At 40.0% G+C, this 526,827-nt stretch overlaps 2 protein-coding genes across 8 annotated transcripts; both read right to left on the bottom strand.

Annotated features, from left to right (window-relative positions):
• Window positions 1-144,021: 144,021 nt before the first annotated feature.
• nek7 (NIMA-related kinase 7) lies at window positions 144,022-384,381 on the bottom strand. 6 transcript variants are annotated; one of them, XM_059984698.1, is made up of 14 exons: window positions 384,156-384,381; window positions 382,926-382,998; window positions 368,501-368,568; window positions 284,898-285,000; window positions 278,308-278,398; window positions 275,349-275,438; window positions 224,487-224,627; window positions 216,979-217,041; window positions 214,378-214,488; window positions 184,356-184,464; window positions 182,921-183,028; window positions 170,243-170,337; window positions 152,750-152,863; window positions 144,023-148,794 (listed from the first exon to the last, which is right to left on the bottom strand). In XM_059984698.1, exons 6-14 carry the CDS (start codon window positions 275,409-275,411, stop codon window positions 148,684-148,686), a joined length of 915 nt encoding a protein of 304 aa, XP_059840681.1. In that variant the 5' UTR covers window positions 275,412-275,438; window positions 278,308-278,398; window positions 284,898-285,000; window positions 368,501-368,568; window positions 382,926-382,998; window positions 384,156-384,381; the 3' UTR covers window positions 144,023-148,683. The 6 variants fall into 6 exon arrangements, with proteins under 6 accessions (XP_059840678.1, XP_059840681.1, XP_059840677.1 ...); XM_059984694.1 differs by having other exon boundaries at window positions 284,898-285,003; XM_059984695.1 differs by lacking the exon at window positions 382,926-382,998 and having other exon boundaries at window positions 144,022-148,794; window positions 278,297-278,398; window positions 284,898-285,003.
• A 102,968-nt stretch (window positions 384,382-487,349) lies between these two features.
• Window positions 487,350-495,776, bottom strand: lhx9 (LIM homeobox 9). Of its 2 annotated transcripts, none has more exons than XM_059983631.1 (5): window positions 495,578-495,751; window positions 494,623-494,825; window positions 493,195-493,550; window positions 490,806-491,008; window positions 487,350-487,421 (listed from the first exon to the last, which is right to left on the bottom strand). In XM_059983631.1, the coding sequence occupies exons 1-5, from the start codon at window positions 495,749-495,751 to the stop codon at window positions 487,365-487,367; spliced, it is 993 nt and encodes a 330-aa protein (XP_059839614.1). In that variant the 3' UTR covers window positions 487,350-487,364. The 2 variants fall into 2 exon arrangements, with proteins under 2 accessions (XP_059839614.1, XP_059839615.1); XM_059983632.1 differs by lacking the exon at window positions 487,350-487,421 and adding an exon at window positions 489,426-489,689 and having other exon boundaries at window positions 495,578-495,776.
• Between the last annotated feature and the right edge of the window lie 31,051 nt (window positions 495,777-526,827).

Genomic DNA, 526,827 nt, shown 5'->3' on the forward strand with positions numbered 1-526,827 from the left:
TTCTGACTATCCACTCAATCAATGCCTTTCATCATCTTATACGCCTCTGTCAGGTCACCTCTCATCCTCTGTCACTCCACGGAGAAAAGGCCAAGTTCACTCAACCTATTCTCATAAGGCATGCTCCCCAATCCAGGCAACATCCTTGTAAATCTCCTCTGCACCCTTTCTATGGCTTCCACATCCTTCCTGTAGTGAGGTGACCAGAACTGAGCACAGTACTCCAAGTGGGATCTGACCAGGGTGCTAGATAGCTGTAACATTAGCTCTTGGCTCTTAAACTCAATCCCACAGTTGATGAAGGCCAATGCACTGTCTGCCTTCTTAACCACAGGGTTAACCTGTGCTGCAGCTTTGAATGTCCTGTGGACTCAGAACCCAAGATCCCTCTGATCTTCAACACTGCCAAGAGTCTTACCATTAATACTATATTCTGCCATCATATTTGACTTACCAGAATGAACCACCTCACACGTATCTGGGTTGAACTCCATCTGCCACGTCTTAACCTAATTTTGCATCCTATTGATGTCCAACTGTAACCTCTGACAGCCCTCCATGCTATCCACAACACCCTCATCCTTTGTGTCATCAGCAAATTTACTAACTCATCCCTCCACTTCCTCATTTATAAGTCATTTATAAAAATCTCAAAGAGAAGGGGTCCCAGAACAGATCCCTGAGGGACACCACTGGTCACCGACCTCCATGCAGAATATGACCCGTCTACAACCACCCTTTGCTTTCTGTGAGAAAGCCAATTCTGGATACACAAAGCAAGGTCCCCTTGGATCCCATGCCTCCTTACTTTCTCAATAAATCTTGCCTTGCTGAAACCCATATACACTACATTTACTCCTCTTCCTTCATCAATGTGTTTAGACACATCCTCAAAAAATTCATTCTGGTTCATAAGGCACAATGTGCCTTTGACAAAGCCATGCTGACTATTCCTAATCATATTATGCCTTTTCAAATATTCATAAATCCTGCCTCTCAGGATCTTTTCCATTAACTTATCAACCACTGAAGTTAGCATTTGTCTGTTTTTTATGAGGCTGAGTTGCCCACTTGACACTCAACCCAACACAAATGGAAAGCATGCAAGGAGCCGGTCAGATTCGAACCCAGGCCCACTTGCCTCAAAGTCTGGTGTGCATACCACTACATCACAGGTCAGCTTTTGAAGGAAGTTAACAGACAGCATTAGCTGGCAAAAGTAAAGCAGGCAACTGTCACATTATTTGGGCAGTGCTGGATGTATTCGGCTTAAGGTAGCTCCCAAAGACAACTGGGGGTAAGATGACCGCAGCCTATCAAAGAAAATTCATGAGCTGAAGATGTGAATGCACAGAAAGCTGCATTTTTAGTTCTCCATCCATACTGTAGAAATAGATTTCCCAAGATTTATTCACAAGTGACAGACTTCAATAACAAAACTTACCAGAGGACACAAAGATCATGCTCACAGGTTCGTTCCTTAACTCCTCTTTTCCCCGTAACATTCATTTTGCCCCCTCATCTTCTCAACAGTGGCTGTGACATTTCAGTTTGACGAATGAAGATGTGACCTTATAATGTCTTTGTGTTGAATTAGTTGAATTTGCACAAGACGGAATAATTCTTTTTTTAAACCAACAAACTCTCACCTCAGCCCAGATGAAAACCATTTCCAGCATACAAGAATGAATTGGGTCAGCAGTGCTGTCGCTGAGCAAGTGGTATAATGGGGAAGCCTTGTGGGAGAGGGCAAATAGCAGCAATGAGGAGGCAATCCGACTCCGAGAGAGGGCGCATAGCCATCAGCTGGGGAGCGGGGAAGACTAGGGCAGGATGGGGTAGAGTACAAAGTTGTGCTCTGAGGGAGTGGAGAAGGAAAGGAAAGAGGAGAGGAGCAGGAAGTGTTGAATGAAAAGGAGGGAGGTGAAGCATAGATGGTTGGAGGAATAGAAGGGCCTAGTGCGATAATTGAACAGGTGACATCGAGAAACCATGTGTAAGTGAGAGCTATGGTCAGTATGCATGTATGTGGATTTAGAGTGCATCTAGCTGTGGAGAGAGAGAGAGAGTGTGTGTGTGTGTGTGCACATGTGTGTTCTGTTCATGTTTGCCAAACAAGAGTCTGGTCTCCAACCTCAGTAAACCTCCTTGCCAAGGACTGAGGGACATCTCTTCCCTCCTCTGCATCTATCTTGACTGCAGCAAGAGCAGATACTGCATGGTTTTCTGGAGTTGGCACAAGTCCCACTTACTCTGCCTTGCTTTCTGGATATCGTGCCGGTGATAATAGACCTGATCCTGATTCTTTAAGGATGAATGAACTTCATTGTTTCCACCAGAACATTGCCGCGTCAAAGAGGGGCTTCCTGGTTCTCTGACTAGAATGAGCCATCTTTTGTTCTTTGATGCTTTCTGGGGTCAACAGTCTGACATTCAGCCTCAATACCATCTGTCTTACTCCAGGCAGCAAATAGCTAGAAGAGGAAGTGGTCAGAGAAGAATGTGGGTGTGATATCGGTCGATCTAACCATAGGTACTTTGGAGGCAAAGAGGAAGTCTAACAGATCTTGACCAAACGGAACAGTGTGCTGTGTCAAACTACAGGTGGAAAAGAGAGGAAGAGTTCTTTTTTAAGTGTGTCGCACCAGGCAGTCAGCAATTCTTGTCTGGTGCGTGGTGTCAGGATTGGTCTCCTTTCAGATTAACCGGGTCACGATATGAACATTCCTGACGCAACCTTTTTTTTTTACAAGGCCAAGTGGCTACCTCAACGCTCAACCCGGCACGGGTGGCCAGCGTGCTCGGGGGTGGCCTGACTTGGATTCGAACTCAGGAGCCTTCACTCCGGAGTCCGGTGCTGATGCCATTGTGCCACCAGCCCGCTGCTGAAAGAGTGAAGGAGGGGGAAAGGGGTGGGGAACAGGAGGAGAGAGCAAGGAAGAGAGAGAGAGAAAGGGGAGAGAGAGAGAGAGAGGCAAGAGAGAGAGGGAAGTCGGGAGAGAAGGGGAGAAGGGGTAGGGGCGAGGAAGGGAGGGAAGGGAGAGAGGGGAGGGAGAGAGGGGAGGGAGAGAGGGGAGGGAGAGAGGGGAGAGAGAGAGGGGAGGGAGAGAGGAGAGGGAGAGAGGGGAGGGAGAATGAGAATTCACTTCCTAAAGTGAATAATTTTGTTTCTCTCTCTCTCTCTCTCTATATATATATATATATATCTCTTCAAATTGCCTGTCTTCCGTTCGTAAAAGCTGATGATATCCATATACACTCAGTGCCACTTTATTGGGTAATCCTGTACATCTGCTAATTAATGCAAATATATAACAGCCAATTGAGTGGCGACAACTCCGTGCATAAAAGCATGCAAACATGATCAAGAGGTTTAGTAGTTGTTCAGATCAAACAGCAAAACAGGGAAGAAATGTGATCTAATTGAATGACTGCTGGTGCCAAATGGCGTAGTTCCTGGTATCTCAGAAACTGCTGGTCTCCTGGGTTTTCACGCACAATAGTCTCTCAAGTTTTACAGAGAACGGTGCAAAAAACACCCAGTAAGCAGCAGTTCTGTGGGAAAATGTGCCTTGTCGGTGAGAAAGGTCAGAGGAGAATGGTTGGACTGGTTCGAGCTGACAGGAAGGCTGAGTGCAGTATGAATTGCAGCAAAGGGAGGAAGGAAGGGAGCACGGTTCTGAACCAGAGGGCTTATCCACACCAGGAAGGTGCCACCTGGAGCTCACTGCCTGAGAGGATGGTGGGAGCAGGCATTCTGACAACCTTTGAAAAGTATCTGGTTGAGCTTGAGTCACCGGTGCATCGAAGTATGGTAAATGGGAATAGTACGGATAGGTGCTTGATAGTATCAGCATAGACACACTGAGCCGAAAGAGCTAACATATGTGCCGCGTGTTCTATGACTCTACCATCAGCGTGCACCCAGCAGCCAATGAGAGCAGTGTTGCCGTAAGAACTCAGCAAGAGTCCAGTCCCTCACCTCTCTGGCCAGTCCCTGCCGTACCATGCAGAGAGGACCCCGAGACATGTGGTGGGCCATTGCCTCATGTGACGACAGCCCATGAGCAGCGGAAAAAGAGAGAAGGGGGGGGGGAATAACTGGCTGCTTTTATCCCCGCACTGAAACAGAGTTTATCAACAGTTCACTGTGTTGCTGCAAGGATGTCACATTAGCAACAAGCCTAGCAGCTTTCAACCTTCCCCTTGTTACTGAGCATCTCGATGAACAAGCACAGTTGATAGCCAACACCAAATAAATGTTCAAATGCAAATCGAAATATGCAACACTAATTAGAAAATCAAGCAGTGAACCTCGTGCCTGTTTTCCATACACCTCCGAGGGCCCAAGCATTTCGAAAGAGTTCTGCCCCACCTTCTCCATATTTTTCCACATTTCCTTATGATATCGAAGGAGGCCATTTTGGCCCACCAAATCCTCCCAGCTCATTACTTCCTTGGAAGTTTAAGGAGATTCAGCATTAACTGACGACTCTAACAAACATCTCCAAATGTACGCTGGAAAGTGATCTGGCTGGCTGCATCATGAGAAGCCCAATGCACAGGAATGCAAAAGCCTACAGAAGCTGGGGGACCCAGCCAGTTCTTCCCCTAATCGAGGACTTCTACAAGAGGTGATATCTTAAGAAGGCGACATCCATCACCGGATCCACAATCCAGGCCATTCCCTCTCCTCTTGGTGCCAGCAGGCAAGAACCAGAATCACGTCTAATACGTCTTGAAATTTGTTGTCTTTGTGGCAACAGTACAATGCAACATGTAATAATAGAGAGAAAAAATGTGGCTTATAGTAAGTAAACATATATTCTTAAATAGTTAAATTTATTAAGTAGTGCGAAAGTAAAAATATAAAGAAGTAGTGAGGTAGTGTTCATAAGTTCAACATGCATTCAGAAAACAGATGGTAGAGGTGCCTCCTCTACTGTCAAGACAAATCCACACTCAGGTTGGAGGAACAACACCTTATATACCGGCTGGGTAGCCTCCAACCTGATGGCATGGACATTGACTTCTCTAACTTCCGTTAATGCCCCTCCTCCCCTTCTTACCCCATCCCTGACATATTTAGTTTGTTATTTCTCTCTCTCTCTCTGCCCATCACTCTGCCTGTTCTCCATCTCCCTTTGGTGCTCCCCTCCCCCCTTCTTTCTCCTGAGGCCTCCCGTCCCATGATCCTTTCCCTTCTCCAGCTCTGTATCCCTTTTGCCAATCACCTTTCCAGCTCTCAGCTTCATCCCACCCCCTCCAGTCCTCTCCTATCATTTCACATTTCCCCCTCCCCCTACTACTTCCAAATCTCTTACTATCTTTCCTTTCAGTTGGTCCTGACAAAGAGTCTCGGCCCGAAATGTCGACAGCGCTTCTCCTTATAGATGCTGTTCCACCAGCATTTTGTGTGTGTTGTTGGCAGAGGAAAGAATTGTTCCTAAATCGTCCAGTGTGTGTTTTCTGGCTCCTGTACCTCGGTCCTGATGGTAACAATGAGAATAGAGCAGGTTCCGGGCAATGGTGGTCCTTAAAACTGGGTGTAGCCTTGAAGGAACATGTGATGGCTGGAGGGTTAAGGGCTGGGCACGTTGATATCCAGGCCTCTAGAGCAGTGATTCCCAATCTTTTATGGCATGGATCCTAATCATTAAAGAATGGGTATGTGGGCCCCAGATAGGGAACCGCTGCTCTAGAGCGTGTCTGTATCGGGAAGGAAGAAATACTAGAAACACATAAGGGAGGAGGGGATCTATCCCATGGTGCTACAGGAAGCAAGGGAGGAGATTTTTGGGACTCTGACAAAGATGATTTTTGCATTTTCATTAGCATTGTTGAAGTACCAGAAGACTGAAAGATCATTAATGTTGTTCCTTTGTTCAAAAAAGGCAGAAGAAATAAACCTAGAAGCTATGGTGCAGAGAGCTTTATGTCAGTGGTGGGAAATTTCTCAGGGCCAGGGCTTCTGTTCACTTGAACAGGCGTGGACTGATCAGCAGGAGTCTGTAGGGTTTCGTGCCAGGGAAATAACATCCACAAATCAGACTGCGTTTTACAAAACGGAAGATTAATGAATGCAATATGGTGGATGTTGTCTATGTGGACTTTAGCTAGCCTTTGTCAAGATCCCAGGCCAATCTAAAAGTTTAGTACACAAGGGAAGAGGGGGGCATTGGTGAACTTAATGTATTTGCCCTTGTCATGGCCCCTGAGTCATCTTGTCCGGAGGTCAAAGGCCCAGTATCTGCGAGTGTGCGAGTCCAGGCTAGGAACTGGAGGTTGGAGGCTCACACTCTGCAAATCTCAGACCCAGGGACTGGAGACTCAGAAGGGGCCTGAGCTGGGATTGGAGGGCGGTCCGAGGGAGTAAGTGGGTGGGTAGGAAAGGGGCTGGTTTTGTTGTTTTCGCTGTTGTTGTTCTGATGACCTTGGTGGGCAGACGCCACGTGGGCACCAGAATGTGTGGTGACACTTGTGGGTAGCACCCTGCCCATCCTTAGGATGTGCTGGTTGCTAACGCAAATGACACATTTCACTGTACATTGGATAAATAATTCTGAATGAAAGGAATCCCTGGCCCATAACTAATCAAGGTGCAGAGTAGCATCCAGGAAGGTCCACGCAGCTTGAGATTCCGAAACAGAGGCACAAACCACGGACAAATTCCCATCTTCGCTCTTGGTCACCCCTTAAAGCTCCACCTGATCCATAAGTGGGAGAGTCTGTGGGCCCCACCTCAGACTCTTCAGCCCCCATGGGATCCCAAGAGACCACCTACAAAGCATGGGGAAGGCAAGACTAAAAACGATCAGCTGGAGGAACGCATCAGATATCTGACAGATGTCGAGCAGCATCTGTGCAGGCCAAAAGAACTGTTGACATTTTGGGTTGAAACTCTGCATTGGTCTGGCTGAGTTCCTCCTGCTGCTTGTTTCTTGCTGCAGATTGTAGCAGCTGCAGTCTCGTGTGTCCGCAGGAAGAGGCGCAGTACCTGCATCGTACAGCAGTACATCCAGACTGTGAACTGCAGCTGTGAGCTTGCACCAGTACTGTTTATGGAGATAAGCTCAGGTTACAAATGATAGATAACTGATATGATTGTGGGTGAGTGACAGGTAAGCCACATATGGGCCATCACTTTCTTCAAGGCCTTTGAACTTTGTGACACCCTGATCTGTACCTGTTAGATTTTATGACGACACTGAACGATATCTCTCCAACTCTTCCAGAAGGCCTTCAATGGCACCCACCATCTCCCAAGGTCCCACAATTGCCTCCTTTTCTATGTCAGTATAAGGTCCCCCAAGTGCACCTCCCCTTTAAGAACCAAGGGCTGGCTTTCAGCTTTAGCTGGAGTTAGCCACTCTGGCATTCAGTCCCTCCACTGCACAGTTCACATCGGCTGCAAGCAGCAATCATTATAATTAATGGTCAGCGCATAGTTAGCCTCCCACTTGTACTGCAAGCTTTGGGCATGTGTCGTCAACACCAGCACAAGCTTGAGTGGCCAGTGGACTGATCCCCAACTGAATTCCAGACCCCTCAGAATAGGAGTCAGGTTTGGTCCCAGCTCTGGGTCTTCATTAAGCTCCGTGCACAGCAGAAAAATACAGCAGCTTCTGAAAAACTCTAAATAACAATCTGCTCTATGAATGTAGCCGGAACAGGGAGCCGGTGCCAGGAGGTGTGCGGGAGCAGGCATTGTGGCAGTCCTTTCAGATCTCTCTAATTAACGGGTGCCGGCTGACACTGAAACACAGAGGAATCAAGTGTGCACTTGCAGACAGAACGACTGGGATGCGCAGCCACAGTTACAGTAACCCAGGGTGACGAATTGTCCAACTCAACTAATTGGGAGAGGGCATACTGTGAATAACTGATAGGCTTCATGAACCCAGGTCCAAGCAACTTGGTGCCGTACGCCGGAAGTCAGCTTTGTCAGGAAGGGTAGAAATCCAATATAAAACAATGCCATAAAGAAGAGAATAATTCTGGTCTAAAATTAGGTTGCAAGCTTGTGATTTTATTTGGGTGTTATCAAGGTGGAAAATGTCTGTGAGTATCAACATTCCCAAGTCAGGCATTCAGAAGGCCCGACACAAAACAAAGGTCACTGTTCTGTATTTTCAATTGCCATCATTGGCAGCTATTTTCTCAAGCCACAGTCTAACCTTTATATCTCTTCATCTCTCCCCTTCCTTCTGTCAATCAATCTTTCACACACACACACATACATACACTCATACTCACACTCACTCTAGGATGCTTATTTGAACATTCCAGTTAAAGTGCAATAATGTTTGGGAGCACTTTGGAACACTTCACTGCTAGTATGTAATTAAGATTTGTCGTTAAGCTTTACTGTGATACATCAGGATAGGAAGAGTGAGAAGCACAGTGTGGTCCCTCTATTAACTAAATGTCAAAGATAGGATTCATAGTTCAATTCTAATCAGAATGAGGGCATTTGTAGTTCAGTCAACATGACCAGACCAGGCAGAAATACATCCCCCTACTAAATGGCTGATTTAATTAGCTGAATGAAGTGTAGCTAATCCATTTAGAGAGCTGGGAATTGAAAATCTCCTTGAGTTTATCCCAATTGACCACCAAAGTAAAAATGGCTGACTGAGGAAATCCCAGAGGAAATTCCTGGTTGGTCAGAGCATCTAACACTCTGAATTTTTATACATCATGGAAATTTTGTTCTGATGAATCTAAGTACTCTCTATCGCCCCTGTCCATGCTAAAACTTTATCTGATCTAAACAGAATTAGAGAAAGTAGACCAACCAGTAGGGAAATATGACAGCATCAGATCAGTAACCTATTTTATGCTTGTTTTCATTTTACTTTCTATTGCTGTTAATAAACAGTAAAATCAGGTTCAGTGTCAAATTAGGAGTGGAGATGAATCAAGCAGTTTTTAATTGGGTAAAGCAGGTTTGAACTGATCCCCATTCCCTCCCTTACATCCACCTTTGAGTTTCCACTATTTCAGCTTTTCATAGCTACATCATATCTGGTGTATAAGAAAAATCGGAAGAATTTAAACAAAGGGAGGTGAATGGATTGGTCAGTCTTTAATAATTTCCCTTGTAACAATAAATAAATGAAGGTGCAATGAACAAGACCAGTTATCCAGCCTACGAACTGTGTACTACCAGCTTTATTCCAGTGAAGCAGTTATAATTGGAATAATTGGTTTCCAGTTCTTGCTTCCCTTCACCACCAATTAACATTCTCCTTGATCGCAGGATCCTTGCTACACACTCCTATTCTGCAATTTTTGAGGGGAATGAAGCCAAAAGATTTCAATAAGCAGAAGATTATGAATGCAATTAAAACAATGACACACGTACTTCAGTCCTTTAACCTGATTTCTTTCAGGGCAACAAGCAGTTCATTCAACAGATGTCAATGAGAATTATGCACTTCAATTTCCCAGCTTACCTGACTGTGATTTTCTGCTCTGAAGGTGGATCCTGATAATGACATTGTTTAAAAATGTGCATCACATAGATTAAAGCAGACTACACTTTGTGCAAATGGACCTTCCTTTAAAATGGAAACAGGTTACTGCTGGGCTGAAGGCCTCCCTCATGAGGTGCTTTGCCTGCCGCTCATTAAACAACTGGCGAGACATTCTCAGATCTACCACCAGGTGGCGCAATGTTTCCATTTCCAACTTCAATGTTATGTAGTTACTCACAAGCAGCAGAAGTCTCTCATCCACTGTCTGCGCCCTGCCTGAGCTGGGTGCACAGTCCCATTCGTGCCGTGATTTAAATGTCATCAGAAGTCTGTGTGACTCTTACATCTCCCCTGACACTTTACAGGCACTGTTTTGTTCCGTCCTGTATTCGTTTTCATCTTTTTCATTTCTCCCAAATACCTGAAGCCACAACATTAAAATTATTATTAATATTGACTTATTTACAGAGCACTTTTCATACAGATGATGTAGTTCAAAGTGCTTTACAATGGAATAATGAGCAAAACATGAAAATAAAAGACAAAACATGTTAAAGGTTAAATAAATAGGTTTTGAGCTGGCATTTAAAAATGTCAACTGTGTATTCTGCATCCCTCATAGTTTTAGGTATTGAATTCCTCTGTTTAGGAGCGTAGTTCCAAAAAGCTGACCGGCCAATCATCACTTGAGAGAAGTTGTTCAAATTTAAGTGACCGACAGAAGAAGACCTGAGAGCTTGAGCAGGATTCTAAAACGAAAGTGATTCTGTGACCAACTCATGTATCAGATCACTGAGAGCTTTGAAAACAAATAAGAGAATTTTAAAATCAATTCTAAAGGATACAGGAAGCCAATGCAGAGGAACTAGGGGTGGAGTGATATGCTTCCTTATTCAGGTTTTGGTTAAACATCTAGTAGCAGTGTTCTAAATGAGTTGAAGCATGTCAATAGATTGCTTTGGAACGCCCACAGAAAGTTCATCGCAGTACAGTAATCTAGTCAATTCAATAGAAAGGCGTGAATTAGTTTTTCAGCATTATTTTGTGACAGAAACAGACATCCCTTGCAACATTTCTTCATTGCAGAAATGTTCTACAAATCTTAAATGTAGAAATGGCCATTTTCTTTATGTGGACTTTAAAATTCAAACCTGAATCAAGGATCACACTAGGATTATTACTTCTGATTTTACAAGGGTAGCCAGGTTTCTAAGTTTATCAAGAAGTTAATTCCTTTTGGCTTTCGGACCAACTAAAAATATTTTGCTTTTATCTTCATTCAGTTTTAGGAAATTACGGAGCATCCATTTATATATTGCAGCCTTACCAGAAGTCAGAGAAGATTGGGTGTTAACATCATTAGGCTCAACCGAGATATGCAATGTGTTATCTGCATAATTGTGGAAATCAAGTTTATGCTCTCAATGCTGCTTCCTAAGTGATTAAAATTTTTTGGAGAGGTATTAGCAATTAAGGTTTTTTTCCATGCAAATGGACAACTATCTCAGTTACAATAACAGGAAGTGAACTTTAATACACCATTTACCTTGAAACAACAAATAAAGAACAGCATTTTCATAACTTTAATTTGGTTAAAACCATTTTCCAGAATGACCTTCAGGCTAACCTTACTCAGAAAACTGGCCTCAGCTCCAGAATTACAGGCCTAGGCACCGGGCAGCAGTCTGCAGGATGGTGATTGTTGCCACGTTGCATCACATTATGTACTCTTATCTATCCTTTGTCTCTACATCTCTTTCATAGAACAGAGAAATCTACAGCAGGCCCTTCAGCCCACAATGTTGTGCCAACTATGTAACCTATTCTAGAAACTGCCTAGATTTCCCTACTGAATAGCCATTTATTTTTCTAAGCTCCATGGACCTATCAAAAAGAACCTATTGCATCTGCTGCTACACTGTGGCTGGCAGTGCATTTCACACACGCACCACTCTGTGCAAAAAACTTACCCCTGACATCTCCTCTGTACCTACTTCCAGGCACCTTAAAACTATGCCCCCCTCATGTTAACCATTTCAGCCCTGGGGAAAAGCCTCTGACTATCCACACAAGCAATGCCACTCATCACCTTATACACCTCTATCAGGTCACTTCTCATCCTCTGTCACTCCAAGGAGAAAAGGACAAGTTCACTCAACCTATTCTCATAGGCACACTCTTTAATCCAGGCAACATCCTTGTAAATCCCATCTGCACTCTTTCTATAGTATCCACATCCTTCCTGTAATGAGGTGACTAGAACTGAACACAGTATTCCAAGTGGGTCTAACTCAGGTTTTATATAACTTTAACATTACCTCACAGTTCTTGAATTCAATCCCATGGTTGGTGAACGCCAACACACCACACGACTTGTTAACAATACTGTCAACCTGAGAGTTCTACCACAGACCCCATGATTTCGCTGATCCTCCACACTGCCAAGAGTCTTATCATTAATCTTACATTCTTCCTTCAAATTTGACCTATCAAAATGAACCACTTCACACTTATCTGGGTTGAACTCCATCTGCCACTTCTCAGCCCAGTCCTGCATCCTATCGACATCCTGCTGTAACCTCTGACAACCCTCCAGACTATCCAGAACACCCCCAACCTTTGTGTCATCAGCAAACTTACTAACTCACCCTTCTACTATGGGTCCCAGAACAGATCCCTGCTGAACACCACTGGTCACTGGAACTCCATGCAGAATATGAACCATCTACAACCACCCTTTGCCTTCTGTGGGCAAGCCAGATCTGGATCCACAAAGCAATCTCCCCTTGTATCCCAGGCCTCATTACCTTCTGAATGAGCCTTGTGTGGGGAACTTATCAAATGCCTTGCTGAAATCCATATACACTACATCTACTCCTTTACCTTCATCAATGTGTTTAGTCACATCCTCAAAAAATTCAATCTGTTTCGTAAGGCACGACCTGCCTTTGAGAAAGCCATGCTGACTATCTCTAATCAGATTATGTCTCTCCAAATGCTCATTAATCCTGCCTCAGTATCTTCCCTATCAACATATCCACCACTGAAGTAAGACTCACTGGTCTATTATTTCATGGGTTATCGCTACTCCCTTTCTTGAACAAGAGAACAACATTCACAACCCTCCAATCCTCCGGAACCTCTCCAGTCCCCATTGATGATGCAAAGATCATCATCAGAGGCTCAATAATCTCCTCCCTCTCTTCCCACAGTAGCCTGGAGTGTATCTCATCCAGACCCAGTGTTTTATCCAACTTAATGCTTTCAAAAGCTCCATCACATACTCTTTCTTAATGTCTACATTTCAGTCCACTGCAAGTCAAACCCACAATTGTCAAGCTCTTCTTCATTAAGAACCCCTGCTACCTTCTTCGATTCCATGTACACGTTTCCACTGTCATACCTGATTGGCCCTATTCTTACATGGTTTCACAAACTTCTCTTGCTCTTCACACTTGTAGAATGCTTTGGGCTTTTCCTTAATCCTGCTTGCCAAGGTCTTCTCGTGGCCCCTTTTAGCTCTCCTAATTTCATTCTGAAGCTCCTTCCTGGCAACATTGTAATTTTCTAGAGCTCTAACAGTACCTAGTTTCTTAAAAGTTTCGTAAGCTTTTCTTTTCTTCTTAACTAGATTTTCTGCATTCTTTGTACACCATGGTTCTGTTACCCTACCATTCTTTCCCTGCCTCAATGGAACATCCCCTGCAGAACACCATGCAAATGTTCCCTGACCTTTCCTACCTGGTCCGTAGTGATCAGATCTCTGCCTGTTCATTGGGCCTCCTCCAACCATTCACCGAGTTCCTTCATGATGTATTGTCAGCATTATTCCTGTGCAAACCTTCCTTCCTCACACCTCCCCACCCATCTCCCAGGTCATCTTACCTGCAGTGTTGCTTCATTGAAGTCAAATTGGACTTTAATCAATCATCCCAGAAATTGTCATATTATGCTGCATGTCCCTTCCAGAAAATTGGTTTCAGACTTTGTAAAGAAAAAAAGAAAAACATCCTAAGAGGAGTATTATCTTCCGAGGTGGTCGTGATTGGTGTGGCTTACTGATCCAATCAAATCATTGTGTGTTGACTGAGACAGAGCAACTGAAGAAATTTATTGTATTGCTGGGTCCTCCTGATGTGAGGGGAGAAAATTATAATACTTATATTTCATAATATTCTATGTGGAGAAGTGTGACATGTCTGAAATACATCTTCCGGAAATGTTTATTTGATGATGAACTTCAATTAAAAAAATTACAAAAAAAAAACACATAATATTATACTATTCTTTCTATTTGGTCCATTGAGCCTACAGAGCTCCAAAGCAATCCAAGAGTCCATCCTCCACCCCCCCCCCCCCACTCTGCTCTTACACATGCTCATTAACTACCCCTGAACCTTCCACCAATCACCTACACATGAGGGTTAAATTGTAGTAAACAATTAGCCAACTGGAGTGCCTGAGGGAAGCTGACGTGGAAGCCAGTGGAACAAACGAGCTCCACACAAGCAGTAGTCCATGTTGGGTTTGAAACCAAGTCACACGAACTCTCCAGCTGCAGCATGTCATATTCACAACCCACGTCAGTGATGATAACCCTGAATCTCATTCTGATGAGCTCTGCACAGGTTTTCATCAAACCGCACTTCCTCGGGATGTGAGAAGAAGCGTAACACCTGGGGAAACATATATACACACCACAATAGCACCAAACCAACTGGCTTTATCCCAACAACAATTGATCCTAATCCAAAAGAGGTTCAGCGGATGCTGGAAATCCAGAGTCACGCACAAAATGCTGGAGGAACTCAACAGGTCAGGCAGCATCAATGGAGAGAAATGAACAAGACAGGAACCCTTCATAAAGACTCAATTGATCCTAATGATGGGAACCCCTTAAGATTTTCAACTTTGAAAATGTTTCTCTGAATAAGAATCAGGATATTTCTCTTTACTTGAGCAAATTGCACTTCACATAATTCCTCAAACCTTGTCTTAACTTACAGGTGTTACTTTCCATACCAGGCCCTAACACACGAACTGATTGACATGTAAAATAGCACAAATTATCAAAACATTAAACAGATGCAAAACTATTGTAAGTGACCTTCCCTTCACCTCCTAAATTGTTGTGCCTAAAATCTCCCTCAAACTCCTGGCATCCAGACAAGATTAGAACATGCCATGAATGCTAAAGCCATTAACCCAGGAAATTCATTCAAGAACAATCTGCAAAAATGTTTCTGCTCCTAATACAGTTCCTCCTTGGCACCTCCTACAAAGCATGAACACAGTGTTTATTTTGGTTTTGGGCATTCTGTGCTATGCTGTTTTTTTACATCCCCTGTACAGGTGGCTGTCCCAATGCTCCAACTTAAACAGGCCCTATATCTGTTGACTATTCTTCACCAGCACATAGCATGGCATTGAAGGACCTAGATTCCAGCCTCCTGTCCATCTCTAGCCAAAAATGTTCCACAAACTTCCCTCCCATTTAAGTTTGACTGTTCAGGCAGAGATCCATGTGTAGGATGTTCAAGATAAAAGGTAAAAGTTTTATCTTTTTGTGGAGTTTCAGAGGATATGAAGATAGGTGGAGGGGCAGGTAGTTTTGAAGAGGTAGTGAGGCTACAGAAGAACTTAGACAGTTTAGGAAAATGGGCAAGTAAATGGCAGATGGAATACAGTGCTAGGAAGGGTATGGTCATGCACTTTGGGAGAAGAAATGAAAAGATTGACTATTTTCTAAATGGAGAGAATATCCAAAAATACTGAGGTGCAAAGGGGCTTGGGAGTCCTTGTGCAGGATTTCTTAAAGGTTAATTTGCAGGTTCAGTCTGTGGTGAGGAAGGCAAATGCAATGTTAGCATTCATTTCAAGAGGACAAGAACATAAATGAAAGGATGTAATCTTGAGACTTAATAAAGAACTGGTGAGACCTTACTTGGAGTATTGTGAGCAATTTTGGGCTCCTTATCTTAGAAAAGATGTGCTGAAACTGGAGAGAGTTCAAAGGAGATTCACAAAAATGATTCCAGGATTGAATGGCTTGTCACATGAAGAGTGCTTGATGGCTCTGGGCCTGTATTCACTAGAAGAATGAGGGGTGACCTCATTGAAACCTATCGAATGGTGTAAAGTCTTAATAGAGTGGATGTGGAGAGGATGTTTCTTATAGTGGGAGAGTCTAAGACCAGAGGACATAGCCTCAGAATAGAGCGTGTCCTTTTAGAATGAAGATGAGGAGGAATTTCTTTAGCCAGAGTGGTGAATCTGTGGAACTCTTTGCCTCAGGCAGCTATGGAGGCCAAGTCTTCATGTATATTTAAGGCAGAGGTTGATAGGTTCTTGACTGGCCAGGGCATGAAGGGATAAGTGGAGAAGGCAAGAGATTGGGGCTGAGAGGAAAATTGGATTAGCCATGTAGAAAAGGCGGAGCAGGCCCAAATGGCTTAATTCTGCTCCTATATTGTATGGTCTTATAAAAGCAAATCTTTTGAAATTTCAGCAGGCTTACAACAGATAAAACTATTTCACCAAATATTTTCTTAATTAAAGAGCTATTTTGTTAAAATACCTTGCAAGTGAATTTGAGAACAAATTGAACCTCTAGGTCTGGCCTCTCGCATACCCTGATCTCTATTGCTCCATTATTGGTGCACATCCTTCAGCCATGTAGGCAATGAGATTTCGCTGGACTTCTCAAACTTCTTGCTTCCCATTCCTTTAAGCCCTTCCTTGGAACCTGCTGCCCCTATGTGCTTTTGTTCAGCTCTTCCTAAGGTTGTACAGCCGGGGTGGCAGTGGGGATGAGTTCCCACTATCTGTAAAGTGCTCTAAATGGTGTGCAACTCCAGCAGCCTCTGACAACCAAATCCAACTCCTGGCCTTCAAGTGTGGCTTAGCTACTAGGCCCAGCGGAACTGTCTCTACTGACAAGAGAAGGGGCAAAGGTGGACAACTGGCGCCTCAAAACCAGTGGCTTCGGGCAGGTGGAACTCGTCAGTCTTGGTCAGAAGCCTGCCTAGGAGAAAGAAAACTCTGATTTTAAACCTCCGCTGCCTTGCGGCCATACCCACCCATGGGAAAGGCTTCGGAAGTAAACCCCGAGGAAAAAATCCGGAGTCGGGGCCCCTGAAGCAGTTTGATGTTGGTTACAACTTCACTCTGGCAATCTCTGCGATGACACTGGTGCCAAGCTGTATTGACCTTGTCCTTCCCTTGGACTTTATCAATGACGTGGAGAGGGGGAACTCACTGCACAGGCAACAGCCAGTTCTTCAAATCTTCCCGCCCAGGCTTGCACCCTGGAGAGGACACTGTCCACCAGAGGCACAATCCCATGATCCCCGGGGATCGATGGCAGCCTACTATTATGTCTAAAGTCTCTGCTGCAATGTCATGTGCTTCCTGACCTATAAAATATCTTGTAGTGAGGCAGTGCCTTATTATTGAGTCCCTTCATGACCTTTCCCCTTAGTGCCATTGCAACTGTCCCTCAGAGATTCAGATCCTGAAAACTTATATACCACAAGTAGGAATGTCCCCAGCTCTGGAATTTCTTCCATAAGTGTCTGCAGCCCTTAACTACTCTCCCTTCTTTGAGCATCCACTAAACATTGCTACCAGATAGTTGCTCGCCTGCCCTAATTTCACTTTGAAAGGCTCAATATCAAACTCTGGCTTGTTACACTCCCCCATAATGTGATACCATTGCACACACCCAGGAAGTTTTAGCCCACGTGACATGTGTCATTTGGAGGCTGGCCTCTCCCATCAGTGCTGCCCTCCAGTGTGGAATGGGTAGAATAACAAGCTGGATTCCGTACATGTGTTTGTCTGCAGACTGCTGGAAACCGCACTATCAATTTATGGGATGTCACTCAGGGACCTAGGCTGTGTTTTTTTTGCATGAGCGTATGTGAGCTTGCTACCTTGAATATGCTGTGAGCCTTCTGCTGTGTTGTGCTGTGTATATTCTGCACTGGGTGTGAGGGAAATGTGGTCAAGGTAGGGAAAGTGCTCTACTGTGTGTGTCAGGGATGGAGAGTACCCCAACTGACTCCATGGCTGCCAAGCACACTCTACATTAATTTCAAAGAAAAATTCATTCATCGAAAATTCAGAAATTATACAGAATATTCAAGTCAACACTTTTATCATCAGTCACTTTACACCTGTTTCTTATCCTTTTTTTATAACCTAAAGGCAAATACTTGCTGGGGGCTTCAACATCTAATTTGTGTGCGGTGACAGATAGACCCTAAGCTGTGGCTCATCCCCACTGAGTCTTTGCCCTGGCTGCACCCAGATTCCATGATTCCCTCAGCATGAAACCCAGGAGCTTTGAGTGTGTTAATTCACGGACACCACCTACTCCAGGAAGACCAGTGAGTCAGGAGCGGACAAGACACAAGAGGCTGGAGAAGCTGGAATCTGGAGCACAAAACAAGACTCTGCTGTAACTCCAGTGGGTCAGGTAGTGTCTATTGAAGGAAATAGTCAATATCTCGAGTTTTAACCCTTCATCTGAACCGGTCTGGAAGGAGGGCCTTCTCCTGAAACACTGAGTGTCCATGTCCCTCTGTAGATAACATCTCGCACTTGGTTTCCCAACATTAGAGATTTGTCTTAGGTGGCCACCCTGTACGGCCCACCAGTCCTACATTTTGCAGATTTTAGGGACAGCCTTGAGGAATGGCCCTGCCTCTCTTCCCAGTCACTCCCAGCAAAGACACACTCTGAAAAGATGGACAACAGTCTCACTTCCAACAAAGTAGTCACCAAGGCCAAAGGACTTCGACAGAATGATTGGTTGCATAAGGATCTGTTTCCTACCCTCACAGTCCTGACCACAGCCTAACTGATTAGTGACCAGATCTATCCTTCCACATCAGGTCTCCCACAAGGGATAGATGGTGCAGTACTGTCCGACTGAAAGCAACGTTCGAAAGCAACAAGGACAGCCCATCCTTTGCAGCAGAAGAGAGCAAATGGAACCTCCACTGATAGAGATACAGGATGTTTTCATGCTAGGGTCTAAATGCAGCTTGAGTTCCTTACACAGATTGACTACCCCTTATCCGAAGTACTTGGAACCAGAAGTGTTTTGGGTTTTGGAATATATAATAAGATAGCTTGGGATCACCATCATTTCTGACTCTGCATTTATGTGCTACTTAACCTTTGTCCTGTAAGATTGTAAGCAATCTTTGTCTTACGCTTGTTCATCACACATACTGTATATATTTAACAGTAAAAATTATTACACACCATTAATCTAATGAAAATATAAACTGCACAGGGTAACGAAAGCAGCATTGGCAGAATACCTGAACCAGCTGTTGAACACGATATCCTGAAGTAGGAAGGTGAACAGCCAGAGATCTTGGTACATATTGGAACCAATGACATAGGACCTAAAAACAGACTGCAGGGAGTTAAGAAGGAAGTTGAGAAGCAAGATCTTGAAGGTAGTAATCTTGGGATTACTGCCTATGCCACGTGTCAGTGAGTATAGGAATAGAATGAGGTGGAGGTAAATGCGTGGCTGAGGGATTGGAGCAAGGGGCAGGGATTCAGGCTTCTGGATCATTGGGGCCTCTTCTGGGGCAGGTGTGACCTGTACAAAAGAAGACGGTTGCACTTGAATCGGAGGGGGATCAATATCCTGGCGGGGAGGTATGCTAAGGCTACTGGGGAGAGTTTAAGCTAGAATTACTGGAGGGTGGGAACTGAACTGAAGAGACAGAGGAAGGGGCTGTTGGCTCACAAATATAGAAAGCTTGGAGACTGTGTGAGAGGGAGGATAGACAGAGATGGGATACACTCAGACTGATGGATTGAGATGTTTCTATTTTACTGCAAGAAGCATCATTAACAAAGCAGATGAGCTTAGAGCGTGGATCAGTACTTGGAGCTATGATGTGGTGGCCATTACAGAGACTTGGATGGCTCAGGGGTAGAAATGGTTACTTAAAGTGCCAGGCTTTAGATGTTTCAGGAGGGACATGGAGGGAGGCAAAAGAGGTGGGGGTGTGGCACTGTTGATCAGAGATAGTGTCACGTCTGCAGAAAAGGAGGTATTGTCTACTGAGTCTCTCGGTGGAAGTTAGAACCAGGAAGCGGTTGTGGTGAACTACAGTTACCTGTCTGGACACACCCCCTGCTGCCTGCTCTTGTGGCTCCTCCCACAGACCCTGGTATAAAGGCGATCAAGGCCTGAGCCCGGCCTCTCAGTCTCCAGGATGTAGTATGGTGGTCACTCACTGCTTGTTCCTTCTTCCAGTCAATAAAATTGATGCACCATCAATAACTCACTCTGAGACGTGAAGGCGAGATATCGGCTTTTATTGACTGGAAGAAGGAACAAGCAGTGAGTGACCACCATACAACATCCTGGAGACTGAGAGGCCGGGCTCAGGCCTTGATCGCCTTTATACCGGGGTCTGTGGTCATCACATGGGGACTCTTTTTAAAACAAAGGAGGGGGTGAATGTGGTGAACTACATATACCTGTCTGGACACGCCCCCTGCTGACTGCTCCTGTGGCTCCTCCCACAGACCCCAGTATAAAGGCGATTAAGGCCTGAGCCCGGCCTCTCAGTCTCCAGGATGTTGTATGGTGGTCACTCACTGCTTGTTCCTTCTTCCAGTCAATAAAAGCCGATATCTCACCTTCACGTCTCAGAGTGAGTTATTGATGGTGCATCAGCGGTCAATAACTCTACTGGGTGTTCTTTATAGACCACACAATAGTAACAGGGACATAGAGGACCAGATAGGGAGACAGAGTCTGGAAAACTGTAATAATGACATGGTTGTCGTGGTGGGAGATTTTGATTTCCCAAATATTAATTGGCATCTCCCTAGAGCAAGGGGTTTAGATGGGGTGGAGTTTATTAGATGTGTTCAGGAAGGTTTCCTGAAACAATATGTAGATAAACCTACAAGAGGAGAGGCTGTACTTGATCTGGTATTGGGAAATGAACCTGGTCAGGTGTCAGGTCTCTTGGTGGGAGAGCATTTTGGAGATAGGGATCACAATTCTATCTCCTTTACCACAGCATTGGAGAGGGATAGGAACAGACAAGTTAGGAAAATGTTTAATTGGAGTAAGGAAAAATATGAAGCTATCAGGTAGGGACTTGGAAGCATTAATTGGGAACAGATGTGCTCAGGGAAATATACAGCAGAAATATGGGAAATGTTCAGGGAATATTTGGGTGAAGTTCTGCATAGATACATTCCAATGAGATGGGAAAGGATGGAAGGGTACAGGAACCGTGGTGTACAAAGGCTGTTGAGAACCTAGCCAAGAAGAAAAGTTTATGAAAGGTTCAAAAAACTAGGTAATGATAAAGATCAAGAAGATTATAAGGCGAGCAGGAAGAAGCTTAATGAAATTAGGAGAGCCAGAAGGGGGCATGAGAAGGCCTTGGTAATCAGGATTAAAGAAAACCCCAAGGCATTCTACAAGTATGTGAAGAGCAAGAGGATAAGGCGTGAGAGGTGCGAGAATAGGGCCAATCAAGTGTGACAGTGGAAAAGTGTGTATGGAACTGGAGGAGATAGCAGAGGTATTTTATGAATACTTTGCTTCTGCATTCACTATGGAAAAGGATCTTGGTGATTGTAGGGATAACTTACTGTGGATTGAAAAGCTTAAGCATATAGACATTAAGAAAGAGGATGTGCTGGAGCTTTTGGAAAGCATCAAGTTGGATAAGTCACCAGGACGGGACGAGATGTACCCCAGGCTCCTGTGGAAGGCAAGAGAGGAGATTGCTGAGCCTCTGGCAATGAGCTTTGCATCATCAATGGGGACGGGAGAGGTTCCCCAAGGATTGGAGGTTTGTAGATGTTGTTCCCTTATTCAAGAAAGGGAGTAGAGATAGCCCAGGAGATTATAGACCAGTGAGTCTTACTTCAGTGGTTGGTAAGTTGATGGAAAAGGTCCCGAGAGGCAGGATTTATGAACATTGGAGTGGTATAATATGATTAGGAATAGTCAGCATGGCTTTGTCAAAATCAGGTTATGCCTTACAAACCTGACTGAATTTTTTCAGGATGTGACGAAGCACATTGATGAAGGTAGAGCAGTAGTAGATGTAGTGTATATGGATTTCAGCAAGGCATTTGATAAGGTAACCCATGCAAGGCTATTGAGAAAGACAGGAGGCATGGGATCCAAGGAGACCTTGCAAGGAGAACCAGAATTGTCTTGCTCACAGAAGGCAAAGAGTGGTTGTAGATGGGTCATATTCTGCACGGAGGTCAGTGACCAGTAGTGTGCCACAGAGATCTGTTCTGGGACCCTTACTCTTCATGATTTTTATAAATGACCTGGATGAGGAAGTGAAGGGATGGGTTAGTAAATTTGCTGATGACACAAAGGTTAGGGGTGTTGTGGACAGTGTGGAGGGTTGTCAGAGGTTACAGCAGGACATCAATAGGATGCAAAACTGGGCTGAGAAGTGGCAGATGGTGTTCAACCCAGATAAGTGTGAGTTGGTTCAATTTGGAATGTCAAATATGATGGCAGAATATAGTATTAATGGTAAGACTCCTGACAGTGTGGAGGATCAGAGGGATCTTGGGGTCCGAGTCCATAGGACGCTCAAAGCTGTTGTGCAAGTTAAATCCATGGTTAAGGAAGCATATGGTGCATTGGCCTTCATCAATTGTGGGATTGAGTTTAGGAGCCAAGAGGTAATGTTACAGCTATACAGGACCCTAGTCAGACCACACTTGGAGTATTGTGCTCAGTTCTGTTCGCCTCTCTACAGGAAGGATGTGGAAACCATTGAAAGGTTGGAGAGGAGACTTAGAGGGATGTTGCCTGAATTGGGGAGCATGCCTTATGAGCATAGGTTGAATGAACTTGGCCTTTTCTCCTTGGAGCAATGGAGGATGAGAGGTGAACTAACAGAGGTGTATAAGATGATGAGAGGCGTTGGTCATGTGGATAGTCAGAGGCTTTTTCCCAGGGCTGAAATGGCTAACATGAGAGGGCACAATTTTAAGCTGCTTGGAAGTAGATACAGAGGAGATGCCAGTTTTTTACACAGAGAGTGGTGAGTGCGTGGAAATGGCTGTCGGCGATGGTGGTGGAGGCGGATACAATAGGGTCTTTTAAGAAACTGCCGGATAGGGATATGGATCTTAGAAAAGTAGAGGGCTAAGGGTAACCCTAGGTAACATCTAAAGTAAGGACATGTTCAGCACAGCTTTGTGGGCTGAGGGGCCTGTGTCGTGCTGTAGTTTTTCCATGTTTCTTAAGAACAACAAACAACGGCAGGCTCTCAGTCTCCACCTATGATGCCGTGTTTTGATTAAAAGGTTACAGTACTCTGTATTTGTATTTTACTTTTCTTAGGCTTTATGTAAGGTATAAAAACAACCAGCATTGTAGACTTGTTCTGGTGTTAGATTCTCATCAGCAACGATCTTGGCAAACTCATCAAAGAATTTCTCTGCTGCTTCGTGATCAGCAAATGCTTTAAAATTTTAATGCTCTGCCGTTTCAAAAATTTCCACAACCAGCCTGCTGAATATTCACAACTACTTTCAATTTTCAGATTGTCGTGATGTACCTTTACTCATTTCATGATCAGCATACCATTAAGCAGAATATATTCACTTTGACTCTGACAAATCTACTCTTTCAATACATGATCAAGATCTTCTTTTTTTTGGTCTATACAGAGTTTCTTATAATTTTTCATTAATTTCTGGTCATTACGCGTGTGAGGTCACTTCTCAGAACTGCCTGTGGTGGGCACAGACCTGCACATTGCTTGGAAACCTTCCCAGTGCCTTATGGAATTTTCCATTTGTGACATCATGTCGGCGCTCAAAAAAATTTTGGATTACGGGGGTTTCCAGAATTTGGAATTTTGGACTGGGTTACTCAACCGGTATATATATTTCAAAAACAAACTTTATTAATAATAAAATACTTGCACATACAAAAGAAATCTTTTATTGTTACAGTCCGAACTTCCCACCTGCTTCATAAGGGTGACAATCATACCAGTGCCCAAGAAGAAGAGGGTAAGCTGACTCAATGACTATCGTCCAGTAGCACTCACATCTCCAGTGATGAGGTGCTTTGAGAGATTGGTTATGGCTAGAATCAACTCCCGCCTAAGCAACTCCTGTTCAATACAATTTGCCTAACGCACAAATCTAAAGCGGATGCGATCTCATTGGCTCTTCACACGGCCTTGGATCACCTGGACAAAACTAATCCTTACGTCAGGCTGCTGTTTATTGATTACATTTAACACACTCATTCCTACAGTTCTGATCTAAAAGCTCCAAACCCTGAGCCTCTGTACCTCCCTCTGCAATTGGATCCTCGATTTCCTTACTGGAAGACAACAGTCAGTGCAGATTGAAAATAGCATTTCCACCTCACTGATAATCAACACTGACACATCTCCAGAAATGTGTGTTTAGCCTTATGTTCTACTCTCGCCACATCCATGACTGTGTGGCCAGGCACAGCTCAAATGCCATCTATAAATTTGCTGACGACACAACCAGAAGGCATTCAGGGCCAAGATAGATCAGCTGTTTGAGTGGTGTCACAGCAACAACCTTGCACTCATCATCAGCCAGACCAAAGAATTGATTGTAGACTTCAGAAAAGGTAGGACAAGGGAACACAACACCAGCCCTCATCGGGGGATCAGAAATGGAAAGGGTGAGCAATTTCAAGTTCATGGGTGTCAACATCTCTGATGGTCTCCCCTGGGCCCATCATATCAATATAGTTACAAAAATAGCACAACAGTGGCTATACTCCATTAGGAGGTAGAGGAAATTTGATATGTCACCAGAGACACTTACAAATTTCTGCAGATGTACCATGGAGAGCATTCCAACCGGCTGCATCACCGTCTGGTATGGGGGGTGGGGGAGGGTGGGCACCGCATGGGATTGAAATAAGCTGCCGGAAGTTGCAAACTCAGTCGGCTGCACCATGGGCACCAGCTTCCTCAGCAAAGAAGGCATCTTCAAGGAGCGATGCCTCAAAAAGGACCACCATCACCCAGATCATGCTCACTGCTGCCATCAGGGTGGGGGGAGCCTGAAAGCACGCACACAACGATTCAGGAATAGACTCCTCCCCCTCTGCCATCGGATTCCTAAATGAAGTTTGAACCATTGAACACTACTTCAATAACTTTTTTTCTCTTTTTTGCACTTCTTATTTAACTTAACTTTAAATATATATATATATATATATATATATTTACAGCTTTTGTTATTATGTATTGAACTGAACTGTTACCACATAACAACAAATTTCGGAACATATGACAGTGATGTTAAACCTGATTCCGATTCCGGGCAAAAGCCTTTACATTCATAGCCGTTACAGTCAGTAGTGTTAACTTATTTTTTAAACCAGGACAGCACTGGCATTCTGTGGACACTGGGGGTGCTACACCTTTTCATTGTCAGAAAGGCATGCCCACCTGTCTGAGCCTCTCCGTGTGTGGGGTAGAAGGGGCCTCCCCACGGGGCCTTTGCATTGGCTGCACTGAGCTCAGTGCGTCCCTGAACACATACTCCTGTAGCCTGGACTGTGTCAGCCTGACTTCTTTATTTCAAAAATAGACCTTATTCATAATAAAACACACAAAAGTAACGATGCAAACCTTTCACATTCATGACCATTTCATGCTATCGTGTTAACTTGTTTTGTTAAAGAAACATACCACCATTACCATTCATGTGGCTCCCCGAGGCGATACCCCTTTCATTGTTTCCCCGCCCACATCTGTCCCTCCATGTGCGGCAGAGAAAGGAGCCTAGACTGTGGTCCTACCACACAGAGCTTTAGCATTGGCTGCAGCAAATTTCAGTGTATCCCTCAGTACATGGACCAGCATTCCCTTACAGACACCTTGCTGTGCTGAAAGACCAGCAAGCTTTGACACACACACAAAATGCTGGAGGAACTCAACAGCTCAGACAGCATCTATGGAATTGAAGTCAACACTTCAGGCCAAGACCCTTCCTCAGAACTGGAAAGGAAGTGGGGGGGATGTCAGAATAAAAAGATGGAGGAGGGGAAGGAGGATAGCTGGAAGGTGATGGGTGAAGTCTGGTTGGTGGGGTAAAGTAAAGGGCTGTAGAGGAAGGAATCTGATAGGAGAGGAGAGGGGAGCATGGGAGAAAGGGAAGAAGGAGGGTCACTGGGGGAGGAGACAGACAGGTGAGAAGAGGTAAGAGGCCAGAGTGGGGAAGAGAAAAAGAGGGAAAGGGAGGGATTTTTTTTACTGGAAGGAGAAATCGATATTCATGCCACTGGTTTCAAGGCTGCCCAGTCAGAATATGAGGTGTTGCTCCTCCACCCTGAGATGAGCCACATCATGACACAAGACAAGGCCATGGACAGACGTGTCGGAATAGGAACGGGAATGGGAATTAAAATGGTTGGCCACCGGTAATTTTTACTTCTGGCAGATGGAACAGCCCCCAATTCACGACAGATCTCACCAATGTCGAGGAGGCCACGGGGGAGCACTGTATGCAATAGATGACTCCAACCATTTTGCAGTTGAAGTGTTGCCTCACAGGAAGGGACTGTCTGGGGAGCAAATATCAAAGGTCAGAGATTACACACAGTAACTCCAGCAGTGGAGAGAGCTCACAATGACCTGTGACATCATTGGCTGTGGAACTGGACAAGCCTCATTCCTCACTAAAATAGATCACACACTGAAGTGTCTGGACTTCAGTGTTCACAAAGCAGACAAAACCGGATCCATTAATATTAATCTCAGCCCTTTTCTTGGACAAGTTCATTTCAAAAATATTGAGTCCTTGAACATATTACATAATAGAGTACACACCAACACAAAATTAGGAATAGGAGCAGGCCATTCTGCCCCACAAGCCTGCAACGCTACTGAACAATATGCCCAAAATTCAAGAACGTCAGGATGCATACGTGAGTTTAATTATTTTACTAATACCAGAAGACGTAGGAGCAGACATTTGCCATTTGCCCCATTGAGTCTGCTCCACTATTCCATCATGGCTGATTTATTATCCCTTTAAACCCCATTCTCCTGCCTTCTGCCCGTAACCTTTAATGCATAGATTAATCAAGAACCTGTAAACCTTGGTTTTAAATATACCCAAAGACTTGGCCTCCACAGCTGTCTATGGCAATGAATTCCACAGATTCACCACCCACTGACTAAAGGAATCCCTCCCCATCTCTGTTCTAAATTGGCATCTCTCTATTCTGAGGCTGTGCCCTCTGTTCCTGGACTACCCCACTGTAGGAAACATCCCCTCCACGTCCACTCTGTCTAAGCATTTCAATATTTGATAGGTTTCGATGAGATCTCCCTCATTCTTCTAAACTCCAGAACCATCAAAGGTTCCTCAAACATTAACCCTTTCATTCCCATCATCCATATCATTATTTTGTTTTACTTAGAGAGATACAGCATGGAACAGACCTTTCCTGCCCACCGAGCTGTCCCACCCAACAACCCACCAATTTAACCCTAGCTTAATGACAGGACAACACAAGGACCAATTAACCTCTAACCAGTACGTCTTTGGATTTTGGGAGAGAACCAGAGCATCCGGAGGAAACCCATGTGCACATGGGAAGAACGTACAATCTTTCTTACAGAGAACACTGGAACTGAACTCCGAACTTTGACACCACAAGCTCTAATAGCATCAGGCTATTTGTTATAATACCACAGCGCCCACTAACACATAACATGAAAAGGTACGATCCCAACATCGAGCCCTGTGGAACATCACAAGTTACGGGCAAAAGACAGGAAACTATAAGCCAGTTAGCTGTGGTTAGACTTCAGTGGTTGGTAAGATGTTGGAGTCCATTATTGAGGATGAGGTTTCAGGGTACCTGGAGGCACGTGATTAAATAGGCCAAAATCATCACGATTTCCTCAAGGGGAAACCTGTTGGAATTCTTTGAAGAAGTAACAGACGATAGGCAAAGGAGATTCAGTAGATGTTGTTTACTTCGATTTTCAGAAGTCCTTTGTCAAGGTGACACACATGAAACTGCTTAGCAAAATGGGCCCAATGGCTTCTTTCTGTGTTAAATCATTCCATAAAGAAAAGGCACCAAAACAGCACTTAACTAAAACAATGGGCTCTTGTAACACAGGAGATGTAAACCTACAATACCATTATAAAGATCTGCCTACCTTCACATTTTAATTTTTTATCCTTATCAATTGCTCATGTTAATAAGGAGCCCTTCATTTTCTGTAGTGTTGTATAAGTATATACCATGATCTTTTCAGCAGAATTTTAGATTATGGCTGTGATATTTATTGGGAACAGCAATTAGCCTACTTTATTTTGAGTTTGTTACTGGCATTTATCACTGTGTGATGATGGGCTTTTAATCTTCCTTCAACAATTGCACTCTATGATTAAGACCAAATGTTCATATGCAGATTAGGCAACAACACAGCGAGAACGAACCGGCATAAATTAAATCTCTATGACATCCTGTTTGTTTGTTTGTTTAGAGGGTTTAGCACTTTCACTCACTTTGTTGAAAGCAACAGTTCATGTATCATGGAGGGGGTGGGGTGGGAGACTGAAATTTAATTTTGATGAAGAAAACCTTGAAATGCGTAAAGAAAGTGAGGGGGAAAGAATGGGTGTCCACAGGGAAAAGGGCATTTTAGACACTTGTCGATTCAAGGATACGGTTAATACAATATAAGGACATAGAAAAGCTTTCAAAATCAAAGAATTCACTGTAGACTAATCTTACAAACAACCTTTAGAAATCACTTCTATTATTTTTGGAGGTAGATAAGGATATTCAAATCCTAATTTAAAATAGTGGATTCTTTTAACCTTAAAATCTAAGTAATGAAAACCACACCGCAATCCATTTGTTTCAAATCTTTCAAGTTAAAGAATAGATTATAGTCTTGTGCCTTAATAAGTGCGAGTTTTATTCCCTGAAAGAAGGTGACATTAAGTACTGTGAGATATAAAAGGAAATCAGCCACTGAATGGCATCTCATTAAAATGACATTCAGCAAATGCCAGAAATTATTTACAATTAGCACATGTCCTTAATTCAATGGATGCCTGCAGCATTACATGCTTTGTTTCCCCCCCAGTACTCCAGTCAGTATGGAATTCTTATAAAGCATTCCAAGATGAAGAATACCAGTTTTACAATCTCAGGCTCTTTAGAAAAGCTCTTATCACCTCGTTAGAGGCACAAATTAACATTTCTTCCACCTGGATCTCACAGAAGAAAATACAGCTATGGAACTATGGAATGCAATAGATCATAAAAGCCACATATTGTTTTAAAGAAAGATTTTGCACAAAGCATTTTATGAAAACCTGGCTCTTCTCTGTGCAAGAATCCCTGGGTTATATAATAGGAAGCAGGAACTGCTTACACCATGAATTACCATTTGATAGGTCCTCTGACTTGTGTTTTTCTACCTCCGCATTTTCATTTTAAGCATTTTGCATTTGAATAAATGTTTCCATTTCCAATGAGTGCGATGCTGTCTCTAAACCGTGGAGCAAAACTGAATTGGATGAGGTATGGAATGGAGCTCATGAATCTATGCTGGATGGTCACAGGGTCTATTGCAGCATTATCAATTGTCATTATGAATACATTAGAAAGGAATATGAGGAAACCTTTGATATTTTCCAACAACATAGAACCCGCACATACATTCAGTGGTCACTTTATTAGGTACACCTACACACCTGCTCATTAATGCAAATATCTAATCAGCCAATTATGTAGCAGCAATTCTCTGCATAAAAGCATGCATACATGGTCAAGAGGTTCAGTTGTTGTTCAGAACAAGCAACAGAATGTGGAAGAAATGTGATCTAAGTGACTTCAACCGTGGAATGATCGTTGGTGTCAAACAGGGTGGTTTGGGGTCAGAAATTGCTGATCTCCAGAGATTTTCAGATACAATAGTCTCTGGAGTTTACAGACAATGGAGGGAGGGAAGAGTGGAAAGAGAGGCTGGAAGGAGATGGGTGGAGGGAACAAAGTGCGACAGAAGATGGAATCTGATAGCAAAGCACAGTGGAGCATAGAATCAAATAGAAGAGGTGGGGAGGGCAGATGGAAACAGCAGGAGAAGGGAACCCAGTCAGAGGAGTTTGTGAGTGAAGAGCAGATAGTAGAGGAAAGAAGCAGAGTAATAGATGGCTGGATGTGGGGTGGGTGTAGGAGGAACTGGGTCGATCAGGAAGAGAGGGAACAAAGTGGCAGAGGGCAAGCATGTTAACTCATCTTCCTCTGGATGGTGATATGGACAGAAATATTTACTCAAAGTTACTCAGGAAATCGAGCTGCACATAAGGAGGGGAATAAACAGTGGATATTTTCGACCAAGACCCTTCATGAGAATGTATATCCTGATGAAGCGTCTCGGCCTGAAACACCAACTGTTTATTCCCTTCCATGGATCCTAACTGACTTGCTAATCTCATCCAGCATTCTGTGTGTGTTGCTCGAAATTGTCAGATTCTCTTGTGTTTATTCAATGCCATTGGTGTTTTGTGGCCTAGTATGCATGTCCAGCACCATGCAGAAGTAGCAGGTACTGGAAGTAATTCTATTGCCATAGACTTGTCAATTGCTTGATCACAGAATGAACCAATTTAACCCTGGAGATATACACTCTGTGGGCACTTTATTAAAGGTTCAAAGATTCATTAACATTCAAAGCATGTATCCATATACAATTCTGAGACTCATCTTCCCCACATAGCCATGAAACAAAAAGAGAACATGACAGTTGTTCAGAGAAAAAAAACATCAAATCCATCCGCCCCCGCACAAAAAGAGAACAACATCCCAATAATCACCCCTCCAACCCCCATCCCCTGCACAAAATGCAACAAGAACTCCAAACCCCTCCTCCCCCCACACAAAACACATCAAGAACAAAACGCCCCCAACTACCCCCCTCCCCACGCACTAAACAGAACAAGAACATTGACCTGTACCTAATAAAGTGACCACTGAGTGTATGTTCATGGTCTTCTGATGCTGGAGCTTACCCGCTTCAAGGTTCAATGTGTTGTGTGGTCAGAGATGCTCTTCTGCACACTTCTGCAATGCGTAATTACTTTAGTAACTGTCAGCTTGAACCAGTCTGCCCATTCTCCTCTGGCCGCACTCATTAACAAGGCATTTTCGCCCACAGAACTGCCGCTCACTGGATTCGGGTTTTTTTTGCAAAATCTTCATTTTTTGACCCCTCTTCACCTTTCATTTGCCAGTTCTTGCTCCATTCTTTCCCCTCACAGTCTTATACTGTCTATTCCCACCTCCCACCCTATCATTCAGTCTAGTTGAAGGGACTTGACCTGAAAAATTGACTGTTCTTTTTCTTCTGCAGACCTGCAGAGCTTTCAGCCACTTGTCTTTTAATCTAAAAGTAATACTGACAGAGGGGACCTATAATAAAAAAGAGTTTGGACTGGCTTGAACCTTTTTGTATATAATTCTTCATATTATATATGTAATTCTTTATTCTTTATAACTGTTGATATTTTTGTTTGCATGTTGCACCTTCATCAACACCACAGCAAATTCCTAATACATGTACATATATATAGTATGTGCTGGTGCGTGGCCAAGTGGTTAAGGCATTGGTCTAGTGATCTGAAGGTTGCTAGTTTGAGCCTCAGCTAAGGCAGCGTGTTGTGTCCTTGAGCAAGGCACTTAACCACACATTGCTTTGCGACGACACCAGTGCCAAGCTGTATCGGCCCTTGCCCTTCCCTTGGACATCATCGGTGGCATGGAGAGGGGAGACTTGCAGAATGTGCAACTGCCGGTCTCCCATACAACCCTGCCTAGGCCTGTGCCCTGGAAACTTTCCAAGGCTCACATCCATGGTCTCTTGAGACTAACAGATGCCTATTATATGGAATGGTGAATGAAGTTGATCCTGTCCTATTATTAGTCCTGGACTATTAGCCCACACTGGTCTGTACAGTCTATGAGCAACAAGAGAACAAAAGTAATGAACTGTACAATTAATAAATCAACTATTGCATCTGTAGTAAACACTATATGGAATTATGGCATACTTCAAGAATTTTTATTTAGCCTTGGCAGAAGTCCTTGGTGGTTTAATCAAACTGTGTCTGAGAAACCACAGATCTGAAATGAGTAAACCTGGATTTCAATGAGGTACTGTATTCCTGACGTTCTCTTTGCCTTTAAAATGAAATACAGAGCAATTTTATCTGTGGCCAGACATTCTTGTCCTTGTGAATGATTTTACAACAGTTCTTCTTTACATGACTACAATTAATACTGAATATTTACTTAAGATTTCAAGTGTAAAAGTCAGAGGCCAAATATACAACCAGGATGGGTTTTTTTAAATGCCCCTTTTATGTAAAATACCACTTGGCTGAAGAAGACTATTTTAGATGGTACCCCCATCTTTTGAATTGAAAAACAATACTGATGGGTTTAAAGTATTGTGCCCAAAAAATTGAATCATCTGATAGCTGTTTCTAATATTTGAACGGTGTTTGTCCAGTCTGGATATAATGGAAATCTTCCTTTGTGGGGATCTGTGACAGCAAGGATCAGGGAAAGTACTGGTTTCTTCCAGAATTCCAAAGTCACAAATGATCACCTCTGATCTCTCTTGTCTCTTGGGGTCACAGTTGAACCAACCAAGTACCGCTTGATTAATAGCGAAATAGAATCTATTGGAAATATTCATAATTCAAAAACAGAGAGAAACAATATTTACATCCATCATCAAATTTACTTTAATCTTATATCCATGGATAACCCACCACTCATTTGAGACTGAAGTCTTTATAACAGGCAGGTGAGAAGTTGAATCCATGTCTAGTTCCTGGAAAAGCTGCTCTCTAGGAGATGTTTGTCTCATTCTGTGGCAACTGTGTATTCATGAACTTTATTTCTTCAACTAGAAGACTACAAGACCTTTTACCCAAAAGCTTTTTTCTATGTGTGTCACATTCCAATGAGCATTTTTCTAAGGGAGTGTGGTGAAGAGGCTTATATAAAGAGTTGCTCATCATAGGGTAAATTAGTGATCAAATTAACGAGTGGAACAATTCCTGAGCAAATATCAGCAAAATGGAAGAGCTGGTCATTGACCAGGAAGCAGGGACAGTGCACGTGGCCCTATTTACAGAAATGGTGCTGAGGTTGAGAGGGTTGAGAGTTTCAAGTTCCTAGGAATGAGCATCACTAACAGCATGTCCTGGTCCAACTACATTGACGCCACAACCAAGAAAGCTCACCAGTGCCTCTACTTCCTCAGGAGGCTTAAAGAGATTTGGCATACTGCCTTTGACTGATACCAGAGAAAGGATCGTATCGAGATGCATCATGGCAACAAGGAGAAACTGCAGAGTTGCGGACTCAGCCTGGCACATCACAGACACCAGACTCTCCACCACAGACTCTATTTACATTTCCCACTGCCTCAGTAAACCAGCCAGCATAATCAAAGGCCCCAACCACCCTAGACACTCTCTATTCTTCCACCCCACCCCCCTCACCCAGTCAGGCAGAAGATACAAAAGCCTGAAAGCATGTACCACCAAGCTGAAGGAGAGCTTCAATCCCATCGTGAAATGACTATTGAATGGTCCCCTAGTACAAAACAATGGACTCCTGACCTCACAAACAACCTCATTGTAACCCTGCACCTTACTGTCTACCTGCACTGTACTTTACCTGTACTGTAATACTTTATTCTGCACTCTGTTATTGTCTTACCTGGTACTACATCAATGATTGTTCTAATGAATTGATCTGTATGGACAATATGCAAGTATTGACAAAAATAAACCAAAGTGACATGGTAATCAAAAAAAAAACTGCTGAAAACATGAAGCAAAAATGGAGAGTGCTAGAAATAGTCACATTTGACAAGGTCCTGCATGGTAGACTGGTCCAGAATTTACAATACATGGATTCCACTCTGATGTGTCTATTAGAGACAAAACTGGCTTGGTGGTAGGAGGTAGGGGGAGGTAGTGGAAGTTTATTTCTGATATTAAAGGCTGTGATGACTGGTATGCCTCAGGGTTCAGTGCTGGGTCCTCTGTTTTTTGTCAAATATGTTAATGGTTTGGATGAGAATATAACTGATGTGTTCAGTAAATTTGCAGATGATACCAAAATGGGCGTTACAGTGGACAGTGAAGAAATCTGTTTAAGGCTATTGAAGAATATTGGTCAACCAGGAAAATGGGCAGATGAAATTTAAATTAAATTGCTGCAAAATCCAGCAATTTGTGAATGGTGCTTGGATTTCCAGCATCCACAGATGTTCTTGTGTTGGAGGTGCAAAATCATGTATCTTTGCAAGTTAAACCAGGACAAGATTTACACAGTGAATAGCAGGGCCCTAGAGAGTGTTGGTGAAAAGAGAGACCTAGAGGTTCTAGGGCAGAGATCCCTGAAAGAAGAGGCAACACAGATTGCCAAGGTGGTGAAGAAGCTGTTTGATATGTTTTCCTTTTACTGTCTGAGGCACTGAGTACAAGAGTTGGGATGAGAGTTGCTACAGTTGTAAAAATGTTGGTTAGGCCACACTTGGAGTATTGTGTGCAGTTCGGATTATCACACCATAGGAAAGATGCAATGAAGCTAGAAGAAGGTGCAGAGGATACTCAAAGACGTTGCCTGTATTGGGGAGGGCTTGAGTTATAAGTAGAGATTTGACGGGCTGAGACTGTTTTCTAGCAAAGTCAACTGAGAGGTGACGTGATAAATTTATGAGAGGTTTAGACAGGATAGATAGTCATTTCCCATGGTAGGGGTGTCGAAAACTAGCTAGCAGGCGTAAGCTTAAGGTGAAAGAAAGGAGGTTTAAACGGGATCTCAGTGATAAATTTCTCACACAGAGTAGTCGGTATCTGGAATTTGCTCCCAGAAGAGATCGTGGAGGCAGCGACAGTAACAACTTTTAAGAGACACCTGGACAACTACTTGAAGGAGCAAGACCCAGAGCACCCATTTTAATGTCTGAAGCCTTGCATCAGAACTGGAAATGAGGGAGACTAGGTAGAGTGGTGGTCACAGCTCTGTCCATAATGAAAACCAACCTAACTTCAATAGACTCTGTCCACATTTCCCACTGCTTTAGTAAAGCAACCGACATGATCAAAAATAACACCCTCTTTGGGTTTTCTCCCTTCTCCCTTCTTCCATTGGACAGAAGAAAGGAAGTGCCACCAGCACGAAAAACAAATTCTATCCTGCTGTTCGAAGATGATTGAATGGTCCCCTTGTACAATAAGGATGGACTTTTGACCTCGCAGTCTGCCTCAAGGACTTGCACCTTATTGTCTACCTGCATTGCACTTTCTCTGTAACACAACACTGTATTCCAAACTCTGTCACTGCTTTTTCTTTTTCTACCTTAATGTACTGCTGTAATGAAATGCAAAATCAGGTTTTTCTTTGCACTTCAGTACATGTGACAAGCTGTCATCCTGTACTGCCCAGTTTCCCCCTACGCCTGAACGTTGATAATTCTGCAGTTCTATGCCTAACATCCTGTTGGAGTATGGTGTGCATAGTGGGACAGATTCTCCAGCTGGGACCTAACTGGTAACTTAGAATACTTTAGCGTAAATTCCTTGCCATCACATCAACAGGAGCTAAATTCAATTGCCCCGATATTGGGCAAGGGAATTACAAAGTACAATTAACCCATGCCCATTGCTTTTGATGCAGACAGCACATACATTGCCTGATCTTTTTAAATGACAGTAGAGCTCAGCCTGTACTAACAGCACTGAGCTTAGTGGCTGTGTATCACAACAGGGACCAATAAAGGGAGTGGTTTGCTCTGCTGTTGTTGCCTGACCAAAATCATGAAACTATCACATTGGAACTTCAAAATGAGAATACCTTCTTAAAAGAAAAGGTCATTAGTCTATATTATTACCAGCTATAGTATCAACCTGTGTATTGTTGTCAGAACCTAGTGCTAAAGTGTTTTATGCTGCCTGCTTTCATATTTTTGTTTGTCTTTCTTCTCTTTGAAACATTAAACTTAATGGTAATTGATAATTGCTTTATTATTGTCACATGTACCAGGATACAGTGATAGGTGTTTGTGAGTCATCCATCCAGATAGATCATGCATACATCAACAAGAGGAACAAAATGAAGAAGACAGTGTTGCAATTACGGAGACAGCACATTGCAGGACACAAGTAAAGTGCAGAGGCTATAACGAAGTAAACTGGGAAATCACAGTTCAAGCGTTTGCCTCTGAGCAGATAAGAGGTCCACTCAAGTGTAAGGTATCATTTCACCTTTTCTCTACCTTAACCACATAAGTTCCAAATCTAGTTCATAAAATATTGCTTAACACTTGGGACATTGATATCATTTTAAGGTGAAATGCTGAGAACTGTTCACAATTGCCTAAGCGGATTAATGCAGGAGTGAAAGCATCAGTAGGTGATAGAGTTAGTAAAATGTTGACTGTTTAAGCACTGTTGATAAATTCTTGGTTAGTCAGAAGACTGAGTGGAAAGGCCATTTCCTAAACGCAATTGCCAGCCAATAAAAGAGCCCCCAATACCCTGACACCATGCCAAATATAATTAGTGATTGTGTCATATGGTTTACTCTATCAAACACTATCCTACGTAAAATAAACATCCAACTAGTGTCAGTACTTACAGGGAGGTTGACATCCCCGGCAGAAATTTGTAAAAATGTTTGCAGTTGCTTTTCACAGTTTCTACTATAAGAGGGGTTTGTGGGGTAGCTTATTAAATAAAATCCTCACAAGACTATACATTGCAGCATAATTTATTTTTAGATACTTTTGTACACTGAGAAAAATGTTCCAATAGCTCAAATATTGCAGAAGCCACGTGTAGTCATTGTCCTACCCTCAACTGAGGACCTACGTAGGTCAGAACTCAGGGATCTCCTGCCCACCATGAGGACAGTGGACCAAACACCATGGTAATGATGAGCAGCGGGTTATCATTCATTACTTATTGCTCACCTTGCAGTAACAACGGCAAGGTCATCAAATTTTACTCTTTCTGTGTTGACTATATAAAGCTGAAATGTTCATACAGGTGTGTTAAAAATGGTGGTGGCCCTGTCGTCTTCAGGGGGGGGGCGCATTGAAGCTGAAGCATCTGCAGGAGGAGGTGTTTGAGGTTTCCTGTCGGAATTCTGGCACTGCACAGGAGGGAGGGGGACCCGGAGTTCATGGGTTCTTCACTCAGGGTAACTAGTACAACAGGTGAAAGGATATTGCCCATCTACAGAGTACCAGGATAGCCTCAGACTAACTCTTCCACAGAGCCAATAGCCACGCAGGTCCTCTGTAGGTGTGCTGCTGCAAATTGGAGACACGAGAAAGACTACTGCTGCTGGAGGAGCAACACACACAAAATGCTGGAGGAGCTCAGCAGGTCAGGCAGCATGCATGGAGGGAAATGAACAGTTGACATTTCGAGCTGAGTCCCTTCATCAGCCCAAAGTGTTGACCATTCATTTGATTCATTTGCACTAAAATAGACTGATTTTTTAAAATTCTGTTTGTGTTCTTTGTATTAAAATTGTGTATTATTTATGTTTAACTTATGTTTTTCTAGGGAATGCGGCTGAAATGATACTATGTAAGTTTCTCATTGCACTTGTGCACATGACAATAAATTTGACTTCTGGTTTATTTTTTGACTTTTTAACAGCAGGCGAAAACAATGGAGAAAGATGGTAGGTCCACTCAGTGCTCCTTCTCACAGTCCACCATCTCCTCTTCCACATTCCTGACTCATAATCCACAGGTAGTAGAGAAATTCATCCCCCTGCCTTCCTCACCATATCCAACAAACTCTTCAAATGGTCGAGAATTCCAGCTTCAGCCTGCAACGCTGGAAGACACAGTCCCATTGAGTTTCACAGTCCAGACCAACAGTACCGACACTGACACTGCGCATAATTCAGCTTAGATGCAGGATCTACATGTGTCTAGTTTCTCCAGCTAATGCACTAGATTCAGGAGATGCTAGAAATCTTGAGCAACACACATGAAATGCTGAAGTAAGTCAGCAGATCAGGCAGCCTCCTATGAAGGGAAATGAATAGTTGACGTTTTTTGGTCACGACGCAATGAAGAGTCCTGATGAAGGGCCTTGGTCCAAAACGTTGACTGTTTATTTCCATCTACATTTTCTGCCTGACCTACTGAGTTCCTGCAGCATTTTGTGTGTGTTAATGCACCAAGGTGCCATCTGGCAACCAGACACCACTAAACATGCCCACAGTCACTACTTTGAAATGAACCCAGCATCATCCAAGCCAGAATCAGAGTGCAGGAGCCTTTGGCTTGGTGTTCACCCCACTCTAAATATGAATAGTGCCCACGACCCAGTGTGCTTCTCTAAAGTAACTCAGTTTGTCCGAGTGGTGTTAGGGATTTTGCATGTGGATGAGGCAAGTGCCGGTCTGAAGCTTGAACCCCTTGCACTCCAGACCAGAGACTGCCCCTTTGACCAGCCTGATCGCCCTGGGTACCGATATCCCAACCATTGACTTCTAAACCCACACATTAACCACAGATTGACAAACAGTGCTTAATAAGATGGTGCTTGGCACTCATCACTGCCAATTACAGCCAGGCAAGAGTGTCTGTTCCAGAGAAGAGTATTGCTGTCAGCTGGCACTTCCACACGATCAAGCTGCAAAATTCGGGTGCTTGCTAGTCCAACTGAACAATGTTGTGCCCACACGCACATTCGTGGCACTTATTGCACCAGCCTCACATCAATCCGAGCACAAGGGCACACATAGAGCAGACAGATTACAGTCAGTCAAAGCGCACAATGAGTTTGACATTGCCATTTTGGAATGAGGTATGGCAGCTAATCCTTTCTGTTAATCGCTCCTGTTTGAACACTTGTTCAGTTAACAGGAAGGACCACACATCGGTGTTCCTGAAATTGATCCACAACTACTTTCAGACATGCTGCTGACTGATCTCTGCTGGCTGTTGCTACAATTCTGCTGGTGTTTGAACTTACTAGATTGCCCGTCTCTGGGGATTCACTTGACAGGTGCTGAAGGACTTTGTCCTGGTTTCAAGGCTTCGACAAAAAGCATTTGCTCCAAGGGAGAGGTCCATTAGCAGGCATTCCCACTGCAATACACTGACAGCATATAGAGTGACCACACCGGTCGTAAAGAAAGGACAGGACACGGTAACAATACAGTGTACTGAGGGTGCCTCAGAGTGAGCAGTGAGACATCTGTTTCTCTGGACGCACAATCACTGAAGTCTGTCAACGCTGTCAAATAGAGTGGGCACAACTTTAAAGCATGGTGCTAACTGAAGATTGGAGCTGGGTTTGCAACATCTCATGGCTTACCAACCTGTGCTGCGTACTCTAACGCTTTCTATTCAGAAGGAGATGAGCTCCTTTCGCTCCCTCTTTTTTTGATAGTGTGTAAGTTCGAGTATGGAATGAGCTGCTGGCAGAAGTGGTAGAGGCGTGTAAATTGGCAATATTTCAAAGGCACCAACACAGAACATGGAATAGTACAGGCCCTTCGGCCCACAATGTTGGTGTTGCATCACAGGTTTGGTAATTGGGACAGAAGACACTGACTATGGGTAAGTATTTTAACTACATATTAGCAAAACAAAACACAAACTAAAACATTCAAGTTACACAGAATCTTATCTAAATGTGCACACGGGCCATCTATCTGCAGCAGATTTCCAACCTTTGTGTGGCACTGGTCATGAGCCCCCGAATCAAGAGAAGGAAGCGCTCACATAGATTATATGTATATGCTAATGATACCTTGATGCTAGAAGCAGCCAATGGAAGGGCGGTAATTGTTCTTCAAACAGACCAATCGGTAACCGACATGGCGGCAATTTCTTTCAACTGACAGAAAGGGTTAACCCTTCACACTACAATCCACCCTTCCAACAAGAGATAATCTGTAGAATCCGGAAATCAAAGCAACACACACAAAATTCTGGAGGAATTCAGCAGGCCAGGCAGCATCTATGGAAAGGACGTTTCTGGCCAAGACCCTTCAACAGGACTGGAAAAAGAGATGAGCAGTCAGAGGAAGAAGGTGGAAGAGGGGAGCAAGAAGTACAAGGTAGTAGGTGAAAGGTGAGGGGGGGGGGTGAAGTAAGGAGCTGGGAAGTTGATTGGTGAACGAGATACAGGGCTGGAGAAGGAGGAATTTGAAAGGAGAAGACAGAAGGCCATGGAAGAAAGGGAAGGGGAGGAGCACCAGAGGGAGGTGATGGGCAGGTAAGGTGAGAGAGGGAAATGGGAATGGGGAATGGTGACGGGGGGAGCAATTACCAGAAGATCAAGAAATTGATGTTTATGTCATCAGTTTGGAGACTATCCAGGCACAATGTAAGGCGTTGCCTCTCCAAACTGAGTGTGGCCTCATCGCAGCAGTAGAGGAGGCTATGGACTAATATGTTGGAATGGGAATGGGAAGCAGAATTGAAACAGGTGGTCACTGGGAGATCTGGCTTTTCCTAGCTGATGGAGCATAGGTGTTCAACAAGGCAGTTTCCCAGTTTATGCTGGGTCTCACCAATGAACAGGAGGTCATACCAGGAGCACTGGACACAGTAGATGGCACCAACAGACTCAAAGGTGAATTGTCGCCTCACCTGGACAGACTGTTTGGGGCCCTGAATGGTAGTGAGCAGGAGGTGTAGAGGTAGGTGTAGCTCTTGTTCCGCTTACAAGGATAAATGCCAGGAGAGAGATCAGTGGAGAGGGACGAAGGTCAAGAGAGACACCTAGGGAATGAAATTTGTGGGGGGGGGTGGGGAGAGGGGGCAGATGTGCTTAGTGGTGGGATCCCGCTGGAGATGGAGGAAGTTACGGAGAATTATTTGCTGGATGCGGAGGCTGGTGGGGTGGTAGGTGAGGGCAAGAGGAAGGCTATCTTTTGTGGAGTGGTGGGTGGATGGGGTGAGGGCAGACATGCACAAAATGAAAAAGATATGGGTGAGGGCAGCGTTAATGGTGGAGGAAGGAAAGTCCTTTTCTTTGAAGGAAGAGGACATCTCCTTAGTTCTGGAATGGAAAGTCTCATCCTGAGAGCTGTTGCGGCGGAGATGGAGGAATTGAGAGAAGGAGATAGTATTTTTATGTTTCTTGACTCATCAGGAGTATAGGTGCAGCATTCTTGGACAATAACAACTTAGTTGGCAGTCCCTTCTGCAAGCAGATAACTTAAGGTCTTTTGAATCTGCAACACGATCATCTGAAAAGCTACCTTGTCAGCCGATACCTGGGTTAATACATCGTCCATCTACTCGAACCCCATTGTCACCTCATTGACCAGCATTTCCACGTATTGCTCCCTAGGAGAGCCTGGCCGTACCATAGAGGGGAAAGACTAGCATCCAACCTCTTTCCACCTCTGTGATATGCCACTTACCATGCCGACCATCATGGGCAGGGTGCTCACCCAGGTCTCTGCGTGTGTCGTACATCAACTCTTGGATAATGGTAGCCATACCACCTGTAAGCCCAGGGAATGTCTAACTTCACAGCAGCATAGACACGGATGTCCCAGGATACCATTCTTGCCCACACTCATCATATCCTGCTGACTGGTTGGACCTGTGCCCGTCACACTGCCGACACCAAACTTCCTTTTGCTTCCTCGCTGGCTGGGGAATCACTCTCAGAGTTGGAAACTTCGGACTGGATAAATCACAAGCTGGGAAATATCAGCCCGTAAATCACTTATTCCGCTGGGAGCTACAAAGGCTCAAGTCGTTTAGGGCTGTTGCCATACTATGAGGTGAGTTTAATTGGAATAAACGAGTCCTCCCCACTTCGCCTAAAACAGAACACCAAAGCCGAAGCTAGGCCAGTTCCTCCACAGTTTGATTTCCTTTTCATCAAAGGTGATTGTTTTATTGGTACCGCTTCTGCTGCATGAGATGGAGTCGTCATTCATATCCAGCAATCTGAAACATTAGTACGATGTGCGTATTTGCACACCATCCGCAAATACATGTAGGATCTCACGCAGCAGGTCGTCGTCATCACCGCTGCCATCAGCGTTCACCAGGTCATCATTCCGCAATGTAGGGAGACACATTCTCAGTCCCGCCTAGTTAGTCATTGCGTGTTTGAACGTACCATTCCCCGTTTCCCCGGTAACGCTACCATCACGTATTCCCTGGTCTGTTTGCCACTATCTCCCCCTCACGTGGTTGCTGCACCCGATGTACTGCATTGGGTGTGTAAGGCCATGGGCTCGCCCGCTGAGAAAAGGCCTCAGTGCATATCCACTGAGAGCCCTGATCCCATTCCTACAGGAGTGGGTGGGAGGGTTCCACCTACCGCCTGACCCATGCTGCCACTGAACGTCAGCTATAGCCTTTTGTAAATCCTCCAGTGAGGGATATGCAAAGCCCTGACTGGGATAGAAGGGACCCTTATAGGGATGATCCCCTTCCTTTAACAGTTTGCCTTCCACTCTCCGGCAATGTTCCTTTCACAATCGCATAGAGGGTGGGAGTGAGAATGCGATCAGCCTGATCCCTGCTAAAGATCATTTTTGAATGGGTCAAGCAGGAAACCCCACTGCCCCACCCCCAGTACGCTTATTCAGCTTACATACTTGGCTAAGGGCAGCTTTTCCCATGACTTCTAATCCTCCCAGCAATCAGACAGCTGCATTTACAGTATCTCCTATCACTGGTCCCACTGAGGGCAGCAGCACCCTTTCAAATGGGGAGCCGCTGTTTTAACCAAGTAGCTCACCATGGCCATGGTTCTCTGTCTTTTGTCAGTATCTATCCTCCAGCTTCATTGTAGTCTTCAGGGAGACAATAAGATAGGATCCTCCGGCGGGTTACCCCTGTCATATATCCCTGTGATCAATGCCCACTGGCAAAGGGCTTTTAGTTCCTTCCTGTACCACGTTCCTCTCCTCCTGGGACTCTAAACCTCATTCAAGAAGGGAGGGGTACCTATAATAATCATCCTTGCATCCTCTCCACTCCATATCCTCAATAGCCACATGGCCAGACGCTCTCCCCAATCTTTTTCCGTATCTATCCCTCAGTTCCTTGGCAGAAAGCTCTCTCCCATTATGCTGTCCACCCCACTTCCTCTTATAGGACTCTCCTCTATCCTCTCTTCCCCATCCTCACTATCGAGCCCGATATCCCCATCCCACATCCACGTGTCGGGATCACCTCCCTGCAGCAGCAAGGCTCGGACTTTAACAGCATCCGGTTGCCCATTCACACTTCAGACAGCCTCTACCTGCCGCTCTTTTACAAGCTGACAGGTTATCTCAGTACCCTTGAACTCCAGCTCTTTAACCTGTGTCTGTGACAAACAGGCAGCCTCCTCTACGATAGCTCAGTGCTGATTCAATGCTTCCACCTCATTTCTAAGGATTTCTATTTCCTGCTCTGTCTATAAAATTGTCTCACACCGTTGCTTTACAATGACCACCAGCCAAAATGTTCCCCTCTGACTTCTTTTCCTATCTGAGAACACTACCCCGTTCCCCATCAATACAAGTGTCTCATTTTCACTCTGCGGGGTTCCAGCTTGTCTGTTGGAGTGCTGTGGCTCACCGGCAGGTTGAGAGGACTTTGAATCCTGCACTGTTATCAGTCCACCCAGGCACTGAGCGTTCTTTTTTTTTTACTTCTACTTTTAAACCTTTATCCTTCTGTTCCGTTACAAATCCTGCCAACCATGCCAATTGTTGCACGGATTCATGGATTTGGTATGGGTAAGTATTTAAACTATTTATTAACCAAACAAAGGCACACACTAAAGCATTCAAGTTACAGAGGTACTTATCCAAGTGTGCACACAGGCACTCTATCTGCAAGACACTCCCAATCTTTCTGCAGTACCGGTTGCGACCCTTGTCCGTTAGTGAGACCCTGATGTAAGTGAGAGAACAGCTCCACGTGCGCTCTATTTAGATACTAGTGTGACCTTGTTGCCAGAGGCAATCACCGCGGCACCATAAGCAGCCAATGGAAGAGCTGCAGCATTTTTCAAATGAACTAATTGATAACTAACATGGTTGCAGTGGCTATCGATTGACAGGTAATGTTAACCCTTCACAACTATAGTAGTGGCAACATTTTATCTTACACCACAATTAATCTAACCCTTCCATTTCACATGAACATTCATTTTTCTTGCATCCATGTATCTTTTGACAGTAAAGATCTTTTAAATGCTTCTGCCACCAAACCTGGTAGTAAGCTCTGAGCACCCATCTCTCTCTTTTCCTCTGATATCCCTCTACACGTACACCCATTACCTCAAAATCATGCATTCTTGTATTAGCCACTTCCACCCTGGGAAAAAGGCGCAGACAGTCCACTGCATCTATTGCATTGGGAGGACACATGGAGAGGAGAAGTTTAGAAGGATATGGGCCAAATACGGGCAATTGCACTTGCTTTGTCATTTGACATCTTTATCAGCATAGTCTATTTGGTTTGAAGGGCCAGTCATCCATACTGTATGGTTCTACGCCTTGAACTAGTTTTGCCCTGACTACAGATTTCCACAAGAGGTTGAGCCATTAGCTGCACAGAAGCCACTTTGTAAATGTCACAGTTCGGTGTTTTGCATGCTCTAAAGGGGTTGTGCATCTGGCACAAACAGTCACAAAGTTCTATTCTGAAATCAGGATGCCTTTGTCCTGCAGCCATCTACAGTGAACTAGGTCCACCACATAGCCAAAGGGTAATCACAGGGTGTCCAAGGTAAGCCATCTTGACTCTACATGCAATTCATTCACATGTGTTCCTTGGATATAAAATAACCTTTGTGCTGCTGCTGAGGAGAGCTCCATATGTGGACTGCTCTGCAGGGGACAGAGTACATACCAGAATGGATGTTAAGTTTAAAGATAATCTGGTCTTGTCTGTATAGTGCAATTATGCAGACATGCTCCTTGATCTATTTGTGAAAGTTCGTTGCAGTTGACGCGTGGGTATGTCGAAGAGGTAAATTTATGAACAACGGGTAAAGACTTGATTGATGGAGATCATTGGAGATGGGTGCTGGTAATGGGCAGCATGGTGACGCAGCAGATAATGAGGCTGCCTCATAGTTTCAGGCACACGCTCTGAATCTTGATATTCAGTGCTTCTGTGTGCATGAAGTTTGCATGTTTTTTCCTGAGACTGGATGTGTTTTCCCTAGGTCGCCAATTTCCTCCCACGTCTGAAGATGAAAGAGTAGGTTAATTGGCTGCTGAAAATGAAGTCTTAATGTAGATAACTGGCAAAAAGGATCAAATAGTATCTTTATGCATGCACAATGGCGCCATTAAGTGGTGACTCTTTGAGTGCAGCTCTGATGAGAATCATCAAATATTCCATTTAGAATTACAGCTAAAACCCACTGTCACAGCCATGGGTACCTCAGTAAGCAGCATCATTTAAAGACGTTTTAAAAAATCTATCGCCATCAAAATCGATGAATCAAAATCGCAGACTCGGGTTGCAAGTGCAGTTCCTCTTTAAGAAAATGGAGCAGGGATGCCACACCAGTTTACAGGTATGCAAACACAGAGGCCTCAGTCTTCCAGTCTTGACTGCCCTGTTGGGGTGTGTTCAGTCTGGAAAATAAAACTGAAGACCTCAGAACAGGATTGCGGTACCAGAGGGACATCAGGATCCACTCTATACCCTGCTTTATGGAAACATGGCTCACACCTGAAATTTCTGATGCAGTACTGCAGCCCAATGACTTCACTACTGGTTTCTGCAAAGACAAGACAGTTCAGTCTTTTAAAGACAGAGGAGATGGAATATGTTTTATGAGTAACTCATTGTGGTGCACAAATGTGACGTTTCTATCTCAGTCCTGCTCCCCAACCTGGAATATCTGGTGGTCAATTGTTTTCCATTTTATCTACCAAAGGTGTTTTCTGCCATCATTCTGGTAGTCATGTACATTCCAACTCAGGCCAACTTTGGGCAGGCACTGGAGGAGCTGAGCAATGTAATCAGCAGGCACAAAACTGAGCACCCTGATGCATTCCTTATCATTGCAGGAGATTTCAACCATGCCAGCTTGAAGAAGTGGAACCAGAGGTTCCAAAACATTTGGCCACTGTTATACCACCATCAAGAATGCTTACCATGCCATCCCACACCTACACTTTAGGAAGTCCAATCACCTGGCTGTACTCCTACTACCAGCATATAGACAGAGGCTAAAGACAGCAGCACCAGTGGTGAGGGCCAAGAAGGTATGGTCAAGAGAGGTGAAGGGGTGGTTACAGGACTGTTTCAAGTTGGTAGACTGGACAATATTCAGGGATTCATCTTCGAGTCTGAATGAGTAAGTTACAGTCGTCACTAACTTCATCAAGACATGCGTGGAGTAGCATGTGCCTTACAGAATGGACCCAAACCCAAAGTTGTGGATGAACCACATGATCATAGTCTGCTGAGGGCTGGATCTGTGGCATTCAAGACTAATGATCCAGAACTATACAAGAAGTCCAGGTGCAACCTACAGAAGACTATTTTAAGGTGAAAAACCAATTCCAAACGAGGTTGGAGATGGATTCGAATGCATGTGAGCTCTGGCAGGGTTTGCAGGTCATCACTTCCTACAAAGCAAAACCTAACATCATAAATGTCTGTGATGCTTAACTCCCAGGTGATCTCAACACCTTTTATGGCCACTTTGAAAGTTCTGATCAGAAAGCTCCAAAACCAGGGCCTCTGTACATCCCTCTGCAACTGGGTTCTTGTCTTCCTCACCCAGAGCCCACAGCCTGCGGAAATATAGTAATAACATCTCCTCTTCGCTGACGGTCAATACTGATGCACCTCAAGGATGTGTGTTTAGCCCTCTGCGCCAGCGATTGTGTGGCTAGGCACAGCTCAGGCTCCATCTGTAAATTTGTTGACGACACAATTATTGTTGACATAATTTCAGATGGTGACAAGAAGGTGTCCAGGAGATAGATCAGCTGATTGAGTGGCGTCACAGCAACAACCTTGCACTCAGCATCAATAAGACAAAGGAATTGATTGTGGACTTCAGGAAAGTGAAGATGAGGCAGTACACACCAGTCCTTATTGAAGGATCAGATGTGGAAAGGGTGAGCTGTTTCAAGTTCCTGGGTGTCGGCATCTCTGAGGATCTATCCTGAGCCCAGAATATTGATGCAGTTACAGCAAAAGCACAACAATGGCTATATTTCATTAAGAGTTTGAGAAGAAATAGTATGTCACCAAATACACACACAAGGTTCTACAGATGTCCTCTGGATAGCATTCTCACCGATTGCATCACTGCCTGTTATGGACGGGCTACACACTGGACCAGAAAAAGCTGCAGAAAGCTGTAAACTCAGCCAGCTCCATCATGAGCACTAGCCTCCCCGGCATCCAGGACACATCCCAAAGGCAATACCTCAAAAAGGCAACATCCATCATTAAGGACTCCTGCCACCCAAGACATGCACTTTTCTCATTGCATCAAGGAATTTCTCATCAAGGAAAGAATGGTAACTTTGGATTGTATGATACGAAAAGCTGAATTCAATGATTGTGAGGTCATTAATTCCTTGGTGCATTCCATTCCTACCCTCAGTGCTTGTTTTTGCTCATTGATCTTCCAACATCCAAATCTTTGAACTACTCATCCCAATTTGATAGAAGATCCTCCTACCTTTGAGTGCATTTCTCCCTCACTTTATTACCAAAACTCCCAGCACAAAAGCAGAGTCTGAGCCACCGTTTCTCATATTGAAAAGGTTTTGCAGCACAGAATAAGTTGCAAGTTCCTGACAGCAGTTTACAAAGTATCACAAAGTATTTCCCCTTTGGGGGCTGCCGATGGGCTTTCTGTGATTCAGTATTGATGTATGATGAGCACTGACTGTATGTGGTACCATTGGAACTTTGTGGACAGTACGATGTCGGTACATTGAAAGTGTGATTGCAGTAGGTCACACTTCACCATCCAGGGGTTCATCCAGATGATTATCTTCATGACCTCTTTCCTAAAGTGTGCTAGGATGGGGAATTATTGATCTGGGCTTCTGAGGAATCAGAATGAAGAGGAAAAATTTTGTTCACTTATCCTCAAAGTTATGAGAACAGTGCTTTATGTGAATAATCATCTCTTTACCTGAGTTGTGTCTGAGTTGTGGATGGTGTTGGAATTAAAAATAACTGCTGTGGCCAAGTCAAAACCTAAGTAATTTTCACAGTATCTATTGAACTTCCCTGTGCTTGGAGAGGACAATAGATCCCCACTGGCTTCAGATGGACCAGATGGGGGTCTCTGACAGTGCATTCTGATGGAGATCAAAACAGATATTCAATCCCACACATACCATAATTCCCATGCATGCATCCAGCCACCCCATCATCCTCCCCTTCTTCTTGGCCAGTCCCTCAGCACTGAGGTTGACTTGCATCTCCTCCAGCTGTGTGGGTTCTGAGTATCTGCTGAGGCTATTGTACAGCCACGGATTCTTTCCCAGGTGGTTCAGAAGGTGTTTGCCATGGGTGGGATGGAGTAGGGTGAGCATAGTTGGGCAAAATGATGGTGTAGGTGGGTTTCTGTGTACTCCTGATTGAATGGGTACATGACTCACAATGCTTTCTCTGCTTTGAATGGTCATAGGCCAGGGATTCCTACAAGATGGTACAGACATTACATCGATTAAGAAAGGGTCCGAGAAATCCTTGAATCTTTTCTCCATCTGCTTGGTAACCTCTTCTTGTGACAAAGTCAGAATAAAGTATCTGACTTGGGAATCACATGTGATTGACATAGCTGGTTCCAGCACAGCAACCATGGCCTCTGGGTGATAGACAAATGGAGCTGGATCGATACAATGATACAATCAGTACAGACCACATGGATGAAGTAGGCAATTGCACTCATTATCACACCCTTCAATGGCCTGAGATGGACTGTTGGCCAACTCAGTAATTGCATCAGAACTGCACCCTCCCAGTTTTTGCAGGTATACTGCAAGTCAAAATCGATCTTCTTTGAAAAAAAAATCGTACTCAATTAATAATAAATTAACAGCTCAGTTGGAATCTTCCTGATTATTTCTCATCAGGTCACACAGCACAGAAACATGTCCTTTGGTCACTAAGGTTTGCAGTGACCACATCGCCCTGCTTACACTAATCTCATTTTTTTAAACTGTCTCACATTCATGGCAAATTCCACCCCCTTCCCTGATTCTGCCCCTCACCCACATAAAAAGGGGCAATTTACAATGACCAACTGACTTCCTGACCCATGCAGCTTTGGGATGTGGGAGGACCTAGAGGGAAGCCACACGGTCAGAAGTAAGAGAGTGCAAACTCCACAAAGACAGTCCCCAAGGTTGGGACTGCATTCAAGTCTCTGGTACCATGAGTAAGCAGCTCCATCAGCTGCACCACCACGCCACACTAAAGGATCACGACTTATGGATAAATTCTTGCTCAAATTTAGCTACATTCCATCATTATTTCTAAGGCATGTAATGGTACAAACTTCAGACAGACACAAGGCACATTCAACTTCACATTACATGTTTTCAGTGAGAGTTCACATCCACTCAGATCAGTGGGGTGAGCTGGTGCCAGCAGAAAATCATCAACAATACTTGTCTCTTGCCTGGAGGCAGTAAAATTCTCTTCCTCCATCTGTCTTTGGTGCTTCTGGGGATCCAGTAGGATATTGATGCCAGGCCTCAACAACTGCAACTATAGAACTAGCTTCATGATTGCCAGAGATAATTTGCTGGCCCCTTGACAATGAGCAAGGGAGACAAGCCAAACTCTTACAGAAGGATAGCAGAAACTTTGCTGAAATGATTGCTGAAATATTTGCAAAGTCAGATAGCTGTCAAATTTCACTAAGTCAAACTGTACCTCACTTCATCAGGTTTAACTCTTATCAGCAGCACACACACAATGCCACGATCACTGCTGCTGACCTCAGTGGCTCCAACAGTCCAGAGCAGATTCAAGACCCGGACTCCACCACGATCAATGTGGGTTCCAATGACTTTGGACTCCTTCAAAGTGCCGATTGTTCAACCTCCAACTCTGACTCCAGAGCCTTGACCTCCAGGCCGGGTTTGGAACACCTGCCTCCCCTTCCCCCACCATCAGTTCTTGAGTCCTCGGAGACTCCATCTTTTTCTCGCCCTACCTTCCCTGACACCTCAAACCTCCCTTCTTCTCAGACACTTTCAACCCTCTTCCTCCTTCTGAACCCAGCTCTCAAGCAAGCCAGATTTTCACTACTCCCTCTGATCTTCCCTTCTCTGAGACACAATGTTCTGTCCTCAGTAAGGGCCTCACCATTGTCCCCCTGCGCCTACATCTCAGTGAGTTCCACACCCACCACAACGCTGATCTCTTCTTCCTCCACCTCCGTCTCCGTGCCTATTTCTTTGACAAGAGCTCATCACCCCACACTGATGACACCTTCAACCCTCCTCCTCTTCCTGGACACCACGCTTGGGTCTTCTGCCTGCTCTGGACCTTTCATTGCCAAGTGCTGGCAGGACATCAACCATCTCGACTTCACATTCCTCTGTCCAATTCCAACCTCATTGCTTTCTAATGCTCTGCTCTCCACTCCCTTGGCAGTAACCCTAACCTCAATGATGTCTTTTCTGTAGCTGGGTGACCAAAATGGATGCATTACATTAAATATGGCCTTTAAATATCTCGTATAGCTGTAACATGACATCCCAAGTTCTGTACTCAATCTTGACCATTGCAGGCAAGCGTACTTCCCCCTCCATCCAGCTTTCTTGCCCCTGCACCCCTAGTTCGCTCTGTTCTATGACACTCCCCAGGGCCCTACCATTTGCTCTACAAATCCTGCCCTGGTTTGTCTGACCAAAAGGCAGATTAATTACAATTTTTTTGGGTACATAACATTAACACAGTGGCACTCAACCCATATGACGTTGTACAATTCTTGTGAATAAAGTTCAGAAGTGCTTCCCACAGCACTGCTGAAGTGTAAGGTCACAGTTCAGGAGCACACACCCTTAATATTACATCACATTAATTATGAAGGTCCATAATTTTATGTGGGTTAATGCTTTCACGTGGATTTTTTGTGAAAACAGTAATGGCAATTCACTTATGCTGTGAGCTTGGCACACACTTGTCAAGTGCATGATTTAATGTGGAGGTAGCTGCATGAACTGCAAGAAACAGCACACATGTTGTCTCCAGTATGTTATATTCACTGGCAGTTGGTTCAGGCCAGGTCAGAATTCATAGCTGAGGCCTTGGGTTGGGTCTTGACAGCAGAAGGCAGTCTGACAGCTCAGATTTGAGGCTGAGAGCTGAAGGCAGGGGTGAGGGTCTGAGAGTCAGGGTCAGGTCTGAAATGACAGCAGGATCATCACCCACATCCACCTCATCACCACTAACCATGTTCTCGCTGCCTCCAGTTTCAGCTTCTATTCAATAAACCCTGGCTGGTCTGGCTGAAGGAAAGATTCTGGTATTCCTATTTAACTCTTGCCTGAGAAGTTGTGCACTAATAAACACTTCCCAGAAAAGAACAGTTCATTTCAACAGTCTTGTATCAAGCTAGTGATGAACACCTCATGATGTTTACTTTTCATATCTTAAAAATCCCTTCACATTATCAGGATATGGGTTGCTGATTACTAAAAAATCTATACAACGATAATTAGACCACTGTTCTTTTGTCTTTGTGCTGTATACAATTAAGCATTTTACTGTTTCCATTTTAAATCTCCAAATGTTATTTTTGGTCGACATCCATGAGGTGCAAAATGTACATTATGTAATAGAGTCTTAGAATACCTTGTGGGTAAATTCGCTAAAAAAAAGCTAACTGTTTAAGTTTATTATTTAATGATTTAATTTCAAAGTTCAAAGTACATTTATTATCAAAATATGCATACACTATACAACCTTGAGATTCGGCTTCTTACAGGCAGCCACAAAATGAAGAAACCCAAAAGAACCCTTTAAAAAAGAAGGCCGTCAAATGTAGGGGGGGGGGGGGGAAGAGAGAGAGAGAGAGAGAGAGAGAGAGAGAGAGAGAGAGAGAGAGAGAGAGAGAGATAAAATGGCATAAACAATAAAAGTAAGCAAATAGCCCTTAGAATGAAAGTGAGTCCTCAGGCATGATGGCCAGAGCAGGCCCACAGCCTCAGGGTCAGTTCAGCACAGAGTGGAGTAAACGTCGCAGAGCCCACAGACACAAAGCCCGGAGCAGCCGGAACTGGCCACAGCCTCAATACATCATCTTCCACTTGTCACTCTGTGGTTCACCATCTCTGTTCTCCATTGCCTGCGATTAGGATTATCATCATAACACAAACAAGGTGAAACTACTTCAGAGCAGCATAACCACATTTAAAATCACTAACAGCACCAGTAAACATAGCAATAGTGATAATTAATATTAGAACTCCATAAATATGAATATCATAAAATCAGTATCTCATGAATGTATAATTTTAAGCTTTGGCAATTTGAGGTATAATAAAGTAAATTAAATAGAGATACCTTTGTAAGGTTTTATAGTTAGATAGATAGATGCTTTATAGATCCCAAAGGAAATTACGGTGTCACAGTAGCATTACAAGTGCACAGATATACAAATATTAGAAAAGAAATAAGAAAGAATTAAAAAATAAGTTACCTCAAACTGTCTAACAGGAAGGATTCATCATTTCCCCAGCTATAGTTTGACGCATTATAGAGCCAAATGGCCGAATGTAATGGACTAATATAGCGCTCTTTGGAACAGCGCAGTTGTCTTAGTCTATTACTGAAAGTGCTCCTCTGTTCAGCCAAAGTGGCATGTGGAGGGTGAGAAACATTGTCTAGAATGGCCAGGATTTCCCATGGGTCCTTTGCTCAGTGTGTCCAGTTTGACCCCTATAACAGAGCCAGCCTTTTAATCCAGTTTATTGAGCCTGTTGGCATCACCCGTGTTGAGGCCATTGCCCTAGTACACTTTCTTGGAAGTCCAATGGGAACGACAATGATGTCAGTGACGCCTCTGACAAGAGAGAGAAGCCCAAACTGGGAAGCACAGTTGTGCCTGCAGGTCAGGCATGTTACAGCCATTGAAAGGTTGGGTCATCTCTCTTTGCAATCCTGGCCTTTTGATCAAGGTCCTTCAGCTGCTGCTCTTCAAATGTGCTGGTGCCTTTGTAGACCACCAGGCATGGGGTGTTGGGCAGGGTGTTGCCGTCTTTGGCCAAGGCTTCCCAACCAGTCACAAGGATACTGCATGCCTTCAAGGACACTTTCATGCAGTCTTTATCGTGCTTTGTGGGGTCTCCCTGCTTTCTGGTGCCATGTGCCAGCTCAGAAAGCACCGCACTGCACAGAGGATTGTAATGGCCACAACAGACTGGTAGAACATGTAAAGACTCTTATGCAAAATTGAAATATGTTTCATGTACTGTTGAGTGTTCGAGGTAAGCAAGTACTTCAGCAAAATATAGCTGATGGAAGGATTCTGAATGCACGGTGCAAGTCTTCTTTAATGACTTCACCTTTGGGAAAAGGCACTTGTTGGTGAACAGCTTTACAGAGATTTTTTTCTGCCCATCAGACTGAGAACTGCTCACTTTGCAAACTGCTTACAGCTTGGGAAACTGTGCTGTGCACAGATTATATTTCTGTAATATATTTTCAAATATTATATCTGTGCACTCTTGCAGCAACATGTTATTTGAAAAACTTGCAAAGCAAAGTGGGAACACTGCACAATAGTAGAGCTGCTGACTCGCACCTCCAGTGATTTCATTTGAATCCTACCCTCCAGTACTGTCCATGCGGAGTTTGCACGTTCTGTAGTTTTCTCTCACATCCCAAAGGCATGCAATAAAATTGCTTTTATTGTGTGAAAATAGGAATGGATTGAAGAGAGGCTGAAAGAGCATGGGTTACATGGATGGAAATCTCTGCCACAAAGAAGAGGCCCACCACACCTCAGCTTACCTGAACCAATTTCTATAAGTAAGTTATTAGCTGCCACTGCACACTTTCACAAGGCCGTCACACCGGCGAAATCTGAAGGGGAAGTAACATCCATGTTAGGCTGAATCATGACCAAAAGTGTCCAATTCAGTTTCCCACTGGGTGAGACTTAACGCAATCACTTCAAAGCATACACAAGCTACTTTTCATCTGTGATCATCGGAGAGAACTGAGTAAACGGGTCTGGACATCTGTGTGAATTCTGAAAGCGTGGATCCAACTCAACAAATTGCACATTGCATGAAATATACAATGAATGAAGAGAGATCCCAGCACCAAGTATTGTGAAAGAACTTTAAAAATAACTTTCCAAGTTTTTATGTTGTGTTAAAAAAAAGTGCCAGAAAATCACAGCTGCTAATATTAAAAAAGGAAATGTGCTTTAATGTAATTTTCATGGCTGAATGGTGCACTAAGGTAGAAGAAAGCATTTGAACACAATGAACTATGGGCGGCCAGCAATGTTTTCTATCACATTGTAGTCCCTGACACTAAGTATCCTTGCCTTGCTGTGGTTCTCATTGAGGTGGAAATTATCACAGGCAGCATCAGCCTCTATGTTCTCAATGGCTTGGATGGATCACCACAGGAGCATTTAAATTCACCCCTTCCAACACGTGCACAGGCCTCCCCACGCTGCCTCTTTAAGGATCCCCACCAACCGGCTCACGCCCCCTTCTCACTGCCACCATCAGACAGGAGGTGCAAAACAAACACAAGAAAATCTGCAGATGCTGGAAATTGGAGCAACACACGCAACATGCTGGAGGAACTCAGCAAGCCAGGCGGCATCTATGGAAAAAAGCAGGCAGTTGACGTTTCAGGCCAATACCCTTCATCAGGACTACTGGAGGATCTCAGCCTGAAAAGTCGACTGTTTACTCTTTTCCATAGATGCTGCCTGGCCTGCTAAATTCCTCCAGCGGGTGCAAAAGCCTCAAGTTCCATGCCACTAGCTTCAGGAATAGTTCTTTACTGCAACCATTCTGAACAACCTAACCCAACCTCAGTAATGAAAAACTACTGACCACCTCTTCCATTACGTACTATATATATTCTGTTTATTAGCATACTTATGTGCTTGTATCCAACCATACATGTGCACATGATAATAAACTTGATTTGACTTGATGCCCAATATGAAAGACAACTGGAAATACATCCTGTGAGTGAAGACCCATTATCCAGACTGAAGGAAGCACGAACCTAGTTGAGAAGACAAATCATTCATCACTGACTTTAACTTGAACAGCCCTGACAAAATCAGTGGACAGAATCCTTGCAAGCATTCATCAATGTGGCCAGCTGCTCCCAGATGGAAGATATCTAGTGCTCCAAACTGGTCCCAGGTCTCTGACTGCAGAAGACATCCCATCAGATGCCCACTGAGATATGCTATGAGGCATCTCATTTCTCCACAACATCTCCAGAGGCCAGTGAGCAGATTGACAGTCATGTACAAAAAAAGTTTGATCTCTCTACTAATGCTGCATTATTAAGGCTATAGAAACATATAGCATTACAAGACAAATTGGATGGAAAAGAGAGATGAGTTTAAAACAAAACAATTTGTAATAAGGAGAGTTTTCTTTTGAATGTGAAATTACATATATCAGATAAATCAAGCCCAGGTAAAGCAAAGCAGGAATATTCACATTCATAATCTCTCTCAAAATAACCATCTTTACTTAAAATATAATACATGGAATTATAGTCTTGAAAGATGTTGAAATATTTTATCTTAATTGGTGTTATAAGGGAATAGTTAAACTAGATAAATGATCTTCAATTAGTCTAATTGATTTCACAGAATTTTCTTACAAACAAAGAGAAGGGTACAATCCACTGTCTAGAGTTTGACATGAATTCAGGTCTCAGGGCTAGAAATCTAGAACTGCTTCTATTCTTTTCTCATCTCTGCCATTGTTATAAAGCTATCAAACAGTCCCTTAGTATGATAAGACAGTCACAATCTATCTCATTATGAACTTTCACTTTATTGGCTACCTACACTACACTTCCTCTTTAAATGTAACACTGTAATGTATTGCATTGCTTCATTGTTTTACCTTGTACTACCTGAAGGCACTGTTGTAATGAATTGATGTACGAATGGTATGCAAGACAAGTTTTTCAATGCATCTCAGTATATGTGACAATAATAAATAGACTTACTAATTTGTCTGTGCCCTTGTTGATATACAGTCCTATTCACAGGGATATCTGTTTTGCACCATTTTATAACTATCACCTATGTTTCATTTGTACTGATAAAATCCCTCTCAATGACTTCAGAGCTCTGTTCCAAATGCATTCCCTATTCCAAGACTTGTCTCATTGAGTCCATGAACTTTGATCTCTGCCAGCTTCCTACCCAAAACAATGGCATGTGTGCCTCAACCATTCCTGCTGGATCTTGATGGCTGTACCAATACCATCCCCATGACAACCAGCCCAAAATTACTATGTCTCCATCTAAAGGTTGGATAAATGAAGCAGGAGCTGTCAAAGTACTTCAAAGTCTATTTCCAGTACACGACTTCCCCTCAAACCAAAAAAAGAGAGAAGGAAATGCAGAAACAGCTAAACAGCACACAGAAAAGAGAAGTATAAAGAAAGGGAATGTTATACAAATACAGCGGTGAAAACAAAAAGAGGGTGTGCAATAAATTATGAATAAATAAGCATAGAGAGGAAAGAAAGAACTTTAGTTAATGGAACACTAAGAGAAAAATTATCACCATCATCAGAGGCAACCTGGAAATGTATTTGCCCCCTGCCACCACAGGAAATTGTTCAGTAGCATTTTGAAGATCCAACATTGTTTCAACCTTAATGGACTGTACTGTGAAAAATCTTTCAATACTTCAGAATTGCAACTGCCAATATTATGAAGTGGTTGGACTGCAATGCCTTTGATAAGTGTTTGTTGATACTCCTGTGAAAATGAAGAATATTTAACTGTTAATTTAGTGTCGTCTGTTCCTGATCCAGACAGTGATAGCACACTACTTCATACTAGAATATGTAAAACACATCGAAAATATCAGATTTGCAATGCAAATTTCAGTTATTGTGCCTGCATGTGTGCCTAATAAGTATGTGTATCATAGAAATATCCTTTTCACTTGAAATGGTAATAGCAGTAAGTGAGTACATAATGAAATCTATTTAAAACAAATTGAAAGCACACCAACATGCAGTGTGGTTCATGAATTTTGAAGAGATTTTGTTGAGGTGGGCTTGAATTAAGATCTTCAAATTCTTTGAAATTCCAGTTTCTACTGCAGTCAGAAGGTTACCTGTGCAGCTCAAGGTTAGTTCTCTAACTTCCACGAAAAGCAGCAAGCATTGGCAGTTTTCATTCTATAACATCAAACTATATTCATGGCCTGGACAGCATAGAATTTAAATCATCAAACATAAACATGCATTATATGGCCAGATGCCTTATATAGCATTCCTAACATAGCTGCGCAAACATTTCACTTAATGAAATGTGTCACTTTTGCTTGAAAGACATGGTGCTTAAGTTAAGGAAACACCAGAACATGTTTTTTTTTTAATTATATACTTTCATGTTAATAGTGTTGCCAGCCAGCAACTTTTGCCCTCTAAAAAAAATGTCTTTATAAATTATCTTGAAAATTACTGTCAGCATCTCCTCTGTTTGTCAGGAACATGAGTGAAAAGCATGGGAAATCTTGATTTTCTTAAAGGAAAGTAATGTCCCAGGGAAAAACTATTTTGAGAATGTGAGAAAATGAGTAGATACCTAACACATCAAACAGCTGACAAAATGTAAAACAATGAAGAAAGTTACTGCAGGATGCAATTCACCATCTCAATTCCCAATTCTTTTATGTTGAAAGACACAATTCATATTTCATATGAGTTTGTAAAGTTTAATGGGAGTGCAATGAAAATATCCTCTAGCCAAATTCACATTGATCTGCAGCATCTACGCTAAGTTTTAAGAAAAATAATCATCTGTAAATGGCATAACTCATACTGTGGAAGTGATGAAGAGCAGACAAGTCTCTTTCAGTCATCACCATGGGAAGCCTTACTGTGTCTAAACATCTGGCATGTTGCTTTTCTCAAGCAAACACGTGCCCAATGAAACAATGAACACAAGAGATTCTCAAGATGCTGGAAAACTTGAGCAACACAAACAATTCCCCTCCACATAACTCCCCCCCCCCCCCCCACCATAGATGCTCTCTACTTGCTGAGTTCCTCCAGCATGTGTGGATGTGGCTCTGCTCAACGAAAGCTTCTATTCTTACTTTGGGCAATGGCATAACTGCAGATGTTTCAGACATGTGATCTATATTTTCAAGGAATCAGAAACTATACTTCAGTCTTCTTCAGAGCTCCATCACACGTGTTGACTCAGACTGGAAACCACATGGACACAGCACTACAATGTACATAAGGTGGTAAAGGCCTTCTTTTATCTACTACAAGATACTTTGATGGTGTTGCTATGGATCTTGATGCAGAGTGTCCAAGGAAAGAACGTTTTTATAGCATTTCGTTTGATAACTCCCAAAATATTCCATTGAGGATGACCAACTGCTATTCTGGTCAACATTTACCCATTAACCAAAAGTACCAATAAATTATCAGGCCCGATTATCATTAGTATGACTTTGCTATGCATAAGTAATTTGATCTATTTCTCAACCTTAAGAAACATTGACTGTACTTCAAAACTCTTCAAAAGCTATGAAACAATTGGTGAAATTAGTGGGGCCAATGAAAATCATTAAGTAAAATAAAAGCATTCCTATTGAAATCTTTAACCCAAAGCAAACCAGGACAACTGTCAGTATTTAACAGAACTAAGATATGTCATGGCCTAATGGGCTTCATCTTTGATACTCTGAATTGTCACCTAGTCTCGGATGTTCTACTCATAGTGTTGAAATAATGACCATTTCATACAAAAGAAATGCTTGCATTCAAAGGGTTACTGCGCTGATTTCGCAGAAGTTATTTTCAGCAATCTTTTCTGCATTGTGAAATAAGACTCTTACTATACTGCTGTGTTTGTCCTTGGTACTAGTGTTAGAACTGGCAACTTCAGCATTAAGAACAGTGTTAGATCATTCGAACAATGACATTTCTTATCTCAGATCCTCTAAACTCAAACTTTTCCAGGCAGTTCTGCAATTTCATTCAGCGCTACAGGGAAGTCCCTTAAAACTTTGCTCATTCAGAGCTTCACATGAAAACATTTCAGCTGGAGATCCACAATGGATCCTGTCTCCAGAGATGTGATATAGAGGTGAATTGGGGAAAGATGGAGAAACGTACCCAGCATGGGCATCTTTGGGTGCAGATATTAAATGTCACTACATGCCAAAGCTCCACCTATCCTCACTGGTTTGATTTACAGTGATAAAGTCAGAATTGGAAAGCACCACCATATGCATACTGACCTTTTAGCGCATTTACACTAATCTGATTTGCCTATGCAGGGAGTGTATTGTTCAATGCTTTGCTTATTCAAGTGCCTATCTAAACGTCCCTTAAAAGTTCTGATTGCATTTGATTCCTCTACCTTTGGCAGTTAGATCCAGGCATCAGCCATTCTCTGTGTTTAAGTCTTGCTCCTCACATACCTTCTACAACTCCATCCTCCCATCTTAAATCTATAAACAGCAGAACGTTTGTGGATACTGGAAATCCAAAGTAACACACACAAAATGCTGAAGGAACCTAGCAGGTTAGGCAGCATCTATGGAAATGAATAAACAGTCTACGTTTTGGGCCTAGACCCTTCTTCAGGACTCTGCCCAAAACATCGAATGCTTATTCACTTCCATAGATGCAGCCTGACTACTGAGCTCCTCCAGCATTTTGTGTGTGTTATCTTAAATCTATTCTGCCTTGTTCCTCACACTCCCACCATGAAGTAAAGGTTCTGATTTTCTACACCATCTCTACCTGAAGAGTTTTTATATATCTCCATCAGGTCATTGCCTCCTTTGCTCCAGGAAGAACAAACCCAGTCTATCGAATCTCTCTACATAATTAAAGTCCTGCAATTCAGGCAAAATCCTGGTGAATCTCGTCAGCAGAGTCTCCAGTACAATCACATCCTTCCCATACTGTGGTGACCAGAAAAGCACAAGTGCAGCCTAACCATGTTTTGTAAAGTTGCAACATAACATCCCATCTTCTATGCTGCATCCAGAGAGGGAAAACCTGCTACATGTTTTCTTCAGCATCCACTTTGACCTGCATCATAATGTAGAGATAACTATGGATTTGAACCTCATGGTCCTTCTGTTCACCAATATTCCTGAGCACTTCAACACTTGTTGCATGTGTCCTAGGATAACACTCACAAAATTCTGAAGGAACTTGGCAGCTCAGGCAAAAACAATGGAAAGGAATAAAGAGGGCATCATCATCACACCTCTGCTTTAAAAAGGTGCTGGTGAAGCATAGCGATGTCTTGCTGGCAGAAAAAACAACTATTAGCTACATTATTATTCACGCTTTTTTCTCAAAACCAATCACTGCAATCAATGTTCTGTAACTTCCCTTTCACAGTCAAGCTTTTGGACCACCTGTATGTCCTGGCATTTTTTGCGGAGTGAACTGAAGTCTAATGGGTGCAGGACGATTGCAGTGTGGCATGTATGAGCTGAATTGAGGTGGTGGGGCCCAGGCCTGAAAATGGGGAATGAGTCAATATTTGGCAGCTCGAGCAAACTTGGAGATGTTTCGAAGCGGGAGAACCAAAGCAAAGCTGGGTCAAGGTGCTGGGGCCTTGGCCTGAAAGCACGGAACAAGCTGAAGTTCGACCAGTTTAAGTGCTGGGCCAGATTGAAAAGATCAGGTGTGAGCCAAATCGAGGCATCGGGTGCAGGGCCTGAGAGCCTATTGAAGCGGCAGGTCCCGGGTCTGAGAGCTTATTGAAGCAGCAGGTCCCAGGTCTGAGAGCTTATTGAAGCAGCAGGCCCCGGGTCTGAGAGCTTATTGAAGCAGCAGGGCCTGGGTCTGAGAGCTTATTGAAGCGGCAGGGCCTGGGTCTGAGAGTTTATTGAAGCAGCAGGACCTCGGTCTGAGAGCTTATTGAAGCAGCAGGGCCTGGGTCTGAGAGCCTATTGAAGTGGCAGGGCTCAGGTCTGAGAGCTTATTGAAGTGGCAGGGCCCAGGTCTGAGAACTTATTGAACTGGCAGGGCCCAGGTCTGAGAACTTATTGAAGTGGCAGGGCCCAGGTCTGAGAGCGAGGATAGACCTGCTGTTTGGCCAGTTTAGGCACCGGGCCAGATTCAAAATTGTCAGGGTGTCAGGGCTGGAGGCAAGAGGTGGGCCAGTGTTCAGCTCACTGTTTCATGAGATTTACCCATCTCTGTACTGAAATGAGGTTGTGGCCTGCAACTAACGGATCAGCCACGACTGACTTCGTGCCTGTGGACTCACTTTCAGGTACTTCAGTTCTGAACGTTATTTGCTTACATTTATTGTTTGCATGATTTGTTTTTTTTTTCTGTACATTGTGTGTTTGATGGTCTTTTTTTAATGGATTCTGTTGTGTTATTTTTTGTCTTGTAGCTGCCTATAAGAAGACAAATCTCAAGGTCGTAGATAGTATACATTCTTTGATAAAAAAATGTACTTTGAACTTTGAGTCAACATTTTTGTCCAAGACCCTTCATCAGGAGTCATTGAATGAGTACTACTCCTGTTTGACTTCTCAGAATGCATCACCTTGAACGTGTCAGGATTAAGTTCCAACTGCCAGCTCTCTGATGAACTTACCCTCCAATCAATACCCTGTTGTAACCTTCAACAGCCTTCCTTGCTATCCAAGACACCAACAACTTTTGAGTCATCAGCAAAGTTACTAATCATACTATCAGGATGAACATGAAAATCAGTGTTGAAGAACACCTTTGGTCATAGAATCATAGGGTCAAAGCCTGATCTGTCTTGTTTGATCTCCCTGCAACCTGACCATAGCCCTCCTTACCTTTTTCATCCATGTACCTATCCAATGTTGACTTTCATCCGCATTTACCACTTCCACTGGCAGCTCATTCAACTCTTGTACTACCCTCTGAGCGAAAAGGGTTCCCTTCAGATTCCCCATAAATATTTCACCTTTCACCATAAATCTATGATCTCAGCCTTTTCCTATAACTCAGGTCACGAGTCAGTAGTCCACACAGAATCCCTGTGGGAAGAGGAGAAGGCAGCCATGTCAGATGGATTACTGAGTAGACTGCCAAAGTCACTCAGCAGAATGCCTCCTCAGCACAGAACCTGAGTAATGCAGGATTCAGAAATCTAAAGGCCATTCCCAGGGATGCGTACTGGGTTAAGCATCAGCTGCTGTGCTCTAACATCACAAGGAACTGGGCCTAAGCAAGTGCTAGAGAAGGACAAACTCCAAGGTGCAGGAGAGGACTACACTGGAATCTGGTGCAGGCACCACAGAGATTCCATGAGGAACAGCTACTGTTTAGGGACATCCTGTTTCTAGACATTGGGGGAATGGGCCCTGTGCAATAAACTCTCAGACTTACATACAGTAAACAGAACGTATAGAACTGATAAAAATGATAATGTGACAGCTTATAGATATTGTGAGTAAATCACACAGAGAGCTACAGGAAAAACAGCCTAGCCAGCCCCTGAGTCCACACGGACCATCAGCTGAGTGCTGAGTACAATGAATGTCCCCTACAGTAAAATTGCAAATTTCTTGAATGAACCATGTAGCTGGAAATAATTTTTTCGTCAACAGCACACTGAGGCAATGAGTTGAAGCACCTCCATCGGTCAATGTTTAGTACAAGCTTCTGCACGTCAAGGCATCCCCCTGCTCTGCTTCTTGTCGGGGAGATTGCAATTTCATTTGCTGATGGTTCGGTCACAGGCTCATTTGCAGTCCAGTCACTGACAGAGCACAACTGTTTTGAAAACTCACTGGAAATCCAAGGCAGGACTGGAAAAGAGAATACTAATAAAACCAAGCATAGCCAAAATTATCAAACGTAACACGGCAAGCTCAGAAATCACGAGTGACGTCAAAGTGAGAGATCAGTAGAATTTAACATAGTGTTGATTTTCCGCATGTAAATGACCTCAGGAGAAAATATAAGAATTAGAATTCTTGAGAATCAGACAAGGATCCACTCCTGATTGCCTCTCCAATGCCTCCTGGTGAACAGTGCCCGCCGCCCATCACAATGGGGCTCAGCATGAATCCCTCATCTCGGCGACATTTATCACCTAGGCTCGCGAGGGGGAAATGGCCACAGGAGTAACGTACTGGCACTCATTGAACTGTCATCAAGCAAGGGTCAGCACCTACAAGAGATAAATTGCAGGAAGGTACTATCTGTTATTGCACACTTTGTTTGAGAAGTGGGGCAGCTTTGCTTGAGGGAGAGAAGTCAATTAGGAATAATCGGATGCAGTTTCAGGGAAGTTAATTTGTCCATCTTTAAATGTAACATGCACAGGTAAATACCATTGAAACCAGGATACTGTAATATAACTACTTCATTTGTATAAATAATTGTTGCAGCCTACTTTTTCTCAAGTGGAATAATATTTTGCTGTGAAAATGTTTCCTAGCCTCCAGGGGTAATGTTCCACTGCTTCACCTGAAGCAAGAAGCAATGCAAATGAAGAAATAGTCTCCAGTCCCTTCTGAAAACTGGAAGCAAAATGCTGCAAGAAGCTGACACTAATATTGAAGTAAAGGTTTGAGGATGTTTAACCAGCTTAATTTTCTTTTTCTCCTCCCTGTCTATTTTTCCTGCAGAAGTCATAAATTCCTTTCAAGTTTCCAGATGTCACGGCGCAAGAAACAAAAGAGTTGGAACGGAAGGTGTGCACGCGTTGTCCTCTAACTCGAGCTCGGAATCTTTCCTTGTCACTTAACTCTTTCTCCCTCTGCTAATGAAGAATTTCGCGGCATGCTCCTCAGCACTGCTGCCTGTCAAGTGTTCATCTCCTGCCTGGGATCCGGTGCTGATAGCTGGCTGTACGCTGTGCAGTGTTAGCTCATGTCAGAAGCTCCGCAGCTGCTCGTACATCATGCTGGTCATTAGTGAGGAATCAGCCTGGACCTTTGCCCACAGCACCACACTGGAGCACAGCAAAGGCTATAAAATCTAGAGCTTTGTCAGACGCAGACATTTAAGTGAGAATTTATCAGGTCTTTGAGTGGCCTCTGACTGGATTACTATGAATAATGAATGAAGCTTTATGCCACGCTCAGACATTAATAAGACTGATGTGAACTGGTAGGTATTGAGTGCATTGTGATAGCTGCACGTATCTGGTTATCAATCCACAGCTGCTGGGTTCAACAGGATGCACTCATTGCGAAGATCCTTGTTCATATAAATACTCTTCAAGCTACACTGCTCTTTTAGTCAACCTGCCGAGGCGCCACAATGAAAAAAACAACAGAAACAAAAAACATTTCTAATGATTAGAATGTCCCAGCCATCTTGAAGAACCGGGCCAAAAGTAATCGTAGGAAGAGCTGTGGGCAAAGATGGCAGCTGGGAGTGGCTGAGGTAGGGGTCTTGCTGCTGAATGTGACTTGCATTATTAAGAATAGCGTGAGGTTCGTGACGGGAGTAAAACATGAAAAAATAATTGTGAATTCATAGTTCATAGCTCGATAGGCCATGCGTCAGCAGGAATTTTTGGTTTGCAACATTATGTCATTGCACTTTACATTAGTGAAACGCTGAGAGCGTGGCATAATTTACTTTTAAAAGTTGGTGGCTATAAGAGGCCGTTTGATCTATGTGATCAAAGGGGTTAAAATGAACTCCGATAAGAACCCATCAGGGCATTTTCCTTTGAACAGCTTAGCTGCACCCAGATAATATTTTCACGTAACATAGGCTGGTCCCTACCTTGTCTGTGCTACCTCTTTATTCACGTGGGCATCCTCTTTACCTCATGCCGGATTAATTTTGGACAAAAATAGTCAGTTCCTCAAGTTCTGGAAACGGTGGATAAAATCCTCAGTAGAGCTGTGTCCAAACTGTCTAATGCAGAGATATTACTTACTTAAAATTCAGGAGCTAACAGATGGAGAAACTATTTTGGCTGGTGACAGAAAGTAAGAACTTAGCACTAGTGTTAAAGCAAAGTCGTTCAAGAAGAATTTTAAAAAAAAGATAAGCAACTTTTATTGAAAATGCTGCAAAAATTTGGAACTCTCTTCCAAAACATTTATGAATGATAGAACAATTAGAGATTTCAAGTTTGAAATTAGTAGAATTTTGGCAGAATGGTGTACTTGGGGAACCTGGTCAAAAATATATTGAGTTGGAGCTTGAACCTTTGCTTTTGGGGTGGAATAGTGAATTGTGTTCCTAATGTCTGTCTACACCTTTAGAGGGGGGAAATAGCCAGCGGCAGACTGAGCCAAGTCCGTACATCTAGTAACACAAGAAATTCTGCAGATGCTGGACATCCAAAGCAACACACACAAAATGCTGGAAGAACTCAGCAGGTTAGGCAGCATCTATGGAAATGAATACACAGTCAATGGTCAGGATGAAATCCTTCTTCAGCACCGGAAAGGAAGGAGAAAGCACCAAAATAAAAAGGTGGGGAAGGGAAAGAGGATAGCTAGAAGGTGATGGGTGAAGCTTGGTGGGTAGGAAAGGTGAAGCGCTGGAGGAGGAGGAATCTGATAGAAAAGGAGAGTGAGGCACAAGAGGAGGCCATGAACTGACATGTTGGAATGGGAAATGGAATTAAAATGGTTGGCTCTGGAAAGTTCTGCTTTTGGCTGATGGAGTAGTGGTGCTCAACAAAGTATAGTATTAATGGTAAGACTCTTGGCAGCGTGGAAGATCAGAGGGAACTTGGGGTCCAAGTCCACAGGACACTCAAAGCTGCTGTACAGGCTGAGTCTGTGGTTAAGAAGGCATACAATGCATTGGCCGTCATCAACCGTGGGATTGAGTTCAAGAGCCGGGAGGTAATGTTACAGCTCTATAGGACCCTGGACAGACCCCACCTGGAGTACTGTGCTCAGCTCTGGTCACCTCACTACAAGAAGGATGTGGAAACTATAGAAAGGGTGCAGAGGAGATTCACAAGGATGTTGCCTGGATTGGGGAGCATGTCTTATGAGAATAGGTTGAGTGAACTTGGCCTTTTCTCCTTGGAGCGGTGGAGGATGAGTGGTGACCTAATAGAGGTGTATAAGATGATGAGAGGCATTGACCGTGTGGATAGTTAGAGGCTTTTTCCCAGAGCTGAAATGGCTAGCACAAGAGGGCACAGTTTTAAAGTGCTTGGAAGTAGGTACAGAGGCGATATCAGGGTTAAGTTTTTTTACGCAGAGAGTGGTGAGTGTGTGGAATGGGCTGCCAGCCATGGTGGTGGAGGCAGATACAGGAGGGTCTTAAGAGACTCCTGGATAGGTACATGGAACTTAGAAAAATAGAGGCTATGGGTAACCCTAGGTAATTTCTAAAGTAAATACATGTTCGGCACAGAATTGTGGGCTGAAGGGCCTGTATTGTGCTGTAGGTTTTCTATGTTTCTGTGTTTGTAAAGTGCTTCACCAATTTATGATGGGTTTCACCAATGTAGAGGAGGCCGCATCGGAAGCTCTTGATACAACAGATGACCCCAGCAGATTCACAGGTGAAGTCTCTCCTCAATTAGAAGGACTACTTGGGGTCCTGAATGAAGGTGAGTGAGCAGTTGAATGGGCAGGTGCAGCACCTTGGCTACTTGCAGGGATAAATACTGGGCGAGAGATTAGTGGGAAGAGATAAATGGACAAGGGATTTAAGTTAGTGCTACAACCAGTACAATTAGTGTTAGCAATAAAGATGTTTCACCCAGAAGAAACAAACAAAATAGGAAATCAATAATCTTAACCATTCTTTAGGTAGCCAGGTAGGCGTCACGATCCTGATCGTTTATTCCCTAGTTTCCTCTAATTTCCTTTGATTATGCCATGGTTCCGACCATTAATTTCTCAATTGCTTCTAATTTTCTCTGATGACGGCACACCTGGTTTCCATCAGGACCGACAGTATAAGAACCCCGTCATAACAAACCCTTGTTGTCAGATTGTTGGTCTTTTTCCTGTGAGATAACTAATGTTTCCTGACTGCTCAGAACTGTTTGTTCTAAGTTTAGCTCCAGTTTCAAGGTTTACCTATGAGACTCAGCCTCTCTGTGTCAAGGCTCCATTATCAGGGCTCTGTGTCAAGATCCCTCCTGTTTGCTGTTCAGTGTTTACACCTGTGTAAGCATCCTAGCTCAATCTTCGTGCCTGTGTCCTACACTTGGGCTCAGGGTTCGCCTCATTCATCACGTTCCATTGCAACAGTAGGTTGTTTTTATTTTCTTATTTCCCTGTCATAATATAAAAACAAAGTACTTCAGCTTCGTAAATCAAAAAGAACATGCAGATACTGGAAATCTGAAATGAAATTGCTGGAATAATTCAGCAGGTCAGACAGCACTTGTAGTAAGAAAAAAAGTTAATATTTCAGATTAAATACATATTGTCAGATATTCATTCCAAGTCTGGAATGGACTCTGTCCAATTATATTTGAAACTGGCTGTTTCAATAAGTTTAGTATATAGGTATCACCCAAGTCTGCTGACATGGTAGCAAAATGAGCCAGGAGAAAAAATATTACCACCATTGGTAAACTTACAAAAGTTAATGGTAAATCCTGATTCTCAAACTTAGTTCTGCTCAATAGCATTTATTCTGAAGACACAGATGTGAGAAGTTGCAGGGTGCAAATTGTCTGTTAGTTCCCACTCCTCTGATCAATATATACCTTCCATGAAAGTCCTAATCATATTTCCACATCTGATTCCTGTAATCCCTTCTAGATTTGGATCCATTGTAAATATAAATGGGCACCATGGTAGTGTGGCATTTTGCATGGCACTATTACAGCTTGGGCTATTCTGGAGTTTGGAGTTCAATTTTGGTGCCATTCTGTATGAGGTCTCTATGACCTTCCTGCGGAATGTATGGGTATTTCCCGGGTGCTCTGATTTCCTCCCATAGCTCAAAGAAGTATGGGTTAGGTTAATTGGTGTAAATGGCCCCCTGATTAGTTAATCATGGAGTTAATCAGGTTTATGGAGTTGCTGAGGCAATGTGGCTTGAAGGGTCTACACCAAGCTGTAAGCCAATAAATAAAAACTGCGCCAATGTGCAATGCACCTTGTGAACAAATTATGTAGAGTTGCTCACTATGTCTTGCCTAATATTCAAACTATATTTAAACTTTCTAAATGTTGGAATAAAACACATTTAAAAAGCTGCCAATATGGTGCAGACTTCTGGCCAAAGGTGATTTTTTTTTCTGAGCATCAATTAATGCATAGCTTCCAAGTCAAAAAATTTAAAGGTGTAATTCACAGCATCAACCTTGAAACCAAGTAGTGTGTCTTTCATTGTAGAGATTAGTACCGTATGATAAACTTAGAATATTTCAACATTAGCTACATCGAGGTATTCACTGAAAAAAACAATGTATATATTTGAAAGCTATAAAGTATGTATATTTAATATCATTTATTTAAAAAGAGGCTCACTACAGTTCCAGAAATAATTGGTGAGAGTTAGCATTGTGACATTTCCATGCCCTATATCATTTCTAACCCCTCGTCCTTTTCGAACTACCTTAAAACTGAGCGCTGGTTCCTTGCCCTTCAACCAGTGGAAGTGGCTCCCCTTACTTTAAACAAAACCATTCATATTTTAATCACCTCTGTTGTGGAAACTTCTGATATTCTGTTGACATTAAGTGTTTAAGGTTGACCACAGTGGACAGGTACTGTCAAAAAAAGATGAGTACAGTCGACAAAAGACGATGCAAATACAAATGAAATATAAAGCGTCTCAGCAGAGGTGATGACAAGAAGTTTATATCAACTGGTAAGTATCGTCATTTTAATGAATAGGCTGAATTCTCCTGTATGAAGCAAGTTTACTATGTAGTCAGTGAACTAATGCACTGAACAGTTTCTGACCTTGTATCTATTGCAAGCAGCTACACAAACTTTTTACTATTTATTCAGAAACTTTTCTCGAGAAGAGATTCCCCTGAGTATTATAAGATTTACATTATGAAAAAAAAGTTACTGAAGGTAACTTGCTTATACAGAATAGCTGCTATCCAATAAATGGATGCCACAGAATGACAAGGCCAATGACTCTTCAGACACTTACCTCCCAACATTATTGATGTCATCAAGGGACAAAAAATAAATGGATGTTAGGTATTTATAGAAAAGCAGTTTCAAATTTCCAACTGCATGTATATTTAAGCCTCATACAAATCCTAATGGATCAGTAAAGGGTTGAACTGATGGAAATATTCAGCAGGATGTTTCTTGCATATCTTCTCAGGAAACACCCATTATTTCTTTATGGCAAAATGCAGTTTCAATATTTGGAAATAAAACTTACGCAAGAGAAAGAATGGCTAATTTATAATATGGCTTCCATAGCTTCAAGATGCCCCAAAGAACAGTCAAGTCAATATGACACGGTGAATATGGCAGCCAGTTTGTTCTAGGGAAGCTGAACAGGTCCCTCCTGTTCTTTGAAACTGTACCTTATAATCATCTACATCCTCTTTAGACAGATCTTAGCTACATGCCTCATCAACTTTCAACACTTACAACCATGTAGAACATCGTTGTTGGAGCCACAAAGGGTAGGGAACACAATTGTCACAGATTATTATGTTTAAACATAACAAAGCTAACAATGGCCTGTGATCTGGGTAGCTAATAGTCATGTCCAAACCTTTTGCTGGCTATATATCTGGGATGAAGACTGTATACAGGTATTAACAGAAGAAGATCCTTGAGAATAATTATGATCATTCCGACACAGGGCACCTAAAGTGTTTCAACCCCAATGTCCTTCACCAGAAAAAGCGTAGAATAAAAAGGTCAAGGTTGATGGAAATGCAATCCTCCATCAAAAGCTGAAAGATTTTTTTGGTACAAAGTCAAAGCTGTCAGATGGTACATGTTAGATTCATATCTGTCGTAGAGTATGCAATGAGAGAGGATCATTAACAGAGTCAATAGCAAAGTGCCTCTCAAACTAGAAGCAGGGAGTAGAGGTTATAGGTAGACTGCTGGAAGTTGGAAATTTATTCAGAAAGATTGATGCTCAGAGCATTGTGATTTATATAAATGATTATAGAATTTATGATTTTAAAATCTGCAATGGCACCAAACTGACATGGAATTGTGACATAAATGTTAACAAACTTGGTAAATAGTTTGGTAAATTGCAAACTAACATCAACAGAAATAGTCAATTTGTAGGAGCAACAGGGCATGTTTTTTGGAACCAGATGCAAGTGACATCTTAGTAAATACCAGGAAATGACAAGCTGGCTTCTTCAGAACAGAGGAAATGATGAAGCACCAGACATACAAGATTAATATTTATGGTAAAGTAAGAAATGTAACTAGGTTCATTTTTTTTAAATGAATGGTATAAGCAATGACTTCGATGAATCTCTAGCATGTCGTAATTTCCACATCTGATAGTTGAGTGTTACTGAAATTATAGATGGTTGTGCCATTACTTTTCAAAGTCCTCTTAATTAGGAAACAATGTTTTTGGATTGAAATGGAGGGCTATATGGAAGGAAGGGTTAGGCTGATCTTGGAGTAGGTTAAACAGTCAGCACAATATTGTGAGTCAATGGCCTGTACTGTCCTCCACTGTTCAAGGCTCCATGTTTTGCTAATGTTGGTGCATTACTTAAAAACATTAGGAGAGATAACCTAGAAAACAGTAACACAAATAGTCTGATGTAGGAAAATCACTGGGCTATGTCATGAGGGTTGGTGACGGAGCAGATGAGAGAACTCTAGTATGGATTTGCAAAAGTAAGTCTGCAAATCTTGTACAGGATTTTTGCACTATACAGTTCAGTTTCAATAATAAATATAAAATAATATTGGGTAACAGACAGTGTTGTGTGAAGTCTGCAAACTTTCTGCTGGTTGCTCTGCATGTCTGACACACTTGTGCTTGGCACAGTCCAGCACAGATGGAAGTGTACGAAGCCATGCAAGGCACATCTAGACACCATTTTCAAGGCTTTAGCCTGTGCATGCCTGGCTCATGCTATCTGGTAGAGCTGGGCAATGAATTTAACTTGCTCAGGTCCATTGTCCCTCTACCTATTGGTTGTGAGAACCAGCCATTGCTTGCTGATTGCACAGCTGTGCTACCTATCACCAGCTACCTCTCTGCAAATCTGACCACATCAAATATCAGACTCTCAAAGCTCTCATCATTCCCTACTCTGACACCAAGTCCTACAGTCAAATATTAGCATGATTCCTCAATGACCTACAGCCCCTTGTCCCATTCCCAACTTCCTGAATCAACGCTCCTTCCAATCCCAGTGCAAAGGCAATGCTTCTGATGCTAGCCTGACCCCATCATGATCCTGGTCCAGTTCCAAACTTTCCAAACCTAACCCTCCTGAGATCAGTCCCAACCCAGCCCAACACTTACTCTTCTTGATGACCTCCCTATAAGATGTCCAGACCCAAGTCTTCCATGAATCCACCAGCCTGCGTCACCTTTCACATGTTGGAATGGCTGACCACATTACAGAAAGTTCTTTCTAATAAATGGACCACACAGTAGTAGAAAATGCAAGGGCCTTGTGAGTTAAACTTAAAAGAGCTGACATCTAATTTTTAGGCTGATATGTTAATTGCACTCAGTTCTTAGTCACCTAAGAAGGTAAATCCCAGGTAAAGGAGAGTTCCATTTATTTTTATTTGTTTATTTCAGGACCAGGATGCCGCAAGAAAGCCAATATTTATTATCTACTTCGAAATGCACTTAAAATGGTGATGAAGGTACTCCCAGAGCACAGCTGGGTACAGAGTTCCAGGATTTAGATTCATTTTCAATGAAGCAGGTAGTATTATCACACACCTGCCACCCTTCCTCTTCTGGGTGATTGGAGTCACGGGGAGGAGAGACTTGAGAGGAATGAGTGACATTCTATGCCTATCTCCAACCACTTCATGGATCCTCTGCTGAAGCACCAGACGTCAGTTTTCCTCATCATCATTGGATCATTATGAATGGATTGAGGATTGGCCCAGACTTCTAAACAGCCACAAGTACGACTGAGGTCTTCAAAGTTTGTAGCTTTGCAAAACCTTTGGTGCATATATCAAGAAGGCATCATTGAACTCCACTTGTCCTTGAGGAGCTCAACATCTTCTCAATAATATTCATTCTTGAGGAAGCTGCTGAGCAATTTTTGAAGGCACAGTGAACTGAATAAGTTTAAAAGGTTGCTGCATATGAGACTTTACACGGTTACACTAAGATCTGCTTAGACCATGTGTAGAATAGATATAGATTTGGGCACTACAAGAATGCCACACAAGTTAGACAGGATAACAGATGGGCTGCAAGGTTAAGTTATGAGCATGTGTTACATAAGGTGAGCTTTCTCTCCTTAATGTACAGAATTTTAACAGGTATCTTGACTGAGATGATTAAGGTTCAAGGAACTGACAGGCTGGATAAAGACATGTTGCGTCCTCTAGTGGGAGAGTTCAGAAGAGATGAAACATAATCTTAACATTATACCGAGGCTATCCAAGAGTGACGTGGAGACATTGCTGTATTAATGAAAGATGCAGTGAACGTGTCCATGAAAAAGCTGTTGAGGATTGGAATTTTCGGAACAGGCATTTCATAGGTTGTGTTACTTGAGCTACAAGAGACATTGGCATAAATTGAGACTCAGTTCTGTCCATTATTCAATAACATCTGAATCAGGCTTCAGAGCCCCAAATCTGTGATTCCTATTCCTCATTTCAAAGTTCAAAGTTTGAAGTAAATTAATTTTAAAAAATATATACAGTACTATGTGACTATAACCAACTCTGAGATTCATTTTCTTGTGGGCATAATCAATAAATCCATAATAGAGTAATAACCATAATACAAACAATGAAAGTCCACACAACTTGGGTGTTCAACCAGAGTGAAGAAGACAACAATCTGTGCGAATACAAAAAGAAAGAAATAATAATAGTAAATAAATAAGCACACCATTTTTGAACATGAGATGAAGAGTCCTTGAAAGTGAGTCAGTTGTTTTGGGGACATTTCAATGATGGGGCAAGTGAAGTTACCCCATTTGGTTCAGGAGTCAGATGGTTGAGGGATAATAACTATCTCTGAACCTGCTAGTATGAGTCCTGAGGCTCCGGTACCACTTTCCTGATAGCAGAAGTGAGAAGGAAGCATGTCCTGGGTAGTGGGAGTCCCTGATGATGGATGCTGCTTTCCTGCAACAATGTTTCATGTAGATGTACTAAATGATGGGAAGGGTTTCATCCGTGTTGGACTGAGCCATCTCCATTACATTTTGAAGGATTTTCCATTCAGGGCATATATGATCCCATAACTACACTGATTAGCCTAATCTCAAATAATAAAGAGACAGCCTATGTAGAGGAAGTCATCACCTTGACACTGTGGAGTCAAGAAAACAACCTTTCCCTCAATGTCACAAAAACAAAGGAGCTGGTTGTGGATTACAGGAGGAATGGAGACAGGCTAACCCCTATTGACATCAATGGATCTGGTATTGAGAGAGTGTGCAGCTTTAAGTTCCTTGGCATAAACATCACCGAGGGTCATGCATGGTCTGTACATACTGGCTGTATGGAGAAAAAGGCACAACAGCTCCTAATTCACCTCAGACGATTGAACTCGTTTGGTATGGTCCCCCAAAATCTAAGAACTTTCTATAGGGGCATGATTGAGAGCATCCTGACTGGCTGCATCACTGCCTGGTGTAGGAACTGTAATTCCCTCAATCACAGGACTCTGCAGAGAGTGGTGCGGACAGCCCAGCACAGCTGTAGATGTGAATTTCCCATTATTCAGGATGTTTACAAAGACAGTTGTGTAAAAATGGCCTGAAGGATCATTGGGGACCCGAGTCACCCCAAACACAACCTGTTCCAGCTGCTACCATCTGGGAAATGGTACCACAGCATAAAAGCCAGGACCAACAGGCTCCAGGACAGTTTCTTCCACCAGGCCATAAGACTGCTTAATTCATGCTGATGCAACTGTATTTCTATGCTATATTGACTATCCTGGTGTACATAATATTTACTATAAATGATTATAATTGCACGTTTGAACGGAGAACATAACAATTTTTACTTCTCATGTATTTGAAGGATGTAAGTGTAACACTCGTTTTGCCTAGCAGCCTAACCTAGGGGGTGATAACCCTCCCCCCACCAACCAGCCAAACTTTATAAATCTCGTTTGGGTGGATGCTTCACGATGTGTCCCCTGTTTCAAATCAGTACCCAGAAATAACGAATAGTACACAATATGCGGTTAAATGATTAAAATTTATAACTCTTACTTTGACTATGTGGTTAGTAGAGAAACAAATTTATTTAAAAAAGGGGCCAATCTTATTAAACAGTCTGTGCACAAATCGTTGGAGCTCACTCAGCAAGATCTTGTTTCCACCATTCAATCTCCTCTGAGCTTCGCAGACTCCTGGACTCCCACCCAGAGTCCACCCGGTCGGGCAGCCCACTGACTCTCTCAAGTCATGTCTTCTCTCTTCATTCCCCTCACGCCTTCTGGCAAAAGCCCGCAAAACCAACAGCTTTCAGACACAGAAGAAAGAATAACATTTCCCCCATTGGATAGCCACTGAATACCAAGTCCCATTATCTCTAATCATTGCCCAAACATTATAGCTACAGAGAAACCATCACTTCAGCAGTTAACATTACAGAGAAGCCCTTACATAAGTAATAAAGTCAATAAATTCAATAACAGTCTGTGGTGCAGCCTGTCAATATACTCCCCACCACACTTCGATAAAGGTTTGTCAAAGATTTAGATGTCATGCCAAACCTTAATAAATTTCTAAAGAAGTAGAGATGCTGCTGGGATTTTTTCACACATAATTGTATTTACATGCTGGGTCTAGGACAGATACTCTGAAATGATAATGCCAAGAAATCGAAAGTTGCTTCCCCTCTCCACCTCTGATCCCCTGCTGGGGACTGACTCAAAGAGCTGTGCTTTCCTCCACCTGAGGTCACTAATCAGTTCCTTGATCTTTGCTGATATCAAATGAAAGGTTGTTGTTATGGCACCACTCAGACAGATTTTCAATCGCCCTCCTATAAGATGTGACATATGATCAGAAAATGTTGAATCTTTGTGAAAAAACTTTAAGGTTGAAAGGACCTTGATGGGAGTTATACACTGTACAGGCCTTCCAACAGTAACTGCGATGTGGACTACAGATTACACCAGGAAATAGAAAAGGTGTGTCAAAAGGGTAATGTTATGATAGTTATGGGAGATTTTAACATGCAGATAGATTGGGAAAATTAGATTGGTAATGGATCTCAAGGAGTGAATTTGTTGAATACCTAATAGATGGCTTTTTAGAGCAGCTTGTCATTAAGCCTACTGGGGTATCAGCTGTACTGGCTTGGGTGTTATGTAATGAATGGGAGACGATTATAGAGCTTAAGGTAAAGGAACCCGTAGGAGGCAGTGATCACAATATGATTGATTTCAACTTGAAATTTGATAGGGAGAAAGTAAAGTCTGACATAGCAGTATTTCAGTGGAGTAAAGGAAATTACAGTTGTATGAGAGGAGTTGGCCAAAGTAAATTGGAAGGAGCTGCTGGCAGTGATGACAGCAGAGTAGCAATGGCTTGAGCTTCTGAGGAAAATGAGGAAGGTGCAGATTAGATGTATTCCAAAAACAAAGAAATACTCAAATGGCAAAATAGTGTATCCATAGCTGACAATGGAAGTCAAAGCTAATGTAAAGGCAAAATAGAGGGCATACAACAACTCAAAAATTAGCAGGAAGATAGAAGACTGGGAAGCTTTTAAAAACTTACAGAAAGCAACTAAAAGAATCATTGGGAGGGAAAAGATGAAATATGAAAGCAAGCTAGCAAACAATATCATGGATTGAAAAAGCTATTTGAAGTACATAAAAAATAAAAGGGAGATGAGAGTGGATATAGGACCGCGAGGAAATGAGGCTGGAAAAATAATAACCTGGCTCAAGGAGGTGGCAGATGTACTAATGAGTATTTTGCATCAGTGTTCATGGTGGGAAACACTAGCAATCTGCCAGATGTTGAAAGGTATGAGGGAAGAAGGGTGCATTTACAATTACAAGAGAGAAGGTACTCAAAATGCTGAAAGACCTGAAGGTATGTAAGTCACCCAGACCAGATGAACTGCACCCTAGTGTTCTGAAAGAGGTAGTGGTAGTGATTGTGGAGGCATTAGTAAAGATCTTGTAAGAATAATTGGACTCTGGCATTGTTTTGGAGGACAGGGGTTTTCCAGACAGAGTAGATATAGAAAGGATGTTTCCCATGGTGGGTGAGTCTAGAACAAGAGGGCACAGAGACTTAAAACAGAGATGCAGAGAAATTTCTTTAGCCAGATGGTGGTGAATATTTGGAATTTGTTACCACAGGCAGCTATGTTGGCCAGGTCATTGGGTGTATTTAAAGTGGAGATGGTCAGGATCTTGATTGGCCTTGACATCAAAGATTACATGGTGAAGGCTGGGATTGGGGCTGAGAAAGGGGAAAAAAAGGATCAGCCATGATTAAATAGCGGAGCAGACTTGATGGGCCAAATGGCCTAATTCCGCTCCTATGCCTCATGGTCTTATGATTCTTATGGTTTCAGCCTCAGAGACTGAAATCACAGGATCATCAAGGTCTATGGGATTTCGTGACTGTTCCTCCATGTTTTGATGGTCAGAGTGAGCATAGAAGGCATTGAGCTTATCTGGAAGCAAAGCGCTATTGTCACCTGTGTGGCTTTACTTTATAAGAGGTAATAGTATTCAAGCCCTGGTACAACTGTCGAGCATCCTTCCGGAATTGCCATTTCACCCATGAGATGGCTTTCTAGAGATCGTACTTGGCATATTGTAACATTCTTCATCACCAAACTTCAATGCCTCTGATATGGCCCTCAGCAGATTGTGGATCACATGGTCCATCCAAGGCTTCTGGTTGGGGAAGACACTGAATGATTTTGTGGAGTCACATTCATCTACAACTGTTTTAATAAAGTCCTTGACAACCATGATGTATTCATTCAAACCCACAGTTAAGTAATTGAATGCAGCCTAGTTTACCAACTGGAATCACCTGTGGTTAAAAGGGGATCAAAGAAAAAGAACATTTACAAGTGATTGAAGGAAACACTTAGCCTAAGTCATAAGGAGCTCAAACAGAAGTGTTTACTTCATGGAGAATAGAATGCAAAAGGAGAGGAAGTTAGATCATAGGTTCCTGAATGGGTCAGCATAAAGTTTAAGCTCTACAGTCTGACCATAACCAGTCAAACAACCAAAAGAAGGAGGAGGAGACTTCAACAACACTTTCATCACCAAATATTGGAGCCTAGTAAATGTCCAAAGGATAAGGCTAGATATTTGATAGCCAGAATTGGCAAGTGGTTGATAGACCATTCCCTTCTTCTGATGTTCTTTGGCATTATAGAAGCTAACCTTTAACTTATATGATTAAATCCAAGAGGCAACAAGAAACAGTTGAAAACAATGAACACATCAAAGATTATAGGACCAGACAATGTCCAAGTTGTAGGAACACACTCAGGACTAACCTTACCTCAAACAACATGTTCCTGTGTCATTACAACACTAGCATATAGCTGAAAAATTGAAAACATTCTCAGTTGTCTCTTATTCACCAAAAAGAAGATATATCCAAACCATCTAATCACCACAATTTCAATAATCAAAATGATAGAAGGGTGTTGTCAATATTACCATCAAGCCTGGCTTATTCAACATTAGCTCATCTAGCTATGTCATGTGGTTCTGCTGGAACCACATGGCTTCCCACTGAATTTCAATTTGGCCTAGTTGAGCTTGAGGTGAGGCGAGGTGAGAATGACTGGTCTTGACATCAATGTAGCATTTGAAAAGGACTTTACCGAAATTGAAATCTGTGGAAATCAAGGAAAAATCTCTCCGACAACTCACACAAAGGGAGATGGTAGTGGTTATTGAGGTCAAATCTCTGAACCGGATATCAGGAGCACACTGGGTAGTGCCCTAGGCCCAACCATCCTTAGCTGCTTCATTAATGACCTTCCTTCTGTCTTATTGTGGTGAACTACATATACCTGTCTGGACACGCCCCCCTGCTGACTGCTCCTGTGGCTCCTCCCACAGACCCCAGTATAAAGGCGATTGAGGCCTGAGCCCTGCCCTCAGTCTCCAGGATATAGTATGGTGGTCAATTACTGCTTGTTCTTTCTTCCAGTCAATAAAAGCCAGTATCTCACCTCACGTCTCAGAGAGTTATTGATGGTGCATCACTTATAATGTTCCCACATTAATTGTTGTCAGCGCCTTAGTCTATTTTCTTTCCATGCTCTCAATGTTCTTCTAATTTTATGAATATTCTGCCCATGATTTGATAAATAATATTTTATTAAATTACAGTTGAAAGTTTATATACAGAATATCAACTGCATTATCCTCATCAGCTTTTCCATTACTTCATCCAAGTTAACTAAAATAATCCAACAGGATTTATCTTTTTCAAGTCTCTAATTGCATATTAATTGAATCTGTGCCAAATCTGCAGACCACAAGGTAGCTCTCAAGCTCCAGGAGTCAAACTGAACCAGCAATCTTGTTCCTTGCTGAGAGGTCTGAAGCTGGAAGGGGTAACTGAAACACAAGAGAATCATCCGCAGACAGCGAGTAAAGCAACATGGAGGACAGCCCACAGAGGACAGGCCGACCATCAAACACCACTGTAAACAAATCCTCCACCAGTCCAGCTTTATTCTCCCCACAATCCCATTGACTCCCCTGATGTTCTGTCATCATCTATACACCAGCAAAAATTATACCAGCTAATTGATGTATGTATAGCTTTAGAACGGGGTGGACATATGGAGGAAATCAGCATGGTTGCAGAGAGCAAACTCCACTTAGACAGCACGAAGGTCAGGACTGAACCTGAGTCACTGGGGCTGTGAGGGTGCAGCTGTACTGGCTTCTGTGCATCCTCTCATCTGTCCTCGGAGCACACTCTTTCTTGTAGTCAGTTCCAAGCTATAGTCTTCCATTAGGACGTCAACTTGCAGCAATTCAGAGTTCATTACGGCAGTGCAGGACCTCCCCGAGTTCAACTGGTGTCCTCAACACCTGGAATTCTGCTCTTCGGCTGGTGAGAATCCCACTCAAGGTTCACCAGCTATAACAGCTGCCTGTTGAAATTTAATGTTTCAGAATGTCTTCAGAAGACAGCAGCATAAGAAACAGGAGTGGGAGTATTCCACCTGTCCAAGTGCTTATGTCTTTCATATCTTGGCTCAGCTCCACTTCCTCATCTGACGGCATTTTCCTCATTCCACTACGGTTGAAAAGTCTATCTCAGTGCTGACCTGGCACCATGGCTCTCTGGGGTAAAGTCCTCACTGAGGGAAAGAATACTTCCTTATCCTAATATTAGGTGATAAGCCCCTTCTGCCAAAGCCTCTCCCTCTGGCAAGCAGTATCTAGCTTGCCTAGCCTCCTCCAAAACCTGCATGTCCTCTCATTTTTAAAACTCTAATGAGTAAAGGCACAGCACGTTCAATCTAAAACCCATGCTCAGTCGAAACCACAGGCTCTATTAAAGCTTGCTCAACTTCTCCTCATTAAGAAAGATCTCATGAAATAAAGCCAGAGTTAACTGCATGAACCACCTCCACCCCACCCCCACTCTTATTTCCTCGGCTGCTGATTGGAACTCCTTATCTAGGTATGTGTATTTATGACAGTATTGAAAAGCAAATTACTATTGTTATTAGAGTCGCAAATCCTGGCCATAATGGTTCTTGAAAACCATTAGAAATCAAGTGGAGAATATGTTCAGCATTTGGTAGTTTATGAAAGCCTTTTTGCAAGAATAACTCCACAGCCTCCATTATAACTTATCTTGTTTATAGACCTCCTTTCTTTTAATGATAAAAACATGTAAAATGCTTCCCTTTTGATAAACACTTTGCTATAACACTATATGCAGCACTGCCAAGGACAGAGTTATAGGCAGCTGACTGTATATCACTTTTTAATGTTTTAAATGATTGCCTTGGTGCCAAAGATGGTTTCATTAATACAATTGAATGATCAATACATCTCATTATTCACCAGATGGTGCTTAAACCAACAGAATGATTTAACTCAATATTCAAGGAGGGGAATGCTCTACGTTAGAAACCCTTTCTTCGCCTCAGTTTAATTTTACGTGTGGGACCCTTGACATTATAAAGGGATTCATTCCATTTCTTTTCACAACAGTGAACTTACAGGTGCCATTTCAATGTTTACTGGCACTGTGGGATAATAAAATTCAAGCAGGCATCAAATCAAGCAAAGATCAGAGGGCGCAATAATATATTTTCTCAATGCAATCAAATGCACGATGTGGGAAGAAGAAAACCATTGTTGCAATATTTATGCTTTGGCTGTACACCAAGCCTCTGCTAAATCTTTTGAGAAATAATACCATCTTACTTCAATGCAAAAGCTATTTTGTACAATATCGAACAAGGTAATATTTATAAATTTCCCCAAAACAATCAGAGTCAGGATGGTATATATTAAAGAAACTAGACAGTGCTACTGCTTCCCTCACACAAGTGCAGATCTTGATTGAAAGGCACTGTGGCAACAATGGCAAGAAGAGGTTACTGCTCACATTATATTACCATTTCAGTGAATGAATAATATTATTGCATTTTTAAGGAATTGGGCCCTGGTGTTTAAAGCTACTCCATAAGTAACTTTACATGACATGAAAATATCCTTGTAGGTTTAGACAACTTGGCTGGCAGTATTGATAAAACAATCCACGCTGTGCTCGCCTCAGCAAACCACTTTTCTATTTTTAGCTAATTCAAATTCATTTCTAGTAATGAATTCACTAACAGAGCAAATTTGCTGCAATATATGATCACTACCTTCAGGGTTGTAAGCAATGTGAAAATAAGGATAAACTAAATTTCCTCATATTTCTCATTAACTATCTATGCATTTTTAATGTTAGGATACAGTGATTTAATATGGTGCGCAGTTACTATTTCTGCAAAGTGAATCATTACAGATGGCTTTTTGGCAGAGTATGTAACACTGGGTAAAACTGATACGTTCTGTTTGACCATGAGAAATAACATTTCATTTGAACCTGCATCACATGGAGCTTACAGCGTCCCAAAATTCATGGGTTTATAATGAAGTTAAAATATAACGATAGCTTACAAGGAAACCTGTTTCGAATCATGAATTCATAGAACGAGGAAAGGTACAGCATAAAAGAAGGCCAGTCATCCCATCATGCACCTGCTGGTTAAAAGTAGATTTCAGGCTAATCCCACTAGCCAGCACTTGGTCCATAACCCTGCATGTTTTGACCCATCCAGGTATTAGACTAAAAGATATAGGAGCAGAGTTAGGCCACTAAGTCCATCAAGTCTGCTCTGCCATTCTATCACGGGTGATTTACTATCTCTCTCAACCTAGTTCTCCTGCCTTCTCCCCCTAACCTCCAATGCACAAACTAATCAAGAACCTATTAATCTCCACTTTAAATATACTCAAAGGTTTGGACTCCAAAGTTATCTGTGGTAATGAATTTCACAGATTCACCATCCTCTGGCTAACGTAATTCTTTCTCATCTCTGTTGCAAATGGACTTCCCTTTATTCTAAGGCTGTGCTCTCTGGTGCTAGACTCACACATTACAGGAGGCATCCTCTCCATATCCACTCTATCTAGGCCTATATAGAACTAGGGTGCCTATGGCTTTTTCACAGTACTGTATTCGTCAACAGAGAGCAGAGAGCACGTTTGTAAATCTGGTGGGAGCACAGGTCGTCGGGAATGACAATGGTGGAGTGCTGCAGGAGTGGTGTGGGACAGGTAGCTAAGGAGGTGTGCCAGGGCAGATAGGTAGCACAGCTGCAGACACACCTAGCCCTGAGACACCAGGCAAGGTCATTTGATTCAAAGCAAAAGGTTTATTGATCATTACAGAATATCTCTCTGGTGCTTCCCACACTCACCCCTCTCTATTATCCTTTTCCCAATCATTATTTCCCTCTCCTTGCCCCCTTCCTGTTCTCAGTCCACAACAGAGACCAATATCAGAATCAGGTTCATCATCACTCACATATGTTATAAAATATGATTTTTGTGGCAGCAGTACAGTGCAATGCATAAAATTACTACAGTACTGTCCTACAGGCTTCAGCACCCTAGCTATATATATGTGCCTTAGACTTTTGCACAGTACTGTACATTCTTTGTAATTATCAGTACGTTGGAACCATAAGATCATGGACAAAGGAGCAAAATTAGGCCACTGGGCCCATCGAGTCTGCTCTGCCATTTCATGACGGTTGATCCATTTTTCTCTCAGCACCAATCTCCTGTCTTCTAACCCTTCATGCCCTGACTAATCAAGAATTTATCAATGTCTCCCTTAATTAAGGCATATAACTTGGCCTGTATCAATGAATTCAATAGATACACCACTCTCTGGCTAAAGGAATTTCTTCTGATCTCTGTTCTAAATGATTGTTGCCCAATTCTGAGACTATGTCCTCTGGTCTTAGACTCCCTCCCCACCATAGGAAGCATTCTCTCCACATCCACCTTGTCAAGCCCTTTCAACATTCGATAGGCTTCAATGAGTTTCCCCCTCATTCTTCCAGTGAGTACTGATCCAGAGCCTTCAAATTCTCTTCAAGTATTCAGTCTTTCAATCCCGGAATCATTTTCCTGAACTTCCTTTGAACCCTCTCCAAAGTCAATGCATCCTTTCTTAGATTAGGTGCCCAAAACTGCTCACAATACTCCAAACAAGGCCTCACCAGTGCCTTATAAAGCTTCAACATTACATCTTTGCCTTTATATTCTAGTCTTCTCAAAAAGAATTCTAGCGTTCTTCCTCACCACAGGCTCAACCTACAAATTAACCTTAAGGGAATTCTGCACAGGGACTCACAAGTCCCCTTGCACCTCAGAATTTTAAATTTCCTCTCCATTTATAAAATAGTCTACACTTTTATTTCTTCTACCAAGGTGCATGGCAATACACTTCCTGACACTATATTCCATCTGCCACTTCTTCACCTATTCTCCTAATCTGTTTAAGTCCTCTTATAGCCTCTCTGCCCCCCAGCTATCTTTGTATCATCCACCAACTTGGCCAAAATTCCATTATCCAAATCATTGACATATAAAATAAAAAGAAATGGTCCCAACACAGACTCCTGTGGAACACCACTAGTCACCAGCAGACAACCAGAAAAGGATCCCTTTATCCCCACACTTTGCCTCCTGCCAATCATCCAATGTTCTATCCATGCTAGTATCTTTGCTGTAATAGCAAGAACTCTTAACCTCTTAAGCAGCTTCATTGTGGGAGCTTGTCAAGGGCCTTCTGAAAATCCAAGTACACAACATCCACTGTTCCTCATTCCTCCATCCTGCTTGTTATTTCTTCAAAGAATTCCAAAAGATTTGTCAGGCAAGATTTTCCCTTTAGGAAACCATGCTGACTTTGGCTTATTTCATCATGTGCCTCTTAAGTACCCTTAAACCATATCCTTAATAATCAACTTCAATGTTTTCCCAACCACTGAGGTCAGACTAGCTGCTATAATTTCCTTTCTTCTGCTTATCTCCCTTCTTCAAGAGTGGAGAGTCATTCATAACTTTTCAATCCTCCAGAACCATGTCAGTATCTATTGATTCTTGAAAGGTCATTCCTAATGCCTCCACAATCTCTTCAGCCACCCCTTTCAAATCCCTGGGATGTAGATCATCTGGTGATTTATCTACCTTCAGACCTTTCAGTTTCCCAAGCACCTTCACCCAGTAATGGCAACTTAACTCACTTTTGCCCCCTGACTCACTCAAACTTCGAGTATACTGCTACTGTTTTCCATCTGTATATAGTTCCCATCATGGTCTTTTTACTCTTGCAGTTTACTAGCTCTACCCACAATGATTCTACACCTTCCAATCCCATGCCAACCCTTTCTAAGGAATAGATTTTATTTTATATCAACAGAGCCCTCTGCCTACCTATCTGTCCTTTCAATACAATGTATACCCTTTAACATTAAGCTCCCAGCTATAGTCTTCTTACAGCCCTGATTCAATGATGCCCACAACATCATAAATGCCACTCTGTAACTGTGCAACAAGCTTATTACCTTTTTCTGTATACTGTGTGCATTCAAATATAACACCTTCAATCCTATGTTCATCACCCATTTTGATTTTGTCCCTCTTTATATTGCAACTCATCCTATCATCAGCCTGTCCTTGCTAGCAGTCTCACTACACACTGCCCTCTGTTTGTAAACCAATTGCCCCATGTTCTAGCCTTCAGAAAAGGCATGTTAACATTGCATTTCCCTTCTCTACCACCAATTCAATCTGCAAATTAACCATTAAGGAATCCTGCATGAGGGATGTCAAGTCACCTTACACCTCAGATTCTTGAATTTTCTCCACAATAGAAAATAATCTATGCCTTTATTTCTTCCACTAAAGTGCATGGCCATACACTTGCCTACGCTATATTCCATCTGCCACTTGTTTGCCCATTCTCCCAATCTGTCTAGGTCATTCTGTAAACCATCTGCTTCCTGAGCACTACCTGCCCCTCCACCTATCTTTGAATCATCTCCAATCTTGACTACAAACCATCAATTCAGTCATCCAAATTATTGACATATAATGTGAAAATAAGCAGTCCCAATAATGACCCATGTGGAATGCCACTAGTCATTGGCAGCCAACCAGAACAGGCCTTCTTTATTCCCACTCTTTGCCACCTGACAGACAGCCAGTTTTCTCTGCATGTTAGTATCTTTCCAGTAATATCTTGTTATGTGGAGCACCTTGTTAAAGGCCTTCTGAAATTTCAAGTAAAGAACATCCACTGGCTCTCCTTTGTCTATCATGCTTGTTACTTCATCAAAATTTTCCAATAGATTTGTCAGGCAAGATTACTCCTTAAGGAAGCCAGGTTGACATTGTCCTATTTTACCATGTGCCTCCAAGTACCCCAAAATCTCATCCTCAATAATGGTCTCCAACATCTTCCTGACCACTGAAGTCAGGCTAACTGGCCTATCATTTCCTTCCTTCTGCCTCCCTTCCTTCTTAAAGAGTGGAGTGATATATGCAATTTTCCAGTCCTCTGGAAAAATTCCAGAATCTAGTGATTCTTGAAAGATCATTACTAATGTCTCCACAATCGCCTCAGCTATTCCTTCAGAAGCCTGGAGTGTAGTCCATCTGGTCTAGGTGACTTATCTACCTTCAGACCATTCAGCTTCCTGAGCACCTTCCATGGTGAAGACAGATACTAAATACTTATAGAGTTTGTCTGCTATCTTTTTGTACACTACTACTACCTTTCTAGCATCATTTTCCAGCAATCCAATATCCTCTCTTGCCCCTCTTTTATTCTTTATATATGTAAAGAAGCTTCTGGTTTTCTCTTCTATATTGTTGCTTACCTTCATGTTTCATGTTTTCTCTTCTCATGGCTTTTTAATTGACTTCTGTTGGTTCTTAAAAGCTTCCCAATCCTCTAACCTCCCACTAATTTTTGCTCTATTATATGCCCTTTATTTTCCTTTTATGCGGTCTTTGACTTCCCTTGTCAGCCACGGTTGCCCCATCCTACCTTGAGAATATTTTCTCCTCATAGGGATGTAGCTTTCCTGTGCCTTGTGAATTAACCCCAAAAGCTCCATCCATTGCTGATCTGCCACCATCATCTAGCTGCTTCTGCAGTAAGGCAGGGGCTTTGCCTCTACTTCCTGTTCAGGCAGCAAGTTCCAGAAGACTAGTTGACCAAAACAAATTTTCTCAACTCCTCTCTAATTCCTCTACTAAATAACTTAAACATATGGTATTTCCAATAATAAACAATCTCTTCCATTATTTTTAAAGCATTGTAGTGCCTTGTTGAATTGGTTGGAGATTTTAATGGTTAATGACAGAGATTGACATTGTTATTGATGATCAGTTGTTACTTTATTAATCCTACATATTGTTTCCTTAGTCTAAATTCCCTCAAGGTCTTCCTTCAATCATAGAAAAGTAGCAATAATTTCTCATTGAAATAGAATAATTGCATGGTAAGCACCAGCTCCAGTTCTAACAGGACACACATAAACAGTGCCTTCACCAATTTGTCTGTGGGGCTCACTGAACAGCAGTGGGAGACATCAACCGGAGATGATTATTTCTTTCCTTAGCCTGAAGGTACGAAAACTTGCTGCTTCTGGGATGTTAGACCTGTGGCCTACATTGGCTCAGGTGCAGGTTCAATTCCTTCCAACTAATCTGTTTGGAGAATTGAAGCAAAATTTTCTGGTTGTATCCAATTAAATAAAAACTTGAAAATTGGGAATTTCTGTTCTATACACTAAAAGTTTGATACACAAAGACGTCTGTGATCAGGCAACCAAATGGAATATTCTCACAGACTGTAAAACAGGATATAAAATAAATTTTGGCGAATAGTTTCAAATCATAAACAAGAGAAAATCTGCAGATACTGGAAATCCAAGCAAGACACACAAAGTGTTGGAAGAACTCAGCAGACTAGGCAGCATCTATGGTAAAATGTACAGCTGACATTTTGGGCCAAGACCCTTTGACAGGACTGGAGAAAAAAAATGAGGAGTAGATTTAAAAGGTGAGGGAGGGGAGAGAGAAACACAAGGTGATAGGTGAGACTGTGGGGGAGTTGGGGAGGTTAATACACAGATACAGGGCTGGAGAAGGAGAGTCTGATAGGAAAGGACAGAAGGCCATGGAAGAAAGGAAAGTGGGGAGAAACACCAGAGAGAGGCAATGGACAGGCAAGGAGAAAAGTGGGGGATGGACACCAGCATAGGTTTGGAACATAGACTGCTCCACATAGCCAACAAAACGGCAGGCATAGCTGGGACTCATTTGAGTGCCCGTGGCTACACCTTTTGTTTGAAGGAAGTGGGAGGAGCCAAAGAGAAATTATTAAGAATGAGGACAAGTTCTGCTAGATGGAGGAGAGTGGTGGTGGAGGGAACTGGTTGGGTCTGGTGTCCAAAAGAAACGGAGAGCTTTGAGGCCTTCCCGGTGGTGGATGGAGGTGTATAGGGACTGGACATCCTTCACCATTCCCCATCCCCTTTTCTCTCTCTCACCTCATCCCCTTGCCTGTCCAGTGCCTGGCCCTGGTGCTCCTCCCCTCTTTTCTTTCTTCCATGGCCTTCTGTTCTCTCCTATTGGACTCCCCCTTCTCCAGCCCTGTATCTCTTTCACCAATCAACTTCCCAGCTCTTTACTTCATCCCTCCCCCTCCCAGTTTCACCTCTCACCTTGTGTTTCTCTCTCCCCTCTCCCCACCTTTTAACTCTACTCCTCATCTTTTTTTCTCCAGTTCTTCTGAAGGGTCCAGCATTTTGTGTGTGTTGCTTGGTGAATAGTTCACTCATTTTACAGAAAAACAAAGAGCAGGACATCCACGCAGGACTGAAATGCTTCCATTTTTTTCTAACGTTTTTTTAAAAAATGTGGCTTCTTTAATGTAGAATAGAAGAAATGATATTCCACACCAAAAAGATTGTGTCTTTCTGCCCAGGGCCAAATAATTCCTTCACAAATATTATGGTAATGATAGGTAACTGAATATATTTCAATTTTTTTATTATGAAGTTCAAGTTCATGCCAGATCCTTAACTAATTGTTCCTTCCATTTACAAGAACAGCAACAATACACCTTAGAGGAGAGACGGGTATCCCAGGCAGTAGCTATTAGATTTCTGCATCCAACTGCGTGTGTGCCAAAGTTGCTGTCAATTTTGCATGGCAAAGGCAGCAAGCAATTATAATTACCTCAACCGGAAATTCCTTGCTATTTCTGCTCAGAAGCACCAACGTCAATAATGCTATTGGAGACGTCAGCTTTGTGATTCTGCAATGAAAAATATACAGAACTAAACTGTACAGTTAAGGCATCAAGGTCTGAAAAACGTCTTTTGCAAAGATATTTCATAGATATAGTCATCTTTTAATTGGGTCTCACAAAGAGTACAAAGAGTTTAATTGTATGAGTATCGCCAGCAAAAATGCAGAATTCTCAAATTGTTTTTTAAAATATACTTTCCATTAGGAATTGTGTTTTTTTATGTAGAGAGCATTAAATAAAATAAATCTGCAGAAGGGACCCAATAAGAAGTGTAATATTGTATTATCTGACCTATATTAAATAGGTCAATGGAGATACTTTGCAAAATGCTGCTGAGGTAATTTTAATGAGTTTTGCTAAAAGGTGTATTTAATTGGATAGCATGATCAACCCTCATTAGGAAAAGATCATTTGCAAAAATTATGCCGGACAATCAAAGGCAGAAACAGTGAGCCAAAACTGTGCATTATTTAAAAGAAACTACCTCCTGCAAGTCACAGCTATAAATTGCCTGTGTGCTGATTAAATAATGAGCCATGCACTGAAATATTTAATTGAAACACTGTAATAAGTGTCAAAAGAGGAGGGGGGAGGGGATGCCACAGTGGAAAGTCAGCATGATATTAATAAAGTGCATGCTTAACTTTTCAAATCTGATCTCAGTCACAGCTCAGAAATGAAATGGGTTCTGATGTTACTCTTTTTTTGTTATTGGAAAAAGTCCAATAGTCAAATGGTTAGTGAGCCAGTTGACCATTTTACAGTCAATAAAAAAGGTATTAGTGATTTGATGCTGTACCAAGGTAATGATTACATTCTAATGGGGCCCGGCATTATCAACCTCTTGCCTATACCTTGTTCCAATTATTTCTCAATAATGTATACTTCATTGTATTTGGCTTTACTTCTTTAAATAGAAAAGGGTTCTACTGCCTTTACTATTCTTTAGTGATAAATACTACAGTTCTCTTTGAATCATCTTTTCTAGGAACGTACATATAAATGTTCATTTCTATCACTTCTACATGCATCGCAGTAGTTACTTTATAAACTTAGTATTTTATTTGATTCATGACAGTTTCTATTAAAGCAGAATCAAGCAAAATTTCATTTTACCAATTAAACACATGCTAAATGCCACTCAGGCTCGAGCTTTACCCTCTCACACAAATCTCACTATTAGATGTGCAGTTTTCATCTCTGGAACACAGAAGAAAATGGAAGTTCACCTGCAGTACCATAGTGGGATTTCTGGCAGAAACATTCAATCACTTATTCTGTTCTGAACATATATATGGCTTTGCCCAATGTTGTTGTTAATATAGCCACTGGGAATTAAAAATGAATTTCCAATAGCAGAGAAGCAGGCCAATGGTACCATGTTGCTGCTAGACCTCTGACATCTGCACGCATTTCGCTGTTAGCAAAAGCTGGAGTGGTAGGCTTCCCTCAGCAGCTGTACATTTTTATTATCACCATTATGTGGCTCTACGTTAGCAGTCTAACGCTATGAATCTGATCCATTAATATGATTTTGTCACATTTTACAACTGTTCTCATTTTTCTCATTTCCTTGACCTTTGAGATCAATTATAATATAGTGCAACCATCACTTTATTTAAATTAGATTACTTTCAATAGATTAGTGCACATGTAAAACTTTCATCGCACATACCGACAATTAGTATATCTAACCTTTGTTTCTTTTCCCTTAAAAGCTATGATTTTTCTTTGTGTTTCCAACTGTAATAAATACATTGCAGGAACAGCTCAATATAAAAAGACAAACGCAGACTTCAAGTAACAATGATGAAGTACTGTAAACTTTAAGGCTCTGCATGTTTAAAAAGCTATGAAGTATAATTCATATTTGATTTGACAATTGAATATATTTGTAAAGTGGTTTAATTTTGTAAGAGATACACAGAATTTTACATAAACTTGGCCAAAACTATTCAAGCTTGAGAAAGGTAAAACTAAAATGGTTAATGTTGGTGAACCAAATTATTTAAGGAATCAACGCTGCATTAAAAAAATGTCAATTTTCAACAATGTTCTGATAAATGTTTTGATTTTCAAACAGGGAATATATCACAATAAACTTTTCCATCTGCATTATAATAAGACATTAAGAATGCTGAATATTTCCTAACTGAAAATATTAATATATAGGTGAAAAATAATAAGCATACTAAAGAATAGGTCTCACTTTCCAAGATAAGTCATTGCAAGCTAAGTTATTTAGTAAATAGACAGAAGAGTAATTTGTTGAGGATCACAAAGGAATGTGCAAAAAACTATCTTTTAAGGAAACACCAATGATCTTTTCTCATTTTAATCACACTTCCCCTTCAGTCACTTATGTCTTCTTTACCTGACACCTAACTGTGGAAGTTTATTTGAAAACCTATTCCCATTTGAAGCAATAAGCATTCCAAAGTGTAAGCATAACAATGGCTGAAGGGGATATCGTCTTAGATTGTGATATTCTGCCCAACTAATATATTTTGCTTGATGGATTGTACAGCCTTATCTCTTGACTCCAGGTGATCGCTGCTGGGGAATGATGCCACTGGTGACAGGTACTACCTAAAAGCTCAATTTATCAACTATTTCCCATGGAAGGGGCACAAGTATGATTTGTTAAACTGTTTGACAGTGAGGCATCGCAGATGGAGGTTATCCAAATTTTGATGCTCACCTACAGCGGTCAGAAGACAGTATTGCAGACGACTTCTCCTTTCTTTTTAAGACTGATATCGAGGTCAACTTGGGCTCATTCTCATTGTTGGAGTCAGAATCTGCATATACAGGATACATTCCAGAAACCAGTCTAAAATATAAGCTGGCATTCCACTGCACAACCATGGGAGTGCTGTACTTTAGAAATGCTGTCTTTCAAATTAAATATTTAAAAAAAAACAGGAGGTCCCTTCCATCCTTGGACCCACAGGCCATAGCTTCTCAGTGTTGTTCCAAGAGCAGTAGCATTCCCATTGCCCTGGCTAACATGTATTCCTTAATTAACATCAATACTGAATATTATCTCATTTTTGCTGCTTTCATGGGATTTTACCTGCACCTTACCTCGTACTTAACAATGCAGACCTCATTTGAAGACTAATTTGGAATGACTGATGCATGAAAGGTTCTACGGGTATCTAAGTCACTCTTTCTCTACCCCTGCCTCACTACAGTGATGTGGTACAATGATGGCACAACAGCTCCAAGGACCAGAGTTCAATCCTAATTTTGGGTGCTATTTATGTTGAACTTGGATGTTCTGCCTGTGACCTTTTGAGCCTTTGCTGGCTGTCTTGGTTTCTTTCCCACCTCCCAAAGAGTTGTGCTGGGTGAATTGACCACCACCCTTCATTGTAAGTAAGTGGCAAAACCCACCAATAGGAAGTTGATGTGAGAGAGCATAATCTACGGAGTCATAGAGTGAAAAAGGAGAGAACTTGGAATGATTAGATTGCTCTCTCCATCTGGTATGGATCAAATGGGCTGACTTGTCTCACACTGTCAAATTTCTGTGTAAGCAAATCCCATATAGCTCTGGTCTTTATAGTTCAGCTAATCTGTGCAGAGAAAAATATTCTCTGCCAAGCACTGGGGGGAGGAGGGTAAGCATGGAACATGTGCCAAACTACATTGGGTTATCAGTGGCGGAGAGAATCAGCGGCTTCAAATCCTTCAGTGTTAACATATTGGATGACCTGTTCTGGATCCAGACATAGATGTAATCATAAGGAAGTCACCAGTGCCTCTACTGTCTTAAGAGGATAAGGAAGTTCAACTTATCGTCGAAAACTCAGAACAAACTTCTGCAGATTTACTGTTGAAAGCTCCCTGACTGGTTGCATTATAGTCTGATACAGCAATTCAAATGGACAGGAATGTAAGAAGCTGCAGGGAATAGTGGATTTTGCAGAATATATCACAGGGACGTCTCTCCCCACCATTGCCAGTAGAAGAAATTGCATTGGAAAAGGACAACCTTTTGTATCTGGATTCTCAAATCAGATGTTGCCCTTTTCAGCTGCTAAAGCCACAGAGACTGCAGTAAGTAACATTATTTCAAACCATTTAAATGAACTAACGATCTTCAGAATCAACAGCTATGGAACTCCAGACCAGCCAGGGAGCAAGTGCAGCAGCTGGAGGCTCAGGGAAGACCCCGTTGTCTCAGGGGACTAGGCTGTCAGGGAGAGCCCCAGGTAAAACCAAAGAGAAAGGCCCTCCCTCCCATCCTCGAGGCTAATGCAGGAAAATAAAAATGAAGACCTCAAAGCAAAACCACAGAGAGACATCAGAGACTACTGTTTACTCTGCTTCTCAGAGACATGGCTCAACCCTGACACTCCAGACACAGTAACCCAGTCTGAAGGCTTCACCATCCATTGCAAGGGCCAGACAGCAACATTGGGTAAAGGCAAAGGTGGCTGTGTTTGCTTCATGATTATTTCTGTAGTGCACAAACTTATTGGTTCTGTCTCAAAACCTTTTACCCTGAACTGGGACATCTGGAGGTCAAGTGTAGTTCATTCTATTTGCTGAAGGAGTTCATCCTGGTTTCAGCGTATATTCCAGCCCTGACCATCGTCAGGCTGTCACCGGAGGAGCTGAGCAACACGATCAGCTGTCATGAGATAGAACACCCTGAAGCATTCTGATCACTGTGGTTGTCTTCAACCAGGCCAGCTTGCAGAAGACTCTTACAACACCCACCAACGTGTCTCCTGCAGAACCAGAGGAGCTAACATATTCAATCACTGTTAAGCTACCATCAAGAACATTTACCATGCCATCCCATGCCCAGACTTTGGCAAGTCCAATCATTTGGCTATACTTCTACATCTGGCATACAGCTGAGATTGAGATCTGCAGTACCACTGGTGAGGGTAGTGAAGATACAAACATCCAGGGGAGGTATTAGAGCATTTATAGAACTGCTTTGTGGACTGTACCACTCTCAAGGATACATCTTTCGATCTGAATAAATATGCCACAGTCGAGTCTGTGCCTTCGAGAGCACTCTGAAGATACCCAAGTAGGAAGCCCTGGATCAGTATTCCCCAACCATGTTTAGCCAAACGCCCTGCTAAAGCACTTTCATACTTGCCAATGATCCTCTTAGGTACAATATGCTTTTTGCTGCCCACATAGTGTAAAAATATGTCTATCATATACTAACATGAGAAAAATGATTCTGATTTAATTTTTTTAATTTGTTTTTAAACCTAACTTACACAATAACTGTGCACTGTACAGCAACTTTGATATCAATGTGAACCTTGAACTTGATGGCTTTTAGAAAATGTTAAACTTTCTGGTTCAAGTTGTGACAGCAAAAGCCTTAAGTCCCCATGCATAATAATGTCCACACAGTTTCTGTTCTTTTTGTGAGTATGTGGTTCAGTGCACTGAAGCCTCTTTCACAAGGTAAGAGGATGGAAATGCAATGAAGAGCAGTTTGGCTCTTCTGCAAAGACCTGGAAATTTCATATAACAGTGTAGCCATATACTACAAAAGCTGACATTTTTGAAAAGCTCTTTTGCCCCTTCATCATTCTGAATTTCAATAATTTCTTCTTGTAAGCTCTCTTCTTGTTCTTCCACCTTACAAAGAAATGGGTTAATTATCCAGTCTGGAATTTCTAAATCGTTTAAATCATTGAATCGATTCTGAAAATCCTTCTTCAGTGACTGCAGGTGTAAGCAGTACTCCTGCAAATCACGGTCTGTGAAAGAAGGTGCCATACTTTCCATGCAGGGAAACTGTGAGAACATTCTACTCCCAATGTTTTACTTATATATTTCCAAATTTCCAATAAAAATGCCCAGATTAAATTGAAATTCTCACCCTGCAGTTTCATATTTAAAATGTTCATTTTGTCGCACAGATTGGGTATGCCACACCTCCACGTAGAAGTTCAATCGTGTTTCCAAAACTCTTGTCAACTTTGAGCAAAAATTCAACCACTATGTCAAAAAGGTCAAAGAAACATTTTAAGCATCCTTTTGACAGCCAAAGCACTTCAGTATGAAGAAGCAAAGGTTCAAACTCTTCATCGTTATCTTGGCATAACTAGTGAAACATTCTGCTATTTAATGGATAAGCTTTAATTTTGTTGGTGGCTGTTATTGCAAGAGTCATGCTGGAAAAATGCCACTGGCTGAAGGTTTTGGCTGCAAGACCTTGACAATGAATTACACAGTGGATTGCAACAGACTTGGAATTTCATTAATGCCACTGAACCAACGTGATGAACTGTCATATATGGTGCTCTGTATGTTGTACAACTAATCATATTCATAATTGGAATACTTTTATCCTCAATATACATTTTGAGCCTGTTGTAGATTGACTCTCTGTAGATTTTTACAAAGGAGATTCTCTTCATAAACTTTTCCATTTTTAATGCACCATACCTATCGCCATTAGCAATGTCTCATTGTCTCCTGCAGTTGACTCATCCAGTTGTATCCCAAATTCTATTTTTTTGTCGCTCTGTGCACAGTTGATACTCAAAGTCATTACTCATTTCATCACTACGACAAGCTACAAAGTTATTACTCAGATAAATTGATTTCAAAAATCTAGTATCCATTTTGAGAACAGTGGTGAGCACTTCTAATACAGCGGGCACTATTAATCTTTCACCAATTGTATGAGATTTCCACATATCAATGAGACCATGATCAAGGCTATTTTTAGCTTGCTTGGCAATGACTTGAGTGTACAACATTTTTCAAATGTTTCTTTCATCTTCTGGAACTGAGTAATACAATAAGTAGCTTTTTCAGGGTGTCTTTTACAGAAGCGTTCCTGAAATCTTGATGGTTTCATGGCTTCATTAGACAGTACAGTATTACAAATAAGACACCTGGGGTGTAGCTGATCTGATGGGAACAGAATAAAACCACATTTCAGGTATGTAACATTGTATTGACACACTTTCTGTAGTTTCTGTTTTTTAGCAAGATTAGAATTCAACGCTTAACCACCTTCAGAGTCATAGAGATCGTGCCGTATGTATTTACCCATCACTAACAAGGCTAAACTAAAATAAAAAATTAACACAAACTAGGAATGACTATCAGATGTTGATAACAGCAGTGAGTTGACACAGAGGGTGTGATGGTAGCAGCAGAGGCAAAGATAAAGATGATCACAACAGCAAAAATTACATTGACAAGGATTCGGATTGGAATCTGAATGTTAGTTGGGATGGAGCTGGTGTTCAGCAAGCTACCTTTATACTATTCTGGTCGGCAAGATTGACCAATCACGTGAGGTCTCATAATTATAGTGCCATAGCTAGGGTGCCACTTACAGCTGCACCCCCCCCCCCCGCCCCAAGAACCTTGAATGCCCTGTGACAAATTCTATTTCCCCTAACACCACCTTAGGACACATAACAGCCCCATTGTGGCATAGTACTGCCCCCATTGAGAATCACTGCCCTAGGTGAATCAGGAGATTCACAGTCTGCTGAAGCGTAGATTTGTGGTGTTCAAGAACAGCAATACAGAACCCCACAAGAAGTCCAGCTACCACCTACAGAATGCCATTGTGAAGGTGAAAAGACAACACTGGGTGAAGCTAGAGACACACTTGAATGCACGACAGCTGTGGAAGGGTTTGTGTACCATTACTTCCTAAAAGGTAAAATTTAACAGTATAAATGGCTGTTATGCATCACCTCCGAATAAGCTTAATGCCTTTTCTGCACACTTTGGAAGGGAGAATAAATTTACCCTTGTGTGTGAATACCTACAGCAGCTGGTGACTCTGTGATCTCTGTCTCAGAGGCTGACGTCAGAACAACCTTCAAGTGGGTGACCTCTTGCAAGATGTAAAGCCACGAATGTGTATCTAGCCAGCTACTAGAGATCTGTGCCAACCAACTGCCTGGAGTATTCAAGTATATCTTCAACCTCTCACTGCTGTGGTCTGTTTCCACCTTCTTCAAAAGGACTGTAATCATACAGATGCCCAGGAAGAGCCTCAATAACTATTGACCGATAGTACGCTCATAATGAAGAGCTTTGAGAAGTTGGTCATGATTAGCATTAACTCCTGCCTGAGCAAGGACCTGGACCTGCTGCTATTCACCTAACAGTGCAACAGGTTCATGCGGACGCATTCTCACTGGGTCTTCATTATGTTCTGTTACCGATTACAGCTCAGTGTTCAACCCCTTCATTCCTCAGTGTTAACAACCGATCTTCAGAACCTGGGCCTCTGTACCTCTATCTGCAACTGGATCTCTTCTTTTATTAGGAGACCACAGTCAATGCAGATAGGAAACAGGCACACTTTAAGGATTAGCCCACTGCCCTTTTCTCTCTACATACATGACAGGATGGCTAGGCACAGCATAAACAGCACCTATAGATTTGCTAATGTCACTATAGTTGGTGGTAGATTCTTAGATGTCAACAAGGAAGTGTACAAGAGTGAGATAGATCAGCTGGTTGAGTGGTATTGTAACAACTTCACACTTAACATCAGTAAGACAAGGAATTGAGTGTGAACTTGTGGAGCACACAAGTACTCATTGAAGGATCGGTGGGGAAAAGAGTGAACTGCTTCCAGTTGCTGTGTGCCAACATGTCAGAGGATCGATCCCAACATATTGATACAATTGTGAAGAACCCTTACCATGACTGTACTTCATTAGGAATTTGAAGAGATTCAGTATATCACCAAAGACTCTAGCTAATTTCTTTAGGTGTATGGTGAAGAGTGTTCATCACATCTAGTATGCAGCCTGCAACGTACAGGATTATGGACTCAGACTGCACCATCACGGGCACAACGCTCTCCACACTTGAGGATATTTTCAAAAGTCAGTGGCTCAAGAAAGTGGCATCAGTCAGGAAGGACCCTTGCTGTCCAGGACATACCCTCTTCTCAATGCTACCATCAGTGAGGAGATGCAAGAGCTCAAAGGCTCAAAGACCCAAACTCAATTATTCAGGAACAGACTATTCTCAGCTATTAGATTCCTGAATGGTCCATGAACAGTACTGCTTTAATCTTTTTTTATTCATTATTTATTTAGTTTTGCAACTTACAGCTTTTTATGTCTTTGCACTGTATTGTTGCCACCAAACAAGAAACTTCATGTCATATGTCAGTGATAATAAATCTGATTCTGGTTCTACAGGAGCCACTGCCTCAAGGTGGCAATATCCATCATCAAAGATCCCCACCACCCAGGTCATGCCATCTTTCCACAACTACAAGCATGCAGCAGGTACAGCAGCCTGAAGTCCCACATCACTTGCTTCAAGAACAGTTATTTCCTTTCAACCATTTGGTTCTTGAACAAACCGGTGAACTCCAATCCCTGCATTTTAGCAAAAATATGAACACTTCCACCTCTTTGTACTAAATTGAACTTAATTTACTTCTTCCAGTCACGTTTTTCTTGTACAAAATGTGTCTAATTTAAGTTTATTTTTTATTGTGAATGGTGCTCATTTGATTTTATGTGTCTGTGATACTGCTGCACAGACCTTAACTATGACTTTGACTTTGTATTCAGGTGAGATTTACTTCAAGTACATCAGTAAATTTTTGAAGATCCTTACCAACCAGGACATGCCCTCGTTTCATTATTACCATCAAGGAGGAGGTAAGGAGCCTGAAAGCATGCACTCACCATTTTAGGAACAGCTTCTTCCTGTCTGCCATTATATTTCTGAATGGACCAGGAACACTACCTCACATTTTATTTTCTTTTTACACTACCTATTTATTTTTATATTGCTTATTGTAACTTATAGTAATATTTTTATGTATTGCGCTGCACTGCTGCAGAAAAATTGTGACATATGTCAGCGATAGTAACCCCAATTCTGATTCTAGATGCTTCTATTTTGCAATGAACAGGAAATGTTTCTCCCCAAAGATATCACCAATAACCCTCTGCCCCTTATGCAGTAATGTCATCATGGAGAATCTATGGAGAAATGTCCATAAGACCATAAGATTATTAGAAGCAGAATTAGAACATTCAGCCCATCGAATCTGCTGCACCATTCTATTATGGCTTCTCCCAGATCCCACTCAACCCCATACACCTGCCTTCTCGCTGTATCCTTTGATGCCCTGACCAATCAGGAAACGATCAACTTCAGCCTTAAATATATCGACAGACTTGACCTCCACCATAGTCCACAGATACAGAACATCCTAGAGATTCACTACTCACTGGCTAAAAAAAATTCCTCCTTACCTCTGTTCTAAAGGGTTTCCCCTCAAATTTGAGGCTGTTCCCTTTAGTTTTGGATACCCCCACAATAGGAAACATCCTCTCCACATCCACCTTATCTAGTCCATTCAACATTCAGTAGGTTTCAAAGAGATCCCCATACATTCTTCAAAATCCCAGTGAGTACAAACCCAAAGCTGTGAAATGTTCCTCATCTGTTAACCCCTTTATTCCCAGAATCATCCTTATGAACCTACTCTAGACTTTCTCAAATGACAATCCTTTCTGAGATATGGGGCCCCAAACTGTTGATAATACTCCCAGTGCAGCCTGACTAGTGTCTTATATAGCTTCAGCATTATCTCCTTGCTTTTATATTCTATTCCACTTGAAATAGATGCCAATATTGCACTTGCCTTCTTTACCACAAACTCTACCTGTAAATTAAACTTCTGGGAGTCTTGCACGAGGTCTCCTAAGTTTTTCTGCACCTCCAATGTTTGAATCTTCTCCCCATTTGGATAATAGTCCACACTATTGTTCCTTTTACCAAAATGAATTTTCATACATTTCTCAAACACTGTATTCCATCTGTTACTCTTTTGCCCATTCTTCTAATTTGTCTGAGTCTTGTTGTAATTGCATTGCTTCCTCAGCGCTACCTACCCCTCCACCTATATTTGTATCATCCACAAACTTCATCACAAAGCCATTAATTCCATTATCTAAATCATTGACAAACAATGTAAAAAGTAGCAGTCCTAATACTGACCCCTGAGGAACAATACTAGTCACTGGTAGCCAACCAGAAAAGGCCCCTTTTATTCCCACTCCCTGCCTCCTGCCTGTCAGCCATTCCTCTATCCATGCCAGTATCTTTCCTGTAATGCCATAGGATTTTTCCTTATTAAGCAGTCTCTTGTGTGGCACTTTATCAAATGCCTTCTGAAAATCCAAGTAAATGACACCCATTGCCTCTTCTTTGTCCACGCCACTTGTTACTTCCTCAAAGTACTCTAACAGATTTGTCAGGCAAAATTTCCCTTTACAGAAACCATGCTGACTTTGACTTATTTTATCATTAGACTCCAAGTACCTAGAAACCTCATCCTTAACAATGAACTCCAACACTTTCCCAACCACTGAGGTTAGGCTAACTGGCCTATAATTTCCTTTCTTTTGCCTTCTTCCCTTCTCAAGGAGTGGAGTGACATTTACAATCTTCCAGTCCTCTGGGATCATGCTACAATCAAGTTATTCTTGAAAGATCATGACCAATGCATCTGTTATCTCTCCAGCAACCTCTCTCAGAATTCTGGGATGTAATGTATCTGGTCCAGCTGACTTATCAACCTTGAGAACTTTGAGTTTGCCTAGCACTTTTTCTTTTGGAATACTAAAGGCACTCACTGCTTCTCCCTGACACTCACAGACCGCTAGTGTCTTCCATAGCGAAGACAGACGCAAAATACCCATTACGTTCATCTGCCATTTCTTTGTCCTCACATTACTACCTCAGACCATCATTTTCTGGTGGTCCAATATCAACTCTCACCTCCCTGTCATTCTTTATTTAATGGATAAAACTTTTGGTAGCCTGCTTTATATTATTAGCAAGCATGCCCTCATATTTCATCTTTTCCATCTGTCGCGGAAAACTCGGACTCGGAGGGAGGTTACTTCAGAAAGCCTTGATTGTAGCATGATATCATGGAGAGCTCAGACTCCTAAAAAGTGGAGTTCTGAGACTCTGTCCAACAAAAGATTACACTCATATTTTATAGTCAAAATCTACGTGATAAGAAACACTTAATCACACAAATAGAATAGAGAAATTTCACAGCATGTTTTAGGTGATAACCCGAAGCACCTATCAGCTTAAAGGTTACTCTGCCTGCAGCGTTAGGGCAGATTACAGAACAATGATTCCAAAGGAAAACAAGATACCCCATCCTTCTTAAAGTACAAGCAAGCATGCGAGTCAGATACTCATAGCTAGGTACGGTTAGTTAGTTGGCAGTTTACCAAGAACAGGCAGTACTGCTGTCAAGGCAGAAATGGCTTAACCCTGTGGTCCATAATCGGTAATAATGCTTTAAATTTTCTTCCACACCATCCTTATAGCTTTTTTAGTTGCCTTTTGATGGATTTTAAAAGCTTCCCAAATCATCTAACTTCCCACTTACTTTCGCTACCTTATATGCCCTTTCCTTGGCTTCTATACAGTCCTTAACATTGGCTTGAAGCTTTGTCTGGTGGCCCGGGGTGAATCAGCATATCGAGCAGTTTGCCATGCACCGTTCAGGATGCCAACACATCCAGAAGATGCGAAGAGCAGCACCTCTCCATCTCTGGGAATAGCCTGCATTGCCTTGGCATAAAATTCATGCAGATTTACTTGGTAGTAGTGGATGCAGCTACCAAAGTGGCCAGAAGTATTCCTAATAGCCTCCGCTACAGCCTCACTTAGTGCAGATGTGCTGAGAAGTCTCTTCTCAGGGACTAGTGTTCCAGAAGACTTAGTCAGTGACAATAGACCACTGTTTGATGTGGAACATTTTCAGTTGTTCCTGAAAATGAATGGAATAATGCATATTACATCTACACTGTACTATCCAGCTACAAATGGCTTGGCAGATAGGTTTACCCAGGGTCTAAAGAACACATTGCAATCAATGTCGACAGAACACACTACACTGACACTGAATCAGAAGCTTGCCAATTTTCTCGTTGCATATTGCAACGTAGCACACACCACAACCAAGAACTTGCTAGATATCCTGTTCTTTGCTTATCCCTGCATTCACATTTGGATCTCCTCAAACCCAACCACAGAAGAAATATGCAAGACAAACAACTGAGACAAATTGAAGGCTCCTCAAACGATAAGGCTAAATGTTTCTCTCCTGGATAAGCAGTCCTGATGAGGAACTACAGAGATGATTAAATGTGGATACTTGGAATGATTAAGGATACAACTGGACCACTCTCCTACACAGTGGAAATTGCATCTAATGTCATCTGGATATAACACTTTGATCAGTTGAGGAGAGGAAAGGTGCCCAGAGTTATAAGAACTATTTCCTGCAGTCCCGGGGTCAACTTTTACACTGCAGAGGAGATCCCAGAACCTGAGATTGTTTCACAGCCACAAGTCTCACCTGCCAAGCAGAGTGACTCTCCCCCCCCCCCACCTGTCAGGAAAGAGATGATCCCACAAGAGTAAGAAATCCTCCGCAACTATTAAATCTTTAGGCCTGAATGGGGCAATTTAAAATTTACTATGCTGGGTCTGTACATATACTACATAGTTGTATTATATAGTAACTGTACTACAGTATATAAGATGATTAGAGAGAAATATGTTACATCATTTAAGTTGAGATGCATTCTGTATTGAGTTTGACTTTTTCCCTAAGCACAGAGGAGTACAGTATTTAATATTTCAGTAATATTTGAGTAATATTGTTTGATTAAGCATTCTTTGTTGTTTACATATTTCATTATGGGTTATATGTAAGAAGTACATGAATGGCATATGTCTTCATGCCATGTGAGTGCCTCATTAAGTAAAAGAAAACACCATCCCTTATCCTGTGTTTTGCTTTCAATTAGTTTCTGGAGTAACAACACATAACAGATGAAACCACCAACTATACCTACCTGGGCTACTCCATGAGCAGTTTTCAACAAACCCTTTAAGACTGTTTGTCCAGTCTATTCAGAGCCTGAAGAAAGTGGGTGGAGGGTGGGTGTGGGAACTTCCCTCTAGTTTAATGGAAAATTGCAGTTGGAGTGCTGCAGCTAACTTAAGGCAGGAATTTTCACCCTGCAGCGCTCCTCAGACCATTAGCGGAGTTCCACCTCATGAAGACAGAGACCCAGGTTTATGCCTGTGTACCTAGGTCTGTGTAGAACTTGTCCACTCTCACTGTAACCTGCAGATCAGTAGGGTGATAGACCTCTTTACATTGCCCCCATTGTGTAGGGGCTTGATAGAATCTGGCAAGAGTCAATGAGAATAAAAGCAGAATTAATAACAAATGGTTGGTAGTTGGTGTGGACTTTCATAGATCAAGGGGCTGATTTCCAATGCTGTACCTCGCAATGTCTCTATAACAATCTGCTTCAAAGCCTCCTGAAACTAAATCAGGCTAAATTGGGACTATATTCATGATTCCTTTCAAATCATCATTCAGATTTGAATTATTAGTCTGTCTGTTTATCAAGTAAAAATCAGAACTATTGATCCTGCCCACCAAAACAAAGCACGAGCTTGACCACTCAATGGAATTCTGTTTTATGAAATCTCTCTGCCGTCTTACACCTTGACCTTAAACGTAAACTCCCTTTCTTGGAGGCTTGCAATCAGAAGCAAGAAGGTAGAATTTCTGAAATTGTTGGCAGGGCTTTTAAAAAGAGTTTATATAGGAGTCTGATGCACCATTAATGTTACATAAATGTATTCAACTTTCACCGTAATTGCTTGTTAGCCCAGAATTTTAAGACAATACTCTAAAATTAATATTTTCTGGAAAATTTCTAAACATAAACACAGTGAAAAAGCAAAGTCTGTCATATGTTTAAAGGAGAGCGCAGTTGAAATAATTGCTTCTGCCTTGTTCTGCAGTTATATAAAGGAGGGGATCATTACTATGCAAATGTGCTGTGCTGAAAGTAAAGTGTGACTGAAAGGTCATTGGAGCTGTTGTGCAGTGACAGACAAGAAGAGCTGAGGCAGTTGAAAACTATGAAAACAGGATAATTGAAAACTCAGCAAAACTGGGAAAAAAAAGCTGAGGGAAAAGGGTAAAGGCACTTTTCATTCCTGTTGGCAATGATTCTCATTTGGTTTATTTTTCTTGGTACTGTCTATCAGATGGTTTTCAATCTACCCAATAAAGCAATAGATAATAAGCTTTTATCTCAGGTGCCCGATGAAAAACGGCTGATTTGAATGAATATTTTTTTGGAAAAATAAGATACATTCAGTACTAAAATTGGTTTCATTTTCTCTGCTAGTCTCTCTTTAACCATTCTGTCGACTACAGATTTATTTTGTTCCCTCAGTGAACATTAATGAGCTTGAGATTTAAGTTATTCTTTTGAGTGTGGGCTGCAGTGCACAGTGCCGATTTATCAATACAAGTGATCTTTTAAGCTTAATGGCGTCGTTAACCTAGCCGCTCACTACAATGAGCGCAAACAGCAGTTTTGTTGGTCAAACAGAGGGTATCTGTATTAAGGACTAAATTAATTGCCGGCTGTATCTGCAAGACACAGAGTAGCTGATAAACCAAAGGCTTCGAGCCTGCAACATCTAAACTGTGCAGGAACATGGGAGAAGCCTTGTGGATACGTACACTCTTGAGGAAAGCCTAACTGCAGTGAATTTGAGATAAAGGGGTCATCAAGTTAGTTATCTACGAACGAATAACAGCAACACCTCTAAAGGTAATATTTTTTGAAATTTCATGATCATGTATGAGAGTTATGGAGGCCTGTAGGTCATGATGCTGGTCATTAGTGAGCAATGTCTTGGATAAAGCACCTGACCATCTAATTCTGACCTATTATGGAATTAAATTGGACTCTGGCATTTCTGACAGCTTGTTCAGTAATTCATTTGATGAATATTGTCGCATTAAAACCCAGTGACAGAGAGTTGGTGCTAAAAAAATGTAATGGTCCTCCATATTTTCTGAAATGACAAATGGAGCAAATAAATCCGATAAGATTGAGCCAGTCAGCTTGATAGGGCATGTTGTGGGACAAAATACCTCACTTCAGAGGAAAGCTGGCTTTGACCCTGTTGCCCTACAGGAAGTGCATTTCTAGTCAGCCGAACGGCACAGAGTGTTATTTCTCACATGGGAGTTCACAGACTATTCACCCAGACTCCCACTTGATGAAAGATATGGTAGAGAAGGCAGCCTATTGAGGAAAGGGGAAGAGAAATGGATAGCTGTCGGCAGATAAAATAAAAGCAAAGGTATACTGCATTTGTCCTTATATTACTAATGCAGGGATGAGTGCAATATCAATTTACTGAGAAAGTGGTCAAAATACCAATCATCGCATGATACTGATGCTCAGCAGAGAGATGTTTGACCGTAATTTCTCTCCATGTTCTAAATACGTCAGTAAGAGCTGCTCTATGCTACAAAAAGACCCTTTCGTGACAGCATTAGCAGCAAATGGTTTATGCTGGCTAGATGTTAGTACAGAATAATGGGCTGGCAAAATGCCTGTGGATTGAGAATTGTTTTTAACTGTGAACAACATGATATAACAGTCACTGTTGCCTAGTTATCAGAATGACCTCCCGTAAAAATAACTGCCATCAAAATCATGCAGAATATAGTATGTGCTCGATTAACTATTAATTAGAGTTCTGCGTTGAAAGAGAAAAAGGATGAACTTGAGAAGGGAGAGTCTCAGGCTGCAACGCTCAGAGCAATACTTGCATCTGGGGCTGAGTTTCGGCTGCAGCATTAGTGAACAGGTCAAGGCAGTGACCCACGCAGAGCTGCTGCTTGTAACTTGGTCACTGCTTGCTGAACCAAATCATGCCTGAAGTGTACCAAGGGCTCCTTATACTCTGCTGGAGGATGTAAACATTCGCACAACTGATCAATCACAGACAGCACTGATCCCTTAAGCTGCAGAGAACACTGCTGCCTTGCTACGTTAGTAGGGAAACAGTTATAGCAGAACATCAAGTGCTCACAAGGGGTCCTTAAAGAAGGGAGCACAATGCGCACATACATTGTGAGTGAGGAACATGAGAAGACAACAATGTGTCATGCTGATAAACCGATGCTATATTTGTGGCGTCAGTTCAGTACAATCAAGGCTGGTAGTGGGTAAGGAAGCAGCTTGGCAGAACCTGCATGTGAAAGCTTCCATGAGAAATTTCCACTTCTAAACATTCCCTCCCAAAAATGTTTCAGAGTCAGCAGATGTGTCACTTTCAAATTTTATTTGAAGGCAAAAATCAAACCATTGTTGACAAAACATGAGCTCTGATTTATTCCCTCAGAATAGTTAATATCCGGGCAGTGTCATTTCTTCTTCTGTTAACTCTGCGCAACTATTAACATTGATGGTTGCAAAAGCATAATCCGGGGGTTGAATTATGCTTCGCACTATGTTGTCCCAAGGATTCCAAAGATTAAATGACAGTCCTGAGCAGTGGAGAGGCTTCTGAGTGCTTGTCCAGTTCCGGAGTCGATTTTCCCTCCCTCGTCCCTTTAATGCATCAATGTATACAGGGTGCTGAGCCACAGATTTCAACGTCCTCGGGTGAGAAAGTCCAGCTTCAGCTCCATCACTCTCTGAGTCCTGGCAGCCCGGATGAAACGGAAAAGGCTGAAATCAGCAAGACCCAATTCCTGCGCATGCTGCACATTGTACTTGTCTGCGGGAAGTGTGAATGCTCAATCAGAAAGCCATCTCCTGACTCAGGCAGCAGCTTCAGTACATAGGAATGATTGTGCTATGAGCTTACTGTATTATTTATGCTGTTTCTTGACAAGGCAGAATTTACAGAGGGTTTTCATACTTTCAGATAATGGGCAGTTCAAAATGCTGGTGCACATGTTGCAATCAGAAATACATTCCAAGGGCCCCAAAAGGAGATTCGATGATCAAGTTCAGACTATTTCTCTATTGTTTACCTGGTTTGAACTTTTTGTTCCAATCACTCTTTTTCTGCCTTTATCTCCACAGCTGTATTGAAGCCACAATGGGATTCCTAACAGAATACTCCTCTTCCACAGTACTTTTAGAGACTTAAGAAAATGCCAGGGCAGGTTAAAATACATCAGAGTTGTTGCGTTCAAAGCTCCCAGCATCCTCACTTTAACATCTGCTGACAGACCTTTCATGAGCTAGTCATCTATGCCAAACAAAATGCACATCTAAGCTGGTTCCATTGCAAATGAAAAGCCAGAATTTAAAGAGATATTTTAGTGTTTTTCATATTCAGACCTGGTACAGTTCTGAACTTATTGCCTGCCATGGTATTTCAGACAGTACAATAGTGTAAAGGGATTAGAGAGGAAAGGTCCTAATTGAGAAAAATCAGGCAAATAGAATCAGTCAGTCCATAGCTAAGAAATCATAAACATGAGTGGGAATTATATATATAGGCTCCCATACTATAGTGGCAAAGCAGGACATAGTATAAACCAGAAAATTAGAGATGCAAGTAGATAGAATGAATAATCATTGCGGATTTTAATCTACATACAGACAGAATAAACTAAATTATCGGAAATAATGAATTCACAGAATATATGAGGTGGTTGTCAAACAACAAGGAATGGGCAATTTTAGATCTTACATTGTGTAATGAGGAATTCACTGATGATTTAGCAGATATGGAGCGCAAAGGGAAAAGTGATCCTATAGGTACGGAGTGAACGAGATTCAATCGAATACAAAACCAAATGGTTCAGTTTGATAGCAGAGAATATCTACAGTATACATCCTGAAATTCTTACACTCTACAGAGATATCTACGAAACAAGAAACCCGAAAGATTGAACAATATTAACTTCAGAACCCCAACGCTCCTTCCCCCTCCCACACACAAGCAGCAGCAGAAGTATCAGGATCTTAAATCTGAACAAGGCAAACTATGAAGGTATGAGGCATGATTTGGATATGGTAGACTGGGAAAAACGCTGATAAGCATGACAGTAAACCAGTAAATCTGTCATTTATTAGCATAATAATAGTTTGTAAATAACGTACTGAACCTAATAACCCAACATGAAAAGTGGCACGCTCCCATCCGCAAGGTAGTGTAGCAGTTAGTGTAACATTATTTCAGCGCCAGTGACCCCGGTTCAGTTCCCACCACTGCCTCTGCGGAGTTTGTTCATTCTCCTCACAAACGTGTCGGTTTCCTCTGGATGCTCCAGTTTCTTCCCACATTCCAAAGTTGAAGGTGCTTGTAAGTTAATTAGTCACGTGTGGAGCTGGGTGGCGCGGGCCGGAAGGGCCCAGTAAAATAGATAGGTCAAAAAGTTGAAGATTGAGTCAGACTAAACAGGAATTATACTGTTTTCAAAAGAAGTTGTTTGCAAGAGAATGGAAACACTTTGAAATTTAGCGTAGGGTAATCAAGGCAACGATATAGAAAAGGAAAGTGAAACATAAGGGTGATCCATCAAGGAATTCAAACATACTGTAGTCTACAAAATACTCAGTATAAAAAGAAAATTTTGACTAAAAATCATGATGGTCTCTTACTAACTCAGGCAAGAGAAATAATATTACAGAAGAAAGAAGCTCCAGAAAATTTAAATACTTTTTTATCAGTCGTTATGGACAACAAAACGCCTCCAGGAAATTATGGAGGACTGCAAATCCTGAATGAATGAGAAGTCAACATTTGTATACATTTAGTTCTGGGGAAATTAATGGAACTGAAGAACAATCAAACTCCTGAACCTGAATACTTGCAACAGGTGGCTATAGAGCTACAGGAGGAAATGGCTTTATGCTTCCACATTTCTACTGGTTCTAGAATAGTTTCCCCACAGACTGAAGATAAAAGTGTAGCCACGTAGTTCAGAAAGAAGGGAGAGAGAAAACAGTTATTTTGAATAGAATGAATGCTAGAGATTACTGTCAAGGAAGTGGTAACAAAGTACTGTGAAAATAATTACAGGACTGTAGCAACTCAACATGGACTCGAGAAAGAGATACCATGTTTAAGGAATCTGTTTTTTGAGATTTGGATGAATGCAAACCAGCTGATGTGCATGCTTGGACCACTAGAAGTCTTCAAATGGCCAATGGCCAATGGAATCAGACAAACAATGAGACTGATAATAGGTTGGGAAGTTGTGACTGGTAGGGTGCTGCAGAGATTGATATTGGGTCACACCTTTATCAATGACCTGGATGCGGGACACAATGTAACATACAGTATACACGTTTGCTGATACACAGAGACGTCAGAGAGATACAGACATGGGTGAGTACAAAACCAGTGGGTACAATGTGAAAAGACGCATTCATCCACTAGAGAGAATACAAATGTAGAGTATTTCTTCAATAGTTCAATGGTTCAATTTAATATCAGAGAATGCATACAGTATTCAATCTGAAATCCTTACGCATCACAAACATCCACGAAACAAAGAAAATCCCAAAGACTGAATGACAGAAAACTTTAGAAACCCAAAGGCCAGCTCCCCTCTCCCACACACAGCAGAAGCAAAAGCACCGACGCTCCCCCTCCACTGCCACCAGTTGTTCCTGCAAAAGCATCAACCCCCACCACCCACCATGCAAGCAATAGCAAAGCCCCCAGAGATCATGATCTCCAATAATAAGATGTTAATCCTACACAAAACAATAATCAATAAAGGTTAAATGCAGGTGAAGCAAGCAACTTGGAAGGCAAACAGGGTACTCATCTTGAATACCATCATACATAACACTTGATTTCCATGGGGCCCTTTTGAGACTGCTCCTGGAGTACTGTACGCTGATGGAAAGATAAGCTTGTTTGACCATTTCTTAATCATTGCTGGAATGATATCTTGGTCATACAAATAACTAAGCAGATCAGCTTGATGTTCTTGAATTTAGAAGAGTTAAATATGTCACCATTGAAATGTACGAAATTCTTACAGGTCTTGACAAGGCAGTTGCAGGGATCATATTGCCTAGTCTCAAAACAAAACAATGAGCCTCTCAAGACTGAGATGAGAAGAAATTTGTGTAAAAAGTAATTTCTTATCTCTCTGCAAAAATACTGTTTGATGTTTTGGTTATTTGTAGCATTTTATTTTGTATTTCCGACAGCTTTGGGTTTTAGATTTTCAATAGGATTTTTTTCTTCACTCAGAAGTATACTCAAAACAGAGACTGATAGACCTTTTGGATCAAGGGAGATGGGCCAGTGCTGGAAAACGGCACAGAGGCAAAGGATCAGCCAAAGAATGTTGAGGTGTTGGTGCAGATGGATGGGTAGTCCATCTTATTGCAGTCTGATCCCTGTGGCCTCAATGCAGAAAACAGTTACTGGATCAGCGAGTGAAGACCAAAAAGTAGCACGGCTTATCACGACATGGCGGATCAGTAACTCAGATGGAAAGGAGGTTAACAAAGGAGGAAAAAGAATGGGGCCCAAGTGAAAAGGAGATGGTTTTCAGCTGTGCTGTGGAAGCAGATGAAATTGCTGAGCTGTGTAAAGCACTCAGCGTTACCAGCCCATAGAGCACTACCTGGGGAAGAGTTGCAGTAAACACCAAAAATTCTTGTGATGTCAGAGGTCACAATGTTGAAAGTCACTTTAACCAATGGGACCATCTCATTAGCACTGAGCAGATGGAGAACACACAACACAAAATGGGTAAAAATACAACTTCCCTTGTCACCATTTTAAAAACAGAGTATGTTAATGTGTTACCCAGCTGGCTCCGCTGAATCTTCATCGTGTGAACCCTGTGGAAATGCATTTCGGTTCTGAAAGCAAATGAATAACAGCAAATAGGGACCATCCCCCTCACCCACTGCCTCCAAATAATCTACCTGCCCTACGGTACCTCGTGCAATTTTTAGTTAAATACAGAGAGAGGCTCTGTTATCTTGGTTATAATCTGCATGGGGGGGGGGGGGGGTTAATCCATTCCTCTCATACTTGTCGAGCCCTGCACCCATAGGTCCCCCATCTTGACAGGACTCTCCAGCTGCAATCCTTCACATTTTAAATGCTCTTTCCTCTGGGCCTTGAGACATGCCGATGATATATTCCATTCAAACTCTGCACTGCAGCTGTGGCTTGCTGGCCTAGGTGCTGGAGAAGGAGGGGCCATCAAATTGTCACTAGCCACTGGTCTGCAGAAGGTGCAGATGGAGGTGTTTACAGAAGACGGGATACACCTGCTTCCTGCAGCACACACCCAAACTGGAAATGCAATTCTCTCCCCAAACCATTCGCTGCTCCTTTAAGTACTCCTTAGAAGCTGCTTCAAGCCTAATCTGTGGATAGCAGTATAAAGAGTCTCTAAATGTCTAGGTGGGTGCAATGATTTCAGAAACAGGTTTATTATCACTTTCCTGTAATGACGTTGAATTTGCTTTTGCAGCGGCAGTACAGTGCAAAGATATAAAATTACTATAAATTACAAAATAAACAAATAGTCCAAACAAAAGGAGTAACAAGGTAGTGTTCGTGGACCATTCAGAAATCTGACAGAGGGGAAGAAGCTCTTTTTGAATGCTTGAATGGGGGTCTTGTACTTCTTCCTCAATGGCAGCAGTGAGAAGAGGGCAAGTCCCAGGTGCTGAGGGTATTTAATGATGGATGCCACATTCTTGAAGCTCTGTGTCATGAAAATGTCCTCAGTGGTAGAGAGGGCTGTGCCTGTGGTGGAACTGGCGGGGTCTACACACTCTGCAGCCTCTTGTGATTCTGTGAACTGGAGGCTTCATACCAGGTGATGGTGCAACGAGTCAGAATGAGCTCCACCAAATGGCTATATAAGTTTGCAAACACCATCTCACACTGAAGCTATTCTCAGTCTTGTGAAATACCAGGGCTCCACTAGAGAGATCAGAGCAGCACTGTTCTCCTTCTTGTACATGGAGATGATTCAGCCATCATCTACCCCTCCACCAGGCTTCCTGTGGCACATTAGTGCCGATGACCAACACCAATGGTTATTTTAAATTGACAAGCACTTCCCTAGCCAATAACCCCAAGCTCGGAAAGTTAATCCCCTTCTCACTGAGCAAGGTCTCCAAAATATCTGTCCATCTGATGTCTGAAACCCCTATGTACCCTGACGTCCAAAGCCCTAGCTTCCTTCACCCGTCCATTCGCATCCATTCTCCCATCCTGTATGCAAGCCCACTATTGAATATCCTTTCCGAATCATAGGTCCATTCCTTTAGTGGGGTCTGAAATTTGATATCCACTGACCTATTTTGCAAGCACTCCCAGCAATTCAGAATCTGAGTTTGACCTCTGGTCCCACATCCAAGCAGACTGCAATCCCTGTCTGAACCTAGTCTTCAATCCCCAACTTTCGATCTCCAGCCTCAGGTTCACTGTCCAAACCAGATCCAGTAACTTTTATGTGCCAAACCTCCAATCCAAGTTGTGTATTAATTCCAAGCTTGCCATCCCATTCTGACCACCAGCCTCTATCTGATCCTGACTACCAATCGCGTCCAGTTCCGACCAGGACATCCTTTAATAATCAGTGCAATTTCCATCTTTACTCTGTCAACCAACTCCCCACCATGCTTAATGTCTGATCTGCTCTCCTAAGTTGATCTTCAATCTTCTGCCCAAGTAGTCCAACTCTGGCTCCATATTCTTGTCAAGTTTCCTTCTGTAGCAGGTGCTGCCTGTGACCTCCATCCCATTTCCTAGCCTAATCTATGATCCCTGATCATGGCAAAGTTGCAATTCTAACCTGTATCTGAGCAAATTCCCTGCTTCCCTCATGTCTTTGTCTAAACAGTAATGCCCGCATCCTGCCTGTAATTTCTCCATCATACCTTCCATTTGCACCTTAATATCCGTGGTTCCCAGTTCTCATGTGAGCTCTGCCTCACCCCTTATGAAAGGAGATCAAAGAAGACTATGATGCCATCACTACAGACTGGTTGCTGGGAAACCAGTAGGTTATCCAAGTGCAAAATGTAGGAGGCTGAACCTTGGATGTTATGGGAGCCCACTGGCCTCAGACCTAGCTCACTCAACCTCTCCTCATAAGACCTGTCCTCTAATGCAGGCAGCATCCTGGTAAATCTCCTCTCCACTAAAGCTTCCACATCCTTCCTATAATCAGTCAACTAGAACAGAACACAATACTACGAGAGTGGTCGAAACAGATGTTTATAGAGTTGCAACATTACCTCAAGGCTCTTGGACTCAGTCCCCTAACACTACTGCTATCTTAACTATCTCATCAGCTTGTGCTTCTGAAGGCCGTTACATGACAAATTGAAATATACAGTTCTACAGCGTAGGAACATGTCTGCACCCACCATGATGTCTAAATAAAGTACTCCCATCTGCCAGCAGTGGGCCATATCACTCTATTCTTTCCTATTCCTGTGTCTGGTTAAATCCTTCTTAAGCATTTTTGTATCTTCTTCCATCACCAATCCATGTGTTGTCAAAACCGACCACTCTCTGTATTCAAAATAAAAATGCCAAGCAAATCTGCTTTTAAAATTTCCTCTCTCACCTTAAAGTCCTCAAGTATTTGACATATTTGATTTCAGCTTCCTAAGCCTCATTTTCTTTCTCTTTTTTACTAAAATTACAGTATCTCTTGTCATCCAGGGTTTCCGTACTTCCTTCCCTGTTTTTTCACCCTTACAGAACGCATTGGTTCTGAAATCAAATCAGTTAGTCTTCAAAAGGTTCTGATATGTCATATGTGGATTTACCCACAAATTGCTGCCCCAATTTACCTCCTTCACTTCCTGGCTAATATGGTTATAATTTCCCCAATTTCACACTTTCACACAAGGATGTATTATCTTTATCCATAACTAACTTATAAAATTATGATCATTGTTCCCAGGAACCTCTCCCACAGAAACTTCAATCAACTGACCAGACTCATTCCCTAATATCAGGTCTAGAATGATTCTCAACACATTGTTTCAAGAATCTGTCCTGGCTACCCCTAACAACTACTGCCCCAACCATGCCCCTGGCACTGAGAGAATCCCAGTTAATAGTAGAGAAATTAAAATAACTCAGGATAGAACCAAAGTCAGGATGGAAGACATTGTGAAAACAAAGACTTCCTAAAGATGGACATCTCCAGGATGCAATCAACTTTGTTTATGCACCAAAAATAATATATAATTATGCTACAAGTTATTATACTGTGTTAAGCTCTATGAGGACTGTATATTACAGACAGGTGACAGCAGAAAGACAATAATTCAGAATATAAAATACATATTATATTTGACAGCAATTAAATTGAACTAACATTGCCGAGCAAAATGTGGGCTAAGTTTACGTACAGTGCTTTATGTAGAGAAATAATGTACTGGAATTAATACGACAAACCTGAGATGTTAGGTGCACCTTGCAGAAAAAAATTCAATGAAAAATTGGATGAGAGATTTTAAAACTTAGAGCGATCGTGAAATTGAATATTAATATAACTAATAATTTCTACAAATTTCATGTTTAATTGCTTTTATATCATTAGCTTTTGAAAGGCTGGGTTGATCAATCTTCAGGATTGCTTGAAGAAATTAAGTGAATCAGGCGATTTTTTTTCTACGCTGTTTTACCCAGACGTCTGTGAGTTAATGCATCAAAAGCAGCACATTCTGTTTATATTTCTATTTGTTTAAGCAAGCAGCAACACAAGAGGAATCCAGACATGACAACATGTTGCATGTATCATTACATTTTTAAAGAAACTGATTCAAACTTTTCCTTGAAGTCTGAATATGTCACATTAGTTGACTTTGAAAGTTTTTCCTTCAGGTCTGGATAAAGACCTAGAGGAAGGAGAGATTATAACTGAGAATTTGTGCCAAACTCTTTGATTCTAACCAAATCTTTTAAGCTGCCAGAGTTTAAATTTCTCACTTCCTACACTCGACTCTGTGTTGGAAGTGTGTTGAATTAGCAACAGGATATTATTCAAATACATACACTTGTCCGTTAATAATGGCAGCAGCAGTTTCTTGGAAGAACAAACACCCAAGCTGGTTACTTCACAGGCATACCATAATTCTGAAGCATTAAGTTTGTATTTTAAAAATATGACAGAGGATTACTTGAAATGAAACCAGAGCTAGGATTTTGAAAGTGTTAATGAAGGCACAGTGGCTTGAATTTAAATTTAACTTTACTGCAATAATTTTCACACTTCCACCAGCCTAGATATATTGGACAAGTCAAACCTACAAAAAACTTAGAATGTGGAGGCAAATCATTTCTATGCCAATTATTTATGTATTAAATATCATTTAGAGCAAGTGAGTGAAGTGCATTTTAAAAGGTTACATTAACATTTTTATTCAGCTTTTAATATTGTAAATGCATTTCTGAATTGCTAAAAAGGGATCATTTATTTTCCAAAGGCTTTTCCATTTCATTTTTTTCAAAGAGTACGGTTGCTTAACAAATTTCTGAAAAAGGGTGGTGCAGCCCTGTGTTACATTTGAAATTCTGTCTATTATCATTGCTTGTTTTAAATTATAATAGTGCCATTTTATGGTTGTACAAACAGCTATTATCCTCAATTAAAATGTAAATAAATACAAGCTGTAGGTTTAAAATAAGCTCATGAAACCCTTTGAACATTTGACTCAATTCAGGTGTTCAGAAATAAAAAGAGCGGCTTGAAATCCCCAGTGAATCTATTACTTTGTGACTTAAAAAATGATTCATGAAACAACATGTGGTTAGTGAATGGTTGAACTTCATATCACTGCTGTGGAATATATTTCTGGAATACCAGGATTTGACCCACGGGATGAACACAAAAGAATATGTTTTCCAAGTGCAACAAAACAATTCATGCCTTTTCAGGTAAAAAGTTTTCAACTGGGACAACATCTGTGAAAGTCCTGTGCAATTATCAACAATTCCTAGAACAATAATAATCCAAATTCTTTGAGAAAGTGTCAATGCAAGTTTTTGTACAAGAATTATACATTTGGTGAGTTTCTTCCTCAGCCAAAAGAACGAATGGATTTCACTTGAAAGCAGGCCTCCTGACACAATGAGTTAAGTGGCGATTCGTTGCTCTGTACAGTAGCAGGCAGGGGGACTCCCTCGCTGATCCTTTACAAGTCACTTCCACTAGCTATGTGTTATCAGGTCAGCAAAAGGCACACTGCTTGAGATTCCATCGATAGCCTGTGCTGAGGAAACTGACCATAGCAACTGTTGTGCTGCGGTTACCCTCAGTACAGCTGACCAAGGAGGGAACAGTTGCCCGTGTTGTTTGCCCTACCAGAACATAAACTCCACTCCAGTTGCAAAGTGTGGATGTAAAAAGACAGTTGGATCAGTGGAAATGCCTTTCAGGGTTAAATAGCGTATCCACACTCTTAATTTTATAGAACCATAGAACATTACAGCACAGAAACAGGCCTTTTGGCCCTCTTGGCTGTGCCGAACCATTTTCTGCCTACTCCCACTGACCTGCACCTAGACCATATCCCTCCAAACCCCTCCCATCCATGCACCTGTCCAAGTCTTTCTTGAATTTTAAAAGTGAGCCTGCATTTACCACTTCATCTGGCAGCTCATTCCACACTCCCACCACTCTTTGTGTGAAGCCCCCACTAGTGTTCCCTTTAAACTTTTCCCACTTAACCCATGTCCTCTGGTTTTTTTCTCCCCTAGCCTCAGTGGAAAAAGCCTGCTTGCATTCACTCTCTCTATATCTATCATTATTTTATCTACCTCTATCAAATCTCCCCTCATTCTTCTATGCTCCAGGGAATAAGGTCCTAACCTATTCAACCTTTCTCTGTAACTCAGTTTCTTAAGTCCCGGCAACATCCTTGTAAACCTTCTCTGCACTCTTTCAACCTTATTAATATCCTTCCTGTAATTCAGTGACCAAAACTGAGCACAGTACTCCAAATTCAGTCTCATAAATGCCTTATATAACCTCACCATAACATTCCGACTTTTATACTCAATACTTTGATTTATAAAGGCCAATGTACCGAAAGCTCTCTTTACTACCCTATCTACCTGTGACGCCACGTTTAGGGAATTTTGTATCTGTATTCCTAAATCCCTCAGTTCTACTGCACTCCTCAGTGTCCTATCATTTACCTTGCATGTTCTACTTTGGTTTTTCCTTCCAAAGTGCAATACCTCACACTTGTCCACATTAAACTCCATCTGCCATTAGGTAAAGAAAAGTCACTTAGAAATGACAAATTGGATGCTTGGCTCCCTTGGAACCATAACCATTAACAATTTAAGAGAGAATGCTGACACAAAATATAAATAACTTTATTCTGCTTTTAAAGTAAATCATTTATCATCATATCAAGTCTATAAAAGACAGACATACTGTTCACAACTGGCATCCAATAACATTTTTACCACCAGTAAAGTACTTTCTGAAGCATATTCGCAGATTTTGTTTGTAGATCGACAATTTTCTTTTTGAAAAGAATGAATTTTTGTTATTTTCAAATTAAAAACTAGAAAACAAAGTAATTCATCAAATTTTCAAGTATAAATGTTGAGAACACATAAGAACCAAAAAAAGAACTATTGAGCACACAACATCACTGGTAATCTATGCTGGAAAGTGTGTTGAAATTTGCATTGCTTTTTAAATTATTCGTGGGCACTTGGGATTGATTCTTGCTGTCAGTGCCATCCAGACACACCTGTAGCTTGCAGTCATGTGCACCCAGTCAGAATAACTGCTGGAATAAATTGATTCAAATATTATTTTGCATGGCAATTACTGAATTACTGTTTTCTTCTTTGTGCAAACTTGATTAAGTTCAGAACTGCAGATTAATACTTTCTTTAAATTACATCTTGCAAAAAGGCATTGTGACCCACATTATAAAACATTCCAATTGAATTTTCGCTTAAGTCTGCTCTTTTGGAAAGAGTCTTGATGCAACATCCCCTAAACTGGGCCAGTGCCACGGTTTATCATTAAACTATGTTAGATGTTGACATGTTTATCTCCTGCTCTTAATATCATCTTAAATATGTCACCCTGGTACAATATGTCATTGGAAGTCATTGCAGGGCACCCTACAGGAGCTGTCAGTGTTGTTGCAGGAGGTTCTTTCAAAATAACGAGGATGTGATTTACCCAAGCAACCTAAACTAATTTGCAAGGGGGATGAGACCCGGAGCGATAGAGCAGTGAAAGAAGTGCATAGAGTAAAGCCAGATCTAACATATAGAGAGGCTTTGAGGAAAGAAAAGCAGAATAAAGGGTGTAAAGCTAGTAAGGTAGAAGGGCTAAAGTGTTTGTACTTCAATGCAAGAAGCATCAGGAACAAAGGTGATGAACTGAGAGCTTGGATACATACATGGAATTATGACATAGTGGCCATTACAGAGACTTGGCTGGCACCAGGGCAGGAATAGATTCTCAATATTCCTGGATTTCGGTGCTTTAAAAGGGATAGAGAAGGGGGAAAAGGGGAGAAGGGGTGGCATTATTGGTCAGGGATACTATTACAGCTACAGAAAATGTGGGTAATGTAGCAGGATCCTCTTTTGAGTCAGTATGGGTGTAAGTCAGGAACAGGAAGGGAGAAGTTACTCTACTGGGGGTACTCTATAGGCCCCCTGGTAGCAGCAGAGATACCGAGGAGCAGATTGGGAAGCAGATTTTGGAAAGGTGCAAAAATAACAGGGTTGTTACCATGGGTGACTTTAACTTCCCTAAAATTGATTGGCACCTGATTAGTTCCAAGGGTTTGGATGGGGCAGACTTTGTTAAGTGTGTCCAGGATGGATTCCTGTCACAGTATGTTGACAGGCCGACTAGGGGGAATGCTATATTAGATCTAGTATAAGGTAACGAACTGGGTCAGGTCACAGATCTGTCAGTGGGTGAGCATCTGGGGGACAGTGATCACCGCTCCCTGGCCTATAACGTTATCATGGAAAAGGATAGAATCAGAGAGGACAGGAAAATTTTTAATTGGGGAAGGGCAAATTATGATGCTATAAGGCTAGAACTTGCAGGCGTGAATTGGGATGATGTTTTTGCAGGAAAATGTACTATGGACATGTGGTCGTTGTTTAAGGATCTCTTGCAGGATGTTAGGGATAAGTTTGTCCCGGTGAGGAAGATAAAGAATGGTAGGGTGAAAGAACCATGGGTGACAAGTGAAGTCAGGTGGAAGAAGACAGCATACATGAGGTTTAGGAAGCAAGGATCAGATGGGTCTATTGAGGAATATAGGGTAGCAAGAAAGGAGCTTAAGAAGGGGCTGAGAAGAGCAAGAAGGGGGCATGAGTAGGGTAAAGGAAAACCCCAAGGCATTCTTCAATTATGTGAAGAACAAAAGGATGACAGGAGTGAAGGTAGGACCGATTAAAGATAAAGGTGGGAAGATGTGCCTGGAGGCTATGGAAGTGAGCGAGGCCCTCAATGAATACTTCTCTTTGGTATTCACCAATGAGAGGGAACTTGATGACGATGAGGACAACATGAGTGAGGTTGATGTTCTGGAGCATGTTGTAATTAAGGGAGAGAAAGTGTTGGAGTTGTTAAAATACATTAGGACGGATAAGTCCTCGAGGCCTGATGGAATATTCTCCAGGCTGCTCCACGAGGTGAGGGAAGAGATTGCTGAGCTTCTGGCTACGATCTTTATGTCCTCGTTATCCACGGGAATGGTACTGGCGGATTGGAGGGAGGCGAATGTTGTCCCCTTGTTTAAAAAAATTAGTAGGGATAGTCCAGGTAATTATAGACCAGTGAGTCTTACATCTGTGGTGGAAAAGCTGTTGGAAAAGATTCTTAGAGATAGGATCTATGGGCACTTAGAGAATTATGGTCTGATCAGGGACAGTCAGCATGGCTTTGTGAAGGGCAGATCATGTCTAACAAGCCTGATAGAGTTCTTTGAGGAGGTGACCAGGCATATAGATGAGGGTAGTGCAGTGGATGTGATCTACATGGATTTTAGTAAGGCATTTGACAAAGTTGCACACGGTAGGCTTATTCAGAAAGTCAGAAGGCATGGGATCCAGAGAAGTTTGGCCAGGTGGATTCAGAATTGACTTGCCTGCAGAAGGCAGAGGGTCGTGGTGGAGGGAGTACATTCAGATTGGAGGGTTGTGACTAGTGGAGTCCCATTCTATTCTGTTCTATTCTGGGACCTCTACTTTTTGTGGTTTTTATTAACGACCTGGATGTGGGGGTAGAAGGTTGGGTTGGCAAGTTTGCAGACGACACAAAAGTTGGTGGTGTTGTAGATAGTGTAGAGGATTGTCAAAGATTGCAGAGAGATATTGATAGGATGCAGAAGTGGGCTGAGAAGTGGCAGATGGAGTTCAACCCAGTGAAGTGTGAGGTGGTACACTTTGGAAGGACAAACTCCAAGGCAGAGTACAAAGTTAATGGCAGGATACTTGGTAGTGTGGAGGAGCAGAGGGATCTGGGGGTACATGTCCACAGATCCCTGAAAGTTGCCTCACAGGTAGATAGGGTAGTTAAGAAAGCTTATGGCGTGTTAGCTTTCATAAGTCGAGGGGTAGAGTTTAAGAGATGCAATGTAATGATGCAGCTCTATAAAACTCTGGTTAGGCCACACTTTGAGTACTGTGTCCAGTTCTGGTCGCCTCAGTGTAGGAAGGATGTGGAAGCATTGGAAAGGGCACAGAGGAGATTTACCAGGATGCTGCCTGGTTTAGAGTGTATGGATTATGATCAGAGATTAAGGGAGCTAGGGCTTTACTCTTTGGAGAGAAGGAGGATGAGAGGAGACATGATAGAGGTGTACAAGATATTAAAAGGAATAGACAGAGTGGATAGCCAGCTCCTCTTCCCTAGGGCACCACTGCTCAGTTCAAGAGGACATGGCTTTAAGGTAAGGGGAGGGAAGTTCAAGGGGGATATTAGAGGAAGGTTTTTCACTCAGAGAGTGGTTGGTGCATGGAATGTACTGCCTGAGTCAGTGGTGGAGGCAGACACACTAGTGAAATTTAAGAGACTACTAGACAGGTATATGGAGGAATTTAAGGTGGGAAGTTATATGCGAGGTAGGGTTTGAGGGTCGGCACAACATTGTGGGCTGAAGAGCCTATAATGTACTGTACTATTCTATGTTCTAACCTACAGAAAGGGTTGTATCTGAAGATTAATATTTTGAAGTAACTCTCTTCTTGATAATTATAAAGGCACATTATATTTCAAGTACCACAATTTCAATAGTAGGTGTATGTTTAAAAGTGACAACTGGCACTACTCATGATAACTACAGAATGAAAACACTCATTGTACATTATTGCAGATTTACAATGAATATTATCTGACCATTTCAACTTGTGACTTTTCCCAGATCAGTCCAGTTTTCCCAGCATTTGCAATTCATATCAACCCACTATGCTGACTATTTACCTGACTGCAGATTCCACCAGAAAATGCTAATATAATGAACATCACATTTTACATGGAAGTGCCTGGGACACCAGGAGCCCCCTGGAGCTATTCATTAATTCATTCTCAATGCTTTTCTAATAGTTCATCCAAAGCCAAATCTGAACATTTGGCAGGTAAAAACAGAACTGATCTGGCTGCTCAGTCTAGTAAGGGCACTGTAAAAAAAAAATCTTTGGAAGGAAAATTAGCATCCAAAAATCTTGTGCAGGAACATTCTCCACATAAAATTATTTTCCAAGAAATAATAGGACTCTAAGAAGATTTTCACATATGTATTAAATGTCAAGAGTGAAATGCAGTAACTCAGTTCGTAGTGATCCATTCACAACAGAACATCTGAAAAATCAAACTCTGCCTTAATCTGCTGGCTTGTTTCTTGTGTATTAAAAATTCAGGCAGTAGTTATTAACATAACCCGAATGTCACATTTCTCTTAAAAGCACAAATTAACAGCTAATGTTGTTCTCATGGTGTAAAACTAAAGAAGGATTAAAAGTCTGTTAGACAATAGACAATAGACAATAGGTGCAGAAGTAGACCATTCGGCCCCTCAAGTCTGCACCGCCATTCTGAGATCATGGCTGATCATTCACTATCAATACCCATTCCCTGCCTTGTCCCCATATCCCTTGATTCCCCTATCCATCAGATATCTATCCAGCTCCTTCTTGAAAGCATCCAGAGAATTGGCCTCCACCGTCTTCTGAGGCAGTGCATTCCACACCTCCACAACTCTCTGGGAGAAGAAGCTCTTCCTCAACTCTGTTTTAAATAACTGACCTCTTATTCTCAATCCATGCCCTCTGGTACTGGACTCTCCCAACATCTGGAACATATTTCCTGCCTCAATCCTATCAAATCCTTTAATTATCTTAAACGTTTCAATCAGATCCCCTCTCAATCTCCTCAGTTCCAGTGTGTACAAGCCCAATCTCTCCAATCTCTCTGCGTAAGACAGCCCTGCCATCCCAGGAATCAACCTAGTGAATCTACGCTGCACTTCCTCAATTGCCAGAATGTCCTTCCTTAAACCTGGAGACCAAAACTGCACACAATACTCCAGGTGTGGTCTCACCAGGGCCCTGTACAAATGCAAAAGGACATCCTTGCTCTTGTACTCAATTCCCCTTGTAACAAAGGCCAACATTCCATTTGCCCTCTTCACTGCCTGTTGCACTTGCTCATTCACCTTCATTGACTGGTGAACTAGGACTCATAGGTCTCTTTGCATTTCTCCCTTACCTAACTCGACACCGTTCAGACAATACTCTGCCCTCTTGTTCCAGCTTCCAAAGTGGATAACTTCACATTTATATCACATTGAATGACATCTGCCAAGTACCTGCCCACTCACTCAGCCTATCCAAGTCTCCCTGTAACGTCCTCTTCGCATGTCACACTGCCACCCAGTTTAGTATCGTCAGCAAACTTGCTGATATAGTTTTCAATGCCCTCATCTAAACCATTGACATAAATCGTAAAGAGCTGTGGTCCCAATACAGAGCCCTGTGGTACCCCACTAGTCACCTTCAGCCAGTCTGAGAAACACCCATTCACTGCTACCCTTTGCTTTCTATCTGCCAACCATGTTTCTATCCATGTTGAAACCCTGCCCCCAATGCCATGAGCTCTGATTTTACTCACCAATCTCCTATGTGGCACCTTATCGAATGCCTTCTGAAAATCTAGGTACACAACATCTACTGGCTTACCCTCGTCTAACATCCTTGTTACACCCTCAAAAAACTCCAACAGATTAGTCAAGCTGTTATATTAGGGTTAACCGCTTTGATTCTCAATAAAGCAATACTAAAGCAAAATCATTAAACTGCAGGTAAAATGGGAAAAGGGTGCATAAATTGAGAGGTATTAAGTAGTTCTGCCCCAATTGCCTTTCTTGCAATGTTAACCTATTAATTAGCTCTTGGCCCAATTTTCTGGATAATCAAACTGCTAACTTGCCCTTTGGTGTCAATGAACTTGCAAAGCAAAACTGGTAGAATTAGAACAGTCTTTTGGTTTGAATCTTTGTTATCAGATACATTAATCTGACTGAAACGTTCACATGAATTTATCCCAATTGTGGTGAAAATCTGGAGCTGATATGGAATTGTATTAATCTTTCATATGCAGCAGTTAAACCCATTTGCACTTCATTATCACTGTGACATTCTGGTAATAAGCACATGTATTGGGACAGAATGTTCTACTTTGTCAAAAGCCGTTACCTTATTAAAGTGCCAGCATACTTCACAAAGATTGTGCTCTCTTTTCCAAAGCACCATATGTCTGCATATTATTAAACAATACTTCTTTGCTATCATGTTTTGTGTACTTAAAACACTACCACCAGTTGGGAAATACCTATGGCACAAGAGATAAAACAGACATTATATCATTTTAGCTTTCTTCATTAGAATCGAAGCTATATTTCATACACAGGGCAAGCACGATTGTCCAGTGATAAGCAAATCGTCACCTGGACTATTACTTAATTGCACCTTTGTGACACTGACAAGATTCTTGCACTCACCACTGAAAACACCAACAAACAGATGAGAAATAAAGATTTGCACATACGAGGGGTGATTGATAAGTTCATGGCCTAAGGTAGAAGGAGTCAATTTTAGAAAACCTAGCACATTTATTTTTCCTATATTTACACACTTAGTCCAGCGGTCGTGGAGCATACGGATCACTTCTTTGTAGAGGTCGGCCTCTTGGACCTCCAGAAGTGATTCACAACATGCACGTGCTGTTCAACTCTTTGAGTGATAATGCACAAAGTTTGAAGTTAATAACTCATCTCCTTCTACCTTAGGCCACAAACTTATTAATCACGCTTGCTGTGGACCATTTCTAGAAAGAAGGGACCCGTATGTTCCATGGCCGCTGGATTAAGTGTGTAAATGTAGGAGGGGACTATATTGAAAAATAAATGAGCTAGGTTTTCTAAAATTGACTCTTTCTACCTTAGGCCATGAACTAATCAATGACCCCTTGTATTGCTTAGGAAGGGACAATGTAACAAAAATATTGAGGAGGCTGTTAGCATGTAGGGCTGCATCTACACCAGATGCCCTGTGGTGTTCCATTTCTCCTTTGACATTTTGGACTTGTGATCATGAATAATTTTTACAGTCTTCAATGTTTCTCCATTTTATTCCATGGAATCTACTTCATCCTTTTACTACATACACGCTGTCTACAATTTCCTCCACAGGTCTGGCAGAGAACCTGTCCTTCATCGTTCTGCTTCCCGAATATTGTTTAACAATAGTTAAGCTTCTGATGTTGCAGTAGGGACTGAGCTCAAACATCTCCTAACTCGGTTCTTCAAATCCTTTCCTTACAGATTTCCTGACCCTAAATAATTAAAACTTGTCCTGTGTGAAGTCATCTGAGCATCCCATGTCCATTTCTGTGCTATGATCATCAGCAAAATCTTTGAATTTCTTGTCTATATTCTCTCACCTCAGTGACTTCAAGTCCTTACTTGCTACCTTTGCCTCCTTGCCTTGTTTTTAGACCAGAATCCATTCTTCCTGTTCTGCAACCTTCCAGGTCCTTAAAGACTTCCTCCTCACTGTCATTCTTTTAAATGTTTTCCTGTAATCAGTCATCTTTGTTTCACTTATTCCTCTCAACCTTCTAATCCAGATGACAAAAGAAGACTACTGTTGTGTAAAGAGGATAGCTCGTGTGTCTGTCGAGTCAGGTGTCAATAATCTGAATCACCAGCTACTGTTAGAATTTTACAACTGAATAGCAGCAATACCCAGATAGTTACTGATTCCCTTTCACACAAAGATATCATCAACCTCCCAGGCCCTCAAAAAGTCATGACTTTCAGCTTCCTTCCTTAAATACGTGAAGATTACAAAGCATTGTTTTAGGAAAATGATGGCTAGGAAAATAAAATCTACAAATTTGCGGGACTCCCATTAACAAAACACAAATAAACCATAATCACAAACGCTGGATAAAGTTACCTTAATCCTCAGCCTATGATCTCCCAGCAAAAGGCCATATCTAGGAATTCCAAATTTATACATTTTTGTCATTACAAGAAATAAATTCTTTCCTAATCCCTCAGGATTCTGAAAGGCACCTCTTTTTAATCAACAGACTAATGGTTTCAACTGCCTGCAAAGAGACAGTGTGGATTCTATTTTTTGCTCAGCAGTTGGTCAGTCACAGTTTGCAGTTTATGGTAAAGCAGATGCATCATTTTATACTTCAGCTTTTCAGCGCAATAGTTTTCCTAATCCCTGCAGTACTGTCTGCCCCAGAAACCTTATTTCCACTCAATTGTCTTCACTTCTGCCACATTTGTTCCAAAATTTGAGTGCTGGCTACAGGGAAAAGTCTAATTACCACTGATCATGACTAGTGCCAGCTGAAGACTTCATCCAAAGAGAAATAGGTAAGGATGAGTGAAAGGCTGTTTCATCTGTACACATGCCTGAATCAGAAGATTATAAATTTAAGTCTCTTGCCATAGTCTTAAGCACAAGTCTGGGTCGACTCTTCGGTGGGGTTCGGTACTTTTGGGAGGAGGCTTTTTTTTTCTGATAACATGTTAAGACCGAAGTTCTACAAACCCACTCAGGTGATGTGAAACCTCCACAGCTCAAATGTAAAGAGCAACAGAGAAATTCTTCCTGGTGCTTTGGTCTACATTCATAGTTTTTTCCTTTTGCTTGTTTTTTCTTTCCGTTCTTTTCTGTAAGTGTATACCTCAGATAAATACTTAGTGGAGACTTGTGATATATATGATTATATGACATATATGTACAAAGTCTGAAATACACCTTATGGAAATGTTTGTTTGATGATGAACTTCAATAAAAAATAAATTACAAAAAATAAAATCACAAGAATACATAGTTTAGTCACTTTCACATGGCAAAATACTTAGTGATTTCATGAGGAAGTAAAGCATTTCATTAAAATGTATGTTGATGTTTAACTTGTGATTCATTATGGTATGAAATAATACAAATTTCTGGACTGTTAATGGGAAGTTAATGTTTGAACAATAAATTAGTTAATTGCTAGAGAAAGAAATTGGCTGCTCATTCTTTGACTCCTGGAACACAAGAACTGTCTCTCACTGGCTCTATTATTGTAAGGGCCATCTTGCACTGCTAGTGCAAGAACTTCAATGCTCGCCAAATAACATCGTCCTCTCATATCTAACTTTCAATTTATTACAGGCTGCCTGCTGGAAAAGCTTATTGTGCCTCCATTTGAAAACCTGATCTCAGAAATCTAAAGAAAATTATAAACCTTGCAATTTCCTTTGGATACCCAGCTCAAATTTGCAATGGTTATCTCTGATGTGAAAATCATCACACGTCTACTAAACACCTACCAAGATATTCATGGCACAAGTTGCTGGAGAGAAAGCATTTTGAGTTGACAGACAGACAGACAGACTTTATTGATCCCGAGGGAAATTGGGTTTTGTTACAACCGCACCAACCAAGAATAGTGAAGAAATATAGCAATATAAAACCATAAATAGTTAAATAATAATAAGTTAATCATGCCAAGTGGAAATAAGTCCAGGACCAGCCTATTGGCTCAGGGTGTCTGACACTCCGAGGGAGGAGTTGTAAAGTTTGATGGCCACATCCTATGACACTCAGTGTTAAATCTCGGTGGAATGAGTCTCTGGCTGAATGTACTCCTGTACCTAACCAGTACTTTATGGAGTGGATGGGAGTCATTGTCCAAGATGGCATGCAAATTGGACAGCATCCTCTTTTCAGACACCACCGTCAGAGAGTCCAGTTCCACCCCCACAATATCACTGGCCTTATGAGTTTGTTGATTCTGTTGGTGTCTGCTACCCTCAGCCTGCTGCCCCAGCCCACAACAGCAAACATGATAGCACTGGCCACCACAGACTCGTAGAACATCCTCAACATCGTCTGGCAGATGTTAAAGGACCTCAGTCTCCTCAGGAAATAGAGACGGCTCTTGAACTGGAAAGACCACTCAATTATATATTTTGTTACCTATAGATTGAATGCAACCAAGTAGATTTAACCCTTTGCTCCACAGTCCATTGGAAGTAATTGTACCCAGGTTTTCATTACTGTCCAGCTTTGCTGACACGTGTCAGACCTCAGCATGTAGTAAGGCAAACCCTACAGTGCCAGAGTGCTTCCGTTCTGAATTACGCCCAAATACTCCTGACAGCTAAATTAAAGATGACGGTGTGTTGATCGATCCCAATGCTATAAAGTTACCAGCTTACTTTCACAAATCATTACTACAAGCTTTCACCTTCTAGTTTCTGAATCTCACTTTTAATATGTTGAGCAGTCATCCTGGTCTTTAACTACTCAAGAGAAAAAAGTGTAAGCCTGAATTTAAACCTTCCCTTGCAGCAGGGAGATAATCCTGGTAATAATAATTGGTATGATGTGCTACAAATAGGCATGCATCAAGGCAACATAAAGTACAGGGATAATGATGGCTAGTGCACAAATCATACCCACTGCTGACAAAGAAGTCTCATTGTACAACACAGTATGCAAGAACCTAACCATCAACAAAGAAACTATTGTCATAAATGAATTAGATGATATTTGTGTATCAATGATTTTATGACACAATTCACCTTAGCCTTTGCCAGTCTTGTGATATACCTTCTTGATCATCAGGAACACCTATTCATCAACAAAGTAGTGAGGGTGCAGTGGCGCAGATCTATTTAAAAGGAAACACTGCGTTTGATAATTCCAATACTGGTTTGAAATAACATGAGTACTACGTAGGTCAGAAAGAACCACACTGGGATCGTAAAATGGTAAAAGTTAAATACATTAGTGCTTAAATACTGTATTCCCCTCATCATCAAATAAAGTGAGGAGAAAAATTATGGTTTCAATTAAAAAGAAACCTTCATTTTCTGATTAAGATGTATTTGGTTCAATTTTTACTAATTTCAGAAAAATGTCCTATAATGGATTAGGATATATATTAGACACAAATTTCTTTGCATTAATTTTGCAAAAATCATTCAGAATTCACTGTGATGTTCACTGCTCAAATACAATTAATTTGTGAAAGTCATTCCTGTCATTGATTTAAATTAATCCATGTAAATTGAATTGATTGCCCTAGGTGAACCCATTGAACCCATTAATATTGGTTAAAATTATTGAACCAGTGAAATAGTTTAGACTAGGATAATTACAACGTGGTGTTGCTCTAAGAGGGTTTTTCAACCGGGGTTCCACGAGAGATTGTGATTTTTGTTTAACTTTGCGCGATGCATGATGCTAGCACTCGCAGTGGTGGGTATTGACCGAGAAGACCCGTTAGCAATCTCGTTAGACGACTCTCAGCCCGGTATGGCAGTGCACAGTACGACCGTGTTTACCTGGTTGAGTCCATTCTCAGTTTTTGACGTGAATTAGGGGAGGCCGTTGATAATTGGTGAGCACTGTATTGCATGGAGGGGATGAGGAGCGTGAGGTGTGTCTTCTGAACATTGAGTTGACTCACCCATTTTTGTATTTTATTAACCCCTGTGATTTACAGAAACGTCTGACAGTCCAGTGTGGTAATTTTTGAATTACAATCTTCTGAGTCATTTCACTGCACTACCGCAACAACAGACACAAAAACGTCCGCCTTTACAATGGAAGTTACTTATCAACGGGCTTTACATGGATTGGTGATCCGAGTTGTCCGATTCCACTGTGCCTAGTCTGTGGCAAACAGCTTACAAATGCAGGAATGACTCCAACTGAACAAAAAAAAACACTTAACTACAAATCACAGCCATATTACACGTAAAGGTGCTGATTATTTTAAATGGCTATTGAAATCCCAAAACAGAGTAAAGCTTTTGTTAAAAAAAGTCACAGTCAGTAAAAGGATGCAGAAAGCAAGTTATTTAGTAGCAGAACTTATTACCCAGAAAAGAAAAAGTCACACATTTGGTGAGAACCCAATAATGTCAGGATGTAAAACTATAGTGGGTAAAATGCTAGGGAAAGATTCAGTATGGGAAATTAAAAAGGTTTCATGCTCAGTGATGATGAGGGTTCTTCACTTTCAAAGATCAGGAAGGAAGAAGAGTCTTCAGGAGCAACAGCACGATCATTGTTGACTGTAGAGGCCAATTCTGGACCTGCAGACTTTGGATCAGTAGGGACATGGGAACAGCTGGGATGCGGGTACTTGTGTAGTAGGATCCTTCCTGCTTCTTCTCTTCTCTTTAGCAGACGCTCTTCTAGATTGCACAAAATTCTTGCCTTCCCCGTGGATCATCACAAGCCGGCTGCTGCCACACCTTGACCTCAATATTTGCCTGAGAGAGCTGCTGCTTAAGCTGGTCTTTGTGCCTCTCGCGTTATCTCTCTTGCCCCAAGAGAGTTCTCCGTAGAGCATTGCTTTTGGTAACCTGGAGTTGTCCATGCCAGGTACGTGGCCTCACCAGTGGAGCTGCCTGAGCAGCAAAGTGGACTCAATGCCTGGAAGTCGAGCCTTCTCCAGGACCTTGTTGCTGGAGACGCAATCGTGCCAGCTGATGACCACGATGGAGCGGAGGCAGCGCTGATGGAAGCGTTCAAGCACATGGATTTTCTTGCAGTACAAGAGCCTGGCTTTGGAGCCACGTAGCAGTATTGTGATGACGGCTGCCCTGTACATGTGGATTTTTGTGGACTCAAGCAGCTGGTGGTTCTTCCACACAGGTTTCTGGGGGGCGGCAGAAGGCACTGCTAGCTCTGGCGAATCCATTGTCAACTCCATTACTACCGTGGCGTCGTTGGAAATTACGCTGCCCAGATAGGTGAACTGCTCAACTGTGGTGAGAGGTTGGGCATTAACAGTGATCCCAGGTAAATTGTAAACACCACGAAGGGGCTTCTGAAGGGGGATCATAGTTTTCTTCAGACTTACCGTAAACCCAAAAGTGTCATGGTCCAGTCCGTGAAATCTGCATTCCAGTTCACGGTCTGGTCCAGGTTCCTTATTCCAGGTTTTCCGGTTTTCCCCAGTTTCCGTTGAGGCAGCTGATTCTCATTTGGGCTGGCTTCATAAATAGCTTCAGGATTCAACCTCTGACTGCTGGATTATCCTGCTCAAACCCCCTGTCTGCATCCCTTCCCTTCACCTTCCTTCTGGAGCCTCGCCTCACCTTCACTGCAGTCAAGTTCTACCACTGGAGCAAGATAAGGAACTGTCTTTTGTTGTTTTGAACTGTCTGTGTCCATGCCCTTGCTAGGTAGGTCTGGCTGTCTGCTGCTACGTGTTGGGAACTGTCTTGTTGTATTCTGCATTCTGTGTAATGAGTCCTGGCCCTATGTCCAGTTTCCAAGGAGGGGTCCTGGCTCTGTGTTCCATGTTCCTGTCTTTCCCTTGACCAAAGCTCTGCATTCCTGTCTCTTCTCAGACCAAGTCTGAGCTTCATGTCCTCGTCCAGCCCTGGAGTCCCAGGTCCTGCCCCCACGTCCAGTCCTTGCCTGGATCCAGAGTCCGAGCCTGAGTCAGGACCCAGGTTCCAGGTCCCTGTCCAGTCTTTGGCTTGGGGTCCTTGTCCAGCTTCCTAGTTCCTTGTCCAAGTCCCTATTTCCTAGTCTAGTCCTAGCCCAGGCCCTGTATCCTAGTCTTGTCCAGTGTTGTTTCTTCCCCACTTCCCTTGCTTCTTGATGCACCTAGTCCTCTCCCTGGTAGTACAGTGTCTGTGTCTTGCATTTGGGTCTGCTCCCAAAGCCCCCCTTATGACAGAAAGCCCTTTCAGCCTGACGAACTGTGACTGCAGCCTGCAGCACGTCCTCTGTGTGCGTGAGAAGAGCACAGTAGTCTGCATATAGTAGCTTGAGAATGGGCTCTTGTGTGGTTTTTATTCGGGCGAAGAGGTGGCCCCTCTCAAACAGTACGATAGGTTGACATTTTGATGGCATGCCACATGATGCTGAAGAAGTTTTGTGTGTTAAACTGAAAAACAACAGCTTCTCTATCCAGGTTGAGAGTCAACAGATTTCCCCAATAAATGTCATGTTGCAGCATTTGGAAGATTTGTAAATGAAGTTGAAGAAGACTTTTCCATTGCAAAGAGCTGTATGAGAGGTTTTGTTTCTCTTGTAAAAAAAAATCAGAAAATCCTGACGTTCTCACAACATGCTGCTTTCTCCACAGAGTGGTGCTGATGTCAAAAACTCCTGGAGATATAATGAAAAAAGTTCCGGATGATGCTACAAAATTGGTTAACTTTATTAAACAAAGGCCAGTTCACTTGAGAATGTTTAAAGTACAGTGTGAAAACTTAGACAAAAGAACACACCTGTCTGCTGCTACATGCAGAATTCCAGTGGCTTAGCAGAGGAAGAGTTGAGCTGAAAGTGAATTGCAGTGGTAATTTCAAGAAAATAGTAGGACAGATTTTGCTGAGTGCTTTGAAGATGAAGAATGGCTGCAGAAACTAGCCTACATAGCAGATATTTTCATCATATGAACCAGTTGAACAAGTCTCTGCAAAGCCCTGGAGTAAATGGTTTGACTTCAAGTGACAAAATTCTTGAGTTTAAAAGGAAACAATCTTTGGAAAAATCATGTTGCAAAAGGAAATCTTGACATTTTCCACTGCTGCTTGGGCTTGAGAGTGAGGAAGGATATCAGAAAGTTTCAATTCTTATTGTAAACAACCAGGAAGAACTGCAGAACAAAACTGAACTGTACTTTTCCTCCCTTTTAAGTATATGACTTGGTGAGGAATCCTTATTCTGAATCTTCTGCTCAGCCTGAGGACTTGACTTTGAGAGAAGAGGAAGAACTTTTTGGGATGTGCTCTGATCATGATCTCAAGATGGGATTTATTGAACTGCCCTGGACAAGTTCTGGATTTCTGTGCAAGAAGAGTATCCTGAATTTTTTTGCTGCTGTTTTCAACTTACATGCGTGAGCAAGTTTTTTTCTTGTTTACCAAGCTTCAAGAACAAGTATTGAGATTGCTTCATTTCAGTTGAATGTGAAATCTGTGTGTGCTTATCTCAAGCCCAACCCAGAATTGATTATTTGTGCAGCAAAAAACAAGCACAGATTTCACATGCTAGGCCTATATTTGAGCCTGATCATGTCACTTAGTACGAAAAGATTTCTCAAAGTCTTGTAATAAAAGAATTGTGTCTTAGGCTATATTTTCATTCATATTGATCTGGCTTATGTTTTTAGTAATTTTACTATTTAACATTGTCAATAAATTTTCATGTTGCGAATAACATCAATTAAAATCAATTTACAACCCTTATTTAAATTAAATCTATTGAGTCTGCCTTTAAAAAAAATTAAATCCTATTTTGTATCGAGCCAGCTATTTAACAGAAATTTATTATGTTTGCCTTATGAGTTTTTTTAAACTTATGAAATGATTAATTTCAAGAAAGGTAAGCTCAGCTTAACTACCTGCTGTTTTCAAGAAAGGTTGGCTAAAAATTTATTCTCTACTCAAAAGAGCATTGACAATTATTTTTGAATTATTATATCTACAACTTACTGATCATGTTAACATACCATGTGCAGTGGATATATCTTTTACACAGGGGTTCCCCGAGGCCTGAAAATTATTTCAAGGGTTCCTCCAGAGCAAACAGGTTGAGAAAGGCTGCTCTAAGCTAATATAAGCAAGTGATACAAAAATTACCTCTCCAAATATACTTGACCTTGAACATGAGTATGTGAATTCAAGGTTGTGCAAGGGTTAAAGTTGCTTTCATTACTGAGCACTTCATGCTATCCTCATCAACGTGCACAAGGTCCACAAGATCCAGTGTAAATATAGATGAGATGGTAAAACTAGTAATGCAACACCAACTTTCAAGATTTTAGTTTTGAAAGATGCAAGGCCTTAATTTAAACGAATGTCTTTAAGAAAAGTGACTCCCTTTTTCAGTGTAAAAAGCTGACTGTTTGTGTTTCCGCATACACACAAACATATTGAGCTGTAGATGATGTTAACTAAGGGATCTGCGAGGTGAATGAACCTCAGGTCCAAGCCCCCCCCCCCCCCACCAGAACATCCTGACAATCATTCCACTGTTCACTAATGCAAAAGTTTTGGAATGATTTCAATTAGTTCTAAAATCATATTTAAAGATTAATAAAAACTAAAATGACCATAACAAATAATTTAAGCAACATTAACACAAAGCAAAGAATAAAAACTCAAATATTTATCTTTTTTTCAGAGTTCAATGTGCCAGTGATTTTGATGAAGCCCCAGTGGATTTAAGGAAAGCTTTAGACAAGGTCACACATGGCAGGCTGATCAATAAAGTAAAAGCCCATGGTCTACGTGCTTTTCTGTTGCTGTTTGCAACAGAGATTAAACAGAACATGCTTTATGTTAAGAGTAAACTCTCAATTAACTAGAAATGTCTGATACCACAGTGCATCGAAGCAATACCATGTGGTATATGTTTTTCTTAACAGCAGTCTTATACTTATAAACACTGCACATGGGATTCAATTTGGATCAGTGGCAGGAAGCAAAGGATTATGGTTGATGGGGGCTTTTGCAGATTGAAGGCAGTTCCCTGTGGAGCATTCAGTATTTAGTCCCCTGGTCTTAGTCGTATATTAATTATTCTGGTTCAGATATTGGCTCTGAGAGACTTTTTCAGTTGATTCAAAAGAAGGCTGTGTGGCTAACAGTGAAAAGAAAAGCATTAGACTGCAGGAAGCTATCGATGTTTGAGAGTGGCAAATAGAATTTAATCCAGAGATGTGTGAGGTAATACATTTGGAAGGGTACAAGAAGACAAGAGTACCCAAAATAGGAGAAATCTGGGTAATGTGAAGAAACAAAGGAACCTCTAAGATACTTGAAAATAACAGGTCAAAAAAGTTATTAAAAAGGCACCAGGGAGCCTTTCTGAATTATCTGTAATGCAGAATGCAGATCAGAGAGGTTATACTAGAGTTTCATTAATTCATCCTCAGTTTAAGTATGCATGCATTTTGGATCAGCACATTACCTAAAAGACGTGGTACAGGAGACTTGGGGATATGGTCGCAACTGGAATATTTTACTGCTGAATAGGCTGGCACTGATTTCTTCAGAACAGGAATGGTCAAGGGAAAACTTTATTGAGATCTGAGAAGTTATACGCCGAGACAAAATATATTGGAGGGGTCCATTTCCAAACCAGAAGCATAAGGTAATTGATGGAAGGATGAAATGACAGGTGAGGAGAGATGTGACCCTAGAGCTTACTGTCTGAAAGAGCATGAGGCAGAGGTTACATTCATATAACCATATAACAATTACAGCGCAGAAACAGGCCCTTCTGGTCTGTGCCAAACGCTTACTCTCACCTGGTCCCACTGACCTGCACTCAGCCCATAACCCTCCATTCCTTTCCTGTCCATATACCTATCCAATTTTACTTTAAACAGAAATTCAACAGCAATGGATGTTATATTTGTAAAATTACACACTGGCTGGTTATGGAGATATATGCTGGTAGGTGGGATTAGAATCAGTAACTTTTCTGTGACCTGCAAAGACACAATACATAGAATGATCATATAAACCTTGAATGAGTTTGTGGTCTAGAGCTCTATTCAGATGAATAGAGTGCCTGTTGTAGGTTAGCCTGGCCCTGGCATGAAATGAGGGTGGTCACATCAGCACCTCAATGCTGAATCAGTGAATCCAGCTGTGAAGTAAGAGATCAAATTTTCAACTTTTCACTGCTACATTGAAGTTCCCACCTGCTTCAAAAAGGCAACAATTATACCAGTGCCGAAGAAGAATAAAGTGGGCTGGCTTAATGACTATTGCCTAGCGGCACTCACATCGACAGTGATTAAATGCTTTGAGAGGTTGGTCATGACTAGACTGAACTCCTTCCTCAGCAAGGATCTGCACCCATTGAAATTTGCCTATCACCACAATAAGTCAACAGCAGATGCAACTCAATACCACTCCACATGGCTTTAGACCACCTGGGAAACGCAAACATCTTTGTCAGGATGCTGTTCATCGACTATAGCTCAGCATCTAATACCATCATTCCTACAATCCTGACTGAGAAGTTGCAGAACCTGAGCCTCTGTACCTCCCTCTGCAAATGGATCCTTGACTTCCTAACCATAAGACCACAATCTGTGTGGATTGGTGATAACATCTCCTCCTCGATGACAATCAACATTGGCGCACCTCAGAGGTGTGGGCTTAGTCCACTGCTCAACTCTCTATATACACATGACAGTGTGGCTAGGCATAGCTCAAATACCATCTATAAATTTGTTGACAATATAATCATTGTTGGTAGAATCTTAGGTGGTGAGAAGAGAGTGTACAGAACTAAGATATACCAACTAGTGGAATGGTGCCGAAGCAACAACCTGGCACTCAACGTCAGTAAGACGAAAGAGCTGATTGTGGACTTCAGGAAGGGTAAGATGAAGGAACACATACCAATCCTCAGAGAGGGATCATAAGGGGAGAGAGTGAGGAGTTTCAAGTTCCTGGGTGTCAAGACTCTGAGGATCTAACCTGGTCCTAACATATTGATGTAGTTAGAAAGAAGGCAAGACAGTGACTATAAATTAGGGGTTTGAAGAGATTCGGCATGTCAACAATACATGCAAAAACTTCTATAGTTGTACTGTGGAGAGCATTCTGATAGTCTGCATCACTGTCTGGTATGGTGGGGGGAGGGAGCTGCTTCATAGGACCGAAAAAAAGCTGCAGAGGGTTGTAAAGCTAGTCAGCTCCATCTTGAACACTAGCCTACGAAGTACCCAGGACATCGTCTGGGAGTGGTGTCTCAGAAAGGCAGCTTCCATTATTAAGGGACCGCCAGCACCCTGGGCGTGCCCTTTTCTCACTGTTACCATCAGATAGGAGGCACAGAAGCCTGAATGCACACAATCAGTGATTCAGAGACAGCTTCTTCCCCTCTACCATCCAGTTCCTAAATGGACATTGAATCTTTGTACACTACCTCATTTTTTAAAAATATATTTGTTTTTGCACATTTTAAAAATCTATTCAATATAAATATACTGTAATATAACCATATAACAATAACAGCAAGGTAACAGGCCATCTCGGCCCTTTTAGTCCATGCTGAACGTTTACTCTCACCTAGTCCCACGGACCTGCACTCAGCCCATAACCCTCCATTCTTTTCCTGTCCATATACCTATCCAAATTTTTTTTTAATTACAATATTGAACCTGCCTCTACCACTTCTACTAGAAGCTCATTCCACACAGCTACCACTCTCTGAATAAAGAAGTTCCCCCTCTTGTTACCCCTAAACTTTTGCCCCCTAACTCTCAACTCATGTCCTCTTGTTTGAATCTCCCCTATTCTCAATGGAAAAAGCCTATCCACATCAACTCTATCTATCCCCCTCATAATTTTAAATACCTCTATCAAGTGCCCCTTAATCTTCTACGCTCCAAAGAATAAAGACCTAACTTGTTTAATCTTTCTCTGTAACTTAAGTGCTAAAACCCAGGTAACACTCTAGTAAATCTCCTCTGTACTCTCTATTTTGTTGACATCTTTCCTATAATTCAGTGACCAAAACTGTACACAATACTCCAAATTTGGCCTCACCAATGCCTTGTACAATTTCAACATTACATCCCAACACCTATACTCAATGCTCTGATTTATAAAGGCTAGCATACCAAAAGCTTTCTTCACCACCCTATCCATATGAGATTCCACCTTCAGGGAACTATGCAACATTATTCCTAGATCACTCTGTTCTACTGCATTCCTCAATGCCCTACTATTAACCATGCATGTCCTATTTTGATTAGTCCTACCAAAATGTAGCACCTCACACTTAGCAGCATTAAACTCCATCTGCCATCTTTCAGCCCACTCTTCTAACTGGCCTAAACCTCTCTGCAAGCTTTGAAAACCTACTTCATTATTCACACCACCACCTATCTTAGTATCATCTGCATACTTACTAATACAATTTACCACCCTATCATCCAGATCATTAATGTATATGACAAACAACATTGGACCCAGTACAGATCCCTGAGGCACACCACTAGTCACCGGCCTCCAACCTGACAAACAGTTATCCACCACTACTCTCTGGCATCTCCCATCCAGCCACTGTTGAATCCATTTTACTACTTCAATATTAATACCTAACAATTGAATCTTCCTAACTGACCTTTCATGTGGCACCTTGTCAACGGCCTTACTGGAGTCCATATAGACAACATCCAGTGCTTTACTCTCGTCAACTTTCCTAACAACCTCTTCAAAAAATTCAGTAAGATTTGTCAAACATGACCTTCCACGCACAAATCCACGTTGACTGTTCCTAATCAGACCTATCCAGATAATTATATATACCATCTCTAAGAATACTTACCATTAATCTACCCACCACTGATGTCAAACTAACAGGCCGATAATTGCTAGGTTTACTCTTAGAACCATTTTTAAACAATGGAACCACATGAGCAATACGCCAATCCTCCGGCACCATCCCCGTTTCTAATGACATTTGAAATTGATTTACTTACTATTTTTATTTTATTTTTGTTTTTCCTCTTCTAGATTATGTATTGCATTGAACTGCTGCTGCCTAGTTAAAAAATTTCATGTCACATGCCAGTGATAATAAACCTGATTCTGAAATCATTTCAGACGATCTGCCTGGCACATTGAGGCATATACAAAGAAAGCACAGCAGTGCCTATACTGTATTAAGAGTTTGCAAAGATTCAGCATGAATCTAAAACTTTGACAAACTTCTATAGATGTGCGGGGAAGAATATATTGACTAGTTGCATTATGGTCTGATATGGAAACACCAAGGCCTTGAATGGAAAATCCTACAAAAGGGAGTGGATTTGGACCAGTCCATTATGGGCAAAGCTCTCCCCTCCATTGAGCATATCTACATGGAGTGATGTCACTGGAAAGCATCATCCCCCACCACCCAGGCCAGGCTCTGTTCTCACTGCTGCCACCAGGAAGGTGGTTCAGGAGTCTCAGGACCCACACCTTCAAGTTCAGGAACAGTTATATCCCTCACCATCAGGCTCTTGAGGGAATAACTTCACTCAACTGTTCCCACAGCCTATGGATTCGCTTCCAAGGACTCCCCATCTCTTGTTCTTGACATTTATTGTTTGTTTGTTTGTTTATTATCTCTTTTGTGCTGCACAGTATGTTATCTTTTGTACAACGGTGGCTGTCCATCCTGCTGGATGTGGTCTTTACTGATTCTATCACGTTCCTTGGATTTACTGTGTATGCCTGCAAGAAAACAAATCTCAGGGATGTATATGGTGACATATATGTGATTTGATAATAACTTGATGTTGAACTTTGCTTTGTTACAGAGTGTATGTTCATTCTTTCACCATATTCATCAATAATTAATACTTGAACAATTTCAATTTGTTTTTTAATTTATCTTAGTCAAAACCAAACAACAAATTTTAAATCGCTTATCAAATCACAAATGTAAATAATTACAAAAGTCAAAGGAAAGCTTCCTTTGCCACCCATGTATTTTAAGTAGGTGTATTTATTATAATTGAACAAAATTCCAATAACAGCTTTACATGATTTCTAAGCTAAAATTGAAGATTTGATGGATAGAACAAGGTAAAATTAAATCAAATACAAAAGTTTACTAGCCCAATCTGATTAATAATTTGCCATTGAAACAATATATTTGCTTCCTATTTTTGAAGCAAAAGGAAATTTAATAATGTCATTTAGCAAACAGATTAAGGAGCAAAGATATAGAGAATTCAAAACTGAAGAGTAATTAAAAGATCTGAAATTTTAATATGCAGTACAAAAGATAATCTTTACAAAATAAAAAAATGCTGTGAAGAGTGTATAATTCACAAAACATAATACAAGCACTTCATTTTGCTTTCCATTAGGACGCATGCACCTTAGGAATTGTGATTTAAATACTTTCATAACAACGCTGGGCTGGCAACATTGCAGATGTGTGGAAATGCTCTTTTCTGGACATGCAGTATTGGGAACCCAAACTCAGGCAGCTCAAAACATTGCACAGAACCAAAATCAGAGCAAGTGCATTGATAAGTGAGAGTAAATAACATTTGGAGTAAGAGACCCCGTTGCTGTTATTGTCGGTGATATTTTTAATGCACTTTTGCAATACCTACTCTGTCTGAAACTTAATCGCTACAAAGAATACAAAACAAATGCATCTGTGTTTGTGTGATAGGTTTTGGACATTTTTAATTGATTCTTGATTTAGGTTGTGAAGACAAGAACAGGCACAACATAATTACAAAGAATAGCATTGCATAGGACAGGCCCTTCAGCCCACAATGTCTGTTATTCCAATCCAATGTGGTGTTGAAAGCAGAGCTGTAATTGATAAACAGCAGTCTGACATATCTATTGCTGTTGTTCAGATGCTACAAAGCCAAACAGAGTCACAGTGGGATTGTTTTTCACTGTAGATCAGTCGTGGCGATAGGAAAATTGTATCAAGTCCCCGTCTTTGCTGAGGCAGAAGTTAATTCTAACTATGACCAGTCTCTCAAAGCACTTCATCACATTAAGCGTAAATGCTAATGGCTAATAGTTGAAGCAACTCACTCCTCTCTTTTTGGGCACCAGTATGATTGATGACCTTTTAAAGGGAACTTTTGACTGTAGCAGTGCAAGGTTGAAGATATCCCTGAAAATTCCAGCCAGTTAGTTGGCACAGGTTTTCAGTGCCCTAGTGTTGGCTTTTGCCTTAGAGGAACTAACAGCATGCAAATCCTTCCACAGATGTTGTGCATCAGATTGGGTTTCAAACTTCACAAAGAATTGCCTTCTCACTTTTGCAATGGCCTTCTTGTAGGGTTCTGAATCACCAATCCTAAATACTACAGATCTAGGCCTCAACAGACTATATGAATCCCTCGAGTCATCTGGGGTTTCTGGTTTGGGTATGTATAGTAAGTTCTCAAAGGAACACACTTATCCACACAGGTCTTCATGAAGTTGGTGGTAGCCATGAATGTTAATTTAGACTATGGTCTAGTCCAATATTCAAAGCAGTATTGTAAATGCTCCTTTGCTCCCCTTGACCATACTTTCATCTTCCTCAGTTTCTACCAATATGCCAGGTGTAGAATTGCAAGTAGGTGATCGGACTTGCCAGTGTGGATGCAAGATGGCATGCAAAGCATTCTTGATGGTGTTTGATTGAGTGTGTTGGCTCTCTTTGTAATGCACAGAATATACTGGGACAACACAGATACTCAGCATAACACCACCTCCAATCAGGCTAACCAAGCACTTCCAGTACCAGCTATGGTAGAGACTGTGGTTCAGACATTGGCCACATCAGGACCTCAGCATCCTGAAATTATTTGGATCAAGTCAAACTCAATCCTAGGAGATGGCCTCAAAAGAGAAAATGAAACCAGAGATGCACTGGATGAAGAAACAATATAGCCAGGAGGGAAATTGAAGGTTGCATTATGTAGCAGTCCTGGTTTTTTCAGATCAAGTTTTAATACATACACCACAAAAGTGATGGAATAGTGAAGAATCTTGTGTGTCTCCAACTTCACATAGAAATACCTTCTCACTTTTACAAAGACCTTTGTAGGTTGTACCTGGATTACTTCTAGGGTTCTGAATCACAGATCCTGAACACCACAGGTCCTCAAAAGACTGCAAATCTTCTTATTCATCCAAAGATTCTGGCTTGGGTATGTTTGATATATTTTCAAAGGCACACAATTGTCCACACAGGTCTTGATGAAGCTGGTGGTAGCCATGGCATATTTAATCAGATCTAAAGAAGAATTCATGAAAACAAAGTGCCTGGAGCTCTCAACAAGTCAAGTAGCGAGTATGGAAGTGAGAAAAAGAGTTAATGCCCAAGGTCATCTCTCTGTAAGAATGGGGGCGGCGGGGGGATGGATAGGACAAAGGAAATCCCTCTAAAAGGAAGCTAGGGCTGCCTTGCAGATGAAGCCATATAGTTGACAAGTAAATAAGGGAAGTTAGAGGTAGAATACTTAAAAGCTGCAAAATGGCAGAGCTGGAGGAAATGCTCAGCAGGTCATGCTGTGCTGAGAGGGAGGCAAAACATGTGATGCAAATTACTTAGTCAGCCAGTGGTACAGTGGCATCAGCACCAGACTTCGAGGTAAATGGTCCCGAGTTCAAATCTGGTCAGCTCCTTGCATGCTTTTCATTCATGCTGAGTTGAACACGAAGCTAGCAACTCGTGAAAAAAAAGTCAAATGTTACAGTAATGACAAAATGCTGCCCAATGCGCCACAAAGTGTGAAAAGGAATAACAAATAATTTATCTAGGAAGGAAAAGGAGGGCAAAAATAGTAGTGTTAATTTAGGTAAGGGATAGAAACATAGTTGTACAAAGTGTATAAATTAAGTATGGCCCTGGAAGTGGTAATGCATTTCTGTTCTAACTGGGTTTTTTATTTATTTACATTTCTGACTTCAACAAAACAGAAAAAATCACCTTTAAATAAAATGTCCTGCAAGTTACATCTCTGTAGTACATGACACATTGATTGAAAAGCCTGTGTCCCTAAGCAGAGATTATACAAACTTGTAGTCAGATTCAACAAAAAATAATGCATAATAATTTAATTATTTTTAAAGCTACACGAGCCCATTGTAAGTATCATTAGGCAATCAGTTTTGAAAACTGGTTGTTGAGAACAGAAGATTCATTTATTCATAACCTATTGAGAAAGGAATTTACATGTCCAGCTAGACAAGTTTTGGATGATACAATTAATTGTGTTAATGTAATTGAGCAACAGAAATGCAATTGCTCTGACAAAAGGCGTTAAGTTTAGCCCCAGACTAGATCAGGACACAGGCTAGGTATTTTGGAATGCAATTGTGTTAAGATAATTCATACAATGTACTTCCAAATCAGTTTTTCATGTACAGGTACATGGAGCTATACTGAAGCAAAGGAACAAGACTTATTTACCACAATAAAATGTTCTGCAATTCATTTAGATCAGAGTTCCTTGTCACAGATTCAAAAATTTGTCTCATTTTATTACTGAGGGTATTTCATCATTTTTGAGAGGTCTGTTGTATTTTTTTTAAGGATACTGTCCCATTTCTAGATTCTCCAACCGAATAAAATGGTTTCTCTCTACATAATCAGATGTCCTTAATATGATTCCTACTGTTTCCAATCGTTTTATATAGTCAATAATTACATTCTAACCTTTTGGGTTTTGACGTCAACCATGTTTTATAACAGACTTTCACAGTGTCTTCTAAAAGACCATTTAACTAACATCCAATGACACATACTTGCCGATTACTTTCATTGCCTTCTCAAAATAAAAAAGCTTTTTGTTAATGAGAATCATTCAATTACTAACACTTAAAACAGTACTCAACTGGTATATGGAAATGAAAGGGTTTGAGGGACATGAGCCAAATACATGCAAATGGAACTAGTTTCGTTGGCATGGACCAGTTGGTTAAAGGGCCTATTTAGGAGCTCTATGACCTGATATTTTTCATTATGTTCTGGATTTTATAATGCACTGAAGTTCACCTTGCTTACAATACCTAGTATTCCAGTATACAGTACCTAGTATTACTGGAAGAACATATACCTCTCAAGAGTTGAATAACATGCTATGCACACTAATCCAATCCAAAAGGAAGTATCATGAATACTTTCTCCCACTCCTTTAAAAGGAAGCCATCTGATCTTGGGAATTTATTGCCCAGTGTCATTACTTCATTATTACAATTTCCATGACTCAATGTTTCAGTAGTGTATTTGGCTATCTACTTGGTATCATATTCTTTGCATGTTGTAAATGGTGATGCAATGTAATAATTCAACATGCCTGCATTTTTCTTACTTGCCATCAAACAGTATCTGTTAAGAATAAAAAGCTTAGATTTAAAAGTACAATACAGGTATTTTAGTCTGCTCCCAATATTTGTACCAATCCAACTCTTCTGATGCATGCATACATTTGTGAAACTGCCTGAAGATTTGATTGAGAAATCTGATTATTCCTAGTATGTGATTTCACATTAAAATTTTCCCACTTATGCAACTAAAGCAATTAACTGTTTGAGATACCATGAATAATACTCATACAATTACCCATGGAAAATTTCAGTCCGTATTACAAGCACCCAGAAACAAAGAATAACACCCTTTGTAAGACCCCATCCTCTCTTATGATATCATTATCAATGCCACCTCTATTCCAGCTGGGACTATCATTTCACACATCGATTATTTTAAATATCTGCTTTAAATTTGATCTTGCCTCATTTGGAACCATATCACCTGCTCTGTTCTTACTTTTGATAGGGACTAGGCATGCTGAATTCAGCATGCCTACATGCTCATGACCAATATACAATTTACCATGGAAAAATGAGAAAAAGAAAACAATATTTATCCTGTTTCCTGTTACAGACTCTACCCCATGCCATCCCTTTACCTGGTGTCCATTTAGAGCTGAATTGCTCTAACCTTCAGTAAAATGAGATAATTACCACTGCAACTTTACCTGGCTTCATCCTACCTCAACTCATCTGTTGCCAAGATCCTATCGATAATTGTTTTCCCTTCATATTCCAACACATCCTTGGCTAATTATCCCTGTAAAATTCCTCCCCCCCCCTCCGCCACTTCCCAACCAGATGTCAAATAAAACTCAGCTTTTAACATTGTAAATTACATCAAGTCCTGCTTATATAACCCACAGATATGCTGCATGGTCTCAATTGTTTTATTGTTTTCTTCCTCCACATCTCTTCTCCAGCTCAGTCATACATGTGTCTCTGCACCTTATTTTTTTGGATAACACCTATTTTTTAATTGCTCCTTATTTCAAAGTTGTGACTTCACCTGCAAGGCCGACAGCTCCCTACAAGAAGCCCCTTTAAACCTACCTCGAGCCAAACCTATTCAGGTTTGTGCTAAATTCTCCATACCTTGTACTGTTATCAAATGTGATGTGCCTGCAAAATGGCTTGCAACATTTTTTCACATTAAATACACGTTGTTGTTGAGTAAGTGCTCACTGCGCGAAAATGGCACTGTAGCATTGCATATGGAGTAATGGTTTACAGTACCAGTGATTGGAACATCCAGATTCAATTCCCACTACTGTCTGTGAGGAACTTGTACGTTCTCCCCATGAACATGTGAGTTTCTTCCAGGTGCTCCAGTTTTCTCCCATATTCCAAAGAGAAGCAAAGGTTAGGGTTAGTAAGTTACGAGCACACAATGTCGCCACCAGAAGTATTGCGACATTTCTGGACTACCCCATCACATCCTCAGACTGCGTTCATTGTAGATGCTAGATGTTGCTTTTCACTGTATGCTTTGATGTGTACATGCCAAATGAAGCACATCTTTAATCTTTAAGTTCCTTAATTCAAAAGTTTAAGAAATAGCACATCTTTACAGCTTGAGAACTTAATAAAGAGCTTCAGTGACCATGAAGTCCTTCCCATGTATTAGGACAGGAATCATTTAAGGAACATGGGAACCTCAAAAGTCCTCAAAAAAAATCATTTGAGAAGATAAACAAGGCATCAGCTCAACACCTCAACAGACACAAATCTTTGATAGTGTCATCACTTATGAACTGTACCAATCTGGATCATGATCTTTTAACCTGTATTAATTTCCTGCATTTCACCAGCTTAAGCATGAGTGTTCACATTTCAGTTGTGTGGGAACCACAACAGTTACACTGAACAATGGGCTATTATAGCATTCACACTTTTCAGAAAGAAGTGTTTTTTCCCTTCTCTGCACATTGATAGCAACTTGCCAGAATACAAGGAAAACAAAGTCTATAAACCACTTTCACCAGGAATGCAGTCACTTAAGAGAAAAAAGTATTACATTAAAGTTGAAAGAAGCACTACATTCAAATTTCTTTTTATTAGGTTAATGAAAGTGGCAAAACAAAAAGATTAAGAATTAGTGATAAATAGCAATTGATCAGAATGTGATCTTTAGTTAGGAGTCTGGTACTTCTTGTAAGGTGCACATGGTGATTCAATTGAGTAACGTTTTATTACAAAACAAAACTCAGTTTGACTGAACAATGCCTTTAAGTGGAATAAAAGTTCCAATTTTAATGATAAAGCAACTGCACTTAGAATCAGAAAAAGATGATACTGAATAGGGTAAATTAATGATTGAGGATGTATACAAATGATATATACAGTTTTTCAGTTAAAACAATAGATTTTATTTTTGGTTAGTGTTGTCCTTGAAGTGCAACATAACTGTGCTACCACTAGGTGGCAATGAGATAGTAAAACTATTATCGCCAGCAGATCGGATTTCTCTGGCAGAGAGAACTGTTGGGATTTAACAAAGCAGAAGTACAATGACATAATTAACCTTCCATACATTCAAATAAAATTGCTGAAATGCAAAGGATTTCAGTAAAACTCAGATAATTTGTGCATTTTAGGTCACGTCATTCGATTTTCAATTTCACAGAACAAGCAAATGTATTTAATAGTCACAGTATATGCTTTAAAGCAATTTGTCAGAAACAATTATTCCTATCCCTATATGCTACCCTGTAAAAATAAACAGTGTGCTTACAAAATAATCTTTCTGAGAGCGTCTTGCGTAACTTCACAATTTATATTAGTGAGTCCACTCAAATTGAAAAATTGCCTTATTTAAAAATATATATATTATCACATCTCCACCAAATGCAATAAAGCACAACTTTACACCGAGTACTGTATATGAAAAAGGAGTAAACATTTAAATATTGACAGGTGACTTTTCAACATACAGACACTGTCTCCTTAGCGAACATTATTATCCCTGCACCCAGTGCTGGATTGTGCTTTTATACATGCAAGACTCATCACTTAAATCAGAAATTATTAAGTAATAAAATGTTGTATCAAGCAGATTTTACAAAATCAAGAAACTCAAACTGGTCTATCCTCATTACTATGCACCTGTACATTTTCCAATTAAAATTAGTTTGTTTTCTCTTACTGATATACCATTTTGAAATATTCTTTTACAGATACAAATATGTAACTAAGTAGTCATTTTAATTATGCATTTATACACTTTACATCACAGCAAACTACATGTTTAAACTTAACAGTCCTAAACCAAGTTATGAATAATTCTAATGATTTTCATCATTAGGAAAGATTGTGACAAAAAACTCTAGGTTACAGATTGCTACTATGTGCATATTGACTTGCAAAGGATGGGTTCTACTTCATGCAGAGACACACAGAAAAAAGGGTAACAAGAACTTATCAGAATTGGAAGGAAAAATGCCCTTCCTTATCGTGGCTGTAGATAATTGCACACAAAATTATTACAAAAGATTCACACAAATCAGCTAAGAAACAAACCTGGGGGCCAGCCTTTTACATCTCATTAATAAAATTTCATTACGAGTACCTGAAAGATTACAGATTGTTTCTTGTATCATTTTTTAAAATCCAGCAAAAAGAATCATACAGTAATATTAGTAATATATTAGAATAACAGCAATAGCTTTCAAATTGTAAAGTCCATGATAATAAAATGCATGAATTGGTACTAAAATCTATTCAAGCTTTTATAAAGTGACTAATAGTTAACTTATTGGATGGAAAATTATCTAGTAATAAAAATTACTAGCCATACAGCACTCAGTGTAAACAGCATTTTGTATTGACAATGATGTCACTCAACTCAGCCATTTACTATGCCATCTTTAACTGATCAACAATTACAATCAGATAACTAGTTAGCAGGTATTTCTTGTAACTCATATTAAACCAAGTTTCAGAACAATGTTTAGAGATTCAGGGTGAATGCAACAAATTATAGGTAGACAAACGTCATTCACAGAAGTGAAGAAAACAAAACACCAGGTAGTAATATCATTCCAGGTACATCAGAGGAGATGCATGCACACAAGTGCTATGTCACGAAAAGCTATTGCAAAGCTCTTCAATTATAGCAAAGGTAGTAATTAGTTTTAAGTGTAGTTGCAACAGAATTGCAAAAGCAGAGCAATTGTTCAGAATATAAACAATTATCTGAAAATTGACTAAGGACAAGCAGCATGTTAGATTTTACAGTGAATAAGAATAAATTTGAACAAAAGCAAATTCCATCTTATATCTAACCTTTGGATTTATAATTAAATGGTGTCATTTCCATTGAACAGATTATACAACTATTTACCAAAAGATGCATTTTTCTTGTAAATATACTGGAAAGCAATTGAAATTTCTGCAGTGGAATCTTTTATATATTCTTTATCAGTATGCACTTAATGACATTAGATACAAGCATATTAGCATCTCTGTAAAACATAAAGGCACATTATACTGTACTCTGGTTTTCCCTACACAAGTTCTTGTCAAAGAATATTCAAATCTAGGAACATTTTGAACCTGGCTCTATTAACAAGTGTAACACATTGAAAATTAGGAAGGATTTAAATTAAATATGTTTTCTTTCTCTAAATAAGCAAATAATTTGCAAAAATAACATTTGTAAATCCAAGCAATAAGTTGCACAAATAGTCTATATTGGTACAGCATTTTAGGAAAAATTTAGAAATGAATATTTTAGGAAAATTGGTGTCCATTAAATTGATTAAAAAACTGCAGAGCTAAAAGAATTTCAAACTAATATTACCTATTTAAAAAAAAATTGAATGCAGTACCATATTGTCCTGTGTCATATAGGCTCACCCAATACAATAGTTGCTTTTGGACTTGAAATGATCAATAAAAATCGAATTAATTTTGTTTTAATACAAGGACTACGTCAACAAAACAAGCAGAGGTTTTTAGCTACGTTACTTAAAATCTCTAAGCAATAAGGAAAAAAATTGCAAAGGAATTATAATGTTTGTAAAATATATTTGACTCAATAAATGACTCTTCAAATTAATTAAAAGATCATTTATTAATTAGAGAACTTTTTTTTTAAATCAAGTCCCAGAACTAAAAACACAACAAATTTTAATTTGGGCCAAAATCCCAAGTTAACTTAATTCATTACTGCTCAATAACAATGCTGGATGGCAAATACTCACTTTTGGAGAGGCACTACTCAAATCAGTGAATACCATACTCTACATATAGTAACATATTTATACACAAATGAATTCTAAAATATTGAAGATAAATGTATAGCAGAAATTCTATTTCACATGGAAGGACTTTTCTTATCCTCTCAAATTCTCCAATGCTTTTTTGCCTTGTATTCTAAAGGGCCAGGTGTTTTGACTAATATTGACCGAACAGCCAATTTTTATTTGTGAATTCTGACTGGGATTTTTAGAATTGTGGATATTGATAGTAATCTGGAGCAGAAAGCTCAAATCATTTCCCCCACTTAATTCAAAGGCACCATGGTCAATTGCAGCATTTCAACTATATTTGCTGAGATTACATTATCTTTGGTCTGCATGTTCAAGTATCAGACCTCATAAGAAATTTCCTTAAGGCCCTAAATCTTTTGTAACTGATGTATATCACTCTTTAGCCGTAAGATGTTCTGGATTCTCAAAGTTAATCCTCCAGATATGGCCTACAGCTTTATGACTCTATACCAGTTCCCCATTGATTATCATACTTTATGAAAATTATCACATTTCTTTGGAACCATATTAATAAATTTGTTTAATGCCAATCTGTGTGGAACTTTTCCAACTACATAGAGAAAGCTCTGCAGAAGTAGAATTGAATATTCAAATGACTGGGGTGCAATGAAACTACAAACATCTTTAAATCCACAAAATAATAAAAATAAAATTAAGGTAGACTACATATCAAGAAGAGACAAGTTGAACTCTTGTCTCTTCAGCTCAGTTAGAAATCTCAACTGGATCTCTGCAAAGAGAATAGAAAGGGATAATATTGTTTCCCAATCACAAGAGAGTTCTAACTGAGCAATAATTGTTCTTCCTGGTGGTTCAACATCAATGGACAATTAAAAGTATTGCATTAATCTGCAGGTTTTAACAAAATAAAAGTGAAGGCACTTTTAGAAACCATAAATGTCAATTAAAATTTAATAGTGTTTTGGTTATCATTTATGTGACTTACAAGGAACATTGAAGCAATTGAGAATTTGGTCCAGACAAACCAAATGCTGATTTGCATAGCATACCAAAACTTTCTGCAAAGTCATACAATACCATTAAGCAGCTTGGGGTCAAAAGAAAATACCGTAAAGGCTACAGCATTTAGTAAATAAAAGCACGAGTTATCTAACAACTCTGGTCCAACAGGCCTACAGAAAACAGATTTGCTTATGATTGTAAAGAATATTGTAGTCACACTAATTTTATTTTCAAAATATCAAGTGTGGAAATGAAAACACTGAAGGCCACTGAGAGGATGTAATTATTAAAACAACTGCAGTTCAGCAGAAAGAACCATGTCATTAAGAATTCATCTGAGCTTGTATAACTTTCATTCCATTGAACCACCGAATTCTGTACAACTATTCATAGACATAAAATAATAGACTAATGATAGAATACAGAAATACTGAAATTTTATGTTCATATCTTCTGTTTTCCTGTCTTCACAATGCATGATTTGTTTTAGCTTCCTGAAGAAAGTGCATGCATGCGCTTAGCTACCTCATACACATAGGCAATATCTGGTCTCTTCTCTGGATCCGGATTAATGCAGATATTTACTAATTGGCGAAGCTAGAAAATAAAACAATTCTTTAAATGACAGGAAAAGGACCATTATCAAGAACAAATATTATAAAATTCCTAAGCAATGTACTATGTGTTCTTGGGACAAAGGTTTATTTACTCAGTCGAAAAGAACTATAAATCATGGAGTACAATATTGTGAGTGAGCTATGATATCTTTTCAACAGTGAAACATGGTTCCAGATCAAAAATCAAATGTGTTAAGTGTTTATAGTTATCAGGCCTATCAGGAAAAGACAAACTAAATCACTCAGAGAGCAAACTAGATCAACTTTATTTCTTGATATCTATTGATGTCTGGTCTCTGGAACAGCTATTTACACTTAAAATAATTGAGCTGAAGCCATTTAAGATTACTTAACATTTGACACCATGACAAAAGTAATTTCCCCTTCAAACTGTGATTGACTCAAATTTCTATTGTATTTAATTTACAAAGGTGTTAGTCAATGAAAAATAGCAATAGGGAATGAAAAATATAATTGTTATCCATTAGAAATGCAGTAATTACAGGCTACATTTCATTACACGCATTAATTTTTCAAATAATTTTGTGCCATCTCAATACTATTTTTGCTTTTGAAATTAATAGACGAGTTTTAGATACTAAGAACATCAAGGGATATGACAAAAAAGTGGAAACTCTACTGGTCACTATTCTATTGAAAAGCAGGGCATGCTCACTAAAGCACCTCTCTTACTCTCATTTTCATATAGGAGCACTTATGGTTACATTATTTGCTATATTTTTATCAACCTCAGGGAGCAAACAATCCTACCCTAATGTCACAATAACGGATACTCACAGGAGAGAAATTGTGGAATATGGTGCACACATGAAAAATGTGAGCCCAGAATAAGATGATCTAACTTATTACCGAGCTTGACTTGCAATTCAAGAAATAATTAACTATTTTTCCTTAGTTAAAATAATTGGTATATTTTTCAGTGCTATTACCTGTCTCAAGTTGCATTGATCATTAAAGCACAGCATTGCCAGCAACACATTAACATTAATCGATTGCCGTTTACCTCTTGGAATAATGTCAAGCATTCTGAAAGGAATTTGTGATCATGAGGAGCTACAACTGACTGTAATGGTTTTTAGTTCCAGATGTTAGGTTTTAACATCATTTCAGATTAGCAGCATTATTCATATTCCACATTACAAATTGTTTCAGAGGAATTACTAGGTCATTAAAATATTTGCATTTTACTTTAACCGGTATACCGTAATGATTTCCTGAATTCTCCCCACAAATTTTTGGACTTAAAAATGTTCATCTCTAAAAGCTGAGCTGTGGTATGCTTATTACTACTGCCACCTTTAGACCCATATAATAAATAAAGGTTCAGCTTAAATGTACACCATCCATACATTAGAACTTTTTAAAAAATACTGCTAAATGTCAAAAATTAGAAATAAAATATTTGAAGAAATTTATGACTTTGTTTTGTATGAACCAAAACATCTGGATAAAATTCATTACACAGAGTTAATTATGAAGATTGAATTGAAAGTCTTGAGGGGTAAATGCTTGTTTGCACTATACAATATTAAATTTTGTCCCTCATTAAGGGATAACTATTGTGTAACATTGCTATATAAAATAATTTCAAGCTGTGAGGCCATACTGGATACCAAATGTCACTCTGAAACAGTTTGTTCTCCTTCAACTGAGTTATGGGCAAGTCCTGAGTGGAAATCAGAAACATATTTAACTGGGAGAGATTGTGTGTCATGTTTATAATTGCCTTTGGTTTTTGTTTTACTCTTAAAAATTACATTGTTGGCTTTTTATAGTTAACCAAAAATTAACCATTAGGCCATGTAATTACAGTTCAAAAAATTATTTTTGTGTTCACCTTCTGAAGAGTTTCAGAGACAAAATAATACCCAAGGAACTCAGCAGCTTAATTATTTTGAACAGCATCAGATGGCTCATAGAAATGCACACAATGTTTGGATTAGATTCAAAAGGCTCTGTGTATTTCTGTTATCTGCACTGACAAAGTCAATGCCAAAAAAAATTACTGTAGGTGCATTAATTATACTTCATAGTGGGATCATTTACATTTATTCCTTGACTCAAATTTTATAGCATAGCCCATAGTATAGAATACCAAAACAAATTTCATTAATTGTAAAAAAAAGTGTCATTTACATTTTATGCCAAAGAATAGCTATAACCAAAATCCCTGTACTATGTTGTACATTTAAAGATCACCTAAATAGTCTGAAAGAGGATCAAATGTCAATAATACCAGTCTTGCCAGTTCTTGGATATTAAAAAGAAACATGTGCTTATTGGGCTACTGTATGTAAAAAAAAACACTGCATGTATTTCGTTTTTGAAGTATTTGTATATTTTCATAAAATAATGAGTAAGCATGGATGGCAATAACTATACACAATAACTCCATATTTGGAAATGAAACAAAGTAAATCTTTCTCTCATGCCTCTAGAAAAGAAGCAAATGCCAAGAATACTAACAAAAAACAAAGCCAATCTATTTCCATACACATTCACATTGTGTCAGGCTGGAAGGAAAGAAATGCTCCTGTTTTGTGCTAATTATCTCTCCGCACTGGCATTGCTGAAGGTAGGGGAGGAATGGATCGGATTCAGCCTTTGCCAGCTCTGGGACCTTCCATCTGGGCTGGTCCCTGATAATTGCCCCTTGGCTGCGAATACACAACCCCCACTTCACACTTAGCCACAATAAGAGGCTGAGCAGAGTAGCCCTGCAGGCAGGCCGACTTCAACCAACCACTAGTGGCATCATCATTAAATCCTGCCGAAGGTAGCCATAGCAACCGCCTGCTGAGGCTCCTCTACCACACTCAACATCTCCTAATCAGCTACCATGTGAAATGCAAATTCAGACAGTCTGAAAATTAGTCAAGAAGAATGGGGATGAAGATGCAGATACGTGAAATATTCATGTGCATCACAGCAAAAGCAGACAGTCTGAATGACACAATAAAGAACAACCTATGACATTTTTGCCATCTTTCACATTATTGTTTACACCTAGCTCTACCATCTAGACCACAGATTTTAAGCAATCTGCACTGACACATTTATATATACATTACTGGAAATGTGAAGTATTAGAAGAGATTTTTGAACAATTAGAAAACAAAATAAAAAAATAAGTTTGCTCCACATAAATTTTAATCCAAAGCAAATATTAAAAAGAAAAACTGAAATTTTGCAAAAGATTTCTCTCCCAATATCCCCCCTCCCCCATCCATTTCCAAATTTGGTTCTATACTGATGCCAAAACAGAACTTTCCCATTAAACCTTTAAGAATGCTTTTTAAGCACAAATCAAATAAGGTCATCCAGCAATTGCTATGGGATATAATTTTCTTTTAAACACGTTTGCATTTATTACTACAAGTAATAACAAGTTTTACTGATTTATGAAATAAGAAATATATTATTCTGCATCAGTTTACAAGTGTATTTTCCTTTTTTATAAATGCCTAAAGGAGGGAATAAACCATTGTATTGCTCTTGAACTGAGCGTTAGAGCGGCATTCTTCCATTTTCCCCATTTCACCATCTTCTGCAAATGGCCAAGCTAAGATCCACTCAGCTGATCGGGATAAAGTTGCAATTTACTAGCCTAACTGAAATCACTTAGCCTTAGTGCAAGGATGTTTGTCGCAAAGAAAATCTAAGCCAAGTACAGTACAGGATAATCTGACAGTCCCTTTCCCCCATTGTAACTTAGATAACAGAAAATAACGCTACAGGTAAATTTATGATGACTAACTTTTATTCCTCTAATATAAAGCAAAATACAAATAGTTGCAATGAAAGCAAACACCTTTCAATAGGGATCCAATATTCGAGCATTATCTTATCTCATAATTCTTCTGTTGTTCTTCAAATCAAAAGACTGTCAATAGTTTGAACAAAACAGAACCCACCTCTTCTGAGTAGTGGTCAGAAGGAAGAGGAGGATAATCACATTGTTCGATCTTTTTACAGAGAGAATATAAGTTCATTTTATCACCATAGAATGGACTTTGGAGAGCTGCCATCTAAGGAAAAAAAAGAGGAGAAACCAAACAAAAGATTAGTTCTGATGAAATAAAAGCATAGCAATATGGTGTTTGAATGAGAAATTAGATTTACTACTTTTAAGACCATGCAAAACTAGCTCTTTAATCACTCCACCTTAAAAAAGATTCCTACATTTGATTTGCATTATACCATTCAAATAATGCCAGCAGACTGACCAGGATATGTTCTACTAAAACATAAATGAATAAACTTCACTAATCTATAGACCTTTCAATGTTTCAACCTCTGGTCTCTGCTTAGAAGTAGATATTTGTGATGAGCACTGAGTACGATAAAACATGGATCCATCCAATTTTTATGTCATTTACATAATTCAGTCCCTAAGAAAAAGAAGTTACCTTTTATGCAATGTTGAAACACTTTAACAATTAGCACTTGCACAATATTATGTACCATCAGTAATGTAAGAACAGAAATAGTGAATGGAAAGACCAACATAAGCTCCAGCTTTCCTGTGTTGGCACATGGTCAGGTGAAATCACTGTTTCTAAGTTTCAGCATGAAACTGATTTTTTTTTAGGCATTAAGTGAAAGAGACACAGGCTATCTGAAGCTTGCTTTGTGATGTATAAAAGTTCTGATATTACCATCTAAAGTTACACAACAAAACAGCCCAGATTTGTAATGCTAAGAAATTAAATTGCAGATGATTTGACATTTTGAATCCATTCACATTTTCATTACCAGTGCAAATAAAGCACACTTGTTTACCAAGAGAGGAATGCACAATTGTTGTTCAACCACAGCAACTAAAACATATACCTTAAGTGTTACAATTTGTAATTACATTTCTAACTTAGGGTTATCTTCTCTTGAGATCCAAGTGAGATTTTGAGAGCTGAAAACTGCAATTTTGTGCAAGATCTCATGCACACAATCTATACTTCTATGTTTGCATGCATAATATTTATGTAAAACATTTCCCCGCACTTGCTTTTTGTTTGCTAGCCTCAGTATCTGGGCAGGGTACAACTACCTACCAGGATCCCCACTGACCATTGAGTTTTGTAAAGCTTTGCTAGGATTTATTCTTTCCTTTATCTAATGCAAACCAGGTTGGTAAAGGAACTGAAATCTTCTCTTGAAAATGTAAGCAAATTATGCAAATAAAAGGTGTTGGAATAAAAAAATGACTAATATATGGAAAAAAAAGGTATGCCAACAGAGGAACTCTTATTTTTACTGTTAGAGAGGTACAATGATCAATCCATTGCATTTGATAGAACATCAGACAAAATAATGATAAACTTAAATTTCACATATTGAGATAAAAGTTTCACCAACATATTAGTCCAATATCTACAACCCAATATTTTTGCTGTTCTACTTTTGTAACTATTAGAGTACTACAAAGTGTTGTACATAAAAAAAGTCAAAGTTTTGAAAGCTGTTAGTGCTGTTCACATTTTGTGGTAAGGTTTTTTTAAAAGCTAAAATCCACTATTTTGAGCTATTCCCAACTGCTCAATGAATTGATCTAAATTTTGATCACACTGTGTAATGCAATGAAATGTGTGGCAACACAGATTTGTCCACCCCACCAACAGTCATATAAATTCAGGAATTTTAAATAATAACTCTTCCGAATAAACTTGAATAATACCTGCAAGATAAAAAGCTGCAGGGGTTTTAGAGTTAACTTGTCCCATGTTAATAGAACTTAATTTCTCAGGTTTGGCCCCTTCATCTGCTTGTTTTGCAGGGAAAATAGTTTTTTGAAAATGATCGTACAACTAACGAGAAAGTCACATATGCAGTGGTCTAGCAAAGATATTCCTTTTCCTGAACTTGAGATCACTATAACAATAATAAAATACTAAGAATAAACTTTGGCTTTTCCACGCAAGTCACTTTTTGTGATATTAACATAGTGGAATGGAATAACCTTTCAAAGAATGCCCTGCAAAAATGTAAATGCAGAAGACGCAATTAGCAAGAGTCCTATCCAATTTTGGTTACTAGTGAGGAAAAGCAACAAATATGCATGTGACAATGTTACAACTAAATCTGAAAGATGATAAAGTTAAAGAAGATTGCTCTAACCTTGTTGTTTAGACCTTTTACATTTAAGGTGTGAAATCAATACAGAGGTAAAGTCTACTTATCACAAAGCAGCTAAATTTCATTGATCTGCAACATTAACTGCTTCTATCTCTACAGATGCCGACTTGCTGAACATCGCTAGTTTTATTTATTCTAACTTCTGCTTATTTGCAGAATAGTTAAAAGGGAGTTAATTATCCAGAATTTAGTGTTAAAATACTTTTGTTATTGTTCTTATATACAAATGACAGAGGAACAACAGATAAAGGGCATTCACGAGAATGAACATGCTTAATTTCTACAGGAGATACAAATTAAACTGACACTCCTGCCTATGTCAGGATAAATACCTGTTTAATAACATGATATGTGTTAATTATATTGACATCACCTCTTGTAATGAAAATTAATTATAAAAAGTGTAGAGTTTCATTCCATTAAAACTCAGGTATAGGTCAGATTTTGAACAAAATTTTACGTTCTGAAACATGAACCCTTTTACTTCCACTTCCACAATCTAACCTCTCTCAAGTAGACACTTTTTGAAATATCAGGGAAATGAGCTTTTGCAGAATTGGCACACAAACGGAGACAACAACCAGAGCAGATCAGTTATGGTTACACTGATAGCAGGGCAAGGTTGATGGACTTAGTGGCTCACAACTGCCTCTATTCTCTGATGTTCCCATATTCCTTTACTATATATGATTTGCCCTCAAAGTCTGGTGGTATACAGCAACTTGCCCCATTTTCTCAAATATCACAAGCTCGTTTTCACCATTGGCTTCCACTTTAAGCTACTTGTCATGCAAAACATTGATAAAGTTCAAGTTTCACTAAAGGCTGTTGACATTAGAAAATAGCAACTTGTGGCACCTCAGTGTAATTACCGAGTTCAAGGTTCTCAATTATGTCACCTGAACTCAGAAACTAATCCTGAAAACTGCCATAGGTACAATTCATATTGAATTCATTGAACCATACAAATAAAAATCTTTTGAGTTTTATTGCTAGAATGAACAGACTTTTCCATAATGTAAAAACAAAATAACCCACACTGCTTAAAAAAAGCAGTTACTAATGAAATAGTTTCTCAGCTTTGGTTTCACATAAACTACTAATGTGGTAACAATATACAAACTGCTGAGAAAGACTCAAAATAGGATAAATATTGAAAACTTTGTTTTGAATACAGCAAAAAATACACAGGAAAATATGGGTGAAAATGTTAAAACATCCTATTAACATAGTCTTTTACCTCTGACAGGTTCTGCATCATCCCATCGTCATGACTAAACTATATTTAATTATCGACTATTATACTGTCAAACGTGGCAGCCAAGGTAAGCAGGATAAGATCCGCAAATGCAATGGACAACAACTATTTATCTGTATTTGGTTTGATGGTCATGGCAAATGGGAATGCCCTGTTTTAAAAGGCTAGCTAAACAACAGTATCAATATGACAATTCACCTTATGAACAGCACCTTCAACAACACAGCCAACCCTCACTGACTCATCAGTTCTCAAATGCAATCCTGAAATGAATATAAGAAAGAGCAGCAGTAAGCCATGTGGTCCCTCAAGCTATTTCAACTAGACAACAGGATTACAGCTGTTCCTATGCCTCGTCCACTTTGCCATCCAATCCACATAACCTCCAAACTCAACCTCAAATATACACAAGTAGAAAATTTAAGATTTATAACTTTCTGCATAAATAAATTTTTCATCTCAGACTAAATTGGCCAACTCCTTATTCTAGACTCTCCAGTCAGTAATAACAAAAAATGAGTCTAGACACCTGCCCTGTCAATCCCTCCAAGAGAATTCAAATATTTCAGTGAGATTACCTCATTCTCCTATGCTCCCAAGAATGTATTCTAACCTCACTTAATTTATTTTCACAGGGCAACTCTACCATACAGGAATCAACCTTCTGAATTTATACTATACCAAGGTACTGTTCTAAAAGCCAAAAACAAACATCTTACACACAAAAAGAGAAAATAATACAAACAGAAACAAGTAGTATCTGTGAAGAGAGAAACAAGATCAGTGTTTCAGTTCAATGAAATTTTGTCAGAAACCCTAATAAAGGTTATCAACCCAAAAAGTTCATACTCTGTCCACAGATGCTCCCAAAAAAAGGGAAGGAATTTTATTGCAAACATATTACTTTCATTGAGGAAGGGATAATGAAACTTCACACTCTATTTCAAAGGAAATCTCACCAAAGCTTTCTAAAAACTCAACAAGACTTCCTTGGTTTTCATACTCCCCATCCTCTTCCCTGAAATGCCAGGATATCAACTGCCATCCAAATTGCTAACATCTGCACTAAAATCTTTCCATACACCAACATTTATTAGCTTCAAACTATTTAAAACAATCATATTTTATTTTTCATCATAGAAAAGGAATGATTGCAAATCATGCTTCCTCAATATGAAGACTCTGCATCTTCCATTTCACTTTCCCATCTGGTTTGGTGACTTTGTTGTACTTGGTTGATAAAATAACAGAAACTCATTCATTAAACTCATGAATATAAATTGCAATAGCTGACAACCTATATACATATATTTTACTTAGCAAAACTAGCAACAGAGTACAAACCTGGAAACAATTCACTCAGTTAGTTCATCTCTAATTTAAGTCAACCCAAATACAGTGGATTTTGGTTAACTGGGCCAGCCACTTATTTGAGACAACTTTAACAGAACCAAAAAAAAACTAATAGAGAAAATAGCTGGGATTCATTTCATTTGGGACACTATGCTGCTTAACTGAGACAGAAGACTGTTGCTAAACAGTTTCTAACTAAAGCCAGTTGCGCACATTTGTGTGGCCATTAGACACTAACCCGTTCATAGAGCAAACAGCTTTCAAATAGTATCAGTTGTGTTTGTTTGTGTTCAGAAAGCAGTGATTTTTACCACTGATATTTTGGTGATAAATAAACAGTAAGACAATTCAGAACTGTTTTGCTAATTGTGATTTCAAGCATCCAGACTTGGAGATGCCAGAGATAGCCAGGGATGAAAATGAAACTATTTCAGTACTACAAGAAGTTAGGACCTATGAAGAATTTGAAGGTATTGAAAATCATCTTGAATGTTACAATGAAATTGAAGATTTGAAGGATGCAATCATCAAAAGCATTGTATGAATGTAGTCCATTACTTCCACTAGGTGTCTGTGCTGATCTTATTCATTTAGTCAGTCAAGAGAACGTGGCAGAGTACGCTGGATGAATTCCTCCATCGCTAACTATTAGGAACTAACACAATTTTATAGTACTGTAGTAGCATAAGTGTGTTCTAGTTTGTTCTGTATTTCTTTTAAATACATAATTTGTTAGTCATTTAAGTGATAGCTTGTCTTTTTATATATCTTTTTAAGTAGTTCCATGAAACTTTGGTTAATTGGGGAGCCAACTAATTGTGCCAAAGTGTACTAATCCCGATGTGTCTCAATTAACCGCAATCTACCGCACTTAAGTAACAATCAATGTGGCATTTTATTAATCCCATTTTGAAAATCCAGAAAAAGTAAATCCACTAATCCCTCCTATCTATCCTGCTAATTATACTTTCAAAAAACAGATCTTGTTGGAAATATTGAACGTGATTTTCCCTTCATAAATTTTTGCTTTCTAAGCTTAAATGCACTACCAATGATGAGGTAAAAAGAAGTCACTGTTGATCCTGTCAACTCAAGGGGGATGTAAATGACAACCCCGGATGTTCAGAAATTCACATTTCCAGATTCTTCTCAAGCTATGATAGTGGACCTGGAGTTGGGAATAAAATTTTCTGACATTTTATTGCTGAGTCTATTGTTAAAGTTTTAGTCCTTCATCTCACCATGTTCCACCCCCTGCCCAAGTTCATTGTGAGTGTAATAAATGGAACTAGTCTTCAAAGCTTGATGAAACAAATATTTGATTGACAGAACTCAATAAAAATAATTTGCCGATGTACCATCAGCTGCCAAGTGAACCTTACAAAATTGAAGCAGTAAAATGATTCTCATTTTATTCTCATCAAAACACTTCCAACAACTGTGAATTTGAAAATCTATCTGAATTAGTACCCACATCAATACAAATGGTGGTGATACACATCCCTCATTCATAGCATTTAAAAATGACACTCACATGTAGAAGTATGATCTTGAATGACATGGTCAAAGTTTTAAAGTGTGTTTTAAAAGACTTATCAGGTTTGTTATTGACCAATTAGAACAGATACAGTTCAACTCTTCAGTCAAATAAAAGCCAACCCATTTGTTAAATGCTCCCATCTTTTTGCAAAATATGTATTCCTCTATGTTTTTCTCAGGACTTGCACATCTTAATTTCTACATGAGCATTAAAATAGTATTACCATACAATTTCTAACTCTCTCTAGTTCAGTCAGTCCTGCCAATAATCATGAACCTTCAGAATTATACTATTGGCAGAAGGCTGAATCAGAGAAATTTACATCAATATATTCCTACAAAAATTAAAAAGTGACATTTTTATTATGCCAAACAACAGAAATTCATGGTAGGTTGTTGGTACTACCAGTGATTACTGTTTGGAAAGAAAAGAAATGCTTATGTTACAATTAGTCTATGTTCTTGCTTTAAAGTGAAGCACTTATGCCCAAAATGAGCAACCAGAATACTGCAGAAAAGGTAACTTAAATTTCAGAATTTACATTAGTCAAAATAATTGTTTTTAGGTGAATATTCACACAATCACAAAAATAGCTATTACTTTAATGTTTTTACATTTTAAATATTACTCCAAAATTAGTTAGGCAAAGTCCAAGATTAGTTTGTTGCCATATCAATTGTGTGGACTATAACACATGTGTTGCTTTAAGCAGAAAAAGCATAATCCTCAAGATAATATTTTGTTGATGGTAACACTGTCCTTGGGATTCAGTAGTACTACCCTTTAAATCCCTTAACATGGACAGCATCAACACTGCAATGTGTGCAGTGGTGCCCTAAAGTCAGTCACCCTTTTCTGCATGTGCTAATAAGTTTGATTTTCAAAGGACAATGTGTACATTCCCCAGACACGCAGACCTTCTGCGAAACACGCAGACCATCCTGTGCTACTCAGTGAGCTTTAGCAGGGACAGGACAAGTTGAAAATGGCTCTCATCTGTCGGCTGCTCTTTGAAACGTATCTTTAACTGTTTGTTTCCCAGAAATAATACTTACATCTGAATCGACAAAGAACATCTGTCATTAAACTGTCCCAATGACATAATTCTCTAATATCACTAAACTTTAAAGTGAATCTTCAAGAAATAACACTGCTAACCTTTCCACTACATGCCATTAAACACAGTAGTCCATAAAACATTTTAAAATAGAATTAACAGCCGAGAAGCATATGCAATAAAGAGTTAAAATGGACCTATTTTCATGCATCTTCTGCTTTGACAGATGAAAAATGTCAACTGTCCTGTTTTTATTTTCTAGCTTTTGCACTATTCATCTGGTTCATTAGTGCATATCGCTGCTGCCCCTGACAGCTGCTTGCCCTCTCTTCCCAGCAGCTGAATTTTTCAGGCTAATTTGATTCTCCTCACTGAGACGATCACTGAAATGATTGACTTGCTCCCTGACCTCAAGGGTCCGACTTTTCTTATTAGTATTCTGGATATGTTCAAGGTAAGGGAGCATCCTGTCTGTCTTCAGGGCTGGTGGCTGCACTCTCTCTTTTACTGTAAGGCACCAACCTACAACCTTCTAAGGAGGCAACTGCTGCTCTGTACAATGAAGGAAACATGTAAAACCTCATCTTCAGATGTCAAGGTCCGTGTAGATGAGTAACTGATTTATATTATCAATTTATGCAAATAATTTGTGACACTGAACAACAAGGCATTAATTAATACTAGGAATTATTCTATTGCATGATGTTCCCAGACTAGTTGCCGAAACGTTTTACAATTAAATCATCTTCATTTAAAACTTGGTACCACTCATTCTAATATAAAATCCAATTCAATATTTATTACCATTATTCGACAATAACTTTATGCTGCGTAACAATAAAAAAATGTTAGGCAATTCAATTGCAATATACTTTTGTCTCAACCCTCTCACTGCCTCTCCTAACGTTATGAAAATTAGATTAATCTTTTCTGCTAGAAGCACAATTATGACCATTTCTGTGTTGTTTAGTAATAGTGTGGAAGTTCAACTGGCATTTCCTTGAGTCAGTCATGTGATGCTAATGTGATTTCTGCATCAGAGCCCCACAAAAAACAAATTTCATCATGTAGCAGTCCTTTTTGAGTATTACATGGGAACATTTTTTCATCATTGGATATTCCCACTGCCACTTAGCTAATTTAGGGGAACTCAATTTAACTAGAAACATCTCATTAAATCCTAGCCCCTGCCTCACAATGAATCTACTCAACAGAACCTCTTCCCCATCCACCCCAGAATAAACACCCAGCAGTATCAAGGAAGCACTCCCATCCCCTGATCTCATCTCCAGCCCATTCCCCAACTCCCAGAACATTGCTGATGCTGTCACTCCCCTACAACATTGTGAGATTCCTTCCATCTACACTCATGAGAGCAGCATTGGATTGTTCTTGTTTCCTCCTTTGTACACTCAACTCCTATTTCAACATATCCAACACAGTTGTTATGCCAACTCATATCCCCCACACAAATGGTACATTGAGAAAAGCTTTAAGTATGTATTGCATAATCTGCATTAAAAATTACTAATCCAAATACATATTGAAACAAACAACAAGGTACCTGGTTTTGAATTACATTGTCAGTAATGAAGCTAGTATTCAAGACTAATCTGGGCCACTTTCTGTCTGTGAACTTGGGATATATAGCTATGGCAAAAGGGAACCAATATCCAGCTTCAGACAACAATAATGAAATTAATTTTGTTGTAATGAAGTAAATATGCAGCATCACAGTGCCACAATATCAGAGTCAGGATGTGAAGCCACTAAAAATTTATTATAACCTGCTCCTATAGTACAAAAGAGAGATGGTCCTATGTAGCCAACCAACACATTGTTAATTGAATTTAATTGAGTATAAAAATACTTTTCTCATCTATAATTGATGAGTGATCTTTGTGCCAATAAAAATAGAATATTATTCCTGATATTATGCCCAAAACTCAAATGTATACAGTTACTAAATTTAATAACAACTTCTTCAGGAACTAAAAACAAACATAATTGCATAATTTACTAATTTCAGCTCCACAACATAATTTTAATAGTCTTTAAAACAAAATTGTAACACATTTAATCGTTTGACATCATTGTCTTATTTTTCTCCACTGTGACCTGGGCAATAACCTCCTCCAACTGCAACAAAACTCCACATCAGCCATTTAGTTTAAAACTGAATGGATTTTCTAAAAAAAATTAATCTCACTTGTTCTTTAGGTTTAGACAATGGGAGAGGGAATTATATACTTCCATCTAAATCTTGTCTGAATAATCCTCATCACATAATCTCACAAAAAGATACCAATGACTGCCAGTTATTCAGAAGGACAATTCTGATCATGTCCTCCAATTAATCCAAATGCAAAATCCTTTACCTGGTAATTTGAAATAAGCAAACAATTTTGAATAATACTTACCTTTTTTGTACTTGGGACTAAAGAGTAGATTTTCATACAAAAGCACTGACTGTATACATATGTTCATCCTTGACCAGAATATTTTAGTTTGAACTAGGCATGCATGGCAATATCTCCAGTCAGTTATTATTTTCTCAAAACTGATGCCACTGAGTAAGCCAGCAGTCTTCTATAGCTAGAGAGCAAGAATCCATGAATTTTGAAAGAGCCAATCTCAGCAGAATGACCGAAGTTTGACAACTATAGATACTGCTCACAGCATCAGCACTGTTTATAATTAGCAGTTTAAAAAGTATCTGCAGAATTAAATAAAAATAGCATTCTGCCATGGAGACAACCCATTAAACCAAACCACATAAGCAGGATTGCTCTATTCATTCACACTCCCAGATCTGTATTATTGACAAATCAGCTGGATCTCAAGTACCCATCAGAAAAGGACTGTTTTTGCAAAACACTGGTTGTACTTAATACAAGAAACAAAACGCAGCAAAAATATAAAGCACTGATGATTTTACACCATTTAAAGACTCCAATAAATCTGGCTACCTTACACAACAGAAAAGCTAATTGCATTGTGACCACTATCACTTTCAATCACTTTTATAATTTTGTATTTTCACTATCTGCATTTTGTTTAATTTTATAAAATCAGAGAGGTATTAATATTATAAATGCAAAATAATTCTTGTGAAGTCAACCATTCTGGGTTGACATCCGTTTAACTATGGCATACTGCCTTCAGGAACATAAAACCAAAACCAAAATTTCTCATAAGAAATTTCTTTTTGCATGAACTGAAGAAAGTGATACATTTAACTAACAAAAAAGCTAATATTTTTATAGGATTATCTCCACACAAAAAATGTTGTGCTGCAAATTTTATAGCAATAATCGTAAGGGGTTTTGGCCCTTTAAGGTATAATTTTAAAACACTTTTTCACCACAATATACCACAGCTGAAAACCAGAACAGTGAAACACTATATTAAAGTGCAGTGCTTTTATGTATGAATGATCAATTATGCGAGAACAAGTAAATACAATTACTTTGATAGTCTAAAAAGTATAAAACTACAAAGAAGTATAAACAAAATGTAAGTTATGCCAACTATAAGATCAATTTATCTTTAAAGAGTTTCATTTCCTCTTTGGCAAAGAAAATAATCTTCATGTCAATTTATATTTCTTTGAGGCCATTGCTTGTCATCAATTTCTGATAAAATGCTAAATACAGTTTCTAATTTTGCCCACATTAAAATCTATACGTAGTTATAACTAAAAAGCTTAATAAATGTACTTTTATATTCAATGTTAAGCTGATGTTGTCCATCAGTATGAACTGGCGAATCAGCAGTGCAGGTAGTTAGAAAGAGCACTCCACCAAAAGGTAAGGCAGAAGTAACAATGCACTGGATTATCACACTTATCCCTGCTCTGGATAGCAGTAACTAATGGTGAAGGTTTAGAATAGTTATTTAAAAGAATTATGGTGATGGTGACAATACATCTGTGTGTCATCTTAAATTAATCTTCCCAGAATTGCTTGGAAAAGTTGTGCTAAGAAAGCATTTACCAAGCAAAATGCTTGCCAGGGTTTGGACGAGTCTTAACACAAGTTGGCTGGTATCCAAACATTGAACACACCAGGATGTCAGAAAATTCAATCTCACATCGAAGGGAAAGACAGAGGGCAAGATAAATACTGCTGTGTCACCCAGCAATTAACACACTGTTCACTAATCAAGAAACACAGGGGTGCAGTCATAATTTGGGCAGCCTAGTCTTCCTGGCTAATGACTACTATTATTATACAGGCTGGGAGGGGGGTGGCGGTGAAACTAGTACAAAGCAAATGTTCAGGAAGAAACACTTTTATTAGAAACTATGACTGTTCTCTTTAAAGAAAAATTAGGATTACTTGCATATCATCCTGTATTAAGAAAATGGTGGGCCCATTCCCTGAACTACAGCAATCAATTTAATATTTTTAGTAGAGGCTTGATACAAACTGAGTGGGGCTGCTAGATCCAGTTAGAGTACAGTTAATAACCTGACAAATACTAACAGTAGGTAATCTTTCCTCAAGTCTGTTCCAATGTTAAGTATGCTGTAACTGACAAGATCTACTTTTCCAGACAATCCACATATCCTTTGATCTCTAATTTCCAAAGAACAACTTTACTCAGCCTCTTCCCACTAGACCTCAGTCCCAACAATCAATCTGGTGAAGTTATGATTTTTTTAGATGTGGAGACCAAAGCTGTAAATAACTCCACATTGTCCCTTAATATAGTTAACCTGTTCTTATTCCCCTCCACAAACTTGCCGAGTTCCTCCAGTATTTTATGTTGTATTACTCAAGATTTCCAGTATTTGCAGACTCTCTTTTGTTTACATTTAATCTGCTAGCTCTTTGTATATTCACTTAATTGGACTATATATCATTACAGTTTCTGTGTCCTCTGCACAAATTCAAACTTGGATACATTACATTTAAGTCTATTCATCCAAGTTATGAATGCATCCTTCAAATGGTACAGCATCCACTGATCATTCTGGTACCAGATTCAGATTAATTTATCACATGTACATGCATGTGATAATGCATGATGTACATTAACATTCTTAGGTTGTGCTGGAGCAGACGGCAAGAATAACTACATATTCAACACCAACATAGCATGCCTAGAATACTCAGGAAAGCAAGCCCCTTTCTCCTTCCCATAAGACCATAAAAACATTGGAGCAGAATTAGGCCATACGGCCCACTGACTCTGCTTCGCCATTCCATCATGGCTGATTTATTATCCCTCTCATCCCCTTCTCCTGCTTTCTCCTCATAACCTTTGACACCCTTACAAATCAAGAACCTATCAACCTCTAATTCAAATAAACCCAATGACTTGACTTCCACAGGTGTCTTTGGCGGTGAATTCCACAGATCCATGACCTTCTGGTAAAGAAATTCCTTCTCATCTCTGTTCTAAAGCGATATTCTTTTATTTTCAGTTTCTGCCCTCTAGTCTGAGAACTCCCCACTATAGGAAACATCCTCTCTATGTCCACTGTATTTAGGTCTTTTAATATTCAATAGGTTTCAATGAATTCCACCCCCCCCCCCCCACAATTCTCCTGAACTCCAGTGAGTACATGCCCAGAGCCAAATGCTCCTCATATTAGCTCTTTCATTCCTGGGATCATTCTTATGAACCTCCTCTGGACCCTCTCCAATGTCAGCACTCCTTTCTTAAAGGGGCCCAAAAGAGCTCACAAAGTGCGGTCTGACAATGCCTTATAAAGCCTCAGCATTATAGCCTTGCTTTTATACTCTAATCCTCTCAGAATGAATGCTAACACTGCATTTGCCTTCCTTACCACAGATTTAACCTTTAAGGAAATCTGCATGAGGATTCCTAAGTCCCTTTGTACCTCAGATTTCTGAATTTGTTATTCACTTAGAAATAGTCCACACCTCTATTCCTTCTACTATGGTGCATGACATACAATTCCCAATAGTGTGTTCCATCTTCCACTTCTTTGCCCATTCTTCTACTATGTCCAAGTCCTGCAGACTCCCTGCTTCCTCAACACTACCTGCCCTTCATTATCAGCAAACTTGGCCGCAAAGCCATCAGTTCTGTCATCCAAATCCAAAGAAGTGGTCCCAACACTAACTCATGTGGCACACTACTAGTCATTGACAGTCAACAATATCATCAGCTCTTACTTTGTTTAGCAGTTTCATGTATGGCACCTTATCTAAGATCTTCTGAAAATCCAAGTAAGCAACACCCATTAATTTTCCTTTGTCTATCCTGTCTATTATTGCCTCAAAGAATTCCAGCAGATTTTGAAGTTCAAAGTAAATTTGAACCCTTAAGAAAACCATGCTGACTTTAGCCTATTTTATCATGTGTCCAAGTACCCTGAAATCTCATCCTCAATCTCACCAACCACTGAAGTCAGGCTAACTGGCCTATAATTTTCTATAATTCATCTATACAGACAGGGAAAGTCCCCCAACCTCATAACAGGCCCCCATGCCTCCATATTCCAGTCTCCAGTTTCTGGCCATCAGGTTTTGAATTCCAGACTTATGATTGACATTCAAGCTTTGAAGTTTGGTATTGACCCCCAGACTAGTTGATGACAGGACGCTAAACTCCTGCACCCAAACTCTGCATTTACTGCCTCACTGATCCTCATGCCTCCTGCTTGCGTGGACATCTGCTCCCGGGACCCACCAACCTGGGACAGCGAGGACAAACAAAAGAAAATCTGCAGATGCTGGAAATCCAAGCAACACACACAAAATGCTGGAAGAATGCAGCAGGCTAGGCAGCATCAATAGAATAGAGTACAGTCGCTGTTTCGGGCCAAGATGCTTTGGCAGGAGTGGAGAAAAAAGGCTGAGGAGTAGATTTAGAAGGTGGGAGGAGGGGAGAGAGAAACACAAGGTGATAGGTGAAACCTGAAAAGGGAGGGATGAAGTAAAGAGTTGGGAAGTTGATTGGTGAAAGAGACAGTAGGCCATAGAAGAAAGAAAAGGGGCGGGGGGAAGCACTAGTGGGAGGCAATGGGCTAGCAAGGAGATAAGGTGAGAGAAAGAAAGGGGGGTGGGAAATGTTGAAGAACAGGGGAGTGGGGGGCACTTCCAGAAGTTCAAGAAATTGACGTTCATGCCATCAAGTTGAAGTCTACCTAAATAGACTACAAGGTGTTGCTCCTCAACCTAACTGGATCTTCATCACGACAGCAGAGGATGCCATTGATAGACATATTGGAATGGCAATGGGAAGTGGAATTAAAATGGGTGGCCACTGAGAGAACCCCTTTTTGCTGGGGGACATAGCACACATGCTTGGTGAAGTGGTCTCCCAACCTAAGTTCGGTCTCTCCGTTGTACAGGAGGCCACACCAGTAGAACGGGACACAGTAAAGGACCCTAACAGATTCACAGGTGGAAGTGTTGCCTCACCTGGAAGAACTACCATTCAGGGCCTTAAATAGTCCTTCCAGGTGAGGCCACACTTAGGTCGGAGGCTCTTTACTTCATTCACCTCCCTCCTTTCAGGTTTCACCTGTCACCTTGTGTTTCTCTCTCCCTTCTTCCCAACTTTTAAATCTATTCCTCAGCTTTTTTTCTCCAGTCCTGCTGAAGGGTTTCAGGCTGAAACTTCGACTGTACTTTTTTCTATAGATGCTGCCTGGCCTGCTGAGTTCCTCCAGCATTTTGTATGCATTGCTTCGGCATCCAAGAATATCCTTTGGCACATATCTATATTGCTGGCCTTCAAGCACAAAGCGGAGGCCCAGACTGCAGATGTCCTTTGTCCCGTGTCCATGTCACTGGCCTTTGAACATGGAGAACAGTCCTAGACTATGGCCTGACCTTTAACTCCACATTCCTGTCCCTAAATCCTAATATGATCCCTAACACCCTAGCATTCAGCTTCCAAGAGGAAACGACTATCAGTTCATGCAAACACCATCATGCAAGCTAGCATTATCACCTTTTATTTTTGCTGTATCCTTGCATATTCCTATCCTTCCTTTCTTTCCAGTTCTTGATTTGTTTCATGCCATTGTTCCCCAGTCTTACCACTTACATAAACCTTGTGCAAATGTGTTTTCTAGATACCAATTTACTCTTTAAAGACCATGAGGTTTCTCATAGTCAAAACATATGCGGCTTTAAAAAAAGAGCTGAGTTGCATTCTTCAGTTTGTGCTATGCCCTCAAACGAATTTCACAATACCTAGAGAAAGAATATTCTATATGTTTGCAGCAATAGGACATCAATCATAATGAAAATTGTAGACATACTCACAACTTCTATTATTTTTTTCCTGATGCACCTATTTTGATTCAGAACAGATTTAATTTCTTTGAGTTAACATAGAATCCATATTCACCTGGTAAATTTTCCAACAAGCCTCAAGAGAGGTTTAATGATCATTTATAAATGCATACATCAATTGGAATTTGTTGAATGTAGTTTATAGTTTACACTCCATGTCACAAAATCTAAACACTTTTTTTTATTTAGCTTTGGGACTAGTAGAAGGTGGTTTAATGTGATTTCAGTGAGTATTGAAATCACAGTTACAACATCTTATGTAGAATCCAGGATTAACACCCAGTTTATAGATAGTCAAAAAACTTCAGCTTGTATTGACCCTGAGGGTACATTCAAAAGTGGTTTTGGCAAGATCCTGTGAGATACAAGTGGTGAAGTTCTTAACTCTTAGCAAAATGATATGTTTGCTTTACCAAAATTCGGAAACCCAATGACTGAAGGGAGGAAGTTATCAGATAATAATTGGAATCTGGGCCAGAATAATAGGCAACAAAAAAAAAAGCCTTCAGTAGAGCTATTTTCTAGAATTTAATTTTACCTGAGGATGAAGTATCTCATTCCAGAAACTGCCAGAATCTGTACGAACAGAATCTTAGAAAGATACTGCACAGGAAAAATCTCTTCAGCCATTGAATCCGCACCATCAATCACCCAGTTGCACTAATACAAAATTAATCAATTTTTAAAAATTCTCTTTCCTGGATCAACTCTGGCCAGATTCTATCACTTACCTAGATACCCAGGGTAATGTGGTTAATTAACCTAGCAACCTGCGTATCTTTGGGAAACTAGAGCTCCCAGAGTAAATATCCAAACTCCACATATTCAGCAGCCTTGGTCTATGGTGCTGTAAGGTAGTACCTCTATTGAAACTTACAAGTGTCAAACACTAAAAGTTAAGAAAAGTTATTTAAGTTCAAAGTAAAATTTATTATTAGTGTACATACATATCACCACATACAACCCTGAGATTCCTTCTCTGCGGGTATACTTACCAAGTCTATAGAACAGTAACTTTAAACAGAAAACATCAAGAACTGTAAACTGTAAACGAACTGTGCAAAACCAGATAAGTAAATAGCAACAACCATGAAATAACAAGGTAAAGAGTCCTTAAAATGAGACCATAAGTTATGAGAACACCAGAAGTAGAATGAGTGAAGTTATCCCTTTTTGTTCAGGAGCCTGATGGTTGAGAGGTTGTAACTGTTCTTGAACCTGGTGGTATAAGCCCTGAGCCTCCTGATGGCAGCAGTGAGAAAAGAGTATGGCCTGGATGGTGAGGATCTTTGACGATGGACGCTATTTTTCTAAGGCAATGTTTCATGCAGATATGCTCAATGATTGGCAGAGTTTTATCCATGATGTACTGCGCCAAATCTACTATGTTTGTAGGATTTTCTGCTCACATATTGGACATTGTTTGAAGAGAACAGAGGAAGTGTTATTTCCATAGACTACATCTTACCCACAGTATACAAAAAGTGAATTAAAAAAATATATAATCAGCATTCACTTTGATGGATACCAAATTCAAGGGTCCAATTTGCAGCTTCATTTTATTCATTACCGTCATTCTAGTGAACACCTGCATTATAGAAACTAAAAGAAATTGTTTTCCAGAAACAAAAAAATGGAACATAAATATACAAATCACTTTTGAAGAACAGTATCACCAAAAAAATAAAGAAAAAACACATTTATTTCACTGCTTTCTCAATATTATTACTGCATCTCAGGAAAATGCCATCACCATGTTAAGGTGCTTGTATTTTATCAGCTTACCTCATATAACAGACAACCTAGTGACCAGATGTCTGATTTGAAGTTGTATCCATTTTCGTGTATTCTCTCTGGGGACATGTAGTATGGCGTACCCACTGTAATGGAAAATAGTTTTACTTGTACACTATAAAATAAAATGCTTAAAAAGTTAATTCAAGCTTGGTGATTCCAATTATCTACCTCCTTATGCAAAAGCTACATTGCTCTGTGTCCCAAGTATATAAAAATACAGTACTGAAATATAGATATAATTAACTATTTCAGTGTTCGTTCTTACTATTTTTTCTGATGCATGAATTTTGATTCAGAATAGGTTAAATTTCTGTGGTTCAATATAGGATCCATATTCACCTGGTAAAATTCACCAGGTGTTGGATGGCTGCATGAACAGCTGGTGCATTCACAATTCTTGGGTATGTGACCACTGATGCCAGACAGGCAATCTCTGAAGAGAATTGATGATGGCTGGGGTCACTTGTCTTGCAAAGACACTGCCCAGAAGAAGTCAATGGCAAACCACTTTTGCAGAAAAATTTGCCAAAAACAATCACAGCCATAGCAAGACTATGATCGCCTCCATCATAAAATACAATAAATAATGAACGGATGAATGTTCTTATTAGCAGACAATTTTCCAGCTGTACACTCTTAGTCATCATTTTAAATGCACAAAAGAACAGAAATCAAACCATATGTTTATGTACTACAACATACAGGTTGCCAGAGCCGGTAATAAAATGATCCATTTAATGATCTTTAAATTGGAGTTCAAGGCTATTTGAAGAAGGTATGCATAGACTGAAGATGTTTTTTTTTGTAATTCAAATTTTTATTATTATTTATTCTTATTTTACAAAGCAGCACAGCATATCATAGAGCAGATACAGAAGATCTGTGATGCCTTCTACTGCATCTTTTTCTATTTTGGATTTCAAATGTTTAGAATCATTTTCTCCCTAGCTAAACAAACTTGAGTAAAAATACATTACCGCTTTGTTAGTAAGATTTACTGAACTGCAGGCATTTCTGAGAAAATTTATATTTAATTGTTGAAAATAATTTAGCAATATTCATTCACCCTAAGTAAAAGCGCCTTTGTAGCAATCCCTTTTACAATCCTACTGTATCATGCTCTGGTAAAGCAACTTGAATGCACAAGAACGTAAAAAGCTGTAGAGAGTAATGGACTCTGCCTAACATATAATGGATACATTGCCTCCCACCATTGATAATATCTATAGGAGGTGATGCCTCAAGAAGGCAACATCTATCAAAGTTACCCATAATCTGAGCCATGGCTTCTTTATACAGCGACCATCAAGTAGGAGGTACAGGCCAACTGGCAAAACCCTAATCTCTGCACTAAAATAGACTTCGCTTTTTTGTTCCAGTAAAACTTAAGTTTTAATTTAATATGTTTATTGTGAATATTACTTTTGAAATGCTATGTGTCTTTGATGATGTTGTTTATAAGATTTTCGTTGCATTTGTGCATATGAGATATGCACAATAAGATCAACTACAGACTAAAGAAGAAAGACAATGCATTGTTTTAAAATTATCTAATAATCTCCATTTCCTGTTTCTGCTAAAGAGCAAACTGTGGACTACAAATAACAAAATCAAGAGTGGGGTAAACAAAAAAAATCACAAAATAGAGTACATATACTGTAAAATCTTCATGTAACAATATAAAATCGCAGGATGGAGAGTACAGGTGAAAGAAATAATACTTATAGTAGGATTGAAGTCATGAAAGCTCAAATCACTTAATTTAGTTTAACAAAGTGATTTAATGTTTCATTCCTAATTCTGAGCACATATCAATGCTGCTTTTAAACAAAATATCTTCAACGACACTGTCTTTAAAGTTTAATTTCAAACTACAAGTCAGGTTGCTCACACTGTTGTTAATTTATCACCAATTATTCACTTTATCTATTGACTTTTCACTGTGAAAGTACTTAGCTCAATTCTATCTATACAATACCTATCACTTTCAAAAAAATGGCATGATCTGTGTGACTGTAATGTAGTAGTGGCTTATTTTTTTAAAGTTGTTTAGTCCTGCACATTTCAAATCATGAAATTCAGGAGCACCAGCAACAGAAATGATTTATCTGTAATAAAGATATCGAATCACATGTAAACAATTATTATGCATAAAATGTATTTAGCCCACTTAAGCAGCAAAGGATCAACAATAATCACTTTTGGTTATCATAAAATATGACACTAATAATTGGCAGCTAACAACATGCAGGCCTGTGGATGTGGAGAATTCACATGAGAATCCACAGGGGGCAGAGAAAACATTTCAGTATGCAGCTTCTCAGCTTATTGAAAGTCAAAATAATTCAAAACTAGCTTCAGAAATGTAAGATAGTCAAGCTGTTTGTTCTTCTATAAATCTGAAAAATTATGCTGCAATCAATTAAAATTTTAGATTAATTTCACAAGTATTAAGATTTAGTCAAAAACATTATATGAATGACAATACTATCATATACAGTTGCAAAAAAAGTTCATGAAACCTTTGCAATTACCGGTTTCCTGCATTAATTACTCATAAAATGCGGACTGATCTTCATCTAAGCCACAATAATAGACAAACACAATCTGCCTAAACTAAGAACACACAAACAATTGTACTTCTTCTTGTCAATACTGAGTACATCATTTAAACAATCACAGTCTACGCTCAAAACAGTCTGTGAACCTCTGAGGTAATGCCTTCCACAAGAGCTATATGGAGTCAGGAGTTCCAATCAATGAGTTGAAATTGGATGTGTGGGTTGCAGAAGTGCCCTGCCCTATATAAAAAATGACAAAGTCAGGATACTGACAGATCTTGCCCTTCTCAAGAAAGATCAGAATTAAAATCAGAATCAGGGTTATTATCACAGGCATGTGTCATGAAATTTGTTAAACTCAGCAGCAGGAGTTCAATGCAATACATAATATAGAAAAAAACCTAAAAAATAATACTAATAAGTAAATCAATTGCAGTATACGCATATTGAATAGATTAAAAATCATGAAAAAGCCGGAAATATATGCTAAAAAAGTGGGGTATTGTCCAAGGGTTCAATGTCTACTTAGGAAATGGACGGCAGAGGGGAAGAAGCTGTTCCTGAATCACTGAGTGTGTGCCTTCAGGCTTCTGTACATTCTACCTGATAGTTACAGTGAGAAAAGGGCATGCCCTGGGTGCTGGACATCCCTAATAATGTCCCTAATAGTGTCCTTTTCTGAGACACAGCATCTTGAGGATGTCCTGGGTACTTTGTAGGCTAGTACCCAAGATGGAACCGACTAAACTTACAACCTTCTGCAGCATCTTTCAGTCCTGTGCAGTAGCCCCCCACCTCATACTAAACAATGAAGCAATCTGTCAGAATGCTCTCCACAGTACATTCACAGTTTTGAGTGTATTTGTTGACATACCAAATCTCTTCAAACTCCTAATAAAGTATAGCCGCTGTCTTGCCTTCTTTATAACTGCAACGGTATGTTGAGGCAAGGTTAGATTCTCAGAGATCTTGACACCCAAGAACTTGAAACTGCTCACTCTCTTCACTTATCCCTCTATGAGGATTGGTATGTGTTCCTTCGTCTTACCCTTCCTGAAGTCCACAATCATCTCTTTCGTTTTACTGAGGTTGAATGCCAGGTTTTTGCTGCGACACCACTCCACTAGTTGGCATATCTCGCTTCTGTACATTGTCTCCATCTGAGATTCTACCAACAATGGTTGTATCATCAACAAATTTATAGATGGTATTTGAGCTATGCCTAGCCATACAGTCATGGGTATTGACAGAGTAGAGCAGTGGGCTAAGCACATACCCCTGAGGTGCACCAGTGTTGATTGTCAGCAAGGAGATGTTATCACTAATCTGCACAGATTGTGGTCTTCCAGTTAGGAAGTCAAGGATCCAATTGCAGAGGGAGGTAGCAAGGCTCAGGTTCTGCAACTTCTCAATCAGGATTGTAGGAATGATAGTATTAGATGCTGAGCTATAGTTGACGAACAGCATCCTGACATAGGTGTTTGTGTTGTCCATGTGGTCTAAAGCAGTATGAAGCGCCACTGAGATTGCATCTGCTGTTGTCCTATTGTGGCGATAGGCAAATTGCAATGGGGCCAGGTCCTTATTGAGGCACGAGTTCAGTCTAGTCATGACCAACCTCTCAAAGCATTTCATCATCGCAGATGTGAGTGCTACTGGGTGATAGTCATTAAAGCAGCTCACATCTGTTTATGTGCACCATGCCGCGATCAAAACAACTTTCAGAGGACCTTAGAAGAATTATAGAGATGCATGAAGCTGGAAAAGGCTACAAAAGCATTTCTAAAGAATTCAGAGTTCATCGGTCCACAGTAAAATAAATTGTCTACAAAGAAATTCAGTACTGTTGCTACTCTCTCTAGGAGTGAGTATCCTGCAAAAATCAAAACAACAGCACAATGTGCAATGCTGAAGGAAGTGAAAAAGAACTGAATTGTATCAAGACATTTTACAGCAGAATGTCAAGGTAGCAGTCCATCACCTGAAGCTAAATAAAATTGAATGATGCAATCAGACTATGATTTGAAACACAAGAGTGAAATACAAGAGTAAATCAACAACAGAATGGTTTAAAAAGAAGAAACTTTTTGTTTTGGAATGGCCAAGTCAGAATCCAGAGCTTAACTCAATTGAGATGCTGTGGCATGACCTGAAGAAGGCTGATCATGCAAGTGTCCCAGAATATTGATGAACTGAAGTAGTTTTGTATGGAGGAATAATCTAAGATTCCTCCTCACCATTGTGCAAGTCTGATCAACAGACACAGGAAACGTATGATAGTGATTATTGCTGCTAAAGGAGATTCTACCAGTTATTAAATATAAGGGTTCACATACTTTTTCTAGCCTGGATTGTGAATGATTAAACAATGTATTCAATACAGACATGAAAAGTACAATTGTTTGTGTTAAGAGCAAACACGAGGAAATCCGCAGGTGCTGAAAATTCAAACAACAACACACACAAAATGCTGGTAGAACACAGCAGGCTAGGCAGCATCTATAGGGAGAAGCACTGTCAACGTTTCGGGCCGAGACCCTTCGTCAGGACTAACCAAAAGGAAAGATAGTAAGAGATTTGAAAGAGAAATTGTTTGTGTTATTTGTTTAGGAGATTGTGTTTGTCTATTATTTTGACTTGGATGAAGATCAGACCACATTTTATGAGTAATTAATGTAGAAAATCAGGTAATTGCAAAGGATTCACAAACTTTTTCTTGCAACTGTATTACCTTTATCTTTAGATTACACAATGTCTTAGCCACAGCATCATAGAGTTTTACAACTTGTAACAGATGCTTCAGCACAGCTCATCCATACTGATAGTGATCCCTATCGGCACTAATCACATTTGCCTACTTTAGGCCTGTAACCCTCTATTCCTGTCCTTCCCAAGTACCTGTTCAAATATCTTTTAACCACCAATTGCATTTCCCTCTAATACTTCCACTGGCACCTCATTCCATATAATCACCACCTTACGGTATGATACTTGCCCCTCAAAATTTGCCTCTTCTTCTAAGTTGCAGAAGTATTTCAATAGCTACTCTTTATCTGTAACTGAAAAAGTAACTTATTTTCAGACAATTGCACTCTTAGTACTCACAAATAATATAACAATAGCCAATAATGTTCTATTATTCAAGAAGGGAACTAAGGATAATCCGGAAAACTGTAGATCGGTGAGTCTTAAATCAGTGGGAGGGAAGTTATTGGAGAGAATTCTTAGGAATAGGGTTTATGAGCTTTTGGAAAACCATGACTTAGACAGCATAGCTTTGTGCAGTGCAAGTTACGTCTTACTAACTTGATAGAGTTAATTGACAAGATGACAAGTGTGAGTGATGTAGGCAGAGCTCTGGATGTTGTTTACATGGATTTTGGTAAGGCCTTTGACAAGGTCCCTCATGGGAGGCTAATCCAAAAGATAAAGATGTATGGAATCCATGGTGAATTGACTGTTTGGATTCAGAATTGACTTGCCCAAAGAAGACATTAGTGGTTGAAGGGACTTACTCTAGCTGGAGGTCTGTGAGTAGTGGTGTCCTCCAAGGATCTATATTGGGATCTCTGCTGTTTGTGATGTATATAAATGAGCTGAATAAACATGTAGATGAGTGGGTTAGTATGTTTGCAGATGATACAAAAATTAGTGGTGGTGTGGATCGTGCAGAGAACTGGCAAGGAATACAGTGGGATATAGATCAGTTGCAGATGTGGGCAGAGAAGTGGCAGATAGAGTTTAACCCAGCCAAATCCAATTCAATTGAAGATCCAGTTCAAACCAAATCATCAAGTTTGCTGATGATGCAACTGTGGTTGGCCTCATCAATAATAAGACAGCGTACAGAGAGGGGTGGAGCAGCTGATAGAATGGTGCAACCACATCTTAAGTCTCAACGTGGATAAGACCAAAGAGATGTCTGTGGACCTTAGGAAGGTGCAGACTGACCACTCCTCACTGTACATACACGCCTTCTCCATGGGGAGAATTAACAGCACCAAATTTCTAGGGGTGTACATAATGGACAATCTCACCTCGTCCCTCAACATCACCATTTTGGTCAAGAAAGTACAGCAGTGTCACCTCCTGAGGAGATTGAGGCGAGTGAAGCTCCCCTCCCCCTCAACCACTAACCATTCATTCTAACCAATTTTTACAGAAGCACCATGGAGAGTGTCCTGAACAGCTGCACCACTATCTGGCATGAAAATTATAAGGCATCTGACTGCAAGTCCCTACACAAAGGATTGTGAGGACTGCTGAGAAGATTGTCACCGAGTCTCTCTTCCATCCATCAGAGAGACTTATCAGGAGCGCCATGTACACAGGTCCCTTAGCATTATCAACGATCCCTCCCATCCATCCAACAATCTCTTTGAACCCCTACCATCAGGCAGGAGGTACCATAGCATTAGGGCAAGAACTCTTAGAATGGGAATTAGCTTCTTCCGCCTGGCTGTAAGACTACCAAACTCATTGCCAACACCCAGGTCTCGTCACGTATGAAGCATTATCCTGTTTATGTTTTGGGCTGAGACCCATCATCAGAGCTAGAAAAAAAATATGCAAAGTCAAAGGAAGGTGAGGGGGAGGGGAGGAAGAATTACAAGATGTTAGGTAATAGGTGAAACCAAGAGAGGGTGAGGGATGAAATAAAAGAGTTGGAAAGTTGATTGGTGAAAGAGATAAAGGGCTGGAGAAGGTGGGATCTGATAGGAGAAGGTAGAAGACCATGGAAAAAAGGAAAAGGGTGGAGCAGCAGAGATAGATGATGGGCAGGTAAGGAGACAAGGTGCGAGAGGGAAATAGGAATGGGGAATGGTGAGGCCAACTACTGGAAGTTCAAGAAATCAATATTCATGCCATCAGGTTGGAGGCTACCCAAAGAGAATACAAGGTGTTTCTCCTCCAGCCTGAGTGTGGTCTCATCATGGTAGTAGGAGGCCGTGGACTGATATGTCGAAATGGGAATGAGAAGTAGAGTTGAAATGTGTAGCCACTGGAAGATCCCACTTTTTTGGCTTACTCTGACTTCTCATCTATTTTTCCAGCTGATAAAAGGTCTTGGCCCGAGATGTTGACTGCTTTCTCTTTTTCATTGATGTTGCATGGCCCCCGCTGAGATCTTTCAAGCATTTTGTGTTTGCTACTTGGATTCCCAGCATCTGCAGATTTTCTTATGCTTATTATACTGTTTACTACTTAAACTTGTGTTGCAATGTTGCAAATGCAAATTATTATTTGTTAATTTATTTGTGGCACAGGTATGGTAAGTAGACAGTATCTTTTTTTTTCAGGGTTGAAATGTCTGGTACCAGACAGCATATTCTGCCCCACTGATGTACTGACTGAATATATACTGTTAGGATGAAACTTCCTTACTTCCAGAAATGCGGAAACAATTGTGGCTGTGAACTAGGGCAAACTAAAAATGGGATAAACACATTGCAGTATAGTTAGGAAAATGCATTAGTATGATTCTGCAGTTTAACAGTTCTTTCTGAAGAGCAGAGTGCAAACCTTTGGAAGCCAAAGCAACTAATCTTGCCCTTTATATAACAAAAAGTGACTGAAATGAAATGGATCTTCAAGTCAAACATCTGAAAAAATGTACTCTACTCATGCCCAAACTGAATGGCTAATCGTAAAAAATTGTTGGCCAACTTCTATCAATGTGTGATAGAGGGCATGCTAACATACGGAATGACAGTATGGTACTCTAACTGCAGCAAGACAGATCAGAAAGCACTCTAATAAGCTCAGAATAGCTCCGCACATCTTTAGGAATCAACTACTGCACCAACTACCAAACAATCTACAACTCTCGATGCCTACCTCATGCTCATAAAATCATTATAGACCCATCCCATCCTGAACACTGCTTGGTAATCTCATGCCATCTGGTAGAAGATACAGAAACATCTTAGCCAAGACAGTAAGAATGAAAAACAACTTATTCCTGAGGTCTGTTGTGCAGTTGAATAGTGCTGCACACCAGATTGCCAATGGCGTTTGAATGTTGTGGACTACCAAAAGCCATTTGTTGCATGTAAGTATAGGATTTTTTTTTACAATTAAGCCATACTACGTGTACTGTAAGTATCTGTTTTTGCACAGACTGTTGCACCACAATCTCATTGTTTTAAGCAATGACAATGAAGTTCTATTCTATACTATCTGAACAGAAGTATTTAATAGAGATAAGTACTTCCAATTTAGTTCCAATTAATTTTAAAATTATGGCTTCAATCATGTGTGCCATTTGTTAATTGTCACTGTATATCCAATTACATTGTGTCATCTTTCTGAAGCAACCTTTTCCAAGAGTGTTAATTTAAGAGACTTTGCTTCCTCGTGGAAATTGCCTGATATGTTTGTTGATTCTACTTCTGTTAAGAATTGCCCAGATTGCATTCTTAATTGGTGACACAGATTATTTTCAATTAGCAGTAGTGTCTTCTCTTATAAAGCAAAACAGGGTTTTGATAAATTCTAAACTGAAGTTAGATAAAAACTGTTTAGATTACAAGATGAAGGAGCTCCTAGCAGAGCAGGTAAGCAGTTAAGTGACAGAAATTCTGTTAACGTAACCCTTAAAGACTTGCATCATTCCATTCTCTGCACTAAACCAGACCATTGAAACGGACATGGTATCAACCTGTAATGCAATGAATAAGTGAATGTAGCTTTTGACTGCTATGCCATATATAAAAGTAAGAGTCAAGGATTTGTAATTGCTTTTAATAACTTTTAGAACCATTCTCAAAATGGATGCCTAAAATATAGTAACTGTGACAGAGGCGTGGGGTGACATGAGTGCAAACACACACCTAGACCTGAGACACCAAGCAAGGTCATTTGTTTCCAAACAATGGGTTTGTTGATTATTACAGAATGTCCCTCTGGTGCTTCCCCTCTCTCTTCCCCTTTTCCCAACCATAATTCCCCTTTTCCTGCCCCCTTCCCACTCTAAGTCCACAATAGAGAGTTATATAAGAATTAAACTTAGCATCACTCACATATGTCATGAAATATGATTTTCTTTTGTGGCAGCAATACAATAAAAAATAATAATACATAAAATACATTTTTATATACAAGTCCAGGTTAAAGATTGGGACAGACCAGGTCAGAGGGAATCCAAAGAAATTTTTTATTACACTGTAAATTCATGTATATGGGATCAGAAAAGTTTGTTGGTTAAATCAGCACTGAGTTTTCAGCTAATGAGAGAAGGTGTTCTGGAACCTTTCAGATCTGGTTTCTACTTTATTTTGGTTCATACATTTATGATTGGAAGTCAGAGAATAACAGTTTAGAGTGAAGAAATTGGGTAAATCACCACCCAAACTAGAATTCCCAACCTGGAGAAAATAGTTACACAGTGATTGTTTTTACAAATAAAAGGTTTGGGATAGAGTGTGTCTGTTGGGGGGAGGGGGTGAGGGTATTTGCAGACAGTGTTTACTGAGGCATAGTCAAAGAAGAAATTATTTTTGAGATTGTAATTGGTGTAAATTTTTATTTTCATTTAGCTAGTTCTGTTAATGTAATTCCCTGGGATCATTAAACAAGAATAGCCTCAGAAACATCCCCCAAGATCTGCCACATAGATCTCACACAAGGATCAGCAGTCATCATACCTAGGCCTGTACCACCACTTTTAGTGTTGAGTGCTGCCGTGCACACTCACTTAAACATTGACTCCACTGACTCTCTCACCTGTATTGATTGTCTTCGAGACACCAAGAACAAAAATTGCAGAAAGCAATGGTACCCAAAGATCACAGCTTCAAGACAAGGTGATTTGTGTAATGTCTGCAGTGTCTGAATCAGTGAGCAGAGAATGGAGGAAAGAAGGTGAGTGTGGTGGATTTCCTGCAGAGGTTTTAAGGGATTAAGCATACCATACCAGTGAAGGAGAGGTACCTGTTTAATATACCCCAGTCTCATGATTGGAGCAGCACCTCCCCACTCTAGGTGCAAGATGCAGCACAGTAGCCCCTCCATCTTAGCTATGACACTGTGAGCTATTGTGGCATTCAGTGCACAAATTTCATTGAAGAATGCTGTCTAAGGAAGGATAGCAGCAAGCTCTCAACAGGAGCCACAAGGTACTATTATGAGCAAAAATAAAACAATTTAACAACCGTAAAAAAGATTTACATAGGTTATGACATCTATCACCCTCGACTTCTGCCCCTCTCAATCTGAAATGAATGCGCTGAATTGCTGAATTCCTTTTGAAAATGACTGCTATTAATAATTTCTTTTCCACAATTTAGTTGATCTGGTTCAAGATTCAGTCACAGATTTTTCAAAGACAAGTGACTGTAGATACTGGAATCTGTAACAAATTTATGAAGTGCACCCTACAATTCTCTCAATATGTTAGTTCATTCCCCTTAAAAGATCTTCTTAACTTGTTATTATAGGTATTATAACTACCCACTAAATACTTAACTTTTGCAAGCTTATTAGGAAAGAGAAGTGTGCAACTGATTAGTTGATTCTTTCAGGAGAACCAAACCCAGCTCAAGGAACTAAATGGCATATACTTAATTTTCACATTATGAGGCCATCTACTGGTCCATGCTGCCTCCCAGTAAACCAATCCCATCAAGTTCTATTCCAGTTTACCCTGTTGTCCTATAATTTATTCTCTCTCTTACATACCCATCAAAGCCCCTTTAACTCTTTTTGCCACTTAGCTATACTATGGGCTAATTTACAGCAGGCAATTAACTTATCAGCATATGAGGTGGGAGAAACCAGAGCTTCCACAATCACATAGAGAATGTGCAAACACTGACTGCAGCAGAGACAGGAACAAATCCTGATTCTTGGGCCTATAAGACTGTAGCACCAACTGGTGTGCACCATCTAGTACTGTATGATCCCCTTCATTTAATCAAAGGAAATGGTTTGTATTTCTAAGCCAATACCAAAAAAATCAAACTTTGGACCTTCAAAGAGACCCTGGATGATGGTGATCACTATTCCTTCTAAGCTGCTCAAGTATGTGACTGTGCATCAACTGAAATGTTCCCATGCAGATAGTCTTTGTTGCACTGTATTGCATTATACCCTTCAATTAATAAATAAATAAATAAAATCAAAAGTATGTGATTTTTCAATTCTCATTCCAAATATTCATAGTATGCATATTACAAAAAAATATTTGAAGTGTCATGCAGTTTTCAGGCCTGGTAAAAATTTCCTTCTCAAAGCAATGGTTGGTCTACACCACTGTAAAAAAATTAGAGGGAACATTGATGGTAATTCTCCTAGTTGTAGTTACCAGAGACATTTCTGTTCACTTGATTAGGGATTTTAATGGAAACTCCAAAGCATCTCATTTTCAAAGCAATTGTAAATAAACCATGTCTAAAACCATGTATTGCAGTTATCCAGTTCAAAATCCACAGCTTTATGAGAAAAATCAAAGATACACTTACATGCAACAAAAATATTCATTCAAATAAAAGGGCATTTTGAGAACAAGGATCTCTAAAATGCTGTTTTGAGGCCCAAGTGATCCAACATCCTACAATTCCCATGTGGATCAGTACTGCAGAAAGCTGTTTGTGAGCTCCATCTTTAATCAATAGCATAGCTATCACCAAGTTCCTTGATGTAAAATTTTAGTCAAAAAACAAAATATTAAATTGCCAGTTAAACTGCATCCTGAAAACTCTCTCTGAAAAATAAGGCAGTTATGCAATAAAAAAGCTGTCTGATTTTTCAAGGCTTTCGGCATTATAAACCTCTGGAAAGATCAATGGGTCACCCAGTGTGTAGCCTGAAAGCAGTCTATTCATCATAAACTCTTTGGTCTTTATTACACTGTTGTGTAATCAGGGTTTTGTATCAGTAGCAAGATTGGACTTGTTACTTCCAGACATGCCCTATGTAATGGCAAAGGTCAAAGAAACAGGAAACCCCCTAAATGCACGATGAAATAGATAACCTGATAGTGGTTGGGGAGCTTGCCTTTTACTGCTTACATGTTTACAACAGACACATGGTTTTGTTCACACTCTTAATGAAATACATCCCACTTCTGTAATTAGATGGATTCGTGTTGTGCAGGATTGCTCACCTAAAGAATGTGCTGCTGTAGTTTTCGAACTAAAAAATCTGCCCAATCCAAGGTCTCCCAGCTTTACTACTCCAGTTGCTGTAATGAACACATTAGCTGGTTTTATATCTGAAAGAGAACACAAGTAGTAGCGTGAATGATAATAGAAGTATAGACATATTACTATTGTACATCAGGAATTATTTTAGGACGGCAATGATTGAAACCTAGCTTTCACAGAAAGAAAAATGTTTTTTTTTCCCTTTTGATGCCCTCACTAATCAACAACCTAAATTCTAAATATACCTAATGAGCTGGACTCCACAGCCATCTGTGGAATGCTTGTGGAAACATTCTCTCCACAGCCACTCTACCTAGACCTTTCAATATTCAGTAAGTTTCATTGAGACTTCCCCATTCTTCTGAACCCTATTAAGTACAGGCAAAGAGCCATCAAATGCTCCTCATACTTTAACCCTTTCATTCCCAGGATCATGCTCTTTAAACTCCTCTCAACCCTCTCTAAAGCTAGCATATATGGAGCAGAAAACAGATCACAATAGTCCAAACGTGGTCTAATCAATGCCTTATAAAGTCTCAGCATTACATCCTTGTATTTATATTCTGGTCCTCTTGTAATAAATGTTAACACTGCATTTGTCTTCCTCACCACTGACTCAACCTGCAAGTTAATCTTTAGGGAATCCAACACAAGGGCTCCCAGGTCTCCAATTTCTGAATTCACTACTCATTTAGAAAATAGTCTATGCCTTTATTCCTTCAACATACACTCCCCTACACTATATTCCATTTGCCATTTCTTTGCCCCTTTTCCTAATCTGTCTGAGCCTTTCTGGTGATTCCCTGCTTCCTAAACACTACCTGGCTCTCCATCCACCTTTGTATCATTCACAAACTTGATCACAAAGCCATCAATTCCATCATCTCAATCATTAACATATAACTTGAAATGAAGCATACTCAACACTGACCCCTGAGGAATACCATCTGCAGCCAAACAAAAAAAGTCCCTTTATCCCCACTCTTTGCCTTCTGCTGATCAGCCAATCTTCTGTCCATGCTAGTACCTTTCCTGTAATACCATGGGATCTTATCTTGTTTAGAAGCCTTATGTGTGGCACCTGTTGGATATTGGATATCAGGTAAAACAAAAAAGTTGATAAATCCTCAGCGTCAGATGAAATCTATCACAGGATACCACTTGAAGCAAGGAAGGAGAAAGCGGGCCCTAACAGAGATTTTTGCATTTTTTTGTTAGTCACTGGTGAGTTACCATGGTGGGATCCCATTGAAGATGGCAGAATCTAAGCAGAATAACGTGGAGGCTCGTGGTTTGGTAGGTAAGTACGTACCATTTCAACAATACAATTCTAATTTATGACAGTGCAACAGTTTATCAATATGAGTACAATCTACCATTACATATATTTGTTACCTCTGTGCATGACGCGCCGAGAATGCATGTGTTCCAAGGCACTGCAGAGTTGAACAAAATATTTCCAAATTGTTCTTTCTGGAATCAACCGCTTCTGTTTCTTAAAATGCTATAAAAATATTAAACAGAATTATAAATACTAAGTTATTTGACTGTAGATCATACAAATAATTGACATGATATTATCGAGAAAATTTCTTGCTGGGAACAAAGTTTGTAGTGGAAACAAAAACCAATTAACAGTCACTGGGCATTTATCCATTTCAGTTAAAATACAAGGGACCAGGCTGTATTGGACTTGCATGTTGTCAATGTATGCTTACTATGCATTTTCAGATGCTAATAGCTGGGTAACCTCTCTCTTCAACAGGGAGATGCCCTGCAAAATGTACGGAGCTGCAAAGGGTAAACAGGTTTGAATCAGAATATCACTCTCTTTGCTCTCCAAGCCTGGTACCCTGACAAACCTTGACAAAGGCTTTTTTATATAAATTTTTATATTATTTTTTCACGTTGATGGACACTGCTGGAAAAGCCAGCAATAATAGTGCATTCCTAAATGTCCTAAAAGTAGTGGTGAACCACCACCTTGAGCTGCTGGTGGAAGTACACCCATCCTTAATGCTAGAATTTAGATTCAGTGATGAAGAACAATAATATATCCATTGACTATGCATTGCTCAGTGCATTATTCAGTCAGTTTTAAATAATTTAGAAAGAATTCAAAATGCAGAAGTAAAAAAGTAACACTATAAAATGCTAAACAAGAAATAATTTCCATCAAAATAATTCACACAGAGTTGACAGCAGTTCTAGTGCATCAGTCTCCTACTGGTAGGCTCAGTCATGAGTTCCGTGGTGCAGCAGGAGATTAGAAATGCTGACATCTCACCTCCAGGTCATTTTGGACTAATGCACAAAGTCCACAACACACTGAGTGTGAACGGTTGACAATTGGCAGCTCACAGTAGAATCAATCGGCAATCAGCCAGCTCAATTTGGCCTATGCAAACCCATAAGCGTGCACAATCGACTATGGAATGTAAATTAAGTAGCAAGTGCTGTAAGTACCAAGCAGATCAGACAAAATCCATGGAGAAAAAGAAAATTATCTCTTCAGATTGATGACCTTACATTAAGATGGGTAAAGGTAGAGGTACTTAATTTGTAAGTAAAAGGAGAAGGTGGTACAGATCGACAAAGATAATAGTCACTCATCAATGACAATGCGATACGAGGCTGGAATAACTAATTATTTGAAGTAGTTAAATGTGATTTGGAATGGGAAAAGTCCACTGTTCTTAGGAGGAAAATTCCTTCCACAGAGCACACTGTATTCTATTTATCCTGGCTGAGATGTAACAACTACACATCAAAACAATGGAGGCAAGTTTTGGAATAATCATCAAGATCAAAGAAAACAAGCAAAGCAAGGATAATCAATCCTTCCTCAGCTATTGATGGTATTTAGTACTTTCAAAAGAATATACATTTATTCACAAACCTAATTCCTTGTGAAATACAGTATTTATGCCATTCGTTCTTGACTTGGACAAATCACTAGACCACACATTTTAAGCTGTCTCTCTCAGCAATGTATTCTAGATTTTCATCCAAATGCTCTGCACCGCTAACCTGCAAAACTAACCTGTTTGCATTCAATCAGCAAAACTGGTTATCTTCCTTCTTGTAAAGTTTATGATTGTGTAAAAAAATGATCAGAATAAAAATGTTCTGCATCTCTGTGTTGCAAGTATCCTTCTCCAATTTCCTCCTAAAAAAAATTTCTTCAGTGTTCATTCCATCTCTTCATTGCTCTAGTGCTTCTTGAGATTAAAGACCTTGGTTTCATTGTCCTTTATTGCAAAACTGATGTGCTCCTAATGCTCCACCATGAACTAAACAGTCAGGCTGGATCAATATAATGACTAAATATGGTACTGGATGCTGGAACCCATTCTTCAGATATCTACTCAAGCACTTAAGATCTGACTTACTTTTACTGTATTACAACCCATCATTGATCTACTCAACAGAATGCATTTAATCCTACTCTAATTTCTGTAAACAAATTATGATCAAAATGATGATTCTTTGAATGCTTTCTGTTTCACACTTTATTGTTTTATCCAAAGCAATATAATTCAATATTACATTCTTACATTTGTAACTTGCACTCTAATCCACTGATATTAGATAGATCAGCAAATCCTTTATAGGTTCATTCCCTTCTCTTTTCTGAAGACTGAAATATTTCCAAGTTCTGATTTGCAACTGATATATTTATGTAGATACTGGAAGTTTTATACTGACACACCTACACACTTGCACATACTTTTCTCTTGTGAATACTCAGTGCTTTACTGATATTAGATATACTGTTGACTTATTTTCTTACAACATTCATTCGCTTAACATTTATAAGCATGAAAAACTTTGTCCCTGCAAGCGACCTAAGAGTTGCACCTGTCCATTCACCTCCTTCCTCACCCCCATTCAGGGCCCCAAATAGTCCTTACAAGTGAGAAAACACTTCACCTGTAAATCTGCTGGGGTCATCCATTGTGCCCAGTGCTCCTGATGTGACCACCTCTACATTGGTGAGACATATAGTAAATTATGCCAAGATGAGGCTACTCTCAGGATGGAGGAGCAACACCTAATATTCAATCTGGGTAGCCTCCAAATTGACAGCATGACTATCAATTTCTCCTTCCAGTAAAAAATTCCCCCCTGCCCCACTTCCCCTCTTTCCCACTGAACTTCTACCTCTTCTCATCTGCTAATCACTTCTCCTCTGGGTCCCCTTCTCCTTCACTTTCCCCTATGGTCCACTCTCCTCCCCTATCAGATTCCTTCCTCTCCAGCCTGTAACCTTTCCCACCCACCTGGCTTCAAACATCACCTTCTAACTAGCCTCCTTCCCCTCCGTCTAGCTTTTTCTTCTGCTGTCTTCCCCCTTCCTTCTCAGAAGGGTCTTGGTCCAAAATATCAACTGTTTACTTATTTCCATAGATACTACCTGAAATGCTGACTTCCTCCAGCATTTTGTGCATGTTGTTTTGGTAAAGATATCTTTTAACACTGGATGGCAAGCTAAAAATGCCAAAAAAAATCTATCTTCTGAAACGTACAGGTAAGAATTTGACTTCTAATGCTAAATTCTGAACTAGCAGTATCAATATATTTAATATTGTTCTTAATAAATTTCACATCACACTGCTTACAAAAGTGGCATTGAAGACTACTTCAATGGACTACCAAATATTAAGATGTTTCATGAATATCTCAAAGCACTTCAGTCAATAAATTACTTCCAAAATGGAGTTAATACTAGATTGAGATATGAATGCACAATTTATCAATATAAAGGAATAAGAAATGGAAGGAGAGACAAAGGAAGAATTAACCAGAGGCAAGTGTAGCAATAAAAAAGACTGATAGAAAATATACATATCACAGACCAGCTTCAGTTTCATTCCCCCCTCCCCCAATCCAAGCTTCTCTTTCATAAGCAAGCATCATTTGGCTCAACTCTACCACATCATCTCATAGCAAGATAGAACTTGACAACCCAATCTTCTTTATTGCCAAATGAAACCCTTATTTGTTTGTTTTTATTCCTGCTCCCTCCAAAGTTTGACTTTATGTTGAGATGACATTGCATAACCAAGTGGCCTTATGTAAGCATCATTTCTTGCAGCAAAACTCTGCTCTTTAGGTACCTGATTTGGTCAATGAAAGATAAATAAACCTTCTTTATGATCACTGGCTAATTTTCTCCAACCTAACATAGAAGGCCAATTACAATATCAACATTGGTGCATCAAGCTAACTCAAAAACATGACTGGGGAATGAAACTGAGCCTTTCAAATCAGTATATCCTTACAGATGCTGCCTGGCCTGCTGTGTTCCACCAGCATTTTGTGTGTGTTGTTTGAATCTCCAGCATCTGCAGATTTCCTCGTGTTTGCTCTTTCAAATCAGTGAATCACTTGGTCAAATTTGAGCAACTGAGAAAATATAACATAAATTTATTTATATTGAAATGATTGGAAATTAAGTGGACAAACTGCTAGTTTCACAGATGAAAATGCATTTTCTTTATTACATTCTACTCTGCATTAGTTCATCATTTCTGAGTGTCACACTGGCCCAGGTTACTAGATATATGTCATCTTTCCCTTCAGTCACTTCAACTTCAATTAAGTACAGTACAAGCATTTTCACTTTTACCTCCAAAAGGGAGAACTTCTTGATTTTCTGCATCATATTTTACATTCCATCATTCACTAATTATGTTTTTCAATTCCTACATTCTTCAATTTGAACTCCCTCCTTTAATTCTACTGCTGCTCCAACATTGGTATTTTCTACTAAGTTCATCAACTTACTAGGGGTATCCAAATCCAAACTAATGATATATAAAACAAATAGTGATTTGGATATGATTTCCTGGAGTATCCTGCAGTGTCTCCAAGTCCAATGTCTTGGCCACCATCGCTGTGCGCTCTATACCATTCACTGGGGTACCCTCTTGGTATTCTCCATCTAAATCAAAATATTATGGTACTGCATTGCCACACTGGTTGGGTTAGATATCTTGTCAGCCAATCTAATAGCAGATTTCCACAGGATAAAAGTTGATACTGATGGCATAAATTTACCATACAATATAGATTAATCAGACAAGAACCAAAATAAACAAATGTCGTAATAATTAATCCCAGAGGCAAAATCAAGACAAACAAATCAATCTTGTTTTCAATTTGAGATGGCATCAGTGTTTTACAGAAATAAAATCTCAGTTAGCATGGGATAAGTGGAATTACCTGGTCTTATTTCAGACAGTGAAATAGTTACATTTTCCACATCCAATAAAAGGAACAACTCAATGATAAACAATTAATTATTAAATTAAATACCTGGCCTTCTACTAAAATGCAATCAATGTCGGCAAAAATTTAAGATGGTGGTACTGTGTAAATACTACTCTGTCTCAAATGTCATTAATATATTTCAATATTAATATTTCAAAGATGTTAAAATACCCAAATTTAATTTTTCCTATTCTTTCAAAAGAGACATCAGACAACAGCAGTCTACCAAGTCAAATTTTGCTTTCTACATGGTTTTCAACTTCGGTTCATATGTAAATTGTTGGTCAGCTGCTCTTCTCATGTTTCAAACACAATTCTAAGAAAGTAAGTTTTGGCATCTATCCAAAATGAGGCTTTGCATCTATTCTTCCCAAAGCAGCATTTACATATCAGAGGTTTGTTTGATGTTGGGAGGGTAAGGATATGAAACAGCTTTCCTTTCAGGAGCTGTATTCTATATAACATGTACAGTGAAATGAAAAAAATAAATGTATAAAAATTGACATTTCTATTGAGACAGGAAAAAAGGATTCAAAAAAAACTAAAAGAATATTGCATGGAATACAAAAAACAAATAATGCAAATGGAAGTGCTGAATTCAATCTTAAATAAAAAGATTAATGCCATGAGCAGGAGATAAAATTAACTTCTGCATATGTTACCAGAATATTGTTCACAAGACATTCAAGCATCAACAAATCACTAGAGGCTGAATATTTTGCAACTATTACAATTATAAATATAAAAAGATAATGAACAGATACTTAAAATTTTGATTTTAGATATAATATCAATACAGCAATAGCTCTGGGAATTCTATGCACAGGCAGGAAATATGAAGCTCAGGTTTCTAACATCAAGCTTGATATTTAACCACTTTGAGTAATAGCTGTTAGTTACCTGAAAATTATTCAACTAGTATAAGCTTGATAAAGATGGACTGTGGATCCAATTAAATATGTTTAGATTCATCCAATAACTCATCCACATTGTAAAATACTCTAATTTGGATTAAATGTTAATGCAAGTTGTACTTTAGCAATAGTGCAGGTCTGAAACTATTATTACAGTTGTTTCTAGGACAGATGTGTATTAAGTTTGAAAATAGCATTGACTTTAACAACTGATGGATATTTTGATATATAACATGATTTAATTATGTGACACCTTCAATTTTCATAAGTACAGAACCGAGAAAAAATGGAAAAATTCTCCCGTGATCACAAAGATTTATGCATAGTGAAAGACTCTTCCTGCAAATCTAACCTAAGTCAGTTTTTCTTAATACATTGCTTATGTGCACTAGAAATAGCTGCACCACACTATTTATATGTGATTTAAAATGTATACAAAAACATTCACTTCTGAATATATTGTTCATCACAAGACTGTTCAAGTGCAGCAATTGTGCAGCATGTAGAGTGACAATAGAAATTAATTACAAGATAATGAGGTAACTGGCCAGAAGTCAAGAATCAACTTTGGAACAAAAGAGACCAAAATGATTCATTTTAATAATAAAAGAAGTGGTTGTAGACAAACAAAACAATATAACTACATTTTGTCAGCTCTATTTTTATATAAAAATACTGAGCAAGGCTGAGTTAAGATGGATCTTAACATATGGAAGCACTCTCTTCATGAAATTATGATAGAAAATCAGCACATTCCATTGTAGTGGTTGTTTTGTAGGCATCAGACTATTACAAATATAAAAAGAGAATAAAAATACCGACTTAGATGAGAAAAAAAAATCAGTTTTAGTGTGGCAGACAGCAGGTTTTGATAGATAATCTAGACTAGTTTTGCAAAAATCATTACAAAGCTTTCTACCACAATCTCTGGAAAATAATATCATGAAGGCAATTAATCACCAGACCTTCAGGTTCAATGAAAGATGAATTTAGCTGTGAACAAATCTGTAAAATCACAAGAGATTGAGAAAGAATAACCAATTTCATAAATTCTCAGAGAAAAATCTCAAGATGGACCAAATAAAGGGGGCACTTAGATTTCTAACACAAACATGAGAAAATCTGCAGATGCTGGAAATTCAAGCAACACACACAAAATGCTGGTGGAATGCACCAGCCAGGTGGCATCTATAGGAAGAAGTATAGTCGACATTTCGGGTCGAGACCCTTCATCAAGACTAATGGAAAAAAAAGAGATAGTTAGAGATTTGAAAGTGGGAGGGTGAGGGGGAGACCTGAAATGATTGGAGAAGACAGAAGGGGGAGGGATGAAACTAAGAGCTGGGAAGTTGATTGGCAAAAGGGATGCAAGGGTGGAGAAGGGGTTGTATCATAGGATGGAAGGTCTTGGAAGAAAGAAAGGTGGAGATGTCTTCTTTTTTTTAAAGAAAAGGACTTCCTTTCCTCCACCATCAACTCTGCCCTGAAACACATCTCTCCCATTTCACACACATCTACTCTCACCCCATCCTCCTGGCACCCCACTAGGGATAGGGTTCCTCTTGTCCTCACCAACCACCTCACCAACCTCCGTGTCCAACATATAATTCTCTGTAACTTCCGCCATCTCCAATGGGATCCCACCACCAAGCACATCTTTCCCTATCCCCCCACTTTCTGCTTTCCACAGGGATTGCTCCATACACGACTCCCTTGTCCATTCGTACCCCCAATCCCTTCCAACCGATCTCCCTCCTGGCACATATCCTTTTAAGTGCAACAAGTGCTACACCTGCCCTTACACTTCCTCCCTCACCAGCACTCAGGGCTCCATCCAGGTGAGGCGACACTTCATCTGTGAAAACACGAAAATACAACTGTGGATCAAAGAATACGTACACAACGTTGGAAGAACTCAGCGGGTCAGGCAGCATCCGTGAGAAAAGAGTAGCCAACGTTTCGGGCCGAGACCCTTCATCAGGAATGGGGGGAAGAGAGGGCCGAAGCCCAGTAATAGAGATGGGGAGGGGGTAGGGCCTAGAGGTGCCAGGTGGAAAACCAATCAGAGGAAAGATAAAGGGGGGAGGGGGAGGGGATAAGCATGAAAGAACTGTAGAGATAAAGAAGCAGAAAGTTGAAAGGGGAGAGAGGCAGAGAGGGACCTGGGATAGGGGAAGGGGGAGGAGGAGCGAATTACCGGAAATTGGAGAATTCAATGTTCATACCACCAGGCTGGAGGCTACCCAGACGGTAGATGAGATGTTGCTCCTCCAACCTGAGTTTAGCCTCATCATGGCAGTAGAGGAGGCCATATATGGACATATCTAGATGGGAATGAGAGACAGAGTTGAAGTGGGTGGCAACTGGGAGGTCCTGTCTATTGTGACGGACGGAGTGTAGATGCTCAATGAAGTGGTCCCCCAATCTGCGTCGGGTCTCGCCAATGTAGAGGAGGCCGCACCGGGAGCACCGGATGCGATAAATGACTCCAGCAGACTCACAGGTGAAGTGTTACCTCACCTGGAAGGACTGTCTGGGGCCCGGAATGGTGGTAAGGGGGCAGGTGTGGGGACAGGTGTAGCAATTGCGCTTGCAGGGATACGTGCCAGGTGGGAGTTCAGTGGGGAGGAACGTGTGGACCAGGTAGTTGCAGAGGGAACGATCCCTGCGAAAAGCTGAGAGGGATAGGGAGGGAAAGATAGCTTTTTGGATAACAGACCCCAACAGTTCCCCAGCACCACCACACTCCTCCGGTTGGCAGAGCTTGTTCTAACTCTCAATAACTTCTCCTTTGGTTCTTCCCTCTTTCTCCAGATCAAGGGCGTAGCCATGGGCACTTGTGTGGGCCCCAGCTATGCCTGCCTCTTCGTGGGTTATGTGGAACAGTCCATGCTCCAAATCTATTCTGGCACCACTCCCCAACTTTTCCTCCACTACATTGACGACTACATTGGTGCTGCTTCCTGCACCCATGCTGAGCTCGTCAATTTCATTAACTTTGCTTCTAACTTTCACCCAGCCCTTAAATTCACTTGGTCCATCTCGGACACTTCTCTCCCCTTTCTTGGTCTCTCAGTCCCCATCTCTGGAGACAGACTATCCACTGACATCTTCTACAAACCCACTGACTCCCATAACTATCTTGACTATACCTCTTCCCACCCTGCCCAATGCAAAAATGCCATTCCCTAATCCAATCCTTCCGTCTCTGCCACATCTGCTCCCAGGATGAGGCTTTCCGTTCCAGGACCTCTCAAATGTCCTCTTTCTTTCAAGATCATGGTTTCCCTTCTGGCGTCATCAAAGATGCTCTCACCCGCATCTCCTCCACTTACCGCACTTCAGCCCTTAACCCATCCTCCCGTCACCACAACAGGGACAGGGTTCCCCTTGTCCTCACCTACCACCCCACCAGCCTCCGGATCCAACACATTATCCTTCAACAGGACCCCACCACTAAGGACATCTTTCCCTCTCTACTCCTCTCTGCTTTTCTCAAGGATTGTTCCCTCCGCGACTTCCGGGTCCACACGTCCCTCCCCCCAGAACTCCCACCTGGCACTTATCCCTGCAAGCGCAAATGCTACACCTGTCCCCACACTTCCCCCCTTACCACCATTCTGGACCCCAGACAGTTCTTCCAGGTGAGGCAACACTTCATCTGCGAGTCTGCTAGAGTTGTCTATTGCATCTGGTGCTCCCGGTGTGGCCTCCTCTACATCGGTGAGACCCAACGCAGATTGGGGGACCACTTCATCGAGGACCTACGCTCCGTCCGTCACAATAGACAGGACCTCCTGGTTGCCACCCACTTCAACTCTGCCTCTCATTCCCATCTAGATATAGTCCATACATGGCCTCCTCTACTGCCATGATGAGGCAAAACTCAGGTTGGAGGAGCAACACCTCATCTACCATCTAGGTAGCCTCCAGCCTGGTGGTATGAACACTGAATTCTCCAATTTCTGGCAATTTCCTCCCCCTTCCCTTTCCCCTATCCCAGGTCCCTCTCTGCCTCTCTCCCCTTTCAACTTTCTGCTTCTTTATCTCTACAGTTTTTTCATGCTTATCCCCTCCACCTCCCCCCTTTATCTTTCCTCTGATTGGTTTTCCACCTGGTGCCTCTAGCCCTTCCCCCTCCCCATCTCTTTTACTGGGCTTCGGCCTTCTCTTCCCCCCTATTCCTAATGAAGGGTCTCGGCCCGAAACGTTGGCTACTATTTTCTCATGGATGCAACCTGACCTGCTGAGTTCTTCCAGCGTTGTGTATGTATACTTCACCTGTTAGTCTGCTGGTGTGATATATTGCGTCTGGTGCTCCCAGTGTGGCCTTCTTTATATTGGTGAGACCCAACGCAGACTGGGAGACCGTTTCGCTGAAAGCCTACGCCCTGTTAGCCAGAAGAAGCAGAATCTCCCAGTGGCCACACATTCTAATTCCACGTCCCATTACATTCCGATATGTCAATCCATGGCCTCCTCTACTGTCGAGATGAAGCCACACTCATGTTGGAGGAACAACACCTTATATTCCGTCTGGGTAGCCTCCAACCTGATGGCATGAACATTGATTTCTCTAACTTCCATTAATGCGCCTCCTCCCCTTCTTACCCCATCCCTATATATCTATTTATTATAATATAAATATTTTTTCCTTTTTTCTTTTTTTTCCCTCTCTCTTTCCCTCTCACAATAACTCCATGCCTGTTCTCCATCTTCCTCTGGTGCTCCCCTCCCCCTTCCTTTCTTCTAAGGCCTTCCATCCTACGATACTCCCCCTTCTCCAGCTCTGTATCCCTTTTGCCAATCAACTTCCCAGCTCTTAGCTTCATCCCTCCCCCTCCTGTTTTCTCCTATCATTTTCGGTCTCCTCTCACGCTCCCACTTTCAAATCTCTTACTATCTCTTTTTTCCATTACTCCTGACAAAGGATCTCAACCCAAAACATCCACTGAACTTCTTCCTATAGATGCTGCCTGGCCTGCTGCGTTCCACCGGTATTTTGTGTTTTTAAGATTTTTAAGTTACTCTTTAAAAAGGGAGAGCAGCCTGAACAGTGTACAGGTTAGGAATTTGCTGCAAGACAGGAAATTGCTAGTGGTTGGTGTTAAAATTAGATAAATAGGGTTAAATAAACAAGGCAATTAATTAATTAATTAATTAATTAAATCAATGAGGCTTCCAGGAAGAAAGCCAAGATTTATGTAAATTTCTTATGTTTTTTTGAAAACTAGACTTGTATGCAGCCCATACATGTGAATGGGTGTTTGGTAGCTAGTGGGAGTGATTTTCTGCCTGCTGCAGGGTTACAGATTTCTTCTGCTATGTGCCACAGTTTATGGTCCCATTTCCAGCTTGCCAACTGTTTGCTTTACAAAAGCTCACAGGAATGGAACACTGTTATAACACCAGGCTTTCTATTCCACTGAACTTGTATCTTTCCTCCGTGTAAAATCCAAAAAGCCTCTTGCACCCTAGAAAGCCACATGTACAGCATGTTTTGTCAACTGAAGAACTCAAATCCTGAATTTTAAACCCTGAAAAGTACTTGGCATGATTTCACAGAATCCACTGGTTTAGTCTTATAAAAAAAATCCCGTTATAGAAGGCATTCCTCCTCTTCCCCACCCCCACCCCCCATCTTAAGTATCCACAGGTCAAGAGGAAGTGACCAAGCAAGATCAGGCACATAACACAAGACTGCATTGCACAAGGACTATGTTGAGTTCTTCCTTAATCTCTTTCTTTGCACCAATTTGGCCAAGAGTCTTCACCCCAAAAACTGTCATGATTTCAAAGAATATGCTCCAATTTCAGAGAATTTGACTCAGTTTCAGAATACTTGAGACCCCCCCCCCCCCCTTCCCCTGGCCTTCTCCAAATACAGTCTTTGATTACAGATCACTAAAAATGAAACATCAATATTCTTTCTCATTCCAAATGCTGCCCAAGTTGCTGCATATAGCTGAAATTTTCTGTTTTCTTAGCAGGTTGAAGGACAAAGGTTTGGATATAGAACCTTGATATGGAGGGCGAAAAACCACATGTCATTGTCTTTCCCAGCTTAAGTCTCAGCAAGGATGAATTACAGGCAGAATTACTAGGAGCTACAGATGACATCAGAAAACAGGATCTCAAATTACTATTCACTGGATAGTACTATAAAATGGAGGTGTAAATAAAGAGAATACACTAATGGAAACAAATGTGCAACTGAGGAGATGTCACAGGAAAGGGTTTTATATTTCAGGAGAATTGGCAACAGAATTGTGCAAATAGATCTGAAAAGGACAGAAAAGTTGCATTTCAACAGGACCAAAGACCAATAATCTTACAAGAAGATGCGTTTCAGCTATTGGGCAACAGTTAAATGAGCTCTGTAGCGGTTGTATTCACGAAAGCTGTGGCTGGCAGAAAGGGAGAAAGCTCAAGGCTACAGGGCTCAAAATCAACAAATTGAATTCAATCCAGAGCATAATGAAGAGAACCTGAACATTGCACAGGTCAGACCTACAGATGCCCACTGAATTTTCAGATGGCAGAAGGTACCTCTTGCCCCACACAACTAACAAATAAATCCAAATCGCTGGTCTAGATAATAAGGTTAGAGTTTTTTCATTGAAGCAAAAAAAAACATTGTTGGGTAAATTTACATGCATACAAGCTTATGAGATATACATAAAACAATGAACATCAGGGATATATTCCCTTGGGCAGGAAGATCGATAAAGGATTAAGGAAAATATGTTTTTGTCCAAAGAGTAGTACAAGAAAGAATTAGAATTGTACAGACCAGAAAAATACCCTTTGGACCATTTTGTCCATGTTGATTAGTCCTCACTTGAGCTAGTCCCATTTCCTGTGTTTTGCTATACACCTCTGGCAGTGCAAGTATGGAAGGCACTCCCTGAAAAATTAGTAGAAGCTTTAAAACAAATGAACGAAAATTTGAAATCATATGGCTGTGGACCAAGAGCTGACAAGAAGGGCTAATCTAAAAATGTCACATTTGACTGGTGTGAACATAATAGGACAAAGGTCTCCATCAGCGTCAAAAGCTTTTTGATTCTGTGATACTACTTTTGCTTGAAGTAGAAGCAAGTCGCCACTTCGGCCAGGCTCAAGAGCAATTTGCAGGCAAGTCCCCACCCACCCAGTTTTTCAAACCAACAATTCATCCCATCCTACAATATTCAGTCCACAAATATTATGTTAAAAATTGGGCAAAGTGCAGACTTAAAGCATTATCTTTTCAATATCACATATTTGCAAATAGGTCATCTCAAGCTGGGGTACCAAAGGGTATAGAGACAAGAGTCAGATTTGCATACATCTAAAAGTTGATAACTAGTCATCAGCATCAAATTTCAGTGCAGTTTAAAAAAGACAGTAATAAAAGGTAGTAGGATGTTACAAGGAATAATAAAAGCAAAATGTAATTTTAGCCTGGTCATATCCTACTTGAAGGTGTTTCCATCCGTGCTGCTAGGCTATGTACACTGCAACTTGTTAAGGACAAAGGTAGCTGTAGTAATCTGAAGCCCTGACAGAACATTTTGTTCCAAACCATTTCAATGCCAGAAAATATATATATATATATATATAGTCTGCTATTACCACCAGAGACCACAGGGTGGCAATGACAAACAATCTGAAGAACATTAATTAAATCAACCTCTGATATAATGTATACATTATATTTAAAATGTTGATGACTGGGGAAAATAAAGATCCATGCTTCTGTATACATCACTTTGACCACAGTAGCAAGGCCTATTCAACAGGCAATAATTTTGAGACATGATGAGCATCTTCTGGAATTGGAATTGGTTTATTATTGTCGCATCAAGTCAAGTCAAGTCAAGTCAAGTCAAGTCACTTTTTATTGTCATTTCGACCATAACTGCTGGTACAGTACACAGTAAAAACAAGACAACATTTTTCAGGACTGTACTGCTACATGAAACAATACAAAAACTACACTGAACTATGTAAAACAACACAAAAACTACAATAGACTACAGACCAACACAGGACTGCATAAAATGCACAAAACTGTGCAGGCATTACTATAAATAATAAACAAGACAACAGGCATGGTAGAGGGCAGTAAGTTGATCACAGTCCAGACTCTGGGTATTGAGGAGTCTGATAGCTTGGGATGAAGAAAGTGTTACATAGTCTGGTTGTGAGAGCCTGAATGCTTCGGTGCCTTTTCCCAGATGACAGGAGGGAGAAGAGTTTGTATGAGGGGTGCATGGGGTCCTTCATAATGCTGTTTGCTTTGCAGATGCAGCATGTGGTGTAAATGTCTGTAATAGCGGGAAGAGAGACCCCAATGATCTTCTCAGCTGACCTCACTATCCACTGCAGGGTCTTGCGATCTGTTAAGTGCAATTTCCAAACCAGGCAGTGATGCAGCTGCTCAGGATGCTCTCAATACCATATCTGTAGAATGTGGTGAGGATGGGGGGTGGGGGGGGGGGGGGGCGGGAAGATGGACTTTCCTCAGCCTTCGCAGAAAGTAGAGATACTGTTGTGAGATTCTCCGCCAGGTGAACACCAAGAAATTTAGTGCTCTTAACGATCTTTACTGAGGAGCCGTCGATGTTCAGCGGAGAGTGGTTGCTCCGTGCCCTCCTGAAGTCAACAACCATCTCTTTTGTTTTGTTCACATTCAGAGACAGGTTGTTGGCTCTGCACCAGTCTGTTAGCCGCTGCACCTCCTCTCTGTGTACTGACTTGTCATTCTTGCTGATGAGACCCACCACGGCTGTGTCATCGGCAAACTTGATGATTTATTCAAGCTGTGTTTTGCAGCACAGTCGTGGGTCGGCAGAGTGAACAGCAGTGGACTGAGCACGCAGCCCTGAGGGGCCACCATGCTCAGTGTGATGGTGTTGGAGATGCTGCTTCCGATCTGGAAGATACAGTGATAAACTTGCCTTGCATACTGTTTGATGCAGATCAATTCCTAACAGTGTGCTGAGGAAGAGCAAAATAAAACAATTGCAGAGTAACTTGTAACATCTACACAAAAGGTACAGTGTACAGTGCAGGTCGATTATGAAGTCAAGAGTCTATATTATAACAGTGGAGTCAAAGCTGTCCTTGATTCTGGTGGTATGTGCTTTCAGGCTTTTGTTCCTTCTGCCCGATGGGAGAGATCATGTCTGGGTTGGGAGGGTCTTTGATTAAAGAGGAACTCAGATATGTAGACAGTTCACAGAGCAGGGGCTGGATTTCCATGATGCGTGAGCTGTGCCATAATACCCTGCAGTTCTGTCTACGGCTTCAACTGATATTCCTTTTCATTTGTAAACAAATAAACACTATCAAAATGAGAAATTGCAACATCTTGACAAGATGTTCACATGAGCCAATTTCCCAACCAAAATCACACATGCATTAGCTGTAGCCACGAACAGCCAGTAACAAGAAAGGTAATTTGCAAATCCCTAAGGAGCAAATGCAAGTTCAAAATGGAATAACTGGTAGTGGTATTTCCTTTGCTGGGTGTGAAACATCTGGAATTTATGGGGCAGTGGTTGCTTCAGTCTTTGGGTTTGAGTTTATTAAGGGCCAGCCAATTTATTGGAGCATGAAACAATATGAATTATATTTTTTCTTAATTAACTTATTGGATCCATGCACAAGTATTATACTTTTGGGTACTTAAGTAAAAAATGGCAGATGGAATTTAACTCAGGCAAATATGAAGTGTTGCACCTGGTAGGTTAGAAACATAGAAAATAGGTGCAGGAGTAGGCCATTCGGCCCTTCGAGCCTGCACCGCCATTCAGTATGATCATGGCTGATCATCCAACTCAGAACCCTGTACCTGCTTTCTCTCCATACCCCCGATCCCTTTAGCCACAAGGGCCATATCTAACTTCCTCTTAAATATAGCCAATGGACCTACCTCAACTGTTTCCTGTGGCAGAGAATTCCACAGATTCACCACTCTCTGTGTGAAGAAGTTTTTCCTCATCTCAGTCCTAAAAGGCTTCCACTTTATCATTAAACTGTGACCCCTCGTTCTGGACTTTCCCAACATTGGAAACAATCTTCCTGCATCTAGCCTGTCCAATCCCTTTAGAATTTTATACGTTTCAATAAGATCCCCCCCTCCATCTTCTAAATTCCAGTGAGTATAAGCCGAGTCGATCCAGTCTTTCTTCATATGAAAGTCCTGCCATCACAGGAATCAATCTGGTGAATCTTCTTTGTACTTCCTCTATGGCAAGAATGTCTTTCCTCAGATTAGGGGACCAAAACTGCACACAATATTCTAGGTGTGGTCTCACCAAGACCTTGTACAACTGCAGTAGAACCTCCCTGCTCCTGTACTCAAATCCTTTTGCTATGAATGCCAACATACCATTTGCCTTTTTCACCGCCTGCTGTACCTGCATGCCCACCTTCAATGACTTGTGTACAATGACAGCCAGGTCTTGTTTCACCTCCCTTTTCCTAATTGGCCACCATTCAGATGATAATCTGTTTTCCTGTTCTTGCAACCAAAGTGGATAACCTCACATTTATCCACATTAAATTGCATCTGCCATGAATTTGCCCACTCAAATATAAAGAGACAGTACACTAAGGGCAAGTGCAGAGGGATCTTGGGATCCTAGTTCATAGCACTCTGAAAGTGGCTATACAGGTTGATAGAGTGTTTAAAAAGGCAAAAGTCGTGCTTGCCTTTATTAGTCAAGGCTCTGAGTTTAAAGTTTGTAAAATTATGTTGCAGCTTTATAGAACTCTAGTTAGGCTATATCCAGTTCTGGTCAGCCCATTATGGGAAGGATGTTGAAGCTTTGGAGAGGGTGCAGAAGAGGTTTACCAGGATGTTGCCTGGAGTAGAGGGCATGTGCTATAATGAGAGGTCGGACAAACTTAGGTTATTTTCACTGGAGTGGCAGAGGTGCAGGGGAGATTTGATAGAAGTTGATAAGATTATGAGAGACATAAAAAGAATAGACAGGGAGTATCTTTTTCTAAGAGTTGAAATTTTGAATACAGAAGGGTATGTATTTAAGGCGAGGGGTAATTTGTAAGATGCGAGGAGCAAGTTTTATTTACACAGAGTTGTGGCTGCCTGGGGTGTTAGTAGAGCTAGAAAGATTAGGGAATTTTAAGTGACATTTAGATAGGCACATGAATATGAGGAAAATGAAATTATATGGATATTATGTAGGTAGAAGAGATTAGCTAGCCATATGATTTCTAATTTCATTGGTTCAACACAACATTGTGGGCCAAAGGGTCTGTTCCTGTGCTGTACTGTTCCATGTGTATGGTATAACCAAAAAATGAAAAAACATCTTTGAGGGAATAATGCTACTACCAAGAACTGATAAACAAAATATCAGTAGAGAATGACACTTCATAAAGTTATAGAAATAGCACAGTAGGCACCCTCTTAATATTTCTTTCTCTCTTAGAGGAGTGAATCACTGGAATTTGCTGCCCAGACAATTGTGGTGGCTTGCTCATCTGAATTATTTATAGTGACAATTGATAGTTATTTGAAAGATTGAGGATTGAGAGGAATGAGGATCTAGCACAGAAGAAGTGAACTCTGTGGGAGATCAGCCATTATCATGTTGAATGGTGGGACAGGCTTCACTCCTACTCCATCCATCCATCTAGATAGATAGAAGGCCCTTCCGGTTCTTTGAGACTCGCTGCCCAGCGAACACTGATTTAACCCTAGCCTAATCATGGGACAATTTACATTGACCAATTAACCTACCCACTGGTACATCTTTGGACTGTGGGAGGAAACCACACCACCTGGAAAAAGCCCACGTGGTCAAAGGGAGAATGTACAAACTCCTCACAGACAGCAGGAGCAGGAATTGAACCCGGGTCACTGGTACTGTAAAGTGTTGTGCTAATCATATTCAGTCTTGGTTGAATCATTATAGGAAAGATGTGGAACTTTTAAAGGATGCACAGGAGATTTACCTTTTTGCTACCTGGATTAGAAAACATGTCTAACGAGGAAAGGGTTGCGTGAGCCAGGGTTTTTTTCTTTGGAGTGATGAAGGATAAGAAAAAATTTGATCGGGGTGTATAAGATTATGAGTGGCATAGATAGAGTGGACAGTCAACATCTTTTTCCCCCAAAGGTACAGTGGCCAACAGCAGACTACATCCATTTGAAGTACAGGAGCATCTTGGGGAAATATCAGAGGTAGTTTTGTTTTACACATAGAGAGCGGTGGGCACCTGGAACACTCTGTTGAAGGCGGTGATAGAGGCTGATGTAATCGGTACATTTATAAGTCTATTAGATAGGCTCATGCATTTAAGAAAAATGCAAGGTTATAGGCTCTATAAGAGTAAAGAGTTAGTTTGATCATGATGTAGGCTTATTTTGGTCAGCAAATCATCAGGGGGCAAAGAACCCATACTGACTGTTCTACGTCTAATATTCACCTTCAGCTATAGTAACTGATTCTCCTACTTTTCTACTTCAAGGCTATTTCACCTATCTCTGTGGACAACAACTATCATTTAAAATTATGAACCACATTACTGAATCCCTCCTCCACCACTCCAGGCCAATTTTCTAAATTGTGCCTTATCAAGAGTTTTTCTTGCAATCCAAAACAAATGTGTTGTTTTAATTATCTGCCCTAATATTTCTTTCCTGAACTTGGTGACATGTTTTATTGCTTATATCTTTGAGTGGTACCTCAAGACATCAAAATACGTTGCTCTTTTAAAGGAAAACCAATAAAGGCAATCTCTAGCTGTCAGCTTCCACATATCCACCACTGTGTCCGCTGCTCACAATTGGATATGACCCAGTCATTCATGACAGAGTCTCAGTTACTCAGCCTAATTAAAAAAGACCAGACCATCTGACCCTTGAAGCCTGCTCCAACATTCAACATTATCAACACTGAGCTGCCTCCACATAATGCTCAATCCCCCCAATTTGTCAAATATGTAACACACACAAAATGCTGGCGGTACACAGCAGGCCAGGCAGCATCTATAGGAAGAAGCACAGTCGAAGTTTCGGGCCAAAACCCTTCGTCAGGACTAACTGAAAGAAAAGATAGTAAGAGATTTGAAAGTAGGAGGGGGAGGGGAAAATCCGAAATGATAGAAGACAGGAGGGGGAGGGGTGAAACTAAGAGCTGGAAAGGTGATTGGGAAAAAGGATACAGAGCTGGAGAAGGGAAAGGATCATAGGATGGGAGGGCTAGGGAGAAAGAAAGGGGGAAGGGAGCACCAGAGGGAGATGGAAAACAGGCAAAAAGTGATTTTGAGAGGGGCAGAGAGAGAGAAAAAAAGGGGAATAAATAAATAAATAAGGGATGGGGTAAGAAGGAGAGGAGGGGCATTAACGGAAGTTAGAGAAATCAATGTTCATGCTATCAGGTTGGAGGCTACCCAGACGGAATATACAGGTTGTTCCTCCAACCTGAGTGTTGTTTCATCTTGACAGTAGAGGAGGCAATGGATAGACATCTCAGAATGGGAATGGGGCATGGAATTAAAAGTGTGTGGCCACTGGGAGAGCAAACACAAGGAAATCTACAGATGCTGGAAATTCAAACAACACACACAAAATGCTGGTGGAACACAGCAGGCCAGGCAGCATCTATAGGGAGAAGCGCTGTCGACGTTTTGGGCCAAGACCCTTCGTCAGGACTAAGGGTCTCGGCCTGAAACATCAACAGCGCTTCTCCCTATAGATGCTGCCTGGCCTGCTGTGTTCCACCAGCATTTTGTATGTGTTGTGGCCACTGGGAGATCCTGCTTTCTCTAGCAGACAGAGCGTAGGTGTTCAGCGAAACGGTATCCCAGTCTGCATTGGGTCTCACCAATACATTAAAGGCCGCACTGGGAGCAATGGACGCAGTATACCACACCAGCCGACTCACAGGTGAAGTGTCGCCTCACTTGGAAGGACTGTTTGGGGCCCTGAATGATGGTGAGAGAGGAAGTATAAGGGCAGGTGTAGTACTTGTTCCGCTTATTGCTCCAATTAAAGATGTCAATATGCATATTGTTTTTCACATTTTGCCTCTCCCCTCCTTAAACAAGTGAGCCATATTTGTGATCTTCCCTTCCTCTAGTACCATCTGGAACTTTGAGCTTTAAAAAACTTCAACCGATTACTCCACTATCTCTATAGCTACTTCCTTTAATAGCCTTGGATAGAGGCCATCAGGTCCTAGTAATGTGTCAGCCTTTAGTCCTCTCGGATTTTCTTAATACTTTACCACTCATGATGGGATTGTTACTAATTCACCTTTCCTATTTGAAACTGAACAAGATAGATGCATATGTCAGGATGTTTATTGATTACAACTCAGCATTCAAAACTAGTATCCTCTCAATACTCATCACTAAGCTCCAAGACCTGGGCCTCACTAATGTCCTGTGCAACTGGACACTTGATTTCTTCAGTGGCAGATCCCAGGTAGTACAGATTGACAACATTACCTTCATACTCACCACCTGCATATTTACACCTCAGAGCTGTCAGCTTAACCTCCTGCTCTACTTATTTTATATTTATGAATGTGTGACTAAGCATAGCTCCAATCCACTATTTAGAGTCATGGAGCACTAAAGCCCAGAAACAAGCCTTTTGGCTCTTCTAGTCCATGCTGAACTGTTATTCTGCCTAGCCCCATCAACCTGCAACTGGTACGTATCGCTCCATACCCCTTCCATGTACTATCTAAACTTCTCTTAAATGTTTAAATTGGACCAACATCTACACACTTGCACCACCCTGAGTGAAGAACTTGCGCCTCAGATTTCCCTTAAATATTTCACCTTTCACCCTTAACCCATGGCCTCTAGTTCCAGTCTTACTCAACCTCAGTGGTAAAATCCTACTCACATTTACCCAATTTATGCCCCTCTTAATGTTGTATATCTCTGTCAAATCTCCCCTCATTCTCCTACATTCCAGTGAATAATGTCCTTACCTTTTCAAACTTTCCCTATAACTTAGGCCCTCATGTCCTGGTAATATTCTTGTAAATTTGCTCTGTATTCTTTCAATTTTACTGATTATCTCTTCTGTATACAGGTGACCAGAGCTGCATACATTGCTCCAAATCTTATACAACTTCAACATAACACCTCAACTCTTGTACTCAAAATTCTGATTTATGACCCTAGCTAAGTGATACAATTTTCAAGGAATCATGGATCGGTACTTCCAGCTCCCTGTGTTCTACTGCACTCCTCAGTGCTTTACTGCGTAAGTTCACAGCGTAATTCCTACCCTGGTTTATCATCTCGAAGTGCAACACCTCATACTTAGCTGCATTAAATTCCATCAGCCATTTTTCAGCCCATTCTCCCAGCTGGCCAGATCAAGGCTTTGATAGCCTTTGTTGCTGTCTACTATACCACCAATTTTGGTGTCATCCGTGAATTTGTGAATCCAGTTTACCACATTATCACGCAGATTGCTGATATAGATGACAAACAACAAAGAATCTAGCAATGAACTCTGCAGCACACCACTAGTTGCTGGCCTCCAGTCAGAGAAGCAACTATCTACTACCACTCTCTGGCTTCTCCTGTACAGCCAATACTGAATCCAATTTTCTATCTATCCTGAATGTCAAGCAATTGAAACTGCTTGACCAATCTCCCATGCAGCAGATTGTCAAAGGCCTAGCTGATGATACCACTGTTGTTGGCCAAATCAGAGGACACGAGGAATTAGCATATAGAAGGGAGATTGAAAATGTGGTTGAGTGGTGTCACAACAACAACCTCTCACTCAATGTCAGCAAAACCAAAGAGATGATTATTGACTAAAGAAGAAAGAAGTTGGTGATCCTCATTAGGGGATCAGAGGTGGAAACAGTCAGTAACTTTAAAACCCTTGTGACATTTCAAAGGATCTGCTGTGGAATTAGCACATTAAGTACTATCATAAATAACACACAATAACATCTCCACTTTCTTAGAAGTTTGCATAGATTCAGCAGATCACCAAAAACTGGCAAACTTCGATAGATGCACAGAGGAGAATATCCTAACTGGTTGCATCACAGCCTGCCATAGAAACATCAATGCCCAGAAACATGATACAGCCCAGTTGATCATGAGTGAAGCCCTCCCCACCACTGAGGAAATTGACAAAGCAGCATCGACCATCACAGACTCCAACCATCCAAGCCATGGCCCTGCTCACTACTACCATTAGTAGGAGGTACAAAAGCCTTAGGTCCCACACCACCAGGTTCTTATTGCATTTCTTTTTTTCCCTATAAGTGCCTGTAACAAAATGAATCTCAATGTAGTATATGGTAATAAATTTACTTTGAACATCTTAATTTTGGAATATTTGCAATGTCCTTCACAATGAAAATTTATACAGCATGTTGGCTTAAATTATTCACATTTCATCATTCCCCGTTCAATGGTGAGTCAGAGCACAAGGAGACAGAGATGCTAATGACATGGTATCATGACATCACCGATATCTGTTCTGAAGAAATTCACAGTGTCCCTTTTGATCCCATCAAATCTTTATAAATGCACCACAGAAAGGACCTTGTATGTATACATCACAGCATGGTGCAGCAAATGCTCCACCCATGACTACAAGAAATTTTAGAGCTGGGGACTGAGCTCAGTACATCAGACACCAACCTCCACTCTATCAATTCTGTCTACACTTCTCACTGCCTCAATAACACAGCTAGCATAATAAAAGTTCCCACCCATCACAGTCATTCTCTCTTCTTCCCCCCCTTCCATCAGGCAGAAAATACAAAAGCCAGAAAGCATATACCACCAGGCTCAAGGATAGCTTTTATTGTGCTGTTACAAAACTTTTGAATAATTCTCTAGTGCAAAAGGATGGATTCTAACCACACAATTTACCATCTTGTGACCTTACACCAGTGGTCCCCAACCTGTGGGCTGCGAAGCATGCAGGGGTGCAGCAGTAGCCAGCACGCACCCAGCACATCTTTAAGAAAAAGCCGAAATAAACAAGCTAATTAGGTGCCACCCAGCACGTAAAAGTCGGCCCAGATCAGAGGTGATTGCCAATTTCACTTGCTCTATGGCTTTTTTCTTAAAGACGTGCTGGGTGTGCGCTGGCTACCGCTGCACCACTACATGCTTCGCAGCCCAGTATCGGTCTGCGAACCACTGTCAGAGGTTGGGGACCACTGTCTTACACCATACTGTCTACATACACTAGACATTCTCAGTACTGTAACACTTTATTCTACTATTGTTGTTTTATCTTGTATTACTACAATTCAAAGTTGTAATGAATTGATTTGTATGGACAGTATGCAAGGCACATTTTTCACTGTACATCAGTATATGTGACAATAATAAACCAACTCACTAATTTACACTCATTCCCTAGGGATTCCACACTAATCTTGGTTACCCCCTTACTTTGTATATATCTCCATTGGTCTTGCTGAACGTTTTGATATTATTTTCCAACAATTCTCATAGTTAATATTGTTCATCTTGTAGGTACACCCCTAGTTGCCTCTATTCCTCTAGGCCATCACCAGCTGATGGCAGAATCAAAATCAGGTTTACCACCACTGCATATATCAAGAAATGTATTGTTTTGTGACCATGATACATTGCAAGACATAAAAAATTACAAAAATAGATAGATAGATAGATAGACAGACAGGTAGATAAATTGTATGAAAGCGATATAACGGTGTCCTTGGACCATTCAAAAATCTGATGTCAGAGGGGAAGAATCTGTTCTTCAAACATTGAGTGTGAGTCTTCAGGTTCCTCTACATCCTCCTTGATGGTAGTAAAGAGAAGGGGGCATGTCCAGATGGTGAGGGTTCTTAATGGTGTCACCTCCATGTATCACCTTTTGAAGATGTCCTCAATGATGGGGAGGACTGTGCCCATAATAAAGCTGGCAGAGTCTACAATGTTCTGCTGTCTCTTGATCCTGTGCATTGGAGTCTCCATACCAGGCAGTGATGCAACCATTCAGAATGCTCTCTACAATGCATCTAGAGTCTTTTTTGCTAGAGTCTTTAGTGACATACCAAATCTCTGAAAACCAAAATGAAGTCTAACACTAGCATGGCTTTTAATTTTATTGCAATGTGTTGGCCCCAGGATAGATCCTTTAAGATGTTGCTGGTAAGGAACTTTAAACTGTTAACCCTTTCCACCACTGATCTCTCAATGAGGACTGGAACGTGTTCTCCCAACTTCTCCTAAGTCCACACTCAATTCCTTGGTCTTGCTGATGTTGAGTGCAAGGTTGTTGTTGCAATAGCACTCAATCTGCCAACATGCGTGCCTCCTCATGGCCAACTGAGATTCTAGAAACAACTGTGAAGTCATCAGTGAAGTTATAGATGGAGCAGTGCCTAGCCACACACAGTCATGAGCATAGAGACAATAGATCTGTGGGCTAAATTTGCATCACTGAGGTTCAGCTGTGTGGACTGTCATTTAGGAGTAAATGTTGTTACCAATCTGCACTGACAGTGGTTGCCCAATGAGGAGGTGAAGGATCCAGTTGTGAAGGGAGGTACAAAGACCCAGGATTTTTTTAAGCTTGTTGATTAGTAGTGAGGGGATGGTGGTGCTGAAAACCGAGCTCTAAACAATAAACAGCAGCCTGATGTATCTATTTCTGTTGCCAAGGAGCTCCAAAGCTGGGTGAAAAGCTCATGAGATTGCGTCCACCTGTTGTGGCGGCAGGCAAATTGCAGCATCCAGGTTCTTGCACAGGCGGGAGTTAATTTTCGCCATAACCAACCTCTCAAAACACAGTAGATGTGAGTACTTCTAGCCAATAGTCATTGAGACAGCTCACCATGCTCTTCTAGAGCACTAGTAGGATTGATGTCCTTTTGAATCTCTGGAACTTTAGAAGCTTTGACTGCAGCAGTGAGAGATTGAAGGAGCCTTTGAATACTCCATCATATTGATCAGAACAGGTTTTTAGTACTTTGCCAAGTACACCATCACCTTGTCATTTTGTATGGTCAAATTTTTAAATTCGCATTTTTCAACTTCCTTTCTTAATACTTTTTTAGATTAGGATAAATTTCTAATGATTACTACAGCTAAAATATATCCCACTGCTTTACTTCTGGCCTTCCCTTCAGCATATTTTCCCCAGTCTGGTTTCAAACTGAGGATACTGTTTTGCAGCTGATGAGTCACCCTCAATTGTATCTAAAGTTCTGTCAAATTATGATCAAAAGTCCTTAGAAGAACTTTAATCCAAAACAATTTATTAATCTTACCACATTGCTTTGATGGTTCTAATGCACTTTATTTTGGAGGCAGAAAAACTATTCCAACCAATGTCTTCTGTCCTTTGCTATTCCTAATTGCAATCAAACCAATTCCATGTCTAGGTGCACTGCATCAAATTACTACTCACCAATGCATGGGTCCTTAACTCCATTAACCATGCATCCTTGTCATTTTTGCTGATTCTTTTGGAACACTAAATAACTAAGAATCCTGAGTTTCCACTCATACATTCTCTGCAACCACATCTCTGTAACTGCAGATAAAATATAACTCATATCTATTTCTGCCATCAATTTATCTATCTTGCTACAAATGCTACATACATACATAGAGCCTTAAGCCTTTTTTCCTCTCAGCATAATTTTCTTTCTTTCTGTATTCAAAGACCGCTGCATACTTTTAGTTACATTTTCTACCCCTCCCAGTAACACTTTGATTTTCATTCGTCTTGTGCCTCAAGTCATTTTGATTTATTTAAATTTTCCACCAGCTGAGGTATGGTAAAGTTGACCTCAATCTACCTCTGTGCTATGACGTTCTGCTTTCCTCTCAACATCAACACATAACAGAAATTTTCGTATCATTCATTCTATGCATATTGCTGCTATTAAAAATAAAAGGACATTTCATAGTTGCAACAGGAAAAGAAAATTTAAAGTATCATTAAATGCTGCTTCCCAAATGAATATATTTGCATTATTTAATCATAATCAAAAATCAGAACATTCTGCTGAGAGGACAGAAGATCATTTGCAACAGAATCTGAAATACATCTAGATATCCTGGACAAATAAACAAGTTGAAGACTACATTTGTTTTGACTCCATGTGTTATTTCACAGAGCATCAGCCAATATTCTCCTTAAAATCTTCACTTCCTATATACTCAAATGGCAAGCCAATATTTGTAATTCCAGGTACAAGTGCAGTTTCCAATAATATCCCAAATTCTTCACTCTCAATGTTTAACTCACTTTTCCAAACTTCTGTTAATTTGGAGAAATCCAATCAACTGAGTGAATGAGGTCTACTTCGAGGATGTACTCTCAGCTTTACTTCCTCAGTTTTGAATATTTGTTTAATCTTTTTAAAAATCACTGTTAATCGCTTTAATTTCTGAAATTTAAATTCTGATATTTCTCATCCAAATTTGCTCTTCTCAACAACCATGTTGAGGAAAAGACCAATTAAATTGATTCATATATTTTACCAGCTGCCTCATCTGGACAAAACAATTAGCTTATTGCAAATGTAGGTGTATTCATGATTCACTAACGTATCTGGAAATTTAAGTGTTTAGCTTCCTGCATTATAACAGTAAAAAAACCTAAAGTAGTGGATTGACTGCAAATATTTTAGAGAATCTAAAGGTCGTGAAAGACACCACATAGTACATTTAACTACATATCAGTCATAACAAAAATTTGCACATTTAAACCGTATTTGATGGAATTCATAAAAAGGTGGCTCTGAAAACATTGCTCAAAATCCTGTTTAAAGAAACAACTGACAAGACGCCTGCATGTCATCACATATAAAATGAAAAACCGCATTTGCTCACAAAACCTAAAAAATCTGCAGCAAAATATATAAATAATTAATTTAGAATAATTAGCCTTGAGTGTAAAGCATTATATGATTTGATAATCTATAGCTAAAATGTACATTTAGATTCTTTTGTATTGCATTGTTAATTTGCTTAAAAACAACAGCATATGCATTACTTTAAAACTCTCACTATCACATCAACTGACTAAAGTCTTGAGCTTGAAAGCATTGTGGAAAAGTAACTTGTGCAAATACAGATTCTTCCAAAGTATTTGTGATCATTCCCCCCACCCCTACTCCCACCATTCCCAGGAAAAGTTGCGCATATGTCAATTCTTGACTTATAACATACATTTAGCTGTAGCTAACGTTTGACCATATGGTGCTATCTAAAAGATACTTTCTACCACATAGTTAAAAAGATACAGGTTTCCCCTGCTTTACAAATGTTCGCTTTACACCACTTCGCTTTTACAAAAGACCTACATTAGTAACCTGTTTTCGCATTGCAAAGAGGATTTTCACTTTTACGGAAATTTTTCCCATATAAATTAATGGTTCTTTGCTTTACGCCATTTTGGCTTAAGAAAGGTTTCATGGAAATGCTTTACCTTCGTAAAGGGGAGGACATCTGTAATATAATTAATTACAAAAACATGTTTGCTCTAGTTAAACAGGCAAGGGCACATCTATGCAATCAATGTACTTTGAAACCAACAGCTCCTCCATGGGTATCCATTAAAGAGAAAAAATGTTCTATTTTTGTGTAACTGCTATTCAAGTGGTAACAAATATATATATTTAATATTTTGCTAACACTATAATGCCATCAAAATATTAAAAATATTGGGCAGGAATTTAATTAAAAATATTCTTGAATTTCCTATCCATGTTACTCTTCTATAAACAACACAAAGTCAGGTTTTCTAACCAGTGTCACAAATAGCATAAAAGAATCCACATTCTTTCATGACATTCTGCACATTCTAAATAAAGTTATGACAGATTAAGGTGCAGCCATTTCAATTTTAGCACCTTTTTTTTAAAACAATGTGATAAATATATTTCTATCAAACAATGAAAATTAACTTTTGCAAATGAAGAGCTCAAGATCTGTTAAATATGTTGGTGATTTTTGTTTAATTTTTCTTGCAATTTGTTTTTCTGTTCTCTTTGATTTACCTTGATCTCATCTTCTTCCTGCTCTTTATGGATATTGGCTTAGAATTTGTGATAGCAATAAAGAAAATTATTGTCTCCTACCATTGCTCCCTGAAATGCATAGCAATTTCAAAGTTTAATACTGAAATTGAAAGATGATTTAGATGAATTTGTTTCCCAAATGGACATCACCAACTTCACTGCTAGTTAATCAAGCATGACTCAATATTTCACACCAGGTTTAGTGAGGAAAAAAAGACTTGTTTAGCAGATTAGGATCTTAATATTAGAATGTGACTGCAAAGAATCTAGCGAATGTATTCTAAATTACTCTTACCCCCCCCCGTTTACTAACATTAAAAAGCTTTGCCAGATCTTTGAGACCTTTCTTTAGACTTTTACATGTGATAGACTTTTACATTTTTAATAAAGATCCTCCTAGTTTAACATTTCCTAAAATAAATTTTAGAACGAACCATTAATTACTAAACTGTTGAGCGGATGTGACTCATTCTTTTGCCAGGATGTTTTTCAATACTCTATTCACAGATATTACAAAAATGCAATGAGAGAATTGCATGGTTTGCATGTGGATACACAGCAGTTTTAAAAAGAAATTTAAGCAGACATGACATTCCTTTCACTTGCTAATACTTTTGAGTTTTCATACAAATAAATTCTTTTTCCAGAAGTTACATATCTACATCTACATCTCCAGAGAACGCTTGAAGGAATTTTATTCAGACTTCTTTGGATTTTAATTGTTCTTTTTGTATTAACATAGCGCTGCTTGACATTTTCACATTATTTTTCTGTCTCTCATCTTTAAGTACATTAAAATGACTAGTGAAACAACAGATTTGTTAAAAGAGCAACAAATTAACACATTTTCCTTAGCAGAACCACCAAAATATTAAAATTACTACTGCGCATAAGAAAATTGCACAATATTACAGTGGCCCAGAATTGATAGTCAGTTTGCAGTGGCCTTTAAATAAAATAAATCTCTTAAAGATTTTGAAATTTCTACGAGAATTTTCTTTCAAGCATCATTTCCAAAAGAATCCCTGTATCCCAACAACAGAGATACTATCATGATGATTAAGCAATTAATCATATCAAAACATTTTGGGAGTTAGAAAATCAGTAAACAAATAATACATTCTTTACTAAGCTCTTCATCCATTAAGGGAACTAATATAATGATAAAACATATACAAATAAAATACAGGTGAAGTTTTGAATAAGCATTTTAATAAATTTGCCTTTTAAAACCACAAATTATGAAATATTCATGTGAGAATATTAGAAGAAATAAAACTGTGAGGATCATATATTTTACTAAGAAATACTTAAATTGGTGAAAACTCAATTGGAACTAACCCAACAAAGCAAAAGATTTCCAATGTATTTTGCATAGGTTTCATTCATAAATATCTGAAATACACATTGGTTGAAACCAGTTAGCTTCATTGTGGTATGAAAAGCCTGAAGGTAGAGTGAACTGCTGACAGCAACTTTGGGATTTCTACTTTAACTTAAACATGGATGGAAATCCTTTGCTTCTTGCCAGCTTCACAGATTAATGACAGGAAATATCAATAGTTCCACTGTGTTTAAATCATCAATATGCAAAATCTGGGCCACTGTCTTTTTTTCAAAATATCATAAAAAGATCAGACTGCCAGAAAACACATTATGTGCAAATCAGATGCTACATCTATGCAAGCCACAGCAGGAAATGCTACTGTAAACACGTTTCGGTCTGGACAGGAAAGCAAAATACATGTTCCGCTTCTGAGTATAGGGTGAGTGATGAAGGGTACCCCCAGGGAAAACAGATTTCCCTGCAAGTAGCACTGGAAAACAGTGCCATGCAATCAAATTTCTAGACAGGCATGTTTTGGACTGACAGCTAATGTAACCCATGCAACATAAAAAAACAGCAGATACATAACACAGTAATTAATGAAGCTGAGAAACAACTTAACTGTTTCCAAGCTGGCAAAAAAGTTACATTTTTAACTGAAAAGAAAATATTTTTTTTTTCCGCCATCAACCTGTCACCCCCAGTAAGGTCTACTTCAATAGTAAAGTTGATCCATAAAATTCTTTTTCCTTTAATATATTGTCATCAATACTTTCAATCAAATATTCTTTAGTTTAAATAAATAGACAGGAAATCCAATAATAAGTACATTATAGGGGCAAGAACTGCATAAGGTATTAAATATTTACCTTAATCATCCTAGAAAGGTCTCCAGCATCTGCCAGTTCCAGTACAATATTTAGCTCATTATCTTCAATGAATGATGCAAGATATTTTATTACATTTGGGTGGTTTAATTGCTGTAAAATACATAAGCATAAAACAATTCACTCAAATACTCATTGAGGATATTACAGATTTGGCTACTTAGAGATAAAGTACAATCACTGGCAATTTGTCTTTCTAGATAATTCTGATGAATCAATGATTTCATGAAGAACATAAATTTAGAAAATAAACAAATAACTTGAATTAATTCATTTCTGTCATTCTAAATTATATAGTGGACAAGTCTGGAATGAGAGGACATAGTTACAAGATAAAGGACTGTTCACTTAATCTCCTCCAAATTTTGTATTGTTGTCAAACTTCCAAATCAGTTCACCTACATTTTCATCCAAGACATTCACACTGCAGTCCTAGTGAGACACCGTTGTTGAAATACTTTCAATCAGAAATAGATGCTCGTCGCTACTCTCTTGCCTCTTATCATTAAGCTGATTTTGGACACAGTTTACCAACACACTGCAAGTCTCATGTGCCCCAACCTCCTGGACCAGCCTATTGTACAGGACTTTGTCAAAATTTTAAACAACTGTAGGAAATTTATAACTATGCAAAAGGTTAGTTACTCTTGTGGTTAAAAATACAGTTGGCATGTCAAGTCATTCTTTACTCAGAGAGTGATAGCTGTGTGGAATGAGCTTCCTGTAGAAGTAGTAGAGGCCAGTTCAGTTGTGTCATTTAAGGTAAAATTGGATAGGTATATGGACAGGAAAGGAGTGGAGAGTTATGGGCTGAGTGTGGGTAGGTGGGACTAGGTGAGATTAAGAGTTCGGCACGGACTAGGAGGGCCGAGATGGCCTGTTTCCGTGCTGTGATTGTTATATGGTTATATGGTTAAGTTACTAGTCAAGATGGCTCCAGTGAACAATAATTCCTTAGGTGGGATCTTCCAATAGCCAATCATTTCAATTATTTCATTTTTTCTTCGCCTTCTGCTTGTTCTTTTTGATCTGTTTGTGTTTCAGAAATGTTGGAGCCTGTGACATGCAGTTTGGAGTTTGATCGAATAATCTAGCACTCTAATGTCCTCAAGAAGATTCCAAGAGTAGACTGCAAGCAGAAGCTGCCTCATGGTGAAGACCAGAGGCCATGATCGACTCCATTTCAAAGCATCAAGGACATCTGAAGCACCGAGGCTAATGGAGAGGTCAGTGGACACTTTCCACTGAGGCCATGGGTCAGCAAGGCTGTGGTATCACCAGTCACTCTCCATGGACGAGCTGAGTTTGAATGGTAGCTCTCTTTGATGCTGGATGTTTTAGAAATTCTAAGATTTATGTGATTATTGGACTGTAGCTTATATTGGTCTCCTCCTGTTTTCTGTGTTTTCTTTCTTTTTGCCGATTGGAGGATTGGGGGTTTGGGGTTCCAGGTGGGAGATGTGTTCATTTTTGTGTGAGAGAGGGGTTGGGTATTTGGGTCGGATCTTCTTGTTGAAGTTTCTTTCTGTGGGCGATCTGTTAGTTTTTTGTATGTGTGTGAGGGAGTTGGAATTTAATACTATTGTAACTGCTGAATGGCAATTTAATGTTATTGTCACTGTCTTTTTTTGTGAGAGAGAGAGAGAGGATTGGGGGTTTGGGGCTTTTCGTGTTCCAGCTGCTGTTTTCAGAATGGGCGATCTGTTAGATTTTGTGCAAGGGAGGGGATCGATTTTGGGATTTTGATGTTCTAGTTATGATTTTTTGGGTAGGCAATCTGTTAGCTTTTCGTGTGAGGTAGGGATTAGAGGATTTTGAGGTTAGCAAGTTTTTGTTTCTTTTTCGCACGGGAGGGGGGTGATGTATTTTCTTTCAATGACTCCAAAGGTTTTCCTGCATTTTGTAGCTATCTGGAGGTCAGATTTCAGAGTTGTATTGTATTCTACATGCATACTTTTACAACAAAATGAACCTTTGAAATATTTAAATGATTCAGTAATGAGAAGAAAATAGCTACAAAATAGAACTTCAAAGAAGGAATGCTCCAATTCCGAAAAGCATTGATATAATGCTTCTTTATTCAACTGTCCTCCGCACATAGTGAGTTATCCATTTCACATCATTGTTTCTTGATAGAGATCTTCTCAATTACGACAGCTCACCTTTCATGGCTAGAATTACTCATATGAACAAGGTAAATGGAGTGAATGCTTTGGTTTGATACAAGCCCAAAAGTTGATTTGTGACTGATAAAAGTCATAAAGCTGTAGTCTACAATTTCAAGATTAATTGCACTGAGCAACATGGAGTACCAGATCATTATATACAATAAAAATTCTTGGAACTACAGAAGGTTCAAGCTCAGTTCTATGACATGGTTACTGTGCACAGTAATGGACAGCGGAACCAATTAGAAACTATTGCTGTTGATTTACAGAATCCAAAGTAAAAGTTAACAAGCATTTTCTCCAGCATTTTGGCTGCATCTTTGAAAAGATTAAAATCTGGCCAACAAACATTAAGCATGCATTCTTAAAATTAGTTCTTCCCTTTTCAAACTTTTTTCTAAGGTGCTCTTTTTACCTTCAGAAGATCTATTTCTTTTATGCAATCTTGACGAGCTTTGGCATCCATCATTTCAAATATCTGGAAAAAATATTAATTTTAGGTTTCTTTTTCACACCTAATACACAAAAAAAAGCACTAAATTCAACAAGGGTCATTTTACTTTCCCTACATGGTGAAAATCTGTATTTTCTCTTATGGTAAAACACTACAGCAAAATTATGCACAGATGTGATGGGAGCATGACCGGAAGATCTGAACAAGTTTTACATATAAATCAAGGTCTGATTTTGATTCATCCAAACAAGATATACACACAAAAATAATTCGGACCTATCAATGCTTGGAGAGAACTTCCTTTTAGCAGAGTACTTGAACTTCATGTCACACAAAAAAATTGGTATACAAAAACATATTAACAGCCAACAATCATTTGTAAAAAAAAGAGTACCATAATCATCACATTCAAGAATTTGTGGTTACCAAAATTTCAGCCAAAAGATAGTGTTTCAATTGTTCTCATCACCTTACTTAAACAAAGTAGATAATTTATTTTTCCATGGACTTTGCCTTATACCCAGAAATGCTTAAGTTAGTTGTTAGCTCAGCAACAAAGTGCATGAATGACTCATACTTTAGGAGTGCCATTCTTGTTAAAGCAACATAACAGCAGCATACAAAAGTTTGGGCACCCCGGTCAAATTTCTGTTACTGTGAATAGCTAAGTGAGTAAAAGATGACCTGATTTCCAAAAGGCATGAAGATAACACATTTCTTTAATATTTTAAGCAAGATGACTTTTTTTTACTTCCATCGTTTATAGTTTCAAAATAATGAAAAAGGAAAAGGGCCTGAAGCAAATGTTTGGGCACCCTGCATGATCAGTACTTAGTAACACCCCCTTCAGCAAGTATCACAGCTAGCTAAGTATCTTTCAATTCTTGTTTGAGGATTTTCGCCTATTCTTCCTTGCAAAAGGCTTCTAGTTCTGTGAGTTTCTTGGGTCACCTTGCATGCACTGCTCCTTTGAGGTCTATCCACAGATCTTTGACGATGTTTAGGTCAGAGGACTGTGAGGGCTATGGCAAAACCTTCAGCTTGCACCTCTTGAGGTAGTCCATTGTGGATCTTGAGTTGTGTTTAGGATCATGATCCTGTTGTAAAAGCCATCCTCTTTTCACCTTCAGCTTTTTTTTTAAAAACAGACGGTGTGATGTTTGCTTCCAGAATTTGTTGGTATTTAATTGAATTCATTCTTCCCTCTACCAGTGAAATGTTCCCCGTGCCACTGGCTGCAACACAAGCCCAAAGTATGATCGATCCACCCCCGTGCTTAACAGTTGGAGAGGTGTCTTTTTCATGAAATTCTGCACCCTTTTTCCTCCAAACATACCTTTGCTCACTGCGGCCAAAAAGTTCTATTTTAACTTCATCTGGACTTGTTTCCAAAATGCATCAGGCTTGGTTAGGTGTTCCTTTGCAAATTTCTGATGCTGAATTTTGTGGTGAGGACGCAGGAAAGGTTTTCTTCTGATGACTTTTCCACGAAGGTCATATTTGTGCAGGTGTCGCTGCACAGTAGAACAGTGCACCACCACTCCAGAGTCTGTTAAATCTTCCTGAAGGTCTTTTGCAGTCAAACAGGGGTTTTGATTTGCCTTTCTAGCAATCCTATGAGCAGTTATCTCGGAAAGTTTTCTTGGTCTTGCAGACCTCAACTTCACCTCCACTGTTCCTGTTAACTGCCATTTCTTAATTACATTATGAACTGTGGAAATGTCTACCTGAAAAAGCTTTGCTATCTTCTTATAGCCTTCTCCTGCTTTGTGGGCATCATTTATTTTAATTTTCAGAGTGCTAGGCAGCTGCTGAGAGGAGCCCATGGTTGCTGATTGTTGGGACAAGGTTTGAGGAGTCAGGGTATTAATAAAGCTTTGAAATTCACATCACATGGCCTTTCCTAACAATGACTGTGAACAAGCCATAGCCCTAACAAGCTAATTAAGGTCTGAGACCTTGGTAAAGGTTACCTGAGAGCTCAAATCTCTTGAGGTGCCCAAACTGTGGCATGGTGCTCCTTTCCTTTTTTCCCCACTCTAAAATTGTACAAAACAAAAATAATACACTAATCTTGCTTAAAATGTTGAAAAGAATGTTTCATCTTTAACTTTATGACTTCTGGAGAACAGCTCATCTTCTACTCATTTAACTATTCACAGTTATAGAAATCTTGACCGGGGTGCCCAAACTTTTGCATGCCACTGTGCCAAAGGCAGATCGACCCGATGCAATAGCACAAGGTACCACGAATTCAATAAAACCATAAAACAAGCGATACTTCATCAAACTTCACTTTTTATTCATAGCATGCTATGGGGGAAGTTACAGACTGAGCTCGCAAAGAGACAGTCTGGACACTGCCCACCCCCAAACACAATTCCACACAATTTATTACATTGATCATTACAGGCAATATTATAATTACGTGAGTTAATACATTTTAGAATAGCTTCGATCAATGCTAAAATACAATTAGATGTAAAACCATTATTGGTTAGTTATAATTATTTCTGCCAAGGCTAGCCTAGATTCAACTTAAGTTCCTCATATTGGCACCTCCCCAACACTTCTTCCTTCTCTTGAACGTTATATCCCATATTTCGTTATGCCTTAAGATGCCCCTTCAATCATACCATACCTATAATTAGTTATGCTTAGCACTTTTAGAGAACAATGCCTAATGCGTCACCTGTTGCTGGGTAGAGTTTCTTTCTGACTGCCCAGTAATATAAGGTACCTATAAGACAATTGATCATAAGCTAATCATACCCCTTAATCCATTCTCCCATTTACATATTCCTCTACCTAAATTTACCTTTCCCTTCATCAACCGCAAATGACAAAAACAAAACTGTAATACCTTTTCTGCCTTCATCAAACATCATTACTAAATGTTTGCTAGACTACTAAGGCCAAAGTTTTTTTTTCATGTAAACAGTACACAAGTTTCAAAAAAAGTTTAATCTCTTCCATAAATAGATGTGGCACCATATTTTATAAAGAACCAGATTGGGGAATTGGCTTCATGAAAATTCTCCAAAGGTACATGGAGAAAAAGGAACAATTGTAAATAATTAAGCATAACTCCAAGATGAGGTTCATGGCAGGAAGAGTTTTTCTTCCTTCTACCGTCTGTGTGAGATGATGGGCTGTCGGGACTTTGAGACCTTTCTTTTAAACCATGCCATGGACTGCTCTTTATCAGATTACGGCATTGCTTTGCACTGTTGAAACTATGTGTTATAATTATGTGGTCTTTGTCAGTTAGTCTTTTATCAATTATGGTATTGTCTGCACTGTTGAAACTATATGTTAACTATAACTATATGTAACTATGTGGTTTTGTGCATGTCTTGTAGCTTTAGTTTTGTCTAATGGGTTTGTAGTTCCTTTCCGGGGAACGTGCTATGATGGTAGCGCGATATTGATATGCAGCAGCCTCTCTAGACTCTGGATTACAAAATGTTATGTGGTTTTTCTTGTGTGGTCTGTTTTGTGCTTTTTTGAGATATCATTCCGGAGAAAATTCTAAAATGGCGCCGCAGATGGTGGCCTCTGTGCTGAGCTCTCTGGCTTTTTGTGTGTTTTTGTGCCTTTTTATTGTTTTTGTTCAAGCGGATTCAGTCATATTCAGCAGGGATGAGCTCCTGAACACCAGGCAGCTCATTAACAACTACCTTCCAACTTTCCACTCTGACCCGAATAGTTTTTCTGAGATCTTGGTCGGCGGAGCAGCGGCTCTGTATGGATTATGGAAGAGTCGTAAACGAGGGAAGAGAGCCGGTGCGCTTGTTAAACTGAGACCGCGGGGATTCCGCACCGCACTCCCAGCGATACACCTCGCCAACGTTCGCTTGCTTCCTAATAAGTTGGACGAGCTGCTTCTTCTGACCAGAACCAGTAGAGACTTTGCGAATTCTGCGGCTCTTTGTTTCACTGAAACGTGGTTCGGTGATTCCGTTCCGGATGGAGGTCTGCACGTCCCCGGCTTCCAGCTGCTGCGAGCGGACCGCATCACGGAGTTATCGGGGAAATCAAGGGGTGGTGGAATCTGTTTTTACATCCATGAAGGCTGGTGCACTGGCGTTAAGGTTCTTCACAGACACTGCGACCAGAACCTGGAGTTTCTCATTCTGAACAGTAAGCCTTTCTATTCACCGCGAGAGTTTTCCTCATTTATCCTTGACAGTGTTTATATTCCACCTCAGGCCAACATGAGCGAGGCCATTCGGCGGCTGGCTGATCATATTATGCGTTTAGAATGGGAACACACAGATTCGCTGTTGATCGTCCTAGGAGATTTCAACAGAGCTAAACTGAATCACGAACTCCCGAAATACAGACGACATGTTAACTGCCCCACCAGGGATAGTAACACTCCGGACCACTGTTATACTATCCTAAATAATGTTTACCGTTCTATTCCCCGTGCAGCCTTAGGACTCTCTGACCACTGTCTGATCTACCTCATCCCAGTCTATAGGCAGAGACTTAAATCTGCTAAGCCTGTGGTGAGGACAGTGAAGAAGTGGACCAGTGAGGCGAAACAGCAACTTCAGGACTGTTTTGACACCACTGACTGGGGTGTCTTTGAAGCTGCAGCCACCAATATACATGAACTGACAGACACTGTGACATCCTACATCAGTTTTTGTGAGGATGCATGTGTACCCACAAAAACTTTCCGGACCTTCGCCAACAATAAGCCATGGTTTACCCCCAAACTCAGACATCTTCGCCAAGCTAAGGAGGACGCCCACAGGAGTGGGAATAGGGCCCTATACAGGCTGGCCAAGAATGCACTAACCAGAGAAATCAGAGTGGCCAAGCGGCTCTACTCCGAAAAGTTGAGGAATAATTTCTCAGCTAACGACTCATTGTCGGAGTGGAGAGGCCTGCAGGAGGTCACTGGCTACAGGAGACGCACTGCCCCCCCCCCCCCCCCGCTGAGGTTAACAAAGCTTTGGCTGACGACCTTAATACCTTTTACTGTAGATTTGAGAGGGTCCTCCTTACACCTGTCCCTCCCCCCCTTCGGTCTCTCTTCCTGCCTTCCCTCGACCATCACTCACTGGCACTCATCCCCCAATCACTGCAATCACCTCCCCACTATCTCTGTCCAGCCCCCCAGATCACAGCTTAGAATCAGCGAAGGAGAAGTATGTCGACTGTTCCAGCGACTTAAGACCCAAAAATCTCCAGGCCCAGATGGGGTCTCCCCCTCCTGTCTACGAGCCTGTACTGATCAGCTGGCTCCCATCTTCACTCAGCTCTTTAATAGATCTCTGGAGCTGAGTGAGGTTCCGACTTGCTTCAAGCGCTCTACCATCATCCTGGTCCCCAAGAAACCCACCATCACAGGACTGATCGACTACAGACCTGTCGCACTGACATCTGTGGTCATGAAATCCTTTGAACGCTTGGTGTTGAACCACCTGAAGACCCTCACCAGCAGCCTGCTGGATCCCCTGCAGTTTGCCTACCGGGCAAATAGGTCAGTAGACGATGCAGTCAACCTGGGACTACACTATATCCTGCAACATCTGGATCGTCCTGGGACCTATGCTTGGATGCTGTTTGTGGATTTCAGTTCGGCGTTTAACACCATCGTCCCTCATATCCTCTGCTCCAAATTGTCTCACCTCACTGTGCCATCTGACCTCTGCGATTGGATTTACAGCTTCCTGACCAACAAAAGTCAGCAGGTAAGGATGGGACAGGTCACCACGGATACTCAAATCACCAACACCGGCGCCCCCCAGGGGTGTGTCCTCTCTCCACTGCTGTTCTCCCTCTACACCAATAACTGCACCTCCTCCAACCCCTATGTGAAGCTTTTGAAGTTTGCAGATGACACCACCGTCATCGGAATCATCCAGAACAGTGATGAGTCTGCATATCGACAGAAGGTGGACCAACTGGCGCTCTGATGCAGTCGGAACAATCTGGAGCTGAACACGCTCAAGACAAAGGAGATGATAGTGGATTTCAGGAGATATCCCCCCGTTATGTCCCCCCTCACAGTCCTCGGCAGCCCTGTGTCCACCGTGGAGAACCAGGTTCCTGGGAACCACCATCTCTCAGGATCTGAAGTGGGAGCAGAACATCAGCTCCATCCTGAAGAAGGCCCAGCAGCGGATGTACTTCCTGTGGCTCTTGAGGCAATATGGTCTGCCTCAGGAATTGCTGCTGCAGTTCTATACTGCAGTCATTGAGTCTGTCCTGCACACCTCCATCACAGTGTGGTTTGGAGCCGCCACCAAGCAGGATAGAACCAGACTACAGCGCACAGTGAGGACTGCCGAGCACATCATTGGAGCCTCTATTGTGGACCTGTACTCTTCCAGGTTGAAGAAGAGGGCGGGGAACATCATAAAGGACTCCTTCCGTCCTGCGCACGGACTGTTTGAACTGCTTCCGTCTGGTAGGCGCTTCAGATCCCTCCAGACTAAGACTAATAGGCACTGGAGAAATTTTTTCCCTACTGCGGTCACTTTGCTGAACAGTTAACTGCCGGTTAACTGGCGACTAACTATTACTTGGATCGCACTACTTGTATGTATAATCTATATTTTCATTTATATTTGTCATTATTATTGTTATGAGCAGAGAGACAACATGTGCCGGAAGTAAATTCCTTGTATGTCTACAGGTACTTGGCGATTAAAGTCTGATTCTGATTCTGATTCATTTTTTAACTGCATTGTATTTGTGGTTTATAAATGACAATAAACTGAATCTGAATCTGAATCTGAATAATGGAAGTCTGAAAGTTAAAAACTTATCTGTGGCACATAAGGTTAGAGGACTTCTAGTTTTGCTTTTAAAAAGGTAACTTATGGAGGCTTAAAAGAAGGATTTGTTTGGTAAATTCATGACCGCAAAATGTACGGAATGCTTTCATGACAATAATTTTGAAGTATACTCACTACCTGACAGCAAGATTTACACCAAGTAAAACAACATCATCACTGTTGTCTATCAATTCTTACTACAACACAAGATCTACAATTCAATGAGAGTCCTCAGCAATATACAGACCAGCATTCTCTTTGATCAATCTTTTAAATAAGATTGTTAAGTGATTAATCAATATTTTAGCTAAGATTGTTAAGTGATTGTTAACAATGTTGATCCTAAATATTAATTAGCTAATCATACTGTATAGCATCATAGTTGGTTAGAGTAGCAAAGAGGCAGTGAAACAAGAGAACACAAGTTCAAGAGAAGACCAAAGTGTAATCAGAGCAGACACTGGCAGTAAGGGTCGGATTCCAAAAATGAAAATTGCAGTCATTGTCAGAGGCATTGAAAACTTTCACTCCATGACTTGATATTATGTTTAAAGAAAAACAACTGTACTGAGATATCTAATTTCTCAGAATATAAAAAATACATGTCCTTACTTCTGATCTATAATTATGATTGTTGAGCTTCAAGAACAATTACATTTCAAGTGTGCATACCTGGACTTTCTTCAGAGCTACAGGCATTCCATCTAGTAGGCATGATGCTCTGTAGACTTCACTAAACTGTCCACGACCAATCTTTTTCTCTATTTGGAAATTTCCCAGTGTATTGAGGCCCAAATCAGGACGCAGAGGTTTCTGTGAACAAGAAGCATACATGAAAATAAACACTGCAGAATGCAGAAAATTTGCTTCAATATAAAAATAGGAAATGTTATTCAAGCCCCTATATATATTTTAACGAGGTTTTTTCAGATCTGGTCTTGTTCAGCATCAGTTCAAAGTAATCTCTGGCATGTATTGATAATATCATTAAGCAGCCAATCATTAATAGGAAAAAAAAGGCAATTTTTAATGAATTTGAAACATTTGAATGGACAAAATAGTGATTGGAGTTAAAAAAACACTGAATTTTCAAAAGGATTAAAGATAAATGATATTTTGAAGTATGCTTTTAGGAAAACTAAAAGGAAAACTAAACTTTAATCAATTATTTTAACTTCATCTGCCATTAACAACTTAAAACACTGCACTTTCAAGATAGTTTAGTGAAAATTATTTGCTAGTACTTTTGAGTTTTGTAAGATAATGGAAAATAACTTTTGGATTTCTACCATTGCAGCTTCATACCCCAGAAGCTGTCACTTTGAAATTGTATTGACCACTCAAACCTGCTGCTAATAAAGTTAGATATATTATTTGAAGTGCTCTACTACTTCCATCTTTACATGTTCTCCCTTTCCACTTGAATAGGGCTTAGGCTAGGCCTCAAAGTACACCTGACATACAAGGCTGCAAAATAGCATTACATGGTCAGGGAAGTGGAATGATATTTTTGAGATAACTTTGAAATCTTAACTTAATTATGGCATAAAGGTAAAGTCATTAGTCCAAATAGCTCAAATGCAATTAATAGTATCTGGCATAAGAGACAAATGTTTAATCTTTTACTCACAGGCACAGTATGGATTATTTATTCAGCTACACTAGGGTCCTGAACATAGAAACCAACAGAAACATCAGAGGTAATCCATTAATTGATTTTTAGGAAATAAAATTATTTTTCCACTAGTCAGTTTTACAAGTCTGTAGGCTTTCCTTGAGAAATTGGACTTGCCTTCACTTTGCAAGTTTTATGCATCAACTGTTAGCAGTCTTTGCACCCCAGTGAACATAATGTAAATTTGGAGAACAGGGGCTAGGAAGATGCCATAGGTACTTTATTACTAAAACTAAATTATTGAATGTTGCTCCTTTTGTTGATGCAATGCTAATTTTCATTTTAAATCAAGATAGCAATTAAATTAGCAAGTATTCTGGGAAATTAAGTTTTATTCCCAAGCAAGACGATCATTCATCTAAATATAACATTTTAAATTGCACTCTTCACAATTTCCTAGTTCAACCTTCCACGAGATCTGTCTGCTTTCCTTCCTTCCTTCCTCAATCAATGCCAATCTCATACTGTTTCACATTCTGAGCAGGTCTTGGATCCAATCATTTCCAACCTCTTTGAATATTGGACCATTGCCTCCTATCCCTTCCCCGAAGCTTGCCCTTGATTTCTTCAATCCTTTAATTCCCTGAATCTATGCAAGAAACTGCTTGGAACATTATAAATAAACTCAGAACCACTATTTTGAAGGATTTAATTTTTAATACCAAATAGAAATTCAATATATGTACAAAGCTTAAGCCAAAACTGTAGGAAAGGTTACTTTAAAGATCGATATTTTATAACTTTCACCATAGGATTTGAATAAAAGACATGAACCTTCCTCACTTCAGATACCGACAGATATCTTCTATGCCTCACAATCCCCATTTCCCAAATTTCCAAAACCTAAATTTTGTAAAACAACCATGTTACAGTTTCATGAATACTTTAGTTGATGAACCAACAACATACACGTGTGTCAAGTTTCTCTAGTATATATAACATCAATCTAGTCTAGAAAGTGAAAATAAAAAGAAATTCAATTGATCAGCTTAGAATGATTATATATATATAGTCTGAAGTGGCTACAAACACTACACCAAAAAATCTAATTCAATGAACCAATCCCATGATGCAGGACCAACAGATTTTTAACAGTGGTTTTGAATTTTTGCTATTTTACATTACATTAGAATACCATAAACTGTACATTAGAACACCATAAAGCTTACATTTCAACTGCAGAACTTCTATAGTTGAAATCCCCTTATCTTGTGTTTTATCCTCTAAGGCAAATGATAATTATTTTCCTTATCTCTCAATTCAATATTTTTAAATTAGCAGCAACTTGATCCCAAGGTTGCTGCTGTGATTCACTACCAATTCATTGTTTAAGATGTACTTATTTGAGCCAGTAAAAAAAGGAGATATTTAGCAGAGCGGCGATTGTGTGAGTGGGCCAGTGTTAGAGTGGTCAAGCTTTGGTTCAACAGGCTTCAGTGAGAACAGTCTAAGGGTGCCAAGTAGTTTGTGTTTTTGATTGTGGAACTTGGGATTGAACAGTTGGAGCAAAAGGTATAACAAGTTTGATAAGAGGAAGCTGAGTAAGAGACTCAATTGTGTGGACAAATCAAAGTTTTCAAAGAGAAGGCACAGTTAAGAACAGGTAAGTAATTTTTAATTGTCTATAAATCCTTAGTCTTTGTAGGCAGGATGGTTAAGGCAATGGATGCTCCTCCTGTGAGATGTGGGATTTCAAGGTATTTTCCAGTCTCCCTGATGACTACATCTGCAAGAAGTGTACCCAACTTCAGCTTCTAACTGACAAGTTCAAGAAACTGGAGCTTGAGATGATGTACTCAGGACCATCCAGGAAGCTGAAAACAACACAAATGAAACTTTTACTGATGTGGTCACACTCAGAGTGCAGGCTTCAGACAGTAGATGGGTGACCACCAGGAGAAGTAAGCGGAATAAGCAGTCAGTGCAGGGTTCCCCTGTGGTCATTCCCCTCAGCAATAAGTATACCACTTTGGATAATAAATGGGGGGGGGGGGGGAAGAAGAGAGTGACCTATCAGCGCACAGCAGCAGCAGCCAGGCAAGTGAAACTGTGGCCAGCTCAGAGGCTCAGCAGAAAAGGGTAAAGTCAGGTGGAACAATAGTGACAAGAGACTCGATAGTTAGGGGGATGGACAGCTGATTCTATGGCCGATAAAGAAACGCCAGGGTGGTGTGTCACCTCCCAGGTGCTGGGGTCAAGGATGTCTCAAAGTGGCTGCAAAATATTCACAAGGTGAAGGGTGAGCAGCCAGAGATTGTAGTGCACATTGACCTCAATTACAATATGGGGTGGGGGGGGGGGGAAGTCCTTCATAGAGAGTGTAGGGAACTAGGAAAGAGTCTGAAGAGCAAGACTTCCAAGGTAATAATCTCTGAATTATTCCCAGTTCCCCATGCAAGTCAGGGTAGGAATAGGATGACAGTAGAAATAAATGAGTGATTGAGGAATTGGTGCAGTGGACATGGATTTCAGCTTCTTGGATCACTGGAACCCCTTCTGGGGCAGAGGTGACGTACAAGAGGGATGGGTTGCACCTAAACTGAAGGGGAACTAATTTCTTGGCCAGGAGGTTTGCAAGTGCTACTTTGGAGGGTTTAAACTAGTTCAGCAACACAATGAGATCCAGAGCACCAAGTCAGAAAGTGGAGGGATACAGAGGAAGGCAGATGTCCAGGGCCAGTAAAGACAGGCAGGAGGCAAAGTCATAAATACAACAGGATAGATAGTTTAAAGTATGTGCATTTTAATGCTAGGAGTATTATGGGTAAAGGTGATGAACCTACAGTATGGATCAGTACATAGAACTATGATGTTACAATCATTACAGAGACTTTGTTGAGAGAGAGGAACAGGAATAGCTGCTTAATGTCCCTGGGTTTCAATGTTTTAGATAAGATAGAGAGGGAGGAAAGAGAGATGGGGTGGGGAGCAAGGTGAGGATGGATTTGAACTACCAATTATGGACAATAACATATCTGCACTAAAAGGGACACAATGTAGGGCTTGTCCTCTGAATCTATCTGGGTAGAACTCAAAATTCAGAAATGTGCAACTACTCTGATCGATTGCAGTACAGACCCCTCAACAACCACCAGAACATTGAGGAACAGATATGCAAGCAGATTAAGTAAGGTTGTTGGTCTAGAGTCTTTATCTTCTTAATGCAAGTTGATGAGACAGAATTTGTTAGGTGCATCCAGGTGGGTTTCTTAAATCAATATGTAGATAGGCCAACAGAATTCTGGGCTGTACTGGATCTGGTGTTGGGAATTGAGCCTGGCCAGGTGGCTCAACTTTCAGCAGGTGAGTAGTTAGGGAACAGTGACAACAGCTCCTTAAGTTTTAAGATAGCTATAGATAAGGATAAGTATGGACATTGTGGGAACGTATTATATTGGAGCAGAACAAGAGCACTAGGCAGGAATTAGCAAGAGTTCATTGGGAACAGCAAATCTACCTCTGACACTTGGAGGGTGTTGAAAGACAAACTGCACAGAGTACAAGACAGGTATGTTCCAGTCCAAAGGAAATACAAGGATGGCAAGGTAAGAGAATCTTGGATGTCAAGAGAGGTGATGAATTTAATCAAGAAGAAAAAGGAAACATATGTAAAGCTTAGGAAGCAAGAATCAAGCAAACGATTATAAAGAAGCCAGAAAATAACTGAATAACAGAACTAGGAAAGCCAGGAGGTGCCATGGCAAATAGGATTAAAACATTCTAAATATACATCAGGAGAAAGAGGGTGGGACCACTCAAGGATGAAGGGGGAACATTTGCTTGAATGCAGAGGATGTGAGTGATGTTCTAATAAGTACTTTACATCAGTATTTACCAAGGAGAAGGACGTGGAAGATAGGGAGATCAGTGCTGAGAATATTAATATACTAGGGCATTTCGAAGGAAAGGAGGTGGTAGCATTGGGTCTCGCAAAGAGCAATAAGGTGGTTAAGTCGTCTAGGACTGGTGGGATATACCCCAGGTTATTGAGAGCGGGAAGTGAAGAGATTGTTGAGCCCTTGACCAATTTCTTTATATCCCCTCTAGCCACAGGCAAGGTCCTGGAGGACTGGTAAGTAGCTAGTGTTGTTCTATTGTTCAAGAAGGGAACCTGGGATGATCCTGGAAACTAAAGACTGATGAGTCTCATGCCAGTGGTAAGGGCATTATTAGAAGGAATTTTTAGGATAAGATTCATGAGCATTTGGAAAACTAAGGCCTAATTAGGGAGAGTCAGCAAGGCTTTTTGAAGAGTAAGTCAATTCCTACCAAATTGTTTTGAATTTTTTTGACGAGGTGACAAGGGTGATTGATGAAGATAGAGCTGTTGATATTGTCTACATGGATTTTAGTACGGCATTTCACAAGGTCCCCCAAAGGAGGTTCATCCAGAAGATTACGAAAAATCTGTTAATTTGCTCATTGAAGACAAAAGGTAATGGTCAATGGGGTTTATTCTAACTGGTGGTCTGAGATTACTGGTGTTCCACAGGGATCTGTACTGGGACCAATGCTGTTTGTGATGTATATAAATGACCTGGTTTAAAATCTAGATTGGTGGGTTAGTAAGTTTGCAGATGCATGCGAGCTTTTATTATTCGAGCCATTGAGTCAGAAAATTATGTTGCAGCTTTATAAAACTGTAGTTAGGCCACACCTGAAGGATTATATTCAGGTCTTGACACCCCATTATAGAAAGGATGTCAAAGCTTTGGATAGGGCATATAAGAGTTTTAAATCAGGACACTGCCTGGATGGGCATGTGCTAAAACGAAAGGTTGGATGAACTTAGGTTGTTTTCTCTGGGGCAGCAGAGGCTGAGGGGAGATCTGATAGAGGTTTATAGGATTATGAGATCATAGATAGAGAAGACAGACAGTATGTTTTTCCCCAAAGGTTGAAATGTATTATACCAGAGGACATGCATTTAAGGTAAGACAGGTAATTTTAAAGAAGATGTAAGGGGAAGTATTTTTAAAATATACAGAGTGGTGAGTGAATGCCTGGGATGAACTGCCTGGGGTGGTGCTTTAGGCAGGTATATTAGGGACTTGTAAGAGACACTTAAACATGCACATGACTGTGAGGAATATGGAGGGATATGGACATTGTGGAGGCTGAAGTAATTACTTTAGTTAGCTAATTGATTACCATTTTAATTGATTTGACACAACATTATGGACCAAAAGACCCTGCTGTACTTACTGTTCAATATTCTACATTCTATCTGTAACACTTAAATTGGTGCGTGATGGAAATAAAATTCACCTGATGGCACACTAAAAATAAACCAACTGCAGTAACCAAAGCTAGATCTTGATTGATTTTTTTTTCTAATGTCTTTGACTTTACTAAACTCAAAAGGACTTAACCTTTTCGCATGAATAGTGCACTGTCTTCCAATAGATTAATAAGTTTTGAAAAAATTAATTTTATACATTTTTATATAAAGAAAACCCCATCTTGATTGCTTTGGGGCACCCAACATTATTTCCCTAATTGTGGAAGTGCATTCAGAGACTTTGTTACAAATGTATGAAGCAATTACATGATCCTTTAAACTTTTCCTTATGAAACAAAAGGGACACATTCAAGTGGCAACATTCCAATTTAAAATAGATTTCTGGAAGCGAAATGATATTCATGCGTATCCATTTTTATATATAGTACATGCAATATATATTGTGTATAATGATTGACCGCACCAACTCATACCATCAGCATATCAGTAAAAATAAAGCAAATAGAAACAAAAATAATGCAACTTTTTAAATGTGCATGAGCTATATCTGCCACTGATCAATAAAATTTTGAAGTATTTGACAACATATAAGTAACAGTGTTAGCAATGATGTTATTGATGTTATAAACAACATTAAGTACACATTTTTGGTTATTTCAGAATTTGGATATTTTACATTCAATAAGTATACCCAATCTACAGCACAATTTTTTGTCTTATTGGCGTATGTGATAACTTGACAAATGTTAGCATCAGCTTTTGAGGAACTATGACAACCACATGCTGAGAGCAAAGTCTCACTAATGTGTTCTGGCATGCAAGCCTGTAATCACACATTTACATATGCAATGACCTACATTTGCATGTCAGATCACACACTGTCTTGGTTTATTAAAGCCGGGCACCTCCCAGTGCACTGTGAAGACATTGGTGATATAAGGCCAGAGGGTGGTGTTTCTTGGCAGCTGAGGGACAAACTGCCACCTAGGATTAGGCTGATACAGGCTGAGCATTAGACACTTCATTAGAGGTAATCTGTTTAACAGTGGGCAGTGTATGTAAACTTCACAGCCTATTTGCAGCACCTTTTCCTCCCATGGCCTCTCTTCAAAAGGCCAGAGTAGCTGAGCGACAGCTTGTCTCATCTGCTGCCTTGTCCTGTCATACAATTTAGACATGGAAAGCTGACATGAGGAACAGCATAACTGTACATTCCTAACCACCACTGAGTCACTTTTATTCACAATACAATTTGCTTATTTCATGTTCCAAATTCCAAATGTTCTCCAATGACTATCATTCAGGTCACTGGAATACCACTCTAAAACCTTCCTCATTTCACATTAATATAAACATCACTGTCCAAACAATAAAACAGAAACTCAGATCTAATTTAGCAACTGACGCTTAGATAGCAGATTTCTCTAAAAAGAATTTTGTATTTTTAAATTTTACAGAAGTCAACGGGCAATATTGCAGGAGAATTAATAATACAAGAAATACTGTTGAATTCATTACTTAAGTTCAAATCAAAGTTAAATATATTTTTTAAAATCTTGTAAGTATCAATGATTGCCAGTTCTTTCCCTTCGGCATTACAGTATCATAATTGTTACTCTAATTACACTCCATTCCTTTGTCCAATAATACAAGTGGTACATTAGTACAGTAATCAGCACAACATTTTATAGTACAGGTGATCTAGGTTCAATTCCTGCTGCTACCTATAAGGAGGTATATGTTGATCCTGTTCTCCAGGTGCTCTGGTTTCCTCCCACAGTCTAAAGACATATCGGTTGGTAGGTTAATTGGTCATTGTAAATCGTCCCATGTAAGTTGAGGAATTGGTGGATGTCGTGACTCAAAGAGCCATAAGGGCCTAGTCTGCACTGTATCTCAATAAATAAATTAAACTTTCTAGTATATTTAAGGCAATATCAAGAGAAAGCTACAAACTCAAAGCAATAGAAACATGACAGTATAGTTTTGATTCAATAATTCAAATTCTAAGTAAATTTATTACCAAAGTACATAATTGTTGCCTAATACTACCTTGAGTTTCATTTTCTTGCAGCTATTGACAGGAAAAATAGAGTTTTACAAAAATAAACTATACATGACTATAAACAAAGACTGACAACCAATGTGCAAAAGAAAAACAAAATACAAATAAAAACAATACAGATAACATGAGTTGTAGAGTCCTAGAAAGTGAGGCTGTAGACCATGGAATCAGTTCAGGATAGTGATGAATAGTTATCCTGATGTTGCAGAGTAACATCAGGATAAAAACTGTTCTATCTCTAAAAAATGTAAAAAACTGTTTTTGAACTGGTGATGTGGGACTGAAGGTTTCTGTACCTCCTGCCAGATGGCAGTAGCAAGAAGTCATGGCCTGGTTGACAGGGGTCTATGATGATAGATGCTGTTTTCTTGTGGCAGCACTCCCTGAAAATGTACTGTACTCAGTAGTGCATACCAGGTCATAAGATCAGTTTGGATACTCTCCACTGTGCATCGACAGAAGTTTTGTCAAGTATTTTGGTGACATGCCTAATCTATGCAAACTTCTAAGGAAGTAGAGACATCATCCTGTCTTCTTTGTGATGACGTTGTTTGCTAATTGCATGTCAGCTCCTCTGATATGTTAACGCTAAAGAAGTTAAAGCTACTGACCCTTTTTTCATCTTTGTTTCCCGAATGAGGACAGACTCATGGACCTCTAGCTTCTTCCTCCTGTAGTCTATATTCAGTTCTTTGGTTTTGCTGATGTCAAATTAGTGAGAGGTAATTTTACCAAGGTCAACCAAAAATGTACATATGGTGACTAACCCAAGAAATGAATTAAGACTTCCAGTGGAAAACATCCAAAATTATCTTAGCTCAATAACCAGAGTACCTATTTCTCCTAGGTTATTTCTATGGCACAGGCAAAACAGTAAATTGATAAAAACATACCTCAACCATCATTTCAATGTTCTTTACCATAAAATATAAAGTTTTATATCCCTGTTCCAATGGTCAGATACACTTGCTGCTTTCTTAATACAGTAAGAAACAAAAGACTGAAGAAGCCTTTCATCTCACTCAAGTGCTGCAAGTAAACTCCTGGGGAGTCAATTAAAAAAAATCAACAACAGTAAACACAGCATAAAAATGATGTGCCAGCATTGCAGGCTGTAACATAATCATAGGGTGATGATGAAACTCTAAACTGCTTGAGCTGCAGTCTCTCAGTTGAGGAAATTATCAGAACGCCTAAAGTGTGTTGCAACCTTGTAATGCACTCTCACTACGACAAATTAAAAATCTTCCTGCAAACCATATCCCAGCAAGTGACCACATGCAATCAACATGCGTTTTGTAAATAAAGACTCTTAACACTTCAATGCCTCCTCAGAAATATTGTAATGAAATTTTGTAATATTTTCAAAACTATATATGTACCTTTTAGCAGGTGCATTACTAAGACATAGCAACAATATGAATTTCAGTTGAAGTTTCTCTTCAAAAAGCTTAAGCACATAGATTAGTTATGAAAAGTAAATTGGAATTTCAAAGACTCAAACCATTCATCATTCTGCAATTAAGACAGCCAAATTACTTGTCTTATAGTCTGTAGATGGAGAGTCAGATATCATATTGCTTTTTTTGTGTGAAGATTTTACGTCTCATTTGAAGTATCATTCTGTATTTCAAATCACATGGCATTTGCCAAGACCCAATGCAGTAAAATATTAACTGATTATTAAATGGTCAGCCTCAAGCAATGAATAATTTAGCAAAGGTTAAGTAATTCTAAATAGCATTAACTTCGGTTGTCAAAATGTTATGACACCTGCAAGTAGCTGAATTCCAGAAGTCACAAAAATGTGATTTCTTAGACACGACAATATTCAATCCATGTGTGGTAATCTACTCCCTGGAAATATCCTATTTATTAAAATCAGTTGTTAAGCTGGGTCTATAAAGTTACTGGTTTGCAGATGAAGATGTACATATTTTCTCTGCAATAAACAGATTGGCAAAATCTCACCATTGTTTGCTTCTTGAGCATTATGTGTCAGTTCAGAATATGTCCTACATTATTTTTCTAATGCAACTTCTCAGATGTGGAGAAATATGAATGACATAATGATTAACAAAACATGCACCCATTCAAAATTTCTGGGTGATGTAAAATTACTAAAATGTGTTGAGTTTTTGACTAAGGGATATATGTTTCCATGCAACTCAAATATGGTTAGAGCTTAATATCCACTTTGTCCATATTCTGTCAGATAACCACTTATTATGTTTTTCAGCTACTGGTCCTCTCCTCTCTCTAGAGCTATGAGATACAAGGAATCCACAGATGCACTGCAGGTCAGCAGATTTATTTTAGCATGTTGCTGCTGTTCTCATGTTAGGAACTAAAAATAGTCGACTCTTCAGTAAAGGCAATTATGATGGGGGAATGCTGGAAACAGGCAACTCCAAAAAAAAATTATCTGAAAGCCATCTTTACCAGTTCAAATCCCTCAAGCCATATAAACAAAAGCTGTACAAAGTAAAATGAGCAGGTCACATATAACTTGTTACATATAATCAATGCAAGTTTATCAACCAAAACTCCAATTTGGAAATAAGCAATTAGCAGTACAAACTGTGGTTTAAAATACAATGTAATATTATTAATGTGTTTTTAAATTTATTGTACCCAAAAGATTGCAGACAGTGTATTGAAATGTCCATCCATCCAAAGCTTGATCAGTATTTCTTAAGAAATTTCAGTGGTCCGACCACTCAACATTAAAGGTACATTTCATTTCAGACTGCGCATTGACCAGCAATCTCAATACAATTTCCATCTTGAATTGCTAGTATTTCAACTGTATTATGAGAAATGTTTATATTTGATAATTCTCTTTTTGTGTGGAACAAACAACATGTGAATATTATTTCCAGCAATTACTAAAACATATCAATCAATATGCATTTGTTAAAAACCACCTTATTTTCAAAAAGTCTTAAGTCTTTGGTTCATTCTTCTGCAAAGGTTTATTTGCCTCCAAAGATTTGTTTCCACCAAATGTATTCAAAGTTCAAAGTAAACTTATTATCAAAGTTCACACACATAATCATATACAACCCTGAGATTCACTTTCTTGTGGGCATTCATAGTAAATACAAGAAACACAATTGAATCAATAAAAGACAGCCCCAATAGGATGGACAATAACCAATGAGCAGAAGACAAAAAACTGCAAATATAAAATTAGGAAAACAAAATAGCAGTAATAAATAAATAAACAATAAATAATGAGATAATGATTTGTAGAGTCCTTGAACACGAGTCCATATGTTGTAGGAACAGTTCAGTGATGGGCTGAGTGAAGTTATCCCCTCCGGTTCAAGAGCCTGATGGTTGAGGGGTAATAACAGTTCCCGAAACTGGTGCTGTGTGTCCTGAAGCTCCTGCATCTTTTTCCTGATGGCAGCAACAAAGAGAGAGCATGACAGGGATGGTGGGGATCCTTGATGATGGATACTGCTTTTCTGCAGCAGCATTCCTTGCAGTGGTGCTGAGGACTTTATCCACAATGGACTGGACTGTTTCCATGAATTTCGGTAGGATTTTCCATTCAAGGTTTCCATAGCAGGCCATGATGCCACCAGTGAATATACTCTCTGCTGCGCATCTACAGAAGTTTGTCAAAGATTTAGATGACATGCTGAATCTTCGCAAACTTCTAAGAAAGTAGAGGCACTGTTGTGCTTTCCAATGGCACTTAAATGCTACACCCATGACAGATTCTCTAAAATGATAACACCAAGGAATTTGAAGTTAATGACCCTCTCTATCTATGATTCCCCCAATGACAACTGGCTCAAAGATCTCTGGTTTCCTCCTCCTGAAATCAATAATCGGCTCCTTAGTCTTGCTGACACTGAGTGAGAATTTATTGATGCGGCAACACTCAGCCAGATCTGAAATATTCCTCCTGTATGATAATTTGTCACCTCCTCTGATTCAGCCAGTGACAGTGGTGCCAACAGCAAAAGTAAATATGGCATTGGAGCAATATTTAGCCTCACAGTCTTAAGTATAAAGCGAGTACAAAGCAGACAGCTAAGCATACAGCCTCGTGGTGCACCTGGGTTGATGGATACTATGATGGAGAATGTGGAGAAGATAATGCCAATACGAACTGACTGGGGTCTGCAAGTTTGGAAGTTAAGGATCCAGTTGCAGAAGGATGTATTGAGGAGCTAAATTGATTAGTTTTGAGGAGATGATAGTATTAATTGCCAAGCTGTAGTCAATAAAGATAATCTTGAAGTATCAATCTTCATTGTGCAGATGTTCCAGGACGCTACTTCATAAAATAAGCTACTTTATGGAAATAATCATACAATTAAATATCATACTGAAATACTGGATGTTGAAATACTGGACATTACATAAAGTGCAAATTACTGTTAAGTAGCAAATTATGCTAAACAGATTTTTTATGACTTGACAAAATAAATTCCACCCAAACATTTTAAAAGTGACAGGAAGCTTTTGACACCCAGAAATTGGCAACTTGCTCAATTGGCTCTATGTGACAAAAGCTAAGCAACATCCTGTAACAGTAGCAGTAAATCAAGGATAAAAACTAAAAAAGATAATCACTGTACTTGTTAGCAAAATACTTTTGGAAATAAAAATATATTTAAAAGCCCAACAACAGGAAACTTAACAGGCTGAGTTTAACAATATTTCTAATGTATTCATCAACAAGCACTTAAAGAACCTTGCCAAATGTCCAGCATTATAAATACTCCATTTCATATTGTGCATTCACTGCACTTGTCCAAGGACGTCTTCTTAGAAAAAGCTCCATAATAAAAAAAGAAAATCTACTACTACACAACAGAATTTTTTTCAACTTCAAATGTGAAAAAGAAACCATAAGTTACTCACATACTGAGATTAAATTTGCTACCTAATCAGGTGAAGATTTAATGAAAGTCTTCACATAGTCTTGCAATAAAAATAATGTAGACTGCATTACAGACCAATTAAGCACGACGGTCTTGGCCAAATTTCAGACATCTTATATATCCGGTTATTAGCAGAAAATGTAATTCCTTACAACACACACAAAATGCCAGAAGAACTCAGGTCAGACAGCATCTATGGAAATAGATGCCATCCCATCCTAACTTCATAGATTCTCCAACCCTTCCCTCTCCTCTGATTCCACCAACTCCCTTCTCCCATCTGATCTCAGTTCTTATCCCTAGCGTGTCTTCACCATTTCCTCCGAACATCCCTTGTCTGAGGCTGAATGCTCTGACCTCAAAGGTCTCACTTTTGTCCTCCTTTGCCCATGCCTCAATGAGTTCCATGCCCATCATGACAGCAAGCTCTTTTTCTGTCACCTCCATCGGCAGCAAGGATTCCCCTTTCAATACCAATAACTGCATCGCCAGTTTCCAACCCTCCTCCTCTTCTTAGACACCCTGCTCTGGTTCTCTGCCTGCTCTGGATATTTTCATCTCCAACTGTTAATGAGACATCAACTGTGTTGAATTCAGTACTCTTTTCTCCTCTTTGAACCTCACACCATCTGAGTGCACCCTACTCTCTCCACACCAATTCCACCTCACCATCAAACTCACAGTCAAAGGGTGTACTGTAAGGTCCGGTGGACTGACTTCTACCTTCCTAAGGCCAGGAGGCAACTTTCAGACACCTCCTCTCCCTTAGCCCTTGAAATGGACCCTACTCATGACCATCAGGACATTGATGATGGTGTCAAAGACAATCTCATCAACACTGGAGATCTCCCATTAAACCAACCTCATTGTTTCCCTACCCTACACTGCTCATTTCTACAGTCTACCCAAGATCCACAAAAGCAAGTATCCAGTTTGTTTCTGCTTGCTCCTGCCTCACTGAACTCATGCCTGCATACCTCAACTCCATTTTATCCCTCTTGGTTTAGTCTATTCTCACCAACATTGGTGACACTTCACATATTCTTGAACTCAACAACTTCCAATTCCCTCGCCCTGACCACTTCATTTTTACCACAAAAGTCCAGTCCCTAAACACTTCTATCCACCATCAAGAATGCTTTGAAGCTCACTGCTTCTCTATGAGAAATAGACCTAAATAACTTCCCTCCACCACCAAAACCTCCATCTGGCAGAACCAGTCCTCACAGTCAACAATTTCTCTTTTGATTCCCCACTTTCTCCAAATTTCAGGTGTAGCATTGGCACCCACATGGGCTGCAGTTATGCTTGCCTTTTCACTGGCTACATGAAGAAATCCATGTTCCAAGCCTTCACTGGTAATACTCCCAAACTCTGCTTAATGACTGCACTGGTGTTGCTTCATGCATCCATGCTGAGCTCATCAATTTATCAATTTTGTCTCCAGCTTCCAACCTGCCCTTAAATTCACTTGGTCTATTTCTGACACCTCTCTCTTTTTTCAATTTCTGGAGATAAAGTGCCTGATGATATATTTTATAAACCACCAATTTCCATGGCTATATTGACTATATATGTCTTCCCAACCTGTTTCCTGTAAAAATGCCATTCCTTTTTTAGTTCCTTTGGTTCCACCACATCTGTTTTCAAGATGAGGCTTTTCTTTCCAGAACATCAGAGATGTCCTCCTTCTTCAAAGAACGAGGTTTCCCTTCCTCCACCAATGACCTCCTCTACTGCTATTCTGAGGCCACTCTCAGTTTGAGGGAGGAACACGTAGCTTCCAACCTGTTGGCATGAACATAGATTTATCCAACTTCTAATAATCCTCCCCCCCCCCACTTCCCTCTTCTTCAATTCCCCACACTGGCTCCCCTTTTATCACTTCTCCTCCCCCAACTCCCCGCCCGTTCGCCTCCTCATTACATTTTTCTCATGGTCCTACCTTGCTTCTTGCTTTGTACCCCTCTCTCCACCTACCTGGCTTCACCTATCACCTTCTAGCTTATGCTTCTTCCACTCCCCTGCCCAACATTCTTATTCTGGCTTCTTCCCCTTCCATCCCATTACCAATTAAATGTCTCAGCCTGAAACATCAACTGTTTATTCATTTCCATAGATGGCGCCTAATCTGCTGAGTTCCACCACCATTTTGTGTTTGTGTTGCTCTGGATTTCCAGCAATTCCATTAAGACCATAAGACATGAGAGCAGAATTACACCATTTAGTCCATCAAGTCTGCTCTGCCATTCAATCATAGCTGATCCTTTCTTACCCTCCTCAGCCCCACTCCCCTGCCTTCTCCCCATAACCTCTGTGATGCTATGTCCAATCAAGAATCTATCACGCTCTGCCTTAAGTACACCTAACACCAGCCTCCATAGCTGCCTGTGGTAATAAATTCCACACATTCATCACCCTCTGGCTAAAGAAATATCTCCACATCTGTTTTGAGTTGACACCCCTCTATCCTGAAGCTGTGCCCTCTTGACCTAGACTCCCCCACCATGGGAAACATCCTTTCCACATCTACTCTGTCTAGGCCTTTCAAGATTCAAAAGGTTTCAATGAGATCATTCAGACTTTCATGTTTAAATTTCTTATTTGATTGTGCTGACAAAAAAAAACACTTCATGTTGATACATTGCTTGTCACAAGTTAAGATGTTTCCTCCCAGTCAAATCAACTGGTTGAATTTTCCCAAAATGTTTTACCAGAAAGTGAAGTAATTTTGAAGTGTGCACCTTGTAATGAAGCAAAAAGGTGACAGCCAATTTAAACACTGCATCGCAACACTAAAGACAGTGACCAGATAAATTAATCAAGGTGTCTTTATTGGTGAATATGTACTGACTTAGAGACCTGTTGCCTTATTTGCTTTCCTCTGAACAGTGCCTTAGGTCTTTTATATGAGGTAAACGGAGCAACAACCTGTGCACCATTTTTAGAGGTTGTATGTTTCTTTCCATCTCATCCAAATGCCTGTGAGTTTTAGCTGGATAGATATTTGGGATTACTTGTCTACCAATAGGATATTTACTCTGTTTTAACTAAGGTCATATTGTTTTATTAATCTTTTAATTAAATAGCAGCCCTGGGAATATTTGGTAGACTCATGTCGACATAGAAAGTATGTGCAGAGAACAGGCTTGGTTTACCATTTTACATGATCATGGCTGTTCATCCACTTCAGTACCCTGTTACCTTCATCTTCCAATATCTGTCAATCCAGTTAGCATTAAGAAAACTATCTACCTGCTTGAATACACTTAAAAACCTGGTGTCCACTGCCTTCTGTGGCAGAGAATTCAACAGGTTCATCACCTTTCAGATGAAGAAAATTCCCCTGATCTGTTCTTAAAAAAATATACCCAGCATCTCGAAGTTCTGACACCTGGACAAGTCCAGACATGTTTAAAGTATATAGGTGACAATGCCTCCCAGTTTTCTTAACTTCAGTGAATATAAACCCAATGAACTCAATCTCTCCTTGTTCATCAGTCCAGAAAACCTTGATTACACTCCCTCCATGGCAAATGTTCCACAGATAAGGAGACCAAAATTACACACAACTCTTGATGACATCTTACCAAGGCCTGTAAAGCTGCAGCAAGGCATTACTGCTTGTTTGTGCAAATCCTCTCATAATAAAGGGCAATATACCTAAAAGCTTTCTGCATTTATACACTTACTTCCATCAAATGCTATAAAATCTTTAGGTCTTGCTGTACCTCCTTGTTTCTTAATATATCACTCCTCTAATAATAACCTGTATTTCTCATTTCAAAATAAAATGGATGACCTAATATTTATTCACTTCAAATTGCATCTGTTGTGTATTTGCATACTCCACACTATTTGTCTAAATAATAATGTAGCCTCTTTCTGTCTTCCTCAGAGCGTACATTTCCCCACATTCAGCTTTGTGCAGTGTACAAACTTGGATACAATGTATTATGTATTTAATATTTCAGTAATATCTGAGTAATATCATAAATATATTATTCAAGTAGTCTTTATTTGTTTAAATTATTTATTACAGGTTATATGTAAATATACCTGAATTTCATATGTCATGATATTGCCACGTGATATGCACACAACTCACTTAAAATAAAGTACAAACTAAGACTTGCATTACTTGGGTCTCATTTTCCTTTGAATTAGTTTAACGTTTTGCAGAGTTATAAAACAGTGACAATGAGATATTTTTAAAATTAACTCGAGGTGACACAGTGAGACATTTTAGTTTTAATAAAAACAGTGCAACATGTGTCTCTTCAGAAGGAAAGACACGATCAAGTTTTTAAAAAGCCAGACAATGGAAGAATTCATGGATTCATAAACAATAAGAACTGGGTGATAACAATCATGCAAAAAGCAGAAATGGCTGGCTATATTGGAAAAATTGACATGTATATTGTATATGGAGTGAATTGAACCGTATTTTAAAGTGAATGGAATAACTAATGAAAAACAAGCACCAGTTTTGCTGAGTGCATTGAGTTTAAAGGCACACAGTTTGCCTTGAAGTTTAACTGCTGCAACTAAACCAGCAGAAATGAGTTTTGCTGATATTATGAAAGTAATTTAGAAATGAAGCCATTGTTGATTGCAGAATGCTTTAGGTTTCATATGTGGAATCAAACGGAAGGAGGGTCCATTTCAGTGTCAGTGGCTGAATTGAATTGATAGTCTAAGTATTGTCAGTTCAGTGATGGGCTTAACAATGCAATGAGAGACCGTTTAATTAATGGAATCTTACATAAAATCAGTTTCTAACCAAAGCACATTTTATGTTTAAAAGAGCAGTTGAAATAGCTGTATCAATGGAAACTGCAGACAGAGAAGCAATTGAGTTGCAGTCAGGAATGAAAGTGAGTGTGAATAAAATTGTAACGGCCCAGCCAAACAAACTGTGTTACTGTTGTGGCAGGGGCTCACATATACCACACCACTGCAGGTTTAAAGGCAAAACTTGAAGAAAATGTAATAAAGTAGGACACATATAAAGAGGATGTCAGGCAGACAAAAATAGTCTGCAATGGGAAGAGAAACAGTTAAAAAATCAAGTTGCAGTTTCAAAAGAGCACTAATCTGCATGCTATTGATGAAAAATCTGATAATGATGAGAGTATGAGAGTGACACAGAAATGGGCAGCCTTGTGAAGTGCTGTGAAAACTAACCACAGACAAGCAATATGGCTTACACCAGAAGTGAATGCCAAATTGAAATGAAACTGGACACTGGCTCAGCTGTTTCAGTGAACCACAAAATGGGTTTGAATGACATCACGAAGATTCTAAACTGAAACCTGCAGACATCTAATTAAGAACTCATACTGGCAAAAAGATAACTCCTGTGGTAATGACATTTGTAACTTTGAAATACAACAACCAACAAGCCACATTAGGTCTATTCATGGTAAAATCAGGAGGGCCAGCATTGTGGTGACATGATTAGCTGAATTTCAAGTGAGAAACTAAAAGCTGTGTGTAAAAGTAGATGCAAAGACCAAACCCCAGCCAGATGAATGGAAGGCCAAAAAGAAAGAAGTCACTGGAGATATGAAAACCGAGGATTTGTCAGATGATGTTGTGGATGAGGAAATGAAGAGGAGATCAGATCATAGAGCGAGGAATAGAATGGTTAATAAGAGAATACTTCAGTAAACTAAATGTACCTTACTAAGATCAAGATGAACAAACTAGAAAAAGGAGAAGAAAGGTGTCCCAAGCTGTCAGAACCACTTCCTGCAGTCTCAGAGTCAACACCTGCAACCACCATGGAAGAGGCCCCAAAACCTGAGATTGTTTTCACAGCTAGAAGTCTTGAAAGATGCCACCCTACAAGAGTAAGAATTCCTTCACAGCAATTAAATCTTTAGGCCTGAACGGGAGAATTTAAGATTTACTTTGCTGAGATCTCTGTATAGTCACTGTATTAAATAGCATATTTGGTGTATAGACAATAGACAATAGGTGCAGAAGTAGACCATTTGGCCCTTCGAGCCTGCACCGCCATTCTGAGATCTTGGCTGATCAATTCCTATCAATACCCGGTTCCTGCCTTGTCCCCATATCCCTTGGTTCCCCTATCCCAGGGGTCAGCAACCTTTACCACTGAAAGAGCCACTTGGACCCGTTTCCCACAGAAAAGAAAACACTGGGAGCCGCAAAACCCGTTTGACATTTAAAATGAAATAACACTGCATACAACGTTTTTTTTGCCTTTATGCTATGTATAAACAAACTATAATGTGTTGCATTTATGAAATTGATGAACTCCTGCAGAGAAAACGAAATTACATTTCTGCATGCAACAAAAACATTTTGAACTCCGAAAAAAAGACGTTGGGTTGAAGGTTACTTTTAAGTAAAATACTCAATGTCTATTTGAGTTCTTCTTGTATTTATGAAAAACGCTGAACTTAAATTTTCCGCCAGCAGCAAACCAAAAATAACATCAGCCAGCTGTCAACCTGAAAAATAAAAGGACTATTTCACTAAACAATGAAAAAATATGAATATTCCTAAAATAATAGGCAATTAAAATATGTATCATACTTGGTTAATGGGATTTCTGCTCCTGGACCTCAGCGCACAGCATCTGCACATCAGGGCTGTATGACGTCACCTTCATCTTTACACAGAATCGCAAGCTGTCATCTGTGAGGTGTGCACGATGTTTGTTCATGTTGGAGAACACCTGCTCACATACATATGTGGATCCAAAGATCGACAGGACTCCAAGCGCATACTTTTTAATGTTTACATAAATGTCGGGGATAGCATTCCATGTTTCGAACACAAGTTTGTCCGGTTTAGGGAGGTTCTCAATATCACTCCATTTGTGATTCTGAGCAAGAACGGCCTTCTGACGGGCAACATCTTCAAGGTCTGCTGTCAAGCGTCTAAACTTGGACACCCATATGTCTTTGTCGGCTATGTCGGCCAGTTCCATCTCAAGATCAGGTTGACTCACACCTGCCAATGCAGTCGTATTCAGTAGGGAAGGATCGATGCTTAAGGGAGTGACCGGGAAGGATAATGTGTTTTTTTCCTCTCTGAACTCACAGAAGCGTTTCCCAAACGATGTTTGCATTGCGATGATTGCAAAATGTAAATACTCCGAAATTATCATGTCGTGACCTTGTTTGAACTCTCTCAAATTGGGGAAGTGAGACAAAGTGCCTTTCTGTAAATCTCTGGCAAGCACTGTCAACTTGCGCTCGAATGCCAAAACATCCTCCAACATGTGCAGGGCTGTGCGTCCTTTCCCCTGAAGAGCTGTGTTCAGCGTGTTCAGGTGCGCTGTCATGTCTACCATGAAGTGTAGCTTTTCCAGCCACTCTGGCTGTTCCAGCTCAGGAAAGGTGAGCCCTTTGCTGCCCAGGAAAGTTTTCACTTCTTCCAGACACGCGACAAAGCGTTTCAGCACCTCCCCTTTGGACAGCCACCGGACTTTGTTGTGCAGCAGGAGATCAGAATATGCGCTTTCCATCTCGTCCAGTAACAAACGGAATTGACGGTGATTTAAACTTTTTGCCATTATTTTATTGACAATCTGAATGACAACATCCATTACTTCTGTGCATTCCGGAGGAAATGTTTGAGCGCACAGTGCCTCTTGGTGCAAGATGCAGTGAAAAGTCAGCAGCTTTCTGTCCAGCGACTTCTGCAGTAAAGCCACAAATCCCTTGTGCGTTCCCGTCATATTCGGAGCCCCATCAGTAGCTACTGACACCAGATGGGTGGTCTTTATTCCTTTGGCTCTTAAACAATTCAAGACAGCCTCACAGATGTCCTCCCCCCGTGTTTGGTCTTTTAGAGGTATCAACTCAATCAGTTCTTCCTGAGGCCCGGCAGAGTTTACATACCGGCAGAACAACGCTATTTGTTCAATATCACCTTTGTCTTTAGACTCGTCACAGGCAATCGAGTAGGCCACAGCTGAATTGATGTCTTTAATTTGCTGTCTTGTGATGTCTTCTGCCATTTTTATGGTTCTGTCTTTGACAGTCTTTACAGAGAGGGGCATATCCCTGATTTTCTGCACAATTTCACTCTTGTTTTTAAAGTCCGTGAATAGATGTTCTGAAATCTTAATGAAAGATTCTTTTATATATTCACCATCTGTAAACTGCTTCCCGTGCCTGACTATTTCCTAAGCGGCAATATAACTAGCGTATGTCGTTGGTTTTCCGGACTTCATCCATTGCTTGAAATGATTTTTGCTCAGATCAACCTTCCGCATCAGTTCCGAAACGGCTTTTTTTCTCTCATCTCCATCCGGATATTTTTGAGCAAAGGCTGCGTGTTTACTCTGGAAATGCCTTGCGACATTTGACTTTTTGTTGTTTGCTAGTTTCTCATTGCATATTAAGCATACCGGTAAACCAGTCTCGTCAACAGTGAAAGCAAATGAATCTGTCCACGTATCATTAAACGTTCTGTTTTCTTCAGTCACTTTTCTTTTTTTAGAATTCTCCATAGTTGGCTTACCTTGGATCGAAAAATTAAAGAAATCGCGCACTGGCGGGTGTCAGGTATTGGCAGTGGTGACGTATATTAATAGCGATAAAAACACGTTGTAGCGGTGTGCTCACGCAGTCAGTAAACTGCAGTCGAATAACTTTATTCGAACTAAACAGCCTTGCTTTTAAGCCTCCCTCAACCCAGCCCCCATGGACGCAGATGCTGCAAAAGACGCGTACTCACAAACCCCCGTAGGCTATCTCCCTTAGCCGGAATGCTGGCTAATTGTGAGCCGTTTCGGATGTGCCAGGAAATGTGTCGCCACACTTAGATTGTACAAGATCACCATAATCTTCAAATTTAGAATTACATTTCAAAAGCTAACAAACTAACATAAAATACATTTTAATTAAATACTGACCAATTATTTCCCAAAGCCACAGGGAGCCGCAGCACAGAGGTGAAAGAGCCACAAATGGCTCGGGAGCCGCAGGTTGCCGACCCCCGCCCTATCCATAAGATACCTATCTAGCTCCTTCTTGAAAGCAGCCAGAGAATTGGCCTCCACTACCTTCCGAGGCAGTGCATTCCAGACACCCACAACTCTCTGGGAGAAGTTAACTCTGTCCTAAATGACCAACCCCTTATTCTCAAACCATGCCCTCTGGTACTGGACTCTCCCAGCATCTGGAACATATTTCCTGCCTCTATCTTGTCCAATCCCTTAATAATCTTATATGTTTCAATCAGATCCCCTCTCAATCTCCTTAATTCCAGCATGTACAAGCCCAGTCTCTCTAACCTCTCTGCGTAAGACAGTCCAGACATCCCAGGAATTAACCTCGCAAATCTACGCTGCACTTCCTCTACAGCCAGGATATCCTTCCTTAACCCTGGAGACCAAAACTGTACACAATACTCCAGGTGTGGTCTCATCAGGGCTCTGTACAAATGCAAGAGGATTTCCTTGCTCTTGTACTCAATTCCCTTTGTAATAAAGGCCAACATTCCATTAGCCTGCTGCACTTGCTCATTCACCTTCAGTGACTGATGAACAAAGACTCCTAGATCTCTTTGTATTTCTCCCTTACCTAACTCTACACCGTTCAGATAATAATCTGCCTTCCTGTTCTTACTCCCAAAGTGGATAACCTCACTTATTCACATTAAACGCCATCTGCCAAGTATCTGCCCACTCACCCAGCCTATCCAAGTCACCCTGAACTCTCCTAACATCCTCATCACATGTCACACTGCCACCCAGCTTAGTATCATCAGCAAATTTGCTGATGTTATTTTCTGTGCCTTCATCCAAATCATTAACATAAAAGGTAAACAGCTGTGGTCCCAATACCAAGCCCTGTGGCACCCCACTAGTCACCACCTGCCATTCCGAGAAACACCCATTCACCGCTACCCTTTGCTTTCTATCTGCCAACCAGTTTTCTATCCATGTCAATGCCTTCCCCTCGATGCCCTGAGCTTTGATTTTACCCACCAATCTTCTATGTGGGACCTTATCAAATGCCTTCTGAAAATCGAGGTACACTAACTACATCCACTGGATCTCCCCTGTCTAACTTCCTGGTTACATCCTCGAAAAACTCCAACAGATTAGTCAAGCATGATTTACCCTTGGTAAATCCATGCTGGCTCGGCCCAATCTTATCACTGCTATCTAGATATGCCACTATTTCATCTTTAGTAATGGACTCCAGCATCTTTCCCACCACCGATGTCAGGCTGACAGGTCGATAGTTCTCTGTTTTCTCCCTCCCTCCTTTCTTAAAAAGTGGGATAACATTAGCCATTCTCCAATCCTCAGGAACTGATCCTGAATCTAAGGAACATTGGAAAATGATTACCAATGCATCCGCAATTTCCAGGGCCACCTCCTTTAGTACCCTAGGGTGCAGACCATCTGGACCTGGGGATTTGTCAGCCTTCAGTCCCATCAGTTTTCTCATCACCGTTTCCTTCCAAATGTCAATCTGTTTCATTTCCTCTGTTACCCTATGTCCTTGGCCCATCCATACATCTGGGAGATTGTTTGTGTCTTCCTTAGTGAAAACAGACCTAAAGTACTCATTAAATTCTTCTGCCATTTCTCTGTTTCCCATAACAATTTCACGCAATTCATTCTTCAAGGGCCCAACATTGTTCTTAACTATCTTCTTTCTCTTCACATACCTAAAAATCTTTTGCTATCTTCCTTTATATTCCTGGCTAGCTTGCGCTCGTACCTCATTTTTTCTCCCCGTATTGTCTTTTTAGTTAAGTTCTGTTGTTCCTTAAAAACTTCCCAATCATCTGTACTCCCACTCACCTTAGCTCTGTCATATTTCCTTGTTTCTAATGCTATGCAGTCTCTGACTTCCTTTGTCAACCACTGAGGCCCCTTTCCCCCCTTTGAATCCTTCCTTCTCTGGGGGATGAACTGATTTTGCACCTTGTGCATTATTCCCAAGAATACCTTACATTGCTGTTCCACTGTCTTTTCTGCTAGGCTATCCGTCCAGTCAACTTTGGCCAGCTCCTCCCTCATGGCTCCATAGTTTCCCCTGTTCATCTGCAACACTGACTCCTCCGAGCTGCCCTTATCCTTCTCAAATAGCAGATAAAAGCTTATCATATTGTGATCACTACCTCCTAATGGCTCCTTTACTGCGAGATTGCTTATCAAATCCTGTTCATTACATAACACTAAATCCAGAATAGTCTTGTCCCTGGTCGGCTCTCGTACAAACTGTTCCAAGAATGCATCCCGTAGGTACTCTACAAACTCTCTATCCTGTGGTCCAGCACCAACCTGATTCTCCCAGTTCACCTGCATGTTGAAATCCCCCATAACTACTGCGACATTACCTTTGCCACATGCCAATGTTAACTCCCTATTCAACTTGCACCCAATATCCATGCTACTGTTTAGTGGCCTGTAGACAACACCCATTTGGGTCCTTTTGCTCTTACTGTTCCTCAGTTCTATCCACACAGACTCTACTTTTCCTGACCCTATGTCCCCCCCTTGCAAAGGACTGAACCTCATTCCTCACCAACAGGACCACCCCACCCCCTCTGCCCACATTTCTGTCCCTACGATAGCACGTATACCCTTGTACATTCATTTCCCAGGTCTGATCTCCCTGCAGCGTTATCCCAACATCATAGTTACCCATTCGCACCTGGGCTTCAAGCTCATCCGCCTTATTCCTGACACTTCGTGCATTCAGATATAGAATTTTTAACCCATTTCTCCTCTCTCTGTTTGAATCACTGCCTATGATATGCATTTTATATTGAGTTGGCATTTATAGTTAAGCAGAGAGGAGTGTTGTGTATTTAATATTTCAGTAATATTTGAGTTATTTTGTAAATATATTGTTTAATTAAGCATTCTCAAACAATCTCAGATGGAGAGACCTCATACAGGAGTTAGGTATACCAGTTAGTTGAGTTGTGTCGCAACAACAACCTTGCACTCAACATCAGTAAAAACAAAGAGCAGATTGTGGACTTCAGAAAAGGTAGGAAAAGGGAACACGAACCAATCGTCATAGAGGAATCAGAAGTGGAAAGAGTGAACAATTTCAAGTTCCTGGGTATCAAGATCTCTGAGGATTTAACCTGGTCCCAACATATTGGAAGTTAGAAAGAAGGCACACAGCTGCTATATTTCATTAGGAGTTTGAGGAGATTTGGTTTGACACCTAATATACTCAAAAAGTTCTACAGATGTACCATGGAGAGCATTCTGACAGGCTGCATCACTCTCTGGTATTGGGGTGGGGTTTCTACTGCACAGGATCGAAAGAAGCTACAGAAAGTTGTAAAATTAGCCAGCTCCTTCTTGGGTACTAGTCTCCATAATCCAAGACATCTTCAAGATGCTGTGTCTCAAAAAGGGGGCGTCCATTATTAAGGATCCCCATCACTCAAGACCCAGGACATGCCCTCATATCATCATATATGTTTTTGCACTATTTTTAACTATTTAATGTACTTACTGTAATTGATTTACTTGTTTTTTCCTATATTATCCTGTATTGCAGTATATACTGCGGCCGCTAAGTTAACAAATTTCACAACATATACAGGTGATATTAAATCTGATTAAAATTCTTTGTTGTTTATACAATTCACTATGTTTTTTTAAAAAAATGTGAATTGCCTACATCACGCAGCTACCACATGACACATGTGCACCTCACTTAAAACTAAAAACCAAGTACATGAGTTATCACTGGCTTGCTTTTGTTTTTATTTTGATTATACTCACGTTTTAGAGTTACAAAACAAAAACAATACATTCAGTTTCCTCATACAAAACATTGATTTACGTTGTGAACCTCTCAGGCCTCAAGCAGCATTCTATTCATCACTGCCCTGCATGCAGAAAAAAGACATGTTTATTCTTACTATTTCCTGTTTGTAAACTGCTTCTCTATCAATGCAAATATATTTTATCTAAGCCAGATGCTTTAAATTTTTGCACTATTGTCTTAGTTGGGACAATATTGAAACCCTTCCACAAGTTCAAATATATTAGATTGTTTACTTCCCCCTTAACCATTCTAATAACTGCAGCTCTGATAGCCATAGCTTTAGTGCAAACTTGCTGAACTATTAAAGAAAAACTATCTCTAACAAAACCGTTAAACATCGAACAAGTCGGGTAACATCTGTGGAGAACTAAGCAGTTAGCGAAATGCATTTTGTAGACACAATAAAGAGAAAATTGAAGACAATTGATAACAATATTAGCAAGACATACTTAACAGTGTCCAATTCATAAACTGCTGAATATCTTGAAGACAGAGTGAGGTGCAAAATTCAATGCCTGAATAAGAATTATTAAATTATATTAATAAGTAAAACTGTTAAAATGTGCATCTAAAGTTCAATATGTTAAAGATATTTTTGCATCTTGTTGCTTTATAGCAATAGGGCATGAAAGTCAGAATTTCTATCTTCATAAGCAAGACTAAAAATATCAGAAACTGGTGAGGTATTGTTTTCCGATTACAGCTCTGTTCAACATCATCATCCCCACAGTACTAATCAAGAAGTTTCAAAACCTAGGCCTATGTACCCCCTCTGCAATTGGATTCTTGATTTCTTCACTGGGAGCTCACAGTCAATACAGATTGGTGATAACATCTCCTCTTGACAACTGACACAGGTGCACTTCAAGGATGCATGCTTAGCTCACTGCTCTACTCCCATCACACTCACATCTGTGTGGCTAGGCGTAACTCAAATACCTTCTGTAAATCCACTGATGAGACCTCTGTTGTTGGCAGGATCTCTGATGGTAAAGAGAAGGTATAAAGGAATGAAATAGATTGGCTTATTAAGTGGTGTCATTGCCAACAAGGTCAAAGAAAAGATTGTAAACTTCAGGAAGGGAAAATCAAGGGAACATGCACCAATCTTCATCGAGGGGTCAGCTGTGGGAAGGCTGAGCAGTTTCAAATTCCTGGCTGCCAACTACTCAGAGGATCTATCCTCCATCTAATATATCCATGAAAGCATGACGAAAACACTCCAGTAGCTGTACTTAATTAGGAATATGAAGAGATTTGTTATGACATCACAGACACCAGCAAATTTTTCCAGATGTACCATGGAGAGCATTCTGAGTGGTTGCATCACCATCTGGAATGGAATTACCAGTACACAGAATCATAAGAGGCTTTCAGAGAATTGTAGACTCAGCCAGTTCAATAACAGGCTTAGAAAGTAGTGCATCAACAAAGCATATTCACCATGAAGGACCCTACCAATACAGGGTACGCCCTCTTCTCAGTACTACCATTAGGGGGGCAACAACTATACCAGTGCCTAAGAAGAATAATATGGGCTGCCTTAATGACTATTAGCACTCACATCGGCAGTGATGAAATGCTTTGAAAGGTTGGTCATGACAAGACTGAACTCCTGCCTCAGCAAGTACCTGAACCCATTGCAATTTGCCTATTGCCACGATCGGTCAACGGCAGACACAATGTCAATGGCTCTCCACACGGCTTTAGACCACCTGGACAACACAAACACCTGCGTCAGGATGCTATTCATCAACTATAGCTCAACACTTAATATCATTCCCACAATCCTGATTGAGAAGTTGTAGAACCTGGGGCTCTGTACCTCCCTCTGTAATTGGATCCTCAACTTCTTAACCGGAAGACCAAAATCTGTGCGGATTGGTGATAACATCTCCTTCTCACTGATGATCACTGGCGCACCTCAGGGGTGTGTGCTTAGTCCATTGTTCTACTCTCTATATACACATGACTGTGTGGCTAGGCACAGCTCAAATACCATCTATAAATTTGCTGACGATACAACCATTGTTGGCAGAATCTCAGCAGGTGACGAGAGGGTGTACAAGAGTGAGATATACCAACTAGTGGAGTGGTGCCGCAGCAACAACCTGGCACTCAACGTCAGTAAGACGAAAGAGCTGATTGTGGACTTCAGCAAGGGTAAGATGAAGAAACACATACCAATCCTCATAGTGGGATCAGAAGTGGAGAGAGTGAGCAGTTTCAAGTTCCTGGATGCCAAGATCTCTGAAGATCTAACCTGGTCCCAATATAGTGAACAACAACACACACAAAATGCTGGTGGAGCACAGCAGGCCAGGCAGCATCTATAGGGAGAAGCACTGTCAACTTTTCCGGCCGAGACCCTTCTTACTGACATCCTCGGCCCGAAACGTCGACAGTGCTTCTCCCTATAGATACTGCCTGGCCTGCTGAGTTCCACCAGCATTTTGTGTGTGTTGTTGTTTGAACTTCCAGCATCTGCAGATTTCCTCGTGTTTGCCCAATATAGTGATGTAGTTATAAAGAAGGCAAAACAGCGGCTATACTGTAATAGGAATTTGAAGAGACTTGGCATGTCAACAAATACTACACTCAAAAACTTCTATAGCTGTGCCGTGGGGAGCATTCTGACAGGCTGCGTCACTATCTGGTATGGAGAGGCTACTACCGGACTAAAACAAGCTCTAGAAGGTTGTAAATCTAGTCAGTTCCATCTTGGGTACTAGCCTACAAAGTAGTTAGGACATCTTCAGGGAGCGGTGTCTCAGAAAGGCAGCTTCCATTATTAAGGACCTCTAGCACCCAGGGCATGCCCTTTTCTCACTGTTACCATCAGGTAGGAGGTACAGAAGCCTGAAGGCACACACTCAGCGATTCAGGAACAGCTGCTTCCCCTCTGCCATCCGATTCTTAAATGGACATTGAATCTTTGGAGACTACCTCATTAAAAAAAATACAACATTTCTGTTTTTGCATGTTTTTTAAAATCTATTCAATATATGTATACTGCAATTGATTTACTTATTTATTATAATTTATTTTTTTTCCTCTCTGCTGGATTATGTTATGCATTGAACTGCTGCTACCAAGTTAACAAATTTCATGTCACATGCTGGATATAAAAACCTGAATACCCACATTCAACCTTTCAGAAACAATTTCTTCCCATCTACCATCAGATTTCTGAACAGTCCATGAACACTACCTTGTTACTCCTCTTTTGCACAACTTTATTTTTTATTGTAGTATGAAGTAATTTTTATGCCTGCACTGGTGCCACAAAACAGTAAATTTCACAACTTACACCAATGAATACAAACCCAATTCTGATTCTGTTAAAAGAACAAAAGTGAGTGACCCTCAATGATTTGGATGGTTAGCTTTCCAAAGAAATAAAATCTGCACTACTATTTTATACCTACCTCAAGACATCTGTTCGCATGTCATCCAACAAATTGCATTTCTTGTTGTGTATCAGTAATATACAATGTACATACAGCATACCTACCATTCAACTGAATCTACTAACACTGCAAATAACAACAATCAATGCTATTAATGACTTTTCTTGAAACATATTTTATGATCAAACAACTCAATGAAGCAGGCTTTACTGCTTAAATGACTCAGTTAAAATCAACACTCAGTGGCCACTTTATTTGGTACACCTGCTTATTTATGCAAATATCTAATCAGTTAATCATGTGGCAGTAACTAAATGCATAAATACTTGCAGACTCTTCTTACTTACCCCTGGAACATGACCCCACCAAAAAACATCAAACCATTGTCTCCCGTACCATCATTGCCCTTATCAACTCCGGAGATCTTCCATCCTCAGCCAAAAAACTCATAATTCCCACATCCCGCACTGCTCGGTTTTACCTCCTCCCCAAGATTCATAAGACTGACTGTCCTGGTAGGCCCATAGTTTCGGCCTGCTCCTGCCCCACCGAACTTGTGTCTGCCTACCTGGACTCCATTTTGTCACCCATAGTACTGTCACTCCCTGCCTGCAACCAGGATACATCCCATGCCCTCCACCTCTTCAATAACTTCCAGTTGCCCGGTCACAACCGCTTCATTTTCACCATGGATGTCCAATCCTTATACACTTCAATTCCCCATCAAGAAGGCCTCAAAGCCCTCCGCTACTTTCTTGATAATAGACCTCACCAGTTCCCCAACACCACCACACTCCTCCGGTTGGCAGAACTGCTACTCACACTTAATAACTTCTCTTTTGGCTCTTCCCACTTTCTTCAGACCAAGGGTGTAGCTATGGGCACTCACATGGGCCCCAGCTATGCCTGCCTTTTCGTGGGTTATGTGGAACAGTCTATGCACCAAATCTATACTGGTACTGCTCCCCAACTTTTCCTTCGCTACATTGACGACTACATTGGTGCTGCTTCCTGCACCCATGCTGAGCTAGTCAATTTCATCAACTTTGCCTCTAACTTTCACCCAGCCCTCAAATTCACTTGGTCCATCTCAGACACTTCTCTCCCCTTTCTCGATCTCTCGGTCTCCAACTCTGGAGATAGACTGTCCACTGACATCTTCTATAAACCCACTGACTCCCATAACTACCTTGATTATACCTCTTCACATACAGCCAAATGTGAAAATGCTATTCCCTATTCCCAGTTCCTCTGTCTCTGCCGCATCTGTTCCCAGGATGAGGCTTTCCGTTCCAGGACATCCCAAATGTCTTCATTCTTTAAGAATCGTGGTTTCCCTTCTGCCATCATCAACGATGCCCTTACCTGCATCTCCTCCATTTCCCGCACTTCAGCCCTCACCCCATCCTCCCGTCACCACAACAGGGACCATGTTCCCCTTGTCCTCACCTACCAGTCCACCAGCCTCTGGATCCAACATATTATCCTCTGCAACTTCCGCCACTTCAACAGGACCCCACCACTAAGGACATCTTTCCCTCTCTACCCCTCTCTGCTTTTCGCAGGGAACGTTCCCTCTATGACTGCCTGGTCCACACATCCCTCCCCACAGATCTCCCACCGGGTACTTATCCCTGTAAGCACAAGTGCTACACCTGTCCCTACACCTCCTCTCTTAGCACCATTCAGGGCCTCAAACAGTCCTTCCAGGTGAGGTAACACTTCACTTGTGAGTCTGTTGGGGTAATCTATTGCGTCCGGTGCTCCCGATGCGGCCTCCTCTACATCTGCGAGACCCGACGCAGATTGGGGGACCGCTTTGTCGAGCACCTCTGCTCCGTCCGCAACAACAGACAGGATCTCCTGGTTGTCACCCACTTCAACTCTGCTTCACATTCCCATTCGGATATGTCCATACATGGCCTCCTCTACTGCCATGATGAGGCCAAACTCGGGTTGGAGGAGCAACACCTTGTATACCATCTGGGTAGTTTCCAGCCCCTTGGTATGAACATCAAATTCTCCAACTTCTGGTAATTGCCTCCCTCTCCCTTCCCCCATCCCACTTTCACTCTGTCTCCTCTTCTAGCTGCCTATCACCTCTCTCATGATTCTGCCTTCTTCTACTACCCATACTGCTTTCCCCTTAGATTCCATCTTCACCTCTCCTGCCTATCCCCTCCCCCACCCCTTGAACTTTCCTCTGATTGGTTTTCCACCCTCCCCTCACCTTCTTTATGGGGCCCCTGCCCCCTCCTTTTTCAGTCCTGACGAAGGGTCTCAGCCTGAAACGTTGACTGCTCATTTCAACGGATGCTGCCCAACCTGCTGAGTTCATCCAGCTTGTTTGTATGTGTTGATTTGACCACAGCATCTGCAGTATACTTTGTGTTAAGAGGTTGCTGTTGTTCAGACCAAACACCAGTACAGGGAAGAAATGTGATTTAAGTGACTTTAAGAATGTTGGTGCCAGACAGAACTGCTGATCTCCTGGGATTTTCACACACATTAGTCACTAGAGTTTACAGAGAACGGTGTGAAATGCAAAACACATCCAGTGAATGGTAGTTCTGTGGGCAAAATTACTTTGTTAATGAGAAAGGTCAGAGGAGAATAGCCTGACTTATTCAAGCAAACAGGAAGGCGACAGTAACTGACAGGATAGGCCGGGGGTCGGCAACCCGCGGCTCCGGAGCCACATGCGGCTCTTTTACCTCTGTGCTGCGGCTCCCTGTTGCTTTGGGAAATAATTGGTCTTTTGCAGCATCCGCGCCCATGGGGGCCAGGTTGAGGGAGGCTTAAAAGCAAGGCTGTTTAGTTCGAATAAAGTTATTCGACTGCAGTTTACTGACTGCGTGAGCACACCGCTACAACGTGTTTTTATCGCTATTAATATACGTCACCACTGCCAATACCTGACACCCGCCAGTGCGCGATTTCTTTAATTTTTCGATCCAAGGTAGGCCAACTATGGAGAATTCTAAAAAAAAGAAAAGTGACTGAAGAAAACAGAACGTTTAATGATACGTGGACAGATTCATTTGCTTTCACTGCTGACGAGACTGGTTTACCGGTATGCTTAATATGCAATGAGAAACTAGCAAACAACAAAAAGTCAAATGTTGCAAAGCATTTCTAGAATAAACACGCAGCCTTTGCTCAAAAATATCCGGATGGAGATGAGAGAAAAAAAGCCGTTTCGGAACTGATGCGGAAGGTTGATCTGAGCAAAAATCATTTCAAGCAATGGATGAAGTCCGGAAAACCAACGACATACGCTAGTTATATTGCCGCTTAGGAAATAGTCAGGCACGGGAAGCAGTTTACAGATGGTGAATATATAAAAGAATCTTTCATTAAGATTTCAGAACATCTATTCACGGACTTTAAAAACAAGAGTGAAATTGTGCAGAAAATCAGGGATATGCCCCTCTCTGTAAAGACTGTCAAAGACAGAACCATAAAAATGGCAGAAGACATCACAAGACAGCAAATTAAAGACATCAATTCAGCTGTGGCCTACTCGATTGCCTGTGACGAGTCTAAAGACAAAGGTGATATTGAACAAATAGCGTTGTTCTGCCGGGCCACGGGAAGAACTGATTGAGTTGATACCTCTAAAAGACCAAACATGGGGGGCGGACATCTGTGAGGCTGTCTTGAATTGTTTAAGAGCCAAAGGAATAAACCCACCTGGTGTCAGTGGCTACTGATGGGGGCACCGAATATGACGGGAACGCACAAGGGAATTGTGGCTTTTCTGCAGAAGTCGCTGGACAGAAAGCTGCTGATTTTTCACTGCATCTTGCACCAAGAGGCACTGTGCGCTCAAACATTTCCTCCGGAATGCACAGAAGTAATGGATGTTGTCATTCAGATTGTCAATAAAATAATGGCAAAAAGTTTAAATCACCGTCAATTCCGTTTGTTACTGGACGAGCTGGAAAGCGCATATTCTGATCTCCTGCTGCACAACAAAGTCCGGTGGCTGTCCAGAGGGGAGGTGCTGAAACGCTTTGTCGCGTGTCTGGAAGAAGTGAAAACTTTCTTGGGCAGCAAAGGGCTGGAAAAGCTACACTTCATGGTAGACACGACAGCGCACCTGAACACGCTGAACACAGCTCTTCAGGGGAAAGGACGTACAGCCCTACACATGTTGGAGGAGTTTTGGCATTCGAGCGCAAGTTGACACTGCTTGCCAGAGATTGACAGAAAGGCACTTTGTCTCACTTCCCCCAATTTGAGAGAGTTCAAACAAGGTCACGACATGATAAGTTCGGAGTATTTACATTCTGCAATCATCGCAATGCAAACATCGTTTGGGAAACGCTTCTGTGAGTTCAGAGAGGAAAAAAAACACATTATCCTTCCCGGTCACTCCCCCAAGCATCGATTCATCTCTACTGAATACGACTGCATTGGCAGGTGTGAGTAAACCTGATCTTGAGATGGAACTGGCCGAAATAGCCGACAAAGACATATGGGTGTCCAAGTTTAGACGCTTGACAGCAGACCTTGAAGATGTTGCCCGTCAGAAGGCCGTTCTTGCTCAGAATCACAAATGGAGTGATATTGAGAACCTCCCTAAACCGGACAAACTTGTGTTCGAAACATGGAATGCTATCCCCGACATTTATGTAAACATTAAAAAGTATGCGCTTGGAGTCCTGTCGATCTTTGGATCCACATATGTATGTGAGCAGGTGTTCTCCAACATGAACAAACATCGTGCACACCTCACAGATGACAGCTTGCGATTCTGTGTAAAGATGAAGGTGACGTCATACAGCCCTGATGTGCAGATGCTGTGCGCTGAGGTCCAGGAGCAGAAATCCCATTAACCAAGTATGATACATATTTTAATTGCCTATTATTTTAGGAATATTCATATTTTTTCATTGTTTAGTGAAATAGTCCTTTTATTTTTCAGGTTGACAGCTGGCTGATGTTATTTTTGGTTTGCTGCTGGCGGAAAATTTAAGTTCAGCGTTTTTCATAAATACAAGAAGAACTCAAATAGACATTGAGTATTTTACTTAAAAGTAACCTTCAACCCAACGTCTTTTTTTCGGAGTTCAAAATGTTTTTGTTGCATGCAGAAATGTAATTTCGTTTTCTCTGCAGGAGTTCATCAATTTCATAAATGCAACACATTATAGTGTTTATACATAGCATAAAGGCAAAAAAAACGTTGTATGCAGTGTTATTTCATTTTAAATGTCAAACGGGTTTTGCGGCTCCCAGTGTTTTCTTTTCTGTGGGAAACGGGTCCAAGTGGCTCTTTCAGTGGTAAAGGTTGCTGACCCCTGGGATAGGCTATAGCAGAAGACCACACCAGGTTCCACTTATGTGGCCACTTTTTAAGGTACACTCCTGTACCTAATAAAGTGGCCACAGAGTATATTTAAAATGCATCCATTTATCATAATTAAGTGACTATTGTTAAACTACAAGTCCATTTAACATTGCAACTTCAATTAATCATATTTCAGAACTAATCAATCAAACCAGCTAGCTATTGCACTGATTAGATCTCCAAAATAGGATGCAGCAATACTTTCCAATACTATGGCTTTACAATTAAACCAATCAGCTATAGCAACTTCTGACAAATCAGTACAACAACTGTTTTTCCAACTATGAATTAAACACAAACACCTTCACATTACATAGCCATTGAAAAGGTCTAAGGTATTGAGTGATTATCAGTCAAGCTTTCTTGGAAGAATCAACAATTAATTCTTATTGAAGCACTGATGGTCCTTTCTTGATACAGTCAAACAAAATGCGTAATGGGCTCAAACTCGCTCACTATTATTTAAGATGCATGTGACAAAACCTAAAGAAACAAGATGTATATTTTGAAATGCAATTTTCAAAGTCACTAACACTACTGTCAGTGTTTATCCCTCTTTCTCTAATCAATGAGGTGCACTGTATACTATATTTTCAAAGTTCAAAGTAAAATTTATTATTAGAGTATATATATCACCACAAACAACCCTGAGATTCTTTTTCTGCGCACATGCTTAGCAAATCTATAGAACAGTAACTGTAAACATTAGAAACTATAAACTGTAAACAAACTCGGCAAACGCAGATATAAATAAATAGTAATAAGTAATGAGCATAAAGTAGCAATACAACATAGTTCTAAATGAGTGTAGCTGTCCCCTTTAGTTCAAGAGTCTGATGGTTGAGGAATAGTAACTGTTCTTAAACCTAGTGGTGTGAGTCCTGAGGCACCTGTACTTTCTGCCTGATGGCAGCAGTGAGAAAAGAGAAAGGCCTGTGTGGTGAGGATTTTTGATGATTTTCTACAGCAACGTTTCATGTAGATGTGCTCAATGGTTGGAAGGGTTTTACTTGTGATGTACTGGGCCAAATCCACTATTTTTGTAGGATTTTCTGCTCATTATGTGCAGCAGATAGAAGCTAACGTCAAAATATTTAGTTTACAGTTTACACTTTCTGATGTACAGGACAGCTACAAATACCTGGGGATCCTTTAGGTGCATGGGAACCATGATGAGAACACAAGGAAGGCTGCAACACCCAAGTATTTCCTTAGAGTAAGACTGATCCTACAAAGCCAGCTGAATGGGAAGAACAAGATCAGAGCAGTCAACACATTCGCCCTATTAGTCATGAGATACCCAGCCACAATATTGTGCTGGCCAAGGAACAAATTGAAAACCGTTGACATCAAGACCCGGAAACTACTAACAATTCATGAAGGATTACATCCAAAGTCCAACAGCAAGTGACCGTACACCTGCCAGAATAGAGGAGGAAAGTGTTAAGGACACAGTTCTGAAAGAAATGCAAAATATCTATGAGTATGTCACAAAGATGACCCCCAGGGATAATCTGCCAGGAGAATACCTCAAATAATTGGCAGGGGATACAGAAATGGAAGTGGGTGAAGCAGAGCCAGAAGCCACTGCACAGGATCTAACATTGCCAGATATCAGAGGTGGCTGACATAAGAAAGTCCTACCAATGACTGGAAAAGGCAGGGCTGAGTGACAGCACAGAGGAATAGAAGCAAGGGTCTATCACACCAGACAAGACCCAAGATGCAGACTGAGCAAGGAATCCATTGAAACCATCAAGCACATAGTAGCAGGGTGTAAGATATAGGCAGAAACAGCATATACTGAACCGGACAACCAAGTTGCAAGAATGGTGTATAGGAACATCTGGGCTAATTATGGATTGGACGTTCCCGAGTCCAAATAGGAAACACCTAAGAAGGTAGTAGAGAATGACAGAGCTAAGAAATTGTGGTATTTCTAAGTACAGGCTGATAAGCAGGTACTGGCCAACCAACCAGACATAGTAATACTGGACAAGGAACAGAAGAAAGCAATGTGGCAATCCTGAATGACAGTAACATCAGAAAAAAAGAACACAAGAAGCTGGAGAAATACAAGGGCTTGAAAGAGCAGATAGAAATGATGTGGAAAGTTAAACCCAGAGTAATCATGGTGGTAACACACACAAAATGCTGGTGGAACACAGCAGGCCAGGCAGCATCTATAAGGAGAAGCATAGTCGACGTTTCGGGCCGAGAACCTTTGTCAGGACTAACTGAAAGGAAAGATAGTAAGAGATTTGAAAGTAGCAGGGGGAGGGGAAAATGCGAAATGATAGGAGACCGGAAGGGGTGGGGTAAAGCTGAGAGCCGGAAAGGTGGTTGGCAAAAGGGATACAGAGCTGGAGAAGGGAGAGGATCATTGGACGGGAGGCCTCAGGAGAAAGAAAGGGGGAGGGGAGCAGCAGAGGGAGATGGGCAGAGAGACAAAAAAGGAGGGGGGGGGGAAAAACTAAATATATCAGGGATGGGTTAAGAAGGGGAGGAGGGGCATTAACAGAAGTTAGAGAAGTTAGACTCCATGCCATCAGGTTGGAGTCTACCCAGCCGATATATCAGGTGTTGTTCCTCCAACATGAGTGTGGCTTCATCTTTACAGTAGAAGAGGCCATGGATAGACATTTCAGAATGGGAATGGGATGTGGAATTGAAATGTGTAGCCACTGGGAGATCCTGCTTTCTCTGGCAGACAGAGCGTAGGTGTTCAGCGAAATGGTCTCCCAGTCTGCGTCGGGTCTCACCATTAAACACCGGGAGCACCAGACACAGTATACCACACCAGCCGACTCACAGGTGAAGTGTCGCCTCACCTGGAAGGACTGTCTGGGGCCCTGAATGGTGGTGAGGGAGGAAGTGTAAGGGCAAGTGTAGCACTTGTTCCGCTTACAAGGATAACTGCCAGGAGGGAGATGGGTGGGAAAGGATGGGAGGGACGAATGGACAAGGGAGTTGCGTAGGGAGCGATCCCTGCAGAAAGCAGAAAGGGGGGGGGAGAGGGAAAGATAGGCTTGGTAGTAGGGTCCCATTGGAGGTGGCAGAAATTACGGCGAATTATACGTTGGACCTGGAGGCTGGTGGGGTGGTAGGTGCGGACAAAGAGAACCCTATCCTGGGTGGGGTGGTGGGTGGATGGGGTGAGGGCAGATGTGCGGGAAATAGGAGAATGCGTTTGAGAGCAGAGTTGATAGTGGAACAAGGGAAGCTCCTTTGTTTAAAAAAGGAAGACATCTCCTTCATCCTGGAATGAAAAGCCTCATCCTGAGAGCAGATGTGGCGGATGCAGAGGAATTGTGAGAAGGGGATAGCATTTTTGCAAGAGACAGGGTGGGAAGAGGAATAGTCCATGTAGCTGTGAGAGTTTGTAGGCTTATAGTAGATATCAGTAGATAAGCCGTCTCCAGAGATGGAGACAGAAAGATCAAGAAAGGGGAGGGAGGTGTCAGAAATGGACCAGGTAAATTTGAGGGCAGGGTGAAAGTTGGAGGCAAAGTTAATGAAGTCAATAAGCTCAGCATGCATGCAGGAGGAAGCACTAATGCAGTCATCGATGTAGCGAAGGAAAAGACGGGGACAGATACCTATATAGGCTTGGAACATGGACTGTTCCACAAAGCCAACAAAAAAGCAGGCATAACTGGGACCCGTGCAGGTACCCATGGCTACACCTTTGGTTTGGAGGAAGTGGGAGGAGCCAAAGGAGAAATTATTGAGAGTAAGAACTAATTCCACTAGACGGAGGAGAGTGGTGGTAGAGGGGAATTAGTTAGGTCGGGAATCCAAAAAGAAGCTGAGAGCTTTGAGACCTTCCTGGTGGGGGATGGAGGTATATAGGGACTGGACGCCCATGGTGAAAATAAGGCAGTGGGGGCCAGGGAACTTAAAATCACTGAAAAAATTCAAAGCGTGAGAAGTGTCATGAACATAGTTGGGAAGGGATTGATCAAGGGGGGATAAAACAGTGTCAAGAAATGAGTTCGGTGGGGCAGGAGCAAGCTGAGACAATGGGTCTACCTGGACAGGCAGGTTTGTGGATCTGAGGTAGGAGGTAGAAACGGGAAGTGCGGGGTGTGGGAACTATGAGGTTGGTGGCAGTGGATGGGAGATCCCCAGAGCTAATAAGGTTGGTGATGGTATAGGAGACAGTGGCCTGGTGCTCCTTAGTGGGGTTATGATCAAGGGATAAATAAGAGGAGGTATCAGAGAGTTGTCGCTGTGCCTCGGCCAGGTTTTCTCCCCCTCCTTTTATTTCCTCTCTTTCTGCCCATCACACTGCCTGTTCTCCATCTCCCTCTGGTGCTTCCCTCCCCCTTTCTTTCTCCTGAGGCCTCCCGTCCAATGATCCGCTCCCTTCTCCAGCTCTGTATCCCTTTTGCCAATCATCTTTCCGGCTCTCAGCTTCACCCCACCCCTTCCGGTCTTCTCCTATCATTTCGCATTTTCCTCTCCCCGTGCTACTTTCAAATCTCTTACTATCTTTCCTTTCAGTTAGTCCTGACGAAGAGTCTCAGCCCGAGACTGTGCTTCTCCTTATAGATGCTGCCTGGCCTGCTGTGTTCCACCAGCATTTTGTGTGTGTTGCTTGAATTTCCAGCATCTGCAGATTTCCTCGTGTTTGCTTTTGTAACCATGGTGGTGATAGGAGCACTTGGAGCTGTGACATCTGGACAGGGAGAATGGATCCAACAAATCCCCGAAACAATATCTGAGGTCTTGGTCTAGAAAAGTGCACTACCAGTAACAACATGGATACTGCGCTGAACCCTCAAGCTCCTAGGCCTCTGGTAGAGGACCTAAGATAGAGGGAAAAATACACGTACACACCACCCACAAAGGATGAGAAAATAATTAAATAAATACCTTTCCCCCTCACCCCTTTTGGGTGGTGTGTATGTGCATTTTTCCCTCAATCTCAGGTCCTCTACCAGTGCCTATAAAAAGTTTTCGTGTTTTGTACTTTATAACATTGAGTCACAGTGGCTTTTTTTGACACTGATCAACAAAAAAAACTCAAAGTGAAAGCAGATCTCTGCAAATGGATCTAAATTAATTACAAATATAAAACACAAAATAACTGATTGCGTAAGTATTCATCCCCTTTAAATACGACACACCAAACCATCACTATTGCAGCCAATTGGTTTTAGAAGTCACATAACTAGTTAAATTGAGATCACTGTGTGCAGTCTAAGTGTTTCAATTGATTACAGTAAAAATACAGCTGTACCTGGAAGGTCCAACTGCTGGTGAGTCCGTATCCTAGCAAAAAACTACACCATGAAAACAAAAGAACACTCCAAGCAACTCCATGAAAAATTAATTACAATCAATAAAGGCCATTTACATCATAAAAATACAAGGTTATTCAACTTCCACTGTTGTACCCTTCACCTACATTGTCTAAATTCATCACAATGTTTCTCCGTGAATCAGCATTTACCCTGCATTCCATGCCATTGTTGTTCTTGCATTCATCTTGTCATCTTGTTCATCCAAGTTCATCTTGTCCTTATTTTTCACCCTACATTCTCTCAATATCCCAGGGAAAATTGCTGACCACCAAGCTTCATTCTTTATATGATATTAGCTAACACAGTGCAAGTTTTCTTCATTTAGGAACTACTCCCACTTTCCTCACACCCCCAACCGAATGACCCTCTCTATAAGTACATTGTCATTTGGCTTTTAATTCAAAATTGCCACCATTTACCTTGATATTTGTGATAAGAAAGGTATTACGTAAAGTTATACAGTCAGAGACAAGTAGATGATTGTGTGGACTATGATGAAACCCCAAAGAACACTATTTGTGACAGTATTTTAGAGCTACTGTGTTGCAAGAAACTTGTTTGCAAATGGCTGGAGGAACTCAGTGGATCAGGCAGTATTTGGGAGGAAAAGAGATATGTGATGCTTTGCATTGAGACTGCAACAGGACACTGCTTGACCTGCTGAATTTTTCCAGCAGTTTTTCCTTCATTCCAGATTACAGCAGCTGAGTCCTTTGTGTCTCCAGTATATTTAGGTAAAAAGGAAGAGATACAGGGATGACAACTTGGAAGAGAGAAACAGGCATTGGACCAAAAATATCTAAATCATACAAAGATATTTGTGTTTGAACAGCTGGCTAAACCAGGGCTATTCAATCGTTAATATTTTAGTATTTTTATGGACAATTGCAGTTGTAAACATTGAAATACGGTGCCTATAAGAAGTATTCACCCCTCTCCCCTTGGAAGTTTTCACTAGTACAATATAGGCCCTTTGGCCCACAAAGCTGTGCTGAACATGTCCTTACCTTAGAAATTACCTAGGGTTACTCATAGCCCTCTATTTTTCTGAGCTCCATGTACCTGTACAGGAGTCTCTTAAAAGACCCTATTGTATCCGCCTCCACCACCATCGCTGACAGCCCATTCCACACACTCACCACTCTCTACGGAAAAAAACTTACCCCTGACTCCTCTGTACCTACTTCCAAACACTTTCAAACTGTGCCCTCTTGTGCTAGCCATTTCAGCCCTGGGAAAAGGCCTCTGACCATCCACACAATCAATGCCACACATCATCTTATACACCTATCATGTTTTATTGTTTTACAACATTGAATCACAGTGGATTTAATTTGGCTTTTTTTGGACAATAATCAACAGAAAAAGGTCCCTTTGTATTAAAGTGAAAACAGATCTCTACAAAGTTATCTAAATGAATTACAAATATAAAACACAAAAATAATTGATTATGTAAGTATTCACCCCCTTTAATATGATACACCAAATCATTACTGATGTAGCCAACTGGTTTTAGAAGTCACCTTATTAGTTAAGTGGAGATCTGTTTTTGGTGACCTGTGTGTAGTCAAGGTGTTTCAATTGATTGTCATAAAAATAAGTTTGTATCTGGAAGGTCCAACTGCTGTCAGCAGCTGTTCAAAGACTATCTTTGATTGATTTAGATATTTCTAGTTCAAAGCATATTTCTCACATCAAAGCTCTCCATCCCAGTATCTCTTTCTGGCAAAAACTACACCAGGAAGACAAAAGAACATTCCAAGCAAATCCACTAAAAGGTTACACCTCACAAGTGAGGAGATGGATACAAGAAAATTTCTAAGTCACTGAATATCCCTTGGAGTACAGTACAGTTAAGTCAGTCATCAAGAAATGTAAAGAATATGGCACTGCTGTGAATCTGCCTAGAGCAAACTGTCATCAAAAACTGAGTAATCATGCAAGGGGACTAGGGAGGAAGGCCACCAAGAGACCCATGACAACTCTGGAGGAGTTGAGTGGCTGAGAAAGGAGAGACTGAATACAACAGCTGTTGACCAGGTGCTTCATCATTCACAGCTTTGTGGGAGAGTGTTACAAACTGTAACGTTTTAGAAACAAACCAGCAGCAATAGATTACACATCGGAGACTGGTTTTGATGTTAAAACCACTATCTTTATTAGTAACTGCTTATAATATAGCAACTTAAACCAAGATAAACAAAAGTTAACAGTGTTATGTGTACATATGTGTAAATATAGCTCCCAAACTATATTGAGCTTTGGGGGGGGGGGGGGGGAAGAACAAGGCTTAGAGTCTTGAGATGGTGAAGTAGGAAAGTTCAGTAATCCACAAAATAAATGATGGGAGGGAGATATTTGTAATCCAGGTTGTAACAGAGAGAAAAGGTAAGTACAAAGTATTCCACAGGTTCCACGCTGGAAATGAGAAAACAATCGCCGTAGATTTTGTTCATTGTATCGTTCCAATTCCACATACGACTTATCACCGAAAGTGACCTGTCACAAGCAGTCCCACAAGATATCCCGAAACCCATTCCTATGGATTACATGAAGTGACAGACACTCATACTAGAGCAACCTTGCCCCAGCAGTTCGTAGTTCCAAGTCTTGCAAACACTGTGAGAGCAGCTGTTCTGTGGCACTCTGTTCTCTCTCTTTTTCTGTTCTCTGTGTATTTTAATCTGCATAGCCCACGGAAGCCTGTGACTAACGTCATAGTCCCGCCTCACTTGGGTGCTCTTAAAATGACAGTCCACAGTAAACAAAACCAGCGGGTTCGTAACAAGAGTAACAAAGAGAAAGCCACTGTTAAAATGAACTCACGTGAAGTCTTGGGTAGGGTTTGCAAGAAGGCATGTGGGAGACTCTGAAGTCAGCTGGAAAAAGGTTCTATAATCTGATGAAACCAAAATTGAGCTTTTTGGCCATCAGACTAAATGCTCTACTTGGCATAAGCCAAACATTGCATTATGAAGGACCCCACGCACCCCTCATACAAACTCTTCTCCCTCCTGCCGTCTGGGAAAAGGCACCAAAGCATTCAGGCTCTCACGACCAGACTATGTAACAGTTTCTTCCCCCAAGCTATCAGACTCCTCAATACCCAGAGCCTGGACTGACACCTTACCGCCCTATTGTCCTGTTTATTATTTATTGGAATGCCTGCACCATATTGTGCACTTTATGCAGTCCTGGGTAGGTCTGTAGTCTAGTGTAGTTGTTTTTTTTTCTCTCTGTGTTGTTTTTTTTTTATGTAGTTCAGTCTAGTTTTTGTACCGTGTCATGTAACACCATGATCCTGAAAAACGCTGTCTCATTTTTACTATGTATTGTACAAAGCAGTTATGGTCGAAATGACAATAAAAGTGACGACTTGACAACTTGTATTCAGTGTCCTGACTGATGAAGAGAAGCATGCTATATAACCTTTTAGAACAGAGATCAGTACAACACAACAAAGACAGGTCCTTCAGCCAATGATGAATGCTAACAACGATGTCAATCCAAACTAATCCCATCTACCTGAACACAGCATTCAGTGTCTATTCTCCGCCTGTTCCTCTGTTTGTCTTAGTAAGTGGTGTCTCACAAATTTAGAGTTTCTTGAGGGGATGATTTAGTGAGTTGATGAGGGCATTGCAGTAGACACTGGCCATTAAATGCCAATATGATAAACAGCTTTCCACTACTTTTCATCTAAGTCTTGTAACCATGTCAATTTGCTATCCACTTAGCTAGCACATCCTAGATCCCATGTGATTGAACCTTACCAACCTGCCTAGTATGTGAAACCTTGTCAAAAATCTAGCCACTTACCAGTCTTCCAGTATCTCACCTGTTCTAACAAAGATACAAAAATTTCTGCCAACCCCCAATAATTTCTCTGCTTATTTCTCAGAAGATCTTAGGATACACATGGTCAGGCCCCATCCATGATCAAATGCATGCACATTTATACAATAATTTCTGACTAAGTTTAACTTATTAAATGATATCAATTATTTAAATGATCCAGACTTTTTTTTAATAGTAGGGTGGAATCTGACTTCCATTAACTGAGTCTGATGCAGCAAGCTACTTTGGGAGTTGGATAAAAGGTTTCCATTTTTCTGCATCACATCCTAAGACATACAGTATGATCTGTTGTGAATTACAATCCTATCAATTTTTCAGTTGTACCACTGGACATAGACAGGGGAGGTGCTGTATTCCTTATTGATGGGTCTGCTACCACTGGAAATGTTAGTTTCGCTTACATCACTCGGTTAATTGATCAATTGGATATTGGAAGAGATAGAGTGTGGCACAGTATAGTGATAGTATAAAAAACAGAATGCTACCTGAAATGTTACTTGACAAAAACTGAACTTGTGAATCACTTGTAAGGAGTCAAGGTAAAAGGTGGCAGGACAGTCAACACTGGGTCAGCACTTAACCACGTCCTTGAAAATCACTTTACCAAATATGCAGGAAGTAGAAAAGGTGCTCCTCAAATATGGTTGCAACTTACTGGTGCAAGGTCTGTGGATGAAATCAAATCACCAGCAGATGCCTTGAAGCAAGCTGCTGTAAAGATCCTTGGTGCAGGAAACAAGAACACTGAAATAGCACAACTGAAGATCACAACTGGGTTTTCAGAGCAAACAAATTCTACTCCCTGCCAACTATACAGAATAAAGTGTTAACTCTATTAACAGCAATACTGATGGTGCGTTTGACAATGACGATTATTCCACATTTGCTAGTACTGAAGGTATCTGAATTGTTTATTGTCTTTCTTAATCATTATTATATGCACTTTGTTGCAAATAGAGGTATCAGAGTCATAAGAAAATACCAATGAAGGTGCAGTTACCCAAGGCTTGATAAGAATTTGGGAGAACATGCTACCTCAAATAACTTGTCCAGATGAACTTAAGGTGAGCTGATAACCAGAACAAAAACAAATGAAATGATAAATATTACTGGTAGGATGAACAATGCCAAGAGGAAGCTTAGCCACAAAAGGCTGCAGTTACACTGACTGGCCTTCTTTTGTGCCAAAGAAGCAATGTAAACAGAAGCTCAATTTAACAATATGTATTACCTAGGAACAAACTGATACCCTGTCAGGGAGGAATCAGCTTCACAATTTCAACCCTTTTGTGGGTGCATCAATATTACTTCTCAATTTTCTGCTCCAATCCACATATTTTGCTGTGTGATTCAATTTGTTGTCATTAGCTAATTTGGATCCTGCGAGATATTACGAAATTGCCAACTGTACAAGAAATTGGAATTAGATGAAATTGGAACTAGACGAGAGAATAGTTTAACTCATGATGGAGTGGCGGAGCAGACTCGATGGGCTGAATGGCCTATTTCTGCTCCTTTGTCTTATGATCTTGAACAGCTTTTGACTGAAGTTGGAGCAGGGTTTGTGATTGAAGAATCAATTTCTCCCACTGAAGGTAACATTCTTTGACAGATTTACTTTAATAGTGAGCACAAGACCTAGAGCCATAGTCTAAAGTAAGTTTTGAAATAATATATTTCCATCAGTGTCACCAATATTGAGTATTGATCATTTTAGTTAATCAAAAGATAAATTTCTGTCCATGAAAAGAACAGGTTTCTGGTGTAGATATGTGAGGTAATTTCCTACATTCCTGTTAGGAATTCTTGCACAAGAGTTAAAATAAAACATCAGTTGCATGATTCATTGAAATTTGCAACTTCCAATTTTAGTAACTAAAATCATAGATGTAGAGTTACACAGCATGGAAGTGGTACTTGGGTCACCATGCCTACTAAGGTAATGACCTGAGATAGCCCCATCTGCCTGTATTTGGCTCATAGACCTCTATACCTTTCCTATTCGTGAACGTGTGCAAATGCACACTGTGTCAAAAACTTGCCTCTCAGGTTCCCTTTATATTATTCCCTTCACATTCTAAAACCTTCGCACTCGTTTTGAACTTCTGTACTGGGAAAAAAAACATCTACCTTATCTATGTCCCCCATGGTTTACAAGCATTGTTAAGTTCACCCCTCAGCCCTCTCCACTCCAGGGAAAACAGAAAACAGCTTGATTTTATAATTTGTTTTATCCAAAGAATCTTCATTATAACAAGAAGAAGAAAGAGAAAACTGCAGAAGAAATTCCTCTGATTGTTCCTGGAGGGAGGTTGGATTAGTGTGCATCTCAAAAATCTCACGTCAGGTATGTGAATTATGTGATCTGCCAGAAAAGCTGGCATGATGTAAGTGAGAACTTGATAACCTGGGAGGAAATAAACTTCCAGTGCATTTTGCAATGGTGGTATTGGTGGTACCCCATCAGTACCTGCTATAGGTAGACCACATCTCAGAATCGAACAGTAGGGCATAGATCACTATTGCCCAGTAGATAGCTGAGCAATAAATTGCTTTTCCACAGGGTTTGAAGTCATGATCTGGAAACTCTGTTCCTCAGAGAGCCAAAGACTGTGCTTCTATGTTGAAAGCAGCCAAGAATTATCACCAATGTCTGCCCTCATTGGGCAGAGGATGAGATTCAGGAAGCAGGCATTATTTCCCAGACCCTCATAAACTTTCATCAGCTAAAGGTATTGTTGATCATCCTGAGCAGACTGGCAGAAGACAATTTTTGCAGATATTATATGAAGAGCTTATTCTTCAATCTGCATTTGTGAACAAGTGACAATGATTCTGAGCTGAACTTCTGATGTGAAGATCCCTAAGTATTGCCTATACCCTAGATCTCAATGACTAAAGATTGGATTCAATGAAAAACCAACTGGTGCCTAAATTATGCAAAAACAGTATTAATTCACAGCTTGCATCAGCAACTTCTACCTAAGGAATAACAGAATTGCAACTCAACATACACAGGAAAGACCATTATCTGCCTATTAAATGCCCTACTTAAAATTAAAAAAATTAACTTCCTGGTGGCCAACCATTTTTATACCATGCCTCTACTACCAGGCTGAACCAATCTCAGATTAGAGGAGCAACATTTTATATTTTTTTCTATTCCCCACTCCAGCTCCCCTTACCTCTTCTCCTCACATGCCTATCACTTCTTCTATCCTTTTATTGCATGGTCTACTGTCCTCTCATATCAGATTTCATCTTCTTCTTCAGCCTTTTCAATCTATCATCTCCCAACTTCTAACTTCATTTCCCACCCCCCCCGCCCCAAACCCCTTCCACCTGGCTTCGCTTATCACTTTCTAGCTTATATTCCCACCACTCCTCCCACCTACTTTGGCTTCTTCAACCTTTTTTCCAGTCTTGTTAAAGGGTCTCAGCCCAAAACATCCACTGTTTAACCTTTTCCATGGATACTGGCTGACCTGATGAGTTCCTCCAGCATTATGTTGTGTTATTCTGACCTTCTAGCATCTGCAGAATCTCATGTTTATTATTTCTTGAAATTAAACTTATTAATTAACAACAGATCCTTTTAATGAGAAGATAATTATTAATGATTGCCAATTAACTAAGAAGTCAGCAGTTGTAAATGTGGATACCCTGCAGTGATGTACTTAACCTGCTAACTTCCAATACTTCTTCCACATCAGCAAGGTTCAAATAGAATTATAATGGTACTTTCTCTGCTTGCATGGATGCATGTAACTCCTAGTTCAAGGTTATTCAAGAACAAAAAATAATCCACTTGGTTTGATTCTTAGCTGACCTTTAAATTTCCCTCTCTCTACTAATGATATGGAATGGCTATCTACAAAATGTAACTAATTTTCTTCAACTCCACCCAAGCAAGAAAAGGGGCAGCAAGCATACAGTCATATGATGACTTGGAATTCTACCTTTAAATAACATAGTAGACTTGTAGATATAACTGCACTTCTCTATTTGTAACGGTCAATATCCTGGAATCTCCTACCTCAAGGAACCATGGAAGAACTTTTCCATGAGTACTGATATGCTTTGAAGTGCTATTTCTCTAAAAATAATAATCAGCATGAATTGTGGTCATGCCAATTACATCCATATTCCATGAATGAACTTCTTTTTTAAATCGTTATACCACAGTTGTTCCCAACTTGTCAGACCTTAGTTTCTCATGAAATTGAGTCTCCTTATCCAAAACTAAACCAAATGAACAAATCACAGTGTGCAGATCCTTGTCACCCATCTTCTATGTACTCTACAAGATAACTGGTGAGACGGTACTGACACACAATGATGAAAGTCACAAAACAGCTTTGCAAGATAACAACCAGGTTCAGAAGACTCATCTCACCTGGTGAAGCTGACTGATATAAAACAAGTTAGGGCAAATGTGGATTAACAGTGTCAAGAACAAGATTATTGTTATCCTTTGAGAGGATGATGATTGGTGTTCCATCTAGCCAGTGTCACTCCCTGAAAGCACTGTCTAAGTATTCTGGTAACCTATTAGAATTATAATGTCATGTTACCTGCAAAGTCCCTTTAAAAGTATATCTAGAACTATAAAGACAATGATTAGATATTGAATGCCAGCAAATTAAAGTTACATGGCTCAAGATGAGCATTTATTGATTCATTCAGAAACTGAGTCTTCTACTTCTGTTGTAATGTAAGATGTCATCAATCATAGCTGTGCAATGGTTAATAAAGGAAGAGTCAAATAAGCATCAGCTGATGCATGAAGAATTTTAATGTACTATATAAACTCAAAATCCTTGTATGTGGTAAAGCCAGCAGAAAAGTCAACTGAAATAATAATCATGTGTAATCTCATTCCAAGGAAGCAAGCATTTGGGCTACATTTTCTCCCTGCTCTGCCTGTAGGACACATGTGCTTGGTGACACATCACATGCAGGTGCCACATCTAAGTTACATTAAGTGCTTGATTCTGAGCTGCGTTGCTGTTACTGCCAATTTGAGTGATGAGGTACTTTCATCATTCTCTTTTTGATCAGCTGCCATTGCCGAGCAGGCAGGTGATCTTTGCCATCTGAAAGAAAGATGTAGGGGTAGAGTGAAAGTAAGGCGAGGTGGAATGGGCAAGTTAAAGATTCATGCTTACACCACTGCAGTTTCCAAAACAGAAGATAGTTTAAGATGATGAAAAATCGGTCAAGGTTAAGAGTAAACCCTTATTTTTCATTATCCCTAGGTTTGTGCTAAGTTGCCTGTTTCAATAAAGACTAACATTCTATCCACCATTTTGATTCATCGAAATCACATGTATACACCACTGCTTTGCTGCTAGCAACATTGCTATGTAGACTTCTCCATTAAGAGAGAAGGAAGTGGTTAATAGCAATATTTCAGTATGTCCATTGTGTCCAAATAGCTATTAGCGTTTGGAAGTTGAAGTGTAGATGCTACGTATCTGAGGAGGAGATGATCCAATCAATTTCAAATATGAATCTAGACAGATAATTTGTTAAGACAAGGGATGGGATGCTTTACATAGAACAATGCGTTAACAGTGCAGTTGGTAGAAATGTACCCACTAGCCATGCGTGTAAGGCCATTAAGCTTCTTGCCATGAGGTGTAATATCATCCTTCAGGTTTGATCCCTCAAGGTCATGTTAGCCCTCGCAACCTACTATTTTCTCGGTATACTTGCAAACTCTCTTATGTAAAGGACATTCTCTCTGCCTCATTTACCAAGGACTCCTGAGTTATGTCAGTAAAAATCACATGCCAGCTATCCCTCATGATCAGCCATGTCGACCAAAAAGCTTCAGAGACCCATGGAATGACCTCTACCAACATCAGCAGCCACAAAGTACCTGTCCTTGAAAAGGGGCAGGCAAAACATCAGTGGGGCTAACTTTAATTTATGGTAGATACACAAAAAAGGCACAATTACATTCATAAATTTTACAATTATTGCTCCTTGGTGGCTGAAATCAAACCAGAGATTGTAGTACAAGTTTAGTCTGTGTCCTGATTATCAAAAAGTCTGCATTAATCACACAGTCATCCCAAAACTATCCAATTCCTCACAGTTCAAATGCTTAATAGAATTCAAGATTATCAAACACACTGTTGAAGCAAAAATAACAAAAGCAAATATTGCAATCAAATATGCATTTCCAAGTTTCAGAAATAGGATTTTTTTTGCAACTGAATTAGTTCAATATTGGTATCCAATAAATCACAACTTCACAGAAGGTAAATGTTGCGGTTGGTTCACTTTCAAACATGTTACACACCAGTACACTCCCCCATTATGCTTTAAATCACAAAATGATCTTCACGGATTGTCTCACACATCTGAATTCCCAAACATGCATTTTTAATAATGGTTTTAGTATTTTCTTCCATTAGATTATGTGGCATCAGCTCACATACTTGTTGAAACATGCTAAAAACTTACTAGTCTAAGTTTGATGAGGTAATTCGATGGCACTCCTGAGACATTGCAACATTATCCATGTTGTTAATTCACTGCAAAAGCAAGTAGTCGCTGCACTTTCAGAGATGCAATTTTTGGCTAAGCACAGACACAACATCCTCAGCTGAACTGAAAAGATTACATATCTTGATGCAAGCCAAAGATTTTCCATAAACCCAACTAGAAAAAGACTATATGGGTACCATCACAAAAGTCGTTGTAGAATGTGGGAATCCATGGAACACAATGTTTCTCAGATCACAACCATAACTTCACTTCAAAAGTACTTCAAAGGAAGTAAATTGCAGTGAAATAGACCTAAGTTACAAAAGCGTATTGATGAATTTTAAAAATCACAGTGATAAAGAAAGCAATTTCGGATTATTTTTACTGCAATGACGCTAATAACTTTAAAATTTGTACCTGTGATTGAAATGCAGAAACTGCAACATGACCAGCAAACTGTTGAGGAGGCTGCTCATCCATAATGCAAGAAAAGTAGGATCTTTTTACCTAAGACAGTAAATATAGCAAATTTACTGACATGACATTATTATACCCAGAAATATTCCAATATTTCAGCTAATTTTAATACAGTGAGTTAGTTACATGCATTTCATTTACTTGCAGTACTCACACCAAATGATTAATTGTAATAAATTGTCAGGTGCTTTATAGATACAAAATTACCTGTCAATTAAGTTTTCATATTTACAATAGATCAATGCAGTTCAACTTTCAGCATCTCATTTAATGGCAACCTAGTTTGATTTTCATATTTTCCAGTTAAACGCTTTTTTAAAATGCGCATTTCTTTTTTTGTAATTTATTTTTTTATTGAAGTTCATCATCAAACATTTCCATAAGATGTATTTCAGACATTGTACATATATATCATATAATCATATATATCACAATTCTCCACAAAGTATTTATCTGAGGTATACACTTATAGAAAAGAGCGAAAAGAAAAAACAAGCAAAAGGAAAGAACTATGTACAAGAAGGGAGTGATTTTTTTTTTAACAACAGATTCATTGATCTGTGAGAATAAAATCAGGCCTATGAGGCATTATGTAGTTAAACCATTCTTCCCAGTATGAGTCAAGTTATTCCAGCTTATGATTAACAGATGCTGTTATCTTCTCCGTTTTGTAAACGTCCATTGTAATTTCCATCCATGTATTTAAAGTTGGGCTCAACTGTGATAACCATTTCCTAGTAAGAGTCTTTTTACCAGCCACCAACAGTATATTCATTAAATATTTATCTCTTTTCAACCATTCTTGAGGTATATATCCAAAATATATGGTCTTACTCTCCAAGGGTATTTCATACTTAAAGATGTCTTGTAGGGCATTCTGTATCCCCCTCCAATAGTTTTTGATAACAGGGCAGTCTGAAAAAATATGATAATGATTTGCATTTTGCTTTCCACGATTTCTCTGGCAAACAGGGAGGTTAATATCATAATGGGATTTCTGAGAGGGTGTAATAAAATATCTTATCAAGTTTTTCCATCCAAACTCCCTCCATTTCTGTGAACTGGTACACTTCCATTGATACCTCCATATTGTTGTCCATTCTTCCTCAGATATAATTATCCCTCCTTTCTTCTTCCATTTTGCTTTAATGTATGAAGTTGAATGTGTTTTAAGATTTGACAACCCCTTATACATGATTGAAATGATTCTACTACAATTATCTGAATTATATGCTTTTCTAAAGAGCTCTATCAAGCATGTACTTGCCTTGGTTACATTTTTAAGCATCTTATTAACATATCGTTGCACGTGTAAATACCGATAAAAATCTTGTTTTTCTAATGTGTTTCCCTTTAAGCATTTCAAAACTGAACAGTGTTCCTTCTTTCGTTATGTTGCAAAGAACTGTTATTCCTTTAGCTGTCCAGCCCTTAAATCTAGCATCCAACTTATTTGGTGTAAAATCAGTCATATGCACACCATTTAAGAATTGCAATATCTCCCTCTAGATTATATTCTTTTATAGTAGTTTTCTATATTTTAAGAGTCAATTTCACCCATGAGTTATCAATAGTATTTATGTAACCTTGCAGGTTGTTATCAGCCAAAATTGCTTGTATGGGGATGGGAAGTACCCGTTCCTCAATGTTTTTCCATTGAGTGTCATATGATGGGTTGCACCAACATATCATAGCTCTCAACTGTGCTGCAAAATAATAATCTCTAAGAGAAGGTAGGCCCCATCCCCCCTTTTCCTTTGCTAATTGCAAAGTTTTGAGACGAACTCTAGTCCTTTCACCCTGCCAAATATACCTTGATAGCATCTTGTTCCATTCATTGAATTGATTTTGATTGATCTCTATTGGTAGGGTCTAAAAGAGATTATAATAGTCCGGGCAGTATATTCATTTTAATAGATTCAATCATTGAACTGAGACTGAAAAAAGGAATCAGGTTCCATCTTGCCACATCTTCCTGAATTTTTTTATATAAAGGCTGATAATTACATTCTGATAATTTTGCCAAATCTTTTGGCATAATGATGCCCAAATATTTGAAAGACTCTGTGTGCCATGCCCAGGGGTATCGACTTTCAATTTCTCTTGGTGGGCTATAGTAATATGAAAGTAATCGGGTTTAATCTATGTTGAGCTTGTATCCTGATAATTGACCATATTGTTCAAAGGATTGCATCAATTTAGGCAAAGAGTATGTTGGTTGCCCTAGATAGATCAAAATGTCATCCACATAACAAGCCAATTTAACAGTCCCTTTAACAGAAATTCCCCTGATATCTTCATTTTGTCTGATGTATTGAGCTAATGGTTCCAGATATAGCGTGAAGAGTAGTGGTGACCATGCACAACCTTGTCTCATGCCCCTTTCTAGGGTAAGACTATTTGATAAATATCCATTGATTTTAATCCTAGCAGTAGGATTGTCATATAGTGTCTGTATAGTTTTAATAATTGTGTCTTGGAAACCAGATCTATGTAAAACTCTGTAAAGAAAATTCCAATTAACCGAATCAAATGCTTTTTCAGCGTCCATGCTTATCACTATTGCTTCGATTTTTTTTGTATATGATCCATAATGTGAAGTGTCCTTCGTATATTGTCTTGTGTCTGGCGTTGTTGTATAAAACCTGTCTGATCGTTACGTATCAATATGGGTAGAAACTCCTCTAATCGTTTGTCCATGATGGAGGTAAATAAGCTATAATCTACATTAAGAATGGATAATGGTCTAAAGGACCGGCTTTCCATTTTATCCTTGCCTTCTTTCAGTACAGCTGAGATTATCGCTTCCTTCCAACTGGGTGGCATTTGTGCCTATATCAAGAGACTGATATCCTATTGAGGGTGAAACCTTAGGATACATAACCAACCTCCAGTTTACCTCTTCAGGTGGATGTAAAAGATCCCATAGAATAATTCAAATTTAAGTGCAGAAGTTTTCGTGTGGCTGTAGCCTAGACTCCTCTGAAAACCTGAAAGGGGTAGGGTGGAAGAGAACATAAAATCTGATCATTCACATATTATTTATGGGATCTAAACTGTTCAAAAATCAAGAACTTTGCTCTACAACCCCAAACGTAACTCTATTCATCAAAATAAAATTCAAATAATTGGCAATTATGTATTGCTTTTTTCCCACCTAAAGAAACTCAAAATACTTACTGCCAAGTGCTTACACTTTTGAAACAGAACAGCAATGACAAAATTGTGCATATCAAGATTCCACAAGTAAACACAATATAAAGATTAAACAATCTTTTCCACTGATACTAGTAAAAACTAGCCTAAAGATATAATCAGGATCAGATTATCACTGACATGATGTGGAATTTGTTGTTGGCAGCAGCAGAACAATGCAAAGACATAAAAATCTATAAATTAGAAAATTAAATAAATTAAGTGCAAAATTAGAATAACAAGGTAGTGTTCATGGACCATTTAATAGTCTGTTTGCAGAATGGGGAAGAAGCTGTTCCTAAATCATTGAATGTTGGTCTTCAGGTACCTGCACATCCTCCATGATAGTAGTAACAAGAAGAGGGCATGTCCCGGATGGTAAAGGTCTTTAAGGGTGTCTGTCACCTTCTTGAGGTACTCCCTCTTAAAGAGGTTCTCAATCGTGGGAGGAATATGCCCACAATGGAGCTGGCTGAGTCTATAACCATCTGCACCCCTTTGTCTTCCTGAGCATTGGGCTTCCATACCAAGCTAAAATGCAAACAGTCAGAATGCTTTCTGCCATACATATGTAACACACTGTAACCCAGGCTGCAAAATTCAAAAATCAGAGAGGCAAAGGGACTTGGGAGTCCTCATGCAGGATACCTGAAGGTTAACATGCAAGCTGATTCAGTGGTAAGGAGAGCAAATGAAATATTAGCATTCATTTCAAGATGACTAGAATATAAAAGGATACAAGTATAGAATAATAAGGTTTTATAAGGCCTTTGTCAGACTGCGCGGAGCATTGTGATAAGTTTTGGGCCCGTTATCTAAGAAAGGATGTGCAGGAACAGGAGTTTCACAAGAATGATTCTGTGAGTGAAAGGGTTGAAGTATGAGGAATGCTTGATGACTCTTGGCCTGTATTTACTGAAGTTTAGAAGAATTGGTGGGGGGGGAGGGGGGAAAGAATCTCATTGAAACCTACCGAATATTGTAAATTCTAGATAAGAGTGAATATGGAAAGGATATTGCTTATATTGAGGGAGTCTAGTCCAGAGATAAGGAGGGATTTCTTTAGCCAGAAGGTAGTGAATCTATGGTATTCATGCCATTGATAGCTCTGGAGGCAAAGCAATTGGATATATTTGAAGAGGAGGTTGATAGGTTCTTGATTAGAAAGGGCATCAAAGGCTACAGGAAGAAAGCAGAAGAATGAGTTTGAGAGGGATAATAAATCAGCTACGATGGAAAGGTGGAGCTGATTCGATGGCCTACTTCTACTCCCATGTCTAATGGTCTTATTGTATTGCATGTCACATTTTAAAACAAAATAAATTTGAGACATAAACATTCAATTTCTATAAGGACATGAATCAAAATTTGATAAAGAAATGCTCTTTCATTATGTACTAACACTACATTTAAGGGAAATGGTTATTATAATTTTAAACATTTTTCAGGTTTCTCAACTCTATTTCATAGCTATGTGTGACAGATGAGTATATTATTCAAAATATTGACTTTATACAGTGAAGGCGGCAGCATTATTCACATTTAACTATTATCTTGACTGCCATGTGTCGTACCTGAGGCTGTATGATCTGTATGCAAAATTAAATGGTGAAGCATAAGATTATCTGGTTCCTGTTATCCAATAGAATGGACAAATAAATTTAAGTAACTTAAATGGAGAATCTTAAGGAATATTGCATACTCATAGTCTCTTCTCTTTGTATTAATAACAGCATTTTGGAAGACTGTCATGAAAGTTATTTTACTGAAACTCTTGCTAATGAGTAAAAAAGCATTTACCCATTATGCCACACATCAGAGTTAATCTTCCAGGCTGATAATTTTTCATCAGGAGAAATCCCTCTCTCCACATTGGTAAATTTTATACAACTTTTTTTAAAACACTTTTATTTCAAATTTGTGGTCTCTAATGCATTTTGTTCCCACCTGTATAGACATATGTGTCATAGATATTGTAATCAAACAGCGCAAATTAATGAAAATAAACTGCCTGTGGAAGTAATAACAATTTTAATCTCTTTCTCATGTTTTTAACATTATATCTCATATAAAATTTAACTTTTGATAAAGGAAATCCTCTGATTTTAACAGTTTAAAACACAATCTTGTTTTCATTATACAAATAATCACAAGATTGGCAGAATCAATCAATAAAATTACCTCTGCAGAGAGAGTTCAATTAACACCGTTTAATAAATGCAGGCTCATTTGCCTTACACTAATCTAATATGTAAGAATACAAGCTACTAGGAGTTTTTATTTGACCAATTGTCCGTTTCAAGAACATGCATTTAGAAAAGAACTATGACATGTAGAAATAAAATGCCAATGATTGGATTTCCTATATCCAGCTTTAACCAAATGGGGAAAAAATGTCAGCTTAGCAAAAATGTTTTATTACACTACTGACAACTTTGTGCTAGTGATGCATGTCAAATATGCACAGCTTACACTAGATATGTGCACTTTGCTTTAAGAGAATGCAACACATGCCTTTAAAATTGCAGTTGATTTCTGCATGTTGACTTCTGACCAATTTCATTCATTTGTGCTGTGCTGATTAATGATATAATAGTAAACAGAGGTGGAGAGGTATAATACAGAAAGAAAACAAAAGATGTTTCAGATTTGCAAATGACAATTTATTTGTAAAATTCTTCAAAGAAATGCCTGAATCTCTAATTATCATAGTTGTAGAATTTCAGAAAAGCTGTCTATTGAATTTTGAAACACCCCCACATGTTGGCACATAAATTAACTATAGCTTCAGTCTAAGGCAATACAAATGTCACACACAGAAACTGCAGCAAAAATGAAATAAGGCCAGAAGAATAAAAAGGGATCACTCATGAATTTGTGCAGGCAATAGTGCATTTGGGATGACAGTGAATTAAACAGATGGATCCCCCGGTGAGTGTTTCACAAGAGCTCCTACAGCACATGCACACCAGTTTTAAGATGTACTTGCCAGGACTTGGGAAATAATTTGAGCTGCACTGCAAGGATAATGGATAACAGTAAAAAGCCCCTATCCTTGATGAAAACCCTGAAGTACTTTGTGATCAAGTTATACATTCCCTATTACATTCTATGATGAAACCAAAATTAGGAAGAATAAGTAATGGCTGATGTGGAAATTGTGCAAGAGTACAATTCCCTTTACTGCAATGTTGTTTAAAAAACATTATCTTGATGTCTTATTTATGTATAGATTTTACAAGCTACAAGAAGCTCTTCTCCAATTTAAAATCCAACGATCCAGATTTTACAGCAATACACGTATGGGACTCCTATAACTTCTTTAAGATGTGATGAACAAGACTGATCTTAATTTTGCTTCTTTCATTGGTTTTCTCTCGGTGCTGTTGTTAATGGCTTAGCTGAACAATGAGGACTTAAAAATTTTCCTGCTAGATAACAGCCTCTCAAACACATCCTCCAGATTCAGCAAATTCAGTTCTGAAGTTCCAGAACATAAAAGAAGCTTGCTTTAATGGATTTACACAGTACTTAGGAATTTTGAATTAAAATTGCAGTTTGTAAGAAAAATATGATGATCTTGAACATGGAAATTTGGCTCTGCAAAAATTCCAGGTACTCAATTCAAATGAAGACCGAGCAGTACATTTTAAGTCTTTGTCTCATTTATTATTTACCACAATGTAGATAACAACAGAATACTTCAACATAGCATGTTGAAGTATTCTCTTATTCAAGAGAGGGAGTAGGGATAGCCCAGAAAACTATAGGCCAGTGAGTCTAACTTCAGTGATTGTTAAGTTCATGGAGAAGATCCTGAGAGGCAGGATTTATGAACATTTGGAGAGGCATAATATGATTAGGAATAGTCAGCATGGCTTTGTCAAGAGCAGGTCGTGACTTATGGGCCTGTTTGAATTTTTTGAGGATGTGACTAAACACATTGATGAAGGTAGACGTAGATGTAGTGTATATGGATTTTAGCAAGGCATTTGTGGAACTGGCTTGCCCACAGAAGGCAAAGAGTGGTTGTAGATAAGTCATTTTCTGCATGGAGGCTGGTGACCAGCGGTGTGCCTCAGGAATCTGTTCTGGGACCCCTAATCTTTGTTGTTTTTATAAATGACCTGGATGACGAAGTGGAGGGATAGGTTAGTAAATTTGCTGATGACACTAAGGTTGCAGGTGTTGTAGATAGTGTGAAGGGTTGTCAGTGGGACAGTGGGACATCGATAGGATGCAAAACTGGGCTGAGAAGTGGCAGATGGAGTTCAAGCCAGATAAGTGTGAGGTGGTTCATTCTGGTAGGTCAAATATGATGGCAGAATATAGCATGAATGGTAACACTCTTAGCAGTGTGGAGGATCAGAGGGATCTTGGGGTCCGAGTCCACAGGACGCTCAAAGCTGCTACGTAGGCTGACTCAATGTCAGGCAAACGGTGCATTGGCTTTCATCAATCGTGGGATTGAGTTTAAAAGCCCAGAGGTAATGTTGCAGCTATATAGGACCCTGCTCTGACCCCACTTGGGAGTACTCTGCTCAATTCTGGTCACCTCACTACAGGAAGGATGTGGAAACTACAGAAAGGGTGCAGAGGAGTTTTACAAGGATTTTGCCTGGATTGGGGTGCATGTCTTATGAGAATAGTTTGAATGAACTCGGCGTTTTCTCCTTGGAGCGACAGAGGATGACAGGTGACCTGATAGAGGTGTACAAGATAATGAGAGGCATTGATTGTGCGGATAGTCAGAGGCTTTTCCTCAGAGCTGAAATGGTTAGCACGAGAGGGCATAGTTTTAAGGTGCTTGGAAGTAGGTACAGAGGAGATGTCAGGGGTAAGTTTCTTTACACAGAAAGTGGTGTGTGCGTGGAATGGGATGCCAGCAGCAGTAGTGGAGGCGGAAGCGATAGGGTCTTTTAAGAGACTCCTGGACGGCTAAGTGGAGCTTAGAAAAATAGAGGGCTATGGGTATAGCCTTGGTAGTTCTAACGTAGGGGCATGTTCGGCACAGCTTTGTGGGCCAAAGGGCCTGTATTGGGCTGTATGTTTTCTATATTTCTATTGCATACACTATGGAGGAGAAAAGTCATTCAGTTTGATATGAAAGTCAACAATGCAGCATCTGTGGAGTAATTTGCCCAACCCTACAAGATTAGTTTGATTTTCAAGTGTTATTTTTTAAGTTTTTGCATGGAAAGAAGATCAAGTACTATTGCAGGATCAGTTAATTGAAGCCATATTCATTCCAACCCTAAGATCTGGATGTTAAAACACGTATACTTATAAAGGTAACATATTTAATAGCCAGAATTAGCCAACATATCCTTTGCTGTTGCCAGCAACAACATGTGAAAATGTCAATTATCATCTCACATATGTAGCACCTGTTCTTGCAAAATGAGCAGAACAAATGTCTGCCGTTTCATTCAAAATACCAAAATTTTTAACTCCAATTTTTGAAACTTGCATGTTAACAGCAACATCTTAATCCCAGTCTTACCATTATTTTAGAAGACTTTTTAAGAAAAATATGCTGGAGCACAAACAAGAAATTAAAAACTTGAGACTTTGAAAATGCATATTATAGAGTTTGATTTTGTTTCTAAGAGACAGAAGGTTAATGAATTTCAATTAAATTTCTTTTAGATGTCCAATTTTACCACATGCAAGTAATATCAAAAAATTCATAAAAAGATATAAAGGATAACAAGATACAACTTTGCACATTAGTAGGAGGGTTTAGATTATCAAGACAGCAATGACCTAAACATCTGAATAGTACCATTAAGTTTAGGAATATTAGCCTGGATGAAGGTTCTAAATATGCTCTAGAGCTGGTGTAGTAATACAAACAGGAAACATCCGATCTGCAATACTATTTTACATTTAACTATAATATGCCAACAGTCTTAAGAACAAGAACTTTGAAACTTAATTCTAAAAGAAGGCATCTTTGATGCTCCTATCATACTGCAAGAATATTTTCAAATTTTGGAATTTTGATATATTTTTATGTTTTTATGTCAAACTCTTAAACATGCTAACTTCATTATTTCATTGAAAGAAACTATTCACCGCATGGACATCAGGAAGAAAAATAGCATGTTGATTCAACGCTTCCTAACAGTTAATAGTCGCTCATCTTTCATCTACTGTCTCCTACATTATCAATAACACATTTTAGGGGAAAAAATCTTTCAATATAAATTGCTATTCTTCTAATTTTGTTGCCCATTTCATCAGCATTTTATTATCAAAATAATGGACATAACTTGTGTTGCAAATGCTTACCTTGCCTGAAACCACAATGGATGAGTCTTCTGCTGTTGAAACGTTCCACGAGACACGTGCAAATTTGTCACTTTACATGTTGTCTTGATTGAAGAGCAGCATTCTACTGTTAATAAAATATATCACCATTTAATGTTGTCACTATTTATAATTAATACTTTCAGAACTTTAACATGCTTGAACATATTGATTTTGTATCTGCCATGCAATGAATTTCAAAGTTTCATTCGAAAGTGATCTCTCAGTCAACAAAAAAAAATAATCAGTGGCACAGCAGTGAAAATACAAAAGATATACAAAGACACCATGCAGAAGAATAGACCATCTCATTTAACCAAACCTGTCCATATTAAAAATCTACACCAATTGTCCTAAAGATAGTTGCTGCGAAGCAAGTTCCTAATAGATCTCCTTTCTCTTCAGTTACATCCTTTAGTATTTCTCCAGCAATGCAGTCTTACTGCTTTATAAACATGGTTTTGAATAAGAGCACATTTCAGCTTAAATCACAAGTTCAATTACGTGGAACACGCTGCCTATCTTGGGCAAAGGAATATTCTCTACTGCTTCTGAACTGTTGCCATTTGTTTTTCTGCTCTGTAAACTGTACTTTAACATCAAAAATACTTCTTTTCAATAGCTTAAACACCATCTGGTATGGGCTGGGATGGTGGGGGGCCACAATATCACAATACACTGCAGAAAGTTGTAAACTCAGTCAGCTCCATCATCGGTGCTGGCCTCCCCAGCATCCAGGACATCTTCAAGGAACAATGCTTCAAAAAGGCAGTATCCATCATTAAGGACCCTCATCACCCAGGACATACCCTCTTTTCACTGCTACCATCAGGGAGGTGGTACAGGAGCCTGAAGGTGCATACTCAATGATTCATGTACAGCTTCTTTTCCTCTGCCACCAGATCTCTGAACGAACACTGAATCCATGAACACTCTCAATGTTTTTCTCTCTTTATGCACTATTTATTTAACATTTTAAATAAATTTTTTATTGTGTATTGCAATGTACAGCTGCCACATTACAATTAATTTGTTGGTGATACTAAATCTCATTCTGATTCCGATTCTGGACTTCATTCAAATGTGTCACCTATTTCTGAAGCTGAAAAATGGTTCACCAATACTTCATATAGACTACACCTCATCTTTAACCATACTATCTTTGGATATTAAGTCTAGATCTCTATCATTCCGTTACTGTAATCCTTTTCAAAACAACCAAAAAATAACAGCAGCCACCTACCTAGTCCTTAAAACCTTCCTCACTATTCAATGAGATCATTGCCAATCTTATACCTGTGCCATTATACTGCAGTATCTACATATTCCTTGATTCAATCAAAATCCAGAAATCTACTGATCCTTGTTTTGAGTGAACATAAATGACCAAGCCTCCACATCCCTCAGAATTCCAACAGTACACTACCCACTGAGTATGGAAACTTCTCATTTCACTCCTAAATGCCCTACCCCTATTTGTGAGGCTCCAACTCCGGGTATGCATTGGTCAGCTAGAGTTCAGTCTCAGAGTAAGACATAAACTATTTAGGTCTGCGTATCTGCATTTTGCCTGTCATTCCTTTTGCTTCAATAAAAAAAAGCAGTTCTCATTCTTGAAAATACAGTTGGACTATATTCTCTAATCTCTCCTGTTACAACCAACCACCATGTCTGGAACCAATCTTGTGCACTGAAGATTCACTCCGTCTAATAGTATATTCCCTTCTTATGTTAGGAGACTAAAATTGTACAGAATACTCCAAATGCTCTGTACAAAACATAATAATTTGTACATTAGCAAGGTTTCCTACTTAAATATTAGTATTCTTTTTCAATATTTTTCCCCTTTTTTTCTCTTTACTAAATCCATCACTTCCATTTCTCAGATTCAGACTAATTTATAATTATATATGCTGGAGTGCAATGAAATTCCTTTACACACAAAGCTCACAGAGTAAAAACTATACATGGTAATACAACTACTAAGAAAGAATAGAATGATACAAAGATTGTAGTGCAATTTGAAGTAGTGCAAAATGAAATGCTAGCGACAATAATGGAGTAACCAAAAAAGGTAGAATTAAGAGTCCAATAATGTGGCAGCAGTACCACAAGGAAAGGTATGTGAAAGAGGTGATTCTTTTTGTAATTTTATAGCAATGGGGAACATGGTAATCCAGTCTTTTAAGCTCCTGTATCTTCTCCCAGAAAATACATACATCCTTGACGATACCATAAGCCTTCCTAAAGCAATCCACTATGAAGATAGATCACATGGAAGAAAGTGAAGATCCAGTAATGCATTGGGTTGTATTTACTACTCTCTGCATGTTCCATTGATCCAGAGAATAGTAGTTGCCACACTATATCGATGTGCAACCAATAAAGATGCTTTCTGAAGTGCATCTGTAGTAGTTCAACAGAATTCTTGAGGATACGTCAAATTCTCTCAGGTGCCCAAGAAACCAATGTTTTCTTTTAAATCACCACATCAGTATGGAGGGACCAGATGAGGTTGCTGATGATATGAATGTCAAGGAATCTGAAACTATCAACCAGCTCTAATGTAGCTCCATTGACAAGGACAGGGTTGTGTTCACCATCGCACGACCCCACTCTATCCAATCCCTTGGGTCAACTACCAGTTCTTTCATTTTGAACTAGGTTGTCATTCTAACACCATGATACAAGGTTTACGATCTCATACCTGTACTCCATTGCATTACTATCGTTGATCCAACCTAATAACAGTGGAGATACAGGTGTCCCCCCTTTACAAAGGTAGAGTGTTCCTATGAAACCTTTCTTAAGCCGAAATGGCATAAAGCGAAGCACCATTAATTTATATGGGAAAAATTTTTGTAAAAGCGAAAATCCTCTTTGTAATGCGAAAACAGGTTATTAATATAGGTCTTTTGTAAAAGTAAAGTGGCGTAAAGTGAAAATTCTTAAAGTGGGGGACACCTGTAATGGAAAACTTAGAAATGATCAACACGCCACTGTATTTCAGCACATGAACTAGAGCATGGAACTCAGCACTCAACTTTGGGGAGCACTAGGACTGAGGGTTAGGACAGATCTTCTTCAGTATTGTGTTGTTGAAAGTTGTGCTGTAATTGATGGTTAGCATCCTGACAAATGTATTCTTATTGTCAAGGTGATCTACTGCTGAATGTAGTGCAAGGCATACAGTGTCCTCTAGAGACCTAGTTTTCCAATATGCAAATCACAAGGAGCCAAGATCAAACAGGAGGCTGGTATTGCTGTGGGCTAATCGTTCAAAGCACTTCATTATCTTAAGTTTTATAGGCAATGATCAATAGTCATTGAGCCAGGACAAGATTTTCCTTGAGGACTGGAACGATGGAGGTTTTCTTGAAGCAGGTAGGAACGGTGGACTATTGTAGTGGCTCTTGAGCAACCTGTTATTCCAAATACAATACCAAATCTTCAACAGTACTCAACCTTCTACTTTTATCATCATCCCACCCTAGATTCCCTCATGATTAAAATTTCTTCCTGTGTTCCTTTTCAACTTCCAAAGTACCCAGAGAGAGGCATCATCACCTCCTTACAAGGAACCCAACCTTTTCTCTCAGTAACCTTCCCACCCTTCATCAACTGTTCATTTCTTTCATATCCAATAACCTTCCAGAATATGAATTATCAACTTCCTAAACATTTTCTTCCAGTTCAAGTACTTTTAATTAAATCACCATCACAACCTGACAAAAACCTTAGTGAAGACACCCGAAATTAAGCATTTTCGTTAATTTAATCTTACACCACTTGTTCTGCCAAGATTATGGCAGCAGCAGTGTGCATCCGATAACCAAGTCATGCCCCACTCCACCTGCTGGACTGCTCTCTACACATCTGTGATTTTCTCCCGTTTTGGGGCATCTTAGGTTGTTCTCACCTTTTGGTTTAAAGCCCCCCACTACTATCCATCCATGTACTATATACATTTTTCCACTGATATCTTCATTAGTTACCTTCTTCCTCAACTTTATAGATCAAGTAACATAACATGTGTAATTTCTACCTTCATCTTAATTCATTCTTTGAGGTCATCATCCTCCCATTTCTTAATCTCACTCTCCATATAAACTCAAGAAAATATCCTTGTACTTGCCAGCTCTTGAAACCTTTCTGCTTCCATCTCAGCAACAGATAATGTGATTTCTGATACTTTAATGTACTGCCCAACACTCATATTCCTTCAAATACTACTTTTGTCCACCTACATCCTGGGGGAAAAAAGAAAAAGTAGCTTTCCCAACTTACTTACATGCCAAAATCCCAGCTATCCCCATTAATCATTTTTCTGCAGCTTTGGCTACACACACCAACAGACTAACTTTGATGTCAGAATCCCCATCTCTGTCCTTAACCATTCCACATTGCAAACAATCTTCAAGCCTATTTTCCCATCTCCATCCCACCTTGCACACCCATTACCCTTTTTGCTCGCAATCAGTGTGGGCAGTACATGGACTTTGACATATTGACTAAGATCATCAGTCAGTGTTCCTTGACCACTAGACTAAAGTTTGCATTTCTTTGTTCTCTTGTTAGCTCTTTTTGTTAATCGTCTATTCTCAGGAAATGCTATATTGCCAGCAAATCTGCCATTATCCTTCAGCTCAAAAACCTCAACCGTCCCTCTTTTCAAGGTGCCACAATCAATCTTACCATTTCATTGCACAATCTCTGAAATTTATGCCCATCTCCTGAATGCTTAAGTGATTTTCAATTACTTCATTCTCTGGCATCATATCAAAACATCTCTAATCAAAGTTGCTAATGACATTAATAAATTTTACTTGCTTTTATCAGTCAATCTCAGTGATTCAGGAACAGCTTATTCCCCTCTGCCATCCAATTCCAAAATGGACATTGAAGCTTTGGACACTACTTCACCTTTTTTTTAAATATACAGTATTTCTGTTTTTGCACATTTTTTCAATCTATTCAATATACATAATTGATTTGTTTATTTATTATGTTTTATTTTAATTATCAATATTATTTTTCTCTCTCTCTGCTAGATTATGTATTGCATTGAACTGCCGCTGCTAAGTTAATAAATTTCACGTCACATGCTGGTGATAATAAACCTGATTCTGATTCTTATACACTTTGGAAGATCAAACCCGATGGCAGATACAAAGTTAATGGCACGATTCTTAGCAGCATGGAGGAACAGAGGGATCTTGGGGTCCAAGTCCAAAGATCTCTCAAAGTTGTCATGCAAATTAAGGGTATGGGGCTATGCTTGTCTTTTGTTAGTCGGGGGAGTGAGTTCAAGATCCGCGAGGTAATGCAGCAGCTCTATAAAACTCTAGTTAGATCACTCTTGGGAGTATTGTATTTAGTTCTGGTAATCTCATTACATGAGGGATGCAGAAGCTTTACAGACAGTGCAGAGTAGATTTACCAGAATACTACCTGGATTAGAGAACATCTCTTCCAAAGAAAAATTAAGCAAGTTAGACCTTTTCTCTTTGTAATGAAGAAGGAAGAGAGGAAACTTGATAGGAGTTGTATAAGATGATCAGAGGCATAGATAAAGTGGACAACCAGCACATCCACCCCACCCCCCCACCCCACTCCCACAGTGGTAATGGCTAATATCAGATAACATACTTTTATGGTGACTGGACAAAGGTATGTGGTGGGGATATGTCAGAGATAGTAGTTTTTCTTTTACAAAGAGTGGTAAGTGCACAGAATGCACTGCAAGGAGTAATGGTAGAGGCGAATACATTAGGTACATTTAATAAACTCGGGTAGAGAGATAAAAGAACAATAAAGGTCTATGTAGCAGGAAAGGTTCAATGCAGCACCGTTCTATTTTCTAACCACTTATTTGGACCTACATATTTTTGCCTGGCTCTATCTCACCCCATCAGCTTCTGAAGCTCATGTTCACTCTTTTGTTAACTAAAGATCTGATCGTTTCAACAAATTTCTGGGAAATCTGAGTCATTCATTCTATCTTTCCTCCCTGTGTTCTAACTTGCAGCAAATTCCATTTATCAATCACATTGTATGCTACGGGACGTAACACAATACAGCATAGGAACAGGCCATTCAGTCAATTATATCAGTGCCAACTATGATGCCAACTTAAACTTAACCCATTAGTCTCAATATAGTCAATCTCCTATCTGTTCATATGCCTGTCTAAATGTCTCTTAAATGTTGCTATCATATCTGCTTTCACCATCTCTCCTGGCAGTGCACTGCAGGTACTACACGCCATGGAGAACTCCTTGAAACTTCCCTCCTCTCACCTTAATCTATGCCCTCTAGTACTTGACATTCCCATACCTCAAGATGAACCTTAAAACACAAATCTTATGCTTTATAATTAACCTTAATATTTCTTCATTAGGCTTGGTGCCTACATGACATTATACCTAGGAATTCAGATGTTAGAAATTTTAAAAGTACTGCTTTTGCTGCTCTGGTCCATGTGCAGTCAAATGTACTTCCAAAGCTCACCACTTCAGGTTATTCCAAAGTGTATGTTTACTATAATTGTTCATGCTCCACATTTTACTACATTTCAATGTCCATCCAAATAAATACATTTCTGAAAGCATCTCTGTAATACAAAGGTATTTCTCTGATACAGAGATAGACAGAACATGTCACAGTAGCGAGGCAGTTATTGTAATGTGACTACAGTGCCAGCAACCCAGGCTCAATTTTTAATATATTTTTAAAATTTTCTTTTGCTCAGCATAACAAAACATTCAATTTTCAGACATATTTACATTTCTTCCCCTCACAGATATCAGCTATCAGAACACTTCCATCAAAATATAGGCATCACCACCGCATCCTATACAAAAGCCCTTATTAGTATAGCAGACAGGTTTACATCAACATATTGCAGAGAAGGTTGCCATGTTTTATAAAAACTATTTATTTTTGAGTGTACCATACATGTTAAAAAGTCCAAAAGAATGTATTCCATGATTAATTTACACCAACCAAAAGTCCAGGGGCCTTATTGGATATCCAATGAAGTAAAATGTTCTAGAGCAAATATGAGGAAATCTGCAGATGCTGGAAATTCAAACAACATCACACACAAAATGCTGGTGGAACACAGCAGGCCAAGCAGCATCTATAGGGAGAAGTAAAATGTTCTTCCTCACACAAAAAGTCAGGATGTTAAAAACTTCTTTCCGATGTGCATTAATAAAACGACTGCTGAGTAGGCCTAACAGAAAAGACATTAGGTCCAGTTCAAGCTCCATTTTCAGAATTTTTTCTATTTCACCCAAAATATCACTCCAGCATGCCTGAAGTTTAGGACAAGTCCAAAAACAGTGGGTGAAAGTTACAGCATTTACTTTATATTTAGAACACATTGGAGAAACCCCCATCATAAATTTCGAGAGACAATCTGGAGTCAGATGGGCTCTATGCAGAATTTTGAGTTGCAATGCTTTAGTTCTATTACAAACTGAAATTTTCTTTGCATTATCACGTCTTCTCATGTTTCAGCTGTATTTTCTACTCACAGCTCTCCTTCCCAGACCCTTGCCAGCTGCTCAGCCTCTCCACAAGAACGTTCCCACAGGATGCAGTAAAAAGTACTAATAGAAACTCCACCCTTAGAACAGAACACCCTCTTTTCTATGTCAGAACTATAGAAATCAGTTAACAATGATGTTTTTTTTTCTGTATATAATCTCTTATCTGAAAGAAACAAAAAAGATCCTTGTTAGGTACGTTGAATTTCTGTACTATTTGACTAAAAGACATCATTGTTTTTTCATCAAACAAGTCTCCTAGATGAAAAATACCCTTAGAAATCCAAAGTTTAAATCCAGAATCCAATATGCCAGGCTGAAAATCTGGACTGCCGATTATTGGAGTGAAGGGTGATATTTTTGCTGTGTTGTCCTCAATTTGTCACACCACCCTCCAAGCCCTGATTGAGTTAATTATTATTGGATTGTGACAATATTCCTTAACTAGTTTCATCGTATTAAAAAAAAAGCAAATTAATAAGAGGGCATTTTGTTTGTGAGGCTTCAATGTCTAGCCAAATTAAGGAGGGGTCCCTGAAAACCCAGTCAACCATAAAAGATAAAAAGGAACTTAATTGATATTTTGTGATGTCTGGTAAATCCAGACCCCCTAGACTACTGGGAAGCTGTAACTTAGACATTCTAATACAGGGTCTTTTTTTGTTCCAGATGAAAGAAACAAACCAGCCATTTATTTTTTCAAGAGTTTGTTAGGTGAAAATGTCTGGAATCATTCATATTGGATAGAGCAGACGAGGAAGAATGTTCATTTTGAGCAAGGATATTCAGCTAAGCCAAGAAATGGGAAGAACGCTCCATCGCTCAAGATCCAGTTTGATCTGGTCAAATAACTGTGTAAAGTTAGCTTTGAACAACTGATCAAACACAAGTGTGATAAATATGCCTTGATAAATAAAACCTGTCTGTGACCATTTAAAGGGGAAAACACCATGGGTGTCAGGTACCTGCTGCAGATTCCCCAGCAGGCTCAATTTTGATGCTATCTGTGAAGAGTTTGTACATTCTCCCAGTGACCACATAATTTCCTCCAGATGCTCCAGTTTCCTCCCACACGCCAAAGACATACTAATTAGTAGGTTAATTGGTCACATGGGTGTAATTGGGTGGCATGGGCTCGTTGGGCTAGAAGAGGCTGCTGTTGTGCTATACATAGAAGCATAGAAAACCTGCAGCACTATACAGGCCCTTAGGCCCACAAAGCTGTGCCAAACATGTCCTTACCTTAGAAATTACCTAGGGTTACCCAAAGCCCTCTATTTTTCTGAGCTCCATGTACCTACCCAGGAGTCTCTTAAAAGATCCTATTGTATCTGCCTCCACCACCGTCACCGGCAGCCCATTCCATGCACTCACAGCGTTAAAAAAAACGTACCCGACATCTCCTCTGTACCTACTTCCAAGTACCTTAAAGCTGTGCTCTCTTGTGCTAGCCATTCCAGTTTTGGGAAAAAGCCTCTGACTATCCACCTCTTTAAAAAATACTTAAAATTCCAAATTCAAGTGCAAGTATACAGTACTTAGACTTCCCAAAAAGACTGACAAATGTATACTTAGCAACTACCTTAGAACTAAAAATGGCCCACCTGAAATATGCAATTTGCTGCCCACAATACCTTCTATGAACCCATACCATCCCTAGTCATTTGAATACATATATTCTGATGAGATTGTCAAAGTAGAATACAAAACCAATATCTAAATAGATAATTTTTCAACAATTACAAAGGGCAAATAATAATTCTGTACTACAAAGGCTTTAGTATTTACTGTTTTTGCAAGAAGCATCAAAAAATCAGAGGACTTAATTTTCAATTTGATTAATATACATGCTAAACATCTCACATACAAAGCTCCAAACAAATCAGCTGCCTATACCCACTAGAGTTTAGAGTGATATTTTCACAGCAGGGGCAAAGAGCCAGTGATGAATCTCATTAACCCAATGTGCAGCTCTTACAATATTGTTTTTATATTCTATTATGTATCAATGAGGATGTTGCCAGGTGAGTAGACAAAGTAAAGCCAAGTGTGCCTTGAGAGGGAGGAGGTGCAGAGGCTAAAGGAAGGTGATGATATTCAAGGAAGCGGCTAAGTTACTGTAGGAAGAGGAATAGGAAACTTCAGTGATATGGAAGAGCAAGTGCAAGATGTGAGGAGGTAGGTGGATGAGATGTAAAGAAGAGAGGCAGTGGGCAAGACTATTTGTGTCTGAAACAGCATTATTATGTGAAAATGTTTGGGTGTCTTGCCAATTCCTGATATTTTTCCTGAGTTTCCAACAAGGGTAGTTAATATAAGCAGGTTTTGTTTTAGTTCCACAAGTTGCCCTGTAAAATCACAACACTGCGTAGTCATGTTGGATTATTTGTGCCTAAGACACTCATAGTTGGAAAATAGTGAAGATAACTTGTTTCTAACCCTAAGATGTGATCTCATTCAAACATACATAATTCTTATGGGATTTGACAGGGTATGTGAAGATATTACTTTTGGCTACTCTGTCTAAAAATCCAAGGTTACAGTCTCAAAATGAGGGAGTCAATTATTCAGGACAAAGAGAAATTTCTTCACACCAAGGACATTAAAACTGGAATTCCATACCCAAGAAAGCAGGGAGGTGTTTAGCACATCACTGAATATTTTCAAAATACTTACGAACATATTTTTTGAATGTTAAGGGACATGCAAGAAAATGGTACTGAATGGAAAAGTAGTGGCAGAGTAATACAGCACAGAAAAAGGCCTTTCAGCCTATCTGGTCCATGCCTACCACACCTCTCTGTTACACCAAGCCGTTCCCTCTATGAACCTATCCAAATGCCTCTTAGACATTGCAAATGTACTCACCTTGACCACTTCCTCAGGCAGCTCATTCCAGATACTCACGACCCTCTGTATAAATAAGTTACTTCTCAAGTTTCTTTTAAATATCTCCTCTTATCTTGTATTTGTGCTCTCTAGTTTTGGACTCACCAACTCTGGGAAATACCTATGACCGTCCATCCACCTTGTCTATTCCCTTCATGATTTTATAAACCTGCAGGATCTCCCTCATTTTCTTATGCTCCAAAAATAAAGATTCTCTCCCTACATCTCACACCCTCTAGCCCAGGCAGTATCTTTCCAGATCTTTTCCATACACTCTCCAATTTGACAGCGTCTTTCCAACAATGAAAACAGTGACCATAGATATACTTTTGTGTCAAGTTTTTAAAACATAGAAAAACCAACAGATAAGGTCATAAAATATGTATATCTTTGGTACAGTATGTTGAATTAGAAATAGTATTTAACATGTACAAGACTAAAGTATGGTAGTTTAGGATACCCATAAAATACAATCTCTGAGATGCCAAACATACTACACTGATTCAGAGAATTTTTACTAAGCAGTTATAAAGAGTTTCTATATTGGTATTTTAGAGTAAAGCATAGCTATATTTGTATATTATTGTCACATACACCAAGATACAATGAAATGCTTGTTTTGTATATTACTTATACAGATCAAGTCATTACACAGAGCATTGAGCTAAATGTTAAAGCAATATCTTATGGTTTAGCCTTCACTAAAATAACATTATAGAACAAGTAGACACCATTTCAATGTAAGTTTCCCAGAACAATGTATTTTTACCCTTTATTATTGACCTTTTTGTCAAAACATCAAAAATTGGTATGTTTATAAATAATTGCACTGTTTTCTTTCAAAAGCTTCAAATAATAAAAAATGTGCACATAAGCAATGCCTGTACCATCTATTTAATTATATGTAAAAATACCATATTCAGAACAAATGTTCAGAATGTATAGACTACCCTCTCTCAACTACAAGTGCCAGATTGGGTCAAACAAATGTGTTTCTATTTGAACTGAGGAATGAACAATGTGAGTGATTCTTTTCACAAGTTTAAAAACAATATTTTTGCTATATGATCATCTCCATCTTCAAAAGTCTTGACACATTCTCTCAACATTTAATAGCATCATTGATGTTCAATATAACAAGCACAGATGCAAGAAAAAGTTTGTAAACCATTTGCAATTACCTGGCTTTCTGCATTAATTACTCATAAAATGTGATCTGATCTTCATCTAAGTCACAATAATAGACAAACACAATCTGCCTAACCTAATAAAACACAAACAATTGTACTTTTCGATCCTGTGCGCGACTGAAAGAAGCTACTACACAGGATCGAAAGTAGCTACAAAAAGTTGTAAGATTAGTCAGCTCCATCTTGGGTACTAGCCTCCATAGTATCCGAGACATCTTCAAGGAGCGGTGCTCTTTATTAAGGACCCCCATCACCCAGGACATGCCCTCTTCTCATTGTTACCATCAAGAAGGAGGTACAGAAGCTTGAAGATACACACTCAGTGTTTCAGGAACAGTTTCTTTCCCTCTGCCATTTGACTCCTAAATGGACACTGAAATTATGAACGTTATCTCACTTTTTAAATATTATTTCTGTTTTTGCACTTTTTAAATTTAGCAATTTAATATACATACCTATATTTACTGTAACTGATTTACCTCTTTTTTATATTATCATGTATTGCATTGTACTGCTAATGCTAAGTTAGCAAATTTCACAGCATATGTTGGTGATTTTTAAACCTGATTCTGATTCATTTTATGTCTTTATTGAACACATTATTTAATCACTCACAGTCCAGGCTGGAAAAAGTATGTGAACCCTTGTATTTAATAACTGGTAGAACCTCCATTAAGCAACAGTAACTTCCACCAAACATTTCCTGTAGCTGCTGATCAGACTTGCACAAGGGCGAGTAGGAATTTTAGACCATTCCTCCATGCAGAACAGTTTAAGCTCATCAATATTTCTGGGACACCTTGAATGAACAGCCCTCTTCAGGTCATGCCACAGCATCTCAATTGGGTTAAAGCCAGACTCTGACTTGGCCCATCCAAGATTTACTTTTGTGTTTCAGTCCTAGTCTTGTTGCATCATCCAACTTCTCTTAAGCTTCAGGTGACAGACCACTACCCTGACATTCTCCTGTAAAATATCTTGATACAATTTTGAATTCATTGTTCCTTCAACGATTGCAAGCTGTTCAGGCCCTGAGAAAGCAAAGCAGCCCCAACCCATGATGCTCCTTCCATCATGCTTCACAGTTGGGATGAGCTTTTGGTGTTGGTATACCGTGCCCTTTTCCCCTCCAAACCCAGCAGTGTGCATTTCTGCCCAAAAGTTCAATATTTGTCTCACTTGGCCACAGAACATTGTCTCAGAAGTGTTGTGGAACATTCAGGTAGACTTTTGCGAACTTGAGATGTGCAGCAATGTTTTTTTTCTTTTGGAGAGCAGTGGTTTCCTCTGCAGATCCTTCCACTATTCTTGTTCAGAGTTTTCTTATACTGGACACAAGAATAGAGATTTTAGCAAGTTCTCGAGATTTCTGCAGGTCTTTTGCTATTACCCTTGGGTTCTTTTTCACCTCTTTCAACATTGCATATTGTGCTCTTGGTGTAATCTTTGCAGGTTGCCCCCTCCTAAGGAGAGAAGCAACAGTACTGACTTCCTTCCATTTGTATACAATTTCTCTTACTGTGGACTGATTAACACTCAGGTCTTCAGAAATGCTTTTATAGCCTTTTCCAGCTTCATGCATCTCTATAATTCTCCTTCTAAGGTCCTCGGAAAGTTGTTTTGATCAAGGCATGGTGCACATAAACAGATCTTTCTTGAGAAGAGCAGGCTCTGTTAGTAACCTAGCTTTGTGCTGTCCATTTTATAGGGTAGAGTACCTCAACAACCCACACCTCCAATCTCACCTTATTGAATGGAACACCTGACTCCAAATAGCTTTTGTAGAAGGCATTAGCCCAGAGGTTCCCATACTTTTTGAACCTAGACTGTGATTGTTCAAATGGTGCGCTCAGCATTGACGAGAAGTGGTACAATTGTTAGTGTGTTATTAGTTTAGGCAGACTGTGCTTGTCTATTATTGTGACGTAGATGAAGATCAGATCACATTTTTTGAAAATTAACGCAGAAAAACAGGTAATTGCAAAGGGTTGACAAACTTTTTTTTCTTGCAACCATATGTGTGGGGTGTGCTTGCTTATTGTTTTGCAGAGGAGTGATGACAGAATGACATTTACCTGAATCAAAAGCATTGTGACAACACTCCATAATATACAACAGGGATTTAGAACTCAGAATATATAGTATACATAATGGGAGGGGGGAATCTAGAAGAGCATATTCAATAGGCACATGAATCCACTGAGGAAATAGGGATTAAATGTTCAGGACATTCACAAACCATTAACAAAATCAGGGAATCACCAACTAAAAGGGTAAGAGTGAAGGGATTAATTAGGTACTCAATCCAAGTGGACATGGATGGTAGGAGAATCAGTATGGCATTAATGGCTTCGTGAAAGAAAATAGATTACAGGAAAATAGAAGAGATATGGCAAATTTTGTGGGGAATCGTTCTGAGAGTGGCATAGCCTTGAAGAGCCGGTGAGATAATTGTTGTACTAGGGAAAAGGAAGTAAAATAGTTTTACTCCATCTTCAATAATTCCTAAATGTTTAATTAATCTTTAAATGGGGTTGTTAATTATTTACATTAAATTCAGTAGTTTGTGTTGCTGAAAGCAAAAAGCATTCAGAAACTTTTCAAAAGCCACAGGTCAAATAATCAGGTGCAGGCAAGATTCAACAAGAACCAGCCTATTAAAATTAAGTGCTATCTTGTTGCATTTCATGAACAGACATCACATTATGAGATACAGGCCATCCAAAAACATCAGCATTAATACAATCTTTTCTAAAAGAGAATTACAAACTGGCCAGGAAGACAAACATAGTCACAGCATCAGTATTTATGAGTATATCACAAAGAAATGCTGGAAAACTCAGCAGGTCAGGCAGCAAATATGGAGAGGAATAAACAGTCCACGTTTTAGGCCAAGATCCTTCTGGAGTACTGATGTGGCATTATCTCAACCTGAAATGTAAACTGTTATGCCCCTCCATAGGTGGTGCCTGACTTGAGTTTGTGTTCACAAGATTTCCAACATCTATCTGCAGAACCTCCTGTGATTAGTGAATTGAATTGACTTTATTTCTCACATCCTTCACATACATGAGTAAAAATCTTTATGTTACGTCTCTGTCTAAATGTGCAATGTGCAATCATAGTCATTTATAATTATTTATAATAAATAGAACAGTCAATGTAACATAGAACTACACTCAAATCAGCATGAGTTAATCAGTCTGATGGGCTGGTGGAAGAGAGCTATGAGAGTATCTGCAGTAATGTTGCTGATGAAGTTATTAAAAAATCCAAGTTAAAGAAAGGAGCAGCGTAAGCATTTAAAAACAAAATATAAGTGACAATGTGAACAGCATCAGAATAAAGATTTTTTTCAGAAAAATAAGACCTCAAAAGATTGATTGTATTTCATACTGTACAACCATAATCCAGGATTTTTTTTAAAAAATGCCCAAAATGTAGTTTTCCATGAGAGTTATCAATAGCAACAATATACATTGAAATAACAAATTTGCAGGAAATGGGCCTACAAATAGCAAATTCTGCATGCTCAGTAAATGGGAAGTTGCAAACAAGCATATACATACAAATGAATGCCAAGCATGGAATTTACATGAAAACAAAGATCATACAGCTCAAGAGATCTCCAACAGAAATACTAGTTTTCTTTCAATTAATTAACGTTAACGCATCTCACTGCTTCAACAGAAAAAAAATCATTTTATACATAAAATATTCAACATACAAGATCTATTTTTCCTTCATTCTTGAAGATTTCTTTGATTCAGATTTTCAGATTTTGATTTATCACATGTACATAAAAACATACTGTGAAATGTGCCACTTGCATTAACCACCAACACACCCAAGGACGTGCTGGAGGCCACCTTAAAGAGTCGCCAACAAAGCTCAGCAAAACAACATAAAACACAACAAAACAGACCATACCAAGCAACAAAAGGTTTTGGAGAAAGACTGCAATGATAACCAGTTCTGAAGAAGACAAATGTGATAGAGAAGCAGTGCATTGTCAGACAGAGTTTTCATGCTAATAATCACATCATATCAATTACGAATTTAATAATAATCATTTTAGTACTGCTACAGGGATGAAAACATGTGACAATGATGGGTGTAGATTTGGGATACAAAAACATTTTCAAGCATTTTATTAAGAAACAATGCTAATAGGTTCTGGGATTTTTATCTTTCAGAACTAACTACCTCTGATTGAGGGTAGGAATAATATCAGCAAATTGGGAGATCATAAAAAGAAGTTAAGCGATCAGATCTTTGTAGAAAATGGATCAAATAAGCAGGAAATGCATATTAATGAGTAGATAAGCCAAAGTACATACACAAATGCACGGTAAAATACAATGCAGAAAATTCAGCAGATAGAAAATTCTCACACCTCTTAAGATGTTTTGACAAGAATAATTTCATGACTTTAATAACACAAGCATGGTGTTAATTTTAATTGAGATTTATTGTTACAGCAAAATTATCTAATTATTTTTGACTGCTCAACAATCCATTGAAATAACACTGAAAACTATTTAGCACAATACAGAAAATGTGCTTTTAATTTTGGTGGATAAAAAAAAACACTCTTTGATGCCACATAACAGATTGATTGCAAGCCTCTTCTGAAATTTTATGTCATGTAAATGGAAAGTACAACTAATAAATGTAATGCATTGATGAGTGAGTGCAATTTTTGCAGATAAAGTGATGTAATTATTTATCAAAGTAAAGCTATACAATATTACTAGTCCCTTACATTATGTCCTTTCTAATCAGAGAATCCCATCCAAAAGTCAATCAAAATTATAAATAGCTTTCTGATTTTTAATTTAAAACAAACTTTTATTTACTAAATTAGGCAAGCCAAAGTCATCAAATTACCTTAGTAAGTGTTCTGTAGCAATTTAAAACCTTGCTATAATAGGTCAATTAATTCTGTACTGAGCACCACTGCTCATTCAAACAGAGGGGCAACTGACCTTGTAATTTCTAAAGAGTAACCCAAATGAAAGAGAATTCAGTAAAAAAAAATCTACTTTGTAGACTATACAAAATGCTTAGATTAAGCCCACTTGAGCAGAATAAAATTTAGCAGTAATTTCAAGTGCAAAATAATATTCCATCAGTAATGAAAATGCAGATAAGCCTGCAGTTTGTCGGGCAAGTTAATATTCCCCCATCACCTTTTATGGAGCAGGACACTCTTGAAGGCATTAACAGCAGTATATTGCATTACATGAAAATAAATCCCCCAAAAAAATCACCAAAAAAATTACATGCTTCCTCCAGCTATCTTGCTAACATCTCTCACTCCCACCTCAGACCCATTTTTCCGGTGGTCCAATCAAATCATAGATCATTAGCAAGGGGATATAAAAGTAGGGCAGAGAGTGGCAATTTTTGGAGTGGGCCAATGTTGGAGTGGGAAGGCTTGAGTGAGAACGGGCTTGGCGAGGTAAGTATCTGGTAAGTTTCTTCTTCATTCTTCCTCAGTTACTGCATACTTAGAGCTGTGAAGATGGCACCAGGAGCTGTGAGAAATTTGGGAATTCTAGGAGACCTTCAGGCTCTCAGATAATCAGATCTGCATCAGGTGCACTGAGCTGCGGCTCCTAAGAGACCGTGTTAAGGAACTGGAGCTGCAGCTTGATGACCTTCGGGTCATAAGGGAAACTGAGGAAGTGACTAATAGGAGCTATAGGGAGTAAAGTCGCCCATAGGTTCCAGGAGGCATGTACCTGCATGACTGTCAGGAAAGGGAAAGGAAATAGATAGCCAGTGCAGATTACCCGTCACCATTCCTCTCAATAATAAGTATATCACTTTGGATATTGTTGGGGTGGGGGGGGGGGGGCAGGAAACAATCTACCAGGGAGAAGCCGTAGCCATCAGGTCTTTATCACTGAGTCTGGCACTATGGCTTGGAAGGAGGAAGGACAGCAGCAGTGACGGGATTCCACAGTTAGAAGAATAAATAGGAGATTCTATGGATGCAACAGAGACACATGGATGGTATGTTGCCTTCCAGTTCCCAGGGTCAGGGACATCTCGGATCGGGTCCACAGCACTTTAAAGGGGAGGGGGTGAGCAGCCAGAAGTGTTGGTACATATTGACACAAGTGACATAGGTAGAAAAAGGGAGGAGGTCCAGAAGAAAGTACTTGGGGAGCTAGGTAGAAAGCTGAAAAGCAGAACCTCCAGGGTAGTAATCTCTGAATTGCTGCCTGTGCCACATGCCACTGAGTGTATTACTAGGATGATCTGGAAGATGAATGTGTGGCTGAGGAACTTGTGCAGATCGCAGGATTTTAGATTTCTGGATAATTGAGATCTCTTTTGGGAAAGATATGACCTGTACAAAAGAACACCTGGACCCAAGGGGGACCAATATCCTTGCGGGCAGTTTTGCTGGAACTGCTAAGGAGGGTTTAATCTAATTTGGTGGGAGGAAGGGAACTGAGTGATAGGGCTGATGTTGGGGCTGTTGATAAACAAGCAGAGGCAGTGTGCAGTTCAAAGTAAAATTTATTATCAGAGTACTTAGATGACACCACAAACAACCCTGAGATTCTTTTTCTGTGGGTGTACTTACAAATCCATAGAACAGTAACTGTGAACAGGATCAATAGACAACAAACTGTGCAAATAGCAATAAATAAAAAGCATGAAATAACAAGATAAAGAGTCCTTAAAGTGAGATCATTGGTTGTGGGAACACCAGAAATAGAACGAGTGTAGTTATCCCCTTTTGTTCAAGAGTCTGATGGTTGAGAGGTAGTAACTGTTCTTGAACCTGGTGGTGCGAGTCCTGAGGCACTTGCACCTCATACCTGATTGCAGCAGCGAGAAAAGAACATGGCATAGGTGGTGATAATGGATGCTGTTTTTCTACAACAACAATTTGTGTAGATGGGCTCAATAGTTGGGGGAGTATTATCTGTGCTGTACAGAGCCGAATCCACTAACTTTTGTAGGATTTTCCACTCAAAGGCATTGGTGTTCCCACACCAGGCCATCATGCAGCCAGTCAGCACACTTTCCACCACACATCTACAGATGTTTGCCAAGGCTTTTGATGATATGCCGTATCTCCACAGACTCCTGAGGAAAAAGAGAAACTGTTGTGCTTTCTTTGCAGTTATATTTATATGATGGGTCCACGACAGGTCCTGAGAGAGACTGACAAACAGGAATTTAAAGCTACTGACCTTCTCCACCTCTGATCGTCTGATGACTACTGGCTCATGGAGCTCAATGAGTCCATTTTTTTTAATGAATCTGAATTAATTAGTAAGACTGTCAGAAAGGACAGGCAGATGATCGGGCAAATTAGCTGTCAGTGGAGTGACAGTTACAATTCAGTTACTCTATTGAATATATACGCACCCCCAGGAAGTGATATTGGTTTCTTTCAGAAAATTACTGATATTATGGTAATGGAAACAGAAGGTCTCCTGAAATGTGGGGGAGACTTAAATTTACAATTACAACCAAACTTAGACTCTTCCAATAGAAAAAACTATGAAACAAAATCTTTACATAAGAAAGTTAATACACTTTTTGAGGATGTTAGTTTAATTGATATATGGAGAGACCTCTTCCCTGACAGAAGGGATTACACTCATTATTCTGCTCCACATTCTGTATTTACAAGAATAGACTATTTCATAACATTTGGAAAAGACAAAGACAAAATAAATACCTGTGGAATTGGAACAATAGATATAAGTGACCATGCACCTATAGATTTATCTGTTGATTTTGACCTACAACCAAAGAATACTATTTGGAAACTAAATTCAAGTCTACTCAATGAGCCGTACTTTAAGGAACAAATTTAAAAAGAAATTGGTCTCTGCTTAGAATTTAATGATAATGGAGAGGTTTCACCTCCCATTTTATTGGATACTCTGAAGGCGGTCTTAAGAGGGAAAATTATGGCGATATCTTCATATAAGAAAAAAAAGGAATAAAACATTAGAGGAATTACAAAATAGGCTGAAGGAACTAGAGAAAAAACACAAATTGAATTTGGCACAGGATACATTAGGGGAAATTAAAAGAATTAGGAATGAAATAAATAATTTGGCTACGCAAGAAATCAGGAAAAACTTAATGTTTCTGAAACAGAGACATTATGAAAGTGGATCGAAATCTATGAAAATACTGGCATGGAATCTGAAAAAAAAAGATAGCAGAAAATACAATTCATAGAATTAGGGACCCAAGAATAAATATGATAAAAAATAAGCTAAGTGAAATTCAAGAAGCTTTTGAAGTGTTTTACAAAACGCTATGTTCCGAAATTCCAGGGGGAAGCATAACCCAAATAGACACCTTCTTGAATTCTCTAGAGTTACCCACTTTAAGCGAAGAACAAAATAGAAGGATGACTGCTGACATAACTGAAGTTGAATTAAAACCTGCAATTAGTAGGCTTAAATTAAGCAAGTCACCAGGATCAGATGGGTTTACGGCAGAGTGGTACAAAGAATTTAAAAATGAGTCAATTCCTGTTTTACTACTCACACTGAACTGGGCTCTAAAAAAGGCACAAATGCCACCCAGTTGGAAGGAAGTGATAATCTCAGCTATACCGAAAGAAGGCAAGGATAAAATGGAATGTGGGTCATTTAGACCAATATCCGTTCTTAATGTAGATTATAGGTTATTTACCTCCATTATGGCCAAACGATTAGAGGAGTTTCTACCCATACTGATACATAATGATCAGACAGGTTTTAAATGACAACTCCAGACTCAAGACAATATACGAAGGATACTTCACATTATGGATCATATACAAAAAAATAAAATCAAAGCATAGTGATAAGCGTGGATGCTGAAAAAGCATTTGATTCGGTTAATTGGAATTTTCTTTACAGAGTTTTACATAGATTTGGTTTCCAAGGCACAATTATTAAAACTATACAGACACTATATGACGATCCTACTGCTAGGATTAAAATCAATGCATAATTATCAAATAGTCTTACCCTAGAAAGGGGCATGAGACAAGGTTGTGCATGGTCACCACTACTCTTCGCGTTATATCTGGAACCATTAGCTCAATACATCAGACAAAATTAAGATATCAGGGGAATTACTATTAAAAGGGACAGAGCATAAATTGGCTTGTTATGCGGATGACATTTTGATCTATCTAGGGCAACCAACATACTCCTTACCTAAATTGATGCAATCCTTTGAACAATATGGTCAATTATCAGGATACAAGATCAACATAGATAAAATTCGATTACTTTCATATTACTATAGCCCACCAAGAGAAATTGAAAGTCGATACCCCTGGGCACACAGAGTCTTTCAAATATTTGGGCATCGTTATGCCAGAAGATTTGGCAAAATTATCAGAATGTAATTATCAGCCTTTATATAAAAAAATTCATGAAGATGTGGCAAGATGGAGCCTGATTCCTTTTTTCAGTCTCAGTTCAAGGATTGAGTCTATTAAAATGAATATACTGCCCAGACTGTTATGTCTCTTTCAGACCCTACCAATAGCGATTAATCAAAATCAATTCAATCAATGGAACAAGATGCTATCAAGGTATATTTGGCAGGGTAAAAGGCCTAGAGTTCATCTCAAAACTTTGCATTTAGCAAAGGAAAAGGGGGGATGGGGCTTGCCTTCTCTTAGAAATTATTATTTTGCAGCACAGTTGAGAGCTGTCATATGCTCTGTGATATGAGAGCATATGACGCTCAATGGAAAAACATTGAGCAGCAGGTACTTCCCATCCCCATACGAGCAATTTTGGCTGATAACAACCTGCAAAGGTACATAAATACTATTGATAACCCACGGGTGAAATTGACTCTTAAAATATGGAAACTACTATAAAAGAATATAATCTAGAGGGAGATATTGCAATTCTTAAATGGTGTGCATATGACTCTGATTTTACACCAAATAAACTGGATGCTAGATTTAAGGACTGGACAGCTAAAGGAATAACAGTTCTTTGCAACATAATGAAAGAAGGAACTCCGTTCAGTTTTGAAATGCTTAAAGAGTAACACATTAGAAAAACAAGATTTTTATTGGTATTTACAGATGCGACAACATGTTAATAAGATGCTTAAAAATGTAACCAAGGCAAATATATGCTTGATAAAGCTCTTTAGAAAAGCATATAATTCAGATAATGGTAGTAGAAACAGTTCAAGCATGTATAAGTGGTTGTCAAATGTGTTGCCCTTAAGGCATTCATTTAGTTTGTTATATTTTCACTTTAGTAATTTGTTTGTAATTGTTTTCTAGTTAAAGTTAAGGTTGTTGAAAGTAAATTCGTTGTCTGTGATATATCGCAGCATGCGATGACATTACACCCGGTTTCGCTGCGTCCTGTGGCCAAATACCGGTTTGGAGAAACGGGAAGGAGGGGGCCTGTGTGTGCAGGATCAACGCGTGAAAAGTTTTCTTTCTACGCACTAGAAACATCATAGAAGCAATGCCGTAAATTCATAAGATAATCGATATGTTGAAGTAAAAATGTTAATGCTGATTCTGTTAAAAGTAATGACGGTTGATAAAATTTATGTTCTTTGTTATTCAAAGAGTTGCGGATAGTTTGTGTTGAAGTGTATTTAAAGCAGTTGATGGCGTAGGTAGATTCTGACTATGTTGTACTTTAATGTAATATAGTTTGTTGTAGTTTTATTTTTGCAAGTATTTATGATGTAAATGTGATGCCAAAAAGGAAACAAATACAGTATACATTTTGTATTGTTTTATCAACAATTTCCACCATACGTTAATGTGGAAGAGTGAACAGTAAACTGTTAATCTTACTGGGATCGCGCCTCATTGATTACAGTTTATACCGTGTGTTTAGTTCAGAGTTTTTACACCTGTGTGAGAACACCACATCAAAGCTTAAAACACATTCGACTTCATACATTAAAACAAAATGGGAGAAGGAAGGAGGGATAATTATATCTGAGGAAGAATGGACAACAATATGGAGGTATCAATGGAAGTGTACCAATTCACAGAAATGGAGGGAGTTTGGATAGAAAAACTTGATAAGATATTTTATTACACCCTCTCAGAAATCCCATTATGATGGTAGCCTCCCTGTTTGCTGGAGAAATTGTGGAAATCAAAATGCAAATCATTATCATATTTTTTGGGACTGCCCTGTTATCAAAAACTATTGGAGGGGGATACACAATGCCCTACAAGACATCTTTAAATGTGAAATACCCTTGGAGAGTAAGACCATATATTTTGGATATATACCTCAAGAATGGTTGAAAAGAGATAAATATTTAATGAATATACTGTTGGTGGCTGGTAAAAAGACTCATACTAGGAAATGGTTATCACAGGAGAGCCCAACTTTAAATACATGGATGGAAATTACAATGGACATTTACAAAATGGAGAAGATAACAGCATCTGTTAATCATAAGCTGGAACGAATCTGTTGTAAAAAGAAATCACTCCCTACTTGTACATAGTTCTTTCCTTTTGCTTGTTTTTTCTTTTGTTACGTATCCCGTAACTGGATAACTTACCAGCAAAGATAGAGAGGTCTGTTGAAGTCTGTTGTCACTATTTTCAAACGTTTTATTTGTAAAGGGACACAAAAGTAGAGTTAATACATACATTCAGATAGTGCACATTGTCAACACTCAATCTAAAGCGCGGGTATATTAATCATCATCATTAAGAAGTGAGCTCTGCTGATGTCTAGGGGTTAATAGATTGTCCGTTGGAAATATAAAAGTCACTCAGAAGGCTGCCGGCCTCAGCCCTTTGAAAATCGCTGGGTTTCACGTGGGGCAACCGAGAGAGAGAGATTGGGGGAAGAAGAGAAAGAACTTGCCGAGTCTCGATGAATCTTCCGTGAAATCGGGGGAGCGCTGGTTTCCTCTCCCCGATGTTAGTTAAAGCGGTTTTCTGTGATTCCAGCCACAAATTCCAATCCCGGAATCTAACGCACATGGCTTCCTTCAGAATGGCTTCCCGCTGCTGCGGGAACACTCTCGTGTCTTCTTGGTGCGTCTGAGGGGCTGTCCCCGAGACTCTCCTTTAAACTTCCTCACGGGGTCGCAGGTGTCAATCAGGTTGGGATGATGCAATCTCTCTCTCAACCAGCCCACCTTGCCCAAAGGCTTTTCACGTGGTCTCCATGAGACAATAGTCACTGTTGTCTTTATTCTGTATCGCTGGTGGTACCTGCAATTTGGCACATCTCTCTCTCTCTCTCCGACTGGGTCTACTGACCCCCCCCCCCCCCCCCCTCAATGGGTGCTCTTGCGATTCTCACAAAGGAGGGGGCTGGGATCATAACACTTTCCACTCTTTTCAATAAGTGTATACCCCAGATAAATACTTAGTGGAGATTTGTGATATATATGATTATATGATATATATGTACAATGTCTGAAATACATCTTATGGAAATGTTTGTTTGATGAACTGCAATAAAAAAATAAATTACAAAAAAGAAAGGTAAAATATATACTATACACTAAGGCAAACGTTTGACTAACTGACGCTAAATAATACCGGATGTACCTGTTCCGACCTACTTAGTAAGAAAACTTCCGATTTTTTAAATCCTGATCCACGATAACCTACACACATCCTCCCGTATACTTTAAATCATCTCTAGATTACTTATAATACCTAATACAATGTAAATACTATGTAAAATGGTTGTTATACTGCATTGTTCAGGAAATAATGACAAGAAAAAATGTCTGTACATGCTCAAACAAGTGCTGGAAGTGCACTTCCGGGTTTTCTCACTTCGCAGTTGGTTGAATTCGCGCATGCGGAACTCGCGGATAAGGAGGGCCGACTGTAGTTGTAAGCTTAACGTCAAGGATACACAAGTAGGCAGAGGGGGTGGCATGGCACTGATGGTAAAAATGAAATCAAATCCTTAGAAAATGGTGATATAGGATCAATAGACAATAGACAATAGGTGCAGAAGTAGACCATTCGGCCCCTCAAGTCTGCACCGCCATTCTGAGATCATGGCTGATCATTCACTATCAATACCCAGTCCCTGCCTTGTCCCCATATCCCTTGATTCCCCTATCCATCAGATATCTATCCAGCTCCTTCTTGAAAGCATCCAGAGAATTGGCCTCCACCGTCTTCCGAGGCAGTGCATTCCACACCTCCACAACTCTCTGGGAGAAGAAGCTCTTCCTCAACTCTGTTTTATATAACTGACCTCTTATTCTCAATCCATGCCCTCTGGTACTGGACTCTCCCAACATCTGGAACATATTTCCTGCCTCAATCCTATCAAATCCTTTAATTATCTTAAACGTTTCAATCAGATCCCCTCTCAATCTCCTCAATTCCAGCGTGTACAAGCCCAATCTCTCCAATCTCTCTGCGTAAGACAGCCCTGCCATCCCAGGAATCAACCTAGTGAATCTACGCTGCACTTCCTCAATTGCCAGAATGTCCTTCCTTAAACCTGGAGACCAAAACTGTACACAATATTCCAGGTGTGGTCTCACCAGGGCCCTGTACAAATGCAAAAGAACATCCTTGCTCTTGTATTCAATTCCCCTTGTAACAAAGGCCAACATTCCATTTGCCCTCTTCACTGCCTGTTGCACTTGCTCATTCACCTTCATTGACTGGTGAACTAGGACTCCTAGGTCTCTTTGCATTTCTCCCTTACCTAACTCGACACCGTTCAGACAATACTCTGCCCTCTTGTTCCAGCTTCCAAAGTGGATAACTTCACATTTATTCACATTGAATGACATCTGCCAAGTATCTGCCCACTCACTCAGCCTATCCAAGTCTCCCTGTATTCTCCTAATGTCCTCTTCGCATGTCACACTGCCACCCAGTTTAATATCGTCAGCAAACTTGCTGATATAGTTTTCAATGCCCTCATCTAAATCATTGACATAAATCGTAAAGAGCTGTGGTCCCAATACAGAGCCCTGTGGTACCCCACTAGTCACCTCCAGCCAGTCTGAGAAACACCCATTCACTGCTACCCTTTGCTTTCTATCTGCCAACCAGTTTTCTATCCATGTTGAAACCCTGCCCTCAATGCCATGAGCTCTGATTTTACTCACCAATCTCCTATGTGGCACCTTATCGAATGCCTTCTGAAAATCTAGGTACACAACATCTACTGGCTTACCCTCGTCGCTCTGATTTTACTCACCAATCTCCTATGTGGCACCTTATCGAATGCCTTCTGAAAATCTAGGTACACAACATCTACTGGCTTACCCTCGTCTAACATCCTTGTTACACCCTCAAAAAACTCCAACAGATTAGTCAAGCATGATTTGCCCTTGGTAAATCCATCGTAAGATTGTAAGATGTTGAATTATTGGGGGTAGAGCAAAGGAACTGGTAGGATGAAAAGAACCTGGTGGGAGTTTTATACAAACTTCCAAACAGCAGCCAGGATGTGGGCTACAAATTACAACAGGAAATAGGAAAAGCATGTCAAAACAGCAATGTTACAGTAGTCACAGGGATCACAATATGCAGCTAGATTGGGAAAATCAGGTTGCTGCTGGTTTTGGATCCCAGGAGGGAGAATTTAAAGAATACATATGAAATGAGGTTGTTAAGAGCAGTTTGTGGTTGAGTCTACTCGGGGATCAGCTATTCCAGATCAGAGTTGTGTAATGAATCGGATTTGATGAGGGAGCTTAAAGTAAAGGAATCCTTAATATGATAGAATTCACCTTGCAATTTGAGAGTGAGAAGCTAAAAATCACATGCATCAGTATTACAGTGGAGTAAAGGGAATTCCAGAGGCATAAGAGATATGCTGGACAAATCTGACTGGAAGGCAACAGTAACAAAGTTGACATCAGAGCAGCAATAGCTGGAGTTCCTGGGAGCAATTTGAAAGGCACAGGATAGATAACTCCTAAAGTGGTATTCTAATGACAGGATGACACAACTGTACCTGACAAGGGAAGTCAGAGCCAACATAAAAGCAAAAGAGAAAACATATAATAGAGCAAAAATAGTGGGAAGTTAGAGGATTGGGAAGCTTTTAAAAACCAACAGAAGGCAACTAAAAAAGCCATAAGGATGGAAAAGACTAAATATGAAGGTTATCTAGCCAATAATATCAATGGGGATATCAAAAACTTTTTCAGATATATAAAGAAATAAAAGCATGCAAGAGTAGATATCAGACCGCTGGAAAATGACACTAGAGAAGTAGTAATGCAGGACAAGGAAATGGCAGACAAACTGAATAAGTATTTTGCATCAGGCTTCACTGTGGAACACATAGCAGTATGCTGGAAGTTCGAGAGTGTTAGAGGATAGAAGTGAGTGCAATTGCTATTACGAGAGAGAAGGCACTTAAGAAACTGAAAGGTCTGAAGGTGGCTAAGTTACCTGGACTAGATGGACTACACCCCTGGGTTCTGAAAGAGGTATCTGAAGAGACTGTGGAGGCATGAGTAATGATCTTTTAAGCATCTCTAGATTCTCCAATGGTTCTGGAAAATTGCAAATGTCAGTCCTCTGTTCAAGAAAGGAGAGAGGCAGAAGAAAGGAAATTATAGGCCTGACCTCAGTGGTTAGGAGGATGCTGGAGTCAATTGTTAACGAAGAGGTTTCAGGGTACTTGGCAACAAAAAATAAAATGGGCCAAACTCAGCATGCTTTCTTCAAGGGAAAATCAAGCCTGACAAACCTATTGGAATTCTTTGAGGAAGTAACAAGCAGAATTGATAAAGGAGAATTGGTGGATGTTGTGTACTCGGATTTTTAAAATGCTTTTGACAAGGTGTCATACATAAGGCTGCTTAGTAAGATAAGAGCCTATGGTATTACAGGAAAGATAGTAGCATGGACAGAGCATTGCCTGTTTGGCAGGAGGCAAAAATTAGGAATAAAGTTAGCCTTTTCTGATTGGCTGCTGGTGGTGACTAGTGGTGCTCCACAGGGTTGGTGCTGGGATTGCTTCTTTTTACATTGTATGTCATTGATTTGGATGATGGAATTCATGGCTGTGGCCAAGTTTGTGGATGATACAAAGACAGGTGGAGGTTCAGGAAGTGAGGAAACAAGAAGGCTGCAGAAAGACTTAGATTGCAAGAATGAATAAACGCAGATGGAATATGGTGTAGGGAAGAGTACAGTCGTGCATTTTGATAGAAGGAATAAAAGTGTAGAATTTTTTCTGAACAGGGAGAATATTCAAAAATCCGAGGTGAAAAGGGACTTGGAAGACCGTGTGCAGGATTTTCTAAAGGTTAACTTGCAGGTTGAGTCGGTGATGAGGGAGGCAAATGTAATGCTGAGGCTTTAAAATGTACTGATGAGGCTTCATTTGGAGTATTGTGAGCAGTTTGGGGCCTCTTACCTAAAAAAGCATGTGCTAACATTGTGCTTACATTGGAGAGGGTTCAAAGAAGGCTAATCAAAATTATTCTAGGATTGAAATGCATTTAATGGTTCTGGGGTTATACTTGCTGGAATTTAGAAAAATGGATGGGGATCTCAATGAAACCTATTGAATACTGAAAGGCCTGAATAGAATGGATGTGGACAGGCTGTTTCCTGTAGTGGGAGAGCCTAGGATGAGTAGAACCCCGAGATAGAGGGGCATCCATTTAGAATGGAAATGAGGAGAAATTTTTTTTAGCCAGACGGTAAATCTTTGGAACTCATTGCCACAGGTTGCTGTGGAGGCCAGGTCAATGAGTGTACTTAAGGTGGAGATTGATAGGTTCTTGATTAGTCAACCATGAGGGGCTACGGGGAGAAGGTAGGAGAATTGGATTGACAGGGAAATGGATCAGCCATGTTCAAATGAGCAGATTCAGTGGGCCAAATGGTCTGTTCCAATGTCTTATGGTGGTATTATTATTATTACTATTATTATTATGCCAACCCCTCAACATCCTAAGAAATGGTGAAACAATCAAATGAAGGATCCATAATACTCTTTAACAAAATTACATCTATAATTAAGTTGTGTGAATCACTAACCTCAATCTCATTGTGTGTCATTTCAGAAGATTTTTTTATTTCTATGATTACAATAAAAATATTAAGTTGCAGTATAAAACAAATTCAGTTTGACTTTTGAATTAAACCTTCCATTTAATAAAATCAATCTATATCGAACTATACACAAAGTGGTCTCTTAAAATTTACTTGGTTTTGTTGTTATTTTAGGCCACTATGTATCAGATCTTCCACCATTGCCTTTGGTGACAAATGGTGACAAAATCAGTTGAAACATTTAGTTTTATAGATGACCTGTGTTACAGTTCTTTGTTCATCATATTATGTTATTTTTCCAGAAAAACCTTATACAGAAAAAGAAAGCATAAAAGGTAACACAAGCAGGAGGAAATCTGCAGATGCTGAACATATAAAAAACAATAATCATTAAGCTATTTTCTATAGTTGTGCATGTTAGAGCAAAAGGATTAAAATCAAACAAGTGTCATGTTCAAAGTTGAGACTTCATGAATCACACAATGGTACCAAATTTTTTAATAACATTCTGCTTCAAATTCAATCATTTTGTGTAAAAGATTTTGCTCCCTATCCTACTGATCATATTATCGTAAATATTTAATGAATAGCCAAATTAATTCAATGTTTAAAATTGTGTGATATCATGTGGGTTTCCAATATTTTAAGTGAAATGGATTAGGGTTCTAAATTTATGAAATATATTCTACAATGAAAGATACAGAATTAACTAAGTCATTTTTGCAGCTTGCATCTGCTGAAACCAAATCTACAGCAAGAACAGTTGGGTTACTTAGTTATGCGCCTGACAATCTCCAAATAAACTACCATTAATAGACATAGTCACCATTATAGTCAAAGCAATTTATGACCATCACAGGAAATAACTGATCAAACATAGAAGGAACCAAGGAAATTATTACTGAACATTTAAAAATGTTTGCAAACTGAAGGAAATGCCAGCATGTTAATGAGTCTTTAAAGTTAAATTATCCATCTTATTCCAAATCCCTTTGTTTGGCTTTCAACAAGACTTATAAACCCAAATATCGAAAGAAACATTGACTTCATCAGATATGTATCCATCCTCATAGACTTAAAAATGTTCATGTTCAAGATTATTCTTGGAGTACAACTCATTCAACCTTTTAAAATGCTGATAAACCCGGAACTTCTCCCAACAGAACAACTTTGCTTAATAATGGATGAATATCAAAAATTCCTTAACGACCATTGACTTGTTACCCAAATCAACTCATCTATGGAGTTACAGCAACAGAACGAAGATAATATCAAGTGTAAGATAGAAAAGATCATTTGCACACACAAATTTATGCAATCAACTGATGTACTTGAGCACATGGTAAGCTTTAATTACATATCCTTGGATTTTGCAAGTTCTACAAAGATAAATTCGAATGACACAGATAATACAATTCCATGTACCCATCAATGGTCCCTTAACAGGTTATAACCCATCACCTACGAGTCTCTATCACTAGCCCTTCCCCATATTTGTTTAGATTTTTTTCTTCCCACCCATCCTCATCCCATCTCACTTCTACATATTGGCAATCTTCCCTAGTCTATACCCTCAGTCCTGATGCAGACTCTCAACATGAATCATTGACCACCCAGTTGTCTTGGGCTACCGAAATCTTCCAACAGTTTAATTTTTGCTCCAGATTCCAGTATCTGCAGTCTCATGTCTCCTGTTGACCTAAACAAATTAAAAATCTGAAACAAGTCAACGAGTGCATAAGTAGAGAAACAAATATCTTAGTTGTCACCAGGTGATGGAAAAGGTGGAGGCTGTTTTCTGAATTAACTTTTTTACGATTTATGTAATTGAAAGTGTACATAATGAAAGTCCTATTGATAATCTGCTAATCAGAGATAATTTCCAAATAAGAAGTGATTTGTAGGATACCCTTTGAGAAATAGGCTATGTTCATGAACTAGAGTGGTCTGATCCCAGAGTCTGACTTGAACAGGCAATTTTAGGGGTAAGTGACCTCTTTCAGCAAAAGGCAAAGGAATGACATCAGAGACATGTTTTACTTAGCACTTGGGAATTGTTGAAAGGGTGCATGGGGAGAGGATGTTTCCTATGGTGGGGGTATCCAGAATTATAGGACACAGTCTCAAAATTGAGGGGAGACCATTCAGAAAAGAGGTAAGGAGGATTTTTTTTTAGCCAGAGAGTAGTAAATCTGTGGAATGCTTTGCCACAGGCTGTGATGCAAGCCAAAGTTGTGCGTATATTTAAGGCAGAAGTTGATAGTTTCCTGATCAGTTAGGGCATTAAAAGATACGGCTAAAAGGCTGGTGTATGGGGTTGAGTGGAATCCGGGATCAGCCATAAAGGAATGGTGGAGCAGACTTGAAGAGCTGAATGGCCTGATTCTGTGTCTGCGTATTATAGTCCTACTTTGGGAGAAAGGTGGTACCACCTGTAGTCTTGGGCTAGAGCTATTGATAGGTAGACAGAGGATGGTCCAATGCATTGGAGCCAACAGAATCAAAGTATAACTGTGAAAAACCAATAAAGGAAAATAATAACGGTTGTTGGAGGTACCATAGAACACTACAGCACAGTACAGGCCCTTCAGCCCTCCATGTTGTGCCGACCCATATAATCCTTAATAAAAATTACTAAACCCACACTACCCCATAACCCTCTATTTTTCTCTCATCCATGTGCCTGTCCAAGAGGCTCTTAAATACCCCTGATGTTTTAGCCTCCACCATCATCCCTGGCAAGTCATTCCAGGCACTCACAACCCTCTGTGTAAAAAACTTACCCCTGATGTCTCCCCTAAACTTCCCTCCCTTAATTTTGTACATATGCCCTCTGGTGTTTGCTATTGGTGCCCTGCGAAACAGGTACTGACTATCCACCCTATCTATGCCTCTCAAAATCTTGTAGACCTCTAAGAAGTCCCCTTTCATTCTTCTACGCTCCAAAGAGAAAAGTCACAGCTCTGCTGTCCTTGCTTCATATAACATGTTCTCCAACGGTAGAATGATAATAACTCAGGAAACTAACAAGCAAGTTCTCTGGAAGGACAAACTATTGCAATGACTCCCAAGCCTTGGCAGAGAGATGGAGTCAGTCATTTGGAAATGTGTGATCCCCATTTTGGTGTAAATAAGAACAGTAATTTGGGTGAGTGCTATACTAAATGAACAACAGCACTTGGGAATTGTTGACCTGGGGGGCGGGGGGCATAATTTACATGGATATTTATGTTTAATATCCAAGTTGCTACAGTAAAGCTGCAAGTTTGAATTAGTTACAATTTGTGTGGTCATTTACCTTAACTGAAGGGTCCATTACACAATTTGAATTGAATTAAGTTGTAAATGTAGCAGTGTGCTACACGCAGCGCTGCAATAACGACACGGAGTCGGTGAGCTACAGTTACAAAAGAGGTTTATTCAAACTTTGCGGCCTTGCTTTAAAGCCTTCCTGATCCCACCCTCCCCGGGCGGGAATGCTGTAGGGGGCGCGTATTCACAGTCCCGTCCCGCGCATGGGCTTTTCCCCTTGCTGGTGAAGCAGGCTTGGCGCCCTCTTTGGGACCTGCCTCAATGCCGGCGCGCTTTGTGAGCTGGTTCGAGTGCGCTGGGAAGTGGGTCGGCACATAAAGACCTATAATTTTAAAACTAGCTGAGCTTGTCCTTAAAAACACAACATCCTCTCCTCAAACCATTTACAAATCAGGAAGTTGTGATCTGGCCGGTCACCAGAACATAAATATTGTCAGATTTGTCAATGAACCACCAAAACAGCAATAGGTATGCAGGGATGAAGGAAGTTACTGGAGGTTGTGGTGTCAGTTAAACTGTTTACAGTAATTCTTTGATTTATAACTTTCCATTTTGGGTATCCACCTTTTGACTGGTGAAACTTTTTTTTGCCCTATAACAAACAGCATGCCACTCTCTATCCATAAGAATACAAAATCAAAATATCCAACATGCATTTCCTTCTGTCTTGCCAATTTACAAAACTTCACTATTTTCCAAAAGGTTTACAGTCAATCTGGCAACTAAAAACTACTCCTGCTATAGATGGATAGAAGGTCTAGTTGGGGATCAGAGGACAGGTTACAGAGAATCGTTGAGCGCTTGGACCAGCTGGCCTCCCGTGTTCCATCATTTCTTTCAGCTTGCATCCCATACGTTAAAAACGCTACTTAGTTCCTTGCAGTACAAATACCCAACAGGAAAGGAAGAATGCATCTGCAACAATTAATCTTACCAAGTAAACTTGAATGAAATTGGGTATACATACATACACCTTAAAGTCATCTTAAGGAAGTTTCAGCACAAAATCTACTTTTGACAAGGCAGGCAAATCAAAATGAAGTTTTAAATTAGAACGCACACAATGGTGCATCTGCCATCTTGTTATCACAACTATTGAAGCGACTAAGTAATCACAAACCACACTATAATTTTATTCCAATTACATGATGGCCAGAAAAGCCCCAGAAAATAAGATGAAGCTAACTATCACATTCCCCTCTGGGCTTCATGGGGTCAAAAGGTCTCCACGATTATATATACTATAAATATCAGTTCAACTGATCCAAAAGTGACAATGTTCTGTTTGTTATTACCACCAGTATTAAGACACAATACAATTCAAAAATATTACAAATGGCCGTTTAATAATTCATCATAAACCTCGCAGTGTCTCTCTTTGAATCTCTGATGGGAAAAGAGGGGGTATGGATTTAACAAGGAAGTAGATACATTCTTCAAAGATCAGGAAAATACAGTCAAGGCACATCAGCCAAAAAAAACTCTGAATAGCAGGACAAGCTTGAGGGACTGGGAGGCTTATTCCTGATATTTCAGAATCAGGTTTATTATCACTGTTGTAAGGTACATGAAATTTGGTGTTTTGCAGCAGCAATACAGTGCAAAGAGAGTCAATACAAATTAGGAAATAAATAAATCATGCAAAAGAAAAAACAAAGTAGGGTTCCTGGACCATTCAGAAATCAGATGGTGAAGAAGCAGCTCCTAAATCATTGACTGGGTAGGCTCTTGTACCTCCTCTCTGATGATAGTAATGAGAAGATGGCATTTCATGGATAGTGAGAGTGCTTAGTGATGAACAACACTGTCTCAAGGTACCAGTCAGTGTTCTCCGCACCATATACGTGTAGGAATTTATAAGAGCGTTTGATGACGCACCAGATCTCCTCAAACTCTTAACAAAATAAAGCACTGGCATGCCTTGTTCATGACTCTATCAATGTGTTGGGACCAGAATAAATTCCCCAAAATCTTGACCCACAGGAACTTGAAGTTGCTCACCCTTTCCATCAGTGACCCTCCAATGCAAACTGGTGGATGTTCTTCTGACTTTCCCATCCTGAAGTCCACAATCAATTCCTTGGTCTTACTGACATTATGCATTGTTATTTCAATACCACTCAACCAGCTGATCTATCTTACTCTTGTATGGCTCCTAGAACAGAGCCGTGGGCTAAGCCTTCATTCTTAATGTGTGTCCATGTTGACCGTCAGTGAAGAGATGTTATGACTGATCCATACAGACCGTGGTCCCCTGGTGATGAAGTTCAGAGGGAGGTACAATGAACAAAGTTTAAAAGTGTGGTGATTTTCCAACATTAAGTCACTTTTTATTATCATTTCGACCTAACTGCTGGTACAGTACACAGTAAAAACGAGACAATGTTTTTCAGGAGCATGGTGCTACATGAAACAGTACAAAAACTACACTGAAATACCTAAGAACAACACAGAAAAAAACACTACAGACCTATGCAGGACTGCATAAAGTGCACAAAACAGTGCAGGCATTACAATAAATAATAAACAAGACAAAAGGCATGGTAGAGGGCAATAAGTTGGTGACAGTCCAGGCTCTGGGTATTGATGAGTCTGATAGCTTGAGGGAAGAAACTGTTACATAGTCTGGTCGTGAGAGCCCGAATGCTTCGGTGCCTTTTCCCAGATGACGGGAGGGAGAAGAGTTTGTATGAGGGGTGCGTGGGGTCCTTCATAATGCTGTTTGCTTTGCAGATGCAGCATGTAGTGTAAATGTCTGTAATGGCTGGAAGAGAGACCCCAATGATCTTCTCTGCCGACCTCACTATCCACTGCAGGGTCTTGCGATCCAAGATGGTTCAATTTCCAAACCAGGCAGTGATGCAGCTGCTCAGGATGCTCTCAGTATACAATCCCTGTAGAATGTGATGAGAATGGGGGATGGGAGATGGACTTTCCTCAGCCTTCGCAGAAAAGTAGAGACGCTGCTGGGCTTTCTTTGCTATGGAGCTGGTGTTGAGGGATCAAGTGAGATTCTCCACCAGGTGAACACCAAGAAATTTGGTGCTCTTAATGATCTCTACTGAGGAGCCGTCAATGTTCAGCAGGGAATGGTTGTTCCATGCCCTCCTGAAGTCAACAACTATCTCTTTTGTTTTGTTCAGATGCAGAGATAGGTTGTTGGCTCTGCACCAGTCCTAATTTTGTAAGATAACTTGCCACAGTGGACCGACTTTAAAGTCTTATTTTCAGGTCCAATTCTGCAATCTGTGCACCGGTCGAATTAGCTTTCAAAGGTTGTTATCGTTCCAGCCTCAACTGCTTCCTCTGGCAGCTGATTTACATGGATACCATCCTTCGTGTAAATAAAGCTACTCCATAAATTCCTCTTAAATCTTTCTCCCCTCACCTTAAACCTATGCCATCTTATTCTTGATTTCCCCAACTCTAGGGGAAAAGGCATTCACCCTAGCTATGCCCCTCAAGATTTTATATACCTCTTGGAAGATCACCTCTTAATCTCTTATACCAAGTAAGTCCTAGCCTATACAACCTCTCTCTATAACTCAGTCCCTCAAGTCCAGGCATTATCCTAATAAGTCTTTTCTGCACTCCTTTAAGTTCAACAACATCTTTCCTTATAGCAGGATGACCAAAATTGACCACAACATTTCAAGTACAGCCTCACCAGTTACTACACACCTGTACACTCGTACCATCATCTTCCAACTTCGGCACTCAGTCCCCTGCCTGATAAAAACCAGCATACCAAAAGTCTTCTTTACCACCGTCTGCCCATGAATCCACTTTCAATGAACCATGTAATTGTATTCCAAAGTTCCTCTGTTCTACAACACTTCTCAGGGCACTACTGTATACTGCAAAGGTCGGTGCATGGCCAAGTGGTTAAGGTGTTGATCTAGTGATCTGAAAGTTGCTAGTTCGAGCCTCAGCTACGGCAGTGTGTTGTGTCCTTGAGCAAGGCACTTAACCACACACTGCTCTGCGACGACACCAGTGCCAAGCTGTATCAGCCCTTGCCCTTCCTTTGAACAACATCAGTAGCATGGGCAACTGTCGGTCTCCCATACAACCCTGCCCAGGCCTGCGCCCTGGAAACTTTCCAAGGCGCAAATCCATGGTCCCTCGAAACTAACAGATGCCTATACATTATATCTAGATTTGACTTTCCAAGATGCATCACCTCATTCTTAGCCAAATTAATTCAATTTTCCATTCCTTAACCATTTATTTAACTGATCTAGATTGCCCCGTAATGTTTTAAAACTTTCTTCCTTGTCCGCCTATGTTTGTGTCATCTGTAAACTTATTAACCATGCCTGTACATTCTTAATCAAATCACTGACATGGATGACAAACAACAGTGGGCCCAACACCTACCCAAGGCACACCAGTCCAACAAAATTGTGTAACATCAAGCCAATTTTGTATCTAATAAGGCAGCTCTCTCTGAAATCTAATCTTCCAAATCAGCCTACTATGTGGAACCTCATCAAAGGCCCTACTGAGTTGTGGGTTAAATAACCGGCATTTTACAAGAACAGAATATGAGTGGGTTCATCACAAAATATATCTGATTAACATTCGTGTCATCATCCTAACAAACCTGTTCTTCCATCTAAAAACACATCAGTTATAATTCCATTTACCTAGAATCTTTCCAACAGTTAAACAACTCTACTATAGTTAAGTATCCTTCAAAATCCTTTCAAATCCACTTTGACTTAACTGTAAATTTGCACACGGCCAGCCTATGAATGTATGCTGACATCATCCACAGGTGACCAATTTCTACTTGGCCAATGGTGGTCAGAGTTTCCACTGCCAAGTCCTATCAATATTATATAAACTCTGACAGTAGAATCAAGTGCTGCATTTGCAGTTTCACACAATTTAAATTCCTCATTTTATAAGCAATTAAAGAAGAATTATAATATATGATGCAAGTCCTATGTGATAGATTATTACATGCCAGAACTATTGGTTCTTAAAATTTACAGAAATACAAGTTTTAATTTAGGATTTTAGCCAATAACTGTATAACTGCAAGGATGTTTCTGCAAATTATACCATGGTTCTCTCGCACAAGGTTAAAAAAAAATGTGGATGTTTGTTTTGTTTCTACAATGCAAAAAAAAAGGTTAGACCACTTTCTAATAAAATAAGTAGCTCAATAGACATAAGATTCAACAATGAACTCAATTCCAGATTATTCACCAGTATATACTTAAAAGATGAAAAAAGGACTTCACTGCTTTGACTTAATTGGCTTTTCTTCCATCAATTCCCAAACCGTGCCTCACTTACTCACTTCACCTCATTCCTGCATCACCACACTACCCTGCTACTCATGCTTCAGCTATAAATAAAAGTAAAAGTTTAAAAAAAAACTGTAAATCTGAAATGAAAAAATAATAATGGAAGAACTCAACTGGTCAGACAGCTTTTATGGGAAGAGAATTTAAAGTTATAAAGAGAGTGAAAGGAGGATGGCTTAGACAAAAAGATTATCTCCAATAGATTGTGGACAAGGTTGCAGAAGGAAATCTCCGTTTACAAGGCTGTCTGATTAATAGATTAGTAAGGAAAGTTGTGGAGAAATACAACACAGAAACAATATTTCTGAAAGGATTATTTGCAGATGAGAGCTGTAACTGAGAGTTGAAACTAAAAGGAACATGCTGGAAGTGCTACCAAAATCCTCATTTGGACACTAAAATAAGGGTAGTGAAAGTTGAAAGTTTACTTATGTTACATTTAAAATTATGTATCCAGAATTTTTGTTCTTCCACCTCTATACTTCACTTATGTTTGACTTGATGTCTAACAGATCATTTTATTCCTACTGCAATCCTGAAGACCATCTTTAAATTTATTCTTCACTTTTAAATGACTCGTTAACAGGGAAGGGCTGTTGCCTTTCCTTCTGAAAGCAAAGACATAAGCAGCATTGCCTGTAATAATGACATATAATTCCCAAACTACTGTGACACTGACTTTTCAGGTCATTCATGCTTTGCATTGTTATTCAACGTAATCTTGATGGTATTATATGATCCTACACCTTCCTACTCAAACAATCAGATAGTTTTCTCTTTTCATACCCACACTCATCCTTGGAATGGATCAAATTTCAGACTTAGTTCCTCATCTTCCTCATCAGCAAGTCAGAAAGAAATACTTGAAATCAAAGTTAATGTTTTCATTGTTATTGTCCTTTACTTTACCCTTTAATAGCTCCCTACCTAGATGACTGATTGTCTGCTAAATAATGTGCCATGGTAACAAAAACATCGTTTTATTTCAAACTTCACTCATTCAGCATTTCCTTCCAACTTCTTCACTACTACACTGAGCAGTTCTATGCATCCTCAAATATTCATCAGTAACTTCCAGCTTCATTTCCACCTTCCATGTGTATTTCACCTCTAAACGGATGAATTCATGTGTTCATAAGCAGTGAGTACCAGGTGACAATAATCATTTTTTTAAATCAGAAATAGCAGGCTGCATGGGAAAAATAGTTGTGTTCAATTGCTCAACAGGCAAATGGCTCACGTACAGAGATAATTGAACAGTATTTTGAAGCAAATAGAACAGCCCAAGAGAAAGAAATATCAATTTTGCTGAGTGCATTGGGTTTGATTTGGAGATTTACTGCTCCAACCAAACCAGCAGAAATGAGTTCTGCTGATATTGTGGAAGTAATGCGGAAACATCTAGAACTGAAACCATTGTTGATTGCAGAATGCTTTAGGTTTCATACACGGAATCGAAAGGAAGGGAAATCCTTTTCAGCATATGTGGCTGAATTGAAGAGATTTGAGCATTGTCAGTTCAGTAATGGGCTTAATTATGCAGAGAGATTGTTTAGTTTTTGGGATCTTACAAAAAAAATTAACAAAAACCGCACCTAACTGAAGCATGAGGTACTTTAAAACAGCAGCTACAATTGCTGCATCAATAGAAACAGCGGTGGGAGATACAATTGAGTTGCAGTCAGGAATGAAAGTGAGCATGATCAAAATTGCATTGTCTAAAAAGAAACTGGCCTGGCTGAACAAATTGTGTTACCATTGTGGCAGAGGGTTACATACACCAGATCAATGCAGGTTTAATGGTGAAACTTGCAGAAAATGCAACAAAGTAGGACACATACAAAAGAGCATATTGGGTAGACAAAAGTAAATGGACTGCACCTGGAAGAGAAAAGATAAAAGTCTAGTTAAAAGAGCATTAATCTGCATGCTATTGATGCAAAATCTGATAATGATGAGAGTGACACAGGACTAAATAGCCTTGATATTTACAATGTGAAAACTAATAGTAGATAAGCCAATCGGCTTACAACAGAAGTGAATGACAAATTAATTAAAATGTAATTCAACACTGGCTCAATTGTTTCAATTATTTCACAAAATAAGTTTGAACAGCATTTCAAAGATACTAAACTGAAGCCTCCAGTTATCCAACTAAAAATTTATACTGGAGAAAAGATCATTCTTGGGGGAATGACATTCATAACAGTGAAATACCACAACCAGCAAGCCACATTGGGCTTGCATGTGGTAAAACAGGAGGGCTGGCGTTCTGAGGTCGTGAGTGACAGACAACTACATCTTGAAAGGAGATCCATCCATAATTTATATGCCACATCCCTTGCAATTGAGACAACTGAAATCAAATAAAGAAAAGTACCTGATTTTGCCATAACCACTTCCATGCTGAAAACTAAGAACCATTGCGCAACAGAGAGCAGACAGGTGTTGATTCCAGTCTCTGTGACTCAGATTGGAAAGCATATTGGACCAAGGAAAGACCACGCTGCTCAGAGGAAGTGGGTAAGTCAATAAAACACTGGTCTGACTCCGACAGTTTTTGTTGGCAACATATCTGAGAAAGCTTCTGATATGCTAATCAGGCAGTTACTTGTGGCTTGGTTTTAAGCTGGAAGAGTTCAAGGAGCTACAGGAAAGTCACAAGCATATGGCTTTTCTGCGTATAAAGAACCAGAATTAATCTGTATACATTAAGGTTATTGCATGAACTTCAAGTGGAAGAGAAAAAGCTGCTTGTAAAAGTTGATACAAAGGTCAAAGTCCAGCAAGGTGAATGGAAGAACAAAAAGATATCAATAAAGATACAAAAACAGAGGATTTTTCAGATGATGTTGTGGATGAGGAAATCAAGAGGATATCAGATTGTAAAGGGAGAAATAGGATTGATGTGAGAATACTCTCTTGAACTAAATGGACCTTCCTAAGATCAAGGTGCACAAACTAGAAGAAAAAGGAGAAAGTGAAAAGCCAAGAAATGGAGAGGAAAGGTGTCCACAGCTGTCAGAACCACTTCTTGCAGTCTCAGAATCAACTCTTACAACCACCACGGTGGAAGCCCCAGAAACTGAGATTGTTTTCACAGTCACAAGTCTCACGGGCCAAGCAAAGTTACCTCCCATGTCAGGAATGACATTATCTCACAAGAGCAAGAAATCCTCCACAGTGATTAAATATTTAGGTCTGAATGGTACAACTTAGAAATTAACTATCCTGTGGATATCTATATAGTAGGTGTATTATACATTATACCGTCTTTATTTGAGATGCATTTTCTATTGAGTTAGAGTTTATAGCTAAGCAGGGCAGTGTTGTGTAGTTAATTTTTTAGTATTTGAGTAATATTTTAAATAAATTGATTGTGTTCTTGTTTGTTTAAATACTTTTTATTTGAATTATGTAATGTTCTGAAGTTACAAAACAATAATAATGAGATTTATAACTGTATTTTGGAGAAATATACAATCAATTTTAATTATAAAAACTTTAGCATGCTCAAAATAAACAAAAAGCACCATGTAATAAAGAAGAGGATATACACGTATACCAACATACAATATAAACACTCTACATCATACTCAAGGGTAAAGCTTACTCATGGGTACCGAAGTCTTTCAGTCTATTTTACAAGCTGTGTTGCAAATACTTTCAAGCCTATTTCCAAACAACCAGGTGACAGTTTCTTTCAAGAGGGAGACTGATGTTTTTTTAAAAATGCCACCATTTTAAAATTCAACTATGACAACCGAGGATAATAATTAACATCAGTTTATAATTACAATCTATATATTTCAATAATTTAACCAAAATACCACAAAATCTTTTAAAATGAGCAACGTGTCCTTTAAATTTCAATGTGGGAATTTCAGTTTAAGTAAACATATTTTCCGAATGTGCAATAACAGTGCATATGCAAAGAATAAGTTATCCACAATTCACCTTTCTAAACACTGCAATGGTTAAATTTTAGGATTTCCAAAAGAGAAACAATATTATTATTGATATTTAAATCCAAAATTCAAACAGAGGGAAGCTGAACAAACACCAGCAATCAATGCCAAAGGGATACATAAATCAATACTGTCACTCATTTTACAAGTCCAAAGCATAACTTTTCTAGTGCTCAAATGCTTTTTATCCCAAAAGATATCCCTGGTGTATTAAGCACAATATATTGTTTTGTTTGCAGCTTCACTATCTAGCACAGCATGGACGACTTTTATCTATTCTATATCCACAATTCATTAACTTACTTAATACCTTGGCAATAAATAAAAAGGTAGCTACATGGTCAATAGGCTTTGCAAAATAAGCTTCATGACAGAAAATATCATTGAAAGAGACATATTGTAAAATCTCTGCACCTACCTACTCAACAGTAAGTAAGAAAAACCCAATTTGTCAAGGGGAGAACTAAAACTCTGAGGAAACATTTTCTCATGTCTCTGATAGATTGTGCTCTGCTGAAATTCACATGGCATCCGGATTCAGATAATAAAACAACAATCCTTACAAACACATTTCAAATTGAGATAGCTCTATCATTCAGAATTATTGCAACTGATTTTGAAGGAAGAATGATGATGAGTTATCTCAATTGGAAATGAGTTCTCATTTGTAATTATTGAATTTGCTCTATTCAGCATAACCTTTCCAGAAAAATTCACTACACATGTTAATTTCTATCATATTGCCAAGTTGATGAGGCTTTATCTCTAACTGCAGTCAGCAAAATTTCTTGCACAGGAATGTTGTGCAATCAACAGAAATCTAACCATTAGCTTTACTCTAAAGAAAGAGGAAATATATGTTTGTTTTATGTAAACATTTTACAAAAAAAAACAAATCAACTTTGTAAAAAGGATACTTCTGAAGGAATCAATCTAGCTCCTTTAATCACTGATGGCAAATACTCTGAGCCACATTACATTTCAATAATCAGCCCTTAGACTTAGCATCTGAACATTAATTCCTCTCCTCTAGTCACAGACGAATTTTTACCACTATCCATACTTAAATTGCTCTAAATTTTATATTTCATCTTCCACTCATCGCTATTCAGCCAGCATTTTTGAGCATTTTGATCAACTGGAATTAAAACCAATAAGTAATACTCAAAAGCTATCTATGAAGAAAAATAGTTTCACACTTACATCATAGAACAGGAAGTCCTTAACTGTTTTAGACAATAAAAAAGTCAATATTGCAAAGCTCAATTGCTTATAATAAACACCATTTGCAACCAAATGATTAAATTAGAATACCTGCAATAACTTGCATTAATATTCTTTGCACATGGAAATGAAACACCATTGAACAATTACTTTACTGTTACTAGTTACTGTTATCTGATCCATCCAACATATTCAAATCAACAATTTCATCGCTATTGCCAGTATTGACACTGTTAATAGTAATTACATTCACTTTTGTACCTTCTCGAGCCCACTGCATTTTCCAGTTTCATTGCTTGGTTTACAAACCATTCACAAATGCTCCAATTCCAACACAACTATGAGATTCATACTTAGACAACATTACCAGAAAAGAAAAAGCACCACAGAAACATTGTATAGAATCCTCTTGGAAACATACATAGGCACAAGGGTTCTGTCCACAATACTGAACACTGCACTTCTGACAAATGACCTGAGTAACATCTTGATACTTCATCTGTTAGCTCTCGGGATCAAGTTACAATGTGTTCCATCCACAGTCTATTACTGCACACACCCACAAAAGGTGCCATTAAACAAACTGAACAAAATTATTGTTCTCATAAAACATACTGCCTGAATGCTAATTACAGCTTATGCTTGCTGAAAACTCACAGTAAGCAACAAGAAAACACTTTGTATGATTGTCTGCTCTTCTAAGGTTATTAAAATGAACATAATGCTAATGTTTATTTGATAAATACGCTTCAGATCAAAAAAGTAACTAATTGAAAATAGCACACAATTCAACATTTTACATTTGTTTTCCTTTGGAATGCCAAAATATCATACAATGTCTCAATATTCAAGCTAACACTAAGCTTCTGACTACTCCAAAATGCCTAACCAACTGTTCATTACATTGAAGCTTTTAAATATGTTGATACTGCAAGTCATTTCAAGCACAAAATAAGAATTATTGTCCTGTACTTTCTCTTCAAAAGTCTAACAGACAAAATTACATTTAGTCTCCACAAGTATAAGTTTCATGATAGATTCAAATAAATACAAAACTTGTTCTCTGTGCACAAAAGAGATTTTAATAAATTTAAATACTTGATTAACATAGTGTATGCCTGTGGAATAAAAGTAGAATGACAACTGAACAAATTATGGCAATATTCAAAGAATTTTAGACTTAGATGTAATACAATCAAACTTTCCAAATGTTTCAGAATGACAACCGACTCCTGATCCTGCTGTCGTCTTTGAGGAATATATTCAGCTGTCTAGTTTAGGAATTTTTCTCATGCCAAATACAAATCCTTAGTGGGAGATGCCCTTTAAAGGGCCAGTCTCATCACACATACCCAGTTCAAGCAGTACAAATTCTCATATGCATACTAAGGACACTTTTAAGATACGCAACAGAATTTGCTTGGGTGTTGCTTAAACTTTCGCATGATCCATTTACTTAAAAGATGCCAATATAACTATCAAATTACTTTTAAAAGTTCTTGTTAAAGTTGTTGTGGAGTCACATATGATCAGTTTTGTTAATTAAACAATAACTTATATTTTTCTTGTGCTAGACATTAAAAATTTAGTCAATATTGGTAACATGTATTTCATTGCATGCTGGTTTCTGAATTGCAGCTGTCACCAACAGAAATAAGGGTACAAGCTCAGACATGGTGCATATCTCCCTAAAATAGTACAGCAATAATTCTAAACAAGTTTTTGTATCCAGGAAGAAATAAATTCAAAAATCAGAGCAATTGTGTTTGTGGCTACAAAATGAAGCCAACTTTTAAACACAAGAGATTCTGCAGATGCTGGAAATGTTAAGCAACACACACAAAATGCTGGAGGAACGCAAGTGAGGCAACAGCTCATGAGTCTAATTGAGGTGGTCTTCTATAACCAGTACTTCAAGTGTGGCCTGCTCAACACTGGTGAGACTCAACATACAGATAAGGATACAGACTGAGGGATCACTTTGTCGAGCACCTTCGCTCCAACCACCACAAAAGATGGTATTTCCTGGTGACCATCCATTTCAATTTGACTTCCCATTCCCAGACTGAGATGTTGATTAACGATTACCTCCACTGCTATGATGAGGCTACAAATTCTGCTGCCTCCAACCTGATGACATGAACACCGATTTCTCTAACTTCCAATAATTCCTCCCTTTTCCTTTTCTTTTTTGTCCAGTACCTCATTCTGGTTCCCATCACCCCATTTCTTTTCTCTACATCTGCCCATCACCTCCTTCTGGTGTCCCTGCTCCTTCCCCTTCTTCCACAGTCATTTCCTATCAGATTCCCTCTTTTTCAGCCCTTTGCTTCTTCTACCTATCACCTCCCAGCTACTTACTTCATTCCCCCTTTCCCCACCCACCCACCTGATTTCATCTATCAGCTGGCAGCTGGTATTCATTCCTCTCCCCCAACTTTCTTATTCTGCCTTTTGTCCACTTCCTTTCCAGTCCAAAATGTCAAATGTTTATTCCCCTTCATTGATGCTGCCTGACTTGCTGAATTCCTCCAGTATTTTGTGTGTGATGCTGATTATGCTTTGTTGAATATCAAAATCTAACTAAAATTAAATTGGCAGCACTCAGAAACTAAGAAATCAGTTTTATCTGTCATGTACTGGAACAGACTTTCTTAAACACTAGTTACAATGATGTTGTCAAAGGTTTTAGTTGGATGGTAATTCATCTTATTTTGAAGATACAACATATAATTCCAAAATAGTGCATCAAAGTCTAATTGCACAAATGAAAATAAAACACTCACTGATAGTTATTATTACTAAAACGTCTTAGTTTTACCTCAAGTCAAAAGAATTACAGCATGTATGCAGCACTTCATCTTTATTGTTAATTTCTTTGACCAAAACTGGGAGGCATTCAACTCTTCTCACCAATCCCCTTCCAGATGAAGCTGCAAATCACTTACAGTTCTTCCAATCTAGCATACCTCATTCACTGATCATAAAAGGTCTCCTGCGTATTGGAGGAACAAATGTAGATTGGATTCCCTTCAACTATCCGGTTCTTGAACTAACCTGCACAAACCTATCACAGCCTCAGCAACAGCAACATCATGACTACTTTGCAGTAGTTAAACTGCCTACCATGAGATATTTGCTTATACTTTAATGCACTTTTGTAACATCTTCATGCTATATTTGGGGGTAAGTAATGGATTCAGTGATCTAATGATTTGCATGGGCCAGACTGTTAATCCAGCTTTCACCGGATACCTATTTGAACAGTCCACAAAAACATTTACTGTTGTAAATAAACGTGAATCAGAATTCAAATTAACCAACTAGCTCATATACATTCTCCATTTAGAACAGTGGCCCAATTCATATGAATCAGAGTGCAAAAGATAGCTGTAGGGCAAATACCAATTACAGTGGATTCCAGTTAATTCAGACACATCGGGACCAGTACATTTTGCCCTAATAAGCGGCTGCCCCAATTAGCTAAAGTTTCATGGAAATAGTTAAAAGGCATAACGACGACAAACTATCATTTAGTTGATAGTTTACACATTCAAATACAGAACAAATTAGAATACTGCAAAGCTACTACAGTGTTATAAAACTGTGTTTTAGTTCCTAATAGTTATCAACAGAAGAGTTCGGCACTGCTATTTTGATTAACAAAATCAGCAGAGATCACCACCAACTACTGCAGATAATGGACTAACTCATTGCCTTCCTGCTTAAGGTTGAAATAAAAAAAAACAAATGATCAAAAAAAAATCACTCTTTTTAGAATTGGTGTCTGTTGGCCCAAATAAATAACATAACACAAGCACATAAACTGACTCTATTTGAAAACTGCTCACTTCATAACATCTAATGGTCAATTCTGAAATTTCAAAGCCTAAATGCTTGAAACTGTAGTGAGTAAAACAGTGCTGAATTATCTTCCTGCTTATTTCTCACTATCTGACAAAAATCACTGTATTTTGAACACAAATGCAAGCAACTGATGCTATTTAAAAACTCTTTGCTTTATAATCTAACAGCTATACAAGTGCGTGTGACTGATGCTAGTTAGAAACTGTTTGGCAATAGTCTCCTGTCCCAATTAGGCAGCATAATGTCTCAATAAAAAGGAATCATGGTAGTTTCTCAAATCATTTTTGTTCTTTAAAGAGTTGTCCCAAATAAATCGCTGCCTGATTAACCGATTAACCAGAATCCACTGCACATACAGTCCTTCAAGCTCAGGATGTTTGTGTTCCACCCTGAAATTTTTGCTAAGTCTGCCACCAGCATTTGACCTCTAGCATAACTGCACTTAAATGCTGCATTGCACAGGGATGGAAGTTGCAAATGCAGCCCATTCCCCGCAGTTCTATTTCAAACTGCTGTAAAAAGATAAGTACATTTCAGTCTCATGTTTCACGGCTGTATCACTACAGGAAATCTTCTGGACAGCACAGCAACTCACTGGGAAAGCAATTGTGCCAACATTAGAAGCTGTACTTCAATTAACTTCATGACGACTGTTGATCCTATTATTTTTAACCATACAATCCAGCATAGCACCTGCAATAACAATCCTCAAGTGGTAAGTTTTATCATATGCTTTGTCCAAAACAAAATTCCACATGCTACTCCTTTCCAGCAATTTTTTACAAAAGCTATTTGGAAACCCTGCCACTTTGCAAGCATTACCACTCTAAAAATACAAATCAGCTCATGGTAAAAGTATTCTTAACACCAAAGTAAGAAAACTTGGATTAGAATGGGCACAAGCAACAGAGGTTATTCAAGCAACAGCAGATACAGCAGGAATCTGGAGCAAAAAAAGTCGGCTAGAGGAATTCAATGGGTCAATTAGCATCTGTAGAGGCAATGTCTCATGCAATTAAACTGAATGCCAGGCAGAAATGAACATCCAATGCCGGAGGAACTCAAAAAGCCAGGCAGCATCTACAGGAAAGAGTACAGTCAGTGTTTTGAGCCAAGATCCTTCATCAGGATTGGAAAAAAAGATGAGGAATCAGTAAGAAAGCGGGGAGTGGGGAGGAAAAACTGCAAGGTGATAGGTGAAACCCGGGTTGGAGGCAGGGTGGGGGAGGGTGATGTAAAAAGCTGGGAAGATGATTGGTGAAAGAGATACAGGGCTGGAGAAGGGGAATTCTGATAGAAGAGGACACCTTCTCTTTCTTCCATGACTTTCTGTCCTTTCCTGTCAGATTCCCCCATCTTCAGCCCTTTATCTCTTTTTACCAATCAACTTCCCAGCTCTTTCACCCTTCCTCCCCACCTGGTTTCACCTACCACTTACTACCTTGTATTGCTTCCTTCCCTCCCCCCACCTTCTTACTCTGATTTCTCTTTTTCCCCCCCAGTTCTGATGAAGGGTCTCAGCCCAAAATGTTGACTATTAATAAAAATGATTGAAAGGCAGAACAGACTTGATGGCCAAATTCTTTTCCTATATCTTATGGACAGAAAGCCATGGAAGAAAGAAAGGGGGGAGGAGCACCAAAGGGAAATGATAAGCAGATAAAGAGATAAAGTGAGAGGGAAGTGGGAATGGTGAAGGCGAGGGAAGGGCGAAGCCATCAGGTTGGAGGCTACCCAGGTGGAATACAATGGGTTGCTCCTCCAACCCGAGTGTGGTCTCATTGTGACCAACAGTAGAGGAGGACATGGATAGACGTATCAGAATGGGAATGGGGAGTGGAATTAAAATGAGTGGCCACTGGGAGAACCTGCTTTTTATGGCAGACGAAGCATACATAGGTGCTTGGTGAAGTGGTCTCCCAATCTGCATCTGGTCTTAGCGACATACAGGAGATGACACTAGGTGCATCGGATATTGACTCACAAGTGAAGTGCCACCTCAGCTGGAAGGACTGTTTGGGGCCCTGAATTGCAGTGAGAAAGGAGGTGTAGGGGCAGGTGTAGCTCTTGATCTGTTTTCAAGGGTAAGTGCCAGGAGGGAGATCAGTGGAGACGGATGAATGGACAGAGGAAGGGAGTCGTGTAGGGAGCAATACCTGCAGAAAGCAGAAAATGCAGGGAGGGAAAGATGTCCTTGGTGGTAGGAACCTTCTGGAGATGGCAGATGTTATAGAGAACTATGTGTGGGATGCAGAGGCTGGTGGGGTGCTAGGTGAGGAGAAGAGAAACTCTATTCCTAGTGGGGTGGCGGGAGGATGGGGTGAGGCAAACCTGCGCAAAATGGAAGAGATGAGGTTGAGGGCAGTGCTGATGATGGAGGAGGAGGAAGGGAAGCCCATTTCCTTGAAGGAGGAGGACATCTCCTTAGTTCTGGAATGAAAAGCCTCATCCTGAGAAGAGATATGGGGGAGACAGAGGAATTGAGAAAAGGGAGTGATGTTTTTACAAGTAGCAGGGTGGGAAGAGGTATAGTCCAGGTAGCTGTGAGAGTCAATGGATTTATAATAGCGGTAGATAAGCTGTCTCCAGAGACAGAGGTCGAGAAGGGAGAGGAAGGTATCAGAAATGGATCAGAAATTGGAGGCAAAGTTGATGAAATCGACAAGCTCAGCTTGGGTGCAGTAAGCAGGATGCAAAAATAGTTGCTGAGTATCAATAATTGCAGACAAGTCTGATACTGAAAAAGAATTCACAACTTATGTTTCAATCATTAAAGTGATCATATTGAAATCTGAACCAAAGAATCAAAAAATTGTAACAATGCAAGAATGTTCACCAACACTCAACACTTAATACATTGCTGCTCTTAAAGTAGCAATGGCCACAGATATCACTTAAAACGTAAAGAATCTATTGTTAAACCTTTATCTTTAATGATATGACTTGTATCTCACTTTATTATTGATCATTTATAAACAGAAAATTCCAAATCTTAAAAGAACTTTGCTTCCTTGGATTGTACTAGCATATATTCTCAGTTTCATTCATGCAATTGAAACCTCCTAGCAGTTATATAGAGTATTGCCTTCACAGCAGCATCAGTGAAAATTCTGTTACTGCATATGACGCCAGATTCATGGGATGGGGGTGGGGGTTTGCATTTTTAGAAAAAAAGGCCTTAATTGCGACCTTTCATCCCATGAAACTGTAAGCATAAAGAAAAACAGGTTGAAAGAGAAAGAATGGTGCTGATTTATTCAGAAAAACACTATACTTAGTCTTGTTGGTCGAAACAACCATTGAACACACCAGCTGAAATTTACTGCTTCAAAATAAGATTATTGGAACCACTGCAAGGGCAAATGGAACCCTACTTCACCATCTCATCTACTGTATGTCCCAACAGTGCAGAAATGCTTCCATGCAACTATGATCTGGTTTTTTGTGACCACATCTTAAAATAGAAGATTGAAGCGCATAGTCTGCTGACTGGACTAAGTGGACTACTGGCTGTCTAAGATTCCAGAATTATGTCCAAGATGAAGGGCATAATGATCACAGAAACATTAAACAGGAAACAATCCTTTTTAGTTGGCAAGTAAACAATGGTGAATAAACCACATAGAACATTACTCTTATGTACATTTGGTCCATGATACTGTGCCGACTCTAACCTCCTCTAAAATCGAACTCTTCCCTCCCACATAGCCCTCTATTTTTCTTTCATCCATGAGCCTATCAAAGAACCTCTTAAATGCCCTTAATGCTGCCTCTACCACAACACTTGGCAGCACATTTCACACACCTACCACTCTGTAAAAACCTAACATCCCTCCTGTACATTCCTCTAAACAGCTTAAAATTATTACCCCTCATATTAAAAATACCCACCCTGGGAAAAGGTCTCTGGCTTGCTTTATCCATGCTTCCTGTACCCTTCTATCAAGCTACCCGTCACCCTCCTTCGCTCCAAAGAGGAAACCTCCAGCTCATTCTACCTAACCTCATAAGAAATGCTCTCTAATCCAGGAACATTCTTGGTAAATCTCCTCTGCATCCTCTCTAAAGTTTCTACATCTGTCCTACAATGAGGCAACAAGAACTGAGCACAATATTCCAAGTAGAGTCTAACCAGAGTTTCTCCCCTGTTACAAACCCCGTAACTGGGTATCTTACCAGCAAAGATAGGAGTATCCTCCCTACTTATATTAAACCTCTCCTTTCGGTCTGCCCCTTGAGCTCTTCGCTCTTGCCTTAACTTCTCCATGTCCAGCTCATGCTGCCTCTGTTTCTCCTTCTCCTTCTGGTTTTCAGCTGCTTCCAGCTGTTTTAACCTAATTTCATGCTCCCTCTTCGCCTCTAACTTCTTTAGCTGGAGCTCATACTCCCTTTTCCTCTGTTCCGCGTCCAGCCTCAATTTTTCCAACTCTAACTGAACCGTCCCACTAGCTGGTACCTTTTCAGGGGTAGGTTCCACTACCTCAGCCAAAAACACCTCCTTATTAACATAATACTGAGCTATGGCCCTCTGTATCTCCCACTTTTTCATTGACTTCACCTCTGTAAGTTTTAATCTTTTTGCAATATTTACCAAGTCTGACTTTGTGGCATCCTCTAGTCCCTCCGGATTCGGGTTTTTTGTAAATTCGTCTACGTCCATCTTTGCTGGTTTCCCGTCTGGTTACCCGCACAACCAGATCCAAGTCTGGACATAAAAACCCGATGCACTGGCCCTCCAATTTGGTATCAAATCTCGAGATGAGGCCCCAAGTTGTTACGAACCCCGTAACTGGGTATCTTACCAGCAAAGATAGGAGTATCCGTTGAATCTGATGATACTATTTTTAACAGTATTTATTAGTACAAATACACAAAAATAGTATCAATGCAAATATACAGATAATATACCACGTCAATACTAAACCTAAAAGTGCGGGTATAATAATAATCAATAAGAAATAAGCTCTATCATTGTCTAGAGGATAATGAATTGTCCAATGGAAATATAAAGTTCAGTTCATGCAGGCTGCGGTAGTTATTGATCACTGTGGAGGGAGGGGGGGGGAGGGAGAGAGGGGGAGAGGGGGAGAGGGGGAGAGGGGGAGAGGGGGAGAGGGGGAGAGGGGGAGGAGGGGGAGAGGGGGGGGAGGGGGGGAGGGGGAGGGGGAGGGGGAGGGGGAGGGGGAGGGGGAGGGGGAGGGAGAGGGGGAGGGGGAGGGGGAGGGAGAGGGAGAGGGAGAGGGAGAGGGAGAGGGAGAGGGAGAGGGAGAGGGAGAGGGAGAGGGAGAGGGAGAGGGAGAGGGAGAGGGAGAGGGAGGGAGAGAGAGAGAGAGAGAGAGAGAGAGAGAGAGACAGCTATTAACTTGCAGGCTTTCCTTTTACGATCTTGATCCGTCAATGCATTGTTGTTGTGGCCATTCACATATGACCCCTCCGTCCTTTAGCTAGACCGTTCCGTGGAGGACTCGTCACCTAGGCAAGGGTGGACACACACACAAGCCCCCACTGGTCTCGTAGCATCTCTCCTGGTGCGTCTGAGGGGTGTTCCCCAGACCCTACTTTTATCCCTACTCACGGGGTCTCAGGTGTCAATCAGGTTGGAATGATGCAATCCCTCAACCAGACCACTCTGGTTGCCCCCTGAGGGGTTTCAATGAATAGAACAGTACTCAATACACAATTCCTTCTTCAAGAGACAATAGCAGTAATCTCTCTCTTTGTCAATAGGAGACATTCCAACCTTTGTGTACCCCTGCGTTGTCTCTCTCTCTCATTTCCTGGGTATCAGACCCGAAATAATAGCAATTTTGTGATTCTCAAAAGGGGGGGGGGGGCGACTTTGCACCCTTCTGCCCATCAGAGTTGTTCCTCATTTGTAACACCTCCAAACTGAATTTGTCACACTTTTCCAGACTGAACTACATCTGCTACTTCTCAGCCCAGCTCTGCATCCTATCAAACTCCCATTGTAACCTATGATAATATTCTACACTATACAAAACACAACCAACCTTTTCTGTAAACTTAAAAGTCTATCCTTCCACTTTTTCATCCAAGTCATTCATAAAAATCACAAACAGCACAAGTCCCAGAACAGAGCCCTGTGGAAAACTACTGGTCACAGACCTCCAAGCCAAATATGCTCCACCTACTACAGTCAAGCAAATTCTGCATCGTCATTGTCACGTTTTCCTGGATCTTATACTTCCTGACTTTCTGAATGAACCTACCAAATAGAACCTTTTGAAATGCCATTCTAACAACCATATACAGCCCATCTTCTACTCTGCCTTCATTAATTTGTTTGACATTTCCTCAAAGAATTCAATTAGACTTGTGAGGCACAACCTGCCTCTCAGAAAGTCCCATTGACTATCTCTATTCAGACTATGCTTTTCCAAATACTCATAAGTTCTGTCTCTAAGAACCCTCTCTAAAAGTTGTCCACCACTAACAAAAGACTCACTAGTCTATAATTCCCAGATATCCAGACTACTTTACTTGAACAAAAGAATAACATTTGTCACCCTCCAGTCCTCTGACACTACTCATGTGGTCAGTGAGGACATAATATCCATCACTGAAGAGGCAGCAAACACTTCTCTTGTTTCCCGTAGTACCCTGGGATATAACCCATCCTGCCCTGGGAACTTAAGTATCCTAATATTTTTCATTATATTCAGTACATCCTCTTTCTTAATGCTGACATGTTCCAGCATATCAGCCTGCTCTATACTGATCTCTTATTTGTCAAGGGCCCTCTCACCAGTGAACACAGAAATATTCATTAAGGATCTTTCCTATCTTCTCCAACACGAGACATATATTTCCTCTTTTATCCCTGATCAGTCCTACCCTCACTCTTGTCATCCTCCTGTTTTTCACATATGTGTAGAATGCTTTTGGAGTTTTCCCTAAACTACTCACTAAGGCTTTCTCCTGACCCCTTCTACTTTCTTAAATCTAGGTTTAAACACCTTCCTGGCTACCTTGTGATGAACTAGAGCCCTGTCTGAACTTAAGTATGCTTCCTTCTTCCTCTCGACTATATGTTTCATATTTGTTGTCAACTGTGGTTCCTTCACTCTACCATCCTTTTCCTGCCTCAATGGAACAAACCTATCCAAAGCCCCATGTACCAGTAAGTGCTCCCTAAACAACATCAACATTTCTGTTGTGTATTTCCCTGAGTAGATCTGTCCTCAGATTAAACTCCTTAAATCCTGCCAAAGAGCATAATAATTGACTCTCTTCCAATGAAATAGGTTTTCACTATCCAGTCCTATCCCCGCTCAGGGCTAAAGAGATTCACTGACCCCCCCCTCCCCATTTCTCAAAACATTTTTGTGGGGGAGGGAGCTGCAAGGGTGCGAGGGGGAGTGGAAAACTGGAGGAAACCACGGCAACCAGGTTTCAGGCACTGCGGCTCAGAAAGGAAGTGGGAAAGACAACTGAAGTCGTGATAGGAGAATCCACAGTTGGAGCAGTAGATATGAGATTATGTGGACACAACAGAGACACCTAAATGGTATGTTTCCTCCCAGGTGCCAGGGTCAGGGACATCTCAGATTGGGTCCATGGCATTCTATAGGGAGAGGGTGAGCAGCCAAATGTCTTCGTACATATTGGCACCAATGACATAGGTCAGGGGTCAGCAACCTTTACCACTGAAAGAGCCACTTGGACCCGTTTCCCACAGAAAAGAAAACACTGGGAGCCGCAAAATCCGTTTGACATTTAAAATGAAATAACACTGCATACAACGTTTTTTTTTGCCTTTATGCTATGTATAAACAAACTATAATGTGTTGCATTTATGAAATTGATGAACTCCTGCAGAGAAAACGAAATTACATTTCTGCATGCAACAAAAACATTTTGAACTCCGAAAAAAAGACGTTGGGTTGAAAGTTACTTTTAAGTAAAATACTCAATGTCTATTTGAGTCCTTCTTGTATTTATGAAAAACGCCGAACTTAAATTTTCCGCCAGCAGCAAACCAAAAATAACATCAGCCAGCTGTCAGCCTGAAAAATAAAAGGACTATTTCACTGAACAATGAAAAAATATGAATATACATAAAATAATAGGCAATTAAAATATTTATCATACTTGGTTAATGGGATTTCTGCTCCTGGACCTCAGCGCACAGCGTCTGCACATCAGGGCTGTATGACGTCACCTTCATCTTTACACAGGATCGCAAGCTGTCATCTGTGAGGCGTGCGCGATGTTTGTTTTTAATAAAGTTCATGTTGGAGAACACCTGCTCACATACATATGTGGATCCAAAGATCGACAGGACTCCAAGCGCATACTTTTTCATGTTTACATAAATGTCGGGCACAGCATTCCATGTTTCAAACACAAGTTGGTCCGGATTTGGAAGGTTTTCAATATCACTCCATTTGTGATTCTGAGCAAGAACGGCCTTCTGACGGGCAACATCTTCAAGGTCTGCTGTCAAGCGTCTAAACTTGGACACCCATATGTCTTTGTCGGCTATGTCGGCCAGTTCCATCTCAAGATCAGGTTGACTCACACCTGCCAATGCAGTCGTATTCAGTAGGGAAGGATCGATGCTTAAGGGAGTGACCGGGAAGGATAATGTGTTTTTTTCCTCTCTGAACTCACAGAAGCGTTTCCCAAACGATGTTTGCATTGCGATGATTGCAGAATGTAAATACTCCGAAATTATCATGTCGTGACCTTGTTTGAACTCTCTCAAATTGGGGAAGTGAGACAAAGTGCCTTTCTGTAAATCTCTGGCAAGCACTGTCAACTTGCGCTCGAATGCCAAGACATCCTCCAACATGTGCAGGGCTGTGCGTCCTTTCCCCTGAAGAGCTGTGTTCAGCGTGTTCAGGTGCGCTGTCATGTCTACCATGAAGTGTAGCTTTTCCAGCCACTCTGGCTGTTCCAGCTCAGGAAAGTTGAGCCCTTTGCTGCCCAGGAAAGTTTTCACTTCTTCCAGACACGCGACAAAGCGTTTCAGCACCTCCCCTTTGGACAGCCACCGGACTTTGTTGTGCAGCAGGAGATCAGAATATGCGCTTTCCATCTCGTCCAGTAACAAACGGAATTGACGGTGATTTAAACTTTTTGCCATTATTTTATTGACAATCTGAATGACAACATCCATTACTTCTGTGCATTCCGGAGGAAATGTTTGAGCGCACAGTGCCTCTTGGTGCAAGATGCAGTGAAAAGTCAGCAGCTTTCTGTCCAGCGACTTCTGCAGTAAAGCCACAAATCCCTTGTGCGTTCCCGTCATATTCGGAGCCCCATCAGTAGCTACTGACACCAGATGGGTGGTCTTTATTCCTTTGGCTCTTAAACAATTCAAGACAGCCTCACAGATGTCCTCCCCCCGTGTTTGGTCTTTTAGAGGTATCAACTCAATCAGTTCTTCCTGAGGCCCGGCAGAGTTTACATACCGGCAGAACAACGCTATTTGTTCAATATCGCCTTTGTCTTTAGACTCGTCACAGGCAATCGAGTAGGCCACAGCTGAATTGATGTCTTTAATTTGCTGTCTTGTGATGTCTTCTGCCATTTTTATGGTTCTGTCTTTGACAGTCTTTGCAGAGAGGGGCATATCCCTGATTTTCTGCACAATTTCACTCTTGTTTTTAAAGTCCGTGAATAGATGTTCTGAAATCTTAATGAAAGATTCTTTTATATATTCACCATCTGTAAACTGCTTCCCGTGCCTGACTATTTCCTGAGCGGCAATATAACTGGCGTATGTCGTTGATTTTCCTGACTTCATCCATTTCTGGAAATGATTTTTGCTCAGATCAACCTTCCGCATCAGTTCCGAAACGGCTTTTTTTCTCTCATCTCCATCCGGATATTTTTGAGCAAAGGCTGCGTGTTTACTCTGGAAATGCCTTGCGACATTTGACTTTTTGTTGTTTGCTAGTTTCTCATTGCATATTAAGCATACCGGTAAACCAGTCTCGTCAACAGTGAAAGCAAATGAATCTGTCCACGTATCATTAAACGTTCTGTTTTCTTCAGTCACTTTTCTTTTTTTAGAATTCTCCATAGTTGGCTTACCTTGGATCGAAAAATTAAAGAAATCGCGCACTGGCGGGTGTCAGGTATTGGCAGTGGTGACGTATATTAATAGCGATAAAAACACGTTGCAGCGGTGTGTTCAGGCAGTCAGTAAACTGCAGTCGAATAACTTTATTCGAACTAAACAGCCTTGCTTCTAAGCCTCCCTCAACCCAGCCCCCATGGACGCAGATGCTGCAAAAGACACGTACTCACAAACCCCTGTAGGCAATCTCCCTTAGCCGGAATGCTGGCTAATTGAGAGCCGTTTCGGATGTGTCAGAAAATGTGTCGCCACACTTACATTGTACAAGATCACCATAATCTTCAAATTTAGAATTACATTTCAAAAGCTAACAAACTAACATAAAATACATTTTAATTAAATACTGACCAATTATTTCCCAAAGCCACAGGGAGCCGCAGCACAGAGGTGAAAGAGCCACAAATGGCTCGGGAGCCGCAGGTTGCCGACCCCCGACATAGGTAATAAAAGGGATGAGGTCCTGAAGACAGAATTTAGGGAGTTAGGTAGAAAGCCGAAAAGCTAGACTTCCGGGGCAGTAATCTCTGGAAACCACAGTAACCAGGTTTCTGGCATTGTGGCTCAGAAAGGAAGTGGGGAAGAAGACTGAAGTAGTGATAGGAGAATCCACAGTTGGAAGAATAGAGCAGGTGAGGGTAAGAATAGAATGGTTTGGCTGATGAATACATGGCTGAGGAGCTGGTGCAGGGTGCAGAGCTTAGAGCTTCAGATTTCTGTATTATTGGCATTTCTTCTGGGGAAGGTATGACCTGTACAAAAGGGTCAGATTACACCTGAACCTGAAGGAGACCAATATAATAACAGGCAGGTTTGCTGGAACTGTTGGAGAGGATTTAAATTAATTTGGCAGGGGGATGAGAACCTGAGTGATAGGGCTAAGGATGGAGCAGTTGATATACAAGCAGAGACAGTGTGCAGCGAGACTGTCAGGAAGCACAGGCAGATTATACAGCAAAATTATAGTCAGTGGGATGAGTTGCAGTGCAACAGGGGGACAAAAATCGAAAAAGAGTAACAGAAACAGAAGTGAAGGTGTAATATTTGAATACACACAGTAGACAGAATAAGGAGACTATCTTGTAGCGCAATTAGAGATTGACAGGTATGACATTGTGGGCATCATGGACACATGACTTAAAGATTACATTTGGGAGCTAACATTCCAGAATGGACACTGTTATCAAAAGGACAGACAGGTAGGCAGAGGGTGTGAATGGCCCTGTTGGTAAAGAAAACAGTGAAGTCAAATGCTTAGAAAGAAATAACATAGGGATTGGAAGAAGTACATCTTTGTGGGTAGAATTAAGAAACTGCAAGTATAAAAAGGCCCTGATGGGAGTTATATACAGATCTCCGAACAGAAGTCAGGAAGTGGGCTACAAATAACAGAAGGAGATAGAAAATGAATGCTACAAGGGCAATGTCATGGGGTATTTTAATATGAAGGTAGATTGGGGAATTCAGGTTGGTGCAGATTTTTGATTCCCAAGAGAAAGAATTTGTAGAATGTTTACAAGATGAATTTGTGGAGCAGCATGTGGTTGGGCCCACAAGGAGATCAGCTATTCTGGATTAAGTGTTGTGTAATGAATCAGATTTGATTATGGATCTTAAGGTAAAGGAACCCTAAGGAGGCAGTGATCATCATATGATAGAAATCACCCTCCAATTTGAGAGGGAGAATCTTTTCTTTCTTTCTAAATCTTTTTATTATTATTAGTAATATGGACAGAATACAAATGATACATTAATAAAGAAATTACAAACATACAAATTCCATTACAGATGAAAAAAAACATAAACAATAGTTACAATATAAATGAGTTTACCAAGACATAAACCATACAATATATGTATGAACATGGTAAGTCTAAATATTTCATAATATATGATATAAAAAAACAGAAAAAAGAAAGAAAAAAATAAAAAAAAATATAATGCAAAATTAGCTAATCTACTAATCTAATAATTAATAAAGAAGAAAAAAGAAGCAAAAAAAAAGAAAGAAAAAGAGAAAAAAAAACAGGGGGCTGTTTATAATATCTCACAAGAATAAATATTCATCAATGCCGTCACTTCCGGTCCTCTCAACATACACAAGCTAAAAGCTGGGAAATCAAATGAACTTGGAACAGGGTCATATTACTTCATATGAAAATGTTGAATAAATGGTCTCCATAACTTTTCAAATTTAATCTAAGTCTCAAAAACACCACTTCTAATTTTTTCTAAATTTAAACATAACATAGTTTGAGAGAACCAATTAAATACAGTGGGAGGATTAATTTCCTTCCAATTCAACAATATAGATCTTCTAGCCATCAGAGTTAGAAATGCAATCATTCGACAGGCAGAAGGAGATAAATGCAGTGAGTCTAACATTGGTAAACCAAAGATTGCGGTAATAGGATGAGGTTGTAAATCAATATTCAAAACTGCAGAAATAATATCAAAAATATCTTTCCAATATTTTTCCAAAAATGAACAAGACCAAAACATATGAGTTAAAGACACAATTTCAGATTGACTTCACAGATAGGACTAATATAAGAGTAAAAATGAGCTAATTTATCCTTGGACATATGGGCCCTATGTACGACCTTAAATTGTATTAATGAATGTTTGGCACATATCGATGATGTATTAACTAATTGAAGAATTCTATCCCAATTCTCACTAGAAATAATGTTAAGCTCTCTTTCCCAATCCTTTTTGGTCTTATAAAGGGGCTCTGAACATATCTTTATAATTATATTATAAAGTTTTGAAATAAGCCCTTTTTGAAAATGGTCTAATTCAAATAAACACTCCAAAATAGCTGAAGGCACAAAATTTGGAAACATAGGGAGTACGGAACTTAAAAAATGTCTAATCTGTAAATATCTAAAAAAATGAAATCTAGGCAAGTTATAATTTGTTGGATAATTGCTCAAAAGACATAAAACAATTGTCCAAAAATAAATCAGAAAATCTTAGTAATCCCTTAGTTTTCCAAGCCGAATAAGCTTGATCTATAATGGAAGGGTGGAAAAAACAATTAGATACAATAGGACTATTTAAAATGAGTCAATTGAGTCAATCCAAAAAATCTCCGAAATTGAAACCATATACGTAAAGTATGTTTAACTATCGGGTTGTCAATTCGTTTCGGCAATTTAGAAAGAGCAAAAGGGAGAGAAGTCCCTAAAATAGAACCCAGAGCATAAGCTGATACAGATTTAATTTCTAAACTCACCCAGCGAGGGCCGAAAGATCCACCCCAATCTTTCAACCAACATAACAAGTATCTAATATTAACTACCCAATAATAAAATCTGAAATTAGGTAATGCTAACCCGCCTTCCTTTTTTGTCTTCTGTAAATATATTTTACCTAACCTGGGATTTTTATTCTGCCATATATATGAGGAAATTTTTGAATCAACATTAGTAAAAAAAGATTTCGGAATAAAAATTGGTATCGCTTGAAAAATATATAAAAACTTAGGTAAAATAACCATCTTAATAGCATTAATCCTACCTATTAGGGATAAAGATAATGGTGACCACTTTGTAAATAAACCTTTAATCTGATCAATTAAGGGTAAAAAATTAAATCTAAATAAATCTTTATGGTTTTTTGTGATTTTGATCCCTAAATAAATAAAAGAATCATTAACTAATTTAAAAGGTATATTTCCATAAATTGGGACCTGTCTATTCAAAGGAAACAATTCACTTTTATTAAGATTTAACTTAAACCCAGAAAACTCACTAAATTGAGCCAATAATGATAAAACTGCTGGGATAGATTTCTCTGGGTTAGAAATGAATAGTAATAAATCACCTGCATACAAAGATAACCTATGAATGTCTGTCCCACAATTAATACCCAAAATATCCTGTGATTGTCTGATGGCAATTGCCAAAGGTTCTAAGGCAATGTTAAATAGTAATGGACTAAGAGGACATCCTTGTCTAGTGCCCCGAAATAGGCGAAAAAAGGGAGATCTTTGATTATTAGTAAACACTGAGGCTACTGGAGTATGATAAATCAATTTAATCCACGATATGAATATCAGACTAAAATTAAACTTCTCCAACACATTAAATAAGTAAGGCCATTCAACTCTATCAAATGCTTTCTCTGCATCTAATGAAATCAAGCGTTCTGAAGTGTCATGTGAGGGAGTATAAACAATATTCAATAATCTCCTAATGTTAAAAAAAGAATAGCGATTTTTAATAAAACCGGTTTGATCTTCTGAAATAATTTTGGGTAATACCTTCTCCAATCTAGATGCCAGTAACTTGGAAAAAATCTTGGAGTCTACATTCAATAAAGATATTGGCTATAGGATGCACAGTTAGTAGGATCTTTATCTTTCTTCAATATCAGAGAAATGGAAGCTCTATAAAAAGATTGTGGCAAATTCCCCAATCTAATGGCTTCCTCAAAAACCTTACCTAACCAAGGGGAGAGGGAGAATCTAAAGTCATATGTATCACTACCACAGTGGAGTACAGGTTTCCCCCACTGTTCGAAGGTAGAGCGTTCCTATAATGGCTCGTAAGCTGAAATGTCGTAAAGTGAAGAAGCAATTACCATTCATTTATATGGGAAAAATTTGTGAGCGTTCACAGACCCAAAAGATAACCTACCAACTCATGCCAAATAACACATAAAACCTAAAATAACAGTACAGATAGTCCCCGAGTTACGAACGTCCAACTTATGGACAACTTATACTTACAAACCGAGGAAGGAGAATGCCGTCCGCCATTTTAAATCAGATCGCGACACTGTCCGCCATTTTAAGTCATTGCAGTTGACACTGTGTTGAGTGTTTAACTTTGTATTTGGCTTAAATTTTTCTTAGTAAGTTTCACCCTGAACACCCCCCCCCCCCCCCACTCCGTTCTGATCGACTGGTTGCGCAGTGAAATCAGCACCGGGCTGGAGAACGGAGGTTCCTGAGTTCGATTTAGTGACAGACCGCTCCCATTCTGGGTTGATGTCAATCCAGTGACTCCCGTACCATCTGTGCCGGGTTGATGTCGAGCTCGCAACTCAACCTCGTAAAAAAAACATTGCCACCTCCAGTTTAAATCCCCACGTGGAATATTGTGGAGGATCAAATACCCAAACCCGGGGGGGGCGGAGTTTCAAGATGGCGATGTAGACATCTGCCTTTTAGGCGTTCTTCATTTTTTAAACTATAATCACCCTTTAATCAAATCTTTTCGTACTTAATTACATGGGTTGATATTTACGATTTACTTCTTTTCTAAAATAATACTTGATTTAATTTTTTCAAACTTAAAATGTCTGTATCTAAGAAATCATCTAAAGACCCTCTATCTCTTGATGCAATCTCTCGTTTTCTGGACACTAAACTTGCAAGTCTGGAAAATAGACTTACTGCGAAAATGTCTGAGCTTGAAGAAGTCGTTAGATCGTTTGATACCAAACTTCAATCGCAGGCAGCAGATATTGAACGGCATGAAGAAAAGTTTGCGACTCTTGACAAGTTAATTTGTGAAAAAATACGTACAATCGAAACATTGGAGGAGAAGGTACGGTCGACTGCTAAAATAGTGGAGCAGAATAAGTTTAAAATCACCGATCTTGAAAATCGATCTCGCAGACAGAACTTGCGTATTATCGGATTTCCCGAAAATGTTGAGTCTGGTGACTTAACTGAATATTTCTCTAACTTATTGTGGGAAATTTTTGGCGAGGACGCTTTGCGGGCTAAACCTACTATTGATCGTGCCCACAGAGTTTCGAGATTTTCGATCTCGAGAGACAAGCCACGAGCTGTGATTGTCCGTCTCCATTATCCTCGGGAGAAAGAGCTTTTAATTCAATTAGCTCGTCAGAAAGGTATGATTTCTCACAGAAGCAACAAGTTTCGTATTGTTGAAGATTATTCATTCGAGGTGATGAGGGCGAGAATCGCTTTTAAACCAGTGATGGCAGAGATTCATTCGATTGGACTTAAACAAGCTTTAAGATACCCAGCGAATCTCAGAATTACGTTGAGTGATGACAGTCAGCGCTTCTTTAATACTCCGGAAGAAGCGAAGAAATTCGTTGAAGAATATCGGTCTTCTTGTACAACTTGAACTATGTGTTATGTTGAAGAATTTTTGGAGAGAAGATGCCATTTCGTTTTAGGCTTTAACTTATGAAGCTGCGGTATAGCTTTTTACTTTGGTCTGTAGACCTGGTTTTTTTTTATTATCATGATTTACAAATGCTCTTTTAACTTTACTATAATGTCTTTTTTCTTAATTTTTTTCCCTCTGGATTGGATATACACGTTAAGACTTTGTAATAATGATTTATTTTTTAAGATGTAATTTCTTCTTCCCATAAGACTTTGCTTTCCATAAGCGTTTATTTGCTTGTATTTGAGAATGGGACGAATGTTTTGAATTTTTGGACCTTTTTTTTTATATATTGTAGTGGTTATTGAATCCTTTTTTAATCTTATTTTGATGACATTTTGTTTTAAAAATGTTTTTTAACAGACTGGTGAATTTACATTTATATTCTGTAATATGGTCTTTTCAAAATGTCGTTTCTTCTTCCCATAAGTCTGTTTTTGAAACGTCATTTTCTTATATTTGAATATGGAATTTTTTTTAAAGGCATATTACACTATTTTAAACTTCAATGTTTATCCTTTTTTATTAATGATCTTTTGCTTTTTTATATTATTTTTTCATTTTGATTGATATATATTCTTTCTTTTTACAACCCTGTATTTATATCTGGGTGTTATATAGTCTCTTTTTTCTTTCTTTTCATGGAGTTGCCATCTTGAAAATGGGGGTAATATTAGTATTAGTTTGTGCGCCTGCCGCTTGGCTTTTTTTCGTGGGGTTGGGGGAGGGGGTAGGGATCTTTTTTCACGCTTTTGCTTTTTATTTTTTTGCTTTTAGTTTATGGGTCGACTTTAAATTATTAATATTGTTGAGGTGTCATGTTCTCCGGTTGCTCCTGAATCATTTTTCCTTCTTCCTGAATTATGGGTTATGTGTCTTTTTAACCTTTTATGATATATACAATTAATATTGGCATGATGGATAAGTCTATTAACTTTATCTCTTGGAATACTAATGGTTTAAATCATCCGATTAAACGTAAAAAAATATTTAAAGTATTCCATAGACTAAATGCTAATATTATCTTTGCACAGGAGACCCATATTAGGAGGGAGGATAATCAATGCTTTTTTAGGTTCTGGAAGGGTCAACAATTTCACTCGAAATGTACCGCCAAAATTAGGGGTGTGTCTATTTTTATAGACCCCTCAATTTCGTTTACACATCATGAAATTATTTCTGATCCACAGGGCAGATTTTTGTTGATAACTGGTTCACTTTTTAATCGAAAAGTGGTTCTAGTTAATATTTATGCTCCAAACTTTAACTGCCCTGAATTTTTTAAACGTTTATTTACTTCCCTTCCTAATCTAAATGAATATATGTTGATAATGGGTGGAGATTTCAATTGTTGGCTGAATCCTTTGATGGATAGATCTAAACCTATTCGAATTCTTCCAAATAGATCAGCCTTACTTATTAATTCCTTTATGGTTGATTCCGGAATTACTGAAATATGGCAGTTTTTGAACCCTAAAGATAAAGAATTTTCATTTTTTTCACATGTATATCACAGTTATTCTAGAATTGATTATTTCCTTATTGATCATCGTTTATTAACAGATGTTACTGATTGTACATATGATTCTATTGCCATTTCGGATCATGCACCTTTGAAGTTATTTATCAAGATTTCGGACTCTTCCAATAATACTAGATCTTGGAGACTTAACGCTACTTTGCTTCAAGTTCCAGAATTTATCACCTTCATAAAACAGCAAATTGACTTGTTTTTCTCAACAAACTATACTGAAGAGATTGACAGAGGAATACTTTGGGACTCTTTTAAGGCTTTTATCCGTGGACAAATTATCTCATATTCCGTTGGTAAAAGAAAACAAAGATATTTAGATATTGCTTTATTAGTGGATAAAATTAAAGAAATTGATAAGATTTATTCCGTGACTCCTACCAAAGAACTTTATAAGAAGAGAGTTGAGCTTCAAATGGAGCATAGCTTATTATTATCTTCTTCAATTGAGAATCAATTAATTAGGACCAGGGCTCAATTTTATATTCATAGTGATCGAACTGGTAAATTGTTAGCTAACCAATTAAAAGCTATTTCGACTAAGCGACAAATTATTAAAATTCATAAACAAGATGGTAATCTGACTACTGATCATAAAGAAATCAATAACACTTTCCAAGATTTTTATAAATCTTTATATCAATCAGAACTTGATGGCGATCTGTCCATGATGGATAATTTTTTTAACAATTTGAATATTCCCAAACTGACAGATGAAGATCGTAGCTTGTTCGATGCTCCTATTTCTATGGCCAAAATAGGACAGGCTATCTCATCAATGAATTCAGGGAAAGCTCCTGGTCCTGATGGTTATATTATAGAATTTTTTAAAACTTTTTCTTCTTTGCTTTCCCCTTGGTTATGTGAAATCTTTAATGATGCATTTGCTAAGAAGAGATTACCCCAGTCTTTTTATGAAGCTACTATCTCTCTAATTCTTAAAAAAGATAAGGATCCTACGTTATGTGCATCTTATCGCCCTATATCGCTATTAAATGTAGACTCTAAGATTCTTACAAAAATTTTAGCTATTAGGTTAGAAAAGTTACTATCACAGATTATTTCAGAAGACCAAACTGGTTTTATTAGGAATCGGTATTCCTTTTTTAATGTTAAAAAATTTATTAATATAATTTATACTTCATCACCCACAACCCCAGAATGTGTTATTTCACTAGATGCTGAAAAAGCTTTTGATAGAGTTGAATGGACATACTTATTTAATGCTTTGAGAAATTTTAATTTTAGTCCTAATTTTATATCATGGATTAAATTAATATATTATAAACCTGTTGCTTCTGTTCTTACAAATAATTACAGATCCTCTTTTTTTCAATTATCTCGTGGTACGAGACAAGGTTGTCCCTTAAGTCCTTTATTATTTAATATCGCATTAGAACCTTTAGCCATTGCTATTCGTGAATCTCCTAATATTTTTGGTATTACCCGTAATGAGTAGTTATACAAGTTATCACTTTATGCTGATGACTTGTTGTTATATATTTCTGATCCTGACAGGTCTATTCCCGCTATTTTATCCTTGTTGGCTCAATTTGGTAGTTTTTCTGGTTATAAACTAAACTTGGATAAGAGTGAATTATTCCCTTTAAACGCGCAAACTTTATTGAATGACAGGATACCATTTAAAGTTGTTACTGATAACTTTATCTATTTAGGTATAAAAATTACCAAGAAATATAAAGATTTATTTAGACTGAATTTTTTACCTATGCTTCATCGAATTCAACAACTTACTACAAGATGGTCTCCCTTATCCTTATCATTAGTTGGTCGGATTAATGCTATTAAAATGATGATTTTACCGAAATTTTTATATTTATTTCAAGCCTTACCAATTTTTATTCCTAAATCTTTTTTTGATAACATTGATTCAAAAATTTCCTCATTTGTGTGGCAAAATAAAAACCCCAGGTTAAGTAAAAGGCAATTACAAAAATCTAAAATGATGGTGGTTTAGCTTTACCTAACTTTAGATTTTATGATTGGGCGAATAATATTCGTAACTTAATAAATTGGAAATTAGATTTGGATTCACCATTGTGCCCACAGTGGGTAAATTTAGAATGTAATGATGCACACGGATATTCTCTATTCTCCGTTCTTGGTTCTTCTCTTCCTGCTGATTTAGTTAAATTCAATAAACAGATAACCAACCCTATTGTCAAACATACATTACGAATTTGGTTTCAATTTCGTAAGTTTTTTACTCTGAAAAACTTTGTTCTTGATAGCCCTATCTTAACTTCTTTTTTAAACCTTCTTTGTCAGATCAAGCTTTTAGCATATGGAAAAGGAAAGGTATAAAATGTTTTCATGATCTTTTTTTTGAAGGTAGTTTGATGTCTTTCGATCAACTTTCCAACAAATTTAAGTTACCTAAATCTAATTTTTTTAGATATCTACAAATCAGAAATTTTTTACATAAAGTTCTACCATCCTTCCCTAATTCAACTTTGATAGATTCTTCAGATTTGATTTTTACCTTAAATCCTTGTCAGAAGGGATTAGTGGCTCTTATTTATAATATGATTATGAAGATACAACCAGAAATATCAGGTAGAATTAAACAAGAATGGGAAAAAGAACTTCAATATAATATATCAACAGAAAAATGGGAAAAAATTTTACAAATGGTTAATTCTTCTATATGTGCTAAACATGCTTTAATACAATTTAAAGTTGTACATAGAGCTCATATGTCTAAAGATAAGCTTGCTCGATTCTATTCTCATATTAACCCTCAATGTGACAGATGTCATTCAGATGTGGCTTCATTGACCCACATACTGTGGTCATGTCCCACCTTATATAGCTATTGGAAGGACATATTTGCTACCATTTCCTCAATTTGGAATATTGATTTACAACCTCATTTTATTACTGCAATTTTTGGTATACCAAATGAGGATGGTAATCGGTTTTCCCCTTCAATTAGACGAATGATTGCCTTTGTAACATTAATGGCCAGAAGGTCTATATTACAAAATTGGAAAGAAGTAAATCCTCCTACCACGTTTCAGTGGTTCTCTCAAACTACTTCTTATCTGAGCTTAGAAAAAATTAGAAGCACTATTTTTGACTCATCAATTAAATTTGAAGAAACTTGGGGACCGTTCATTCGACACTTTCATATGAATTAATTTGGCCTCTTCCAGACCTTCTCTCTGTTTATTCTTGTTCTGGTATGGAGTTCCAGAGTTTTTGACACTATCATATACATATAAACTGTTATTATTGCCCATGTTAGTTTAGTTTAGTTTTTTTTTCAATATATATATTTTTTGTATTTTTTAATTTTTTTTTCTTTTGATGATTATTCTTAATTTTTTTCATGTATAATTATTATAGACTTGATTGATTAATGTACTATTTTTTTGTTGATGCTTTAATAGGATATTGTTATCTTATTATTAATTCAACTTCAAGTCTAGTGCACTTATAACCTATTCATTATTATGTTATGTTTTTTTATATATGAAATTCAATAAAAAGATTGAAAAAGAAAGAAAATACCCAAACCCGGCACAGCCCCCACTTGTCCCATTTAACCTGTCTCTGTGCGATGGACTTTCGGACCCAGGGAATTCAGTGCAGTGGTCCTTAGGACCCAGTGTCCCTTGGGAGCCAGTGGAGGTCGGGACCCACCGCCTGCAGTGTTTCTGTTCCATTGACAGAAAGCGATTGCGATTGAAAATAAAGTGGAAATAATAGTGTTTGGAAAGAGGTGAAACGCCATCGGTCAATGGAAAAGCGTTAGGCTACAGTCGGTCAACGACTGGAACAATTTTAAAGGATAACAGATAACGTGGGAATAATTGAGCATGTGAAAGGATCTGCCCAGATGAAAGCTACAATTATTACTAAGCAACACAGTGGTTTAATTATTGGAATACGTATGTTTCTTAAGTGTTTTATATGCATAGAAAGGTAAAATATATACTATATACTAAGACAAACGTTTGACTAACTGACGCTAAATAATACCGGATGTACTTGTTCCGACTTAGGTACAAATCCAACTTAAAGATGGACTCAGGAACAGAACTCATACATAACCCGGGGACTGCCTGTAACATATAGTAAAAGCAGGAATGATCTGATAAATACACATCCTATATAAAGTAGCAATACTCTTCTGCAATTATTACCGCACTGTCCACCATACCGAAAATCTCACGCAAGCACCCTCGGCAGCACTCGCGGCAAAAACACTCAGCACAAGCACTCTTGGCAGAAACACACGGCGCAAGCGCTCTCGGCAGAAGCACTCTTTCCAGTAACCTTTAAGCTATGAAGCTGCCAAATCATACCAAATAACACATAAAAATACACAGCCTATATAAAGTAAAAATAATGTATGTACAGTGTAGTATCACTTATTGGAATCGGGAAGACAGTGAGCACACCGATGATGGTGTTAGGCTGAGTCATCAGAGGTTGGGTGGTGGGACACTGGGGTGTCATCTCATCATCGTCGGTTTCCATCAGGGCAGGCAGGTCATCTTCTTCTATGTCTACCTGCCTCAATGTCGAAGGTCAAGGTTTGCCGTCTGCTGTAGCTGATGTGGAAGGCTTGAAAAATGACAGTATGCTTGACTGCTTAGCCTCGCGCATTTTTCTATCATAAAGTTCTTTGTAAGCACTCAAACCATCCTACAAATATGCCCTAAACCTACATACCCTTTCAAAATTAAAGTCATACTTTTCTGCAATCATTGCAGTGTTGTCAATCGCAGCGAAAATCTCACGCAATTGCTTCACGTTCAGTTCCTGGACGACTTCACTGCATTCGGCTTCAATTGTTATCCTTTCCTCTTCGTCGGCTCTTCATCTGTCAGTTCTTGGTCATGGGATGCCAAAACCTCTTCAACATCATCTTCATCAACTTCCACAGACCCTTAGCCAAACTCACTATGTTCTTACTTTGCTCACCACGATCTAATCGCTTTATGTCTAGTTTACACTAAGTCTAACACCCTTACACGCCCTTTTAGGCTTTTCTAATACCTTAGAGCTCATCTTGCTAATGGATGCACAAAATAAATCAACATAAAACACAGATGCTCACAGGCACATATTTAAGCAATGCCAGCTAGAATACAGTTCCAGGGGAGGAGCTTGGCTGCCTTTTTCCGCGCACTGCCTTTTTTCGTAACAGTGAAAACACCTTCTGTTAGCAAAAACAGGTAATTAATATGGGTCTTTCATAACAGCGAGGTGTCGTAAAGCAAATGTTCAAAAAATGGCCGAAATCTGTATAGGGAACCGCAGAGGCACAAGAGGCTCTAGTCAAAGTTGACTGGAAGAGGACACTAGCAGGGATAATGACAAAACAACAATGGCTGAAGAATCTGGGAGAAATTCATTAAGTGGCAAGATAGATAAATCCCAAAGAAGTATTCTCAAGGCAGGAGACACAACCATGCCTGACAAGTAAGTCAAAGCCAACACAAAAGCAAAAGAGAGGGCATATAATAGAGCAAAAAAAAAGTGGGATTTTAAAGGATTGGAAAGCTTTTAAAAACCAACAGAAAGCAACTAAAAAAGCCATACAGAGGGAAAAGATGAAATATGCATGTAAGCTAACCAATAACATCAAAGAGGATACCGTAAGTTTTTTTTCCCCCATATATAAAGAGTAAGAGAGAAGCAAGAGTAGATAGCAGATCACTGGAAAACCACACTGGAAATGGAATAATGGGGGACAAAGAAATGATGGACAAGTTGAATAAGTATTTTACATCAGTCTTCACTAGCAAGAGTGTCAGGGCATAGAAGTGAGTCCACTTGCTATTAGGGAGAAGGTGCTTGGGAAACTGAAAGGTCTTAAGGTAGGTAAGTCACCTGGGCCAGATGCACTACACCTCAGGGTTCTGAAAGAGACTGTCCAGACATTAGTGAAGTTCCTTCAAGAACCACTATAATATCTCATAAAAATAAGTATTCATCAATTTTTTTCTCTCTCTTTTTTTTGCTTCTTTTTTCTTCTATATATTAGTTATTAGATTAGATTAGCTAGTTTTGCATTATATATATATTTTTTTCTTTCTTTTTTTCTGTTTTCTTTATATCATATATTATGAAATATTTAGACTTACCATGTTCATACATATATTTTATGGCTTATGTCTTGGTAAACTCATTTATATTGTAACTATTATGTATGTTTTTTTTATATGTAATGGAATTTGTATGTTGGTAATTTCTTTATCAATATATCATTTGTATTCTGTCCATATTACTAATATTAATAAAAAGAGAAAGAAAGAAAGAAAGAAAGAAAGAAAGAAAGAAAGAAAGAAAGAAAGAAAGAAAGAAAGAAAGAAAGAAAGAAAGAAAGAAAGAAAGAAAGAAAGAAAGAAAGAAAGAAAGAAAGAAAGAAAGAAAGAAAGAAAGAAAGAAAGAAAGAAAGAAAGAAAGAAAGAAAGAAAGAAAGAAAGAAAGAAAGAAAGAAAGAAAGAAAGAACGAACGAACAAGGTGCCACACACAAGGCTGTTTACTAAGCTACAAGCCCATGGTATGACAGGAGAGATTCTAGAGTGGATAAAGCAGTGGCTGATTGGCAGGAGGCAAAGAGTGGGAATGAAGCGAGCCAATTTTTGGTTGGCTGCTGGTGACTAGTGATGTTCCACAAAGATCTGTGTTGGGACCGATTTTCCTTCTTGAAGTGAATTAATTCCGATTTTCCTTCTTGAAGTGATTTTTGCAATTTTCCAGTCTTTCAGAACCATTCCAGAACCTAGTGATTCTTGAAAGGTCTTTACGAATGCCTCCATGATCTCTTCAACCATCTCTTTCAGAACCCTGGGATATACACCATCTGATCCAGATGACTTATCTACCTTCAGATCTTTCAGTTTCCAAAGAATCCTCTCTTTTGTCATGGTAACTTCACAAACTTTGTCACCCGACACCTGGAACTTGCACCATACTGCTAGTGTCTTCCACAGTGAACAATGGTGTAAACTACTTATTCAGTTCATCCGCCATTTCATTGTCCTCCTATTACAACCTCTCCAGCATCAATTTTTTTTAGCCAGTGGGTTGTAAATCAGTGGAATCAGTTACCACAGGCTGTAGTGGAGACCAGGTCATTGGGTACATTTAAACTGGAGGCTGACAGATTCACATTAAGTCTGGGATGAAAGGTTAAGAGAGGAAGGCAGGAGAAAGGAGTTGAGAGGAAAATGGATCAGCCATGATTAAGTGGCGAAAGAGACTAAATGGACTGAATGACCAAATTCTCTTATGTTTTATAGTCTTGCAGTCTCAATCAAAGGTTTTGTACAAGAACAGAAAAGATAACTTTATGTAATTGATTAATGTTTTTGAAATATAGTCTTTGCTGTTAAGTAAGAAACACAGCAACCTATTTGCCAATAACAAACTCCTCAATCAACAAGGCAATAATGATCAGATGCAACTTTGGTAATTGAGCATCAATTCCATGCCTTTTTGCTACTGTGCCTTGCTATCTTTGACATGTGCAACATATTTATATCTGGAATGTCAGATACACTTTAGTGATTTAAAGCATTGAAACTTCAACAGTGGTTCAGAAGAAAGAGTTCCAAATTCCATTTGTAAACAGGATATGAATACAGATGCAAGAGTTGTCATATACCTCAAATTAAAAATACTAGCTTTCGCTGCCTGCTACATCAATAAAGTAGGTTTGAGAATATTTCTGCTTCTAAGACAAGTTACACCCAGAGGTCCTTTATTTTTTCTCTCAGTACAGCAGAATCCCAGTAGTTACCCACACACTTTAAACAACAGCAGAATGAAGGACTGCTCTGAGCATTTAAAATTCAGAATCCAAACCCTGCACAAAGTAACTGACACTTTAGATTTGCAATCAAGGATACTGCAAATACACAAAGCTATCCAGATTGTCGTCAATCAACATAACATGAATGTGCATCATATGAGCACAAGGTTCCAATAAAGGATGTGTTTCATTTAACAACATGAAAACATCTTATTATCCTGTGGCAGCTTATTGTTGAAAACACGTGAGGTGAGTGAAGAAACGTAGGATTTGACAAAGATTACAGTTTCCAGACCACACTCGTTTTTGTTTTATATGTTTGTTTACAGAATCTTTGAGCTACTAGCAAGATGAGCTTTTATTGCCCATTTCTTAATGCCCTTAGTGGTGAGCCACATTCTAGAACCCTGCAATGCTTCTAGTAAAGGTCTACCCATAGTCATCAGGCAGGCAGCTCCAGGATTCAGAACTATGACAATAAAGGACACATGACATATTTCCAAGTCAGGATGACGTGTGACTTGGAGGGGAACTATTGATGCTCCGTGTCTTGCTAAACAGTAACAAAAGCGCTTATACACACAGATGACTTACATATGCCAATGTAACAAATACACAAAAACATCAGAATGAAAGAAATAAGCAGAGTAGACCATCTGGCCCATCAAGCCTGCTCCACCATTCCATAAAATCATTGCTGATCCGGCCATGGTCTCAGCTCCACCGACCAGTCTTTTCCCCATAACCGCTAATTCCACTACAATGCAAATATCTATCTAATATATTTAATGAGATAGCCTCTATTGTTTCCTGGGCAGAGAATTCCACAAGTTCACTAACCTCTGTGAAAAGCAGTTCCTCCTCATCTCAGTCCTAAATCATCGCCCTGAATCTTGTCACCTAGTTCTAGTCTCACTTACCAGTAGAAACAATTTTCTTGTCACTAATCTATCCCTTTCATAATTTTATGTTTCTGTAAAATCCTCTCTCATTCTTCTGAATTCCTGTAAGTACAGTTCCAGGATATTCAATCTTCCTCATAGGCTAACCCACTCATCTCCAGATTCAACCTTGTGAACCTTCAAAATAGATATATTCTTCCTCAAGTAAGGAGACAGGAAATGCTTGCAGTACTCCAGGTGCTGGCTCACAGTACCCTGTACAGTTGTAGCATAACCTCATGTCTTTAAATTCAATCCTTCTAGTAACGAAGGGCAACATTCTAATTGCCTTCTTGATAACCAGTTGTACCTGCACACCAACCATTCGTAATTCATGCATAAGCACTCTGAAGTCCCTCCACACAACAGCAAGATGCAATCTTTCCTATTTAAATACTAAAATGGTTTTCCTTCCAACATTGTACTCCATCAGCCAGACCCTTGCCCACTCACTTAACCTATCTGACACAATTTGCTTTACCACTCAATTTATTGTCATCAGCACTGGTCCCCTCTTCCAAATTGTTAATGTATATTGAGAACAGTTGTGGCCCCAGCACAAACTCTGCAGCACTCCCTTTCTACTAATTGCCAACCAGAGTAATGTCCATTTATCTCAATTCTGTCTTCTATTGGTTAAACAATCCTCTCTCTCCATGCAAATACATTACCTCCAACTCCTTGCAACTTTATCTAATGGACGTCTTTTAAGTGGCATATTATTGAATGCCTTATGGAAATCCAAGAATACAACATCCAACTGTTCTCCTCTATCCATGTGCTCATTATATCCTCAAAGAACTCCAATGAGTTTGTCAAACAGGACCTGTCCCTCATGAATCTATGCTGTCTCTGCCCAATGGAACCACTTATATCCAGATGTCTCACCAAATAATTTGCAGAATCTTAAAAATCAGTCCACTCTCCGTTACCATTGGTATTTCATTGAAGAACCTCAAAGCACAGTCTAACTGAAAGATCAGACATACAATGTATTCGAAGGCTCAAAATTATTTCCTTTGGCATCAACTTCACATTATGGATAACATTGTATGTCCAATAATATCTGCCATATGCCCAGGTTACTACTTCATGCTTTACAAGAAAAATGGCTTACACAACAAGGAACAGAGGATCACAACAAAATTGATTCTCGTGGATGATTATTTATAAAAAATGATGCTCCACAAGGATCAGTGCAGGGACCTCTGTTGGTTGAGATATATATAAATGATATGGATGGATATATAGATGGAATTATTAAGTTTGCAGACGACACAAAAATTGAAGTGTAGAGAGGGAAGAAAGTTGTCAAAAGATACTGCAGAATGTCAACCAGTTGGAGATTTGAGTGGAGTAATACAGGAGTTTAATAAAACTGTGAGGTGTAACACTCTGGAAGGTCAAATGTAAGGGAAAAACATACAGTAAACTGCAGGATCCTCTGGAGCATTGATATATAGAAGGATTTAGAGGTGCAAGTCCCTAGCCCCTCAGAAGTGGCAATGCAAAAGTAGTTAACAAAGCTAGCAATATGACACAATTGGCTTTGTCAGTTTAAAAGTCTTAAAAGTTAGAAAGTCATGTTGCCCATCTGTATAAAACTGTTGATGGCCAATACACCATGTGCCTTCTTAACCACAGAATCAACCTGCGCAGCAGCTTTGAGTGTCCTATGAACCCCAAGATCCCTCTGATCCTCCACACTGCCAAGAGTCTTATCATTAATACTATATTCTGCCATCATATTTGTCCTACCAAAATGAACCACCCCACACTGGGTTGAACTCCATCTGCTACTTCACAGCCCAATTTTGCATCCAATTGATGTCCCGCTGTAACCTCTGACAGCCCTCCACGCAATCCACAACATCCCCAAACTTTGTGTCATCAGCAAATTTACAAACCCATCCCTCCACTTCCACATCCAGGTTATTTATAAAAATCACGAGGAGAAGGGGTCCCAGAACAGATCCCTGAGGCACTCCACTGGTGACCAACCTCCATGCAAGATATGACCCGTCTACAACCATTCTTTCTGTGGGCAAGCCAATTCTGGATCCACAAAGCAAGGTCCCCTTGGACCCCATGCCTCCTTACTTTCTCAATAAGCCTTGCATGGGATACCTTATCAAATGCCTTGCTGAAATCCATATACACAACATCTACTGCTCTACCTTCATCAACATGTTTAATCACATCCTCAAAAAATTCAATCACACTCATAAAGCACGAACTGCCTTTGACAAAATCATGCTGGCTATTCCTAATCATATTATACCTCTCCAAATGTTCATAAATCCTGTCTCTCAAGATCTTTTCTATCAACTTACTAACCACTGCAGTAAGACTTACTGATCTATAACTTCCTGGGCTATCTCTACTCCCTTTCTTGAATAGGGGAACAACATCTGCAACCCGCCGATCATCCAGAACCTCTTCCTTCCCCATTGATGATGGAAAGATCATTGCCAGAGGCTCAGCAATCTCCTCTTTTGCCTCCCAGAGAAGCATGAGGTACATCCCCTCCAGTCCCAGAGACTTATCCAACTTGATGCTTTCCAAAAGCTCCAGCACATCCTCTTTCTTAATATCTATGTGCTCAAGCTTTTCAATCCGCTGTAAGTCATCCCTACAATCACCAAGATCCTTGTCCATAGTGAATACTGACACAAAGTATTCATTAAGCACCTCTGCTATCTCCTTCGGTTCCATTCATACTTTTCCACTCTCATACTTGATTGGTCCTACTCTCTCACGTCTTATCCTCTTGCTCTTCACATGCTTGTAGAATGCCTTGGGGTTTTCTTTAATCCTGCTCGCCAAGGCCTTCTCATGGCCCCTTCTGGCTCTCCTAATTTCATTCTTAAACTCCTTCCTGCTAGCCTTATAATCTTGAGATCTCTGTCATTACCTAGTTATTTGAACCTTTCGGAAGTTTTTCTTCTTGACTAGCTTTTCAACAGCCTTTGTACAGTACGGTTCCTGTACCCTACCATGCTTTCACTGTCTTATTGGAACGTACCTCTGCAGAACGCCACTCAAATATCCCCAGAGTATTTGCCTCATTTCTGCCATACATTTCCCTGAAAACATCTGTTCCCAATTTATGCTTCCAAGTTCCTGCCTGATAGCCTCATATTTCCCCTTACTCCAATTAAACACTTTCCTAACTTGCCTGTTCCTATTCCTCTCTAATGCTATGGTAGATAGAAATGTGATCACTATCTCCAAAATGCTCTCCCACTGAGAGATCTGACACCTGACCTGATTCATTTCCCAATACCAGATCAAGTACAAACTCTCCTCTTGTAGGCTTATCAGGAAACCTTTCTGAACACACCTAACAAATTCCACCCTATCTAAACCCCTTGCTCTAGGGAGATGCAAATCAATATTTGGGAAATTAAAATCTCCCACCACAACAACCCTTTTATTATTACACCTTTCCGGAATCTGTCTCCCTATCTGCTCCTCAATGTCCCTGTTACTATTGAGTGGTCTATAAAAATACCCAGTAGAGTTATTGACCCCCTCCTGTTTCTAACTTCCACCCACAGAGACCCAGTGGACAATCCCTCCATGACTTTCTCCTTTTCTACAGCCATGACACTATCTTTGATCAGCAGTGCCATGTCCCCACCTCTTTTGCCTCCCTCCCTGTCCTTTCTGAAACATAATCTAAAGCCTGACACATTAAGTAACCATTCTTGCCCCTGAGCCATCCAAGTCTCTGTAATGGCCACAACATCATAGCTCCAAGTCCTGATCTACGTTCTAAGCTCATCCACTTTGTTCATGACGCTTCTTGCATTAAAATATACACATTTCAAACCATCGGCCTGAGCATATCCCTTCTCTCTCACCTGCCTATCCTTCTTCTCAACTGTCTCCACGCTTTCTCTATTTGTGAGCCAACCACCCTTTCCTCCATCTTTTCAGTTCTCACCGCCCCCCCCAGCAATTCTAGTTTAAACTCTCCCCAATAGCCTTAGCAAACCTCTCTGTGAGGATATTGGTCCACCTCAGATTCAAGTGCAACCCGTTCTTTTTGTACAGGTCGCGCCTGCCCAAAAGAGGTCCCAATGATTCAGAAATCTGAATCCCTGCTCCCTGCTCCAATCCCTCAGCCATGCATTCATCCTCCACCTCACTCTATTCCTATACTCATTGTCGCGTGGCACAGGCAGTGTAAAAAAAGGCATTAAAAAAAGGTTTAGCTGGGTATTGCTAAAATTGAGGAACATTAGCTACAAAGAGAGGTTGAACAAACTAGGAGTACTTTCTCTGGAGTGCCAGAGACTGAGGGACAACATGAAAGTACAGTCGGCTCTCCTTATCCGCAGGGGATTGGTTCTGGGACCCCCGGCGGATACAGAAAAACGCGCATCTCAAGTCCCTTATTTAACCTGCCTCAGTGCAGTGGGCTTTAGGACCCAGCAGATCTCTGGACCTTATTTAACCCGTCTCGTGCAATGGACTTTAGGACCCAGCGGAGCTCGGGACCCACCGTCCGCAGTGTTTCTGTTCCGTTGACTTTACTTAAAATTATTTTAATATTTAATAATTTAATATCATTTAATAATTATTTAAATAATTTATTTAATAATTTATTTACTAAATAAGGTAATGATAAAGTAAATTGAAAATAAAGTAGAGATAATAAAGCGATCCGAAAGAAGTGAAACGCCATCGGTCACTAGAAGAGCATTAGGCTACAGTCGGTCAACAATTGGAACAATTTTAAAAGATAAAGTGAGAATAATGGAGCATGCGAAAAGCCCTGCCCCGATGAAAGCTACAATGATTACTAAGCAACGCAGTGGTTTAATTAATGAAATACATACGTTTCTTGTTTTATTGCATAAAGGCGAAATATATACTATATACTAAGACAAATATTTGACTAGCTGACACCAAATAATACTGGATGTACCTGTTCCAACTTAGAGAACTTCTGGGTTTTTTTCCGATCCCGATCCGCGGTAACCTATGCACATCCTCCCGTATACTTTAAATCATCTCTAGATTACTTATAACACCTAATACAATGTAAATGATATGTAAGTAGTTATTACACTGTATTGTTTAGGGAATAATGACAAGGAAAAAAGTCTGTACATGTTCAAACAAGTGCCAGAGAGAGAACTTCCGGGTTTTCCCAATCCGCGGTTGGTTGAATCCGCGCATGCGGAACGCGTCAATAAGGAGGGCCCAACTGTATACAAAATCATAGGCATAGTTCAGTGGATAGTCAGTCTTCCCTATCCACACGTGCCCCCTCCCAAAGTGAAAATGTTAAATATTAGACAGAACAAGAAAAAAAATCTGAAAAAGAAAAGTTTAAGTATAAGGAAAGATTTTTTTTTGTATACAGAATAGTAGGTACCTGGCATGCATACCAGAAGGGGCAGTAGTAGTAGATAAAATAGCAATTTTTAAGAAACATTTAGACAGGTACATGAACATACAGGAAATGGGTGGATATCAATCACTTACAGGATGCCATTAATTTGGTATCATGCTTAACACCGTTATCGTGTGTCAAAGGGCCAATACATTTTTTGCATTGTTCTGTGCTAAAATGCTTGAATTAAACGATCTAACTTACTAATGCAATTGTAGAAACCGTATATCATGTTCTGTCATAGGAAAAGATACCAAGTAGGCAAAAGAAAACATCCAAAAATGTACTCAAAGACTCCACAAAGGCAACGTTCCCACCAACTCCTAGGAATCTATGGCTCATGACTTCACAGTGGAGAAAAAGCACTCAGATTGATAGTTAAACTATGTATAAGCAAATTGTTTAACCAGAAGGAGCTCATCACCTTGCAAACTATCCACCTGTCCACATTGCTGGTCATCTCCTGCCTTTTCTGTGGAAAAGTTTACAGCTCCTTTACTGGCCTCACTAGCCACTTCAAATTCCAAAAAAAAATTGCTAAAGATATCAATGAAGGTTCCCCAGTTTTCCCTCAAACAGAAAAGATCAAAGTTCAGAGTAAAATTTATTATCAGAATACATACAAATCACCACATAAAACCCCAAGATTCTTTTTCATGCAGGCACACTTAACAAATCTATAGAACAGTAACTGTAACAGGATCAATGATTAACTGTGTAAATGCAGATATAAATAAATAGCAATAGATAGCAAGAACATGAAATAACAAGATAAAGAGTCCTTAAAGTGAGACCATCGATTGTGGGAACACCTGAAATAGAATGAGAGTAATAATTCCCTTTCGTTCAAGAGCCTGATGGTTGAGGGGTAGTAACTGTTCTTGAACCTGGTGGTGCAAGTCCTGAGACACTTGTCCCTTCTACCTGATAACAGCAGCAAGAAACAGAGCATGGCCTGGGTGGTGAGGACCTTTGAAGATGGATGCTGCTTTTCGATGGCAACATTTCATGTAAATGTGCTCAATGGATAGGAGGGCATCACATGTGACATACTCAACTAAATCCACTACCTTTTGTAGGACTTTCTGCTCAAACGCATTGGTGTCCCCATATCAGGCCATTATGCCATCAGTCTATATACACTTCCCACAGCACATCTATATAAGTTTGTCAAGGTTTTTGATGACATGCCGAAGCTCCGCACATTCCTGAATAAGTAGAGGCACTGCCATGCTTTCTTTGCAATTATATTTATATGATGTGTTCTGAGATAGTGACACTCAGTAATTTAAAGTTACTGACCATCTCCACCTCTGAACCTCCGATGAGTACTGGCTCATGAACCTCTGGTTTCCTTCTCCTCACATCTACAATCACTTCCTTGGTCTTGTTGATATTGAGTGAGAGGTTGTTGTTATTACACCACTCAGCAAAATTAGTAACAGACCAATTTCCACATCTTCCACGTGTTCATTGACTTCAAAAAGGCATTCGATAGGGTGATGGCATGATGCACTCTGGCAGCAATGAAGAGATATAAACTGGGCTAGAAGCTGATCCAAACCATCAAGCAGCTCTACACCAAAGTCAGCACTGCAGTACTTGCTCAAGGCACAGTTAAAGAGTTGTTCTACACGTTAGTTGGAGTCCAACAAGGCCGCCTCCTCTCACCCACGCTATTCGATATTTTCCTGGAGCAAATAATGACAGATACCTGGAAGACCATATTGGTAGTCAGCAAGGGAGGACATATCATAACCAACCTCAGTTTCATGGATGACATTGATGGGCTGGCAGGAAGTGAGGATGAACTGGCCTGCCTTGTGAACCGTCTGGACAATACGTTTACAAGATATCACATGGAGATCAGCGCAGAGAAAACCAAGCTGATGAGAAACAGTCAGGAGCCAATCAGAACAAAAATCAGTCAGTGGCCAAGAACAACAGGCTGTCAAACAATTCAAGTACCTTGGCACCATCATCAACCAAAATGGATCAGAGCCTGAAGTTCTTGCAAAGTCAGACCAAACAACAACAATGCTGGCTAAAGTAAAATCAATCTAGAGAGACAATAACATCACTCTCAGATTCAAGTTGTAACTCCTACATGCACTTGTGCTGTCTATCTTCTTGTTTGCATGCTAATCATAAACTTTGACAGCTGAACTGCAAAAGATGATCCAGGCAGTAGAAATGAGATGCTTCAGAAGGCTCTTTGACATCTCCTAAACAGACATTGTCTCAAACGATAAGTATGAAAAATCATCACCCATCACATGAGACACTACGAAGGTCTACTGTCCACAGTAAAGGGGAGGAAACTGAGATGGTAAAGCCACATAACAAGATCAAATGGACTCTCAAAGACCATTCTTCAGTGCAGGGGAAAAGTAAAAGGGGCAGACAGAGGAAGAAATGAGCAGGCAACATTGCAGAGTGGACTGGAGAGAACTTTGCAGCAACACAGGCACTTGCTTACAACCGTGAGAAATGGAGAAATTGGTGCAATGCTCATCTGTACAGCACCCTTACGGCCCAGGAGGGTTGTGGAATCTGTTATCCTTAACATATCATTCAATTTTGCAGAAGGATGAGCCATATATCATAAGAAAATAAATACGTTTTCTATATTAACTACGAGGGTTTCAACATAAAACTTGAATATCTTCTAAACTCAGAACTAAAATCCTACATTTGTATAATTTTAGTATCTTGAATATAATCTTTAACTGCTCATCACTGGATTAAACATTGTTTTCACAGGAGAAGTCAGAGAGCAGTAGTAAGTGGTTGCCTCTCTGACTAGAGACCTGTGACTAATAGTGTGCCACAGGGATCGGTGCTGGATCTATTGCATTTGCAAACTGTATCAATGTTTTGGATGATAAAGTGGTTAAATGGATCAACAAATTTGCAGATGACACCAAGATTGGGGATGTATTGGACAGTGAGGAAGACTACTCATAGCTTACAGCAGGATCTGGAACAGCTGGAAAAATGGACTGAAAAAGAGCAAAAACAGAAATTTATGCAGACAAGTGTAAGAGTGTTGCATTTTGAGAAGACAAACCTGAGCAGGACTTACACAGAGAAAGTTAGGGCACTGAGGAGTGCAGTAGAACAGAAAGATTTGGGAATACCAATCCATAATTCCTTGAAAGTGGCATCACCGATAGATAGGGAGATAAAGAAAGCTTTTGGCACTGAAGGAGTCGTGTATCTATTTTCTGTAAATATTGTATTTTGTGGCGTGTTTATTAAGGTAATCTGTCACATGGGTTGCAGCATGGTAGAACAAATGAGTATAGTTATGTAATTATGCTTTTTTTTAGTTGTTTGATTAGTCTTGTTGTGAAAGTGTAAGCCACGGAGTGATTTTTTTTTTGTTGATCACTTAAATACATACAGAACCCTAATTTTGATATTGCTAATCAGAACACTTATTACGCTGATTTGAATGCCAAGATCACTATATCGCTAATTTAGCTTCATTAGTTTTATTATCAATACAAGATTGTTTATCTTTGCTAGCTTCATAATAAAGGATCAAATGCACCTTTGTCTATTTGGAACTGCATTGTACAGTGTTGATTACCTTTAGTGTAGTCTCTCAGCCCTTTTGTGGTATTTTATAAAGTAACCGCAACAAGCACATTGGCCTTCATAATTCAAAGTATTGAATACAGGAGATAGGATGTTTTGTTGAAATTATACAGGCTGTTAGTGAAGCCTCATTTGGAATATTGTGAGCTATTTTGGTCACCTACCTACAGGAAAGATGCAAATAAGTGAAAAAGTGCAAAGAAAATTTACACCAATAGTGCTGGGAATTGAGAACCTGAGTTATAGGGAAAGGTTGACTAGATTAGACTTTTATTCCTTGGAGCTTGATACTGAGGGGAGATTTGATGGAAATGTACAAAATTATAAAGGGTATGGATAGGGTAAAGCAGACTTTTTCCAATCAGGTTGGTTGAGACTAGAACTAGAAGTCATGTTAAGAGTGAAAAGTGAAATGTTTTAACAATAATCCAAGGGGGAACTTCCTCACTTAGAGGATGGTGTGAGTGTGGAATGAGCTGCCAGCGCAAGTGCTAGATGTAGGTTTGATTTCAACACTCAAGAGAAGTTTGGATAAGTACATAAATGGGAAGGGTGTGGAAAGCTATGGTCCAGGTGCAGATTGATGGAGCTTCCCAGAATTATGTTGTGGCATTAACTAGATGGATGAAGGGTCTGTTTCTGTGCTGTTGTACTCTGTCAACAAAAATACCAACCAGCTTGAGAATTAACTTTCTATCCCTTTGTTGATGCTCTTAAGATGGTTCAAAAGTCACAAATGTCCACAGCTTTTTTTGCAACCCATATTTTGACATGAATTGCATTCAAATGAAACAGAAGTTGCAAAGCTGTGAAAATACAGGAATACAGCAAATCCATGCTGTACGAGGGAATGGATTAAAATATGCATACATTGCCTCAACAGGATCTGCTGCCTTTTGAGTTATTAGATACTATATGAAATTCTTTCAACTATAGAGTAATACCGCAGTTAAAAGCTTTCACAAATCAACAAGGCTTCATATGTTTGGGCTTCTACAGAAACTAGCACATTGAATTTTAACTCTGTTTTCTTTTAAGATAAACCTGTAAGAAATATGCAAATCAATAAATAAAGCTTAAGTTTTATTTGCTGGAGCTTTCTGTTAATATTTAATTGAAACATGTAACACTCAAACAATTCCATTACTTTTGGAGCACAAGGTACACAGAGAATTGCAGTTTGAACAATTTTAAACTGCTTGGTAAAGTCCTTCCTACTGCAACAAACTTCATGGCCATCCATCAAAATACCATAAAGTTTACATTACATCAATATCCACTATCTAAAACTAATAAAACAGCTGAAACTGTAGCACCAATGCTTTAAAAGTACATTCAAACTAAGATAAACATTATTTCCAAATTCCTTTATGCTTTTCTCCTCATGTATTCAGTTTTCATTATTTGGGCTTCCAGAATACAAATTGCATTCTCTCTTGAAAAAAAGCACACAGCGTGATCACCAACTAAAAATTTAATAGACTTCTCACATTCAATTTTCTTATTTAACTGACAAATGCAACAAAAAGGCATTACAAAGGAAAAAATGTGATATTGATTTCAGCAACATTTCTAAAAAGCAATAAAAATCAACTATTGCTAGAAGTTAATTTTAATTTCTAGTTACTGAGGGATTAGTGTGGTATTATAAGTTACTTTCCACAGGCTCAATGGGCTGGCTAGTAAGCACTTTGTCATGCAATGTTAAAAGAAATTACCTTCATCTTGCACTGGATATTTTCTCTTACTATTTTCACTTTTAAGTTATTGCAATAGCAACTGGTGGCTGCAAAACAAAAAGAGGGTAAAACTATGTCAATATATGCAAACAGGATTTGGGCCAGGAAATGGAGATAAATAAGCAGTAAGGTTTGCCAATGATGAAATGCCAAATTGTCTTTCCTTGCATTTAAATTGGAGGAAAATTGGTTAGGATCAGCAGTACAAGTCCAATATTCATCCCAAGCAGTCATTATGAAAACCAATGGCATGACGTTGCTAAACACCAATGAATACTTTTCAGCAGTTATAATTTACAGTTAAAATTTGTTAAATGTTTTGGAAAAAATGTAAAAGCAAGCTAAAAAGTAAATTAGCATAAAGAAACTTAACATTCTGCTCAATGTGCACTGATACTAAGTAGGCCTCATAGGTTTAAAATTCAGCCAAATGAGAAACAAATATATGTTCTCAGATCTAAATGGCAGAATTTCAGAATTTACAGACAGCATAACGGTGTTTCATCAAAGTTCACTATCAAGGGAGGTCAAACAGATTAAGAAGTCCTCTAATTCAATATGGATGAACATGAAGTAATTCATTTTGGAAAAATTTATATCTACAGAGCTCATTTACCATATAATATCAATTACTCAAGTGCAGTCTCTGCTGCAAAATGGCAATGAATAGATGCTGATTCACATAAGAAAGACTGAGGTATGTGAATAAATAGAATTCATAGGTTTGAGTACATACAACTTTGAATTAGTGCAAGAATATATGATTCTTTATAAAAGCTAAGTAAAAGTAAATTTAGGGAAATTATAGGTGTGACTCAAGGTGTCATTTCACTGCAAGTCCATATTAAGACATCAGCTTACACATTTTTGCTGTTATATGTGCTACTAGAACCACATAAACCTGATTAGAAGAATACATGCATGACTGGTTAAACTTTAAGCTTAAGTTTCAAGCATATTTTTAAAAAGCTTAGCTAATTCCTTGTTTCAAAACATCAAAAAAATCACCATGTACAATCACAATTAACTAAACAATTTCATACCACCAGAACCATTGAGTAATAATTTGCTGTGACAGAGAATGTAATGGTGCTTGCTTTTACACACTCAAGGTTTGTTTTTGTTTTTTTTCTCTTGGCAACTTGATGAAAGTATGAGCTGCAGTTGTCAAAGTGAGAGAAACCAGCCATCAGAAGCCCAACAGCATGAAGCAAGAAGTTTGCACTTTCTTTACCAAAGGACTAAGGGATCCAACATATCAGTGTACACTTCACAGGAGAAAAACTGAACGTAATTGGACGTTTAGCTACCATAGGAAGTATTTGGAAATGAAGTACAAGTTTTCAGGGAATAATTTGAATTAAAGGAAGGACTGAGGGAATTTCAAAGTTCAGAGCCAAACTTAGAACAAGATTTATATGCTTCTATTAGCACATCACAAGGCAATGATAAGTGAACAAATTCTGAAGCTGTGCAAGTGAGAAGAATTGGAAAAGGGCAGGTTGGGGGTGTTGTGGATAGTGTGGAGAGTTGTCAGAGGCTACAGCAGGGCATCGATAGGATGCAAAACTGGGCTGAGAAATGGCAGATGGAGTTCAAGCCAGATAAATGTGAATGGTTCATTCTGGTAGGTCAAATATGATGGCAGAATATAGCATTAATGGTAACACTCTTAGCAATGTGGAGGATCAGAGGGATCTTGGGGTCCAAGTCCACAGGACATTCAAAGCTGCTGCATAGGTTGACTCTGTGGTTAATAAGGCATACAATGCATTGGCCTTCATCAACAGTGGGATTGAGTTTAAGAGCCGAGAGGTAACGTTACAACTATTTAGGACCCTGGTCAGACCCCACTTGGAGTACTGTGCTCAGTTCTGGTCACCTCACTACAGAAAGGACATGGAAGCTATAGAAAGGGTGCAGAGGAGATTTACAAGGATGTTGCCTGGATTGGAGAACATGTCTTATGAGAATAGGTTGAGGGAACTCAGCCTTTTCTCCTTTGAATGGCACAGGTTGAAAGGTGACCGGATAGAGGTATATAAGATGATGAGAGGCATTGATCGTGTGGATAGTCAGAGGCTTTTTCCCCAGGGCTGAAATAGCTAACACGAGAGGGCACAGTTCTAAGGTGCTTGGAAGTAGGTACAGAGGAGACGTCAAGGGTAAGTGTTTTTTTTACATGGAGAGTGGTGAGTATGTGGAATAGGCTGTCTGTCGGCAACAGTGGTGGAAGTGGATACAATAGGGTCTTTTAAGAGCTTTGAAAAATAGAGGGCTAGGGTAATCCTAGGTAATTTCTAAAGGGAGGACGTGTTCAGCACAGCATTGTGGGCCAAAGAGCCTGGTTTTCTATGTTTCTACAGAGGATTCCAGAAACACATTAAATTAATGTGAAATAGTGGAGGAATAAATGTTGGGGGAGATTAAACATTAAAGCATTTAGTAACTTTAAAAACATAATACCAAGATTCACATAAGAATTAACACCCATGTTGGCAAAGAATGAAGTAAACGGTAAAAGTTCTAACCGTTACTTTTCAATACTTTCTGATGAAAATGTTGCCTCCCTGGTGCAAGGGTCAAGGATGTCTCTGAGCGGCTGGAGGACGTTCTGGAATGGGAGGGTGAACAGCCAGTGGTCATGTTGCACATAGGTACCAACAACATAGGTAAAAAATGGGATGAGGTCCTACAAGGTGAATTTAGGGAGTTAGGAGATAAACTAAAAAGTAGGACCACAAAGGTAATAATCTCTGGATTACTACCAGTGCCACATGCTAGTCAGAGTAGAAATAGAAGGATATTTCAGATGAATACATGGCTTGAAAAATGGTGCAAGGGGGAGGGATTCAAATTTCTGGGGCATTGGAACCAGTTCTAGGGGAGGTGGGACCGGTATAAACAGGACGGTCTGCACCTGGGCTGGACTGGAACCAATGTCCTAGGGGGAGCATTTGCTACTACTGTTCAGGAGGCTTTAAACTAATGTGGCAGGGGGATGGGAACAAGTGCAGAGAGACAGAGGAGTGTAAAATGAGGGTAGAAGCAAAAAGTAGTAAGGTGAAAAGTAAAAGTGGCAGGCAAGCAAATCCAGGGCAAAAAGCAAAAAGAGCCACTTTTCAACATAATTGTATAAGGGCTAAGAGTGTTGTAAAAACAAGCCTGAAGGCTTTGTGTGTCAATGCGAGGCGCATTCGTAACAAGGTGGATGAATTGAATGTGCAGATAGTTATTAATGAATATGATATAGTTGGGATCACAGAGACGTGGCTCCAGGGTGACCAAGGATGGGAGCTCAACATCCAGGGATATTCAATATTCAGGAGGGATAGACAGGAAAGAAAAGGAGGTGGGGTAGCATTGCTGGTTAGAGAGGAGATTAACACAATAGAAAGGAAGGACATTAGCCTGGAGGATGTGGAATCGATATGGGTAGAGCTTCATAACACTAAAGGGCAGAAAACGCTGGTGGGAGTTGTGTACAGGCCACCTAACAGTAGTAGTGAGGTTGGGGATGGCATTAAACAGGAAATTAGAAATGCGTGCAATAAAGGAACAGTAGTTATAATGGGTGACTTCAATCTACATATAGATTGGGTGAACCAAACTGGTAAGGGTGCTGAGGAAGAGGATTTCTTGGAATGTATGCGGGATGGTTTTCTGAACCAACATGTCGAGGAACCAACTAGAGAGCAGGTCATTCTAGATTGGGTATTGAGCAATGAGGAAGGGTTAGTTAGTAATCTTGTCGTGCGAGGCCCCTTGGGTAAGAGTGACCATAATATGGTGGAATTCTTCATTAAGATGGAGAGTGACATAGTTAATTCAGAAACCAAGGTTCTGAACTTAAAGAAGGGTAACTTTGAAGGTATGAGACATGAATTAGCTAAGATAGACTGGCAAATGATACTTAAAGGGTTGACAGTGGATATGCAATGGCAAGCATTTAAAGATCGCATGGATGAACTACAACAATTGTTCATCCCAGTTTGGCAAAAGAATAAACCAGGGAAGGTAGTGTACCCGTGACTGACGAGGGAAATTAGGGATAGTATCAAGTCCAAAGAAGAAACATATAAATTAGCAAAAAAAAGCGGCACACCTGAGGACTGGGAGAAATTCAGAGGCCAACAGGGGAGGACAAAGGGCTTAATTAGGAAAGAGAAAAAAGATTATGAGAGAAAGCTGGCAGGGAACATATAGATACGTGAAAAGAAAAAGATTGGTCAAGACAAATGTAGGTCCTTTACAGTCAGAAACAGGTGAATTGATCATAGGGAACAAAGACATGGCAGACCAATTGAATAACTACTTTGGTTCTGTCTTCACTAAGGAGGACATAAATACTCTTCCAGAAATAGTTAGGGACCGAGGGTCTGGTGAGATGGAGGAACTGAGGGAAATACATGGTAGTAGGGAAGTGGTTAGGTAAATTGAAGGGATTAAAGGCAGATAAATCCCCAGGGCCAGATGGTCTACATCCCAGAGTGTCTAAGGAAGTAGCCCAAGAAATAGTGGATGCATTAGTGATAATTTTTCAAAACTCCTTAGATTCTGGATTAGTTCTTGAGGATTGGAGGGTGGCTAATATAACCCCACTTTTTAAAAAAGGAGGGAGAGAGAAACCAGGGAATTATAGACCGATTGAAGTCCAGAACGAGGGGTCACAGCCAGAACGAGGGGTCACAGTTTAAGCATAAAAGGGAAGCCTTTTAGGACCGAGATGAGGAAAAATTTCTTCACACAGAGTTGTGAATCTGTGGAATTCTCTGCCACAGCAAACAGTTGAGGCCGGTTCATTGGCTATATTTAAGAGGCAGTTAGATATGGTCCTTGTGGCTAAAGGGATAGGGGGTATGGAGAGAAAGCAGGTACAGGGTTCTGAGTTGGATGATCAGCCACGATCATACTGAATGGTGGTGCAGGCTCGAAGGGCCGAATGGCCTACTCCTGCACCTATTTTTTATGTTTCTATGCTTCTAAAAGTCAGATCTGAAGCACTGATAACATTTCCTTTCCAACAAGAGCCAAGCTCCTCTAGCACATTTATTTTTTCTATCTGGCTACACAATTGGTGCCCAAGGATTGGAGGACTGATGGAAGTGTTGAAGTGAACAGACCAAAGTATTACAAGTCAGTCAGCTAAAAATTAAAATTTTAACACTTTAACACTTACAAAAGAAGGTATTAATCAAGAATAATCAGCATGGACTAACTTGATTGAATTATGATGCCACTACAAATTGATGGAAATCATATATTTCATTTGTATATGGTCTTAATCAATGGTTTGGCAAGATCAGACTAGCCAGAAAATTAAAAATCCATTGAATTTAAGGGAAAGCAGCTGCTGTGTTTTGCCCATTATAATTGTAAAATAACTATCTTAGTGTTAGTAAAGCATTTGGGGATATCCTAAATTTGATAAAAGCATGGAATTAATGCCATTTCTTTCTCCCCCCCCCCAAAAAAAAACTTCTTTTTAACATTACATTGGAAAACATTTCAAAGAGGCATATATGTTATTTAAAAATATTCTTTGCTCTGATCTGTTTCATTTTCACATGTTGAAGTAAACCTTAATGTGGTAATTCAAACAAGTATCACAAAGCTTTCTTCTGAGTTAAATTTATTGTAGCTCTACAAATTATCTACACAAGCCACCAGTACTGACATTCTGCTTCCATCTCAGAATTATCACTTTTTTCTCTGGGTTTTGGGAGATAGAAAATGCCAGCTCTTGTTGACAAATTAACTACCAATTTAATTGCTAGCAAGCAGGCTCAATAGCAAAGACCTTTCCTAGATTATTCCAATAACAGTGACAAATAGAAACAAAAAGTGAGTTCAAAGAGAGGTGAGAAAAAGAAAGTAATCAAAAATGGCAACTTGTAGTTTGTGGATGTTCATCATAAATATACATACAGAAAATCTGTTAGGGCTGAAGAGGAAATAACATGAGAATACTAAGTAAAAATTCTCTCTCTTCTTCAAACAGTACAACACAGGCATGTTCAACTATTTCATAGCCTTGATTCAGCATCTCTTCCAAAAGATGACATATCCAACAACAGACTACTACATTTCAATAGCAACCAAGAGTACATTCTTAAATATTTAACTGGGGTTTATAAAACATAACCTCAATAAGCAAGAATGTTACCAACTGCAACAAAGTGACATCTTTACAATACTCATAAACTTTGTGTGGGAAGTAAGAACAGAAAGACTTCTGTTAAAATACAGAAGCTAGTGAAAATGGAAATTTTGAGGTATTTTTGAAGTTAGACAGCAGCTGTGCTGAAACAGGGTTAATAGAATATGCTGGTAATACCTCCACAGAATTGTTCTGACGAATGACCACCAATCTAAAACATTACTCTATCTGCAAATGCTACATGATTTGCTGAGCATTGAAGTTTTTTCCTGCCTTTATTTTGAATATATATCATCCACATTATTTTGTTCCTGGTTTAAATCTGAACTAATTAATAAAAAGGAATAGAAGATCGAAAGGAAGCACACCGAGTCATAAGCCAAAGTTTTGGGGAATAGCTTGTATCTGAAGCAAGTTTTGTTAAGCTAAAGATGAGTATAACTAAAAACATCTTTGTCACTTAAAGATGCAAATCACTGTGTACTAAAGCTTTACTCTGTATTATATTATACATCAGTGTACTTGCTGCAATACAGGAGTGGAAACCACTATTGTGTGCATGCTGTACACAATTTTGTAAAAGAAGGCAACCAACAATCAAAACATTACACTTTGTGCATACAACCCTAACCCAAGATATGAGTATATGAATTTAGTCTGAAAAGGAATCAACCTTGAAGAATTGTAATATACTTTATTTGACAGCACACATTTTTTAAGCTTCTTTTTAAACCAGCACTTTACTCCTTGGTCAAGGTTTCAACAATTCACCATATTTATTAATAGCTCAGATGAGATAAAAGGACAGTTTGCCAGTAACAACGACTGGTGGATCTGGAACCTTTAGGAAGGCACTGAGTACTATGAATCTCTTTGACAGAAGCACTTGGAAGCCATTTGCAAACAATGGCAAGAGCATACAACAGCCCACACAACCCTGTCAAACTCCACCTGCCGCATCTGTGGCAGAGCCTACAGATCAGTAGAGGACTCCAACCATTTCAGATCCCACAAAGCTCAAATGGAAGATAGTCATTCTTGACACCGAGTGACTGTTGAAGAAGGGAGAAAAGAGATAATGCAGATGTACAAAAAAATCAATTAAGCAAAGGGTTAATTGTGTGCTAAATTGATTTTAATGCAGACAAAGAAGTCGTACACTTTGGACTCATGAAAAAGAAAAACAAGAAGTTACTAAAATGTGTAAAGTTTGAAACAGTAAAAATAAATACTTAAACTGGCATCATTATGGAGTCTGGTACAGCTGACAATAATCATAATGATAAAATAATGTTGGCTTTGATACCTAAAAAACAAGGTGGAATAATCTTTAGAACAACTGAATTAAACCCTTGACAGGTCACACACAATATTTACAGTATGAAAAAGGGCTATTCAAGCCATCAAATCTCAAGGTAAAAACCATTCAATTAGTCCTATTCTCCTGTGGTTTTGTAAATTCTCTTTTTTTCATTTACTTACCCAGCTCCCTTTTGAACTTTACAATTGGACCTTCTTCTATAACTACAATGTTACTGTGTTCCATTATGTGGAAATATTTTCATTCATATCACTTTTGACTCTATTGTTAATCACCTTCATTCTATGTCCCCTTCATCAATAGAAACAATTTATCTCTATCTACACCCTACATGACTTTGAACAACTCAACGTTATCATAACCTCCTTCTTCCCAACAAGATCAGTCTATGCTTCATATTTAAAATCATTTTACTAAATTTCTCCTACACTCTGCTTCAGACTGCCATATCTTACCTAAGGGGCAATGTCCAGATTTGGACAGAATAATGCAGAAAAACTAAGTTGTTTTCAGTACCATGTATGAGAATATACCAGTATTGGAATACAGCCCAAATTTGCCAGAATGATTCCTGGAGCCTAAGGCTAAACAGTGAGAAGTTACTCAGATTATCATCGTCAAAGCAATAATGAGCTATGTTCATAAAACAACATTAGTGCAGTTGAATATCCAAAGATGTATTAAAAACCAAATATGACACAGCCATTTAAGGTGACATTGGATTAAAAGAGCAAAAACACAAGTCAAGGAGACTAAGCTTTACAGAATATCTGGTGGACAGAAAGACAAAGAGAGTTAAAGAAGATATTACAGAGTTTGGGGCTTTGATAGTGTTTGACTCCGGTCTTTAAATCCAAGATTCTTTTCGAAGTCAGGAACAAGGCATAAAACTTGCTTCACAATTATTTCATTAAGGGCTGATAGAACAAAGAGAACAGGAACAAAACAGTGACAGTTGGCCCCACTACTTGAAGAAGAAAATCTAAAGAAGAGAAAGAAGATGTCTAACACAAAACAACTGCTTTTATACCTTAGAGACAAGAAATATTCCATTCTAATCTACAGATAACAATAATTCAATTAGAAAATACTTATTCATTACTGCACTAAAAAGCTAACCAATGAGAAAATATTAGCCACTTAATGAAAAATAAAACTTTAGAATTATACTTTTTAATGCACTAGGGCATATTAAACTGTTAAACATATAAAATCTAATTAGAATAAAACCAGATAATTAATTGTTAAACTGCACAGAAACTGCAATTAACAAAAGTTAATAGTGAGAATAGAGATATTACAAAGAAAAAGGAAGGACAAGGTTAAAAAGAGATTTAAAATCAATAATGATTAAAAATATATATACTGAAAGGATGCATAAACAGGACTTGGCAACTAGGAACACACACAAAATGCTGGTGGAACGCAGCAGGCCAGGCAGCATCCATAGGAAGAAGTACAGTCGACATTTCAGGCTGAGACCCTTCATCAGGACTAACTGAAAGAAACCTTTACTGCTGCGTTCCACCAGCATTTTGTGTGTGTTGCTTGAATTTCCAGGATCTGCAGATTTCCTCGTCTTGGCAACTAGGATAAGTTTGGATGACAAGATTTTAGAGGGTAGAGTGAAAGTGTATGAAAAGAATGCTTTTGAATAGTCAAGGTAAGAAGTGGCACAGTTTGGTGTTTTAGCAGAAAATGAAGAAAAGGAGGGTAAAAAAATGTCAGGCAGTTATAATAGGACAAATAGCTGCATAAATAATAGAAAGGATTTGTAATACCAAAGCAAGGTCAAGTATACTGCAAAAGAATGCAAACAAGCTGGTTCAATTTTGAATGGTTGCCAAGGAAATGGTTTCAACTGTCATATACGTAGGTTGTAAAAATGTCTGCTCATCCATTGAAGGATGTTGAACATGCAGTCTGACAACTTTGAGACAAAAAAAATTAAAAGGACCTGTACTAATGTAGAGCTGAATGTCAGTGTATTGTTGAATGCTATTACTGAAAGACACCATGTAACTCAGCAATGGGGCAGCCCCCCCCAAGAGAGCCTTCAGGAGCATTACAAGTCACAGTGTAGAAGCTAAAGGAGAAACTACACCAAGTGATTCTCTGACTATGATTAACATAAAACTACAGAGTGCTTCCATTCCTACTAAACAACAGTAGAAAGGTACTTGAAGACGGTGTGGACAAACATGTCAATGGTTTTATAATGAAGTCAAAAAAGTTTTAAATTATCTTTCTTACAATTGAAAAGGATGACATTTGTTACTTTTGATTAAAAGTATTTCAGCATCGGAATGCTGAATAAAAATGGGATTGTTATCTCTAAGATTTATTTAACGAAATACCACCATCAGACTGATGAACTCATACTGATTTGAGTGTACTCTGTATCATACTGACTGTTCTATTTATTAAAAGTTACTATGATTGCACATTGCACATTTAGATGGAAATATAAAGTAAAGATTTTTACTCCTCATGTATGTGAAGGATGTAAGAAATAAAGTCAATTCAATTCAAATTCACATTACAGGAGAACTGACAGAATAGGTAAAGGAAATGCATTTCTGCTGCCCGGGATTAGGTTACACAAGGAAAAATTTGCAACCCCTAGTGCAGTCTCCACTACATCGGTGAGAACTGACATAGACTGGGGAGAAAGTTCGTCAAACAACTTCACTCCATTCACCACAAAAGGCAGGATTTCCCAGTGGCTGACCATTTAAATTCTACTTCCCATTCCCATAATGACATATATCAGTCCATAGCCTCCTCTACTGTCGTGATGAGGCTACTCTCACATTACCCTCTGTACATGTTGCCCAAGTTACTTTAGCATTTTGTGCATACTGCTTTGGATTTCCATCATCCACATAATCTCTTGATCATAATCAAAAATTTGCAACTGTGTCTTCAACAATCCACTAACAAAATACTTCCAATGAAAATGGAGGTGAAAGCTGATTGATTACTTTGGCAGAAAGTAATCAATGTCAGTTCAATTACTGAATTAAGTTCAATTTTGGGTTGTGGGTGCTGCTGACAAGTCAGAAATATTTTATTATCCCTTACTGAACTGAGAAGGGAATTAGAGTTAATGACTTTAATGGATCTCAAGTCAGCTACAAAATAGGTTGGATAAGGACAACAATTTTTAAAGGAATTAATTAACCAAATAACTTCTTGTAGCAATCTATTTGTTTGTGACTGCCATTAATGATAGATTTTTTTTAAATCCAGATTTATTTAGTTATTTGAATACGAATCCCTCCAACTCCCTTGGTGGTACTAGAACTTGATTCCAAAACAACGGCCCCAGTCTCTGTATGATAGATTAGTAACCTTAAGACATCCAAGTACCAACAGCAGATCTATGAAATTAGGCCACAGATGTGACATAAAATCATGCAAGTGGGGTTGGGGAAGGAGTTGAGTTATTGAGACTGAGGCAAGTGCTGATGGGTGGAAGCCCCCACCTTGCTCCTTCTCCCATCATAGTTTATCACTCATTAGTACTGTCACATACCAGCCCATCTTATCCTTCCACTTTTCCTCTTTATGCTATCTTCCTCTCCACTCAAACCCTGAGACAGTCACCCTCTGCCTCCTAAACTGATGCTGCTCAACTTATTGAGTTCCTTCAGTAGTTTGTTTTTTGCTCCAGAAGTTATTTGAGTATTGTTATAGAGAGAAAAAAAATAATTATCAGTCACTCCACTAATCACCAACCAATTGAACCTGAGAATGTTTGGTTTCACTAGACGCAGTGGGTTCAGAATGAATTAATTCCTTCGAAAAAGATATTAAATACCCAGACACCAACTTATCAAAAATAACACTTAAAAAGCACATGATGCCACTGGACTTGAAACAAACGGAATTCAAATAAGAGCAGAGAAACAGAATAAATGGCAAGATCTGATCAGTCATTATCTTGCTGATGGTAGAATAAGCACAAAGAATCTATGTCTGCTCCTACATCCTTATGTAATATCTTTCCAGAGAAAGTCAGCATTTTTTTAATTTGAGCTATCAAGAAGCCACAGTATCTGAATTAAAACAACAGGAATGGCTATAAATGATAGGAATGCAAGTTGAACCTATAAAAATTACATGCAACTCTCTCCAGCGATCCCCCTCCACCCCCCCAACACACACAATCAGTTCACTGATTTAGCTCTGGAAACTGTGCTTAAGAAGAGGAAAAACATTATTGGAGAAGAGAATTATATGGCTAAAATAAACTATTCAGCCATAAAAGGCCAGAAAAGATTTGAGCCTTCAGAGATGAAGTTAAAATCATCTTGTGTGCTGTTCAAGACGGGGGGGGGGGGGGGGGGAAACAGGATGAAATACTGTAAAGCAGATATCAAAAATTGTTGATTGGAGGCATTTCTTTATACATATCAAGATTAATCAATATTAAGAACAATGTTTTCAAAAAGTATAGTTTTCATTTCACATGCATGTCAACACATCTATAAAAAAACCAGAATGAAACATAAAGGTTAGTCAACTCATTTCTGTCAGAACTACTTCAAATAACAGAGCAAACAAATATAAATTTCAGTAATGGAAAATGCTAACAACGTCTTACTTGTTCACTTCGTGTAAACTTAACCAACAACATTGAGCAAAATAACTAGGCAGGAGGTGGAAGTAAATGAAAGCCAGTAGAGATCTGAAAGCAGCAAAGAGCATTTGATTGATCTACTTGATTTTTTTTGTTCGGTCATAAGGTGGATAAAACTCTGCCATGGACTGTCCCAAGCTCGGATGCTAAAGGAGGAGGGTTCAGGATGGGGCGAGCAACACCATCCCTTTTAAAACCCCAGTGCTACAGAAACACCAACAGAGGCTCCAGAGGCCTCAGCCCTGAAGAGGAAGATTCTTCAAAGAAGAGGACTGCCCCACAACAGAAGACTCTGCCGAACTGCTGTTGGTGGCCTATGCCCCAGTAGGGGTGATAGGGTAAGAAAGAAAGATAAGGCAGATAAAATGAATGCAGTACATCTTGTTCATATGATTTTCAGGAAGACTAGCCCAGATGGGAAGTTGGTTAACAGACAAAAATAGAGTTGTTATAGGCGTGTTTTCCAGAATGGAGTACAATAAACACTGACAACTCCCTCCCACTCACAGTGATATTAGCATGAAATGGCTGCGGTGGACTAGATAAAATTTATAGATAATACTAAATTTGGAAGTATAATCAAATGAGGAGGCTAGCAATAGTGAAGATAACAAATAGTAGCAGGAGGGGCAGACCAGCAAATTATATATTTTATAAAATTACACACACACACAAAGAAAATATTAATTAAAATTAGAGTACACAAGACTGGGAATATACCGGCATGGTTTGAGGATCAGTTAACAGAAAGGAAACAACATGTTGTTGGCTGTAACTGGTGGGGTGGCACTGGGTTTAATGCTGAGATATCAAATGTTCATAACCAACATCAATAATCAGGATAAGAAAACCAAACATTATACATCAATTTATACTGTATTGCTGCTGAGCTACTAGCATGGATTATGTGCCTTCAGACACAGATTAAGTAAATGGATGAATACAATGTGGAAAATGCCAAATGAACCACTTAAGTAGAAAAGAAAAAGAAATTTTTAAATGGGGAGAGATTGGAAGGTATTGGTGTTCAGCATGAGCTGGTTGTCTTTAAATACAAATATGTGCAAATTACCAGCAAGGAATTAGCAAATTAAATTTTATGTTCCAATTACTGAGGCTCCATTGGGACTGAACATGAAACAGCATTCAGGTCTACACTTTCTACCTAGGAAGGATAGAACTGCAGTACAATACAAATAGCTTCACCAAATTGATTCCTAGGGTTCATGGGGGTTGGGCAAAGTTGTCATCCTATGAAAAAAGTTTAAGCAAGACGAACTCATTAAAACACACAAAAACTTGACAGGGTGGAAACAAAGATGACACTATCCCTGCCGACGGGTTTCGGCCCAAAACATCAAAACTACACTTTTTCATAGATGCTGCCTGGTCTGCTGAGTTCCTCCAGCATTTTGACTGTGTTGCTCAGATTTCCAACACCTGCAAGTTTTCTCTTGTTTGACACCTTCCCTTACTGGGTGTCCTGAACAGGAATTACTCTCAAAGTGAGAGGTCAGCAGATATGATTTGATGGGCCTATCAAGGCATCAAATCTAAGGGACACCACCAGGAAATTGAAACAAAGATAAAAAGATGGCAAGCAGAGACCTGGGCTGAATGGCTTATTACTGTGTTTAAGTTCTTTCATTCATATCTCTAGATACAAGGAAACATTAAATTTTGATAGAGTAGTAAGAAATGGATCCAGCCTTGTGCCTATGTGGAAAAAGGAAGAGCAAGAGACCAAGAAGTTTCTCTATTACAAGCTGCCAGAGGCTTAAACTGAATGCAGACCTCCTTGTCTTAACAATTCTTAGAACAAAATGGAGGGATGTTTGGGGATAGTTTTGTGATTAATGGTGCAGCTTAAGAACATGTTTAAAATTCACAGAAAACCAAGGACAAATTACAAAGCCTCATTACCTTGTTTTCAAAATATTACAATGCATTAAGATCTTAAGTTTCACAATAATGGAAGAGAAATCTATACATTTTGTTTGGAATAAAGTCTTAAAATACTATGCAACTACTATAATGCACATCCTAGATGAATCAAAAATTATTTACTTTTCCAATGTACCAAGAAACAATCCACCCATCTGATAAAATAATTGGCTATGAATTGCTTGTTTTAATGTTGAGGGTTTCCAACTATATTCCTCTTGAACTGATTAATGTATTATGCTGTCGCATTTTCAGGTAATGTTTTAAAAAGTGCAAAAGTAAATGAAATGTGTCAACGACTAAAAAAAGTGTTAAAAGAATCTGAATCACCTACCCAGTTAAGATAAACTTTTCCCCCACCCTCCATTGTTCTTTTCAGAAGACTGTCATCCAACCTTCTTCCAGTACTGCAAGATAATGTTTCACAAAGTAAAACTTTCCTCATCCTAACAACCAAGTTTCAATTATAAGAAACAGAGCAGAATCTGTGAACCCATCAACAATTCATTGATACCAATACCATTCTTGGTCTTCACACCAATTTTCTACTCCCTTTTAAAACCCATGACTCAATTTTAGTTCATACGTTTTTCAGTTTGTACCTGAGGTAATGTTCGAAGACACTACCTCTACGAGACTAGAAAATTCCCAGGAGTCGCAGCCCACCAAAGAAATTCCTCCTCGGCAACCAATCTAATTAATCCCTTATTCGGAAACTATGATCTGGTTCTAAATCTCCCCTCAACTCTTCACTGCCAATAGTGGAAATATACTCTCAATGCCAACCTCTTCAACTCACCCCACCCCCAAAATGCTAACATGTTTTAGTAAGTGTCTCTGATTCTTCCAAACTTCAATGACTACAACCACAATCTACCTAATATTTCTTTAATCCTCAAACCTTCATTCAGTAATGAAGCTGGTAAACATTTTTTGCATCGTCTCCAAAGCAAGTACAGTGTGTCCTTCTTTAATTGTGGAAACCAAAACGCCATGCAGTGTGCCGATGCAATCGGGCCAGCAACTTGAGAGGTTGCATCAAAACTTCTCTACTTCATCCCTTACAGTAAATGCCAACATTGTATTGGCCTTCCGAAATCACCTTTGTGTTTCCAAACTGTTCCTGTGACAACTTTGTCCTTTGAATCACAGCAACTTCATTAATTGAAAGCATAGGCCAGATGACCGACTGACGTGCCCGGCAGCCAATCAGAACACCAATTGGTTGAGCAGGCCCGCTGAAAAGCCAATAAGCGGATAAGGGGGGCAGAACATTGGTGCAAGCGGTTTGGTTGCAGCTCGGCTGGCACTGCCTCTCCGTTGACGGTACTTGGAGACCGTGACAACTGAAGGCTTGGAGCACCGGCCATAAACCGAGAGCAGCTCAGAGTCTAGGCCGGCAAATGGTACACCTGCTTTCAATCCAGGGGAACGACGCGGTCCGCCGGTCAAACCAACAAGGCCAGAGCAGTGATGAAATAAATTAGAAAAGGAAGGCCGCCAGACGAGAACGGAGAAAGCGAGTGACAGTCCTCCGGGCAGATCGCCCGCACAATGTCCTTACCAGGAAGTACCAAGCTCAGCTTGGGCGGCCGACGGCGCTGCGGTTACCCGTCTGGTCACTCCGGCCTCGGGTCACCCTACGGCGCCCGCTCCCCGGCACAAAATGCGAGCGCGAAGCCGGGACTCGGGCTGGCGACCGGATGCTCGCGCGCTGATGTCAGTACAGCAATCACGCGCCGCACTCCAGCACTACCCGCGCCGCCATAGGTCTGCACGTCCCAGCATTCCTCGGCGGGAGGGGAGGGGCGGGGCCGGGCCGGGCCGAGGTGTGCGCGCAGGGCTGCTGTGCACCCCCTCGGTGGTTCGTTGTAGCTCTATACGTTGCCCTGTGTCTCAAGCTGGCATTTCACCGTCCCTGTCTTGGATCTTGCCGGTAGTCACTATTTCTTCAGTTCTTGGAGGTAGTATCGCAGAAACCATTATTAATGCGCTGTACGATGCGGGGTTTTCGTCTGTGCTGTTGTACCTCCTTTGCAATGGAGCTTTTCAAATTTCCCCAGCTGTGTTACAAATTTCTGTGTGCAGGTAAAGTCTCCCATCCCAAATTTGATGAAAAACACGTCACGGCAACATGTAGTGACACAGTGGAAAAAGATAAACAGCCACGACAGCATCAAACCGATTAAATTAGAAGATTTATGCGATTAGCTTTATGAATCTAGTTGAAATTTGCTGCAAGGAGAAATGACAACGAAAATAAACTTTAAAGTGGGAGACATTGCAGACTGGATGTATTTACTGTTTTGTCAGAGAAACACCCACGAAGTAATTGAAACAACCGAAACACACAAAACTGCTTGTACCCTACTGACCACCTAATTTAAGTGAGATCATAAATCTCTTTTCAAGATGAAAACAAAAACAGGACAGGACTTGTGGTGACTTTTTACGTGTAAGCTATTGAGTAAGTTACAACTGCCACATCACATACGGCTCGTAAGTTTTCGTTAGGTCACAAAGGTGTCCAATGTTAGTTATTATTTAATTATTTCTTATGCTGCCTGGATGTTTCACGGATCACCAAACTTAGATTTTTCATTGCAGTACAAATTCTTTTCACGGTGTTTTGTTATCTTGAAATAGATTTTGGATGCATTGGGTTTTTTTAACTACACAATTTCAGCAAGAATTCAACATGCAGTGTTCTCATGTTGCAATTTTGTCCCGCTCCAATATAAAATATAGGTAATATTGTGCAGAAATTTTGGACTTTTATATGACGTGTTAAAACAGGTTTCCATATATCCTGATAGGACTGTAAAAAGTATTTAATGACCCGGTTTTAAATAAGGGCAGTGCTGTTAATATTGTATTGTTTAATTAAAATATGATGGCAGAATATAGTATTAATGGTAAGGCAGTGTGGAGGATCAGAGGGATCTTGGGGTCCGAGTCCATAGGACGCTCAAAGCAGCTGCGCAGAGAGGTAATGTTGCAGCTATATAGGACCCTGGTCAAACCCCACTTGGAGTACTTTGCTCAGTTCTGGTTGCCTCATTACAGGAAGGATGTGGAAACCATAGAAAGGATGCAGAGGAGATTTACAAGGATGTTGCCTGGATTGGGGACTATGCCTTATGAAGACAGGTTGAGTGAATTCAGCCTTTTCTCCTTGGAGTGATGGAGGATGAGAGGTGACCTGACAGAGGTGTATAAGATGATAAGAGGCATTGATCATGTGGATAGTCGGAGGCTTTTCCCCAGGGCTGAAATGGCTGCCACAAGAGGGCACAAGTTTAAGGTGCTTGGGAGTAGGTACAGAGGAGATGTCTGGGGTGGGTTTTTTTACACAGAGAGTGGTGAGCGTGTGGAATGGGCTGCTGGCAACGGTGGGAGAGGCGGATACAATAGGGTCTTCTAAGACCCTATTTTGGATAGGTACATAGAGCTTAGAAAAATAGAGGGTTATGGGTAATCCTAGTAATTTCTATGGTAGGGACATGTTCAGCACAACTTTGTGGGCCAAAGGGCCTGTATTGTGCTGTAGGTTTTCTATGTCTCTAAGACCTGATCACCAAGATACAATGTGAAATCAATGGGCATCAAAGGGCTGGTTTATTCAGGATCACATTAACACGATATTACAGTGCACACTATTTACTGTTTCAAATTATAACATTGTCTTCACCATTCAGAATGCACTTGAGCTCCTGAGGTGCCCAGTAGTCTTAGAAATCCCACATTGTACCCATGGATACCACATGCTCCTTCTTCAAGGACATATGGGCATGAATATAACACCAGTGGCCATTGGCCCTTGACTACCACCTACTGTTGGCATTCAATGACATTAACTTCGCCAAGTCTCCTAGAATCAAATTAAGACCATAAGAGGTAGAAGCAGAATTGGGTCATTTGGTCAATTGAGTCTGCTCTGTCTTTCAATATTTTCCCGCTCAACTCCATTCTTCTGTTTTCTCTCCATAACATGACACCCTTAATAATCAAGAAACTATCAACTTCCAGTTTAAATATGTTTATCTTGGTGGCCATCAATTACTAGGAAGTTCAATTAACCAGCAATATAAATGCCATAACTGATGTGAAACTTGTTGTGAGTGACAAGTGAGTAAGTATGTGTCTTGCCAGCAATGTGCTATCCCAAAAAAAATAAGTTTTAAAATATTGAGGCAAGTAACTAAATTCCATTATTGATCGCAACCACACCCAACAAACAAGTGTTTGATACAATAAACCTAATTGTAAATATTGTTCTTATATAGCATGTACATGCCCATTATAATACATCGCATATTGATCACTTACCAAACAAAAAAGAGCAAACCCATAACAATAGTAACTACATATATTATTTACATACAATATGCAGGTAATTAATTACAGAATACATTTGGTCAACAACTGTAAAGTTAGCTGAACGTAAATCAGCACATCTCATCCTCCCAACGTAAATAAATTAATATGAACACAGACACCGATAAAGCTAGTGGATGACTAATTTCACATCCTGTACTCCAGTTGCTTTACTGATAAATAACAATGAATATACTATATCACATGTTTTTTCAACTGTGAAGCCAAAGCTTAATTGCAATCAACAAACCCATTAACAATTACAGTAATTGGAATTAAACATAATTTCTAAACCATTATAACAGGCACAATAATAACAATTGCTAACTTTTTTCTGAATAGTTTTCATATTCTTGGCTTCTCTTTCACTATAGCCCTCTCTTCAGTTCCCTGCGAAAATCCATCTTGGTTCTAAATACCATTATCAATTCTCCCTAAATTTTCCTTTTGGAATCTTTACTTCTGTCTATAACTGCCAGAATCATGTAAAATTCTTATAACTTCGATCTTAACCTGGTCTGCCACTTTCAATGAAATGAGCACATACACTTCCAGAACTCTCTGTTTCTCTACACTTTCACTATTTGTGCCTTCCATTTTATTTTGCAATATGAAATGCCCTGTATATCTCAGCATTAAGTTTCATCTGCCACCCACTTCACTGGCCCATCTAGATTGTCTTTCACTATCCTTCTCAGAGTCATAAATTTTGTCTTGTGGGAAACCCAAGTCCAAATTATTAATCCATATTAATTGTAGTAGTGGTGACCACTTCCCTCATGACTGAGTAAAAAGCACTTTCAAAACTGTTCTCGGTTTCCTGTTGCTCCCTCCATGCTCTGCTTTACCTAAGCAATACTGGTAGGTATTGATCCAGACTATGGCTACCAGTACTGTACCCTAATGTTATACAGTGACAAACCTGTATGTACCAATATTACACCATATTGTTACACTTGTTCCCAGCAGTGTCACACTTGTACAAACCTGCTCTATAACAAACTGAACTCCAATGAACTCATAGTGACAAACCTTTCCCAAGCAGTACTGTATCGTGGAGTTATACAGTGATAGATCTATACCCAGTAGCTTACCTGTAGCCTGTTTAGTTCAAAAAAGGTTGCATGTGAAACAACCATAATGTCATCCAAGGTCAAGCCTTTTTAGAACCCACCACCCCATCTCCTACTGTTTCAGAAGGGATCCAACTGAGCGCAGTTAACCCCTTTTCTAAACATGCTGAAACTGCTAAGGACTGAAAGTAGAGATTTCTGTCACTAGGACTTTTCACTCTGACCTGCTTTTTGACCCTGCTTGTTGTTTCTCTCTGCAGACTTGTATTGCAACCACATTAATGGTCCCCATAGAGACTTACAGTATGTACACCTTCTGCCCAAGTCTCTCACTGCTATTGAACTGCACCATTTGTTATACTTGCTGCACTGTGGTGCAGTAAATATGTGCACAGCTCTTCCTAGTGGACATACATACTGTCAATACTCCCCAGGTTTCAATGAACTCTTATGAGGTCTTCGAATGTCACCGAACATACATTCTTCATTCTTTCCTCAATTCACAGTACAGCTTTCCAGTGTTGGTGTATCCCAGCCCTTTTGCCACCATGCCCACTTCCACAGAGAGAATTACCCTGCCTGTACCATGTTCTCTTTTCCAGGCTTACTGTCTCTTATCTTATCAGCTGGTTGAACAATGGTGACCAACCTCTCATTCTCCACGATTACCTTGTTAGAAAATTGTTACTGTCTTCCTGGTTTGGCTGCAACTTTCTTTGAGCTCTAAACCTCCTGACACCTTGTGCAGCTCACCTTATTTACTACGCAATGCAGCACTTCTTTGAAGAACACAATTTGTCAGCCAGAGCAACACAATCAAATGAATGCCCATGATCACACACATGGTCATTACTATGATGGGCAGAAGGATCCATCCATCTCCACTGACAACGTAGCAATCTTACTCTCCAATAACCTGGACATTTACCTTGCATTAGTTAACAAAAAGTATTAAATGTATGATTCATATACAGTAGTTCATGCTCTAGAACCAGCCAGCTTGTTTCTGTGTCAATAGGCATGGTATAATTGAAGAAACCTTCCAATCTATGGTTGGTAACTCCCTGCATGTAGTAATTATATTTCCAGCTTTTTGATCTTCAATTCCAGCACACAAAAATAATCCACTGGGGAATGTTCTTTCTCTTTGCCCCCATCTGTCCAAGGAAATTGGATTCAAGATTGTATAACGGCATTTCCAGTACTCAAGTATAAAGGAGAACAAAATAATTGTTACTCTTGATCCAATGCAGCACAAAAAAATACAATAAGATAAAGAACACAGTAATTTAAAAAATATATAAATATAAGATAGTTTATATATATAGATTGATTGTCTATAACATGACATTAGGCACAGGAGTATCGATATATATGACTGACAGGAAATGATAAAGTAGTGATGGGGTGGGTTAATGGGTGGAGGTGTTGAAATCAGCCTTATTGCTCAGGGAAAGTAACATTTTGAGTCTGGTGATCCTGGCATAGATAATATGTAACCTCATCCTTGATGACAGACAGTCCATGAGCTGGGTGGGCAGGATTCTTCATGATGTTACTGGCCCTTTTCTGGCACCTTTCTGTATATATGTCCTTGGAATGGATAGGCTCGTGCTGATAATGTGTTGGGCAATTTTGACTTTGTGTTGTAGAGCCTTCCTGTCCGCCATAGTACAATTTCTGTTCCATGCAGTGATGCAGCATGTTAGGATGCACATCTGTAGAATGAAGTGAGTACAGATGTACATTGTCTAGCTCCCTTCACCCTTCTCAGAAAGTAGCTGGTAAGCTTTCTTGACTGTGCAGGATGTGTTCTTAGACCATGAGAGATTGAGTGAGAAGTGTGCTTCCAGGAGTCTGAAACTGCTCATAGTTTCCACTACTGTGCTGCTGATGTAAACAGGGGTGTGAGTTCTTCCAAAGTCAATAATCATCTCCTTTGTCTTGCTGACATTGAGCAAGAGAGCACCAGCCCTTGAGCTCTTTCATCTCTTATCTGTAGGCCATCTATTCCTTGTTGGTGATAAGCACACTGTTGTGTTATTAGCGAACTTGACAATATGATTACTCGGGTGTTTGGCCGTGCAGTCATGTGTGAGTAGAGCATACAGCAATGCGATAAGCATACTGACTATTTGAGGTCTGTTGGTTGTGATAATTGCCCTAATAGCAATTGTTTTCTTTAGTAGTCTGTACGTGCATTCAACATGTCCTATTGCATGATTATTGAAGTATCTTGAAGAAGCATGAAAAATTTGGAGATATCGGGTTTGCTGACCACAAAGTTCTAAATTCAAATGAAGACGTTAAGTCCTATCCATAAGGGAGGTTATACTGCAACTACCTACTCTTCAAAAACTACAAACTTTGTAGTTCACTTTTCTGTTTATCTTCCACGGTAAGTTTAGAGGCCAATACCACTATAAGAGTAGTGGGTCTGCCCTCCCTACTAAGGAGGTGATGCTTTCAGTTAACATAGTAGTTCAAACACAGTTATTTCATTTTTAGTGCTACACATTTAAATCCAGCCAAGATTCTTAAAATACTTTAAAATCTCATGGAGAATTTTTGTCCTTAAAAAAGCATTTCCATATTACAAACAATTTCTAAAGCACAAAGGATTTCCAAATCAAAGATATAATTTCTATCAGCAAAAATGACTACTAACAATGCATATGAATGAGTCCTCCGTCATGGAAATCGAAGGAAAAAGAATGGATTCTAATCACCCTGTCTTTCTGCCATTCTTCTTGATTGTCTTTAACCATAACTAATAAGCCTGAACTGCTCTCTTTGTACTGTTTTCTGCCACTTGGGTGATTCCATGCATCTGTGATTTTTCCAGATACCCTTTTTGCACAACCAGCCTAAAACAGGGTGTCTTGCAGAAGATGGTGCAAGCAAACAATGTCACCAAAGGCAACATCCTTCAGGTGATTTACAGTTTGACTATGTGTTTTCGGGCTGACTGAACGATGTGGCACTTTGCTGTCTCCAAGGAATTTCAGTGAGGTTTGGAATGGAGTGTGCAACCTGGAGGCCAAGAAAGCTGGAGACGGTGTGAGTCCATGATTGATTCCCTTTCTTGCCAATTTTGCCAATTAAAGTGCCTACCAGTCAGGCAGTCTCAGGCTCTCTCTCTCCCCCCATCTCTCTCTCCTCCTCCTCCCTCCTCTCTCTCTTACTCCCCCTCCCTCCCTCTCTCTCTCTCCCTCCCTACCGCTCACTGCTGCTGCAGGATGATGCCAGAGTCTTGAGTTACCCCTTTTATTTTGTGCAATTTTGATTGGGGCAGACTGTCTCTGCAGCCTGCCGTCAGTGAATGTCTCAGCACTAAATTGAACTAAACTGAACATTCCTAGACTGTTTCAAGGACTCTGTAGTTCATTTTTTTTTATATTCTGTGTGTTTTCAGTCATTTTTCTGCTGTTTGCATGATTTGTTCTTTTTTTGCGCATCGAGTGTTTGATGTTTTCTTTGAACGGATACCATGGTATTTCTTTGTTTCATGGCTGTCTGTGGGAAGATAAATCTCAGGGTTGTATACTGCATACATACTTTGATAGTAAATGTACTTTGACTTTCTGACCTGGGGTCCATGGACCTCTTTCTCAGTGGTATTGGTCCATGACATAAATAAAGGTTGGGAACCCCTGGTCTAAAAGCTTCTTGGAGACACAGTTCCCAGATTCCCACAATTAATGCTGTGCAGTTGACTCTTTGAACATACACACTTTCCAACGGTTAACAGATCAGCCGTTAGATATGCTAAGTGATACCAATCTGCTGTGCAAACTTATTGAACTAAATAGCTTAGCCAACTTTTCTGTAGTTTGAAACAAGCTCTATTAAATAACCTAATGCCTTACACTACAACTCTTGAGAAGTCAGTCTAGGTGCTGTGAACAAACATCTTGCACTCTATTGGCAGTGTGTATGTTTGCAAAGCTGTCCTTTTAATTTCAATCTGTTTATTGCTTGCTATTTACATTAAAAACTAAAGACTGGTTCATGTTTACAACAAGAAACTAAACAAAGAATATCAGTTGGAAGTTTAATTTAATCAAAATGACAGTTTGATCGCTAGAAGTGTTAGCTGTTGTGTTTAGAAAGCTGAGTTTGGCAAAAATGGCCCCAGAACCTATTTGTGTGAATATCCATCACACAAACAGACTCACAAGCAGTGCATGCATAACTGGTCTTTTCTGGTATTTCTGCTTCCTTTCTCTTTTCATCTACTTTGTTTTTCTCTAAGGTCTGAACATTTGCTGTCTTGAAGCTCTTAATTTTTACTATGTACAGAACAAGTGTCTCGTACATTTCATCTTACCAACAGATTTGTTATATCTGTATATCAAAAAGACTGTAGATGCTGGAATCTAAAATAACAACAGGAATTTCTGGAAATACTCAACAGGTAAAGAGGCATCAGTGGGAAGATGAACAAAATTAATATTTCAGGTCAAAGACCCTTTATCAAATGGAAGCTGAGATAGTGAATTAAAGTACCAAGCAATGAGAAACTCAGGATTGCCCTGTGGACTCAATGCAGATGCCTGGAAAAGTGGTCACCCCAACTGTATTTGGTTTACCCAATCTAGAAGAGCCACATTCTGAACAATGAATGCAGTACACTAGACTGGAGGAATTTCTGTTTGACCTAGAATGATTGTTAGGATCCCTGGATGGTTACTTTTATCTGCTACTTCCATTGTCTACTATTATCATCACTCTATGTAAGACATATGATATAGGAGCAGAATTAGGCCATCAGAACACTCTATTCTGTTCTTTCCATTTCATCTTTGATTAGTTATTTGTTACTTCCCGGCAATGGTTTTCATTACCGACATAGCATCTATATCTGAGTAAAATGAGTAGCAAGTGTAGGGTCTCTTATCAATTATTCTTTATTGATGGGAAACAACCGGCAACTGACAACAGTAGCTGATATGGCAATGCATTGAAAATCATACCACATCATGCCCATATTTTTAAAGTATGCAAGGATTCAATAATCTACAATGATCACTGGCTCAATGAAATTTAAGAACAAACTGTAAATGTTAGTTTTCCCAGAAAAGCCACATTCCATGAGTACACTTAAAAAAGAAATTCCAAAGCTCTTTATGAGAAATACACACAAAACATTGGAGGAACTCAGCAGACCAGGCAGGATCTATGAAAGAGTATAGTCAATGTTTCAGGCCGAGACTGTTCATCAAATGGAAAAAAAGGTGAGGAGTCAGAGTAAGTAAGAACTCTTCATGAGAGTTCATTATGTGTGACCTGTGCTATACTTCAAAAGTGCATTGAGATATTACTGAAGTCATGAGAAGTGCTATGTTAATGATTATCTTTAAGAAACAGGAATTGAGACTGTGGTAGTCTTATCTGTTGTATCAGAAATTTTGGCTATTAAGTTCTTAAAATACTTTGCTTGGAACAATTGTATTTGAGTGCCAAAGAATAAGCAAATTACAACAGTCCCGTACACATATGAGGAACCCAGGTTCAACAACTATTTGAATAATACATTCAAATAAAGGGCTTAAGTTTCCAAACAATTCTGGGCAGGAAATGTCATATGATGTGAAGTTTGCTGCTGTTTATAGTGTGGAAGAGCAAACTGACATGCAATGTTAGGATTGCATTTCATGACATTGTATTTTTTTGGATAAACATTGCATATAGAGCTTTATTTGTTATAAGTTACAATTAAAACAAACCAAATACAAACATTTTAAGAAAGCATTCAGTTAATTTGAGTAATTCATCAACAATGTGACTAAGATATTTGCTTTGTGTTTACTCTTTATAGTCAACATAAGTGTTTGTGCACAGAATTCCAATATCTGTATTTGCATTGGAAATTCTGTACTAATTATTTGAATAGCATAGGAATTAGCAATTGTGGACAGAGATTTTTTAAATTATCCTGTACATTTTCAGAACCCAAAACCTGAAATCTAATGGAGATTGGCTGGAAGAGCAAGCAACTAATACTCTCACAAGAGGCTTGCAATGTCACACTACAAACAGCAGCAAAACTTCACATCTCATGGCCTCCTTATCTTAATATTCTCTCCAGTTTTAACACAAGCCGGTTTGGCTTCCCATGCTTTGCAAAATCTAACAGGGAAAATGAGATGAGAAGGACCAGATTCATCAGGAAACTTTCTTTTGAGTGGGAAATGGAAGGAAGATTAGGAAATTTTCCAACAAACATAAAAAGGTATGGACTAAATTGTCATCATACTGCCTTGCAACTGTGATTGAATCTGCAGCTGATCATGATTTCAGCCCCCAACATAACTTAAAAGTGCTGTCTCCACTCTACCACACTAATGTCAATGATCCACACCACAACCAGAATGTTCCTTCAGATACTAATCTTCCTCAACCACAAGTACATTTCACCCTAATCATGTATTATCCTTCATAACAGAGAACTTCACCTTTCACTACATTCTACACTGAGATCTGTCACTAGTGCTGTTCGGGAAGGTTTAAACTAATATGACAGAGGATTGGCAAATCCAGCAGAGGAAACAAAACAAAAGTTAGTAAAGAAAAAAGTCAGAGTGAAGTACAGAAAAGACATAAAGTTACTAGATTCTAAAAGGACAATAAGTGCAAGGGCACTTTATCTGAATGCCAGTAGCTGAAGCATGGTCATTGAATAGAACAGTACAAAGGGGTATGATATGGTGGCCAGTGGAAATTAGTGAGTGAGTGGGCCTCCATTGGTCGGGGCAGGCCATGGATGTTGCACCTGAACTCTCCAGATATGCAAGCCTGAGCAGCACAATATGGAGAGAAGCTGTTGTCCATGGAGCAAACTCCCCCTCTCCATGGAGCTGATAAACCCAAAGGAACCAGCAGTGCCGCAGGCGTTGAACTCAGCGTAGGGCTGCCTTATGGACTCCATGTCCAGATTTTTCCATCGGGGTTTACTCCCAAAGCCTTCCCCATGTGTGGGCAGTGGAGGTGCGAGATCAGTATTTTTCTTCTCCTAGATGACCTGCCAGCCATAGCTGAAGAGCCCCAATTGCCTGAAGTGATTGATTTTTAGATGCCAATGACCCACCTTTGCCCCTTCTTCGGTCAGTAGAAATGGTTCCGCCAACACAGTAGCTAAGCCGCATGTGAAGGCAAGGAACCAGACTTTGTAGACAGACGTTATTTGAGGTGCATGCAATTGGGAGCATTTAATAGGTAGTGGGAGCTTGTCCTTATTACCACCCCTGGCCTTAACAACCTGAAAGAACCAAATTGGGAATTAAAAATCCGACAATATCAAGTAATGTGGTAGGATAGACGACAAGGTATAGGGGGTAGGGAAGCACTCTTAATTAGTAATGAGATCAGGCTTATAGTGAAAGATATAAGATCTAAGGAGCAGAATATTGAGTCCTGAGTAGATATTAGGAATAGTAAAGGGAAAATAAATCAATGGTGGGAGTTGTCTATAGGCCACCAAATAATAATATTACAATGGCAGAGGCAATAAAGCAAGAAATATCTGATGCACACAATAAAAGAATGGAACAGCAGTTGTTATGGAGCACCAACTTGCACATTGGGCGAATCAAGTTGGTCGAGGTGGTCTTGAGGAGGACGCTATAGAATACATTCACTATAGCTTTTTTGAAAACCATGTTAGTGAACTTACAAGGGAAAATGTTGATTTAGAATTTGTCCTGTTCAGGTGAAATTAATGATCTTGCAGTTTGGGATCCTCTTGGAAAGAGTGATCATAGTATGACTGAATTTCTCAAACAAGTGGAAGGTGCAATACAGTAGTTCAGTCTAAAAACAGTGTACAGTATTACACCTAAACAGGGTAACTACAGTGGGATGAAAGAGCAGGCTAGTTTAGGCTGGAAACGCAAGCTACGTGGTGGGACAGTTGAGGAACAGTGGAAGACTTACAAATAAATTTTTTACAGTGCACGACGAAAGTATATTCCAATTAAAAGCAAGGACAGTAAGGGTGGGGAACGCCAGATTTGCATAACTTAAGAAATGAAAGAAGGTACCAAACTAAAAGCTCGCGCATACCAAGTTGTCAAGAGTAGTGGGAAACGGCAATATTGGGATAACTTAAAATGCAACAAAGAACCACAAAGCAAAAAATGAGGAAAGGGAAGATAGATCCTGAAAGTAATCCAGCACAAAATATATAAAACATATAATAAAAGTTTTTATAATTATATGAAGAGGAAAAAGATGGCTAACGTGAACATGAATCACTAGGAAGATGAGAAGGGGAATTAATATTGGGTAATGTGTAAATGGCTGAGGCCTTGAACAGACAACTATTTTGTACCACTCTTCATAGTAGAAGACATGTCCAGCATGCCAAAGACAGATGTTATTGATGGGAGGTATTCACCTCAATACAATCATTGTCACTGAAGAGGTAGTGATGAGGAAACTAGTAGGCCCAAATGCAGACAACTCCCCTGGTCCTGATGCAATGCATCCCAGTGTAATGAAAGAAATGCCAGAAATTAAAGCACACAGAAGAAAATCTGCAGTTGCTGGAAATCCGAGCAACACAGAGAATATGCTGGGAAAACTCAGCAGGATAGGCAGCATCTCTGGAAAAAACTACAGTCGATGTTTCAGACCAAAACCCTCCAGCAGGAAGATTTGTTGTTACATTTGTGATAATTTATCAGAATTTTCTGAACAAGGGGCAGGCCCTAGTAGGTTAAAAGACGGCAAATGTCACACCACTGTTTTAAGAAGAATGCAAGCAAAAGACAAGTAACTATAGGCCAGTTAGCTTAACATTTGTAGTGGGAAAATGCTTGAAACTATCAATGAAGAAGATATCTGCCAAAAGTGGTTCCTCCTCTTCTTGGTTCTAAAGTGATGTTCTTTTATTCAGAGGCTGTGCCTCTCTCTCACAATTGCTAACATCCACTCTATCTAGTTAGTTAAAGTTAAAGTCTGTCCCAAGCCTTATAGGCTAATCAGGCTGGTGCTTATGCCAGATTCCGTGGTGTGAAGCGACTCCCCCCCACCCCACCCCACCCCACCCCTGGATAGGACGCCAGTCTATTGTGAGGTTAAGCCCCAGTATTTTGCCGGTACCCATTTTCAGCTGGGTGAACTGTGTGGTTAAGTGCCTTGCTCAAGAACACAACTCGTCACCTCGTCTGGGGCTCGAACTCATGACCTTCAGATCGCTAGTCCAACACCTTAACCACTTGGCCACGTGCCTCACACTCCGCTCTATCTAGGCCAGGGGTCAGCAACCTTTACCACCGAAAGAGCCACTTGGACCCGTTTCCCACAGAAAAGAAAACACTGGGAGCCGCAAAACCCGTTTGACATTTAAAATGAAATAACACTGCATACAACGTTTTTTTTTGCCTTTATGCTATGTATAAACAAACTATAATGTGTTGCATTTATGAAATTGATGAACTCCTGCAGAGAAAACGAAATTACATTTCTGCATACAACAAAAACATTTTGAACTCCGAAAAAAAGACATTGGGTTGAAGGTTACTTTTAAGTAAAATACTCAATGTCTATTTGAGTTCTTCTTGTATTTATGAAAAACGCTGAACTTAAATTTTCCGCCAGCAGCAAACCAAAAATAACATCAGCCAGCTGTCAACCTGAAAAATAAAAGGACTATTTCACTAAACAATGAAAAAATATGAATATTCCTAAAATAATAGGCAATTAAAATATGTATCATACTTGGTTAATGGGATTTCTGCTCCTGGACCTCAGCGCACAGCATCTGCACATCAGGGCTGTATGACGTCACCTTCATCTTTACACAGAATCGCAAGCTGTCATCTGTGAGGTGTGCACGATGTTTGTTCATGTTGGAGAACACCTGCTCACATACATATGTGGATCCAAAGATCGACAGGACTCCAAGCGCATACTTTTTAATGTTTACATAAATGTCGGGGATAGCATTCCATGTTTCGAACACAAGTTTGTCCGGTTTAGGGAGGTTCTCAATATCACTCCATTTGTGATTCTGAGCAAGAACGGCCTTCTGACGGGCAACATCTTCAAGGTCTGCTGTCAAGCGTCTAAACTTGGACACCCATATGTCTTTGTCGGCTATTTCGGCCAGTTCCATCTCAAGATCAGGTTTACTCACACCTGCCAATGCAGTCGTATTCAGTAGAGATGAATCGATGCTTGGGGGAGTGACCGGGAAGGATAATGTGTTTTTTTTCCTCTCTGAACTCACAGAAGCGTTTCCCAAACGATGTTTGCATTGCGATGATTGCAGAATGTAAATACTCCGAATTTATCATGTCGTGACCTTGTTTGAACTCTCTCAAATTGGGGAAGTGAGACAAAGTGCCTTTCTGTCAATCTCTGGCAAGCACTGTCAACTTGCGCTTGAATGCCAAAACATCCTCCAACATGTGTAGGGCTGTACGTCCTTTCCCCTGAAGAGCTGTGTTCAGCGTGTTCAGGTGCGCTGTCGTATCTACCATGAAGTGTAGCTTTTCCAGCCCTTTGCTGCCCAGGAAAGTTTTCACTTCTTCCAGACACGCGACAAATCGCTTCAGCACCTCCCCTCTGGACAGCCACCGGACTTTGTTGTGCAGCAGGAGATCAGAATATGCGCTTTCCAGCTCGTCCAGTAACAAACGGAATTGACGGTGATTTAAACTTTTTGCCATTATTTTATTGACAATCTGAATGACAACATCCATTACTTCTGTGCATTCCGGAGGAAATGTTTGAGCGCACAGTGCCTCTTGGTGCAAGATGCAGTGAAAAATCAGCAGCTTTCTGTCCAGCGACTTCTGCAGAAAAGCCATAATTCCCTTGTGCGTTCCCGTCATATTCGGTGCCCCCATCAGTAGCTACTGACACCAGGTGGGTTTATTCCTTTGGCTCTTAAACAATTCAAGACAGCCTCACAGATGTCCGCCCCCCATGTTTGGTCTTTTAGAGGTATCAACTCAATCAGTTCTTCCCGTGGCCCGGCAGAGTTTACATACCGGCAGAACAACGCTATTTGTTCAATATCACCTTTGTCTTTAGACTCGTCACAGGCAATCGAGTAGGCCACAGCTGAATTGATGTCTTTAATTTGCTGTCTTGTGATGTCTTCTGCCATTTTTATGGTTCTGTCTTTGACAGTCTTTACAGAGAGGGGCATATCCCTGATTTTCTGCACAATTTCACTCTTGTTTTTAAAGTCCGTGAATAGATGTTCTGAAATCTTAATGAAAGATTCTTTTATATATTCACCATCTGTAAACTGCTTCCCGTGCCTGACTATTTCCTAAGCGGCAATATAACTAGCGTATGTCGTTGGTTTTCCGGACTTCATCCATTGCTTGAAATGATTTTTGCTCAGATCAACCTTCCGCATCAGTTCCGATACGGCTTTTTTTCTCTCATCTCCATCCGGATATTTTTGAGCAAAGGCTGCGTGTTTATTCTAGAAATGCTTTGCAACATTTGACTTTTTGTTGTTTGCTAGTTTCTCATTGCATATTAAGCATACCGGTAAACCAGTCTCGTCAGCAGTGAAAGCAAATGAATCTGTCCACGTATCATTAAACGTTCTGTTTTCTTCAGTCACTTTTCTTTTTTTTAGAATTCTCCATAGTTGGCCTACCTTGGATCGAAAAATTAAAGAAATCGCGCACTGACGGGTGTCAGGTATTGGCAGTGGTGACGTATATTAATAGCGATAAAAACACGTTGTAGCGGTGTGCTCACGCAGTCAGTAAACTGCAGTCGAATAACTTTATTCGAACTAAACAGCCTTGCTTTTAAGCCTCCCTCAACCTGGCCCCCATGGGCGCGGATGCTGCAAAAGACCAATTATTTCCCAAAGCAACAGGGAGCCGCAGCACAGAGGTAAAAGAGCCGCATGTGGCTCCGGAGCCGCGGGTTGCCGACCCCCGATCTAGGCCTTTCAATATTCAGTAAGTTTAAGTAAGATCCCTTTCATTCTTCTAAACTTCAGTGAGTACAAGCCCAGAGCCATAAAGTGCGCCTCATATGTTAACCCTTTCATTCTTGTAAACATCCTCTGGACCCTCTCCAATACCAGCTTTCTCAGACTGGCATTAGAGATTCAATGGGCCGATTCAATGAAAAACAGTGAATTGTGCAAACAATTCTCCCTTAATACTTCAAAGTTTAGGCCATTCATTCTTTGCTTGTGGAAAATTACTGGGTTGTAAATGGCTGCTGACATAATCACATAGCGCTGTGGCATATTATAAGTCATATTGTCTTTTATCTTTGAACAGTGGTAATACAATCTCTATCCTATGAAAATTATCCTATCTGGCAACTTCACAAATTCGTTTTTTTTATTTCAAAAGTATACTTTATTCATAATATACATTGTAAATACGTTTGGAAATATCTTTCTCTAGATTCATTGTTCCATCAGTTCAATACATTATCTTAAAAAGCATCAGTGCCACCCATGTTTCCTCGCTAAGCAATGCCCTTATGAGCTGTTGAGAAGCTGCTACACAGAATCCAGACCCTCAGTGTTCAGAGGCAGCAAGACTGCCGACTATGGTCCTTTCCCATAAGCCTTTGCAGTTATACTGAGTTTCAGTGTGTCCCTCAGCACATACTCCATCTTGGAATGTGCCATTTGGAAGCATCCACATAGATACCTCCTTGCACTTGAAGGCCAACACATCAGGCATGCCCAAGTATATTTTTTACCCAGTTGATCATCTTCCAATAACAGTTCATGTTTGTGTCTCTTTTAATAGCCCACAGAGAACAGAGTCTTTTGTTATGTTGGTGCTTGGGGCAAACCACAGCAAAGATCACTGCATCCTTTTCCAGAAATTCTTGGCAACTTGTAGCGCCTGAGGAGGTAGACTATCTTCTAATATGCACTAGAGCCATCTCAAGGACAGTATGCAGGGTCAGTGAGACTGCAAATGCACAGGGAGGGTCTGATAGAGTGGGGCTAACTAACTACTAGCCAAGCAAAGTCCTGGTTCTTGTTTGGGAGTTCTAGCAATGAGACGTTCTTCCAAGTCACTTTTACCATCTGCTCAGGAAACCATCCTGGGATCTGTCATGTCCTTCTTTCACAGGGCATCCTGTGTTGACTAAGGCCTGATGAAATTTTGATCAAAAATGTTTCCCTGCAGAAAGTTTTCTGTGAATGATACACAGTGCAGTATAGTTCAATGCATTTAATAATATGATCCTTCCTTTGCAACAACTGGGGACAGGTATAACCTCAGCCCATTGTGACACTTATTGTTTGCGTGCACAGTTCTAAACACCCATCAGGAAGGACTTAAAGCTCTCCACTTCTTTGTAGACAACAGACCTAACCAGTTCCCCTCCACCACCATTTCCTCCGTCTGGCAAAACTGGTTCTCATACTCAACAATTTCTCTTTTGACCCCTCTCGCTTTCTCCAAACCCAAGATGTAGTCATGGGCACCTACATGCATTGTCCGCAGCTATGCCTGCCTTTTCATTGGCTACCTGAACAGTCTATGTTCCAAGCCTTCACTAGTTATGCTCCTCGACTCTTTCTGCACTGCATTGACGACAATGTTGGTGCTGTTTCATGCACCTATGCTGAGTTTGTCAATTTCATCAACTTTGCCTCCAACTTATCCATCATCATGAAGTGCTTCGAGAGGCTCATCACGAGGCATATCAAGACCCTGCTGCCCCCCTCACTGGACCCCCTGCAGTTTGCGTACTGTCCCAACCGCTCAACAGATGACGGCGTTGCCACCACCCTCCACCTGGCTCTGGCCCTAACCCACCCGGACAAAAAAGACACATGTTCAGATGCTGTTCATAGACTTCAGTTCAGCATTCAACACAATCATCCCTCAGGAACTGATTGGAAAGCTGATCCTACTGGGCCTGAACATCTCCCTCTGCAACTGGATCCTAGACTTCCTGACCGGGAGACCTCAGTCAGACCGGATCGGGAGCAGCATCTCCAACACCATCACACTGAGCACGGGGGTTCCCCAGGGCTGTGTGCTCAGACAACTGCTGTTCACTCTGCTGACCCACGACTGTGCTGCAACACAGCTCGAACCACATCGTCAAGTTCGCCGATGACACGACCGTGGTGGGTCTCATCAGCAAGAACGATGAATCAGCTTACAGAGACGGGGTGCAGTGGCTAACGGACTGGTGCAGAGCCAACAACCTGTCTCTTAATGTGAACAAAACAAAAGAGATGGTTGTTGACTTCAGGAGGGCACAGAGCAACCACTCCCCACTGAACATAGAAACATAGAAATAGGTGCAGGAGTAGGCCATTTGGCCCTTCGAGCCTGCACTGCCATTCAGTATGATCATGTCTGATCATCCAACTCAGAACCCTGTACCTGCCTTCTCTCCATACCCCCTGATCCCTTTAGCCACAAGGGCCATATCTAACTCCCTCTTAAGTATAGCCAATGAACTGGCCTCAACTGTTTCATGTGGCAGAGAATTCCACCGATTCACCACTCTGTGTGTGAAGAAGTTTCTCCTCATCATCGGTCCTAAAAGGCTTCCCCTTCATCCTTAAACTGTGACCCCTCGTTCTGGACTTACCCAACATCTGGAACAATCTTCCTGTATCTAGCCTGTCCAATCCCTTTAGAATTTTATACGTTTCAATAAGATCCCCCCTCAATCTTCTAAATTCCAGCGAGTATAAGCCCAGTGGACAGCTCCTCAGTGGAGATCGTAAAGAGCACCAAATTTCTTGGTGTTCACCTGACGGAGAATCTCACCTGGTCCCTCAACACCAGCTCCATAGCAAAGAAAGCCCAACAGCGTCTCTACTTTCTGCAAAGGCTGAGGAAAGTCCACCACCCATCCCCCCCATCCTCATCACATTCTAAAGGGGTTGTATTGAGAGCATCCTGAGCAGCTGCATCATTGCCTGGTTTGGAAATTGCACCATCTCAGATCGCAAGATGCTGCAGCGGATAGTGAGGTGAGCTGAGAAGATCATCGGGATCTCTCTTCCTGCCATCACGGACATTTACACTACATGCTACATCCACAAAGGAAACAGCATTATGAAAGACCCCATGCACCCTGCATACAATCTCTTCTCCCTCCTGCCATTTGGGAAAAGGCTCCGAAGCATTTGGGCTCTTACAACCAACAGTTTCTTCCCCCAAGCCATCAGACTCCTCAATACCTGAAGCCTGGACTGACACCTTGCCCTATTGTCTTGTTTATTATTTATTGTAATGCCTGCCCTGTTTCTGTGCACCATGCAGTCCTGTGTAGGTCTGTAGTCTAGTGTACCTTTCTCTGTGTTGTTTTTTTTTATGTAGTTCAGTTGAATTTTTGTACCGTGTCATGTAACACAATGGTCCTGAAAAGCATTGTCTCATTTTTACTATGTACTGTACCAGCAGTTATGGTCAAAATGACAATAGAAGTGACTTGACCTGACTTGACTGTTCTTTATACTTGGTCCATTTCTGACACCACTCAATTCTTTCATGATCTGTCAGTCTCCATCACTGATTCTCACAGATATCTTGACTATACCTCCTCCCATCCTGTCGCTTGTAAAAAATGCCTTTCCCTTTTCTCAGTTCCTTAGTCTTCGCCACATCTGATCCCAGCATGAGGCTTTCCTTCTGAGAACATCTGAGAAGTCCTCCCTTCTTCAAAGAACAGGGTTTCCCTTCCTCAAACATTGATGCTGCACTCACCTGCATCTCATCCATTTCCTGGATATCCACCCTCACCTGATCTTCCTGCCCCCCCCAACAGAAATAGAGTTCCTCTCATCCTTCCCCACCACCCATCAGCCTGCGCATCCAGTATATCACTGTCTGCAACTTCTGCCATCTTCAATGGGATCCTCCCACCCATCACATCTTTACCTCCCTCACTCTCCTAACTTTCCATGGGGATTGTTTCTCCATGATTCTGTTGTCTACTTGTCATAGAGTCATCATACACTGCAGCACAGAAACAGGACCTTTGACCCACATATCTATGCCGAACAATTACTCTGCCTACTCCCATCAATCTACACCTGTACCTGAGCACTTCATACTCCTCCCATCCACGTAACTAACCAAATTTCTCTTAAATATTGTAATCAACCACATATCCACTACTTGCACTAGCAGTCCATTCCACACTTTCACCACCCTCTGAATGAAGAAGTTCCCCCTCAAGTTGCCCTTAAGCATTTCACATTTCACCTTTAACCCATGACCTCTAGTTGTAGTCTCACCTAACCTCAGTCCCTCCCCACTGATCTCTCTCCAGGGCACTCAATCCTGATGGCAAAACAATTGCTACACCTGCCATTCACTTACTCCTTCAATACCATTAAGGACCCTAAGCAGTCTTTCCCGGTGAGGCACCATTTCATCTGCAATTCTGTTAGAATCATCTACTGTATCAGGCGTGACCTCCTGTACCTTGGTGAGACTCAAAGTAGATTGGGGAACTGCTTTGTCAGGCACCCTCATTCCATCTGCAATAGGCAGGATTTCCCAGTGTCCAACCATTTAAATTCCACTCGCCGTTCCCATGTTGACCTATCAGCTCATCGCCTCCTCTACTGCCACAATGAGGCCACTCTCAGGTTGGATGAGCAACACCTCATGTTCTATTCAGGTAGCCTCCAACCTGACAGCATTGGTTTCTCCAACTTCCAGTAATTTCTCCCCCTCCCACTTCTCTCCTTTTCCATTACCCATTCTGGCTTCCCTATTAACCCTTCTCATCACCTCTCTAGCCTAAAACCTCCCTGTTGTGCTCCTCCTCCTTTATCCATGCTTCATTATCCTCTTTTATAAGATTCCTTCTTCAACGCTGATGCACCATCAATAACGCTCGGAGACGGGAGGCAAACAATAGGCTTTTATTAGCTGCAAGACACCACGATTAGCAGCAAGAGACCAGCACACAACATCCTGGTGACTGAGGGAGGAGCAGTGCCTCCAATCGCCTTTATACAGGGGTCTGTGGGAGGAGCCACAGGAGCAGTCAGCAGATGGGTGTGTTAAGACAGGTATATGTAGTTCACTACATTCATCACCCCTTTGTTTTAAAAGAGAGTCCCCATGGGGCGAAGTTTCTTACAAGTATATTTACAGATTAAGTCTATCGGGCGGTCGAATCTATCGCTGCGATCTACGTAGCACCAGTGCCAGTGGTGATTGCACCGGAGACGGTGGTTGTGCTGGCTCCGGCCTGACTTGAGGTGTCAGCCCATTAGGCATCAGTGATCCCTCATGTGTGTGCGAGGCGCCCGGTATGGGAGTGTGGTGAGGAGTCTGTGTAGGGCTTGGTGTGCGCGGTGTCTCGTGGGTATACACCTCGATGGGTACGGGGTTCATAGTCACCGTGGAGTGTTTGAGCTAGGGGTCTGGTGCTCCTGTGGGCGCCAGGTCGCGGACGGAGACTATGTCCTCCCGCCCATCAGTTAAGACCACGTAAGCATACTGGGGGTTCGCATGAAGTAGGTGAACCCTCTCGACCATTTATTGCTCCTCGCATCTTTCCAGAGCAGCACTGGTCCTGGGGACGTCAGCCAAGCCGGTAGGGTGGTCCCAGTGGCAGACTTCCTGGGAAAAGAAAAGAGTTGCTCATGAGGGGTGGCATTGGTGGACATGCATAACAGGGAGCGGATGGAGTGGAGCGCCTCGGGGAGGACCTCCTGCCAGCGAGAGACCGGCAATCCCTTTGACTTAAGGGCTAAGAGGGTGGCCTTCCACACAGTGGCATTCTCCCTCTCCACCTATCCATTTCCCCAGGGATTATAGCTCGTGGTCTGACTAGTAGCAATACCCCTAGCCAGCAGGTACTGGCACAGCTCATCACTCATAAAGGAGGACCCTCTATCACTGTGGATATAGCAGGGATATCCGAACAGAGTGAAGAGCTGGCGCAGGGCTTTTATGACAGACGCAGCAGTCGTATCGGGGCAGGGGATGGCAAAGGGGACCGCTAGTACTCGTCGATTATGTTGAGAAAGTAGACATTGCGGTCGGTGGAGGGAAGGGGGCCCTTAAAGTCGACACTCAGTCGTTCAAAGGGGCGGGTGGCCCTGATAAGTTGTGCCTTTTCAGGACGGTAGAAGTGCGGACTGCTCAGTGCAGACTTGGCAGTCCCTGCTCATCGTCCTGATGTCCTCAAGGGAGTAAGGCAGGTTCCGGGCTTTCACAAAATGGTAAAATCGGGTGACCCCTGGGTGGCAAAGATGTGCATGGAGGGCGTATAGCTGATCGAGCTGTTCACTGGCACATGTTCCCTGGGATAGGGCATCAGGGGGCTCATTGAGCCTTCCAGGCCGGTACAGGATATCATAGTTGTAGGTGGAGAGTTCCATTCTCTACCGCAAAATTTTATCATTTTTGATTTTGCCCCGCTGTTGGTTGCTAAACATGAACACAACTGAGCGCTGGTCAGTCAACAAGGTGAACCTTTTGCCGGTGAGATAGTGCCTCCAGTGCCTAATAGCTTCCACTATGGCCTGGGCCTCTTTCTCCACTGCAGAGTGCCGAATTTCAGGGCCTTGAAGGGTACGAGAGAAGAATGCTACTGGCCTGCCTGCCTGATTGAGGGTAGCAACCAGCGCGAGGTTGGAGACATCACTCTCTACTTGGAAGGGAATGGTCTCGTCCACCGCATGCATTGTTGCTTTGGCAATGTCCCCTTTAATGTGGCTGAAGGCCACGCAGGCCTCGGCAGAGAGGGGAAATGTGGTGGACTTGACCAGGGGGCAGGCCTTGTCTGCGTAATGAGGGACCCATTGGGCGTAATAGGAAGAGAAGCCCAGGCACCGTCTGAGGACTCTGAGGCTGGTGGGAAGAGCGAGTTCCAACAGGGGGTGCATATGGTCGGGGTCAGGGCCAATGACTCCGTTCTCCATGACATACCCAAGAATAGCAAGTCGGGTGGTTCCAAACACACACTTGTCCCTGTTATGGGTAAGGTTAAGAGCTTTGGCCGCTTGGAAAAATCATTGGAGGTTGGCGTTGTGATCCGGCCAGTCGTGACCGCAGATGGTGATGTTATCCAGATATGGGAACGTGGCCTTCAGTTGGCACTGGTCCACCATCTGGTCCATTTCCCTCTGGAAGACAGAGACGCCATTCATGACACCGAAGGGGACATGCAGAAAGTGATAGAGCCTGCCTCCCGCCTCAAAGGCGGTGTAGGGGCGGTCCTCCGGGCAGATGGGGAGCTGATGGTAAGCGGATTTCAGGTCTATGGTCGAGTACACCTTGTACTGAGCTATCTGATTGACTATATCCGCGATGCGGGGTAGGGGGTACACGTCAAGCTGCGTGAACCTATTGATGGTTTGACTATAGTCCACCACCATCCTATTATTCTGCCCAGTCCAAACAACAACCACCTGGGCCCTCCAAGGGCTTGTGCTTAGCCCAATGATCCCCTCCCTGAGCAGCCACTGCACCTCCGACTTAATGAAGGCCCTGTCCCCCGCGCTGTACCTCCTGCTTTTAGTTGCCACAGGTTTACAGTCAGGGGTCAGGTTGGTGAACAGCGGTGGGGGAGGGATCTTGAGGATGGAGAGGCTGCAAGTGGTGTCAGTAGCGCAGCTGTTGGCATGGTGCTGGGTATGATGTGCGGGTGGGTGTGTGGGTGTGGTCAGTAGTGGGGTATATGACGAAGCCCCACAAAACTGAGGATTTCTGACAGTGAGTGGTGGGAGGGGCCTGTCATACTCCATTGTCACACTTTTCAGGTGGCTCTGGAAGTCAAGCCCCAATAGCACAGGAGCACACAGTTGAGGCATGGCCAGTAACTCAAAGTCCCGATATTCTGTGCCCTGCACCACCAATGTTGCTAAACAACCCCCCCGGATGTCTGTGGAATGCGATCCAGAAGCCATGGTGACCCTCTGGCTTACTGGCTGTGTCACGAGTCCGCAGCGTTGCACCGTGTCCGGGTGAATAAAACTCTCAGTGCTGCCCGTGTCAAACAGGCAGCAAGTCCTGTGCCCCTCCACCAGGATGTCCATTATTGACCTTGCAAGCTGGTGTGGGGCACTTTGGTCAAGGGTTACGGAGGCCAGAGTTGAATTGCCGTCTTGGTGCCCGGTAAGCACCCGTGGGTCGGAGGCAGGGAGAGGTGGCGCCGACAAAGATGGCCACCCCCATGCCTCACACACGGCGGGCAGGCAAGATGGCCTCCCCCATGCCTCGCACAAGGCGGGCAGGCAAGATGGCGGCGACCAAGATGGCGACCCCCATGCCTCGCACGCAGCACTGCTCGACCCTGCTCATGGTTTAGACTTACAGGCTTTGACAAAGTGGCCCTTCTTTCCGCAGCTGAAGCAGGTAGCTTCTTGGGCCGGGCAGCATTTTCAGGGGTGCTTTTCGAGTCTGCAGAAGTAACACTGGCGGACTTGCGACTGGCAGCAGCCGTGGTCAATTTGCCGGAGGGTTGCGGGGCGTTCACGGACTCGCGAGTGGCAGCAGCTGTGGTCCATTCGCCGGCAGGTGGCGGGATCTGCAGCGTCCATGGGACCGGCGGGAGATCGCGTGGCTGGACAGTATCAGCGTTGTGCAGAGCAGCCTCCAGCATGTCGGCCAGCGCAATCTCCGACTGTAAGGTAAGATAGGCGTTTTCCAGCAGCCGCTGGTGCACGTACACTGACCTGATCCCCGTAACGAAGGTGTCTCGTACCAGGAGGTCCGCATGCTGTTCCGCTGTCAGTCCCCTGCAGTCGTAGGCCCGCACAAGTGTCTGTAGGGCCCGGACAAACTCAGCAGTCGACTCTCCGGCCCGCTGCCACCGTGTCGCTAAGCGATGTCTTGGATAGACGGTGTTCACCAGCCGCAGGTACTGTCTTTTGAGGGTGTCCAGTGCCCCTTGGTAGGTTGGCAGGTTCCTGATTGGGGAGTATACCTGCGGACTGACCCTGGGGAGGAGAACTCTGTGCATGACAGCAGGCTCAGTCACGCAAATCTCTTCCAGGTACGATTGGAAGCATGCAAGCCAGAGTTCAAAGGCGATAGCTGCTTCGGGAGATTGAGGATCATTGTCCAATTTGTCCGGTTGTAAAATGCTCTCCATGTTTTAAAATTGCAGCTAATAAAATTGATGCACCATCAATAACTCTCAGAGACGGGAGGTGAACGATAGGCTTTTATTAGCTGCAAGAGACCACGATTAGCAGCAAGAGACCACCACACAACATCCTGGAGACTGAGGGAGGAGCAGTGCCTCCAATCGCCTTTATACAGGGGTCTGTGGGAGGAGCCACAGGAGCAGTCAGCAGAGGGGCGTGTCCAGACAGGTATATGTAGTTCACCACAAACGCTTTACCTTTTACACCTATCACCTCCCTGCTTCTCACTTCATCCTCCCTCCCTCCTCACATATCTTCAACTATCACCTTCCTGCTTGTATTCCTTTCCCTTCCCCCCTCCTTTTTCTAGATTCTTCCTCCTTCCTTTCCAGTCCTGCTGAAGGATCTCAGCCAGAAACGTCGACTGTTTATTTTTCTCTATAGATGCTACCTGGCCTGCTGAGTTCCTCCAGCCTCCTCAAAGATGAGGACACCCAGGAACTTAACAGTTCTCCAGCCAATGTAATCCCTCTTCTGTTCCCAAAATTTTGGTGCTTATTTTCCATGTCCGCTTGCCAATTTCTGATTAGCTGCATGGAAGTATCGGATGTAACACATTCACACTCATTTGTGTGGGAGTTTTGAACTTACACATAGACAGAAATGCAAGTGGCTGCGGTTCTGTGCAGAACTTCCTCAGTAATCTTTTTAAAAAAAAATCAAACAGCTTTAAAATGTCCTATTATTATCAGAATGAGAACATGAACAATACAATAAATGCAGATCATCACATCTACTGCTGTATTCATGACCAATTCCTTACCTCAGCCACTTCTCAAATCTCAAAGCAAATTTTTTTTTTATCAAAGTTCACATATGTTACTATGTACTACCTTGAGATTCATTTTCTTGCAGGTACTTACAAGAAAAAGGAAATGCAGTAGAATTTTATGTAAAACTATACATACGCAGACAAAATCTGACAGACTACAAATGTGCAAAAGACAAACTGTAAGTAAAAATAAGGCTGAGAGTATGAGTTGTAAAGGGTCCTTGAAAGTTAGCCTGTAGATCATAGAAACAGTTTAGAGCAGTGGTAGTAGATATAATCTGTGCCAGTTCAGGAGCCTGATGGTTGTAGGGTAATTAATGACTGTTCTGAATCTGATAGTGTGGAGCCTAAGGCTCCTGTGCCTTCTGCCCAATAGTATTAGTGAAAAGAGGGTTTGTTTGAATGCTGGGGATCTTTGGTGCTAGATCTGTTTTCTTGTGGCAGCATTCCACATAAATATACTCAATGGTGGGGAACTTCGCTGCACTAAGCCCACATTCCTTGATTCCCTTAATATGGAGAAATCTCTCATTCATTGCCCTGAGTTTACTCCGTGCTTGAGCTCCCATAGCCCTCTTGGGTAGAGAATTCTAAAATTCACCACCCTCCTCTAAGAGAATAAATTTTTTTTCAGCTCAGTTTTGAATGACTGATGTAGTAGTTTTGAAGTAGCAGATGCAGCCCAGTCTATCACGGGTAAAGCTTTCCCCACCATTGAGCACATCTACACAGAGTATGGTTGCAGGAAAGTAGCATCCATCATCAGGGGCCCTAAGCAACCAGGTCATGTATTCTTCTTGCTGTGGCCATCAGGAAGAAGGTACAGGTGTCTAAGGACTCACACCACCAGGTTCAGGAACAGTTAGTGCCCCTTAACCATTATGCTCCTGAACCAGAGGAGATAACTTCATTCAACTTCACTCGCCCCATCACTGAACTATTTCCACAACCTATGGATTCACTTTCAAGAACTCTTCATTGCATGTTCTTGATATTTATTGCTTATTTATTTTTAATGTTTATTTTTCTTTGTGTACTTGCATAGTTTGCATGGTTTGTTGTCTTTTGCATACTGGTTGTCAGCTCTATTGGTGCGGTCTTCCATTGATTCTGTTGTTTTTTTTTATTTATTGCATATGCCCACAAGAAAAGGAATCTTGGCACTGTATATGGTGATATATATGTACTTTGATAATAAATTTACTTCGAACTTTTCAACTTTGATCACTGACCTTGAGACTGATTTCTGGTTCAAGAAACTCCTGCAAGAGTAAATGAATAATCCCCTTGTTCCCGCCATGGACAAGACCTATATTTATGGTTAATTCAAAAGATCACAACAGTTTGAATCATACTTAACCCTATTTGTGCTGAAAATCCCACAATTGAGTGGAAAGTCCAGGCCCAAATACCATGATTGAAAGTCAACCACAGGTGACGATAATTGTAGCGCGACTTTCAAAATTAGCTCAACAGCAAGTATTCAGGAATACTGCCCGCATTAGTTGACACAACTGAGTAAAGAAATAGAATAAATTACATATTGTTAACAACAGTGAGTGGAATTGAAAGCACCTTATGATTTATAACACATTTTCACTTAGTAAATGTGCTTTTGGCTCATTTTAAAGAGTAAATCACATTCCTACACAGCAGTGAGAGACTGTATCTGAAATGTGCAGAGATTATTCCCAGTCCAAATTTATAGGCTCCAAATTTTTAGTTTTACAACCAGATGTCCCAGACAGGCAATAGACCACTTGGATATAGAAATTAATGGTTAACTTTGGTATTATAGTGACGCCTTGATAAGTTGATCACTATTAAGTGAGAGACATTCAGATTGATTTGAACCGTTCAGCAATCAGAGTGCTTCAGTGGTGTTCAGTGCCAAATGTATTTTTGAATTGAATTTTTAACAGAACTTCTTAGATGGGAGCAGAAGTTCCCTCTCTATATGCTGCAGTCATTCATACTTCACCCTGTGTTCCATGTACATACAACCCTCCCTTTTCATTCCTTCTATATAGATGACAAAAGCAATCAATAAGGTAGGTAACTTGAAATTAAAGTCTGTGCCAGCAGCTTAACAGTGCTAAATTGAGTTTTGGACTTCCAGAGTTTCTGTAGACCAGGGGTTCCCGGTCTTTTTTTATGAAATGGACCCGTAGCATTACTGAGGGGTCTGTGGATGCTGGGTTGGGAACCCCTGCTGTAGACTAACTTTCATTTCTCACTGTCCTCTTCAGTCATTCCAAAAATTAAATAAGAAACGGAACCAAAGATATGCAAGAAGTTACACTGAATGCATTTTATTTATGTTTTGGTCACTAAGCCTGACGGTAAAATTCCTTTCCTTGTCTTCCATGACCTGCACCTCAAATTCATCATTACCTTTGGGACTTCTAACATCTGAACCTCATTTGACCTCAAGGCTCACTCATGTCCTTCCATCCTCTGGTTCTGGTTTCCTTTGAATTCCACATTCCTTTATGCTATTATTTATTGCCTTTCTGCCCACATCATTCATTTTATTTTTATCAATCTTCTAGTCAAAGAACTGCTTATTAAAGCCAAAACAAAACTCCAAATGCTGAAAACTTGGGGAAAAAATATCATAAAACACAGCAAAATTCACCTAGTCAGGCAGCATATGCAAAAAGTGGAACACAAGATTTCAGCTTAAAGAGGTCTCTGAAACTCTCCTGAGCTTTTTTAAAATTAAATTGTACATTCCCTTCCTTTTCCATCAAGACTGAATGTAAATGAGGTAAAATCCCAGTACAAATGAGTCACCTCTAAAAATAAAACTTTCAAAATACTATTTATACCCATCTCATGCCAAAAAGGTGTCATGAAAATTTTCAAAACCATGTGTGGAACATACTCCTTATGATATAAGGAGCAAAATTCCCAATCTCTACTGATTTGAAATAGTTTGGTGCTGTATAACTTGAGCTATTAGACTCGAGGTCGAAGCTATTCCAAATGACAGACATTGGAATTTTATTCTTGCCAGTAGCCTGGTTGAAGTGCAGTCTAGATTTCCTGAGCAAAAAGGTTTTGTGTGATGCAGTGCACCACAATTTTTCACAAAATGGCTGTTCCAATTATATGGCAATTTTGTTTGAAAGAACACTGTGGAAACCATACAGAAATTGCAGATTCTACTCTTGTATTTCATAAAGAAGTCAATAAAACCTGAAACTAATCAGTAACTGGTGTTGAATAGATTCATAAAATTTTCAATGCCCTACTGCTTTTGTATGAGTTGGTAAGTCTGCCTAATGACACAAACTAGGATCTACTTCTTCCTGATATTTGTCCAGAATAAGATATTCCGTTCAGTGAACTGCAGGATGTCAAGACCATTTGTGGCCTGCTGTGTATGGCACACCTTTGTGCAGCTGCAGATGAACAGTAAAATACAAGATCTTGCAAGAGCAGCAGTAACCTAGAAAGGATGCAAACCAGGTTGCAGAGCTACATAGGATCTCTGAAGTGCATTGACAACTGTGGGGTTCATTCAAGATGCAGCAGTTGCCTCCTCTGTGCTTTTCCTTCCACCCACACAAAGCTGCCTCATAGCCGCCTGCGATTGCCTTAACTGATTCCCCATTTGAAAGTCACACTAAGAGCCTATTTATCATTTATGCAACAATGGCCATAGAGAAGGAAGTGAAGTCAATTAAATATTTTTGTGCGAGTACCAACAATAAAACCTTTGCAGCCGAACACATGTAAGACATTCATGCGCATGCCTTGTTCCTGCTGCATATCTTTACATTTTCTTATAAATGATTCATTGTGGTGCAACTATTGTGGTTACAGCGGGAGAAATGGCCACAACACACCTCACTGGTCACATAAAGTTATTGAGCAGAGAGGGCAGCTCAATGAGGCACTAAATAGTCAATGTTGGGATGCCTATTATCCTATTCAAGGTGATATTCAGAGCTTGCTAGCCTCATTTGCTGCTGAAGTCCTATGCAACCATTTCACTGCACATGTGAGTGACATAGGATTTTATCACCAGCTGATTGTGAAATCCCCAACTCCCCTCCTTCAACTACACCTTCTGTTATCCCAGCTATTTCCAGCGCTTCCTCTTGATCAGATAATACTTGGTTGCTAGATGGAGGGCTGCCGCTCCTACACTCTTTGTGCAATCGTCTGCTGTGAGAAGGGAAAGGAGAGACTGATGAGTGAGAGTAAAGCCATGTTCGGCATGGATGTCTTGTTATTTAATTACATTACCTTCACCAAGTCATCTGTGATTAATGTCCTTGAGGGTCAAAATTGACAAGAAACTTAAGTTGCATCAGGCACATAAATACAAAGGATACAAGCACAGATCACAAGCTGGGTATCCTATGGTGAATGACTTATCCTCTAACACTCCTTTCTACCATTGAAAAGGCACAAGTCAGAAGTATGATGGAATACTTTCAACATGCCTAGTGAGTGCCGCTCCAATAACTTTCAAGAAACTTAATACCATCTAAGCCACTTTATTGAAAACTCATCAGGCACATTAAAATTCATTCCCTCATCACTAATGCATTGTGGCCATAGTGTTTACCATCTGCATAAGGCATTGCATTTACTCACCTAGACGAGAGCACGTGACAAACGCACAACTTCTGTTGCCAAGTAAGCCGATGGGTGTAACTCTCACTTGTGGGTTCCAAGTTGCAACCTAATCTGATAATACATTGCCTTTCCTCTGATATCACAGGGTCTAAATCCTGGAATTCCTTATCCGACAGCATCATGGGAACACCTTCGCCAGAGGACTGCAGCAGTTCAAGGCAGCAGCTCTCCACCAACTCCTAAAGCATATTGGAAAATTGGTGAGATTCCTTGTCAATGATGTCCAGATCTCAAAAGTAAAGAATTAAGAATTGCAGAACATCTGTTGATGGGAAGAAATGAGGTTGTATAAAATTAAGTCTTGATAGTGGCTGCATGAAACTATCTGGAGAAAGAGGGATGTGGCCGTGTAGGCTTAGATATGAGATATGACAAATTAAGAGTGAAAGTTATATAGGGTGTGTGGTTGGAGTAATTACCCACATGACCAATGAGGTGAGGGTGGCACTGTTTCCTGAGTTGAAAACATTATCAAAATACATGCTGCACTGGTCAGCACCGAACATGGGACCAAACTTCTAGTGCTGATTTCAGCAGCCATATCCAAAATCCTTGACACTGACAGTGAGCTTTGCCTTCCCTTCACCAGGGAATATAATAGCCCTGGGTGCCTTATTATCTCAAGACAACAAACACCCAGGCATCAATGAATTTGAGACCTGGCTTAGCATGTCCATTGTCTATCATCCTCTCAGTGATGTGGTGTGAAGGCAAAAGAACAGAGAGACAGGAACAGAATTAGGCCATTTTGCCCATCAAGTCTGCTCCACCATTTCATCATGGCTGATACATTTTCCCTCTCAGCCTCATTCTCCTACTTCTCCCCACAATCATTCACGCCCTGACCAATCAAGAACCTATTGTTACGTCTGTGGCCCCCTCCTTTTTGAGAATCGCAAGATCACTATTAAGTCAGTTCAGGAGACCCAGGAAATGAGAGAAAGACATGCAGAATCCACAAAGAGTTTGGAATGTGTCCTGGCCTCCGAAAGGCGGAACCATTGATAATGGTTACTGTTTCTTGGAGATGGAATTGTGTATTGAATACTGTACGATGCATCGAAGCCCCCAGGCAATGAACCAAGGGGGGGTTAGTGGAGGGATTGCATCATCCCAACCTGATTGACATCTGAGACCCTGTGAGTCAGGAGAACAGGAGAAAGCCTGGGGCTTGTCTGATGCTATACCCAGCAAACTGAGACTGAAGCAGAAAACTATGATAAAATAACCAACAATGCATAATGTTTGAAGGAGCTCCTTTACTGCTTCAGTATGATGATGGTCTGTCCTTGGGTCATTTAATGTTATCGAGTGTGTCTTATGCAGAGACCCCAGCTCACAACGGAATGCAGCCCAGGGACCACCCAGCACAAGCAGCTGTCTGCTCTCCCAGAACTGCTCCGACAGCCTGTAAAGATCATAGCTGTCAAGGTGATCAACAGTATTGAACTGAATATTGACATTCACATCATTAAAAATATTTGGGTCCTCTTAACAGAGTGTGAATAACATTCAAGATGGTTAAAGTTGAAATCCATATGCATACTTCAACACATTTAAAACTATTTGAAATGTAAGTCCTTACTAATTTTCCTGCTGGTAGACAATTTCTCCCACTAGCTTCAATGGACTCACTGAATTTGTGCCAATTTAAACAGACACAGGCTCAGAGGAAATATTGTATGCTTGAGAGTGAGAGCTGGGAAATTGGTTCCATCCCCTCAAACTCCATGAGGAGCTCACAAGTACAATGCACATGTTCTGGTGCTGGGAGCTGTGCTTGGGATTGGCCCAATTATAGGCTTATCTACTGGCCAATCTGAATGGAACTCATTAGAAGCTAGCCCTTAATATTCATCTGTAGTTGCATGAATGAGAGGTTTCATGTATTTTACAATGCTGACATGCATCATAATATTAAAGTTGCACAACCTAAAAAGAGGTAAAAATTCTTACCAGTAATCAGCAGATCAACAGCAAGTAAGTTGATGCAGGTGAATCATTAGGCTTATGTACACCAAAGGACCTAGTAAGATACAGTATACAGTAGAATTCGTTATCACATGCCTTTTGGAAATAGAATCATAACATTAAAGATAAAATTATATCTTTATGTAGATAAGTAAAAGTGGGATTGCTCTGGAGATTTTACTAGAATCAGCACATTGAGCTAAGTGACTTTCTTGTGTGCTGAAGTCACCTAATTGAAGTTACAATTACAATTAATGTAACATTGCATTAACTGTTAGTTCTTAAGGCAAAGTTCATAAATTTGGTTATAACGAGCCTTCTCATGAGTATATATTATAAAATATGGGTCAAAGTTTAATCATATTCTAGAGGATTACAAATTAATGTGAGCAGTATCTTTCATGGGATGTGTTCTTTGCTTTTTCTTTCACTGCATCAGTCATGTTGCTTACTTTAGCAGCAGGGGAGCCTCTTGAAAGCTCAGATTTGTACCAAATAGCAATCCGAACAAGTGCAATGGCAGCAGCTGAAGTGAGAAGGAAGTATTCACCTGGCTTTTATTTCTATTTGCCATTCTCATATTATCTATTAGAAATAAAGATTAATTTTCTCATAAAGATTAACAAAGTACAGTACTAAAGTGTGTGCAGAAATACATCCTCAGTATTATTACATATTCCCATGTAGTATAATTATCAATTGACCAAATATAACTAGACAAAAACAAATCAGCCAGGATGGATGTCCCCTTAAGATTTGTTTGAAATGTGTAATTTATTAGCATTGTGACTTCCTTTTTTAATTTCAGATTCATGCTGTTGTTCTCCTTCTATCAATCACACTTTTTTTGTTTTAAGACCTCTTTTCTCACTTCCACTTTTACCCTTTACTCACTGCTTTCATTCACTCTGAGAGCAAATTGTCTTTCTTTTCCTTATTTTTCTTTGTATTCCATGTCAATTATTTTATTCATATCTTTCCCTTTCTAATTTTTTTTCTAGTTCCCTCACTTCTTCCTATTGACACTGGCAATCTCTACCCGAATTGAGGTGCTGAATTCCCAGCCTGCAAAGGATTTTGGAGGAAATCAAAGACTTTGTGTGCTCCAATATGGATATCCTAACTGAGGACAGCTAAGTTTCTTTGAAAGACATGTCTGTAAGAAAGCTCAAGTTGCTTTGGGATGATATGAATAATGTCCAGACAGCGCAGAGAAACACATGCATCACAGAAGTTGGAAAGCTAGAATAAGAGAGAAGCTCGTTATGTCTCTTGCAAGCCAGAGGAATGCTGATAATATCATAAATATGGAAATACTTGGGGCTGTCTTTTGGCTGCATGAGGTGGAATATAAGGAACAGCTGGAGCTCGATTCATGTGCACAATTCCACACAACAGGTTACAAATCTCAACTAAGCTATTGGCTCAATCCACCAAGGCAGTCACAGAGCAAGAGGAAGACAGAAGGCACAATAGCAAATCAATACATGCTATTACAGGCATTCAAAGGCTCTGAAGCAAAATTAATGTCACCCTTCTCAGATTTGGAATGGATGAAATATGATATGATAAGTGAGAATTTTAAAAAGTTAATTTTGAAGATTCAGATGTTGCAAAGGAGTAGATGGTTTTATCGCCTTGGATCAAATTTGTCTTGCATTAATAGAATGAAAGCCTCCCTTTCTGGTGGCTGCACATATACTTTATAAAATAAATATGGATAGTTTCAATAGAGTTTCCACACTTCATACAACCATGAAACTAATATTGTGTTTGATTCAGTAGACAACAGAGAATCAGTATCACTAATGGAAAAATGTTGCACTGGTCTTAATCAATAGAGATTGAAATGCTTGTTGATTGAATAAATGGAGTAATATTTCTTATGTTATTGAATGATTCGCTGCTACTTTTCTTCTGATGAAAGGTAATCAACCTGAAATGTTTACCCAATTCTCTCTCCGCAGATACTGCCTGACTTGCTGAGTATTTCTGACCATTTCTGGTTTTATTTCCATACAGCTATTATTTCTTATTCTTATTCAGAATAGGATATGTGCCAACTTCTTCCAATGAAAAGATCTCTGTTTAACTAGAAAATGGATCACCTCACTTCCTCTTCAATTGCACAATCATTTTTCCCATAAAATATTCATCCCCCACCTTCATTTGGATGTGTCCTTACTAGCTTTCTAAAACATATATATTCAGATTCAGATTCAGTTTATTGTCATTTAGAAACCACAAATGCAATGCAGTTAAAAAATGAGACAACGTTCCTCCAGAATGATATCACAAAAGCATATGACAAAACAGACTACACCAGAAAATCCACATAACATTTGGCAATCCCCAATCCAGAGTCTGGACAGGCTGCTGCATATTAATATTGTGCTACCGTCTTAGCGCGTTCCCCGGAAAGGAGCTCCATATCCACCAGACAAACAAAACCAAAAACTAAAGCTACAAGACCTGTACAAAACCACATAGTTACAACATATAGTTAGAACAGTGCAAACAATAGCATAATTGATTAAAAAAAACAGACCATGGGCACAGTAAAAATAGTCCAAAGATGTTAAATATAAAATAGTTATATAAAATAAAATATATAAAATTTAAAAATAGTTAAAGGACTATAAGTTCAAAAGAAATCACCACACAGTTTCCACAAGTCCTCAGGGTCCTGACAAACTTGCCATCCCATGCCAGCGGCTGAAGAGAATACACCCGCTATGGACTTCCATGGCGCCGCCCGACAGCCTCGCAGACAGCACACACTCAAAGCTCCGTCGAACCCAGCCTCGCAGACGCAGCACACACTGAAAGCTCAGTCGAACCCAGCCTCGCAGACACAGCACACAGTGAAAGCTCCGTCGAACCCAGCCTCGCAAATGCAGCACACACCGAAAGTGACCTGACCGGAGCGGACTCCGTCCGTCGAACCTCTGAGCCGACGACTATCCCCTCTGGCACAGCTTCTCCGAGCACCATCCTCTGCCGAGCGTACTAAGATGGCCCCGCCAACGGCCATTGGCAACGCGACCCCAAGGAATGGGGGCCTGTTCTTCCCAGCAGAGACCTGGACCTCACAGAAGCAGCAGCAATGAAGAAGGTCTTCCTGGAGATTTCCCGATCTTCCTCTGTGCTCCCATGTCCGTTTTCAATCGGTTATGATTGCGCATGGCACTCCATATATGCTTCAGTCTTAGAAATACTCTAAAATTAATTTACCTCTGAAAGTTTATATAAAACATACAGGCTGGATATCTAAGGGTAATTCTAAACAGTGCCAGAATATCTGCTTGTTTCAATGTCAGAACTCTTTCAATTCATAATTATGTCTCAATGGGGGGTGGGGGAACAACTCTTTTGATTTTTTTATATTGTAATTTGCCTTAAAGGTCCAAAGGAGTGAAATAATGGAAAGGTGGGATACTGTGATGGCTGCAGAGATAGGTGTTTGGCAACAAGGGAAACTATTGCATTAGTGTCCAATCTTTTGCTTCAGAGTTGCTTTTATGTTGTGAAAACTGGGACCGTGTTCTTAGCTAGGCATTTGTCCATGTTACCAAATCTGTAACCTTAGTTTAAAAAGTCAGGTATGGTCATATTGGTATAGAAAACAATTTTAGGTCATCATATGTATTTGTGCAATATAAGTTAATGTTTTTTATAAACTGATTGAATATAGGTTACATCTGCCTATTAATATTGGTTTGTTGCATTCCCTGGGAGTTAAAACCATTTGCTTCCCCAAATAAATCATGCAATTATGTGATTGATTTAAAAACTACACTAACAATACCATGCTCATAGTATAGTAATACATTAAATTTTAATCCAATGAGAAATTTTGCAAATGACAAAGCCATACGCCCCTAACTTTGCCTCTGTCCAAAAGCCTGTCGAAGGATCTCTGCGCAATGCCACTTAAGCTCCATTCACTGCTGAGACCATTATGCAGAGGACTAGTGAGGGAGCTCCCCTGCATTCGGCATGCCTAAATATGAACTTGTGCAAACTTAAGGTTTTGGTTCTGTGTATGGGGACAAGATCAGCATGATCTGTTCTAATACATAGTTTAAGAGTGAATCATGTGCCTCCCTTTCAAAGTTTTGAATCATTCGAATACCACCATGATAAATGCACATAATTTACTTATTATCTCTTCAATCTAAAACTATTAATAGTAATGAACTCTCACAAAATCTAATTTTGTTTGCTTTATTTTATCTTTTCATTTATAATCACCTTTACTGAATATGTTTGGTAAAGAAACCATATAATTTTGCACAAGCTTTTTTAATAATTAAAGCTATATTACTTGTGAAGTCATGCAACCTGATATTTTAAGAAGAATAGTTTTCATCTTTTTCAAAAATCTTAGGTTATTTTCCTGCAAAAGTGATTCATGCTGGCAGCCATTTTGGGAAGGAAATTCTTGTGGGTCATGAATGCCCATTGGAAGTAGACAGCACAGGCAGATTGTGATGCCAGTATGCAGTCCTTATTGAATGCTAATATTGACAAATTGAAACTTAATGCTGCTGTTATAGAGGAAACAGTATCTTTTACTCAAGTCTGTACCAACCATCAGCCACCTGTTTACACTAATCTCATTTATTATCCCAGCATTCCCATTATTACTTCCCAGATTCATCTGCTTATTCATACATAAACATATAGAGGCACAGTTCCTGAGATGTGGGAGAAACTGGAGCACCTGGAGAAAAAACAGTCGCTCATGGGAGGAGCAAACAAATTCCATTTTGGTAGTATCTAAAGTCAGGATTAAACCCAGATCACTGGAGCTGTAAGCTAGCTGCTCTGCTGACTGAGCCACTATGTTATCCTCAAATGGATGGGAACTATGTCCTTCCTTAACCTCAGATGAACTTAGTATGAACAGCTGGAAAGATATTCTCTACTACCTCCACCTCCTCAACACACATTTAAGAGGATTACCACTTCTTGGAGGTTGATCACTGTTTGATTCCTATCTCCTCTTGCTCCAGTTCTCCAAGCAATATTAACACTAGTTCCATTTTTTAAAAATTAAAGTGCATGAAGCTCAGTTTACAGTTAAAACATTCAAATGCAGTTAAAAGACTGTAATACTTAAATAATGGAATGAGGTCTACAGTCCTTCCCCTTCAGCCAATATCTTCCATTCATTTAAAAAGAGACTGCTGTGCTTGACCCCCAGGTTTAACCCAGCACAAGCTCAGTAGGTAGCCTTCCTGCCCTGAAAGCTAGGAAGCTGCTGGCGTTCATTGGAACACAAGAAGTTGTGCCGCACCGTTGGAGTCCACCAGCGCAAAGGCGGAGCAGTTATTGCCGGCAATGGCAAGGCAGAAAATGCTGTTGGTGCTTATGGCCATAGCAGTATTGGAAACTGGAAATACTGTGGGGAAATACAGATCCATGGAATAAATGGCAGGGACTTCAGAAATAATGTACCAGGACATTGGGGTCCAAGTTCATTGGTCCATGAAAATGGTGACACAAATGAATAAGGAAGAAAAAAAAGGCATTCTGCATGATTGCCTTCGTAACCAAAGCATTGAGCATAAGAGCTGGGACATCATGTTTCAGGTGCACAAAACATTGGTCAGGTCATGGTTAGTGCGCTGTTTACAGTCCTTGTCACCTCATCACAGGAAGGATGTGGTAGCATTAAAAAGAGTGCTGAAAGACTCGCCCGGATGTTGCTGGGAGTAGAAGGTTTCAGTTACAATGAGAGACTGGACATACTGGGTTTGTTCTCAATAGAGCGTAAGAGTCCAAGGGAAGACCTTATAGATGTTAATGTGACTATGAGTTGAATACATAGAGTAGATAGACAGAGTCCTTTTTTTCAGAATAGAAGAATCCAAAACTAATGGGCACAAGTTTAAGGTGAAAGCAGAGAAATGTAAAGGAGAAAAGAGGAGCAGGTATTTCCACACAGGGAGCAGTGCTTATATGGAACAAGCTACTAGAAGTGGTGATAGAGGCAGTTACAATTTCAATGCTTAAAATGAATTTGGATGGATACTTAAATAGGAAGGATCATAGGCTTAATGCAGGCAAATGGGATTAGCACAGATAGGCATCATCATCAGCAGGGGTATGATGGACTGAAGGCCCCGCTTCTATGCTGTAAGGCTCCACGACCATGAGATGCTGGTAAGTTCCAGCAATAGTTCTAGTCCCAGGTTGGAAGATCTGTCTCCAAAATTATGCTACATAGCTCAATCAGCAGGAGTGGTGCCAGACTTCAGAGTGGACTGCTACAGATCACTACAGGAGTCAAGGCCAAGTGCACATGTTGATGTTCAGCTAAGGTAACTGGGACACACAATCATGTGGAATCAGATCTTGCTTCCAAATGGGTGTTGAGCAGCTGCAGTGTGAGAAACTGTATTAGAAAGGAAGCCTTAATATGGCAAGAAATGTTTTACAACATATGTTGCTCGCTATTTCTATCCACTATCGGACTTCTGAAAATTAGCCATTTTAATACCTTGTAATTTTTCTGTTGCAAGATACCAGTAGAAATAATGATGGGGGTATAAAATTAAAAAATAAATTTTAATTAACTCAAAAAGTGCATTCTTGCACATATTTGCTAACTGGCTCTATGTTGCTTAAGGAAATAATAAACTGACAAGGATGGAATATTTCTAAGACACTGTGAAAATATTTTCACTGGAGTACAAAGATGTACAGTTAGCCACAGACTTTCAGAGGCTGCTGCCAATGATCATGTGCTGTTCCATACCACATGTTATTTAGCAACTTTCTGAAGTATAATTAGAGAAATGATGAAATTTTTTTAAAGTATTTGTGAAGTATTTTTGTTCTAATAAACCTTGGAAATGACTAAGTATAACAGAATTTTCAATGCTAACTAAACTAGAATTGCTAGTTAACTAACTCTTTGACCGTGGAAAAATCTGATTCTCTTTGTGTTAAATGGCATTCCCTCGGATTTTTGTTTTCTGCTAAATTCTGTGCCTAGAGAGGATCGCCCTGAAGGGAAATTCAGCAACCACCTAGTGAGGGATGTGTATAGGTTAAATGAGTGGGCAAAGATCTGACAAATAGAGTATAAAATGGGAAAATGGGAAATTTCCCATTTTGGTTTGAAATATAATAAAAGCACACTATCTCATTGATGAGGGATTGTAAATCACTGAAATGCAGATGGATCTCTATGTCCAAGTTGTTGGATCTAATTGTTATTTTCTTTGCAGTGTTACAATTTATTATTTATTTAATATGTTTCCTAGTGGCTAGAGTATCTATATACAATTGTTGAATGTGTCTCCTATTGGTTATATTTGTATGATTCTGGAAAGCTCTGGAAGCTTCTCTGGTGCTGCATTATTTGAATAGCGGCTGTCTGACTGGCTAACTTTTATCTGTGAATTTAAATGGAAGTTTTCTTATCTATGCAGTATAAAAGAGCTGACCACGTAGAGCACAATCTTTTTGCTTCTATCTCCTTTCACTTCGTGGACTTCTATCACTGTCTGTTTTCAGTTATCTTTGGTCAACTAATGCTTAATAAAACAATCAACAAATTTTGCGCCTCTTTCCTGACCTCCGAAAGAACCTTGGATTAAAAACATCAAAATCCAATGGGGTGCACAATTCTCAGGAGGCTCATATGAGGGTCCACCAAGTAGAAAGGGAAACACAAAAATAGGAAGGCTATCTGTCAGCTATGTAGGACATTGGTGAGACCTCATCTGGAGGACTGTGTACAATGACAAATATGAGAAAGTCTGCAGATGCTGGAAATCCAAAGTAACACAGACAAACTGCTGGAGGAACTCTGCAGGTCAGGCAGCATCCATGGAAATGAATAAAGGAGGGTCTCGGCCTGAAACATCAACTGTTTATTAATTTCCATAGATGGTGCCTGACCTGCTGAGTCCCTCCAAGGTTTTGCTTATGTTACTGTGTACAATGATTGGGTCGAGTTGAGTTGTTCTCCGATCTTGGCAATTTACTTGCTAATGCTACCATGCGAGGAGAGATTGTCAGTGCAGTGTTGAACGTGTTGTGTTCTCCAAATGCTTGTGCTTTATCTACTTATTAAACAACTAATTGGGTATAATTTTTGAAACTCGCTTGTGATGTGGGAAGGAAATCTTGTCGCTGACTGGCTGTATGTCGAACTTCGGTCAAAATCCAATGCGGGGACTGCAGCAAATATTAAATATTACAAACTGTGAGAAAACTATCCACATGAATTCAGGAACATCAACTGGCTGTAAAGTGGCATGACCAATTCTCCCTGGTCTCTACCCTTGAAGATCGAGAAGGGCACAAATTTAACTAAACATCAGTGAAAGTCATGGCACAAGTGAGCAATTCCTAGAATTGCTAGAATGCAAGAGAATTGCTAGAAGTGTGGTTTTCCATGAACAAATCTGTAAACAAATATGTAGACCTCAATCCTATTTATGGGCCAATGTGGGCAACATTCCAGCCCACAATGCACAAAGTTTGACACACAGCCAATCAGCAACAAGATTTCCTCCCCTCATCACAACTGAGATTCAGAAATGATGCCCAGTCAGCTGATAGAAAAGTATATAAAGGCCAAGCATTCAGAGTACACTCCATATTCAACAGTGCACCGATGATGTCTCCTCAAATGGTGATGAAACATTTGTAAGTAAATTGCCAATATAGAACAATAGAACCCAATCATCAACCATCTGAGCTACACATCTTCTGAATAATTTCCAACTGTGTACAACACCCATAAAAAAATAAGAAATAGGAATGGAATTAAACTAGTTGGCCCATCTTGTCTACTTTGCTATTCCACCATGGCTGATATATTATCCCTCTCAACCCCATTCTCTTGCCTTCTCCCCATAACCTTTGACACCCTTACTAATCAAGAACCTATCAACCTTCACTTTAAATATACACAATGATCTGGCCTCTATAACCAGCTGTGGCAATGAGTTCCACAGATTTGTCACCCTCTAACTAAGGAAATTCCTCCTCATCTCTGTACTAAAGAAGCATCTTTAGAACCAAGCCTGTTCCCTCTGTGCCCTCTGGTCACACTATTGGCAACATCCTCTCTATATCCACTCTATCTAGGCCTTGCAAATATTCAATAGGTTTCAAAAGATCTTGTTCATTCCTCTAAACTCCAGCTAGTATGGCTCAGAGCCATCAACTGCTTTTTATACATTAACCCTTTCATTTCCGAGCTCATTCTCATGAACCTCCTCTGGGCCCTCTCCAATGCCAGCATATCCTTTCTCAGATAAGGAGCCCAAAACTGCTCACAATACTCCGAACATGGTCTGACCATTGCATTATAAAGCCTCAGCCTTATTGTTCTGAATGTATAAGGAATGTTATGTATGCATTTGAAGCAGATTAGAAGTTTATTGGACTGATACCTGGAACAGATAGGTTGTCTTATGAGGAAAGGTTTGGCTTTTAGCTGCTAGGGTTTGGAAGAACAAGAAGAATTTAACTGAAATATAAATTATCCTAAGGGGTCTTAACAGGATGGATGTGGAGAGGATGTTTATTCATGAAGGAGAATCAAGAATTCAGAGTCACTGTTTGAAAGGAAGTAGTCACCCACTTAAGTGATGGGGGAAATTCCTTCGAGTTATTTAAATTTTTTGCTTTTCTTTGGATGCTGAATATTTTTTAAAAATAGGAGATAATTATAAAGGCTTTCAATTTTTTAAGTATCTGAAATGTTCAAAACATCTGCTGTGCTTTTAGAGCTCTGATGGCAGATTGCTGGGAAATGACTTAGCCATTTGTCAAAGCTCTATCAGCTCTTGACATAACCAGCTTTATTCTGCACCCCCTCACACCCTGTCCAACATGGAGAGATTTAAAGGAGTGGAAGAGATAAGCCTAAACATTAAGGATGGAGTGGCCTTGCCTGCAGAAGCTGGTGTTAATTATACAGCACAAGATAAGCACAGATGTTTCTTGTGCATCAGTAGCAAGCATGACTAGTTCACCACTGAAAGCAAAATTTATCTCTGTAAACAATGAAAACAATCTTAAGCTATGATATTTCAGTTTGTACCTCCTTCTCATAACAGCTAAATCTTCTGTAAAATATTTAAAACATGTATTAAGAATTGCGGTTTATTCCATATGCTTTGCCAGATGTGCAAATTATTCAATGAGATTGACTAATCAGCCTGCTTGAAAGCTTCACTGTTGCTGGAAGACGAAGATACCTTGGCTCTGATGTTTAGCAGCAACCAAGATTGATACCACAGTAAATGAAAGATGTTTGTGAGCAGCCTGGTTGTAGATTAGCGCATCCAAGCTACTGGCTCCCAAAGTCAGGTCAATAATATGTGAAACTAAACAATAAAAAGCTGAGTTAAATTGAAAAGTTGAGTATCTTCAATTTCATATGCTTGTCTAACAGACACTGGAAATGTAACTTTCAATTCAATTCAAAGCATATTTATTATCAAAGAATGTATAAATTATACACCTTGAAATTTATCTGCTTACAGGCAGCCACAAGGCAAGAGGCCCAAACAGCTCAATAAAATAAAAGACCAAAATCTACTGCACAGAGAAAGAGAGCGAGAAAAGAAACACACACGTCATGCAAACAATGGCAGCAAGCCAACAGCACTCCAAGCTGCACTGAGTCTCAGATCCACCCCTGGAGCAGTTGAACTAACTCCTGGCCCAAAGCCTCAGTCCCCAGTTCATCACACCAGTGGGACAGAAATGCAGAGTGGCCTCGGCACCACAGAGAAAGGAACAAACATTCGTGGGAGAGCGAGCGAGATCTGCCTGACGATGGCCGGCGTACTCGACACTCAGGTTTCCGGGCCAGCATTTAAATTGTGATGGCCTTTCCCCTTTATGTTTTTTCAGTTTAAGGAAAATCACAGTAAGCTAAGTCAAGGCAAGTAAAGATTAACTTTATTTATCACAGGTTCATTGAAACATACAGTAAGAGGCATCATTTTTGTCATATCAAGTTGATGAGGATCGAGCCTGCAAGTGTTGAAATGGTTCTGGTGCCAATATAGCATACCCACAACTCACTAGCACATGCTCTCACGGGCAGAACATACAAACTCCTCACTGACAGTGGTGGGAATTGAACCCTGATCAGTGTATGCTGGCACTGTAATAGTATTATGCTACACTACTGGGATGCCCTAAAAGCTTGAAGTATTTCAAAGCAGTAGTGAAGTATTTTTGACAATTTCTGCTTTTAATTTAAGAATCTGCCTGGATTATTGCAGAATTGTTTGCATATGTGCTGCTTCTTGAATGAATAGTTAAATGCTTACTGACATATTTGGACATTTTATTACTCACACTTTAGAGGATTACAAATTACACTTTAAAGAAACTTAGTGACCTCAAATTGTTTTAGCTATTTTGTGGGGACGGAGTTGCATTTGTAAACAGAAAGTGAATAAATCCAAGAAAACACACTGCAGTTTCCATCTTTTCTGCTGTACTAGAAAATATTCTCAACACTTGGAAGCCTTTATTTCTCTGACATGACTGATTTAAGGCCAGATCAAAGAAATACTTAAGGGTCTTCCTTTATAGGTAACACTTGAAGTTTGTGATATAATGCAGTTCCTGGGGTTTCCATTTCTACTAGAAAACATGATAGCTTAGCAAAAACAAAATAGAGCTAAAACTCTGCAATGTGTGAGCTTTTTGACCTCATCATCACTCTAGGCATACAAAGCGAAGAAATCTTTTTGGGAGAGCACTGATTCATTTCTTTCCATCAATGTCGAATGAAGCTTGTTTTATTCTGTTTTTGAAAAGATGTCTCTGATCATAATAGCTTGAAGGAAGAATAGGTAATGTTTACAAAAAAAAAGAACTTGTTCATACCATTTATGTAGAGTTGCCACATAAATTGCTTTGCACATGTTTAACTTCAGGTGTATATATCCACTTCGTTTGGATGTGTTTTGAGTTGCCTGTTAATTGTCAGCTGGGTTGCCTGCTTGTCAAGTAATAAGTGAATGGGTAAATCCATAGAGCCTCTCTTTTCACTTAAGTTAAATTATTAAAACAGTTGATTAAATAAAGAGGATAAAACAGGTCATAGTTTTAACCCAGTTTGTTTCTACAGTTACGTAAAGATTAGAAACTCACAATTTATTGCTTGAATGTACAGTGTATCAACATTTGTCTCAACATGAAAGTGTTCACCTTATTCACATTTAAGTGTTGAGACAACTGTGCATCTTCGTGCTATCATTAGGATTAAATCACTTCATGAAAAACACACAGAATTTATTGGTATTCCCTGATGTCTAAATAAATGTGCCTTTCATTAACAATCCAAATACTGAATAAAACATTAAAATTTCCTTGTTAATGCACTGAGAATTTCTCATTATTCACATCAAAATAACATTTGAGTCTATTGTGGAGATATTAGCCTATTAATTACCTTATTTATCAACATATAATGGTTATTTAAAGCAAACATGTTAGTAGTTTAATCCATTGGCATTTTAAGGGATGATCTCCAGAAGTACAGGGATTATGCATTTTTTACACTTTTCCATAAATGTGCAAAAAACCCCACCAATAATGACTGTTGTTCGTTGTTAACAATTGTAATTATCTGCATGTGCTACAGTCATCATTTTTGCTTTGGTAAGATGCAACTTAACCTCTATTTGTATGGTAGTTAATGTTTCTTTTCAGTTAAAAATAACATAACTTAATCCTAAATTTGTTCAAGTGGGAATATTATGAAGTGTGAAATTCTAGTCATGGAGTTATGCAGGTATTTTTTTTTTCATCACTACTGAACAATTAAATTTGAAGAACTGCTATCTGTACATTTATGATATCAACATCTTGTCCTTACCAGTCACTCACTAAATCATAGGAACCTTACCTGTAACAGCAGGTTTTAATTGAAACAAATGGAAACACTTGGATTCTTGTAATGAAAGTTTCAAAAAGGCTTTGCTAGTTTCCTTATGCCACTTTAGTGAAGAAACTCTGACAGTCACAGACTGAGTGGGCAGGTGTAAAGATCAAAGATTATCATTGTGAATATATGTTACTGGAAATGAACCCTGATGTGAAAGGCTGAAATTTCTTTACAACAAATTAGATTAGAAAATTACATTTAATCTCCAGCTTTGACCTACTGTATGTACTATATGTAGATCTATATATTTTCTGACAACTATTTTGAAGCAAGTAGCTTTAAAAGCTGCACCAAGATATAACTTGTACTGTATATAATATATAGAAGAGATCACTGAAAGTCAAATAGATATTAACATAGGTCATCTAATTTTTAAATTACTTATAGCAAAAATATTATTTGAGAATGTTGTTCTGAATATTTATATTCAGCTTGTCAACATAATAAGCATAAGCTGAATACTCTGAATGAGAATTACTAATTGCCTCTGTCGAACTTTGAAATTTTTTTTGGTTTTGAAGCAAAATGGTGAAAGAAAATTGCTACATTTTGAAACAGTAATACCAACTTTTATGTGACGTTATGACCAAATGTTAACTCAGAGTCAGATTTATAATCAATGATACGAAATTTGTTGTTTTTGCTGCAGCAGTACAGTGCAAAGACAAAAAATTACTAAAAATTACAAAATAAATGAACGGTGAAAGGAAAAAGAATAATGAAGTCATGTCATGGACTATGCAGAAATCAAATGACTGAGGGAGAAAAGCTGTTCCTAAATTGTTGAGTGGGTCTTCAGACTCCTATTCTTCCTCCCTGATAGTAGTAATTTGTACCCAGCAAAATTCTGGCACAAAATATGTGGATTAACTGATCAAAGTATGTCACACTGGAAACTCAGAGGTTTTCATAATATTTAATATTTCAATATCCATCAATCAAATCTTCTGTTAAGACAAGGGGAGCAAGGTGGCATGAGTTCTAATAGCTTGTGGTCTCTGGTGCTGTCTGTGTGGTGATTGCATATTCTCCGATGACCCCATGTGGGTTCCCTCTGGGACCCATACTTTCTTCCCACATCCCACAACCTTCCACTGTCAATTGTCCCTAGTGTCTGATGAGTCATAGAGTCTAGGATGAATTGATGGGATTGTAGGGAGAATGAGCTTGTTTCAAATGGGTGGTTGATGGTCAGGATAAACTCAATGGGATGAACAATCAGTTTCTGTGCTGTTCAAGTCTACAATTCTATAAAAACATAAGATTGCCAGACTTAGTTGACAATATCTGGAGAGATGGATCCTTGGTGATAAGGGCTAATATCTGTTTCCCTGACTCCTGACAACCTGTAGTACTATCACAATAGGGGCCACAAAGGATCAGAACTTGTGGAAGATGCCTTGGGTTTCCGGTGCCAGTGTCAGTTCAGGGACACCTTCCCATATATGTGTGACAGATTGTGACCTTTATGTGACATGACCTAGCCAACTAAAGACAACAGCTGAAGGAAGAGCAGATTGGTGACCAGTGCTTGGGGGCCACGTGGGGCAAACTGAAGATCAGCAGTAGCAAGAGGACTGGAAAGTTTGCCAGCAAAATACCATCAAGAAGAGTAGAAGCACTCAGGACAGTGACAGTAAGGGACTCGTTAATACATATATTTCACAAGGCGGTTATTAGATCACAGTCCCCAATCCAAATAAAATTATGCTCTTCACATTCTACTCTTTATAAACATAGTTACAAATCAAAATCAGTTTTAATATCACTGGCATATGTTGTAAAATTTGTTGTTATGCAAATTCCATCCATGTGCCTATCCAAATTTACATTGTAATACATAATAAAAGCATTGTTATTATTGTAAATTACAGTAAGAAGTATATATAATTTTAAAATTAAATTAAATAAGTAGTGCAAAAGGAGCAAAAAATTGTTTTTGGGTTCAATGTCCATTCAGGTGATGGGGGTCCTTAATGATGGATGCTGCCTATTTGAGGCATCACTCCTTGAAGATGTCCCGAATACTAGGGAGGCTAGTGCCCACCAATACTCTCCCAACAGACCCCAGATAACAGGTAGTAGAGCCTCATTTTCTCCTTTGCAGATCCATGCGCAGACATCAATGAAGGAAATCCCCATTCTAATTACTTAAATAGTTTGCTGAAACTATCTTCATTCGGGTGAAACTAACAAGCTCCATATTAGCATGGTTGTATTGCTAATATTTTAACCCATTTACACAGATTCAATCTGATGTAGTAGTCTATCTCAGTTAACTTTCATTTCTGGTGCACTTTTTGTGAAGTGGTTAAGAAGGCTTATGGAATGCTTGCTTTTATTAGTCGAGGCATTGAGTTCAAAAGTCCGGAGGTTATGTTGCAACTTTATAAAACTCTGGTTGGCCACATCTGGAGTATTCAATACAGATCTAGTCACCTCATTATAGAAAGGATATTGAAACTTTGGAGAGGGCGCAGAAGAGTTCTACCAGGATGCTGCCTGGTTTAGAGGGCACGTGTTATCACAAGAGGCTGGGTAAACTTGGGTTGCTTTCTCTGGGGTGTTGGAGGCTGAGAGGAGATCTGATAGAGGTGTACAAGATTATGAGAGGTATAGTTAAAGTGGACTGAGATTATCTGTTTCCCAAGGTTGAAATGTCCAATACCAGAGGGCATGTATTGAAGGTGGGAGGGGATAGCTTCAAAGAGGATGTGAGGGGTAAGTTTTTTTTTCACTCTGAGAGTCATGGCTGCCTGGACTGTGCTGCCTGATATGGCAGTAAAGGCAAATACATTAGAGTTTTTTTAAGAAACGTTTGAATAGGCACATGGATGTAAGGAAGGAGGGATATGGAGATTGTTTAAATAGGGGAATTAGTATGTGGGTGTATTTGATTTGCTTTTTAGCTGGTTCAGCACAATATTGTGGGACAAACAGCTTGTTCCTGTGCTGTACTCTTCTATATTCTATGATGTGAGATTTGTTTCTGCATTACTGGGATAACAGGATTGTCAAGTCAGAGTTCTTGTTCTTCTTTGAACACGTGCACTTTCCCCACTTGAAAGAGATTGAATAGGCCTACCTGAAGGTTTTTTAACCGGATTCCACTCAATGACCAAACAACTTTTCCTTTTTTTTCTCCTTTTATTTCTCGCAAATGCGGCAGTTTGAGAGTTCCATTAGTTCCATCAGTCATTAGTCATAAGTCCAGTCATAAGTAATCAGTCATAAGGCATTAGTCATAAGGTGAAAAAACTGGCTGCCTCTTGGACTTTGTAGACGAATTTGGACCTGCACCTCCGTTTCTCTAATGGACTATTATGGCCTCCAACTGTTATGTTTTCAAACTGGGCGAACCCTCCCGAAGGTTTGCAAACTCTTCTTAAGCCACGCGCCATTTCCGAGAAGTGCCTGCGCACGATGATCCCCGTGGCAAAGCTAGCGCTAACCCAAACGCAGTGACAGCAGTGCTCTTTTCCATGAAACAGTCTCTCAAGTTCTTTAAAGTTCGGCATCATACTGCAGATTCCAACACTGCTCCCGGACTGCCACTGTGATGCTGCGGGGTCCCTCCCCAATGTTCCGGGCAGAAGCAGCACTCAGGCAGTAGGTTCCATCCGGTCTATCAGTGGATTCTTGCTATTACTTTTAAATTTTATTTTCTTTTGCCTCTAGGTCCCAGTACTTCCTAGAAACTCAAGTTTGACTTGACACCTCCCACTCGATCTTCCCGTGGAAACACTGGGGAGATCGTCAGCTTCAAAGGCAAACTTAGTGGTCCCAGTTCGCTGTTTTTACAATATATTGTTGACTTGACTTTCCATCTGTTCCTCAGCAGGTAGTAAGACAACCAGCCTCCCAAAGTCCCTGTGAAGGATGGTGGCTTGGATCCTGTCTTTTTTCCCATCAGAGATTGGATGCCTTGTTGTTACTTTCAGAGCTTTTGTCACAGGAACACTGTAGCTTGGGAGGATCCTGACATTGACGTCCCTCACAATACCTTTGCTGTCTGGATTAGTCTTGACAATTCTGCCAAGCTTGAAATGTCCCCTCAGTGCATTTTGGTCGATTAACCAGATGATGTCCCCAACAGTGACGTTTCTCTGTGCAGTGTGCCACTTGCTCCTGACAAACAAGTTAGGACCAGCGAGTTGGCTCCAGCACCTCCAGAACTTGGTCACCTCTGACTGCATTGCTCGGAGTCTTTTGTAGGGGTAGGAGGAAAAGTCAAAGGTTTTGAAATCCCCGCTTTGAGATGCTCAACCGAGTAGAAGAGTGTAGAGTGTAACATACTGAATGCAGTCTTCCTGGCTCTGTACCCTGGTGTCAATTGGGTGCTTATTGGCAAGGTTGGCTGCTATGTGAAGAGTTGTCTGGAACTCACTGTAACTGAGCCCAGACCCCTACCCAAGACTCTGGAGCACTCTATTCACAATGCATGCAGCGGCTTCTGCGAGAATCAGGCGGATGGATTTTCCATATCCACTCCATTCCATTTTTTTGCCGCGGTCTCCCGCAGGGCTGCTTCGTTCAGGCCATCCAACAATCTGTGCAGCTCCTCCCAGACTGGTTTTGCTCCAATGAAATTGGTGCCAGGATCTCAGCAGATTTTTCTTGGATGTCCCCTGATTGCTGTGAACCTTTGATAGGCCATCAGGAATCCTTCAGTTGATAGGGTGTTTACCAACTCCATCTGGATGGTTCTGCTGGCCATGCAGCAAAAGACCACTCCCCAGACTTTCAGTGTTACTCTTTTCTTGACATCATCTTTTACTTGGCAGGATCCAAAGAGGTCCACCATTGTGAACTAGAACGGTGCAGCAGGTTCAGTTCTTTCTGGCAGCAAATCACCCATTACTTGTTGACATTTCCTTGCTTCTGCCTTTCTGTAAAGCATGCAGCCCTCAACAACTTTTTCTCATAAGGGGAATTTTCCTTCCCTTTATGACCCATGCCTTCCTTCTCATCTTGAGCAAGGTTCCAGCCGCTCCGTCATTACTCTCACTGTGGGCCTCCTGAGTTAACAGTGTGGACACCCAGGCATCATAAGGCAAGATGTGGACACCAACTTGATCTTCTTTGAAGGTTTGCACTCAGCCACTGCAAACCAACAGCGCAGAGTCTTGGTCTTTGTAGACTACCAGCCTACAAGTGGTGCTTGGGAAGGCTGCGCCCTCTTGCGCTGATAGAAAAATGTCTCTGAGAGCATCTTCTTATTCCCTTACTGAGATGACTCTTGCCGAAGAAACTGCTTCCCACTTTGGACTGTCCACGGCTTGATTTTGTCCAATGAACTTTTGTGCTGCTCTCCAGACCCATGCAACTGTTTTGACTAGTCGAGTTAGAACTCTGAACTGCTTGATGTCCACAAGGCTTCAGATGGCTAGCGCTGCAGGCGGTCTCCATTGTTATGTTTTGACCTGGTACTGTTCTTGTGCTGGTTCTTGTTTCCTTGCCTTGGCCCTTGTCAAAGCAGCAACAAATGCCTTCTTTTACAACTTGTTGATGCTTTGCCTGGCAGTGGCTGCTCGTACTTTGGCTGATTTCATCGGCCACTTATTCACTGGCAAACTCAAAAACTTTGGCCCATTTTGCCACTCTGAGTCTTCATCCAGGTCTTGAGGGCTGGCTCCTCTGGTGATTACATCAGCAACATTTTGCAGACCAGGAATCCACTGCCAGACCTGGATCCCTTTGCTGTTTTGACTCTCTTCGATCATATTTGCAAAGGATGCTTGATAGCCATAGCTGTCACGCTGTATTGCACCAAGGACTGTTTGGCTATCAACAAAATGGTACCACCTCCCAACTTGGATTCAACTATGCAGCTCAAAGTACTTTTTCAGGCATGAGGCAAACACTGCTCCATACATCTCTGCTTTGACAGCATCACCTTTGTGATCCAAGGGAGTTAATTTGGCTTCAGACTCCACCAGCCTGCCGATTGAGCCCTGGTCTGAGTTCCACCTGCTCCACAGGCGTGCTCACTTCCATCAGAGAATATGATTGCGCAGGGTTCCTCAGTGAAGCATGGGGGAGTCAGTGCCCTGGTGAAATTTAACTTGCCAAGTTGAACGCCCTCCTCGAAGAGCTTAATTGCATCCTCCCTGAGGCCATCTGAGAGTGCTCTGTCCCATGTGTCTTTGACTGGACACCTTTCGCCCTTTGCCTCTTGGAACGTCCTTCGTACCAGAATAGCTCCCTTCTGCTTAGCAGGAGTTAACAGGCCAACTGGATCATACAGCCCTGATAATTGGCTGAGCAGTTCTCTTCGTGTCAGGGAGGTTTGGCGTCTGGTCTCTGATTTGCTCTTGTAGAAGGTCTTGGCCAAGTCTCATTTTTTCCTTTCTCTTCGAGAAATTGATTGCAATCATGACATGGACTTTGTCCTCTTCTGCTATGTAGCCCAGGCCAAGTGCCTTGTTGTCATCATCACGCATTTGGCTTGGTAAAACCGTGGGTTCTGCCTTGGACTTCTCCAGCTTGTCATTGCACTCTTTCCTCCTACTTTGCCCAGAAAAGACCCAAGGCTTGAGCTCAAAACCTCCGGGCTTTAGGATCTGCTCCACATTTGCTGTGATGGATTTCAGCCTGTCAAGGTTGTTGTGGGATGTGAGAATGTCATCAACGTCACTGTCGTGTTGGAGCACCTGCCACTCCTCTTTGAGGTGGGTGAAAGGAGGGAGGTTAGCAGTTTCGCGCATTGCTAGCTGTGCAATGCACCCTGCTTGTTTGTCTCTGATGTTCACTCTTGTGATTGCATATTCCCCCAGCTCCTCGTCCTCGGAGACTCACCGGAGGAATCTATGTAGGTGCACATCTTGGTCTTCCAACCAAGCCGAATTGTACATATTTTTTATGTCACCCAGAGCAGCGTACACTCCACCCTTGAATCTGAGTAGGACAGTGCGAATCTGGTTGAGGACATCTGGACCTTTCATTAGCAGGTCATTCAAGCTCACGCCTCTGAACTTTTGGCTGCTGGTCCACATGAGTCTCACTGGGGTCGTGACTGAGTGCGGGTTTGGAGCAATAAGGTGACTCATGTACCAGACTGGCCTGATCCAGTTGATGACCATGTCTTTGGACAATTTCATTGCAGCCCTTCGATCGACCATGTCATGCACTTGAGCAGTGTGGCAGCTTTCCACTTGGGTTTTTTGGCTAGTTGCTTTTCTGTCCTGAGAACCGTAGCCTCAACTGTTCTTTTATTGTTGGGCAAGGAAGCTGGATCTTCTAACCAAGGGTATCTGGCATGCCAATGTGGTTCCTTGCTGTGGTGGTCAGCTGAGACATAGGTGAGGCCTCTTCTTACAACTTCAAGTTCCCTCTCTTCAGCAAGAGTCATTCCTTTGCTGAAGTTTCCACAGTGGCAACCCCCCCGCATTTTGGCTCGCATGCTGCGCCACTTCCGCCACTCTGGGAAGTCCCGGTTAGTGGTTGAAGTACCTGACTCCTGGAGCTTGATACCATCCTGTCTGTTTGGTGGAAGTTGCTCTGGGACTCTGCTGGTGAGCTCCTCATACTTTACAGCAGCCGCTCTCATTGGCCTTGCAAAATGTGTCTTGGAAATGTGGGCCAACACAGACAGCTCCTCAAAGAGATCAGGATGTGCTCCTCCGACCGTCTTCCCCAGTGGTCCGTCCCACAGCATGAGGTCTCCAACAGCTCTGATTCTCTGAGGCGCTAGCTGACCTTCTCTATGGCTTATGAGTAAATCTATTTCTCTGGGTCTCACAAGTTCATCAAGCGGTATGTCTGGGAAGAATTTCTGCAATTGCTTCAGTGTCACATGTTTGTGGACATTTGCAATGCTGTCTAGTCCATGATAAACCAATTGGTGTGATTTAAGAGTGCCCTTGGGAGTGTTTACTCTGATTTTTAGAAGGTACCGCTTTGTCTCAACCTGAACCTTCATCCCCACCCCCCCAAACTCCGTGGATGATGAGAGTGATTTCCTCACTTCTGAGGTTCAGTCTGCTTGCAGCCTTGTGGGTTATATAATTGGTGTCTGAAGCCAAGTCAATTAACGTCCTGATTTTTTGTCCAGCATTAGCTGTGACCTCCAGAAACATCATAATCACTGGCAGCTCTTGCAATCCACTTTCCACCAGAAGGCCCGGATTATCTTTCACAGTGCTGAAGGTTCTAGATGCTCTAGTGTTTGAAAATACATCACAACATTGTTTGGCCAGTTCTGGTGAAAGTTTGCTGAAGAACTCCTCTTGATCATCTGTATATCTCTTCCTGCCTTTATCTTCCTCTGGACCGAATCTGCTCTTTTTCTGACTTGCGCTGCTTTTTGTTATTTCAGCATTGGGGCACAGATAGAAATGATGCTCTGGAGTATGCTCATCCTTGCAGTCTTGGTTTTTACATAGATAAGCGGTTTTGTAGTATGAACTGTCATCATAAACCTCAAGACACCTCTTGCATGCCCCCAACTTTTTTACTGCAGCCTTTTTCTCTGGTAGCTTTGGCGCTCGAAACTGTTCGCAAAAGTAGAGCTTCCTTTTGTGCTTTCCATCACCGTGGACTACACATAGTCGTCACCTGACTTGGTAGACTTGGTTCTGGCATGTCTTGGCTGGTCCCTGGGTCGGGATGTGGTGCTGTACCCTGTGTCTGGGCATGGCTGCCGTGAACTGCGGTGCCAGAATCGATGGAAAGTCCGCCAGGATTCTGGTGAATTCATTGTCCGACAGCATGATGGAGTCCAGGTGTGGGGCCGGCAACTTGGCTAGGGAGAGTGTCTGGAAAATCTTGGCATTTACCAGTCTTTTCCCTTGCAAGTCAACCAGCAGGCTGTGAGCTCACAAGAAGTCCGCCCCCAGGAGTGCGGCGGCCAGTGTGAAGTCCCACTTGAACTGGCTGGCGCCGAACTGCAGCTGCACTGTGCGGGTACTGTAGGTCCGTATCGTGCTGCCGTTTGCGGCCCTCAGGGTAGGTCCTGGCTTCCTGTCACAGGTGTCGTACCTGTCGGGGGCAAGACGCTGATTTCTGCTCTGGTGTCGAACAAGAAGCGGCGTCCCGACTGTTTGTCCCAGACGTACAAGAGGCTGTCCTGGTGGCCATTAGCGGCAGCTGGCCCTGGCCCTGGCCCTTGCAGGGCAGGCGACAACGGTGGGCTTTTGTGCCCCACCGCTGGTGGAAGAAACACCACTGTTCACTGTCCTCCTCACTCCTGCTTCTGTGTTGTGTGTGCCCCCCTGCTGGGCCTGGTCTGGTCCACTGCTGGGTGCGTGGCCTGGTAATCTGACCGACAGATGCCACGCTCTCCCTCTTGGCTTTCCACAGCACGTCTGCTTGGGACGCCACTTTCCGGGGGTCGCTGAAATCTGTGTCGGCCAGCAGCAGATGTATGCCCTGGGGCAGTCGCTCTAGGAATGCTTGTTCGAACATGAGGCAGGGCTTGTGTCCATCAGCCAGGGCCAGCATCTCCTTCATCAATGCTGACGGCAGCCTGTCTCCCAAACCGTCCAGGTGAAGCAGGCGGGCACCCCGCTCATGCCTTGAGAGGCCAAAGGTCCCAATGAGCAGCGCTTTGAATGCTTCATATTTGCCTTCTTCCGGGGGCGACTGTATGAAATCCGCAACCTGGGCAGCCGTCTCCTGGTCAAGGGCGCTCACCACGTGCTAGTAATGCATGGAATTAGAAGATATCTGCCGAATCTGGAACTGGGCTTCTGCTTGGCTAAACCATACGTGTGGTCGCAGCGTCCAGAAAGCCAGCAGTTTTAGCGAAACTGCGTGAACAGATGTAGAGTCAGTCATCTTTGGTCCAAATCGCGTTTGGACCGTGGGGGTCACCAATGTAGCGATGTGCTACACACCGCGCTGAAATAACGACACGCAGTCGGTAAGTGGTTTCGAGACTAGTTTATTCAAACTTCACGGCGCTGGCATTTAATCCCTAGCGCCCGCCCTCTCCGGACAGAAATGACATCAGAGGTGCATTACCAACGTCTCTCCCCGTGCGCTGGCTATTTGTGAGCCAGTTCACCTGCACAGAAGGTGGGTCGCCACAATATGCTTATTTTAAATTTAGATATTTTATGATATTGAGAAAACATTTTTGAAATTAGCAAGATGGGCTTGACATTAGATATATTTTTCAGGCCTAACCCAAGGGCTCTACATACAAAGAAACCCCAAAAGGGATGTGTCATATTTATTGCTCGATTACTGTTTGCAATCCTTTTTATATCAACCTTGCTACTGTGTGTATAATAATAAGTTTACCTGTCAACAGAATGCTATAATTTCTATTTTTGGTGGGAGCACAACCACTAATATCAAAAATATGTGTTGCTATATTACCTATAATGAAATCAAACAGAAAAAAAATAACATTTTTCAGTGCTCTTTCAAATACAGGTGTCCATTAGTAGAGTGCAATCAGGCAAAACATTTTATGCAGAAACATGCAAATAACACCACTTTAGCAAATTGACATTTTAACATAATATGTTGAAGTGGTTTTAGGAAATATCTCTCACTGACACAGTGAGTGGCCTGCCTACATGATCTACTTTTCAGAAATGCTGCCCATTGTTTAAGTGATTCAATAATTTAACCACAGTGCTTAAAAAAAATCACAGCAGGTCCAATCTAGGTGAATAGCTACAAATCTCTGTAATCTCTACAGATACACAATAGAACTGAAAGAACATAATTATATGCATATGGTAAATGATTTGTGACCTGTGCTATGTTTTGATTACAATATTGGCAAGATATCCACAGATAAGAATGTCATACTTTCTGTGAAACAGTCTGACAAAAACAGTCTTCTTGTAAGATGCTTGGAGATCATGCATTGGTTAAAAACTTTATTGAAAAGTTATCAAACACAAATGCACAATATGCATTTTACTAATACAGTCTCTGCAAGGCAAAAGATACCTTTAGTGGCAGAGAATGGAAATGCATAAACCTAATATTGCTTCGAAAAGCTAGAAGTTCTCAACCAGCATTTTCAATGGCACCACTCAGTGAGACTTCATTTTTATTAAAATTCTTTTCCTCCGGTACCTCAAAGATGAAGGTTTCGCTCTAAGTTAGAACTGGGATTCAATTGTAAACAAGGTGGGATAGCAGAAACTTCATTGGATGAGGACTAACCAATCAGGAGGGACAGGTGACAGGGGTATAAACACCACTGGACTAGACATGCCCAGGCATCACTGCTGATGAAGATGGCAGTTTGTCATCGAAACATTGATTAAAATTGATAACTATACCCAGCTGGAAGCCTGAGAAGAGTTTATTTCTCATATACGCCAGGAAAGCACTAAATCCTTTTTCACAGTTAGATAGATTTTTGCATAGCAGGGAAATTAAGAGTTATGGGGAAAAGGAGCTAAGTTCACGACCAGGTCAGCCATGATCTTATTGAATGGCAAATCAGACTCTATGGGTCAGATCGCCTACTCCTGCTCCTATTTCTTAGTGGTCAACCCAGTGTCCACAGAAACCACATAGAATCAAATCATCCTTAATCCCATTCAACTGCCCAATTGGTAAAACTAATATAAGAGAAATGGGAAAAAGTGAGATCTTCACAATATATTTTTGAAAGTGAAGTTTTATGAAAATGCTATGATTGTATATTTGTATTTCTTTTTCCAATAGCTATCTCCTTATCCTGCTCACCAGAGCATTTTAGTACTAGGATTTTTCTTGGTGTACCTTTCCACACTTGTCATCAGTGACTATCTATTTCTCTATAACAGGAGCAAAGCCTCTAATATCTGGAATAATCTGGGGACTAAGTAGGGTAGGGTGACACAGATTACTTTTATAGAGGGAGGTACAGCAGGGAAACAAACTTTTTGATCAATTGAGTTCTCACCAACCATCAACTATTTGTTTCACCAACCCTTCATTAACCCATTTCTTATTCTTCCCACAATCTCTTCAATTATCCCCAAAAATCTACCACTTATTTACACACTTGTATGAATTTACAGAGTCCAATTAACCTAGGAATCTGAACAGCTTCTGGGCAGGATTGAAAAGCAGAACACCCAGAGAAAACAAAGCAGTCTCACAGAGAAAATGAAAACTCCAATCAAACAGCACTCAAGCTCAGGATTGAACCCAGGTCCCTAACAGTGCAAGGCAAAGGCTCTACAGATTACACCACATCACCACCCTTACTGATCAGAGTAGTCCCAGGCATGAGGTGAGGCTCAACCTCTCTGTGTAAGACAGGAGATCTCTCACCATTCATTTGAAAGCTTCTGTTTTGCATACGCTGCTTCACGGGTTAAAAGTGTTGATCCCAGAAAGCTTTGGGCTTTGAACCTTCTAGCCATAGCCCCTCCTTCCCCCTGCTTTGACTTCCTCTGTGAGAGAGGCCTTCGCCTTCACTCCCCTTGTGTCTGGTTCTGCAGAACTAACAGGAGCACAGCTAAAGTTTTCTCTTCAAGCAGATCACTTTTGGTCTGTCAAGCTGCTGCAAGTTGTGTGTCTAATTCAACTGACTCTCAGACAAACTTGCCAATAATTGATGACCCCCTTCAAATAGCAGGGGTGCATACCTGGTGCCCTGATCTGATTTTCTATGCAGTTCACACTGTAATTGCACATATGTGATTCCATTTCACAGTGGAGGCATCAGTTGGGTGGATCGATTTGAGGACACTCTACACACTCTGTTTCCTTTTACAGTGTGTACATTTTCTTTTCTTTTATGTAGTGTGGAGTAAACCCTACTGGCCCTTTGAGCCGCACCACCCAGCAATTCCCCAATTTAATCCTAGCCTAACCACAGTACAACCTACTAACTGGTAGGGCTTTGGACTGTGGGAAGAACCCATGCGGTCACAGGGAGAATGTACAAACTCCTTTTTCAGCGGCAGGAATTGAACCCAGGTCGCCTGAACTGTAAGGCATTGTGCTAACCAGTATGCTGCTGTGCCACCCCAAAGTCACGTTATGATCAGTGTTTCCTGTAGTTTGTGATCTCTCAAACAATCAATTTTATGCCTTAATTTCATTATGTAAAATGGAAAAAGAATGTGCACAATGCAATTGGTTCTGTGGCCACTCACTCTTCTTTGGAACCATGTCTGGAAAGCTCCAATTAACTCCTAAGCTTCAATTCACAATTAGCATTATTAAAATATTTTTAAAACTTCCCTAATTTTAGCATCACTGCTGCTGTGATAATTTAAACTACATATAATGATCACTGGAATAATTCTGACTTCTCTGCCTATATATTATTAGAAATATTGCTTACTATTCTTGGATGGATCCTTCTTAGAGATTTACTGTTTCAAAAGGTTACTTGTTCACATGTTTCTGAGATCATACACATAATTTATAGGTTTATAGAACGCTGGATCAGCCTTCCCTCTTTATACATAAAGTAATACTTAATTAATAATATCTGGTAAATGATAATGAAGTAAATAAATTAAAAATAAGAAGATATGTTTGATAGTAGTAAATGAAGTTCATGTATCGTTTTTATGAACCATCAGCCATAATTTACTTTCATAGATTAATGTTGTGGTTAAAAATTGATCAGAACATTAACTGGCTTTCATGTTAATTAAAATAAAATTAGTATTCCAGCTCAAATAGGTTGGAACATATTGGACCTTTTCCTTATAATATTTCTACTGTGGCTTGAAATGTTAATGATACCATTACAGAAGACATGTTGTTATAATTAAAACATAATTAAATTTTCAGAAGTAAATTAATAAGCCATGTGTTATTTTAAATTGATGGCATTAAACCAATGAATAACTTTTATTTTTAATATTCTAGTTGATTTTTACTGCAATGGGATTCTTGTAATCACACGGAATGAGGCCATTCAGCCCATCAAATTATGCCAGCTCCTAGGGGTGCAACCCCATTGGTCACATTCCTCTCTTTTTTTCTCTCTGTCATGTGGTTCACAATATTTATGTTAGATTTGATGTAATTGAAATATACTGCTGAAAAATAAAGTTTCTATAATTCATCAGATGATTTGGTTGAGAAATGGAGCATGGAGGCTTTATTTCTTGGGCAACAATACTATAGTACTGAGAGCAGGCCCAGGGTTGGTTGACATCCACACTCAAAGCATCAGTATGTTTTAAAGAACAGCTCTACGTAGCAGAACAGATGTTAAGAAGCATGAAGAGTCATACCAACTGGTTGTTTGTTGATTTCTTCTGAGTGCTGGTACTTTCTACAGTTCCTTCAGGTGGCAAAAGTCTTCAGGGAATAAAGTGACAGGTGCTGGAGGAGTTGTGCTTCAACCTCTTGCTCTCAGGTCTGGGTGCACTAATCAGCCTTCACCAAAAGGCCATTTTGGGTCAGGTCTGGGCTCAATTGTTTACAATTTACATTAATGATCAAAGTGTAAGGTTTACAACCACGAGGAAATCTGCAGATGCTGGAGATCCAAGGCAACACACAAAATGCTGGAGGAACTCAGCAGGTCAAGAAGCATCTATGGAAAGGAATAAACTGTTGATGTTTCAGACTGTGACCCTTCATCAGGACACTGGTTGAATTCCTCCATTGGTAAATATTACAAACTAATAAGCATTCTTTATTGTTGTGTATTTAATATTTCAGTAATGTTTGAATAATATTGTAAATATACTATTTGATTAAGTATTCTTTGCTGAAGGGTCTTGGCCCAAAGTGTCAACTGTTCATTTCGTATATGTTGTAAGGTTTACAAGTTTCCCATTTTATAAAAATAGATGGAAGAGTATTTTGTAAGGAGGACATTCTGATTTTGCAAAAGGATATACAGTGGATTCTGATCATTGGAACACATTGGGACCAGTACATTTTGGCCCAATTAAGCAGCTGCGCCAACTATCCAAGGTTTCAAGGAAATAATTAAAAAGGTATTAAAAAATGACAAACTACCATTTAACTTTGTAACAATTTATGTACTTAAATTAATACAGGACTAAGTGAAGTAGTACCATAAGTTACGTTTTGTAACTCCAAAAATGAATTGAAAGATAAACACAGCAGCCCCAGGGATAACGCGTGTATAATTGTTTTGTTTTTACTTTAGTGAGGAACCCACATATGACAGTGTGGTGTAATGCTGTGTGTTGTTCATGTACTTATTAGATATAACCAGTAATATAAACAAAGAATGCTTAGTCAAACAATGTATTTACAATATTACTCAGATATTACTGAAATATTAAATACACAACACTAAAGAACGGTTTTTTAGTTTGTAATGGTTACTGATGGAGGAATTCAACGAGTGTAAGTTGGCATAACACTTGATTGGTAAACTATCCATTCTTGGCTCCTTAAAACATTGAGCTTTACACATTATCCAATAACCCACAAATTTCTTTTTATATTAGATTTTGACATATTTGAAGAACACAACAGTTATGTGGTCCATTGCTTTCTATGAACCTGAAGGAGTTGCATGTTTTTAGGAAAGGGAACCATCCAGCATGGCTTGATATAATAAAGACCTGTTTCATCAGCACTGCAGAAATCACCTGCACAAAATTTTTGAAGCAAGTCAGGGAGTTTTGTAGATTTCTATACTTCTGCTCTTACATCAGCAGCACTACCTTTCTTGCCTTGTGTTTTTGTGCCGACTTTTCCTTCAAGACAACCAACCATCTGTTGCTTTAAAATGTTTGTGACCCAACTTCTTAGCTAGCTCCTCTGACTAGTGTTTTTTTTAACATTGGTCTACTGACATGCACACCTCATCCAGTTACAGTGAAAAACCATTGATTGAGATCCTCTTCAACATCTGGATCCTTACCCTCATGCTCTCTTTCATGTGATGTTCCCTGTTTCTCACATAATGCCCATTCTTCTCACAGTTTATTTTGCTGATGTATCAAGCGTACTATAGATATTGGCTCTCTGCCAGCTGACAATGAGTGGTGTTAGGTGGATGGCTTTTAATTTGGTCCAGTAGGGTATTTTTTTCAGCTAGTGGCAAATATTTTTGTGGCAAAATTCTCTAAAATTTTTTATAAAGTCAAAATAGTAAAAACAAAATGATCAAAAATCATTGCTTTTTGAATTTGCACCCATAACCCCAAATGGATAATGTATCACAAGCACAAACAACTGATACAACTGTTCACTCCAAGCATGGTGTATTGACTAGCAGCCACACAAGTGCACCTGGATGACCATCTCTTGTATCAATTAAATAGCATAGTGTCCTAAATAAACAAAGGAAATCCCAGCTACTTTCTCCGTATATTTTGTTCTTTAGGAATTGTCCCAAATAAGTGGCTGCCCCGATTAACCGTAGCTAAATTAACCGGAATCCACATAGCTACAGTGAATGGAATTGGAACTGGTATTGGTTTACTATTGTCATGTGTGCCAAGACGCAGTGAAAAGATTGTCTTTCATACTGTTCGAACAGATCAACTCATTCCATGCTGCACTAAGGAACAAGGTAAAACAGTAACAGACTGCGTAAAATGAAGTGTAACAGCTGAAGACGAAGTACAGTGCAGGTAAACAGCCAAGCAAAAACCTGGCAATTGGTCTTCAAAGTAGGTAAGTGTGAGGTCATGCATGTAAGCAACAGGAATAAAGAGGCATATTATTACTTAAATGGAACTAGATTACAAATATGTGAGGTTCAGAGGGGAGGGAACAAGAAGGACGAATCTGAGCACCTCTACATCTAGATTCAAACTGCTTCACCTCGACATTGCTGGCAGGGGTCTGGCTGGAACTGGTGGAGTGTAGTGGTAGGATTACAAGAGTAGGTTCGCACTTACAGAACCACCAGTATTGATCACACATCAGCAATCAGAATCAGGTGCAGGACTGAGGTGACCACTTGCATTGATGGTGGCTGTCTGAGCTCCCAACTCCATTTTCAAAACTGCTGATCCTGCAAAGTAAGTCAAGCATTGAACATCAGTATTTGGATCCACAAGTGAGAGGAATCAGTTGCCTACTAGTTTCAGGCTGGAGAGCGTGGAAAGTCTTGTGCTGTTTTTGTGCCTAACTTCTCCAGCATCTTTGACATTGAACTTTCTGCTAGTTGTCCCAAGTCATGAAGCATTTTGTTGCATTCTCTGATTAACCTTCTTCCTGGCAGAAACCATATGAGATTTGTCCTTCTATTGAGCTGGAACCTGTGCTTTGTGACGTGTGCCCAGTGACTCACCATGTGTCGATCCCACATCTGAGATATTGTGTTGTGTGTCAGCACAGCACAATATCAGCATCTAAGACTGGAAGTACAGCTGCCCCCTAGTATTAGGTCTGAGTGCATTACCTGATCCCACAAGGAAGAGGAAAGTGTTGTTCAATCTGTCTAGGGTGTTATGACTGTCATTGAGACCATAGACCATAAGACATAAGAGCATATTTAGATCATTTGGCCCATCTAGTCTGCTCCACCATTCAATCAAGGCTGAAATTTTTTTTCCCTCTTCTCAGCCCTACTCCCCGGCCTTTTCCCCAAAACCATTGATGCCGTGTCCTATAAGGAACCTATAATGTTCTGTCTTAAATACACCCAAAATACACCACCTGTCTTAAAGCCTCCACAGCTGCTTATAGTAATAAATTCCACAAGTTTATAATGTGTGGGACATTATGTGGACGCTAGGATTTGTCGTAGTGTGTGTTATGTATTCATGTATATTTTGATACACGACCCTTATGTGTCGCTAACAATCTTCCCTGTGTGTTACGTACTGAACATAATGTGAGAGGGCATTCTGGCTAGATGACCTACAAGCAAAATAAACAGCAGCACCTTTGTTCCTCGCCTCTCTGGCTCTCATGGCCACCCAGCTTCCCAGTACCACAAACATAACAACTGACAAAGAGCTGGCAATTCCTCACGCTATAGTTATTGCTCTGTTTCCTCTAGCCAAGAAAAATCCATGTGCAACACTGGCAGTGTACTGCTACATAATGCGGGTGAGCAAAATGAAAACGGCCACAGGAAGCATGATTGAAGAATTCGAGGGGAGAGAATGAGAACAGGAATTTTAAATAAAACAAATAAAAGAGGAAGAGAGAGACAGATAAGACTAGTTAACTTTTCTGGAATGTGATTGTGTTTGAAAATGTCGACAATGTTTGGAAGTATGTGGCTATACGATGAAACGACGGAGCAATGGAGTTCATATACTGAAAGGTTTGAATATTTTACACTGGCAAATCAAATTTCAGGTAATTTTAGTGTTCCAACTTTTCTGATTGTGATGAATGCAAACATGTTTAATTTATTACACAGTCTAGTGCAAACTGCTAAACTTGGTGATAAGCCTTATGAGGACATAGATAAGGTCTTAACGGACCACTATTCACCTAAACCTTTGATTATTGCTGAGAGGTTTAGATCTGATAAAAGGAATCAAGAGGAAGGTAAGTCCATTTTACAGTCTGACGTGGTGCTGAAGCAACTGTCTGGACACTGTGATTTTGGGCAATCACTGAATGACACTTTACATGATAGACTCATGTAAAGTGAGGCAAAGTCTGCGTAGTGAGGCAATTCAGAAACATTTGCTTACAGAAGAGAGGCTAACATTACAGAAGGCAATTGAAATTGGTACATCTATGGAGATGTCAGCTAAAGATGCAAAGCTATTAAGTGCATCTTCCTAAGTCATAAAGTTTCTACCGCCATTAAGAATAAGACATCTATTGGCAATCAATGTTGCTGTTGTGGCAAATCTGGACATTCAGCAAAAGAATGCTAGTATAAGGATTTTGATTACTGAAGCTGTGGCAAAATGGGACATACTGAACACAGCTCTAAAAGAAAAAGGACACTGTCAACCAAAAACACTGTAATAAAGAAAAGTGACTTTTAGAACAAAAAGAAACATGTGAACATGATGGAGCATATTGCGGACAGACTGAATGACTCTTGCTCTATGGTTGAAGAAGTTTTGCATATTTTATCTGTTTCAGAACACAAAAATGACTATTGGGTGACCCTGCAATTGTATGGGGTCACAGTGAGGATGCAGGGTGCTGCAGTATGACTGGTGTCAGAGAAAGGTTACAAGGAAAAACTACAGCATCTCACCCCAGAAAGGGCAAGGTTGATCGTAAAGGCTTACACTGGTGAGGTAATTCCAGAGAGCAGAGTAGTACATCTGACACTGGAGATTAATAGAGAAAGAGAAACTTCCACCCTACATTATTAAAGGTAGTTATCCAGCACTTCTGGGACCCTCATTTTTGGAGCAGCTCAAACTCAAGTGGACTTGATTGGTGGGAGTACTGACCTACAAGAAATATTGAAGAAATGCACAGAAGTATTCAACGGAGAACTGCACAGTTTAAAAGGAATCACTGTTAAGCCCACCATAACACCCAAATGCCTAAAGGCAAAAACCTGCTCCATATACCCTCAAACCAAAAATAGAGGCTGAATTGGAAAACTGGTCCAGAGTAAGTTATTGAAACCAGTGTGGGCAACTCCAGTAGTTCCTGTCCTAAAAAGAGATGGACCTTTAAGTCTTTGTGAAGACTTCAAAGTAACAATTAACCCAGTTCTTAGAGCTGAACAATACCATCTTTCCCTCATTAATTACTTTTTTGTGGGATTTGCCAGAGGACAGACATCTAGCAAAACTGACTTGTGTCAAGCATACTTGCAGATGCACGTGGTCACCAAACAATGTTCTGGTACCAAAGGCATCCATTTGGCTTCACCTCGGCTCCCGCACTTTTTCAAAGAGCAATAGACCAGATCCTCAACTGGGTTGACAGGTGCAATGATATTTGAATGGGATGATTTACTCTTACAGGGAAAGGTGGCCATGGGCACCTACAAAACTTGGATGCCACACTACAAAGGCTCAAAGAGTATGAGCTAAGAGTTCAGAAGGGCAAGTGTGAGTTCTTTGGACCTTCATTTGAACATTTGGGCCATGTAATCACAGCTCAGGGCTTCACAAGCACCAGCAAATGTGGAGGAAATTGTGGAGGCAACATCACCATAGAATGTAAGTCAATTAAAATCTTTCTTGTGACTACTAACATTCTATGCAAGGTTTGTTCCTAACCAAGCTAGCACGCTGCAACCACTGCATGATTTTTAAAATAAATCAACACACTGGCAGTGGACAGATCAGTATGAAGATGATTTTAAAAGGCCAAAACAGCTTTTTTACAATCTGAAGCACTCACACACTTCAACCCATTATTGCCCATACACATGGCCTGTATCACCCTATGGTGTAGGAGCAGTCATCGCACACATCATGCCATCAGGTGAAGAGCTTCCAATCACTTTTACATCAAAACCTTTAAGCAAGGCAGAAAGCCACCATGCCCAGATTGAGTAGGAAGCACTCACAATTGTCTTTGGAGCTAAGAAATTCCATCAATTCTTTGGTTGATGAATTACACTGCTGATAGATTATCATCTCTTGATGTCAATTTTTGATCTACATATGGGCATTGCATCCCTGGCTACTAGTTGAATGCAACATTGGTCTCTCTTAGTATCTACACATCTGTATGATACAAAATACAGGAGGTCCGAGCACCATTCGGATGCTGGTGGGCTACTTAGACTTCCCTTAGCTGTTGGAGCTCCAGAGCCATCACAGAAAGAGATCTTTTATTTCAAGGAAGTACCTACAGATCTGATAACTGCAGCACAAGCCCAGAAGCATGCACGTACTGACACTGTTATATCCAAAGCAATGGACATGGTAACTCACAAATGGGAAAAAAGAACCAATCATAGGATTAAAACATTAATCCCACTCGACGGGAGGAGCTCACAGTCTAAGCAGGTTATTTACTATGGGACACCATGTTGTCATTCCTCCACCATTAAGAAAGCAAGTGCTTGATGTAGAACATGCAGGACACTGTGGCATAGTCTGCATGAAAGAAATCGCACGTATTTACTGGATTAAATGTAACCATTGAAGAGAAGGCCAAAGCATGCCCACATTGCCAGTGACTTACTCCTTTGCATCCATGGGAATGGCCCAAAGAACCATTGTTACCTGGTTCAGATGTGGCTCAAGTGTGGAGTGAGAAACACTGAAGCAGGTCGATAGTTTACAGACTTTAATGCGAACAGTGTTAAAAGGAAAATAAAACAATAAATGCTCAGCCAAACAGGGCCATTAACTAAAACTCTCAAATGGAAAACGAAACCTACACTGCGGCTGAAAAGAACATGTAAACATTAAATGAAGACCACTAGTCTTCAGAGTCAGTTGACTCGACAGTCCAATTTCTCAGGAAAGGCCAAATGCAAGCAAGTAGCGAAGCATTGCTGTGCTCTGTCCAAGTCTCGACAAGCACTATGACAACAAGTATGAAGTTAAATAATAATTAGACGATACATGTGTATTCACAAGCGCGATTGCCGTATCTACTGCGCTGCTGAATCCGTGGTTGTGACAACCTTAGCAGAAGGATGGACATCGATTTTGCTGGACCCGTGGAAGGCCACATGTTCTCGGTCATAATGGAAACACAAGCAAATGGCCTAAGATTGCCATCATGAAGAGCACTATATCTGAAAAATTCATTGAGGAGATCTGTTCCATTTTTAGCCGTTTTGGGCTTCCTCAACAGCTTGAGTGAAAATGGCCCACAATTCCTTTCCGAAGAGTTCAAGGCATGTAAGTTAGAACCATTTCATTCAGCCACTAATTCCATTTCAATCAGCCTTGCTGAATGATTTCGCACAAACAATGAAAGAAGCCCTCAAGACTTAAATGGAAAGTGGAACCCTCAACCAGTGTCTTAGCACTTTCTTGCTGACATTCTGCAACACAGCTCATGCCACTACCAAAATGGCTCCAGCCATTGCACTGATGAAAAGACAGCTTTGCATCTGGCTTAACCTACTTAGATGCCCAAATACAAAACAAATCATGCTAAATGAAAAGAAAACCCAAGCGGAGATTCATGCCAAAAAAAACTACAAAAGTTTCACAGCAGGAAGTAGAGTATTTGCCCAGAACTACATCTCTGGACCAAAGTGGATACCTGTGACGATCATGGTGCACTGGTCCCGTGTTGTACTCAGTGCAAACTAGTAACCACATCTGGAGAAGGCATTTTGATCTGCTGTTGCCTATTTCAGAGGCTACTGAAAACCAACACAAACTGACCAACAACACACACAAAATGCTGGAGGAACACAGCAAGCCAGGTGGTATCTATGGAAAAAGAGTACAGTTGAGGTTTCAGGCTGAGACCTTTCATCAGGACTGATCAATCCAGATCCAGTTGCAGTAATGGGGCCAGATTCTGAAATAACTTCTGTTAAGATCAAATGACACCGTCAGTGCTCCCCCATCCCCTACTTTCTAACAATGCAGTATCCAAGCCAAGATCCATATATACATCACTAAGAGGTAAAAACAAGTTTGGCGTCATCCCCAGGTCATTGGTACACTCAAGGAACAGGTGGCGTCTGAACAGATTGAATCTCTAGTTTGGTGACTCACCCTCAAAACATGAGGCAGATTAATCTCTAGGGTTATGTCTGGGAATAGAGGCAGTCTACCCTCATTCCCTAGTTTAGAAAAAGAAAATGTTTGTTGTTATTGGTTGAATTTGATGATTACTCCATTGAATGTTAATACTTCAGCAACTGGTCTGTGTATGCGAAGGGGCAGAGGAACATGTTATGTATTCATGTGCATTTTGACCCTTATGGCCTGGTGTCAATCTTCCCTGTGTGTAACATGTTGAAGAAGGCATTCTGGGTAGATAACTTACAAACAAAATAAGCAGATGCATGTTTGTTCCTCACCTCTCTGTCTCTCACGTGCATTATTCATGGTCACCTGGCTTCCCAAGACCACGGACGTCAGTGTGCAGTGTACGATGTTGTAGGGGAGCCACGTCGATCTTACGAATGAATGCTGATTCTTTGAGATGATGAACAGTGAGCTGAGCAGTGTCTGAGCTTGGTGGTGCGTGTGAAATGATATGCGACCTAAAGAAGCCATTATGACTGTGCGTTTTTGGATTTTGTTCTTGCATTTTCTTCCTTGAGGCTTGTAGCTTCACACCATCTGCTCCCCTTGTAACTTGTACGCTTGTAACTTCTCTGCTGTCTGCTCCTGGAACCTATAGCCATGCTTTAGCCTGGATTTTACCCTACTTTTCAAACTCATCAATCAATCAATACAATGCTTTGAAGTACTGTACACTCTCCTTACTGAATGTTCTGGCACTCGTCCCTGTCAGATTCACTTCTTCCTTCACCCCCACTGCTTCAAACACTGGGCAATCTTTCCCTTCCTACCCACCAACATAGGCTTGTAAGTGTTTTAACTTAAGCAATGTTGATTACATTCAAGTGGCACTGGGAAGTTATTATTTTGCATTCATCTAGTAATCTGCATAGTTTTTACTGACAGCGAAATGGACGTACATAGAATATACCATTGGAGGACACCAAAAATAATAACGGGTTCGTGAAGAGCATCATTGCAAGCAAATTGTTTGACTTTACCAGGGAGTTAAGAACAAAATGAGTCCAGTCCCACCCAATTTTGCCAGAGAATGCTATCTGTTGATCATGTAAAACTTGCAAGAGATTGAGAAGTACAAGAAGAGGGATCTTCCTTTTGTCACTGCCTCATAAGTGTTCATTAAAATTTCCGACAGGAACGACAGGTCCAGAGTGGATGGATACTAACGAGGAGTTCTGGAAAGTTAAGCACAAGTTGATAGGTTGTAACACATTCAGGAACTTGGTAAAACTGGTGTCGGACAAGTAGATTACAAGAACAGGGGAGTCATGTTTTATCTGAAGTTATATTGTTTACATCTATTGTATGTTGCCATAATTGGGGGGCACACTCCCAATAGCTCGTCTGAAATAGCTCTAACAACCAAGTTCCGCTCTGGGACTTCATGTGCAGCTCAGCTACTAAGCCTGGAGGAACCACTGCTACTGACAGGAGAAAGGGCAAAGGCAGATTACAGGTGTCCTAAAATAAGTTGATTCCGGGAGATGGGGCTCTTCAAACCTGCAATACCTTGCGACTATATCCGCTCATGGAGAAGGCTTCGGGAATCAATCCCAAGGAAAAATCTGGAGCTCAAGTCCCTATGGCAGTCAATGTTGAGTTCAATGCTAACTGGCAACTGCTGCAATGCTAATGGTGCCGAAGTGTATCAGTCTCCGCTGTTCCTCTGGATTCATCAGCTGCATGAAAAGGGAGAGCCTGCTACATGGGCAACAGCCTGTTCTCCACATCATACTGTCCTGGCTTGTTTACCAGCTTGCTGATCACATAGACAGCTAGGACACAATATCCATGGTCGACTCCGACCAACAGAGAACTCATATTGTCTATGAATTCATTAAATCCAACATAATTTAGTTGCCACATTGAACGTTCCATTGGTCTGATGGTCAGTGAATGGGAGCAGGTGCTGGCTTGCCTAAGATGGACAAATTTTGCCCCTAATTGTGAAGACTGTGGGTCCTGTTCCTATGGCATATGGTCTTAGATACAATGCAAAAGCTTCCATATACAAACTCAGATGCCATTCTGGAGCATTGCTGCATTGTTGGAGCATCCATGTTTCGAGATACTGAAGTAGGACTCCTCTGTCCACAGGTCTTATGTGAAAGATTCCATCTTACCATCTGAGAATTTCTACCGGTGACTGGATCTAATGAGTTCTCCAGTCATTGAAATTGGTCACTTTAAAGAAAAAAAATTGTGCATTAATGCAGCATCTTTCATATAACTTTCAGAATATCCTGAACATTTTAAAGGCAATTTGATCTTTAGTTACATTGCAAGGAGTGCAAGAAATCTGTGAGACCCGTCTTCAGGCTGTGCATTCAGCTACAAAGACAGAGTAGCTACAAAAAGCAATTGGACGTGGATTATTTGGAAAGTGCTCCATATTTGCCATTTCTTCATTTTTGTTCAGTGTGAGGTCCTAAATAAAGACGCAGATTGCCCAAGACATGATGGGAAGCACAGAAGACAATGTAGGTCAGTAGCCCGCCCACCAGCCATGACCAAACCCCTGCACAAACTCTGTATCGTCCTCATGAAGAGGGGAAAGAACTAATATCATCTCGAAGGAAGTAAAGCCATGGCTGCTATTTGGATTTTTTTAAAATTAGAATAAGTGGGTAATGCTGAAAACAATAGTGGTGGAAGCCTCAGCAACATTGAGGAAGGGTGCTACTCCACTTCTCAATGTTCCAGCAATTGCCTTTGCAAGAGAATTCAGTCATCTGTGCAGGAATTAGATATAACCATACTGTATAGAAATAACCCATTTCATTAAATTGCTCAGTCTTCCTTTATACCTTCTAGAAACATTTACTAATTTGCTAATCTGCTTGAAGTTCACCAAAATAAGCTTAACACCTCCATCATGAGGTTCCATCTGCTGGAAACACATGCAATTACATGTTAAAATTGGAAACAACACACAGATTTTTGCATTGCAAGAGTAAACAAAAATACAAGATAAATACATATCTTTGTGGGATCTTGGTATGGTGTTGCATCTTGGGATATATTTAGTTCCATTAGTGGCAAAGGACAAGGTGGAATGATTTTCCAAACCAGGCTCCAAGCGGAAAATTGCAAGGAGATAAATGGAATTTGATGTACATTTGATATTGAATTCACATCCGAGCATGTGAAACTCACAACAGACAAGGACAAATTTGATTTCCAGAGTATCACAAAATGACCCAGAAATATTTGTTATTTTACCTTGTACTACTGAATACCTATTTCTGAATGCACAAGTAGTGTTGTAATAAACCATCTTACATGATCCAATTCTAAGCCTTGAGTGAATGAAGGACGAGAAGGAGCTACTTGTCAATAGAGTCAGATCCTTAGATTGTCATATTTGTCATTAGCTTTAGTCAGTTATGAACTAAACAAGACTTCAGAGCTATAAATGTGTGGTCTTTATTGTTTAGCCATTTTGCACTGAACCGTTCACCACACAAACTTTCCCAAATTGTCGACAACAGGGAGGATACAGTGCTGAAACAGCATCCAGACATTTCCTCAGAGGAGCCCTTCAACATCGATGACAGTGATTACATCAAATGAGACTTCCGTCTCCATCAGAACAGTTCAAACAAAGTCACCGATAGACCCTGCCAATCCTTATCGCCGGAGTAAATGGGTTGTACTTTGTTGAGTTTTTGGCAATCTTTCCATTAGAGATTCTATTTGAGCTGTTCCTTTTTTGTTTTCCTCATGACAGGTCAGAATGTTTTGGAGTATTGTGCACAGTAACTGTAGTGAATCACATGCCTTCATCTCCCCAGACTTTTTTGGTATCCAGTGAACCATTTCTTCACTGTTCAGCTGTTGGCCCACACCATTGTAAAATGGGTCTGTGTGACCAGCACAATAAACTACTTATTGAGCTCTCCTAATTTATTTTTAATTCCAATATCCCTATCAACGGTTCTGATGGGCTGTGAAAACATGGGAGAATGACATGGGACTGGTGTAAAATGGGTGTGTTTTGGTTGATGTGGAGTCATTGGTTTAAAGGGCCCATTTTAGGGCTGGCTCTAACAGAGAAGTCACCCTGACATACGAGAGATGTGAGAGAAGAATGAAGGGATCTCAGAGTGCAAACACACCAATTACTGAAAGTTGCACCGTAGACCACAAGCTAAAAAGAAAGTAAGCACTTGTTTGTGGTTTCTTGTTGTTACAGCAATCTATGGTGCAACATTGTGAGGGGTAGAATTGGAAAGTGCAGAAAGTATGTTCAACTTGCATCAAACCTTGATCTTGCCATCTTAGAGCAATGCCTACAGTTCTGTTTACTCTGTCATTTGGAAAAGATGGAGCCATTTAAGAAGTGGCAGGAAAATTTACAAGGATAATAGAAGAGATGTAAAGTTATACACTTCAGAAAAGTTGAGCATATTTGAGAAAAAATCTATACATCCTTCAGCCTTGAAGGATGACCAAATTGAAAGTTATTTAAAATTTTGGAGGGTTTGATTCAGGGAAAATGTTTCCATTGTGGAAAGTATCGTAACTACAGGCCCTTCAGTCCATCATGTCTGTGTTGTATTGACTATCAACCACACATTTAAAACAATCTTATGTAAATGCTATTTTTATTACCCTGACAAATACTCAACAACTCTTCCCATATTCCACCCCTTACCCGACCCCTGGAACAATTTCCAGAGGCCTATTGATCTACCAGCCTACACATCACCGGGATGTGAAGGGAAATCAGAGCATCGGGGAAAACCCTTTTGGTTACAGGGACAAAGTACAAACTCCACTAACATCTCCCTGTGTCAGGACTGAACTGTGAGGCAGCAGCTTTACGAACTGCACCACTATGTCCCTAAAGTCAGCAAGCAGCAAGTAATTCCGTCAGGAATTCAGAACTTCATTTCACCAAGAGGGGTGAACGTGTGTAACTTACTATTATTAGGGAGTTCATGATTAAAGCAAATAGTTTAGAAAAATTTGAGGAGAGACTGGGCATGTACACGAAGGACAAGGGACGAGGATTGCAGAGATTATACATCTGGATGAGGGGGAGTTGCATAACTTCTGGCTTGGACTGTTTGGTATGATTGTCTGCTTCTGTACCTCATATCTTATGTAATTCAAGATTTAAGATTCAAGGTTGTTTTTTCCCCCCAAGAAGTCACTTCCAGTGTAATTGTTACTCCAGATCTGATGCAGCTCAAGAAAGTTCACAATAGATAAAGAACACAATAATTAAAAAAAACAATAAATGTGAATATTTAATATAGCTTATATACACAGATTGATTGTATGTCCATAGTGACGTGAAGCACAGGAGTCTGTACATAAGGTGACTGACAGGCTAAAGTAGTGGCACATTGGATCAGAATGTTATATTCATGAGAAACTCCAAAGATAACAGCATAGCAAGAGAGAGAAAGCTGCATTTCTTCCTGTCACTTGGCATATCCATTACTTCTTCATAAAATTTATTTCTGGGATCGGCCATTTTCTCCTGAAATCCAGTCCCTTCAAGTTTTTATATACAATATATTTATTCTTAAGTGGACAAAGTTCGAAAGACCACTCATTACCTATGGTACAACAGCTGTAAAAGGTTTAGACAATGTTAGAGTACAACAAGCACTGAATTTTTTTTATTTTGTAGCTGTTCAAGTTCAGAAGAACAAAGGGTGATTTTATTGAAAGCTGTGATTCTGAGAGGGCATGATAAAGTAGATGTTGAAATGTTGCACTTGCGGCAGAGTCTTGAACAATGACATAATTGCAAAGTAAGTACATGGCCATTTTAAAAAATGCAACACAATTTCTCCTCTTAGAAGGAGACAAATCCCTGGAAGGCTGCATCCCAGAGCATTGTGGAGGCTGGACCATTGGAAAACATGAAAAAAGATGAGAAGATGGTTTGCAGAGAGTACTCAAGGACTAGGGGAATTGACACAAAGGAGTTGAGGCCTGGGCCAGATCAGCCTCAATCTTTTTGAACGATGGGGTAGGATTGATGGGCCAGGTGGCTGACTCACATATTCTTGTGTATCACATCCCTTCAATTAGTGATATTTGCAAGTGAATAAATTTTATAATAATTAAGCCAAGAAAATGAGAAGTGGTGGGATTTGCACTTCAAAAAACGCAAATGTAAATCATTCCTTGCAAACATGGAGATGCATGTTTGTGAGATTAATTCTCTGCATGCTTGTATGCAGCATGTGTGTAAAACAAGTTGCTTAATTATACTGCTACAAAAATTTGCAATAATCTGTAAATTATCAACAGAACTTTTGCATTTACAATGAATTAAAGTTAAAATCCTGATAAAGTATTTTGGAAAATTAAAAATATTTCATAGCTCAATTAGTGTTTTTATAATAAGCTGAAGATACAAAGAAAATTCCAGATCCAACCACAGTACTTCAACTTAAAGTTAAAAATAAGTTATCATTAACTTTTTGCAGTGGACAGATGGATAGCCAAGTGTTCGGATGTTACATAACAGAAAGAACAATAATCTCCATTTATATAGCACCTTTAAAAAAGAAAAATAAGAATTTGCAATCCAAGCCTGGTCTGGTCAGGAAATGAAAGATTAACAAAATTTTGTTAAATTATGTTTCAAAATAATTACAACATAACCAGATCCTGCACAATATTAATTGTCCGGGGTTTCTGCAACATCATGCATCTTCCTCTCACCACAAAACAATGATTACAGACCTGGACCACGTTGCAAGTAATAAAACTGCTTACATAAATCTGCTATTCTGCTTGCTCTTGTTGAGGAATTCAACCTGGGATGGAGCCTGGCTATGACTATGTCAGCACAAGTTCGAAAAAAATAATTTTGCAGTTTAATATCAGCATCTATACAATTAATCACTACCAAGTTTGGTCAATTTAAATTTCTATTAGCTTCAGTTCATGCATGACAGGCACCCCTTCCAATTTTACATCTAATCCAGGTACTCCATACTACATATTTTAATATATTAAAGCAGGGTAATTGTCTGTTGCCAGCAAGATATCTGGAAGTGGAGAGGGCAAGTGAAGAGTCAGCTGCTTTTGTCTCCTGTGCTTTTCACTCTAGATACATGGGGTGACGAGGGCAGCATAAGTCGAGTGAAAATCCAGGCCTTATTCCTCCTTGTCTGACTAATTGCTTTGCCATCAAGGGCTTCAAAGTGCACTCAGTTAATCAGTGCACCATCTTCTCGTGTTAAATATTTCAAATATATTAACATGCACAATTTTTATAGGGGCAAAATAATGATGCCTAAAAGTGATTGCTCTAGCCTCAGTAGTTAAAGTGGAAATGGAAATGCATGAGCTTTATAACTAGCTTAAGGTTCACTGGCATTTGATGGGTGTGGGGGGGGGGGGGGTGGAATTCAATGAATTGGGCTTCATTGCCCTTTTGAAACTGATTCTGTATGCAGAGGAAGGAAATTAAACGCAATGCAAATTACCCATTGTACACAAATCAAAGTGATAATTATGGTCAACTGTGCATTTGGAAAAATACCACATCATTTAAGTCCTGAAACAATTCATCTTTATCCTGGTGCAGAAATAATTAGCACCCTCATTTCATTGGTTATCCAAATGCAAATGTCATTGCTTTTTCAAATGCCACGAGACAACAGTAATTTTCTTACTATTGAGAATTGTATATTATTTGATAAACACACTCAAAAGTTGTTACAACACTGCAGAAATAGTAGAATTTAAACCAACTAATTATGCCTTAATCAACTTTTTGAATACTGCTTGACAAGTACCAACAATCAGTGGCTGATTTTCTATGGAACCAATATACCAAACTTTCAATATTGTCCCTCAAATTTATTTTATTGGTTTTGTCTGAAACAAATACTTACTTTTAAAAATGAAGTTTTTTTCTCAATTTTGGTGCAGTTTCGGGTGAATGGAGATAGACTGGAAATAATTTTTCTCTCTACAAATGTTGCCAGCCATAGTGAGCACTTTCAGCATTTTCTGTCTTTATTTTAGATTTCCAACCTCATGAGATGAGGCTACATTTGTTTCCCTAATACTTGTTGTCTAAAATAATCAATTTCTAAAATTGTATGAATGGGTTCATGTTACAAGAGGCCAGGTTCCAACAAAATGACGACAAGCCCCGTAAACTTTTCTACCAGCACCAGTTCCATTCCCCTTGCCTACCAATTTGTAAACTTCCTCTTGACACTGCCTGAGCCTGAAGCATACAGTTTGTAGCCTCAGTTTGCTATTTGACCTTGAACTGAATTTCCCCCCCCCCCACATAGGAGTAGAACTAGGCCATTTAGCCCATCGTCTGCTCCACCTGCAATCCTTTCTTCCCTCCCCTCAGCTCCACACCCCAGCCTTCACCCCATAATCTTTGATGCCATGTCCAATCAAGAACCTTTCAAGCTCTGCCTTAAATACAACCAACGACCTCCACAGCTGCCTGTGGTAATAAATTCCACAAATTCACCACCCTCTGGCTAAAGAAGTTTCTCCATATATCTGTTTTAAGCGGATGTCCCTCTATCCTGAGGCTGTGCCCCCTTGTCCTAGACTTCCCCACCATGGGAAACATCCTTTTCACATCAATTCTGTCTAGGACTTTCAACATTCGAAAGGTTTCAATGAGATCCTCCCTCATCCTTCTAAGTTCCAGCGAGTACAGACCCAGAGCTATCAAATGTTCCGGATAGGATAACCCTTTCATTTCCAGAATCATCCTTGTGAACCCCCTCTGAACCTTCATCAATGTCAGTACATCTTTTCTTAGATGAGGAACCCAGAACTGTTCACAATATTCAAAGTGAGGCCTCACCAGTGCCTTATAAAGCCCCAGCATCACATCCCTGCTCTTGTATTCTAGACCTCTTGAAAAGAATGCTAACATTGCATTTGCCTTCCTCACCACCTGAACAAGGACTCCCAAGTCTCTTTGCATCTCAGATTTTTGGATTCTCTCCCCATTTAGAAAATAATCTGCATTTCTACAACCAAAGTGTATGACCATGCATTTTCCAACATTGTATTTAATTTGCCACTTTCTTGGCTTTCCCCAAATCTAAGTCCTTCTGCAGCTGACCGGTTTCCTCAGTGCTATCTGCCCCTCCACCAATTTCTGACCTTATTTTTTTCCCGCTTGCCATCTTTTTAACTCTAAACTACTATCAACCTCTTCCCTTCTTCCGATTCCTGTGTCAGCTCATCCATGAACAAAAACTTCACATGTGTCTCCCAAGCTGACTATTCTATTGTGTGCTGATTTCAATGGAAAAGAACATGAGACAATTTCCATAAAAATGCCTGATCTATTGAGGTTTGCGACCCTCCACTGGCCAGGGTTTAGCATAGATGTTGCATCCCAGGTGTCAACTTGATGCACAAGTCAGGGCAGTACGATATGGAGAGCAAGCTGTTGCCCATGCAGCAGGCTCCCCCTCTCCAAGCAGCTGATGAATCCAAAGGAACGGCAGAGACCAATACAGTTTGGCACCAGCAGCGTTGTGGGAGTTACTAGTCAGTGTTAGACTCAATGTAGGACTGTTTTAGTGACTCCAGCTCTAGATTTTTCTTCAGGTTTACTCCCAAAACTTTCCCCATGAGTGGGTGTAGCAGCAAGGCAGTGGAGGTTTGAGATCAGTTTTTCTTCTCCTAGATGAGCTGCCAACCACGACCTATGAGCTCTGTCTGCCCAAAGGGACTGGTTTTATGGTGTCAGTTACCCACCTTTCCCCCTTATTCTATCAGTAGATAAGGTTCCGTAGGCTTAGTAGCTAAATTACACATGAAGGCCAGGAGCTGGACTTGGTTGACAGAGGCTATCTGAGGCACATGCCATTGGGAGCATTTAATAGGTAGAGGGAGCTTACCCTCTCTACACGCCTTAACAATCTTAAGGAACTAATGCCCAATTGATATAGCATTGCATTTATATCCCAGCAAAATACTTAAAATTTTATTAACTGCAGAATTGTCACTGAAAATTCAACTAAAATCTTTAGTTATTGGAATCACATGGGTTAATGCATGAAAATAAAATTTAGACACATTCCCTGCAACTTTTGCATTAGCCATTTTCCAAATTATACAAAGTTAATACACACTGAGCACAATGAAAAGCTTGGCAGCTACGAGAAGCTTTCCATTATTGATAAAGACAGAAAACTATGAACAGAAAATTCCAAGTAAAATTTTATCATTATTCCTGACATGGAAATTCTAAGAACTTTAACCTACCTCAGCGAGTTCAGAAGGAGCAGAAGAGGAATACACATGCCTGTAAAAGTAATGGATCAAAAAGAATAGTTTGATTTTCTCTTTACTTAATCTAAATCTCTTGGAGAATTTACAGAACCTTTAGCTTTTCACTGCCATGTTATTTGCCCAGTGAGGAATGGGTGTAGTTTAAATGATTGTGAGAACAAGCCTGAACAATAATATTGGTCTGACAGCTGACTCGGATCAAGAGAACAATAGGCGTTGCAATGAATTTCACTGTTCCAGTGACTGGGAAATGACTTCTTAAAGAGATGAGGTGTCAGTGGGTGAATGGGAACTGGATTCACTATGCATCAGAGAGGCAGCTGAGTAGATGCACACTGTAACATAAAAGTATTTAATATAACTGAGCCTTATAACTAAAAAGTTATTTCAACAAAAGGAAATACATCCAGCTTTCTCTGTAATATACAAATCCCAAAATGAATTGGAATAGTTCTTAATCAAGAAATCATCAGGAAAAATATTTTAAAATATATACCGGAGATGTATATATTCTATGGCAACCTGATGCACAATGCACTGCTGAGGTCTGCTTTTCAAAATTATTAACTAGACTTCTTCATTTGCCTTATCTGTTTTTTAAAGTTGTTTAAGATAATTGGTGTTTGCTTTGGAATTTCTGAACATTGTGGACGCTACAGTTGCTGCATCTACAACACCGACAAGAAATTTGATGTCAGTTCATTGTAGAAATCAATTTTCAATCCAAACACCAGATATTTTGAGCTGTATGTGGTACCTATTTCAACGTATTTCAGATTTACAATCCACTTATACAGTGGATGGTTTTGCTGTGACATCCAGATGAGCAACATTGTCATTTTTAAACCAAAGGTAATATGGGCCATTTGTTCTGTTGTCATCTAATAGTTATGAACAGCAGATTGCCTGTGGGTTAGCCACACTTATACATGGTCAATGTATGTTCAAGTGTTAGTGTAAACATAAAAAGTATCCACTTAGACTGTGCATTTCGCTTCATGAAGAAATGGGATACTCTGTCAGGATCCACCAACATTTTTATTTTCCTAGCAGACATTATACATTTCCAAATAGCGAAGATTTTGGAAATAAGATGGCACATCGGCATGCCTAGTAGGCTACTGTGACCCAAGTCCAATCCTGACCTTGAGTGTTACTTGTGCGGAGTCTGCACGCTCTCCCTGTGACCTCTTGGGTTTCTCCTCGGCACTTTAGTTTCCTGTCACATCCCATTCATGTTATAAATCGCCCCAATATGGGGGTAAATGGTAGGATCGGGGGGTGGGGGGGTGCAGATTTCATGGAAATGCGGGAAGAATAAAATGGAATTAGTATAAGATTAATTCAAATAAGTTAAGGTTGGTGCAGAGTCAGTGGGCCAAAGGACCCAATATTACAAACTATGCGAGACAAATATCTGATAGTCACACAGTTGATTTCCTCTGTTGTATATTGGAAATTAAAGATTGCATTCATTGTCCTTTATACAGCTTCTATCCTGTCATTCGTTTGTACTGTGATTATCATTTTCCATTCCTGAGGAGCTACATATATTTTCAGCATGCAAATAATAATAATTAGTTTGATGAAGCTCGTGATCTTACACCTTGGATGCAGTCTTCCTGGTTAATGTTTTGTCGTGTAACATGCAGCTGCTGGTTTGCTATGTCTGATGTGGAACATTCAGTAGAGTGATCAGATTCACATGGGTGCTAAATGAATTCAGAACCTGCTATCCTTATGTATCCAATCAATTCATGGCTGGAGAAACAGTGAGTAATTGTGCGGCCATGCTCATGTATTCATTTTGAGTTACGTGGCACAAAATAACTAAGAGATCATTTTTCTCCATTAATTATACCATTTAACTTTTTAAAGGATGTTTCCAAATTGCAATCTGGCTTTAGGAAGTTCAGCTCTATGTTTAAAAGTTTCTTGCGAATTTCCCACCGACAAACTTTGTTGCAGGACAAGTTCTTATCGATGATAAAACAACAGCTGGTGCAGCAAGAAATAAATCTGTTGGCAAGCCAAGGTGACTGTTGTTTATTTTAATGAATCTAATTGTGAGTTAGCTCAGTAGTGTGGCATAGTTTCAATGCAGTTATTAAAAAAACATGAATGTGGCAATTACTTATAATGTGTATTCCAATGGATTTTTTTAATCTAAGTCAACAACTCATAGATATGCTGCTTGATAATCATTACAACTGAAGGATTCTTGATAAAACACTTAGTCAATCTACTGGTATATTCTTTTTGATAGTAATATCAAGCCTCAATATTCATAACACCCAAATAGAATTCTTTTTACAGCACTTAAAATAGTGGAAAATTTTCCAGAGAGTCTAATAAAAGCTATAATTTTCTGATCAAAACAGTAATAAATTCCATTTAACTCAGTTCTAAAATGTCCTAAACTTTTCACTGGGTTGTTCTCAAACAAAATCAGACAAAGATCCATGAGCCACTTAAGGCTCAACAAAACCTGGAAGATATTCTGCCATTATATCGAGTTTCTAAAAGGACAGAGCAGAGAGAAGTCTAATACTGGAGTTCCAGAGTTTAAAACCAAATTAATTGTAGGCATGGTAACCAACGTGGGGGGATCAAAATTAGCAAACAGTAACAGTCAAGGGAAATGAAGATGTCAGAGCATGAAACACTGGATGAGGTTAAAGAGGGGAGATATTAAAACCAATTTAATGATGAATTTAAGCTCATATTTGAAATAGAGGTTAACTATTTATACCTATAAACATGCCCTACCATTTGGGCAACTGTGTCTAAATTCCATAAATATGGCTGGCAAAAGAAAACATTAATCTCAATCTGTCAATCCCAATATTCCAAATTGAGTGAACATCAACAGATTTTGGGAGGAGTGTGTTGACCCTTCCAAAACTCAATGATTCAAATGGAGATTCTACATCCATCAGGAAGAAATGCAAGGAGAAGCAAATTGATGTTTGAATTATATGTTTCAAGTAACGTCTTTAATTATTTAAAAGCACTACAAGTGTTAAATATCAGGAACCTTCAGAGATATTACCAGATGGCTAAGCTATGGGGGCCTGTTTTCTTTTAACCTCTGGTAAGCTCACAGATCTCCGTTTTATTACTTGAGCCTCCTGGATCAGGACTAGAGTCCAGAACACTCTTGACCAGTGAATCCAACTACATCCAATTTAGGTATGAACCAGTGGGAGATCCACATGATCAATTCAAGCAGTGGGCTCCATTCAGTAAAATATGAGCCCACCCTTAATTTTCCTGGAATGTTCATCATGCTAATTTCTTCCTCCACAGTGAAAACCGCAAAGCAATTATGCTGCAGATCAGGCAGTAACTGTTGGAATGAGAAATGGCATGAACCTGTAAGGTGAATGAGAAAAGTTAAAAGTTAAATGCTGCAGAGAAATTGGAGAGGGCAGAGAAGGTGGTTTGTGAAAGGAAAGAAATGAGGAGAGGTGGAATGACAGCAGTGGGGTTTGGATAAAAATAGAGTTAACAAAAGAGGAAAGAAAGAAAAAGTGAATTTTCTCTTGGTACAAGACACTGAATTTGTCTTCCTGATCTACTTCTCTTTCATTCACACCTTCTGGATTTCCATCACCTTTACCACCCTCTTTCAGACAGCCCCAGCACTTTGAGGTCTGTTTTTCGAATTGGAGGCCAGTGACCAGTGCTGTGCGGTAAGGATCAGTACTCAGTCCCCTGTTGCTTGCCATTTCTATGCATGATTTAGACAAGAATGTATTAGTAAATTTCACTGTCTACCTCACCACCACACTAAAACTGGTGTGATGGTGGACAATGAGAAAGACTGTATCAGGTTACAACTGGGAAAGTAGGCAAAGGAATGGCACAGGGAATTTAACTCAGAGAAGTGTGTTGCATTTTGGGAAATTAAACTACATTGTAACTGGCAGGACCCTGGTGAGAGTGGCTGAGGGGTACAAGCACATAGTTCCCTGAAAACGATGACACGGGTAGACAAATTGACGATGAAGGCACTTGGGATGCATTGAAGGCCAATGTTGGGTTGTCATACTACAGCGGTTCAGGACATTGGTGAGACTTGGAATAGTGCGTGCCGTTCTCGTTGCCACACTATAGGAACAGGGTGATTAAGCCAGAGTGAGTGCAGAAAATTTTAACAGGCTTGTTGTTTGAGTTATAAAGAGAAATTGGACAAGCTGGAATTGTTTTCGCTGGATTGAAGGATACTGAGGGATGATCTTCAGAGGTTTATGAACCAGCAGAAGGATAGATAAGGTGAATGGTCACTGACTTTTTTCCAGGGTAGATTTGGTCTAAGAGTAGAGTGCATAGGCTTAAGATGAGGGAGGAACAATTTAAAGGGGACCTTAGAGGCAGGTTTTTTTTTGACATGGAGAGTGGCGAGTATATGGAATAAGCTGTCAGAGCAGTGGAGTACAATGACAATATTTAAAAGACCTCTATGGATAGGAGAGACAGAGGATTATGGGCCAAATGCAGGCAAAAGGGTCTAGCTCAGGAAGGCATCTTGGCTGGCATGGATGAATTGAGTGAAAGGACCTCTGTGCTGTATAATTCTATGATATCCTTCAAAAGTTTATTTTTGTGGGGTTTTTTTGTTGCTCTTACTGTCTCTTTTATTTTTCCTTTGGATACATATGATCTCTCCCAACCCGCTGAATCTACACTATATTTTGCACTCTTGTGTACTATTTCTGAAAGTTATATCCTATTTCACTTCATTTATTGATCGGGTGTGTTAAGTATGGCTCTGTCCCCTTAGGGCAGTACATCAAATTAATATCCAACTAAATTATATTGTGAACCTGTCCACTGGGTTCTTTTACCCAATTAAGTCTTGACCAGCTTCCTGGAAGTGTTTTCTATCCCATCCTGCTCAAATTAACCTTTGCAAAATTTAGGATCCTAATAACAATGTTAAGTTTCCCCATGTTAAACCTAAAAATGAAGACTTTCTTATTTTGGGCTTTACAATGACAACACGTGGGTTGCTATATAGGAGAGATCTAAAGGGTCTGCAACATAGAGAGATTTCTTAAAGCGTTAATGCCCCACGTGGCTATTTAATGGCCGTGTTGAATGGAAAAATATCCTCACCAGCTTCTAACTGTGTTCTAAGGCCCCTTCCTGCGGGGGGAGGGGACAGAGTAGTATGAACGTGTGCATGGGAATAACAAGCTCTTAAAGAGCTGCAGATTGTCTGGTGCTTCCAGAGCTCCAGGCATAGTCTGCACATTACCCATTCTGACTGGCATATGTCCCGTAAATGTTTCACTCACGTGCTCGTTGTGTGAAAGGTTGTCCTTCACCATGGGGGAGGGGTGCATGCATCTTTTTGCAGCTAACAATGACAGCTGCACAAGCTTACATGCTGTCGGGGGCTTGTGGGGAAAGCAAAACTTTGCATTTGGAATTTTACATTGGCAGTTTATATTTTTTTTATTATGTTCTTAACGGCCAGAACTGTTGGATTGTTTCCCTCACGATTTCAGGAGGGTGCATTGAAAATCAAGTAAAGGGATTTACATAAAGGAAGGACATCCTAAAATGACATGATTCTGAAAAGTAATTAAGTCTGTTTGAAATGCCTTGTATTTGTGCATACTTCACAAACAAGGAATAAATCCTATTTCTGAGAATAGTGATGATGAAAAGCCACATTAGTATTATATTTCCTCAGTTTTGGATATTAGTTTTGATTATTTGTAACAAAATCTCTTCAACCCAATGATACATACCTGATGGTAATAGCAAAAGCCACATTCCTGCTCTCAGCTAGTTTTCCAGGAGATTCCCCATTTTATCCCCTAGTCATATTTTATTTTATTACTGTTCATGAGCAAGCCACCCTTAGTCCCATATAATAGACCTAGTGTCCTCTTACTGTACAGAACTGTAGTATACAAGTTCCATCATTTGTATTCAAAAGCTCGAATTAGTGATCCAACGGGAGTAGTTGGCATATTAAGAATCTTTTATTTTTACGAACAGCTTCAGAAACAAGTGCCGTGAAACGGGATTGTGATGAAACCCCAGTCTATCCTTCAGGGTAGAAAATATGCTGTGAGTGAGTCTCCGTGCTTATCCAGCCTGTGTGGATTCCAGCCCCACAAGTGTGGTCACCCCTTTTCTATTCTGAAGTGACATTGGATGCTACTCATTTCAAGGTAATTTAGTGCTGGACAATAAATATATATCTTGCCAATGATGATCACATCCTCTTTATAGATGTTAAAAGAAATTGCTTCCCTTGATTGGAATGTCTGCCTGCTGTGAAGTTACATTATTCCAACAATTATTGTCTTCAGTACTATTATTTTTGCAGAATCAAATGTAATATACTTGTATTATGGTAATACAACCTTACCCTAAACCCAGCTGACCAATCCCAAACATCCTCCACAGGCATCTTTCTGCCTGCATGATCAGCAAAAGAAACAAGGGCAAAAAGGTTGCGTATCAGTACTTTGGTATGCTGCGTCTTTGGTTAGCTAGCAGCAAGGACCACTTTGGAAAATAAACAAACACAAGACCTCATGTAATTTAAGTGGAACAGAAGTTTCCCCCTCAAATATTCATTTTAGCATACCTTGGTCTCACATTTGTACTTAAAAGGGTTAATGACGGCGAAGTTCGACAGTTTGCACGTTAGTATGACCATGGTATCCAGCGGAGTGCCATTCCACTTTGATCCAAAATTTAGGAAAATTCCTGTTTTAATATATACATTTGTAGTGTGTAGTGCTGAATCACATCACAGATTATACTAAAACTATAGAATTAACAATAATGAATTATTTAATCACCTATATACTAAACTGAGCATCTTAAAAATAAATTTGATTCTATTGTAAAATTAATTAATAAATTTAGTGTTTCATCTGTAGAACTTCAGATGAAGAAATATATACAATCAAAACATATGGTCATAAAATACAATGTTGAGATAACCTTTTCAAAAATTGTAACTACCCATGTCTCAGATCTGGCGTGTATCATTTTTCAAAGCGTTAAACAAATACAGAGAGTAAGATATCCAGCCGTTCACTGATGGTTTTTCTGATCTAGGTTTCGTCATCTCTTGCAAAAAGTGGCAGCCAGGGATTTACAAAAAAAACTGCCAATCTTCTGAAACCCCAGTTGGAGAGTGAACTTCATCTGAGGTTAAAATGTGCCTCTTTGGTCCATTTCCCCACAGGACATTCCTGTAGAGCTCATAAACCCAACTGTTCTTTGTAAATACAGTCAAAAGTAGCAATTAAGCATCAAAACCCATATTCCTAACTATGCACAAGCAGTAAAAATTGGAGCTAAGGAAATTAGAAAAGCAACAATCTAAATAAAGACCAAAAGTGGGCTTCATTTCGGTATTAATCTGAAATTGATAACCCTGTGAATAATATGGCTGTGTATCAGAACCAACTCATTTTTATGCTCAATACAGAGAGCTGCTTTGCAATCATGCTTTCTGATTCCCTCTTTTTCACCAAAATAGAGTGTCTAACTTGGCACCTTTCTGTGGCCATCCTGAATGCTAAATTCTTGTAAAGTGTTTCTCAATTATATACGTTGCTGTCAATTTCTGCTTATAATCGATATTCATTGAATGGAGAAATGAGAAATCTTCTTCCATTTGCTGATATTTCCATACTTAATTTACTGAATGATGTTAAAAGTGAAATCAGGCATGCAATATTAGATCAAGTATCAAAGGAAATTACAGGTGAAATATTTCCCTTAATTTTAAGAGAAATACAAATACAAAAATATGAAGTCTGTGTTGATTAAATTGAACTGAGCAAACAGTTTAAAGCACATACATAAGATGTGTCATACATTTGAGGATAATGACACAAATCTCAACTAAAGGATATTTCATTGAGAAATAAAGATTATGAAAAGAATGATCCATCTGTAGATAAATTAGAAAGGTAAAGGTAGTTAGAAGTTCAAAAAAAAAACAAAATATTTCAAAGATTAATAGAAACTAGAATATTTGCAAAATTCTGGAAGCCAAATACAATGAAAACATAAGGAAGGAGTGAAGAATTATGAGAATAAACTAGCAAAAAATATAAAATAGCCTTCAGGAGGTTCCTTCATGTAGAAACATAAAAGGTAAACAATGGCCACCTTGTGGATGAGATGATGAAGCTCTCACAGAATAGGTTACATTTCATCAAGCTTGTTCTTATGAATTTTGAACATTGAATAGGCCCAACCTGTTCAACCTTTCATAAATCAGCCTCTACATGGCATAGATTAGTAACAGGGAAAAAATGGAAATGGTGGAGACTTCAAAAAAATATCTCTCTTTGTGGTATAATTTTGCAAACTCAGGGGCCAAGAGGAGGAAAGAATTTGAAACAACCATTAATACAAGAGGAGAGGTACTAGGGAAGCTACTGAAACCAAAGGTTTAACAAGTCCTCTGTGTTTGATGGCCTTCATTCTAGGCTCCAAATGAAGTAGCTACAGAGATAGTGAATCCATTCTTTGATTCCGGAAAGGTCACGGGAGATTGGAAAATCTGAAATATAACACTCTTTTTCAGGGGAGAAGCAAAAAACAGGAAACTGTACACCAGTTAGCGTTATATTTGTTGGGGAAATGCTGAGATCCAATAGCAAGGAAGAAGCAACAAAATATATGGGAGATCATAATACAAGTCTGGAGAGGTAACACAAATTTTGAAAAGTGTAATACATCCAAAAATTAATGAGAATTCTTTAAGGACCCAAAAGTAGAGTGGATGAAGGATTGTAGTAGCTGTAGTGTACTACAAAAGACATTTAAAAGGGTTTCAGGTAAAGGTTAATGTTGGAGTTAAGAGTTCATGATGTTGAGAGTTATTTATTAAGGAAACAGGATTGTCTAACAGGAGACTATTGGTTGTAATTTTCAGGCTTGCAAAATCTAAGAAGTTGGATGCCACAGGTACCTAGTGCCAGGGCCTTGACACTTTACATTGCAGATCAGTGATAAATGAAGGGTCTGAATATAATGCAGCCAAATTTGTAGAAGCTGTGAGAGAAATACAAGTACTCAGAAAGAGGTTTTCTCCCTCTTCTGGTGTGCTGGACGAATGCCCCATGTTATGTAATCTCAATTGGAATTCCTGAAATTATTTGTAAATTGGGTTAAAATCTGTTACGAGCATTATGCAAACACAGTCCTGTACTAAATCAGTATCTGTGTAGTTCCTGTTGGGAACTGTGTGCCAGGTTCACAGCTCCTGTGTCATTCTTACAAGGGCTGATGGGAAGTGAATGGAAACCTAATGAACAATCACCAATGTGGCCATAGAAACGACTGCCTTGAAGTTGAAGGAAATGCATAGAAATGGGACACATTTGCCACCTTCATTAACTCCTGTGTAAGAAAAGGCCTTCAATGGGTCTATTTCCCTTTCAAAGTATACCTTGCCTATATATAAAAAATTCAGAATTACATAATACAGAACATTCAAGGCAACATTTCCAGCACAAGTTATGTTTCTCATTTTTCTTAACTTTAGCAGGTCATTGGTTATCATAGAGAGGTACAGCATAGAAAGGGGGTCTTCGAGCCCCTGAGATGACACTGATTATCAAACATCTTTTTATAGTTATTGCAAATAATTCCGGGGCTTTAATTTTTTTCCCCCGGGGCTTAGATTTTTTCCTAAATTGTGTGCAGTGATGCCTTGTGGCTCATTCCCATTGAGTCAATGCTGTTGCACCCAGCTTCAGTGCTTTCCTCAGCACAGAGCCCTGAATCTTTGAGTGTGCCAGTTTATAGCACTCAGTCATGGTCAACACCCTCACCGGAGACCAGTGAGCTTTGGACAGACCTGACAGTATCCTTCAATGGCTGACAGTTTCCCCAAGATCAGTTTCTAGTGTGGATCTTTGGGTATAACCTTACTTACACACCTGAGAAAGCAGCAACTTCTTGGTCAGGACCTGGCATTTTTACTATGCACTGTACCAGCAGTTATGGTCGAAATGACAATAAAAGTTGACTTGACTTGATTTAACACCAATTATGAAGAATATGGGATCCATCTATGTTCCAGGGCAAAACTGCAGTGAAATTGGTCGACTCCATATAATTATTTCACATAAAAGCTTGAAAAATATAGTTGATTATTCAAAAATATTCCCTTCGTGCTTCAATTCAAGCTAAATCCTGGACTAAACAATCAACTTAGTCTGCCTGTCCCAAAGTTTGTTCAATTGGTAGTCCTACACCTAACTCCTGCCAAATTATAATTCCCCCATTTTTCCATTTCAGCTCCTCTCCCATCACTGGAGTTAGACACATACACCCATCTGTTCAGAATTATATTCAGCACCCTCCCTTGGAGCTATACTCTCCCCTTTCACTAAATTCTACTTACAGCCAGCCTTGTGCTTCTTTCCCAGAAATACAGTTACTCCACACACACCATCCCTCATGATAAGTTTCTAACAACCATATTAATATTTTCCCCTCAACCCTTCTAAACATAACATTGCCCCGACAATTATACTCATTCCCCAGCCACACTCAATTCAGTATGCTTGGAATTACATTCCAATTTACCATTTACCTTTTGCAATCGGGGAGTGATAGGCTAACCCTATTAAATGACATTTCAATTCTCCGCTCATCACAGCCTTCTCCCACAATAAGACATTACTATGCCATCCATCACCCAAAATTACGCAACACACTTGAATAAAACACTGTTCCCGAATTACATGTTACATCAGTGTTATGCAACACAGTGAAAAGATGGGTATCACAACGAGGTCAAACCTCGCCCATCTTCAGTAAAACCCTGTCTGATCCTATGATTCCAGTCCACTTTGCCATCTGATAAGTCATTTATTTTTTCCCCATTAATAGTGACCCTGTCATTGAATCTTTGGGGATAACATTCATTCTTGTAACTTAATTTCTTTCCACAAAGGTGTAGATAGCCCATCAATATGGCTTTTTTAATATATAGTTCCAGTCATCTCCCCAGTCTTTCATAGCTGCCTTCTAAAACCTCAATGTCACTTCCTGTCAACTTTGATATTCTTTTAATGTAATACCAATCTTAATCTCCCCAGGCATCGCTCCTATGGAATTTCATTTATCAATGAAATGTACAGTACAGTTTTCAAGAATTTTGAAATAATTCTCCAAACTCTTTCAAACAGTTAAGTATTAAACCTTTTGACTTTATTTCTCAATCTATTTTGAACAATATATTCCACATACTGGCATGGTATGTTTAAGGCAGAATAGCTTCAGTATGCCTGAGACTGAAAAAAAAGCTATAACATTGTGAATACTTTCCCCCAGAGAATCAATTACACTGAGATTAATTAAGCCAGCTTCATCACAGAAGGCAGTCTTTAAGATAACCTGTTCCTGAGATAGCTCCATGACTTATTGTTGCAGAAAACTGTTACAAGTGCTATCTACTATTTTTAGTTACTTCCAAATAGTGAGCAAGAAGATGAAGATTAAAGTGTCACATAATTATTTCATTATCTTCTGCCACAGGCTTGATTGATTCTCTCTCTCTCTCTAATACTGTGGCTGCTCTTCAGGGGCCTGGAAACCACTGAAAAGAGGGTCTTACGTTAGTTGTCATCTCTTACTGCCATCCATATCGATTCAGTCTATGTATTGTAGAGCGACAAGAGATATCTGCTGGAGGACCTCAACGTGTGTACGTGTGTGTGTGTGTGTGTGTGTGTGTGTGTGTGTGTGTGTGTGTGTGTGTGTGTGTGTGTGTGTGTGTGTGTGTGTGTGTGTGTGTGTGTGTGTGTGTGTGTGTGTGTGTGTGTGTGTGTGTGTGTGTGTGTGTGTGTGTGTGTGTGTGTGTGTGTGTGTGTGTGAGAGAGAGATGGAGGCAATGCTTCTGTAAGTATAATAACTTATTTAATAATATATTATTATATAAATACAAATATAATTTGTTCTGCAAATGTCAACAATTCATTTCCCCAACAGATGCTGCTTGACCTGCTGAGTTACTCCAGCAAATTGCTTGTTGCTCCAGACTCAGGCATCGGCAGATTCTGAAGCCTCTACTCTTTTTGGGTCGAAATCTTTATCACCAGGACTATATAACTTCTTTTGCACTTTGTCCGCCCTTCCTAAATGCCAAATATACTGGAAGATTTAATAGACAGTCGTCAAAACAAAGTTTTACAAAGCCTGTCCAGTCTCTTACACCATCCGTGATAAAGTAGCCGGTGAGCTAGATCGCAGGGAGGCTGAAGGAACTCTTTCCAGATTTGAATGGAGCCCACGGGCAATGCCAGGCCTACTTGCTGAAGAATCCAAAGTGTTTCTCACCATAAAGGGCTTTATCACTATCATGGGCTTATTTTTGGAGTAGCAGCTCCACCTGCAATCTGGCAAAAAGCTACAGACCAGCTGCTGCAAGGCTGCCCAGGCTCTCAGTGTTACCTGGATAACATCATTGTTACTGGTGAGGATGACAAGGAACATCTCCAAAATCTCAAGACAGTGTTAAAAAGATCAGAAGATATGGGTCCAGAGCACACGCTACAAGTGTGAATTCTTTAAAACAAGCATCACTTAACTGGTCACACTAGTGATGCATAAGATATACATAAATGTGCGGAGAAAATTCAAGAACTGGGGAAGCTCCCAAGGCCAAAGGACATGACACAGTTGTGGTACTTTTTAGGATTTGTCAATTACTATAAGAGATTCCTGCCAAACCTGGCTACTGCACTCCACCCCTTGAACTCATTACTGCAGACCGGGAAGCTTTAGCAATGGACAAAGCAGTGTGATGTGGCTTTAAAAAGACAAAAGAAACGGTGAGGTTAGACACTGTAATTACACACTATGATCCACATCATCCAGTGAAGCTTGCCTGTGGCACCTCATGTTATGGTATAGGTGTAGGCATGTCACATGATATGAGGGATGGAAGTGACTTTGCATCACGTTCCCTTACCGCTGCATGGAAAATTGACAGGGAGGCCTTGAGTCTAGTTTAGGGTTTATAATGTTTCTAACACTACCTGTATGGGAGAGAGTTTACACTCATCAACAACTAGTGTTTCATTTTCAATCAACAGCTATGGCACGGACGTAGACATGGGCTCTGTTCTTGGAGGGGACAATTACAAGTTTGAATTCAAGGGGACAACTAACCATGGAAATGCCGATTTACCCTTGGTAATTTACAAAAGAGGACACTCCTTTTAACATATTCTCCCTAATGCAAATTGGAAGTCTCCCTGTTACAGCAGAGATGATCCAAAGGGAAACCATAAAAGACCCCACACTGTCTTAGGTCTGCAAGGCCACTCGAAATGGATCGACTATGCAGAAGAAATTCCAGTTCCCCCAGTTATTCCTGCACTAGGATGAACTTGCCCTTGACAGGGTTACATTATGTGGGTATTGACAGTTGTCGTATCTTCCAAGCTGAGAGCCAAAGCATTGGAGGAGCTACATGAGGGTCATCTAGGCATGGTCAAAATTAAAGCGTTGGCTCGAAGCTTTGTCTGATGGCCTGGGATAGATCAGCAGATCGAACAGCTTGCCATGCACTGTTTTGGAAGACCAAACATCCAGCAGTGCCTCTTCATCCCTGGGAATGGCTGGATTTGCCCTGGCAGAGGATTCATATGGATTTTGCCAGACCATTCATGGGCACAAATTTCTTCGTAGTAGTGGATGCAGCTACAAGGTGGCCAGAATGTTCTCAATAGCCTCACACACAGTTGAGAAGTCTCTTCTCAGGGTCTAGTGTTCCAGAACAGTTAGTCAGTGGCAATGGACCACAGTCTGTTGCAGAACAGTTTCAGTCATTCCTGAAAATGAATGGAATAAGACATAATACATCTGCAGCATACTGGCCAGCAACCAATGGCTTGACAGAAAGGTTTGTCCAGGTTCTAAAGAATGCACTGCATTCAATGTCAGAAAAACACATTACACGGACACTGAAACAGAAGCTCACCATATTGCACACTCCACAATCAATAACTCACCAGCTGTACTGTTCTTGGATCATGCTGGGATCTCCTCAAATCCAAGCTCAGAAGGAATATTCAGGACAAACAGCTGAGACAAATTGAAAGCTCCTCAAACAAGGAGATTTGGAGTTTCAGTCCTGACCAAGCAGTCTTGGTGAGGGACTACATAGGTGAACGAAGCTGGGTACTTGGAAAGATTAAAGACAGAACTGGACCACTCTCCCACACAGTGGAGATTGCACCTGGGGTCACCTGGAAACAACACGTCAATCATTTGAAGAGAGCGGAGGTCAAGCTGTTAGAGAAGAAAGATGTCAAATGACCTCCTGTAGCCCCTGCGTCAACCAACTCCTACAACCATCACAGGAGTTGCCCCAGAACCCGAGGCTGTTTTACAGCCACAAGTCTCAGCTGCTGAGCAGAGTGACCCCACCCCATCCTCAGTCAGGAGAATCATTATCCCTCAAAAGTATGAAATCCTCCACATTGATTAAATCTTTAAGGTTGAATGGGGTAGTTTAAAATTTGCTATGCTGTGGATTTCTATAGTAGCTGTTTGTATGCATATAAGGTATGTATGTATATAAGCATACATAAGGTGTATATAAGGTGACGGAGAACAATAAGCTACATATTTAAGTAGAGATGCATTCTGTATTGAGTTGGAGTTTATAGTTAAGCAGGGAGGAGTGTAGGGTATTTAATATTTCAGTAACATTTGAGGAATATTATAATTATGTTGTTTTGTTAAGCATTCTTTGTTTACATAATTCATTATGAGTTAGATGTAAGAAGTACGTGAATGGCATACGTCACTGCGTCACCATGTCATATGTGCATGCCTCATTAAGGTAAAACTAAGTTGACAAGTTATCTTGAGCTCCTGAGTTTTTTGTTCCATTATCTTTTGGTGGTACAACACATAACAGAAACCTTGCTCTCTCCTGATCCTTACACACTCAACAATTTGCCTACAACCTGACCACCTTCTCCTCCTACTACAGCCTTAACCAAAGCTCTAGTAACTTAAAACTTACTAGCATGCTGGATCTTGGCTAATTTAAGTGAAAGCAGAACATTCACCTCTCACTGGTGCCAACATTCCAATAATTGAAGCACGCATCTCTTACTCACAGCCTTGTGTATAGACCAACGACCAACCAAATGCAAGCTGATATGCACATACCTCAGATAAGAGCCTGACATTATTTTCCTTGCATTTGTGTTTTAAGTTTATTCCCTCCTCAAAAACTTTCAATAGAATTCTACTATTATAGTTCAAAAAGGTAGCAATCTCAACATTACTTCCAGTGCCACATGCTAATAGGCAAACTGTGACTGGTAATGCAATGCAGATATCAGTGCTTGTACTCCAACTTTTCTCGATTTATCCCAATAATTTAGCTGACAGAACCAAGTGTCATATTATCAAGTTTCTTGTTGGGGTTTTGAGTATGGAAGAGGAGGATCTTGAAAATATTAAAGACATGCTGAATGAGTGGGCCAGAACAGGGCAGATGGAATAAAACATGATAGAAACCTACAGCATTTGTTACAAGGTGAGAGATTTGGAAATGTTGATTTTCAAAGACACCTACATGTGTGTGTACACAATTCCATATGACTATAAGATGCTTTTTGTGGTCTATTCTGGGACCAGGAGATACAGTTTAGACAGAGTAGATGTGGAAAGGATGTTTCCCATGGGGGGGAGAGTCTAGGACAAGAGGGCAAGGCCTTAGAGGGGCTGAGAAATTTCTTTAGCCAAAGGATTGTGAATTTGTTGTCAAATGCAGCTGTGGAGGCCAGGTCATTTTTGTGTATTTAAGGCAGAGGTTGATAGGTTCTTGATTGGATATGGCATCAAAGGTTACAGGGAGAAGGTCAGGAACTGGGGTTGAGGAGGAGAAAAAAGGATCAGCCATGATTGAATGGTGGAGCTGATCCAATGGGCCAGGTGGCCTAGTTCTGCTCCTATGTCTTATAGTTCCAGAGTATGGGGTAGGCCCTTTTGGAATGAGATAAGACCACTGAAGGCCAGCAAGTAACTAAAATTATAAACAGTATGTTAGCCTTTATTGGAAGGAGGCTTGAATATAGGGTGTTTGCTGGATTATTATGTATAATTTTGGTCTTCCTACCCTTGAAAGAATGCACATCCCATGAAGGAAATGCAGTGAAGATTCATCAAGATGGCTCTCGAGATGATAAGATTCCACATGAGCAGATTGGAATTATATTCAATAAAATGAGAGGAGATCGTATTGAAATTAACAAAATTCTTAGAGGGCTCTGTAGACCAGAGGCAGGAAAATATTTCTGCTGGTATAGGAGTCCGGGACCAGCAGACACGGTTGCAGAATATGGGACAGACCATTTGGGAATGAGATGAGAAGTCTGATTCCCTGGAATTCACTTCCCTCAGACTCTACAGGCTTGGTCACTGTATTCATTCACATCGCTGAAGGGAATAAAGGGATGTAAAGGAATTCCTGGAAGACGGGACTGAGGTATAATTTTAAATGAAGGAGCAGACTTAAGGGACTGCATAGCCTACTCCTGCCCGTATTTCTTATATTCTACCAGTGCCTTTTGTTCCTACAAGCAGCACAAAGCTGGCTCTACCCCCTTCCATTTCAAGTTCTCCTCCAGCATCCAATCTTTGCTGCAAGATGAACAGCTTCCTAAACCCCCAAATACAGAACTTGTTCTGCATCATCACACAGTCTCAGAGTGAAAAGGATTATTTTCCAATCCTGGTCACTTTAATGCTCTTAGTACCATGAAACTCCACCTAGATGTCCAAGACTCCTAAATTTATTGCTGTATTGCAGACTGTTAATACAGCATAGAATGCTATTGGAATTGGTTTGTCTTTGTCAGGTAGACAGAGAGCCTGTGTTTTGAGAACCATACAGACTGATCAAGCCATACATTATTACATTGAGGTGTAGAATAAAGAACAGAATGCTGAACATAGTAGTATTGCTGTTACAGAGAAAATGCAGTGCAGGCAGACAAATAAAGTGCATGGCCCTCACAAAGTAAATTCGGAGATCAAGAGTTCAATCTCTTAGTGTATGAGTGGTCTGTTCCAGTGTCCGGTAACAACAGGATAGAAGCTATTCTTGAGACTAGTGATACATACTTTTAGACTTTTGTTTCTTTTGCCTGATTGGAAAGGGGAGACGAGAGAATGATTGGGGTGGGTGGAGTCCTTCTTGTTGGCTGCTTTCCTAAGGCAGTGGAAAGTCAAAATTGAAAGCAAATGTTATTATCAAAGTACATATATGTCTCCATATACAACCCTGAGATTCATTTTCCTGTGCATGTACTCAGCAATTCCATAGAATAGAAACTATAACAGAATCATTCAAAGATCATCCAAAGTGTAGAAGGCAACAAATTATACAAATATAAATAAATAGCAATAAATAAGGAGAACATGACATAATGAGATAAAGAGTCCTTAAAGTGAAATTATTGGTTGTGGGAAACATCTCAAGAGTCAGTGGAAGGAGGCTGGTTCACATGATGGACTGGGCAGCAGTCCATATTCTGCAATTCTTTGCACAGCAGTTGTGGTACAAAGCTCCAATGCATCTGGATAGGATGGAAAACTCTCAGAATTACAGCATATTGGATGATGTATAATGTCAAGTATAAACAAATAGGTGTGGTGCAAGACCCTAGACTTAAAGACAGCTCCAAAAGTTTATCACCATATTGGTTCAACCCCACGCCAAAGTTAAATAGTGTGCCAATATAAACAGAACTAGGAGTTGGGAACACAGCCAGAGATATACATCCTGCCAATGTTAAATACTGCGATGGAGTTAAAACACTGTCAGAGTTAAGCACTATGACAGATTAAAATCACATGCCAATGTTAAATAACACACCAGAGTTAAACATCATGACAGATATATACACAGCAGGCTAGAGATAAGCGCTGTGTCAGAGTAAAATACTACACCACTGTTAAGTACCATAACAGAATTAAAAAGTGTGACAACGTTAAGCATGGTGACAGATAATCACCATTATAATTAGACACCCCTGGTTTAAACACCAGGAGAGTTAACCACAGTAAGCATGGTAAACACTAGGGTAAATTAAACAGAATTTAGCAGCATACTTGGTAAAAATGGTAACAGTGAGATAGCAAATGAGAACTAATCTCAGGGTTAGAGTTAAACACCAGCCAAACTTCAAAGTTAAGATGGAGGAAACCCATACTGAGTTCAATGATGCCCCATTATTGATATGTTTTCCCACAACCAATGGACTCACTTTCAAGAACTCTTCATCTCAGGTTTTTATTATTTATACTTGCATTTGCACAGCTTGATATCTTCTGTACTCTGGTTGACTGCCCTAATTGGGTGGTCTTTCACTGACTGTATTATATTCACTACTCTATAGATTTGTTGAATATGCCCACAAGAAAGTTAATCTCAGGGTTGTATATGGTGATGTATTTGTACTTTGATCATAAAATTTATTTTGAACTTTGAATTTTAACACAAAATCTTTATTGAAGTGCAGATAGTTACGTTCTATACGGTGATGCCAAATCCAAACACCAATCTGAAGCTAAACAGAATGTTGGAGTTAAAAGCTTTCCAGACTTTTGACACCATGCCGGAATGAAACATCGTGCCTGAGATATAAAGTGTGAAAGCCAGGCTCCACCTTGGAGAAGGCATCCACTCACTACTCCAGAAGTCGATACTGCAATGGAGCAATGTGTCAGGCCAGAGTTGAACCCTGTGCCTGAAAACAAGTACTCTGCCAGAATGACACTCTGTGCCCAATTAACATTTGCTAGAGTTAAACACTGTGCCAAGGTGATGCACCTGTCCAGAGGTAAACACTGTGCCAGAGTCGTTCCCCCAGCAGCACCATAGTGGATATATACATGCCACAATTAAATATCATACTGCAATTCAACAAGGCAGAGTTAAAGCTGTGTCAGAGTGATGCTGCACTCCAAAGCTGAACATTTCCTGGTCTGCCATATCCCAGGGCTAAAATCCAGCCCAAAGTTACACTCTCTGTCAGAGAGTGTAAATACCTAATACCTTCCCAGGAATAAATACCCAGCCAGAGATGAGCACTGTGTCAGAGTTGAGCACCAGACTGAAGTTTAACGCTTTGCAAGAAACATACACTACCTGAGAACTAAACAACATGTCAGAATTCAGGAACAGGCCAGAGTCAAAGATGGTGTCATAATTAAAACTTGCCACAGTTAAACACTATGATGGTGTTACGATTAAACAATATGCCAGATTAAAAACTGTGTTTACTAGCATTACATCAAAGTTGTACAGCATGTCAGTAATAAATACCATTGGAGACATAAGGCATTTGCCAAAGATATGGAGATAGACATCATGCCAGTGGTGAATGCCATGCCAAAGGTAAACACCATGTCTACATTTCTTATCATGTCAGAATTCAACTCCGTGTCACTGTTATAACACCAGGAGCCAAACACCATGCCAAAGAAGAGTTAAATAGCATAACAGTAAAACACCATGCAGCAGTCAAACACCATGTGAGAGAACTAAGCACACAGCCAAACTCAAACCCCTGGAACAAGATGTACACCATCTCAAATTAAATAACATGCCAGGGTTCAGCAACAAGTCAAGTTTAAACACCTTTCTAGAGTCAGCGAAGCTGTCGTAGTTGAAGTGATTTCAAAGGTTAGAGTTAGACACTATGCTAATGTATATACCTTGCTGGAGTTGAGTACCAACTGGGACTTATCCAGCACTCCATGGTGAATCACCTTGACAGTGTTACACAGATTGCAAGAGTTAGTTGCCTGCTGGTGTTATATCCCATGCCAAGATTAACCCATCCCATACCAGAGGTAAAAATATAGCCGTGTTTGGTTAGGCAGAGTTGGAGGAAACGTTGGGGTTAAACACTGTACTCAAGACATACAGCACACTTTAAGATATAGAGATACTGCTGCAGAAGTATGCTTCATGCCAGGCATGTATGGAAATATTTACCATGCCAGAGATATGAACAATTTGCCAGAAATATAAACAGTGGCAGACATGTGGAAATGGATACTATGCCAGAGTTAAAGACCATGGCAGAGTTAAAGACTGTGCCAGAGCTAAGCACCTTGGGAGTGTTAAACACCGTGCCAGAGTTAAATAATGTGCCTGAAATAAGCACTGGGCCAGCTTTAAACAATACGTCACCGGTTAACGACATGCCAGAGTTAAGCAGAAAACACATTTAAACACTGAGCTGTTTTAGTGTTGTGTCAAGGTTAAACACTTTCCAGATATATACACCGTGCCAGACTTAGCTACCCTGTCACACCTGGACTGCCGACCACAGTTAAGCTCCATGCCAGAGTTCAGAGCCGAGGCGCTTAAATACCATGCTGGAGTTAACACTGTGTAATTTGACAGAGAAAGGCACCACAATGAATTATGAACAGCATTGCAGTTCTACGCCAGCACGTGAGCTTTGGAAGACACAGTGGTTATCTGCCAAAATGCGAACATAGCAGAAGCATTCGGGAAATCGGTACCACATGGAAAATACACATCACAATGGACCCATAAATACAACTCATTCGGGGAGTTTGAACTCGAAATGGGTACATATCGCAATACAATTATCTCACAGGGTTTATACAGACATTATACACCAAACAGAATTAAACACGACGTAAGAGGGTAGTACACCGCATTGTGCTAATGCACTGACTGGGGTGGGGGGGGGGGGGGTTCTGCATCACTGCGAGATGTTAAGCAATGTACGTGATTTACACTCCAGAACATACGTATGCACCACAGTATTTGTACAGCACCAACGAATTTTCCGACAGACTGGAGTTGCAGACAGTCCCGCTGTTGTACACCCTCCGTTGTCACGCGCCACCAATACAACCTTGCCCTCCAGCAGGGTACATCCACGTGGATGATTCAGCGGACAGGTTGTCTCCTGTTTCCGAGCCTCACGTGAGCTCCAAGCTATTGGTTTTCCTGGTCTTCGCAGGCCAATTAGAAAGTGAAGAGACACACGTCATTGCACATGTTTCCCCTGTTGTTACTGAGCTTGACTCCCACTTCCCCAAATACTTCATAAGCATTAAATGGAAGTGCTCAGCAGAAATGAAGTCGTATCTTGGTAAATCCTGCAGTGTTTTGAACGGCTGACGACCCGAGATGGGGGAGGGGAATGTGGGTGGAGGAAGAATCTCCTTGCCTAATTCCAGAGGCAGGTTAGGTTTTGATTTTAAATTACCCTCCCCATTCCGGTTTCAAACGCTAGCGGTGGGTGAAGGGGTAGGCTCGATTCTAAACGAAGCTAACTTAGAAGTTTTGTGCGGCACAAATGAAACAAGATGAATAATAATATCAATTCACTTGAGGGAGGCACGTTTCAATCCGGAAGACTTGCATATTGAAGGTCATATCATCTCGTCTATTTAAACTGCGAGATAATTTGCTTGACTCAATATAAACTAATGAAAGCAGCCTTAAAGGAGGTCGGCACAAGAGATTGGAGATCCTGGGATCTGTATTTTGTTTGTTGCTTTTTCTATTTTATTTACCTTTTAAAAAGTCCTAACGATAAGTTACGGCGCCTGCACCTCAAAGTGATATTATTTATCCTGTCAACCAAACACAGCTGTGCCCAGTGAGTTTGAAAGGACTCAGAGGATGCTGGTGTTTAACGGATGATTCCGCCTCAGGAATACGGTTCCATTTCAGCTTCGACCTGTGGATTCCCAGCTTGTCCAAAAGCAGGAGAAGTTGCTGTTTTTTGTTATCTCTATATTTTCTGTCAACTTGACCAAGATGGTCTTGTCCTGCAGCTTCTGGATGCGGAACCAGAGCACGCCAGGAACTTTCCTACCCAATCCCACAACTTTCTCTCTCTAGTTGGAGTCGACGAGAGCCCAAACATCCTTCTGTTGTAGTTACACCGGAGCCCCAACCCTCTTTTATTTTCTGGTATTGGCTTCTGTGTGCTCCAAGTGTTACAGGCGGCCCGTTACTCTGTAAGCTGCTGGATAGGGAGTACTCGGAAATTAATGGAGTATGTCGCTAGCCTCACAGTGTACCAGTGGGAATGAAGCGCAATTTCCTGCTAAATACTTCCTAAACTTTGAAAACTTTTTTTGGTTCGAAGTTTACAGCCGGTGTTCGTGACAGACTCTGTCCACTTGTCTTTTCCACTGTACTATTTTCAGCTGACTGATTATTATTTTGTTGCCTCTTTTACGGGGGATCTCCCACTCACTTACTTCTGGGAGAGCGAGAAGTTTCCAGTGACGTAGAGTTGCGTTTTATTCCCAGCACCACTACTGATACAGTAATTCTGAAAAATAAACTTTCATCACGCCGTAGATGATCATTTAAAACTCAGCATTTAATTGTTCTGTGTGATGGAGTGTAAATTCAAACTCTTCTTTCTTCCTTATTCCTCTATAACGCGTGAGAATATGATATAGAAAGGAAGAATAGACTTGCCCCTATGTTACTGTTATATCAATGTTTAGTGAGACGTTCAATGGGACTGGGAAGGCCGCTCCGAGTGTTAGAAAAAAACATTTAGCTTTCGTGTGTGTGGGTGCTTGTGCGCGCGCTGAGATGAGCGACCGAGAAACTATCTGGAAAACATTAATCCAGGAAACTGACCTAAGTAATGAAATTCCTAGATTTTTGAAAAATCCTTAATGCAGCGTGCCCTTATCATGGATGCCTTCCACTAGTCTGCAGTTATTGCGCGTGTTTGGTTTCAAAGCTTGGTCCCTTTTTCAAGCTGTAGAGGAAAGTGGACTGCTTACTGGACTGCACTCTCATCTGATCATCGCTCACTGGAAAGACTGCGGTATCTAACCTTCTGAAAGACAACGGGTCCACAACACAAATATTTGTGTAACTCTTGGCTCCCAGGAAATAGCCAGGGGAAATGCAAAGAACTTGAAGTTAGTTGGCTACAACAGGGAAATTTTACCTTTTAAGATCCGTGTCGAAATGACAATCTTATAAAAGATATTGGGTATTGTTGTGCAATATATTCCCAAAAGTTATTTTCTGGCGTTCCACCGCTGACATGAAGCGGTGGAATCAACCGTTTGTGTCGTGCCTAACACCATGAGGATCAGATACTCGCACGCCAGGGACTAGAAAATGTTCGGAATATGTACATTGGTTATGTCAAGCATTAGATGTTGTCCTTTCAGGTTTTGCTCTTCGTGTGGCATTAAAGAGTCGTACTACTTTAAATACTGCACCTAAGAGCTGTATTGCAATCCTGTCAGCGGCACAGTTTTTGCAAATTAAATTTCCTTATTACTTTTGCACTACCTTTTACTCGCAGTATCCGAGTTTCCATTTTGAATGTAACGTTTTCACATCCCAGCGAGCATGTTGCTTACTTCCACCATGTTCGTTTTATTTTCAATCTCGTTCTTTTTGGTATACATAGCTGACTGAGCCATTGGCCAATTCCACTTGGTTTGTTACAAGTTATAACAAAGAGTTTTGTTTCCAGCGGAGTCACCCCGAATCTTCAACAATTAAGTTATGTTACCGACGTGAAGAAGTTATCCCGGGATGGCATAGACTGGTTTTAAAAAGAACAACCGTCTTTTTTTGATAAAATTGTACTATGTGTAAAACAATGACAATTATCTTCCAATTTCATACCGCCAGCAAGCGTTTAACTATTTTTGATTGTGTTAAGCAAGCCTTACAAACACACATAGCTTACAATTTCAAATTGTGTTCATATAATCGATGAACCCGAGAAAACGATATTTGATGTGGACCACGCTGTTTTCCACAATACAGTTGCATTTTGGACTTTTTTCTTTCTTCTCGGCTGGGTAAGTGGTTTCAGTGGACGCTTAATTGACATGTCACCTCTTAAGCATAAATGTATGTGAAATGTGTCTCCCTACTCAACATGTATTGCAATGAAGACACACTTCGTTTCTGGGAAACATTATAAAGCATTTTAAAGCAAAATAGCACAGCCCCTCTAGTTCCCTTTGTTATTTTTTTTATTTCCGATTTGTTGTTCGTTTTTAGGAATTTACAAAACGCTCCTTAATACAAATTGCTTATTAAAACAGAAACAGCCTTGAGTCACAATGTATCGTATGGTGTCACCTTTAAGCATGATACTTTTCATAATGTCTGCGTAGGAAATCTCCCCAAACCATCTTCAATAGGATATCGCTCCACCGCATGACCCATAAGCGTGCTGTCCACATTTTCCATTTTAATCTTTGAAGGGGCTGGGGGACCGTGCTTTGCGTAAACTCGTTCCAACAAATTAATCAGTTGAAGGAAGATAACAATTTATTAAAAAGCGTAAGTGATTTCAGTCCGTGAGAAATCTTCTATAAAATCGACATTTTTTTTTGAGAGAAGATACTCATTTGTTGCATTAAGCAGGCGAATGTGTTCAATACTGAAAGCTGTTTATTACAATTAACATCAACCAATGAAAATGTATACATCACCCAAGAACAGTACTGACAATATTACATCCGACCCTTTGATAATTAAAAGAATTTCGAGAAAGCATTATAATAGCATGCACAATGTTTCTCCGTTTCGATTTACAACCAGAAATACCAAAATGTCGCCTGTGGGCTCGAAGGGTTTGCGAATTTAGACTCAAAATGCCTTAACATTGATAATCCCTGTGATAAGAATGTCGCTTATAATCATCATAACCAAGTCTCCACATTACAAATGGATATCAAATTAATTATACACTTAGAATCGCAGTATACAGACATAGCGCTGCGTTTGATCTCCGAAAAAAAACTTAAATTTATTGGTCAGCTCGACTGTGCAATGGCCTGTCCTAACCACATCCTAATTCTTTCAAAGTCCAGCGCATTCTTTATCTTCTCTCTACATGTATGTCCACTGATAGCTTAAAAGTAAAAAATATACAACACGTTGCGTCCTACATTAGCTTAAACATTCAAGCAAATGACATTTTGGAGTCTTATTGTAGTTATGTATCTGAGTAAAGTTTTAGGATATTTAATTGTGTGTTAATATAGTCTTTGTCTTCACTGATGTTGAATTCCGATCAACCTTCCCCCTTCTTAAAATACCTAGGGAATTTTCAAACGTCGGGAAGTGTGGCTGTAATGCCCCAAGATTTGTTCTCCCTGAAAGAAATCATAGTAACAGTTTATTAAACTACAGAGCAACCTGTCCTTTCGGGGTCTTTTTGTTATGTTTTTACATGGAAAATATTTCTAACGTTTCTTGAAAAAACTATTTTGAAAAATGTAAATTTACATTGTTTGGACTTTGACTGTTTTGGCATTAGTTTTCCCTGAATTTGTATAGTTTCCTGTTGAGTTAGCTTCCCCTTTTTTAAAAAAAAACTTGTGGCGTCCCTACCCTACTGGAGCGAGTATTTAAATTCTAATCCATTTTGGGTGTCTCTTATCAACAACCTGACCTTACTTGCACACTTTCTTCCTGATTATATACAGTCGTGTTTCTTTCGCTATGTAAAGCACAGTTTGTTTCCTATGTTTTTGTCCCTGAAACATCTTTCATTTATTTCAAATAAGTGGCCATTTTAGAGTCGTAAATAGACAATTGAAAAAATAGAGATCGTTGAAAAGTAATGCTGGTACAAACATACAATCTATAACTTCAGAAAGAAGCTTCGTGTGTTGTGTTTTCATTCATTCCAGGCACTTTTTATAACATTAGTGCTTTCTGCTTGAACGGATAAAATGTTTAGATCCTGATTTATTTATTTTAAATGGTGTAATGTCTCTACATCCACTTTTTGTATTATTACCGAATTTTTCTGGTTCAAACGAGTTTCACACGTAAGGTCACTCGTCCATACACAATTCACATAGACACAGCATGAGGAACTTATTTGATTTCATAATATAAACGCCGCATGAAATAAGGCTAAACTGAAAACGATCAAACAAACTGTTTTAATCACACAATTTTAATAAGATATCACAAACGTTTGGTCCATAAATATTTAAGGGGAGAACGCTCCTGTACAGTGTATTCATTTTAAAACAAAGTAACATCCACAATCTCATTAAACCACTTACTGTACTAATCATAAACACGAAGATCAACAGAAGAACCTCGAACGTACTTTTCAGCACTTAACATCGGGAATACCAACTACTCTAGTGAGACAGTGTTCATATTTGCCTTCGAGGACAAATGCAAATGCCGTTTTTAACAGTTTTCCCAAAAAAAGGTTTTCAGAAAAAGAGGTAACAATACAAAACTTGTGAGGTGTCAGAAGGGCATTGATTTTCTCTCTCTCTCTCTCTCTCTCTCTCTCTCTCTCTCTCTCTCTCTCTCTCTCTCTCGCTCTCTCTCTCTCTCTCTCTCTCTCGCTCTCTCTCTCTCTCTCTCTCTCTCTCTCTCTCTCTCTCTCTCTCTCTCTCTCTCTCTCTCTCTCTCTCTCTCTCTCTCTCTCTCTCTCTCTTTCTCTCTCTCCAAACAAGGGAAACACGAATCTACACCACGTCACAGACTTTCTTCAGAAATATCATAAGGCACATGATAAAGCTGTGATGGATCCCGCTTGGTTAAAAGAAGATCCTGTACCATGTTCCGCTCTTCCAAAGAACGGTATATTTTATAATCTTGGCGAGTTTTATTTATTAATGTTGGTACCGGTACATATGACAATAACGCATAGGCTGAACAGATGTTCACTGGTGAGTGCGCATGGGATTGGCTCTATTAAAACTCGGCTCATTTTCTTATTAATCTCTCTCTCTCCCTACGACAACCCTGCAGTTGCAGAGGCATCCTTAATAATGATGAGCACGTTCAGCACGAGGGAAGAGAAAAGAATGTTTACATGACCAGTGTGGAGGGAAACTTAAAATCTAAGATTGATGGATCTTTAAATTTTTAAACTGGAAGCCTTAAGGAAGATATTATTGGAAATGGAATTATATTCCAGCATGCGCAGTCACCACTGCACAGTCCATTGACATTTTTTGTAAACTGTTTTTTTTCTACTGTTGTAAACTAGAATTCGTCAATAAACAAAAAATATATATATTCATATCAGTTATTTAACAAAATCATCCTACACAACAACAGGACTTGTTTTTGTTTACTTCCCAGGGATTTTTGTTCTGTTGTAAAGGAATCTGCTAAAAATATTAGAAAAGGTTCGTTAAGGTAGTTTGTGACGGACTCCCGGATTCGTGCACGTCCAGGTTAGTGGTCACAGACGTCACTACTGACAGAGTGGGATTGGTCAAGTCTGTTAAAGTGGTCGAAGTGCTGCTTGGACTTAGAGCGGCGCCGGACCTGTCTGCTGGGGGCGGGGCGGGCAGTGCAGTGCCGTCAGGTTTATCAACACCCCCATTCTCCTGTCGCAAAAGGTTCCTTCTGAATTTGGCTCTTGCGTTTTGAAACCAAACCTGCAAACCAATCCCATGTAATCTTTTTACCGATTTTTTGATGCTATTATCTAATCACAAACCACAAATTATTGCTTTATATAGATAAATAGATAGATAGATATATAGATAAATTATTTAAACAGCTAAAACTAACAATTAACTAGATCAGCATTAAATGGATTGGGGCTGCTGATTGTGACAATGCAAACAGAAACTGGTAACATTTAATATCATTGATTCGCCTAGACAATGCTAGTTATGTTTATAACAATTGAACACAAATCAACTTGTTACCTAACGAGTAAAGAACTAAAAATATAGAATGAGTTTATTCGAGTCGTATGTTGCATCCACCATCATTGCAATGTTAGTGTGTGATGAAGTGGTGAAAAGCTCTCCAGAGTGCTTCTACAACACCCCCTCCCCCCACACACACACGCACCCCTCGGCCCCTCTCAGTTCCACAGCCCATCAAGTGATCCGGGGCGCTACCGCAAAGTTAATCAATCCGGGCATTGGAACTAATCAGTAGCTCCCACTTCTTAGCTGTCATACTTGAGTTGATTTTGTGATAATGGTCTGTCAGCAGCTACTTCCCATTGCTCATATATGTATATCGTGCTATTAGATCCTACAATTATTTAATTTTCAGATATTAATTAACAATGAATAGCGTGCGCCGTTGGAAATGTATTTCATTCTAATGGTTAGCAAGTTTGGAGAATTATCATTTTAGGTATGTTCTGAGGTATAACTATTCCGAATTATGTATTCAAAGCCAAAGTATTGACGTGTTTACTATATCTTGATATTCAGGAGTCTATTTCTCGGGGTGATCAAAACCAATCAAGGTGCTTACAATCTGGGACGGAAAGGAACACTGGTGTTACCAACCTTAACATAAATTTAAGAGTGGATGAAACATAGACAATGACTCTCAATTGTAAACCTTTGTGGTATACCACCCCCACAACTGTTCTTTTTTCCCCAAATTATTTGTCTCTATTAATTATTACTCTGTTCATGTGTCAGTGCTTTGAACTGAGAGCGTTCTCTCATTGGTAGCTATAGAAAATTAAGGAGAGATGGGGTAATAGGGCTTAAATCTTGATTATAAATACGAATGTCTCTTACCTGCAAAACTCTTTTGGTGAGCCCAGTTTTCTGAGCAAGTTGCTTTAAATCTTTCGCATCAGGGTTGTGATTTATGGCGAAATAGGACTTCATGGTGCGAAGCTGGTGGTGTTTGAAGGATGTGCGCATGCGCTTGGTTTTCTGGGTTGGTGGGTACGATTGCTGTTCCCTGTCCAAATGGTCAGCGTCGTTTTCGTTGCACCCTAGGATTCACAAATACAACCATGCTGTGTATTAATTACCTCTCACACCGAGAATTGCATATGCTACTCGTGTGCACGTTCTTTCGTATGCTCCTCTTCACTAGATGGCGCTAATCCCTTATCCCTGAAAATTGTGTTTCAATATAATGATACAATTGTTATCGCTATCAGTTGTAATACAGCTTCTGTTAGCTCCACAATAGCTCGATTTTCTTAAAGCAGCCTACTGTTCTACTTATAAAAATGCTATCAAGCCCCCGAACTTTTTTACATTTTGAAAAGTTCTCCTTAAAATATTATATTACAAATAATGTTAACGCAAAAGGCGATAGCCTTGTTCTTGTGTGAAGTAACATGTTTGATACTAAACCCCTGGGAGGAATCAATTTCGTTAAGTACGTTTGCAGCAGTTAATTTAACTGAGTGCGTCCACCACTGATAAGTTTTGCTAGGGCAATTGTAACTACCAATCGCAAAGTATTTACCACAACGTGTGTTGTATTTATTAATCCAACTAGTTCGGCGTTACTTCTAGTAAATGCAAGAAGATGCCTTGTTTAGAATTTGAAAGGCGTTTCCTAGCCATTATGTTGTTGTAATCAATAAAACCTTATTTTAAAAACACATACCTTTCTAACTATATTTGCCACAAGTCAAAAGCTTATTACTTTTTTAGTAAATGGGTAGAATTATTGATGTTAACTCACTTTCTATGTGACTATTTTATATTTGTCGTTTAGGTATAATTTCAGTGTGATGGCCGTCTACCCAGTTTGCGCAAGGGTGATTTCGACATTAATCTTAATATTTTAGATTATTGTCTCTAGAAGGGCGTAAGTAATTAGTTCAGCAGGGATACCTTTCTAGTTAGAGAAATACCAGGTGCAGTTTCATTTTTTAAAAACTCTTAAAGTTACTAACTTTTTGTTTTGAGGGAAACTATATCTGTAGATTATATCTAAATGAATTCAAACACTGTACTCAGGAACTCAACAGAGTTTTCCGTCCCTGTGAATCGCACGAATCTCATTAAGCAGTTATTAAGCAGTTTATGAGATGAATCTTAGCGCATCTTCATTTTCATTGGATAGAAAATAACATGCGTGATAAGTGGTTCGAATTTTCAATTACAGTACGTATGCAGAAATTAGTACCAACTACTGAACAACATTCTGATTGTATTAGGTATCTTCAAATCCATCTTTAAAAGTAATTATAATCTGCTACCATGTCATCGTTAAAAAGCTCATATGAATATTATAATTGTCATACGAAGTGGACAGTGAGTTCTACCCGAAGTGAATAAAAAACACTTCTTCCTGGCAAGAAAGCTTCAATACGAAAATAACGAATATTTAAAAGGATATATTATTTTACTTTAGTCGAAAATGAATGCTGACGGCAAAGGAATATATATATATGTAAGGGCCAGGGTACTTCAAGTTACAGCGCATTTTGAGCTCGCAGGGGTGATTTATGCGTGACTGGAAACCAGGGATTCCTATGTCACGTCTAATTAACACAAAACAATTAACCTCCAGATTACGTGATTCTTCTTCCATTCATTTGAACATCAAACTCTAGCGTGCGCGCCAAACTGCTTTGAAGAAAAATCGCAATTAAGAAATATCTACAAAGGACACAATGAACTAGTATATAATTGGGTTCAGTGTGTGGAACGTCTACAAAATGTTCGTTTATTTTTTTTTGTCGAAATTTATGAAATTATGTTCAGTTGCATTCACGAAAAATCGAAATGCGCACAACGATTTCTGACCCACCAAACGCGAAAAAAAAAGAACAAGATTCCATCGGTTAAAGAAAACAAATCCCTCGGAGGTTTGCCAGAAAGAAACTGATACGGATAACACGGGTTCCACTTAAAGGATTTTTTTTCACGAGGTATTTGCATAATACGAACTATATAAATGAAGCATTTCTAAATTGTTCTTTGGCAGTAGGTTGTAAGTTAGAAGTGGACGTTTGAGATGTTATCTGTTGATTTGCGAACTCATTGGAAACATTACTCTGGTAGTATGTGTTTAGGTAATTTTAAAAGTTGAAAGGATTTTTGACGTGTGCTAGCTGTATTATGAGCAAATTGGCAGCTGGTATTTTCCACAATATTTAACGCGTTTTCATTATTATTTTTAACACAATATTTTCTTTACAAACAGCTTCCCCACCTTGGTTATAAGTTGGGATATCAACTCCTAGGGCAGGACTCTTTCTTTTCCTGGGCCGTCCTTTCTGAACGGTGCCGGTTCCGTTGAAGTAAGGCAAACCGAGCCCCCCGCTCTTTGCAGCAAGCTCCGTGTAGTTCAATTGCGTGTGATAGTCTCCTTGCACCAGGGACTCGAAGTGAACTCTGCAGTAAACCAAATTATCTTTCATGCCAAAGTGATCGCCTGTGGTTAATGTTTTGTTGCAAGTTGTACACGTGAAACAACTCAAATGATAAACTGAGTCCCTGGCTCGCATAACCATTTCAGAGGCAGATATTCCGAGGTGGCAGCGGGAACAGCGTTGCACAGAAAATCTCCTGCAAAAACAAAGGACACAACCTTTAGAAATAGATGCCTTTCTGCACCGGATGAAAATTCACGTCCAAGCTCAAAACTGTCGAGGAACAATTCGTCGTACGTTATTGTATTTCTGATTAATTAGTATTTAAACACGACTTTCGGCTTTTTTATGGTCTACACGAACTCGAGTTCTTTTTACAGAAGTTCAGCAAATTCGTCCTGTTTTATAAATCAGGAGTTCTTTTTCATCTTGTTAAATCCTGCCTGTACGATGTTGTTCTGTGCACGCGTGCATCCATGCCTATATGTGCCCGTGTTGGTAAACGGATTGAATAACAAATTAACCAGTTATTAGCTAACTTGGGGGCATGGATTTCCCACACTACTTGGAGAATTTCCTCTTTTGTGTTCACCAAATTTTTACAGTTAACTTCAAAAATCCGACTGATCCAATCAGACAAAACATCAGATTACGAAACAAATGTTGACTGATTTCATTTCAATTTTAGTAAAATCATTTTTATGAACTATAAAGTAAAATTAGTTCCATGGTTGCCTCCTCACATAATTAAAACAGGTACTCATTTATGCCTGCTGACGTTTGTTGTAACACTCTACTGACCCCAGATTTTTTTTTCATTATTGTAAGGCTTAAACTCTCCACAACAGGCAAACGTACAGTTATGGCCGCATAATTAGTAAACAAAAAGCAGAGTTGCGATTGACATAGTCGCTTTCTTCCCATGGGCCTACAACAAAGGAAGTAAAACGCACAGCTTCCCCGTCAATCCGACGCAATTATTTCACGTCTGTTTTAACGGCAAATCCCGATTAACGCGGCTGTCTACTGACGGTCGCGCCAACTTCCGAATCTGTTTAAATACAAAGAAACAACGAACTGTCTTTATACGCGAATTTTAACACCGAACTGGTTAGTATTTCGCTGGAAAATAAATACGGCTTTACTGCAATTCAACAAAGAAAGCCGGACCCTAATGTGATCGGGTTAAGTCGAGCGTTAGTAATCTTCACGTGCAGAACAATTTGCACGGTTCATTTTCGGAATCTGAAAGAGGTGTGTCTGATTACCTGTAGTAATCCTCCTTGCAGTAAATGCTGCCGTCCTTGGCGAAGCAAGTTAATTCCGACTCCAGAGCGAGTTTACATTCACAGCACTTTAGACATCTTAGATGCCACTGTTTGTCTACAGCCAGCAGGTAATACCTATCAGCTATTTTACCACCGCAGCCGGCGCACAAGGCAGGTTTATCCGAATTAATAGAAGGCATGGTCTGGAAGCAGAGATTTTAAAAGCCGGTTAATGTCAAGTTGAAACGTCACCACAAATAAATGTGTAGAAAAGACTGATAAAGAGTAAGCGAATGCCATCAGGATGATTCCAACTATTGTATAAAAGACTGAAGTAAACCAGTATATTTTATATTCCATTTACTCTATCCACTGTTTCGCCGTTAAGCTTCACAAGTTATCCTATTTTAAATTGTACAACACAGGATAAAGTAAACGTTGCTCTGCTAAATCTTTTAGGCGGAATTCGCAATCATTCAAACAGATCTTACTGGCGGGCATTTGAGTAAAGTGTACTTTTCTTTTGCGAATCTCTATTAGTGTAAATACAATTTTCCATTCGGCATTAATAAAAGTTAAATAGGCCAGTGTATTGATGCTTAATTGATGGGTTATAAAGCTATTAAAACTATGTTGTGGAATCACCCTATTGAGTAAGTACCTACATATTTTCACAAAGCGACTGATTATCTGCATATTTTTCTGCTATAATTTTATTCTGTATATGTATCTTTAGTCACAAGAGCAAATTGTCCAGCAGACACAAAGATCCTTTTTTGTAGCTGCGAAGTGTTAATGCCACAACGTTCTGTAAATGTCACTGAAATATTTTCAAAACAAAAATGCACTTAACCGAGTCTCTTAACACGGAAACACTTCAGAAGCGAAGAAACAAATTAGTTGTCCGTGTTTAAAAAAAACACAAATCCGATCTAGTTGCTGTTTTCGCTCTTACCGCTTCTCTTCCGTTCATCTGGACTCCTTTAGCCAGACGGGACTCCGACTTGGATCTCCTTTCCATTTCCTCCATGATTCCCTGGATCTCTCCCCCAGAGATTCCGTGAAAAAGCATTGCTGATTGACGGAAAGTACACGTGTCTTCCACGGACCTGGCTCTTAGTACTTCCATACAGACCCCGACTTAAACCATGGGACAAACTGCCACAAGACAATTAAAACAAAAAATATATAAACTGACAGTCTCGAACGGGGAGAATACAACACGTCAAAGTCCTCGGCAGGCGGGGAATCTGGTCAGCACTAGCTGTTGCGGGGGACCGTACAATGCCAAGGTTTATGAGAGAGGTCGTCCCTATAGACTGGTTTTAAATAACGGGTAAACAAGGATGTTAGGGTGATTTTAGCAGCATTCCCCTGACTCCTCAGCTCCAGTCCTTGCTGATCCGATTGTAGCTCACTGGTTGGGAGCTCACACTTTTGCCTATTAGTCTCTGCCTCTCGCCAGGGCACAGTGGGATAATTTGGTAGGAGGAGTTCGATAGACTGCCACCTAATCCTTTTCATTACAAAACCCTGTCATACTCTTTTCATTGGCTATTGACGGACGGTCATTGACAACTCCAGGCGGGTTTGCTTTTCCAATGTGGTTAGTTAACGCGACTTCCCGATTGGGTAACGCGAGAATTGTGAGGTTCTTTTTTATTATCTTCGGAGCAACAGGTGTTCTTAAATAGGATGATACATTTCAATTTTTGAATGTTTGCTTTGCTTTGTGAAAGCAGTAATATAAACTGCACAGAAGTGTCTTTTGTGCTAAAATCGAAAACAGATAATTCTGGAGAGAATGCGGCATTATTCAACAACCATGATCTTTGCTTGTTGAAGATGGAGAACTGCTTTTAACAAAATTTAGTTAGACCAAGCTGGACAAGTTCAGAAACTTCTTTAAAAAGTATAAGGGATATAAAGTGCTTTGCCCGAAAGTCTGTATTTAAAATTCAACGCAGGTAGTATGGCACAAAATGGACTAGCTTGCTCCTCAAGTGAAGGAACATGAATTTAAAGGTCATCTGGGTCTGGAAAGCAAGTCAGAACCACCGTGCATTTCTCCGGTCAGTATTGTGCCGATAGTCAAAGCATTTTATTGTATGTGGTCACGTAGGTTGACAGCTCCACTGTGAAAATCAGTGGCCGCTTTCAGCATTGGACAGACGGAGCTTGCAAAACGTTCAGCACAGCTAGCACGTCATCGCATAGCTCTCTAATAGCCCCACAAGCCGGAACACTGCTGTTTTGGAAGTAAGGACTAATCTGGACTGCACCGATTTCACGAAGCCAAACAGCACGAAAAAGGAAGGGGGTTGTCTCTGTTTTGAAGTTTTCCCTTTTTATCCAAAGGGAGATGTGTCCCCGTTTATGAATGCACGATATTTATCATAGGATTAATGAGGAGGCCTGGGACTTCTGATAGGAGTTTGTTTCATGAAAAGTCCCTGACCACAACCATTGAAATGGTTGGAATTTTAAACCGAGTAAACTATTCTGAAAGACCCCAGCCAATTATCCTTTGATTCCAAGTTTGAAATCCAACTGTTCAGAGGACAGTGGTCAAGAGAACCGGAATTTGTCATAAAATATCTCTTGCTAATGGTATAGTGTGTGTGTGTGTGTGTGTGTGTGTGTGTGTGTGTGTGTGTGTGTGTGTGTGCGTGTGTGTGCGTGTGTAGGTGTTCATTCAGCTAATTTCTTAGAGACGCTGCGCGCCTGCGTGAGAATACACGTGCCTTTAAAGTCAACATAAACTTATATATTTCATATAATTGAACTGCTTTAGCAATACTAGCATTAATTTCTTCCTAAAGATTCAATTGTCGTACGGGATTTGATCAAGCCCGCAGTGATAAGGGAAGGAGTCCTGTCATTTCCACAGACCGCTGAAACAAATCGTACCCCAATGCCTTATTGATCCTATAATACGTTATAGTTTAAACCTCCACATCCGTCTGGAGAAGCCTACGCTACAAGAGGGTGCGACCACAGATGTGTTCAGAAGGTGGGCAATGGCAGGTCCCTTTAGCTTCCTACGCCACTGCAAAGATCTATATGTTATCAGTTACCTTAGCGCCTGGGATTTCAGGTCTTGCGCCAATTTCCCCCTCTCAACTTCCACATCCTTGGCAAAAGAAATCAATCTTTAATCCAGTTTAGAGTTAAAGTGACGTATGAGAGGGCGAAGGCTTGAAACGCACACGAATAGCATGGCCTTGCATCATGAGGTGAAGTGTACGAATGTCTAGTTTGAATCTACCTCCTTTCCCCTGTCTCCTTACACCCTGAGGCTGAAGGGGTCACGGCCGCGCACCTTCCAACTGCTAGAATGATATTAATGCGGTTGCTCTGTAGTTGCAATTCGAAACCGCTGCAGGAAAATGTTTTGAATACTGAAGTGGCATTTCACACTTGCAATTTATAATGATAAGCGACACACAACAGGAGAACTGTTCTAAGCATTAATCATGACTCGGTATCTTTTTTCCACACACCGTGGGCGTTCTTTGGCGATTTTAAGTTGTCGGTAAACTGAACAGGTACACTTGTTTTAAATGCACCCTAACACACCATTCGATTAGATAGACACGAACTTCTCCTTCCCATTCTACCGTCTAAAATGTATTATTCTGAATATGCGGTATATTACGCCCTCTTTACCAAAAAAAAATATAATTGGAACTCTGAGAGTTTCGAAGTGCAGCTTACAGAGGAATATATGCGATATGATCTGGGGCAAGAGAACAGGCCATTCATGTCCTTGTTACACAGAGACTGGTTCTATTCGTTAACAGCATTTAATCGTGCTCTGCGAAATTACTAACTGTATTTCAAGTTGACTGGCTATGTTACTAAAAACTATAGCGCGTCCCATTCCCAAATGTTTACTCGTTGTCAAAAGCCAGCACTTAGTTACCACAAGGTACTTTGTTAACAAGATTAACTCAATTTTGCCTCTAATACTTTTTGTCATTTCTGCCTCTCACGGCTCTCCGTCTCTGTCTTTGTTTCTCTCCCTGTCTTTGCCTCCCTCTGCCTCTTCCTCACACCCCATATGCTTGTCCTGATATAGAGTTTAAACTAATTGGTTTAGAATAAATCCTCTGACTAGCTGTTTTAGCCCCAGTCTTGGCCGGGCCAGCTGCCGAGTGTTTGATCACACCTATATCCCGGTCTGTATGAGGGTTCCTGTCTATAGAGTTTCTCTTCTCAAGTCCCCTTGGGATCTCACATGCAACCGTTAGATCGCGTGCAAAACATACAGATTAAATTTCCCAGCAAGATGCAAGCTCGTAGCCAGCATCGTACCTGTAAATTAACTGATAGCTCGCTCTTTGTCCCTTAGTTACAGCTGTAAGATGAACATTTATTATATGGAGGAGCTTTTATTTTTAAACAGATTCAATTAGCAGTGTGCACTGCTTAGCGGGTACGTACACTAGCCAGATTGCCAGAGTTTAGCTCATAAGGCACAATTTCATGTGAAAATGAAGTCAATCAAGTGAAATAAGCAGTGATTTGTTTGTTGCTGGCACGCTATACTATGTACAGCAGGGCTGTTATTTGCTGTAAGTAATGCAATTAGCCGTTTTGTACAGAAATCAATGGCTTATAAATAGAGCAGTGATAGCTATACATGGGCGCAGAAATACTTAAAAGGAAATCCCCATTATCCTTGAGGATGTTTTTCATGTTGCCGTCACATGTTAATCGTTATCGACAATTATTTTCACTGGTATAATTTTGCAAAATTCGGTTCTAAAACAAGAATCTGTCATTCCCACTGCATACCCGATAACAGAAAACTAGAAGTTCCAAGTATATAAACACACTAATTGCTCGTGAGGTAAACTCAAAATAGATTATTGAACGAAAGTAGAAAATGGGAAAATTACTTATTAAGCTATATGCGAGAAGAATATCTGTAAATCTATAAATCTGCTAAATGGTCATTATAAATCGTTTGGATCTTCTGAATACATTACATGATCTCGCCCCCAGCATATTGTTATGTGATGTAATCGCATGCAATGTTATCCGATCGTATAACAGCGAATATATTGTGGATGAGCACTATTCCAAAATTAAACTATTGTATTAGGCTACAAACAAGCGGGCTCTTCACCCTCGCAAGTTCATGGCCCTTTGGCATATGAGACAGTTCTCAGTGTTGAGCTGGGAGTCAACCTATCTAAGACATTTTATTTTGCATTATAGTGTACGTCTTTATTCATTAAATCTCAGCTTTTCATATAACAGTTTTTACACTATAACCATTTAATGGTGGGTGGGGGGGGGGGTGCGGAGGTGAAAGGGAAGATGAGGATTCTAATGTTTTAATTCCAATCTCTGCCATCTCATGTAAACACCACTAAGATAAGTAGGTCTACGCAAATACTGTATTATTCTCAGGCAATAAACCTGACCAATAGGAACCCGTTAAATTCAACTAATGAATACGTATTTAACTCTAATTAAAGGCAATCTAATGAGGACCTTATGTAAATTCAAACAAACATCAAATATTAGGATCTCCTATGCGCCTGAAGGCGAATTATCCTCGTGGATTTAGCCATGTCAGGTTAGCTAAACAAAATAACACATTTTATGTTACTCCATTTCATAATCCTGAATCCAAGGTGCCAAAAAACACAGCGATAAACGCTTTCTAAACACAGAGCCACCGCATAAAGGATGGATGTAAAAGTCTTCTATCCGTACAAACGACTTGACAGATAAAAGCTCAATCATAACCCTAGCTTGATTGAATGAATTCAATTAACATGCTCTGAAGTTGGAGTACTTTCTTTTCCATTTGTTGGATAATGCACTTCCTCTAGTTCTATGCAAACCTGCAGGTGCATAAGAGCTGAGGAGCTATTTTTCCATTTCGGGGGAAAAGAAAACCGATTTTAAATTTACATATCTATCTCTGCTCAATGGCTCTATTACCAGTAATTGGCCGGGTACAATAACATAACTCAAAAATGGCTAAACCCATACATCTGTATTCATTTAATTAATTATGTGATCTCTTGGTTCGCTCCATCAGGCGCAGTAAGGTACACGGGGTGATGAGCTGTTGACAAGAAGAGCAGATTTTTGTTTTGTAATCCTGGTATCCAGTAATTCTAAAATTATAACTTTTTAAAATGCGACTCATCTCAGCTCCATTTATCGATACCTTCTATTTAATTTACAGTTTACCCTTGCACGTTCTGAGTATACAACACAGAAATACAAATTAAGTTAACTGCGTCAATGGCAGGACGTTGCCACAACACATGGGCTGATTATGTTTGTTGCTCAAATTCTGAGTCAACAACTTTTGGGCATTGTTTTTGTATCAGTTAACAGGCGCGGAAATCAGTTAGATACATTGCAGAAGGTAGAAACCACTTAGGATCTAGGCTTGTAAGAAAGTGAATTATATATTTTTCTGTAACATAGCGGTGTTGTATAAATACCTAGGAGAATAAACCCATTATATCTAATTTGAATATTACAACAATCGTATGTGTGGCTTTATTTAGAAGATACAGTTATTGTCACATGGAAGGAGCAAATGTTTCAAATAAACGGAGGTTTAACGTTTTCTTACTTTAATTTGGATCTCATGAATAAAACGTCTGCCATTGTCCAGATAAGATGTTGTATAATATATTGTTTGGCTCCCCATTAATTGATGTTCCCCAAAGAAATATTCGTAAAGGTGAATTCAAGGGGGGAATGTCCAGCTTTAATGCAATTAAATTAGCATGCCAAGGCGGGGTAACGGTGTACACTAAACATTGTGAAGACATACACCGCAATAACAGATGCATTGTGGAGAATGCAAACACAATTAAAGTTGCAGCTTGATCATTAAGACCATGAATGTTTTAATATCCCTGCTTCAACAGAATCTCAATGTTAGCTTGCATACGCAGGCTATACACAATCAATTCAAATGTTTCGCCACAAGCCACAGTCATCTAAAGCTAAAACACCACTGAAATACTTCGGGATTTCTCACCACTAACTTATTTTGGGGTACATATTGCTCAGGAACCCAAGATTGCCGAATAAACCTGAACGATTTTTAATTATCTATTTTCAGCAGAAGAGTTGATTTTCATTCAGTGCCACGGTCTTACTTTAACATTTTAATGTAACATCCACCAGTACTGCAACTTGGACATTTAGGAGTAACAATTATTCGTGAATTCATGCCCAGTATGTAAAGTTTAGCAGCTCAGATAGATTTACATGTAACATTTAACCGTATACCACTGAGAGCGTACACCTATCCTAACCAGATTAAAACATGTTTCGAATACAAGATCCCTCTTCGAAGACAAAGTGCGGATTTATTGCACAAATAGAAAAGTAACAATTCAGAAGAGTTATTATAGAAGATTAGCCAACAGCTTTTTGCAACTAAATTCCAGAGGGGATCACGGTTGTCCGGAGTGTGAGGGGAGATCTCATTAAGTAACAGGTGAATCCGAGTGAACAAGACATGCTCAAGTGGAACAGAAGGGTCGCGCAGAGAGGATTTATAGACAACAAAAGTTAAAATTGATCCTTATACCTTGTCCGTGAAAAACGCAATCAAGTTTGTTAAACAGGACAAAATGACATACATATTGGCTGAAGTATTCAGCCGCAGACGTTATACTCTGAAATTGTGCTTAATCTTAACAGAATTGATTTCTGTGGAAGAGCAGATTGGTGATGTGGGTGATAAACGTGCGAGCAAAAGCCAGGCCAAAATGGAAGAGGAATCTCTAGAACAAAGGCTAAATGTGATGCCATATTTAAACAGGGGCCTGGCATACTCCTCATATATTTCAAATTAACATAATTGTCATAGACTTTGAGATGCTCCAGTCCCTCTATCTCTGCTCTCAATAAGTGTGTTTTGCGTCTTAATTGTTTAAATATTGGTATTTAACAATACGATGTCCACGGAATGTTCGAAAAGAGCTGGCAATTTTACACCGGTACCATCGCATCCCAACATCAACCCCCACCACTGAATTCCCACCCCTCCCTGCTCCCTCACCAGCGCTCCCCGCCGCATCCATTGAAAAAAAACCTCTCGGCTCTGCAGTAGACTGATTACGCTGAATGTGTGTTGTGTGGCATTGTCATTTCAGTTTAACTCACACTTAGTTACGAGTTCCTAACTAGAAAACGTTGCTATTAATTAACCAGACAACCAATACCGGTACGTGACGAAATCAGCTAATTACGAAATTTGTACATTTAAAGACCATTTTGCAATGTAAACATCCGTGGTACTTTTTTCCATTACAATATTTAATACACAGCCCCATCCAAAAGTCGTGAAATATTTTTGTTTAGGTTTTGCCAAGCTTTTTGATGATATGGCGTGAATGACTCGTTATATTGGGAATATTCAGCGTTCTCAGACCATAGACTGTTTAAGCTCACTGAGGCTCCCAAACTCTTTTTACAAAAATACCGACGTATTGGAAGTATCTCAACAGGATATGCGAATAATAGGTAACTTGAAATCACATTTGATTCAGGCTGCTTAGAATATATTGAATTTTTTTTTGCTGTTTTTTTATTTTCCCATTCCTTGAAACACTTCAGTTTTGTTTCTTGAAACTAAAACCATTTTAAAGGCTTTTTTTTGGGGGGGGGGGGGTGGTAAAATAAGCTGTTTTTTTAAAAAAAGAAACTCGGCCCATAACTGTACACGCACATAAAATGTAGTGGTATACTACTCGACAGAGACTTCGGGGTCTGCAAAAGCTAATAATTATATACTGGGTAAGATGCAGGTGACCCGGCTAGGTGTTTTAACAATACCTGCTATTAATCAAGATCCCCACAGAATTCGGCGTCTACAGCTCCTGAGAACCTGAACCGCGTTGCTAGGCAATTCAGAGGGGAAAATATTAATGCCCTTTGTTAAGAAACCACCAAGTATTCCGCACGTTGAGCCTGATTCATAATTGCATTCCCAAAATAAATGGGAATTTTTTCAAAAGTGCAACTTACCGTTACCTTTATCAGTTCGGTTCCAGCAGGAAAATGGATGCTGATGTTGGAAAGCTGGTTCTAGACTGGAGTCGGTGGGAATTATCCTGTCACTGCTCGGGGTTGAGCGTGTGACTGGCGAGCGGGTTGCTCCTGTTAATTAAAATAAAAGAGCTGCTTGTTAAGGACGTTCCCGCATTGTGCCCGCAGTCTTAACGCTGGGCTCAATATATAACTGACGTGAAGGTGCGATCCCCGACCCGCCTCCACCAGCTTTTTTTAGTATTATTTATTGACCTGTACCAGATTTACAAACACAAAGAAAATATAGTTTCCAGGGAAGGATGGGGTTATATTCTGTTAAATATCATCGTTGCTAAATTAAATTTATCTTTGTACTTTGCTTATATTTCCTAACCTAACAAAATCATATTATAATCTAATTTCTTTAGTTTCCTGTCAAATAAGTTCTGTTGACCATTCTGTTTCCAAGCCGGCCAGTGTGAATAGCGCATCTTGTTTATTTGGTGGCTTTAACATGTTTTTGTTTCTCTGCTTCTATTGAACTGAACAGTTTATTTGGAACTACAGACATTCAAGCTGTCGAGACACGGGAGCTTTTCGCGACTAATACGTTGCATCTCATTTCGCCTCCGAAGTCTTTTTTTAAGACTTTGCTTTCATTCGCATCCTTCCTCAATGAGCCAGGTTTAATATTTAACTGCAAACAAGTGATAGCAGTTTAGAGTTGTTGCTGGCGCTAATAGTGATTATTTCTGGTGCATCTCCAACACAGCGGTGATATATTGCTAAAGTTACATCGAATTGAATAGGTCACCGCATCGGCGTGATCTGGTAATGAAATGCTTTCTGAAGTACTGCCGATGAACTTCTTGTTCATTGTTCTCGTTGAATGGACAATTTGAAATGTTTAAGACAGCGGCATAGGTTCTTTTAACTTGCTCATTACGCAAAGGTTTTCTTCATTTGTCGTAAAATGCGTAAGATTAATAATCACTTTCGTATCAGTGGTTGCTGTGTTGGGATGGTTACAAGAGCTAGCATTCTGAGATTAGGCTTTCTTCGGATCAGATATAAAGAACGACTTGAACAAGATTTCATCTCAAATTGATATGATACAATATTGTCTAATAAAGCGAATAAAACCCATTTTAAAGGCATATGTACCTGCCATCCAGGAAAACCGAAATCTATGGTATATTGGAAACGAGCTACAGTTCAGTAATACCTTACTCATGAACTACGAACTTGAACGACTTGTTGTAGGTGAGATCACGTGACTGCACATCTTGGCGTTACATTTGTAATCGTGTTCACTGACGATGTCACACAGACACAAAAAAAAACACCGGGAAGGTAATGACCGCGATTAAAAACAATCTATTCACAAAACTGTCCGATGGCTATAGGATATCACCACTGACTTGGTCCAATACCTCCAGTAATTACCACTCCGCAGATGCATTTTATTGCAGGAAGCTCTTTGCAATCGTTTTGGTTTGGAATAATTATCTGGAATACTGTGATCCTGACATCAGACAGTTAGCTAAATAAAAACTAGGATGGGAGTTGAACAAAGAGCGTATGAATCGCTTTTCAATAACAGTAAATTGTCCTCTGTTATGAAATTGTGTTGACTATGCCCGTCCTAATCTGTAAAGACGTTCTTTGCCACTCCATGCAACACATTCCTTGATTTCTGGCCAAAGTGTCAGACTATTTTCTTGAATTCCATGTAGGCCCTTTGACAGAGAATTATGTATTATACATGTTGCGACAAAAACAGTTTCCTGATACATTTATTTTGATAATTATGGGACCAATACGAAATTCTCTCGAATTTAGTGATTTAACAGTCGTTGTTGTCTTCAAATGCGATTAGAGATCAATGCCACTGGACGCTTTATTTTCTTTCGTCGTTCTGTGACCACCAAATAGTTCTCCTGTCGGTGATTAAACTTCTTCACTGAACATGATATAAGGGTCGAGGGCAATGAAGTTCTTTAGGAAATAGCTTCGAAAGTGAAGAAAAAATTGAGTTGCCTACGAAAGCGTTCATAGAGAATAGCTAATAAATCCTCGCTCCCAAATCTCACAAACTTTTACCGGGAGTGTTTGAACCTGACATTACAATCAGATAGAATTTAATTTATTTTCGGGCAATGTCATTAAACTGTCATGTTTAGATAGGTTCTAGATAAGAACCGGAAGGTTGTGGATTAAAGGAAAGAGGGCAGAGTTCATGCGTAGCAACAATCGAGCTGTAACTAAATCCATTTCTGAAAGCAGATGTTTGAGCAACTTCTGTTTCCTCCAGCTAAGACTGGGTGATACTTTCCTGCTGTCCACATCTCATTATTGTGATATTGCTGAGTATATCCTTTCTATCGTTGAAGCTAATACTGTAGTTTCATTCCAATATCATCACTCCATCAGATGATTAAATGACACTGAAGTCCACACTGCCAATGGTTATGCCAGCATAGACCATTCTAACTGGCTGCATCACTTTCTGAAATGGAGGCGCCAGTGCACAGGATTGGAAAAAGCTGCTGAGAGTTGTAAACTCAGCCAGCTCCATCATGGGCACTAGCCTCCCTGCCACTGAGGACATCTTCAAAAGCACTGCCTCTAAAAGGCAGCATCCCGTGTCCAGGAGCCACCCTCTTCTCATTACTACCATCAGGGAGGAAAAAGAGCAGCATGAAAATAAACACTCAATGTTTTAGGAACGACTTCTTCCCCTGTGCCATCAGATTTCTGAATACTACATGAACCCAGGAAAGCCACCATATTATTCTGCTCTCTTTTAGCTCAAGTATTAATATATTTATTTGTTTAGTTATTTATTATTGTAACTTACAGTAACTTTTTATGTATTGCATTGTACTGCTGCTGCAAAAGAAAATATCACAACTTATGTCAATGATAATAAACCTGATTCTGACCAATCAAATTAGTGCTCTGATTTGGCTAGTTCCTTTCTCACTCATAGTTGGGCACCCTGTCCTCTTTAAATGGCAGGCTGTCTAGAATTGTTAATCACACTTGATGTCATTAGAACCTCCAATGTTCAATCAGCTATTGTATTATCTTGCTCTCACCCTCATTTGAAGAATTCCAGCTGATATTTATTCCATCATTCACCACCTATGACCCGAGCATGCTCTATTCTCACTGCTGCAACTGGGGAGTGGTTAGGTCCCACAGCACCAGGTTTAGTTATTACCCTTCAACCACTATGTTCCCAAACCAGCATAGCCAACTTCACTCATCTCAACTCTGAAATGGTTCCACAAACTATGGACTCACTTTCAAGGACTTTAAAACTCATGTCTTCAGCAATATTTATTTATTATTATTTTTTATTTGCACAGTTTGTTTTCTTTTGTGCATTGGTTGGTTGACAGTCTTTGTATGCAGATTCTCATTGATTTTTTTTTGTATTTCGTAATAGCTGCAAGAAAATGAATCTCAGGGTAGTATACAGTATGTACTTTGATAAAAAGCTTACTTTGAACTTTAAACTTTGAACCCAGTACTTCAGCCTTGCATTCACCCAACTACCAAGATCTGTGGAATGACACTCATGCAGACTCAGGCAGAAAAATGAACCTAATTTCTAACATTATAGAGGTGTCCCCAATGGCTCAAGTCTACTTAGCCTTCATCATTTTGGATCCCAAATGCTCCAGTTGAGAGGTCAACCCTTGTTCCTCATGCCTGCTTCCTGATCCAATCCCCAATACAGGTACAAAACACCATTTTCGCATTATGATAGCTTGATGATACAATGCTTAGATTAGGATCATCTGCTACAACTTTAACAGAGGATCAAATGCTTCCTGCTGGACTCTGTCCTACCATCATTCTATGAATATGATTCTGTGAATCTCTCTAAATCCATCTTCACCCACTCACGAGAAAAACTCCTAACCACCCACGGTACCACATTACTTTCCAACCTGACCAGAACCTCAGGCCAGGATACAATCCCTCACACACTCTCATTGTTCTTCACAGCTCAGCTTCAAGCAAGAGTCTAGACCCAGCCTCCAGACATTGGTAGCTTCTGTTTCACCAATGTGTGGTGCATTATTTAAAAAGAACGATAGACTCCAACAGGACAGTAAAGAGCATGAGGTGCATATGGATAGTGTGGGAAACAAAAACAAAAAGAAACATGCAGGCTTCAAATAATTGTCTAGAAATAAAAGCAAAGAAAAAAGTGTAAAGGTGCAGACTATGACAGAGACAAAGTAAAATGAAGACAGGAAATGCAATAGATAGAATTAGCTAGCATTGGAGAAATGAAATAAAATAGAATTTCTGTATCAATTCTTATTGCTTATATATATAGCTCATATACAGGCTGTATATGAGCTATATCTAGGAGCAATAAGAATTGATGTGGCTGGGATCTAATTGCAGAATCACTGCTTGTGTTGGGGGGAGCGGGGGGAACCATTTGTTTATGCAGTTTTCCCCAACGAAAAGGTGTGAATCTGCAGTTAAATCCCAGACATATCAGTTCTTATTGCTTATATATACAGCTCATTAGCTGGATTGTTTGAAGATTGTGGAATGGTTAAATCTAATATTTGAAAGAAGAACTGCTTCACAATTTGAAAGTATACAGAAATTAATGTGAATGGTGATCTAAACTTGGAGCTAGCTTGGCTCCCCCAAGCTCTATATGCTGATTTTACAGAAATGAGAGAATTTAAATTTTTAAGCCGAACAGTAGATTAAGGAAGATTATATTCACTTGCTGAGATTAAGTTATCTTAAAGTGATTAATTAAGCTATTCCAAAAAAAAACAAATTGTAAGTAGTAGTTGCCATGCCCTATGCAGTTACAGAACACCAAAGAAATTTTTCTTTAAAATTTGCAGTTCTTGTGGGCCAGTGGTGCAGACAATTTGCATACTACAAGGTCCCCCAGACTGAAACAAGTGTCCTTAGTCATATTGGGGTTAAGTGTAAATGCTGATGAAATCTGTACTAATTCAGTAAAATATGGGTGAGGCTTCAAGTAAAATTTTCATGCTAAGATAGCAGCTTCAAAAATGTGACTCAGTGAACTCTCAATCTAAAAAATTGACAGCTCAGCTTTGATTTGGAAGGAAAAATCTTCCTATATAATGGTGACTTAAATCTAATTAGACTGTATTCTCGAAACAACATGGCTCTTTTAAAGTAAAATCACTTGCATTAATGGAAGTCTTTCCATTTAGTTTTAAATACTAAATCATTGCACCAAGCATAGTTACTGATTGATGAAAAGCCATGATGGAAAACCAAAAATTCTACTATTGACAAGTTGGTAATCGTTGAAGATTACAATACATCTGCCTACCTGGTGGCTACCATAACGAGTGATTAATTATTGTGAATCAGAATTGACCACATGCTCACCTTACAGTCCCAGTGCCCCAGGTTCTATCTTGACCTCAGCGGAACGCCGGCGCAAAGTTTGTACATTCTCTCTCAAACTGTGCGGGTTTCCTCCAGACCACCCTCTTTCCCAAATCCAATATGAAGACATGTGGATTGCTAACTTCATTAAAGGAGTGTGCGAGCAGGTCAAGAGGCAGGAGGAGGGATAAGGACTGATGAGTCAGTTCAAACCTGGTGTCTGGGGTCATGTCATTAAACAATCTGGGGGTTAATACCAGAGATTAGGGCCCAAAGGTCAATTAGTCTGGAAGTTGAAGCCTGATGACTGGTGCCTGAAGACAGGAGGCTGGTGGACTGTTCTGAAGTTAGAGGACTGTCTGTGTGTGGGTGGGAAGGGTGAAAGGGGCTTGATTAGTTGTTGTTCTTTTGTTGCTGTCGTGTTGTGTTTTGTTGTGTCCTGTGTTCTTTTGCAGAGTATTGTGGGCATGCTATGTTGGCACCTGGCTGTGCAGTGTTGTTTGTGGGTTGCCCCAGCACTTCGCTAGGTTTTGTTGGTGTTAATGCAAACGGCATATTTCACTCTATGTGTTGATGTAAATGTGATAAATATGAACAGGAATCTGAGTCAGTTACTGGAAACTGTATGGGTTTCTGCTACACCTTGGAGAAGATGAAGGCCGTATAAGCAGAAAAGGTTTATGTAAAATCACGTGGGATGGTTAGTGTGAACTCAATGGGTCAAAGGTGCTATTTCCATGGTGCATTACTCTGAAATTTAATCCTTGTGTCTGGAAATTGAAAAGTAATTGAGATGTTGAACGTGCAATTAACAAATTATTGCATCTCTTATTGGAAAGTTGATTTTGAAAATATGATTTACCTGTTTTAGTTTTATCAGCTGTGAGAGTCAGAAGACATGTAAATGTAAATATGCTGGGAGGACATTTCAATGTTGAAATTTATTCCATTTTTCGCATGATCTCCCACAAGAAGATATGCAATTAACTCACTGCTGTCGAATGGCTCTTCACCATCAGCTTCAAAATAATTGCAGTTTATGAAGAACATTTAAGACATCATTTGTTGAATTCTCGTGTGAACAATCCAGCACAGAATTCAGGAGCTGAGATGTTATGAATACCCTCATCTTTGTGGCATTGAACAACTAGAAAATGAATTTAGCTGCCATTTTGTTCCTAACTGTAGAAAATAAACCAGAAACTCCATCCTTTCCATTGCACTTTTGAAAATGCAATAAATACAATCGCATAAAGTGTTAGGAAGTATGTAGAAGGGATTTGGATATTTTACATTGTTTTTAGCTTGAAGTATTTACAACTGTTCACTTTATGTTTACAATTTCAATTTCCATCAGCAGTTAATGTTGTATATATACAAAGTATTTGGTGCTGTGCTTGAAAATCTGTGAGCTGCAGTGCCAAGTACCTGGTGCTCTAAGACAGCTTAACCCAAGTAGTACATTTTTTTGATGGGTACAAACATGATGTACCTAAATGGCCTCTGCCTGCATTGTAAATTCTCCACTCTTCTGTGAAAATATTTTAGTTAACACGTTATATAATATACAAGTTTAGGTTCATTATAATTGCTTACAATATTATTGGTTATGGTGATTAATACATTAAAAAGTTTTTCAGTTCATTTACTTTAAAAATACTGAACATTTAGTGAAATACACACATTCATATTTTAAAATGTTTCCAGATCAGGCTCATTCTCATTTTCAAGATAACCATTTGTTCCATTCTGCCGTCTTCTTTATGGCTGCCAATAATAACTACTAGCAAAAGATTAAAATATAGTGGACTGAGGCAGCCACATTAGTTTATTCCTCTCCTCAAGATGTATCATTCAATGATCATACGACACTTACGTTAAAAGGCTGGTCCAGACTGATAGCACTTGTTGCAAAATGCTGGCTACCTTGGTAATCAATCATAAGCATTTGGATGGGAATCTGTCCTATTATTATTATCTTTGCAAATGTACCACTCATGCCAGATAGTGATTTACTTATTTTCAATGATTATTTCAGGAACATGTTCTTATATATTATCATTGAAGTAAACCATATTTTTAGCAAAGAGAACTGACATTGCCCTACTATTTGTTGAATACATTTTTTACTCTGCAGGAAAAAATATTCATCTGCCTGTCAAGTTGACAGTTTCGTGATGTTGTATCATGTCTAATATATTTTGGAAAAGCACAGACATTCAGATCTTGAACAGATTTATAAAAATGATGCTAAAAACAACTTATTAATTGAAAGGAGGGAGAGAAATTCTGAGGAAAATATTTTCAAATGCAGATGTCAGAATTCTTGAAAAGCATTCTTACATTGTCAAAATTGTAATAATCCAACTCAAAATAATAAACTGCACCAATTTTGAACAAATTATAGGTAACAAGTTTGTGGAATGAAGCCTTAGGGTCTATTTAGTAGAAACTCTTCATTCTACCCAAAATATCATGAATGCATGATAAATATATAGCTTTCTTGTGATCTTTCCTGAGTATTTTCATGTTTACCTCTATTTATGTCACAGATATTGACTTTCACATTATTTTATCTTGAATTCATTGACAGGAATGTTGATATTTATTAGCTATTGGCAAGCCTATTTGGTAAATCATATGATAAATATACTTGATGTCCTTCTCACAGTGGCAAATGTAGTAGTTCATGACAGCAATAGTGGAAATGACCAGCACATATTCCTTGTGAAGCCAAGTACCATTTGCACCTCAAGGGCACCCTCTCTTGTCTTGTGTGACATGGTTATTGCACTATAGGGAATAGGCTCAACAGATCTGGCACCAGAAAAGTTGGCATCCAGTATGGACTGTGAACGATCAGCCGCAGTGGCAATGTACCGCACCGCGATCTATAATCTTATTGTTTGGCATATCCTTCATTCTACCATTCCAACCAACTGACAGGATTGACCATGATTCAATAAGGAATGGAAACTGACATGCTAGGCTTATCTAAAACCAGACATCAGTTTGGAAAACATGCATCACAGGACTACAGAGTAACAAACACAAAATGCTGGAGGAACTCAGCAGTTTGAGCAGCATCTGTGGAAAGGAATAAAGAATTGCCATTTTCGGTCTAGACCCTTCATCAAATAGGTGGAACTAAGCAATTTTGCAACCAATGGATCAGATTAAATCCCTGCAGCTCTAATGTACTTCACCATGAATGCCATCAACTAAAGAGCTAATGGGAGAACAGCCCCATCCTCAGTTGTGACTGGGCCCAGGAAGTGAGAGTTTATAAAACAAGCCTAAATCATTTGTATCAACGGTGAGGCAAATTAACCCAACTCAGCTTCCTAAAAGAACTCAGCAGCTCAGGCAGCATCAATGGAGAGGAATAAACAGTTGATGTTTCTGGCTGAGACCCTTCATCACGGCTCAACCTGTAACATCGATTGTTTACTGCTCTCCATAGATGCTGCCTGACCTGTAGAGTTCCTACAACATTTTGTGTGTGTTACTCTGGATTTCCAGCATCCGCAGGATCTCTTGTTTTCTTTCTGACACTTCACCATTACAGAAGCCAGTCATCAGCTAATTTGATTTATTCTTCACGATATAAAAAAACAGCTGAGAACACTGGAAATGGCCCAGGACTGAAGACTTAGGCTCTTGCACTAATCATGCCTCCAGTGAAGGTGCTCCAGTATAGTTACATAGCCAACATCTTCTCAGCAATGAGGTGTGGACTACTTACAGGAGGACAAATCTAGTCTGGCTCCCAAACTCATGGAATTGCTCTTCCTCCACCAAGGTGAAGGGTTTTCATCTGAATCTTTGACAATCTAGTTTCCTCTACAGATGCAGCCTGACTGACTAAGTTTCTCAAGCAGTTTGTCTTTTGCTCAACATTCTGGCCATTAAGTGGCAAGGCAATGATTATTTCCAACATGGGAGACTCTGACCATCTACTTTGACACTCATTGACATTACCATTGCCAAGTCCTCTTCCATCAAAATCATGATGGTAACCACTGACCAAAAATTCAACTGGACCAGCAAATAAATACTATAGCTGCAAAATCACATCAAAAACTGGGTATCCTATAGTTACGAACTCATCTGCTAAAATTTAAGTTTTTCCTCTGTCTGCGGTTCACAAATCAAAGGTTCAAAGGTTCATTTTATTGTCGAAGTATACATGTAAAACACAACTCATCTTCCCCAGGTAGCCACAAAATACAAGGAAGCCATAGGAGCTGTTGAAAGAAAAGACATCAACTGCCCCCACTTGAAAAAGAAAATGAAAAAGAAACAAAACTCACAAACCCCAAACCCCCAAATCCATCTCTTGCTCATCTGGAAAACGGCAGCTAAAACATCAAAAACCTAAAACCCATCCCCTCCCTCTAAAAGAAAAATGACAATGGCATCAAATCCCCAAACCCTCTCTCGCACACAAAAAATAACTGATCGCTCACACAGAAAAACACCAATAAGAACATCAGACCTCAAATCCCCAACCCCTTCTACACACAAAAAGAAACATACTACCCACCTGCCAACTGGCAACAAGAAAGAAAGCACAGAGAACTGAAGGAGACCGTATAAACTACATTCTAATAATCAAATAAATCTCAGAATTTCGAAAAAATCCTCCTGTCAGCATTGAGGAGAGGGACCACACAAACTTGCTCCTTCTGTGAAGAGTGACGTCCACACCAGGTCTGACTGCCATCAACCCCATGGCCTCTGTGGAAAGTGACTGCATTCTTCTTCAATGCTTCAATCTTTCTCAATGCTTCGAAATCAGCATGGCACCACATCCCGTCTTTGGTCTTCTCTTTGAGGCAGCTTGTTCTCTCGCTCCTCTCTGGGAACAGGAGAGCACTCGATCAAATTTCAAACTGCAAGTCACAAGATCCAACAGTTTCTGAAACACAACCAAGGCAGAAAGGACAAGTAGAATATGTAGAGAAAGTGACAGAATTGAAGAGATTGGCTGTCTGGAAGATGTCGCCCGAGGATTTATTGTGAAGTGGCAGCATCCTGACTGGAAGTCAATTATTCAGGAGGACTATGGTTTTTTCCCCAGTCCTCTGGGGGAGGATTGCTCAAACAACCCATGGAACCCATGGAAACCACCTGGCCCAGACGGTGTACCTGGCCGAGTTCTGAAGACCTGTGCTAATTATCTGGCTGAAACGTTTACTGCTGTCTTTATCTCCTTGCTTCAGCAGTCCAAGGTACCTAACTGCTTCAAGCAGACTTCAATCATACCAGTGCCGAAGAAGAATGTGGTAATGTGCCTCAATGACTATCGTCCGGCAGTACTTACATCCACTATTATGAAATTCTTTGGGAGGATTATCATTAAACATATCATGTCCTGCCTGAGGAGTGACTTGGATCCACTCCAATTGCCTACCATTGTAATAGGTCAACAGCAGATGCTCTTTGGATTTTCACTCAGCTCTGGAACATCTGGACAATGAAGATTCATATCTCAGGATATTCTTCATTCACTACAGTTCAGCATTCATGCTGTCATTCCTTCTAAACTAATCACTAAGCTCCAAGACCTGGGGCTCAGTACCTCCATATGTGACTGGATCCTTGATTTCCACAGTTGCAGACCCCAGTCAGTATGGAATGGCAGCATCTCCTCCACCATCATCTCCAGCACAAGTACACCACCAGGCTATGTGCTTAGCCCCCTGCTCTACTTGCTTTCATCTATGACAGTTGTTCACAGAATTAAAGGTGGTGATGAATCAGAGAGAGAATGAAAATCTGGTTGAATGGTACCACAACAACAATCTCTCACTCATCATCAGTAAAACAAAAAAGCTGATTATTGATTACAGGAGAGGAAACCAGAAGTCCACGAGCCCATCCACAGTAAGGGATTGGAGGTGGAGATGGTCAATAACTTTAAATTTCTTGGTTTTATTTTATCAGAGGATCTGTCCTGCTACCTGCTCATAAGTGCCATTACAAAGAAGATACAACAGTGCCTATACTTTCTTAGAAGTTTGCACAGGTTCAGCGTGTCACCTAAAATTTTGAGAAACTCCTATAGATGCAGTGTCGAGTATCCTGGTTAGCTGCATCATGGCCTGGTATGGAAACACCAATGCCTAGGAATGGAAAAGACGACAGACAGTGGTGAATACAGCCCAGCCCATAACAGGAAAAGCCCTCCCCACCACTGAGCACATCCGCAAGGAGCACTGCCACAGAAAGCAGTATCCATCATCAAGGACACCAACCATCCAGGCCACGTTCTCTTCTCACTGCTGTCATTTGGAAAAAAATATAGAATTCTCCATGTTCAGGAACAACTGTTACCCTTCAATTATCAGGCTCCTAAACCAGTGTGGATAACTTCATTCACCTCAATACTGAACTGATTCCATAACATATGGACTCTATGACAGGTGTTCTTAGTATTATTTACTTATTATTATTTTTAATCCTTTTCACAGCTCGAGCTGGTAAAACCTGAGGTATGGACATAGACAAGTACGCTTATTTCCCAATTGCTAGGACCTTTGGGACTATTCTAGTGGTGTTTAGTCAGCGAGCATCTATGTTCTATCTGCCAGAAAAAGCGGGATTTCCAAGTGGCCACCCATTTCAATACCATTTCCCATTCCCATTCTGATATGTCCACTGTCGAGACATGGCCACACCTAGGTTGGACGAACAACATCTTATATTCTGTTTGGGTAGCCTCCAACCTGATGGCATGAACATTGATTTCTCAAACTTCCAGTAATGCTTCCCCCCCACTTCACCATTTCCCATCCCCTTTTCCCTCTCTCATGTTAGCTCCTTGCCCACCTGTTATTTCCCTTTGGTGCTCCTCCTTTTTTTCTTTCTTCCGTGACCTTCTGTCTCTTTCACCAATGAAATTCCCAGCTCTTTGCTTCATCCTTCCTCCTCCAAGTTTCAACTATCACCTGCTGTTTCTCTCTCCTCACCTTTCAAATCTACCCCTCAGCTTTTTTTTTCTAGTCCTGCCAAAGGATTTCAGCCCGAAACATTGACTGTGCTTTTTTCTATAGATGCTGCCTGGCCTGCTGAGCTTCTACAGTATTTTGTTGGTGTTTAGTCTCATGGCTTTCTAGAAATTTACTTAGATATTGCTGTGTAGGCCTAATTGTTTAATGTTATTGTGTAGTAACTTTGGGATGATACCATTTGTAGTTTGGCCATGTATACCCAGTTCCTATTCCAAGGTCTATCAATTTCTTCTTTAAATTCAGCATATTCTGGTATTTTTACTTACTGATTTCTGTATCCTCTGTGTGTTTTGAAAGGCTTTATCTATTAAGTAAGTCGGTTTTGCTTGTTAAACCAGTAATGTAATATCTGGACAGTTATTATGGATTTTCCTATCTGTAATAATGGATTGGTCATAATCTCACTTGTAAACTCTAACTCTAAAACTGGATCATCCTTGTATTTTATGAGCTCACATTTTAAAGCAAAATTTTGATGAATGATGTTTGCCACTTGAGAGTGCCCGTTTAAGTAATCAGATTGAGTTAAACAGTTGCAGGAGCCTGTAATGTATTGGATTGTTTCAGGTTTTGTTTAGTATTTTCTGTATTAATTGTCTTGAATTTCTTGGTCTTTTATTATGTATCTTTGATCATTTTTTGTGTTACCTTCCTGATCCTGTATTGGCACAGGAGCACCTCTGTTTCTGGGCAGAGGTCTCCAACTCTGAGCCAGGCATTTGATGCATCCTTGTCAACATCTAGTCTGCTCAGATTGTGGGGATGTTTCCTTGGAGGGTCATGCTCTTCGATTGGTTAACATTTTCTTCCGTAGAAATAATTTCTTTATTTTTCAATTAAGTTTAGTGGTGAGTACTTCTTACTAGAATTGCATATGCTCACGTGGAGTGCTGAATACTGTTTTTGTTGATGAAAACTATCTGACTGTTGTGTAAATTTAAATGGCTCTTAGTCCTCCTCCTCCTTCTATCCTAGGTAATGTTACTCTATGTATTATTGTATTTTTTGCACATTGGTTGCTTGTCAATATTTGTGTTTATTTTCCATTGATTCTATTGTAACATGGATTCTAGTTAATTGGGACACATCAGGAACTGGATATTTGGTCCATTTTAGCTGCTGCCCCATTTAGCCGGTTTCATGGAAATTGTTAAAAATATTTAAAAAAAGACAAACTTCCATTTAACTGAGTAAGAAATTTTGTATTTAAATTAAATTAGAACAAATAAGAACATGATCAATACTATTTCAGTAATTTAAAGCTGTGTGTTAGTTCCTAATAGTTATCGATGGAGGAATTCATTCACTGTTCGCTGCCATGTTCTTTTGATTGACTGTAAGTAAGAAAAATCAGCACAGAGAGCTAGTACAGATGATGGACTGCCTTCATGCAGTTTTTGATGATTACATCCTCCAAATCTTCATTTTCACTGCAACATTCAAGATGATTGTAAATACCTTCACATTCTTCATAGTGGAAGTAGTGAAATTATTTCATTTTCATGCTTGGCTGTTTCTGGCATCTCCAAGACTGAATGCTTGAAACCGCAGTGAGCAGAATAATTCTGAATTGTCTTACTACTTTTTTTCTTGCAAGCTACCAGTGCCAAAAATCACTCCTTTTTGAACACATGCAATTGATGTTATTTAAAAAACTGCTTCCTCTAGGCTCAGTGAAATGATGCACAGTTGCATGCATTAGATGCTGGTTGTAAACTAACTGGAATCCTCTGTATTTCTTTTTTCTACTGTGAATGCCTGCAAGAAAATAAATCTCAAGGTTTGTATATTGCAATATACCCATACTTTGATAATAAATTTACTATGAACTTTGAGCAACAATCAAGAAACTCAGTAACATCCAGGACAAAGCAGCTGACTTAATTGATACACATCTGCCTCTGTAAATATCCATTCCCTCCGCCACCATCTCATTGCAGTTACAGTATGTACCATCTACAAGATGCACTGCACTAACTCACTAAGTCGACTCCAGTGTCTCCCTGAGCAATTAAAGACAATTTCAAAGTTCAAAGTAAAGTTATTTTCAAAGTACGTATATATAATGCCACTATATACTACCCTGAGTTCATTTTGTTGTGGACATCACAGTAAATACAAAGAAACACAATATTTTAAATGAAAAAAACCCACACAAGATGAATAAATAGCCAACGTGCAAAAGGCAGCAAGCAGTGCAGATACAAAATGCAAAAAAACCCAAATACAATAATGATAATTAATAAATAAACAATAAATATTGAGAATGTGAGATGAGAAGTTCTTGAAAGTGAGTCCATAGGTTGTGGGAACATTTTAATGATAGGGCAGTGAAGATGAGTGAATTTATCCCCACTGGTTCGAGAGCTTGATGGTTGAGGAGCAATAACCGTTCCTGAAGCTGGTTTTATGGGTCCCGAGACTTCTGTATGTTCTTCCTGAAGGCAGCAGCAAGAAGAGAACAGAGCCTGGATGGTGAGATTCCTTGATGATGGATGTTGCTTTCCTGCAACAGTGCTTTGTATAGATGTGCATACTGGTGAGGAGGACTTTATCTGTGATGGACTTATTTTTGTATGCATTTCCATTCAAGAGCATTTGTGTTTCCATACCAGGCCATGATGCAACCATTCAGTACACTCTGCACTGCGCATCTATAGCAGTTTGTGAACATTTTAGATGATGTGCCGAAACTGCACAAGGCTTTAAGAAAGCAGAGGGGTTGCCATGCTTTCTTTGTTACGGCACTTATGTTTTGGGTCTTGGACACATCCTCTGAAATTCTGCACTAAGAACCTTAAAGACCCTCTCCAGCTGGCTCTCTGGTTTCCTCCACCTATAGTCAATAATCAGCTCTTTAATTTTGCTGACATTGAGTGAGAGGTTGTTTTGATGGCACCAAATTTTCAATATCCCTCCTATATGCTCATTTGTCAGGACATTTGATTCGGTCAGTGGTAGTGGTATCTTTAGCAAATGTATATAGGGCATTGGAGCTGTGCTTGACCTCACATTTGTAAGTATAAAGTGCATAGAATTGGGGGCTAGTCACATAACCTTGTGCTGCACCTGTGCTGATGGAGATTGTGGAGAAGATGCTTTTGCCAATCTGAACCGACTGGGGTCTGCACCTGTGGATATGAAGGATCCAGTGGCACAAGAAGGTCTTGAGGTTTATTGATTAGTTTCTAAAAGGAATGATGGTATTGAATGCCAAGCTGTAGTCAATGAAGAGCATCCAATATATGCAGCTTTGCCATACAGATGTTCCAAGGTTGAATGAAGAACCAATGAAACCAATGATGTTGTGAATCTGTTGTGCCAGTAGGCAAAATGGAGTGGATTCAAATCTCTCCTCAGGCAGGAGTTGATATGTTTCATCACCAACATCTCAAAGCACTTTATCACAGTGAACGTACTAAGTGTTGCTGGACGAAAGTCATTGAAGCAGTTTACCACCTTCTTCTTTGGCACCTGTACAATTGAAGCCTGCTTGAAGCAGGTGGGTACCTCAGACTGCCAACGCAAGAGGTTAAAGGTATCACTCCAGCCAATTGATCAGCACAGGTCTGCAGTCCTCAGCTTGGTACCTAGTCTAGACCAGATGCTTTCTGTAGGTTCACCCTCCTAAAGGATGCTCATATCAGCCTCAGAGACAGAAATTACAAGGTTATTGGGGCTGTGGGTTAGTTAGTGAAGGCACCTCCATGTTTTTTTGGTCAAAGCAAACGTGAAAGGCATTGAGCTCATCTGGGAGCAAAACCTTGTTCTCATGTATGTTGCTAGGTTTCTCTTTGTAGGAAGTGATAGCATTCAAGCCCTGCCACAGATGTCAAGCTCCTTTCAGTGATTCAAGTTTGGTCTGGAATTGCAGCTTCACATGTGAGGTGGCTTTCTGTTGATCATATCTGCTTGAATTTTACTTGGTCCTCAAACCTGAATGCCACTGATCTGTCTCTCAGCAGATTGCAGATCTCTTGGTTCATCTAGGACTTCTGGTTGGGGAAGACTGTAAATGATTTTGTGGGGACACACTCATCTACAACTGACTTTATAAAGTCCATGCCAACTGTGGCAATCTTGTTCAGATCTCCAATGAACCCTTGAACAAAGTCCAGTCTTCTGACTTGATGCAGTCCCATCACTGCTCCTCTGCTTCCTGCAACCACCTCTTCATTGTTTTCACTTCTAGAGCCTTGTTCTTCAGCCTCTGCCTGTATGCAGGTAGGAGGAGGACAACTAGATGATCAGATTTCACAAAAGGTAGTCTACCGATGGTATATAGGCATGTACTATGGTAGTATAGATATGGTCAAGTGTGTTGTGATGCCTGGTGCTGCAGGGGGTATGTTGATGAAAATTGGGCAGAGATTTCTTCAAGCAATCTTGACTGAAGTTTCAAACAATGACTTGAAGGCATTGGGGTAAGCTGTTTCTTGTTAGCCAATCATGGAACTCAATATGATTGCTTGCTTAACATTGGCCTTTGGTGTTTTGTAAACTGCAGTCAGGTTCATGGAGGGATCTCTCTCGTTAAGTAGAATGGACGGCACTTAATCATTAGATGCTCGGGAGCATATCAAAACTACCATAGACAGGTTTCCCTCGAAGCCATACAGCATCTTATCTTGGAAATATATCACCATCATTGATGAGTTTCAATTGGGTAACTTTTCCCACACTGTGTGTGGCCTTTACCAGAAGAGCTGAAGTGGCCCAAGAAAATCGCCTGACATCAGATATCCAAGGATAAGTAGAAATGGGCAATAAATGTTTTGACAGTGTTGTGCAGTCTTGGAAAAATTGATATAGTCAACAAGAAAAATGTCCGAACACAAAATCTATTGTACTTACTTCAACACAGAATGATGCCATTTGGCCCAACATGTCTATGCCTGTTCCCAGAAGATAAATTCCATCAGTCCCATCACTCCTTTCCTTTATTTTTTTGTTGCTCCACAACTTCATTGACTATTAGAAATTGTCTTGAATACAGGTAGGCCGTAGGAACATCAAGATGGAATTGATAGGTGTACGAAAGATGGTGGATTGCAAGGAAAATAAATGGGGTTGTTCTAAGAGTTGATTTAGACACAAAATGCTGGATGATCTTCTTCCATATTGTAAGGAGATACTGTATTAGAGAAAAGCATGCCCATTGACTCTTTTCTCACTTACCTACACTAAGGGTTAATTTACAGTTATAAATTAATCTACTGATTCATCCATGGGATATGTGAAACAGCTAGACTGTCCAGCAATGTAGTTGCACAGCAAACTTGTAAATTCCACGCACAGAGCATCTGGGACCTGCAGTGAACACAGGTCCTCAGAACTGTGAAGTAGGTGTGACTTGTACTTATTAAAATCTGCATTATTTCACTTCTTCATGGGTTACTTTTCAGAGTGCATTAAAATTTTCCTTAGTTTATTTTGAGCTGGAAAAAGATTTTTAAAGAAATTGAATTTCTATGTAAAATTAGGGATTCTGAAAAAAAATTGCAGAGGAAAGTCTTGAATAAGCAAGTGCTAAAAAACCTTTGATATATTGTTTCAAATTCATTAAAATTTATTTAATCTATATTTATTTGAAATCTTTATGTCTGAACATACACTGTAAATTGTCCCTGTCAACATGTCTTGTTACAAGAAAGGCACACAAGGTCCAATATTTCAATAGGGGTTGAGGAGATTTGGTATGTTACCAGAGACTCTAGCAAATTTCTACAGATGTACCGTGGAGAGCATTTTCTCTCTGTCACCATCCAGCATGGAGGAGCTAACACACATGATCCAAAAAGCTGCAGCGGCTTGTAAACTAGCCAGGTCCATCATGGACATTAGTATTGAGGACATCTTCAACAGCAATGGGCAAAATGGAAGAATGCGCAAAAAAGTGGCAGGTGGAATAGAGCGTTGGGAAATGTATGATAATGCATTTTGGTAAAAGGAACAATAGTGGAACTGCCTTAAGAAGGCAGCATCCATTATTAAGGAACATCAACATCCAAGACAAGTCCTTTTGTCATCACTACCAACAGGGAGGAGGTACAGGAGCCTACAAAAGGTACACACTCCATTTCGTAGGAACAACTTCTTCTCCACCATTAGATTTTTGATCCGACAGTGAACCCATGGACACTACCTCACTTCTTGTTCACTTTTTGGACTACCTATGTCTTATATTCTTATTGTAATTTATAGTAACTGGTTGCATGTATTGCAAGGTACAGCTGCTGTAAGACAACTAATTTTATGACATATGCTCGTGATGCTAAATTTGATTCTGATTCTGTTGTAATTACACCCAGCTACCAGAGGAAGCACTGCACCACCACCTCTAGCAGAAAGGTGTCATTACAACATAGAGTTTGCATTTTCAGTTTTCATTATTAAAGAAGACATGTAAATTGGAATGAAAATATGAACCAAATGTACGAGGTTAAATCTGTGGCTGAATTACCTTTGTGCAGTCTGTACGGTTCTCCCTGATCACTTAAACTTATGTTTAAACAATAAAAAGTGTTGGATATATTTGTCAGATCAGGTGAAGAAACAATGTTAAAACTTCAAACCAATCTGATCAGGGGACATTGACTTGAAACATTAACTTTGCTAAGTATTTCCAGCACCTCCCAATTTTATTTAAGATTTCCAATGCCTGCAGTTTTATTTTTGCTTTTCATCTGAACAGTAACTTGATCAGAGTTCATCATGAATTTTTCAATTATATATAACTTCTATGATTCCCATTAAGAAAACCTTGCAAACTGCAAATCCGTTATTTTGCAGACTTTGCTTTGAACTTACACCTCACTCATTCACCATAGAATGGAATGGGTCGAAGGTGAAGAAAAGTTTAAATCAAGTTGAGTTTATTGTCATGTATGTTAGTATGGTAAAACACAGCTACAGTGGAAAACTTGCTTACAACAACATTGCCAGCATGTAAACTGTTCATTGCTATTGTCAAAGCAACTTACTGACATGATCTGTATATTTATTCATTGAGATATGGAAACTGTGGAATTAAATACAGTTACTCATTTTTGGGTGCCATGCTCAGAAAGTTCCGGAGTTTGGAGTAAATTTCTGGCACCGGTTTTGAGAGATACGTACTTTCCCCACGTGATCCCATCGGTTTAACTTCAGCTGCTCCAGTTTCCTCTCACAAGCCAAAGGTGTACTGGTTAGTAGGTTAATTGGTCATTGTAAATATTGGTCATTGTAAATTGTAAAGTTTAATTGTGATTAAACTAGTGTTAATTAGCTGGGTTTCTGGGTGATGTGGCCTGTTGGACCAGTAGGGCCTTTTCCGCACTGTATCTCTAAATAAAGAGCTAACATGGAGGTGGTGGGCTGAATGGCCTGCTTCCTTGTTGACTGTTTATGTGACTTCATACCTCTGGATGAATGGTCCATAATTGTGGACACTAGCCCAGTAAGGTAACTACTATACTATTGAAGCCCTATTTTCCCTCAAATGTGAAAATCCTCTTGTCAGACAGAGAATTCTAGAATTTAACTCCATCAATAGTGAATGAAAGTTCATAAAATAAGTAAATTGATAGAAGGATATCCTGTTGTGGACCACAGAAATTATGAATGGTGACAATGATTGAATTTGATAGTAATGCTATGAAGGGGAACAAAAAGTTATTTTCTTAGTTAAGATAAAGAAATTTTCAAAGGGACAACAAATAGGTTAAGATGATGAATGGGGCTGAGCTGAGCTAAGTGGAATGTGTTTAATGAAGCATTTTCAACAACACAAATCCAGCAAATCATTTGAGAAAGCAAATGCTCTGCATGAGTAGCCAAGCAACAACAGTCAACAGAAAACAAGATTATGCTAAAAAATTAACAAAGATACAAGTAAAACTTTCACCCAAGATTGGTTTAGACATCAAAGAAATGTGTAAAGAAGAAACAAGTGGTATAATAATAAATTCACTATTGATGGATATGTAATAGAATATATCAAATAAGATACATCTAATGAAAACCAACAGGTATTAATACATCCCATAAGTAGGCCAAATTTAAAAAGTAGATTTTTAGAAGTGTTTTGAAACGTTCTACAGTACTAGGCTGGCATGTCTCATTTAGTATTCCAGATTTTTGGTGCATGAGCAAAAAGCCGCATCACCAGTTCTTATATGATTGGCTCTAGGAATGCTAAGCAAACCAGTATTCTCAGATCTAAGATTATGATGGGGATGTAAGGGCATAGACACTCCAAAATCTACGGAGAAGATAGGTTATTCAGAGCCTTATATATAATTAAGAGTATTTTAAAATTGACCTGAAGAACACAGACAACCAGTATAATGATGCCATAGCTGGTAAAATGCACTCAGATTTTCTTTTTTTTGGGTTAATATTCTTGCTGCTGCACTTTGAATAGGCTGCAGCCGATTCATATCTTTCCTAGGCAATCCTGAAAACAGTGCTTTAGTCTAATCAGCTAAAAACAAAAGCCTGTATCAATTTTTCTGTATCTTGAAATGTTATAAGGAATCAAACTCTTGCAATGTTCCTTAAATGAAAGAATGTAGTCTTAATAATATGGTTAATATGTGATTTGAAATTGCCCTGTGATTAGACTGGGTTTCTGGACGGTGAGGCCTGTTCCACAAATGGGAGTATCAACATAAATAAAAAAAGGCATCAATAAAAATAATAAAGTGCACTGTGTAAATATATCAAAAGAGAGGTAGAACTGGTGAGGAAATAATTGATAATAAGGAAATTGTTGTCTTGCTAAATAAACAGCGCATCTATTTTCATAATTAAAGAAAGGGAAAACTTGAAAATAAGTCAAGAACAGAAACCTGAAAGACTCAGTAAGTTAAAAAGATGAGGAGAGAAAATGGATTAACAGTACATAAACCTCTGTCGCTGCAGTTGCTTCTCTGGGATATTAACAAGCTAAGAGTTTGGAATAATTGATCAGATTCTATCTTGAGTTCCGCATACATCTTGGATACTGGACCTCAGAAAGAAAATGCTGGTTCTGAAGGGAGAACTGTACAAATGACTGGAAGGATAAAGAGAAGCTAGGAGTTGATAAGCATAGGACATGTTTCAGAAGTTATGGGATGTGGGTAGCAGCAGTTAATACAAACAACAATCTGCCTTCAATCTGAGACAGGCATAACTGTATCAATGCATACCATTGTCTATGGATCTTTCAATGCACTGGAAAAGAAAGTCGTTTCGTTTATCAAATGTGTTCTGTTTATCAGAGGTTCTTTTGTCCATCATTGAGGACCCCAATCATCCAGGACGTGCTCTCTTCTAATTGCTACCATCAGAGAGGAGGTACAGGGCCATGAAGCCACACATTCGGTATTTTAGGAACAGCTTCTTCCTTTTTGCCATCAGATTTCTGGACGGACAATGAACCAATCCATGAACACCTCCTCACTACTTAAGTATGTGGGTTGAGGGGGAGGAGTGCAAGCTGTAAGGTGTCAGGAAAAACCTAGTAAGGGGTAAGATAAGTAGGTGGGGGTGTTGGTGATGAAGTGAGAAGCTGAAATGAGAAGGTGGAAGGAGTAAAGGGCTGAACTAGAAGGAATCTGGTAGAAGAGGAGAGTGGACCATAGGAGAAAGGAAAAACCAGGTGAGGAGAAGAGAATGGTCAAGAGGAGATTTTGATTCCGAATGGGGAATGGAAAACCAGAGAAGGGGAGAAATTACTGGAAGATGGAGAAATCAATGTTCATGTTATCAGGTTGGAAGCTATCCAGACAGAATATGAGGTGTTGCTGTTCAGTCTGAGGATGACCTCATTGTAGCGGTAGAGGAAGCCTTGGATTAACATATTGGAATGGGAATAGGGAATGGAATTAAAATGGTTGGTCACCTGAAAATCCTGTCTGTTGTGGTTGTCCCCACTGCCCCCCCCCTTACTCCTTCAGTTATCTTCACCTGCCTATCACCTCCCTCTAGTACCTCTCCTCTCCTATCAGATTCCTCCTTCTTCAGATCTCTACTTCTTCTATCTATCATCTCCTAGCTTTTCACTTTATCCCCTCTCCCTCACTCATATACCATCCCCCCTCACCTGACCTCACCTATCACCTTCCAGCTTGTAATCCTTCCCCTCCTCTCCACCTTTCTTATTCTGACTCTTTCCCCTTCCTTTCCTATCCTAATGAAGGATCTCAGCCCGTAACATCAGCGCTTTATTTCTCTCCATTAATGCTGCCTGACCTGCTGAGTTCTTCCAGCATTTTCTGTGTGTTACTCTGGATTTCTGCAGAATCTCTTGTGCTAATACTTCCAGGTTTTCTTGATTAAATAAATATGGCCTTTTATGTACTTTTCAGCACTCACTCCAATTCTGCCTTCATTGTTGACCTCTGCTTCCATTGAATGGCTATATGAAAATACACCTAATGATACCAAGATAAAGAACCTCAGGTAAGATTAGGCTGCTGCAAGCTATTGTTCGTCAAAGTCAAGAAGTCAAGGATGAGTTGATTGTCAAGCACATGTATGCACTGTTTCAATGAAAACAGAATTGCAGCAGCACCAAAGGCACATTGTATCATATAAGCAGCATGCTCAAGTAAAACAAAGTTCAACACATTTTTGCAAGAAAGAACTCAATTAGAGCCAAAAAAAGTTCATTATGGTGCAAAGTGATCAAAGTGGGCATAGTGATGTTAAACTGGGTTTTGCCAATTGGTTCAAGAATCAAACAGTTGAAGGGGAATAGTTGTTCCTGAACCTGGTG

The sequence above is a fragment of the Hypanus sabinus genome, chromosome 11 (assembly GCF_030144855.1).
Source record: "Hypanus sabinus isolate sHypSab1 chromosome 11, sHypSab1.hap1, whole genome shotgun sequence".
Classification (NCBI taxonomy): Eukaryota; Metazoa; Chordata; class Chondrichthyes; order Myliobatiformes; family Dasyatidae; genus Hypanus; species Hypanus sabinus.

Excerpts from the sequence above, each read along its gene's own strand:
- nek7 (XM_059984695.1), bottom strand. The coding sequence starts at position 275,411 with ATGGATGAGCAGCCTCCTCAACAGTTTGCTGGTCATGTTGCAGTTTCT. Across the intron at positions 214,489-216,978 it reads AAGAAATAGATCTTCTGAAG|CAATTAAACCACCCAAATGT; the intron begins GTAAAAAGAGCA and ends TGTATTTTACAG. Across the intron at positions 183,029-184,355 it reads TCGGCGCGTCATGCACAGAG|ATATAAAACCAGCTAATGTG; the intron begins GTAACAAATATA and ends GTTCTCTTTCAG.
- lhx9 (XM_059983632.1), bottom strand. The coding sequence starts at position 495,751 with ATGGAAGTACTAAGAGCCAGGTCCGTGGAAGACACGTGTACTTTCCGT. Across the intron at positions 493,551-494,622 it reads TGCAAGGAGGATTACTACAG|GAGATTTTCTGTGCAACGCT; the intron begins GTAATCAGACAC and ends TTGTTTTTGCAG. Across the intron at positions 491,009-493,194 it reads TATCCCAACTTATAACCAAG|GGTGCAACGAAAACGACGCT; the intron begins GTGGGGAAGCTG and ends TGTGAATCCTAG.